Source organism: Callospermophilus lateralis, chromosome 1 (genome assembly GCF_048772815.1).
Source record: "Callospermophilus lateralis isolate mCalLat2 chromosome 1, mCalLat2.hap1, whole genome shotgun sequence".
Taxonomy (NCBI): domain Eukaryota; kingdom Metazoa; phylum Chordata; class Mammalia; order Rodentia; family Sciuridae; genus Callospermophilus; species Callospermophilus lateralis.
The window spans coordinates 25,560,760-26,096,184 of NC_135305.1; the positions used below are offsets into that span (position 1 = coordinate 25,560,760).

Genomic DNA, 535,425 nt, shown 5'->3' on the forward strand with positions numbered 1-535,425 from the left:
TTGTCATCTTGGTTGGATTGAGAGGTGATTGAGATTAAGAGAATTGAGGGTACTTCCAGAAATGATTGACCTGTGGGACAGCAAATTGGAGTAGGAAACCTGTCCTGAATGCCAGGTAGCAGAGTCCAATAGGCTGGGGCCTAGTGGAACAAAAGGTGGAAGAAAGAGGAAGCTGACTTAGTTGCAAGTTTGATTGTTCTCAATAGGGTGCTTCAATCACTGTTGCAATTGTCTGAGGACATTGGGCTCCAGCTCCTTCACTCTTCTAAAGTAGTCTTTGGCCACAGGCTCCCCAGGGAGTTTCCAGGCCCTTGGACTGGGGCTGTATCATTTATCCTTGTTCTTAGGTTCCATCTTCTTGCAATGAGCAGCTACTATTTCCTCTGGCTCTGCAGCCTGCAGATGACTATTATGGGACTATCTAGCTTCTGATCCTGTAAGCTAATCTAATAAATCCCCTTTTTGTAATCTCCTGTTGATTCTGTTCCTCTGGAGAACCCTGACTAAAAAAGATATATAAGCTATTCATAGCACATACCTGTAGCTGCAGCTACTTTCACAGCTATTTGGGGGGCTGAGGCAGAAGGATCACTTGAGCCTGGAAGTTGGGGACAGCCTGAGCAACATAACATGACCCTGTCTCTTTAAAAATAAAATAAAATGATACATTCCTTCTGTTGGATCTTTATTCAAAAGCAAGCATTATTTCAAAAGATAGCATTAAATTGAGGAGAATTATATAAGTAATGAAAAGATACATTAAATAATATGCATATTTGCATAAGCTAAATACCAAATGTACTTTGTACAGAAGTTATACACTTATGCAGTAAATATTTCTTACAATATGCATGCTTCTATAAAATATAACAAATAACACCTTTGGGCTACCACCTTCTAGAGCTGTCTTGTCCATAAAAACAGAAAACTGGAAAATTCCTGATTGACTCATTGATTTGTATCTATATTCAATATGTTGTTGGTCAAGGATTTGTGTTCGGTAAGTACTTATTTATATGGCCTTTTAACCCACATACCTTATCACACAACAGTTTCTATGAGACAACAACAACAAAAAGGAAGTGACCTTGTGCTCACCAAAGCAGAGTCCAAAGTACTTGGACTGTTGACAAGTAAACTATACTTTTAGGCAGCCAGTGTTAACAAGTATATCAGTAACTGTCCCAGAAGCCAGCTTCAGTCGAGAAGGGAGGTTCCACCTCGAAGGACACATCACCACAATGAACTCTGCTTTGGGACACCTTGTAAAACTCATTTGAGTTTCTTACAATTACCGAATAGACAGGGACCTTGGAGAACAATGCAGGAGCATATGACTGTGACAGAACCGGGTTTCTAGACCTCCTCATAAGTCTCCTGACTTTGTTACCCTGCCTCATCCCACACAAACTGAAATACAATAGTCCTGCTATAAGATCTTGAGGGTTTTCTGAAGTCTGTTAACAATGGTTCATTTCTACTCAAGCATATTAAAGTTTCATCTGCAAAATTCTATCTGGAAAAAATGATAGCCCTAAAGTATGAATAGTTTTGTGTACAAAGATAAGTCTCAGAACCCAGAGAAATCCCAGAAATAGCTCAGGGATTCTCCATACTTTACATGAAATGTATTTACCTCATAAAAGCAAGAGTTGCTTTATTGTTGAATAAAATATTGAATAAAAGTTGATATATAATTGTGTAAATACTAAGATGAGATAGAATTTAAGCTTATTTAATGATCTTAGTATTTCAAGATTATCTCATTTTTATTGAACTAAGAATAAGTCATTTAACGCTTTGCTATAAAAACTTCATAACGTTGTCAAATTTCATTTCTCAGAACAGGCACTATTTTTCTTTTAGTGTGCAATTAAATGGAATGCTTCCTTGGAAACACTTTGTACCACATGATAAACATAAGTATTAAGTACATACTATTTAAGCTCATTCATGAAACTCATTCTCCAGGGGCTAAGGCTGTAGCTTAGTGGTAAAGCCCTTGCCTCGCATGTGTGAGGCACTGGGTTCAATCCTCAGCACCACATAAAAATAAATAAACATACTGTGTGTTCATCTAAAACTACATAAATATTTTTTAAAACCCTCATTCTCCAAAATATGGAAAAAAGGCATCTTTCAGAGTTTTTCATTTCTTGAAAAGTGGCAATGATATAGAAGTACACACCCATTCCCTAGAAAGATTGCTACTGAAGAAAGTCATTTGTTAAAAAAATTGGAGTCATTGCTTCTTCTTTAGTTTATCCTTATGTGAAGTCATATTTTTAATATCTAATCTGTCTGACTTTTGAACATGAAAGAGTCAAGGTGTGGAGACCGGCTGTGTTCCAATCTACTGAGCCAGAGCTCAAAGGGCACAGGAATAACTTAAGTGGAACATTCATAATACTTCCCAGGAAGATAACAATTGTGGTAGTCAGGGACCTCTTATTGCTATCCTGCCTTTTGCAATGTGGGAACTAGGACAATAACACTGCAGGGCACTGGGAGTGCTTTCTGGCCAGCAGACTCTCTCCCCTTCTCGATAAAGAATTTCTCTCAGTTATGAATTTCTCCTTGAAAATTAAAATACTGGTTGAGAGTCTTCTGTGTTTCCATCTCTTCGAAGCTTCTCTCTCACTCTGCTACTTTCTAAAAACTTCCTAGCTTACAAACCAATAGTGCTCTATTGCCAAGAGCCATCTTGAGAGGCTGTGTGGTATAGCAGACAGAGCTCAGAGGCAGGAAATCCACATTCTAGACCCTACAAGTAGTGGAAGAAAAATGAACTGTTTTGGAGTCTTTGTTTCTTATTTTTAAAATGGGAGAGGTTTTATTTTCATCTTTAAGATTTTGGGGTTTTTCTTCTGCAGTATCAAAGGTTCTCTTCAATTCTCATCATCTGACCATCTCTTTAAAAGGAGTTCACTCAGTGTGACCCTCTCATCTCCACTGAGCTCCTCATTGACCTTCACACATTTGTCCAACAGTCATACTATTATCATTGTTTATCTTCCTCCTTCCCTGACATGTTTCCTTTGTGGCTCACCTATTCCAAAATTTATCTGATTATTATAATTCATAGTTTTAAAATTCTGTGGTATTGATATTTATGGCTTCTATAACATGCTCTAGCATTCAAATGAAAAAAAAAACCAGACATGTCATATTCTCCAGTTATTTTTGTATGTACATTTGTGCCTTTGTTTTTTAATTGCATACACTTTTTTCCTACCTCTGATTTCTTCTTCTTTCTTAAGCTTCCGTTTTATTATGTGGGATTTGAAAGGCTTTCAATGAAAGTAAAATGTAAATACAGATAGGAAAAAGGACACTGTTCATAGGATTGAAATTTTGGCACCTATGGCTTAAAGGAAATCTAATATGTTGTTGAAATCTCATTTTCAGTAAAGAGGACCTAAACTTCCCTCAAATTCAAACTTGAAACAAAGCTTTAACAGGAACATGGTAGACAGTTTAAGTGATATTGTCCTCAACATTTTTATAATTTGGGGGCTCCAAAGTTTTGCTGGAATGAAACCACACAGAGTTTTTGTCTGTTCACCCCATGACAGAAGCGAATTAGTCAAGAGGCAAGGTAGTGGTGGAGGAAGAACTTTATTATGATGAGCTGGCTGACTGGAAAATATCTGGACTACCATGCTGAAGACCATTTTAGTTAACAACCACAAGCCCAGATCCTATGTAGGAAACTTTAAAAAGTTCTTATTTAGCCACAGATGGGTGGGTGCTAGAGTAATCATTAATCCTATAGTGGTCCATTTCTTTGACACACATTCTGATGCGATCGATGGTCACCAGATATTCTGGGTTCTGTATGTCTGACGATTGCTGATTAGGAAGCCTTTTGACTGATGGTTATACTTTGGATCTTAAATGATCCTCAAAACTATTGAAGGCTTTTTTCCTAATGTATCAGTATTCAGAGGGGGGGCCTCTGGGATGTGATTGGGTCATTAAGACTCTGAACTCATGAATGGATTAAAGCATTTTGGGATTCAAAACTTAATGGAGGGGCTGGGGCTGGGGCTGGGGCTCAGCGGTAGAGTACTCTCCTAGCACAGGCAAGGCCTTGGGTTCTATCCTCAGCATCACACATAATTAAAAAAAATAAAGGTATTGTATCCAACTACAAATAAAAAAATAAATATTCTTTAAAAAAATAAAGACTTAATGGGCTATTAGAGGTGGTAGAAATTTTAGGGGCTCAGCCTCATTGGAGGAAGCAGGTCATTGGAATTGTGCCCTTAAAGGGTATGTCTTCTTTCCACATGACTCTCTCCCCACTCCTTCCTCCCCCCCTGCTTCCCCCTCCCTCTCCCAACGTCTCCTCTCTCCTTCCGCCCTCTCCCCTTCCTGGCTGCCATCAGGTTAGCAGTTTTGCTCTACCCTAGGCTCCCCACCATGATGTTCTGCCTCACCTCATGCCCAGACCAAAGGAGGCAAGTGACATTTGTTTTCTTTTTGCAGGGGTTGGGGATTTGAACCCAGGGTTGCTCTACTGCTGAGCTATCCCCAGTTCCTTTTATTTTTTTGTTTTGAAATAGGATCTCTTTAAGTTGCTGGGGCTGACCTCAAACTTTCGGTTCTCCTGCGTCTGCCTCCTGAGTCACTGGGATTATAGGCATGGACTGAAACATGAGCCAAATAATCTTTTCTTTCTTTTAAGTTAATTTCCCCAGGTGTTTTTGGCACAATGATGGAAAGGTGAGGAACACACCATTGTGTTTCCTGTTTTATCCTAGAATAGCTGACTTTAGAGGTGATATTTTAATCATGTAGGTGTGGCTTTTCTTTAAGGTTTAGAATGCCAGGCAAAGGTAAAGAAACCAAAAAGCAAGTTTGCAAAGGATAAATTAACCCATCAGGCAATTTCAAACAGACAAGAGACAGATTAGTGGAAGAAAAAGACATAATAAATTAACAAGTACCCGGAAAATTCACGGCCCAAGAGTCTTACACAAACTATGAGCTCCTCAGAAGAGCCAGATGGTAGAGTCCAAAGTCTTCATCTCAAGCTACAAAGAGGAATAGAGGCTTAGATAGGGAGGGTTTGGGGTATCCTGGAGGGTAGCAATGACAAGCAATAATAGCAGGAGTGAAGGGAGGAAGTACACAAATAAAGGTTGTCCTATTAGTAGATGCAGTCTCTCAGTGATCTCTCAGAGCTGCCCTCAAAAGAATAGATGAGAACTCTGGCTGGCAGAAGGTCCTTAGTGTGGAAACCTCAACTTTCCTATTTCTCAGCGGTTAACCTTTACTGGTGAGTGAGATTTCATAACACTTGCATTCCTATGGGAATGGAACCTCAGAAGAAGCCCCCCTCTGCACTTTGGGAAAGAACGAGGATTCAGAGACCAGCATAGGGGGCGGGGGTAGGAGGAAGTTCAGAGAAATACCTTGATGTTACTCCTTTAGTTCAAAGTCATTATAATTTAGAGTTTGGGTATTGTTTCCTGAGCCCCAACAATAGCATATGTCTTTTTTAAACTGATTTTTTTGTTGGTGAATTATAATGTACATAACAGTTGGATTCACTGTGACATCTTTGTACATGTACATAACATAATTTGGTCAATTTTGTTCCCCAATACCCCTTCTTCCCCCTCCTTCCACACTCCTTCCTCTCTCCCCAGCCCCCTTACCTTACTCTACTGGTGTCCCTTCAACAATAGCATATTTCAAATTTCATGTTCTTGCTCCTTGCAAGGACCCCAATATAAACAGAGGACAAAATATTCATGTAAAATTAGTGAATTTGATTCCTAGCACTGTAAAAAACAAACTAATAACAACAAAACTAGTGAAGATGGTAATTAAAAAAATTTTTTGTATAGTGCCATATGGAATGTGAAGCATTCAGTATATGCTAAATAAATACTTTTTTTTGTGACATTTTTTTTTTCTTTTTGCAGGGGTTGGGGATTTGAACCCAGGGTTGCTCTACTGCTGATATATCCCCAGTCCCTTTTATTTTTTATTTTGAAATAGGATCTCTTTAAGTTGCTGGGGCTGACCTCAAACTTTTGATTCTCCTGCTTCTGCCTCCTGAGTCACTGGGATTATAGGCATGCACTACTATGCCCACTTGTTAGTGACCTCTTTAAGGAAATTTCACAATGATATCTTAAAACCAGTGAGGAAAATCTGTGGGGTTGTTCTCTTAGGAGCACTTACATAATCAAAGAGAACTGGGAAAGGAGAGAAACCCAGGTCCCTAAGTTAATCAAGTGTTAATCATTGATTAGGTATAGGTTTTATTTGCTCTTTGTTAAAAAATTATCACTGTGAGGCTAGAGATATAGATTGCACATACAAAACCCTAGTTTCAATCAATAACAACAACAACAACAACACACACACAGGAAAAAGAAAATTATTAGTGAGTTGGAATTCCTACAGGCAGGAAACATAATTTGGTTGTCAGGCCAAAAAGATATGGTTCTATTGAATTAGAACAAATTTTAAGATTGATCCTGCTTTTGCAGAGCTAGTATATAAGAGTACTATTTCAATGCACTTTTGGCTTGAAGGTTAAGCATCCTTATTGAAACTCTTTCTTCTCATACATCTCCTTAAACCAAAATTCTCGACCTTAGTGCTACTGAAATTTGGGGCCAGATAATTTATTCTTGTGGGCAGCTGTCCTGTGCGATTCCTGGTCTTTGTGATTCCTTTCCTGTATCACCACCCCAACAGCTGTGAAAACCAATAGTGTTTCCTGATATTATCAAATGTCTTCAGTGGGCAAAATCACCCCATTTAGAGAATTGCTGATTTAGAATAATCTGAGACAGAGTCTCATTAGTACCAGGTAAGCTACATTATGGCTAGATTATAGTTATTGGGATATGTTTGCATTCTGCATGCCCATTTCTATATGCTTTGTATTAAAATTCCGATTTCAATTCCTCTTGAAAATTTAAGTTTACCCCAGATTAATTTAAAGAAAAAATTTTCTGCTCACCATCTCTAGCAGTCAGAGAAATGCAAATCAAAACCACCCTAAGATACCATCTCACTCCAGTAAGATTGGCAGCCATTATGAAGTCAAACAACAACAAGTGCTGGCGAGGATGTGGGAAAAAGGGTACACTTGTTCATTGTTGGTGGGACTGCAAATTGGTGCAGCCAATCTGGAAAGCAGTATGGAGATTTCTTGGAAAGCTGGGAATGGAACCACCATTTGACCCAGCTATTCCCCTTCTTGGTCTATTCCCTAAAGACCTAAAAAGAGCATGCTACAGGGACACTGCCACATCGATGTTCATAGCAGCACAATTCACAATAGCAAGACTGTGGAACCAACCTAGATGCCCTTCAATAGACAAATGGATTAAAAAAATGTGGCATTTATACACAATGGAGTATTACTCTGCATTAAAAAATGACAAAATCATAGAATTTGGAGGGAAATGGATGGCATTAGAGCAGATTATGCTAAGTGAAGCCAGCCAATCCCTAAAAAACACATGCCAAATGTCTTTTTTGATATAAGGAGAGTAACTAAGAACAGAGTAGGGACGAAGAGCATGAGAAGAAGATTAACATTAAACAGGGATGAGAGGTGGGAGGGAAAGGGAGGGAGAAGGGAAATTGCATGGAAATGGAAGGAGATCCTCAGAGTTTTACAAAATTACATACAAGAGGAAGTGAGGGGAAAGGGAAAAATAATACAAGGGGGAGATATAACTGTAGTAGATGGGGTAGAGAGAGGAGAGGGGAGGGGAGGGGAGGGGAGGGGAGGGGAGATAATAAAGGATAGGAAAGGCAGCAGAATACAACAGACACTAGTATGGCAATATATAAATCAATGGAAGTGTAACTGATGTGATTCTGCAATCTGTATACGGGGTAAAAATGGGAGTTCATAACCCACTTGAATCAAAGTGTGAAATATGATATATCAAGAACTATGTAATGTTTTGAACAACCAACAATAAAAAAAAAAGAAAAGAAAAAATTTTCCTCCCTTGAGGTTAAATGGGGAACTCAGCAACCCATGTATAAAGAAGTACCCAAGATGCAGGATGAGGAAATGCATGAAAAGTAGCTTTAGAAGGTTCTCATGGAATTCTTTATATTATTATTATTTGTGCTGCTGGGGATTAAACTCATAAGTACTCTACCACCAAGCTACATTCTCAGTCCTCACATGAAATTCCTTATTTCATGAAATTTCTTAGGATAACTTGTAGTCTCTTGAAGTCCAGGTTTGCATTCCTGAATATTCACTGATCATATCCTCCCACTGCTTCCTGGCTGCTCCGTGTCAAAGGATTGTATTGAGCCTTGGGGTTGAGGAGTCTGGCTCCACCTAATATGTACTAGAAGAGTTTTTAGCTCTGGGAGTCGATATGGTCAGAAGTAAACAAAACAAAACAGAGATGGTTTTAGAAATATATGAATTTAAAGAAAGAGGAAACTTAAAGGAACTCCGAATATGTGAGTTGAAATGAGACATTTTAAAGATATTCAATGTGTAGAACTAAAGTAAAGGCAAGCAGGAAGTAGCATAGAGGGAAAATCAGGGTTGTGAGAAGTTTCAACTCTAGGAACCCATGGTTCCACCTGGGCACTAACCAAAAATGAAACTGCTTCAGAGATGGGGAGGGTGTGGCTCGGGTAGAGCCCGCACTTAGTGTGCTTGAGGCCCTGGGTTCAATCCTGGGGGATGAAGGAATGAGAGAAAATAAAAAAGAGAAAATAAAAAAAAAGAAACTGCCTCTTCAAATAACTATAATAACCTTAGGAGTTTATGTTTAAAAGTATCTAGTAACAGGAAAAGGGAATTAAAAACAGGATTTGTGTGTTCAATTAACTTCACTAAAATTGATACCTTATATGTATATAGTATATATCCCAAGTTCCTTATATATTAAAACAATTTTTTAGATGAATTTGACATGGAGAAATGCTGTTATAAGGGGAAGAAGACTGGATTCCATGAGTTGTGGTTTTGAAGCAGAAAAGGAAACTTTAGCTTCCTCATGTTAATGATGGCAGAACTCACATCAAACCCTGCCTTATAACAGACATTGTTAGGAATAAAAGAGTAATAAGTGAAGTGACTCTAAGTCTATATTTCATTCTTACTGAGAGTACTTCAGATCATGTAACATTTTAGGTCATCATAAATATCAAATATCTTGACAAAATAAACTATTTGTGTTTTCATTTTTTAAAGTTGCATAACTTTATGGGTGACTTCATCTCATCTCATGGCTGATGTAAGAATCCTTATTACAGGACCTTCAAAAAGTACTTGGCTATTTTAAGTTTTAAAATTTAATTGTAGTCACAAACATGAAAGGCAAAAGATAAAACAAAACAAAACACAGCTAAGAGGAGATGCAAATTGTAAAGTTGTCCTTGTGAAATAATACGAATAGCATTCACGTGGTTTGAATGTGTCCCCAAATTTTGTGTGTTGCAAACTTAATACTTAAGTTATATGTTGACAGTAGTTTGTGGATCAGTGGGTAAGTGAGCAATTGAGGGAGTGGTTTTGTTATAAAAGCAAGCTTTCTTTGGCTAACCTGCTCTGTCTTCCCATGTGACGCCTTTCACTGCCTTGGGACTCTGCAGAGAGTTCCACCAGCAATAATACTCTCATCAGATGTGGTCCCTTGATTTTGGACTTGCCAACCTCCAGAACTATAAGGAATACATTTCTTTTCTTTACAAATTACTCAACCTGTAATATTCAGTTATTCAGTTATAGCAACAGAAAATTAACTAAGACAAACATACCTTCTTTTCTGTATAAACTTATAACAAAGCTCTTATGGTTAGTTTATAATACCATTCTGACAATGTAATAACAGAAGAAAAACATGGAATGATGGTTAATACCCAAAAGTCTTTTAAAATAATCAACAGTCTTAGTATACTTCAAAGACAATGTACATTCATTTTAATAGGCAAAGAATATTATTGGACATGTATCAGAATATGAGGCATGAAATAATATATAGTGCAAATTTTAAAAAGATTAAATATTCACTGGCTGGGGATGTAGCTTAATATTAGAGCACTAGCCTATAATGTATGAGGCCTTGAGTTCAATCTTCAGCACTGCAAAAAAATAAAAAATAAAAATAAAAGTTCACTGTAATATAAAGATAACAGATTTCAAGTCATTCAAAATGTAACTTTTTTTTCTGAAAGTTGACTGATAAACTGGAAATGTCTATGTTGCTAAACATTTCATTTTAATAATGATAAAAATGCAACTAAAAATTGAAAAGTATTACTAAATTTCATAAAAGGTAGGTTCAAACAAGACCTGGTGAGATGTGCATGTAGTCCCAGCTACTGGGAGGCTGAGGTGGAACCCATGAGTTTTGGAACCAGCCTGTCCTAATTATAGCAGGACACTGTTTCAACAAAAACAAAAATAGTAAAGTTGAAATGTCAGCAAGGAAGACACACCATAATCAGGTGGATCACCCACAGTTCCCTGAGTGGCCATTTTCCCAGATTTTCAAAGTTACATTCATGATAATATAACTTGCCTAGCATATGACCTGTTGATTATTCCCCACTGAACTTTTACTAAACTTCTATCCAGAATATATAACAAATACTTAAAACTCAACTTTTACATAGCCCCTTTTGGGGGAATGGGAGGATAAGCTATATAGTAATTATTTAAAACTGAATAAACTGTTTTCCTTTTGAGAATAAACATTACTTTCCTTATTTTCTTGAATAGCTATATATTTATATTAGAAAGTCCCTAGATACCATCAAAATGCATATTATGCAATATATAGTCTACAAACCCATGTTACTAATAAATATTCATATTTAAGTTTGCATTTGTGAATACTTTATACTATATAATAACTGTATGAATGAAGATATAGCTGGATGATACTGGAAAGAAATAAGAGCATAGATATTTCCAGTTCACTAAGTAGATTAAAGTATATCATACATGAAGCTGGACATGGTGGTACATGCCTGTAATCCCAATGGCTCAGGAGGCTGAGGCAGAAAGAAGGATTGCCAGTTCAAAGAAGCCTCAGGAAAAGCAAGTCACTAAGCAACTCAGTGACATCCTGTCTCTAAATAAAATACAAAATAGGGCTGGGGATGTGGCTCAGTGGTCAAGTACTCCTGAATTCAATCCCTGGTAACCCTCCCCACACCCCAAAAGAAGTATAACAATACATAAAAACTCAATATTTAGGCACAAATGAAAAATACATATTGTATCCTTGTGTCTCTATCTTTATTATAAAATGTTACATTCTTGGAAAAGCAAGGGATCCTAAACAACCAAAACAATCTGAAAAACAAGTTTGGAAAAGAAAAACAAATCAGAATTCCAGATTTCAAAATTAAAACTATAGCAGTCAAGACAGTGTGGCATTGGATGGGGATAGACATACAGGTGTATCAAATATAACTGAGTCTCAAAAGAAATCCTAACATTTATGAACTGTTGATTTTTGACAAAGAGGCCAAACCAGTTCAATGGTCTAATAATACTTTCATCAAATGGTGCTGGAACAATTAGATTTCTACATACAAAAAGAATGGATTTGTATCCTTATTTCACACAAAGCCAGTTACAAACCGCCACATAGTGTATGATCCTATTTATACAAAGTATCCAGAATAGGCAAATCTATAGTGACAAAAAGTCTGTAACTTAAAGTGGATCAAGGCATAAATTATGAGCAAAAGCTATAAAACTCTTAGAGGAAAACACAGGAGTAAATATGATGTGAGGTTAGGTAATGATTTCTTAGATACAACATCAAAATCACAAATGAAAAAAGAAAAAATTAATTAGTTGGACATTATCAAATTAAAATATTTCATTCCTCAAAAGGCACTATCAAAAAAGTGAAAAAGCAACCTGAGTAATGGGAGAAAATCTTTGCAAATCATAGATCTCATTAGCAACTTCTATCCAGAATATATAACAAATACTTAAAATTCAACAACAATAAAATAACCCAATTTAAAAATGGGTAAGGGATCAAAATAGAAATCTCTCTACAGAAGATATACAAATGGTCAATAAACATATGAAAATATGTTCAACATTGTTAGTCTTCATAGAAATGAAAATCAAACCACAAGATAAACTCACTAGGACAGTAATAATAAAAAGATAATAATGAACACTATTGCTATATTTCTGTAATGAAGGGCATGGAAAAATTAGAATCTCCATATATTTTTAGTAGGTATATAAAATGGTACTGTCGCTTTGTAAAGCAGTTTGGCAGTTTTTGAAATGTTAAACATAGAATTAACATATCCTACAATTCCACACTAAAGTATATTCAAGATAAATTGAAAACATGCTTGCATAAAACCTGTACAGAAATATTTATAGTAGCATTATTCAAATAGTCAGAAAGTGGACAACTCAAATGTCCATCAACTGATGAATGCATAAACAAAAGTTGGTACATTGATACAAGGTAATTATTATTCAGCTTAAAAAAGGAACAAAGTACAGGTATATGCTAAAACATGGATGAATCTAAAGAACATAAGTGAAAGAAAGCCAGTTACAAATGGCCACATATTGCAGGATCCTATTCATACAAAGTATCCAGAATAGGCAAATCTATAGTGACAGAAAGTCTGTTACTGGTTGTATAGGACTGGGAAGTTGTAGATGGGGTGAGGTGAGGAGTGATTGCTAACAGGTGTGTTTCTTTTGGGGGATGACAGTGTTCTAAAATAGGTTATGATGATTGAATAATTATCAATATAGTAAATATTGATTTATATACTTTAAGGGGGTAAAATTTATGGCATATAATTTATATCTCAATAAAGCTGTTAAAAGCTTTTAAATGTTTTGTTCTGTTAGGTAATAAGGAATTTTTCTAAAATGTAAAAACATTATAGTTGTCTTAACTCTTCCCCTAGGATTTTGGGGGTAAACTTTCATGTACAATAAATATGATCAGTGGTGACCCCAAATTAAGCACCAATGCTGAAAAGAGTCCTTTTGGCTGGGTATGGTGGGCAAATGCCTGTAATCCCAGTGACTAGGAGGGCTGAGGCAGAAGGATCACCAGTTCAAAGCCAGCTTCAGCAATTTAGTGAGGCCTGAAAGTAATGTAGAGAGACCCAGTCTCAAAATAAAATATAAAGAGGGCTGGGGATGTGGCTCAGTGGTTAAGTGCCCCTGGGTTCAATCTCTGGTACAAAAAACAAAAACAAAAGCAAGCAAACAAACAAAAAACAGTACCTTTGAATAAAAAACACTGTTCATCTGTTGTTGGTAATTTTTCATATTGAGTTTATCTCTTTATATTCATCATCCTTTAGTTTACTGTTGGTTGTGTCCCAAAATAATGATGCCTCTACTGCTCCTCCCATTAAAAACAAGATTACAAATTATTTCAGCATGTTCATTTTATACACCAAGATGAACTTATTTTCAGATCTGTCCTACAGATCAGGGCCATTTACTACACCCCATTACTTATCAGTCATGAGTCTTAGCAGTAAGCCAGCTATGGAGATTGAAATATGAACTACTAGTATTTTTCTACTCCTTGTGGCAAAACTTATCCAGATTTGCCTATATAGTTCTTTTCAATTTGTGTTATATGAGAAAGAGATACATAGGAATAATAAGAAAGATTTCTATGGCAACTTTAAAATGTTATAAACATCACTGGTACCACCTCATGCTTTCCTCCAGAAAAACATTTTGATTCATAGTTGTTTTTTAATCTTGGGACTACTTCCTATCAGATGTACTTCAAATGCCTGAAGTATCTTCTCACTAAACAATGTCTCCCAATATCTAAGAAATAATTTTTAAAAAGTTCAAATTTAACCTGAGTACAACATAATTTGAAATCTGTCATTAAGGTAAATATCATAAATTTTGAAGAAAAACACAAATTGTTTAAATATATCATCAGTTTTTGTGGTTATTGATACATCTGTTCATCAGCATATTTTTAAAAGATTATCTTTTTCCCCCTACACACTCAAATCTATATTTCACTCATTTTCTTCAGTTTCACAATCTTTTCTTTTCCCACAAACCCAGGAATCTTTACAGAAACGTCTTGTGCCCACTAAAACAACAAGACTAGGAGAAATAGAGGTAGGCTAAGAGACCCTAAATTCTATGCCACCAGTAGGCATTAAATATGCATAAACTTAAAGAGGTGCCAGAAATTCACTACAAAGAAAAAGTTCAACGAAGGTTTTCGAGTAGTTTTCTCATTATTCAGTTTAAAAACTGTACCTTACAAGCCAATTTTAATATAATCCAGAATACAACAATTATACGAGAGAAAAAGTTCTTCACAACTTCAGAAATTTTTACAACAAATTCACCATCCTTAAATGATAACTTTTTTGGCTAGATGTTTCACAATTGAGAAGTACGATTCCTTAAAAGGTCAGTCTACTACCTATTATGCAACACCTCCAAACACGTTAATATTTCTGTAGGAAACTTATGAATATTTACACCATGATTTTCTGTTATGTTCTATTCAGGTCAAACTTTACTACTAAATGAGTTTGGAAAGACAAATTAGGGATCGGGGCCTGTAATGATATGTTAATTTCAAATCTTATTCTTTTTATACTGTATTTGGTATCTAGTTCAGAGCACATGTAAATTTGTGGTCTTTTCCTTTCCAAAAACGAGTGGGGAGAAAAAAAAGAAGAAGAAAAAAAAAGTAAGATTAAAAATTAAACAGTATATTTTATTTGAGGAGGGAAATGTAAAATGGATTAACCTATGAAACTACATTAACCACCTCTTCAGCTAGAATTTGTCCAGCTCTGTCTGTTCTGGTTAAAAATTCCATTTCTTGGCACGATAATAGAAACGTCAGAGAAGCCCCAAGTTTGCCCTGTGAACATCCCTGGTGCCTTCAAGGACGTTGAAAAGTGCAGCAGGGCCAGGAGACCGGGATGGTATAGTGTCGCACCTTGGGCAAACTTCAGCCTCAGAGATGAAGGGAGAGAGGCCAAGGAGGGATCTGTGTGGTCATCGTGCTCTCGCCAGAACACAGGGCGGACAACGAAATTCCTTTCTAAAACCCTGATCTGAGTTCTTTGCTTGGGTGATGCAAAAAGCATCGCCCTAGGAAAAGGGAGGAGAGCAACGGGGCGCTCAAGAAAAAGAGTGAGGGAAACTGGGCGCAGCGTCAAGCAGAAGCCGGTGTAAACAGGTTTGAGCCATCAGTTTCAGTGTCTTCAAGGAGGCTGGGTCCTTCCGTGGGCGGAGAGCGATTCCCCAGATAACTCAGGTCGGGGCGTCGGGGCACCGAGCTCCCACAGCATCAGGCAGGTCACCGAGGCTGCGCGGACTTCGGGAGCCAGTTCGATGCGAGGCAAGTCTTTCCCAGGCCCGCAGCCCAGAATCTTACCCCAGGCCTAGAACGCTCGAGGCAGGCGGGGCCGAGTCCCTGCACGGCGCAGGCCCAGTGGGTCCCCCGCTTCAGGCACTGGGCGGGGCCGTGGAGGCCTTCTGTCCAATCCCGTTCCCCGACGCGCGCGGGGCGGGACCCACTTGGCTTTGCGTCCAATTCCCGCTCCTCTGCGGCGCACAGCGAGTAGAGCGGCGCAGCTGTCGGGAGCGGAACCCAGGGCGAGGCTCGGTCGGTGAGGATGGCTGGCAGGCCTGCGGAGCCACCACTCCCTCCCTCTCCTAGTCCTGCAGCTCAGGGGCGGGGGAAAGTTGAGTCGTTTAGAACAAAGTTAGGTCGCCTTGAACTGCAGAGGTGCTGGGGGTCAGCGGGGGTGTGGTGTCCTCCTGCATCTCGCCTGTCGGCGTCTGAAGCGGTACCCCTGAGGCTGGGCCACTGAGCTGGTGCTTGCTTGGATCTCTGTGACTTGGTGTCTTCTTGAGTGTGCAGAGCTGCCCTTGGGTTAGTGGGAGGAGTCTCTATGCTTTCCTTGCCCTCTGCTGCTGCTCTGACCTCCTGTGGTCCTGCGGCGGGCTGCTGGCACAGATGCGGGCACCGGAAGGTATCCTGTGTCTCGGTGGACCCATCTAATGGAAGGTGCAGTTTCCTGAAACCTAGTTGATTTTATAGAAATTTAATCCTCTGCAGCAGATAAACAACTTTCTGCGTGGGTTTGCAGCGGTTCACAAAAAGTTGAGTCTGGGCGTCTCCCTTCTCCTCCTAGATTGTCTGCCCTCCACCTTCTTTCACCAGCGTTTGTTAATTTTTCTGAAGATTTTGTTAAGTTTGTTTTTTCTTTCCCATAGTCACAAACTTAATTCAAATGCCCGTGGTCTCAAAACAAATTGTTGCAACTGGTAGGCTTAAAAAGTTCATGTTGGTATACTGGTATGTGACAATCTGTTCCTTTACTTATTGTTCCTGGTTCTCTAAAATCCAGCAACGTCATTTTCGTGGTGCTATTCAAATTATATTATTTAGCTTAATCTTTGTGATTGGGAATTCAAGATCACTCTTTAAAGAAAGAATCTGATAATTCATATTATTGTTACCTGTTGATGAGTTAAGCACTGTAGTGAGTTTGAAATTAGTACTCTTGTTCCCAGTTTCCTAGAATCTATTAAGTAGCAGGGAGGTGTACAGAGAATATCTTCTCTGCATGTGTTTCTCTGCATCTTCTCTGTAATAGTTTCCTATTGTTGCAATAACAAATTACAACACACTGAACAATTAAAACATTATAAATGTATTACAGCTTCTGTAGATCTGAAAGACTTTAGTGAATTTAGCTGGGTGTTCTGCATAAAAGCTGTACAGAGTTGAAATCAAGGTTTCTGCAGGTCTGAGTTCTTTTCTGAGGCTGTTGGGGAGAATCCACTTCCAGATTCATTCAGGTTGTTGGCAGAATTGATTTCCACTGTGCTTATAGTACTGAGGACTCCATTTCCTTACTGTCTGTCAGCCCTATGTATCTGTCAGTTCCTTGAGGCCACCTACATCTTCAAAGTCAGCGCCAGCATCTCTGCTTCAGAGGACCCAAGTGATCAGATTAGGTCCACCTGAACAGTATCCCTGTTTTATGGTCAGATGTTCTGTAGATGATAACCAAATTACAATTACAGAAATAGTGATCCCATATTCACAGGTCTGGAGATTAGAAGGGCTGAAATTTGAGGTCATTTAGAGAAATTCTGCATATGGTTATTTCCAGCTGAATTGGTGGCTGGCCTTGAATTTGTGATCCTCCTGCCTCAGCCTCCAGAGTAGTTGGAATTATAGTGTTGCACTGTGCAACTGGACCCAGCTTCAGCTGGATTATTTTTAGAATGTACTTTTCCAGGCATTTAAAATACAGTGTATGATAACCAAATTCGTTAAAGTTATTTGCCTCGGAGCACATGGCTAGAAGGTGGCTTATTCTATTTGGACCCAGATCTACATTTTCATTAGGTTCAAAGCCTTTTTGGGTGTTCAAAACAATATGTATCTGAAGTCATTAGAAAAGAAGAATGAGAGGAACTATGAGATCTTTGTTATACTTCACTTTCAAATTATCTCTTTATATTAATGGTATAGATAGCTCTTCTCCATAAACAAAACAAAACCCAAGATATGGCATGAATAAAACAAAAGTCGTGAGATTTTTTTTGTTGTTTGAGAGCTATGTTGCCTGGCTGGCCTTGAATTCCTAGGCTAAACCAAACCGTTTGCTTCAGCCTCCTGAGTAGCTGGGACTACAGGCATGTGCCACCATGCCCGGCATTTTTTTTTTTTTTTTTTGATACATCTAGAGATAGGAATCTATGCTAATAGGGTGCTTCTGACAACCTCAGCAAATGGCTTCCATAAATGGGTCCAAGGCGTTGTTCTAGTTGTCATTCCCTGATGGGCAGTGAGGAGGAAACATGAAAGAACACATGCAGTTCTTTTTAGGGTTATGACCTGGAGATAACATATATCACAAGGCCATACTGAGCTCCATGGGAGAATAGGAGAAATATAACTGGGTGGCTGTATGCCCAGCTAAAACTCAGGATTCAAAGGGAAAGGATGTTGGCTGAAAAAAAAATTCTGCTGTGCCTTTGTTTTTGATACTAATTAATTTTGTGACCTCTAAGTGGAATATTTGTTTTGCTTTGCTGTTTATTTGAAAGGATAGGAAATTCTTTTTTTTTTTTTTTTTTAAGAAAGAGTGAGAGAGGAGAGAGAGAGGAAGAGAGAATTTTTTTTAATATTTTATTTTTTTTAGTATTTGGCGGACACAACATCTTTGTCTGTATGTGGTGCTGAGGATCGAACCCGGGCCAGCGCGCTACCGCTTGAGCCACATCCCCAGCCCGGAAATTCTTATTCGATATTAATACTCCTGTTTTCTCAGTTGCTATTTTAATATGTAATTTATATATAAAGTCTTCTTTGAGAAATGTCATTTTTTTAAAATTTAGCATTTGTATGTAGACCTTCTTCATATTTTTGGTTTAGTTTGATTTATATGATGAAAATTAATATATGTGTGGAAGACATTCAAGATTGCTTTGGAATATTTGAAACCATTCTGAGTAGGCCTTACACCATCTTCACAACTTACAGCAGTTTGTCATACGATTTATTTATTTATTTTTTTGTATTCTGTAATTCTGTAGTTGAGCAACTCTTCCACACCCTTTCATGTGCTCCTCCTAGTTCTCTTTTTCAGCACATAATCCTTTTCTAAACATCAAACCCCATCCTCCCATCAATACTTTCTGCACACTTCCTTACCCACTACCGTGCTGCCTATCCTGTATAGGGGAAATTTGCAGTCTAATAGATCTGAGTTACAGTTCTAGGTATAATCTCTTAGGCAGATTACTAAATCTCTCTGTGTATTATTTTTTTCCTATGTTAAAATTGCAGAAAATGTCACTTTTCAGAGATAAGAAGATTAGGGAGATGACACACGTTTTCATATCTGAATTAGGCTTTCCCCAAAGAGGACTCCTCTTATTTCTTTTTTTTTTAGTTGTAGTTGGACACAATCTTTATTTATTTATTTTTATGTGGTGCTGAGGATCGAACCCAGCACCTTGCATGTGCTAGGCGAGTGCTCTACCACTGAGCCAGAGTCCCAGCCCCAACTCTTCCTATTTCTTGCCTAAAGGACATAAACCAGTGTTTTGGGAACTTAATGGGGAGAGGGTACAAGGAGGCTCAAAATTCAAGGAGTATACCTTTTTTCTTTTTTTGGTGGTGATGGAGATTGAACCCAGGGCTTTACATATGTGAAGCAATACCTGGCACATACTGCAATACTTTTTGATTTTCTTTACCTGACAAGCTTGTAAATTCCACAGAGTGGGATCAAGTCTTAGATACAGTCTGACCCTAAAATATTGGTTTAATGAATTGGGCCTAGCATATATAAGAATATTTATGAGATTGAATTTGTGAGTGCTGTCTCTTTTTTCTTTAGTTTTCCTATTGTGACTATATCATGGAAAATCAACTGGCTAAATCAATTGAAGAACGAACATTTCAGTACCAGGATTCTCTTCCATCACTGCCTGTTCCTTCACTTGAAGAATCATTAAAAAAATACCTTGAATCAGGTATGTTTATAATCTTATAATTATCCATTACTTCTTAGCAACTTAGAAAACAGATGCTGTTAGAAGTTGATGAGGGTCTGATTGCTTCTAGGCTCATGATAAAGTGTCCTTAAAATATCCAAAATGTTTTTTTTTTTCTCTTTTGTTATTTTTTCCACAGTTTGTAAAGCAAGATAGTATTAATAGTCCTACAGTGAAAAGTGCAATCCTTTGCCCCATTTCCCTGGCTTCTTCTTCTCCTTGCAAATCCCACCCTTCAGGCAAGAATTTTCAAATCTTTTATGTTCCTTATGTTATCTACACAATTAAAGTAATATTCTTATTTTACTATTTTTTGCATCTTTTACCTGTAGGTATTATAAATCAGTTCTCTTTCATCCGTTATCCCTCCCTGTCCCCAGCATAAATACAAACCAACATTACCTCATTTTCCCTCCCGTTCTTTCTATATAGTTGTGCTAAAGTCATTATTTAGGATTAAATCAGCAGTCCTCTATTTATTTCAGGATTTCACCCTATTTTAGTCAACATACACCTGACTTAATTCACCTAATCATTCAGGATTTATGGTTATACAATTATTCATATGTGAACTCTGCATTTTACTTTGATTTACCTTCTTCTTGCATTTTCCCGTTATTTTTAATTTTTTACTTTACTTTGTATTTATAAATAAGTTTTCCCAAACATTGCAGTGAAAATTCCTGAATACATTTAAATATATAAAGTATTCTGTCAGTTTCATTTCTACCTGAATACTCCTTTTCGGGAGCCCTTTCCCCTCTTGCTTTAATTAGGTTAGCTTTTCTTGAGCTTGATGGACAACTGGTACACTGGAGCTTTCCTTTGCCACCATCCTCAGAGTTCTCTTCACATTTCTTTCTTGTGTCAGACTCTCTATTTCCTAGGTTTAATATCTTTCTTTTTCTTGATTTACTTCATTATTTGACTCATCTTCAGTAGATACCTGTGTAAGAATATTTAGGAGGAAAAAGTATGAAGTAAAAACATGTTTACTTGATTGGTTGGTTGAGTATTTAATTCTGAATTAGAAATCATTTTTCTGAAGAACTTTGAAGGTATTGTTTATTCTTCTTGAGAAGTATGATGCCATCTGATTTTGAGGCCCTACCTCCTAAAGGTCCGTAGCACCTCCCCATGCTACCAGGCTGGGATCAAGCCTTCTACATCTGGCCCTTTGGCAGACACTTTCCATGTGTAAGCCATAGCAGTGCTTTTTCCTTTTTGGTCTCTTTACTGTGTGATACCAGCAATCCATTTTGTTTTGTTCTGTCTCATGTGAGAGACTTTCCTCAAATATCTGCAAATATTCTTAGACATTCAAATTTAGGAGTAAGACTCTGAAAAAGCTGACTAAGAACTCTGTGTGACTGAGTTGGACTTGGTGGCCAGTGGGCCTTATTGTTGGATAATAGGGCAGAGACCTAGAAATTCCATTAGGGCATACCCGAATTCCAGTATTCTTTTCTCTTGAACTGATGGCTCTCTCCAAAGAGGACCCTCTTATTTCTTTCCTAGAAGGCATAAACCAGTGTTTTGGGAACTGAATGAGGAAGGGGTGGAAGGAGGCTGAACATTCAAGGAGTGTACTTTGGTTTTTCTTTTTTTGGTAGTTGTGGAGATTGAACCCAGGGTTTTACACATTGCTAAGCAAGTACTCTCCCATTGAATTAACTGTATCTCCAGCCCCATTGTTTTTTTTTTTCTTTCTTGTAAATTTAAATTAAATTTTACTTTTTAACTAATACATAAAAACATAAAAAGCTGTATTAATGGGGTATCATGTGATGTTTTAATACACATGTATGAACCTAGATTGAAACTAGATTCTATGTCCTCAAACATTTTATCATTTCACATCCCTAGCCCTATTTTCCTATTTTGTATTTTACTTAGAGTCAGGGTCTCACTGAGTTGCTTAGTGCCTCCTTTTGCTGAGGCTGACTTTGAACTCGTGATCCTCCTGTCTCAGCTCCCAAGCCACTGGGATTACAGGCATCCCAACTGCACCTGGCTTTCTTATCCTTTCTTTATGGTGAAAATTTTCACAATTGTTATCAGTATTCACCATACTGTGCAGTCGCACACCATAAACTCCTTACTTCTAACTGTACTGATTACCCATTGATAAACCTTTCCCCAGCCTCCCTCTTCTCTACTTTCCTTGATCTTTAGTAACACCTTGCTACTCTCAACCTCAATAAGATCAACTTTTTTTTAGTTTCTACATATGAGTGAGATCATGCAATACTTGTCTTTTTGTGCCTAGCTTATTTCGCTTAACATAACAATCCAGTGGGATTTTTTTTTTTTTTTTTTTTTGGCAAATGACATGTTTTTGCAAATGACAGAATATCATTTTTTTAAATTGTTGAATAGTTTTTCATTGTGTATATGTATCACATTTTCTTTATCCATCAGTTGATGAACACTTAGGTTGTTTCCATTTCTTGGTTACACATGCTAAGCAATATACTGCAATCTAAAACGTTATATTGTATTCCATTATAATCCCAATTCATTATGGGCAGGAATCTATGTATTCTATCTTGTCTGGGTCAACTTCTCTGGGGAATAAAACTCCTATTTTCTACTGGCATTGCCAGGCTTTGTAGAGTACAGGAAGGGATCTACCAGGCGAGTGTGGATGAGATGGTCATCTAACTGCTGCTTTGGAAGACTTTCCAACAGTCTTGCTTAGAGCCTTCATTTCCTCCTTATCTTTTGGAGGTACCATGTATCATGAATTCTTGAACTTTTTTTGGATTCTGCTGTGAGAATTGGCTTGCTTCTTGATTTATGTCTAACTTTCCCCCTATTCCCTTTACCTCTATTCCTTAGTCCTTAGATATTAACTTTCTCTATTCTATAAATTCAGTAACCATTTCTCCCAGTGTTTTCTAATTATAAAATATTGCCGAACTTGTCAGCCATCTTCTTTCTTTTATTTATTTTTTTTGTCCTGGCATACTTTTCCCTTTTTTATTACCTTACTGTCATTTTAGCAGGTTTCTAGAATGAGTAGAGATAAATATGTTTATTTTTAACTGGAAGCATTCTGATGCGTTTTTAAAAAAATTCTTTATTCCTCACCTACTTTCATCTGAAAATTCTAATTTCTTATTTTTAAAAAATTTCATTTATGGGCTGGGACTGTGGCTCAGTGGTAGATCCCTCGCCTAGCATGTGCAAGGCCCTGGATTCGATCCTCAGCACCACATAAAAATAAAATAAAGGTATTGTGTCCAACTGCAACTAAAATATAAATATTTTTTAAAAAATTTATTTATTATTATTCCACTTTTGATTATTGACATATTCTCTCTGAATCAACTTATTTAAGTTGACTTTGGAAGTTTGCCTGGTAAGATTTCAGAGGCAAAAATCAAACAGAAAGAAGATATTAATGTTTCATGATCTCTAATTAACTTTATAGCTTTATTTCAGAACATTTGGTTTTCATGGAATATTTCCCTTAGTCATGAGGCACTCTAAACTGCTCTGAGTAGGATTTATACTTATACATACATACATTTTGTATTACATATATTAATGATCACGGCTCCAATGTGAACATTAATGGAAAGATGCTTTAATTTCTCCAATTTGTGGTTAAGTAGGATTTACTTTCAACTGGACTAATAACTAGATGATAGTACCACCTCATAATTTTAACTATCATCTAGAATGATTTTAAAATAATTTCAGAAAATTGTTACTAGAGTACATAATATCTCTCATTGTAATTTTTACAGTGTTTTGCATTGTTGCTTTTTAGCCATTTTCATTTGGTCAACTCTTATTATTATTTATTATACTGCAGTGTTAATTAATACTGTATTTTACATATGTAGTATGTACTAATTACATATGTGTATGTAGTGATTCAGGTAATTTGGTGGTACTTGAGGTCTAAATGCCTTAATCACATTTTTCTTTATAGTAAAGCCATTTGCAAATGAAGAAGAATATAAGAAAACTGAAGAAATAGTCCGAATATTTCAAAATGGAGTTGGAGAAAAATTGCATCAGAAATTACTTGAAAGGGCAAAAGGAAAAAGAAATTGGGTATTTATTTTAGTATGTTTATAATGAATAATGATGATCTTTAAAGAAGGAAATTTAAAAATGGGTATAATTTTGTTTTAAATTATTGTTGTATAATCCTTGCAGTCATTGTTATTATGATTATCCAAAGGAATGAATAAATCGTTTAACTGGGGAGTTTTGAGTGTTATGAGTGGTCCCCTATCTTATGTGAGAACTTGTTAAAGATGCAGATTTTCTGGAAACAGTGATTCTGATTCAGTATATGTGGAAAGGGGCCCAGAAATCCTTATTTGAGCAACTATTCCATGCCGTTCTGATAACAGGCAATTTATAGGCCATGCTTGAGAAAAAACATTTTTTTCCAGGTAACTATAGCCTGAAAACTTCCTGAAAAGGACTAAAATAGACATGTTACATAAGTGGCATAGAAATATTTAAACACTTCATGGGAGAAAAGGAGAAGAGAACAGTTATGAATATTTTTTATTTCAGTGAGGTATATTGAGGGAAGAGTTTCTATTGAGGGCCTCAATAATTTTCCACAAGGAATCTTTGACTTCTTTCACTTATCTACTTCACTTCTTTAATATATGAAATAAAGGATGAGTTTGTCAATTTTGAGCCTTGGATTTTTTTAATTAAAGTGAGATGAAGGTACAGAAGTTGTTCTGCCAGTTCCTTTTTTTGTAGGCCTTTTTCTGAAGTACTAATTATAGTTTATAACATCAGTTTCTTTAAAAAGAAATAACAATTTAATAAGACCTGCTTATGCATGAAATTCAATTGCATATTATGAAAGAAGGACACACAGAATTTTCTATGACAAATCTAAATTAATTTTAAGCCTACTGAAAAGTGGGATTTTTGTTTTGTTTTTTTTTTTTTTGGATACTGGGGATTGAACTGAAGAGGCACTCATCATTGGGCCACATCCCCAGCCCTGTTTTGTATCTTATTTAGAGACAAGGTCTCAGTTGCTTAGCGCCTCACCGTTGCTGAAGCTGGCTTTGAACTGGTGATCCTCTTGTCTCAGCCTTTGGAGTCACTGGGATTACAGGCGTGGGCCACCGCACCCGGCCTGAAAATGTTTTTTAAATTTATAACATAATATCTATTTTTGTTTAGAAATGGAAAATTTAAATGTCCTAATAACTGTTATCATGTGGTGAGGATTTAGTAATATTCATTATACCTCAGGTACTCTGAGGAAACAACTAAGTGCTTGGTTCGATACTGTGATTTCAACATGATAGTCCCTCTGAAGGTGCCTTTTCTATGCTTTCTTGTTTCATGTTTTTGATAGTGTGTTTAAACAAATAGTATTTTGGATCTTAAAAGTCCCCAAAAAATGATCACATAGCATTTTTCAATATCTATGATGATTTCAACAACAACAAAAAAACATGTTTTAAAGTGGTATAGAATAAATAAAGAACAATGTAGCTTTTTCTTTCTTTTCTTTTTTGTGTGTGGGGGGTGTCAGCGATTCCACATTTGAGTACTATGAAAAACATTAGGCTGATAATTTTAATTTCTTTTAGCTTGAAGAATGGTGGCTGAATGTTGTTTACCTGGATGTTCGTATACCATCACAGCTAAATGTCAACTTTGTCGGTCCTTCTGCCCATTTTGAACACTATTGGCCTCCAAAGGAAGGCACTCAGTTAGAAAGAGGAAGTATAATCCTTTGGCATAACTTGAACTACTGGCAGCTAATAAGAAAGTAAGGATACTTATATGAATTTAGTAACAAATGTACCTCAAACATCAATTGGCAAAATGTTGAAAAATTTTATTTGGGGAATAATAAATACTACAGTTGTGATGGTTTGATTTATAAGTTTAATAATGGCTTCTTGATCAAAATACTTTTTTTTTAAATAGAGAAAAACTGCCTGTTCATAAAGTTGGAAATACTCCTCTAGATATGAATCAATTTCGAATGTTATTTTCTACCTGCAAAGTTCCAGGAATTACTAGAGATTCCATTATAAACTATTTTAGGACTGGTAAGTAAAAACACAGGTACTTTTTTTTTTTTTTTTTTTGTAAAAGCACTGGGATATTGGTAATTTTGTTGTGATTTCTACTGTGACACTGGAACCCACAGTTTTGAAAAATGTTTCTTATTGGTTTTTGACAAATCAAAGGCTTTCCATGAAACTTGTCTTTGATTTGTTCTGATTAGTTTGAATGTAATATAAGGGAATTAATTTTCTAAACTGTCGTGCATGATTGAATATAAACCTGATGCTTTTGTTGCATCATTTGAGAATTTAAAATATTTAATTGAAGAACAAAGTTATGAATGAGTATTAAGGAAGTCATGGAGCATAGGAAGGTTTCTGTATACCTCTTTTTGTACCCTCTTTCCTTATCTGAATTGTCTTGAATGTTTGCTTGTATGTGCCCATAATGTTCCAGTTTCCTTTGTGAATATACTCTTCCCTCCCCCGCCCCTTTAACTGTTACCTGGAATCATGCTTCTTGGAGGCACACAGGTTCAGATTGATTCATCAAAATTTTGTTTTTACTGTCATTTGATGGCAATTTCTTCTTGGTGTTCTAGCATATCTTCAAATGGAAAATTCTTTTGTGGCAACTTCTGTCTTCTAGTTACTTTAGGAATTTTTATGTTTTATTGTTTTAATGACTGTTTATAATTATAGTAGAGTATAATTATGAATGGACTTTTTTTTCATAAAGTTTTAAGAGTTAACTTTTATAGTTAGTTGCACCCATAATATGAAGGTTTGAGTTACCTTTTGTATAGAACTCACCTCCTCTTTGAAAATCTTTCTAGATATTTGAGATGCTTAATGTGCTCAAGCCTCCACACATTTACCTTGGATGTTGCAAGTAAAAGAATTAACAGGAAAGATTAGGAAAGTGGGTTTATTTATGGTACTTAGTTACATAGTGGAAAAGGTGAGCAGATGAAAACTGATGTAAGAATAATAACCAGTAAAGAAAGAAAATATACATATCAGTTAAGAAATTGAGATCAGTGACCTGTTTTTGAATTTGGTCTTTGTTACTTAGTAGGCATGTCTTTAAATAAGGTAACTCTTTTGGGTTAATGTGTGTCAAATGGGGATTCATTAGCTTAATAATGTGTCTCAATGCAGTGTTTTAAGCTATCATGATTGTTATATTCTTGGACTTATAGCTATGTAAAGAGGTGAAGATAGGTAAAGCTAAGGGAATAAGTTAATGTGAAAATATGTCAGACAGTTAATGGTAAATAATGTACAGAAAATTCAAATAAAATGAATCACTGTGTAATTGTTTAGATAAGGTAGTCAAGGAAAGTTTCTTTGAGGATCTGAATGATGATGAATCAGCATGTTTTTTCACTTTTTCTTTAATTTTTGTTTTTAACTTTTTGTTCAAAATGCTATAGGTGGGAATAAACTTGGTGTGTTCTAAGGGTATTAAGGATAGAGCAGAGCAGGCAAGAGAGGGGCAGATTCAAAAGGGAACTAGAGCCTAGTTCATCTAGTACTTTATAAACCAAGATAAGGTTTTGACTTTTATTTGAAATGTAAATAGAAACTTTTTTTTTTTCTTTTGGTGAAACTGGGGATTTAAACCAATAGCATTCTATCACTGAGCTTCCCTTTTTATTTTAGTTTGAGACAGAGTTTCACTAAGTTTCCCAGGCTGGCTTCAAACTTGTGATCCTCCTTCCTCAGCCTCCCACTGTGGTATGTGCCACAGTACGTAGTTATTAATGGATTTTGAGAAAGAGAGATTTATGATATCAGATTTATGTTACTAAAAGATTATTCTACCTGCTATTTGAAGAATGGAATTTTAGGAGACAAGTACAGTAGCAGAGACACCAGTTAGAAAGTTGTTATAGTAGTTCATTTGAGCCATAATAAGGACGTGTACTAGGTGGTTGCAAGAAGGTGGTGAAAAGTTATCCACTTCTGGATATGTTTTGGATTTGGGACTAACAGAATTAGCTAAAGATTGGTTATAAGTATAAGTGAAAAATAGAAATCAGAGATGACTTTAAGGTATTTTGCTTATAGCCAGGTATGGTGACATGTGCTTGTCTTTCTAGTTACCAAGGAAACTGAGGTAGGAAGATTGCATGAGCCTAGGATTTCAAGGCTAGTCTAGGTGACTTAGCAGGATCCTCTCTTATTAGCACCCTTCTCTAACCAGCTGAGCTAACTGGGCCATGACAAGATACCCTCATTTAAAAAAAAAAAAAAAAAAAGCCTTGAATAACTACTGAGGTGAATGTTCAGTTAGACTCATCAAATTTGTAGGTTGTGTGTATATTCATAAGGTGGTAAAAATTGAAAGGACAAATTTTAGGGAGGAAAATCAAGAGGTCCCTTAGACTATGTTGAATTTAAGATGGCTTTTAAACATATAAGTGGAAATGTAAATCGGCAGTTGGAGGTACAGTTTGGAGTTCTGAGAGTTCAGGACTGCAGATATGGATTTAGGAGCCATCATTAGCAGGCCTAGAATTTTTTTTCTAAAATCACAAAAGTAGTTAAGATTACTTTTGAAACATACATAAATAAAGATGATCAAGGGAACCACTATTGATCTTTATCACAATCCAATATAATATTTGCTTGTCAGAGGAGCCAGCAAAGGAGAGCAAGACAGGGAGGAAGAAAACAAAGACATTGGTCTACTAGAAGTCAAGAGGAGGAAGTGTTTTATCTAATGCTCCTGAGAGGTCAAATGAGGTGAAAATGTGACCATTGATCTATCAAGATGATGTCGACAGAGGCCATCCTTGACAAGAGCAGTTTTAGTGGAAGTTGGGGAAGGAAGCCCATCTGGAAGAGATGAAAATGAATTAATGAAGTGGTGACAACATTTGGAAATACTGCTTGCAAAAGCAAGTTTTGGTGTGCAGTGGGAGATCTAAAAAAAAGAAAAGTTGAAAAGACGGGTAATATTATGTTATGGAAATGATATAGAGCCTTTAGGAGAAATACAACCCTGCTGGAATAAGACACATTTCAGACTTGTCACCCTCTGACTTATATGATAATCAGTTTGTTTCATTTCAAGTCACTAAGTTAGTGGTAATTTGTTAAAGCAGCCATAAAAAACTTATTCAAATATTTACTCATCTTCTATTCCCTCGCACATTTATATACTTTATCTTCCATAAAAAAAAAAATAAAATAGATGAACTGTTCTGACTGAGGACATCTCTTCTCTTTGTGTTCTGAATTCCACTTTTGCTCAGTCATTATCCTCTCTCTCTGCTGCATCATTAATTTTTTCTTTATTGGATCCTTTCAATCTGAATGTCTTTCATCTTAAAAGAAAAATAATTCGTCTCTTGTTTCCTTCATTTGTTTACACCCCCATCAAAACCAACATCCCCTCTTACCTAGAGTTCTTATCTGGACCACTTCAGTTATCTCATAACTAATCTGGCTGTATCATCTCTTTTCCCCTATTATCTGTTGTTATTCATGTAGCAACTAAAGTAACCTTTTAAAGTACTAGTTAGTATTAGTTAGATCCCATTATTACTGTCCTGATAATTGGCTGATAATTGCACTGACCTTGTTTTCCTTTAAGCAAGTCCCCTTGCTTTTGTCCTAATACCTTTACTCTTGCTGTTTCTTCTGCCAGGTTCTCTTTTCCTGCAATTTCCAGGCTCACATTCTTTCTTTACTCAGTTCTCTGTTTAAATATTTCTTCTTAGGTTCATTCTGAGGTTCCACCCTTCTGTTCCAGCTTCATTTCCAACCATTTATTGGATCATTTGACATCAGATTTATTTTATTTTTTCTTTTCCAGCCCTAAATTTTGGAAAGGATATAATCAGTAGTTGCCAGCAATAAAAGTGGTGCTAATGTAAAAGGATCTTTAGGTTTTTTTGAAGGGCCAGAGAAGAAGTGATTTGGGACATGCCATGAGGAGCAAATACGTACTTCATCTTCCAGGTCTTGAGGAAATAGGATCTAAGGGGAAAAATAGTAGTTCTTTTCAGGAGATGGTCCTTCCTTAGAATGAATAGATTTAACAAGTGATGTGTGTAATGCACTTAATACCAACCAGTAATTTTCCTTCCAGTGGCAGTATATGTCTTCTCTTTCTTCTTTTTCCTTTCTTAGAAGAAGGGATGGGGCAGGGATCATATAGGAAGACCCTTAGTAAAGGAGGGAATACTTTAAAAATGGAGATAACTCAGGGTAGTCTGAAGTTTACAGTAGATAAAACAATTCTTGGGGAGTTAAGGTATACCACAGGAATCTTAGAATCAATTATCAGTGACTTAGGTTATCAGAGCCTTAAGTAAAACTACAGATTAGGCAAAATTCTTTCCCCTTGCCACTCAGGCATCTAGTGCCCTTTTCTACTGAAAACAATTTTATTTATTTATTTTTTGGTATTGGGGATTGAACCCAGGGGAGCTTTACCACAGAAATACATCCGAAGCCTCTTTTATTTTGAGACACTAAGTTGCTTAAGGCCTCACTACTTTGCTGAGGCTGGCCTTGAACTTGTGCTCCTTCTGCCTCAGCCTCCCGTGTGAGTGAGATTACAGGTATGTACCACTGCTTCTGGAACTGAAAACTATTTTACTGGGGAATCATTGCTAGACATCACTGCAACTAAATTACTTAATTAGCAATTAACATTAAAATAATTTTAAAGAGACACATGTCTCTGTTTCCTTTCTTACCCTTACATTCCTGTCCCTGAACAAAATTAGAAAGCCCTATAATAGTTTGCGGTTTATGTGATTCTCAGAATGTACAAATACTTGAAACTTTCATGGATTTCTAGATGTCACATGGACAAGTTTCAAGAGTATATATTTATATCATAATAACTGAAATTCTATGAACTTGCAGAGGTTTTTGAAATTATTTTTTGCCTGATATGTTAAAAAACAAAAATGGTACATATTAATGGACTACCATGCAATATATCAATAAATGTATATTTTGTATAATCAGATTAAATATATCTGTCTCCTGTAACATCTATCTTTTTTTATGGCAAAAGCATTCAAAATCCCTTTGACTTTTGCAATACAGAGTACTCAATCATTATCTATAGTAGTTACCTACTGTGCAATGAATAGCACAAAGGATTTACCCTTATCTGACTGTAATTTAGTACTCATTGATGAACCTCCCCCTTGCCCTGCAAGTTGTTTTTATTCATGTGATGTATTTGACAAATATATAAGTGAATTATCATTTTCTTCTGTTGGATATAAACAGCTTTACTACTGTTTAACTTTGGGAGATTTGAGTCTTGTGTTTTCTGTTTCTTTTTTCCAGAAAGTGAAGGGCATTCCCCAAGTCACATTGCAGTGTTGTGTCGGGGCCGAATTTTTGTCTTTGATGTAACACATGAAGGATGTTTGATCACCCCACCAGAGCTTCTCAGGTTTTCACATGACTGTCTTGAATCTCATTAGATCTTAAGCTGTTATTTAGGTTAAAAAAATAAATGTTGAAACTTGTCTTTCTATGAGGTGACAGAAAGCTGAAAAATAAGAATTTTATATGTGTATATATATTTTTAAAAAATCTATTCTTTGTTTTTAATTTTAATTTTTAATTTTACTAGATGTACATGAATATGTTACACTTGAGAAAAAAGAAAACATTGCAGATACTACCAATCCCATTCCCTGCCCCCAAATTACACTAGTTTTGCCCCCAAATAATACTAGTTTTTATGTTCTGTCCTTCCAGATCTGTTACAATAAATTTATATGCACATATCATTTTAAAAAAGAGAACATATATATTTTATATATAGTATATATTTTTTTGTATATATATATATATATATATATATATATACACACATAATTCATATATAGTATGCATACATTTTTGGAAAAAATTATAGAAAATTTTAAAATATAGAATTATATAATGAAGACCCCCCCACACACCCATCCCCTAACTTTAGTGTTACTTACTCCTAGTTTTAACAGTTATAAAGTCATTTAGCATTGTTTCAACTATCTGTGTTCTTCCCTTCACTCCCATGTGGATTATTTTGAAGAAAATATCAGATATAATATCCTTTAATTATAAATCTTTTAGTATATATTTCTAAAATATAAAAATTCTTGTTCACATCTAGTACCATTCTTAAACCTGATGTTGACTTGTAATAAGTTAACAATAATTCTTTGATATTATTAATATTTAATAGGCTATTCAAATTTCCTAGATGATTTTATAACTATTGTGTCATATCTATCTAACTATCTATATATATAATTTGAATTATTTTTTTACTAAATAATTAAGCTTACTAAATAAATAAGCTTACAAAAGCACACACAAATGTATAGCTGAATTCTCAGGTAACTGCCACCCGGGTCAAAACAGAACATTTCCAGTGCTCCAGAGCTCACTCTTATAGGTCTTCCAAATTTCTGTGCTTACCCACCTTCCTAAGTGGAATCATTTAGATTATTTACTACTGTAATAATCCTCGTACAAATCTTTGGTGGATGTGTGCATGCATTTCTGGAAAGCCCAGGAGAGGATTTGCTGAGTCCTAGATTATATGCACATTCAACATCAATAGATAATGACAGTTTTTAAAATTAGTTGTACTAATTTCCACTAGTGTACGAGTGTCATAGGAGTTCTTCATACATTCTTGATAAGATTGTTCTTTGTTTTATGTATTTCAATACCCAGAAGAGGAGACTATACTTAAAATTGCTCTTTTATCCTATTAAAGGCATCATTTTTAAAATTTTTTAATTTTTTTAGTTATATGTAACAGTAGAATGTATATTGATATACATACATGAAGTATAATTTATTCTAATTAGGATCCCATTCTTATACATGATGTGGAGTTATACTGGTCATGCATTCATATATGAACATGTCGGATTCATTCTACTGTCTTTCCTACTACCATCCCTCCTCTCTTCCCTTCATTCCCCATTTTAATCCAAAGTACTGCTCTTCTTTCCTTCTCCCCACTTATTGTGTGTTAGTTAGCATGTGCATATCAGAGAGAACATTTGGCCTTTGGTTTTGGGGGGTTGGCTTATTTCATTTAGCATGATAGTCTCCAGTTCCATTTATTTACTGGCCATAATTTCATTTCTCTTCATGGCTGAGTAATATTCCATTGTGTGGGTGTATGTGTAGGTGTGTATCACATTTTCTTTATCCATCTGTTGAAGGGCATCTAGTTTGGTTCTATAGCTTTGCTATTATGAATTAAGCTGCTTAAAGGCATCATTTTGATAAACAGTTATTAATTTAAATGTAGTCTGATTTGTCAGTCTTTTACCATATTGATTATATTTTTTGTATTATTTTTAAAAAGTGTTCCCTAACCCAATACCAAGAAGACATTTCCTTATATTCTAGAATTTTGTTTTGCCTTTCACATATATAGTTTGCCTGAATTGATTTTGTGCGTGGTACAAGGTAGGGGTAGTTGTACGTTTAAAAAGGTGTTATTTTAGGTATTTTTCTTCAGTTTACTTCTTTTAGTTACTAATAAGGCATTGGTATTTTTGTAGTGGTATAGGTACATCTACCTTATTCTCTTGACAGTTACATAGAATTCTGTCACATTGATAAACTAAAGTATATTTGATCATTTCTCTATTAGTGCTTATGGAAGTTGTTTCCATATATTGCTGTAACAAATAATAATCATTTTCAAATGTGTCTTTGGAGAAAATATCTTATGGGTTGATATAGAAGTGAAATTTCTGGGTCATAAGATATATATACTTAAAGTTTTTAACTTAAGTCCAATTATTATCCAAAGCAGCATTATTTTCCCTGCTGGTATTATATGAAGATAACCATTTTTTCACATTATTGCTGTCATGGTATTATTAAATTTAAAACATATCTGGTGAACTCACAAGTGAAAAATGGTTTTCATTGTTGGTTGAATTTGCATATCCCTTGTTATTAGGGGGTTAAGCATTTTTATATGTCTTTATAGGCCATTTGTATTTTCTCTTCTGTGAGTTGTGTTTATCTGTTTTCCTGTTGTCCTATTTTATTCTTATAGATTTGTAAAAGTCAGTTATATAAACTGTATACTATTCCTTTATTGATTACATGTGTAACAAATATTTTCTTCTCATTAACTGAAAAAATCTTTTTTGGAAATTATATATTGTTAATTTTAATGTAGGCAAATTATCTTTTTGGTCTTTTGCTATTATGATTTAGATAACATTTGAAGGTGAATGTGATTGGTCCAAATTTGGCATGTAACTATTAGATCAGACTTATTAATTGGATTACATAGAGCTACTTTTGCAGAAATTGAATATATGTAATTCATGGGCTCATTTTAACCCGTGACCAATTTTGCTTGGATAACAGAATTCAGATCACTATTTAAAATTAGGAGAATTCATATTAAAGTTTGGATTTCTGATTTCTCATAAAAAAATAAAAATTCTAATAATACCAGCTGGCCCTGTGGCATGCATGGCAACTCTGGGCTGGACACTGGTAGTTTAGAGTTGCCATTTCAGATTATATGTTTCAATTCAGCTTCCTACCATCCTAGCACTCCCTACACTGAGACCAAATGTTACCTCCATTTATCATTTCACTTACACAGGTTTGTTTTTGTTGCTTAATTTTAATAGAAGAGAAATATTCCTCTATTTCTATATCTCTAATGAAAGAGGAATAACAAGAACTCTGGCCTTATCATAGTGTTGGTAGATATACCTTCTTTTCTCATGTCTCTATTCTTCCTTTTACATTTCTCTCACCCTCAGTGGTACCAATATCTATCCGTTATCCAAGTCTGAGAACTCCCCAGTGAGTTTAACCCTCTTTATTGAGATATAATTCACACACCATACCATTTAAAGTGTAAGTCAGTATTTTTTAGTATTTTTATAGAATTGTGGTACCACAGTTAGTTTTAGAACATTTTTGTCACCCTCAGAAGTAATCCAGTACCCATAAGCTCTCCATTGCTTCCTAATCCTCCTCCATTATTTATTTTACATATCTCCCAAAACATGCCTACCCCACCAACCCTAGACAATTACCAGTCTACTTTCTGTTCTAAGAATTTGCTTATTTTGGACATTTCATATAAATGGGATCTTACAACATGTGATAAATGGAATCCTTAACATGATGTTTTGTGTTGCCTGTCTTCATTTAGCAAAATGCTTTCAAGGTTCATATATGTTTTAGCCTGTATTAGTATTCTGTTTCTTTCTATGGCTGAATTATGTTTCATTTTATGTATATACCACATTTTATTTAGTCATTCATCAGTTGATGGGCATTTGGGTTTTTCTACTTTTTGGCTTTTGTGAGTAATGTGAGCAAATATTGTATACAAATTTTTATGTGGACACACGGTTTCATTTCTCGAGTATATACCTGAAAGTTGAGTTGCTGGATTATATGGAAACTCTGTTTGAGAAACTAGCAGACTGTTTTCCAAAGTGGCTGTACTATTTTATGTTTTCATCAGCAGTGTAGGGAGATTCTGATTTTTCTACATCCTCACCTACATTTATTGTCTGCCTTTGATTATAGAAACCTTAGTAGGGGTGGTATAGGATTATATTGTGATTTATATTTGCATTTCCATAATGAAAGTGATTTTAAACATTTTTTTCATGTGCTTTTTGGCCATTTATATATATGTTCTTTGGAGAAAGTTTTAACAGATACTTTATCTATTTTTAATTGGTTTTTTAAATTATTGAGTTGTAATAGTTCTTTATATTCTAGATACTCACCTTTATCAGATGTATATACTCTGCAAATATTTTTCTCCCATTCTGGGTTTTTCACCTTGGTGAACTCCTTGAAACACAGATGATTTAATTTCTACAAAGTCCAATTTTGTCTATTTTTTCTTTCATTGGTTATAATTACATTGCCATATCTAAGGAACCATTTCCTAATCCAAGAATATGAAAATTTATACCTATTGTTTTCTTCTAACATTTTTGTTTTTAAGTTGTGAGAAGAGGGGGAGATAACTGTTGCATTTATCTTTAGTTTAAAATGTTGGTAAAAATTGAGGTAGACCTATCCGGGCAGTATTTGGAACTTCTTTAACAGAGAAAATGGGCTAAATTTAGAGACCCGATTGTCTCTTATGTAAAGGTGATAGTTCAAGCTATTAAAGAAGTGGATGAAATTACATATGAAGGGAGACACAGGAAGGCTGGAAGGAGGACAGTAGTCAATGGAAAAAGACTGAGCCGACTGGTCAATGAGGTAGGGGGATCATAGTAGAACAGTGCTACAAAAATCAAGGCAGAAGGATAATTTAAAGATTCACTCTAGGGGGTGGAATGCCGCAGTCCGGCTGCAGCAAACTAACCGGGGGGTGATGAACAACTTGTGTAGATTGATACAGCAGGAGTAGGAGCCGTTTATTGTAGGACAGGAGCGGTATTTATACATTCCATACAGCTTATCTAATTAACATAAACTAGATACAGCAGTCAACCAATCAGGAACCTCCACACTTAATGGCTCACTGGCGTTACTTCACAAACCACTCCCTCTGGCATTTTGCCAGGCGCCATCCAGACTTGTTTACAGAATCTAACATTTCTCTGGCAAAATGCCAGGCGCCATCCTGACTTGTTTACAGACTCTAACAGTGGAATATTTCATAATGAAGAAAATAAGACAGATAAGGCTGCTGGGGTTGTATTAGTCAGCTTTTCATTGCTGTAACCAAAATACTTGATAAGAACAATTGGAGAGGGAAAGTTTATTTTGCTCATGATTGGACAATTCCTTTATGCTAGGCCTAAAGTGAGGCAGAACATCATGGCAGAAGGGCAAGCTGCTCCATTCATGGCAGCCAGGAAGAGGAAAGAGAGACAGAAAGGGGCTGGGGGCAGATATAGTCCTTAAGGCCACCCCTCCAGTGACCTACTTTCTACAGCCATACCCTACCTGCCTATAGTTTCACCACTTTCTAGTGAATTCATTCAAATTATCAATCTGTCAAATGGATTAATCCACTCATGAGGTCAGAGCCTTCATGATCCAGGCATTTCATCTCTAAACATTGTTGCATTGCCTAACTCATGAGCTTTTGGGGAGCATTCCAGATCTAAACCATAACAAGTTTTCTATTGGTGGAGTTATTTGTGACACAAAAGAAGTTTCAAGATAAACACCACAGCTTTCATATAGTTTAATGGTAGAGCAAATACCTAGCAGGCATGAGACCCTGGGTTCCATCTCTAGAGCCTCCTTCAAATGATAACTGCTGGAGGACAAAAGCAGATTACAATGAACTAAAGAGAGAGAGAGAGAGAGAGAGAGAGAGAGAGAGAGAGAGAGAGAGAGAGAAATGATGAAGGCAGAAACCAGATTGTGAGGAGACAGCAAATACACAAGATTTTAAAAAAGACATATGATTCTGTAGTGGAGAAATTTTATGTAAATCTTGGTGCTTCAAAATACCAAAAATTGAATGTGTAGTTGAAAAATGCATTCATAGATAGCCAAGTTAAAAGAAAACAGGGACAATCCTCGTTTTGAGATCAGTACCTCTTAGTGATAGAGATTAGGGCAGTTATAAAGTGACCTTTTATTATCAAACCTAAAATGTCATTTTAGGTTTAATACATTGCTCCCTGATAAAGACCACCTTATAAAATGAATATGAAAATGAGCCTTTCAGGGAACAGGAAAAAGTTTTGTAGTCAAAATATTTTGATATGTTAAAGGAAGGGCAGCAACAAGTACCATATGGAGAGAAACAGTGAGATAGAGATTTATTACTTTAGTATTCAGGATTTGTGATAGTTACTATGCCTACCAGGCTTTATTTGTAACTAGAACAAAACCAGTTTGTGTGTGTGTGTGTGTGTGTGTGTGTGTGTGTGTGTGTGTGTTAATTACTAGGGATTGAACTCAGGGCCTCCTAAATTCTAGGGATTGCTCTACCACTGAGCTACGTTTCTGGCTCACAAAAATCAGTATTTAGCAAAGACAAATAAGTAGGAAGAGAGTCAGGGCAATTTGACCCCATCATCAATGCAGATTGTTTGATGAAGAAATCCTTGTGTGCTTTAGAAGATTCCATTAATGTACCAAAAGTGGAGAAATTTTGAGTAAGGAAATTATTTCTTTATCAGCAGTAAGTACAGATATAATGAACAAACAGGAAATTAGGCAAATTAAGAATTAGGTTTTTTCCAATTTTGAGTGGTGCTTTTTGACCATTTATTAAGCTTACATTAACTGCTTTCTGAGGAATATTTGCAAACTTAAACTGAGGTAATTTTTTAGCATGTGCCATGAGAAAGTAGGACTAAAACTAAAGTTTTATGAATTTTTGACTGATGAAAATTTTTCTCTTTATGAAAGAATCTGTTATTTACCTGTTATATGTTTAAAGGTTGATGAAACTCATCAGATTGGAAGCATAGAATGCTATAGGGAGAAAAATTTTATCCTCAGTTAATAGAGTCTTTAAAATATAATGGTTAGAAGTAACAAATGGCACATGTGAAAACACTTAAAGCTTACTACATGGGACTTTTCTGAGTAAAAGACAACTATGAATTAGATATACAGTAAGTCCTCTGGTTACACACACACACATACACACACACACACACACACACACACACACACACACAGGCTTTAGTTAGTTAATATATGTACATGATATCTGTAAGACTGATTACCAGACTACAAGTTCTCCATTGTAAACAGGGACTTACTTGAGTCCTAGAAGTGTTTGCATATTTTCAAAGTATAAATTATTCCTTTTTTGAATCTTGTTTTTTTAATCTTCCATAAGACAACTGACATACATCTACAACAAGTGCCATAGTGAACCTGAAGGACCTGGAGTACCAGCACTAACTTGCGAGGAGCGAACCCGATGGGCTAAGGTAATTACAGTTTTGTTGTTTTGTAGGTAGAATCTCACTGTGCTGCCCAGGTTGTGACCTCAAACACATCCTGGGCTCAAATAGTCCTCCTGCTTCAGACTTCCAAGTAATTGAGAATATAGGAGTGCACCAACACACAGGAAGATTGATTTACCAAACTCTTCTGAGATTTTCTGCATATATTGTATTAAATTGTAACATTTAACCATTCTTTCCTTGCCCTTTAGTCACGAGAATATCTGATTGGCCTTGATCCAGAGAACTTGACTATGTTAGAAAAAATCCAGAGCAGTGTATTTGTGTATTCTATAGATGATGACAGTCCACATATCACACCAGAAGATTATCGTCAGGTAACTATCTTGTTCTGTTGTCTTTTCAAGTTTTCTTGGAAGACTCTTGAATATATTGAAAATGAGATGATTTTTTTTTCCTTTGTAGTGCTGGAGATGGGCTTTATGCATGCTAGGCAAGAGCTCTACTGCTGAGCAGCATCTCCAGCCCTAGAAGATTATTTTTTCCTTTTTTGTATTTGGGCTCTTAGAATTTTTCTTAGATGAAATAGATGTGTACCAAATTGAAACTAATACAAAAATGGTGCTTCGTAAGTCTTTGCCACATTGTTTAGGTCTGTGTAGATTTATTATGTATCTTGTTTAAAGAAGTATGACTATTGCTTGCACATCACATCTCAGTGTTTCCCAACCTTTTTGTTGATGACATAAGCAAAGTAATTGCGTAGGACACTGGGATAAATTACTTTTTCTTCCCAAAGGTGATATAAGAACTTACCTGTAACCCACACCAGTGTGTCTTGACTGGTTGGGAAGGTCTGTCCTAAGAATTATATTACCCTCGTAAGTAATTTATCATATCATTTTGTTTTACTGAACACTGTGACTTCATTGAGTTTAAGGGTAAATAGGGCCTTTTTTGTTTGATTTGATTTTTCCTTTTCCCTGAGGCAATGTTTTCATTTCTTGGGACTTACAGGTAATACTTACATAAGTAAAAGTCTCATAATCTTTTGAAAACAAATTATTTCATAATGCAATCATCAAAATTAAATGAAAGGGGAAAATAATCCAGGTTTTGAATCTTATAGCTAGTAAACAACTAGCTAACTATTCGTTAGCCACAATTTTTTGGGGGGTGGGATGGGGAGGAGAAGCACCAAAATATATCTTAAGGAAAAATATGTTTTAATGCAGTATTGTTCAAACTTAGATCACAATCTGTACTTACAAATATGATTAGATTGCAGCTTACTATGAGTATATACATGGGTGTGCATGTACACATAAATGTAATAGTAATTTCACAAAGTAATAATTACTGTTACTGTGATGTACTCTGCTATTTCTATTTATTATATTCTATTTATCTTTGTAAAGAATGTTGATTGTGATACACTAAATTGATTTCATGACTTATGGTGGGCCAAAATCTATAGTTTGAAAAACCGGTTTAGTGGGATATAAATTCTTAAAGTATTTTCTTCTTAACTCTTTAGTGGCTGAATTTTAAGACCTTATACTATTGAAGTTACAGAAGAATTATGTTTTTAATGGTATATTCTGTAAACATCCATTAATAATATACTTGCATTCTCTTTTCTGGTAGGATTTTCTTAACTTGAGATTTTTGAGAAATAATTGAAGTCAGGGCCAGAATTATTATATCATGACTATAACTTCTGATTTTATTTAGTTGATCTGAAGAAGAAAAGTGAGATGATATATGTGTATTTAATATGTAAATACTTATAAACCAATGTTTAAATCCTTTTAATTTGGAAAATTAAATTTATTTTAGGTACTTTTGATTCTCCTTACTGGAAATCCAACCCTACGCTGGGGTGACAAATCCTATAACTTAATTTCATTTTCTAATGGAATATTTGGCTGTAATTGTGATGTAAGTATACTACTGAAGTCTTTTTTTTCTTTTAATCTTTTAGGTTAACTTAATAGTAATAAACCACAAACACTTAGGCTGTGCTGCACTGTAATATAAGTAAATACTCTTTTTTAAAAGTTTTGTCACATTATGGTGAACAATTTATATATGAACTCTTATAAGTTCAGTTATTTTCTTTTATAGTAGAATTAACAGTTCAGTATTTTCTACAAAAAAATTAATTTGCATATGATTCTTTTTATATGTACCATTATCTGCTTGCTAAGAATCACAATCTGTTTTAAAAATGATAGGGCATTCTGCATATTTTCTTTGAATAGAGAAATATATGTGGATATATTTCTAAATTTCAAGGTTTGCCTAGTAATTAAATTAAATATTTTCCTAAAATGTCACATGATCTTTGAAACAGTAGTTATTTATAATATGAATATTAAAATGTCTGGCAGTTGTTACCATTTTTGACCTTTATTAAAAATAAACCCAACTTTTCTTATTTGTCGTCTGTCTCTTCCCAGAGTCTTTATAAGCTGTCGTGTAACTTTCTAATAAGCATTCAGGAGGTCTATAAAGCAAGAAAATAAAAAAAGAAAAACAAAGAATTCAATAGTTTTATTAATATTTATTCAGTTGTAGGTGATGGAAATCTAAATCTAACTGGTATTAGCTTCAGAATATATCTGTTGTTAGAGGAGTACACCTAAATATGGATAAGGCTGACTTCCTGGGTTCAGATGCTTTTATTAGCATTTCATTAGCAAATGTTCCTCATTTTTTGGCACTCTGTTTCCCTTCATTTTTAGGTCTACTATTGGCAGGTTACAATTGTCATACCTTCAGTCTTCAATCTTCATAGCTTTCTTACCTTAGTGATCCTCATGGAAATAGCCAGTTTCTTTTTTTCCAGTGGTTCCTCATAGAAATAGCCAGTTTCTTTTTTTACAGTGGTTCCAGCAAAAGTACTGGAATAATTCTCATTGATTGTGATTGGCCTGTAAGGAAGATGGTTTTATCCCTGGCAATCAAGTGCTTTCTTTAGTGTGGCCTAGGTCATATGCCTAACTTTGGGATCTAATGAGTAGAATGAAGTCTCAACTTGTTATGGGTGTGGTGGTTTCTTAAAGAACAATGAAGTAGCTGTTATCTTAGAAGTTGGTGTGCTGTTTAATAAGCAAGTGCTAAAACTAGAGCTCATTGGAGAGAAAGTGCAAGATTGTCCTGAATCATTTTGAAGATTTGTTTTCTTTACTCTTCTTTTGACTCCATTGTTGATGAACTATTTCTTATTAAATGCTTTGGTTTTCTTCTTTTCTGTTCCTTATTTGGTTCTCCTTGACCTTCCTCAGTCTAATTTATGTCCTCATTATTTCCTGCAAAGTATCCTATGTAAGGTGGCTAACTGCCTTCTGCCTTCTTCCCTCAATTTCTCTTGGGTCTGTCTGCTACAAAGAGACTAATAATCCTTCAGTCTTGCTGTTTCTTACTAGTTCCAGTAAAATGGTTAGAAATTGATGCTGTCATCTTAAATAAAACCATATATGTGATATGTGAAAATTCTTCATAAAACTGTAACGCACTGAGCAGTTGTAAGATGTGGATAGAAAATGGGTTCGTCAGTGACTTGCCAGTATTGTTATAAGTGCTTGCTGATGACAGATGAATTGCTTATGCATCTTCTGCTGACCTCCCACAGAGCCTATCTTGATGTTGTGACTACTTCCTAGTTGGTAATAGTCAACTTTGCATATAGTTGTCCAGTGGGACATGATACAGAGTAGCAGAGCCATAGTGTTAGGGCGACATTGAAGATAACTAATTACTTCCTCTGAAACTGGGTCCATATCTCAAGACCTTTCTTCTTTCCCTCGAAGGCTGGCATTATCACATTCAGTTCATGAATGATAAATGTTTATTGTAAAGGGAAAGTAGAAAGCACCATCTGATGTACTTGTCATTAATGGAATAAGGAGAAAATATGGGTGAAAGAAGTTGTTCTCCAAAATAAATGATGAGAAAATTCACTAGCTGCAATTCTTTTCCCTAAATGTAGCCATCAAACCTATAACAACCCTGCAACTTAGCCCATCTTTCCCACATTTCTTCAACTTGAAAATTATTTTTGCCATATCTCAGCTTTCTTGTAGAATGGCTGAGATACTGGCTACTATTCACCTAGCAGTCTTCTTTACCTAAAGAAGTTCATACCCATTCTAAATGCTCTGAGATAGTCTGCCATTCCAATCTGCTTTTCCACACTGTTCTTAACAATTCCAGAACATCTCAACATTGATACATTCCCCTGATTTCACTTCCACTAAAAATAGAAGTTAATTTTTCTGGATTGCTTCATGTTTGTCATGTTTACTTTACACACACACTTATCTGTGACCCCAGGAATCCCAACTAGGTGCTTCCATTTGTCTGTTTTGTTTTTTGTTTTGTTTTTGTTTTTTTTGTTTTTTGGAATACAGCCATTACTATTCTGTAGGACATCTTTATTTTTAGAAATTGAGGATAGAAACCTTTGACTTTATTGTCTGTTAAAAGTGGAGGAAAAGTGAAAAGAAAATATAGGGTAAAGCTTTAATTTGACATAAAGCATTCAAAATCTTGTGTGTTTTCATTTCAGCATGCTCCTTTTGATGCAATGGTTATGGTGAATGTTGCCCATTATGTTGATGAGAGAATTTTAGAGACAGAAGGAAGATGGAAGGTATGTTAGAACAAATCTTCCTTATTTTCCCCTAATAATTTCATAGATAAGTATTTTTAACTCTTCCTCATTTTCAGGGGTCAGAAAAAGCACGGGATATCCCACTTCCAGAGGAACTCATTTTTACTGTGGATGAGAAAATATTAAATGACATCAGCCAAGCCAAAGTCCAGTATTTCAAAGAGGTAGAGTTTTCACTTTTCTCTTAAGTAGTAATGCTTTCTCTTTTAACTACCATATATAAAAATTTGGCTACCATCCAAGCATGTCAGCATAAATTTTGTGTGTTTGTTTGTTTTGGGGATTGAACTCAGGGGCACTCAACCACTGAGCTACATCCCTAGCCCTATTTCATGTGTATTTCTTTTCGAGACAGGGTCTCACTGAGTTGCTTAGCACCTCACCATTACTAAGGGTGGCTTTGAACTCACGATCCTCCTGCATCAGCCTCCCGAGCCACTGGGATTACTGGTATGACCACTGCACCCAGAAGAATAAAACACTTTAAAATTATAGCTTTGACAGGCATAGTGGCAGATGTCTGTTATCACTGCTATGTGGGAGGTGGAGGCAGGAGGATTGCAAGTTCAAGGCCAGCCTTGGGAACTTAGTGAGACCCTGATTCAAAATAAAATAAAAAGCTCTGGGAATGTACATAAGTGGTAGAATGCCCTTGAGTTCAATCCCTAATAACAAAGAGAAAAAGGAAATTATAGCTTTAATGCCTTTAATTCTTTATATCTGTTGATTACTGTAATGCAAATGGTAATTTGGTTTTCTTTTGGGTATTCTCTTTAGAAGATTTCTCACTGTTTCTATTTAATTGTTTTGTTAGGCATCTAATTTGCAGATTGCAGCATATGCTTTTACATCTTTTGGCAAAAAGCTAACCAAGAAGAATGGGCTTCACCCAGATACATTTATTCAGCTTGCTCTTCAACTGGCCTATTACCGACTTCATGGACGGTAGGCACCATTCATTTTCCATTTTTGGAATCTTGAAGTCCAGGGGTATGTATTTTCCAACAATTCCATCCTAACTCCCTAGTAGTTTTTTCTTGCTTTTTTCCCCCCTTGACAGCACTGTATCCTGTTTTGTGTTTCCATCAATAGTCCATTAGAAACTGTGACAGTTTCACAGGTTTTCCTATCATCACAGTATCCACTTGATAATTTTGAAGTGTTTGCTATCTACTAGTGTCTGGTATTCAGATATTTTGATTTTTCTGCAATCTCTCTCTCTCTCTCTCTCTCTTTTTTTTTGGGGGGGGGTATGGGGGATTGAACCCAGGAGTGCTTAACCACTGAGCCAAATCCCCAGCCTTTTTTATATTTTATTTAGAGACAGGGTCTCACTCAGTTGCTAAATGCCTTGCTAATCTGCTGAGGCTGCCTTTGAACTCAAGATCCTCCTGTTTCAGCCTCCTGAAACAGGACTATAGGCGTGCATCACCATGCCTGGCTACAGTTCTTTTTCTGATGTATTCCTGAATATGATTTGTAGATTACCCAGGCTTTATTCTTCTTAGGATAAGAGAAATACTGTGTTTTGACTTTATATATCTTAAGTAGAAATGGAAGCCCCTTGATCTTGCTTTTATATCCAATCTGAGAATATCTACCTTTAAATATGATGTTTAGATAATTTACATTTGATGTAATTATCAATAAAGTTGGATTTAAGTCTACCATAATGCTGTTTATTTTCTCTTGATCTCTTATATTCTTTTAACTCTTCCTTTGAATTTTTAGATTGGGTTTTTGTTTGTTTAATTTTGTCTGCACTGTCAGCTATATTGATTTTTTTTAAAGAAATTACATAGAGTTTAGAAAATACATTTTTAAACTTATCACATTCTACCTTCATATATTTTCTACTTCAAATGTAATGATCTTAAAAGAGAATGCTTCTATTTCTCTTCTCCCATTCTTTATGTTGTAGTCATACTTTATAACTCCATGGTACTCTTTTAGTATATTTGCATTAAACAGATACCTTTTTAAATAGTATTAAAACATGTATAATATAAATTTGCCATTTTAACTATTTTAAGTGTATTTTTAAATATCACAGTTCAATGGCATTATTTATATTCATAATATTGTATGACCATCACTATTTCTCGAATTTTTTCCTCACTCTAAAGTGATTCCTCAGTCCCTGGCATCCTCTATCTACTTTATGTCTCAGTAAATTTGTTCTGGATGTAAGTGGAACCATGTAAAATCTGTCCTTCTTTGTATGGCTTATTTCTTAGGACAGTGTTTTTAGGTTTATTCATGTTGTAGTCAGGCTTTGTTCCTTTTTATGGCTGAATAGTATTCCTTTTTCTGGTATATATACCACATTTTGTTTAACCATTTGCTATTGTGAGTAATGCTGCTGTGAACATTGACATATAAGTATCTGTTTGAGTCCCGTTTTCAATTATTTTGAGGAATAGAATGTATGGGTTGTAAGATAATTCTATCTTTAAATTTTTGAGGAACTGTCAGACTATTTAAACAAAAGTTTAAATAGACTATTTAAACAAAAGTTCTAATTGCTCCATATCCTTGCCAGCACTTAAAAAGTTATGGCCAGTTATTTATGAAATGGTATTCTATTATAGTTTTAATTTATAATTCTCTAATGACTAATGATAAGCATATTCTCACATGTTAATTTGCTTATCTTTTTTGACAAAATGCCTGTTCAAGTCTTTTGAACATTTGTTAATTGGGTTTGTCTTTTATTGTTGAATTTTAGGAGGTATTTTTACCTTTGTTTTTGGTACTAGGGATTGAACCCAGGGGCACTGAACCACTGAGCACAATCCCTGGCCCTTTTTGTATTTTATTTAGAGACAGGGTCTCACTGAGTTGCTTAAGGCCTCACTGGATTGCCAAGGCTGGCTTTGAATTTGCAATCCTCCCAAGCCTCTGGGATTACAGGCATGTGCCACCACACATGGCTAGGTGTTTTTCTGTTTGTTTGTTTTCTGGATATGAAAGCTTTTTCACATCACATATATGACTTGTAAAAATTTTTCCCATTCTTTGTGTTGTCTTTTTGCCCCCTTACCCCCCGCGCCTCTTTTTGTTTTTTGGTACCAGGGATTGAACTCAGGGGCTCTCCACCACTGAACCACATCCCCAGCCCTATTTTGTATTTTTTTTTTTTAGTTGTCAATGGATCTTTTTATTTATTTAATTAATTAATTTATTTATATGTGGTGCAGAAGATTGAACCCAGAGCCTCACACATGCCAGGCAAGCGCTCTGCCACTGAGCCACAACTCCAGCCCTTTATTTTGTATTTTTATTTAGACACAGGGTCTCACTGAGTTGCTTAGTGCCTTGCTTTTGCTGAGGCTGACTTTGAATTCACGATCCTCCTGCCTCAGCCTCCCCAGCCGCTGGGATTACTGGTGTGCACCTCTGCACCTGCCTTTTTTGCCCTCTATACTTTGATGCACTGTTTTCCATTTTGATGAGGTCCAATTTATCTGTGTGTTTTTTTTTTCTTTTGTTGTATGTGCTTCTGTGTTACATCCAAGAAATCATTACCTAATCCAGTGCCATGAAGCTTTTAAGGTTTCAGTTTTACTTTAGGTATTTAATCTATTTTGAGTTAATTATTGTGTATGGTATAAAGCCAGGGCCTATATTAGTTGGGATTCTCCAGAGAAACAAACCAATTAAATGTATGAGAGAAACAGAGAGTGATTGAAATTTATTATGGAAATCACCTCACATGACTATGGAGGTTAAAGAGTCCCATTATCTACTGTTGGCAGGCTGGAAAGCCAGAAATGCTGGTGGTGTAATTTCGTCTGAATCCAGATTCCTGAGAACTGAGTGAGAAGACATGATGGTTTAAGTCCCAGTACAGTTAGGGAGGCCCAAAAGCCAGGAGTACCAATGGCTAAGGGCATGAGAAGGTGGATGTAAAAGCTCATGCAATGAGTTTACCCTTCCTCTGCTGTTTGTTTTGTTCAGGCCAATGGACTGAGTGATGCCCAACCAGATTGGTGAGGGTCATCTTCACACAGTATACAGATTCCTGTGTTAATTTCTTCTGTCAACACACAGATACATTAAAAAATAATGAATGTATCTAGGAATCCCTTCACTTAGTCAAGTTAACATATAACAGGGTTCAAATTCATTCTTTTGCACATGGATATTCAATTTTCTCAGCATTATTGAAGATTTTGTGCTTTCCCTCAATGGAATGGTCTTTGCACCCTTATTGAAAAAATCAATTGGCCAAATTTATTTTTGGTTTTTCAGTTCTCTTCGATTGCTCTATGTTTCTATCCATGCGTCCGAACCACACTTGATTTCTGTAGCACTGTAATAAGTTTGAAACCTACAAGTGGTTCATTCAACTTTGTAGCTTTGTTCTTCTTTTAAGATTATTTTGGGTATTCTGGATCCCTTGAAATTCCATACAAATTTTAGAATGAAATTTTCTACTTCTTCAAAGTAACAACACTGAGATTTTGAAAGAATGTTATGATATGGATATGAGGTATTCCCCAAAAGCTCCTGTGTTAAAGCAGGAATGTTCAGAGGAGAAATAATTGGATCATGAGAGTTAACCAGTCCATCCTATTTGGAACCATAGGCAGATGGGGCCTGGCTGGAGGAGGTGGGTCACTGGAGGTATCCCTGGAAGGGTTCATCTTCCCTTTGTCTCTTTCCACCTTCACTCTCTGCTTTATGGTTGCCATGAAGTGAGCAGCTTCCTGTGCCACACCACGATGTGGGCACAAAGCAATGAACTCAGATGACCATGGACTACATCTTTAAAACTGAGATTTAAAGTAAACCTTCTTTCCTCTAAGTTGTTCTGGTCAGGTATTTTGGTCAAAGTGACAAAAAGCTGACTATCACTGTATATCCATTTTAGTTGTCATCTTAACATTAAGTGTTAAAATTCATGAACATGGGATGTCTTTCCATTTATTTAGATATTCTTTACTTTCTTTCAGTGATGTCTATGTTTTCAGTATCTGTGTCTTTTTACCTTCTTGATAAAATTTAATTCTGAGTATTTTATTCTTCTTGGTGCCTTTATAAATGGGATTGTTTTCTAAATTTTCATTCATTGTTAGTGTATAGAAATGGAACTGATTTTTATCTGTTGATTTTATTCCTAAAACTTTGCTGAATTTATATGCTGCTGTAGTTGTTTTTTCTTTAGGGCTGTCTAAATATGAGCCTGATGGCCTATAGAGATATTTTTTACTTTGAAATTTAGATGCTTTTCATTTTTTTCTATCTAAAACATCCAGTACTATTTTGAATAGAAGTGGCAAAAGCAGGCATTCTTCTTTCTTCCTTATATTAGGTGGAAAATTTGGGGGTTTTAATCATTGGGTATGATGTTAATTGTGGGTTTTTCATAGAAATCCTTTATGTTGTTAAGGAATTTACCTTCTGTTCTTAGTTTGAGTATTTTTATTACAAATGAGTGTAGACTTTTGTCAAATGCTTTTTCCATAGAAGATGAGATGATTATGTTGGTCTTTTCCTTCATTCAGTACATTACATTTATTGATTTTCAAATGTTTAAACACCTTCATGTACCTGATATAAATACCACTTGGTCATGGTATATGATCCTATAATATACTGCTGAATTCAGTTTCATAGTACTTTGATGAGGATTTTTACATCTGTACTCATAAGGGATATTGGCCTATAGTTTCTTTTCTTGTAGTATCTTTGTCTAGTGTAAGTAGCAGAATAATACTGATCTCATGAGTTAGGAAGTGTTCCTTCCTCTTCAGAAAGATTGGTGTTTTTATTTGTTTTGTTTTTAATGTTTGGTAGACTCCACCAGTAAAGCTATCTGGTCCTTGACATTTATATGCAGAAAGATTTTTTGATTACTGATTCAATTTTCTTGATTTGTTATAGGCCCAGAAAGATTTCTGTTTTTTTCTTGAGTCAGATTTGGTAGTTTGTGTGTTTCTTGAAATGTATCCATTTCATTTAGGCTATCCAGTTTACTTGAAAATGAGCATTGATAGTATTTTCCCATAGTCCTTTTATTTCTATAAAATCAGGAGTAATAATCCCTCTTTTATAACTGATTTTTATCATTGGAGTCTTCTCTTTTATTCTTCATGCCAACAATTTTGTCATTTTTCATTGCTTTCTTCAATGAACTAACTTTGTTTTGTTGGTTTTTCTCTATTTTCTTATTCCTATTTTTTATTTACGTTCCAATCTTTCATACTTTCTTTCTTCTATTAATGTTATATTTAGTTTTCTCTTGGCTTTTTTCTAGATCCATAAGGTATATAGTTAGTTTTCTGATTTGAGATATTCTTTTAAAAATATTTTTTAAATGTTTAATTGAGACATAATAATTGTACATATTTGCGGGTATAGTGCGCTGTTTCAATATATGTATAAATGTAATGATCAGATTAGGGTAATTGGCATGTCCATCACCTGCAACACTTATCATTTCTTCATGTTTGAACATTGAAAATCCTCCTTACCAGTTATTTAAATATAAATATACAATTATTATATAAATTATATAAGTATACAATATATAAGTATACAATTGTGTGTGTCAACCATTGTTAACCTCCTGTGCTGTATGTAGAACAGAAGTTATTCCTCTTATGCATCTGTTAACCATCTTCTCTCCATTCCCCTTCTCCCACATTCTTCTCAGCCTCTGATAACCCTACTCTACTCTTTATTTCTATGAGATGAACATTTTTAGCTTCCACATACAAGTGAGAATTCTCTGTGCTTTCACTTAACATAATGTTCCCCAGTTCTATCCACATAGCTGAAAATGGCAGAATTTCATTTTTTATGGCTGAATAATATCCTATTATGTATATGTACCACATTTTCTTTATTCATCTATGTGTTGATGATACCTAGGTTGATAGTGTGAATAGTGCTCTAATAAACATGGAAGTATAGCCATCTCTTTAACATACTTATTTCATTTCCTTTGGATAAATACCCTTTAGTGAGATTGCTGGATCATATGGTTAGTTCTGTTAGGTTTTTGAGGAACCTGAATAGTTTTTTTCATAGTGACTGTGTTAATGTACATTTTTATCAACTGCGTAGGAATTTTACCCTTTTCTGCATCCTCACCAACCTTATTTTTTGTCTTTTTGATAATAGCCATTGTAACTGGGGTGAGATGACATCTCACTGAGGTTTTTATTTTGCATTTCTCTGATGATTACAGATGTTGATTTTTTTAACATAATTATTGGTCATTTGTATATCTTCTTTTACCCTTACCACACAAGGTTAATAGCTATGATAGTAATGCACTTAGAGGCTTTACATCAATAATTGTTTTCTGGAGGGAAAAATCATTCCCAATTAAGATTTGACAATGTCTGGAGACATTAATGGTTGTCACAACTTGGGGAGAAGGTGCTCCTTGCATCTAAAGGGTATAGACCAGGGACACTGATTAAGTATCTTAACAATGTATGGAAGTCTTCCCTATAACAAAAAATTACTCATTTCAAAATATCTCCAGTTCCAAGGTTGAGAAAACTTGCTCTACATAATGTTATTTTCCTTTAAATAAGAATTTCTTCACCTTCTCATGGGCAGTTAAAGTAGGGTGCCTTATCTTAGTTCATTCAGAGATTATATTGATTCTAGGCTGGATTTTAGTGTCTTTTAGTATGATCTGTTTCTATTTGCCCTTTTTCCTATGGTCAGCTCCTAGGGTCTTTACTTGGGCCACTCTACTAGAACAAGCCTTAGGATCTTAATTTTTTATTTCTTAGAGCCATGAGATTGATGATTGCTTCTGTGTCTCTATGCAGCCACTTTCTCCTTGGTCTCTCTACCATTCAGCCTACTGCTTTTACTATTCAGCAAATGCATCCAGGGCAGAGAAACTCAGACTGTCAGATTCCCATCTCTGGATTTCCATCTTTGAGATGTTGGTCTTGCTATGTTGCCCCAGCTCCTTTGTTATCCTAAACTCTAGGGTTGTTTCACAGCTTGGTGATATTATTGAAAGCTCATGTCTTTGCTTCTTACCAATAATTTTCTGTTCAGTTTCTCAGCCTTTTTGCTTATGTGTCTTATGAAGCATCAAATTTCTTAAGGTGGAGGAAGTGGCATTAAGTAAGTTGCCTCACTTAAAAAATTTGCTCCTCTTTCCAGATCTGGGCCTTTATTCACATCCTGGCTTCCTTAATAATTCTGCAAAGCCTTCAAACAGATTTTTTTTTTTATTTTTAAATCCAGTTTTTCTTGTTTTTCCCAGCAGTAGGACTGACTTGTCGCAAGCTAGCCCATCATAGCCAGCATTAGAAATTTCACACATTGAAATTTCAGATTTGTGTTCAGATCAGATCCCACATAAGTTTCACACATTGCATTTGATATCTCTTAAGTCTTTTTTTAGCCTTAAGAATCCCTTCTCCCACATTTTTCTTATTGCATTTTGTTTGATGAAGAAACTGGGTCATTTCTATAGAAGGGTTTTCTGAATTTTCCTGATTTTAATTCCCTGGTATTCTTTAACATATTGTTGGTTTCCTTTATTTTCTGTAAACTGATAATTAGAACTAAAGACTTAGGAATAATAATCAGCTTTTATTTTTTATGACAGTAAACAAAATGTTGAATGCTGTTTGTTTCATCGTGTAAAAATTGAGAGTAGTTGTCAAACAGCATTCATTTTAGATTTTCCTCTTTGAATTTTTGTTTTCTTGGTTGTTTTTTTTGTTTGTTTGTTTGTTTTGTTTTCTGAGATATTTTGTTTTTGTTTGAGATGGGGTCTCACCATGATACATTGACTGGTCTCAAACTCCTGAACCCAGGTGATCCTCCTGTCTCAGCCCCCTGAGTGCTAGGGTTAGGCATGCCTGTCTGGCTTCTTCCCTAAATACTTTAAGTAGCCATTAATGGTCATTGGCCATTAGAGACTACACAGTGGTTACTCTCTTTTATTATTCATTTTTAATTTTTTTTTCATTCTCTATTTTTTTAAGACAGGGTCTTGCTATGTTGCCCAGGGTGGTCTTAAACTTCTGGGCTCAAGTGACCCTCCTACTTTAGCCTCCTGATTAGCTGTAACTATAGGCACAAGCCACCATGCCTGGCTATTTATAATGGTTTTTATTTTTATTTTTGTTTGAAAGAATGTTATTTTAATGCTGTTTAAATTTTTAATTTATGTTTTCTTTTTCATACTTTGAAAGGATCCTTTTTCAACTCAGATACTAACACTGAAGAGACTCAATAACTCCTAGTTAGTAGAACTCTCCTAGTGCCTACACTCCAACCTATAAATTTGAACAGCAGCAAAGTGGTTACAATTTAAAATACTAAAATTGTGTATCATTTTTTAGTCAAGGAAAACTGTTATCACTCTGGGAAACTTCTTAATGCTTCTACTTAATTCTAGTTATTCATGTTATATACAAAGGAACCAAAGGTCAAGTACTCATATTATTTACTTCTTTGTAACAAATTGCCCTAAAACTGAGTTAAACACAAGTATTCATTATTCACATTTTCTGCAGGTCAGTAATCTAGGCACAGTTGAGCAGGTGCTTCTTGTGAGTGTCAGCCAGGGCTTTGTTTTCATCTGTAGGTGCTCCTCAGGGAGGATCTGCAATCCAACTTCACATATAAGGTAATTTCAGGACTTAGTTCTTTTCTAGCTGTTGTCCAAAGGACCTCCTTCAGTCTTTTGCTACCTGGCCTCTCTATAGGGTAGTTCCCAGAATGGCAATTTCCTTTCTCAAAGCAAGGAGGTAAAAGAGCTAGAGAGCTCTCTTTCTAACCTGATTTCAGAAGGGACATCCTGTCACTTGCTATGTTCTCTCCTCTAGAAGCAAGGCATTAAATCCAGCCATACTCAAAGTAAGGGGTTATAAACTGTAGGAGGCATGAATCACTGGGGGCCATCGTAAAAGCTGCATACCACAGATTTGAGTGTATATAACCTGACAACAGCCAAGCCTTTGAAACAGCCCTTGGTACCAGAGTATTTTCTTAGTCCCATTTGAAAAATAGCTTCCTTGTTATTGAAAGTTTCAATACTAGTCTGAATTATAGGGCTTAGTCTTAACAAATCCAATTTTATTAGCTAACTGTATTTGTAATGAGTACTTGTGATAAGCATTTTCTTTCTTACGATACACTTAAAAATTTTTTTTTGTAGGCCTGGTTGCTGTTATGAAACAGCTATGACAAGATATTTCTATCATGGCCGTACAGAGACTATGCGATCATGTACAGTAGAGGCAATCAGGTGGTGCCAGTCCATGCAGGATCCTTCTACTAGTGTGAGTATTAGAAAAGGAAACAAATCATAGGATTTGTTTAATTGTTCTAAAGAAACCTTGGCTCTTGAATAACTAATTTCTTAGCTTTAGTTCTCCTAGATCGTTTAAATACTTTAAAGACTTTTACAATTTTTTTGAAGTTTTTGAAGTATTTGGTCATTTGCCAGTGAAGGGTGTGTTTGGGAAGACAAACAGAATACCTGGTAACAAGCCTATTTGTTTCATTTTCTATACTTTGAGTGTATGAGTACTACTGATCTACATTTAGAACACCACTAGTAAAGAGCAGAAGGTCTTCCAAAGTATTTTTAAAAGGAAGAATTTCTTCCTGTGGTTGATGTTTTTGATATCACTAGGACAAGTGGCATATGAGGAAGATGTAGATTATGTACCATTATGTTCCCCTGGTACATAATGAACAGGTGTTTATGTTTTGTTTCATACTTTTTTTTTGTTTAAATATTTAGACCACAGCATATTTCTTTCCTACTAAAATGTTGGTATTTGTTTCTTTAGTTTTCATAGATGTGAATGTGTTATTTTTACAGAATTGCATCATTGTCATTTTTTAGTTATATTTGTTTCGGAATCTCAGTTGATTCTGTATTCATGTTTGCTAATATAACTTCATTGCTGCCTAAAAGTTCTATTTTCCTATTTCGGGGGGGGGGGGCTGGGAATTAAGATGCAGGAAATACAGGAAAGAAAAGGCAATAGAGAAACTAAGGAAAGACATGAATGCATGTATCACTGTCATCCTATGATCTTTTCTCTCCCAAAGAATCCAAATCCTAATTATGATGAGCTTAGGGTTTGTTTGTTTGTTTTTGAAGTTGGATTTTATGCAGTTTTTTATTGAACTTGATTTCTTGATTTGTATTGAAACTTGATTTTCTTGATTTTTACCATAGCTTCTTGAGCGGCAGGAAAAGATGTTACAGGCTTTTGCAAAGCATAATAAAATGATGAAAGAGTGTTCAGCTGGAAAAGGTACTTATGTTGGAATTATTCTGACTTAAAAAATGTGTTTAAAACTTTTTTTAACTACTTTTTTTGGGTTTCATTGCAGGATTTGACCGTCACCTTTTAGGTCTTTTACTCATAGCAAAAGAGGAAGGTCTCCCTGTTCCAGAGCTCTTCACAGACCCACTTTTCTCCAGAAGGTAATATTGTATGATGTTTTATAATTGAGGCAATTGGCTTATTTTTTAAAAGTTCTTAAGAAACAATATAAACACCTATAGGCCTAGTAAAACATCCTTTCTTTGTGCCACACAGTGGAGGAGGTGGAAATTTTGTTCTCTCAACAAGTCTGGTTGGTTATTTACGAATCCAGGGAGTGATGGTTCCCATGGTACATAATGGATATGGATTTTTCTACCATATCAGAGATGACAGGTGAGGCAGCTTTCTTTTATTCTTATTGGGTAGAATAAGAAAGGTATTACTCTTATTATTTGAATGTTTTTTCTCCTACACTCTTATCTTAAATTATGTTGTCATCTGTCACTGGCTACATAAGTAACTATTTTTGCTTCTTAGGTATTTAATGTGTATTTATATTTCTCTGTCTTGCTTTTGAGACACTTATGATATCAGTCTTCAGGAGTTTTTATGTAGAACATGGTTTAGGTTATCACACTATCCTCAAAACCAGTACCTTCCTAATTTCCCTCATCTCCTTCGATTCTTATCCATATTACTATCCACCCAATTTACACTCCTTATAATAGCCAATGATCCTTTTACATGTAAGAAAACATGTAACTTCTGGGCTGAAAACTTGTAAAATGTTGACACATAGAATACCTAAAAATGCTGTACTTTATAAAGAAAAGGTTTATTTTGGCTCGCAGTTCTAGAGGCTGGGACGATCAGGTGGCCACATTTGGTAAAGACCTTGTACTGCTTCTACTTGTGGTAGAAAGTGGAAAGGCAAGTGGCATATGAGGAAGATGTAGAATACAACCGGTACCCTCCCTTTATAATTACCATCCTTTGATTTTTTTGTGTGTGTGTGTGGTGGTGGTTCTGGGGATGGAACTCAGGGCCTCATGCATGCTAGGCACAGCATTCTACTACTGAGCCACTTCCCCAGCCCATCTAGTCTCTTAAGAATGGCATTAATTCCTCTTAACAACCTAATCACTTTTTAAAAGTTCCACCATTTCTGTTGCATTGGGACCAGATTTCAACGTGAGTTTTTAAAAGGACAGACCACATCCAAACCATACCAAGAAGCAAGGATGATAACTTGTTCAAGGTTGCTGATAAGGTAGAGAGAAGTGGAAGATCTGAGATGTACCTTGGAATTAGAACTAGGAGAACTACCAATTCTGATGGTGACATTTACTGGAATGGAGAAAATTAGGGGAGAAATTGCTTGGAGTCTTGAGTAGAATCAAGAACTGTTTTGTACATGTTGATTTGGAGAGTTCTGCTGATATAGGAGTTCATTATATTTATACACAAGAGGCTATTTCAGCAGATAGTTGGATATATGAGCATTGTGCTCTTAGAATTAAAGGCATACATTTACAAGTCATATAATACACCAAAAATAAAATTTCAAATTAAATACCTGGAAATTGGAAGAGAATTTTTTCCATTCATTGTTAAAACTTGAAAATTATGTGACTTAAAGAGTATTGGTTTATTTTAAAGTATCATTAAAAGTACTACATTAAATTCATTAAAAGTACTATATTCCTGCCGCAGTCCGTCCGGCTGCAGCAAAATAACCGGGGGCGGGGCGGGGGGGGTAACGAACAACTTGTGTATGTTGATATAGCAGGAGTGGAAGCCGTTTATTGTAGGACAGGAGCGGTATTTATACATTCCACACAGCTTATCTTAATTAGCGTAAACTAGATACAGCAGTCAACCAATAAGGAATCTCCACACTTAATGGTTCGCTTTTGTTACTTCACAAACCACTCCCTCTGGCATTTTGCCAGGCGCCATCCAGACTTGTTTACAGACTCTAACATATTCCCATTGTAAAAAACTTGTAAAATATGAAAAAGTATGAGCAAAGCTATTATACTTTCTGTGCAAGTCACAAGATTTATTATATGGTGCCGTCAATCTATAATGTATATAGATTGTGTATGATTTATACTAATTTAAATCATATAGTAATATATATGATTTTCCTTTTTGTGACTTCATTCCAATTATTTCAAGCCATTTCCAATGCCATTAAATATGCTTTGAGGTATTATAAGGATTGGAAATTTCCATCTTCCATAAGCTAAATTTCCATAATCTAATTGCTTCTCTCTCATTTCTCATCATTACAAATAACATTTATTAGTGTATTAGTGTATTTATTAGTGCATTCTTTCTCATTTCATCACACTAATGTCAACTCTAGGTTCTATATTTTAACTAGTTTGATAGGCAAAGATACTACTATAACTTGAATTCTTTGTTTAGTTATGAAGTGAAAATTTTTTCATGGTTTATTGGCTTCCATTTGGTGAATTATTTGTGGAAGTAGGAATGGTTATATTTACAATTTTAGGATAACAGTTTTTAAAAAAATTTAACAGATGTTTCTAAAACTTACAGAATTCATTTGTAATACAGCTGGAAAATTACCTTTGTGATCATGAATCATTAGGTGAATATAAGGCAGTTCTTCCTAAAGTTTCCCATTTATCTTTCAGCAAATATAAGTCACTTAAATATTGGTTTCAGTAGACTGGGGATGTACCTCAATGGTAGTGTACTTGCCTACTACATACAAGGGTCTGACATTGATTTCCAGCACTGGGGAAAAGATGATTTCATCATTATATGCAAGGCCAGAGCATGTTTTTATTTCATGTTTTATCTGAAGCTCATATTTAAGTCATAATTTGTTCTCTTTTTCAGCAACGTGAAAATTACATGGCTATATAGTACAAAGCTTTACAATGTACTTTGATGTTGATCTTTATTTGTGTACTTCCTAAAAACTTCTGAGGGTCTGGAAAGAAGAAGGCTAGTTCCATGAAAGGAGCCCATTTATCTACTCTGAGTCCACTAGAAACCCATTTTCTATCTCATATACTTCAACTTCTTCCTGGCACCACATTCTTACTTAGGATTTTTCTGTCATGGGGATCTAGAAGGACATGGTAGAAGGGATGACTTGGCTTCAAGAGAGCTTTTCTCTTTCATTCTTCTAGAAATACTGATAAGAAGTGATAAAAGCTATATTTTCTTATTTCTTTAAATACTATTCAATTGCTATCCTCAAAATAGTTCGAATTTCACTGCAGACAGTAACATGAATTCATATTCCAATTCATTCCAATGACATTTTTAAGGAAGAGTTTTATGTTCTGTTTTGAAGGAAAGACCTTGCTCCAGAACATACTTGGGCTCTAATTTTTTGTACGATTTTGCCCTCAGGCTGTCAGGTAGCAAATTAGGGATTCCCTAGTATTATTTATAATGTGGCTTTTCCTTCAGTTGTAATTGTGTCAGATTACATATACTTAATGTCAGCAAGAATTCATAGTTCATGTACAAACAGCCAGATGGTATAAAGGTTCTGACTCTAGACACCATCACAGTTTGGAGTACTTTGTATAATCATTCATTATTTGTGCTTCACAGGATTTTTGTGGCCTGTTCAGCCTGGAAATCATGTCCGGAGACTGATGCAGAAAAACTAGTTCAGCTGATTTTTCATGCTTTCCATGATATGATACAGCTGATGAGCACTGCTCGTCTTTAGAGACTAAGCACTTCCTAAAATTAGATCATTAAACTGGTACTAAAAATAGATTGGGGATATAAGATGGTAAATGTAGAAATTAAGTAGAATCATACTTTTATTCTACCACAGAAGGTAGTAAATTTGAGCTTCCTCTGATGCAGCAACAATGCAAATTATAATAGTGATACAGAACTATGCAATGTTTAAGATAAGCCTCAACAATGCAAATCTTATTCTAATTTTTAAATATTTTTGTTGATACTTATATAGATTGTATATATCTCTCAACATCATTAGAAAGTCCATCTTTCAAGCACTTTAACACTTTATAATTGCCAAAGGGTATGAAATTCATGATTGGATGCTAATTTCCTTAAAATCAATGGCTTTCCCATTCACTACAGGGATATGAGTCCATTTTTTGATGGGGGAAACCACTACAATTTAATAGTGAGCTAAAATAGTTTCTGTTGAACAGACAGAAGAATTGGGCTTTTTTTGTAGGGAGTCATTCTCCAACACACACACACACACACACACACACGCACTCAAAAAATTCTAATAAAATTAGGGTATGTTGTAATTAGTTTTATGAATATAAAAATAAAGCACTTATATTTAAAATTGTTATAGTTGCCTAAATAGTGAATCAATCTCAGGGTTTTATAGTTTTTCTTTCTTGTTACTTGATTTTATAGTTTCTGCTTTTTGAAAATAAAACTTATTTTGTGTTTGAAAAAATGGTTCATTCCTGTTTGCTTTGTATTTTCTGATCTCAGTTATTTATTACTGCATAATAAACCACTCAAAATTTAGTTACTTAGAACAACTTACCCTTTCTTACAACTATCAGTTGATTATGCCCACCTAGATAATTCTGCTGGTCTTGCCTGAATTTATGTATATGACTGTATCATGGGGTTGCTAGGACTGAAGCTAGAAAGTCTAAGGTGGCCTTACCTACTCTTTGGAACTTTGTGGCTAGGACTGTCTTCTTATATGGTCTGTGATCATTCAGTATTCAAGACTGGATGTCCATACTTGGTATGGGTGTCTTCTGGGAGGTAAAGGTGAAAATTGCAAGGTTTCTTAGGCCCAGACTCTGAAGTTACATAATGTCACTTCTGCTGCATTTTGTTGGGTAAGTCACAACTCAAAAGGGAGGTCCAGATTCTAGGGGTGGGGGAAAAGTCTCACCTCTCAATAAGAACAAAGTCATCTTGTTAAGAATGGGCACAGAGGACATGAATTACTGGGGGTAATTTTTATAACACTTTACCACATAGTTTAATGCAATAGATGTCAGTATACTTAGTGCACTGGTTGTATACATTCCCCTTTTAAACATTTGTTCATCATTTGTTCAACATTATCACAACTGACGCTTAAACTCTTTACACTGGGCCAGACTATCCTTAGAAGTATTATTAGTATGATTTTCTTGTGAAAACATTCAAAATCGGTGCCTATGGCCTTTGATACATCTTTCACACTACTCTCAATAGAAGAAATATGAACTTTTTACTTCACTAGTAGTTTTGTTTTTTTGTTTTAGTACAGTTTCATAGTCTAGAGAGCCAGAGCATTTGAGTGTTTTTTTAAAAGACATAAACATGCTTATTAAATGAAATAACATTGTTAAAAATTTTTAAAAAGCTGGTTTATAAATGAAGTTGTGGACTCAATTTATCAGAATTTTCAACATATATCAAGTCTCATAGGGGACTAGGAACAAATACTGCCATTGGTTAATGTTTAAATACAAGAGTTTCTTTTTCTCCTTTCTCACTCCCCACCTTGCGCTGGTAACTAGATGGAGGGAGGCAGTTCATTTCTCCATAGAGGACAGCTGGCTTCACATCTTAGTTTCCATTCTGAGCCACAGAGTAGCCATTGCTGTGATCTCCAGCCAAGATGGTGCGGTTGAGGTTGGGAGCAGAACAGTCAGCCTTCTGTGGGGCTGTTGGTGATCTCCCTGTGCTGGCAGCAGAGGATCTGTTTGAGGTGGGACTCATCTCTTTGTCTCGGTTGATGACGGGGTTCATGGCAGAGCTGAATTCAGTAAGGAGGAGGAAAAATTTCTCATAGGCCTACAGACATTCTCAACATTGCCCTATAGACAACACAACATCTAGCAGTAACAAGACCAATCCAGGAGTCCAGCAGATGATAAAGGCACTATGCATAATTACTACAGTCTTCAGAAGACATCATGATGTTCTTATTCCACTAGGATCCAGAACTGTGCCAAGACAGTCTAATACATTCTCTGGTGAATGTAACCAAAGAGGCAAGTATAGAGAACCACCATTACCACAAAGGTCACCAGCCCACACTGGGCATAGCAACTGTAATGATGACCATAGTTCATATGACCACAATGATGACTACCACCTGCCAGTTTCTCATCCATGTATAGAACTCCATGTGGAAAAATGAAATGTGTCTCATGATTGCAATAGCCAGTAGGTTGACCACAAATGTTATCAGGCTGGTGTCATTGAGGCTCTGATGAAGAAGCCACATGCTAATGGCCAGTCTCTGAGTATTGGGACCTGTGTTGAACATCACGTAGAAATAGGCAACCTAGCAAAGAAGTCTGCAGCAGCCAAATGAACCATTAAGTAATGAAGAGGAAATGGAAGCAATGGTTGATGTAAACTGCCACCATGACTAGTAGGTTGGCCAACAAAATGAAGATACAGTTAGAATCTAAGTCCCATCACCAACTTGCCGACTGTTTCATTCTTTGGCAAAATACTTTCCATTGAAGTTATAGAAGGTGATAGATTCATTGTAGAAGCACTGTGGTTGATTCATGACTGTGAAATCACAGAGATGGAAGTAGAGGCAGCAGCTGTGACAACACTGTAGTTGTGGGTTGTGATCAGGCCCCAGCAGTACAGTGCCACACACGGGAGCCAATTCTTGTAGTTGCTGATCAGTGCAGGGTCATGCTAGGAGAAACTGTGAACCCTACTGCCAGACAACTTGCAGGATTCTGGAGGGCTCCTATGGATGTTTCATTTTCATTTTGTCTTGTTTTTTCCCTATGCAAAAAGCTCTAGAAGACATCACAGGGCCTGCAGATCCCCTGGAGTATGGTCTCTCTCCTAGTTCAGTTTCAAAACTTCAAAGAAGGTGCAAAGTTTCTCCCAGGACAGCCCTGGACTGGAGATTGCGAAGAATGGGGTCAACTTCACTTCTAGAAAGGTGTGTGTTTCTGATTATGAATTTGACTGATTGGGGTAACCACCTTTTACCAGCTGAGCTTCCCCCAGCTCTTGCTTTAGCTGATGAGTACCAAAGCCCAATGTCATAACTGCTTCCTTGGATAGCCCATCTCTGCAGACAAGTCAAGGTGAAATGTAAAAAGTCCAGCTCCTGATCTTGTTAGGAATTTACAGCAAAATTGGGGTGCACCGAAACCTAGAGGAAGGATTTCCAGCACCGAGGTCCGGTAATTGAGTCTCAAACACGAGCCAACTATGTGACCGGAGATCCAGGCTGACTGATCCGCGCGGCCTACCCCGCGGCTACAGACGGCGGGGCGCCGCTAAGAAGCGACAAGCAAGCAGAGAGAAACGTTGCTACGGATTCTGTAGAATCCTGCCACCTGTGCCCTCACTGAGCCCCAGGCTGAGTTCGGGATTTCAGACAGGGAAGGAAGCGGTCCAGCTCTATCCCCCACAACGGAAACTCCACCAAGGAAGCCAGTGGCCACCATCTTGGAGAGCTGACATAACCGCCGCCAGTCTCCGACAGATTGCAACAATAAAACAGGTGTGTGTTACTCAGCCCATCTCCCATACAGCGGTGAATTCACATAAAATCTCTCCTAGGCTTTCCGGGGGAGGGATTATCAGAATGAGCTTGCATAAAGACGCGGGGAAAGGTAGAGACACCTGACCTCCAACTCCCCTTCCCATCAGCGGTGAAAACGAAACCTGTCTTGCCAGCGCTGGGGGAGGGGCAAGCGGAAAAAATCAAAACAATAGAGTTCCCAATAGCCATCCTCCACACCCAGCAAACTGCAGGCCCAGAGTACAGTTTGAACTGCCAAGAGGCATCACTCAGGAGAAGCCAGGACTAACAGGAGAAGCCAGGGGACTAGAGGCCAGGCCCTCGTGACTGGGAGGCTGGAGACCGCACGCCCGCCGGCGACAGCCCATCCACTGCTCGTGTGACTGGGCGGCTGGAGAACGCCCGCCCACCGGCGACCAACCAGCAACTGGGCGGCTAAAGATCGCTCGCCGGCTGCCCACGTGACTGGGCGGCTGGAGACCGCCCGCCTGCCGGCGACCAATCGCCCCCCGCTGCCTGCGCAATTGGGTGGCTGGAGACCGCCTGCCCGCCAGTGACCGACCGCACGACTGGGCGGCTGGAGACCGCCCTCGGCTCCCGCGACTCGGTGGCTGGAGACTTCCAGCCCGCCAGCGACCGCGAGGCTAGACCCTGAGGTGCGGCTCAGCAGGTACGGCACAGAGATTCTAGGAAGAGGTCTATAGCCAGGCCTTCATGAAGTAGCCAACCGGGAGCTGAAACCAACCAGAGACAGTCCAGTCCCACCCCCACCTTCGGACACCCCAGCAAGGAGCCTGGGACCCGCCATAGCAGAGAGGTGACGTCACTGGAGCTCGGCCGTCGGAATTCCTTCCCAGCGGAATCCACTTTAGCAGGCATAGTCTACCAACACAAAGGAGAGACAACAGAGATATACAAAACCAAAACAAATCTATAGGAGAGAGCAGAAACACAGCAATCAAATAGAGCTGGAAAGTAACGTGAACAACATGAAAAAAACAAGGGAAAAAAGGATTACAAACAATGCAGGACAACTTAAATCTACAGGAGGACCTAGAAGCATCAGAAACATGGATAGGGAAAGAACTCAAGGCATACGTAACTCAGATGGAAAGGAATATTAGAGAAGACATGAGACAGCAAGTCCAAGCAATGAAAGTATATTTTGAAAATGAATTAAACAAACAAATTCAAATGGCAAAGAATGAGATTTACCAGGAGATAGAGATCTTAAAAATAAATCAAACAGTAATCCTAGAAATGCAGGAAACTATAAAGCAAATTAAAAACTCAAACGAGAATATTACAAATAGACTAGATCAAGTAGAAGTCAGAACATCAGATAATGAAGACAAAGTTTATCAACTTGAAAAGAATATAGTCAACACAGAAAAGATGCTTAAATCTCACGAACAATCTATTCAAGAGAAATGGGATGTCATAAAAAAACCAAATTTGAGACTCATCGGGATAGAAGAAGGCATAGAGATTCAAACCAAAGGAATGGACAACCTATTAAATGAAATAATTCTAGAAAACTTCCCAAAGATGAAAGATGGAATGGATTGCCAAATCCTGGAAGCCTACAGGACCCCAAACATTCAAAACCGTAATAGACCAAATCCAAGACATATAATTATGAAGATAGGCAACATACAGAACAAGGAGAGAATATTAAAAGCTACGAGAGAAAGGAGGCAGATTACATTCAGGGGTAAACCAATTAGGTTAACGACTGAGTTTTCATCATAGACTTTGAAAGCAAGAAGATGCTGGAACAATGTATTTCAAACGCTGAAAAATAATGGATTCCAACCAAGAATACTGTATCCAGCAAAATTAAGCTTCAGATTTGACAATGAAATTAAAATCTTTCACGATAAACAAAAGCTAAAAGAATTCGCAGCCAGAAAACCAGCATTGCAAAGCATTTTGAGCAAAATACTACAAGAAGAGGAATTGAAAAATAGTGCCCAAAATTAACAGTGGGAGGTATCTCAGTAAAGGGGGAGGGAAATAACCAAAAAGTAAAAACTAGCCAAAATAAATAAATAAGTAAACAAACATGACCGGAAGTACAAACCATATTTCAATTGTAACCTTAAATGTTAATGGCCTAAATTCACCAATCAAAAGACATAGGCTAGTAACCTGGATCAAAAAAACAAATCCAACAATATGCTGCCTTCAGGAGACTCATATGATAGGAAAAGACATACAGAGGCTGAAGGTAAGAGGTTGGGAAAAATCATACAACTCACATGGCCCTCGGAAACAAGCAGGAGTGGCCATTCTCATATCGAATAAAATCAACTTCAAACCTAAGTTAATCAAAAGGGATAAAGAAGGACACTATATACTGTTAAAAGGAACCATCCACCAACAAGACATAACAATTATCAATTTGTATGCACCAAACAATGGTGCTGCAACGTTCATAAAACAAACTCTCCTCAAGTTCAAGAGTCAAATAGACTACAACCAAATAATTATGGGTGACTTCAACACACCGCTCTCGCCATTAGACAGATCTTCTAGACAAAAGCTGAATAAAGAAACTATAGAACTCAATAGCACAATCAATAACCTAGACTTAACCGACATATATAGAATATATCAATCATCATCAAGTGGATACATTCTTCTCAGCAGTACATGGATCCTACTCAAAGATAGACCATATATTATGCCATAGGGCAACTCTTAGTAAATATAAAGGTGTGGAGATAATACCATGCACCATATCTGATCATAATGGAATGAAACTGGAAATCAATGATAAAAAAAGGAAGGAAAAATCCTACATCACATGGAAAATGAACAATATGTTACTGAATGATCAATGGGTTACAGAAGACATAAAGGAGGAGATAAAAAAAATTCTTAGAGACAAATGACAATACAGACACAACATACTGGAATCTGTGGGACACAATGAAAGCAGTTTTAAGAGGGAAATTCATTTCCTGGAGTTCTTTCCTCAAAAAAAAAAAAAAAATCAACAAATAAATGAACTCACATTACACCTCAAAAACCTACAAAAGGAAGAGCAAAACAACAGTAAATGTAGTAGAAGACAAGAAATAATTAAAATCAGAGCAGAAATCAACGAAATTGAAATAAAAAAAAACATTGAAAAAATTGATAAAACTAAAAGTTGGTTCTTTGAAAAAATAAATAAGATCGACAGGCCCTTAGCCATGCTAATGAAGAGAAGAAGAGAGAGAACTCAAATTACTAACATACATGAAAAAGGAAATATCACAACGGACACTACAGAAATACAGAAGATAATTAGAAAGTATTTTGAAACCCTATATTCAAATAAAATAGAAGATAGTGAAGATATCGATAAATTTCTTAAGTCATACGATCTGCCCAGATTGAGTCAGGAAGACACATACAATTTAAACAGACCAATAACAAAGGAAGAAATAGAAGAAGCCATCAAAAGACTACCAACCAAGAAAAGCCCTGGACCAGATGGGTATACAGCGGAGTTTTACAAAACCTTCAAAGAAGAATTAATACCAATACTTTTCAAACTATTTCAAGAAATAGTAAAAGAAGGAGCTCTTCCAAATTCATTCTATGAGGCCACCATCACCCTGATCCCGAACCAAACAAAGACACTTCAAAGAAAGAAAACTACAGACCAATATCTCTAATGAACTTGGATGCAAAAGTTCTCAATAAAATCCTGGCGAATCGAATACAAAAGCATATCAAAAAAATTGTGCACCATTATCAAGTAGGATTCATCCCTGGTATGCAAGGCTGGTTCAATATACGGAAATCAATAAATGCTGTTCACCACATCAATAGACTTAAAGATAAGAACCATATGATCATCTCGATAGATGCAGAAAAAGCATTCGACAAAGTACAGCATCCCTTTATGTTCAAAACACTAGAAAAACTAGGGATAACAGGAACTTACCTCAACATTGTAAAAGCTATATATGCTAAACCTCAGGCTAGCATCATCCTAAATAGAGAAAAACTGAAGGCATTCCCTCTAAAATCTGGAACAAGACAGGCATGCCCTCTGTCAATTTAGTTCTTGAAATACTAGCCAGAGCAATTAGACAAAAGAAATTAAAGGCATAAAAATAGGAAAAAAAGAACTTAAATTATCGCTATTTGCGGATGACATGATAATATATTTAACAGACCAAAAAAGGTCTACAAAGAAACTGCTAGAGTTAATAAATGAATTCAGCAAAGTTTCAGGATACAAAATCAACACTCATAAATCAAAGGCATTCCTGTATATCAGCAACAAAACTTCTGAAATGGAAATGAGGAAAACCACTCCATTCACAATATCCTCAAAGAAAATAAGATACTTGGGAATCAACCTAAAAAAAGAGGTGAAACATTTATACAATGAAAACTACAGAACCCTAAAGAGAGAGATAGAAGAAGATCTTAGAAGATGGAAAAATGTACCCTGTTCATGGATAGGCAGAACTAACATCATCAAAATGGCGATATTACCCAAAGTTCTCTACAGGTTTAATGCGATGCCAATCAAAATCCCAACGGCATTTCTTGTAGAAATAGATAAAGCAATCATGAAATTCATATGGAAAAACAAAAGACCCAGAATAGCAAAAGCAATTCTAAGCAGGAAGTGTGAATCTGGAGGTATAACGATACCAGATTTCAAACTGTACTACAGAGCAATAGTAACAAAAACAGCATGGTACTGGTACCAAAACAGGCAGGTGGACCAATGGTACAGAATAGAGGACACAGAGACCAATCCACAAAATTACAACTTTCTTATATTTGATAAAGGGGCTAAAAGCATGCAATGGAGAAAGGATAGCATCTTCAACAAATGGTGCTGGGAAAATTGGAAATCCATATGCAACAAAACGAAACTGAATCCCTTTCTCTCGCCATGCACAAAAGTTAACTCAAAATGGATCAAGGAGCTAGATATCAAATCAGAGACACTGCGTCTGATAGAAGAAAAAGTTGGCTATGATCTACATACTGTGGGGTCGGGCTCCAAATTCCTTAATAGGATGCCCATAGCACAAGAGTTACTAACAAGAATCAACAGATGGGACTTACTTAAACTAAAAAGTTTTTTCTCAGCAAGAGAAACAATAAGAGAGGTAAATAGAGAGCCTACATCCTGGGAACAAATTTTTACCCCTCACTCTTCAGATAGAGCCCTAATATCCAGAATATATAAAGAACTCAAAAAAATTAAACAATAAGATAACAAATAACCCAATCAACAAATGGGCCAAGGACCTGAACAGACACTTCTCAGAGGAGGACATACAATCAATCAACAAGTACATGAAAAAATGCTCACCATCTCTAGCAGTCAGAGAAATGCAAATCAAAACCACCCTAAGATACCATCTTACTCCAGTAAGATTGGCAGCCATTATGAAGTCAAACAACAATAAGTGTTGGCGAGGATGTGGGGAAAAGGGTACACTTGTACATTGCTGGTGGGACTGCAAATTGGTGAGGCCAATTTGGAAAGCAGTATGGAGATTCCTGGGAAAGCTGGGAATGGATCCACCATTTGACCCAGCTATCACCCTTCTCAGACTATTCCCTGAGGATCTTAAAAGAGCATACTATAGGGATACTGCTACATCAATGATCATAGCGGCACAATTCACAATAGCTAGACTGTGGAACCAACCTAGATGCCCTTCAATATATGAATGGATAAAAAAAATGTGGCATTTATACACCATGGAGTATTACTCTGCACTAAAAAATGACAAAATCATGGAATTTGCAGGGAAATGAATGGCATTAGAGCAGATTATGCTAAGTGAAGCTAGCCAATCCTTAAAAAACAAATGCCAAATGTCTTCTTTGATATAAAGAGAGCAACTAAGAACAGAACAGGGAGGAAGAGCATGAGGAAAAGATTAACATTAGACAGAGACGAGTGGGGGAGAGAAAGGGAGAGAGAAGGGAAATCATATGGAAATGGTAGGAGACCCTCAATGTTACACAAAATTACATATGAGAGGTTGTGAGGGGAAAGGGGGGGAAACAAGGGAGAGAATTAAACAACAGCAGATGAGGTAGAGAGGGAAGATGGGAGGGGAGTGGAGGGGGAATAGTAGGGGATAGGAAAGGTAGCAGAATACAACAGTCACTAATATGCCATTATGTAAAAATGTGTGTAACCGATGTGATTCTGCAATTTGTATTTGGGGTAAAAATGGGAGTTCATAACCCACTTGAGTCAAATGTATGAAAGATGATATATCATGAGCTTTGTAATGTTTTGAACAACCAATAAAAAAAATGAATTTGACAGATTGGAGCTGCATACTGACAGGAGCAGTAGGGCTCTGCTCCACTAGTTCTCCAGATCCATGATTCTCTAGAATTGTTTGGTTTTAAATATGTCTAACAAGTTGGGTATTTTGGAAGCTGTATGCAGACAAACCTTTTCATCCATGCTTTAACATGTTTCCGTAACTTGCCTGAAGTTGAAATCACCCAGATTGCTTTTTAAAAACAGATTTCTGCCTCAACACAGACTTACTGAATCAATTTTCAGGGTCAGATGCCTCAAGATCCTTCTAAGTATAGGAATAATTATATAGTAATAAATTGGATACTTCTCACTTTGAGTCACTGAAGTAACATATTCTTTGTCCCTCTCTTGTCTACTAAAATTCAATTTATTCATATATATGTTCACCTTTGAATAATTCTTTGGTAGTATCTGTTTTATTACTGATAGAAAACTTGGTTTTGAAAGTTTATTGACCCAAATAACTTGTGGTGTCAATAAGAACTGATATTGCTGTGGAAAATAAAAAATGCAGAAAAAATTCACTGTGGTTAGATTACAAGGGTTTCCTAAAATATTTCTTTTTGCTCTCCATCTAAACATACCTTTCTTTGTTATAGGAAAATGGGCAATTCTCTGGAAAAAGATATTTGTAAGAGGAACAATACAGTTGCTATAAATTTGAGCATTTATAATTGATATATTATAATAGATATTTCTAACATTTCAAAATTATACTAAGAAAAAATATCTACATATTAAATTAGTGAGTTTAGGGAGTCTCCTTTTCGGGGGTAAGGATGAGAAAGCCCCAGTAAAGTGTTAGTACAGATACTAGCTGTTCTAGTTCCTGGAAAGTTTCAGTCCTTACAGATTTGCACCCTACTTGGACAACCTGAAACTACAGGGTTGCCTTGCCTTGGAAAAGGATATCATGTCATTTCCCAGGGTACCCTCAGGGTATTGTAGCCAGGAGCTATCTTTAGAAATGAACTATTTGGCTGGGGATATATCTCAGTTGCTAGAGTGCTTGCCTTGCATGCACAAGGCCCTGGGTTCGATCCCCAGCACCACCAAAAAAAAAAAAAAAAAAAAAAAAAGGGTGCCACCCTGGAAAATCGGAAGAGGACACTTGAACTCTGAGACCCAAGCCATGGCCAGTACATGTAGATTTGTGACAATGCCAGGACTGAAGGCAGGCACCTGTGTAATTTCACTGTGCCACACTGAGGACCTGTTACAGAGCAGGGTTACACAGTGGTTCCCATTACTGTGCTGTCCACAGGTGCATACTGACGGGCATTGAGCAACTCTGGCTCTGTCACCCTGTACCAGGGTGTGCATGACTGGGCATAGTGAGTGCAATTTTTCCCAGCTCCAATCTTGTCCAACTTTTGGGAAGGTACTATCACCAAACCAGCAGAGCTTAACACCATGGTTTCTGCTGCCACCTCATCCTGCAGCATCTGGGCCTATAACACTAAATAATCAGAGGACAAAAGCTTCAGGTGTCTCTCTACAGTTGGGGCTTCCAGTGGCAGAGGCTCTTGCTAGTAGCAGAAGGTAGCATTAACACTGCCTGAGGAAATCCCCATCAACTGGTAAGGGCCACCACTCCCACTGTAGGGGTAGCCACACAGCACATGACACCTGATAACTCTCTGGACCACAACTCTCTGAACCACTAGAGTATGTCCATTTTTGTATGACCTGTGAGATAGTATGAATGGTGATGGAGTCAGACACACTATACTCAAAATTACTAATCACAGCCAAAGAAGCTATTAGAATATTGCATCATGGTGCTCATCTGGAAATAAAGCTAACATTTGTAACAATAAAGCTACAAAACAAACTGACACCCCAAAACACATCTTCAGGAGAAACCTGCTTACTAAGAAGGCTACCCCCTAAAAGTGGTAGAGAGGCTCCATTTATCAGATGCACAAAACTCCATGTAGAAGCATAAGAAATATGAAAAAGTAATGATGTTTCCAGAAGAACATGATTCTAGCAAAAGATTTTAAGGAATTCAGTATGGATTAAGTGCCTAATAATTTAAAAGAGTGATTATTTTTAAAAAAAAGCTCAGTGAGATCCAAGAGAATTCAAAATAAACAGTTAAGTGAAATTAGTAAGAAAATACAGGAAATGAATAAGAGACTCAGCAGAAAGGGATTTAAAAAACTTTTTTTAGTTGTAGATGGACACAATATCTGTATTTTATTTATTTATTTGTATGTGGTGCTGAGGATTGAACCCAGTGCGTCATGTATGAGAGACAAGTGCTCTGCCATTGAGCTACAACCCCAGCCCCAGAAAGGGATTTTGAAATGACCAAGCAGATGTCTTAGAAATGAAGAGCTTAGTAAGTAAAATAGTACAATACAGTTGAAAGCCTCACTAACAGTCAAGCAGAAGTAAAAAAAAATACCTGAATTCGAAGACAGGTCTTTGGCAATATCCCAAAGAAAAAGGAACAATTGAGACCTTTTCCCACCATTAAACAAATATCCACCTCTTTTATATATATATATATATATATATATATATATATATATATATATATATATATATATTAGTTGTAGTTGGACACAATATCTTTATTTATTTTTATGTGGTGCTGAGGATCAAACCCAGTGCCTCACATGTGTGAGGCGGGCACTCTACCACTGAGCTACAGCCCCAGCCCATAAATATCTACCTCTTTAGAATAATTCAAGGTGAGGACAAAATATTTAATAGCATAGAAAACTTTTCAATGAAATAATAACAGAAAACTTCCCTAATCTTGGGGAAAATATGGACATCCATGTATAAGAGGCTTATAGGGGGCTGGGGATGTGGCTCAAGTGGTAGTGTACTTACCTGGCATGTGCCAGGTGCTGGGTTCGATACTCAGCACCACATAAAAATAAAATAAAGATGTTGTGCCCACCAAAAACTAAAAAATAAATATTAAAAAATTCTCTCTCTCTCTCTCTCTCTCTCTCTCTCTCTCTCTCTAAAAAAAAAAAAAGGCTTATAGGACAAATAGATGTGACCAGAAAAGATATTTACTCAAAGTTATTATGGTCAAACTGTCAAAAGTTTAAGACAAAAATATCCTAAAATCTGCAAGGATACCAGATCACATTTAAGGGTATTCCAATTAGACTAATAGCAAATTTCTCAGTGAAAATCCTAAGGACCAGGAGGGAAAGGAATAACATATTATAAGTCTTGAAATAAAATTACTGCTAACCAACAATACTATCCCAAATAAGGCTAACCTTCAGGAATAAAGAAATAAAGTTTTTCTAATAAGAAAAAACTGAGGGAATTCATTTCTGCCAGACCAAGACTTAAAAGATACTTAAGGAAATTTGAAGTGAAAGAAATAGAATGACCATCATGAAAGCAAGTGAAAATATGAATCCACTAGAAAAGGAGATTCACAAAAGAGAAGAATCAAGCATCAGCAATACCACTGAACCACAAAAAAATGAATAGAAGAGAAAGAATGAAGAATATTCAAACAACTAGAAGAAAATCAACAAAATGACAGGAGTAAGTCCTTACTCATTAATAATAACCTTGAATTTAAATAGGTGACATTCTCTAATTAAAAGATACAGACTGGTTGGATGGATAAGAAACAAAGCCCAATAATATACTGCCTACAACAAATTCACCTCACCAGTAAAAACAGACAAAGTTGAAAGGATGGGAAATTATATTCCTAGAAAATTGAAACCTAAAGCAAATAGCAGTAGCTACATTTATGTCAGACAAAATAGATTTAAAAATAAAACTGTAAGAAGAAACAAAGATCACTATATAATGACCAAGGGATCAATTTATCAAGAAGATGTAATCATCATAAATTTATATGCACCTTATGTTGGAGAACCCAGTTTCATAAAACAAATGGACAGACCTCACCCTCCAAAAATCAAAGAAACAGAAGTTAAACTATACCATAGATCAAATAGACCTAATAAACATTTACAGATTATTTCATCCAACAGTTATAGAATACAAATATATTAGCACATGAAACTTTCTCTAGAATAGACTATAAGGCCACAAAACAAGTATTAAATTAAAAAGAAAGATGAATTCTTGTATCTTTTATTATCAACATGAAATAAAACTAGAAGTCAAAAACAAAAGATTTTACAAATTACACAAATACATGGAAACTGAACAACACACTTTTGAACAAACAATGGGTCAAAAAATGTCAGATGAGGAAGTTTAAAATATCTTAAAACAAATGATAACAAACACAAAAGACCAAAAGCAGTACTAAGAGGGAGGTTTAGAGCAATAGGTGCCATCATCAATAAAAATGGAAATATTTCAAATAAACAACCTAATGATGTATCTCAAGGATATAAAAGAACCAAACTCCAAATTAGCAGATGGAAAGAAATAAAGGTCAGGACAGAAATAAATGAAAAACTAAAATTGGTACAAAAGATAATAATTGGTTCTTTGAAAAGACAAACAAAAGCCAGAAATCTTTAGCTAGACTAATCAGGGAAAAAGAGAAGACCCAAGTAAACAGAGGATAAAAAAGGAGACATTACAATGGTTACTGTATAAATACAAAGGATCATTATAAAAAACTATATGCTAAGAGATTGGAAAATTGAGAAGAAATGGATAAATCTCTATAGACACATATGACCTATCAAAATTGAACCAAGAGGACATAAAAAAAAAAAAAACCTGTATAGACTGATAATAAGTAAGATTGCATCCGGAATAAAAAGTCTCACAACAAAGAAAAGCCCATGACCTGATGGTTTCACTACTTCACTTTATCAAATTTTAAAGAATTAATGCCAATTATTTCATAGAATTGGAAGGGTTTCATCCAAGAGATGAAACTATGAGGCCAGCAGTACCCAGTTACCAAAACCTGACAAGGACACCACAAACCAACCAAAAAACCTATAGATCAGTATTGCTGATGAACACACATGCAAAAATTCTCAACAAAATAGTAGAAAATTAAATTTCACAGCACATCAGTAAGATCTTACCAATTAACAAGTGGGTTTCATCCCAGGGTTACAAGGATTGTTCAGCATACGCAAATCAATGAACTTAATACATCACATCAATTATATAAAAAATAATAATCATATGATCATCTTGACAGATGCAGAAAAAGCACTTGATAAAATTCAACATCCTTTCATGATAAAAATCCCTGAACACATTAAGCATAGAAGGATCTATACTTATAATTGACACAATAAGGGCTATAATTGACAAATGCACAAAACATCATATTGAATTGGAAAACACTGAAAACATTTCCTCTAAGAACAGGAGCAAATAAGGATGCCACTCTCACCACTCTTTTTCTGTATAGTACTAGCAGTCTTAGCCAAAGCACATTAGTCAAGAGAAATAAATAAAAGGCATATAAATAAAAAAAGGAGAAAGTCAAATTATCCTTGTTTGGGGCTGGGGTTGGGACTCAGCAGTAGAGTGCTTGCCTAGCATGCATGAGGCCCTGGATTTGATTCTCAGCACCATATAAAAATAAATAAATTAAATAAAGGTATTGTGTCCAAATACAACTAAAAAAAATTTTAAGAAATTATCCTTGTTTTCAGATGATGTGATTCTAAACACAGAAAAACTTCAAGATTCCAACGAGCCTATCAGACTGTAAATGAATTAAGTAGGATACAAAACTTAACATACAAAATCACTGGCTTTTCTATACATTTATAATGCATTTTCTGAGAAAGATATCAAAGAAGCAATCACATTCACAATAACTTCATTAAAGAATACAGTACCTAGGAGTAAACTAAGGAAGTGAAAGATGTCTACAGTGAAAATTATGAAACACTGATGGAAGAATTTGAAGAAAACAAAAAAATGGGAAGATCTCCCTTGTTTGTGGGTTGGAAAAATTTTAAAAACTATTATGTATATGTTGCTAAAAATATACATACTACCCAAAGTAATCTTCAATTGAATGCAATCCTCATCAAAATATCATTTCTTCATACAAACACACAAACCAGTGGAACAAAATATAGATCCTAGAAATCATCTCACATCCACAGCCAACTGCATCTCAACAAAGACACTAAAAAATACACTGGAGACAGGACAGCATTTTCAACATATGGTACAGGGAAAACTGGATCTCCACATGCAGAAGACTGAAACTTGATTCCTCTCTCTCTCACCCTGTACAAAAATCAACTCCCAGTACACCAGTGGCCTAATTGTTTGACCTGAGACTCTGAAACTGCTAGGAAAAAACAGGGAAGACACTTCAACCCCCTGGTACAGGCAATGTTTTTCTGGTTAGGAAAAAACACAGGAAACTAAAGCAAAAATCTACAAATGTTTCTGTACAATGAAGGAAACAACAGTGAAGAGAGAATCGACAGAATGGGAAAAAACATTTGCCAAGTGTTCATCTGATGGAGGATTAACATTCAGAATAAAAAAAGAACTCAAAAACTAAACAAACAAACAAACAAAAACAGTAATCCACTTTTTAAAATTGGAAAATGACCTGAAGACACTTCTACAAAGAAGAAATTAAAATAATCAAACATGGAAAAATGCTCAATATCATCAACCATCAGAGAGATGAAAGTCAAAACTACAATGATATTCCATCTCACCCCAGTTAGAGTGGCTATTATAAACAAACAGAAAACCCAAATGCTAGCAAGGATATGGAGAAAAAGGAACTCATACACTGTTGGTAGGAATGTAAATTATTTCAGCCACTATAGATAACTATATGGAGGTTCCTCAAAATAGATCTACCATATGAACCAGCTACCTTTTTCCTGTGTAAACAAACAAAGGAGGTAAGACCAGCATACCCAAGAGACACTCGTGTGCCCATGTTTATTGCACCTGTGTTTATCTGTCCATCAGCCTCAATGCCCATCAAAAGATAAATGGATAAAGAAAATGTGGTGCATACACACAATGGAGTATTATTCAGCCATAAACCATAATGAAATCCTGCCATTTGCAGCAATGTTTATGGAACTGAAGAGCATTATGTGAAGTGAAATAAGCCATACAGAAAGACAAGTACCACACATGTTTTCTCTCACATGAAGGTGAGAAGAGTACACCTTTAAGTAAAATAGTGACCACTAGGGATTGGGAAGGGTTGTGGCGGGAATGTAGGTGGAAAAGGGTGATTGATTGAATTTCATCCATGCACATTGCATATATGTATGGAAATATCACAGTGAACCCCATTAATATGTGCAATCAACATGCATTAACAAAAAAATGGAAAATAAAAGCCCTTATATTCTACAATGGAATGATTTGAAAATATACAAAAGAATTATTAGGCTTTTGAGCAATTTATTTTTCCTTTGTACTTGGAAAACTTCTTCCCAAACAACCCTGTCATCTACTCACCTCTTCAGGACCTTTGGAATTTTCCCGATTTCTGTGACATGTTAATTCTACACTGAACTTTGTTCTTCCCTCTGGTGTGACTGATTACTCAGGTTAAGCTAAGCTGCTGTTCTATACTTCAAGGCAGTTGCTACTTCCAACTCTCAAGTTTCAGATGCTGTAATATTGAACACCAAATTGGATAATCTGAATTGATGTGAAGCAAAAATAAACCTGTATTTAATGACTTAAACTAGAAACTTCTTTTACAAGTCAGAAAGTTGTTGAATGATCTGAATTTATTTTTAGGAGGTACTATAACAGGAGTTCATAAGTTCTGTGTGCCAGCCTGGATACTGACCATTGAAAAATAAATGCCTTTCTGTGCCAACAACTGTTGATGTGTGCCGTGCTCCTTGACCTTGCCATTCTGAAACACCACAATCATGTCTGCATTCTGGATGGTGGACAGGCGGTGAGCGATCACGATGCAGGTGCGGCCTTCTCTGGCTTTGTCCAGGGCTTCCTGGACGACCTGTCAATAAATCAGACAGAATCCCTGTCCTGAAAATTGTACAAATTTTAACATTAAAGGGCATTTTAAAATGTTGCCATCCTAGCAAGTCAACTGTTTTAACTTATTTTGTACTCTTTTTGCATCTTTGGTTTTATGCATGTATGTTTTACGTATTTGATATTAATCTACATATAGTTATGTTCTACATTTTAATTACAAATGGATTCCCATGATTTAAATAATATTAATTACATAAATTTTCTAATTAATCTCCATATCATTTTATTTGGTTCCTTTTTGAGTTTCATTGTATAGTTAATGTGCTAAAAAGTGATTAATTCAGCTTTCTTTTGAATGCTTGTTTTCTTTTTATAAAAGTAATATGTGATCATTTTTAAAAATTATGAAATATTTACTATCTCAAAATAACCATTGTCAAAATTTCAGTGTTAATTTCCCCCTCTTTTTTTTCATAGCTGAGATTTTTTTAAAATGTCCATTTCATTAACTTCGTAAGGCATAAAGTGGAGGCCAAACCTTTTCACTTTCAGTATCCAGAGCTGATGTCGCTTCATCCAACAGCAGAATTTGAGGCTGTCTGACGAGTGCCCGGGCAATAGCAATCCTCTGTTTTTGACCTCCTGAGAGCTGAGTTCCTTTATCTCCCACTCTGGTTTCATATTTCTACAAGTTAGACATTAATAAATTTGATAAAGTCCCAACCCAGAAAACTTGCTACTGGTGTGTGGGGAGGAGGGGTTGAGAGAGAGATTTGTGTGTGTATAAATTTTATGGTGTGTATAAATTTTGTGTGTGTGATAGAGGAATTGAATCCAGGGATGCTCAATCATCAAGATATATCCGCAGCTCTTTTTTATTAGTAAGACTTTTGTCAATTTAATATATTTTCAAATTAATAAAAGTCTTGTTTTTAAAATTAAACTAGAAAACTAATGACTTTCATTCTCAATGATATTCTGTGACAGAAATTTGGACAAGTTCTTGAATTACTACCATTATTATAATACCATTTGATCTGATATCCATGGAGTTCTCAAAAGGTCCAATGCTAAGAATTTCAAAGTTTAAAAAATTTGTAATGTTCCTATGACTCCTGTGGAGACATCCTTTTCCTCACAAGGGATTGAATCTAGGCTCTCGCACCTGCTAGGCAAGCTCTGTACTACTAAGCTACAGCCCCAGTCCTATTTTATTCTCTTTTAATACTATAATAATGAATACTCACTTAAATATTTACTGAGTATCTGCTGTGCCTAAAACTGTGGAAAATCAAATAAAATCAGCTTTGTTCCTTCCACAAAATAATTCATACACAGAGAGAAAATATTTGTATACAGTACTTAGTTTAAGGGAAAAGGACCAAATTCATAGTATCCACAAGATGCTCTGAAAGATCAAAATATAGAGAAATTGTGGAGACAAGGTAGAAGAGAGAGAAGAAAGTGAGATATATGGAAGAAAGAAAAATCTTTGTATAGAACTTTCTTGGAGCTGGATTTTTAGAAAAATTTCTAGGCTTAGGACAGAGTGAAAATCTGCAAATTGAGTTGGATAAGTTTGCAGAGCTTGGGCTGTGATATACATCATGTGAATTAATTTCCTAAAGTTCAGCTGAAACTGAAGGCTGAAGATTTTCTGTTCATATCAAATTCAATATTTGATTCAAGTCAACACCTATCTCTTAAAAGTTGGTAAGGCTAACCAACATAATTTTAAAATTATTTGTGTGAGTGATTTCTAATTGTAGCAGAATATAAAAGCAAAACTAATTAAGCTGTACTTCAGTTAATCCACTGGAATCCTAAATGTGAGATGAATACCATAAATGAATTGTTCCTATCATCACCTTTAGAAATGTCAAGTTATTTTGCTAGGCCCACACATGCTTAAATTGACACAAAATGGCCCAGAGGCTTAAATGTAAAATGTCAAACAATTAAAACTTTTGAAAATGGAGAAAATCTCTGGCCCATTGACTAGTCTAAGGAAAAATAAATTAGACCTCATCAGAATTAAAATTTTTCTTTGCAAAAGATCCTAAGAGGGTAGAAAAACAAGCTATGGACTGGAAAAAATGTTTACAAACTACATATCTGAGAGTAACTAAAATATACTTTAAAAACTGTTGGAATTCAACATTAAAAATTAGTAATTAGAAATGGATAAGTTTTTTTTGTAAAGGAGTATATGTAAATGGCTAATAAGTAAATGGAAAGACTATTCAATTTTATTTCCCTTTAGGCAAATCAAATTAAAACCACAATGATATTTTACTATACTCATAAGAATAGTTTAGATTAAAACAGTGGCAGCAACAAATTCTGGTAAACATTCAAAGACAGCATCACTCATGCATGTACTACTGGTATGAATATAAAATGGTACAACACTCTGAAAAACATTTTAGAGATTTTTAATAAAAATAAATATGTAATTACCATATGGCCCAGGAATTATACTCCTGGGTGCTTATCCTAGAAAAATAAAAACTTAGGTTCATACAAACACCTGTATACTAGTATTTATAACATTTTTATTTATAGTAGCCCAAAACTGGGAATAACCTACATTATTACCTTTTCCAGGGAAAAGGTTAAATTGTGGTTCATTGATACCATGAAATGCTATTGAGTAAGGAGCAGGAATGACTTGTAAGTACACACAACTTCAGAGAACTATGCCAAGTGAAAAAACTAATCCCAGAAGTATATATAAGTGTCTGTATTTTTATATAACATTCTTAAAATAGAAAAGTGTACAAATGGAGAACAGGTGGTTGCCAGAGTTTAGGAAACACAGTGAGAATTGGAAGAAGGGGGTTGTGAATAGAAAAGGGCAACATGAGGGGTCTGGACAGTGATGGAAATGTTCTATATCCTGATGACAGTGGACACATGAAACCACACTGGCACTATAATTAATGGAACTAGATACACATGTACATAAGTAAGGACAAGTAATGTTCACAATGTCCAAATAAGAGCAGTAGATCATATTAATGTCAATTCCCTAGTTATAATATTAGTTTTGCAGAGAACTAGGCAAAGAATACATAAGATATCTGTATTCCTTATAATTGCATGTGAATCTATACTTATCTCAAAATAAAAGGTTTAAATTTTAAAAAATTAGCATGTGACTAAACAAAATCTGACTTCAGTCTAGACAATGTGACTTCAGTCTAGCCCATGACAACCAGTTTGCAACCTGAGGTATGCTGCTTTGACCTTAGCGCCACCTCATTTGCTTCTCACTACATTTGTATAAGGTGGGCATAAGGTCTTCCGATTTGCAAATTTAAAAACCTGTTATCCTTAAAAAGTGTCACAATGCTAATAAATCAATACATTTTGTTACTAGCCAATTGGTATAACTTTGGGAATCATTTTGGAGATAAAAACTGTAGTGTATTCCAATTTCAGCTCTTACTGATTAACTCACCTGGGGCAACATCTCGATGAAAGGATGTATGTTGGCTGCTTTGGCTGCTTTCACAATCTCTTCCTGTGACACGAACCGGCTGTTGTCTCCATAGGCAATGTTCTCAGCAATGCTGCAGTCAAACAGGATGGGTTCCTGGGACACAATTCCAAGTTGAGCTCTGAGCCATTGAACATTGAGTTTCTTTGCTTCTTGACCATCGAGGAGCTGAAAAGCAAAGTTCACAAACTGTAAGTGGCTTTAAAAAGGAAAAGGGGACAAAAAAGCCCCTGAATAATAAGTAACTAAATTTCCTGGAGGGTTATTGCATGTGGCATCAGTAGTTATGAAATACCAAGCCTCATGATGCAAGGACTCATACTGCTGAGGCCAACATGGCCAACAAGATGATTTTTTTAAAAAATTGACTATATTTTTAAAACACATGACAGCAGAATGCATTATAATTCTTATTACACATATAGAGCACAATTTTTCATATCTCTGTTTGTATATAAAGTATGTTCACACCAATTCATGTCTTCATGCATGTACTTTGGATAATGATGTCCATCACATTCCACCATCATTGCTAAACCCTCTGCCTCTCTCTTCCCCTCCTACCCCTCTGCCCTATCTACAATTCGTTTGTTCCTCCCAGGCTCCCCCTCCCTACCCCACTACGAGTCAGTCACCTTACATCAGAGAATACATTCGGCATTTATCTTTTTGGGATTAGCTAACTTCATTTAGCATTATCTTCTCCAAATCTGTCAAATGCCATGATTTTATTCTCTTTATTGCTGAGTAATATTCCATTGTGTATACATGCCACATTTTTTTAACCATTCCTCTACTGAAGGGCATGTAGGTTGGTTCCACAGTTTAGCTATTGTGAATTGTGCTGCTATAAACATTGATGTGGCTGTGTCCCTGTAGTATGCTGTTTTTAAGTCCTTTAGGTATAGCCTGAGGAGAGGGATAGCTGGGTCAAATGGTGGTTCCATTCCCAGATTTCCAAGGAATCTCCATGCTGCTTTCCAGATTGGCTGCACCAATTTGTAGTCCCACCAGCAGTGTATGAGTGCACCTTTTCCCCCACATCCTTGCCAACACTTATTGTTGTTTGTCGTCATAATAGCTGCCATTCTGATTGGAGTGAGATGATATCTTAGAGTAGTTTTGATTTGCATTTCTCTAATTGCTAGAGATGATGAATATTTTTTTCAGATATTTGTTCATTGATTGTATGTCCTCTTCTGAGAAGTGTCTGTCAGGTCATTGGCCCATTTATTGATTGAGTTATTTGTTTTTTTGTTTTTGTTTTTGGTGTTTAGCTTTTTGAGTTATTTATATACCCTAGAGATTAGTGCTCTATCTGATGTGTAAGGGCTAAAAATTTGCTCCCAAGATGTAGGCTCTCTCTTCTGCTCACAGATTGTTTCTTTTGCTGAGAAGAAACTTTTTAGTTTAAGTCCATTCCATTTATTGATTCTTGGTTTTAAGTCTTGTGTTACAGGAGTCTTATTAAGGAAGTTGAGCCTAATCCCACACGATGGAGATTAGGGCCTACTTTTTCTTCTATTAGATGGAGAGTCTCTGCTTGTATTCCTAAATCCTTGATCCACTTTGAGTTGAGTTTTGTGCATGGTGAGAGATAGGGGTTTAATTTCATTTTGTTGCACATGGATGTCTAGTTTTCCCAACACCATTTGTTGAAGAGGCCATCTTTTCTCCAATGCATGTTCTCGGCATCTTTGTCTAATATAAGATAATTGTAATTTTGTGGGTTAGTCTCTGTGTCTTCTATTCTGTACCATTGGTCTACCAGTCTGTTTTTGTGCCAATACCATGCTGTTTAACTACTATTTCTCTGTAGTATAATTTAAGGACTGGTATAGTGATGCCACCTGCTTCACTCTTCCTGCTAAGAATTGCTTTAGTTATTCTGGGTCTCTTATTTTTCCAGATGAATGTTATGATTGCTTTTTCTATTTCTATGAGGAATGCCATTGGAATTTTGATCAGAATTGCATTAAATCTATATAGTGCTTTTGGTAGTATGGTATTTTGATAATATTAATTCTGCCTATCCAAGAGCAAGATAGATCTTTCCATTTTCTAAGTTCTTCTTTGATTTCTCTCTTTAGGGTTCTGTAGTTTTCATTGTATAGATCTTTCACCTCTTTCATTAAGTTGATTCCCAAGTATCTTATTTTTTTAATTAGTTTATTGTGAATGGTGTAGTTTTCCTCATTTCCTTCTCAGAGGATTTGTCACTGATATACAGAAATGCTTTTGATATATGGATGTTGATTTTATATCCTGCTACTTTGCTGAATTCATTTACTGTTCTAGAAGTTTTATGGTGGAGTTTTTTGGGTCTTCTAAGTATAGAATCATATCATCAGCAAATAGTGTTAGTTTAAGTTCTTCTTTTCCTATACATATCCCTTTAATTCTTTTGTCTAACTGCTCTGGCCAGTGTTTAAAGAACTATGTTAAATAGAAGTGGTGAAAGAGGGGCATCCCTGTCTTGTTCCAGTTTTTAGAGGGAATGCCTTCAACTTTTCTCCATTTAGAATGATGTTGGCCTAGGGCTTATGGTAGATAGCTTTTACAATGTTGAGATATGTTCCTGTTATCCCTAGTTTTTCTAGTGTTTTGAATGAAAAGTGGTGCTATATTTTGTCAAATGCTTTTTCTGCATCTATTGAAATGATCATCTGACTTTATCTTTGAGTCCATTGATGTGATAAATTACATTTATTGATTTATGTATGTTGAACCAACCTTGCATCCCTGTGATGAATCCCATTTGATCATGGTGCATGATCTTTTTGATATGTTTTTTATTCAATTTGCCAGAATCAGAATTTTATTCAGAATTTTTGCATCTGTGTTCATGAGAGATATTGGTCTGAAGTTTTCTTTTTTTCTTTCTTTTTTTTTTTTTTTTTTTTTTTTTTTTGATGTATCTTTGCCGAGTTTTGGAATCAGGGGTGATACTGGCCTCATAGAATAAGTATGGAAGTGCTCCCTCTTTTTCTATTTCCTGAAATAAATTGAGGAGTATTGGTATTAGTTGTTCTTTAAAGGTCTTCTAGAACTCAGCTGTGTATCCATCTGGTCCTGGGCTTTTCTTGGTTGGTAAGCTTCTCATGGCATCTTCTATTTAATCACTTGATATTGGTCTGTTTAAATTGTGTATATCTTCCTGATTCAATCTGGGAAAATCGTATGACTTAAGAAATTTGTTGATGCCTTCAATATCTTCTATTTTATTGGAGTGTAAGTTTTTAAAATAATTTCTAATTATCCTCTGTATTTCTGTAGTGTCTATTATGATATTACCTTTTTCATCATGTATGCTGGTAATTTGATTTTTCTCTCTCCTTCTCTTCATTAGCATAGCTAAGGGTCTGTCAATTTTATTTATTTTTTCAAAGAATCGACTTTTTGTTTTGTCAAATTTTTCAATTGTTTCTTTTGTTTCGATTTCATTAATTTCAGCTATAATTTTAACTATTTATTGCCTTCTACTGCTTTTGCTGTTGATTTGATCTTCTTTTCCTTTGGCTTTGAGATGTAATGTGAGGTCATTTATTTGTTGACTTTTTCTTCTTTTAAGGAATGAACTCCATGCAATGAACTTTCCTATTAGTACCTAAAGCACTAAGATATGTTATGTCTATGTTCTCATTTACCACTAAGAATTTTTTAATCTCTTCCTTGATGTCTTCTTCAGTGGCATATTGTTTAGTCTCCAGGTGTTGGAATAATTTTTATTTTTTATTTTGTCATTGACTTCCAATTTCATTACATTATGATCTGATAAAATACCTGGTAGTATCTCTACTTTTTTGTATTTGCTAAGAGTTGCTTTGTGGCATATTATATGGTTTATTTTAGAGAAGGATCCATGTGCTGCTGAGAACAAAGTGTATCTGCTTGATGCAGGTTGAAATAATCTATATGTATCAGTTAAATCTAAGTTATTGATTGTATTATTGAGTTCTATAGTTTCTTTATTTAACTTTTGTTTGGAAGATCTATCCAGTGGTGAGAGAGGTATGTTAAAGTCACCTAAGATTATTGTGTTGTGATCAATTTGACTCTTGAACTTGAGAAGAACTTGTTTGATGAACATAGCGCACCATTTTGAGGAGCATATATATTTATGATTGTTATGTGTTGTTGTTGTATGGTTCCATCGATTAGTATGTAATGTCCATCTTTATTTATTTATTTATTTATCTAGATTAACTTTGGCTTGAAGTCTACTTTATTTGATATGAGGATAGAAACCCCTGCTTGCTTCTGCAGTCCATGTGAGTGGTATGATTTTTCCCAACCTTTCATCTTCAGTCTGTGTATATCTTTTCCTATAAGATTAGTCTCCTGAAGGCAGAATATTGTTGAGTATTTTTTAAAATCCCAGATGCTAGCTTATGTCTTTTGATTGGTGAGTTTAATTCATTAACATTCAGGTTTATTGTTGAGACATAGTTTGTATTCTCAGACATATTTGTTTATCTTTGTTATTTAACTTGATTTGATTTTTTTTTCTTTGATTAGTTTTTCCTTTAGGATATACCTCCCTCTGCTGATTTTCACCGCTGTTTTTCATTTCCTTTTCATGGAATATTTTATAGTGCCGGTTTTCTAGCTATAAATTCTTTTTTACTTTTGTTTATCATCTTTTATTTCATCTTTAAATCTAAAGCTTAATTTTGCTGGTACAGATTCTTGGTTGGCATCCATTTCTTTCAGAGTTGATATATGTTGTTTCAGGATCTTCTAGCTTTTATGGTCTGTGTTGAAAAATCTGCCATTATCCTAGTTGGTTTTCCCCTATATGTAATCTGATTCCTTTCTCTCGTGGCTTTTAAAATTCTTTCCTTATTCTGTATGTTGGGCATTTTTTATTATAATGTGCTTTGATGTGGATCTGTTGTGATTTTGTATATTTGGCATCCTGTAGGCTTCTTGAATTTGGATTTCCAATTCATTTTTCATGTTTGGAAAATTTTCTGACATTACTTCATTGAATAGATTGTTCATTCCTTTGGTTTGGACCTCTATGTTTTCCTCTATCCCAATAACTCTTAAATTTGGTCTTTTTGTGCTATCCCATATTTCTTGAATGTTGTGCTCATGGTTTCTTACCATTATCACTATGTGGTCTATGTTCTTTTCAAGATTATATATTTTGTCTTCGTTGTCTGATGTCCTATCTTCCAAGTGGTCTACTCTGTTGGTGATGCTTTTTATTTGAGCTTTTAATTTGGTTTATTGTTTCTTTCATTTCAAGGATTTCTCTGTTTTGTTTTTTCTGAACCTCTCTCTCTCTGTTGAGGTCATCTTTTGCTTCCTGTATTTGTTTATGTAGCTCCTTGTCAAAGTCATCTTTCACTGCCTGTATTTGCTCTCTTATACTTTTCAGTTCACAGAACATTTTAACCACGTACATCCTGAACTCCTTATGTGTCTTTTCTTCTGTTGTGGCTGCCAATGATTCTAATGATGTGGTATCTTGATTTGTTTGGGGCACTTTCTTCCCTTGTCTTTTCATGTTGCTCGGGTGTCTTCCTTTCCAGCTCTGTGGGTCTGAGGTGCTATTGTTTTTACCCTATAGATTTGTAGTGCTTTTGTAGGATTTCAAGACCTCTCCTGGCCACCCAAGATCTGATCTGGGAGCTGCCCCCATCTAATATGGCAAGAATGTTGAGCCAAGATGGAGGCAGTCTGCTTTCAGCGTCAAGGTGTCTGGTGGGATCGGGGAGCTGGGTGATGGCATTGTGCTGTGGGTAGGTAGCAGCTAAGTGGCCTGCTTGGGAGTGGAGCAAAGGCTTGCAGATCTGCAGATGTGTTGATTGGTGACTCTGCTAATGTTCTCGCGAGCCCTGTGTGGATAGAACTTTGGACTTTGGGTTTTGGGAGCCAGGAGTCCTGCTCAAATCCAACAAGATGATTTTTATGGTGACTAGGTTGTCCTTATCTAGAGCTAGATGGAAAAATGATAAAATATTTGGTCCTGTCCTTCCACAAGCCTCTGTCCCTATCTGCCCTCCACTGGGCATTTATGTCATCCTCTGCCTTTTAGAGAGTCTGCATCAAGGTATTCCACTCAGATCTACTGTCCCCAGATGGATTCCAATCCTTCAGCTTGACCTATGCCCTCTTCCATAGGCATACCAGGAAAAACAAGATGATCAGTAACATAGCCTGATTCTGAAAGTGGGGTGACTCTGGTCCTATTCCTCCCTCTCTTTTCCCTGAGAGCTGCCAGCCATAAACTTCTTCCCCTTTTGATGACCATCTAATTCAGGATAGATTCCCAGGGCTAGGTTATAGGTGCTATCCCAAGGTAAAGGCAGATGCAGGCACTCTGAGTTACAGCCAGATCTTTATTCAAGGAAGACAGCCAAGAACTATATGTCAGAAATCAATGACAAGAGCCAAACACAAATGAGCTGGAGGTCAGGGGTCAAAGTCAGAGAGCCCACAGTACAGAGTTAGAGAGAATAGCAAAGCAGACTCAGGTCCTACCCTCCCTCTCTTCCCTGAGAACTGCCAGACTCAAATTTCTCCTGCTTTTCTTTTCTGACAGCATTAAAGAAGAAAATTCAATGGACGTTGGAAAGCTACAAAGTGCAGTATCTTTGGGAGAACTGTTTTCATTTTATAGCAAACCTTTATGAAAAAAATTAAGCATTCATCAGGCAACAGGAAACTCACAGGCCATAGCCCCTATGGAGGCATAGGAGGCATGACATTCCTTACCGGCTTCAGAAGTGAGTTTGTTCTTAGCTGTCAGGCTGACTCAAAAGGCCCATGGGAAGGTAGAGGTCAACCTCATATCCAGTATTTTCTGAACTAGATTAAGTTTCAGATAGTCTATCCTATTTTCCCCATATATAAGCCCATTTGGGTCTTCTACAATGCAGTCATTGTATTAAATATGATTATAGATATTCACTTACTTAATTGTTTTTATTTTGACAATATTGGTTTGACTATGTAAAATACAGCCTTAAATCTACTTATTAAGAGAATGTGCTCACCACTGTCCCAGCCATAGGGTCGTAGAACCGCTCGAGGAGCTGGACCACTGTGCTCTTCCCACAGCCACTGCTGCCCACCAGGGCCAGTGTCTGGCCCTTCTTCACCTCCAGGCTTAACCCCTGAAGCACTGGCACATTTGGCCGGGTGGGATAGTTGAACACGACTTCATTAAATGTCACGTTTCCTTCAAACTTCTCCTAAAAATTTTTACAATACTATAAGGATAATTGGTCTGATAATTACTGATTTCAAAATTGTAGCTACAAAAACATGAAATGTATATTCAATATAACAATGGCACCAGTTTATATTGATAGTAAGTTGTTATTATATAAAACCAAGATGGGCAATAGGGGTATAGTCAGATTAGACAACACATCATTACAGAAAAGTATTGTCTAAACTCAATTTCTGGTTCACTTAAGACAAACATGTAACTTTCCCAACTGCTGTTCTGAGGTTGCAGTTAAGCCCATAGCCGAAGGTTCAAAAGCTTAAGAAATGTAACAACAATATCTATATAGAGTTTCAGCAGACAGCTCCTGTCTCAATGCTGGAAGCTTCTTTATCTAACTCTCCTCATCTCACTTGATAGGCACAGCAATTTTCTTAGAACATGAAGTACCTTGTAAAGTCCCCAAAAGATTGGGTAACCTCCAATCTTTTTACCTACATTGCTTCTTGGACATCAAGCTCACAGCAGCATGTGTGACACAAAGAACACTCTTTGTAGATTCTAAAATATAGGATTATTACTTTCATTGTGAATAAAGTGACCTTCTTACCACTTATAACTCAGCCATTATAAAATGTGATTAAAATAAAATTGCAAATCATATCAACATGACAGTATTTATGCCTATTCCTTCATGTAGAAATGATTACTACATTTTTTGTCAAAATTATTTGGTTCTAGTATATCTGGTTTTACTTTTTAAAAAGGTTTGATATGCTAAAATTCAGAATCCTTGAAACCTATGAAATGGTAGGAAAGGTGGCCAACTATTAGCCATATAAACAGCACAAATAAGTATATGTTGGTGTAACCACCACCAATTTATCATGCAGTTACAATGTAGCAGACAGAAAAAAAATTAAGCATTTATCAGGCAATAGGAAACTCACAGGCCATAGCCCCTCTGTACTGTAGCTGTCAATCAAAGGTTGTCTTTCAAATAGCTTGAATAAATGGGCTGCAGACAGTTTGGCTTTAGCGTAGTCTGGTGCAAATGAACTAGCATGTCCTAGAGCCACTGCGCCAAACACAATCGCCGAAAATACCCTAGATGGAAGTAGAGGAATAAAAAAGTTAGCTTATAAAATTAGCTCCACAATCTTTGAAAGCCCAAAGACATATCACTCACTAGTATTTATCTTGTTACTCCTTAACAATCCTCTTCCCCAACCCACTTTTCCATGAAATTCCAGTAACAGAAGAAATCCAGATGAAAACAAGACCCACTGCTTTTTTTCTCTGTTCACTTTCCAACTTCTATAGGAGTCCCTGATTGTCTAGAGTTAATGTAATCATCCAAGGTTCTTCACTGTCAGGAAATGACTAATAACCAAATCTGATTGTGATCTCAATTTTAGCTTCTTTTTGGGATGGAAGGAACTAAAGTACAAAATACTGTAGGGGCTCCATCAATTCCACACTAGGAATATTATTCCCTACTAAATCTATAGCCCTGACTTCCAGTTTAAGGTTTCTTCAATACTACAATATAAATAATAATAATCACTGTAGTTAAATAATTTTTATCAGGAAGACATTTATAGAAAATTTCATCTAAAAGTTACAGAATACATTTTTTTCATTAGTACATGGACTTTCTCTAGAAGAAACCATACATTAGTACACAAAACAAGAATGAACAAGTTTTGAAAAATGACATCATCTCTTTTCTGATTACAATGGAATAAAACTAAAGTCAACACCAAAGAAATTTTAGAAATTATACAAATGCCTGGAGTCTGAATAGCACTCTTGAACTGTTCAGATGGGTTATCAAGGGAATCAAAGGGGAATTTAAAATTTTTGCAAAGAGAAAGAAAATAGAAACACAACCTTCCAAAATTTGTGGAATGCAGCAAAAACACTAAGAGGGAAGTTTATAATACTGAGTGTCTACATCAAAAATAGAACCATTTCAAATAAAAAACTTGACATATCTCAAATATTTAGAAAAGCAAGAACAAATCAAACCCAAATTAGTAAAAGGAAAGAAAGATCAAAGCAGAAATAAATGAGACAGAGACTGAAAAAAAAATCACTGAAACAAAGAGTTGGTTCTTTGAAATGATAAGCGAATGGATGAAACTTTAGCTAGACTAACCAAGAATCAAAAAAAAAGGGCCTAAGAAACAGATATTTCCACTGATACCACAGAAATACAAAGGATTATTATGAAAAACTACATGCTAACAAATTGGAAAACCTAAAAGAAATGGAAAATTTCTGGATATGTATGGTTCTATCAAAACTGAACGAAGAGGACATAAACCTGAATAGACCAAGAACAAGTAATGAGATTGAATTAGGAATAGAAAGTCTCTCAACAAAGAAAAGTTCAGGGCTAGATGGCTTTGCTATTAAACATCCAACTTTTAAAGAAGTTACACCAATTCTTCTCAAATTATTTCATGGGCTTAAAAGGGATGGAACTCTTCCAAACTCATTCTATGAAGCTAGCATTACCTTGTTACTAAAACCTGACATGGACACAACACACACACATACAAATACACACACACCTTATAGACCAATATCCCTAGTGAACATACATGTAAAAACTCTCAATAAAATACTAGCAAATGAAATTCAACAATATATCAAAAAGACTGTATCCCGTGATCAAACTTGTTTCACCCTAGTGAAGCAAGGATGGTTCAACATAATATATCTCATCAACTGTATGAAGGATAAAAGTCATCTGGTTATCTCAATAGATCCAGAAAATGTATTTGATAAAATTCAGTGTTGCTTCATGATAAAATACTTGAACACATTAGGTATAGAAGGATCATTCCTCAATACAATAAAGGCTATATATATGATGAAAGCACAACCAACATGATACTGAATGGGGAAAGGCTGAAAGTACTTCCTCAAATAGAAGAAACAAGACATGTGTGTCCACTCTCTGCTTTTTTTTTGTACTAGGGATTGAACTCAGCAGCACTCAACCACTGAGCCACATCCCAGTCCTTTTTTATATTTTATTTAGAGACAGGGTCTCACTGAGTTGCTTAGCGCCTCACTAAGTTGCTGAGGCTGGCTTTGAACTCTTGAGCCCTCAGCCTCAGATTCCCAAGCTGCTGATATTAAAGGCATGCACCACTACACCAGGCCTCTCACTGCACTTATTCAGTATAGTACTAGAAGCTTTAGCCAGAGCAATTAGACAAGAGAAAGAAATAGGCATACAAATGAAGAGGGAGGAAGTAAAATTATCCTTGTGTGCAGATGATATGATTCTATACATAGAAAAACCTGAAGGCTCCACCATAAGTACTATACTGATAAATAATTAAGTATACTAGCAGGACACAAAAATCAATGTACAAAAATCAGTAACTTGTCAGGACTATTGGTAGAGGTCTTTTCTAGCACACACATAGTCCCTGATTTCAATTCCTAGCACCACACACACACACACACACACACAGACACACACAAACACAAAATCAATAGCTTTCTATACACAATTAATGAATTCACTGAGAAAGAATAATGAAAACAATCCTTTTCACAGTAGCTATAAAAATAAAATATCTAGGAATAAACTAGACCAAGAAAGTTTATTCCTACTCTCTACAACAAAAACACTGATGAACAAAATTGAAGAAGATTCACACAAAAAATGGATAGATCTCAGAGCAGAGGGATAGGAAAGGGGAGGCAATGCAGAATGATTTCTTTAAAAATCATGTTATGTGCATATATAAGTATACCACAAGGAATTTCACCTTTATGCAGAAATAAAAGGAACTAATCAAATATAGATAAACAGATGAACGAAAGGAAGTCTAGTAGAGGAAGGAGAATGGGAGGTGAGGGAAAAGTGGGGTATCATGAACTGAAATAGATTTCCATGCATGCACAGGTTTGTTGGGATGAACCCAACTACTATGTGTAACTACAAAGCTTTCATTATAAAAAGTGCAAATAAAATAAAATAAAAAGAGCCTTCAAGTTCATGGATTATAAAAATCAATATTGTTAAAATGTCCAAGAAGCTCAAGGAGATCTAAAGATTCAATGTAATTTCCATCAAAATACCAATGGCATTCTTCACAGAACCAGCAAAAACAATTCTAAAATTCATATAGCAGCACAAAAGACTCAGAATAGCCAAAGCAATTTGGGGCAAAAAGAATCAAACTGGAGGCAACATAACAACTAATTGAAGACATTCTACTGAGCCTTAGTAACAGAAGCATTGTATTGTAATAAACACAAACACATAAACCAGGGGAAAAGAATAGTGATCCCAGAAATCAACACACAGCCACAGCCAACTGCATCTCAACAAAGACACCAAAAAATACACTGGAGAAAGGACAGCACCCTCAACATATGGTACAGGGAAAACTGGATCTCCACATGCAAAAGACTGAAACTTGATCCCCTTCTCTCACTCTGTACAAAAATTAACTCCCAGTTCATCCATCAATGGCCTAAATGTTAGACCTGAAACTCTGAAACTGCTAGGAGAAAACAGAGGAGACACTTCAACACCCTGGTTTTTTACAGGCAATGGTTTTCTAGATAGGAAAGAGCACAGGAAACTAAAGCAAAAATTGACAAACACTTCTGCATAATGAAGGAAACAACAGTGAAGAGAGAATCTACAGAAAGGGAGAAAACACTTGCCAAGTATTCATCTGATAGAGGATTAATGTCCAGAATAAAAAAAGAACTCAAAAACTAAAACAAACAAACAAATAGTAATATACTTTTTAAAATTGAAAAATGACCTGAAGACACTTCTACAAAGAAGAAATTAAAATAACCAAACATGAAAAAATGTTCAATATCATCAACCATCAGGGAATGCAAGTCAAAACTACAATGATATTCCATTTCACCCAGTTAGAGTGGCTATTATTAATGAACAAAAAACCCAAATGCTGGCAAGGATATAGAGAAAAAGGAACTCATATACTGTTGATAGGAATGTAAATTATTGCAGCCAATATACCAATATATAGAGGTTACTCAAAATAGATCTACCATATGAACCAGCTATTTTTTTCCTGTGTAAACATACAAAGGAGGTGAGACCAGCATATCCAAGAGACACTCAAGTGCCCATGTTTATTGCACCTGTATTTACCCTATCCAACAGCCTCAGTGCCCATCAACAGATGAATGGATAAAGAAAATGTGGTACATATACACAATGGAGTGTTATTCAGTGTCATAAACCATAATGAAATCCTGCCATTCACAGCAATGTTTATGGAAATGGAGAATATTATGGTAAGTAAAATAAGTCACATGAAGAAAGACAAGTACCACATGTATCTCATATGTGGAAGATTAAAAAAAAAAAAAAAAGTCGACCTGAAAGTAGAATAGTGACTACTAGAAATTGGGATGGTGGAAAGGAGAAGGAGAAAAAAATTCACTTGGAATTGATCGATGCACACTATATGCATTCATGGAAATATCACAGTGAACTCTATTAATATGTGTTAAATAAAAATTTTTTAAAAAACATTTTTTTTTTTGTGGGAAGTAAGCCTTTACCAGAAGTAGCTTTTCTTCTGTAATTTAAATAATTACCCTCAAAAGATAGTTGTTCTCAACTGAAGGACCAATTATATGCTCTTTAAGGAATATATATTGAATATGACAAGTTTTAGGAAGGGCTAAAGATCCTGATTTACATCTCCACAAGCAATTTACTTCTGATACAAGAGTTCCCAGGAGAGAGGTTGGGGTGTCATTATTTTGGTTTGTTTGTTGTTTAAGTTTTTATCTCCATAATTTCTAAATTCAAAATATTGGAAGTATGGATGGGGGTGTACTAAGGCTCTCCCTTGATGATAAGGTTAGTTACCAAATAGTAACTTATTTTTTAATATCTTTATTATATTTTATGTGATGCTGAGGATCGAACCCAGTGCCTCACGCGCTAGGCGAGCACTCTACCGCTGAGCCACAGCCCCAGTCCCCCAAATATTAACTTTTATAATAGTGATAAACAACCCACATATGGCTGCCTACTTTCTCTACACAAGCTATTATCTAGTTTAACATGAAAAATTTAAAAACTGTATTCCAATTACCAAGAATTTAACATTTCAATGATTTTAAAAAAAAGCAACCATTTTTTTTCAGTGATATATTTCTAAACAATAAAAGCTACACTCTGAGATGTCATTCCCAGCTGATATTCCCTTTGTCTCTCCAAAGTCAGTTTCCATTTTCTACCCTTTGCCACCATCTTGTACCAATCTACTCCTGGCCCTGGGAGGCTGAACTGCATCAAAAGGTTTTCTTGTCCTCTGGGCCTGATAAGGCAGACAAGGAAAGGCACTAGCAGGGAATGGGAGTGCTGAAGGAATGAGGCTGTCCTCTTTGTTTCTTTGGTTCCTTTCTTGTAAGGATTGCTTGAATGACGGCTGTCCCTCCACCAAAGACGGAGGAAGAGCTCCATGCTTAAGAGAATGTTCTGGTCTTTACCTCCTCTTGCCCTTTAGGGCTTGTGGTGGCAGCAATTTCTAACTGGTTACTCCTGGGTACTATGTACCTTCATACTTCTCACACCTCTGTTAACAGATTCTTCATGGAGCTCCTTAATTACCCCATTTAAGCTGCCATTTTGTCTCCTGCCAGGATCTTGATTGATACAAAGATTAGGTGTATATTTTTTCCATGCTTTATTTTAATTTTGGATGAAACAAAAGAAGAGCTCTTTCTTAAATATTTTCATTTTGTCTTGAACTTATTTCAAAAAAGGTTATTCACAATTGCTTTAAAATCATCCCATCAGAGTGGAAATGTGCCTAATGATCATAAAGGAGTGGTTTTCTTCTTTCAAGTACAAAGTGTAATCTAATCAGATGTACTCGGCATTTTATAAAAAGAAGAATGTGGCAATCAGAAACAATTTGGTTATCCTTGGAACCAAGGGAAAGGCGGGGGCTAAGAGAAAAACGTTGGCAGAGCCCAGGCGTGGTTAGGAAGAACCTGGCTTTGCTGGACTTCACTCAAGCATTCCCATCCCATGGTCCAGGCCTTGCTTTGGTTGCAGATAAACAGCAAGCTATTTAACCCTCTATTTTCAGTCCATGGATATCGGCGACTTTCTAGTTATATTTTCTTTCTGCCTAAATTCTGCAATGAGAAAATCTGCTGCCCTCCTGACTGGGGTTCCACATATAACCAAAATTATGCTTTAGGATCATTTTCACAAGCTTGATTAGTTTCAGTCCACTGGGATGATGAAACTGCACTTGGAGTGTTGACAAGATCAGACTTCTGTGCCTGTCAGGGTGAAGACTCCAGTAAATTTAACTCCCTGATGTCATCTTTGGACAAATGGGATTTTTTTTCTTACTACAAATATTTGCATAAACCTTTTGGAACTTTATCATAAGGTTAGTATAGAATAATCTTAATATTTTTAAAGCTACTCACAGAATAACATCTCTGAAGCGCATATGTCCATTCACAATGAGATAAGCACCAAATCGAAAGCAACCAGCATAGGAAAAATACATAAATGCTTGTGAGATACTAAAAGTGATTCCATAGATATGTGCCTTCCTCACTGAATTCCTGAAAGGCAAGTAAGTATATGCATAATTAGTATATTCATAGCCATCTATTCAGACTTCCTTAGTATTGTATAGTAGAAAGAACACAGCTTCAAGAATCAACTAACTGGGGCTTAAATTCTACCTTTGGTTATAGGAGTTTGGTAAATGTTTCAATATACAAATCTTTCTCATTTGTACAGTGGATATAATAGCTATAATGAGTAAATGGTTCAGAACTAAATTCAGTAAAACAATATAAATGTCTTTTGTAGTGCCTAGCTCACAGTGGTTGATCAAACGATAGTCACTACTGCTATTATTACACATATGTAAATGAATAAACATAGTTGTGTCAAAAATGTAAACATAGTTGTGTCAAAAATGCCCAGAATGTCAAATACAGAACTAAAGTTTGAATCATCTGATGGTGATTTCTTTAATATTGTTATCTGGTCTCCTGTATCTAGCTGTCATCTCTTATGTTGAAATTGATGTCTCAGATCCATAAAAGTTGTGTGTTTGAAGTTCATACAGATACACACCCAAAGTCCTCCCCACAAATAGATCCTGCCAACCTCATATATAATTTATTTTTCACTATTTCTGATTAGACTTCATGCTATACTTTAGGCTTCCAAAACCTCCAAAGGAATCTTTATTTATTTACTCTCAAACCCATAGTGTTCCTGATTTGAACGGTATAATATAAGTGCATTGAGCATGTTGTTGCAACATTTCACATGACTGAACAATTTGCAAGGTTATTGAATCTTTAATTATAAACAAATTCATAACTTGCTTCAGCTTGTTTTCCTCCTTAATTCTTTGAAGTTCAAAATAAATGATAGGGTCATAGGTAATGGAGCACACATACATATGTCCAACATTGAATGGATAGAAAAATGTAACTGCATATTCTTTTATAGTATTATACAAACTATACATAACTGAAGAAATGGAACTAATCAAGAATTTCAAGGATCCTTTTTAAATTTCAAGAATTCTTTTTAAATTTGCAAGTGTTCACACTAACTGTAGTCCAAAAATTGTTTCAGACTACAAAGTTGTAATCTAAGTTGTGTTCAGTTTTGTCAGTGTGACAACATATTCATTTATAAAATCAGGTCACAGTGGAGACAAGTACCACACAGACCAACTGGCAGCTTTTTGAAAATTGTTCATCTGTAAGCTAGTGAAGTTAGTTGTGTGTTTTTGTCTTCAGGGTAGGTTGGATTGGGTCCTCATTCAGAGAACAAATGGCATACCTTTCTCTGAAATACACCAAATAACAAATTTCATCTTTGGATCAGTTTACCCACTCCAAAGAAAATAAAGGTTTGAGCAATTCCTTAAGAGAATGTTCATCCTGAATCATCTATGTGGGTTATTTATGTAGCCTACACAAATGACTGAGCTGTTACGCAATTCTCTGTACCTTTTCACTCTTAGAGACATAATCTTACTGTTTTTATAAGAGGTATAAACATCTAATTCTAAGCCAGATGCAGTGACCCATACCTGCAATCCCAGCAACTCAGAAGACTGAGGCAGGAGTAGCATAAGTTTGAGACCAGCTTTGGCAACTTATTGAGACCATGTTTCAAAAAATTAAAAGGGCTGAGCACTCCTGGGTTCAATCCCCAGCAACACATACACACGCACACACACACACACACTCTAATCCTAAGCCACTTATTTTCAGTTAGATAGTTATTGGAGAAAGTTCATCTTTATGGTCATTGTTTGAAGCAGCAGACTTTTAATTATCTTTTGGGAACACTGATTCAGCCTTGGGAAAGCACTGGGTTCTTAGTAATGTTTTGTTCATTACCTGTAAGGCCCATACAATTTTTCGACATACATTGCTTCAAATTTTCTTTCTTGGGTCAAGGATACAACTGTCCTAATATTTTCTATTGCCTCTGTTGCAATCTGTAACAGAACAGACTTTCATTAGAAGAGGCATTTTAATTTCTGAAATAATTAAAAATACAAGGCTTAGGGCTCTGTCAAAAGTATCCTGAGGGTTCAGTTGAAGGGTTTTAGATTCCTTCAGTTAAAAGTAAAAGGCAGAAAGTGTTCTTCAATACCAGTTTTAGGACGGAACTGGCACCTCTGGTCATATTAAGTATAGTAGGTAAGTCTTTGTATGCTCAGGGAGGCCAACAGCTCCCGGAAGAGACAATGGCCTGGGCACCAGAGGCCTGGATCTGTTCCTAGTCCTGCCGGAGAGTGGATACGTGACTGACCTCGGCTACAACCCCTTTTCTTTCTTCACCATGTCGAGTTCTTGAAGAGAGGATTAGGCTGTGGTTTCTAAAGGTTCACTGGAGATGCCAGTCATTTTCTCTCCTTGGAGAAGCTGTCTACCCACAAGAGGGGAGGCGTCACCTTTGTGAACAACTTGACCTTGCTTTAAATCCCTAATTAAACCAAGGACACTTAACTGATCTGGGTCAATCAGATCTGGTTCCCTGGACCAAGAGGCAAGTACCTGAACTGTGGTGCCAGAGGAAAATATCACCATGTGGGTGTAGGAAGCTGGTCTGAACATAGAGCACTTGAGAGGAACAGTGTGTGGAAAGACTCAGACAACAGAACTTGTGGTTCAAAGAGTCAGTTCATATCATCTGTCTATTCTTCCTGCACTTTGGGGTTTCTATACCAAACCGTTTTATACACAAACCAGCCAGATCAGTTTTCTGATTCTTACAGGCAATCCACCCTTAATGAACGTAGTCTGTGACTTAACTACTGAGTCTAAATCAGTTCTGCAGTTGAGTTGCCCAAACCATCAGCCCAGGAAGCATAAGATGTTAATTTTACATTTTGTCTTATCAGCTTTAAGACTTCTCTCAGTTGTGATTCTACAACCAAATAAAAGCAAGATGTCAAAGACTTTGGGCTGAATAGCTCTATATTATAATTGAAAGATCTAACAGGTAGTAATAGCCAGAACACTGCTTCATGGATTGGCATGATCTCATTTAGCCTCCCAACAACCCTGAAGGGTATATATTATTCCTACTTTTAAAATTAAGGAACTGGGGTACAGAGAAGGTTCCCATTTGCTCAAACTTCTGGAGTAAATAAGTAGGAGCACAAGGATTGCCTACCAGGCCATATTCTGCCAAGTCTATGTTCTTAGCCGCCATATTGTGTTGCTCCTACTTTGTAATTTACACAAAGAGAAACCAGTTGTGAACAACTTTATACTCAAATCTGGACTTTCTGGTCAAGGATTAACTGCTTGTGAACTAGCTCTGGTATAGCAGGCCTTCTAATCTCAGCAACTAGGTCTGGATCAGGACACAAAAAGTTGAGGCTGTTTTCACTAAATAGAGTTAGGAGGAACAAGGCTGGGGAAATCAATTAGTAGGCTGTGCCTAGTTGCACTTCATATCTCTTTGAGACTATCAAGTTACACATAGGCAGGCCCACCATTTTCTCATCACCCAGCAACCCATACCTTCATTACCAAGACCTTTTTGGAGAATTGAAATTAATCTGCAATCCAGGTAAATCAGTGCACTTCTTTCTGAACAAAGAGTGATGGCAGGGGTGTTCTATAAATGTCTAACCCCCATTCTGCCAGTTAACAGTTGGCTAAGAAAACAATATTGAACTATGATTGGAAACTTTAAATGTTAATTACCAGCAATTCAATCTCTCATTGTATATTTTTACCTGTGAGGTTAAAGTAGCTACTAAAAAATTAGACTGGTCAGTCTGAGTTATTCATTTCTGGATCCATAAAATAAGTTTCAAGAAGGAACTTGGCCAATATCTGACACAATTTCTCATTTCACTAAGTTAGAGAGTATGGGCCAGAGGAGTTGAGGATCTTCTCCAGCACCATACACTGAACAACGAAGCCGAGACTACAAACCCAAGGTATTTTGTTTTGTTTTGTTTGCAATACTGCTTAATTCTGATTATTTCTACATGACTTAACTCCTGCCAAAATTTTAGCAATTTTCAGTATTACCATGTTTAACAGTTAAGACTATTATGTTAACTAGACTCAAGATGTGTTCTTGTTTTGTAATTTGTCTAAGGAAGGGTTATTTTCATTCTGATAATTTTCTCTTCTGAAATGTGGGAACAATCAGGGATGGTGGGGGAGGGAACAAAACTATAGGGTATTTTTTTTTAGCAGTTAGTTGTGACACATGGAAGTGAAGAAAGTAATGCCTTAAAGCACCCACAAAACAACCAAGAGGATCTTCAAGAATTTGGAACACTTAGGGATTCACACACAGGAATCACACACTGTTCCAGAGAACTCTGACTCCAGGAAAGGACAGAACGTGCAAGTGGAAGTGCTCTGGCTGAAACCTTGAGATGATACCTACGCTGCATGGAGTTGCCCTGGTGCCAGGTCAGGGTGGGGAAAGGTTTAATGGGACATAATTGGTTTAGTCAGAACATGTTTGGTTCTGATTCTACTCACCTTAATGCCTCCCATGTGGCCCAAGACATGCAACCCTGGAGGCTTTCTTCCCTGTAAGGTGGAGATACAGACAGTATCCCACCTCACATAACTGTAGAAAAGGTCAGGTTGCAGTAATGTTTGTGAGAGGGTTTTAAGTGTGGTGCTTAGAAACTATTACAATTTATATTCATTATCTGTTTTACCTCCTAATGTTTCAATAAAAGATAATATTTACATCCATAAGAGTAAAAATGTTTATGATTGTCATCTACATTTGATCAAATAAGTGTTTACTTGTAGATTTAGACCCATTCAAACACCTATAAAGAGACTAGAGAGAAAACTTGGAAACTAGGCCAGGCACAGTGTGCACACCTGTAATCCCAGCAGCTCAGGAGGCTGAGGCAGGAGGATTTCGAGTTCAAATCCAGCCTCAGCAATTTAGTTGGTCCTAAGCAACTCAATGAGACCCTGTCTCTAAATAAAATATAAAAAAGGCTGGGGATGTGGCTCAGTGGTTAAGCGCCCCTGGGTTAAATCCCCAGTACCAAAACAAAAAACAAAAACAAAAAAATCCCAAAACCTTGAAAACTAGACTTGAATCCCAGCTCCACCTCTTTTCCACCTCCTGCACTGGGAATCAAATCCAGGCCTTGCACATGCTAGGCAAGCCCTCTACCACTGAGCTACACCCCTAATCCCATGCCTCTAACTTCTGCTTGAAACTCAGGCTCCACATTTTTAAAAAAACATGGTATTATCCTCACCTGCTTCATAGGGAGGTGGAATGAGTTGGTGCATATAAATAGGACAGTAATTGGCACACAGTAAGGCTCACGTAATGTTAGCCCAATTGCCCCACTAGTTAGAACCACAGATCTGAGGCATTACTGCCACCTGGTGGCTTCCAGCCTTAAAGATAGAAATCACAGCCAAGAAGGACAAACAATTGTCTCCTAAGCACAGCAGAATGTCTGACTTTCAACAATTCCCTTCTATTCACTGCTTTAAAGTCTCTTTTTCTGTAAAACAGGGTGACATTTGTTCTAAGAATGGCATCAGGCCAGGCATGGTGACACATGCCTGTAATTCCAGCAGATCAGGAAGCTGAGGTAGGAGGATCACAAGTTCAAAACCAGCCTGGGGATGTAACTCAGTCATCACATACCCCTGGGTTCATCAGGGGTACTTGAAGTAAAAATGAAATGCATTTTGAAAATTCAGTTCTTTATAATAACCCACATGTTAAGTGCTTTCTACAAGCTAAAAGATTTATAGTAATCTCATTTTCGAGTTCTAGGCATTATAGTAGGTAAAATATTTCATAAATTGTTTAAAATGACTAGTTTTAGTGAGCACAAACATTAAAATATGTGTATTGTAATCATTCAAATGGAATGTATAAAAACAATAGTTTCACTAATTGAAACCTGATTTAACCCACCTTTCCAGCAGTTTCCAGTTCTTTTTTATCCCTTTTGGCATTTCCAGCCAACATTTTCATTTCAACAATTCCTGAGAGAGCAATAATTGGAACAACTGATAGCAGCAAAAGGGTTAATTGCCAACCATAGATAAATGATATGATGATACCAGTTCCGAGGTTAGCTGTATTCTGTGCAATTAAAGCCAGCCTGGTTCCCGTGGCCTGGAAGAGAAGAGGAATAGAACACTGTAGGTGAAGTTCCAAGTCCATGGTCAGCATGGTGCAAGGGTTTTGTGCCTGCACTAACATTCCCTCTTTTTCTCCAATAATCCCAAACACCTGTGCTTAACTCACGATGCTCTACAGCTCAGCTTTGTTATCCTCTAGCATGTTCCTCTTTTCCCATGTGACCAACATTATAGCACCAAGTTATCTACTGCTCTGCTGTGGATGGGTAGTGGGGACACATGAACTTTCTCACAAAGGCACCATTCAAAGAGGAAGCCGACCCCAATATACTCTAGTAATTTTAAAGGCTATTTGCTTCAAATGTGAATGGCAGAAATTAACACACCCCCCAGAGACCATGTTACAAAGCACACATATTCTAAGAGACTGTCTATCACAGAGCACATATAAGATTAAATTAGTGTACCACTCAGAAAACGAGGGCCACTTGTCACCAGTACAAGGGACTCACTGGCATACATTTTCTCCTCTCTTCTGTTGTGTGGCAACAGCAAACTTTAGAGTAGCCCGCCTCTGCTTCCATGGCAGGACCTAAGCCAGTCAGGGCATAGCCTTCCCCTGAAGACAGTTATTGTTTCAGGGCTGGACATGTGACCCAAATTAGTTCAAATCAGGTTTAAAGGGAGGACTTTTATTTGGAGGTTGAGACAGTTGTTCACTCTTTCCCTGCATGAGAATAAGGAAGACCATAGCTCTAAGACTGCTACTGGTAGTCAATCTATGACCAAAGGGAATGAGCCTAGGGACTAAGTCAACACTGAGGAGGGAACTCAGACCATGCAGACAGAAGGAACCTGGGTTCCTGATGAGGTTTTTGAGCTGATGGATCAATCAACCCAGAAGTCTAACCTTCCTCTGACTATTTAGACCTGTTTGAGTTGGGTTTTCTTCTATTCCCAGCAGAAATCATCTTAGCAGATATAACTATGCTGTATGTATTTCGTTTGTTTTTAAAGAAAAATACAAATAAAGTATAGAATACATACTCCTTGGACTTGGGCAGCATCGGTGGCAAGTCTTGTAGAAAGTGCACCCGTACTGTTTTTGTGATCATCAAACCAGCTCATGTCCTACGGTACAAAACATACTTTTAAATTAGGTCAAAATTAAATAAGCAAAGAAGATCAGATAAAAAAGAAACTCCCAAAGTTTCAATGCAGAAGAAATATCCACATTGGACTTGGGTACTGAATTTTAAGGGAGACCCTGCTTGTGATATGCAGTCCTGTCCAACCCTGAGTACATCTTGCTCACACACAGTCCACTAGGCCCCACCTCCCAGTAGCTTTTTGGTGAACTGGGACATCTGTGGCAGGGCTCATCCACTGCCAGCTTCACCATGTGGCATTTAAGCCACCCAATCATCACAACTTGTATCATGGACACTTCTGCCTCAATAGAGGGTCCTCTGTCATAAAGAGTGGTAGAGTCATGTGGGAAATGCCCATCTTATAAATTCCAGGCAGTAGGAATTAAGCCCTGATTTCTCACCATATTTTTGTTTTGTTTAAGAGTGTGTCTTAGATTTGATTTCAATTATAAGCTACTCAACCACAGCATCTTTTACCTTCATATGAAAGAATTTTCTCTACCTAACAAGAGTTTAAAAGATGCTGAAGAAAAAGATTTATCAACTCAGACTTGCTCAAAATGTAATACCTGCTACGTGTGCTGTGTGAACAAGAAAATCAATTCCGGTCAATAGGACTGGAGACAGTCCTCTCTTAGGTCCTCTCTATCCAAATACAGAATTCATGTTTGCACATTTCCCCACACATCCTGCACTAGATTGCAAACTCACCAAAAAAGTAGAGAGTGAATTTCAGTGTATCAGCACTCTATCTGGTACATGGTAAGTGATGTTTGAATTAACTAACAAGTGAATTAATGTCAAGCCAGAAACAAAACTTGAGTACCAACTGTGAAAACCTACAGTTAGTATGATCAGTTGTGGTACATGAACATGCAAGTTACCAACTACATTTTCCTTTGTATAAAGGCATCCTAAAGTCTCCAATGACTGACTAGTTCTGGGTATGGGGTCCACAGAAGAGATACAGGTCTTGAAATGATAATGTCCTCATGGATAGAGATAATTAGTTTTAAATAAATTTACTGAAATTAAGACTACTCCCATGAAGACCCTGAATATCTGGATATTGAGGGATTGGGACAATTTGCAGGATCCTGATCAATCCTTGCATGGATGCAGTGGAGGAAATATGCACATCAGTGTGCCAATAAGAACTTGAAGAGGCCTAAAATGAAAGAACTCTGAAAACCCAGAAGGCACTCGCCAGTACACACACTCACCTGTCTTAGCATTGCTTTAAAAGCCATGGACCGCAGCCTTGTGGTGAGGATCTCTCCAGCTTTCCCAAATGTGAAGCCCTGGGTGAGAAGAAAACGCTCTGTCCCTTTTGATTGTCACTAGCATTCTTACATGAATGCATATATTCATAATGATTTTTGTATTATTTATACATTAACTGATACATTCAAATAATAAAAGCCTAGGACCAAATATTAATTCAAAGTCCCAACTTAAAATGCATGCTCTGGTGAATAATTAGTATGCATTAGAATCATATGACTGAAAACCATAAAACTGTAGTTTTGGCTCTAAACCATTCTAAATAGGCTTATTTTTCAAAAACTTTCAAGATTAACGTCTCAGTGACAAAGTTACCATATATAACTTTCAGTGTGTTCTTAATACTTTCAATACAAGAGTTGAAAATGAAAGTAATGGAATTCTATATAGGAATACATTTTGACTCATGTGGTGAGGAGGGAGGATGTCCTTAATATTAAACTCCCAATGAGTTCTCTGATTCCCTGTGACAGCTCCACCAGCTTTCAGATTGGGGCACGATAAGATTGCTCTTCCCAAGCCTCCTTGTCAGGCACTTTCCCTCTTCCTAAACACCACATATGGACTGCAGAGTAGCCCAGGTGTCTATTGCTGGGCTTGTTTCTGGGACACGTGGGATGGGTGGGCCTCCAGCTGTGCTGTGAGTGGGAAGGTAGGCATGCAGACTACACTCTTACACATCAGAACTCTTTACTAAGCAAGGAATCAGAGTGTGGGATGAGGCTGACCCATGTGCTCCTTATCTATTTCCTCCTCTCCTGCTTTTTACTGACGGATTGCTATGCTTCAGCCCACTGTTCTGCAGTCCTTGAAACTCCACTCCCTGATGTGCCAGGGCTTGGGGTTGAATGAGGTCACTGAGATGCTACCAGCAAAGCAATGATTTCTAAATAAAAAGCTTGGCTCACTATCACCACTGGTTCAACAATGATAAGACAGAAGCATGAGGGGAGCAACCAGGAAACATTATTTTACTGATTCAATGGATTGTATTTGAAAGGCCAATGGGACGCCCACTGGGTTAATTGAGACAAAAGAGATTTGGTAAAAGTGTAATTAGGTAGAAATGAACAAATGCAGCAGGTGTGACTAGTTCTTTTTGGCCAAGTGTGCAGTATGTGAATGCAATGTGCGTGTTCTTTTTAATAGTTCATCCACTAAGTAGGACAAATTAAAGTTACTTGATATCCTACAAAGAGTAACAACAGAAAAGAAAAGGCTGCTGTACTGCCTCCTCCCCTCCCCCAGTTTGCAACTAGTTGCATTTAAGTGGTTCTTAGGTTCTGTAATGAGCTCTAGTCTGCTTCCTCGATAATGAACAGTTTGCTGAAGGCAAATGTGTAGCAAGTTCAGCGCACAGAGAAGTCAGGGTTCCTCCTGGTAAGGAGTCTTCCCTCTAAACCATGTTTGTGCCAGTTGTTTTGCAATTTATTTCAGTCTAAGGATTTGGAGGCTCCATCAGGTCATAATTTTTCTATTGAATTACAGACTTGATGAAAAGGGCAAATTATGGGTACTTACCTGAAGGAAAAAAGTAAAAAATGAAATAATTCCCAGACCTAAGAAAAGCAATGAGAACATGTTGCATTTCTGCTGCTTTATTGCATCATCCCCTGGTCCAAAAATCTATAAAAGAACATTAAAAATAACCATTTGGGTGACTTGATGGACACTTGCTTATTCCTCCCCTAAATAATGGTTTGAATGTCACATTTTTCAAACTAGGTTTTGAATATGAATGTGGGAGTTTTGTAATTCTGATAAAGTAGACATAAATTTAACCAATTTTTTTTTTTTGTACCATGGATTGAACCCAGGGGTGCTCAACCACTGAGCTACATATGCAGCACTTTCTAAATTTTTTTTTTTTGAGACAAGAGTCTTGCTAAGATGCTGAGGCTGGCTTTGAATCTGTGATTCTCCTGTCTCAGCCGTCCAAACGGCTAGGATTACAGGCATGCATCACCGGGCCCAGCATTTCATCCATTTTTAAGTGTACAATTCAGAGGCATTACAACATTCGCGTGGTGCAGCCTTCCCAACCCTCCATCTCCAGAATTTTTCATCATCACATTAAACAGTGCCCCCCCCCCCAATTCTCTTTTCTCAAAGCCCCAGGAAACCACCTTTTACTCCTTAGCTCTGTGAATTTGAGCACAGAGGATTAACATGGGCTGTGTACTGTGAGTGCTTCCACATTTTAGTGTTTGTCCCTCTTCCTCTGTACTCAATGCTCCCTCTGCTTGTCTCCTCCCTGCCTCCAGGCCCAGGCTCAGGGCCAGACCCAGCCCAACCCTCCATGTCACTCCCTGGGGCCTCCTCTGACCATCCCATCTGAAAGCGCACCCTTTCTCTGCTCCTCTGTCCTCTTGTTCTCCTTTTAAAACACATGTAACCCATTGACACATTAGGTATATTGTGTGTGTGTGTTTGCTGCGTATCTACCACCTTGGTTTATTTTGTGTAGCACTCTATATCTCCAGTGCCTAGAGAAGCACCTGCCATGTTGGAGATTCTCAAAAATGTAAATATAGTGGCTCTTAAATTGCAAGAGAGGCAGGGTCTGCTTTGTTTTGAAATTTAATAGGATCTGGAGAGTGCTTTCTAATTTCTTGATTTTTTGGTTTATGGTCTTAATTGTAGACCCAATGTCCAATGTCACAAGACTAACAAACTCTTAACATGATGGAGGATGATTCATCCTTAACCAACATGTCTCTCTGATGATGGTTAGAGTTTGACTAATGTAGTTACACAGCATCAATCCTGTATTTGACACAGACAAGATATTTTGATAATTTCCTATAAGTATCACCCTGTGAATGCAATGATTGGATAGTGAGGTTTTGTTTTTAGTTTGGACTTCCCATGTCTTAGAAGATTGCTAAAATAGTGATTTGACAGCTATCACTTTATGAGTACTTACCACCAGACAGATACTCTTAAGTGCTTTCTACCTAGTTCCTTATATAATCTCTTTTAACCTTCAGCCATCCCATGAGGTAGGTTTATTTTATAGATGAAGAAATTCAGGGAAAGCATCTCACAGAGTTTGCCCACACGTTCAATGGCAGGGCCAGACTACCACCAGAGCCTGGACTCATTAAACACTGTGACTTGAATGTTTCTTCTCCTCCAGTCCCTCCCAACTCCCTGTGAGATCTATGCCAGCAACTCTCACAAGCCGATGAGGATCATTGACACCAGTTTCACCCAAATGAAGACAGCTAATTAGAATGCCTCTGCATTGATTTTGTACTTTATAAGTTCATTTATATCATGATTTAGAACAGTTCAAAGGCTACTTTTCTTTTTCTTTTAGAGCCTACCTCAAAAAGGAGTTAAGAATTTTGTCTTAGTTTAATTTAGGGCTTCTTGACTCCAGAATGGAGCCAGTTGGGTGAGGTTGGGATGAGGAGCAGCTGATAAACTGACTCAATTAAAGCTGTTATGTGATGCTTTCAAACTTACTGCTATCATCTCTGAAAATATGATGGAAAATGCTGGCTGAAGTGCCCCGTTGGCAATGGCACAGACTGTTCCCACCACAAAGTAGGGCCATTCTGTTTTATTCAGTTTCAGGACCTTCAGAAAAGACACTGGTGGCACATTTTCATCCTAGAATATATAAATATCAGGACAAACTTGTGATAACTCAGCAGTTACTGGACTTTGGAGACATAGAAAAAGCATGAACATTGTCCTCAAGGATCTTGCAAACTAAGTGTAGAAAATGACCAGCAGAAATAATAGAGAGTAAGATGGTATGTTACAAAATGTTAACAAAGCCCACTGAGGACACAGCACCAGCTGAGCATGAATCATTCACCTGACAGGCAATCTTTACAGTATGACTAGTTATCTTTCCTCCTCTCAACAGATTGACAGGTAGCAGGATCTGGGCACAACATGCCCTGGAATCCAAGACTAACTCCGAACTTACACAACTCTGGGTCCAGGTGACTGTCATGACTGGGCCACATGAATGGAACTGCAGTTTTTTCATAATGATTATGCAGTCCTGCTTCAGATTCAAAGGAAACAATACACATGAGTACATGGGTCAATGTCCTTATAAATGTAGGGCCTTGCATATGCTAGGCAAGTGTTACACCTTCAGACCTTTGTGAGACAAGGTCTTGCTAAGTTGCCTAGGCTGGCCTCAAACTTGTGATCTTCCTGCCTTACTCTGCCAAGTACCTGGGATTACAGGTATGCATTATCACTCCCAGATCAGGACACCATTATTCATTAACCAAAGAACATGGGCTTGGTCTTCTCACCACAGAACCCTGCCCAGTACATGCTTCCCAACTCAAAAACAAACAAAAAATTAATTTTGCCCCTTTTTCTTTTATCACTGTTTCCTGGGCAGATACCTCCTATTTCATAGCTTAGTTTATGGTGTAATTTTTTTGTTCATTTTGTTCACATAGCTCCTTTTCTATTTTTTTTTTTTTTAACTAAGGAATGAACCCAAGGGCATTTAACCACCAAGCCACAACCCCAGCCCCTTTTAAATTTTATTTTGAGACAGGGTGTTGCTAAGTTGCTTAGGGCCTTGAAAAGTTTCTGAGGTTGGCTTTGAATTTGCCAGCCCCCTGCCTCCCTCATCCTCCTGAGCCCCTAAGATCACAGGCATGTACCACCGCACCTGGCTAGTATGTGAATATTTAAAAAGTGGGGATTATGTCTTTATATTCCTAGAAACTAATCCAATTCCTGGCACATATCTTAGCAAATGCTTAACTAAATGTCTGGTCCAGCATGAAGGATTTAGGTCTCATAAACAATATTCTGACTGCAGAAGCAGTTTAACATTAAACTAGAGATACAGGTAGATTAAATCCCATGGCCTTAAGGTCATTTAGTAGGTTTTATTTAGGTCTACAAAACAGAGTATATAGAATAGGTTCCACTCAGCTCCTTTCTTTCAAATTACCCATTTTATCTATTTTTGTATCATAGGGATTTTTTTTCCCTTCCTAGTTAAAATCACCTTTAAGTCCTGCTCTCCAGTATGATAAATGAGTCTCTTCCTCAGATTGCTGCTCTTCTTCAATGCACACAAACAGGCCTTCCCAGGTCCCTCTAGTCAGACTTCATCTCTCCCTTTCCTTTGGCATATTATTTATCCTTCTATGATGGTATTTAGGACAATCTTGTTGAACGTGGCTTTTTTTTTTCCTCCTCTCTCCTCTGTGCATTTCTTCAAGAGATGCGCTCCTCTAAAATACTGGCCTTTATAAATATTTAGCAAAATGCCTCTTTCAATAAATAAGGAAATGAAAAGTAGATAATTCCATAGCCCAAAGGGGGGAATTGCTTATCCTCCTTATGATAATGAAGCTCCACAATAATACAACCATCATTCATTCTTCTTTCTGTAAACATACCAAACATAAGACCTCTGAGTGGCTCCTGTAATTTCTTCAGTATGTAACATGTGGGCAGAGAGATAGGAATGCAATGAACTCTCGGTAGGATTAGTCTTCATGCTAACACAAGAGTAAAAATAAACTCAGCCTTTATCAACAAATAGCATCAAACTATACCAGAAATATACTTGAGTTAAGGAAATATCTTTTGTGAGGATGTATCTCCTCCCTATTATAAACTTATTTCACTTAATAATAGCCTAAGTCTTCAAGTAGGGAGTGTTGCAGAATATATAATTTTTGCTATTTCTGGATTTAAATAAGAGTATTCTCAACTAATTCAAAGTGTCAATGCATATGGCAAAGAGATTCAGTTTTCCACATTCCCTTGTAGCTGGGTATGGCCAGGTACTTAATTGATGACAAATGACTTCTAAGTGAAAGTACTTCTGGAAAATCTCTTTGTTCCTTCCTGCTATCTGGAATGTGGAGATGATGACTAAGAGCTTCAGAAGCCATCATAGATTATGAAGTGTCCTGAGGATGGAGGCTATGTGTCAGGTTAGTGAAGATGAATATGAAAGGAGCCTAAGTCCCCAGTAAACGTGGAACAAGCTTTTGGACCTTGCTTTTCACCTGTAACAAATGGAATCATACCTAAGAGATGATGCCAATACCAGGACTTCTTACTTTAGACTCGTCTTATTATCTCTGGGTCTCAAAGATGAATGAGATCTTTAAATTTAATATTAAGCCTCTCAGCACAAAGACTACATTTTCTTTCTTTTTTAATATTTATTTTTCGGTTTTAGGTGGACACAATATCTTTACTTTACATTTATGTGGTGCTGAGGATCGAACCCAATGCCTTGTGCATGCTAGGCGAGCGCTCTACCGCTGAGCCACAACCCCAGCCCCAAAGACTTCATTTTCTGATCTGTTTTTTCCATTAGAAACTCATTTCTGATTGGAATTTCATTCACTGGTCAAATACATTTAAAATGTGAAATTTCCTTTTTCTTTTCTTTCTTTTTAAAATTTTTTGTTTAAGAGTATGGCTCATTGTAGGAATTATCTGTGCTTGAAAAATATTTGCAAGGTTAAGAAGTTTAACAGCAAAATTATAAAGTAATAGACTTAATTTAAGTGAAAAACAACTTACAAGTTCATCAGTTTCTGCATCAAGGCCATTCTGATGCATTTGTGAATTCTTGAGGCTTTTGTTAGTAGAATTCCTAAATATTCGAGTTTTCCAGCCATTTGGAGCCATACCAGTGTTAGCCTTTTCTTCATTTAGTTCAACTACGAATTCTTCTGACTGCATATGATTTCTGAATGTCTGAAAGAAAAACAAAATACTAACTAAATCATGTGTTTGTGTATAAAAATGGATGTAACCTTCAAATTCAGAACCATAAAGCAATTATAAATATTACACATGTCAAGGGTTTTAGATTCCACACCAGCTTCTCAATCAAGGTTCATTGGGAAACTATAAAGAAGTGTTGCAAACAAATAAAAAGTTAAAATAATAATAATTTTAAAAGTGTTACAACACTCAGAGAAGGTTAAAAAAGAAACATTAAACTCAATATAAAAATATGAGCATTAGAGCATATGAATATTTTCTAAAAAGTTAAAGATATATTTTTCTTAATCCAGCAGGTGTTCAGAAATTTCCTCAATATGAAAGAATCCAGAAAACATGTCATAATCACCATAAAAGGGAAGAATAATAAATAGAAGCATTACCAGGACTCATTATAAAAGCTCCAAAAAAGGAAAATTAAATTAAAGGGCCAGGTCACTATTCACGGGAGACAATTAAAACTGCTGTCCTCACCTGGCTGAGTGCAATTATCTTCCTTCCCCCTTTGCAGTCCTGCTCTGACTCACACCTCACCCCAGGTGAACTGATGGGCAGGCTCAGCCTCATTGACTGCTTTCAGATCAATTCTTAAAGGACTTCTAGTTCATAGCTTGGTGAAGAAACAGCCAACCTGGCTGGAGTTGGACTTTAGGTCTTGTTCCCTATTTGTTTCTTTCATGTCCAAGTACACATCTTAATAGTTTGTCCAGGACTTTAGTCTTCATACAAGTACCTTGTTCTTGCTCCTCCCCTTTAGTTCTGCTTCAAACCCAATGCTTGGCTAGCCCCTTACTACACCTGAAGTAGCGTGTCTATCATCACCTCTTATCCTCGCTTCCCAGCTGTGTTTTTGACTCTTGACAGAATATTATGCATGTGATTATATATTATTGCCTTGAACTAAAAAGGAGTATGTCTGCTTGGTGAACTTCCTTACTCACTCATTGCTAAAATGTTTTTTTTTACAGTCTCCCAGCCAAAACCCAACCTGGGCTAAAGAATTAATCTTATAACTGGTCTACTGCAATCTCACTTCCATCTACTCTCATGCTACTATCATATTCATTTTCCTAAAGGACAACTAAAAAAATCCATCACACCCTCCCACTACCTGCTCAAGTCAGAGCCTCAAAAATCTAGCTCATGGCAAGTCAAACTGGACCACCTCTCTTGAATGCCTCCCCTTATCTTTCCCTCCTTTTGTAAGATTATCCAGGCTATCAAGATGAGAGAGAGATCCAGCTGGGCATGGTGGAATATCCTGTAATCACAGCAGCTCAGGAGACCAAGCAGGAGGATTGCAAGTTTTAGACCAACTTCAGCAACTAAGAGAGGCCCTAAGCAATTTAGTAAGACTCTGTCTCAAATAAGAAATGAAAAGGGCTGGGGATGTGGCTCAGTGGTTAAGCACTTCTGGGTTCAATCTCTAGTATCAAAAAAAAAAAAAAAAAAGAGGTGCAGTCCACTCAATGGACAATTCTTTAAATAATCCCATTCATATCTTAGCCTCCTTCTATGATCAAATGACCATCACCTGTCTCACAATATTTTTCTTGTGCCTATCTAAGGCACTCGGTTTAGTTGGTGTTGGATGTTTCAGTTAAGAGATTTTAAGCTCCAAACTCAGGATGGTCACTTTTCACCAGGTAATACAAAGCATATGTTTAAAACTAGTAGCCCTCATTTCTTCTTCTTTTTGTTTTTTTCTGTATATTTTGTTTTATTGGTTCATTATAGTTTTCCATAAAGTGGGATTCATTTTTACACATTCATGCATGCACACAATATAGCAATGGAACTTGGCCACTATCATTTCATAGGATTTCCCCTTTCTATCCCCCGCCCACCTACAACAGTTCTTTCCACTAAGGGCTGAGAGTTCTATTGACAAGTTCTGGGCTTCCCACAGTTTGTCAAATGCTGTCCAGTCTTTGAGTACAGAATGATTGGTTTTGAGGACATTCTATGTAAGCATTTGTCTAGGAAGGACTTTAATAGCCCTCATTTCTTATATTCAAACATATTTCAAATGGCTCAAAAATTTAATTGAAAAAGTAGAACAATAAGGGGCTGGGAATATGGTTCAGCAGTAGAGCGCTCGCCTAGCATGCACAAGGCATTGGGTTTGATCCTCAGCACCACATAAAAATAAAGGCATTGTGTTGTGTCCATCTACACCTAAAAAATAAATATTTTTTAAAAAGTAGAACAACTAGTGCTGAAAGGAAATATGGGTGAACATTCTTTCTAAGAAAACCTGAAATTCTGAAGCATGGAGAAAAAAAATAGATAATTTGATTTTATACAATTTTAAAGCTTCTTTACTGGAGCCAAACAAATAACAAAGGAAAACTGGAAAGAAATGATCTAATATAAGATATATATACATATATATATATGTATATATATATATATATATATATCTCGCCAATGAACATGTGAAAAGATGCTCAATTTATGAATAGGAGAAGAAATCGGGAGGTAGTGTCTACCTCTTTTAAGCTAACAAGATGAAAAATAAATTCTAAATAACTGTCAGTAACTATTTGTAGGGTTTAGATTATGGTGATTTTCAAATTTCTAAGAGATACAGGTCTGAATATTTAAAAATGCTTAGACTTTAAAAAGTAAGAATATATCAGAAAAAGATTAAGATATGTTTAAAGAAACAACTAAGAGCCAACCATCTACCTAATGGAGAAGCACAGATAGTTTTTCTTAGAAGCAAAACCAAGACAAACTTGAATTAAAACTAGGCTGGTCTTTGTGGTCTGCAGGAAAGGAAGCAGCATTATCTTGAGCATCCAGTGAACCCTCAGGTTCACCATGGTTCTTTCCACCATTTCTCCAACAAGTAGTTGGGAGGGCAAAAACCAATTCAGAAGGGAAAAACATCCCAAGGATTTAAGAATCAGAATTCCAGAGCTGGTAGAAGTATCTGAGGTCATCTTAGTGCAAGCTTCTACTCACTTAACAAGGGATACCAAAACCCATTTGGCTAAGTGACTTGCCCAAAGTGATTGACTAGTTGGTGAAAGGCCTTTTCTGTGCTACCAGGTCACCATTCAGTCTGAAAATGTACAACTTTTCCTAGGAAAGAAAATCCAAATAATATGATATAGAAATATCAGAGCTGTCTGGCAGTCTCCCAGCCTGTCTTTATGGGATGGAAGGTCATTCTTACAGGAAACACAGCAGGAGGACAGCCAAAGGAGAAAGTGTTACTTGAGGATCCAACATGTTATCATATGCAAAATCATTGAGCCTTGGTAACCACTAATGAAATTAAAACTAAAGTAGATTTAAGGTAACATTTTATATATTTTTTAACTAGTGAAGTGGTAAGGAGATTTTATGGTGCCTAAGTCATGTAGAACTAACTGGTAAATAAACTATGCCTGATCCTGTTCCGTTGGTGAACATTGTCTAGCAAATGCAAGCCCAATTATAAAACTTTCTATCAAATGAAATGATAGAGTTTCATTTTATATATTCACTTTGGGGAATTTTCAAATTTTAATTATTAATCATGTATCTATTTAGCTTTATTGAGACATAATTAATATATCATAAATTTACCCTTATAAATACTTTAGTATATTCAAGTGATTATTTTTTCTTTTTCCATTATTTTTTTCTTTTTAATATATTGATATACATGTATTATATGTTTAATATATTAATATATGCATTGTATGTGTAATATATTAACATTTGTTTTAGTTGAAAAGTAATTGTACCTATTTATGCTGTACAGTGTGATATTTCAATATATGTAAACAATGTGTTATGATCAGATAAGGGTAACTGGCATATCTATCACTTCAAACATTTATCATTTCTTGGGGTTATAAACATTCAAAATCCTTTATTTTAAGTTATTTAAAAATATACAGTCAATGTTTATTGACCATTGTTACTCCACTATCCACTATGTAATAGAACATTAGAAGTTACTCTTTTATGTAGCTGCACCTATTAACCATTTTCTTTCTATCCCCCTCCCCACCACTTCCCAGCCTTTAGTACCATTTCTCTCTTCTCTACTTCTCTAACATCAACTTTTTTTTTTTTTAGCTTCCACATATAAGTGAAAACAAGTAGTACTTGTCTTTTTGTGCAAGATACTTATTTTTTAAATTTACAACAACTTCTCATGGCAGGTTTGGTTTCCTAACTGTGGAAACTGAAGCTCAGCAGAGGTAAGCTACTTGTCAGGCAAATTTTTACTTAACTTTTTTTTGGGCCTATTTGTACTTTTTACAGTGGCAATATTTATAATAGAGAAGTACTAGAAACAAAACAAATATCCAACTTTAGACTACTTTCACACATTTCTTATTATGATTGAGTAATTAAAATTATAATACTTGAATGTTAACAGAAAAAAATACATATTTGAAATGTTAACAGAAAAAAAACAAAAATATATGTGTATATACTAATTATGATTCCGTCAAAGCAAATTTGCATAATTTTACACATATATGAATCACAGTCACAGAAAACATTTTTAGGTTATTTATTGTGCAAAACTCTTGGGCAGCAGTTACCTGCATGTTCACAAGTTTGAAGTACACCCCTTCCTTCTTCATCAGGTCTCTGTGGCTTCCTTGCTCCACAATGACTCCATCCTCAAACCCAGCGATGACATCTGCATTTCGGATTGTGGACAGTCGGTGCGCTATCACAATGGTGGTCCGGCCTTCTCTGGCCTAAAGGGAAACAGAACAAAATTGTGACACATCAGGTAAGAATTGACAATTGTTAATTGTGAATTAACACATTTGAGCCCTTGGATGGGTGCTGTTTATGATTGATTTGCGAGTAATTGTATAATTACATGTGGGGCACTGGATTCTATCCTCAGCACCACATAAAAATAAAAAAAATAAAGGTATTGTGTCCAACTACAACTAACACAAATACTTCAGTGCTCCGTGTGATTAGGGTGCAGGCATGACTCTTCCATGAAAGATTAAAGTCAGACTCGAGTTCTGGACCAGACAGGTGGCCAGCCCTTTCAGTATGACTATGGATTGCTCTGGAAGCCTACCACAGAGTCAATGCTCCTCAAGAAAAACAAGCAAAGTTTGACCCTTCTCAAGTGTTTTTCACACTTGTCTGACAAGCCCTTGCTCTGAGATACATGGTGTGCTAGAAATGGGGAGAAACATTTGGGGGAAGTCATTGCCAAGATAACTGTGATTTTGATGAACTTCAAGACCATAGTTTTGGTGAAAAGGTACTTTGGCAGCAGGAGAGTTCAGATTATAGTTCAAAAGACCTTTCGATGAACCTCGAAAACACCATGTTAAATGAAAGAAGTCAGTTATAAAAGACCACACTTTGTGTATTTCCATTTATATGAAATGTATAGAATAGGCAAATCCATAGAAGCAGAAGTAGATTCTTGGTTTGCCAAAGGTTGGGGTGAGGGTGGAATGGGGAGTGAACAGTTTCTTTTTGGGGTTGTGAAAATGTAATGGAATAAGACAGTGGCAATGATTGCACAACCTTATGAACGCATTAAAAGACATGAAACTGCACATTTAAAAAGGGCAAATTGTATGTCATTTACTTTTAAAAAAGTAGCCATGCAAATTCTGAAAAAAAAGTTAATGATAAGGGAAAATCTCTACAAAATAGTAAAAAAAAAAAAAAAGCAACAGCAATTGAAACAGTACAATCAAGAAGACAGCACATGAATGAACAGTTAATTAACAGAGCAAAATAGTTCAGAAATAGATAACAAAACACTTGAGAACTTAATGTATGACCCAAGTACTCTGGCACACATGCCTGTAATGTTAGCAACTTGTGAGGCTGAGACAGGAGAATCACAAATTCTAGGCCAGGCTCAGCAATTTAGTGAGAACCCATGTCAAAATAAAAAATAAAAAGGGCTAGAGATGTAGCTCAGGGTTCAATGCCCCATACTACATTCACATACAAAAAGAATTTGGTATATGATATAGTATCATCTCTCTGGAGGGAAGAAATGAATTATACAATAAATATTATTAAGATAATTGTGTAGCCACTTAAAATAAATAAGATGGCATTTCTATTTTAGCCCTTACACTAAAATAAATTCAGATTAATCAACTGTGTTTAAGTAAATATAAATGAGTGAAACCATGAGAGACAGACAGACACTAACATCTCTCTTGTAAATACTTAAGATTATTTGATTTTTAGCATATAAGCTCCAAATAGTATTCACAAATATTATGATATGGAAATTTCATGACTTGGTCCACATAATAACACACATAAGAAATAACTTAATCAATCTAATTATATTAATGATGTTAATAGTGATGAATAAATTGCTAACAATCATTATTCATTATTTTTATAATGGCTATATTACCATTATAATATTAGGTTAACACCATGTCAAAAGATTAATACATCTGTGTACTGCAGCATATGCCTGGAATATCAGCTACTCAGTTGGCTGAGGCAGAAGGATCGAAATTTCAAGTCCAGGCTAGACAACTTAGCAAGACTCTGTCTCAAAATAAAAAATAAAAAAGACTAGGGGTGTGGCTTAGTGATAGAGTGCCCCTGGGTTCAATTCCTCAGACTTCAGAGGACTTGAGATTGCAGATGTACACTACCACACCTGGCTTAAAATTTTAAATAAATTTCAGAAAAACAAAGAAAGGAGCAATATGTTATTATTAGAACTCATGTCATAGAAAAATGATTGGGTAGTTCTATTTTTCTATTAATTTCTTTGTATATTTTAACACAACTACTTTTAATCAAAGCGTAGTCCATGTGCAAGAATAGAACAAAGCTAAATGGTTCATAGCATAGGCCTGGATCAAGATTCATGCACCATGGTAAAAGCAAGTTGGGACCATTCACCTTTCTCTGCAGAAAATTTAGTCCCACAGAAAAGAAAAATCAGTAAATCCTCATGAGACAGCTTTATTTGTCCTTCTGTGTATGTTTCCCATTACATATTCTCAAAGCATTGGTGAGAGTTTGTAATTCAGTTTCAATTTGTCCCTCAGGTGTTCAGGATCTACTGACCTTATCCAGAGCTGCTTGTACCTCAGCTTCACTTTCTGTGTCCAAGGCTGAAGTGGCCTCATCCAGCAGGAGGATCTTAGGGTTGCGAACCAGAGCACGCGCAATGGCGATTCTCTGTTTCTGGCCCCCACTCAGCTGGGCTCCCCTCTCTCCAACTAGGGTGTCAAATTTCTGCAACAGAAACACAGAAAGAGCTCTTGAAGCATTTTAAATACAAAAGCAGAGGGAGTCTGTAGAAATACATGATGATAAAACACATTTTGACTATCATCAAGTATCATAAATTATAATGAACACTGAGTTATAAAAAACTACTACATATTGTGTAGACAATTTTAATCTTATTTTTGTACCAGAACATACTCTTGAAATCCATTACTAAATAACTTAAGGGATTTACCCGGCAAAGTTGGGCAATCTTGCATCTCAAGCATAAGCTTATTCTTTAAAGTAAGGACTCAGTTCCATATCTTGAAATTCTAATTTTGAGAACAACTACATTATATCATTACCTGTGGTAATTTCATGATAAACTCATAGGCGTTGGCTTCTTTGACAGCTTTCTTTATCTCATCCATGGTTACATTTCCACGGCCATAACGGATATTTTCAGCAATTGTGGTGGAAAACAGCACTGGCTCCTGACTCACCACTCCAATTACTTCCCTCAGATATGTTACATTAAAGTTCCTAATATCCTGCCCATCAATGCTAATCTGAAAGGAAGAAATATTTCCTATTAAGTATTTTAAATCACCCGATATCTAAAGCATTAGGATTCTAATTTATTATGAAGAAATCTTAGCTAATATTGAACTTATTTCAACAATTAGAAATGATAGTTGGAAATAAATAGTATTATACAAGAATTAAAATCAAATGTTTATTCTCTCTTTTGATATTTTTTCCCAGATATAGTTTTTTTATTGATTATTCTCCATAAGGCATTTTGGGTTATAAGTTTGTTTGTTTTTGTGGTGCAGGAGATTGAACCCAGGGCCTTTTGCTTGCAAAGTGCTCTAACACTGAGCTACTGGTTATATGTTTTTGGCAGGCTATTATTTTTACTTACCAATATTAAATTTTAATATCTACCTAGGTTATCTACCATTTTGACAGCATAATGGTGTTTAATATATTTGACATACCATAATTTACATCAGCATTTCTCACCTTTCAGATATTTGGCTTCCTTTAAAAGTAACTATAAAAGCAAAGAATCACCAACTTGAAGAGTATGCTTTATTTTTCTCCTTTGATAATAATTGCTTACCTGTCCAATGACTGCTGTTTTCTGGGTATCTATTGCTTATTGAATAAAGACTGCCTAAATAACTCTTTAAAAATATTTTAACAATTTACAATGTTAGCAGGAATGTATAAATGTATCTGCCTCACTGTAATTTACTAGCACTGGGCCTTATTTTAATTTTTTTTTAGTTGTATATGGACACAATGCCTTTATTTATTTTTATGTGGTGCTGAGGATGAAACCCACCTCCTCACACTTATGCTAGGCAAGTGCCCTACCATTGAACTACAACTGCAGCCCCCCTTAATTTGTTTTTTAAATTGATAGGTATGAGATGATAGCTTATCTCTGTTTTCATTTTTATATATTTATAAATAAAGTTGACCATTTCTTTAAACTTTTACAAATATCTATTTATTCTCAAGATTTTTGTGTTTATATCCTATGCTGAGCAGGATGGCTTTCACAGATTCCTATTAATTTCTCAAATATTAAATATGATATCTTTTATATATATCAAATATTTTGTTCCAATTTATTGCTTTCTTTTACCTTAGTTTTATTGATTTTTATTGGAGCAGGGTTTAAGGAAAAGCTGAATCGATCAAATTATCGTTAAGTATTTCTTCTATTATTTCAACAGTAAGAAAATTATTAAATTATAAAGTGAACAATGAATTTTAAAATTTCTGAAGAGTTTCTTTTTCTACTGATTCATATTTTCTAAAAAACATGTTATTCCATTAATAATTTTAAAATGGAATATTTTTAGATCACTTATTCTCAATGATTAGTATTTTACTAGATTCTTTTAAAAAAATAACAACAATATTTACACTTAAACAAACTAGGGTTTACTTTAGTAAATGAGAATGGGCCTCTGTTCCTTCTTGCTAATATCAGATTTTTTCAAGAATATTTACTAATTTTATCAAATTAATTAAATAAATAATTTCTGTTATCCTAGAAAATTTGTATTTTGCTAAGATTTCTTTTCCATCCTTATACCTTTTAATATTCTTTTTGCTTTAGTTATTTTTACTTTATAATCTTTTGTTTTATAATTATTAAATTATAATACATTTTAATATCAGGTAAACCAATACCCTTAAATTGGGACAACTAAGAAAAGTTTGAATATACACTGTGGATTAGTATTACATTAATGGTAATTTATTGCTTTTGATCATTGTTTTGTGTTTGTATAAGAGAATATTCTTCTTCTTAAGAAATATATTCTAAAGTATATGTGTGAATATAATACACAGATACATACACAGAAAAAGAGAGGAGAATAAGAAATATAATCAATTGGTAAATCTAGGTGAAGGGTATGTGTGGGTTTCTGGCTTTCAATTTTCTGTAAGTTTAAATTCATAAGAAAAATGTAAAGGACAAAATATATATCTCTCTCATGCCCAATAAGTTTCTTAAGAGACTTATATTTCTTCAGACACTATCTCACTTTCCCCATTAGATATTCCAAAACTTAAGAAAATTCAGCTGTTTTTGCTGAATTTAATTGCTGTTCTAAGACACCTGGTTACCAGACTGTCAACAATTGCTACGTGGAACATATTTGACCAAACCCAATAACTCACTGGAATTAATACTGTCGATGGTCTGAATGACTGTCCTCCAATAATTTAGGGGACTAGGAAAAGATCAGTTGGAACAAAAAAGAGCCTTGTTGGCTTCTGTAGCTTTTATGGCTTTTATTGAATACATTTGTTAAACAAGACCAAAAGTGTATGATTATCCAAATGTGTCGAAATTCTATAGCCCTTCTGCTAAAACTGGGTTGACATGAAAATTTGATACTAGAAAACCAACTTCAAAGGGCCAGTCTGTACCCAGCTTCTGAGAACCTGGTTCTTCCCACTTACCGTACCCTCATCAGGGTCATAGAGCCTCTGTATCAGCTGGACTGTTGTGCTTTTCCCACAGCCACTGTTCCCAACCAGGGCTACTGTCTGCCCACTCTGCACCTTCAGGTTGAGGCCCTTCAAGATCTGAGGCAAAAGGGGAAAGAACACATTTCATGACAAAGCCCTCAAAAAGAAGTTGGAAAAAAAAGTATCAAATAAGGGTGTTAAAATCTTAAATCAAAAAGCACATTAATATCAAAATAATAGAGACTTTATCTTAAGAGGATGAAATAATCAACCTGAGTTAGGAATTCCTACAAGTGCAGTACCTTGACATTAGCTCGAGATGGATAAGAAAAGTGAACATCATTGAACTCCAAATTCCCTTTGATGCTGTCTGGTTTGTGTCCTCTCTCTGAAAAACTGTCAATTTTAGGATTCTAAATAAAACAAAATTCAATGACTATTTCATCATAGAATAAACAAATAAATACATTTTTTTAGGAATATGATTCAGCAATTTCCAAAATAGAATCTGAAGTGGCACAATATCCATAATATGAGACAGAACTCACAGTGAGAGAGAGAGAGAGAGAGAGAGAGAGAGAGAGAGTGTGTGTATGCGTGCATGTGTACCTATACGTGCAGTTTCAGGAAACATTCTTTTTTAGAAAACAGGCTTTTTCTGAAAAGCACATAATAAATATTAATGTCATTTCATGCACTATTTACTTTCTGTTTTGGTATATCTTCATAAATGTTCTAAACATTCAGAGATATGCATACTTATACAACTGCAAAAACAAAAACATACTATAATTGATAAGGCCAGGTATTTTAGCATTTAGGGAAAACAGTTTTTTCCTAAGTAGTAACTGTAATGGATTAGTTTGAGAAGACTCACTGAATAATTAATGATTACAACATGGTTTAGGAACCATGTAAACTTCCAATGTATTCAGAAACTGAGCACTTTTTTCAAGATTTAGATCAATGAAATAAGAGGTTTTGCTTGGATTAAATTATCAAATTTAAGTGATCTACTTGCATTTTATTTGTGCAAATGTAGTGTCACACTTGAGTATGTCAAAAACGGTTTTATCACAGTGGTACACTCAACTCAATACAGTTGACTCAAAATCTTATAAAAATGCAGTGATAATTTTGGTGGGACATATCACAGCAAAACAAACTGACAATTTTAGTCCTATCAATAACTTATCTACTAGCTGCTCCGTCCTATATAGAAATCAAAATATTCTCAATCTGGCTATAGCATGAGAGAGAAAAACTAGGAAAACAAACATCTTTAGTTTGCACTGTAATAATAACACACTAGTACAAATGTATATCTCTGAAATAAAATCAGTGCCGATATATTATCTAAAGATAAACTTATGTACACATTAAGGGTCATTTTGTTTCAATTATTACTATGAGGAGGCCATTAATTTCATGTTTTAAAATTCTGCTGGAGTCAGTATAACTTAGTAGAGTTGAATTTAAAAAAATGTAATCTAAAGTCCGATTTAATTATCTAAGCCTTAAAGACATTTTCAGCATTAAACTATAAACTACTTACACTATCAATAATATCAAAGATCACATAGGCTGCTCCTCTTGCATTGGCGAAAGCATCAATACATGGTGCAGCCTGACCAACACTGAAAGCTCCAATTAGGATTGAAAAAAAGACCTAAGCAAAAGAACATAAGGAAAAGTCACATCACCCTCTGGCATTCATTATTATCTACATTATGACTTGCTGGAAACATACTACATGAAGGGTTGGTTTAGGTTTGTCATTTTAAATTGTTTAGAATTCTAATTTTTTATTGAGACATAACTGTATATCTTTATTGGGTATATTATAATAACTTGATACATACATGAGTAATCACCAAATCAGGGTAATAAGCACTTTTAACATCTCAATAAAAAGTTTAAAAATTAACATAAATGTTAGTAAAGAGGAAAATTCACATGATTAATATAGCATTCATTACCCGATGAGTTTCTCTAGCCCTCAACACACACACACACACACACACACACACACACACACAACTTTTTGGCTAACTTGCTGCTCTTCTCCTGAACATTTAAGTCAGAAAGATTTTTCAAGCCCATTTTGTTGATTCTGAAGCTAAAGTTACCAGAGAGAAACACTTCTCCATCATGGTATTATCCAGTCCTATGTGATTTTCTCTAATTATTCATGAAATTAGACAGGCTGTTCAATATGAAACCTGGTAGATTTTGGCCTATGGAATTTTCTTTAAAAACCACCACTACAGATGGATAGATGGATTGACTGATGGATGGGGAAGATTATTAATGTAAAAAGTAGCAGTTCACCCATTTATCAAGCACTAAATCATTCCTATGTTCACCAGTTAGCAATCCCCTTAGTTATTCTGCACTGTAATACAAAAAAATATTTCCCTTCATACTTTTTCATTAGGAAGATAAACTGATAGAGAAAAGCCCAGAATCTAGTTTCAGGAATCTAGATTAATAGCATAATTTAACTGAGAAGAACATAAATCAAGATAGATTATTCCTTTCTCTCTGGGCATGGCGAAATTTCCATGTATAGTTTGGCTTTTTTCAAAAGGCAGTAACATTCATGTACCTAGAATCCCAATCAGTCAAATATCTGTCCACAATCAGCAAAACAGACATGAAAGAAAAAAAATTCCCACCAAAACAGATGTTATGAAGTTAATGCAACAGAGCCCATCGTGCAGAACTCCCTCATGCTAGTGTGACTCAGCCATGTGGGGCTAGGGGAGATGTCATCGTCTCCATACTCCAAACAAGGAAACCCAGAAGACAAGCTCAACACAAAAAGTGAATGGCAAAGTCAGGATTCAAGCTCCCTTCTTCATAGAGCTTCAATAGTAAACACGGAAATGAAGAAAGGTGGTAAACCTCTCAACTAACTAACACCAGAGAGGAGAAGCAAGTGAGAAAAACTAGACTCAGATTCACGCATGCACACAACATAACAATATAATTTGTTAAGTATTGTTCCCCAGTATTTCCTCTTTCCCCACTCCCTGGCCCTGGTCCCTCTCCTCTGTTCTACTGGGTTCCCTTTTATTTTCATGAGATACCCCACCATCACCACACACACCTTTTTTTTTCCATTTTCTTCTATAGCTTCCACTTATGAGAGAAAACATATGGTTCTTGATTTTCTGAGTTTGGTTTATTTTGATTAACACAATGTTCTCAAGTCCCATCCATTTTCCTACAAGTGGCATAATTTTGTTCTTTATGGCTAAATGGCTACATATTGTTCTGATTGTCACTGTTACAGAAATATAGTCACAGAATATTGCTAGTTTATTAAAAAAAATTACAAAAAGGTATACATAATATGATTATAATTTGGAAAGAAAAAAGTGCATATATGTAGAAAATGATCTGGAAGATACACACCAAAAATTATCAAATATATATAGATGATTAGATTATAAATAATTTTAATTTTTTGAATTCTGTATTATAATCTTTAGTATAATTAATACATATTATTTTTATAATTATGAAATGAAAGGTATTTTCATATGGAAAAATGAACCAATACATCTTCAATTTCAGATAGTAGATGTTTTATTACTTTAATGTTCTCTTGTATATTGCTCTATTTATAACAATAATACTTTCTTATACATGAAATTCAATAACAGAATGAGGTTGACTCTAATAGATGTTTGTTTATTCATAAATTCATTACATTTTTATTACCTTTGTGTGTTGAATGTTTCTCAAATGATCTAACCATATGTTGTTGTTTTGTCCAACTCAGAATTATAACTTGTATGTTCCAGAAAGCCAGCACTGCTTACAGCACAGCAAAGATTAACCAAAAGATAAAAACCCTATAATCACGGCTCATCCTTCCCCAATGAAGAATGTGAAGGAAAAGAGAAGGTATATAGAGAAATAATATTTTCAGATTCATCATGAATATTAGGAAAATTACTTACTGTCATTGCATTTCCAATAGTATATTCTTTTGATATAACTAGAGTGGATCCATACCAGAAGGCCAGTGCATAGGATGCATATATTAACAGGAAGGCAATGCCCATGGAAATGTTTGCTGAGATAGCTTTTTTAATTCCAATTTTTTTGGCATTTTCTAAATATTTCTGATACCTACCAGAAAATGAGGGGGGAGATGTTACAGTAAGAATTAACAATTCATAATCTGAGCCATACTCACCTCCTGTATAGTCAGAGGTTTAAGGAACAAAGCTACCAAAGTAACAAACCCTTGGTGAGACCCAGTTTGCTGAGACATGACCCCATGAAGGATCAGCTCACACTAGAACAGAGCCAAGTCTGCTCCTTCCTAGCCTGGACCCATTTGCCTTGGTACCCATCAGGTCAACCAGTGTTCCTGGGGGTGTTCCAGAGTGAAGCGTCACTCCTGGGATATGAAGAACTTTTCACATTCACAGTCAACATTTCAAGTCAGGGTCAAGGTGGATGTAAAGAGAACAACCAACCAAGAATAGAGACAAAATGTAAATTGCATCCTAGATTCTAAAGTGGTTAGATTTTTCACTCAGGTCAATTTCTTTTCTCTAGAAAAAAGAAAGCATTCTCTTTATTGCTCTAGTGGGTAAGGGATAGAAATTTTACATTTTTTGACATAAAATTGGGCTTCTGGATTTGATTTTTTTAAAAATCAAGGTGATCTTCAACTGTCCAGCTAGGTTCAAGGTTATAAAGTGGTCACAATATGGGATACAGATTTTTTTTTTAAGTTTAGTTTCATCATCTGAAAAATAGAGTTAATGCCTACTTAGTAAGATAACAGTGAGGTAAATACATAATCATAAAAAATAGTATAGTACTTGGCATATAATTGGCAAAAGCTGCTAATTCTTATTCATATTACTATAATCATTAGAATTTCATTTCTTCCTAAATTTTGCTCATTCTATTACTCTCTTAATTTTGAATAATAATTAAAATTCATATTACTGGTTCTATAATTTGACATAAAGGTACAAATGTTTAGATTGATTCTGTTAAATTATGGTTTTTTTTTCTTACATCAAGTTAAATTAAGCCTGCTTTTCCACAGTAGATCCAGAGAGTGTGTAAAATTTAACTTGGGCTCCCTGAAATCTGAAAAGGTATCCAATGGATATACAATGAAGCTTCAGGGGGAAATATCATATGAATTTAGGATATTTCTCTTTTTAACAACAACAACAAACCAGCAACACCACCTTTTTTTTCTTGGTTCAACCAAATGAGACATGGGAATTAGCTTTTACAAAAAGTATTCTGCCACCAAAAATATTGTCTTTTTAAATAGTAAAAGTGCCCAACTCTTCAGAGTACTTTTTTCCATACTGGATGCCACATCAATTTAGCAGAGCTGCCTCTGTCGGGTGACAGCCAACATGCCACACCCAGAACTGTGAATACTTCTGCATGGCTGAGCCTCAAAGCATGTGCAGCAAGATTGACATCTGTCCCAGTGTGACACAGGGCTCAGGTGACAGTGGCAGACATACTGTAGTTACCTTCACTTAGGTGGCTTGCTTATCACGGCTAATGGAGCAGCACTGATTACACTGACATCCTGAGGTCCAACTGAGGGTTAGTGTGACCTGTGTGGACTATTGTGTACAGGAAGCAGCAGTGAGAGAGAAAAAAGGAAGAGGTTAGAGAACCAGGAACATGTTGATTTTGAAGAGGGATTAAGGAATAGAAAGGGAGAGGATGAAACAGAAGGATGGGGGCAGCTTTGCTTTTCAACATTAGAAAGCTTCCAGAGAATTTTTATTTCAAAGGGCCGTGAGTATAAGGAGTCCTACAACACAGAAAAAGAAGATTCTTCACACGGATTCATACTTTGTCTATATTAGGGGACTTTGTTCTTTAAAGGAAATATTAAATCATAAGTTATATTTAAATAAAGCACAATTCTTTTCCATGGATGCATACTCATCCCCAAACTCATCAAGATGTACACATGAAATATATACAGCTCTTTATATATCAATCAAATGTTTTATATACCAATCAAATGGGGGGGTTTTGTTGTTGTTTTTCGGTACTAAGGATTGAACTCAGGAGCACTCGACCACTGAGCCACATCCCCATCCCTATTTTGTATTTTATTTAGAGACAGAGTCTCACTGAGTTGCTTAGTGCCTCCCCATTGTTGAGACTGGTTTTGAACTCGTGATCCTCCTGCCTCAGCCACCCGAGCTGCTGGGATTACAGGCATGTGCCACTGATTTTTTTTTTTTTTTAAGCATTTACACAGGGCTATAGACAAGCCTTTGAGTTTGCTGGGCTTATTCTGGACCATTAAGACTGAAAGCCAGAGGCCAGGCTGGAAAGTTTCACCTTGTCTTTATGGAGGATTCATATAGCCCTACAGAGAATCCTGCACTATAAGTAGGAGGTCTATATCTTCTCAGGTTTTTCCTCTCCTACATTCCAGTTCAGAATCATCAAGGGAGAGAAAAAAGAATTTTGATAACTGCACCACAATATTATTGGTGTCCTTTGTAATTTCTACATATTCTGTTTTATGCATTTAAAAACAGTATTCCTGGAAGGGAGTCCATAGGCATCATCAGACTTCCTAAGGAGTCTGGAACATAAAAGAGTTGCCTGAATCAAAGTGCAGCCGACAGTACAGGGTGATTCTATTCTGGGGAGGGAGGGTTAATATCAGGAAAGACAAAGTAGCAAACACATACCACAAAAGAATGAGCAACAAAACGTAAAAGTGGGTTCTTTGAACTGGTGGACAAAGAACCTTCCTGACCTTTCCAGTTCTTTGTTCTGGCCCCCGAAAGCTATCACGGTCCTGATGGCCCCCAGAGCCTCTTCTGCCACGGCACCCGCTTTTGCATAGGCAGCTAGTTCTTTGTCACTAAACGCAGAGAGTATCTGAACAGAAGAGAAACAGTCATGATTTTTGTAGTGGGAGAAAAGTTAAAAGATAGTCTGGGTCACTCTTTACCTACTTTTTCTTCCAAAACCCTCTGCTTTACCAAACATCAAAGTCAAACAGCAAATGACACTTAGAGTACTAGATCCACTGGCTGCTTCTACCTCCTACAGAGGCTGGATCTGATTCAGCTGGCAGACTTCCCAAGAGAAGTCAGGAAAAGGAACCACACATCATTCTCTAAATAGTGTTTTTGGCAATAGTGTCAAATTCCACACCTACTCTATTTTTTCACTGTTAATTATAAGGTAAAATAAATTAAAACCTTATGCTTTCTCTTAAACATGTCATGATTTTTATCTACAAAGAGAATAATTTCAGACTTACTCCTGCGCAATCTACTGAGTAATAAGATGGCCAAACAAGATGTTTCAGGAGAAAAATAAAGGGAGAATCCAAATAGAGAGAACAAGTAGTTCACTAAGTAAATCATCAGCCCCAGAATGAACAAAAATTGCCAATAAACTTCTCAACTTTGAAGTGTTAGCTGAAGTAAAGCAGATTATATATATATATAAAATATATATATATAATATATATATATAAATTATCATAAGGCAAAACTGGCACAATGCAACATAACTGTCATGAGTAACAATTAAAAATAAATGGAACAAAAAATACCAACTTTATTTGAAGTCATGCAATAATTTGGAGGAATGTTATATTTAAAAGTGTTTCCTTAAATAGGGATATAACCATACATGTGTCAGAAGTTTAGCTAAAGAAATAATACAGCAGTGCTAAAAGCCTGTAATTGAGGTTAGAACTGTGACTTTTAAATGATATTAAAAGTTAATTTCCTTATCAAAGCTCTATATTCCAACATGCTTCTAGATGTGGTTTCTACTGACGTTTAACACCGATTTGTGTAAGTCCCAGCACTTGGGTAATAAAAACAACTGTATGTGTGGGTTAACACACATGAAAATGCCCAGGCTTCACAGACCTTTGCCCAAACAGCTGCAGAGAGTCCCAGGAGAGGGCTGATGGCCATTATCACAAGGGTGAGCTTCCATCCTCTGATGAACCCCACTATGAATCCTGCAAAAAACGTGGCTATTGCTTGAAAGAACATTCCAACCTTGTCACCAATTCCTTCACTGATTTTGGAGATGTCACTAAAAAAGATCACACCTAAGTGGTTACAGGCAGGAGGTCTTGGGTTAGAAAGGTGAAAAAGACATTTAACAAACACATAGATAAGTAAAACATGTTCATACTACTGTAAGCCTCTTTCAGAGTCTTAGCCTCTTGAATGATACTTTCCCCACCTAAATACTGCACAAAGGAAGAAATTCAGGATTAGTTCATGCTTCTAAGAAGTTAGTATTATTAAACTCCATACTATTAAATTGGTAATCCTATTAGAGATGCATTAACATTTGAACACATGAATCAATTTGTTTAAGAAGAGGACTTAGGAAGGGGATTGCAGCAGTAACAAGCAGTAGTCACAGGGAAATATTATTTCCTGTTACAAGTTGAACATCCTTAATCCAAAAACCCAAAATTTAAATGCCACAAAATCTGAAAATTTTGAGCATGATGATGGTACTCAAAATGTTTTAGAAATTAGGAACATTTCAGATTTCATATTTTTGGATTAAGGATGCTCAGCAGGTGAAGTCTAGGTAAATATTTCAAAATTTGAAATATTCCAAAATATGAAATGTTTCTTGTCCCAAGCATTTGAGATAAGGGGTATTCGACAGTATAGGGAATAACAGAGAAGAGCTCCTTGCTTCTGACAGTGACTCTATTCTCATATCAGTCAATGTGATCCTCTGAAAATTATCATGTTACTCCTCAGCCTGAAAACCTCTAGTGGCTGCCATTTCTCCGACTGAAAGCTAAAGCCCTTATTAAGGCCTATGACTCTAGATGCCTTGATATTCCCTCCTTTTTTTGACCTCAACTGCTCCTGATGCTCTTGCCAGAATTTCCATCAGGAAAAGTTTATCTTCTATCTCCCCCTGCTGGAATGTAAGCACCAAAAGGACAGAGATGTTTTCTTTATTCACTAATATACCCCAAGCCCCCAGAACACTGCTTAGCGTATAGTAGTCACTCAAATATATGTTGAAAAAGTGAAGAGTCAATACTTACTAAAACAAATTTCTTAGCGAATTAATGCAATCATTCATTTATCTACATGACCATCATTCCTGAAGGTCTAGCCCCTGTCAGGCCCTAAACTGCATGAGAAACACAGCTCAAATGTGCACTCATTTCTCAAGTCAACCTTTTAAAACAGTTGTGAAGAAGATTAATGGATATGGGAAAGATGCAGTGGGACAGGCTGTAGATGGTTCCAGGATTGACGATCAGATGATATATCTCCAGTTTATATCAATTACTTTATCTAGTGATTTGTTTCCACATAAGCCTTCCCCAGCAAATTTTCACAGTTAGTGTTTAATTGTTGATGAAAGTATAACACTTACTCTGTTAATCGTGTGTTGAGTTCAGCGGTGTCATTGACGTCAAACCAGCCTATCTCCTGACGTAGGATAGCATGAAAAAACTTTTGCCTAATTTTTTTAATCTGTCGGCCAGCTGCCAAAGTCCAGAATGAAACTTGGATATAGGCAGCAACAAGAACTCCAGCACCTAATCCTGAATAGTAATATGCATATCTGGAAAATAATTAGAAAGATTCTTTTGAATACTGTCCTTTATTCATTTCTTTCCAGAGAAATTTCAGAATTGAAAATTAAGCAGTTTACTAAACTAACCATGAAGACCGTATAAGACATTATAATAAATCCTTAAATTTCCTCTTTCTCTTAAATTACAAGATGAGGAACTTCATGATGGCAAGTCTGTTTACTTAAACTATTATCCAGTTAAAACAAATGAATCATTGTGGTTAACTGCAAAAACAAATGGTGCTAATGATTCATTTTAAATTATTGATAATTTGTAAATACCATTTAACTCCTCTTTCATAATTGTATCCTAGGCTTGCATATTATATTATACTGAAAAAGTTCTAGCATATTTACATATTGCAAATACAGAAATAAACAGAGCAAGTGAAATGATACTTAGTGTGGTTTTCCATATCATTTACACAAATAACCAAAAAGCATCTCTTCTTTTTTGACAAAAATATTCTTTAAAATAATAGGGCAGAACATCATGAATTCAAATTAATTTGGAGTAGATGCTTAACCAAGTAAGTAGAAAGTTAGTATATTTAAAAAACAATAGATATGTTTCAACACTCTCAATTTTTAATCTAATTATACAAGTTGTTTCCAGATAGAAGCTTTTCAGGCCTGCTTTAGCATATAGATCACATTTTATTCAGCAAAATCAGTTGATATGAGTCATAGAAATATTATGTTACAGGCTTTGGAGATTTTTATTGAGAAGACTGAAAGAGTGGGAAAATGCCATAAATGACACTGTTGGATCAAATGGCCAAATTGAAATACAAATAGTAGATTAGAGAAAGTATTATATGAATATTAAATTTACTGATGCTTATAACTCTACTGTAGTTATATAAGAGAATATCCTTATTCTTGGGTACCATGGTGAAGTAAAGGGCCATGATGGATGTAACTTAGTTGATACTGGGGACTGAGGCATAAATGATAGTAACAAGTGGATCTGGTAAAGAGTACAGATATTCTTTGTGTATTCTTACAACTCTATAGTTTTAAATTATTTTCAAGTGAAGCATTAAAAGTAGTATACCATATGTATGTATACATAAATTACCTCGTCATTTCTTCTTCTAGAATTCTGCCTGGATTTATCAGTGACAATGAAAAATTCACTAAATGAAAACAAAACAAAAAATTTAAAAAACATTTTTTAGAAGTTAAATGATTAAAAGGCACTGATAGATTTTAAAAATCTATTAAGAATATAAATTTATAAACCATATATAAAAGATGCTACAGTTAAGTTGCTCTAATAAAGTCTCTCTCTCTCTCTCTCTCTCTCTCTCTCTCTCTCTCTCCTCTCTCTCATTCTTCTTCACCTCTTCACACTCAAGTGTACTTTTCACTTCACTCAGGTACACAGCCCTGGGGTTTATGTTCAGTACATCAGGTGCCCAGATCGGGAGATAAGCCCTCCAGGGTTCTTGCCATCCTAGGGGTCTTGACCTTTGGTAAGCAGCTTCCTTGGTAAGATAGCCTAGAGGGGCTGATGAAGGACAGGAGGCCAGGGGGCACAATTATACACATGGCAGAAGAGGCCAAAAGAAATGGTTAAAATTGAAACAAAATGTAAGGGGCACTTTTTCTTTTGTTTGTTTCTTGGTGGCTCAAAGTACTTTATAAGTACTTGATTCTATAAATTTTATTTTTATATCTTTGCTTTTCCTTTTACATGCTTCCTTATGACGTATGTAAGAGAAAGGTTGAATTACATCCAAAAAAAATTAAAGATAGAAGATACCTGAATTACTCTAAGATAAGACAGCGATAGCTGGCAATTGCTCAAGTTCTACACTCTATGTCTTCTTTCCTAGCCGTACTGTCTTTTGGTATTTTTTAACCAGTATTAATCGAAAGGAAATTATTATCTATTAATTTGAGCTCATTTGATAAAAAATGAGTCTCAGTGCCTTTCCTGGTTTGCCTATTTTAATAACAGCTAACATTTCTTGAATGCTTATTGGACATCAGGCATTGTTTTGAGTGTCTTATGTGCATCAATTCATTTAATTTTTCACAACAATTTCATGAGGTGGGAATATTTGATAAGTCCACACTTTACAGAAGAGGAAACTGAGCAGAGAGAAGTGAAGTAACTTTTCCAAAGCCACACAACTAGCAAGTTGCAGAGTTGAATCTAGCCTAGGCAATTTGATCTATGCTCTAACACTATGCTATACTGTTTGACAAGTGAGGTGATGACTTACTTTCACTTAAGAAAACACAGAGTGAAAAAAAATAAAAAGGAAAAAGCCTGTATCTATTGTATTCATGACATAATAGGACAAATCAAAACCACACCATTGGGGAAATGCGCAAGTAGGCACTTCTCCTTTACCCTGGAGACAAAGTCATCTTTTTTTGTTCCTTTAACATGTGTAAATAGCCTAGGAGTCATGTCTTCTTGGTGATGTGTATCTCCCTTATTTTTTTTTCAAAGAAAGATAAGTTTTTAGTTAGTTTAAAACTTAAACTATCATCAGTATTAATCGCCAGCTAGTGGTCCAGATTGTACCATAATTTTTCCTACTGATGTGAAATGTTTCTGGTTAGCTCTTGATCAGTTATCAGATCCTTGAGGAATCCTTCTCTAGTTTATTTCTCTTCTTATCAGTTTAGTTTGGTTCTGTGTGCCCATATCTTCCTGAGCTCTTAGCTATGGGAAATAAGAACTGGGTTTGGAATTACAGGCAGAGAAGCTATTCTACAGTTATCGTTATCATTTGTAGAAATCATTGTTGGGTTTTTCCTCTCCGAACTTAATTAAGATTTTTTTCCTCCAATATCTACTTCAAACTTTTTAATTCTCTATGTAAGAATATCATATTCCAAGTTGACTCTCCCTCCTAGGAAATAAGAATCTATCAACATTCTAGATTTGACCTACTCCTTTCTCAAGAGTCCTAGGCCAAGAATGGCAATCTAACTTGGGGTTAATAACTAGAGCAACCTCATATCCCCCAGGAAGCCCAGAGTATTGGTGTTTAGAGATAAGCAAGACAAATGTATATTGGTGGGTACTCTAAAGAGTCAAGGATTCTATGGGGCTGGGGTTGTGGTTCAGTGATAGAGTGCTCGCCTATCACATGTGAGGCACTGGGTTTGATCTTCAGAACCACATTAAAATAAAGGTATTGTGTCTAACTACAACTAAAAAAATATTAAGAAAAAAAAGTCAAAGGTTCTATATATGAAAAGAGCCTGAACCTGTATTGTCAGATGCCACCTAAGATGCTTCAGTCCCATAAACAATCCCCAAGCGGTTAACTGTTCTTGACATCATTGAGAACCTTGGAAAAATAAAGATGTGCCAGGCCAGGCACAATGGCATATGCCTGTGGCTCAGGAGGGTGAGGCAGGATGATCATAAGCTCAAAGCCAGCCTCAGCAAAAGCAAGGCGATAAGCAACTCAGTGAAACCCTGTCTCTAAATAAAACACAAAATAGGTTTAGAATGTCGCTCAGTGGTTGAGTGCCTCTGAGTTCAATCCCAGTACCCCCAAAAAGAAAAAAGAAATAAAGATGCCCAGGCTCTACCCAAGCCCAATTAAACCAGAATCTCTGGCTGAGCTCAGAGGATAGTATGCTTTAAAAGCACCCCAGTTTATTCTAATATGACAAAATGGAAAATTCCCACACCAGAGTACCTGAATGCCTCCCATAACAAGGAAATGGGGGAAACTGTTGAAATTACCTATCCATTTTAGAGAGCTCCCTTAAAATCCATCCATATGGTACATGAAGAATAAAATCCTAGTTTGATTGTTTCATTACCAAGTTTTCAGCTAGTTTCCCCAATATTTACTGATCATTTATGCTCCAGATACTTTACACAAGTCACCTTATTTAATTCTATCAGAAAGTCATTAACTTCAAGGATGAGAATAATAAGGATTGTAGAGGTTAAGCAACTCGCCCACTGTCACACAGTGAGTTACATTATGAGTTCTGAATAATAAGTGAATACATTAGGCATTAGGGAAGCAGAGTCCTCCTTGTCACATTTGAGCATCAAAGTAAACCAATGCTTGTCTATCTTGATTCTGACTAGGACTTCTTTAATTGTATAGAACTATTCAGCAGCAAAAAAAAAAAAAAAAAAAAAAATAGAGCTGGGGTTTGTTCAGGCATCTTTGGCGCTATGGACAGTTAATTAAAGTAACTTGGAGCTCAAACATGACCTTTCTCCCTCAGCTGGAAATTGATGCAAGGATATGCAGGGTGCATTTCCCCACAGGATTTTCTAGATTATTGTAGTCACATAGTCTTGGCATCAAAGGTATCAAGTTCTTGACTCTGCAGATGTACTGTTTTCTATGACTCTGTTCTTAGGTTTTGGATGCAAAATGTTTTGTGCATAGTTTCTCAACAACTGAATCATTGTGAGGGAACAACCCTGTCATGGAGTAGCTCTTATTCTGTTGACAAGGATGGGCTTGTTCACAGTAAGTCATTGTCAGATCCTCTTGTAATTTAAACCTTTTCCTTTTCTAACATTCCCTTCACATTTGGCTTCCATTAAGTCTAGTTGTCCAAGAATCCAACAACTATAGACTCTAAATAAACTTTATTCCTATTTGATGAGCTAGGGCCTCTGCAAAATACCCTATCTGCTCCCACCTCCCGTGCTGTTTTCTAACCTCTGCAACTCCAAACATACCAACGAACACTCTGAATTTAGACTGAGTAGACTTTAAAGACATCTCCTGCAAAGAGATCCAAGAATAATAGTTTTACAAACTACCAAAGAATGGGTATTAGAAACTCATCATATTTGTGGGACTTTCCATTCCAATTCCTCCAAGACAGCCTAGTGACCAGATGGCTACAGAGCATGGAGGTTCATAAACTAGAGTGTGTATCTGGAGGCTGCTGAGACAAAGTTGGAAACTCTCATGAGTTTATCACTCCAGCAATCACTTACTCACGCAGTTCCCTGGAAAGACCTTGAAGTTGCCCCTGGGCATACCACCTAATACCTGCCTGTCATGTCCAGCTTCAAAGCCATTTGATTGCAAAACAAGCAAACTGCTCCAAATAAACAAGTTGTGGAATTCTTCTTGTGTTAGTAAAAACAAAAAACAGGACTAAGAAAATTGGTCCAAAAGCAAACTGATCTGTGATAATTGAGTTGAACTGTTTTAATCTAATTTTTTTAAAAAAATTTAATTGGGATAAAATATGCATCACATAATATTTACCATCTTAACTGTTTTTTAAGTGTGCAGTTCAGTAATATTAAGCATATTCACATTGTTGTGCAACCAATCTCCTGAAGTTTTCATCTTGCAAAACTAATGGGAAATTTTATGCCTATTAAACAAGAGCTTCCCATTTCTCCCTCCCCCAGCCCCTGCAATCACCATTCTGCTTTCCATTTCTTCTACAACTCTTACCACTCTAGACATCCCATAGAAATGGAATCATATGATATTTGCCTTTTTTCTGACTGGCATATTTTACTTAACATAAAGTCCTCAAGGTTCACTCATGTTGTAGCACATGTCAGAATTTCCTTCCTTTTTTAAGGTAAATGATATCACCTTATTTGCATATACCACATTTTATTTATCCACTCATCCATTAAACAGATTTTTTGAAACTCTGAGTAGAATCAAATTTTTGATTAATAGTTGTGTTTCATTATTGGCATCCCTCTGATATATGTGTATGTGGGTGTGTATATATATATGTATAATATATATACACACAAATACATACCTATGTACAAATTAATATGTAATAGATCTAGGTCTTCTAAAAGAAAAAGACACATAAAAAGAAAACATAAAATTTCTACTTCTCTCACTTCCTTAAAGACTTTTTACAGTCTGGGCCCTGCACATGCTAGACAAGCACTGTACCATGCAGATCCAACCCCAGTCATCCTTTAAGACTTTTAAAACTATCCTTTCCTACTCCAACTTCATTTTCACAGTATTTGTGTTAAGGTTTTTGTCACTGGTCAAGCCTAAGAAATCTATTTATAACTTTCCCATTTTTTCCCATGGGTAAAATACACATGGTCATAATCATGGTTGGGAAGATAGAAAGAGCTGGGTTTTAATTGTATCCTGAAAAACTCACCAATGGTGAACTATGGACAAGTTATTTGTCCCCTCCAAGCCTTTGTTTCTTCATATATCAGAGAATAATATTATCTACTGTGTAAGACTGTTCTTAGGATGGTTGCGTGAAATACTATATGTAAGGTAATTGGTGTAGGACATAGCACATAGTAAATGCAAAGAAAAAACACTGTTTTTGTTGTTGCTGTTATAAAGAGATTCTTTTAAGAGATTATAATATTTGAGAATAAAGAAACTGGTTTTGTAGGAGCTTGCTTTAACTACTCAAAAGACAACTGGATTTCTAAAAGGTATAAATATATGTAAACATATCCTACTATATTAATAATCAAGCAGTTGTATTCTCTTACATAATTATACTCATGCCTTACAATTGCAACTAAACATCATTCTTAATCAGTGAACAATAAGAATTCTTATGGAATAATATCTAAATGTTGAAGTACATTTTTCTCAGTTATCTTTGCTAAAATACAAAAGCTGTCTTTCATACATACATACATACATATACATATGTATTTATATTTATTTATTTTAATTCTACTATCTGTCTGTCAGTAAAGCTTTACTTGGTCTTCTACAGCTTAGGGGCCTCAAGGTTGCTTGGAGGAACAGCCATCAGGCTTGGTAGAAACCATGGAAATCTTCCTTTCAACATTGAATTTGAAGATTATGAAAATAAGCATAAGTTCTGGATCCCTACTCCAACAGTGTTGGCAGGCCCCCTTTTATAAATGATGTTAATTCACAGATTAACTTTTCAGTAACTATAGTCATTTGGGTGAGTTCCTTTGGATTCACACTGAATCCATTTTCTCTTTAATGAAGTGTCATATCCAATTCTGGTTGATCCAAAAAAAACTGTACACAGGAAATGGGTGTAATTTTTTAAAGAGAGGTGGGCAAGAGAAAAAAAATTAAAACAGGAAACATAAGTACAAGCTGAGAATAACTAAGAAGTACTGTTATGCTAATGATGTATTTTGTAACTTATCAGTAATCACTGATGGAATGGACATCACATAGATATATTTTATTATATTCTACCATCCTTGAGTAGAATGACTCTTCTATTTATTGACATGTAAATCTTCCTGTGTGTTGCCTTACTTAGTATTAAAGTCAAACAGCACATATACATTTTTTGAAATTTAATTGAGCACTTGAGAGATTTTCTAGGAATTTTACAACTCCTTTGGTAATATCTGGTGTCATCCAGATGTCTAAATCTTTAAACAAGTAGATGATGAATATTATAATAAATTCTGAATCTCTCACCCAGTTAAAGAATTACTACACATTGAAAAAAAAAGGAGAGAGAGAGAGAGAGAGAGAGAGAGAGAGAGAGAGAGAGAACGCACATGCGCGCAAGCGAGCACAAAACACTTACCTGGAAAGGAGAAGTTTCCATTGGTATTAACAAATCTATCAGTCATTTCTCCAAACACTATCATCATGAGGGGAAGACCTGATCCATGAGCTATGGCCATGATGGTTCCCCAAAACATCAACAATTTATCCTGCCAATCAGAGTATCTAAACTAAAAAATAAAAAGAAAGAAAACAATGCTTATCTTGTTAAATTCTTATCTTATTAATTTCTCTTTTTCCACAATTTTTTGCCCTTTGGATTTTCATTTAAAAAAGAGAACGGCAATCCAAATCATTAAGAGACTATACTTCCATTTCTATTGCTTAGTCTCTATGTTTTGCATCTTTCCTCTCTTTTTATGCTTTTTATACTTTTTTATTGGGTGTGCTGCAAACTGTTCATGATTCTTTTTATTTTATACTCAGTGAAGAAATCAATCTAATTCTGTTTAATCAGTATGTGATTTAGGTACATGATTATAACGTAATCAGAAGATATAGGTTTGGTTGCATTAATAATATTGTTTGATCTCCCAGAGCCTCTGAGGTTATAAATTAAACCAGCAAGGGACAGACATTAAGTTGACACACATTAACATTAAGTTGACACATTAAGTTGACATCCTTAAGACAGTATTCAGAATCTTTGAGAGAGAGAATTAAAAATAGACAGCAATTAGACCCTCCAAGTTTGAGGACTAGATCCCTTTAAAAGATTAATTCAGCTCAGTAGTCAAATGTTCTAACACATTTAATGGAAAGCCTATCTGTGGACTTCAGGAAAGTGGTGCTGATGGAGAGGATGCCCATGTAGAATCTTGAAGGATAGGCAACTGCGGAATGTGGCAGAAGTAGGGGATGTTTAGGCTTAAAACAGCAAGATGACTGGAGTCTACAGGAGTGTTTAAGTAACTCTCAGCAGGGAATTCCTGAAGATCATATTGTAAGGCTTGGGAGAGGATATTAGAGATAAAAAGGCCTGCCGGGCTATGCAAAGATCTTGGACTTAGTATTATCTACAGAGAGGAGGGATGACACCAATTGTCACAGTGAATTTCACAACCCCAAAGAGCTAACTGCACATCAGTGTCATAACACTTTGTTTCTTTCTGTCTTTTTAATTCTCTCCATTCTCATCTTTTCTCAATATTTTTGATGGACCTCTCTATGATTCTTTGCTCTTTTTTCCTCCTCTGCCTTCCAAACTACATCTTCTTTCACTTCCATTTCTATAGCTTAGTCTCTATTTTTTGCATCTTTTCTCTCTTTTTATACTTTCATTCACCAACCTTTTGGAGAAAAAGAACAGTTATTGACAGAGTGGGTAATGAGTCAGGATGGTAGATTAGAATCTGAGGGCTAAAGTTGAGTCAGGCTGGATCAATAACTAGGTGAATCTGAGGTTGGAAGCACATGGTTGGGATTGGGTGTGTTGCAAACTGTTCTCAAAGAGTTCCAGAAGTTCAGTTAGGGTCCGGAGTTGGGGGTCAAATTCCATCATCAACACACAGGACAAGAAAGAGTACTGAAAGAGACATAGGTCAGAAGCCAGGTGGAGCTCAGAATGAAACCAAAGGAGCAAGCAAAATCATGAGCAAAAGAATAAATAAGAACCTAGTCCATTAAAAGAAAGAAAGAGCAAGTGGGAGAGGTTTTCTAAAATTGCTACAAAAGGGACTACTGTCCCCAGGGTTAGTAGTTCCTGGCAAAAGAAAATAGATCTGTCAGTTTCAATTCAAAGAACAGGCTCAGGTTGACAGGTAGTGTTTTATTTTGTGGGCATTATGTGACACTGAGGAATGTTTTAATGCTTTTCATGTTGATTGAATTAAAATTAACAGTTTTAAGCTTAAGTTCAAAATTGGGCGAATTTCACAGCAATATCCTAAGTAAACCTAAATTTGTTTTTAGCTATTTTTTTTAACAAAACAACAATTTTTCTTAAACTTTTTCAGGACAAAAAAATATCTATTCAGTGGCAGAATAAAGAGCAAATTTAAATTCAATTTAACTAAGTCTTCTAAACTCAAATGATATTTTCTGTTTCTACTCTAAAGTGTGGAGCATTTTCTTTGCTACAGGAGACAGATTTAAAACCTGCATATTAAAACCAAGTTTTGTTTTCTCCAAAGCACTAAATTACAATTTTTTACTCTCACTGAATCTTTTAAAGCAACAACAAAGAATAAGCAAGAAGACAATGAATAGGGGCTTTGTGGTGACATGAGAAATGTGTGGATATTTTGATGTCTTTTTATCCATTTACTTACTAAGTTGGAGGCTTCTACTGACAAGCTGTTTAATTCTAACATCTTTGCTATCAAATAAAGGCTGTCAGTTTGAAACACATCCTATTTACCAATGGCAGGCAAACACTTTCTTGGACTGCCTCTCTGAGACATATTACAAATGAAAAACAGATTAGATTTCTTCCAAAAATATGTTGGCTGCCTTGCACCAGCAGAAAACACACACACACACACACACACACACACAGGTCTTAATTAGAATCCCTACTAGGTGTCCTATATTTAACCACTTTTCCTGGAAGTAAATGTGGATAAAAATTTCTTAATTATTATTAAAATTTCTGTAGTTTACAATTACCCTTCATATAAGCAAGCTTATCTCTAACTATATTTTGGTGGTAGGGGTGAGTTGGTGTGAAGCAAAGCAAAGATGCATTTTCCTGAAATTGGTAAGTTTTTATGGTGCTATTAATACACTTCCTATTTTTAATTTCCCTGTACACTATTTATCTCTGCCCTGTGTCATAGCCAGTCTGCCCTTCTCTCCTTTATTATCCATCTTGGGAGTGTGGGCCATTGCCATATAAACCAACATAAGACAGCACAGGTACAGCAGAGATCTATCACTGCTTATAGACAATCTTAAAGTACTTGCCCTGCAGCTCCTAATTCATGACCCCAAATATGAATGAAAGGTAGGATTATTCCAATCTAATATTTCACAGCTTACCAATGTTAATGGTCCAATCAAATTCACTTTCTTCATTTTTTGTGTGTCTTGGTTGCTGTAAAAAATATAATTGTTTGAACTAAAAATGGTTATGAAATATTTTACAGTCAATTGAGCATAAATATTAGTAGTTATGATGTTAAATTATAGTATTTTCAAATATAAAAGAGTGATGTCCACAATTGTCAACAAACAGTTAAACAAACCCTGTAAGGCAGCCGCCAAGTGCAAAGGTAACTGTCCAAGGTACTACAAGGACATAGGGATAAAGAGAAATAGTTGTCTATGTTACAGAGCCTACAACAGAGGGAAGAATATGTTAATAATATCTGCCAAATCAATTTTTCTCCTAAACAAAGCACATGTTGATCTAAAAATAATAAAGACCATTCTCTTAGAAGTTTTCAGAGAGTGGTGTCAAGAAGTCCTATTCATTCTACATTTAAAATACAGCTAGAATTTAATAATTTCTCCCCATTTTTCTTGCTATCCCCTGTAGACCAGCCTCCCACTTAGTTACTCCACCTTCAATATGCCTGCTTCAGTCTGCCTCAACTAGTAACATTATTTAAAAATTCATATCATCATATCCTGTTACGTTTCTGCTCAAAAACTTACAATGGATCCCATTTTTCTCAGATTAGAAATCAAAATCCTTATGTTGGCCTCATGCCGTTTCCTTGTTACCTTTCTGACCACACCTCTCCCTGCCACTCCAGCCTCTCTGCTGCTACATGAACACTCCAAACATGTTCCCATCTCAGGGACTTTGCATTGTCAGTTACCCTGCCATGAAGGCTCTCCCTTCAGATACTCACACAGCTCTTTCCTCTCATTTCTTTCCAGTCTTTGCTCAAATATGGCCTTCAAAATAAGACCTGGACTAGGGTTTAGCTCAGTGGTAGGGCACTTACCTGGCATGTGCAAGGTCCTGGGTTTAATCCCCAGCACATCACAAACATATTTTTAAAATACTCAAAATAAGTTCTACCTGACAATTCTACTTAAAATTGCAAAGTACTTCTTCTTTGTGCTCCTAATTTTCTTAATATTTATTAATAATTTTTCAAAGTATTAATTAATTCTAACATTAGCTGGAGTTTTTTTTAACCTGAAACATTTCTCTAGATGGGTGATAAAATTTTATTCATAAGACTTGATCCCAAATTATGTATTTATGATATTTACTGCTATCACTGGATGGAGCATCTGCCACTAAATATATTCAAAAGAATGTCAGGAGCCCGTTGGCAGCATGACTGGGAAAAGCATACAACTAACCCTCACTTTGCTCTAGATAACTGAAGTGTCCTTACCTTCCTTTGAATGTATAAGCTTTAGTCTGCTTTTATAAAAAGTAATACCAGTAATATTTCATAACCTCAGAACCTTAACTTATTCTTAACTTTATGCATTTCTCATTTGAGTGGTTTCCTTCTTTCTAAGAGAAAGCTATAAGCCTCTCTGCTGAGGATTTCCCTGGGTTCCAGAGTATTCTCACACCTTTTGCAGGAAGAGCTCCTTTTTGCACTCATCAAATGTTCAACCAGTGCAATACATAAATAGCCTTCTTCATGAAAATACCATCTATTAATAGATTCACAGTCATTCCAAGCCTAAATTGCCAGATGATAGAAACCTCATTTTTCTACTAGAAGTAATACTATCTACCTATTTTTCCAATTCTATATGGCAAAAACTAAAATTTCTGTGAATAAATACCATAGTACTTAGAAGGAACAGAGCAGTCACTCTCCAAACAAGTTAATAGACCAAAGTAATGCTTCAGTTTAAGTATCAGATAGGCATGTTTTCAGTTAGCTAATCAGGCCCCTTGCAGCTTGAGGACCAACTACAGCACCTGATAAATTTGTTCTTCTGGGTGATAACTCCATGACCCAGGTCAATTAGTTCTGAGTGGCCTGGTGTGAACTAAGAGACTGCAGCAGCCTCATAAACTATTTGAGGCTAAAGATGAAAATGATTCACTGTTCCCACAGTGAAAGAGGAAACAGAAACACAACATTGACCGGATCTTCTTTCCCTATCAAAGCCTGTAAAGTGCGCCTAATAAGGGGCTGGGGAACCAACCCAGATGGAGTTGGAGAAAGACCCACAAGCAATGGAAGTGTTGAGGTTTTCCTTTGCACTTGAACAAAAAACTGATTTGGAAGCACAAGGTTACTGAAGAATAAGGCTGCTCAAGTTTACCCTCCCCATCTCACCTCCCAGAAAGAAGAAGTACTGAAAAAGCCTAGGATGGGAGGAGGGGGAGGAATGAGACAAGGAGGAAGAGAAATAACAGGGAAGAAATTTTGCTTCAATCCCCTTATTCAAAAAGCACAACTGTCAACAGCAGATGTCTGATGCTCTAGAAGCATGAATATGAGACATAATGAAAGCTATCTGTAAAAGTTTAAGAATTAAGTAACACAAAAAATGCTATGCGCCACCAATATTCATCGAATCACCCTGGCACAGAGGAAGACAACTCTTCTTTCTGAGCCTGTTCCAAAAGGAGCCTCAGTGACATTCCCGAGGCCACTTGAAACTTCTGCTTCAAGGTCAGAACCTCAGACAAAACCTTCCAAAGAAGCCTCCTCAAAGGCCAAAGGCATCAACCACTTTTCTCAACTACTTTCTAGGACTGAATTTGCCCTGTTGATTCACATGTAACGGAAAAGCCGGTGGCCACTGGTGATGTACCTGCTGCTGCCCAATTCAAAGTCGCCCTCCACTGTCCTGGGGCGCCGAGCTGTTCCGTTTCTTGCTGCCTCAAGATCCATCTCAGCCTGGGAAGAAACCACAGCCTCAGGTCCAAGTGCACCCGGCCCAGCTCTGAGGGGACCACCAGCCTCCTCGCGACCCCAGGCGGGAGGCCCCTGAGCGGGAGCACGGGTCTGGGCCGGAGGCTCCAGGTGGAAGTCCCACTGCACCGCCCGCGCCCACAGTCCCCATTATCTCCCTCCTCCTTCACCTGGGATCTCGCGCGTTTCTGGCAGAGCCGCGGAGCGTGCGGGCTCTGGGGACCCGGGACCTGGACTTTGCTCGTCGCGGCTTCGTCCCCGCCCCCCACACGCGTCCTGCCCCAGCGACGCCTCCCGCTACCGCGGGGGCGAGGGCCCGGGCCCGCAGGAGCAGCTCCGGCCGCCCGCCGGGCTCGTTTCGCCGGCCAGGAGAGTGCGAGGGGCCCAGCGCGCCGGGCCACCGCTGCCGCCCACCTGGGCTAGCCGCCAGCCCCGGCCCGGCCGCACCAGCTGCGGCCGATAAGCCAGCGCGTTCCGCTGAGAACCTTGCCCAGCAGTCCACCCAAGCCCCTGCAAGAGACTGTCACTCTCTTAGCACTCGGCTTTTTTTTTTTCTTTTTTTCTTTAAACCCACGTGGGGACAGTTTCCAGACTCTCAGCCATCATAAAGCGCGAGAACGCAGAGAGAGCGCACTGGGCTCAATTTCCACTTCTGCATCCCTAGTTCTGATAGTGGCACCAAACTCAAAACCAACTCCAGGGATGGTGAGAGGTAATCAAAACAGGACAGGAAATGTCACATTACGCTCTTTAATGAAATGGAACATAGTGTTCCCTTAGTACTTGAGACATGGAATTTAAGGGCTGGAAAGGACTTAGGTGATCGAGTAATTAAAAACCCATGTTCTTTACATTTGAAGAAACAGATGCAAGGGTGTTTAAGTCCTGCCTGATACCGCATCAGTAAACCGGAGTCCCAGTACCGTGCCCTGGCTCTCTGCGTTAATCTTAGACTTCTCCCTATACTAAATTATCTCTACACCAAGCTCCTATATGAACGTGGTTTCTTATTTCTTCTGATTAATCTCCCTATTCTTCCCCAAAGGAAATTTAAAACAGGGAGCAAAGGGCATCATGGCTTTGAAGCCAGTGAGTTTCAAACTCCAAACTTCACATCTTATTAATTATGTGATTTTGGACACTACTCATTTCCTTAGGCCTCAGTTTCCTTATATGTAAAATGAGGAATAATCTGTCCCTTACCAGATTATTATGAGCAATAAATGAGTTAAGAATAAACTAATTAGAAATAAATGAATTAAGTACTAGGTAAAAGTGCTGTACCTAAAACATGATACTAGTTCAAAAAATAGGACTTTCCTTTCTCCTAATCAGACAGCTGGATTTACTACTGGTTCTTGCTCTTATTATGTCTTATTAAGGAAATAGCATGTCCTGTGGCTTTCTTGGGTTTCCAGAGAATCTTAAAGCAGAGCACTGTATAAGAGGAGATGTTTTCAGACAGATATTGGTATAAATCTTACCTCTGGCATTTACTACCTGTTTTGTCTTGGTTATTTAATTCTTGATTTAGTCTTTGAGTCTATAAAATAGGGGTGTAATAGGATTAGAGATAATATGTGTGAAGTGCTCCATACATGGGAGGCATTTAATAAATGGTAACTATAGTTAAAAATTCAGAAGAAGCCCGTGAAGAAAAGCAGGAAGAGGAACCAGCAGTTCTGGCACATACCTGAATGTGGCTGTTATTTCCAGCTGGTACTGCTGGCCACCTGAGCCATGATTGAAACTGACTTGAAATAGTGTACTGGAAGTTGACCCAAACTATGGCATGCTCTGGAGTTATGTAATAGATATGAATTTAGTTTAATACTTTTCCTCAAAATATTTCTTTCTCCTTATCCAGCTACCATAGCCATGAGGTTTCTTATTTGATACATGAGGTTTCTTATTTGATTCACAAAGGGCTTCCCCTTTGTGAATCTAATGGGTGTTCAGATTATTTCAAGGGATTCAGACTAAAGCAATTGGAATTGTTTAGTTTGAAAGAAAGCTTCATAGGACAGTAGGACTCTATAAAATTCAATAGTATTTTAAGGGGATAATGTCTGTTTTCAGTCGCTATTAAAAGGTTTGGAGGAGTAAAAAGCAGATATTTGAAGGTGCAGGAAGACTGAACTAAAACATAAACAAGTAAAAATACCAATAAGCAGTGAGGTGTCTTTGCTTATCTGTCTGAATCAATTCAGAAGCTTTTTCTTACAAGAAGTTCTATGTTTTATTTATTATTTATTTATTTTTATTTCTTACATATCTGAGGACAGTAATGAAGGGAGGTCTCCTGTCAAGAGGGAATAAGAGACAAAAGGAGGAAGAGAGAAGCCATGCCTACATGGCTGTGTCAAAATATTAAAATTCCTGATAGTGTAAGTCTAAAATTCTGATAGTATAATTTTGTAAAAAATAATTTTAAAATTCTTTAAAAGACATTTACTTACATTTCAAAGGGGATTTATCTTTAAATCACTTCACAGGACACTTAGCACAATAAAATAGGCAACAACAGGGCTGGGGTTGTGGTTTAGCGATAGAGCGCTTGCCTAGCACGTTCGAGGCCCTGGATTCAATCCTCAGCACCAAATGAAAACAAAATAAAAGTATTGTGTACAGCTATTTAATTTTTAAAAAAATAGGCAACAATGACCTATTTCTGCAAGCACATACACTCAGCTATACCACGACAGTTACATAGGTATAACAGTGTGAACAGAAGAACGAAATTCATAAAGAAATAGGTTAATGACTGAAATATATAAACACTTATCACTGTGGTTGGTAATTGTGTGCACTCAGCTTTATTACTATGAAAATATTGTGACAATAGACAACCCAAATCTTTGGACAAAATCAATCAAAAACAGTGATGGGTGACTGTCTATGCCAAGATCTTGAGAAATTTTATCTTTCACAATGTCCAAAAAAGACATTTCATTTACTGAAGAAATTTTAATGTTTTATGTATACAGAGTCAACATTGTGATAATGCACTTTATCAAAGTCAAATTTGTAAGAAAAATGCATAAAATGAATTTGAACTCCCTGAACATCTTTATACAATTTATGACTCTAATACTGGAATTGATGAGATGAAATATACAACATAGTGAATTGTAAAAAAATGATGCCAACAATAGTAAGGGAAAACTAAAAAAAAGAAGAAGAAGAAGAAGAAAGAAAGAAGGAAAGAAAGAGAAAGGAAAAGAAAAGAACAACAATAAAAATCTTAAAAGAAAATCTGACTTTCAGGATGTCAACATTTGGCATTTACCCTTTCACAATTGTGATTCTTTGGATTTCAACATTTAGTATTATGGCCATCAGGATTGTGATCCGCACTGGCTTACCTGTATTACAGCCAACTCAGAAGCTTTTATATATTTATTTGAAAATAATGCAACAATTTTGCCTGACTATTCCCACCAATCACTCACTCATTTATCAATTAGAAGCTTAAAATTTTATTTTATTTAAACCACTATGATCAATAATATTTTCCATTATATGCAGGCTGTAAGAAATTTAAACTTTCTCTTTGTGGAAGGATAATGAGATACTTGTGCATTGAGGTTGGAAACTGAAATAAATGTTCTAATCTATCATCTTACTTTTTCTATTTGTCTCATTCCATCTTTCTTTTCCTATCTGCTTTTTTTTTTCTTTTGGATAAATTGAATTTGTTTTTGGTGTGTGTGTTGGGGGGGTACCAGGCATTGAACTCAGAGGCACTCAACCACTGAGCAATATCCCTAGCCCTGTTTTGTATTTTATTTAGAAATAACTCAGTGAGTTGCTTAGCATCTCGCTGAGGCTGAAGCTGCCTTTGAACTTGCAATCCTCCTGCCTCAGCCTCCATAGCCACTGGGTTACAGGCATGCACCATCATGCCTAGTTTAAATTGAATATTTTTTATTATTTAGATTTCCTTTATTAAATATGTGTTCTTTGTTATGTACTTAGTAGTTATCTCCTTCTTAGAGATATGGCATGTATCTTTGATGAATAATTGTACTTTTTTCTTCTTTTAGGACAATGCAAAGTTTTTAGAACTCTTAAACTTCATTTATATGCTGCTGAGTTTTACATTATAGCTGTCAAAATCTCTATATGTTTATAAATCTTATTTGAATATTATTAATTTATGAGTTGATACTCATTTTCTTGCTTTTTATTCCTTCCTAAAATTCAGAACTTCTTACTATCTTGGATCATTTTTCATATACCCCCAAAATACTTTTTTGCATTTCCTTTAGCTGTTGATGAATTTTGTCAGTTTTTTCCCTGAAATTTTATTTCACCTTTATTTTTAAAAATTATAGGGTTGGGGGAGGCAGTCGTTTCTCTTACTGGATACCAAGACTTACAAAATTCTAATAATCAAGAAAACGTGTTCTGGACAGGGATAAACAAAATAATAAGGAAAAAGAATAAAGATCTTTTAAATGGCAGAAGTAAAATTCTAATCTACATGATATTCCTAGCCAGTACATTAACTTCAACAGAGAAGTGGGGAAGGAGAAGATGGTTAAATGTGTCAGATAGTTAAACATGTTCATTATTTTATACGTCTTCCCATCCATTGCTCTTGTCACCTTTTTACTGTTCTGTACCCACTTCATATCCCCTCTTCCTGGATAACTCGGCCTGCAAATACCCACAGCTTTCTTGCGCTCTCTGTTAGCCTTGCCTAGAAAAACCACAACTCTGGCTACTTCACATTACCCAACTACCATGAGCCTCTACCATGCAGCAGAGGGTGTCTGATAAAAAAATACAAAATCATCTGAGGAGTCCTACCATAAACTTGATTGGTTCTACACTGCTTTCTTAGTCCACCAATTATGTCCATTATTTATTGAAATGCAAGATTCATAAGAACCATTTTTTTTGTTTTATTCATGGATGTATTCCAACAATCATAAAATGTTTCTTTAGCTTATTTACCCTTCTTTTTTACTTACTTCTTTTTTCCTCAGACTTCTTTTTTTTTTTGTGAGAATGCACTTTCTCAAAGTCAAATTTGTAAGAAAAATGCATAAAATGAATTTGAACTCCCTGAACATCTTTATACAATTTATGACTCTAATACTAGAATTGATGAGATGAAATATACAACATAGTGAATTGTAAAAAAATGATGTAATTACTTCTTTTTTCCTCAGACTTCTTTCATTCTTACCCTGTCATCACGTTCTGCTGAATTACTGTGTTTATGTCACTGATGACATTGAAATTTTCAGAAAGGAACTGCTGCTATTTCCCACTTCCCGGAGTCTGTGCCCAACTCTGCCTTCCTACTTGTTCCTCTCAGTGAGCTACTCATGCCCTTATTTACAGTCAGTCATCCTTTGTATTTTTGTACTATGCCATTCCTTCTCACCTTCTTGAGGAGACATTCATCCTTCTCTGTCCTGTATCTTCAACTTTTCCATCCCTGTGGGACCATTCCCCCCAGCACACTGTTATTTTTTCCCACCAACTACCATCATTATTTCTCTCCTTTCCTCTGATGATAAACATCCTTAAAGAGTGATATCATTTTCTCCATTTCCTGACCTCCTGTTCTCTCTTAACCCCAATCTAAACAGGAGTTTGTACCCTCCACACTGCCGAAACTGTTCTTGTCAGGGTCACTGATAAACTCTACGTTGCTAAATCGAAAGGTCAATTCTTTGTCCTTATTTCATTTGACAAATTCAAGCCTTTGACAAATCCATCACTCTTCCTGAATATACTGTGTTCACATGGATTCCAGGATGCCACATGATTTTGATGTTCTGACATTTTCCTGGGCACTCGGTCTCAATCTCCTTTAAGGTCCTCCTTCTTTGTTTAACTTCTCAAGTAGCATTGGAGTACTCCAAGACTAACCCCTTGGACTTGTCTGTATTCTCATTCCCTCTGTCATCTCAGCCAATCTCACAGCTTTAAATATCATCTGTATCCAATAATCTAACTTTTTATTTCCAACGTAGACCTCCTTCCTGAATTTCCAAGTTTCATGTACAACTGCATCTTTGACGACCCTCTGGGGAGGTTTAATGAACACTTCAAACCGCATATTCCAGGATGGACTCCTTATCTTTGCCCCAAACAGTCCCCTTCAACAGTCCCCTTCTCAGTTGGCAGCTCCAGGCTTCCAGTTGTCAACAAAAACACTGGACTCACCCTGGGTTCCTCCCTTTCTTCCATACCCCATAATCAATCTGTCAGGAAAAATCCTGTTGTTTTTCCTTTCAATACATCTCCAGAATCTGGCCACTTCTCTATATCTTCAGTTCTACCACCATCAGGCAAGCCACTGTCATCTCTTGCCTGGATTACTGCAACAGTTTCTAACTGTCTCTGTTTTTCTGCCTTTGCCCCCTCTTCTGCCTTTGTTAGTTTTCAAAAGAACAGCTGGTGATACCTTTCAATTGTGAATCAAGTCACTTCTCTCCTTACAATTCTATAGTGGCCTCCAATTCACTCAAGTCATGATCCACCCTGCTTTACCCTCTCCATTGACCTCCCTGTTCTCATTTTCTACTTCTCTCCCTGCCCAATTAGTCTCTAGGAAATTCCTCAAAGAAGAGAGGCAGAGCTCCACCTCAGGGTGTATGTACTAGCTATTCTCATCCCCCAAATATTCTCAGCGCTAACACTCTCACTTCCTCCAAGTCTCTTATTAGAGAGATCATCTTTTCAATGAGACAAGCCTGACTTCCCTTTCAGAAACTGTAATCCATGCCCCCAGGACTCGCAGTTCCCCTGTCTCAGCTTTGACCCCCTCCACTACATTCATGACTTTTCAAGTATACTATATGATTTATGCATTTTAAAAAATTCTTTTTTAGTTTGTGAATAAACACAGTATCTTTTTTTTTTTTGGTATTTATTTTTATGTGATGCTGAGGATCAAGCCCAGTGCCTCACACATATGTGGCAAGTGCTCTATCCCTGAGCTACAGCCCCAGCCCTTATTTATGTATTTTTATGAGTATTGTCTGTTGATACTTCAGTTGCATACAAGATCCATGTTAATAAAGGTATTTTTCTATTTCATTTATGGAGATATCCAACAATTGATGCCCATACTTACTATGTTCCTGGCTTTGTGCTAGGGTTTGAGGATATAAAGAAATCAAGGCATGACTCTACCACAAAAGTCATTCGGATTTGTATAGTGTCTTACAAAATTAGAGTCTATCACATGCATATGTTATCTAATTTGGTTCTCAAAATAAATAGCATGAGGAGTTATCTAATTTGGTTCTCAAAATAAATAGCAGGAGGAGTTATTATTCTCAGCTTGAAGGTGGGGAAACTGGGACTTTAAAAGTGTAAGTGACTTTTATACAGCTAGTTAACAATGAAATTATGACTCCTTCTCCAATCATGTAACTCCAACTCCTCCTTTATCCCTGAGGAAGATTACTGCCAGTCAGAAGCCATGCTTACCTGTATTGCTAGTCTGCTAGCACTTAAGTTCTCAGTACGTATATATTAAATAGATCCATATTCTAAAACCATAGCATAAAATATTTATGTGGTAAAAAAAAAAAGCATTTTCTATAGGTAAATGTCAACAGAGAAGAACAAACTCCACTCACCAAAGTATTTTTTAAATCACATTTAAAAATAAACAAACAGCAGTTTTCCCTAAAGAGGGTATGACAGCCTCAATTCTGTATCAAGTTAAGTTTTAGCTTAATGAGAATATGCTTTGTGGTGTCTCCCGGCCGCATTTTATTGTATTTGTGGCTGCTCCATTTTTGATCTTGAATGTTCCCCCAAAGGCCCACGTGTTAAAGACTTGGTCCCCAAGTGGCACTAATGGGAGATGGTGGAACCTTTGAGAGAGGGGCCCATGGGAGGACTTTAGGTTATTGGGGGCATGGCCTCAAAGGCACTGTGGGACCCCAGTTCCTTCCTTTTTCTGTTTGCTCCCTGGCTGTGTGTAAGCAGTTTTTCTCTGCCACACACTCCTGCTATGATGCCTTATCACAGCCCAAAGCAACAACTAAGAAAATTCATCACCAATGGACCAACCCTAAATAATTGCTCACAGAAATTCTCTAAAAAGAAAGGAAATGGTAAAAGAAAAACTTTTGAATATCAGGAAGAACATGGTAAACAAAAATAAATAAATGGTAAATACTATACAATAAAATATCCTTCATCTATTGAATTTTCTAACTATATCTTGATAGTTGAAGCAAAAATTATAATACTATTTGGTATGATTCAGTGTGTGTGTGTGTGTGTGTGTGTGTGTGTAAAGGAAATATGAAAGACATAAGGGAGAAGGTAAAAGGATTTAAGGCACATAAGATTTCTACGTTTCACTTGAACAGGTGAAATGATGACAACAGTAGACAGTAGACTGTGTTAAGTTATGTACACATAACACAATATTCAGAGAACCACAGAGAAGACTATATAAATAGGTCAAGTTAAAACACAACAGATGATAAAATTGGATTTTTTTTTTTTACAATACTCCAATCAAGAAAGGATGTGCTACCTCCTTATTTCAGTTCAGGGTCTCCATTTGGTTTCCTGAGGTGAGGTGGGGTAAGGGTGTCCCTTGATGTTTTGGATATTACAGTTTTAGTTCCCCACTAGCCCTCTGCTGATATCTCCCTGACTGGAAGAAGTAGGGGGATGCATTGTTAATCCCCCTACATGGCCTCCATAGGGTTGGGGAGGTGACCTTATTGCCCCTGAGTGGTGGTGGAAGTCCCAAGTCTCCAATGAGGCTTCCTTTATCCTGGAGGAAAGAGGGAGAGGTGTTTTAACCCATTATGTCTCAGCAACCTATAAACAGGATGCATATAAAAAACTTAAGTTGAACAACAAATATACTATTTATGGTCACCTTGAAATGAATAGTTTGCTTTTAGAGCTCTATTTTAAGAAAAGTAATAAGTGAATGATTAGAGCATTATATATATGATATATTAATATATATATATATATATATATACACACACTCTAGATTATGATTTCCAACCTATTTGAAGGCACCTCTGTCAATTTCATTGAAATAGTCACAGAATCAAAAACTTGGGACTCTTAACAGGCTCATCTGACCAGGCGGGGATGATAGATCAGCTCCTACTTGACCTTCTCTGACATCACCCTGGTTGTGGGGTGGACAGAGAGGTTAAGGGATCTTGTTACTGCCTTTCAAGGTTAGAAGTTGAGGCTCCCTGTAGGCCCTTGCTGGTGTGGGGCTCAGTGGTACCACGGTTTCTCCTATTATGTCTGGCTGAAGTTCAGTGACTATTATCTAAATATGTCCCTCCTGCTAGCCTGCCCTTTTCCTGGTTCTTTGACTAGAAAGCAGGAGCTTTTTGCCTGTGTGTATTGGCAATGGGTTGTTGCCTTCTTCAGGTCCAAGTCTGGGATACAAGGGGCAAAGAAACAACCCAGTAAACTAATCAGGGACCCACAATGAGATGCCCTTCCTTGAATCCCAAATGCTTAGCTGGTCTGCCTTATTCTTTCCACTTCTCAGGGTCTTCTTATGTTTTTGTTTTTGAATATAATATTCAGTGTTTTTAGCTGTACTTAGCAGGACGTTAGGAAAAAGTATGCTTATTCCATTTCTTCAGAAGTTGCTGCCTTATTTTTTTAAGAAAAGGGTGCAGAGGCAAAGGAAGACAATTCTAAAAGCAAATTAGCTCTCCTTTGTAACCTTTTCTATAAAGACTGTGAAGTATTACAATAAAAGTTTTCTCTAAGTTATCTGCTTATTTCCCTCTCACCCTCTAGTAACATACAGTTCCTTACATATTAAAAAAATATACAAAAATCTGTATATTTTTCTACATCAGACAAGGGGATAGATGAATAGTGTTTCAATCTGGCCTCAGTCTTACTCCACAGTACAACATGAAATCAAATGCTAATAATATCCCATAGCAGAAGGATGAAACAATGTTAAAATACCAGGATACAAGCTCTTCATGTACTCAGCCATGTGTTACATTGCATATTAATTATTGCTGGGGTTAGAATAGGTTTAAGTATGTTCCCACAGCGCTCGTTGGTTGGAAGTTTGGTGCCCAGTGCATTGATGTTGGGAGGTAGTGAAAGCTTCAAGAGGTGGGGCTTCGTGCAATGTAATTAAGTCAATGGGCGTGCTGCCCTCAGAAAGAATTAATGTAGTTCTTGTGGTAGGCGGGTTAGTTCACAAGACAGGGTTGTTACAAAAGGTTTTTCTCCCTGCTCTCTAGTTTCTTGCCATGATGCCATCTACCATTGTTGTGATACGCGACTAAACCGGTCAGTATCAGACCAAATGAATTTGGGGACTAAATAAAGACACAGACATAGAAAGTACCTTTTCTTTGGGTTTAGTGACCCCTCCTCAGCCACAGCACCCACAAGGGAGGCAAGGCAGGCAAGAAAGAGAAGGAGCACACCTCAAACCCAGGTTTTATTGGGAATAAGCCATTCAAATGAGGCAAGGGGTAGGATTACAACAAACAAGGGGGTGTAGTCCAACCCCACCGGGTGATGCCCACTCCTGAGCTACACCTCTTTATCTGAGCTGAGATAAAGTCCAAATTGTATTTCAGGATGCAATACCTGTTGAGTACCTCTTTACTCAGGACTTAAATTTGTGTACAGAGCTCCTGTCCAGAGGCTCTTGACACACCATGAAGTTAGATAGCTGGGACTCACACTATGGGCCAAATCAATGAGGCTGCCCAATTTTGGACTTACAAAACTATGAGCTAAATAAACTTTTTTTTTTCTTTCTAAAGCACCCAGCCTCAGGTATTTCAACTTAGTAATGGAAAAATGGACTAAAATCATTATATTAATTGCATTAATAGTATTTTGTTATGTTAAATTATACTACATTAATTATACTTATCTCCATATCTTTTCTCTCCCACTTGAATGTGAGCTTCTTAAGAAAAAGGAAGGAAGCAAATGTAATATCTGGAATGTTGTAAGCACCTGATAAATGCTGTTCTCTCCCTTCTTGCTCATTTCTTCTTCCATTCCTGGCTAGTTCAGGAATCAGAGCAAAAAGACCAGAGGAGAAACTCCATCCACAACCAATCTAAGATTAAAGGTTTAAAGAAAACCTCTGAACAAATAACCAGGTAGAACTTTATTAGCACCTTAGACTGGAACTTGCAGGAAGTGCTGACCCCCTGCCACTCCATCCCACATGTCTTTGGAGACTGACATATGCAGACACCAGTAGATTAGCAGGAAGGGGTTTTGGTGTCTTTTCTTAAACTTCTCATAAGAGTTCTGACCAATGTTGTCAATATTTATTCACTTTTTCAATCAGTACTTAAGGGAGAAGAGAAGGATGAAATGAAACACATACTCAGAGAACAAGGTTTTGCAAACTGACCCGAGGAATGGCAGCAGGCACTCAGTGAAAACATGTGCTCCACGGCTTGAGAAATGATGCTGCCCATGCTCTCTCACAATGCACATGAAAGATTCCGAGAAATACTGTAAAGAAAAACCTGTTTAACTCAGCTTGTGTTTCCTCCCCCTTTTCGTCACACCATACAATACCCATTGAAAACACAATTTTCATATTCTCTCTACCCATGAAGCTACTTATAAGAGAAAGAATTCTAAAAACTCCAAGAAGAGGGAAACAACTCCAAAGACAGATAGGCATAAAGAATAGAGTCCTGGAAGAAAGAAAGTGTGATCTTAATTCAACTGAGGCAAAAAGCAGATACGTTTGTGATGGGAAATTCAATACATTAGAGGCTAAAAACTAAGCTAAAATTTAGACTTACAAAGTGTATTGAGGTTTTTTAAAAAGCAATCAATACACTGGTCAAGAATTATAGATTATTATCAGTATGAAGATTCCTCAAAAGAGTAGTAATGGAACTACCATATGAGCTCATTTTACCACTGTCCAGTATTTATCCAAAAGAATTGAAGTCAGCATACTCTAGCAATACATAAACCCATAATAGCACAATTCACCACAGACAAGGTATGGAAACAGCCTAGGAGTCCATTAACAGATGAATGGATAAGTAAAATGTGGTATATATACACAATGGAGTTTTAAACAGCGGTAAGTGCCGGGTTTCTGTTCTCGCGACTAAAAGGCTCAGGGGTCACTCTAGTTAAACTGGGCTAACTGGGCTGCACGAAATAACCACACAAGAGACACAAATATGTTTTTCTTTGGGGTTGCTGTGACGGCTCCTCTGACCTTAAGGGTCCGAAGAAAGAGAGAGAGAGAGAGCACGCGCTGACCCCTTTTATTGAGGAGAAGCTATTCAATGAGGCAAGGGGTCAGAATTTCAGGGGGCTGAGTCTATCTTCATGATGTCCACTGTCAGCAGGTTGACTGACACCTGGGGAGGCCACACCCAAGGGCACAGTAAGGGGAGGGGACGCACACAAGGCACTTCCATGGAAGATTCTATCCTAAACAGGGCAAGGGGTTATATTACAATGGAACAAGTGAGCATAGCTTCACCCATGGGGCTGTAGAAAGACACACCCATTTCTGTGACTGAGCGCCTCAGCACCCAGCTGGGGAGTGTAACTCAGTCACCCATAAGGTTGGCCTTCCACATGTAAGAGTGAAATTAGGTCCTTTGCAGGAAGGTGGATGAAGAGAGCATTATGGTAAGTGAAATAAGCCAGACTCAGAAAGTCAAGAATCCTATGTTCTTTCTTGTATGTGGAAGCTAAGGAGGAAAGGGGGAAAAAAGAGGGGATCTCATGAAAATAAAAGGAAGACTTGTCGAGTAGAGGAAGGGGACCTGGGAGAAGGAGAAGGGAGGAATGGGAAGGCACTAGGGAATAAAATTGACCAAATTATGTTATATGCATTTACAAATATGCCACAATGAATCTCACTATTATGTACAACTAAAATGCACCACTAAAAATCAGCTAGAAAGAATTATGGGTTTTTTTCTCAGTAATTTGAACACTCCAGGTCCCAGCAAGAAATAAATAGCAATGGGAGTTCATAACCCAATCGAGTCAAATGTGTGAAAGATGATATATCATGAGCTCTGTAATGTTTTGAATAATCAATAAAAAAAAAGAAAGAAAGAAATAGCACACGCAACTTAGGCTATTTGAGCAGGGTTTAACAAAGGAAATTTTATAGAAGTACAGTATGGGAGAACCTATCTGGGGAAGGGCCATTGCTTCCCCTAGGCCAGCATGGGTGAGGGAAGGGGGCACTCACCAGAAGCCCTTGGAGCTCCATGAAGAGAGAACTGCTTTGAGAAGAGCAGTGACCCACCCTTCCTGCCTCCCAGGCTACCCTTCAGCTGAACGTAGGGCAGAGAGCAATATAGAAAGAAGGGGGAAAGTAGACATGGAAAAGCAAAGGGAAGATACCTGGTATATATCTCAAGGTAGAAGACTCTGGAAACTAGCAAAAGATAATTCAACCTGAACGTATCTGGACTGCTTGACTCACATAGTACTTCGGAAGAGGACATTGTGCTAAGCCAGTAAAGGCATGAAGACAGGTTGATAAAGACCCAGCCCTGAGGTCTGCAAAACAACTATTAACACGAAAAATAAGCACATAATTAAGATATAGAGTGAAAGATGACGAGGTATAGAGAGCATATGGGCATGTGATTTAGATAATTTCCACAGCTAACTTATGACCTTAACCTTGATCTGTAATGCTAATATATGAAATTGTTGGCTAAGATGGCCTTTCTAGTATAAATGCAAATTTGAAGACCTTAAGATCTATTTAAATTGATTTTCATGGTTTAATGAATTTAATTTTATTCTTATTAGCCAATGGTAACCCATAATAAATTAAGCTATTAAATATTGCTTTCAGAATTAAGTACATGCAAAAGACTAATTCATAAATGCTAATTTTTGTGAAACACTGCTACTTTGTATTTAGCCTCTGATACTTTTAAACACTTTTAGGTATTCTAATAGAGGAAACCTTTAAAATTGTTTTTTTCACTTTTAACCTGACCGTTTCTATTTTGGCACATTTCTTTTCAGGCTTTGTCTGTAGGCACATTTCCGGATCTGGGACCCCTTGTATTTTTTAATCCAACAAGGTTGAATGTTGTGGCCATGGATTCAGGTAGTCTCATCCATAGCTTGTCTGAAACTGGTACTTTCTCAAAACAGCACGGAAAAATCCATGGATAAATCCTGCCTGAGTCATCTATTTAAACTATAAAGAGTGGGAGTAATGGGGTCATCGCCCATGCTGATAGAGATGTTTTGCATAAGAGAGAGTTGAAGAGGGACAATGAACTCTTTTGGAAATGGAAAAAAAAAAAAGTTTTAAAGAAGGAAGACTCAGCAGCAAACTGATTTAAATGTAGAAATAAATAGACTTATGACTTTGAAAATAGTATTTAGTTTTCTCTATCTCTTGACAAAAAGAAAAGAAAAAAGAAAAAAAAAATCTCTTTCCCTTGCTTTGCCTTTTTCTCCTCCTCCCCAAATAGAATAGTCTGAGTACCTACCTAAGATGCCAGGGTCTTGTGCCTCTCCCACCCTGTCAAGGCTGAAACTCTACAACTACGGAAAGTTCTCTGCAGGCTACACACATGCTCAGGAGTTGTAAGGCTGATTCATCTTTATAATCGAAATCTAAATGTAAAATGTGATTTATTTTATAAAATCTTATGGTGTACTAGTTTGTAGAAATGAGGCCACTGTAAAGTAAAACATATTTCAACACTCACTACTTAAAATGAATCACAGCAAAAATAAGAGTAATATAATCTATTCTGGTACACCAGGCTTTTTAAGTTCAGGTCTTACCTGATCTAGTCTCCCTCATGTGGTGACCACTGCCCTTCCCACATCCAACACCCTGAAATCCAGCTGCCCTGAATCACTTCTGGTTCCAACCTTCCAGGCTGTTCTACCCGCTCCCCACACCCATCCTCCACTGTCCATCCAACAAATATGCATGTTCTTCTCCAGGACACAATAAATTTAGCTATTTTTGTTTGGATTTATTTTGTAATAGCCTTGTTTGTTTGTTTGTTTTGTTTTGTTTGTTTTTAGGTTTTAAGTTTACAACAAAAATGAGTGGAAGGCACAGAGATTTCCCATATACTCTCTATCTCTACACATGCAGAGACTCCCACCAGAGTGATATGTTTGTTACAGCTGATGAATCTACACTGACACATCATTATCACCTGAAGTCCATACTTCACTTTACCTTTATAACAGCGTTCTCCCTTAACATTCTGCATTTTGTGGGTCTGGACAAGTCTCTAACAACCTATATCCACCATTACAGAATAGTTTCACTGTTCTAAAAATCCTCTGTGCTTTGCTTATTATTCTTCCCTCCTTCTCCACTAAACCTTCACAGTTGCTGATCTTTTTACTGTCTCTGTAGTTTTACCTTTTCCAGAATGGCATAAGTTGGAATTCGACATTATGTTGTCATTTCAGGTTGGCTTCTTTCTTAGTAGCATGCATTTACATTTCCTTCTTGTCATTTCAAGGCTCATTTATTTTTAATACTGAATAATATTCCATTGTCTGGATGTACCATGGTTTATCCACTCACTTCCTGGAGAAAATCTTGGTTGCTCAGGAAACTTTTTTTTTTTAACACTCAAAGCACTCCCAGGAAACATGCTCTCTCTCTTCTTTGTCACCTACTACTCCCCACACTCTTGCACCAATACATGTTACTAAACTTATTTCCTGCTTACTAAAATGTGAGTTCTTTGTTTTATCACTGAGCTCCCAATATCTATTCCACAGACACTTAAAATAATTGCTAAATGAATAAACACAAAACTTCATTTTCATACAAGAAAACCAACAGCTTTGAAGATCAAGAAAAAATATAAAATGAAGGCAATTAACATTATTTTTTTGCTTATGTTGTACATATTGAGCATGGTCCTAAATATGTCAATGAAGTAGCTATTGAAGTCTCTTGTTTTTCAGTGGGGAAACAGAGGTTTTGAGAAAATAAGTAACTTGCATGAAGAATCATATTTGTGAACACGTTGGCAGTCCAAACAGAAACCCAGATTTTCCTGACTGCAGAGCCTAGGTGCTTCTCTGTATACCAACCAACAATCAGTGAGAGGGAAAACATTTAAATTTAGCTGCCTGTGGAGAAAACGAAAACGCTCTGTTTTCAACTCAAAGGTCACTTTTTCTTATGATCCAAACTGACTCTTTTGAAAGAGTCCAGGTGAAAACATTTCATCATTTATCTTTGCCTCGTGCACTTATCTGTAAGCATGCCTACTTTTTCTCTTTGCTGTTCCAATTTCTCCAGACCAAGGACAGAGAGGTCTTTGACCTTAGTGTTAGAAGTTCCAAGTGGAACAAAGGACTTCATTTACAGAAAGTGCTCCAAGAAAATTTTTTAAAATCTTTTTTCCCCCAAAGAGCAGAAAATCTACCTCCCTTTCAACAAACATTTTTATTGAGGACTTCAATGTGTTAGGTGTGGTATACAATGGTGCACCAGCTGTCCCATCAAGATATTGCAGTCTAGAGAGATTTTTTAAAGATCAAAGGAGTTAAGGTCTATGAATGTCTTTTAGGATACAGAACTAGAAGGTTTATTACTCATTCTGGTTATCAATTGACTTAAAATGCATGGCTTTTATGATCTCTTATAGTTCTATGGCTTGACTGAACTCAAGTGTTCTTGTCTCCCAAGGGCAACTGTGGTCAGATGTTAACTGGGGTTGTAGTCACCAGAAGGCCTCGCTGGCCCACAATATGACTGGCATTTTGATGCTGGCAGTAGGTGAAGAGCTCAGTGGGACTGTCGTATAGCCACCATGTAACTTGGACTTCTTTTTAGAGTCAGGTGGCTGGATTCCAAGAGAGAGTGATCATCACAGTTCAGGATCTTGTCCTCAGCTTAAAATTTTGTTAGATAGGACACAGGAGAGCAGGCATTCCTGCTTACCAGGGTATACATTAGCCAGCTTTTCATTGCTGTGACCAAAATATCTGACTAGAACAACTTAGACAAGGAAAACTTAATTTCAAGCTCACAATTTTAGAGGTTCTGTTCATGGTCTGCTGACTCCATCATTCTGGCTTGAGGTAAGGTGAAGCATCATGGTAGAAGAGCCTGGCAGAGGAAATCTGCTCACTTAATGGAAGTCAGAAAATGGGGGGATGGGTCTTGCCACGGGTAAAATATAACCTCCAAAGGTACATCCCCCAGTGACCTACTTTCTCTAGCCACGCCTCCCCTGCCAGCAGTTACTGCTCAGATAGTCCATCCAAATTATTAATCCATTAAATGGATTAATCCACCATTTCACCTGTGAATATTGCTGTATTAACACAGGCGCTTTAGGGGATACCTCATACCCAGACCATAAGTATGTCTCATGCCATTCTCTGCATTACTCAGTATGTCCCAGCCACATGTCCTTCTTTCTGCACTTCAAATGCTCCTTCAAATAAGCTCTTTCCTCTAACTGGAACACTCTCTCAGCTTTCCCAGTCTAGCTTCTGCTCATACTTCAGAGTTCCTTTCTAATTCTTATCACTACAAACACAGCAAATTTTTTATTTCTTTTTCTTAACTTTCAAACTTTGAAAATAATTATAGACTCATAGGAAGTTGCAAAATTCTTACATAGGGTTCTGTGTACCTGTCATCCCACCTATACCAAGGATGACATGTTGTAACTGTAGTTCAAAACCCAGGACATTGATGTTGATACCATATTGTTATTACACTATTCCAATTTCTTTAATAAATAAATAAATAAATAAATAGAACTACATATATATATGTGTGTATGTACACATACACACACACACAAACAAAAATTTTCTTTTCTTTTGAAAATCATAGATACAATTCACTTAAGGCTTTTCCCTTTTATTCAGCATAATGGATAAGGCAGAATCACAGGCCTATGGCAATGATATGTTCCTCTCCCTATTTTTTTGTGTAAAATTATATGACTTTAGTAAAATAAGCATCCTCTTATATGTTATATTAACAAAGGACTATAGATGTTAGTTTGTGGTGAAACCAAATGGACACAGGAAGGTATACACTATATCATAAACATCACATCATCAACTAAAAAGATGCAGAAAAATCACTTGATAAAAGTGAACATCCATTTATAATAAAAACCCTGAACGAGTTAGACATAACTAAGACTAGATATGATGAACTCACAGACACAGGGAATGGAAAAAAGCTGAAAGAGCCATTCTCTGCCTTGCTCAGTATGTTCCAGTCACAAAAGAATAGACACTTATTGAGCTCTACTATATGTCAAGGACTTTGCCAAATGGAACATAGTGAGGCAAAGACACAGTCTTCCCCTCAGATAGTTCACAAACTGGAAGCAGGAGTGTTCTGAAACTAAAAAGTAAGGGGAAAAAATGGATTAAAAAAAAAGACTTCTAATTGAGACCTGAAGAAAAATGTCTGCACTGTGTGGCAGGAAACAGATTGAAGCACATATTGGCTTAACTTCAGAGGTCGATTCTGGTGCACCAAGCAGAAGGGCCATTAATGCTCAGAGTTGGCTATTACTGGATAAATTTCATGGTAGAATGAGAAAAATAAAGAAGTTGGGCTAGGAAAGTATTGAGCTCAACAAATGGCACAGGCTTCTGTGTTCAGTTTGTATTCTGAGTGCCACATCTTCTGCATTGATGTCACCTATGAGTCACATGAATAAGCCCTCTTCCTGCTAACAGAGTTCCTCATCTCCATCCCCACGTTCCCAGCACCAGTTTTCGAAGAGGTTGTCCTTTCTCCAGTGCATGTTTAGGACATCTTTGTCAAGAATCATTGGGCTGTTTGTAGTTGTGTTGTTTTACTTCTGGAATCTCTGTTCTGTTGCCTATTCAGATGCCTTATATTTCTTCCTCTTGTCTAATTATTGTGGCTAAAACTGCCAGTACTCTATTGAATAAGAGTGGTGAGAGTGGACAACTTTGTTTTATTCCAGATCTTAGAGGAAACGCTTTCAGCTTTTTCTCATTACTAGTGGTATTGTCTGTGAGTTCATCATCTCTATCAAATTATGCCTAACTTGTTCAGGGTTTTTATTATAAATGGATGTTGACTTTTATCAAGTATTTTTTCTACATCTGTTGAGTTGATGATGTGATGTTTAACCTTTATTCAGTTGATTTGTGAGTGTTGAAATACCTTTGCATTCCTGGGATATTTCCAACTTGACCATGGTGAATGATCATACACTGTAAGATTTTATTTGCTAGTATTTTGTTGAGAATTTAAAATCTGTATTAATCAGGAATATTGATTATAGTTTTTTGTTTTGTTTTGTCCTTGTATGTTTTTGCTGGTAATGCTGGCCTTGAAAGCACCCTCTTTTTTAATTCTTTGGAATGAATAGGTTAATAAAAATTGAAATTAGTTTTTATTTAATGTTTCGTAAAATTCACCAGGGAGCTCTTCCAGTCCTAGTTTTTTCTTTGTTGGGAAAATATTTACACATTATTGGTCTATTCAGGTTTTTATTGTCCACATGGTTCAAATTTGGTAGGCTATATGTGTTCAGAAATTTATCTATTTCTCCTAGGTTTTCCAGTTTGTTAGCATATAGTTGTTCATAGTAGTTCCTAATGATCTTTTTAAATTTCTGTCATATTAGTTGTAATATCTCCTTTTTCATCTCTGATTTCACTAATTTGGGTCTTCTCTTTTTCCTTTGATTATGTAGGCAAGATTTGTTAGTTGTTTATATTTTCAAAATTTTGTTTCATCAGTTTTTAAAAGATCTTCTTTTGATTATTTTTGCTCTGATCTTTATTTACTTCTACTAATTCTAGCTTTTCTGAGTTCTGAATATGCATTATTAGGTCATTTATTTGAACTCTATTTTGTTGGCATAGGCAATTATTGCTATAAACTTTCCTATCTGTTTGTTTTGTCAGTGCTGGGGATGAACCAAGGGCTTTCACCATGCAAGGAAAGATTTCTAAATTTCCCTTTTGATGCTTTTTTTTTGGTATGCTCTATTTCCATTTTCATTTATTTTGAGAAATTTTTAAAGATCTCTTTTGGTTTCCTTAATATCACATTGTTTGTTTAAAAATATGTTGTTCAGTCCCTGTATATTTGTTTAAAGTTTATTTTGTTATTAATTGGTAGTTTTATGCCATTATGATCAAATAATATACAATAATATACAATATTATCTATTATGATTTCACTTTTTAAAATTTATTAGAATTTGTTTTGTGGCCTAATAGATGGCTTATTCTAGAGAATATTCCATAGTTGATGAAAAGAATGTATATTCTGCCCCCATTGAATGAAATGTCCTGTAAATGTCTTCTAGATCCATTTGCTCTGTAGTGTAGTTTAACTCCAATGTTCTTCATTGATTTTTTTTTTTTTTTGGTCTGGATAAGCTGTCCATTGATGAAAGTGGAGTGTTGAAGTCTTTTACTGTTATTGTACTGGAGCTTCTTTCTCTGTATAGATCTAATAATGGTTTATTGTTTGTTTATTTTGTTTGTTTTTATAAAATCAGGTGCTCAACATTAGATCCATAAACATTCACAATCTGTATATTTTCTTGTTTAATCCCTTGGTAATTATGCAGTGACCTTCTTTGTCTCTAACAGTTTTTAAGTCTTCTTTGTCTGATAAAAGTATAGGTTCTCCTGCTTACTTTTGGTGTCCTTTTGCATGGATATCTTTTTCCATCCTTTCACTTTCAATGTCTGTCATGGTTTATATCTGAAGTCTCTCTCAAAGGTCTTGTGTAAATGCAGGAATATTCAGAGTTAAAAAAAAATCATTAGATTATGCAAGCTATCACCTAATCAGTCCATGCTAGTTTGAATGAACTAACTGGACTGTAACTAAGTAGGAGGGTCATAGCTAGAGGAGTTAAGTCACTGGGGGCTTGCCCTGGAAGGGTTCACCTTTCCTGTAGTCTCTCCCTCCCTGCTTCCTAGCCACCATGACTTAATGAGAGTTGAGAGGAGGAGAGGGTGCTGTTGGGGAGGGGGTGTTTAAAAAGTACCAGGTCACTAGGAGACGGAGTGGGAGAAGGAAAAGAGACAGAATTAGGCTTTGCCAGAACAGCATAACTGTATTGCCAAAGAAGTTTCCTAATGTATACAAGAAGGGGCCAGAAAAGATGAGGAGCAAGGGGTAGAGGAGAATCAGAGGGTGGTCAGCTGAGCAGGGAGAAAGGCTGTCCATATAGAAACTCAAAAGGGAGATGTTGACTGGCTTCTTGGGAAGGCTTATAACCTAAGAAGAGCCAAAGGAAGGAGTTTAGTCCAATCTAAATGTAGTTCAAGAGAGAGTTTAGTGAGAATGTTCTTCAGAAGTTTAGTCCAATCTAAATGTAGTTCAAGAGATAATTTAGTGAGAATGTTCTTCAAGGTCCGGTTGGTATATTCCACCTTTCCAGAGGACTGGCGATGGTAAGGGATATGAAAATTCTAGGAGATGTTGAGTGCCTTAGCTATGGACCATGAAACATGGGAAGTAAATTCACGACCATTATCAGACTGGAGTGACGAGAGGAGCCTGAATCAGGGAAGAATGTGTTCAACGAGGATATTGGCCACAGCAGGGGCCCATTTGTTGGTGGTAGGAAAAGCCTCAACCCATCCCCAGAAGGTGTCAACAAGTACCAACAGAAATTTGTACCACTTTACTGGGGGGCATATGGGTGAAATTCAGCTGCCAATCAGAGCAAGGGAGATATCCTCTTGCCTGGTGTAAAGGGAAGGCAAGTGGGCAGAAAATGGAGGTAGGATTGGTTTTCCACCGGAAGCAGAGCGGGTAGAGAGAAATTGTAGGTCATCTGGAGAGAGTTTAAGGTGGGAAGTGAGAAACTGTTTTAAAGATGTGGTATTAGGGTGAAAGAGATTGTGAAAGAAGGTAAGCATCTGTTGAGTGTCAGGTGGGGAAGAGTCAGTCAGGGACTAGCAAGGCAGAGAGCCTCAGGTGGAGTAGGCTTTTGGAGGGTGGTGGCCCTTGTCTCAGAGTCTGCCTTGATGTTGCTGAGCGTCACAAAGGAGGTGTCTGTTTGATGGGATTTACAATGTGAGATTCAGATGGCAGTGGGAAGCTTTGAGGCCTGAAGGAGATCAGTGATAAAGGGGGCAGTAGTAATTAAAGTCCCCTTGGTGGTAAGGAATCCATGCTCCTCCCAAATAGCAGAGTGGGAGAGAAGTATGTGGAAAGCGTATTTAGAGTGAGTGTGGACATTGAGGGAGGCTCCCTTTGCCAAAGTGAAAGCTCTGATGAGGGCAAAAAGTTCAGCCTGCTGATTGGATGTATTATTGGGAAGGGGGAGCCACTTCCACAGCTGAGGTTAGAGAGACTATATCATACCCTGCCTGACTCCCTCCTGAAGGAAGGAGCCATCTGTGAACCATGTGTATGTTGCCTGGAGCAAGGGGCCTTCCTGTATGTGGGAGGGGTGTGGAAGAAGCTCCTCCAGAGTTTCAGTGCATGAATGGGTAAGAGGAGAAGAGGTGGAAGAGTCCTGAGGAGCAGAGAGGAGAGTGGCAGGGTTTAAAGATGAGCACGTGTGGAAAGTAAAGCTGGGATCTTCCACCAGAGAAACCTGTAGAGATAAAAGGTGACAGCGGGATAAGGAATGTAAGCTCTTGTAGGTAAGGAGTTCCTTTAGATGATGGGGAGCCAGGATGGTGAGTGGGCCCCAAAGGTGAGTTTCTTTGACTTGTTAATGAGTAGAGAGACTGTGGCCAACGTTCATAGGCAAGAAGCCTATCCATGAACAGTAGGGTCAAGACCTTTGATAAACCACAGGGATAAAGGGTGGCCCCAGCATGTATCCGAGGACCCCTAGAGCAAATCCCTGCTTTTCAACCATGTAAAGGTGAAATGGGCATGTGAGATTAGGGAGATGGAGATCAGGGGCCTGGAGGAAGGCCTGCTGAAGCCTGGTGAAGGCTTTGTAACAGAGTGCAATAGGGGTTCAGAGAGTGGGCCCTGGGAAGTACCATATAGAGGTTTAGCCGATATAGAGTAGTTAGGAATCCAAGTTCTGAGGAATCCTGCCACACCTAGAAAGGAAAGAATTTCTTCCTTAGTAGATGGCGTTGGTATATTAGCCATAAGGCCCTTTCTATCAGCTGTAATGGCTTTGTGTATAGGGGTCAGGAGGAGACCTAGGTGTGTTACTATTACCAAGGAAATCTGTACCTTGGATGGGGAAACCCTATAGCCAGAAAGGAAGTTAAGAAGTTTACTATTGTCCTGATGACTGACCTCAAAGGAGGGACTGCAAAGAAGGAGGTCATCAACATACTGTAGCACCATAGACTGAGTGAGATATATAGATGCTAAGTTCTTAGCCAAGGCCTGTCCAAAGATATGAGGGCTATCTCAGAACTCTTGGAGGAGAACTGTCCATGTCAGCTGAGTGGAGTTGTAAGACTCAGGGTCTGTCCATGTACAGATGAAAATGTCTTTGAGAGTCAGAATGGAGGGGAATAGAGAAGAAGGCATCTTTAAGGCCTAGTACTGAGAAGTAAGAGGTTCTGGAAGGAATAGTAGAGAGAAGGGTATAAGGACCTGTTACCATGGATGAATTGGGACGACCACAGAGCTGATGGAACAGAGGTCTTGGACCAAGCGATAGGAACCATTGGGCCTTATCTGCGAAAATGGGGGTGTTATAAAGGGAATGAGTAGATCTAAGGAATCCCTTTCGCAAGAGGTCTTGAATGATAGTCTGTAAGCTTAGGAGTTTTTGTCAGGAGAGCGGGTGTTGTGATTGAGCCAGAAAATGGAGGGGGTTTTTGAGACAGATGTGAATGAGCTTGTTGTGTGAGGCTATAGAAGGACTTGAAACATCCCAGATAGTAGGATTCACCTTGGAAGTGGGTAATGGGAAGGCACTGGTGGACAGAATAGGGGATGGTCCTAAGGTAGGGGTAAGGATCAGGGGAGTGGCAGGAGAGTCTGGATGGAAGCATATATGAGGGGAGAAGGAAGGCATAGCCCCCAACTTTGTAAGGATGTCCCTTCCCATAAGGGAAACAGGACACTGTGGAATGACCAAAAAGGAGTGGGTAAAAATTAGAGAGCCAAAAGCACAAACAAGGCTATGTGTCTGTTAAGGGTTGGTAAGGTTTTCCCTCTACCCCAACAACAGAGGTCATAGAACAAGTAGTAGGCCCCCAGAACTTCTTGAGGATGAATATGTAGCCCTGGTGTCTAGGAGGAAGGAGACAGGCCTATGTGAAATACGCGGGGTTACTCTGGATTCCTGTGGAGTGATGGTAGTGATTGGGTGGTGGGGACTTGGGCCTCATCAGTCCTCTGCAGCCAGTCCTAAGAGTTGGAAAGGGAACCAGGTGGGTCAAATGGCTGGGGGCCTCTATGGGCTCTGGGACAGTCAATAGCCCAGTGTCCCTCCTGATGGCATTTAGGACAAGGGCCCAGAGGCTTGCTAGGCTTGGGACACATACAAGCCCAGTGACCCATCTGAACACATTTAAAATGGGTCCAGGCAGTCCTGAGGGACTTTTCTGTGGGCTAGTGGAACCAGGGACAGATACTGAGGCCTGAAGGATGGCCTGATAGAGCATCTGATATTTCTGCTTCTGGGCCTTCTTCTCTCTCCTGTTATACACCTTAAAGGCCACTCCCAGAATGTCAGCTTGGGGAGTTAGAGTCCCTCTCTCAAGGCTCCTTAGTTTGACCTTAATATCAGGATATCTCTGGGAGAAAAAGTAGGTCATTAGTAGTTGTCTCCCATCTGTAATCTCAGGGTCAAGATTAGTATATTGTAAAGCCTTGGTCAGGCGGTCTAGAAGTGCTGAAGGGTTTTCATTCTTATCTTGGATGATTTCCTGGAAGTTTTCATAACTGATAGCCTTATGGGGTGCCTTTTTAAATCATGCCATGAGGCAAGTAATGAATTGGTTTCTACTAGTTACTCCTCCAGGTGAATTATAATCCCAATTGTGGTCCCGATCAGGGATTCCTTCAGTGTCAATCAGATGGGCATGGGAGATCTGATGTGCCTCATCAGCATAATTTCTACTTGCTCCCAAACTCACCTGCATTCCTTGGGCAGGAGGGTATTAGACAAGATCATATGGACATCATGGAAGGTCAAATCATATTATTGAGTCAGATGCTGAAACTCTTTGATATATGTAGTGGGACTTGAAGTATAGGACCCAAGTGGCTTTTCTATCTGTGGAAGATCTGATGAAGAGAAAAGCATATTAACCTGGATTACACCATCTACCCCAGACAACTCAGGTAGAGGACACAGAGATGTGGGTTGGGCAGCATATGGCAGGAGGAGAGAAGGGTGGAGGGGCCAAGGGAATAGTTGCTGTGGTGGCTTCATCAGAAAGAGAATTATGGTATGCTGGGGGCTCATCCGCTGAGTCGAAGAAGGAGGAGTCCTGGGTAGGATCGTCCTTTCGGAAACAGGCTTGGGGGAGGTGAGAGCTACGAGGGAGAGCTTATGCGAGAGAGCTTCTGCGGAAGAGCAAGAGTTGCAGAGAGAGGGCTTAGAATGTAGAGAAAGCCTGAACTTATGATATCTCTTTCCATTTTCCCAAACGCTCACAATAGTTAAAAGATCCCTGATAATACTGGGATCTAGAGTGCCATTAAGCAGCCATTTAGATCTTTATCCAAAGGATATTGAGGCCAGATCAGATCACACAAGCTGGTAAGTTTTTGGGGGGTTAGATCCAGAGTGAGAGAGAGAGAGAGAGAGACCTTAGGTTAGCCAGGAGGCAGCCTAGGGGACTATGGAGGAAATAGATGAGGAGCTGCCCTTGGTGGGAAGTAGGAGGTGAGATTAGAGGTGGGGCGTACCCCAGTCTCTAATATCATCTAATCAAGAGGATAGTTACGCTCAGGGGGTTGTCACCACTGCTGGGTAAGCATCAGGGCAGGAGCCCGTAGAGGCACTTGGGTGCCTGGCCAGGATCGCGTAGTAGGGGCAGAAGCCCATAGAAGGGGCAGAAGCCCTCAGAGATTAACCCAAGGCCGAGAGGTCCCACCAGGAACAACTCCCAATCACCCTCGTTGCCTTTTCTCAAAACCTAGGACCCAAATAAAAGACCACCTATCGGACATTAGGGATCAGCGTATCTGTGAAAGCTGTGGCTGGGGATGACCCTGACCACATAGTAACCCTGGGAGTGCTGGAGGATTAATAGTCATTTCCCGTAGGTCATTTAGGTCATCCAGAGGCAGGGATTGGTCTTACCTGGAATGTCTGGTGGTGGGTGCAGAGAGGGCATTTGGCAAAATGGAGGGCCTGGTCCCACGATGGTATTTGGATAGGGGTCCAGGGAAGTTCAGTGACCCTCAAAGAGGGGAGTGGGCATACCAGGGAACCCGATTCTGGTTTCAGCACCAAAATGAAGGGAAAGTGAGAAAAGAGAGATGGGTAAGCAAGAAATGAAAGGCAGAGACCAGGCAGAGATACACACGAGAGTTTATCTGTCAGAGCTGACAAATAAAAAGCCATCTGTCTGTAGTGGAGAGTGGCAAAACAGGCTTGGGTTCCAGGACTTTTATGGGGCAGACTCAGGAATCAGAGCTGAGCAGGTCCTAATGCCAGTGGTTAGGGATTGGGTTGGTATGAGGGAGTGGTGAGCCTTTCTCAGATATACCCTTGGACAGGAAAATGAAACTTTTTCCTTAGAATGGCAGCTGTCACTTAAGATGGCCATCCAGAAGCTAAGCAAGGACCTTATAATGGGGAGTCCTAGAGAGGGACTAAATGTATTTTGCATTGTGACCATAAGCTCTTGGGGGCCAAGGGCAAAATGTTATGGTTTGGTTATGGGGTATTCCCCAAAAGTTCCTATGTTAATGCAGGAATATTCAGAGATAAAATTATGAGAGCCACAACCTGATCAGTCCATCTGAGTTTGAATGAAGTCATTGGGTGGTAACTGTATGCAGGTGGGGAGTAGCTGGAGGAGTTAGGTTTCGAGAGCATGCCCTGGAAAGGTTCATCTTTGCTGAGCCTCCTCCTTCTTGCTCTCTCTCTCCCTGCTTTTTGGCCACCATGAATTGACCATCTTTCTTTTGCTGCCCCAATGGAGTCAGGTGATCATGGACTGAACCTATAAAACTTGGAGCCCTCCTATAACTTGATCCTGTTGGGTATTTTGGTCACAGTGATATAAAGATGATTGACACATTGTCCTCATGGATGAAGTGAGTTCATTGTAAGCAGTGTATAATTGTTTATTTCCTGCCGCCATCCAGTCTGTCTGTTTGAGTTGGAGAACTTACTTCATTTACATTAAAATTTATTACTGATAGCTAAAGACTTAACTTCTATCATTGTTTTTCTTCTGTTTTTAAGATTCTTTTATCTTTTCTTCCACTATTATTGTTCTTCTTTGTGGTTTGATGTCTTACCGTACTATTTTAGTCACTTTTTTTGCTGTTGTGACTAAAAGACCCAATCAGCACAATAATAGAGAGGAAAGGATAATTGGGGATTCACAGTTTTGGAGGTCTCAATCCATAAGCAGCAGGCTCCATTCCTTGGGGTTTGGGGTGACACAGGACATTATGGTGGAAGAGTATGGTGAGAGGAAGCAGAAAGAAAGTCTGTACTCTCCAAATACAAACATATACTCCAAAGCCACACCCTCAGTGAGCCACCTTCTCCAGCCACATCCCACCTGCCTCCAGGCACCACTCAGTTAATCCCATCAGGGATTAATTCACTGATTAGATTAAGGTTCTCACAACCCAATAATTTCCCCTATGTGCCCTCTCACATTGTCTCACACATGACCCCCACCCCCCCCCCGCTTTTTTTTTTGTACCAGAAATTGAAATCAGGGGCACTCAACCACTGAACCTCATCCCCAGCCCACAGTTGCTGAGGCTGACTTTGAACTCACAACCCTCCTGTCTCAGCCTCCCTCACTGCTGGGATTACAGGGGTCGCCAGTGCACCTGGCACTTCACACATGAGCTTTGGGGGAACACCTCACATCCAAACGATAACATTCTGCCCCCACAATACTCATCTCACAATGCAAATACATTTTGTCCATTTCCAAGAGTCCCCATGGTCTCAACAGTTCATGATTGTCCAAAAGTTCAAGCTCAAAGTCTCCTCTGAGACTCAGGGCAAGCTCTCATTGTGCCTATAAAAATCAATAGCAACTTAAAAGTATCTAGTATATAAAGTATAGAGTAAACATTTTCATTCAGAAAAATAGGGACATAAAAATAAGGGATAGGACTAAAGTAAGACTGAAATCTAGCTGGGCAAACAAGTCCTGTAGCTTCACGTTCAGCATCTGGAACACATGGCATGTGATGTTCTGTCCAAAGGGCTTTCTGTAGCTCCACCCCTGTGGCCTTGTTGGTTGCAGCCCAAGTGGCCTTTCTGTTGGCTCAGCTCAGCTCAATCCCTGCAGCTTTCCTCAGTGGACATTCCACAGCACTGGCAATTTCTTAATCTTGGAGGTCTCTGCTGCAGCTTTGGCTTCTTCTTCACATCTCCATGCATTGTCCTGTCGGGGGTTGCCCACAGGGACTCCGACCCTGCTGCACTAGCCTTCCAGACCTTCCTTTGAAATCTTGGTGGAAGCCTCCATGACCCCCTACCTCCAGCTTTCTGCATTCCTGCTGAACCAGCACCACATGGTTGATGCCAAGTTCTGCTCCATCTCAAGCAGCAGTCAAGCTCCGGGGATCCTGGGTGCAGAAGCCTCTGAGTGCTTGGGTAGTTGAGTATGTCAAAAAAACTTCCTTAGCCCCCACTGGTCTCTTCTCAAGATAATTTTTACTTTTACTTCCTTGAGTCTGAGATGGATATGATCTTGCCAATTCCTGAGAAGCCCAAAAGCCATCTTTCTCATTGTCTGTGGTCAAAGTCTTTAACATTTCTTCAGTGGCAGTAATGTCTTTAACAACTGCAACTTTCTTAGCCCCAGTTTTACTCCCACTTTTCAAGTTCAAGTTTTTCAAATCTTTCTGCTCTGCTTTCTGCTCCTGAATAGCACAATAAACTTGGCCAAAAGCCACTGTTGATATCCATACCACTTCCTGAGTGCTATGCTGCATAGAAATTTCTTCCACCAGATTAAGAAGTTCATTGCTTTTAAAATCAGCCTTACAGAAAGTCTCAGGAAGACTTTGGGGAAGATGCAGACAAATTCCCAGACAAAAAAATAACATGAATGGTCTCTAGTCCAATTACCAGTACTGTCCTCCTTTTCTTCTAAATCCTCTTGACCCCTGTCTTCACTATCCACCATCCTATTGGCATTCTGGTCTTGTGAGCTCCCACCAGAATTGGTCATTAAACTCTGCTTATAACAATCTTAAAGCATTTCAGCTTGTACTCAAAATTCCTCCAACTAGTTCCAAAATGCTCCAAAAACTTATGAACCACATGGTCAGGTTAGTCATAGCAACAAACCCACTTCCCAGTACCAATTTCTGCTTTAGTCAGTATTTGTGCTGCTGTGACTAAGAGACCCAACAAGAACAATTGTAGAGGAGTAAAAGTTTATTGGGGGCTCACAGTTTTGAAGACTCAGTTCATAGAGAGCTGGCTCCACTCCTCAGGGCTTGAAGTGAGGCCTAACATCATGGAGGAAGAGTGTGGTGGTGGTGAGCAGTTCACATGAGGATTAGGCAGGAGAGAGAGAGAAAGAGAGAGAGAGAGAGAATCTCCACTTGCCAGATACAAATATATACTCCAAAGGCATGCCACCCATGACTCACCTCCTCCAGCCACACCTCACCTGAATTCAGGTAATTAATTCATGGATTGGGTTAAGGCATTCATTACCCAATCATCTTTCCTCCAAACCTTCTTGCCTTGTCACACATGAGCTTTTGGGGGATTCCTCACATCCAAACCACAACATGTATTGATAAGGTTTGACTATTTATATTTTTATGTTGTATATCTTCTCCTCTAATGGGTTTATCCTTTCATGTATTTTTATGGTAGTAGTAATCTTTCTTTTACTTCTGTACATAGAATTCTCTTAAGTAGGTTTTGTAAGTCTTGTCTAATGGGGCTGAATTCTCTCAAGTTTGGCTTGTCTCGAAAGGTCTCTGTTTTTTCCTCATTGATGATTATTTTACTGGGTATAGTATTCTCCATTGGTAGTTGTTTTCTTTCAGAACTTGTCATGTATCATCCCGTTATCTCTGGCCTCTTTTCTAAGTTTTCCATTTATATCATGAATTATTTTCCTAACTTCAATGCATTGTCTACATTATTTTGAATCTCAGTTTTATTATAATCATTCTTTTGGATTTCATAAATGTTCTTCTTTCATCAATGTCTGTTGCTACAGAATTATTCTTTTGTGTTCATCATACCTTGTTTTTTCATTTTTCTAGCCACCTTGTGTTGAAATTTGTGCATCAACTGGATCAGTTGTTTCTACCACTGTTATAAGCTGGCTTTGGTAGTAAATGGCTTTTTCCTAATGATACATGTCTCAGGGTTTCAATTTGGTAAACCCTTTTGGCTTTGGTTTCAGTTGGACACAACAGTATAGTCTCCTGTAGCCTCTTCGGCTGCAATCAATGGCTTTAGGCACAGGGTATGTGGTGGTTGAGTTAGACAGCCCTTATTTTTCCATCCTTGTGTTGGGGGGTGTGCTCTGGTGGCCCAACAGATGTGATACACACAGCAATAGGAGTCGGGTGCCCATCATGTAGCCATTCCAGCAATGAAGGTGGTGATTCAGAAATAATGGAGCACAGTGGATATTTCCTCAGCCATGGTAGCATGCCCAGAAGTGGTTATGGTGACTAGGGGCTATCTGTGGTGTTCAGGGCATGAAGCCTGAAAATTTTGGCCCAGCAGAGGGTGGCAGCTGCTCAGACTAATCATGGAGGTAGCTTGGACTGACTGCATGGCTAAGACATTTGGGACAGTAGCTCAGCTATGGCTGATGCAGATTATAGTGGCAGTCCAGGCCAATTAGGATGGCAGATCAGTCCAAGCTAACTATGTGGCCTAAGCTGATTAGAGTGGTTAGGGAAGCAGTGTAGTTCTGCTTCTAGTATTTTTCTCAAACTACAGTAGCCTGGGATCTGGAGATTAAGGAGATGGCAATGTAAATTCCTTCTGTGAAGCAAAGCTGCAGTGGAGACTATAGGAAGTACCTTGAACTGGGCTCCAAGCCTATCCATTCTGTCACTAGTGTTGTTGTTGTTATCTGTGGAGAGGTTGCCCATGATCCCAACAAGGTGTTCTGCTGGAACTCCCCTGACCCCCCTTTCTCCTGTTGTAATCCTGGCAAAACAGGATTACAGATGTCAGTATACTTTGATCCACTCTCTGTGCCACTATCCCAAATCTCTAATGGTGCTCTTGTCTCTCTCTTGCTTAATTCTAATGCTACTTGTCTCAAAATGTAGCTTTTTTTACTTGTTATTCTGTTTTTTTTATTTTTGTTTTTGTTTTTGTTTTTTGTGGAAGAGGAGACAAATGTTGGGTACCTCTATTTGACTATCTGTCCTTCTCTCCAATTTAAATTTTTAATAATTGTATAGTATTCGATTTTGTAAATGCACCAAAATTTTGTGCATTTCTTATTGCTAAACATTTAGATCTTTTGTTTTCTATATTACAAATAATGCTATAATAAGCATCATTGTATATATCTAGTAACTAAATTCCTACAATGGGAATTGCTATCTCAAAGGATACACATTTTAAAAACTTTTCTTACATTGTTAAATAATGATTGAAATTTATATCAGTGACCAAGCTAACTAATAAGGTTTGTTATAGTAGAATTTTTTTATTTATTGTCAGGTTACCAGGCAAAAAAAAAGCTATTTTGTTTTAATCTTCCTTTCTTTCATTATTGAAAAATGTATGCTTTTTCTCATGTCTCCATGTTTGGGAATTATCTGAACATATCCTTTGTCAATTTTTTTCTTGGAGAAAATGTATTTTTTCTTTTTAGAAGTTCTTTAAAGATATCAATTGCTTACAGCAAATATGGCAAATATGGCCTGCAACTTGTGACTTTCAATCTTGTTTATATGCTTCTGGGCTAAGTTTAAAATTTTTGTAGTTAGAGTACCAATCCTTATAATATTTTCTTCTTTTTATATTTGTATCAGGATGTATTCAAACTCATGGCACATTTTAAATATCTGCAAATCAGGAGGTTCACCTTTGGAAGGGACCAATTGCTGAGAATAGTGATTTATTATCAATATACAGAAAGAGTAATTGTATTTTTAAAAGCACAAAAATGTTAAAATCCTTGAAGAGTCCTTTATAAGAGCAATGCAAAAGATTTATGGTACATCTGTGTAATATTCACTTCATAATTGCACCTTACTCTACCTCTCAAAATCTTGTATTGATCTGTGCGATAGGCTTGAGAGTATCAGAATAGGAATGAAAGAATCAGCAGGATCAAGTCCAAGAGGAAGGAAGCCAGACAGTTCTATGAGACCCAATGTGAAAGAATGTACAGAACAGAATTTATTAGAGTGTTAAAAAATTCCCCCAAATGAATGGGTTTTTAAAGAATCTACTTTTAAAAGCCAAAATTATCCAGAATATTTCAACTGAAAGTATGCATGTATGTGTGTAAATATATATACAATATACATACAAACATATGTATGTATACACACAGACACATTTTGAATAAAAGACTCTAATCATATGAAAGTTTAGTTTTATTATAGGCACTTTATGCAAATGTTTCAGTGCTTCTTGCTATTTATATAATCTATTAGCAAGGCAGTCAGTTACAGTTCAAATGAGAAAGTATAAACAAAATTATATACTTCATCAAAAACAAATCTGCCTGAAATCCTTTTATAAATTCTAGAATGCAATTAAAACCATTATCTGCACCCCCCCACCCCGTATTTGATGTTGTTGTTTCTATTTATCTTCCTGTAATTATAATGTCTCTGAAGATTCTGAACTTGATGAAATAATGTTCAATTGTGGAAGAAAATGTTAAACAGATAACTACATGTTCCAATAAGCACTTGCTTTGTAAATTTGATTAAATGCCATATTTAAAAAATATATATTAAAAAAATATTTAACATCTCACATGGTCACAGTTCACTAGCGCTTTGCTCCAGCCTGGACACTGACCATTGAAAAATAAATGCCTTTCTGTGCCAGCAGCTGTTGATGTGTGCCATGCTCCTTGACCTTGCCGTTCTGAAACACCACAATCATGTCTGCATTCTGGATGGTGGACAGGCGGTGAGCGATCACAATGCAGGTGCGGCCTTCTCTGGCTTTGTCCAGGGCTTCCTGGACAACCTGTTGATGACAGTTACACAAGTTAATTCTGATAATAACCTCTCTGTAACAAGCCCCACAATTTTTCAATATGTCCTTCTTAAACGGTTGGTGCCAGTGAAATACAACAGATTTTAGAAACTGAGGGATCTCTCATACCAGAAGACAACTGACCCCCAGTTTGGATTGCTTCTGAGACACTAGGTTATTGTTCTTAAAGGTATAGCAGTAAACAGAGTTCATCCAATCGTTTAAAAATATTTCCAAATGTGCCTCGCCATACAACTTTCCTAAAAGCATCTCTCCAATCCAGCACTGCAGCAAAAGGGCCAAACTCAGCCTCCTTGAATTTTAGAATTTTTAAGACAGAAGACATAATCCCTCTTGTTCAGATAGCTGAATTTTTAACCTTTTCTCAAACTGAAAATGATCATCAATATTTATCTTAAGGTACAGCCAGATTTGAACTTTACCCTACCCTCACCCCTCTTCATGCAGTTGCCGAGGAGATGCTGCCAGCAGAGGTGGGAATGAGTCTCCTGAATGCAGCATCTTAGATGAACACAAAGTGAGGCAGAGCTGCTATTTTGAAGTCTAAGTGCTCTAAGACTAATCTGTTTGTATCCTCTTAACTCTCCTAAATAACAGCTACAGAAAGACTTCAAATGCTACTGACATAAGCAACAATTTTTCTGGCTAAATTTTGTTCAGAGAAACGTGTAAATTTACACCTTTCAAAGATAATCGATTCGAGTGTGGATGAACCCAGTATAAATTCTCACCTTTTCACTTTCTGTGTCCAGAGCTGACGTGGCCTCATCCAAAAGCAAAATGTGTGGCTGTCTCACAAGGGCCCGAGCTATGGCAATGCGCTGCTTCTGCCCACCAGAGAGCTGAGTTCCTTTGTCTCCGACTCTGGTGTTGTATTTCTGTAAACAGGGTTTGGTTATTATGAAAGCAGAACTGATGATAAAATTCAAACACACAAATTACTCACAGAAAACAGGAAAATTTTCTGATGAGATAATTGGAAAAATTTAGGTACAGAAGTTAAGGATGAGCTCATGGAGTGTTAAAACAAAAAAAGCCCTAGATGCTAGGTTTAATCATTCTGATAAGAGACATTTGGGCCTTAAAATAAGCTATTTAATATAAATATGCCAGAATTTTTATAAAAAATAATATTGTTGCCATCATCTTATCTTTAATCTTCTGGTTTCATTATATTTGGAACAAAGATGGGTAGGAAAAAGGAAATGTGATTTGTTAACAGGTGATACATAATAATTGAAGCTCATCCTATTTATAACCAGCAGGTGACGCCCTCTGCATGATTTTAAAGTGAAGAAAGGAAAATTCCTGAGATTTTAGTCTTTTGGTGTCTTTATGAAACTATTCCCAACACCTAAATAATTTATTGGATATCAAGGAATCCCATTTTGATATCCAACTACACCTGGAGACTATAAAATTCACCTTCTATTTAGGGTTGCCTGTTTTTATTTGCTGTATCTGGCAAACCTAGTTCTGTGGTGTTCAGAATAAGGTCTTCTCCTTAGATGGAGTAAGAAGACCCCTGGCAAGGTTTTGGCAGATGCTCCTGGTGGCTCCACCCCTGAGTTGTGGCTGCCTCAGGTAGCATGTCTCGTGTGAGTGCAGGGTAGAGCACTGATTCTGTTGAGGCAGAGTGGAGCGGCGATGTAACTCTCCAGGAAGGAGGGCAATAAGCAGCCTCCTGCAGGGTAAAGTAAACCCCAGTACTAGCCACTTAGGAGAAGTGGGACCTTATAGATAATAGGACTTCAGTGTGCTAGTTTGGGCACTGCCCAAGACAGTCATTATGTCTACAGGTGTGCTTTGTGTGCCAGAGACCACAAGTCCAGAAAGGAAGGTCCCTGAGGTAGATAAACATGAGAGGGACAGGATATATTTAAAGAGCTGATAATTGTTATCCTTCATATTTGTGTTTTGTAGCCTGCATCAGTCTCAGCTGGGCTGTTAGAATGCAGACTCTTCCTCCAAAGTGTCTTATTCAGCAGAGCGAGGGGAGGCCTCGAAATCTGCATTTCTAACAAGTTCCCATGCAATGCTGATCCATGTTCAAAATTTAAGAATCATTGTAGTATGCTGATTTTTAAGTCCTTTGGGTATAGACCAAGGAGCAGGATAACTGGGTCAAATGATGGTTCCATTCCAAGTTTTCTGAGGAATCTCTATATTGCTTTCCAAAGTGGTTGCACCAATTTTCAGTGCCACCAGCAATGTATGAGTATATAGCAGCTCAATTCACAATAGCTAAACTGTGGAAACAACCTAGATGCCCTTCAATAGTTGAATGGATAAAGAAACTGTGATATATATACATAATGGAACATTACTCAGCATTAAAAGAGAATAAAATTATGACATTTGCAGGTAAATGAATGGAGCTGGACAATATCATGCTAAGTGAAGTAAGCCAATCCCAAAAACCAAAGGCCGAATGTTTTTTTCTGATTAGTAGATGCTGATCCATAATGGGGAGGGGAGCATGGGAAGAATGGAGAAGCTTTGGATTGGGCAAAGGAGGGGGTAAGGAGGAAAAGAGGCATTGGGCAGGAAAGACAGTGGAATGAGACAGACATCATTACCCTAGGTACATATATGATTACATGAATGGTGTGACTCTACATCATGTACAACCAGAGAGTTGAAATGTTCTGCTCTATTTGTGTACAATAAATTGAAATGTATTCTGCTGTCATGTATAACTAAGTAAAACAAATTTTTAAAAATGGAGAAAAAAGTTGAGGACCACTGACTTTTCATTAGTAAAGGGTTTGGAATTCTATACTTTAAGGGTTCTAGCCTCAAGAAGAGTCAACTAGACTATTAAAGGAGAAGAGGGAATTGTGCCTCCTTCTTGGGGGCCTGTGGTTGAGAGTTACAGTAACTGAAGAAGAACTCAAGAAAAGAGAAGTCTTAGGAGGAGTTAGGGCTACCCAGTGCTACCATCTTTCCCCTAGGAGATTGTCTTCCTCATCAGTTTGAGGCTACTGGACTTTATTTTTTAGAGGGTACTTCCTTATAATAAACAACATAACTAATGATAGTGGGAAAGAGTAGATTAGCTAGGTTGAGATGCATTTCAAAATACAGGACCTAAGAGGGCCTAAGAGATGGTGAGAGATCTAGTGATCTAACTTCCTGCAGGGATTCAAAGGATGGACATAGGACAATGGCCCAGGGAAGTATTGAACAATCAACCCTATAAATGGAGCTTGGGGTCCACAGAAAATACAATGATTGAAGATTACATGACACCAGGGTCATACCAATGGCTCTTAGAGACAGTCATCTTCCCACATAGGTCCTGCTCTCTGTTGGCCCTAACTCCAGAGAGTGAGGCTGGAAGCTTAGAGGATAGCCTCAAGAGGCAGAAGTAAGAGAAATGGAGGAGAGAAGTGGGGAGGCATGATACTTCCTTGGTAAGACAAGAAGCAGCACATCCACAGGTAGAGACAGGCCCTGTACTTGAATTTGGAGGGAAAGGCCTCCCAGATATTGTACAGAGGGGGTAGAACTTCCGACCTAGAAGCTGAAGATTGCTTTAGATCTGTTCCCCTTGGGAAATTCTTCTCTCCTAAACCCAAATCCACACAACACTTTCACCTTTTCCTTATGTGGAGAATCAGATGATGAAGTAAACATAACATCTGACCAGGACAGGAAGTATGGCTACATACTTATATACAGGTGTGTTGGGGGTGTGCTTTGGTTGCTAATTTCTTCTCTTCACCTTTAGGAAACCAGCTCTTTAGAATCAAATGATAGGGGCTGGGACGTATGGGCCAGGGTTGCTACATGCTCCTGGGATCTTAATTTGGAGAGAGACTTACATCAGGCAGTGATTCGATGAAGTGGTGTATGTTGGCCTCCTTGGCTGCTCTCACGATCTCTTCCTGTGACACAACCCGGCTGTTGTCCCCATAGGCGATGTTCTCTCCAATACTGCAGTCGAACAGGATGGGCTCCTGGGACACAATGCCCAGGTGTGCTCGGAGCCACTGGACATTCAGTTGCTTTATATCTTTGCCGTCTAGTAGCTGAAAGCAAAAGTTCACAGGGCAACTTTAGGATCAGTGCACTTTTGAATTCAGCAAAGTAGAAATCATCATTTCATATAGCAAAACTAAAAAGTTACTGTGAGATTAAGGAAAGGGTATTTGTTTGTTTTAATTTGGATTGCAAAACTTAATCCAAAAAGATCATCATTGTATACTTTGAGAGAATGTCATGTTATCTTTTTACCTTGGTTTCTGGTATATGCACTAATAGAATAATGTCCCCATTCTCTAAGATATTCATGTCCTACGTCCAAGAAACCCGTGAATATATTACGTTACACATGTCAGAGGCATTAGAGCAGCAGATGGAATTAAGGCTGCTAATCAGCTAACCTTAAATAAGGCGATTATCCTGGCTTATCTTGGTGAGCCCAATGTAATCATCAGGGTTCTTAACAGTGGGAGAAGGAGGCAGGGGAGCACCAGAGCAGTGCAGTATGAGGAGACTTGATCAGTCATCGCTGGTGTTCATGATAGAGAAAGGGGCCACAAGTTGAAAAAGGCAAGAAAATGGATTTTTCCCTTGGAGTTCCCAGAAGGAACACAATTCAGCTGACATCCTGATTTTAGCTTGGTGAAATTATTTTGGACTTCTGACTTCCAAAATTATAAGATATTAAATCTGTGTTAAGCCTCTAAATTTGTGACGATCATTTATGGCAACCCAGGAAACTAAGACGATGTCTGATTCTTCTGGGTTGTATCCTGGCATCCTTTTATTTTCACATCTCAATTTTTCACAGAAAAAGTGTTCAGCATCAGAATGGAAATAAATAACAATTATGACCACATAATAGTTTTGTATATAAGGTTTCTGATCTGACTTGGATTTAAATGGCTAAATGGAATAGAACCAAGCTTGGCAAGGTAGCTACTGTATCTCTCCATAGTTGTTGATACTGGGGAAAAGAATTAATTTCTTTTAGTTTCCTGTGGGAAAAACATAAATGGTGATGATTCACAGATTCACAAAATCAAGGATTAAATAAGATCTTTTGGGCCCTGCTTGGCATAGCCACCAGACACAGAGTAAAGAGCTCAAGGGCTGAGAGCAGTTTGTAACTGTGTAGGTGATGCACTTGGAAGTACAGAGGATAAATACTGAGCCCCAGGAGGAGGAAAGGAAAGGCTGCCCCTTCCCTAGGATCCAGTTCCCTAGATTATCCTGCAGAAGACTGGGAAGGACCCTTTATAACCTTGCTGATGAAAATCCTTGCTCTCTGATCAAGATATGCCTATTGAATAGATTTGCTCTGCAAGAGAACTCCTGGCATTCAAATGAGAGAGCTGTTCACGACCTCTGAAGATGAGAGCAGTAACTCAGCTTTGAGCTTTGCTAATGCAGTGATAAGTATTTACTGAGCCACACACACACTCTGTGTCCTGTGTGGCTGGTTGGGGGCCTCTGGGAGAGTGCTGGTCAGAGGTAAGGTAGATAGATCCTTGCTGTAGGAACACAGCTTCTGCCTACAATGCTGGCAGGTACAGGGACAGAAAACACAGCCATGACCTTATTTAGTACCAAGCCCAGTTGCTATGGAGATCATTCTGAGCATTTATGCTCCGGGCTTCCTTACAGTGCAAATACGTGAGGGTGGAAAAATAGAGGCTGGTGAAAGGCAATAAAAACCATGCAAGGATGTGGTTAAAGAGCAAATCTTATTAGATGGAATACTGTACTTGAGAAATGGAAATCTGAGGAAAGAAAGACCTTAAAAAAATATTTCAGGCTTCTACCCCCGGGAGGAAAACAGATACTATCTAATATAATCATAGGCAAGTCTGAATAATCTCAGTATTAATGAAGAAATTCATTACACTGAATATGATAAACTCTAGGGCCCTGTACAATCCTAGAATTGCAAATTATATAAAATCTATGTTAACTGAAGAATCCTTCAAGGAAAACATATTTAGAAGCCCAGAATGTAAAACAGATGAAAGCACAATTTCATTGGCTGAGACATGGCTGTGGTCTGTGGGAAGACCAAGGAACTCTAGGGAATTTGTTGAAAACTGCTTAAAGGACTGCGGCCTAAACAAAAGCATAACCAAGAAAGGAAACATTGACAAGAAATAATGTGAGGCCAAATTATAATGACTAGCTACCTCTATTGGAAAGTATCAAATGTACCATTTGCTTTTATTAGTGCAAAGTTCAAATGTTAAATACATACTTTTTTATGCATATGTACTCTGAAATAATAATAAATTTTAAAATCAAGCATGGATAATATTGTAAATTCTATGACAAGCATGTTTCATATATTCTTATTTAATCTGCACAACTCCTTTTAGGAGGTAGCTATGATTTTAATCTGTATCTTATAGACAAGGAAATGAGCAAAGTTAAGTGACTTCGACAAGGTCACACAGTCCAAGTAGTAATTAAGGGCACCTGGGTTGGATTTAATTGGCTTTAAACACTATGGGATGGATTTGTACCAAATGTCTCATAATTAAAGATTATTTTCTGTCCTCTCTTAAGAGAGAATGCCTCCATCTTGGCCCAGATACCTCCTGGGTTATAACCAAACAATGATGAGGGGCTTCTAACTGTATCCTAGAGGGGATGGAGGACCCTCACCATGGTGCATGGGATGGACCAGAGAAGGGAGAAAGGCATGTTTGGAGAGGGCTCAAGCTAATAAAGTCCCCTTAAACGCATGTTAATCCTGATACCTGAATAGTGTTCCCACGGGAGGGAGGCCAGCATGTCAGGGAGCTCTTCACTATAAGCATTTATGGCAAATTGTCTAAAAAGAAGGCCCCAAATCTTTATGGCCCCAGTATTGAGATTTTGTTGAACTTCTTTTTCATTTGAAGTACATATTTATTTTGGAACTTTATTTTTGGATTTGAAATTTTGTTTTATTTAATAGAATTCTTAGAATTGTATAACTTTCAGGTCTCACAAACTTGGGTCCTCTCCTCTTAACAATTTCGTAGCATGATTTTTAAAGATTCTGGACAATTCGGCCTAAACCTTCCTTCATATTTACCAGTTCAGCAGTTCTCAAACTATAGAATCACCCGAGTATAAAAACAGTCACCCTGGCCTACTTGACTGATCCTGTGTGGCTGTGTTCTTTACTAGCTCTCTAGGCCATCCTAATACACACCAAGGTTTGAGAACTACCATTCCAGGTCAAGGTTTCTCAAAGTATGATAGAAGGCCTGCTGATGGTCATGGGAATTTCTCATTTTCAGGGTGCTCCTCTGGTTTAACTCCTTTTTTCAATGCTTATGATTAAGCAATGCTAAAATCTGCAGAGTCATTTGTACACAGCAATAAGAACTAAATGATACTAATCTTCCTGCCAAATTATTAAGGGCTACTAATTGATATTTATAAAGAAAGCTTGGCATATGTACTTGAGTTTATTGGGGGCACTTCTGCTAAGAAGTCTGGCTGCTGTGCATCACTTGGCAGTATTTTAAGGCTCTAGTACAAATGTAATGGAGCAGATAATGGACATCCTTGCAAAAAATGAGGACTCTTTGTTTTCAGTGCTCTCTTGAGATGATTATTGTCCTATGCACTCAGCATCCATTTCCACGTTCTTCTGTGTCAGCCTGTCCATATATCAAGGGACTAGAAGGCTAAAAACTCTTTCCCAGGCTTCCTGGATTCTGGAAATGAGTTGAGTCTATCAGTGAGATTCACTGTGTAAAATCTGGGAGGCAGAGCTTACTCTCCATTAGCAGCAGGGACAAACTAACACATGGGTTAGGGCAGATGGAAGTTTTTGTAACAGCCAGACTCAAGTCTTGTGTCTTTAGATATGGAATAGCTATGGCATTAGCATAATTTTTTGCAACTTCCTGGTCATAGGATCACAGCTGTAGTACTGTGATTTGGAAGCCTGGGAGTAGCCTATTCTATTTTCACTTTTTCAGCCCTTCCAAGGAGTAAGCACCTAATTCCCTTTATTAAATACTTATCTCCTTGAAATACCTAGAGTGATTTTTGCTTCCTACACTAAACTATAACTAATATCACCCTCTTTAAGTTATGCTGTGCTTATGTTTATGCACTTGTAAAATAATAATTAATTTATTCTCTTCTTGTGTAATTATTTTACTGTTGACTATTGTTTTCAACTCCAACATTTTATTACCGCCAAGTGTTTTTTCCACTGGAAAGTGTTTATGAATATGCTGGCTGTACAATTTTTAAAATTCTTCATACATAATCAGAAAAGCTTGAGAATCATTACTCTTACTGAATTCCCTATTTCAGCAGAACAGGCCTCTATTTTCACTGAGATCAAATCACTTACCAAGTGCAGTTTCCATTATGTCTTCCTCTGAACACTACCTTGAGTGCTCACCTATATGCAAATCCTATTTTTCCCTTAAAAACAGCCCTAAGCCTAACTTCTTTTTAAATCTAATGCATGGAAGCATATGACCCATCTCAGTTAAAGTCTTTGAGGGCAAACACTGTCCTATAATTATTAGAACACAATGTTTAACATGCTGTTTAATAACCATCTATAAGGATCTTAATCAGAGACTGAGAACTAACATGTTCTCCCAAGTGCTTCAAAATGTCAGTGATGACTTCATTTAGAATCCTCTGTTCAAACTTTAGCCACAAAATGGAAACACAAAATCAGAATTCACAGAAAACAGAAAAGTGAAAATTAGAAACAAAGTCTTGATATCTATTAAAAAAGAGACTGAGTAAAGCCATAGCTATCTTTAAATAGAGTAAAAAAATATTTCTGAGTGATTGATTGCTATGGGGAAGTAAAAAAGGGCCCTGGATACAGGCTGAAATTCGTTTCAGTCATTAATGCAATGAGGGTCAATATGGCGTTGGTGGGCATCAGTCTGACTATTGGTCAGTGCCCACACAACATGAGTTATTAAAAATTTTGAACATTACCTCTGAGTACAACCCATAACTAAATGCCTACATAATAAAAATTTTTTTGCTCTAAATTCTGTTTCCTCCCAATCTGGCTCTTTTTCTTCCCTTATTTTAGTCATTTAAATTCACTACTCTCTTCAGATTCCTATATCATACCCAGCACCCGTAGAGGCACTCAGTTTTACTGAATGAATAATTCTGACTCTTCACTCATCTTTTTAGTTCAGAAAACAAAAGGTCATGCCTCCATATTCTTTATCTACTCTCCTAATGTGCCACTAGCAGTCTATTTTTTGTCTTGGAAGATGTTTCAATGTCCTCTTTACCCCAGTAGTATTATCTCATCTTTTGGCCATAAAAATGCTCCAGATTCTCACTCCCAAATGTGTTCCTTGGACTCTGCCCATTCAGGTTATTGTTCTAATTTGTCTCTCTTTCATCTTTGATCTTTTTAATAGTTTACACTGAAATCTCTCTTTCCCCTCCTAACCATCCTTCAGTCATGCTTACCTGTTTTCTATTATCCCCACTTAAGTGCAAATATAAAATGTCAGAAATAGCTCATTAATTGCCAGATCCTATCATGTCTTCTCAGTCCTCATCTTATCCAGTCTCTGCATAGCTTCTGTCCTTGCTGACCATATTCTCCTGCTTAAAACAAGACTATCCTTGGCTTTCATCTCACTTGCCTTTCCTAGTGTCCCCTTTGACTTTATGGATATTTCACTTTTTTGCTGGCTCTTCTCACATAAACTGAAATCTCATCATAGCAAGGGAGATGGGTAGTGAGAAGGCAGCTCAGAAAGCAGAATAGAGAGGCAGTGTTGAGAGGGAGGCTAAAGAAGGTGCCGGGGCACATGACCCAGCTTGGACCCCAACCTAGGCTGTCACACTTTATTTAAGAAGAGCTATTGTTTAAAGGTTTGAAACCCCTCGGTTTGTCATCAAGAATGAAACACACCCAGTCACTGAGACAATGAAAAATCAGAAATCAGCTGAATATGAAAGTGTGCTTACCACTGTCCCGGCCAAGGGGTCGTAGAACCGCTCGAGAAGCTGGACAACTGTGCTCTTCCCACAGCCACTGCTGCCCACCAGGGCCAGTGTCTCGCCCTTCTTTACCTGGAGGCTCAGCCCCTGGAGAACTGGGATGTTTGGTCGCATGGGATAGTTGAACATGACTTCATCAAATGTCACATTTCCTTCCAACATAGGCTAAAATGGGAAGAGCAACAGTAAATTTGATGGCCTCAGTCATATCATCAAAACACAGGGTAGAACTAACTTCCTTTACCACCAGGTGTCAGAAAAGAGTGAACAACTGTGACAGTTAAGCTTATCTCAAACTGCTAGAATGTAATAAATAAGATCTAAAAGAGTCAAGGCTTGTATGGCAGGAATTGTTAACACAATACAAGTATATGACACAAATGTGTAACTCAAATCTGTTCCCCCAGAATAATGTGTATATAAAAAAAAGAACCCGCCTCATTAATAGGATTTGCTTATAAAGTGGGCAGTATTCTTATCTCCCTATAATTTGGTTACATAAAAGTACTAGATGTTAAGATTTATTATTAGCATTTATTAAAATAAACCAATGATCTAGAAAACTTTGTATTATCACTAGCATACAAAAAAGCCCAAGTTTTATTAAATTTCCTCTGGATATTTTCATTCAGGAGTTAGGAGTAAATTATATATTTGAAAGAGCAAACTCACTGGCTTTAGGCCTTCCGTGCTATAGCTGTCAATCGCTGGGATTTTCTCAATGATCATGATGATATGGGATGCTGACACTTTGGCTTTGGTATAGTCAGGAGCAAATGAACTGACCTGCCCGACAGCCATGGCACCAAAGACAATAGCTGAAAATACCCTGGAGAACAAAAGGCAGAACATGTCACATGGGGAAGGCTGCAATGCTAGTAAACTGCCCCTCTCTGACCAGGGAGTGCCAACTCAAATAATTATGAAACAGATGTTAAAAAAATAAAACAAACACTTATAAGTTCATGTCAGTGTGAATGATTGCAAAACAGTCCATTTTATCATCTCTCTCTCTCTCTCTCCTCCCTCTCCCCCTCCCCCCCCCCTCTCTCTCTATCTTCTTCCAGTATGACCTGAGCTGCACTTCCATTTAAGAAGTGGATTTGTTTTCCTACTCTCTGAATCTGGGTTGGCCTTGTAACATACTTTGGCCCACAGGATGTGGTGGAAGTCATTGTTGACAGTACCAGGCTTGTGCCTCCGGGCCTTGGTACTTTGTTCTCATGTTTGTGTTCTCTCTCTGTCACATTGCTTCTCGCACAGAGATGAGTGAGCCCAGATAAAATCCACTATACCCAACCCAAATCAGCAGAACTGACCTCCAGATTTATGGGCAATATAAATATCATTCTATGTCACTGGGGTTTAGAGGCTAGTTGTACATAGCATTACTGTGGCAATCAACAAGGAATGTAGTTAGTATTGCTGAAAGGACATCAGATTCTTAGAAAACCTGTGAACTATGCAACAAAGAAAAAGGTCCTCATATACCTGAAATCATGCTGTTTTCACGATACATCTGCATCCTAACGTGTGACATGGGAATCACAGCCACTTGAGGTTGGAAGGACCTTAGAGGCATATTTGGTTCCCACTGTTTGTGCCTGGCTATTTCCCCTAAATTGGCTTCCGTCCTCTATTTTAGGAAGTAGTATGTTTGATTAAGTCTATTGTTTAAATTTTCTTTTTAAAACTGAAGAAAAATCTACTTTCTTTTCCACAAGACAGCATTTAAAATAGTTTTGAAAAGGTCCTTCACTTCTTTGATAACTCCTGTTACTGCTCTCCTCTGGAAACGTTCATCAATGTGTCTTTTTAAACAGTATCCCAAATAAATCACACAGATGGTTAATTTTGTCCTTGCTATCATTGAAACCTGTAGGATCTTTTCCAAATGGGCTGGTTTTAGCCAGATTTCCCCTTTCCTTTACTTACTTGGAAGATTGGTTTTTCAAACTTAAATGCCCAAGTGTCAGGAACTTTAACCAATTCAAAGGCTCAGAGTAAAGCAATATAATCGAATAATTATCTGATCCAAAGGCAAACAGCACCTGCATATCATTTGTCAGGCAGACATATTAGAAAGTGGAAATTTTAAATGTTCTGTTAAGCTCATTCTGAATTAACTGTAATTCATAAACAAGTCAATGCCTAAATAGGATGCTATAATAACACATTATATTATCAGGCTGATGTATTCTATGTTCAATGTAAAACTTCATTGCTATTAATTATGTGTGTTGTTAAAGGGCAGTGTCTTAGCTTCACCAGTCTAGAAGCTCAGAAAGAAACCCCAATACCAATAATATCAGATTTTGATTTTTAGGTTACAAATACAAATAGCACCTGCATTTCATTTGTCGGACATACAGATTAGAAAGTGGAAATTTGAATGCAAATTTATCCTGGAATCTCCCCAGTTTCATTCATGAGCTGCTCTGTTGGAAAACTCTTTAAAAGGAACCATCAGACTCCTTGCACAGGGTTAAGTTTCTGCCCAAATGCCAAGGCCTTCTTGAGACTTCTGCATTGATTTACTCTACCACATCACAGATTCAGAAAGGTCAGGCTATGTGTGTCAGCACTGGGAAGAAAAATTCCTGATAAAACCAGGTTCTTCAAAGGAACACATGGAGGAGACTCTGAGGCAAAAGGCCACTTTCTCAATCACCAAAAGGTTTCCTGCAGGTTCACCATAGAGCTTTCTGCCTAGACACAAAGTATGTTTACCCCAGATTTACCTGCAGAGTTAAACTTCCAAGATTAGCTCAATACTTACAACAGAACATTTTCAAATTCCATGTCTCCCCTTTCTACCAAGAAGGCACCAAACCGGAAACAAGCAGCATAGGAAAAATACATCATTGCCTGGGTGAAGGAAAATGTGATTCCAAAGATGTGTGCTTTCCTCAAAGAGTTTCTGAAAAGGAGACATTTGAAAACTTACTTGACTTTCATTTCAGACCTTAAAATATAACTTTTGATGGGTGGGCAATGGGGCTCAGAAGAGTGACGAATAAAAATGGATTTAATTTCAAAAGAATTAAGTTTGATCCTCATTTTACTTGCTAGTTGCATGAGTTTAGGAAACTAACTTATCTCTAAGTCTCAGTGTCTTCATCTTTTTTTCTTCCCCCACATTATTTTATTGGTGCAGTTATTTTTATTATTTTTTAAATTTTATTGGTACAGTTTTACATAACAGTAGGATTTGTTGTTACATTTGCATACACACACAATATAACAATATGATTTGGCCAGTATTATTCCCCCCTTCCTATCACTCATCCCCTGGCCCCCTTCCTTTATTCCACTAATCCCCCTTTGATTTTCATAAAGATTCCCTCACGCTCATCACCTTTCTTGTCCTTTTTCTTCTCTAGCTTCTACATATGAGAGAAAATAAAAGACCCTTGACCTTCTGAGTCTGTTTTCCATCTGTTTTTCTACAAATGATATAATTTATAATTTTTTTTCTTTATGACTGAGTAAAACTCCATGGTGTGTGTGTGTGTGTGTGTGTATGTATGTATGTATATGTGTGTGTGTGTATGTGTGTATATATATGTATATACATATATATATATATATATATATATATATATATATATATATATATATATATATCTCACATTGTCTTTGTCTTTGTTGATGGACACCCAGGCAGGTTCCATAGTTTGGCTATTATGAATTGTGCTGCTATGGACACATAAGCATGTTTCACTATAGTATGATGACTTTAATCTTTAGGATAAATACCTTGGAGTGGAATAGCAAAGTCACATTGTGGTTCTATGCCTGGTCGTTTGACCAGCCTTCATACCAATTTCCATAATGATTGTACTAATTTACAATCCCACAAACAGTGTAAAAGTGTTCCTTTTCCTCCACATTCTCTCCAGCATTTATTATTGTTTGTATTTTTGATGGCTGCCATTCTGTCAATGTCTTCATCTTTATGGCAGGTTTAACTACACCTCAATATGTTGAAGTAAAATAAACTAAGCCTATGAACTCTGTGAAAAGCCTTCTAGAGACTCAGTTGAAAGTTCCCTCTCCCTATTTTAACTACTGGACACAGAATGAATGTGTCCTCTGTAGTGAATATTCATTCCACATATATTTACCCAACATCTATAAGCTGCAGGAACCAGGCTGGGTAACACAGAGGCATAGGCATGGCACTGCCTTTGGGGACCAAGGAGTTGAGCTAGATAAGTACTTATGTAATGGAGGTACCTTATGAATAATATGCGAAGAAAGAAGCATCACTTTACTCTGGGGGTGTTAGAGAAGATTTTTACAAGGGAATTAACGTTCTAGGATTTTCTGAGTGACACAGAACTACGTGATGCAGAGGTGTGGTTAGGAGCAGGTTGGTAAGTGGGCAGTCTTCTGGGCTTCCTAACGCCTATTTCAACCATGATCAATTTTGCTTTTATCTTTGTCATATTGGAGACTTTATTGGTCTCCTTTCTATTTTCATGAGATCACCTTTCTTTTTTATTAGTCCTTCCCCCACACTCTCTTTAACTTCCACTTCTGAAAGAAAACACTCAAACCTTTTCAGAGACAAAGGGTCTGAAAAACAAAAAAGTTTGAAAACCTATCAATACAATCCAGCTCTCTCTTTTCTTAGTAGAGAAAAAATTGAGACTCAGAGAGGTTGGGCCCTTTCTGGGATGCCCATGTTAAAGGAAAGACAGAAGGTTTCCATTAGGGGAGAAATAAAGAAAGGAATAAAAAATATACTCAGGAAGCACCACTCCTTGGTGTCCCACAGACACTTCGAATTTCATGTGACCTAAAGAGCTTTCATCCCCAACAATAGCAATAATAGGGTCATCGTCTAACTGGGCATCAGAGAGACATCCTCAATGCCCTGTTACTCTTCCCTCACATCTGTTACCCACCCTGAGAGGTTCTACCTCAGAGATGCCCCTGCCTTAATTTGTTTCTGGTCATTACCTCCTGAATACAGGTGCTTCCTTTCTGGTACTTTCTCTACTTGAGGCCAACCTTCTGGCCCAAGAAATACTTGTGAAAACAAATCTGATGATTAAATGCTCCCCACACACCCCTCCAACCCTTCAGTGGTTATTACCTGTATGGTATGTGCAAACTCTGTGCATACATATTCTCAAACTTCTGCTCCTGAGTCAAAGAAACAACAGTGCGGAAGTTTTCTATTGCTTCAGTAGCGATCTGTAATAGATATCACCCATCACTAAGAGGCACAGGGCAAACAGGGGCAATTAATTTGAATTCTATAAAGCAGGTTAATAAAATTAATTTTATGATACTATATTATTTTTATCATTTAGTGTTTACCTATGAACATCTTTTTATGGAAAAGGATACTGAGTAATTTATACAAAAGTTTCAGGTTTGGAAGAGATAGAAACTGACTCAATCTTACCTTCTTTACAGAAAGAGAAGCCAAGACTTTAAAGTGACTAAGGCACTTACCTAAAGCCAAACAGTGTTACACAGTTTTACAAAATTAATCCAAGAACTTGGTATTTCACACCTCTTGTAGGACTCTTTCTTTTATGATGGTCACATTTAAGTTCACAGTTATTTTATATATTTTATATATTTAAAATATATAAATATACATTTATATTTTTCTCTTTGTAGCAACTCATAAGAGTTTTCAGAAAATGTTGAAAAGTCAAGGAATGTATTAAAAAGTTACATATTAGTGTATTTTACATATTAGCTTATGTATTATAATTTTTCCCGTTAAGCATATGCATCTTTAACAAATTAGGGAATAAATTCAGACTTGCTTATTTGCCATTATTATTTTTTACACCATTATTTTTTGCCTTAACAAATATTAAGAATATTTTACAGGGTCATTAAATATATATTAATAGTGGGATTTTAATGGCCACTTAATATTCCTGTCAGGCATTCTTTTATTGTTGTACAATGTTTTCAATTATTTTATTATTAAAACTGTTGTGATAAATGTCCTTGTACCTAAACACTTGCCCACACTGAATGGTTTTCTTAGGAAAAATTCTTAAAAATGAGATTACTGGGTCAAAGGGAATACATTGTTTTTTTAAGGAACATGGCACATATGGCCAGTTTTTTCCAGAAAGTTTCTATCATTTGGTTATGTTCTAATTACATGTTACTTCCTGAAAAGCTATTTAATTAGGGCGTGGACATCCTTTGCTACCTTTTGGAGTCTGGGTAAAGGGATGTGGAGAATGCAAGAAACACTGGTATACTAAATCAGATTTCAGTCTATGTCACCATGGGACCTTGAGCCACCCCATCTCCTTTTCTTCATCTGTAATGTGAGGGAGTAGATGAGAGGGTCTCTCAGTTCCTCAAACTCAAATATAATAGGTCACTAAGATAAGTCACTCAACTATTTAAGATGTTCTTCCTGTCTCTGACCTTTTTACTGGTCAGCTGATTCGAATAAAGTCATTGCATTAATTTACAGTGATTTACAACTGAAACGTTGTAAACATGAAATCTCACTTATTCTTCACTGAATCCTACACTAATTATCTAACTTAAAAGATAACAGCAAATATTTCACAAGACATTAAGTCAGTTTTTGAAGGCTAGTATAAAAAGCTATTCAAAGAAAAAAGTTAATAACATATTCTTAAAAACAAAATCTTACTTAAAATAAAATTAAAAATATTCTCTCTTTTAGTGAGGCAAAGACTGAAGTATGTTTACCAAAAGCTACTTAGAAAGGAAGAAAATTTGCAGATTTAATTTATGTTTTTATAAGCTTCTTTTACACATTTAAACAATAATGTACACTCATTTTAGAAGATCCTAAAAAATACAGAAAGCATGAAATTAGAGGAAAAATTCACCTTCAAACTCCCCAAAGGCAATCCTTGTTCAGACACATTAAAAATATTTTTAATTATAAGGATTCAAACAAATAGAAGAGGTTTTCTGGATCAGTAATAACATTCTACAAATTACAGCAATGTATGCTGAAAAGCAGATTTTACTGTAAATTTTAATGTAAAAATTTTAAGAAATATTTTGTGTGTAGTGTTTAAGGCAGGAGTGTCTGTGGCTAGAGTATAAATGTCGCTTTTCAGTATATATAAAACTCAATAAAAGGGAGAGTTTGAGCGACAGACCTTGCATAGTGAGTAGAACAATATAATCACTTCACAATGTAATCACTTCATCTTAATGCACAATGAAGCAATTAGGAAGAACCTTAATTAGCATCCTGCATCCTCACAGCTTCCTTTATTCCCAGAGTTTCAAACAAAGTCTCAGGAATCACCAGAAGAAAAGAGAACTTCAGTTCAAGGAGAAGTAAATGGCATTATTTCCCTCATAAAGCATCATGTAGTTGATACTTTTGGAGAAAGGAAAATGCAAATATGCTTCTAGAAAGAAAAACACAAGCAAACCTCCTCACCTTTGTCTTCCTACCTTCAAATAAAATGAAGTTTGATTGTGATTTTTAATGTTGAAAAGGAAAATGCATCTATTTTATAGAAATGTTCTTAGACTATATTAATGTGCTAGAACTCTAGAAATCACAGATCACCAACTGAGAGGAGGTTATGAACAGTCTCTGACCTCACACAGTAATGAACAAGCCCTGGCCTCCCACAGACCTGTTCTGGAATTGCAAGCCTGCCTATCTGCTTCAGAGCAAATCCACAGAGGCAGTCTGGGCCCCTATGTAGCTTTTGTTTTATTAGGGAAGATAAACCATTAATCAACAAAGAAACAGGAAAGCAACATTAAGGGCTGAGAAATGTCATGAATTAATTCAGATGTCAGGAAAGGCCTCTCAGTAAAGGTACTACATCTGAGAGTTGAATATGTACAGGAAGAAGCCACATCTGTGGGAACCAGACTAGAGTGTTCTAAGAGTTACAAAAAGACCCATGAGACCAGAGCAGCAAGACATAGGAGAGTATAGTAAAGGACAAGATTATAGAGGTCATCAGATCCTGCAGGGTTTTACAGACAGGGTAAGATTGAATTTTATTCCAATGCGATTAGAAGCCATTAGAGAGTTTTAAATAGGAGTTAGCATGATCTGATTTGTATTTTTAAGAGATTAGTATACTGACTTTGAGAATAATAAAGACTATAGGTGGACAAGAATTGAAGGATATCAGTTAGGAAAATTGATTTGAAGTTTGATTTGCGACTTTGGGAAAGATATTTAATCTCTTCCAACAGGCGTAACTCAGCAGGGCTACTGAGAGCATGAAATGAGCAAACATATGTAGAGCTCTTCATATAAAGCCCATTTTTAATAAATATTCAATAAATTGTAACCTGAGAATTAGGATCAAATGGGGTTGACTTTCAATATTATGAGAACTGATTGGTGAAGCAACCACCACTTTCGCTATTTGCCTTTGTCCCTCTCCAGAGCCCCCACTGGATTAGAGAATCTCTCACAGTCTGACTTAGAAAATCTACCGTATCCACACATACCATTTCCACCTGCACTCTTTCCTCAGCCCTTCTACAGGACTCCAAGAGTCTCATTTCTGATGCACCACCTCAAAGGTGCTGACCTTGGTTTGCAATGATTTAACTTAGGATCTGTCTTCTTCTTTCATAAACAGTCTAAGATTCCATTCTAAGATTTCACACACCTCAATAAATAATGACATTATTAAAGACTTTTTTGTTTACATTTTTCTCTAGATTTTTCCAGCTTTTATTCAAATAAAGAGTCAACACCATAGGAGAAAAGAAACACAAGATACATTATTACATGAAGTCATTGGCATAGGACTTCCCCAGTCTGGTCCAGTGTTACCCAGGTTAGACCAAACCAGGAACTCTGGGAGCAGCACCATATGGCTAAAAGCCTGCCAGACATCTCACAGCAGGTTTTTCCCCCACAGACACTGGGAGAAGCACCAAAGCTGGCCCAGAGGAGTTTCCTGGAGATGAGGCAGAATCTGGGAAATGCAGGAGGCAGAGGACAATGTGCCTTTGACAAGGAACATCCTTCAGGACCTGTCACATCACACACTTGTGAGGGACCTGGCCCACAGACAAAGGATTCCTGTGCCTGAGAGACAGACCCACCATAAACTAACTAGATTCCTGCCCTGACCCTGGAGAGTCTGGAATATCCATTAGTAGATATACTCCTATCTAGACATTAGTCCCAGTTTTGGGACTTGGCCCTGTTCTGACCCCTCATTTCTATAATGATCCAGATCTTATGACATCAGATTGTCTTCTGCCGCCTAGAGAACAGAAGCACAGGTACCTGAATTTGAACCCTGGCCCTAAGACTCCTCAGTTCTTCTCTAAGGCACAGGGGACCACTGCCAGAAGGTATTCAGCTTCACCTGGAAAGCGAGATGACACTAGGACTTCCTGTACAAGGTCACTATGAAGAGTAAAGCATTTGCCAGGAAATGCAGTAATGTCACATAAGCATTTGTTAAATAATGAGAAAAGAATAAACAAACATGCAGAAAAACAAGTATTCAGGGAAGGAGAAGCAGAAGTAGGATGAAAGGAGGAGGAATGATAAGAGGGACAGTGGTGATCATTTAAGTCAGATAGAAAAAGGACCTCAGGACGTTTCCATATTGAACCTTTCCCATCAGACATAATAAAAAGGTCCTACTTTTCTCAATAAAGGAGATTTAAGCTTGCTTAAAAGAAAGAGGGAGAGAGAGAAAAAAAGAGATGTGGAGGAAGGAAAGGGGGTGGGGGTTGAAGGAAGTAAGGAGGGGAGGGGAAGGAAGAGAGGAGTGTGAAGACAGTAGCTTGAAACCAAAAAAGCCTGTGAGAAGCAGTGTCAGTCTGAGCCTAAGGCTTCAGTTTCTAATCTGCAGAATAAATGTCAAAAATATATTGCTCTGGGGAATGGTGATAAAAACAGAACATAGTAAGTAGTAGGGACTAACAAAACAACACTGATTAAAATATTTTTCTCTACTTAGGTAAGCAATTGCATTTTGTTTGACTCACCTTTCCAGAACCTTCTAGTTGTTTCTTATCTTTTAGTGCTTGTCCAGACAACATTTTCATTTCAACAACTCCTGCTATTGCAATGATGGGTACAATTGCTAAGAGTAGAAGTGTTAATTGCCAGCCATAGATTAAGGATATGATAATTCCTGTCCCAAGATTTGCTATATTCTGGGTAATTACAGAAAGCCTGGAGCCTATAGCCTAAAAAACAAATTAGAGACACATTTTTAATTTTTATTAACTTTAAAATCCACACTTCTATATTCTTAAGAACTGTAACAATTCACTTTCATGAAAATATATTAATTATCTTCTCAGTTATAAAACAAAAATAAAATTTTACTTGTAACAACTTTATTGAGTTTCTAAAATGAGGATTATCCATGACTTCTGAATAAACTGAAAGTGGATGATCAAAACTCCAGACTGTGATAACATATTTCTCTCTTCCGAATTTTTAATGCCAAGAAAGTCTTAATCAATTAAACTATGTTCTCTAAAGCAAGCTCTGAAAATTAGCAAGATAAACTCTGACATTTATATTAAACTGGATGGTAGAAATTTCCAAAGTTAGGTACAGTACTACTTATAATTTAAGACTATTATTTGTCATTTGACATTCAAAAATATTGAGGCCTATCTGAAATGCTTATTATGCTTAATTTAACCTAGATTTGATTTGGAAAAAATATACACAGAGTTGAAAGCTATAGAATTTAATTTATACTAAGAAAGTTTGAATACCAGAGGGAGCCTGAAGCATGACTCTCAGTAGTGTGTGGTGATTGCCAAGCCTCAAACCAGATGCCGGCCTACAAAGTCAATTCAGTCCTTGCTCGATGATTCAATCCTCCACATCTCCTCTACCCTGAAAATACTGTACCCTCAACTCATTGCAAATCTTTCTCTGGCTCTCTGATCTGCTTTCTCTGGAAAGGGCCCATGTTATTTTCCATTCCTAAACATTTTTTCTGCCCAAGTGAGGCTGATCTTGGGAAAAAATTATAATGGAGTTATATCCAGGATGGCCACCAAGATCTCTGTGACTGAATAATCTTTCCCAACTCCAAAAATGAGCAGGTATATTGATTAAAACTTCTCTTCATAGTAACTCCTGTGATAGACTCCTTCAAAACTCCTATCAATTCCACCAGATTCATCTAACAGCTATTTGATATAAACACTAGACTAGTACTCTGGCTGCTCTATGAATGTCTAGAAGGAGACAGGAATAGAGGTATGAAGTCTATTACAATAATACAGGACAGGGGTGATAGTGTCTTAGATTAGTGTGGTCATATGAATAGTGGTGAAATGTAACAAATTCTGGATTTTTAAAAAAGGTTCAGTCTACAAAAATTGTTAGTTGGATTTGATGAGGGATCTGAGAGAAAGGGGATTTAAGAATGACTCTAACACTTTGGACCTGCACAACTGAAAAAAATAGAATTGGTTTTTAATGAAATTGGGAAATTTGTTGGAGGAGTGGATTGAAGGAGAATTGAGAGCTCTGAGTAGGGCATGGCCAGTCGATGATCAGACATCAGACATCAGACAACCATGTGCACATGTCAAGGAGACAGGTGGATTTTCTATGTCTGGAACTTAGCAGAGAAGTCATCTGCACACAAATACTGGTGATTTTCCAGTACAATGGTGGTTTTTAAAGCTATGAGACTGGATGAAAGAGCCTCTGCAGATAACAAACCCAGGGCACTGAGGTCAGGGCTATAAGGACAAAATAGCAACGAACAGTGGGAGACAGTGGCCAGTGGGAGAAAAAAGCAATGTCTTAGAAAGGAAACTGAGGTTCCCCCTTTAAGACAGGAACAACCTAGGATCTCAAATACTGCTGATAAACTCATAAGACGATGAAGCATTTCCTATTAAGACTTGTTCTTTCACTTACTTTAATCTAGTTGCTCTGTCACCCTTACTACTTCAGGAATGTTTGAGGAATGCTTGGTGCTCAATGCCTCTGCCCTTGCTGACCTTCTGATTAGAGGCACCCCTCCAAACACCTACAAGGATGGCATCTTTCCTTCCTTCAGGCCTCTTGCCCATATCATCACTGAGCCTTTCCCTCCCTGACAACCAGCCAGCCCCTACCAGTTCATGCTGCTTCCATTTCCCCACTGTACTTTTTAACAATGTACACTGGCATAAGGTAAGATCATTATCTGTTTCTGAAGGTTCAAAATTATTTCAAGCAGTGTACGTTTTGTTTGGTTAGGTTCTATATAACTGGATCCAAATCTTGATTTCTGTTCGTTTGTTTGCTTTCAACAAAGATATCTATATTAAAATAGCATTTTTAAGATCTGACTTGTAATTATACAACTCTCTCATTCCAAATATAATTTATTCTTCCAAAAATATCTATTAGATAGGATAATTGCTAGGATAGTGCTGCCTTACAGGAAGAATAAAGAATAAAGACTATAACACCCAAGGTTGGGGGAGACACAGCAGAGATCACATTTTTTTTTCAAATTCTACATCAGCTTATAGATTTTTGCCATAAAAATTTATAGAAGAAATTTTGTCACTTCTGCTAAAAATCAAAACCTGATGGTTCAGCAGTTTGAAGTTATTCCTTCCACCTTGCTTTAATTTTTTCAAGTGCTTTTCATTTTATTCAACCTATTTTTAAAACCTATTTTATTGCTCAATTTATGAACTGTAATGTCCCTAAACTTTCCAGTAGCAACTATACACATAATTTTTTCAGTAGCAACTACAATTTTCTGTTAATTGAGCACTAAAACAGACTGGTCCTGAGAAAATACTTCTTTTCTAAATAACCATTCTTCTACATATATCTTGTTAAGAGTATGAATAGAACAACAATAACAAAAGATAGCTTACAAGTTATCTAGACACTAAACAGCATTTAATGTTTAAATAGTTAACATTTTTGTTCTAAAACATATATTTGTGGATTTGTGTCTATTTAAAATTTTCTTCACAATGATGATAATAATTAACATCAAAATAAGAAAATCAATTTCATGCTGAGGTTTAAAAGACCGCTTATGACAAAACCAAAAGGAGTCACATACCCCTTTCACTTGAGCAGCATCATTGGCAAGCCTGGTTGTCAATGCTCCAGTGGTGTTTTTAGGGTCATCAAACCAGCTCACATCCTGTGGCACAGAAGAGATTTCATCATAATCACATCAAAGTCCTATTTTGTGAGACTCTTGGCTCCAAGAGGAAAGTGATACGATCAATTTTGTTGATCAATTATATCCCCTCTGACATTCAGTAGACAAGAAAGGGATTTATATACGAATACATAAACTGATCATTTCATTCATCAGAAGAAGTCTGAGTGCCTGCTTGGTCCCAATCACAATTTGAAGTATTGTACAAAACAGTGAGCACTAACAACAAATTTGCTGCTCTCTTAAAGCCCAAGTTCTGGAGATAGAGGGTGCAAATACATTTATGCCATCTCAGGAGGTAATATACGCTGTGAAGAAAAATGGAGGTGGGTAAGGAAAAAGAAGTAAGGGAAGGTGCTATTTTAGAAACTGGTGTAGAAACAGAGAAGGCCTTTCTAAGATGACTTTGGAGCATAGAACTAAGTGCAGGAAGGGATAAGCATATCCAAGAAGAAGGAAGTGGCACAAGCAAAGGATCTGAGGTGCAACTACACTTGACCTGTCCAAATACTAGCAACAAAGCTTTAAAGGGTGCTTGTAACCTAAGAAGTCACTTGGTGTGAATCTGAAAAAGCTGCCTCTTCCTCTGGACAGAGTTCTGTCCTCATGTGGCTTCCTCCCATCTTCTCTTCCCACACATACACAGTGAGCACTGTTTGGGAAGCAGACTGAGTGCTGGTCAAGGGTTAAGGTGTAGGAGATGAGGCCTGAGAGTGGGGAGGGGACATCATGTATGGCCTTTTAGGAAACTATAAAATTCCATACTTCATCCAGAGAGGAATGGTCACTTTCAGCAGGTTTTAGGAAGAGACATATGGTTTGACTTAGTTTTTAGAAAAATGGCTCTGGCTGTTGTGAGGTGAACCTACTGGATTGGGATACAGAGAGAGGCAATGAGAACAGATAGGAAGCTATTGCAATAGTAAACACAGAAAGAGGAGTCACCATGGTTTTTACCTTGATCAACTTGGGTAGAAGGGTGCCATCACTCATGGACGTGGGCAAAGAGTAGGTAAGGGGTAAGCCTATAAAGGTTGAGCTGGGGGCAGTGAGGAAGGAGGATGGCAAGTTCAAAGCCCATCTCAGGAATTTAGCGAGGCCCTGAGCAACTTAGTGAGACCCTTTCTCAAAATAAGAAAATTTTAAAATGAGCTGGGAAGTTGCTCAGTGGTTAAGCACCCCTGGGTTCAATCCCTGGTACTTAAAAAAAAAAAAAAAAAAAAAAAAAAAAGAGTTCATGTCTAAAATATTAACATTGGAAACATTTATTAGACCTCCAAATAGAGAAGTTGAACATGCAGTTAGATAACTGTAGTTCAGGGTGAAATAAACAAACAGGGTTAAAACAAATCAACAAAACAAATCTAAATTAAAATGTGACATTCAGTATCAAATGGAATTAATTTTCTTTGTAAACCACTTAAAAAATGAGTTTAAAGAACTTATGTCCACCATAAATAACTATGGTTACTGAAGTGGTGATCTGCATTAAAATAGTAATTATCATTTTTGTCTAAAATTTTCAAGAAAAGATGGAGTGTTATAATTCATTATAGCAAATATCAATCTGCCTTTTAGTGTTCTTAAGTATTCAGGTTTCTCTCCATGGTAATGTAACTTCCTTGAAGACAGGAACCATTCAAATTGAATGACTTAGAATACTTGGTATGATGTCTTATAAGCACAAGGCTTTAATGGGTTTGTTCTTCTTAATTCATGGAGAAGGCATTATACAAACCCTCAGCTCAGCTCCAAAAGTATAATGGACCTGGGACTTGGCCTGGAGGCTGATGGGGTAATGAGACATTTGGCCCTGGACCAAGACCAGCCTAAGTGAAATCTATGTTATAACTATGGTTTGACTAGAGGGTCCAAAGATAGAGTTCCCCATCAAATAGTGCTCTCTAATTAATCAGACTCAGTCCTGGATCTGTCCATCACTAGCTAGAAACTTTCAAAAATATGTCTTTTTAGGTGGTGGTAGGAAGAGTGGGAAAGGACTACAAAATCAAAGATAGGTGGAAACCTGTGTGTCCTCTAGAAATCCTAGCACAGCCCACAGATGCTTCTCAACCAGGGTTCAAGTAGCCCTGGCATGTCTGGAGCAGGTTTCTAGAGCATCATTTTATTCAATGGCAAGTGATTAATTATTTTTAAAAGGAATGTTTTAAGTTACATATAAAAATTTCCTGATTATTAAATAAACTTATTCCTTTCAACCAGGCTGCTATAGGTTACATTCCTAAAATCCTTTATTTCCCTTTCTAAGGAAAACATTCAGAGTGTCTGTTTCAAGGGTCTTGAAGGTACGAGAAAAGAAAGGCAATCCATTGAGTCCTTACTAGATGGCAATGCTGCAGTTTGAAGTGCTGTATCAGTCTAGCCACAGCAAAGGAACTGGCAGTAAGGAATGGGTCATGTGGATGAGTTTGGATTTGTTGAAAGGATGGGAAAAAAGGGCAGGAAAAAAACATGACAGAGTATCCTAGGTTTCCCAAGAGAAAGAAGGAAATAAAGGGAGGAAAGGAATAGGGGCATTGAAGGTCACTTCCACTGACACTGCCTACAACTACTCAGACAAAAAGCTGGAGGTGAAAATACTCAGGAAACGACATCTGTCTCAACTGCAGTTCCTTGTACCCACCTATATACATCCAATAGACTCTAGGGCCTCTACTTGACCTGGGGGATGGTTTAAAGACACCTCTGAGAGGAGACTGAAGGATGACCTACACAGGAGCAGTCTGAGCAGCCTGGCTGAGCTCCCATTCCTGAGTTCCCAAGTACAAAAGAGGAGTCCCACATGCCAGCTCACCCCTTAACAACATACCTGTCTCAGCATGGACCTGAAAACCATGTATCGGAGTCTCTTGGTGAGGATCTCTCCAGCTTTGCCAAATGTGAAGCCCTGTGAAGAATAAGAACATGCCACTCATTTATATAAGTGATTGTTATTTACTAAGGCCTCACCCAGGCCTGCACACTTGGGCACACGAACTCTCATAGTCGTCAAGAGGCAACATTACCCCTGTGCTACATACAGATAGAACACTGAGGCTTAGACAGTTAAAGTACTTATTTGCCCAGGTGCTTGTGGCACGTGCTTATAATCCCAGTGGCTCAGGAGGCTGAGGCAGGAGAATTTTGAGTTCAAAGCCAGCCTCAGCAACTTAGCAAGGCTCTAAGCAACTCAGTGAGACCCTCTTGCTAAATCAAATATGAGGATCAAATATGAGATGTGGCTCAGTGGTTAAGTGCCCCTGGTTTAATCCCCAGTATACTACTACTACTACTACTACTACTAATAATAATAATAATAAATTGCTCATTTTGCTAAGGACTCAAAATTGGGTACTTGTGCAACTGGTACTCAAACCTAGCATAGCCAACCTAGCATAGCCAAGAACAGTGGCACACAACTGTAATCCCAGCAGCTCAGGAGGCTGAGACAGAAGGATCACAAATTCAAAGCCAGCCTTAGCAACAGTGAGGCACTAAGCAATTCAGTGAGACTCTATCTCTAAATTTAAAAAATACAAAATAGGAGGATGGGGATGTGGTTCAGTGGTCAAGTGCCCCTGAGTTCAATCCTTGGTACCAAAAAAAAAAAAAAAAACAACCTATGTCTTACACCAAAACCCATATTGCCTTAGCATACTAAACTTGTAGAGCACTTGATACCTTTAAAAATTTCATTTCTGCCAAACGATTCACAAGTTGTAAAATCTGACTGTAGAGTCTTGAGGCTGTAGCTCAGTGGCAGAGCACTTTGCCTAGCATGTGTGAAGCACTGGGTTCAATACTTAACACCAATAAAAATAAACAAATAGAGGCATTCTGTCGACCTATAACTACAAAAAAAAAATTTTTTAAATATGACTCTACAAATATTTCCTACAGTTTTTATTTGAGGATTGACATTCTTTTTTAATATTTATTTTTTAGTTGTAGTTGGACACAATACCTTTATTTGTTTTTACATGGTGCTAAGGATCAAACCCAGGGCCTTGCGCTTGCTAGGCGAGTGTGCTACCACTGAGCTACAATGCCAGCCCCTTGAGGATTGACATTTTTTCATAGTTAAAGAGTCCTTTTTCCTTTAGAAAAAGTTGATTGATAAATTCTTCAAAACAGTGTAGCTTATTTAGGAAGTTCTTATTTGTTGTTGAATTTCAGAATACTGGAAGACATTTCTTTGGGTATTTAAATTCACTGGCAATACTTATATTCAAACTTATATCTAGAGTCTCACCAAAGCCCATTTTTGAGTTCTCATCTTTCATTTCCAATCATGATATTAGATCAAACACTGTATCCCTCTAATTATGCCGATATTGGCAGCTGAGGGAGGAGTCAGAAGGGAGGGGAAGGAAATTCAGAGAGCCACAGGATGAAAACCAACATAGCTGTTAGTAGCCAAGTTAACAGAGGAGCAATGCTACTAAAAGGAAAATTACACAGATGGTCATAAATTCCCTCAAAATGAATAAAGTAAAAGTGTAGACACTTACCTGAAGGAAAAATGTAACAAAAGAAACGATTCCTAGGATTAGAAACAACAGCGAAAATATGTTACTGTTCTGTCGTTGTATTTCAGGATCATTATTTTTTGTAAATACCTATGAGAAGATATTTAAAGGACTATTAGTTTAATCACTGAAAAAATCATGCCAGGTATGCCCCACTCCCCATCTGGCATTATTCTGGGGGTCAGGAGAGCCTTTGCATTCTGGGAATCAGGGTTGCCTCTTTTAGCTAATATTGACCTTAAAAGTATCTGCCTTCTTCCTTCCTTAATAACCAAGAAGAGGTCTGTCACTCATCAATTGATCCAACATTTTGTCTGATTAGGTTTCCTCTTGGAGTAATAAGTGCCATTGGGCTATGTAAAGTAGCAATGCAAATACTCTTTCTTCCTTGGTGAGGAACTATATCATATGGCAATTTGTTGTTTTGCTATGTGAACATTTTGAACTATTCTGAGGTATCTGGAAGGAAACTGTTGATGTGCTTTTGGTGCACCAGAGAGAGGTGCTCATACATTTGGCCTTTCAGAAAGGAGGAGGCTGCTGTTAGCATTCTTTGTCATATGGCCAGTTAGATAGTCACTTGAGAGCTGCAGTCAGGTGACTGAGAACCATACATGGAAACTTTTACAGAAATGGTTAGAAGGGCAAATAGAACATCTTGGGCTCAAAGAAAACAGAATATCAACCACAGGGAAAGAAAACACACCTCTCCCTTCACAAGGTCAAAATCATTCTGTGAGAGTCACATTCCTAACCCAGCCCAGATAATTTTATCCTTTGTGAAAAAGGAGGGGATATAAGAGATTAAATCATTTTTTTCTTGCCTAGTCATTTCAATAGAAATAAACAACTAACAATCACTGAATTCTGACTTTGTGCCAAACAATACTCTAGCAAATCCATGTGTACTGTTCCTCTTGTTCCACAAACATCTCTTCAAGTTGCTTTATCATCACCATCATTTTATAGAGAGGGAAACTAAAGCACAGAGAGACTACAATTAACCTGCTCAAGATAACACAGCCAGCCAGCCAGGGATGACCCAAGAGTATAGACCAAGCAATCAGACTCAAAGCCCACTGTTTACAAGACAGATGGCTGATTACCTGCCCCAATACCTAGGAGCTATGTGTCAGCTCTGCATCATTGACCTTCAGGCTTACTGTTATAACAGGCATGAGAAAAACATTAAGTTCATAAGTTGAATTTTTGTTAACAAAAGCTGAACCCACTCCTAAGTCAACCACTTCTATTTCTTTTTTTCTGATGACACCACTGTCTATCATTCTGCCTCCAAGACATATATTTGAACAGGGTCAGCAAACTACAGGCCACAGGGCAGATATTTATATAAAGTTTTAGTGGAATACAGCATGTTCATTTGTTTCCATATTTGTGCCACAAGGGAAGAGTTGACTATCAGCAACAGAATCCATAGGACCTGCAAAGCCTAAAATATTTACTCTTGTATCCTTTATAGAAAAGCTTGCTGGCCTCTGTCCTAAAATACATGCTGCATGAAACCATAAATTTTGTTTTCTTGTTGGCAATTTTACAGCACACAGAAAAATAGCTGGCACAAAGCAAACACTGAAAAAATATTTCTTGAATGAGTACTTAATACATGAATATCAACCTGAAAAAAGCTAGTCATGTATGGATAGACGTGAATAGTTATGTATTTTTTGTTTTAAAATCAAAAGTTAGTGTTGGCTTATGCTACTTGTGGTGCTCAATTTCTTTCTCCACAATGTTTTCAGCAGTATGGCAAGGGTATCCTTAGTTTGATGATTGAAAATCTGTCACTAAATAGAGAGCACGCCTGCTTCATTTGTAACATTATTATTGAAAATATCACTGTTAGATCAGGTGAAAACAGTGTAGGTCAACCTAAATATTTAGGAAGCTATTTATTTTTCAGTTTTAGCAACAGAGATGAAAATTACACCTTCCAGAGACTGCATGCTAGGCCTGGTCATGTCCTGGCAAGGGTGTAGGTTAAGTAACAGCTTATTCTTAAGTCAGTTTGAAAAATACATGAGGAATCCCCTTTGTACACTGGTGAGATGACAGTTCTAGAATTTTGCTTATTGATGGTACAAAAGAGTCATGTTACTGGTTTCACTATCTCAGGGATCTAGTCCCCTGAGATGGAAATTGACAGGGCCCTAGATATGAATTTACAAACTCAACTTTCCTCTCACATACCATATTCTATTTTTATATCTTTGAGCTGGTTAGTGTCATGTGAAGAGATGTGTTCTCGATGGCTTATGTAAGTTTATACAAACACACATGCTCCATTCATTCTTCATTTAGGACTCACAAGTAAATATAAAACCAAAATGGATGTAAACATTTACCCCTATAATCCTTGATAATATTATTGAAAATGCTGGCTGCAGGCCTCCATTTATAATAGAACAAAATACACCAACCACAAAATAAGGCCATTCAGTTAAATTCAGCTTTAGAATCCTCCAAAAGGAAACTAGAGGTACATTTTCATCCTAGAAAACACAAAATAGCACAAAAAGCTAGTTTAAAAAAATTGATAATTGATTTTATGATGTACAGTTCTTCCATATGCACAAAACTTCTTAAGTGAATACATTATTTTTCCTTATCAGTTACTGGCTATTTAGCTTCTAGAAAGTGCTGACAGATTCTGTTACTGTATCCCTTTGTTTTTTAAGAAATGAATGATGTTTGCACAAACATTTAACTCTTGACCTGGCATTCAGAAAATAACAATAATATTTATGCTTAGGGATAAACAGAAATGAAATTTTAATATTTAAAGATCTACTATAGTCTTTACATCATAAATTCTAATTCTAGAAATCTTTCTATAAGTTCTTAATTTTAAATTCTAAACTGATTTTAAAATGCTGACATTTTGGTTCGTGGAACACCCTGGAGAATATCACAAAATGCTGGAAAATCATTTCTTATTCCCATTCCTACCTCAGCCCCAGCCCACCCAACTAGGAGTGTTATTGTTTGGCTCTGAAATTCCCCCAAAAGCTCATGTGTTAAAGGCTAGGTGCCTGATCATGCAGCAGTGTTCAGAGGTACATTCCTGGGTGATTAGATTATGAGAGTTCTGACGTCATCAAGGGATGAAACCATTGATGGATTAATCATCTGATGGCATTATTGAGAGGTAGTGGAAACTATAGGAGGTGGGGCCTAGTTGGAGAAAGTAGGTCAACAGGGGTATGCCTTGGAAGGCTACATAGTATCCCCAAACCCCCATGAGGTTAAAGAGCTTTCCTTTGCCCGACCCTTCTGAGATGTTTCTGCATCATTACAAGACAAAAAACAAGGGAGCCAGCAGGCCAGGGACTGAAACCTCTTTTTTGTCTTGGCCTTGTGGTCCATGGATACTCTTGAGAGTTGATTTTCTTCTTATTATACTGGATCCTGAATCTTTTGAAGGCATATGGAAGACATCAATGTCAATTTTGGATTCACCAACTTCATTTTCTAATTCAATTTCATTTCCTCCTGTCTAAAATTAATAAGAAATATGCATACACTGATTAGGATTAGTTAACCAATGAACATCAGATACCAAGAAAAATGGTAATTTGCTTCAAGTAGTTACAGGAATGGATGAAGTTAAATTGCTGTTCCTTTCTGTGTAATATATGGAAAAATAAAAACTACTAAATAAGGATTTCTAGTGAATATGCAGAACTGTGGAATCCTTTCCATGCATCTTATCTGGTCATCTCCTTTCTGTGGAAATTTAGCTCAATCAAGTTTGCTTTGGACCAATCAACAGAAAAATGGTATGAGTAATAATATAAGCCACATTTTTCATTTAAAACTTTCCAGTAGCTATATTTTAAAAATGTGAAAAGAGATAAAATCAATTTGAATTATTTATTTTTTTAACCTAGTAACATTCAAGATATTCATATCTGATATTATCATTTCAAAACACAATCAATATAAAACATTTGAAATATTTTGCAATTCTTTTTTTGTTTTTATTTTGTTTTGTTTTTGTACTAAGCCTTCAGAATCTGATGTGTGTTGTCTACTTACAACATTTCAATTCAGGTTAATCAACATTTAAATGTTCAATGATCATATGTGGCTAGTGGTTATTATTAGTGAATAGTACACCTTTAAATCACTTTAAGTTTTCCTGTATTTATTCTTTAGTTCCTCTCTTTTTAAGAAAAAAAAACATTTTAAACACTGGCTTAATCCTAAATCCCCCAGTATTTTTTCTTACTTTTCAAGAGAATCAAATCAAATAACATTTATTTATAGCTTTACTCATAGCAACATTAGTTTATCGTGGACATAATTTAAGGAAGTTCTAGAGTCAAATCATACCTGCATTGTGACAAGTTTGAAGTAAACACCTTTCTCTTTCATGAGTTCATCATGATTTCCTTTCTCCACTATGACTCCATCATCAAAACCAGCGATGACATCAGCATTACGAACTGTGGACAAACGGTGAGCTATCACAATGGTGGTCCGGCCTTCTCTGGCCTAAAGAGGGAGAAATTTGGTTTTTGAATATATTCATACTTACATGTTAAAAAAAAATCATTCTTTCCAATTATATTCATCAAACACCAGTGCTTTGCATGTTATAAAACCATCAAAGCTATAGACCATCATCTCTAACTTCAGTAAACATATAGTCAATTGATAATGGTTTAACATGATATTTTATTATAATAAATACAAATACAAGTAAAGGCCAAGATTAAGAAGAATTAAAAACAGGGTGTTACATTCATAAATAAGTTGGTTTGAACCAGGGCTCACAGACCTTATCCAGAGCCACCTGAACCACTGCTTCACTTTCTGTGTCCAAGGCTGACGTGGCCTCATCCAGCAGGAGGATCTTAGGGTTGCGGACAAGGGCACGGGCAATGGCGATTCTCTGTTTCTGGCCCCCACTCAGCTGAGCGCCCCTTTCTCCAACCAGGGTGTCAAATTTCTACACCAGGAAAAACACAGGAGGAGTTAGCAAAAGAACAAGGTGTTCATGTATTAAATCATTGTAAATCAGGGAGTAATCCCATGAAACCAAGCCTCATCATAGGCAATACAGTCTAGTTCATTAGAACTTAGCAATAACCAACCCTAGTTTTAAAAGACATATCTACTACTAGTTAATACTGCCAGATATTAATGATTCAAAATAATTTCAATTTCCCTTGTAAGGAGGTTTTCCCAATATACAGTAGATTCCTAACTTCCTATGGACTGTTTGGCCACTGTCTATTCTTCACACCTTTGGAACCATGAAGGTCAGGCTAACTCACATGAGGCAGTTTCATGATAAAGTCATAAGCATTGGCTTCCTTGACAGCTTTCTTAATCTCATCCATGGTGACATCTTCACGACCATAGCGAATGTTTTCCGCTATTGTGGTGGCAAACAACACAGGTTCCTGGCTCACCACACCAATGATTTCCCGCAGGTATCTTACATTCATTGTCCTAATGTCCTGCCCATCAATACTGATCTGAAATAAGAAATAAGTGTGATTCTCAAATACTTGGAGTTGAAATCACATCATCAGAGTGATCTGTAATGGAATTAGCATCTAGCTTACCACTCCCTCAGTGGGGTCATAGAGCCTCTGTATCAGCTGGACTGTTGTGCTTTTCCCACAGCCACTGTTCCCAACAAGGGCTACTGTCTGCCCACTCTCCACCTTCAGGTTGAGGCCTTTCAAGATCTACCAAGAGTGAAAAATAAACTTAAAGGCAATTTTGCGTGTACAGTTATAGAGTACAGTCTATGAACTATCAGTCAATTCAATACTAGGTTTAAAAATATACATGAATTTTTCTTTTTCTGTATTTTCTTAAGGAAATGAACAAGCTCTTCATCCAATAGGTTGTTCAATCATTGATTTGTCATTTATTGCCATACCTTAACTTCTTTTCGAGATGGATAACTGAAGTGAACATTTCTGAATTCCAAATTTCCCTTAATATTGTCTGGTTTGTGCCCACTCGTTGAGAAGCTGTCAATGCTTGGCTTCTAAACAGGATAAAATTTTAGATTAGTAGGTTACAGTAACCGATTGTTAGTGATCCTTTGTGGAGAGCTAGAAAAGTGATAATGAAACTGAATCTTAACCAGAAAATATTTTAGGTGAATGGATAAATGGCCAGTTCAGACTTACATTATCAATTATCTTAAAGATTTCATAAGCAGCTCCTCTTGCGTTTGCAAGTGCTTCAATGTTGGGAGATGCCTGTCCAATACTGAAAGCTCCAATTAACACAGCAAAGAAGACCTGAGGAATGGGGAGGAAAACCATCAAATTACTTTGTGTATATCACAATTATTTTCATACTTCCTCCTCTTTCCAACATAGCTAATGCCATTTTTAAATGAGAAGGCAACACAAGAATATTGGGTATTGAAAGTGTTTAAAAGGTTTGTAGGTAGTAAATTACAAATGTATCACCACAAAAAAATGTCAAGTAAGTGAGGTGATAAATGTTAATTGGCTTGATTCAATCAGTGCATATCATACATATATCAAAATATTATATTTTATAAAAATAATACCATCATGATAAATTGATTAGAAATAAATTTTTAAAATGTTTAGCGTGTGGAGTTAGTCTTATTTACTCAGTGAAACAACAATTTAATTCTATATAACCACAATATTATAATAGAACGTTTTTTATATTTCTTCAATGGCTAAGTATTTTTATTTAGACTATTAAGAGGGGAAAATGGAGACAAACACTAGAAGATAAGTCAGAAGACCTAGGTTCAAATCCTAAATAAGTACTAATTACTATATGTCTTTAGGACATTCTCTTATAATCACTGAACTTTTATTTCTTCATTTTATTTGTTCTTTTTGTACATTGTATCTGATGAAACTGCACATGAAAATATTTTATAAATTATAAAGCACTAAGTCTCCCCCATGCTCACCACCAGACCATTCTCTGAGGTCTAATAGATATGTTTTTGCTGTCTTTGTTTTGCTTAAATCAGTTTCTTATTCATGAAGACTTACTCAATTTTGCTTCTATTGGAAGTTGAAGAGAAGTTAATGTCACTATACATTTCTTTATAAATCATATAAGACATTGCCCAATAATTCATATAGAAGGAACTTTGCTAAGCAATTCTATATTCATTACTTCAATTAGTCCTTACTTCAACACTAAAAAGGCACACTCCATTTGGCAGAAGAGGCAACAGAGGCTTGAAAAGTTTAAATGGCTGCCCCACTCATTTAGCTAGTAACTGGCACAGCTGGAATTAGAAACACGTTGGTCTGATATCAAATCCTGAACTCACTATTCCAAATGACTCCAGTTTGTGAAGCAGATTTGGGTTCAGTGAATACTGGATTTAAACTGCTCATCTAGGATTGGAGGTATAGCTCAGTAGTAGAAGCTCTTGTCTAGGATGAGTTAGGCCCTAGGTTGAACTCCCCAGCACCACAAAAAGTAAAATGAAATAGATTGCTTATGTATATTAAAATGAGGCAATATACATCTCTTACTACAACCTACCCTCACCCACAGCATCACTATCCTAAAAAGTCTTTTTCGTAAAAGCCATTCCTTCTCAGGACAGCCTCACAAATGCTGGATGATGCAACAGGCTGAAAAAAACCCAAGAGGAAATTATTACAAAATTATTACAAATGTGAATCCTGAGAAAATAAACTATTTTCAGGAACTCAAGGAAACACAGTCTCTGGTTAATGCAATATACTTGTGCTTGGCCTAAGAAAGAAATGGAGTGACCTTCCCTAAAGGATGCAGATTGAACTTGGTTTGCCAATCATTTCATTGTCTTTCATCAATTTGTGAGGTAGATTAGTTGCTATTCAAAATAGTTTGAAAGTAAATTATGTGTTTTGCCATCTGTTAATGTGAATAGTAAATTAGAAAATAAAAATGTTTAGTATTAATTTTGGCACAAAGAAATGATCTCATTAAATGAAAGTCTCTGCTAGAGAGATTGATAATGTTACTATTATTTAGGCTACAGGAAGAATTGTGCAAGAAATTTGCAAAAGAGACCACAAAATTGCTTGCTGAATGCATCAGACTTCCTTACCATTCTAACCTAGTAACACCTATTTCTTTGGAATATGCAATAACTGTTCAGAGTATATTCTTTTAAAGTAAAGATAAAGCTACTTGATTTCATTAGCATTTTAAATAATGACTTATTTCTTTTTATGACTCATATATAACTTACAGTGAGCACTTTTCCAATAGTATATTCCTTTGTGAGGACCAAGGAAGTCCCATACCAGAATGCCAGTGCATATGATGCATAGATCAGCAAAAAAGCAGCACCCATAGAAATGTTGGCTGTGATAGCTTTTTTTATTCCAATTCTTTTAGCTTCTTCTAAATTTTTATTGTACCTTGGAGAAAGAAAAAAAATTATTATATATACTCATAAATCTTATGAAAATGTCAATGTAGCATGATGGTGAGTAGCTAGAATATGCTCATCCTAGTAACATACATGTATTTTCCTTTTGCCCTTACATTGACATTATGATGTTATTACTACTTTATTCTCTTCTTGTAGAACATGAAAATGAGGCTTACAGGGACTAATTTATTTGTGGAGGAGTATTCTAAAAGTTCCTTCTCTGGCTTTAGCAATAGTGAAATAAGTGAAGCAATGTTTAGCAAACATACAGGATATGTATGTTTCATACACACAAAAAAATAAGAAGCTATGAAAAAAGCTGCATTCCCTTCAGAATATGCATGCCTCTTCCATTAATTAATATAATGGAGACATAGTTCTAGAAAGTACTAAACACAAGAAGTCATTTAAATCTCTGACCCTTAAGGACAACTTGCTCCCTAGCCTGCCTCCCTTTGGTACTCTTGGAAGGATCAACTGGGAGATTACATGTGTGAGAGATTTTTCGTGCTTTGAATTGCCATGTAATACTTTTACATTTAAGCTATACAATTTATCTTGTTTCCATAGATATCTATTTTAAAAGTCAGTGACCTAAAAAAATTTATCGAGGCTTAAAAATATAGAATATTCCACCAGTATTTATCAGTGTCCCCTTCTTTTATTCTTTCTACACATTGCCTATATTTTTTCTTCCAACATTTTTCACGCCATGGCTGCCTGCTGCTAGGCGTAAGTGGCTTGGGTTACCCAAGGCCTTCCGGCTATGAGGGCTAAGAAAAATAAAAATTTCAACACATTTATAGCCCTGCTATCCATGCACAGCACAATGTCTTAGAGAACTCCCAAGAGATCTCTTAGCGTAAATATAAGGAGTTACATACAAAACAAGCAAGCAAACGTAAACAACAATGAAAAATGTTGTAGTCCACTGAAACATTTTCTTTCTTCAATTCTAATGACTTAACAGGCTTTAAAGTACTTTAAACCTTCAAAGAGTGGACAATTTTTGATGTTAAAGCAAAAGGAGATAGTGCCTATAATTTTACCTTCATTTAAAAGAAACATACAAAAATTGCTTTAAGAAGATAGATATGGAGATAAGCTAATAGGACCAAGAGTTAAAGAAAGAGACAAAACTTTACAAATATAGAAACAAGGTAAAATTATTAGAGAAATAGGACAAATGGTAATTTAGCCTTAAAGTTGTCTTTATCCTCTTTGTCAGACCTCCCATCAAAACTCAGAGTATTGCCTTGCAGAAAGGAGCTCAGGCTATTGAATGAAGAAACTTGTTGGCAGAATTCAGAGTTGGGAGTCTTTGGTCCATTAAATACACCAGTATCTGAATGTTACAGAGTATTATGTTTTCTTTGAAGGATTCATTTCATTAGTACAGCAGAATTTGACCCCTGACCAATATGAGCATGCATTCTCTCTGGTCTTTATGACTATGTTTTATAAACAACTACTTCATCACAAATACAAAATCATACCAAATGAAATTTATATGTCCACTAAGAACAAATTTAAATGGAACTTTATAGTCATAAAATATGCAAATCCTCAACTTGTCAGTTATAACATGTTTCCTTTGCAGGGTTCGGGAGTGTGACACACACAAGTGTGTATATATCTCCCACTTTAGGAGTTGAGCTGAGGTACACAGTACCATCTGCCATAAATTACACATGATTACATTAAGAAAATTTAATGCTTATAACCTACACTCTAACCATCTCCTTTCTGGACTTTCTGACTATTTTTTTTTAACTAGCCACTTTATCATTACAAAAGTATGACAGATGAAATTTATATGATGATCATATCCACTAAAGACCAAATTTAAATGGAACTTTATAGTGATAAAAATAGGAACATCCTTAACTTGCCAGCTACAACATGCTTCTGTAGAGTATGTGTATATCTCCCACTTTAGGAATTGAGTTTAGCTGAGATATAAGGTACTACTTGGCATAAGTTACACATGATTACATTAAGGAGGTTTAATGCTTATGACTCACACTCTACCATCTCCTTTATTTTCATTCTTGCTTACTGAGACTAATGCAGAAACCATTTCACTGATATGCTATTGTCCTATGCAGCCAGAGGAAACATTTGCACAAGAAAAAGCAACAACAGGAAGAAAATAATTTAGACACCATAAAAGCTAAATGAAGATAAGGGGGTAGAAGAGAGAGCTGACATAAACAATATTCTTTTTACATAGGCTCTTTGTTAATTTTTCTATAAAATGTCAGTCAGTATAAAACCAGATTTTAATATCATTTATCCATTAAAAGATTTAGCATAGGAATAATAAGGTAGAAGTTCCTAAAATGAACTGAATATAGCAAAACATTAATATTTAGAAAATCTTCTTCTTAACTATTATGAAAATACTTGTCAATGATGAAAGTAGATGCTTAAAAGGAGGAATAATCTTGGTTAAACAAATAAAAAATAGTACTAATAGACAAATATATTTGCAAAGTACACAGAAGAGAGAAGAATATTATTAAATTAAGGAGAACAAAATGATTCTATTACATTTGTTTACAATTAGGATTAAATTTCCATTCCAAGATAGCTAATTTCTTCCTGTATCTGCTATTTTAAAAAGAAAATCAGACCAAGACTTTGATTGCTAGTCCATGTGGAAAGAGACAAAGAGAAAAAGAGCCAGAAAGAAAACTGAAAGAATATGTTTGTTCTAAGAATAGTCTTATCCATTGTGCTTTCACCCATTCACCAGGTCAAAACAACATGGTCATTCTTCTGTTTAGTACCCTCAGCCACTTCCCCAGCCCATGGAATAAAGTCCTAGCTCTTCTCTGTGGCCTACAGATCCCCACATTCTGGCCTCTGTCCATATCAAACTTCTATCATATCAAATCAAAGATTCTTCTTCCAACCCATCCATCCCTATTCCCACCATGGGTGGCTTTTTTTCATCTCATAGGTTTCAGCCTTCATGAAACCTCCTGAAGAGGGCTTCCCTGACCACCATACTTAAATCTTTCCTTTTCATCCTCATCAACACACAGACTGATTGTTTTTCAGGGCATTTTTAAAAATATATAATGTCTTTCTACCCCCTCTGATTCTCTCATCATTTTCCCAAATAATATTATCTCCAACGGGTGCAGTAGATACTTGCTCATTTGGAGCCTGTACCCTTCCCTTCCTCCTGTAAAAATTTAAGCTCCAAGAAAGTATGGACTTTATTCAGTGGAATGTTGGCATGGCCATTAAGCAAGACTTCCCATTTTATTAGTTAGACACAATCGAAATCAAAAGCAAAATCCTTAGCAAAAATCAAAAGAGAACACATATGTTGTTTTCCTTTGAACTTTGATACTTAGCTATCATACATTATCTTAGTAGGTATAAAATACATCATATGAACAAACAAATGTGTGCAGTATAAAAACAATTTTACAGTGACTATGCATGCAATCATATCTAAGGTCAAGAAACAGAACACTTCCAGAGCCCGAGACTCCTGGGCCATGTGTCCTACTCTTATCAGACAACATTACTTCATCACCAGAAGCAACCATTGTTTTGACTTTAAAAATTCCCTTTATGGATTTACCACACAATGATATACCCAAAACAATATATTTAATTTGTGTGTAAAAAACATTAAAAGATTATATCAGAATATTAGAGTATCTATTAAATTTTAAAGAAAGTCTCTCACTGCTCAGAAATCAATGGATCTGGTGAATGTTATAAATTTCAATAAATTACTATCTAAACTCTCAGAAAGCTAATAAAAGAGAACAGTCACAGGACAATAGTAAACAGCACATAATAAAAAAGATTTTGAGCTTTTGTACAAATTTGTTTTTGGTTACATTTTTATCTTCCAAATTATGGAGCATATTCATCTAAGTAGAAGCCTGGATAAAAAAGGGAATGAACCACAGATTAAAATGTTCCTATACACTTTACAGGAAATATTCAATCTTACAGAATCAAGAATTAGCTTGATAGACCAAAAACAAAAAATCAGAGATATAAAATACATTTCAGACTTAGTAATATTATTTTTATATCACTGTCCACCTCTAAAACCATAGAAAACTCTTTGAATTAACAGATATAAAAAGAATGCAACTAGAATTGTAACTTCTCCAGAATATTAGCAAGCTATAATGTATTCATTAAGATATTTAAGGAAATACATTTATATTAGGAAAAACTCTTATAATTAACACTGTCAACATGAAAGGTATATGAGATGACACAGAATTGAACATTTCTAGCAACTTTAAAAAGAAACTCAAACCTTTCAAGTTCTTTATTTTGTCCTCCAAATGCAATCACAGTTCTAATGGCTGCTAAGACTTCTTCAGCTACTGCTCCAGCCTTTGCATATGCCAAGAGTTCTTTATCAGTAAAGGATGATAATATCTGTTTAAAAGTGCAATTCAAGATACTTCAAAATTTTTAACAAGTTATCTTTCTTTTTTGCAAAGTAAAAATAAACAGATATACACAAATGCTGTTTGTAGATTAATGCATGTAAAGAACAAAATCTCTCTTTTGTCTTTGGTCATGATGTTGCATTTTTTAGAATACATATTCATTCTGTAAACCACCTCAAAATCTCTATGAACTGTGACTGTCTTTAGTACATTAGATTAATTACAAAATGTATTTTCCCAATGAAAACCTCATTGACATAATTATAACTGGAACTTTTGGGCAATGTTAAATTTCAGAAAATGTATACCATACTATAATCATAAACAAATATAGAAACAGATATTATATCAAGGAAATATGATATGTGTTTAAAGCAACTGCTTTTGATACTTTGGTTAAGAAGTGCTAAGTTCCAGGAGGCTAGAGGAATGCAGGGGACCAAGTGACTTCAGGAAGGTTTCACATGCCAGGGTAAGTACAGAGTTTCCTCTGCTGTTAGAAAAACAATACATTCAGCCACTAGGGAGGTCTTTATTTCCTGGAAGCTCTTTGATCTTGCTGTCTGATTTATGAGCATTTATTCTGTAAACAGAACATTACTGGTTATCTTATATGCACAAGATCTCATTTATTCATCTCAGTTGCACAGTGAAATAAGTATTATTTCCCTCACTTTGTATATAATGGAAACATGAGAAACCAATTAATTTGCTAATAGTAGAATATACAGGATTTAAGCCTGAGTCCACTAGCTTCAAAGCCTAGTGTGAATCTCTCCCTGAAACCAGCTGCTAACATGAACTATTAGGAAAGCTGAATCAATTCGTACAGATGAAGGTTACTGCTTGCACAAGGAATGCCAAAGTGGTCAACCATCTAAATAAGTATTACACACAACTAATTTATAATAAAATTCTGATTAAACAGTATTCTGAAAACTACAGAATAAGATCCGAACCAAGAATTTATTGCTAATACCCAACAATATCTTTCAGCAGTTAATTCACAGTCATTTGTAAGCTCATTAATGTAAGTAATATCAGTCTATTCTTTCTCGGCCTGAAAAGATCAAAGTTGTTTTGATTTTAACAGTGCATTTCTTCCTTTCCTGATGTGCAAGTAAGTAGAGCTATAACAGACAAGGAATGGGTAGATGAAAGTGATTAACACTTATTAATGATGTTCTGTGAGCAGATGTCATGCTGCATGTACTTGTTTTCTTCAGTACCCAAACAATATCCCATAGATTCACTAGACCTTCCTGACTTTGAGCCCTCCTCCTAGAGCTGGTCTACCACACTTTTCTGAATCATTCACAAACTTATGAGACTAGTCAGAGCCATCCCTGAGCATATAGGCCTGCAGAATGGAGGAGGCTCATATAATATGCTTTAAAAATGCTTCTCCACTCCCCTTGAAGCACTGCACTGACACAGCTTAGGCAGCTAACAACAGAAGTGTTATCAAGAAATATTTCTGGAGTTTTAAAATATGCTATTTTAATTTACTATGAATATATCAAGTACCATAATGAATTCCTTTCTCCTTCTATGACCTTCCCAAGCAGACAAGAACATGACAGGATCTTTATTAAGTGTCTTTTCAATAGATTATATCTGTCAAAAGAACAAAACTCTCAAACCTATTCTCAAGGATATTAAAAATTAAATTCTACTATTCTTCCAATATAAAAAATAGGTGACACTTCCATTATTCTAATTACCCATATAAAACTATATAAAGTATCACTAAACATCCCTTTCCAAAGTCTGATGGTTTCTTAATAAAGCCTAATAGGTATTACTTTGAGATATATGAAACTGTTATTTCTACAAGTTAGAAAGCTGTCTAGGGCTGGTACTGTAGCTCAGTGGTAGAGTGCTTGCCTTGCACATGTGAAGCACTGGGTTCGATCCTTAGCACCATATAAAAATAAAATAAAGGTATTATGTCCATCTCCAACTAAAAAAGAAAAAAAAATCTGTCTAAAGGGTTGGGGATCTAGCTCATTGGTAGAGTGCATAATTAGCATATCTGAGGTTATGGGTTCGATGCACCACCACAACACCACACACACACACACACACACAGAGACTCAGTCAGTCTTATATATACAGTTTTGTTATCCTTCAGAAGGAGTATTTAGGATTACTATAATAATTGTGACCATCCTTATCCCATTTTCCCACTTATAAAAAAAGTAGTCTTTGTTTTTTATAAATGTTTTATCTTTAATTTTTTGATTTTAAGGTGAGTGTAGACTCACATGTACTTGTAAAAAGAATACAACGAGGTCCCACATGCTCCTTATCCAGTGTCCTCCAATAACAATATTCTGAAAACCACAGAATAAGATCCAAACCAAGAATTTATTGATAATACCCAACAATATCATTCACATCTACCATCTTACATGCACGCATGCATGTATGTGATGTTTAGTTTAAGCAATGTTATCACTAATACAGATTTATGTGACTTCTGTCACAGTCATGAAGAACAATTCCATCATAAGGAGTCTGCCCTCCTGCTACCTTTTACAACCACAGTCACCTCTGCCCTCACCCATTGCCTCTCCTCTCCCCCAACATTCCTAAATGCTGGAATCCACTAATTTATTGTCATGGCTATAATTATGCCATTTTAAGAATGTTATATAAATGGAATCATACAGCATATGACCTTTTAGGATAGGCTTTTTTCCTACTCAGTATAATTCTCTAGAGATTCATCCAAATCAGTAGTACTTCAGTTTTTAATTGTTGGGTATATTCTATGGTAGGGATGTACCAGTTTATTTAATCATTCACCTATTAAAGGAGATCTGGATTGTTTCCAGTTTAAGGCTGTTCTCTCAATAATGCAGGAATGCAGTTGCTGGGTTATATGGTAACTGCAAATTTTGTTTTGTAAGAAACTGTGAAACTGTTTTCCACAGTGGCTGTGCCATCTTACAGTCCCACCAGCAATCCATAAGCAACTGGTTTCCTCTGTAGTCTCTCTAACATTTGGCATTTCACTTTTTTAAAAATTTAGCCATTCTAGTAAATGGATAGTGCACTGTATCTCATTATGGTTTAATTTGCATTTCACTGTTGACCAATACGGCTGAACAACAGTTTATTTGCCATCTTTACAGTCCCTTTCCTGAAATGTCCTTTCATGTCTTTTGTTCTTTCTCTTATAGTTTTTCCTTTTAATTGGGTGTTGAGAGTTCTTTATATCCTACATAGTAGTTATTTGTCAGATAAGTGGTTCGCATATAATTCTTTCCCAGTCTGTAGCTTGTCTTTTCATTCTCTTCACATAGGGTTCCACAGAGGAAGAGCTTAATTTTGGTGAAGTCTAATTTTTCTTTTTTTTTTTCCAAATAGGGATTATGCTTTTGGTGTTAAGTCTAAGAACTCTGCCCAGTCCTACATCCAAAATATTTTTCCCTATGTTTTTTCTAAGTTTTACAGCTTTAGGTTTTTACATTTAAATCTGTGATCCATTTTGAGTTAACTTTCCTATGAAATACAAAGTTTAGGTTGAGGCTGTTGCTATTTTGCCTATGGATGTCCAATTAAACTCTAGCACCATTGTTGAAAGGGCTGTCCCTTCCTCCATTAAAACACTTTTGCACCTGCATCAAAAATCAGCTGGGCACATGTGCATAATTGTTTTTGAGTTCTCTATTCTGTTTCATTGATCTGTGTATTTATTCTTTCACCAATACCGAACTGTCTTGTTGACTCTTAACTACATATACAGTAAGCCTAATACCAGGTGGACTTTTTCCTCTTTTTCCCCCGTGATTGCTTTAGTTCTCCAGGGCCTATGTTTTTCCATATACATTTTTAGAATAGCCTTGCTTGTCTGTCTATAAAAAGCCTTACTGAATTTTTATAAGAACTGTCTTAAACTTCCAAGTCAGTTTGGAAAGAACTGACTTCTTTAAGTGTTGTCTTCTAATTCTTGAACACATGACGTTTCTTCATTTTTGGTCTTTAATTTTTCTCACCAGCACTGAATAATCTTCAGCACACAGAACCTATATATTTAAGTGGTTAAGTTTTAAATTTTAATGATTGTAAAAGGTGTTATATTTTCAACTAGTTGCATTAACTGTATGCATTAACTTAGGAAGTTCTAGCGCTTTGTTAAAAAAGAATGGTGAGAGTAGACTTCTTTGACTTAATTCTGATCTTAGGAGGAAGATAGTCTTTCACCATTAAGCATAATATTAGCTGAGGGGTTTTGTTGATGATCTTTACATATTTGAAGTAATGGTCTCCTATTCTTCTTTAAAAAATATTTTTATTAGTTGTTAATGGACCTTCATTTTATTTATATGTGGTGCTGAGAATCAAACCCAGTGCCTCACACATGCTAGGCACAACTCCAGCCCCAGTCTTCTATTCTTAACTTCTGAGAGTTATCATCAATGGGTGTTGAATGTTGCCAAATGTTTTTCTGTGTCAATTTATATGATCATGTTTTTTCTTGTTTAGTTTGTTGTTATGGTAGCTTACAAAGATTGATTTTCAAACATTAAACCAGTATTACATAGCTGCAACAAATCCCATTTGTTTATAATGTATAATTCTTTTATACATTGCTGGATTTATTTTGCTAATATGGTGCTTAGGACTTTTATTAATATTCATATATGACTTATAAGAGTCTACTGGTAACATTTCACCACTCATAATTTTTGGTTTCAACCATCAATATGATTTATAAATCTCACTGGGAAAAGTAAAGTCTATTGTATAGGTCCATACTTCAGCTCTTTCTGTTGTTCCTTATCTCTTGCTAATGCTCCAATATCCCTTCTCTTATCATTTTCTTTCTGTTTGAAGAATGTTACTTAGCCAGTCTTCAACAAAAGGTACACTGGTGAAAATATTTTCCAATTTTCTTTAATCTCAAACTATTCTTACTGATGTTACATTCTGGTTATTTCTGGAGGATAATCTTATCAGATCTAGTATTTATCTTGATAGTTTATTTTGTTTTTGGTTTTGAATACTTGAAAAATATTGTGCTTCTTTCCTTCTGGAATTCATGGCTTCAGATGAGAGATTTGTTATCATCCAAGTTGTTGTTCCCCAATAAGTAATGTGTTATTTTTCTCTGGCTATTTCCAGATTTTTTTTTTGTCTTTGTTTTTCAGTAGTTTAATTATGTTCCATAGCATGAATTTCTTTGGGTATATCCTGTTTGGGGTCAGCTTCCTGTATCTAATGGTTTGTCTTTTACCAAAAATGGTAAGTTTTGCAGGGCATGGTGGTGCACGCCTATAATCCCAGTGGCTCAGGAGACTGAGGCAGGAGGATCTCAAGTTCAAAGCCAGCCTCAGCAATGGCAAGGTGCTTAGTAATTCAATGAGACCCTGTTTCTAAATAAAATACAAAATATGGTTGGGGATGTGTCTCAGTGATTTCAATCCCCAGTACCAAAAAAAAGAAAAAGAAAAAGAAAAGGGGGGGTGGAGTTTTTAGCCATGACTTCTTCAAATTTACGTTAGCTCCATTGTTCTCTTTCTCCTTTTCTTTTGGAACTCTGATGATAATATGAACTTTGAATTTTTTGTTATGATCCCACAGGTCCCTGAAGCTCTTTTCCTTTTCTCTATTTCAGACTGGATGAATTCTATTATTCTACATCCAGGTTCCCTGATTGAATTCTATCATTCCCATTTATTTACATAGATGATACCCACTCAGCATGATTCTTATTCCTATTGTGTCTATCAGTTCTCTAATTTCATTTTGATCTTTTTAATCACTTCCATTCTGCTGTTTTCTGTTTGTTTGTTTGTTTGGTTGGTTGGATTTTTTTTTTTTTTACTTCAAAAGAAATTGTCATTGATTAGTGAGGCATTTTTATGATAGCTATTTTTAAATTGTTGTCAGATTATTCCAATATCTCCTTATCTCAGGGTTGGGGCCAACAAATTGTTTTCAATTTTATTTTCCCATTCAAGTTGTAATACCCTTGATTCTTGATATGATAGGTGACTTTCTATTACATCCTGGACATTTTTTTCTATTAGGAGATGCTGTTGTCTATTATTTAACTCTCATAGTTTAGCAGGTAGTTATCCTCGTTAAGTTTTGCAAGGTATTTCTGGCCTACATTTGTGAGTTTTTGTAGTGTTTTGGTCAGCTTGGTTTATCTGGAGCTGCTGGGATCTTTATGGCTCCTGTTTCCACTTTCTGAGGAAGTGAAAGTGGTTTCTCCAGGTAAGACTTGCAGTATCTCTTGGTAGGGAAAGAGTGTGGTGGTTACCCCTACTTCTGCTCTCCAGCTGCGCCAGTATCTCTGGTCAGGGGAATAGGGTCTTGGGCATACAGCTACAAAGACAATTCCCAGACCAAGCTGTTTGTTGGGACTGGAGCCTTTCCTGTTCTTGCCTTTTGCTTTTGTATCTCTGAGTTGCAAAGGACAGCCTCATGCTCACTGGGACAAAAAGGCTTCCCAAATTAGTACATATTTATTTTTTAATGTGGTTGATAATCAGATGCTTTAAGAAATGTTTTGAAAATCATAACAAAAGATTATTTCAGAATAGAGATTATAATTTAGGTCTCAGCAAGTAGCCTAAAGATCCTCCTCCTGCTTAAATAGTATCTGAAGCAATAGGTAATTAATTATTAAAATATTAAATCATAGTCTGTATTCCTAACTTAGATATTAACAGATTTAAAGTAGTTTTTCAATCAATGACTGATGTAAAGAGTTTGCACCTAACTTGCTTAATGTCCTAGTAAATAGAAAAAAATCAATTAACAACAAGAAACTTTTACCAAATATTTTAGCTAACTGATAACCATTAGGAACACCATTTAAATCCTGCATAACTCTGAGCAACAAATTGGCAGAGTCCTCAGAACTTTAATTTCTTCCTCCATAAAGTAAGATAAGACCCATGCTTCAGAAGATAACATATGTATTTGCTTGACATAGCAGATGTTCAATATATGGCAGTTATGGTTTGCAGGAACAAAACAACATCTATCCCATAGGGGGAAATTTCTAAAAGTATACTTACAGTCTGACTTACTCTGTGTCAAGCATGGCTGTGGTTGGTCTTCCATTACTTACATTTTTTGGTATAAAAATTTGTAGCACCCTCTCCACATTATATGGAACCCAACAAAAATTTATATAATGGGCCAATCTCTTTAAATTGCATACCGAGTCTTACATCAAATCAGTTTGTAAAATGAATACCACTATCAAACTGGGAAATGAGTTTTAAAAAATCATTGGAAGAACTGTGCAGAATTGGGAGGACCACTTTTCTTGCTCTGCCTTCATGACTGGGAGAGAGAGAACTGAAAGCTAAGAACTTATGTGTAACTAAGGCTTGAAAGTAAATATTTTCTTAAATTATTATTCTAACAATGGATCTGAATATGCATTAACACAGAACCATTCATAGTGATGGAAAAACTGTAATATCAATTTACTAAGTAAGCAAAATCTACAAAAACTATTAACATTGAAAATGTTAGTTGAATAGAATATACGTGTCATTCACTGAACTTGAATATGGTATTGTTCACTACAGTGAGTTCAATGTGAATGAGTTCACTACATTGTTCACTACAGAACATAGATCTTTGGAGTTCAGCATGTATTTTTCATGAAGGCACAGGATGAGAGGTAAAAGCCACTTCCATCTTTTTTATCTCTTTCCCAAATTCTCACATGGCCAAGAACATCATGAAGTCCTGGCAAGGGTTAGTACTCAGTGAGGTAGGATCAGTTTTTCTGCTGATTGTGAACAGAATATTTGAAAGCAAGTATCAAATTCAGAATCAGTGCTATCATGGTTAAAAGATCCTTCCATGGGGTTGTGGGGAACAGTTTAAAATCTGGATGTATATTCTTTACCTACCTTTGCCCAGACAGCAGCTGACAGTCCAAGAACAGGGCTGATGGACAAAATCACAAGGGTTAGCTTCCAACCACGTGTAAATCCTATTATATAACCAGTGAAAAATGTTGCCAATGACTGAAATAACATTCCAATTTTGTCACCAATTCCTTCATTAATCTTGGAGATATCACTGAAAGAACAGATAATGTTAGAAAATGTCAGAATTGTACACCCAGAACTTTTTTTCCTGAGTTTTGTTAGGTGTTGAGTATATTAATTTACATCTAGAGTCTTTGTTGTATGGACTTGTTTTATTTGGCGGGGTGTAAGTTTCTAGTCAAAAAAAACAAAACTGTCATTAACAAGAAGAAGGTATAATTCAGATGACCCTAGGAAATGGAGATGGTATACTTAAGAAATTGGCAATGCAGAAATTTCAAGTAGCTTAGAAATTGCACTAGAAGATGTGATAGTAATGCTGTACTGTACGCTGCTTTCTGCATATTCTCAGAGTATTTCTTGATTTTGGCAAGTCTAATCCCTCATTCAGTGCTAGTCATGCAGGTTCCCTCATGGCTTGCCAGGGGACTGGGAACAAAAAGGTGCATAAGACATGGTTGCTGCTTAGTTTTATGAGTGATACATTAAAACCTCCTAACAGATATGATGACATCTATTTCACTTCATTAAGGATAAGACCCACGTCAGAGTTAAGAATAAAACTAGGTACTTACTCTGTGAGCCGGGTGTTAAGCTCGCCAACATCATGCACGTCAAACCAGCCTATCTCCTGCTTCATTATAGCATGAAAAAACTGTTTTCTAATTTTGTGGACTTGTCTTCCAGCGGCCATGCACCAAAATGAAACCTGAATATAAGCAGCAACAAGCACACCAGCACCGATTCCACTATAATAATAGGCATACCTGAAAAACAAGAAGACTGCACATACTCTGTTTTCTAATCAATGCATCTCTCCCTACCAGACCACTCACTTACTTTTAAGTTTTCTGGGCATTTCTTCATCCTTAACAAATAATAAGGGGTTGTAACAAGCAGAATTGATGGTTAGCATTCAACTATCTCTGGGTCAATATCAAGGAATTTGTAAAAATGGTTTCCTCTTTGGATTAAACCCTAAGTTTTTACTTAACAGCAGTATAATCTCATCAAGCTGCTTAGTAATCTTTCCAAGACTCAGTTTTCTAACTGGTAAATGGAGGTAACAATAGTAATGCAGTATTGTGTAAATATACCTGGACCAGTGCTTGGCACATAGTAAGCACTGAGAGAATGTCAGTTACTATGAAAGACCATGTGTGCTGGGACCTCAGAGAAATGCATCATTATAGTCTTGACTACTTTTATTAGATCAGCATTGATCAATAAGCCTCTGGAGTGGACTCTGCACATTAGAGGACGGATAGAAGTGACAGAACTTGTCAGAAAGTGAAACCAAGTTAGGGAAGTAGTCCCCTGGCCTTTTGGTCTATTAGTCTAACAGAGTTTAGATGTTAATTGACAACTGAAAATAAAAGGAATTTTTATATTATCTATGCAACTGGACATTATCAACAATCATGAGCTATCCTAAAATGTTCAATGAACCAAACAGTAGCCGTTCCAATTTAAACTTCAACAATAAAAAATAAGCATCTTATAAAACCAGATGCTTGATATCTATAAATGATGAATTAATGCTTTCTTACATTTCAAAAAGCAAATAACTCTTGGGCTTCAATAAATATTTTGTTGTTTTTGGCACCAGGGATTGAACTAAGGGGCACTTGACCATTGAGCCATATCACTAGCCCTATTCTGTAATTTATTTAGAGACAGGGTCTCACTGAGTTGCTTGGCTCCTTGTTGTTGCTGAGACTGGCTTTTTTACTTGCGATCCTTCTGCCTCAGCCTCCCAAGCTGCTGGGATTACAGGCATGCACCACCGCACTCGGCAAAAATTAATTTTTAGGTTAAAGGAAAACATTCTAAAATGGATACAGGATACCAATTTCCCCATTTTAAAAGTTCTCTACTTGCTGTCTTCTAATAAGAATGCATGCCATGTAGAAGCTGTAAAAATGGCCATGCAATAAACAGTCCCTGATGTCACTGTTCACAATTTTGAGTTCAACCCATCAGGAATCTTGCTAGACAAATCTTCTCCTCAAGCTCTATCTTCTAGTTTGCAATTCGTTTGTCAGAGAATCTATAATCAGAAAACTAAATTTTAGTTAATAGGTAACTCTGGGTTAATTATTATCAAAGTGTTAATGATACACCAAGAAAGAGCTAAATGAAATCCCATTTAACAAGTAGAGCTCTTGTTTTGAGAGTCAGTAATATATTCTAATGTAACATTTTAAACAACCAAGACATTCTAGTTTTCCCAATATAAAAAAACAGTTCTTCTTCACAGAAATAATTGGAGGTATTTGCTTCTCATCTTTCAAAATAGAATCAAGTGTGTCAACTGTCTGCACTTTCCTTAAACCTATCATTTAGATTATAACATACAATCATTCTGATTCACTAATACATAACTTTGGACATCTGTTATAAATTGTTCTGGGGGGTAAACTTCATGATGCATGAATCATTAACAAAAAGTTTCCCTGTGTTAGGTCAAAGTGACTTTATTTCCTTTGGGATATTTTATTGTTTAGAATTAGATGTTGGCCTTTAAAAAAATTTTTTAGGCTGATCTATAATGTCATGATTGAAAGCACTCAAGAAAAAAAACTGAATAATTACAAAGTCACTAAAAATAATGATTCTTAATTCAACTATATTTTAAAAGACTACCTTGTCCTCTTCTGATTTCCCTGTGTATGTATTCTGTCTTTGCCAGTGCAGACATAAATCTAATTTAGGATTAATCTTAACTTTGGTTCATCTTGTGCAGCAAATATTTTTCTTTAAAAACAACCACAAGAATGAGAAGTTATACTCCATGTATGTGTAAAATGTCAAAATACATTCTACAAGTCAAAAATATGTAAAAAAAAATTCTATAATGCATACCCCTTGAATCCTAATAATGGGTTTTGTTCTCAAAAATTTACTTTTTTATTGTGACACTGCAAAGTTTTGAAAGATACTAAAAATGGACTGATACAGAAAATGTTAACAAAACAATAGTAAGAAAAAAATGTTTAATTACGTGGTCATTTCTTCCTCCAGACTGATGTTCAGTTTAAAGTCAGCTCCACCTAGATCACCATAAAACAAACACAAAATTTATGTCTCTTTGGTCTCCAGTAAAAATAACAACATAAAAATGAATCAACATCATCTCACTTAATAATTTACACAAAATAGGTCAAACTGACTCAGTTTTAATTGCAAAAAAGCATTATGTCATCCACTTAAATTCTTCTTTGCTGGCTGTGTGCAACCACCTACAGACTAAATTCAATGAGGCTTACTTGCAAAAAGACATGCAAATTGATAATAAATACCAATACATACTTGACACATATTTAAAATCTAATACTGCATTTCTCCAGTTTTTATTTTTATTTTAAAATTATTAAATAATTATCACTATTAACAATGTATCAAATTATCACAAAGAATAATGTAGTGAACATCACCCAATATTAGCAAAATGCTAACATCTTTGGGCCAAGTACTTTAAAAAGTCCTTCACATCTTTATCCCCCTCCACACACACAAACACAGAACAAATAAATACTTATTCAACTTTTTGCATATATATTTTCAGATTTCATACATGCATATATACACATGGGCAAATACAAACACATGCTTAGTTTTTAAAAAATGGACTCACAGTCTACATGCAATGGCCATTTTCCTTGTCAGTATATATGTGAATCTATTTTTTCAAAGTGTAATCTATTTTAGTTGTTTCTAATATTATACTGCAATAAATAATGCTGCATTAAACATACTTGTGCACATAATATGGTAAACATTTTGTAGGATAAATTATCACAATCAAGACTGCAAGATCAATGGGTAGATACACTTTAAATCTTATAGTCATTACAAAAAGCTAGGTTACAATATGAGAGAAGTCTGATCTTGATGAGTGTGGAAAAGAGGAGGAAAAGTATTTTTGGCAAGATGAGCAATATGGGCAAAGTATATGGCAAGTTTGAAGAATAAGCAAGCCAGTGTGGCGGAGGAATGGGATATGTTTCATGAAGGTAAGAAGGGCCATATATGCCTGGAAAAAAATAGTCTATTCAGGCATGTATGGAATATGAAAACAAACTGGCAATCAATCAGTGGTTCTGAGATAAAATGGCTATAATCAGAAATATGATCGAGGAAGATTTAGCTGTCAGTAATGGGCAAGGTAAACTGGAAGAAAGACTAAGGAACTTGAACTATTTCAATTATATAGGGGGAAAGGGCCTGAATGAGAATAGAAAGTTAGGAAAATATAATATTTACAGTGGAAGAAGTTACAGGACCTCATTAATGGAATGCAAGTAGACAGTAAAAGTAAAAAGCGATCAAGACCTCTAGTCTAAGCATCTGGAGAATGGCAGTACTATGGTGGGAAATAAGCCAGTAGAAAGAGTTGCTCTTAACAGATGAAGGAAGATTATGAGATCAGTAGTAAGCACTTTTATTTTTTAGTGCTGAAGATATTCAACTGAAGATGTCCAAAAAGTACTCAGACTATGACTTTTCAGTTTGAGAAAGTTCAGGCTAAGACCATGTAAATACATATATTTTCAAAGTCAAAATTAGATCCTCAGGGCTGGGGTTGTGGCTCAGCGGTACAGTGATTGCCTAGCACATGCCTTGGGTTCAATCCTCAGCACTGCATAAAAATAAATAAATAAATAAAATAAAAGTATTGTGTTCAACCACATCTAAGAAATATTTTTTAAAAATTGGATCCTCTGCATTTATATACACAACAATACCACATATATAGTTTCATTCATCAGAAACCAATTCTGAAACTAAAATAGTCACTTTGACTCTTGTCTTCTGGCTTCTTGAAACTCATTCCACTGTGACCACATTCCCTTAGTCTCCTGTTCACTGGCTCTCTGTACTATTCCTCCTCCTTAAATTCTGGTGTTTCCCAGAATCCTATGCATGCTCCCAGAATGACCTTGGCCAGCTTCAGCAATTCTCAAATCTGTATTTGGAGTTATTCAAATACCATCCTTCCTCATGGTTAATCTCTGGTCCCCCATCATCTGAACCCCTATATTAGCTTGTGGTCATTTGCCCTCATTCCTTACAACATGGAGACTTAGAAAAGGAGTTTAGACCAAGATTTTAGACAAGCGTTCTCATTAAGGGGTTGGTGCCCAAAGTCATTGTTTTTAAACATTTATAAATTATTTTTTACATTATTTGTGCTGCTGTTAGTTTTATTTTTGGAGTTAAAACATGCTTCTAGGGTGGGCTAAGAGGCAGTATCTAGTATGCCATCATCCCCAGCTCAAAATAAAGTCAAAATATGTTAATTTTTTTAAAAGAAAAATATGTATTAGAATTTATATTTTATGAAACCCATTTAGAATAATAAAAGCAGCATGAAGAGTATTTTATAGAAATTAGATTTGATAGTGTTGATAACTACTATTATGAACCTTGAATTTGTGCAAGGGTCTTAATTTTCTCTTTTGAGAGCTGAGGATGTCTCTCAGTGGGTATGTGCTGCCTTGCATGTGCAAGGCCCTGGATTTGATCCTTAGCACTATAAAATTTTTTTTTTCTTCTGATCAATTGTTTTTTTGAAACATAATAATACCTGAGTCAAATAATACTAAGGTTTAATTTTATGCTCTTAACTCTGCCAGATTACGTAGAATCAGACTCTCTGGAGGGAGGGTCCTAGGAATCTAAATTTTTAATAAGTACACCAAGTAATTATGCTTATTAAAGTATAACACAATTGTGGTATTGCTAAAGTGTGAAAACCCTCATCTAAATCTAAAGAGTACCAACTGCTGTGATCTCAAAAATCTGTTCTGTGGCTGCCCATGGTGGCACAAGCCTGTAATCCCAGTAGCTTTGAACCTGAGACAGGAGAGAAGGATTGCAAGTTCAAAGCCAGCCTCAGCAGTTTAGCAAAGCCCTAAGTAATTCAGTGAGACTCTGTCTCTATATAAAATTTTTAAAAAGCACTGGGGATATGGCTCAGTGGTTGAGTGCCCCTAGGTTCAATCCCCAATACCAAAAATAAAATAAGATAAAAAGGACTGGGATTGTAGTTTAGCTGTAGAGTACTTGCCTAGCATGTGTAGGGTCCCAGATTCAATGCCCAGTACAACAAAACAAACCAAAAAACAAAAAACTGTTTTGTTTGGCTTACAGTCTGTGTATGTATATATTTATATATTTTTAATTACTTGACAATATCTAATACTAGAGAAATTCTATACAAAAATCCAGACTTCAGATTTCTCATTTTAAAAAGTAAAAGATCCTAATGCTTGCTTTGCACCCTCACATGACAATCGGCTAGAACTAAGTAGAGTTCAGCCTCCGTTTCAGCTTTTCACCATTCCCTATTATTTTACCCGAAGATTCAGGGATCTCCTTCACAATTACCTGCTTATCCCCTATAGATACTGTATGACCCACAATGCCTGACTTACAAATTTATTACGAGTAAATTATTTAGAAAGATGATAATCAAGTGAATCTTTTATTTAGTGAGGATATTACAGGAGAAAAGAGCCAAGTCAAGACAAGATTTGGCATAGTATCTTTTAATTTATTAAAAATAACTTTTGTCAACCTCTACTTAATTAAGAACCTTCTACCTTGACCTTCTATTTCAATCTGGTCTTCGTGTTTTCATCATATTTTATCTGTGGATTTTGTTGTTTCCATTTGCAATCTTCAGTGACTGTTTCCATTGCATCAAAGATAAAATCCAAGGCCCATAACACGTCATATTAATCCATTTGCAATCTTGTCACAATGTACATGTGACAGCATCATATTTTTGAAGTATCAACCAATGATTTTCCAGATATTTTCTTTATCCCCACATCCTTTTCCTCATTCCAGTAGCTATGAGGAAATCAGGAAATCACTGCCGGAGCTAAAGAGAAAAAAGTGTGCAGGTTTCTTCTTGACTTTTGTGAGCCCAAAGTCTATCCCTGAAGAGTGGGAAAGGAAACTGAGCAAGGCAAAAAATATTTTGCTTAAATTCTATGAGACTGACTTCTACCTTTTTTAAACGAAAAAATGTGCTGAGAAAAGATGCAGTTAAGAATTGATAACAGTATAGACACCTGAGGGCCCAGGAGAGAAAAGCCTGTCTCCTAATACCTGATTTCCAGAAGAAAAGCCTGTTCTCCCGTAGAACTTGAAAAAGAATGATTATATAATTAATTGAGGAAGCTTCCGGATAGCTCCCCAGAGTCTTCCTGGACCTAGAGAGAGGCAGAAGAAACGAATGTTCCCAGTGCTCCTAAGAAAAGGGAACACAAGTGCCCAATGGGATGCCCATGTGGAAGACAGTTGCTGAAGGACACTTGACCTTCACACGTGTCTGGAGCGAGTCTGGCCTCCTAGCACATCCCAAGGAAAGGTGAGGGCTACCCTAAAATAGCTGAGATTGGGTTTCTGTCACATTATTTGAGGAAGGACTTGAAACTGAAATTAACTTGTTGTATAAAATTAAGTTATATTGTTTTGCACGCTTGGGTTCTAAACAACACCTTCACTGCATCCCTTTCCAGCCTCAACTCCTGCAACTCCTGCACCCCACTTTCCCCAGTTCTTTCCTTTTCACAGAGCTCTGGCTTGAAGCCCAATGAGAAGTTTGTTGTTCCCTAAGTTTTCTATGTTCTTCCTTCAACATTTGATTCATTCTGCTCTTTCCACCTGGAATGCCCTTTGCCAAAATTTTTCTCCTAGATGATAATTTTTCTCCTTACAAATGAGGTAAAAGACGACCTTTTATTAAATGGCTTACACCTAGCAGAGTCATTCACCTGGCCATAGTAATTGACACAAGATTCCAATTACAAAGTCAGTGCTAAAATAGAAGTATGACTGCTCTGGCCAAGTCTTCTCATTCCTACCCATGTGAGCTCTGAGAAAACTGGACTATATCCTAAGTTCATCTTTGTCTCCACAGAGTTCAGCCTGTTCTATCTGCAGTAACCCAGCCTTCCTGACAATGATAAGTGGTCCCATGGAACCACCACAAATGACAGACCATTTGTCAAAATGCTCTATTCTAGCATTCTTCTACCATAGAAACAAGTGCCTCATATGAGAGCACAAAGAGATATTGTAGGTCATTATACCTGGTAAAGAAGGCCTTTCCCAAACCCAAGCCAGGCTTCAAAGGAACTAAACTGCCCATGACTCAATACTCTATATCGTTTAGGGATCACATTATATTACAGTTTTATCTGACCCAACTACCTCATATATTCAGTAATTTTAACTACTGAGAACTTAGAAAAAGCAAAGAGATTATGTTGAAAGGACATTTTTCAAAGCAGTCTCCACAGAGCCTTCATGCCAGGCGCTGTTCTAGACGCTGGGGGGTGCCATCTAGAATCAGAGCCACTTTTTCTCATCTTATTGGATTTCTGTTCCAGCAGGAAGTTATTTTATTTCAGGCCTCAAAACTCACATAACAGGGTAATATTGCCAAAGTATCTAGCAAATTTATCCCCAGGAACTCCACCCCCACCACCACCTTATGCCTTTCTCGCCTTGTGATAAGTTGTAATAAACAAGTAAAAAAAATCAGCAAGATAATTTTAGAGTAATGACTCTTAATAAGTAAAGGAATTATGCTATAGTGACTTTAGGATGGCTGGGGACAAAAGATCTTTCAGAGGAAGAACTAAGTGATAAACAGCAGCCATTAGAGAAAGACAGGGCAGGGTCTAATCCTCCCCACGCTGGGAAAGACTGGAGGAAGGACAGTGTGGGTAGCCTGTGGTGAGTAAGTAAAGAGCAGACTGATGGGAGAGGCTGGGGTGAGGTCACATAGGACATATAAACCACTGTACTGAATTTGTATTATTCCATTATATGGAAGGCCAACGGTAGAGATATGAACTGACTTTTTTTAAAAACTTAAATACATAGGCAGCAAAATGAAAGTAAGCTCCTATCTCTCACCATGCACAAAGCTCAACTCAGAGTGTACCGAAGATCTAGGAATTTAAACTAGAGACCTTGCACCTAATAGAAGAAAAAGTAGGGGCAAATCTTCATCGTTTCAGATTATGTCCTGACTTTCTTAACCAGACTCCTAAAGTGCAAGAAATCATGTCAAGAATTAATAAATAGGATGGGTTCAAATTAAAAAGCGTCTTCTCAGCAAAGAAAACAATCAACGAGGTGAAAAGAGAGCCTACATTTTGGGAGCAAATTTTTACCATATGCACATCAGATAGATGTATAGGATGTATAAAGAACTCAAAAAACTTAACACCAAAAAATAACCAATCAATAAATGGGCTAAGGAACTGAACAGACACTTCTCAGAAGATATATAATCAATCAACAAATATATAAAAAAAAAAGTTCAACTTCTCTAATAATTAGAGAAATGCAAATCAAAACTATTCTAAGATTTTATATCAGGCCAGTCAGAATGGCAATTATTAAGAATACAAGCAATAATAAATGTTGGCAAGGATGTGGAGAAAAAGGCACACTCATACATTCCTGTTGGCATGGCAAATTAGTATAAGCACTATGGAAAGCAATATGGAGATTCCTTAGAAAACTTGGAATGGAACGCCATTTGACCCAGCTATCCCACTCCTACTCAAAAGGACTAAAATCAGCATACTATAGTGACACAGCCACATCAATGTTCATAGCAGCTTAATTCACAATAACCAAACTATATAACCAACCGAGATGCCCTTCAACAGATGAATGGATAAAGAAACTGTGGTACATATACACAATGGAATATTACTCATCCATAAGGAAGAATAAAATTATGGCATTTGCAGGTAAATGGATGGAATTGGAGAATATCATGCTAAGCGAACTAAGCCAATCCCAAAAAACCAAAGGCTGAATGTTCTCTCTGATAAGTGGATGCTGATCCATAATGGCGGGGGGCGGGGGTGGGACATGGGGAGAATGGAGGAACTTTCATTGGTCGAAGGGGAGGGTTGAGAGGGGAGGGTGGCATGGGGGCAGGAAGGATCATTACCCTAGGTACATATGACTGCACATGTGATGTGACTCTACATCATGTGCAGCCAGAGAAATGAAAAGTTGTGCTCCATTTGTGTATTATGAATTGAAATGCATTCTGCTATCATATATAACTCATTAGAACGACAACAAAAAAGAAATGCATTAAGTTGTGTTTGTCTTAACACTTAAATAAAATAAGTATTTTGCTCTTTAAAAAAAAAAAAAAAACCTCACTCTGACAATGTATGGAGAACTGGACTAAGATGGGCAAGAATGGAAACAGGGTGAAGAATTAGGAAGTTAGAGCTTATAGGCAAGGCATGGAGATGGCTCTGGCTACAGGTTGTATCTGGAGATATTAGTAGTCAGATTTTTGGGAATGACCTTAGCACTGTTGTGGGTGGTAAGAGGCTGGCCATCAGCAGACCTTGGCTCTGGGCTCCCTTCACTTAGTTTTAACCTGGACAACCTCCTTTTGAGATGTTCTCCCTGGTGAGTTTTCATGACAGATGGGGTGGGGTGGGGTGGGTGTGCTCTGGTCAAAGAAGAGTTAGAAAGTCTCCTTGGGCAGAAAGCTCCATCAATGATAAGCGAGAGGAATTGGACCTTTTGCCTAGATGATCAATCCCTCTGGCATTTGCCCTAGCTGGAGCCAGCCACTCAGTGTGGTGGGCTTGCTTACTGCTGGTGACACATTCAAGGGACCATGATTTCCTCACATGTGCTGCTTCCACTTCTGGCCTTTAGAGCTGTGCTTCCTGGCTGACCTTCCTGACATACCAAAAAAAAAAAAAAAAAATCAAAGCTACAGGATGATAACTGTGGGAGAGAAAAGACCAAGAAAAAATTGTTGGAATTTGCTTCTATTTTAGGCAGAGTTTGAAAAATATCATCAGAGAGGGGGAAAAAAGACCAAACTAAAATGCAGGATTCCTGTCCTAGGAACTCAGCTCTGTAAACTAGCAAGCAACCCTGTCCTGAACATATAATTTCTACTTCTTAGACATGTTTTTTTTCTATCTATAAATTTATGGGCTCAGGCCAGATAATGTATGGGATCCTTTTACCTACAAAGATGATTCAGTCTTTTATTTATTTATCCCATTTCTTAAGCACCTAGCATGGGTCAGGGTCTATGTGGCTATTATTTTTATTTTATTTTATTTTATTTTATTGTTATTATTTTTTGCTACTCTTGTATTGTGGAGATTAGATTGTAATTAGCCTATTTTGGGGGTTTGAAAAAGCAGTACCTCAAAAATAATAAAAACAAACAAAATGCTGGGTATAGTGGCACACAGCTGTAATCCCAGCAGCTGAGGAGACTGTGGCAGGAGGATTAAGAGTTCAAAGCCAGCCTCAGCAACTTAGCAATTTACTAAGCAACTCAGTGAGTTATTAAGCAACTGGGCAAGACCCAAGTTGCTTAATACAAAACAAGGTTGGGAATGTGGCTCAATCCTCAGTACCAAATCAATCAATCAATCAATTACAACGACCTGACTGTATCTCATATTAATCAAGAAAAATTAATCATATTTTAAATTTTAACCTAAAAGTTAAAAAATAAACTGACTCAATTAAACAATATACTTTGAAATATTTTATCCTTATGTTACTCAATTTTCCAAAAAAATTATAAAGAATTTTTCCAGTGAAATGTTAAAAGCAGAGGAAAGCCTTGAGCAGATGAAAGAAAACACATCCATCATAGACCCTTTTATGAAATATTAAGAATTTCAATGTTAGCTAACATTCTAGTTGGCACATACCCATAATCCTGGCCTTGAGGACGCAGATAACAATGTTTTCTTTACTTACAATACCAAAGTTTTGAAACACACATACAAAATCTGCACATAATTTATATACTCATATTTAAATATCAAAACATAAATACAAGTTAAATATTCCTAACCTGTAAATCTGAAATGCTCCAAAATTCAAAATTTTTTGAGCATTGATATGATGCCACCAGAAGAAAATGATGCCACAAAATTTTGTTTCCTATACACAATCATTTTTAAAAATGTTTTGTAAAGTTATCTTCAGGTATAAAGTATATGTAAAAATAAATGAATTAGATGTTTAGAGTTGGCACCCATCCTCAAGATATTTTGTTATATATAGGCAAATATTCCAAAATCTGAAAAAGTCCTAAAATATTTCTGATAAGGGTTTTTCAACCCATACTATTCTGAGAACTGGCATTTCACAAGTAGTTCTCGCACTCCTGATGAGTTTTACAGAAGTGAGGGAAGAAATGATAAATGTAAGTTATTTCCATTTTTCCTCTTGCTAATCAAGGGAAATTTAGCATCTGGTGAGGATTTGGTTCATAGACAGCACATTCCAGTTGTGTCCTTGAATGGGGAAAGGGACCAGGCAGCTATTTGAGTGTCTTTTATATGGACACAGACCTCATAACCTAGGACACACATCTCAAAGCTACCACTTCCAAATAGTATGACATCTGGAGCAGATTTCAGTGTATGAAGTTAGAAGGGCACCAACTTTCAGAGACAGCACTGCCTGACTTCACACATCTTTGGATGATCCAAGTAAAACTGGTAATGATTGGCACTTATACCTAAAGAGATCATTTGTTTCCTCACAAATATAAGAGCAAATTAATGTTTGGGTATAGAGATATAATATACACAAATGTTAATATAGCTAAAAAGAGGCCAATGTATACAACAAAAGCTTAGTTTATTGTGGTCAGTCTAAGTTTAGTTCTGTTAGTTTCAAAGAGCTATTTGACGTTCTGCTCTTCCCAGACTGGACTGAACTTCAACAATTGTTTTAATAACCTATAATTTCTTTACTGACAGATAGCCACAGCACCTGTTTCTTTATGTAGTGCACAGAGAGCAGCATAATAAATATAACACCTCATACACTGTTATAACACTGTTCATGAAAAAGTGGATTGGATCACAATAGGCATACAGGCACACATTGGGTCAGGTGAGCTACCAGAGAACACAGAAAGATATTATTATTCCACTATAAGGTAATAAGACAGAGAACTCAACAGAATATTGCTAAACATAGCATGTACAGGAACCAATGAATGCAGAGAGCACTAAGAACTTGCCTTCACTGAATGGTATAGACGAAAAGATGCCAGTTCATAGGTGGTACATCATCTTTTTGAGGGTCCTTTTGAATGCCATAAAAGGAGGTATAAATGCATACGAATTTTATAGAGCTCAAATATACTATCCATTTTTCTGGCCCAAGTCATTTTCTGCAATCACAGAATTGAAGTATTCTCTACCTCAGGGAAAACAATGTATTCTTCAGAATTACAAATTAGTTTCCAAGACCATAGGACAAGTATCAGAAAGGTTCCAAATATACCCCAAACTGGTATGAATATTTAAGTACATGTTTTGGGGGATAGCATCTGTAGTATTCATCACAGACATAAAAGTTAAATGTTGATGTGTAAACTCGTGGATTTGATGCCCAGCAAACACACACACACACACACACACACACACACACACACACCACAAACACACACACACACACACAGAAATGTTGAAGTGTCATTGGAAGCTAAATGGTATCACGACATTTTTGAGTATATTCTCAAACAGGCATTTTCAACATTTTTACCACCTGAAGGTAAACTCAGTTGCAAGTTGTTGAATACATTAGTTTAAGTCAATCTATGCTGAACAAGAGGTGACCTGAAGATTGAAATTCAGAATTATCAATCAATATACATACTCTTTACTCAAGAGTATGTGTATTACTTCCATATTTTTTTAAGTCATTCACTTTCCCACTCTCTGACAGGACTGTTTTACAACTGTTTTGCTTACTATCTCACTGCAAAAAACGGAAGTACAGTAGTCCCCGCTTGTCCATGGTTTCACTTTCTGTGATTTCAGTTGCCTGCAGTCAACTACAGCACGTTTCATCTCACATCATCACAAGGAGAAGAGTGAAAACAGTACAGTAACAGTTTGAGAAACCATACTCACATAATCTTTATTAGATAATTACTAGTTAATGTTGTTAATCTCTTATGATGCCTAATTTATATATTGAACTTTATCATAAGTATGTATATACAGCAAAAAAATATAGAGCACATAGGATTCAGTGATATCCATGGTTTCAGGCATCCACTGGGGTCTTAGACCAAATCCCTGGCAGACAAAGGGGTACTACTGAAATCAGAAGAAAATTTCCATAGATTTTCACTTCCTTATCTACCCACCTTTGGACACTGACATCCAAATATTCTCTATTTCCACCTATTATTGTAGAAAAAAATGCTGGTTTTTATCTAAAGTAAATTTTTCCTCCTGTGCTTGGATTTCCTCCTTTCTCAAGACTATCTAAAAAATCTCTTCCCTCTCTTTTAAGCATCATTTATCACCTTCTCCTCTCATTTGGATTATTTCCATTCACACACAAACAAGCTAATATTATTCCCATCCTAAATACATAAACACACACACACATTTACACTCACACCCTATTTGTCTTGGCTCCTTTTCTCCATTCTTGCATCTGCTTCCAGACAGCCCAACCCTGGACAATATCCAAAACTAAATTTCTGGAATTTTCTGCCCAAACCTATTCTTCCTCCAACTTTCTCATCTTAGTTGACAGCAACTGCATCTTTCTGATTTTTCAAGCTAAAAGCATTAGAATCACTTGGATTCCCCTCTTAGTCACGTAACCAATCTATCAAGGACTCTCATAACTGATTCCAGTGTACAAAGTCCTGCTTAGTTTCCTATAGTTCCTCCTTAAGCTTTCTAGAATATTTCCGACTTCAGAGAGCCCTCTCCTTTTCTACATATTTCTGCTGGCATTTCTATTAGGTATTCTATTATCTTCTCAAACTCATTACAAACATGAGCTGGAACTCAGACCCTCTATCTCCCACAGTATTAAATATATTTAGTAAGGGCTCCACAAACATTGCTCCAAATGATTTCCAATAAAATCAGTGCAATAAACAATACTTACCTGTAAAGTTTTCTGGGATTAAGTTTCCAAAATTTGCAAAGGTATCTGTCATGTCTCCAAACACCAGCATCATGGCGGGGAGGGCAGCTCCATGGACAATAGCAGCCAAAGTTCCCAGCACCATGTACAACTTATCAAGCCAATCTGAATAGCGAAACTAAGAAAAAGAAAAGAGGGGGAAAAAAAGAAAAAGAAAAGAGAGCATAAACATAATCAGCAGTTTCATGAATGATTTTCTCTACCTTCAAAATATATTTTAAATGCAAGCTCTTTTTGCATGTTACTTTCTAACACTTTGGTCCAAGCTACCCTCTACCTTTGTTACTGCGATAGCTGAATTATAAATGGGCATTTGATTCTTCTACTGAGTTCTGACCTAATTTTTCATATTAGACTCCACCTATCTTCTTTTCTTATAGGAGAACTGATAAGAATTATCAAAGTCTTAGAAATCCAGTATTTATTGTTCTGATTTCCATAAATAAAAGTCACTTTTAATTTCATGAAAACAAATTTGAATGTCATAGTCTCCTCAGAAGACACAATTCAGGAAACATTTAACCTTAAGAAAGGGTTAAAGATTTGCTGATGTACAATAGTATTTGCGTAAGTGTAAAATAATTTTAAAATAATTAGGCCTTAGTAATGAGAAGGAGAAGAAGATTGAGTCAGATACATGCTTCTCAAGGAACATTTTTCCTGAAAAGGTAGAGTATGGCCACAATGAACCACCAGTGCAAATCCACATAACTTTTTAAGTCTCAGGAAGGCAAGAAATGCTCCTCTGGATCCAAACAGTGATGGAAAGAGGACACAGTAAGAAGAATGGGAATTGAAAGGGATGGAAGCATTCTAAACTCATTCTACAAGATCATCACTACTCTTCTACCAAAACAAAAAAAGACACAACAACAAAAAGAGAAAACTATAGACCAGTATCCCTGATGATCACAGATGGAAAAATCCTCAACAAACTACTTACATATCAAATCAACATCATTAAAAAAATCATACACCATGATTAAGTAGGCTTTAGAGATGCAAGGGTGGTTTAACATGCAAATCAATATGCATAATCCATCACATAAATAGAATCAAGGATAAAAATCAGCTGGGCTTGGTGGCACATGCCTGTTAATCCTGGCAGTTTGGGAGGTTGAGGTAGGAGGATTGCAGGTTCAAAGCCAGCCTCAGCAACTTTGAATTTTGAACAGGTCCTAAAGCAACTCAAAAAGAGTTGCTGTCTCTAAACAATATAAAAAGGGCTGGGGACGTGGCTTAGTGGTTAAGCACCCCTGGGTTCAATTTCTGGTACCAAAAAAAAAAAAAAAAGGATAAAAATCATATGACATCTGATCATCTCAACATATGCAGAAAGACTTTTGATAAAATTCAAATCCCTTCATGATAAAAAAAGCAAATTTGGTATAATAGGATCATTTCTCAACATAATAAAAGCTATATACATCAAACTCATATCCAACATCACATTGAATATGGAAATACTGAAAGCATTTCCTCTAAGATCAGAAACAAGACAAGGTTGTCCACTCTCATTGCTTATTCACTAAAAGTTTTAACTAGAGCAATTAGGCAAGAGAAAGAAATAAAAGACATGCTAATAGGAAAGAAGGAAATTGAATTATTCATATTTGCAGATAATATACTTCTATACACAGAAAATTCTAAAGTCTCCACAAAAAGACTTTTAACTGAAATATGAATTCAGTAAAGTAGCAGGATACAAAATCAGCATACAAAACATCAGCAGTTTTTTTATACACTAATAATGAATTTGCTAAGAAATCAGGAAAAAAATCCCACTCACTACAGTCACACATAATAACAATAAAATACCAGGAATAAGCCTAACTAAGGACTTGAAATACCTGTACAGCAAAAATTACGAAACATTGATGAATGCAATTGGGGACAATACTCATAAAATGGAAAGACATCCTGTTCGTGAATTGAAAGGATTAATATTGTTAAAATTGTCCAGACAACACAAATTCAATATAATTCCCATGAAAACATAACAATGACATTCTTCATAAAGCTATAAAAATATTTCTAAACTTCAACAGAATCATGAAACATCCCAAATAGTCAAAGCAATCTTGAGCAAAAGGAACAAAACTGGAGACATCACAATAACTGAGTTCAAAAATATCACATACAGAGCTGTAGTAACCAAAGCAGCATGGATTGGCTTAACAACAGACATGTTGGTCAATGAACAAAATAAAGATCCCAGAAATAAATCCATGTATCTTCAGCCAACTGATTCATCAGCAAGGTGCCAAAATCATATGAGAGAAGGAACCATCTCTTCAACAAATGGATATCCACGTGTAGAAGATTAAACCATAACCCTAGTTAAAAGTCAACTCAAAATGAATCAAAGACCTTAGTTTAAGACCTGAAACTCTCAAAATATCAGAGGAAGAAGAAATACTTCAAGATATAGGTACAGGCAACAATTTTCTGTATGGAAATCCAAAAGCACAGAAAACAAAAGCAAGAATTGACAAGTGGAATTACCTCAAATTAAAAAGCTTCTGCACAGCAAAGGAAATAATCAACAAAGAGATAACATACAAAACGGAAAAAAAATCTTTGCCAGCTATTCATCTGCCAAAGCATTAATATATAAACTATGTAAAGAACTCAAAAAACTTAACAACAGAAAGAAGTAATCCAATTAAAAAATGGGCAAATGATTCAAATAGACACTTCTCAAAAGAAGAATTACAAATGGCCGATAAACATATGAAAAAATGCTCAATATCATAAGCCATCTGGGAAATGCAAATTACAATGAGATTTCATGTCACCTTAGTTCTAACGGTTATTATCAAAAACATGAAAAATAACAAATACTGACAAGGATGTGGAGAGAAAAGAACACTTACACACTGTTGGAGGGAATGTAAATTAATATAGTCATTATAGAATAACAGTGTGGAGGTTTCTCAAAAAACTAAGGATAGATCTACCATATGATCCAGTTATCCCGTTTTGGGGTATATACCCCAAATAAATGTCAGCACACAAAAGAGATACCTGCATACCCATGTTTATTTTGACACTATTCACAATAGCTAAGACATAGAATCAGTTTATGTGCCTGCATAACAATTGAATGAATAAAAAAATATGATACATGATACACAACGGAGGATTATTCAGCAATAAACAAGAATGATATCCTTTCATTTGCAGGAATATGGATGGAACTAGAGGGCATCATGTTAAGTAACAGAAGTCAGACACAGAAAGACAATGAAATCTAGGGGTAGGGAGAGACCTGAAAGTAGAATTAGGACTAGGAAGGGGGCCAGGAATATAGGAAAGAGAGGGTAGAAGTAGATGGAGATGATCAGCATGTAATGTATGCACATATGGAAATATCACAATGAAGTCCATTCATTTGCATAATAAATATGTGTTAATTATAATAATTAAAAAATGGACACATGGTTCTCCAAGGAAGCAATTAAGGATAAACACTGCAGGGCAAGGTGGCACATGCCTGTACTCCCAGCAGGTGGGGAGGCTGAGGCAGGAGGATCCTTAAGTTCAAAGCAAGCCTCAGCAATTGCAGGGTGCTAAGCAACTCAGTGAGACCCTGTCTCTAAACAAAATACAAAATAAGCCTGGGGATGTGGCTCAGTGGTTGATTGCCCCTGAGTTCAATCCCTGACACCTCTCTTCCCCAAAAAGGATAAACCCCAAAGTACGTGGATGTGACTGTAGACAGCAGGGTTTTAACCCATGCAAACTGCATGAAAAGTTTTAGGTCTAGGCAGAGAGTGTAAATCAAAACAAAGATTATGGATCAGGCAATGCAAAAGACATAGCAGCAAAAAACAAGATTTTAGAGCTTTTATATACTTCAAGAGAAGACAGACACCAATCCTAAAGTTAGTTAATGAGGAACCTACAAAAATGCAGTAGTAATGAGTGGGAGTAAGTGCCAAACTGACCAGTGGGAAAACAGAGAGTGTAAAAGCCCTTGGCAGTAGCAAATGGCAGCCCATAAAGCAGAAGGGAGAAAGTGAAATTATTGATAAAATGATAAGTGAAAGTTAGGGTTTGGAGTAAAAGAGTGTCTAATATAAAGAATACTCAGGCATTTGGATTTAAATCTTTCCAAACTTTCAAAAATGTAATCAAGTAGTTAAGATGGGGTTGATGACATAACTTTTCATGACCTCATCCCCTTTTGTTTAGGCAATTTTTTTTTATGTTTTATTGAAGCACAGGCCAGATTTTGCTACTACTTCTATTATCTTGACTAAGGATTCATCCTCTTCCTCTAAAAAAAAAAATGAAAGGGGAGAGATAAGCAGAAACAATTTATTTTATCTTAGAGACTCTACTGAATGGGTAAAATAGCAAATTCCTCAGTACAGGAAAGAAGATGACTGATGTGCAAAGATATCCCTCACTACCACCACAGGATATTTTGCCTCCACAACTACTCATTGGTGATAATAAAAACAAGCAGCCCAACATGTAAGTATCTGCTGAGTGCCATCTCAAGGACAGATAAAAGCCAGAGAGTAAATGCCAAAGATGGAACTCCTGCCCTCACAGAGTTTAAAACGGAGGAAGATAAAGCAAAAGTTTAGGCAATGAATACTCCATAGGCTTCCATAGCACACTGTACAGAATAGACACAAAATTGAGCCCATGGGCTGGGTGCAGTGGCACACCCCTGTGATCCTAGTGGCTCGGGAGGCTGAGGCAGGAGGATCACAAGTTCAAAGCCAGTCTCAGCAAAAGCAAGGTGCTAAACAACTCAGTGAGACCCTGTCTCTAAATTTAAAAAAATACAAAAATAGGGCTGGGGATGTGGCTCAACAGTTGAGTGCCCCTGAGTTCAATCCCCAGTACCAAAAAAAAAAAAAAAATTGTGCACATTCCTTCTTGATGGAAAAGAAGTATACTGACACACCCTTCAGGAAGCTGGGACAAGCTGGCAGAGACAAGGGCTTGAGGGAATGGAGAGGACAGAAGTCTTATTGAGTTTTGTCTGAATGCTCATCTGGGAAGTGCTATTCAGAAAGTACATGGAAAGAATTCAAAGTCTGAGGCATAGTTTTGTAGCAGAAGTCACAGGAGTGGATAAGTTTATCCAGAAAGAGATAAGAAATACATAGAATGAAGAAAAAAATAGAGATTAAGTAACAGAGATAGCATGTTAATTGTCATTTAGATGATCTTGGGGCAAAAGGAAGAAGAGAGAGGGTAGTTGCTAGAGTGGGATTCAGCATCAAGGGAGACTATTTAATGAAGTCTTGCATTCATAGGTAAATTTTCCAAAGAGACAACTGGTGAAATGTAGGAAGTAAATTAGGATGAAACAATGTTCTACAGAATAAACAAATATTTCAAGAACCTGAGGCAGGAGATCATCAGTAGATAATGTAAGTATTAGGTAAAAAAAAAAAAAAAAAAAAACTCCTACAATGCCCCAAGATTTCTCCATAGTTGCAAGGGGTAGAGATCCCGTTACAGTGTGCATGAGGAAGGGTCCAATTTGTCATCACCTAAACAAATGACCAAATTTAGCATCATGAAAAAGTGAATTCCTTGGCATGTGATGTTTCTGGATGTGATGGACATGAAGTATACAGCATACCCTGTGCAATTTTCTTACCAAAAAATGTTTGGCCTGAATGTAATAAAATCTTTAGACCTAACCATTACCATAAAAAGTACAAAGCATGGAAGATCAAGTTAGATGATGCTCCAGGGAAACAATCAAAATAGTCCAAGAGGTGGGACATTCTATAAGACAACTAGTACAGTCTTTTCAATATGTCAATATCATTTAAAAAGAGGAGGAAACTGTTCTAGACTAAGAAGACATACTACCCAAATATTATTATTGACTGGATTCTTCTTTGAACAAATTAATTGTTAAAGACATTTTTTTGGAAATAATGAGAACATATGAATATGAACAGAGCTCTATACAATATTAAGAAATCATTGTTCATTTTATTAAATATGATCAATGCATCATGTTATACAGGAAAATGTTTTGTAGAAAAATTTTCAAGAAATATAAACCAAGTTAGTTATATATATAATATCATGAAATCCATAATGTCAGATGAAACTTGGAAAAAAGTTATAAATGATGACTACATAAGTGTGAATTTTACTATCCTATTTTTCATGCTTGAAATTTTTCATCATAAACTTGGTAAAAAAGGAATGGTTCTGAAACAGAAGGAACTAGAAGGAACAAACATTAGAGTAAATAGAGCCAGGCATGGTGGCACATGCCTATAATGTCAGCTGCTTGGGAGACTGAGGTAGGAGGATCCTGAGTTCAAAGCCAGTCTTAACAATTTAGTGAGATTCTAAGCAACTCAGCAAAAACAAAATATAATTTTGGGCTGGGGGTGTGGTTCAGTGGTTAAGCACTCCTAAGCTCAATACTGGTACAAAAAAAAAAAAAAAAGAGAGAGAGAGAGAGAGTAAATATAGACAAAATTAAGTTTCTAGAAATATAAATTCCAGAGAATAAGAATCTCATATTTCTATAATATATGAAGCAAGATTGATTTCTGGAGAAAAAGAGAAAGAAGATTTGAGAACAGTGGTAACATAATACTGAGTAGGACAAAAGCCACCATCAAATGTCCTAGTTCTATAGTTTATTAGGAAAGAGCCTTTTGGGGTGGCATCTCTTAACCTTGAACCTCAATTTCCTTATTTATAAACTGAGAAAAATATTCATAAACACAGAAAATCCCATATAGTTGTTTTATGAGGATTAAAATGAGACTTAATATGAGAAACTTTTTATGAAGCATACAATATAAAACACAAAATAAGAGGTTACTATTATTGGTTTTACATATGTAATAATAAGAATTTTCAGGCTCTCACCTTGACTGTAAGAGACAAACAGTCAAAAAGTTATAACACATTAGGTGAAATGTAAGAGAGAAATTTAAATTAATTATAATTGGAGTCCTTAAAAAAGGAAAAAATTATTTGGTTAGTTACTGATAGGAAAGAGAGATATGGTGAACCAGAACTACATAAAAAGAAGGGTAATCAATGCCAAAAACTAAGAGTCAGGCTCTCTGGGGCAAAGTAGAGGGTGCTGGTAGGAAAGTGGTTTAGGTAATATGCAACAGGCTAGATGGGAACATGGTTCCCAGGTTAGAGAGGGAAGTCAGTGAATTCATTCATTCATTCATCCAATATTCAAAAAATATTTAAAAAAATAAGAGTCATGCTTGGTTCTAGGTACTGACAATGACAGTGACTAAGACACATCATTTGTCCTCATAATCCTTACACTCAGGTATAAATAGTAAAAGAGGGAATAGAGGTATTTAATATTCATTCAATATCTAGGTACTTAGTAAAGTTCCAGGCACTTTTTTAGGCAATTGATATATAACACTGAATAAAACACAAAAACTCCACCCTCACGGAGCTTACATTCAGAGAACGGAAGACATGCTGAACAAGAAATCAGTGGTTAAGTATTCAGAAAAAATATTGGGCTGGGGATGTGGCTCAAATGGTAGCGCGCTCGCCTGGCATGCGTGCGGCCTGGGTTCGATCCTCAGCACCACATGCAAACATGTGTCCGCCGAAAACTAAAAAAAATAAATAAATATTAAAATTTCTCTCTCTCTCTCTCTCTCTCTCTCTCTCTCTCTCTCTCTCTCTCTCTTTAAAAAAAAAAATCATAGAGGGCCATGATCCACCGACAAGCATGGCCAGTGGGTTTAGACTGGCTAGTCAGGGATTGTCCCTGAAAAGGGAACTCAATGACAGAGGGATACAGTTATGTGATGATCTGAGGCTAAGCATTCCAGGCAGAAAGAGCAAACACAAAGCTCCTTGGATGGACATAAGCTTACTGTGCCTCAAAGATCAAACAGCATGAACACTGTGGCAAGAGCAGAGTATGGAAGATTTGTATGCAATAAAGTCAGAGATGAGGTGAGACCAGGTCAGATTATGCTGAGTCTTTTATAGCAACAAGAAAGAATTTTGGTTTTACTCTACATATTCCATGTAAGTGGAAAGGAAAAGCATTCAAATTGTACATTCTACAACATGTACAATTTGAAGGAAGGGATTGAGTGATTTGATGTGGCTACTATGGGAAGATATTCAGAAGGGAAAAACTGGAAGAGGAATACCCAGAAAAAAGAGCAATTGAGAGTAAAATCTTGACCAGGTGTGACTGGCAGAATAATGTCCCCTTCCCATGCTAATCCCAGGTTCTTGTGAATATGCTTTCCTGTTTGGTAAAGAGACTATCAATGTTAAGGATCTTGGGATGGGGAGACTATCCTGGGTTATTCAGGTGGACCCAATTAATCACAAAGCTACTTCTAAGAGGGAGGCAGAAGGCTCAGCATCAACAGTAGGAGACATGATAGTAGAGGAGGCTGGAGTGATGCAGGAAGGGGGCCAGAGGTTCAGGAAGACAAGTGCCCTCAAGAAACAGATTCTCCTCCAGAAAGAAAGGAATCCTGCTGACACCTTGGTTTTAGCCAGTTCGACCTCCAAGTTCAGAACTGTAAGATAATAATGTGTGTTGTTTTAGGCAATAAAGTTAGTGATGTTTTGCTAAAGCATAAATAGGAGATGCACATATGATGTCAAAAGGGGAATAACCAAGAGGAAGGGCAAAGGTGGAAGGAAGCAGAAATTGTAGTCAAAGAGTAATATATCAGAGTTTATGACTTCGTAGATAAAAGAAATTGTAGTCAAAGTAATACATCAGAGTTTATGACTTCGTAGAAAAAATAAGAGGTTACTATTATTAGTTTTGCATATGTAATAATAAGACTTTTTAGGCTTGGGGATTAGCCCAAGGTTCTCACTCACAAATAAGGACTCAACTGAAGGTTGATATAACTGAAGAAGCTAAAGAATGTTGAGTCTAGGCTTATTTATAATTTTACTGAAAAATTCAGTATAACTGGAGCTAGGTGAATGAAATTGAAGCAGTCAAATGCCACAGTCTTCAATGAAGGAGTAATTAGAAGTTTTTAGAGGATACCTCTGAAGATGGATACAAGAAAACATAATCATACAGAGACTCAAATGAGAAAGAAGTTTTACATGAGGATCAAAAATTTTTTTTAAAAAAAACAGCTATGTAGACCTAGAATAACATCAACACCTTCATTGGCTCATGCGATATGAGGTTGAGGAACAATAACATCATAGGTAAAGGTGACACAAGAAAAAGCCAAATAGCTGGAAAGCAAATCATTACACTCTGATATCACAAAGGCAAAGAGAAGATTCTAATATGATAGACCATGTCAAGGGCTATAAATAGGTCAAATTTTTAAATGCCCACTGAATTTCGTGAGTGTTGAGGACAGAAGTCAAATTTCTATAGGTTCAAAACTAATACACAGACATTATTATCTTATATACATACATGGTTGCATGACTAATGTGATTCTACAAGATGTACAATCAGAAAAAGGAGAAATTATACCCCATTTATGTATGATATATCAAAGTACATAAATACATTCTATTGTCATGTGTTACTAATTAAAACAAATTTAAAAATTAGATATGTCAAGATCATTGTACTGTCATGCGTAACTAATTAAAACAAATTAAAAAACTGATAGGAAGATGTAACTGAGATAGAAAGCAAAGACAACTCTTGTACATGGTTTCAAGGGCATTAGGAAGATGAAAGAGACTTGATGGAGCAGAACCCACTTCAGGGACAGAGATTGAAGATAAAAAGAATGATAATGTCAGGTACTTAAGAAGGCACTTAAGAAACAGATGAGAGTCAAAGTCCAAGTGAGTGAATAGTTTTAAGAACTGGATAGTCCCTCTGTCTTAACAAGGGAAACAGAGAGGGAACATTTCCAAATTCAGGTGGGTTTGTAAGATTATAGCAGTGGTGAAGGTCAAGGAGTGGTTTATGCCTATAACCAGAAAAATCACCCAAGTTTGTAGAAGTACCAGGAAGGGAAAAGTATACTGAGCCAGGTTACAAGATCTTCACTAACAGGTGGTCAGAAGGTAATGGCATTTAACAAAGAATTCTTTATAAGCAGACAACACTTTAACCAATCATAAATCCCCATAAACAATCATAGCTTTTAGAAGCAACGAGGCATGTCTGGACAAAATCTGGGCCTGCCTCCTTGCTAGTAATGTGACTCAGTGACTTTAAATGCATTATTTAACTTCTGTGAGTCTGTTTCCTCATCTGAAACATACGGATAACATAAGCTCTTACATCCTAGGGTTATTGTGTGAATTAAGTCAGATAATACATGGGGAGAGTACTTAACAAATGCCTGGTACTTAACATTGATAGCTATTATCTATTTAGAAAAAATAATTAATATTTCAATAAGATATATACTGTGGAGAGCTCAGAGTTGAATCTGCAGTATGCTGGTGGCAGGAGCGTATAATCTTTAAGGAGTTCATTTTGTACAGAATCTGCAGCCCAACTTTTCTCTCTCCTTCTCTTAATTCCTCTACTTGTCCCTTTTCCCGACTTGCGTTCAAGTTTATTCTACTTTTGTGTTTCTATAAATGCTGACATGAGGCCTGCTATAAATAAAGCAAAGACCAGTAGGAAGTTTTAAATCTGTTCCTTATTTCTTTTATCACTTTCTCAAAATTGATAAAGTTTCATAGTAAAAATAAGTTAACAGACACCATGAGCAGAAGAGTTCTGCTGTATTTAGAAAGATCTGCATACAAAATTGGTCTTGACTGGTATCTGAAACTCAAATCTGGGGAGTGTTACCACTATTCCAAAAAAACCCATCTCTAACAGGTATGAGTCTTTTTCTTAGCTGGAAACTATAATTGGTAAGCAATACAGTCATATCAGCATTTGCCATTAAGTTTTCTGATTATGTCTTTGTATTTAAGGTTTTGTATACAAGTTAGGTTCATTGTTTTCTATGTCACTGTTCAGGAAAAAGACATAAGGAAAGCCATCCCAGTAGTATCCTACTTCATAGAAAGTTTTAGAATACATTCTATCTTGGCCCTGCTATATATCCTGGGACAAGTAAATGCCTAGCTTCAATTTCTTCATCTGTAAAACTATAATAATAACAACATCTACCACAAAAGGAGTCCTAAAGATTAAATGAATTTCTACATAAAGTACTTAAAACAATGCCTAGCACATAGTGTTATATGTATATTATTATTTCCTCACATTTGAACTCCAGATTTTATTCTTTTGTGACTTGAATTGAGTTCTGATATATTTGAATCTGTAACATTTTATAAAACATAGGAATGCTAAATTTAAAAAAAAAAGTTTAATGTTCAAATAATAAAAATCAAACTATAGGGCTAGAGGTGTAGCTTAGTGACAGAGCATATGCTTAGCATGCATGAGGCCCTGAGTTTAATTCCTAGTACCAAAAAATAAAATAAAATAAAATAAGGAAAGGAAAGAAAAAAACCCTAAACTATAAAATACAGAAATGTTTTGGTCTCAAAATAACAAAACTGAAATTAAATGTTGGGAATAAATTCAAATTTAACATAAACATTTCTTTCCATACAGAGTGTAAATATGAAATCTAAAACAAACAAAAGCTGTCATTTGGTAATATAAGTAATGTTATTGTGAATGTCTGAGTATCTAGAGTCTCATCTTCCAAATATTTCAAAGGAAGTTTTGTTCTATCAAAAGGAGGAGCCACAGTAAGAGCAAATGTAGCACAAGAAAATGAAGATGGTATAAGATAACCAAGGTCCTCAATGCAAAAGTCACGCAACTTTTTTTCTACTTATAGCTATTTTTATACTCAATTTACCAAGATCCATTTTATATAGCAGTCTATCCACTCCTCTCTATTTAAAAAATATGTCTAGTGTATATGAGTAAATTGTAAAGTATGTGCAGCAAGACTTAATTGATTCACTAATCTTCTGGGTTCACCCCTGGAACAGTTCACCTAAGTTCATCTAAGTTTGGACTCTTAGAAAAAAGGAAATATTCAGGGAAATAAAATTATGAAAAACCAGCCACACCAAAAAACACCTATCTTAATCCAATGGGATTAAAGAAAAGCTTCAAAACAAACCATCATGCAACTAGAAAAGGAAATAAAGAGTTATGGTAAGGTTTTCAGATTCCAGATTCTCAGCTATTCAGAACAGAGAACAATGGCCTATGCTAAATCATGGTAATAAATAACCCATTGCTACCTTTTATTATTATGGGCACTTGGGACTTGGACTTCAAACCTACCAGCATTTCAGAGCCATTAAAAGACAGCACGCAATGTAAGAGGTTCTCTCTATGAAGATGACAAAGACCATCCCTGGGAGAAACATTTCCAGAGGTAATAGATCACTGGCAACATAACTAGTTAGGAGAATACTGAAATCCAAAACTCAATTCACACAGCAAAGCTATGATCATCATTCCTCTGAAAATAAGCTAAATCCAACTAGTTCATTTTGCCTTTCCATTACCAAATCATGTAAGAAAATATTACACCAAATAATATATCTCTTTTATAGATAAGAAGTCAAATTACCAAAGTATTTTTAATAGTGAATTAATTCAAAACTCACCATTGCAAACACACTGACAGTTGGTTTCTTTTCCTCCTTCTTTTTACTGAAAAATATAGCAAAGGAGTTACACAAAACTTTAAAAACTATAAAATTTTTAAACTAACAAATTGATGTACAAAGTTTATATTTAGTGACAACTGAAACAAAAAAAATTTCTATAATGTACTTTTTAATAAAAAATCATATTTAATAGTATGATATCATTTATAACATTCAAAAATAAATATGCTTACATTTATCTTAGAAAGCTATGGCATGTGGTGGACTGGGGCTGTAGCTCATCTGCAGAGTACTTGCCTAGCATGTATGAGACACTGGGCTTGATTCTTAGCACCACGTAAAAATAAACAAATGAAGGCATTCTGTCCATCTAAATTACAAAAAAAATTTTTTAAAGATGTACCATGTGATTACCACTGGATACTATCTATAAAAATATTTTCTTACTTGTACCTTAGATACTTCCTTATTTTCTATGATGATTACACATATACACACTCCTTTTACAATTAAAAAATATATACTAAAAATGAGTCTCCTATTTTTATCCTAATTTAAAATCATTCATGGGTTCCAGCAGTAGATATTCTATTTATCTACTACCTAGATATTATTCTTAATCATTCCCTGTACTAATGGAGAGCAGAGGTGATCAGATGTTGGGATTAACTAACCTAAGGAAAAAAGTAATTCAATCACTCTATGAACAAATCTAATTCTGAAAGGATGTCTGGAGCCCTAAGTGAACCATTATGAAAATAAATGCAATCTAGAAAAACTGTTCTCCAAAAATGATATTCTGTAAACTGTCAAAAAGCTGTTCTTGGGCTGGGATTGTAGATCAGTGGTAGAACACTTGCCTAGCATATATGAGGCACTGATTTCGATCCTCAGCACCACACAAAACAATGAAATAAAGGTATTGTGTCCACCTACAACTAAAAAATATATTCGAAACAAAAATGCTGTCCTTAGGCATAAAAACCTCAGTTATCATTTTGAGTCTAGATTCAAATGCCTGTAACTCAGTAACCCACTGTATGTAACTACCACCTAGGCAGGGAAAGCAAACAAACCACAACAAATCAGCTTCAGCTGCATTTTTCATACAGATAAAAGACTATTTTTTTTCAAAAAAATAGCATTAGTTTTTCATGGATTTTTAAGTTCAAAAAGTAAATTAAAAATTAAAAAAAAGGAAATTCGTCTTTGTTCTTTACACCAAGTGAGGTCAAAAGAGGTGAAGAGACTTCTAAAGAAAAAATCTCCAAAGGTTACTCATGTTTGGCTTTGGAGCAATGTTAGACGCAAATAAATACACAAACATTTTCAGGTTTGGCTCCACCCTATTCCCAGTAAGGGCCTGGTTTCCATATTCCTGGGGCCAGGATGGGAGAAGAGAAATAGCCATAAATAGTAGAGTTTTAGTGCTGAGCTTTTTATTTATTTATTTTTTGTTCTCTAAAACTGATGCTACTTGGGAGAACTAGAATTTTTCCAGCACCAACTGTAAGCACTTCCCATACATGATTCATAAACAACTGTTCAAGGCACATTTTGTCCTTTTAGAGATGAGAAAACCACAGAGGAGCAAGAAGAGTTTACTAACTTATCCAAGGTCCCACGCCTGGAAAAAAAGCTAAGATGTAAACTGCAAAGCCTTTCTTCTGATCACCAAAGCTGTAAGGAGTGAGCTCAGACTTCTGAGATGCTGCACTGCATGTAAGTACTTTCACATGAACTCTCTCCCCTGCTACTTTACTCACTTACCCCTGCAGCATGAAACAGTGCCTACAAAGGCAAGCAACTCATCAAACATCACTTTAATGAAGAAAGTTTGTAAATACAGATATCCCCAATTAGTGCTCTATCCCAGCTTTATCTATTGGTAGAGCCAAATACTTCTTCACAATTTATGTTAACACACATAGTTTTAAGAACAGACCAAAGTCAATGGTGATGGGCAAAGTTAATTAGGAATCACTTAACTAAAAGAATGGTCTCTAGAGCTGGGGCTATAGCTCAATGGCAGAACACTTCCCTAGCATGGGTGAGGCACTGGGTTTGATCCTCAGAACCACATACAAACAAGTAAGTAAAGTTTAAATTCTAAAACAAACAAACAAACAAAAAGAATAGTCTCTAATTTGAAAATTCTGTAGACCATTTCTGCAGACCATGATACAACCAACAATTAATGAAGAAATGAAGACGTGTAAAGGATCAAGCAGTTTTCTTTACCAATTCCCTCCATAAATTCCTCAAAACTTCTTACATAAATACACCTAAATGTTTCTGTCTTAAGAACATAGTTCTTTGAGCTACCATGTTTTTTAAAAAAGGTCAAAAAACCAAAAGACTTATTGAAGTCTTTTTCTTTGTTTACATGTAAAGCTTTTATTGTGGAAAAACTTCAAATAAACAGAAAAAATGGAAAGAATAGTATAATGACTACTCACATAACTCATCTAGATTCATCAATTACTAATTTTTTAACCACATTCTCTCTGAGGGTATACACTGACATTTGTTAGTATTTTGATAAACTATTCAAAGCAAATTGCAAATATGGAATCACACATTCTCCTACCATTATCACATCTATGAAAATTAATAACAATTTTAATATCATCTAGTATCAAATCCACATTCAATTTTCCCAAAAATGCTTTCTATAATTTTTGAACTCTGATTTAATCAAAACTAATATGTTACATTTGGTGGTTATGTCTCTTTTATCTCTCTTAATCTAGAAGTCCCTATTTTTTTCTTTTGACATTGACCCTTTTAAAGAGATAAGAGCAGTTGAAGAATGTCACATTTCTGGATGTAACTTGTCCCACATGTTGAAGATATCTGTTCCAAACTGAGTACAATAAAGATATACAGTATATGTAAAAATGTACACCAAATTGGAGTACTTAGTTTGAAAAAAGAATGTAAACTATCTTATTAATAATTTTGATTATATGTAGCAATGACTATATTTTGGAAATATTATTCAATTAATTTTTAAAAATTAATTTCAATTGATACTAGAAATTTTTAAATGATAAGTACAGCCTACATTATATTTCTGTTGGACAGCACCATAGTCTAGAAGCTTGACTGGGTTCAAATTAGTGTTTGCCAACATACCCTCTATATAATATTGTGTACTCAAATTCCATTATATGCTAAGTAATTTAACATAGTCTGTTTCACCAAAAGTGATATTAAATCTGATCACTTAGTTAAGGTGCCAACTACAAAATCTCTGACTGGACAGGTACCTTTTCCTTTTCCCATTAGTAAGAATTGTGGAGATAACTGTTGGTTACAATTTCTCTAAATAGTTTATGTTCCATTGATAATTCTTGCCTGGATCAATTACAACAATGCAGTTTCTAATACGATCACTGCATTTTTCTGTAAATGTTCCTTTATTTTCTGTACCTCTCTCATCCTCTTTCAGTTTCCTTCTTCTCAGAATATTATAAAGGATTCATCAATTATATTCTATTCAGTATCTCAAAATCAATTACAACTATTGTTTCCCTTGATGCTCAAATTGTCCCAGACTTAACCAGAGGAAACCTGTCCAAACTTCCTCCTGTGTCTTCTGACTACTTCATTAACCTTCACTTCCCTGTTTTCAGGTATCACAAAGTACCCTAGGCTCTCTTTGTATTTTTCCTACCCAAGACTTGGCTAAAATTAGCTGTTTTTCTATGGGGTGCTCATTCCATTTAGTGAGCAACAGTATTTAAAAACAAGATTTGGCATTAGGAGCACTTATTTCTATTGTCCCCTTCAGTGTATGGAAAATGAACTATTAAATAACCATAAATTTATATTGAAGTTTCTAATTCATATTTAACATTATTTTGATTATTTAATTTACACGTTTGCTTTTGTTTTCTTACAGTGAAAAGCTTGTTTTCTAATAATATTGATATATTTTCTAATTGGTTTTATCTTACAATTTACAATTTTCTACTAACAATGTACCTATTGAGTGAAGTGTAAAATTTCTTGCAAAGGCAGACCACTATGATAAACTTTACTTACTTTCTCCCTGTAATTACATCACCAATTTTATATATAGTCACTAATAGTTAAAGTTAAAAAAAAAAAAAAACCCTAAATGTAAGTTTGGCTTTCTGTTCCATTGGCCATACCACAAATATGCATTGTTTAAGTAGCTGTTTATCAGAAGCAAGGTACTAAACCACAAGAGCTGAGCCTAAGCAGCTTATGGTGCTGGTGCGTGGGCGATCAATATTGCTTGTAAAGGAGAAGTCAATAAAATTTTAAAAAGGGATGTGAGTACTGGCCTGTCTGGGGCCAGGAAGCTGTGGAAAAAGCCTCACCAAGACCTAGAGAGGATGCAAAAACTATGTCCAGTTCAGCCAACTGCACTTCTACTCTAAGTAGAGAGAGTGGGGACTGTTTTCAAAGGCTGACTTGGATATCTTAAGATCAACATAATAATCACCAACAACAACATTTATTTCAGGGCTGAAGGCTGTAAACAAACTCCCCAAATCTCTCAAGCGCTATAAACTAGAAATGTGAAACAAACTGGCTACCTTTTTTTGTTGCTCTGCTTCAAGCAGTTCTCTCCTTCTTTATCATTGACGTCCCCTTCAAGCTCCATCGCGACCTGGGAAGAAACCACAGTACATTAGCCAAATAGCCCCTAGGAGTTAGAGGGGAGGCTGACCTGTACTCCCCTGCGGATCCCCGAGTGTGGCAGGGCAGAGCACTAGCCCTGATGCACCAAACTGTCCAGGCGATGATGGTCACGATGGGCTTCTCTGGGCTCTGGGCTGCCAGCGCTTACACACAGCTGTTGATTGAGCTTGGAGGGCGGCGGCGCTTTCTGGATCTGGTTGGCTGCAAACGCAGCTCTACCTCGGCGTTTTCTTCGCTTTTTTTTTTTTTTTTTTTTTTAAATCCACCCGCCGGCAGGCTGAGACCCTGTACCCACACTACACCACTCCGCGCGCTGTGGGCAGCAGGATCCATTATGCGCGGTTAGCGCTGAAAACTAAGGGCTGAGCTTCTCAAGTGACTAGCGCTCATCCGACTTATTCACCATGGATTTGGCTACGAAAAATCTTTCACACCCTCCACCCCGCAAGAAGCCCTCCTCCGATGGGGTCCGCGCTCTGGAAATTGAACATCTCTACTCTTCCTGGGAACTGCCCGCTTCCAGTCCATAACTCCGCGCGCCCCTACCTGTTGTTTTCCTTTGGAACGCTCACCAGGACGTGGATTTTGGAAGAAGAGACTCCCAGTTTAGTTGAAAGGACTGGCGGATGTGAGCAGCACCTTCAACGTTGTTGAGCTTCGAGGAACCGCTGCGCAAGTGCGCCGGAGCTTCCTGTAGCCTGGGAGCAAAGCGGGTGGGTGTGCTCCCAACACCGCACAGTCCTGCCCAGCCAATCAGCCTGAAGACAGGGATTCTTGATTGAATGTTGATTGCGCTAGAAGTTGCGAAATAGTTTGGATTTCCCCAAGGAATGGCCTCATTTCTGTTACCTCTCTGCAAGGCCACATTGCCTGAATCATCAGAGACACACGTGGAGAGTCTTGTCTCTACAAGTCCACATAAATCTCCATATATAGATAAGCGTATATATGTAGGTACACAAATGGCTACCTGGATTTAGAAAAGTTATGGGAAACTTTCTCTGGCATCACATTATAATTAATAAAACAACTCCATCCTTATCTATTCTGTAGTTACATTTCCCTTTCTTGCAGCACCTCTAAAAAGGCTGGGAGAAATTTCCTGCAAGTCTCTTTTCATTATGCTTGACAATGATGAACAGGAGGAAATTAAAAGGAAGATGCTTGAATATGATTTATATACTCAAGAGAGATGCCATATATGGAGGTGGGTATTTGAGGATAAAATGGCATTTAAAAGTGTGTAGTGGGGTAGGGAGAGCCAGAGGTTATGGCTCAGCAGTAGAGCATTTGCCTCACACGTGTGAGGCCCAGCAACATAAAAAATAAATAAATTTAAAAATTTTCAAAAAGTGCGTAGTGGGGTCTGGGACTGAGGAAGGGGGGAAGTGTGTAGTACTTTAAAGTTCTTACATACCTTTAAAGTACTTTAAAGGTATGTAATCAATGTCCATGTTTTCCCCAGGGCATTTCAAAATTCTCACATTGTAATTTGGATTATTAAACACAACATTTTATTATGTTACTTTATTTGTAATTTCTTTCTATATTTACTTGCTAACATTTAATATTGTATTGTCTACTCTTTTCTTCAAACTGACCAAAAGCCTCACAATTCAGATTACTAAGGCAGTATTAACTCACATCAGAGTTTTTTCATACATCTTATAAGTAGGGAAAATAGCTATTTTTTGTAACTTCTAGTCTGCATTCTCTGACTTACAAGTTAACTCTCAGCTTGCCGCAACCCTCGGAAGAAAACCCCTTCACTTTTTACTACACAGTGTGAGGATATTTCCCGTATTTAAACAATATAATCAAAAGTCATAATTTTCTCTGTGTACTCCAAATTTTTCTTGCCTATGTTTCCCCCCCTCCCTGGACCATACAATCAAGGGTTTTTTTTTTAATTGCAAATTGTTAATTAGACCTTCTAACAGGCCACTAATTTTTCTCTATTCTAATTGGATATGCTTGTGTGCCCCCTCAGTTCACTGCTTACCAGCTTAACATGCCCCAGTAGTCCACCGGAGGCAAATGGATGAGTTCTCATCTGCTCTCCCTTTCCACTTTTATTCCTGTGTTCCCTTTTCCCACCTTTATGCAATCTTGTTAGACTTTATGTATCCTTGTGAGTGGCCTTAAGTCCTTTCTGAAACAGTGCTGGCAATTTTTAAAAGCATTCTAGTATGCTGTGTATTATTTCTAGAGTCTTAAGCTTCAAGTGAAGATCTCTGTTAAGGACACATGTAGGTTAAGGATCAGAATAACCCAGAGGGTTTTTTGTTTGTTTTCTTGCTTGCTTTTTAATAAGGATCTACCATTCTATTTATTTTATTGCATTTCTTTGCCCCACTGATATGAAAATATGGATGGCCCTAAAATAATGGGCAGTCCTAGGTCTTCTACTTACACATCACATCCCTGACTTATTTACAAGCACCTGTCTTGCATTACTGTTACCACCCCATGCCAAACTGGCCTTGGTGATTTCTCCTTGAGCTTCACCAATTTCCTGTGAAATCCAATTCTTCCCCTTCGGTGTTGTCACCCACAGGCCTTCATCCAGCAGCTGTTTCTACTTTTTGAAGTGTGCCTTCCCACAATCTGCACTTTCCTGTCCTCTACCCTCATTTCACCAATTTGTGTTCCCCCAACACTAAAGATTGTATCTCTGCTATACTCTGTCCTATCACATCTATAGGAATGATAATAATAGCAACGAATCACATTTATTAAGCACTGATCATGCATTAGGAACTGCTTCACCTACTTCAAAGGGGTTAATGCATTTAATCTTCAGGAGAACCCTGCAAAGTGGTTATTATTGTTGCTGTTCCCATTTTACAGTGGGAGAAACCCAGGTTTACTCTATTTGCACAAAGTCACACAGTCGATAAGTGACTGACCCAGGACTTGAACACAGACCATCTCTCAATCACACTCTTGACCACTCTGCTGCACTATGGCACACTGTGATGGTATATTGTATGCTGCCTTTTTTGAGCCCGATGACACATATCATTTTCTGACTTCATCTTAGAAATGCTGTGATGGTTCCCTGTCACCCACTATATCTTATCTAAGAGTTTTCAGTTAGCTTTTAAAGACTGATACATTACTTTTCCCCCCATTATCTTCTTATACCTCACTTCTTTCTACTATCACTCTCAGTGCATACATGGTCATTCCACGTCAGCCAAACTCACTGTACTTCTTCTTAGATGGTTTTCTGGTTTTATTTTTCACTCTGTTCTTTTACACGCTGTAAATCTTTAAATTATTATTTTTTAAATTTTCTTTGTTAGTAGTTGACTCCATTAAACAATTTAGGTTTCATAGTCAAAAACCAAAAACAAATACATCAGGTTCAAGTAATATCTCTGCTGCTTTTGCTGTGTGACTTTGAACAAGCTGCTTTTCAGATCTAAAAAACTGTGTATTCATCTCTGAGAACATTGTTTCTTACTCATGGAAGTAATATTTTAAAGAGATATATCATTTGACAAATCTGAAATCTTTTTTAAAGAATGAGTGAGTGAACATCATCTCACTGAATTGAGTTCACTTTACTACCAAGAGAGAGTTCACTTGAGATTATGAAGTTCAAATTCTATAAATCATAAATCAATTTAGAAAACTAAACAAGTTATGACATTTTTCTCTCCCTCCACTATCTCTTTTGCAAGATAGCTTAGAATGTTATTGCAAGATTAAGTAATTTGTGTATTTAAGTCTTGTATAGTGCCTGAAACTCTCTAAATACTCAATATTGGCTATATGTTAATAATAAAAGCTCATTTTTGATCACTTTTTGTCCTTCCTTGCCATCCTTCAGCATTCATGCATGTAGCTATATTTATTTATCCTTAAAGACTTGAACAATTGTTATGATTACTGCTTTAGGACACAGACTTCCTTGCTCTCAATAATGATATGGGAAAAGACTAAGTAATGGATAAATATAATACCATTTCATACCTTTGTTGTCACTTCTGTCAGCAGGTATCACCATTAGTATTATAACAACTTTGTAACTGGTATTTCTGCTTTTACCTTTACCCCTCTCTGCTTCCCTGCCCTCTACCCACACACCACCACCATGATTGTCTTTTACAGTAAAAGAAGTGAAATAAATATCACTGTCTAATGGCTTCCAACCTCATTCAGAGCAAAACCTAAAGCCCTTCCTATGACATTAGTTCTTGCATAATCTGGCCCCCCTTACCTCTGACCTCATCTCTTGTTACTCTTTCCCTTGTTTATTCTGTTCCAGTCTCACCAGCCTTTTCTCTGTTCTTCAGACATATAAGCATGCTCCACCTCAGACCATTGGCACTGTTACCTACACCTGAAACTTTCTTCCCTTAAGTTAACTGAACATGTTCATTCATTTTCTTCCAGGTCTTTACTCAAATGCCATGCCATTTTGTCCACAACACTTAGAAATAGTCCCTGGTGCATAGAATGTGCTCAATAAACATGTGTTAGATAAGTGAATGATAAAATTGTGAACCAAGTATAAAATTATAAAGGCTTTTTATTGTAAGATGACATTGTTCTTATTTTGTGTACTACTTAAATTTTTTTAAATTATTGGGATGTTTCTTCATAAATTTGGGCTTCTGTTCAGTCAATTGCCTATACACAGTTACTGAGTACCTTCCATATGCTAAACATTGGGTTAATCATAGTGATATATGATTTAAACATTATATCCTGCCTTTACAGAGACTATAGATTATTTGTAGCATTTCTGCTGCCTCTGAGAGAGTCTAAGGTCCTTGTTGCTGGGATGATTTATTCATTTGTTGTATAGTGGTTAGTACAGTGCTTTTCAGTGGTAAGGATTCCATAAATACTGTTGACAGGCTAATTGCCTTATTTTCTCTGAACCTGATTATCATCTAAAACAGCTTTAACCTATAATGAAACACACCTTTCTATCCTACAAAAGTGAAACTATATGTAAATATCTACCAAACAACTCAATCTTAAATGTAAAGAATATTTTCAATGAGTCCCATAAATAGTTGAGTTTCTCCCAGGACCAGAGTGTTAAGAGATAGAAGTCCTACCGGTGTTTTAGCTATACCCATTAGCTCTCCTTATCAAATAGCCTCTTGATGCACAAAATTGTTATTATTTTGGTTATTATTTGAACCAGGATCTTAACTATATTGCCCAGACTGGCCTTGAACTTGTAATCTTCCTGTCTCAGTCTCCCAAGTAACTGGGACTACAGTGGTATGGCATTGCACCCAGCATAAAATGCATCCTAATTCCAATTTCTGAGTTCTTAATTTCTGTAAATTTATTGTTAATACACATTTATATGTCTTTAATGTGGAAATTTGATGACCTTATAATTCTGACATCAACAGAAAATCTATTACATGTGTTTTTATCAATCAAAAAGCTTTGACTTACTGTGAAGAATGTACAGGTTCTGGTTACATATTCAGACAAATTTTCGTATCCTAGCTCCCTCAACCCTTTTTTGTCATCACAAATTTACCAATTTTAAAAAGCTTTTCTGCTATTTTCCCTTCTCCTAAGATTTTTTATTTCTTTAGGTGGTTCTCCTCATGACCACTTTGTTGTGAATCTGGTGGGTCTCTTCCTCTGATCTCTATCATGATTCATCCCCCACCATTACCATTTCTCCTAGACCCTCTATTTAGCCAGTCTGAGTCCAAACTATATATATCCTAAAAGAACATATCTTGAAAGAAAGAAGGAAAACATACGTGTGTGTGTGTGTGTGTGTGTGTGTGTGTGTGTGTGTGTTACTGGGGATTGAACCCAGAGCCTTATGCATGTGAGGCAAGTACTCTAACAACTAAGCTATATCCCTAGCCCCCAAAATATAAATACTCTGTTGAACTTCCTGCTCTGAGCCAGAGAAAGAATCTAACAGGTTACTAGTGCAAAGAGTACTACAGATGACTCAGTGTGCTAACGACAATAAAAGGTCTACAATAATAAAATCTCCACCCATTTATGTGTAACTGATATTTTTATGTGTAAAGGACATATGACTGTCTTAATGACAGGGGACAATGAATGACTGTAATATGACCTAAAGTCATATTTGATTACCTCAGATTGCTTTAAAAACTCATGCATTAAAAAAAATTGAAATCCTTAAGTTAAATCTGGTAGTTTCCGAAGAGGTTGTTTATTTTGTCATCATTTAGCAAGTACTGCAACAGCCACAAGTTGGGTGAAATAGTGATCAAATAACAATGACTTTACTTAATTGGAAATTAACTGACTTACTGATTTACTCCAGAAAGAAGTGATTTCTACCCCTCTCAATCCTACTCATCATGTCTATACCTCTCACTTGTACATATTATCGTACGTGATGATCAATTTCTTTGTATGTTCTTTATAACTTACACAAAGATTTAGTGAATGCTTGTTGAATACTAAGTGCTGAGAGTATGACATCAAAGCAGCGCACACTGGTAATCCTAGCTACCCAGAAGGCTGAGGCAGGGAGATGGCAAGTTCAAAACCAGTCTCAACAACTTAGTGAGCGCCTGTATCAAAATAAAAAATAAAAAGGTCTGGGAATGGCTCAGTGGTAAAGCACCCTTGGGTACCAAAAATAAAAATTAAAAATTAATACTGCTTTCTGAAGTTAGACTGATAGACTGCTGAATTATCTTCAGAGTCCTTTAAAACTTCTATTGCCACCCACCATCTCTTCTACCAACCTCTATTACCATCTTTAAAGTTCCATTAGAGAATTGTCCCTCTCAGTAACTTTTCTCTATGAAAATAAGCCTACTGTAATAACACAAAAATTTTTAGATGAATGACAGAATTAAGGGGAGGGAAGACAAAGGAAAGAGGAGAATGAAAGGTAGCTTAGGAAGATCTGAATTCTAGCTTCATTACTTATCAGCTGAAGGGTTTGGATAAGTTATATGGCCTCTGGCAAATCCTGATTTCTAAATTTTTAAAATAGGAACAATTATAGTATATACCTAGGGTGTTTCTAAGAAGTAAATAAGGTAAGAAGTAAATAAGGAAAGTATTTGGCATAAAGCACATTATTACCCAGATGTTCTGATAGAGATGGCCAGTGGAAAACTAAGACATATGTAAGAATTAGAGACTTGAAATTAAGTGTAATGACTAGAAAGAGCTAGTGAGAGATGCTGAAAGTAAATAATAATATGGAAATAATTGTAAGTGGATATTTCAAATAAAGTCACAAAATGAACATAAAAATCAACTTGGATAAATTCAAATTTAAAGACAATGGCAAACCAAGTTGCTACTTATTGCAAGTATTATAATAAATTTATATTTCTTGGGCTGGGGATGTCGCTCAAGTGGTAGCATGCTCACCTGGCATGCATGCAGCCCGGGTTCAATCCTCAGCACCACATACAAAACAAAGATGTTGTATCCGCCGAAAACTAAAAATAAATATTAAAAAATTCTCTCTCTCCCTCTCTCACTCTCTCTTTTAAAAAAATTATATTTCTAATATATAAAGGGTTCATATAAATGGGTAAGAAATAATTTAAAGACTTAAATAGAACTAGGGAAAAGACAAAAATAGGAAATTCACATGAAAAAGGAAAAAAGTATACTGGAAAACAAAGAGGGGTATACTGAAATATTCAAGGTAACTACAAAGAAATTTTTACTACAAATTAAAGTAGTAAAGGCATTTTGAAGATGATGCTATTAAGTGTTCACAGGAGTGGAGTAAGATAAGTATGTTTGGAAAATTACTAAAATGATTTTTTAAAAATATGGCCATATACACTTTAACTATGTTTGACTCACTAATAAAATTTTAGAAAGATTATATTAAAGAAATAATTCTAAGTAAAGAATTTTTTAAATTGGGCACATAATTTTATTAGCTGCTTAATTTTAAACCATGAAAAGTGAGAAATACTCTAAGCACTTAACCACATATGTGTGACTGAATAAATTATGATTCTTTATCTTAAATTAAATAGTAATATAAAATTTGCTTATGAGTTTGTAATAACATCATAAAATGTCTATGTTAAAATGCAAGGAACAGAGAGGGTGAAAGTTGTGACAATATGATATTATTTTTTGAAAAGCAAATTGGCTGCTATAATACTAGCAAAAAATAAATCAAAATGTTGAGAGCTTATCTTTTAGTTGTAGACGTTAGGTGAGTTTTTTTACTTTAATTTTTTTTGTATTTTACAGATTTCTTATATTAAATGTGTATTACTTTTATAATGAAAAAATAAAATAATGAAGATTATTTTATAATGAAGATTAGGGCCCACTTTTTCTTTTATTAGATGCAGAGACTCTGGTTTAATTCCTAAGATCTTGATCCATTTTGAGTTGAGATTTGTGCATGGTGAGAGATAGGGGTTTAATTTCATTTTGTTGCAAATGAATTTCCAGGATTTTCTGGTTGTTTGTTTTATTTTTATTAAGCTGAGGATAAGACAGAAGGTCCAGGATCCTGGTTACTGTTTTCTGCTCTCATTGATATTTGCTGTTTATTAAGGAGAAAACAGTCACATTAGTGAAAGCTAAAATTTACTGGCTAAAATGAACAACATTGGGAATCCCCAGGATTCTGCATTTCTTTAAAAATTCTCAGATTTCTGAAAATGCCTTTCAGTATTTTTTCTAAGAGAGAAAAAAGAATGTAAGATAGAAAGAAAAAGTAACATGGAAATGATCTTGAGGTGTCTGTTCATGACCTTGGCCCATTTGTTGACTGGGTTATTTTTTTTTTTTCCGTGTTTAGCTTTTTGAGTTCTTTATATACCCTAGAGATTAGTGCGCTATCTGATGTGTGAGGAGTAAAACTTTGCTCCCAGAATGTAGGCTCTCTGTTCACCTGATAGATTATTTCTTTTGCTGAAAGAAAACTTTTTAGTTTGATTCCATCCCATTTATTTATTCTTGGTTTTAATTCTTGCGCTATAGGAGTCTTATTAAGGAAGTTGGGGCCTAATCCCACATAATGAAGATTAGGGTCCACTTTTTCTTTTATTAGATACAGAGACTCTGGTTTAGTTCCTAGGTCCTTGATCCATTTTGAGTTGAGATTTGTGCATGGTGAGAGATAGGGTTTAATTTCATTTTGTTGCATATGAATTTCCAGTTTTCCCAGCACCATTTGTTGAAGATGCTATCTTTTCTTTGGCACCTTTTTCTAATATAATATAATTGTAATTCTGTGGGTTAGTCTCTGTGTCCTCTATTCTGTACCATTGTTCTACCAGCCTGTTTTAGTGCCAATACCATGCTATTTTTGTTACTATTGCTCCGTAGTATACAATCAATCAACAAATATATTAAAAAATGCTCATCATCTCTAGCAATCAGAGAAATGCAAATCAAAACTACTCTAATATATTATCTCACTCCAGTCAGAATGGCAGCTATTATGAAGACAAACAACAACAAGTGTTGGCAAGGATGTGGGAGACCAACCCTGCACGTGACTGACTCATGCTTCCCACCTGGGTGCTGAGGCGCTCAGTCACAGAAATGTGGCAGAGCTTTCCCCACCCTTCTTGGGTTCCAGGGTCGATGTCACATTCATGGGTGTGTCTTGCTACAGCCCCATGGGTGAAGCTATGTTCACCTGTTCCTTTGTAATATAACTCCTTGCCCTGTTTAGGATAGAATCTTCCATGGAAGTGTCTTGTGTTTGTGTGCCCTTCTCTTACTGTGCCCTTGGGTGTGGCCTACCCAGGTGTCAGTCAACCTGCTGACAGTGGATATCATGACAATAGACTCAGCCCCCTGAAACCTGACCCCTTGCCTCATTTGAATAGCTTCTCTTCAATAAAAGGGGTCAGCATGTGCTCCAGTTCTCCTCCTTCAGACACTTAAGGTCAGAGGAACTGTCATGGTGATCCCATCAAAAAGGTATTTGTGTCTCTTGTGTGATGATTATTTTGCGCAGCCCAGTTAGCCCAATTTTCCTGGAGTGACCCCTGAGCCTTTTAGTCGCGAAAACAGAAACCCGGCACGAGAATGTGGGGAAAAGGGCACACTCATACATTGTTGGTGGAACTGCAAATTGGTGCAGCCAATTTGGAAAGCAGTATGGAGATTCCTTGGAAATCTGGGAATGGAACCACCATGTGACCCAGCTATTCCCCTTCTCAGACTATACCCAAAGGACTTAAAAACAGCATACTACAGGGACACAGCCACATCAATGTTTATAGCAGCACAGTTCACAATAGCTAAACTGTGGAGTCAACCTAGATGTCCTTCAGTGGATGAATGGTTAAAAATAATGTGGCATATATACACAATGGAATTTTACTCAGCATTAAAAAAGAAGAAAATCATGGCATTTGCCGGTAAATAGATGGCGTTGGAGAAGATAATGCTAAGTGAAGTTAGCCAATCCCCCAAAACAAGTGTCAAATGTTTTCTCTGACATAAGGAGGTTGACTCATAGTGGAGTAGGGAGGGAGAGCATGGGAGGGTTAGATTAATTCTAGATAGGGAAGAGGGGTGAGAGGGAAAGGGAAGGGGCAGGGGATTAGCAAGGATGGTGGAATGTGGTGGACATCATTATACAAAGTACATGTATGAAGACTTGAATTGGGTGTCAACATACTTTATATACAGAGATATGAAAAAATGTGCTCTATATGTGTAATAAGAATTGTAATGCATTCCACTGCTGTCGTGTATTTAAAATAATAATAATAAAATCAATAAAAGATTTAAAAAAAACACCTAAAAAAATTCCCATCACAGTGTAAAGAGTGCTAACAGGTTGCTTTGTCCAGTTACAAAATATTAAAAGACAAATATATCAACTAAAAACAAAAACGAAAGAAAGAAAAAAATGATCTTGAAGTGACAAGAAAAATTTATGGTAGACTGAAATAACTGGATTCCAGCTTTGATTTGGCCATCAACTTCCTATGTAACCTGGATACATTTTTTTCTTAATTGCTGTTTTCATATCAGCCTGAAAGACTTATTGAGAAGTCAATGGCCTGGAGGTCCTTTTTCTAACTAACCCTCATAAACTTCTACTTGAGTAACATAATAAAGAGGAAAGAAGATCAACTGAGGACTTAATTGTCATACCCCTGAAGAGTTCTGGACTTTAGCTGGAGGGATTATTTCTTTGATTCTTTTTTTCTTTACTTCAAATTATTATTTAGCACTATGTAGCAAACACTTTGCAAGATGCTGAAAATGTGAAGATGACAGGTACAAAGTCCCTCAAGCTCTATGTGTGTGTTCAAGTGTAAAAATTGTTAGGTTAAAAATATAAAGCTATAGGGGGATTGTTTTTTTTTTTTCTGTCTTTACAAACAAAACTGAACTGACACATCTAAATGATCACTATCCCATTTAAAGTAAATATCCAAGGAAGTCATGTGCCGATTTTGGTGATGGCTGCCAAGAAATAGTTTGAACTCTCTTGTTTTTTTGGATTCAGCTTCAGAATCTACAAGACTATGCTTTGAATGTTCTCAATAATAACAAGTTTTGCCTTTTACTAACGTTTTAGAAATAAGAAACAATACACCATTGCGTTGATAACAGGGACTTTAGTATCAAACTGTTGGAGTTTAAGTTCTGATTTCTGCTTTTTAATTTTTTGTTTTTAAGATGGAGTCACTAATGTTGCCAAGCTGGTCTCCAGGAAGATTTATTAATTCTCACTGCAACTGAAATTTCTCTTTTGGAAAATAACATGCTGAATGTGAAGTAGTTAGCTTAGTACCTAGATGTCTAAATTCCTGAGTGTTTGTATTGTTGTTACTGTTATTCTTGATAGACTAATGAATTATTTATTTAACAGGAGTTTTAATTAAAAATGAAAAGTGGCTATAAACATTGGGCTAATTTTTTATGTGCTTAATAAATTTTTTTCTGAAGATTATTACTAAAGGCAAATTTCTTTGGTGTTCAATAAGTATGTGGATGGTATGTTTAATTATTTTCTTAATTTATAGCCAAAACTTTCACCCTTAGTACATCAGCAATGAGGAATTCCTGACATAAAAATAGCAACATTACCTTAAAGGGCTTTTTACTTGGCAGTGTTCATTAAAAACATCATGTCCTGTTTAGTTTCCTAAATTGCTTTATGATTCATAGACTTTGAACTTCCTAATCTCAAATGAACTCTCTCTTGGGAGCAAGGTGAACTCAGTTCAGTGAGATGGTGTTAACTCACTCATTCTTTAAAAAAGGTTTCAGATTTGTCAAATGACATATCTCTTTAAAATATACTTCCTGTAAGTATGAAACAATGTTCTTTCTCATAGATGAACACAGTTGTTTAAATCTGATTTTACAATTGTAACTTAAGAAATATTTTATTTTAAATTTCTATTGGGAATTAATTTATTTATTTGACAAAATTAATTGAGTACCTACTAGATGTTATGTGCTATTCTGTGAACAAAGTGTATATCCATGAGTAAAACAAAAATCTCTGCTCAGGCAGAACTTATATTTAGAGGTGGGTATAGGTAGATGAACACAAATATATAAAAGTAATTTAGTTATATTAAAAGATGGAAAGTAATATGGGGAAATTAAAACAGGGGAAGGAGACTGGGAAAGGTAGGCAGGCAAAGATTACAATTTTTAGTAGTATGGTCAGGGGGAAACCTCATCAAAAGAAGTGACAATGAGCCAAAACAGGAAAAAAAGTTTTAAATAGTGCAGCTAAGGTCTTGGAAATCCTTGAACATTAATGCTTTTGAAGTTATTTCTTTAACATGGTTTCTACTATAGGATAATTCTTATGCTCCAGTATTTCTCCCTGGATTAATAGATGTTTGGGTTTATAAGACAGTGTAAAGGTCAACATATGCAGTTCCTTCCTTACACTGAGTCTCTGAAGTGCCAAAGTTGATCAAACCAGACATTCTGTTAGAAAGACAGAAATTAACAACATAGGTTTTCTGGCATGGTGCTTGCTGTTTTTCTCTCATACCAAGGAGATTTCAGATTAGATCACATGGGATACATGTTGGAGGGACAGGGCAATCCTGTTCTCTAGCTGGTTTTTGTTTGTTGTTTTTTTACTTCACATCAAGTTTCTCTCATCTTGATTTTTGGTTTTGCCCTTGACCAGCCAGACCAGCCCAATTTAGTTACCACTCCTCATGATCCAGTAGAACTGTAGATGCTAGAATGCAGTCTACTTACTATATTAGTGTCTGCAGATCATGTGTTTAGGATTCCAAGGTCAATCAACTGAGGCCTGAGGTTTATTTTGACATGCAACAATGGAAACATAGGAAATATTGCTTATTACAAGTTGCATTTTTGTTGTAATTGATAATAAATTTCTCTACAAATATCTACAATAATGTGAACACATACAAAATGAGGGCCTGGGCTGGGGATGTGGCTCATGCAGTAGTGTGTTCGCCTGGCGTGCATGCAGCCTGGATTGGATCCTCAGTACCACATACAAACAAAGATGTTGTGTCCGCCAAAAACTAAAAAAAAAAAAAAATAAATATTAAAAAAATTCTCTCTCTCTCTCTCTCTTAAAAAAAAAAAAAGAAAATGAGGGACTGATACTAATTAGAGTAACATGAAAATTCTACAAAATTTATGGTATGACTTTAAGACACAAAAGAATTTTTTTTCTTTTTTCTTTTATTTCTTCTTTTTTCGTGTGTGAGAACCAGATGAATTCTGATTCTTATCTTTTAGTTGACTTCCTTTGTATTTGTCCTTCCTAGTGAGGTATTCCGTAATTCTGACAAGCATTTAACTGTGTTATCTCTATTTGACAGTAAGCCATGACCTTGGAGGCAGTGTTCCTACTTATTGCCAAGCTGCACTTTAGTGTCCGTATCTAGAAACTAACTTTAGCAAAAATTAATATTCTGCTATGGTTTTTAGCTTTGTTTTCTTTATTTTTCTTGATCATTATGTATCATAATCAAATAGTGACCACTATTACTAGTTCATCGAATGGCAAAAGGGAAACTTTCTACTGTCCCATAGTCAGGTTTTCCTCACTCTCCATCATCTTTGTTACCATTTTAAGATAATAAATTATAAAAACTGTACTGCAGAAATTGCCACCTAAGTGATATAATGTATTTCACATTGAGTACTAACTACACAAAACTTTTGATTCTGCCCCAAGATTGGATTCTCTTTTAGCCTGCACTATAATGAGTACACAGCAGCAATACTTACTCAGTTCAGAAACTCAGGAGAAGGGGAAGAAGTCATCCCTTCTCCCTTACTCTGCATGTCCAGTTTGAATCTATTTTTTCTCAACAAGGACAGTGACCATGTCTAGACTATGATAACAGCCATCCTCTCTTACTTGGGCTACTTTGTTTCATAACTAATTTCTCCTCAAAGTAATTTGTAAAAATGCACATGATACCATATGATGTTCCTTGGTAAGACTTACAGCTTCCTGTTGCTCTCGAGAGGTTTGATACCATTGATCCTCCATGATGTGGCCCCTCTGAATTGCCCAATACATCCATATGTGTGCATACACCCAAGCATAAACCCTATACCTGAATAACATAGATTCATTCTTCAGGCTTGGTTTAAAGTCACTTCTCAGGGAAATATTCCCTATGCTTCCTGATTACACTTGCTCCCCTTGATAGTAACTCACAAAGTATCTTAGACTGTCCCCTCTTATTGTATATCACAATTACAACTTCTGCTCGTTATAAAATGTGTCCTCCCTATTGAGTTAAGAGCTTTGTAAGGCATGCCATCTCTGTTTTATTCACTTCTGTTTCCTAGCACCTGCAGCATAACAAGTACAATAGTTGAATACAGAGTAAATATTTACTGAATTGAGGAATGACTGAATTGACATCACTGGTCTTCCCTTTCCTCCTACTCTATTTTCGTGGGCACTCTTTTTCAATTCTCATTCCACATTTTAGAATAATATTGCAAGGTCTTAGCTGGCAAACAAAACACTGTTTTAATTTGACATTCTCAGAAAGATTCCTATCTTTTGAGATCATAAAGAAAATATTACATTCATATTTTTTAAAAAAATGCTTGGAGCAGGTTTGAGTTCTTGGATCTATGAAGATTTGATTTTTATCTTTGTGTATATGTTGCAACTTAAAAAACCAGGAAATGGAGTTTCACAAAGGAATTTTTTGATTTATGATGTTTTTCATAGAAAAATGTAAAAGATATAAATTAATCATGTTTACATACAGAGCAAATCATCTTTAGTTAAGAGAAAGATAAACAATTTGAAAATTTCTTAGAGACTCTGGTATGTTCAAGATTTGTGGCCAGTATTAGAAGGTGAATCCTGATGTTTACCACCAGGTATTCTATCCTGGTAACCTGAGGCCACACACAACACATTATAAATTTTTCAATTCTTAGATCTTCATTCCGGATCTAAGAATTCCATAGCAACAATATTTAACAAATATTAGCCAATTGTGTTGACCATCCTAGACACAGGAGAAATAAGTTAGTCTTTATCCTTAGAGGAATTTTTTCCTGCACTTGAGGAAAGGGTAATAATGACTAATATTTATTAAATCAGATATTTTCATATATTTATTTATTTATTTAGCACAAGGGATTGAACCCAGAGGTGTTTAACCACTGAGCCACATCCCCAGATCTTTTTATTTTTTATTTTGTAACAAGGTATCACTAAGTGGCTTAGAGCCTCACTAGGTTGCTGATGCTGACCTCTAATCTGCCATTCTCCTGTTTTAGCCTCCAGTGATGCTGGGATTATAGACATGCACAACTGCACCTTGCTAATTTTCTCATTTAATCCTTAATCTTTTTTTTTTATTGTTGGTTGTTCAAAACATTACATAGTTCTTGATATATCATATTTCACACTTTGATTCGAATTTGGAGGGAAATGGATGGCATTAGAGCAGATTATGCTAAGTGAAGCCAGCCAATCCCTAAAAAACAAATGTCAAATGTCTTCTTTGATATAAGGAGAGTAACTAAGAACAGAGTAGGGACGAAGAACATGAGAAGAAGATTAACATTAAACAGGGATGAGAGGTGGGAGGGAAAGGGAGGGAGAAGGGAAATTGCATGGAAATGGAAGGAGACCCTCAGGGTTATACAAAATTACATACAAGAGGTAGCAAGGGGAAAGGGAAAAATAATACAAGGGGAAGATAATCCTTAATCTTTAATATTTAAAGAAAAAACTAAGGTTTTGTCTGACAGAATAAAAATTTTAATTCAGGATCCCAAGTGAAACTTTGAACTCTGGAACCACTCTATAACTACTTCTAAATATTTCTTTTGAGTTCAGAACCAAATTATATGTTTAAGAAGCAGAATTGAGAGTTTAGAATTTTCAGGTAGTATACTACTAAGGAAAAAAAATCTCTTTTTAAGTCTATATTTCTACCGTTTAATTTTTTTCTTGAAATCGTGTACATTAATGCTAAATGTAGCTACATTGAAGTTTGCAAGAATAAATATTCTAGATGCATTATCTTTCTGTTAGAAGGGAACTTAAAATGGTCTCTATCAATGTACCAAGGAATGCAGTTCAAGATCATGAAGATTTCAAACCATCCTGGCCCAGCATTTGTCATTCTCAAAAGTAAAATTAGGCCCTACTGCAATTAATCAGCTAGAATGTGTTTGAATGATTTGATGAACAGGTTTTATAGCTAGATCCTGGATAAAGTCTCACTCTCCAAGTAACCTTTGGACATGACAAGACTGGCAACTAAATGAAGAAAGAAGTTGTCATAGTCACTATGGGTAAAGTGTTAATGGGAGGAGTCTTCAGGAATTACTAGCAGCCTTGGAGTTAGAACACGAACCTTTCTATAATTGGCTGAATTACACAGTTCCTTGTATTCTTCAATGTAGACCTAGAGAATATCTTGTGTGTGATTTCATGATTGCTGAGGAGCACTGGCATCCTATTTGAATGGCTTCATGACAAAGTGGAAACATGAATACAAAACAGGTTCCTGACAGTTGATCCTGGTGGATCTGGATATGAGTTTGTGGAGGGTATCCTTCCTAGAGTCCTTCAGCTATAATGCCAGATCTGTGGCAGGGTTCATAAGAAAAGTATAAAGGGTTCCTAAACTAGGGGGCAGTGAGAAAATTCCACTCTAAGAAACTCAATCTTATAATTAAACTTTGTGAAATTTTTCCTGATTATGTTCAAATAAAGTGGTCTAAATTAGAATATAAAAATAGAATTTGAAAAGAAAAAACTTTTATAAATAACTTTTCTTCATACAGAGAATTATAAGTTTTATGTGATTTCCTGTAAAACAAACAAAGGAAGTTCCTGGAAAAACTTAACCTTTTATTTATTGATTTTATAAAGTTTTATCAGAACACGAGAATTTATCCTTTAGAATGAAGAACTTCTATACTTGTAAAAAATTCCTTTAATATTATTTTTCCCCATTTAAGTATTCAATTATATGTTAGCACAAGACCTTGGACCCTTTAGCACTGGTCCTGTGACAAATGGCAAGGAATAAAAATTTATCCTTGTCTTTAAGAAACTCACACAAATTGGTATCTATTGGGTGGTACCAACAGTTAAAAAAAATAGCTTAGGTTTTGTGGCTGAGCAATCCAGATTCTTCTAGTTGAACATTTTCCCCTTAGATTTATTAATACTTTGACATATATTGAGTCTGTATCTTTCTTTCCTGGCAAATATATGTTCTAAGATATTTTGGTATATTTCTATTCTAACCCACTATATGTACCATTTAGAATTTATCTATCACAAGGAAATGTGACTGCCAGCTTCAGTGGGTAAACTTTTTTTTATAGTTGTAGATGGACAGCATGCCTGTATTTAATTTAATTTAATTTTTTATGTGTTGCTGAGGATTGAACCTGGTGCCTCACACATGCTCTGCAAGTGCTCTGCCACTGAGCCACAACCCCAGCCCTTCAGTGGGTAAACTTAATTACAGCTTTTTTTTTTTTCTTTTTTTTTTTAATTTTTTTTAAAGAGAGAGTGAGAGAGGAGAGAGAGAGAGAGAGAGAGAGAGAGAGAGAGAGAATTTTTTGATATTTATTTTTTAGTTATCGGCGGACACAACATCTTTGTTTGTACGTGGTGCTGAGAATCGAACCCGGGCCGCACGCATGCCAGGCGAGCGCGCTACCACTTGAGCCACATCCCCAGCCCCTAATTACAGCTTTTAAGAATAGACAGCAAGTACTTTCAAAATAACCATGCCAAATTTATAGTTTACTTCTCTTTTTTTTTCTTTTTGCAATTTATTTCTCAGGGATAGTTCGATTATAGTATGATACATTATTTATTTTTTTTAAATCATCCTTTCCTCAGATATAAAACCTGAGTTTCTTTAATCAAAAATTGGGTCTAAGAAAAGGAAATTACCAGTCTTGGAAGCTTTACTCTTATTTAACAACCTGAAAAACTTGGCCTCTGTTAAATTATCCTGGGAGTTTATGATAATATTTAATATCCTTTCTTTCCTTGCTCCTCATTTTGACCAAACAATTCTAAATAACTTTTTTTAACTTTATAAAGCTAGCTTTTCTCTCTACCCAAGTCAAAAAATAAATGAATAAACTATATAAAATTATAATGAAAGGAAAACCTTGAGTAGGGTTTATGTGCTGTAGATTACAACATTTCCTAGTTAATTGCCTTTCAAAGTTCACAAACCAACATTATATTACAAATCATCAGATCAAATAAAGATATCTTCAAGGTGAATGTTAAGTAAGAGGAGTGTTTCGATCTGAAATAAAACAAAATGAGATGTGTCATGAGTTGGCAAATTTAGGTATTTATAATAATTATTTATAATAATTAAATAATTTAGGTACTTATAATATAAAATATTTATAATAATTCTTTTTTTTACTGCTTCTGCTACACTATAAATTCATTAGGAAAGAAGCTTATCTATCTTGTCTACCTCTATAATCTCCAAAAGCCTATGTAGAAAATAGGGGCTTCATCAACAGTGACTGAATTAATGAATGGGTAAGGTCAGACTGCGTGCTTAGTCCACTGAATTAATAAGAGGCCTAGGAATTAAGAAAGAAAAAATGGGGAGGTTTTCTACAATAACCACCTGCTGGCTTCTTGTCTTTGATCTCTATTCCCTCACAAATTCCATATTATTACCAGTGTCCTAAATTTGTTAGAGAAATAAATCTGAGCATGATAACTTTTAGTGACACCCAATTGCCTACATGGTACAGTTCAATCTCCTTTACATGATATGCGATAGGTTCTGAATTCTGTCTTCAGTTACCTGTTTTAGTCTTCTGTCTTGCTCCCTTGCTCCAATGTTACCTATCCAATTGTAGCTCCAACGTCCACCGTTTTCTTTCCTTCCCCAGAATTGCTTATTCTGTGCTCTGCCTGTAATGATCTTCTTGTCAAAGTCCTCTCAGAGAACATTTACTCAGAAAGTCCTTTCCCACCTGTTGAGTCCAAGTAAAACTAATCATGCAGCTTTGATATTTCAATGTACTATGTGCAGATATGTGAATAAGTACTTGTTGAGGAATTATAATTGTTGGTGTCCATGTTTATGTTTTCTTCTAGTCTCTGAGCACTTCAAGGGATAAGGTTGTCCTATTCATCTTTGTAACCCTAGCATAATACCTAGAATATATGCCTAATAAATGATGAGTGAATGGGGAAAAAAGATAAAACTGGAAAAGAAAGCTGAAGTGGAATTAAATGACTCAAAAAAGTAACAACTGAAAACAATTACATGTTAAGTTTTGTTCTACATAACGTACAAAACACAATTTTTCCCCTAATGGAGTTTATGTCTTAGCAAGGGTGATTAAAAATGAACAAATAAATGAGTGGAAAAATGTAATATTGACATGGCAATAAGTGCTGTAGAGACCAACATAGCGGTGAAAGAAGCTAAGAAATTCAGAAAAAAGGTGTACCTGAACAGGTGACCTGAAGAAAAAGAATGAGCCCTGATGATACCTAGGACAAACACTCTAAGGCAGGAGCATCCCTATCAAGTCCAAGAAGCAGCAGAAGTAGTGTGGCTGGAGCAGAGTGACCCAGGGGAAAGAGAAGCCAGAAGTGATATTAACATGACTTGATTAGTTTCTATAGAGCCTGGCAGGTCACTGTGGAGACTGACTTTTGCTCTGAATAGGAAAGAAAACTACTGGAAAGTTTGGAGTGAGGAATATTATCTTATCATTCTATTAAATTGAATTTACATGCTTCATAATGAAATATGTAGATTTATGTTAGAGTTGTCAAATTAGCTTATTAATAAGACATACTCAAAGGAGGAAGGAAAAGGAGAGCAAGAGGTCCTATTAGAGTCCAGGGTTTGAATGTTTGAAAAGATATATTTAATCTAATTTTATTTAGAAAAAAACCCTGATTTTCTTAATTCAAACTATAGAAAGTAAAGATTTACAAAAACTTCTTGACTAGTAGAGATGGGAGGATACTAGAAGATCAAGGAAGCAAACATTGAGAGAAAGCCTAACAATTAAACTTGTGCTTGGTTTTGTTGATAAATATGTTCTTAGTAAATAGAAGGCATAGTTTACATCTCTATGGCTATTGCCTAGTATAACATATTTTAGGGAGAGTAGATTTTAGCATTGTTTAATTTCATAGTAATGGTTTAAAACAATAAGCATCCATCCTTATCCTTTCAAATTATGTTTGAAAGGATATTTGCTATTTGTTCTTATATTGGTATTATCTATTACTTGGAGTAGTGACATCTCAAATGTGAACATCTTCTGGGATATTATTGGCTTATTATGACTCCTGTATTTCAAGGCCTTAGAAGTTTTATGCAAGATGAGAAAAGGTCAAATATGATTTAAAATTCCCTATTGGGCAAACCTTTAAAATGATAGTGCATTTGTTATAAGACTATGATAAGAGGAAATATTTGATAAGAGTGATAGTGTTCTGGATAATCTGGAACTGACAAAAATTTTATGTTACAAAATGTTAAAATCAAATTCATGAAACCTTTGCCAAATTATGTATTAAAATTTTGGAGACACTGACATGAAATTTGATGTTCTGGGACCTCTTCCAGGAAGAACAATTAATGATAAGAACTAAGACTTATATGACACTTGCCAGGCCCTGTTCTAAGAGCTTCATTTGTTATTCATTTAATCTTTCCCCAAATCATATAAATTACATATTATCCTCATTATCTCCATTTTCTTGATCAGAAAACTGAGATACATAAAAATAATGTAATTCATGAATATTGTAGTTCATGACGGGCAGAGCTAGAGTATATCCTTAGAGTGAGGACAGGTACAATTTGAAAAGAGCTCGATAGAGCATATTCACTGTTCCTTCTTCTAAGAGATATCTGCCAAAATGTTATGGATAAGGTATAGGTGTGGAATGCAAATGTGTGGCAAGGAGAGGGAGGTTGAGCTCATGGGAGAGAGCTATGAGCTGATTTGAGTTATATATTCTATTTCATCTATTCCATGAATTAGAGTTCTGCCTGTCACTGCAAGCTAGGAATCACAAAATTAGTAAAATAAGTTTATCTAGATCTGTTCATTTCAGCATACTATTAAATGGCTCAAGGCCCTGGGCTATTTGCTAAATTTGACTTAAGTGAGGAAGATACTCAGGCATAACCAAGCCAATCGTTCCATCTTCCAAGGATGCACAAGAGGCATTCCTTTTAAAATTATTCATCAGTGCTGGGTACCATGCCTATTGTCCCAAATACTGTGGAGGCTGAGGCAAAAGCATCACTTGAGCCCAGGAGTTCAAGACCAGTCTGGGCAACATAGTGAGATCTCCATCTTGAGACAAAACTAAACAAAGCACAACAACAACAACAAAACCCATCAGTTGTCCAGTTGTTTATTTTTTGATAGAGGATGATAATGTCACAGGAAACCAAAGCTTTGATGAGGCATATGTTAAGTATCACAAAGGAGGAGTTTTCCATTAGCTTCACTAGGTTAGAAAATGCTATAGGTCAGAAAATACCAAGTAACTACATGTGTCCTTTTCCTTGAAGACAAAACTGTTGCCCAGGAAAATCCTAAATAAAACTTCTAGCTTTATTTGCTCTTAACTAACCTAAAAACCACTAATTTTGGAGGTTACACAGATGGGCGATACATTATTAGTGTCCCATTGACTTTGCTATAGATCATACCTCTTATGTGTGGGTAGTGATGATAACAGTTGTGAAAGTTACTCTTTGAGGACCTTGAAAACACAGACTCTCCACTTGGGCCTACAAATGCCTGATGGGTGACTGGAATCAAATGAAAAGTCTTGGCTTCTGTGCCTTCATACTATGTCTGTATCTTTTGTTACCTTAACCTTTGGTTCAGATTCTGCTCCATGCTACATGTAGATGTGTTGGTCACTTATGTTTTTTTTTTTTTTTCCAAACTATAATATAGGGTCAACTCGACCTAGACCTGCATGTTCTCCTGCCTCACTTTAAGGTTAGAGACACCTGCAGCCACCATGACCAGAAACACCAGACCGTGAAAGGAATGACAAGAGGTGACGCCCAAACTCCTGGAAGGTCTCCACCTATTTCCAGAAAAGACATGAATATTCCTCCCCTTTATTAGCCTATCCTTCTCCGTCATATTTCCTCTCATATCAGCAGCCCTCAATCTCCTTGAGTTGAGAAACTGATTTATCTTTCTTCTCCATTCTTTGGTCACTGAATAAAGCCTTTTCCTCAAAACTAATCTCTCAGACATTTTCTGTGGGATGAGCCTCCAAACCTGGGTTCAGCTACAAAACCACAATGTATTATTGAAAAGGCAGCAGAGTTTTTGGTTACTGTTTTTCTTCCTCTTTTACAGAGCACAACTTGGCTCCGTACATGAGATTGCACGGTAGTGCTGCCTATTATCAGGAATGCATTCGGACTTTAGAGCAAGAAACCGGAGCTTCTGATGACAGACACTGCATCACCCAAGCCATTAGGGAAACTCTAATAAAGTTTTGCATTCTGAGTATTGTCAAATCATTTCAAGGCAAAACTTTTTTACTGATGTTTTCAGTCATTCTTCACAAGGCAGCCAGAGTGCTAATTTCAAAATTCACATCTGATCTTATCAGCCTCCTGTTTCAAACTCTTCTAAGGGATTCTCAGTGCTCTTAAGATAAAGATGAAATGTGATCAGTGAGCCTGTGTGTAAAGCAAAGCTTGTCTTCCACTCTGGTCTTATGTCCAACTGTGCCCTCATATTCCTGAGCTCTGGCCACATTTACCTCAGGCACAGTAGATTTCCTCTAGCCACAGGTCATTTGTACTTGTTTTTCCCTGTGCCTGAATATGTTCTTCCTCCTTACTCGTCCTTCCTTCAACCCTCAGCTCCATCATCACTTCCTTTCCTGACCCTGCAGTACCATGGTATTGTTCGACTCCAAATGCACAATTGACATTGTCTTCCATAGGAATAGGACCTTCTAAAGTCCTGTCCCAAATTTACCCTTTTGTGTAGTCTTCTCTCCTTTGGATAATTTGTCATACTTTATAAGTGTATGTTTAGCTAGTTTTTGACTAACACCTCTCTCTCCCATCTAAACCTTAAGCTCTATGAAAGCAGGAAATTTTGCTCACTATTTCATCCCCACAACCTAATATGGTGCCTGTCACATAGTGGACAAATAAAAATATTTATTGAGTGAAGAAAAAATGACAAATATTATCCCAAGCCATGGAGATCACCAGTTGGCTGATGGGTATTTTGAAATTAGCTAAATCAAAATTCCTATAATGATATCAAGATAACTTGTTTGCATTGGGGAGGACATTGCCAAATTAACAGACATTTAACAATAAATCTCTTTAGGGAATACATTGTTTTTCTCTTCTGTGGCTAAAACAGAATTCTAAGATGGCTTTCATGATCTCCACTCCCTGGTTTTAATACTCCTGTGGTTACCTTACTTTGCATGGCAAAAGATTTTGCTGATATAATTAGGTTTACTAATTGATTGAACTTGAGATCCAGAGATTATTTAAGTGGGCCAAACCTAATCACCTGAGCCCTTTCAAAGCACAGAATTTTCTCCAGCTAAACTGAAGTAGTTAATAATTTGAAGTATGGGAAGAATTTGATGCACTGTTGTTGGCTTGGAGATGGAGAAAGTCACATGCAAAAGTCAATGACCAGCCAGAAAACAAGGACCTCGCTCTAACAACTAACTGCAAGAAACTAGATGCTGCCAACAGCTGGAATGAACTTGAAAGTAGATTCTTTTTCAGGGATTCCAGATAACAAAGCTCAGTTGACCCACTGATTTCAGCCTTATAAGACTCTGAACAGAAAACCCAGCTGAGTAGTGGCAGACTTCTGACCTACAGAACTTTCAGCTAATAAATGAGTGTTTTAAGCCACTAAATTTGTCTAATTTGTTAAACAACAATAGAAAACTAATATAACAATTACACATAGTCTTCCAAACTGTGCCAAGAAATATTTGAGAGAATATTAACATGATTAGCAAGGCCAAGTATATTAATCATAATGAATTAAACATAAATTTGATACAAATGATATGAATGATGACTGCAGCATTCTTTGCCTTACTTATTATGTTTATTGGTTGACTTGGGTAAGTATACTTGGCCAAACTTGTGAGATGAAGAATACAGCCAAACTGTTTTTGAACACAAATCCGAGATCTTAGTGGGAATATATATTTAAATATATATATAAATTGGCCCTGAGATTTCAAGGGAAAATCATTAAGAACATTGCTGTTTTGGTATATTTTAAACTGCCTAAACAAAATTTACTTGTAGTCAATTGATACTAATATGCAGTTTAATTCTCTTTATTTTACAGATCTCTCAAACAGAATTTTCTTTAATATCCTAAGGGAAAAACATTTCATTGAATTAGACAATATTTTCTTGATAACATGGTTAAAAATCCTGTTTAGAAGTTTGTGAGTATCCCATTTCACACTAAGATATAGTCTTTATCAAACTAGTCCCAAGATGATTTTCTTAAAAAGTACTTAACTTTGATCATTTGCCTAAGATAACTTACAGAAAATTACTTTGTAGAAATGGCATTCATGCATTTTTAGCTATAAAAATAATTTTTTTTTTTTTTGGTACTGGGGATTAAATCCAAGGGCACTCAACCACTAAGCCACATTCCCCCAGCCCTTTTTGGTATTTTGGTTTAGAGATAGAGTCTCACTGAGTTGCTTAGGGGATCACTAAGTTGCGGCGCTGGGTTTGAACTCCTGATCCCCCTGCCTCAGGCTCCCCAGCCCCAGGGATTATAGGCATGTGCCAACACATGGGCCTGAAAACAAATTCTTGATGTTAAAGAGATTTGCATGTTGTTTCACTGACCTCACTTTTAATCTTTCTTTTTCTAAGCTAGTGCCTATTTTTACAATGTTTTTCTACATTTTAAAATATAAGTTAATAACTGATAAAACAAGTCTTCCGTCATTCTTCTTTACCTAGTAGTCTTGGCCTTAGTTGCATGTTTATTCTTACAGATAAAATTTAGAATCACTTTGCCAAAATCTGAAAACATAAATCCATGTATTTTGTTGTGGATAAATTGGTCTCTCTGGTAACTTAGTAATATAATAAATATAATAAAAATAATTTTATTTAATGCTTATTGAGTGCTTACTAAGTACCCATCAATATTAAAACAGCTATATGAATTAATTCAGATAATATAAAGTCTTATCTGGAAAGTCAATAGAATAAATTACAAAGTCTATTGAAAATAATAAGTACATTTAAAAATGTGGTTGTGAAAAAAATGGATACTGCTATTATATAAAAATTATAACTTGTTATGAAATAGAATTGGAGGAAATAAACCTAGTCACAATACCAATCTGGAATTCTATAACAAAACAATAAAACTTCATAAGGAACTGTGCAGAGTGATGCATGCCTGTAATCCCAGCTACTTGGGAGGCTGAGGTAGGAGGATTGAAAGTTGGGTCCAGATTTGGAAACTCAGTGAGACTCTGTCTCAAAAAATAAGTGAAGGGCTGGGATGTGGCTCAAGGGGTAGCGTGCTCGCCTGGCATTCGCGGGGCGCTGGGTTAGATCCTCAGCACCACATAAAAATAAAGATGTTGTGTCCACCGAAAACTAAAAAATAAATATTAAAAATACTCTCTCTCTCTCTCTCTCTCTCTCTCTTTTAAAAAAAAAGTGAATAAATATAAAAGTACATAAAAAGATTTGGGGATGCAGTTCAGTTATAGAGTGACCCTGAGTTTGATCTCAGTACCACAAATAAAATAAAACAAAATCCTGCAAAAGAAAAACAAACATGCCCCAGAAAAATCCTCTACCAAAAGAAATAAAAGAATATGTGAGAAGGCTGGGGTTGTGGCTCCGTGGCAGAGTGCTTGCCTAGCACATGTGAGGCATTGGCTTTGATTCTCAGCACCACATATAAATAAATAATAATAATAAAAGGTATGGGTCCATCTGCAACTAAAAAATAAAAATAAAAAAAGAATATGTGAGGAAATAAAGAGCTATATCATAGTCTTAGAACAATTCTTGCAAAGAAATTAATGTTACTTAACCTATAAATTCAGTGAAACTCTAATCAGAATCACTATAGGCATTTTTGGAGGGGAGAATGTATCAAAATGATTCTAATATTTTTATGGAAGACATTCCAGAATTTCCTCAGGACATCCTGAAAGAGAACAATGGGGAGATACTAGCGCTACTTAATAGTAAAGAAAATGATAAGGTTTCAGTACTTAGATTTTTTTCTATCACTTGCTCACATAGATAAATCAATGGATCAAAACAGAAAACCCATCAGTATATGCAAATATTCACAATTATTAAGTACCTGACAAAGGTGGCACTTCTGATCAATGGGAAAAGATATATTATTTAGTATTAATATTGGATAACTATTGGGTATTTGGGAAAACAAGGCTCTTTTTCTTACCAATTGATTTTTACATAAATATAAAATAAATATAAATATCAAAGTGAAAATGAAAAAAGAAAAATAAATAATATTACCAAAAGACAGGTAAACCCTTACACAAAGCCTTTCTAAGTACCACATGAAATCCAGGAACAAAACAAATGAAAATGTAAAAATTGTGACTGCATATAAATCCAAAATTTATGGGTAGAAGATTATAAACAGACACAAATGAGTAATAACAGACTAATAAAAATATGTATATATGTTGACTAAATGTGGAATTAGCCCACTTAGGTAAAATTAAGTACATATCTTTATTGTATGTCTGGAAAAAAGTTGTGAAATACTGATGTTAGCTGTCTCTGTGGATTTATCATTATGAATATAAACCTTTATTACAAATGCAAAATTAGTATTTAATGATTAAATGCTAAATTAAAATTTGAAATCAGTAGGGAAAATTGATCATTTAATAAATACAATTGGAAAAAATAGTTAATAAATAATAAAGTAATTATTTGCATACGATAAAGAATGAAATATCTGTATACTCTTGGGGGTGGCAGAAGCTTTCTAAACTGAAGGAAAATATTGATGAATTTTCTTTATATAAAACACTTTCAGGGGCTGGTGTTGTGGCTCAGTGGTAGAGTGCTGGCCTGGCTTGTAGGAGACCTGGGTTCCATCCTCAGCATCACATATAAATAAATGAAAATAAAAAGATCCATTGACAACTAAAAAATATTTATAAAAATAAAAAATAAAACATTTAAAATATTTATAAATAAAATAATATTGTCTCAAAAATAAAGTAAATAACAAATCAGGATATGTATTTGTTACACATGTGAAATACTAATATGACATTAAGCAGCTACAATAAAACTAATACTTTTTTTGAAAAATATAAGTAAAGGATATGATAGGTAAAATCCAAAAACGAAATATAAGTGGACAATAAGAACATGAAGTAAACATGTAAGTTCCCTGCCAATAAGTAAGTTAAAAAACAATGTATTTTCCTTTGCTTTTTACATGGAATAACAGCAAAAATAATGATACTATTTAGAGTGAGCAAGAATGTAAGAATACTTACGTACTGTTAGTAGAAATGTAAAGTGGTGAAACACCTCTAGGGAAAAAAATTAATTTCTAACCATTAAAATGTTGCATATCTTCTGACTTAACATGTAATTTCTGAATCAAAACTATAGGAAACAAGGTCTCTTAAAAAGACTAGTCATGGATATGCAGATATTGCAATGTTACTACTGTCTATATTATAGTTAGAAACATGCTAAAAGTTCCGCAATGTGGAGCTGATCAAATATTTTAGAAAAATATTCATTGTCTTCAAGGTGACAGAAAAATGATGATATGGTATAGAAGGAGGAGGGGACAGGAATGGACAGAAAACTCAAGTGCTGGAAGAGGGTGATAACAATCACCTTGCTAGTATAATAGTTCTGTCTGGTACAACATGAATCTGGGGTACTGTTCAATGAGAAAGGTAAAAGAGGAGAGACGTGAAAGCACTACTGCTGCCCTCTCTCAGGTGATCAGGATTGTCTTGCTAGCACCCATGGTGAAACTTGTTCCATATTACTTACAAAGCACACGGAGGCCTGAGGTTTGTGGCTTTCTGTTATCTAGAGACTCTGCTGATCCAAGGGTGAGTGATGTAATCGGCAATGTGTACAGTCCTTCCAAGTTTTTTTTTTTTTGGCTTCATGCATGCTGGCAAGCACTCTGACACTGAGCACATCCCCAGCACATGGACATGGAATGTCCCTAGCACATGGACAATGTGTGTATCTTAAGCAGGGCAATGCAAGGGGTTAGGGTTTTTTTAACCTTACCTAGAGCTACTTTCTCAAAATGAAACATTAGAAAAAACAAACAGATTTTACATATAATAGTTCTTTATTTCAATCCTGGCTCTGCCATTTACTGTGTTACTTCCTACCTAACGTCTCTAAGTCGGTTTCCTTCTTTGGAAATGAGAGAATAGAATAGTACCTACTTCAGAGACTGTCTCTAAAGAATAATTGATATAACTCATGCATACTACTAATTTTACCCATTCAGTGGATTCATTCTATTAGCTTTAAAACATGCTCAAGTCATGTTTTTGAAAAGGAAAACACTAAAGCAATAAAATATCAACATCCTTCTACTCAAAGTTCTCCTATACTGCCAGTCTCTTTTCTTCCCCCTTCCCAACAATTTGTGTCTGTGTATGTGGTAGTGGGGATCAACCCCAGGACCTCCAGAATGCTAGGCAATCATTCTACCACTGAACTACACATCTAGCTCACAACTTTTTAGAAGAGTTGTTTGATCTTCACTTCCTACTGACTTTTACTCATTCCTATTTGGCTTTCACCTTCATTATCTACCAAACAATGTTTACTAGCGCTTATCGATTTCTACATAAGGAAATTAGCTCTTTGTTCATGATATTAATTTCAAGAATGATTTCTCAGTCTGATCTTTTTTAAATATAATTTTTTTAGTTGTAGGTGGACACAATAACTTTATTTCATTTATATGTGGTGCTGAGGACAGAACATAGGGCCTCACATGTGCTAGGGGAGCACTCCACCGCTGAGCCACAACCCCAGCCCTGATCTTTTTCTTTTGATTTTGCTTAGATTGATTCTTAATTTGTGGTTTTATAAACATCTCTATCATCCATTGTTCCAGTCTTTTTTGTTTTTTGTTTTTTTAAGAGTTTGTGGCATAGTTAGAAAGTTCACTTTTTCTTTGAGATTAAAATAAATTATGGGTTGGTAAAATCACCTTGTCTTATAGCATTTTGTATATGAGTACACACAGAGATTACATTTGTAATTTTATCTCTTTTGATAGAAGGAGATTAGGGAAAATGGTGAATGTGGATGGTATGCACATTCAGTACTAATAGAATTCATATAGGTTGGATTAGGAATCTGTTTTCTTGATTGTTATTGTGAATCTTTTTATATCTTTGAATAATTTTTATTCCAGTGATCAAATAAATAAAGAATTTGAACAGGCACCAAAAGAAGTTCAAAGAGCAGTATGAAAACTCATGGAGCTGTAGTAGTGTAATGCTATGTACAAGATAAAATTGATTAGTAATCTCCAGATTAGTAATACAGAAATAGAGACCTAGGACATACAGCTCTGGATAACTGAGTAAAAGCCTTATCAAATAAAGACTGCTGATAGCAATTTAATGACATGCCTTAGATTCAAAGAAAAAAATTGCTTTATTAAGACAAAATCTTTTTAAACCAGTACCAACATGTCAACTGAGTCCCCCAAAAGTAATGAATGAAAATAATAAAGTGGAATTTTACTGTCTTCAGTCATAACTATAACCACCAAGTACAGGTAACATGAAAAGGCACTTGATGCTGAACACCAGATTTCAAAAATGTTAATATGTCACTTTTCTTGTTCCAACATGATTACTCACACACTCTGTCTTCTTTGATAAATACCTCAGAGATTTGTGTGTTCTCTTTCTCCCTAAGGACATACCAAGCACATGTGTACTTTCTACTTCTTTTCCTATTGTCGTGGTGTGAACTGATAAATACAATCAATAAGAGTGTAAGTTATAGGTTATAGATTAGTAAAAAATATAGATTATAGATATAAGATTTTGAAAAGTGAGATAAGGCAATTATAAAGCAAGAACTCTCATAGACAGGCCTAAGACTCCATTTTGCTGCCTTCTAGAAAAACCTGTTACAAGAGCGGTTTCTGAGAAATTGAAATGAAAGCTATTTTCTTATAAAAAATTTTGTCTTTCTGAACTTTGTACCCCACAAATCATACTCTACTCAGGATGCAGCGGTGGTCTGGTGGTGGTGAGCTACATTCTGAGTGTGAATGCCCTTGTGGGTCTATAAGACTTTGAAGTAGATTCTCACCCCGCCCACTCCCCACCCAAGTTCAGAATGCTACTGTCTAGCACCTGCTTGAACCCAGGACTGTGGTCAACTGAAATGCAAAGCTAATGCTATTTTAGCTTCTGATTATCACTTGTTTGCTGACTGGAGAATTCCAGTCCTGCCTAGAGCCCACAGGTCCCACTTATTAATGTTTTAATTTCTATGATTGGCTAGCTTACAAGTCTCAGAGTTGTGGTTTTTGTGCTTTATATTCTCTTTGGATGGACAAGGAAGCTGCTGTCCTCTCACAGAGCTTGAGTCTCTGTGGTGGGTGACAGTCTATGGCCAAGTAAATGAAGCTCTCTTCTGATTTGAAATTCGGACTTAGTGTTCTCTGAGGTGTCTCCCCAAAACGTTATATAGGTTTTTTTTTTTTTTTTTTTTTTGGTAGCAGGGATTGATCCTAGGGATGCTTAACCACTGAGCCACATCCCTTTTGTAATTTTTAGAGACAGGATCTCACTGAGTTGCTTAGGGCCTCACTAAGTTGCCAAGGCTGGCTTTGAACTCAACCTCCCCAGCCATTGGGACTACAGGTGTGCCCCACTGCACCTGGCTTTATGCAATTTTAATCTGTGATTAAAAACATAAGAATATGGGGGGAGCTGGGATTGTGGTTCAGTGGTAGAGCACTTGCCTGGCATGTGTGAGGCACTGGGTTTGATCCTCAGCACCACATCCATAAATAAATAAAATAAAGCTATTATATCCATCTACAATGAAAAAATATTAAACAAACAAATAAAATAACCATATCAGGCTGTGGTTGTAACTTAATAGTAGAGTATTTGCCTAGCATGTTCAAGGCACTGGGTTCAATCCTCACCACCACATAAAAGTAAATAAAATAAAAGAATAAAAATACACAATAACATTAAAAACTGACAACATCAATTTAAGTAATACTTATCATTGCCAGAATAAATATTTACTGAAACTGCTTGCATAGCCAGTGCACCGGTTTCCTAATGACTACTCTGAATTTACACTGTTGGGCTACCAAGAAAAGACAAGTTAAGACTCAGCTCCTAGGAAGGAAACCTCACAAGTGTCTATGTAGAGCAGACAAGAAATGTTTGAGAACAGTGCACTAACTAGCTACATACACCCGCTTGTGGAAAACTCCCTCGTTTCTATTTACTTGAGATATAAAGTCTGCCTAAATTATTTTCTCATAATTTTAATAGGTGAATATGTATTGTAGTAACTTAGTTGAGACAGATGTTTTTTCCTATGGAGTTTTTATCCTACCAGAATTAGCTTTAGTAGGCATAAGTGAGAATCTGCCCTGATTTTAATCTTCAAAATTTTGCCCTGCGTGGTGGCACACACTTGTAATCCCAACGACTAGGAGGCTGAGACAGAAGGATGGCAGGTTCCAAACCAAATTCAGCAATTTAGCGAGCTGTAAGCAACCTAGCAAGACTCTGTCTCAAAATAAAATATTATGAAGAGCTTGGGTCAATCCTTCCTTAGAAATTAGTACATACAACTGGGGAGGCTGAGACAGGAGGATCGCACACGTTCAAAGTCATCTTTAGCAGATTAGCGAGGCACTTAGCAACTCAGTGAAACCCTGTCTCTAAATAAAACACAAAATAGGGCTGGGGATGTGGTTCAGTGGCCCAGTGCCCCTGAGTTCAATCCCTGGTACTCAAAAAAAAAAAAAAAGAAAAAGAAAAAAGAAAAGAAAAAAAGAAATTGGTAACATACAGTTTTATTATACAAAACACCGCATAAAAGGCATTCAGCACAGAATACACAGAATTACTGTGTATAATACATAAGTACAGAAATCTCTAAATTATATGTGCTATAACATTCTTTGACAGAAATTTCAAATCCAGAGGTGGAAATTGTCTGGATTTTGAAGCCGCTGAAACTGCGAAATTTCAGTAAAAATAATGTTAAATGTAACCTCGAATTAAATTTAAGGTGTATTTACTAAGAACGTGTCTTATGCAGAGCATTGTGCTAAGTCCTATGGAGACAGGAGTTACTAAAAATTTCTTTCTAAAACCTGGGCGCACCGAAAGGGTAGCGAATAGCGAGTGCCAGAGGTCTTGGGTCAAAGCCTGGAGCCTCCCGAAGGTAACACCTGAAAGGTGGTGGTGAAGCTCTGGGAAGGGGTCGCTTCTCCACAAGCGCATCGCGTCGAGGGCGCGCTCCAGGTCCCTCTAAGGGAGCAGCCCGCCCTGCCAAGGCGAAACGCCCCTAGGCTCACTACCTACCCCAAACTGGGGTCACTACCCAGGACGCGAGCAGACTACAGACTCGCAGTAAACAGGTTCTTACGCGGGTGTTCTTTCCTGGTTGCAGGCAGTGCAGGCAGTGCTGGACGCTGAGGTGAGAGCGCTGTGATGTGTGGAGTCAAAAAATCCTACCATCAGATGCCCCAAGAAGGACATTCTACGGGCAGTTGTCTTCCTCGAGCTATTGTGTCGCTCTTTATCAGGTCCGGGGAGGGCGTTAGGACAAAAGGAACCCCCCTCCCTTCTGGTTAATCAGGCTTCTGGTCGGGTGCGAGTGCCAGCCCTGCTGCATTCTTGCCTCTGAAGCTACGGAAACCACCGGACTCGGGATCAGTCATTAAAGCTTGAGACTCGGCTGCTAAAGATTAGCTCCGAATAGGTGGGCCCGGACACACTGGGGCCCGCATCCCACAATCCCCGCGCTGACACCGGTGCTGCCTGGTTGCGTTCCGACTGACTGCTGCACGCGGGCGGCGAGCGCGAGCCCGGCGCCTTGACAGCTGCCCACGCGTCGGGGCGGGGCTCGGGCACGTTGCTTTAAAGGTCCGCGCAGTCGGCCCCGCCCTCGTGCGGTGATTGGCTCCAGCCGGTGCGGCGTTCACCCGGTAGGTACTGGGGAGGCGGGGCTGCGCGCGCGAGGCTCGGGCCCTCACTGCAGTTGCCCCGACTGGGCTCCTGTGGCGGCAAAGTGTGGGTGGTTAGGAGTGCGAAGCTGAAGGGCTGGAGCGCGCGCCGGCTGCCCAAGTCCCTAGGGAAGTAGGGGAGCGTCCGACGCCGGCTCGCGCGCGCCACCCCGCGGCCGGCGGCGCGCGCGAGGGCGGAGGTGGTCCGTGCGTGTGAGCGCGTGTGTGAGCGCGCGCGCGTGTGTGTGTGTGTTTGGAGCACCGGTGCGGAGGGCCAGCCGTCAGTTCCTGGGTGCGAATCCCTTGCTGTCTTCCACACCATCCCGCTTCCCCTACGTCCCTCCCTCAGCCCCACGGTCGCGCACGCAGCAACGGCCCCGGGAAACAGGTGTGGGGGGCGTGCGGGGTCGCTCGAGACAAAGGGGGCACGGGGGTGAGCCCGCCATGGCCTCCCGGAGCTTGGGGGGCCTGAGCGGGAGTCGCGGCAGTAGCGGCGTCTGCAAGAAGAGCCTGAGCGCCCGCAATGCTGCGGTGGAGAGGAGGAACCTGATCACGGTGTGCAGGTAGGCGGCCGGGGCGAGGGGAAGGGGCTTGCTGGCGCCGCGGGCCGAGGGCTTTGAGCAGGCACGCGAGTCCCCGGGGGGTCCCGGAGCTGAGGGGCGGTGGTCCCAGCGTCGCTGTCTTTTCTGTGCCGGGCGTATCCGGCGGCGTCCAGGGGCCAGGAGAGGAGCTGGTGTCTGGGCACTGCCGAGGCCCCGGACTTTCCATCAGTTCTCTTGCTGAAGGCGACCACGGGTAGGGCTTGGGGCGGGGCCGGGGAGGATTTGTTTTGAACGTGCAGTCTAGTGTTAGAGTGAAAGAGGAGGGTAAGGAGGAAGAGGTCTTTAATTTAGTGCACATTAAGCTGTCAGCCAGCTTCTGGTAAAGTAGTTGCTGTGATTGTTTATTGTGTTGCCTCAAAATCGGAGCGCATTTTGGCTTGTTTACATATATCTTCACTCCTTCCATCCCACAAATATTGAGTGCCTACTGCATTGTGTGTTCGTGGGTAGGTACTTATAACTATAGTGCTAGGGCTGTTTGTGCAATACCAGAAGAGTGGGACCATGGAGGATACTAGCCTTCCTGTCAATGATTTATTCCCAGGTCTGCCCTTCCTTAAATGTTTTCTAATTACGAATGTAGATTTCCCTTCCACTAGAAATGTAAAAGGGGTAATTATTATCTAGTAGCCTAGTATTCAGAAAAAACTGATTTTAATATGCTGATATATTTTAAGTTGTTTTTAAAATTACATTGTTCCATTAAACCCTAGTCAGCAGCCAGCAATAATCCTCACAGAATTGGATGATGAAACCTTTTCCTCCTTCGTAATTTATATCTGTACTTAAAAAAAAAAATCCTCCTGTTAAAAAATGTGCCTAGCATCTTAAGCAGAATACAGGTTATTGTATTAGGAGTTATATTCAATAACTTTGAGTGACTTTAAAAGTTGGGCCGTTATAAATATTCGTCTATCTAGCAAGAAGATCTGTCTCACTGACAGTTGTGGCATTTAGAATTGTAAATAGTAAAATAATATGGAATATTTGTCATTTTTACTGTGTAGGATACAACTTTTGAGAGAGGCTTTATTTAATTCTCTTAAAATGAAGCAAATATTTTTTAAAGTTAGGTAAATAGAACATTATAAGTTAGGTGGATTTTCTTACCTTTATTTTACAGATATTAAAAAGATGTTTTAAAATGAGGATAGTTCCAAGTCAGGTTCAATCATGTACAATGCTTGAAGTAATATATTTCATAAAAGCTCCATCATAGTTAAATTTCACAAGGCAGTGGTGTCATCTGCTTTTTGCTTAGTCTTTTATAATTCTTCCCAGTACAGCATCTAACAGTTAGTATTTATTGAATGAATAAATTCAGTGGTGAATACTACTCATTTTATTTCTCCATTTTAATCTTCACTGGTTTTAGATCATTTGCTGTTCATTTGTGTCCTCATCAGGGTCAGTTTAGTAAAAGAAAGGAATCTGTATTTCCACCTTATTTAAATTAAATTTTCAGCTATGTTTGAGAAATTTCAGTAACATCATTAATATATGTGTATGTTTAACTAGGCTAGTTGTATTTTCATTAATTTTATTTATATAATTTCTACTTTGAAATTAATATAAATGCTGACTTTAATTACAGTTTATACACACATTTAATATAGTAGCGAAAACAAATTTCAATTTCTGGCTTACATTTCAATCTGTGTAGTTATTTAGGTAGATAATAATATTAAGACTGTTATGCATCTTCACATAGTTGATGGTACATATAAGTTATCTATATCTAGTAATGGTGTCTATTGGATAGGCTTTGTCTAAATAACTTTTATTTTTTGGAAAAAAGTAATTATGGGTCATTTGTAGGTTTTAATAGACCCACCCCAGTTCAGCAAAATGAACAAAGTAGCATTATGCATTTATGCTGCTTTGGTTTAACTTTGAAAGTTATTAAATTTCACCCATGGCTTTTAACGAGTTCACTCTTTACATCTCAAATCAGAAATGACTTGATATTTAAGTTGGGAAGAAGTTGGTTTAGTGGAAATACAATTGGGTTCCAAGTTGATTTCTTCATTAGCAAACATGTACTTTAACAAGTCCTGCAACCTTCCTATTTTCTGGTTTTGTCATCTGTAAAATAATATTGAACTAGATTATTGGTAACTTGCAGTGATAGTCCTGAAATTAATAATAACCCTTAAACAAAATATGCTCATATTTTACTTATTTCAAATATGAGCAGGGTAATAGTATTTATAGGTATGTGTTTATAGCAGCCAGGTGAGGCATGTGCATTTTTTTTTTGTAAACAAAAACACTTTGAATCTTCTATTTTGTGATTCTCTGCTGATATTCTGGGATAATTGAACAATTTATGAAACAAAAACAAGCAAAACGCAAACCCCACTGCCACATATCATACTTAAACAATAATGCTTTTTCCTTAACCCTTAAACAATTGAGGTGTAAAGTCCTATGAAATAAGTACACGATTCTTTAGGTTTAAAACTTTATAAGAGGACGATATTATTACAGTTTAGCACTTTGGAAATAGCCTGTTTGGTTAAGTAGGACAGTCAAGGAAAAAAGCTGAACTGAATTTTGGCTCATTGTGATTGTGTATATATGTAATTATTTCATTACTTTTTTCCCTTAGTGCACAGTATTGCATATTGTAGACTTAAAATGTCTGTATGGTTCTTATCTCAGCAAATAAGTACAGTTTTATTTACACTTTTTCACAGATTGTGGTGAAGAAAAAGTAGATAATTTGAAGACTTTTCCACACTCAATTCCAAAATATTCATAGACTTACTTTGGCTCTCTGTACCAACTACTATTTTCCCTGCACATTAACACATTGAAAAACTAAATTATTAAAACTTTTCAGACTTTTTTTAACTTACATTTTTCATCCATAGAAAATCAGACAGTCATTTTTTGTTGTTTTTAAGCTTAATGGTTTACTAAAAAGCTGAAATATTACTTTGATTTTAGTTCTTTTGGCAAATAATTAAAATCTAAATTCTCTTTCAATGGATTAGCAATGTTTATGAGCAGATTATTAAAATATATGTGTTTAATAATTTGCATAAACATTTAAAAGTAACATTTGTCTCAGTTTTTAATCAATACTTAAGAGAAAGTCCCCCAATAGTCATAGTTTTCCTGTCTTTTAGATAGAAAGAACTAAGAGGAATTTAGAGAGATAGTAGAATGAGTTAAGCAAGGTAGAGACAAATGTTGATTTCACAATTAAAATACTTTTAATAACATATACATAGGTCAAGATTGTATTTCAGGACTTGAATATTATTTCAAACTAGACTAGCACCTCATTTTTTTTTTTTTACTGTAGTCATGGAGTAAAGAACCTGTATTATTTGAAACTAGTGTTTGAATTAAGCTTAATATTGTACCATCAACTTTAGTGCCTTACTCAGCATTTATTGTGAATGTAGTCTTCTGTATAACTGAAGCTGTAATTTAAGTGCTCACATTTAAACCACAATAAGCAATACTTAAAACACTTTGAATAAATTGCTTTTAAAAAAGGACTATACATTTCCCTACCTTCTTTAACAAGATTATGCATGACATAATAGCTTACTGATGACTTTATTCTGGACATGTTTCTATGAATATGCTCACTGTACAATGATTGCCCTTTGAGACTCTTGAGGTCCCTAGAGGTTTTTGCTAAATGGCCCCTTAAGATTGTGTGTTTGGTGCTCTTTGTTTTTATAGGCTGCTATTTCTTCCTACCAAGGTAGCTGTTATTTCTTACAACTGTTTCTAGCAGCTCTTTCTTTGCACTTCTCATTTTGACTTGCTGATTATAACTGAGCTAGGAGAGCAGATAACTAAATTTCTAATGTGTATGTTCTTTAAAAAAAAACGTGCAGAGGTTTGAGTGAATTTGAGCAATTTAAACTTCTCAACATTCTGGTTGCTGAATAATCAGAAAAATGTCTGTCGCTGTATTTGAACTTGCTGGGAGAGATATAGATATGTGAAATGTTATAGAATATTATTAGCAGCTTAATCCTTTAAACAACTGTCAATGCAGTTACTTGTTTTTCTTGTTACTGTTTGCTTGAGTGTTCTTCTTACGACTGTTCATATCTTGACTATAATCTTTTTTTGGCAGTAGTAGGGATTGAACCCAGGAGCAAGTGTTCTACGGTTCAGCAGAACAGCCCTTTTGTTTTAAGACAAGTCTCATTAAGTTGCCCAGACTAACCTTGAATTTGCAGTCCTCCAGTCTCAGTCTCCCTGATAGCAGGAATTAACAGCCGTGTGCTACTGCACACAGCTTGATTATAATACTTTTGACTAAAGTTTTGTTAGTCATGCTGTATGAAGTAGAACTTTGGGTTGGGACTTTGATCAGCATTAGGTATATTGCTTTGGAGCAAGTTTGGTAAGTTTACGAATTCTTAGTACCCTACTGGTAAGTGCTTAACATGGAGATCCTCTTTTTGGTTGCTGGTTCTAGGTAGACTTTTCAGCACTCACAAAAAGTCATCATCTTTTCCTGCAGCTAAACTGGTTTCAGATTAAGTGACAACAGAAAAGAGCTATCTCCCAGGCATTTACTAGGGGGTATTTGTTTTAACTTTGTGGCTGCTGGATAAATGTCAAAAGTGGAGTTAGGAGATTCAATAATCACAGGAGAATGTGTGAGGCTTATCCACTCTTCTGTTCACTCTTACAGGTTTATAAAATTTACTTCTGGGTCAGTCCAAATCATCTTAGAGCAGCTGAGTTTGTACACTGTGTTGCTCCTTGTTGTGCTATCCCCATGTTATCTATTTTGTATTAGTAAAATTTCATCAGTGAAATGATGTATGTTGAGGTGTGTTGAGAGTCATCAGAAGAAGCAATCAGAGAGTCTTCTTGAACTTACTATCAAGAACACTGTTATGTCAAAAAGTAGCTACTTTGGGTGAAGACTTCTGTGAGAAATATCTGTGTTAGCACCAACAATTGTATTACTAAACAATTAATTTTCTTGTATCTACTGACACATGGATATATAACTGACAACTTTAACTTTTTATTGAATAGTTTTAAGAAATCTTAGTGTTAAATCTATAATAATCTCTAGAAAATACATAGAACATTACAGTAACACATTTAACCTTATTCCTAGCTCTACTATGCCCCAACATTTGGTGGAGAGATGAGTAATGGGGATTGAACCCAGGGGTACTCTACCACTAAGCTATGTCCCCAGCCCTTTTATTTTTTTATTTTGAGATGAAGTGCCATTAAATTATACAGGTTGGACTCCTAAGTTATAATCCTCCTGGGCTGGGGTTCAGTGGCAGAGCGCTTGCCTAGCATGTGTGAGGCAATGGGTTCGATTCTCAGCACTGCATGTAAATAAATGAAAGTTCATCAACATCTAAAAAAATGATTTTTTAAAAAAAAAATTGTAATCCTCCTGCTTCAGCCTCCTGAGCAAGTGAGATTACAGGCATGTGCCATTACTATTGGCGTGCCCCTTCTTTTAATAGAAATTTTATTGATTTATATGCTCAGAAAAGTGCACCTAGCATAAATATACTGCTCAGGCACCCTCCCCCCACATTTTGTGGCTTTATTTTTCATTCCACAGTGTGTTTTGATCAATGGAAGTTCTTTATTGAAAGTAGTCTAAATTTCTTTCATGGCTAATGCTGATTGTGATCATAAGAAATCTGCTTACTCCAAAGTAATGAAAACATCTCTTATTTTCTTCTAAACCTTTATTTTTTCACATTTATACCAACAATCCATCTTCAGTTTTTTTTAATTTATAGTATTATATATAGGGGTCAAGATTAAACATTTTTATTATCATTAGGAAATTTTCCTTTTTATCTTTAATAATGCTATCTTAAACACTATTTTGTCTGCAATTAATATAGTTAAAAGTTTTCTTTTATTATTTGTATCTTTGCCATCTTTTTACTTTCTGGATACTTAAAAATTTTCCAGTAGGCAGGATAGAATTGAACTTTGCATGTTACCTAGCTTGATAATCTTAGTCTTTTATTTAGGGTGTTTAGCTCATTTACATTTATGTTAATATTATTTTATTTGGATTTAAATCTGTTTTCTTAATATTTGGTTTATGTTTACTTTTTCTCTTTTCTTGCCTTCTTATTTATTAATAAAGTATTATTTATAGTTCTATCAATTCCACTATTCCCATTTTTCACTCTGCAAATTTACTAGTCATATGTTCTTTTTCTGTTTCTCTATATATTTATATTCAGTTTCTGTACTTTTGGAAGTTACCTTTGATTTATTGTATTATAATGAAAATTATGGCTTTTATTCCTTTTCCAATAGTGTAATAACCATTTATTTTTCATCACCCTAAAACATACTTTAAAAACCTACATATATTTTAAATTCTACAAGATTATTTCATTATTATTATATTTTATGCTCATTCAGAAAATACAAATTTACCCTTTCTTCCATCAATTTTGGAAGAACTTTAGCCATTGTCTTCTTACTCTTTAATTATATTTATGTTAAACTTTTCCAGGCCTCATTTGATTCACTCTTTTCTGTATTTTTAGTCTTTTTTCTCTTTATGCTTCTAGTTTTCTACATATATACAAACTATGTTCTTTTCCAGTTCATTAATATTTTCTTCTGTTGTATCTATTGTACTATTTAATCCACTATTTGATGAGTTTTTAATTTCAGATAGTTCTAGAATTTCTGCATGATTTTTATCCTCTGTCTTCTGATAAAAAGAACTATCCTTTCATGTATTATGTTCTTTTCTTCTATCCCCTTAAATGTATTTATTAACTATAGTTATTTTGAAGTTCTTGATATTGGTTTATAATATTTAGATCATTTTTACGTCTGTTTTTGTTTTTTGCCTCATGCAATTTTCTTTCTTTTTGCATGTCATTTTATATTGTGGTATGTCTAGAATTTTTTAAATGTCATGTAATGTGTTGATTTTTTTCTTTAGCACTTTCTTTTTTTTTTTCAATCCTATTATGCTGTTATGGTTTAGATCTGAGGTAACCTCAAAAGTTCATGCATGAGACAATGCAAGAATTCTCAGAGGTGAAAAGATAGATTATCAGAGAGGTATAGCCTAATCAGTGGAGTGATTAACTGGGCAATAACTGTAGATAGGGGATGTGACTGGAGGATCTCGAGCACACATTTGCCCGTCGTTCTCTTTCTCTCTCTTTCTGGTTGCCATTCTGGAGCAGCTTTTCTCTACCTCACCCTTCTGCCATGATGCTCTGCCTCACTTTGGGCCCAGAGCTATGGAGTCAGCCATCCTTGTGCCAAAATAAACATTTCCCCCTCTTAATTTTCTTGTCAGGTCATAGTGTTGCAAAGCTTACTAAAACATGCTAATCGTATTATAAACTATTAAGTGTTACATAACAGCATAACATACAATGGAGGACATCACATTGGAGCAAACAGATGGAATACACCACTCACTTTTAGAAAAACATGGCCTCCCCAGTTAACATGGGAGACTGAGCAGAGGAAATCACAAGATGGACCCCAGCCTCAGCAACTTATCAAGACCCTAAGCAACTTATCAAGACCCTAAGCAACTTATCAAGACCCTGTTGTTGGGAGCAGCGAATGAATTATAGGTCTTTGAACTGTCCAGAGACATAGGTGACACCTCCCTTGGGAATTGCTTGGTGTAGACGGAAGATAGCCCAACAGGTGACTCCCTGTGCAAGGGGGATTCTGCACCAGCCATGGAATTTTTTAGTTTGTGGCCTTGAGTTCAGACACCTGCTGCCCAGAGGGTAGAGAGTTATAGGCTCAAAGTGATAAGCCCTAATTGAGCAGTATTACTCCCAACTTCAGTTTTTTGAAGAAGTTTTCTCACAATAAATCCTTTTGATGTTTAAAACTATGTAATAAATGTGCCAAGCTTGCTTGTGGTCAGTCTTTCTCCACCAGAGTTGGCAGATCCACCGGGTCCTGGCTTTTTTCTCTACTTTTGCGTGTGTTTGTTTTTTCTTACTCCCTCTCAGCCTAGTTTGTGTAGCACAGAATAAAGCTGTTGCTCAGGACATGATACCTGTCTCACAAAAAAGGGGGGCTGGGGATGTGGCTCAGTGGTTTGGTGTCCCTGGGTTCACTCCATGGCACCAAAAAGAAATAAAATAAAATAAATCAAAATGTAGCTTAGTGGAAAAGCACCTCTGAATTCAATCCACAATACAAAATGGGGGTGGGGGAAAACATGGCCAACATCATGGTAGTGCCCATGGTAATAGTGTAGGGCAGTTCTCAGTTCTTTCATCAGTGCTGTCTTCCTCCAGAAGAAAGAGTGGTGGCTGATCACCTTTATCCAGTCAGGGACGGTTCTGAATCCAGGCTGGGTTTCAACTCTGATGAGTCTTTCACAACCTGTTGTTTGCCCTTGGACTTCCAGAGTTCTCAACCTAGATTTGATGATTTTAAATTCGCTTCCTCTAGCAGTTCCTGCACTATTACTTTGTCTTCTAGGATTATCAAGTCCTTTACTTGGTTTTTCACAAGCTTTCTCATTAGGATTTTAGTTTCCTGTACCTCTACAAGTTTCTTGTGCCACACAAGCCCCAGATAAAGGGAAAGGGTTTGAGACCTTCCCAAATCTACTTTAAAGGCTTTTCTGGATTTTGTCCCCATCACCAGCTTTCTGAGGGTACCAGACCCTACTAGCATTCAGAATTTGTAGGTATTCCTATGTAAAAGTATTATAAAAGCTCACTTTTTTGAACTTTCTCTTCTCAGGAGTCTTAGAGTCTTCCAATTCCTAATGTTTCAACAATTCTTTGCAGCCTTCAAGCACATGATTTTGTAACACTCTACAGCCCCCACCTCATTTTTCTGGCTGCACTCTGTGGGAGTGCTAGTCTATCACAGTCTATTCCATTCTACTTGAAATAGGAGGTCAGTTGTCACATTTTTAATTTTCTCTCCAGTTTTAATTTATACTAGTTAACTGATTGTATTTTATATTACCCCATAAGCAATCTCAAATATTTGCTCTGGTATAGGTTATAAAAATTAATACAGCATTCATTATGTTGTCTAGTTATATTTTCTCTTGCAGAATGTGAATTTTGTAAACATTAATAATTTTATTCACCATTGATTTTTATTTCCAGTATCTATTATATAGTGAACATGCTTATCAAATAATTCTAACTAGTCAAGTATAATAGTGGTGGATATTTACAAGCTGAGTTTGAAAGTCCAATTTAAAAAATACCTGTACTAATTCTAAAAAGTCACCCTAATGCATGAGAATAGCTTCAGCAATAGAATTTGCTTTCCTTTGAATAGCATTATTCTAATTAAAATTTATTTGGGAATTAAAGATAAAAAATTTATCTCTTCCAGTGTTTGAATAAAAACAATAGAATAGTAAAGATTGAGTTGAAATTAATAAATTTTTAAAAATTTATTTTCCCAAAGCAATCAACTTTATTGTCTATTTTTGAAAAACAACATTTTAGCCAGGCATGGTCCCTGGTACTTGTAAAACCAGCTACTAAGGCAGTATGATTGAGAATTCAAGGCCAGCCTAGGCAACAGATTGAGACCCCTAAAAAATTTTTTTCCACAATAATAATAGGTAAGAATTTCAAAATGACAAAATGCCTACTGTTTTGCAAATATTTTATAAAAGATAGAAAATGTATATAATGTGCAATTTTGTTGTTTTAATACCAATAATAAGAAAAATGATTTATTGCCCAATTTATCCAATTGTGATTATCTTTAGAAAAGGATAAGGAAATAATATCTGCCAAATTTTCAAATTTAACATTTGATTTTGAGATTTTAAAATCTCTCTTAGTATATGTAATTATAAAATGAAATCCTCTATTATATTTCAAATATAGTCTCAAAATTAATATTAACATATTTTAAAATTTAATAAAATTTTAAAAGCCCAGAAAATATCACTGTCTAACATCAGGAGAAAATGTATTTATTCATCTTATATCATGTATGGAAAGTATGTTTTTTGGATGAAAAACCCTAGCTTGAGCTTTATGATAAATAATGGAAATTCTAATTATAACATTTTTTAATCAGATTTATTTTTTAGTTAAGACTAACATTGCAAGTATTCAAACACAGATATCTGACAAAACATATGCTTTTCCTTTTATACTATGTTGCACTGAGTGTCAGATCAACTGGATCTTATTCTCCCATGAGTGTTGGTGATTGATACAGATCAATATTCCATGACTGCTACATATTACACGTTAAAAAATATAAATTTACATGCAGAAACTCAGAATTCCTGCATTTTTTTCTGTGCTTAAATGTTAAGTGTGGTGGTGATAATCTGAAAACAAAGGGGATGCATGTAGACAAATAGTAGTTTTTGTATAAGCTAACACTATGCTACATGTCTTGCATATGCTATATCTTTTCTTCACAATCATTAGGTAATTAGTTATTGAGGAACCTGAGTTCAGTATCTTGACAAGGACTGAACAAGAGCCAGGTATGAGTCCAAGCATCTTTCAGTGCCCAAGCCCCTGTTCTTTATATTGCTCTGCTGCTGCTTTGGAGTGTAGTTTACAGTGTGGTTTACTTGTGGTATTCTACTTGAATATTTTGCCTTTGGATAAAGAACAGATGGATTCGAAAGGATATGTGATCCAAGTGTATAATTTTTTTTTTTTTTGATGTAGTCTTACTGTTGGCCAGGCTGGTCCCAAACTTGTAGTCCCAACGGATCCTCCTGCTTTTCCAGTAGCTGGGACTATACCACATCCATCTTAAAATATTCTTTGTTTAAACAATTGTAGTTGGGTGTTCTTACATATAAGGTCAAACCAGTTAATTGATTTAAAAATGGAAAGTTTTTTTTTGCTTTGATAGATTTCTAATTTTAGAAAAAAATTTTTTTGAGGGGAAATTTTGTCTTTTATTTTTTTTAACATTATGCTTCGTTGTCAAGTTGAACAATCTCCAATAATCAATCTGCTTATATAGCAAGATAAGATGTTAATACTATAGTATCTCATTCTTTTTAAAAAATATTTATTTTTTAGTTGTAGTTGGACACAATACCTATATTTTATTTATTTATTTTTTTAATGTGATGCTGAGGATGGAACCCAGGGCCTTGCATGTGCTGAGCGAGCCACAACCCCAGCTCAGTATCTCATTTTAAGGTGCTCAGATGAACAATTTTAAATTTTGAAAGTACAGATAGGGTATGTATTTTAAAATATACTACTTCTCTCTTTCAATAGAGTTAACTCTGCTAATTATAAGGATACATTGTAAGGAATTTTTACATTAGGTAATTTTTTTTTAAATGATAGAATAGAGACTTTTGAGTTTTGGGGTACAAACTCAAGGAAAGATGGTTGGAACTTTTTGTTGTTATTCCAATAAATGTTTATTTTCAGAATCAGGCAAATAATTGAATTTGGCGTATGGATAATAATCTGTAGATTTCTGCTAAAAGGATACATTAAAAGTATTTTTTCTCATTTTAAAATGATTTATATTATACAAAAAATGGAAAAATACACATAATATTTGTGAATTCTTGCATAATTCTTTCAAAAAGAAGGCATGTTACTAATTTCAATTTTTTAAAAATTTCTGATGTAAAATCTGACAAAGAAAATGAGCCTTCCATTGAACAGCTCTTATCACCTGTAGTCAATATTCTGTATTGTCATATCTCTTGGCTGTCAACTCCTTGTTGATTGTTGATGATGGCTATTATTTTAATAGCAGAGAATAGTTTACTCTGTTAATTATAAGGATACAGTGTAAGGAATCCTATAAGTTGGGTGTGAAAAAAATAGTAAGAAATCTCTCAGAATTTGAATATTTAGTGCTGGGGTTGTGACTCAGTGGTAGAGTACTTGCCTTGTATGCACAGAGCACTGGGTTTGATCCTCAGCGCTACATAAGTAAATAAAATATAAAGGTATTGTGTCCATCTACAACTAAAATTTTTTTTTAATTAAGAAAATGTTTGAGAAAGAATTTGAATACTTATGGTATATTTTAAAAATTTTAATGACTATTCTGAACCATTTTTAAATGTGACAGTTCTAGATGGTTTTATATACTTTAGTTATCTTCAGACTTATTTGATTTTTTTCCTACTCAATCTCTATATATGTTAATGTATATGTATGTATTACTATTAGGAGACCTTAAATATTAGAGGTGAATTTCTACTTTTTAAGTAGATTCTTTTCAATAAAAAGTAAAAAAAGAATTATTTTTGATTTTGTTGTTCTCATACTTTTGCATTATTTTTAATTATAATTGTTACAAAACAAAACTGTGGAAGGAATTAATATAGTTATAATGAGCATCTTTTATAGTTTTGTTACTCATTTCTCTTCATTGTATTATCAAAGGGATAAACATAATTCACATATTTTGAGGTTTGAAGGTTTTACTAATAATCATTTTTATTTCTTTTAAAATTTTTTAAAAATTGTAGATGGAAAAATATCTTTATTTTATTTATTTATCTTTATGTAGTGCTGAGGATTGAATCCAGGGCCTCTCATGTGCTAGACTGAGCTACACCTCTCACTGAGCTGCAACCCCAACCCAATCACTTTTATTTCTAAGCTAACAAAAATTTCCTGTGAATATTGAAGTTGGAAAAAAAAAATTTGAAATAGACATTTCAAAAATTATTTCAGAATTTTCATTATAAGTTGCTTTTATGTTAATTTTTTATTTTGTAACTCTTATGAAAAAGCTGTTACTTGGATTTGATTTGGTATTTTTAGATATTCATCAAATTGTCACTTTATTATTTAAAAATCACTCCTTTTCAAGAAATAGATGACTAATATTAATGTCATCATTATCAGGAAATAGCTCAACATCTGTGTGATATTTTTTAGACATACTGAAATTCTTTTTACAGGTTTGGTTTTTATAGCACATCTTAGCTAGTTACTGTGTTATAGCACAAAGATTCTCATTACTCTGGCATAATGGAGCTAACTACATGACTTAGAACAGTAAGTGTTGAGTGGGAAGATTTAAATAGTTGGAAGTAAAACACAGATTCTGAGGAACTGTTTTGCCTTCTGAAGTTTTGGTTCATGTTGATAGGAGAGGTTAAATATATATGATCAAGCAAAGCTGGGGAATATTCTTCTTCATTATTAACCTTAATATAATAGAAATTATTTAAAATGCTTTTTCACTCTCCTTTTTGTACTTAGAAATAACAGAAGTTGTGTTTAATATGCTTTAGGGTATTTGGAATTTGGTTTTTGTTTTAGTTTTTTAGTCAGGTGTTGAGTTAAAAGTAATTTGGTGCTTTGAGATTCACCATCTTATGTTTTTATCATGCACATAGTATCTTTTATAGGAAAATTTAGCAGTTTTCCTAGCAATCTTCTTCATTCCCCACTGTTTGTCTTGGACACTCAGATCTGTCTTCCCTGTAAGGCAGAATTATAAAGGCGAAGGACAAAGGAATTTGTATCCTGATTTTGATGGTGAATATGCAAATCTATACATGTTAAAAAAATAAACTTTTATTTTGCCATGACATTGGTAGGCATTTGAACATTTCTTTGCCATTCTTTCACTACAGAATTTTCAAATAAATCAATAAGTATTTCTTAAGTACAATATTGAAGACATTGTCCTAGGTGTTGAGGAAGATACCAGCATGCAGATGGCATGTTTCTGCCCTGGAGAATTTGTATTTTAACAAGATAGGGATACGCAGCACAAGTAATGGCTGTAAGTTAAACTGTAATTGTCTCTTAAGAGAGATGCAAACAAAATGCTAGTTAGTGTTAGGAATATGAAGGTAGATAATTCTTCATTGAAGAGATAGCGTTTGAGCTGCGACCTAAAAATTTTTTGATCTTTGACAATCAGAAATAGAAAGGACATTCTGATAGGAAGAACAAATATAAGTATTATTTATAGATTGCAGGTTTTCTTATCTACAACTTATAAAAAACTGAATTTAGGCAGTTGTGGTGGTACATGCTTATAATACCAGCATTTCTGGCTGAGGCAGGAGGTATTGCAAGTTCAAAGGCAGCCTCAGAAACTTAAGGAAGCCCTAAACAACTTAACAAGGCCCTGTCTCAAAATAAAAAAGGGCTGGAGATGTGTCTCAGTAGTTAAGCACCCCTGTGTTCAATCCTTGATATAAAAACAAAAATAAAAACAAACTGGGTTTGCAATTTATGAATGCTCACATCCTGTTCTATTCTATTTTGTGTTCAAAAACTCTGAAGTCTCAAAATCAAATTTATTACTAGTTCTCAGATTTTTCTGGACTGAAAGTGGGGTTATATCCTGATAAATCTATTATAAAATGAAAATGTTATAAATAAAAAATAGTTTAATATACCCAACTTTCCAAACATTGTAGCTTAGCTTCACCCACCTTAAAAATGTTCAGAACACTTACTTTTTTTCTGCAGTAGAACAAAATCATCTAACACAAATCTTACTTTATAATAAAGTGTTGAATAGTTCATGTAATTTATTGAATACTGTACTGAAGGTGAAAAATAATTTTGTGAGTATACTTTTACACCATCAAAAAGTAGAAAAATCATAAGTAAACCATAGCAAATTGTGGCTTTTGAGTAGTTTGGAATTAATAGTTTAGATCTTATTTTGATTCTGATTTTAATGACTGTGAGGACAGAGAGCTGTTTTATATTTATTTAAAAAAATTTTTTTGTAGTTGTAGATGGACAGCATTTATTTATTTTTTTTATGTGGTGCTAAGGATTGAACCCAGTGCCTCACAGTGCTAGGCAAGCGTTCTGCCACTGAGCTATAGCCCCAGCCCCAAAGAGCTATTTTAAAGTCTTAGTTTGTGAATAGGTAGTATCTTAAACTTTTCAGACTGCTATACCAAAGTACCTTAGACTGGGAATTTATAAATAATATGAATGTATTTCTCAGTTTTGGAGGCACCATGATGAAGGTGCTAGCAGGTTAATTGTTTGGTAAAGGACATTGCTCCTGTTTGGTGCCTTCTGGGCAGAAGAAGCAAGCAACCTCCCTTGGACCTTTTCCACAAGGATGCCAATAAAAGAGCATCACCTCCCAGAAACTTCACCTCTTGGTACTATTGCTTTGGGGTTCAGATATGAACATATGAATCTGGGGAAGGCACATATTCAGACCATACCAGGTATTAAGTGTACAAGTGAAAAGCTTAGTTTTTATTTAAATTTATCTATTTACAGAGTGAATTTGAATAGGATTTTCAGAATATATAATCTTATAAAATATTTCTATAATTCTTCCCCAAATTGCCTTTATCCCAGTTTTTTTATACTTACATGGTAAATGAATTAACTCTGCCTAAAAGCAACAATAATCTTTTTTTCCCTCCTTAGGTTTTCTGTGAAGACCCTCATTGATCGATCTTGCTTTGAGACAATTGATGATTCCTCTCCCGAATTTAACAATTTTGCAGCTATTTTGGAACAGATTCTAAGTCACCGGCTAAAAGGTAACAGCATTACTGTATTATTCACTCTCCTCAAAGTTTTTATATATATATATATAATCTTGAAATTTTAAGAAACAATACAGTATGGTGTGTTTTAGATAGTAGCCATCTACATCTTAAGAAACATAAAACTGCTTTCACAATGCATAATCTTTTGACCTTTGTTCCTAGAAAAGAATTTCTGTTCTCAATTTTACACTATCTCTAGGATGTGTTAAAAATGTCAAGTATATTTATTGCCATGTTCAAGAACAAAGTTGTTTTCCAAAAATAATAATAAAAGCTTAAAATTAAATGATAGCCCATCCCAAAGGTTACTAGATGATATTTTAGTGATTTTATAAAAGAGCAGTCCAGGCACTTTGATTTCTTAGCATCTACTCCTTTAAATTATAAATCTTTGAAATATTTTGGCATTGAGTAGGTTAAAAAAGATGTAAAAGAGCTGTTGACTTGAGTTTTCTTTAATCAGTAAATATATATCTCTTAAAATTTAAAGGGGAATAATGGGAGCTATGTTCTCTCTGAATTCTAACATTTAAAAAATATATCTATAAAAATATCAAGAATTATATAGTATAAATCTTACTAAAAATAATGACTTTTTACATTAAAGTTTTAATAGCATAGTTTAAAATTTATCGTAGTAATCTACTTTGTTACTAGAATTTATAAGAATCTCCCAAGAGTAATCTAGAGGCTTTTTGTATTCTGTACTTTTTGATGTTGACAGCATCAAAGTTTTACTAAGCATTAGATCATTTGAGTAGTAGTCTTATTGGCCCATAGCAAAGAGATGAACTCACATGGGAGGAAAAACAAAATCTGAATTCTGTTAGCCATATGCAGTTAAAATGGTGTCTATAATATCACTAATGCTTTTCTATTGAAGTTGATTATTTTGCATCTTTGAAGGTTATTGCTGTACTTTCCCCCCTGCCCAGTTTCCTGCCATTAATATGTTGCTTTTTATTAAAAATATGTTTTTATAAAAACAAAGATATGGGTGTATTTTGAGGTATTTTCAGTGTTATTATATTGTGTGATGATCATATTTTAAAACTATAAACATAAATTTATAAATAATACCTGACCAAAAACCACGTAGAACACAGGAGACCCTAGTGTGCCTTATGTTAACAAGCTTTTTATCTTAAGACCCAACTTCCCTTGATTTGGTATACATTTAGTACACAATACTCTCACAAAATGTGTAGAAAACTTTCAACAGAAAAGAATAAGGCTGTGCTGAAATTTCCTTGATGAGTGATTTTTGCAGACTTACTACATGTAATTGGACTTCTCCTACATGCTAGACTGCCTTCTTCTGAATACAAAATACAGATTGTGAACCTTCAGAATTACTTCTTCTGAATACAAAATACATACTGTGAACCTTCAGAATTACTTCTAAACAATCACGTATATTACTGTTACTTCTGAAAAATACTATAATGAACATTTAGTTCCTAGTTGATCTATAGATAAGAATTCTGCTTAATGGGATTAAGACCACAAGAAAGCTGAAGCAGTAAGATTTGTGTTAATTTTCTAGACTAGGTAAGATCAGTAATTAAAAATACACTTAAAAAAAGTCCCTATAAACTGGCTATTATGATCACTGTAATTGACATAGATATGAATCAGAAATGATATATAAATTTAATATGAATATTTTAAAGACTCAAGTATCTGGAACTTTTATATATTATTTTCCATTTGTTAGTTTCTAATATATATTTATTTTACTTTTGAATAGGTTATATAAAATTTGATAGTACCCTGTGTTTACTTAAAGTTTAGTTATATATTAACTAAAAAAATTTTACAAATTTTTCTTTATATAAGTATAAATTTAAAATATATAGATTTATGAGATTTTAAGATTTATTTTTCTTCATCTACTACTTATTTTTAAAGTAAAGGACATTTGGTTTAAACGTTAAATTTTTCCAGAGAAAGATAAAATCTCCCTCAGATACAATATAAGCTATGCTGACATAGGTAAATTGAAGCGATGACACAATTATCTATTTAATTCACTCTGAAAGACCCATTACTGAAGAAAAGGAGGCTTTTAAATCATAGACATTAATCTTATTTGCAGTAATCCCTCAATAAGATGATGGTCTTACTTTTTCTAGAATATGTCTGAGAAGTAGGGATTAATTATAGAATATTAAAAATGAAAGAGACTTTCTTCTTTTAATATGACCCCCACATACGCTAATAAAAGCCATTGCGGGGCTGGGGGTGTAGCTCAATGGTAGAACACTTGCCTGATATGTGTGAGGCACTGGGTTTGATTCTCAGCACCACATAAAAATAAATATATAAAATAAAGGTATTGTGTCCACCCACAACCCACAACCCTCCAAAAAAATACTACTGCAGAAGCTGGGTATATAAGTGGAATGTTTTGTTGAAGCCAGGGTTTTGAATTTAGGCATTTTTCTTGCACAGCAACAATTGCACTTCCCACCCCACAACTCCATACCACCATTTCAGGTAGCACCAAGGGTCCCAGATTAAGAAACACTGTTCTGTACTAGTCTTGTCTCCCACTGAAATACTCCACTCAACAATATTTCTGACTGGTGGACATATAGTTTTTTGTGTAAATACTTCTGATCTCTGGGAACTTATTAAAGTAGTCCATCACATTTTTTTGGACAGTTCACATTGTTAGGAAGTTCTTAGGTATGCAAAACTAACCTATCTTCTATGCTTTGATCTTTTTCTGCTACTTTCATTTTTAATATTCTATGATTAATCCCTACTTCTCAGACATATCCTAGAAAAAGTAAGACTATCATTTTCTACTACTTTAAAAAATGTGCTTAATAAATATTTTAAAATTAATATTTTCCCCATTTGCTTTTTTTCTCTTTTAAGATATTTCTAGTTCCTTCAATCTTTTGGAATCACCACAGTTTAGCTATTATTCTGATTTATCACTGATTTGTCTTAAAGTCTAGGTTATGTAAAATACTTCAGAGAGGCTAAATTCTGTACTAGTCAGAATTTTAAATTACATTGATTTTTGTTTTTATTTCTACATCACATATTTGGTTGACATGAAGTTGAACTCATGTGAAATCCCAAGACTTTTAAAAAGTTGATCACTTCTGATTTTTTTTCTCTAAATTAGTTTATCTGAGCTGAAGTTTGATAAGGATATATGCAATATAATTTCTTTTGTCAACCATTTTAGAGATAGGTGAGATGACTATGAAAAATCCAATTATGGTCATGTGTTGCTTAATGTGGGGATACATTTTGAGAAAAGGATTGTTCATCAATGTGCAAACATCATAGACTGTATTTATACAAAATAAGGTGGCTACAACATCACTAAGAGATACAATCTATAGGATCACCATGGTACATATTATCTACTGTTGAGTGAAATCTTGTTATATTGGACATGAGTGTAAGTGGAAAGCTAACCCCATGTTCATGGATTAGAAGATGAATATATGCATAAAATATCGATACTGCCAAAACTATCTATAAATTCTATGCAGTGGCTATCAAAATTACAATGACATTTTCAACAGAAAAAAAATCCTGAAATTGACATAAAGCCACAAAAGATTCTGAATAGCCTAAGTAAATCTGAGAGCAAAAAGAACAAAACTTGAGATTGCAGACCAGAGACATCAAATTATATTACAAAGCTACAATAATCAAAATAGCATGGTGTTGGCATAAACAAGGACAGCTTAACCAATGGAATAGCATATAGAGTCCAAAAATAAATTCAAACTTGATTTTAGGTGAAGTAAACCAGAGATATAAAGGATAGCATCTTCAGTAAATAGTGTTAACACAATTGAATATTGACATGCATGCAGAAGAATTAAATTAAACCTTTATCTCATACCATATACAAAAATCAAAGTGGATCAAAGATTTAAATGTAAGACCTGGATAATAAATAATAAATAAAGCTACTAGAAGAAAATGGGAATATCTCTCTGATATTAGTCTCATCTGAGCAATGGTTTTTTTTTTTTTTAAATATGAATTCAAAAGGGCAGGCAAAAAAAGTAAAAATAGACATCTGGAATTAGATCAAACTAAAATGTTTCTGTATGACCAAGGAAATAATCAACAGAGTAAAGAGAAACCCACAGAATGGGAGAAAATATTTGTAAACCACAAATCTGATAAGGAGTTCATATACAAAACACATAAGGAACTTAAATAACCCAAACAGTGAAAAAACAAATAACCTGATCACAAAATGGGCAAAAGACTTGAATAAACAAGTGCTGGCAAGGTTATGTACTGTTGCCCTACTGGTGGGAATGTAGTATAACCATTATAGAAAACAGTATGGAAGTTCTTATTTTAAGTGAAAACAGAACTCTCTTATGATCAAGAAATCCCACTTCTGGGTACAAATCCAAAAAAAAAAAAAATTAAATCAGTATGTCCAAGAAATATTAGTATTCTCGTGTTAATTGCAGAATTGAATTATTCTCATTATCCAAGATAAGGAATCAATATATGTGTCCATCTCAGATGAATAGATAAAGAAACTGTTATATGTACACAGTGGAGTACCATTCAGCCTTTAAAGAGAAGGAAATTCTGTCATTTGTGACAACGTGGATGAACCTGGAAGACATGTTAAATGAAATGAACCCAGATATAAAAAGGCCCATACTGCATTGTCTCACTTTTATGTGGGATCTAAAAAATTTTGATCTCCTACAAGTAGAGAGTAGAATGGTGATTACAAGATGCCAAGAAGGTGGTGGGGACATGTTGGTCAAAAGATGAAAATTTTTGGTTAGGTAGCAGGAATATGTTCAAAAGATCTGTTGTACAATTTGAAAACTATAGTTAACAGTTTATTGGATATTATAACATTTCTAAGAGAGTGTGTTTTATGTTCTCTTCACACACATGCACCCCCACACATACACAATCATAGTATGTGAGTGCTATGTCTGAAAATAATGTGCTGGGAATTTATCTTCCAGTGTAATGGTGTTGGTAAGTGGGGTGTTTGGGACTTGTTTAGATTGCATTTGAATTAAGCTCTGGTGAATGGAATAATGCGCATATAAAAGGGCTTGACAGAAAGAGTTTGTCCTTTTTTTTTTTTTTTTTTTTTTTCCCCCTTTCTGCTTTTTTGCTGTGGGAGAGTAAAGTATTCCTTTTCTCTGAAGGACACAACATTTTGAGTGCTTCTCAAAAGCATGCACTAGACTCTCATCAGGCACCAAACCTACTGGAACCTTTATCTTGGATTTCCCAGCCTCCAGACCTGAGAATAAATTTCTGGTTTTTTAAAGATTATTCACTCTCAGGTATTCCGTTATAGCAGCACAGAACAAGCTAAGACAGAAATGTAATGAATGTTAATTAGCTACATTCTATATATGTATTCATGGACAATCTATACCATATATATTATTTGCATTTGATACCATTTGTATTCCATAGCATTATATTATATTGCATTTGATATGTATGTATTTAATTTTGTCAGCCCAAAAACATTTTTTAAAAGAAGTTTTTAAAAAGAAAAGGAGTTGATTGGGCCTGGGGTTTTGGTGGTACAGTGTTTGCCTAGCATGTGTGTGTCCCTGGGTTCGATCCTCAGCACCACATATAAATAAATAAATAAATAAAATAAAGGTATTGTGTCCAACAACAACTAAAAAAGAAAAAAAAAAAAAAGAAAAAGACTTGATAAAGTCTAAGGTTTTTCCAGGGGAAAAGAAAGAAAAAAAGAGTAGCCTGTGAAAGTAGAAAATATGGTATGCAAAAACAAAGAAGAAAGAATATATGGTATGCATTGATAGAGTAAAGAACTCCTAGAAATTGGTTGGCTGGGTAAGAGAAAGCTGAGAAGAGGTCTGATATAGATATTCCAGACTCTATGTGGCCATTACCCAAGAAAACCTAAAAGGAAGAGCATGTTTGGGAAAAAGGAAAACACAAAGGTTGGTTTTGGACACCAAGGAAAACAAGATAAAAGAAAAATGGCAAAATGAAGAGAAGTTAGATAGAAAACACTCATTATTCAAAACAAAGTTAGTTTTAGTTAAAATTAAATGGGTAGCCTCAAAAAGCTTAATTCTTTGAGGAAAAAAACAGCTGGTCTTTTTTTTTTTTTTTTTAAACTTGTTAGTTGTGTCATGATTTACCATTACCTTTCTTGCAGTGTTATTCATACTTCAGTTTTATTCAGTGTCACTAAGCCACTTAAATTTCTGATTACTCATTCAAAACTATACTGTGTTGGATGCAGTGGCACACGCCTGTAATCCCAGAAGCTCAGGAAGCTGAGACAGGAGGATTGCCATTTCAAAGCCAGCCTCAGCAATGGTGAGGCGCTAAGCAACTCAGTGAGACCCTATCTAAATAAATACAAAATAGGGCTGGGGATGTGGCTCAGTGGTCGAGTGCCCCTGAGTTCAATCCCTGGTTCCCCCCACTGCCCCCAAAAATAATGGGTGATCTATAAATATGTTTGTTCACTTATTTATTCAGTTACTACTTAGTGAGGTACTGTTGTACTGGGCATATATTACTGAATAAAACAAAAATTCTTGCCCTCATGACTATTCGTTCTATTAAACAGGGAAAACAATTAGGAGGACTTCTACTTTTGAGAAGATGAAATTGACATAATTATCAGTCACTAAGTACAACCCCAATCCCTGGAAATTTTAGATAATAGAAGCACAAGGAGACTCTGAAAGGCAGAAGAAGAAAGACTGCCTGGGAACCTCAGGAATGCTACAGTAGTAGGTTTCCTGGATTTTCTTTTTATTTCATACATCCCACATTGGGTGCCTGATAAGCCAGGAATCTACAAATGTCAGTAGGCACAGAAAACAAAACAGAATAAAATCCTAGGAAGACCCTGTTCTCTTTAGCCAAACAACAAGGAAGAGAGCAACCTAGCAAAAAAAGAAAACTTTTAGACAGTAATCTGTTCTACCTTAGCTAAACACCACAGAAAAACTATGACATCATCCACTCCAGAAAAAGCTGAATAGGGAGCTCAGAATTCTGTCCTTATGAGGCTGTATGTTTTTCAGAGTATCCCAAAACCACAGTGAAGGTAGGATCAAAAACGCCCAACAGGAGCTGCAGCTCTTCCCTCCTGCCTGTTCATGAGCCTTTCCTTCTGTTGATGTACACCACAACACATTGGGGAACCTGTTCTTCCATCTCACCTAGCAATAATGAGGTGCTACTTTCCTATCATGCTGAGGTTGCATCAGAAGGGCCTGTTAAAGAGTTGTAGCTTTTACTGTCACACAGCAGAAGGGAGGCCACCCAGTGCAATGTGAGTGGAGACCATGTAGGAGGTATAGACTTATATCCCCATTAGCATTAATGAGAACTCCCCCCTTGGACTTCAGTGGAGGCCAGTTGGGAAACTTGGACTTCTCCCTCTACTTAACGGTAATGAAGTGGTACCCACCCCCACTTTCCCTTCTGGAGTAGTGTCATATAAATTCAGTTAAAACAGAAAGTTCAAATAAGATCCAGAATCTCAAATAATATGAGCATATCCAGGTTTCCGTTGAAAATCACTCATCATACCAAGAACTAGGAAGAACACAGAAGACAATAGATGTCAACACTGAGATGTCAGAGGTGTTAGAATTAATGACAATGATTATAAAATGTCCATGATAAAAATATTTCAGTGAGCAATTACAAATGTACTTAACAAACAGAAAAAATAGAAAGCCTCAGTAAAGAAATAGAAGATATAAAGAACCAAGTGAAAGTTTGGTGCTGAAAAAATACAAAATCAAAATAAAAAGCTCAGTCAGTGGGCCCAACAGGAAAATGGACATGGGATAAAAAGAATCAGTAGACTAGAAGATAGAATAGATATTTCCTAATCTTAACAGAAAAATTAGACTTAAATGAACAGAGCCTCAGGGACCTGCTGGAATTATAATAGAAGATGACTCCTGTCATCAGAGTTCTTAAAAGAGAGGAGAAAGATGATGGTACTGAAAAAATACTGAAATAATGGTTGAAAATTGCCCAAACTTGGCAAGAGACATGAACACATAGCTGCAAGAAACTGAGCAAATTCCAAGTGGAAAAACTGAAAGAAATCTATACCTCAACATAATTAAACTTATGAGAATTAGAGACAAAGAGACATGTTGAAAATAGCCAGAGAAAAATGACTCCTTGTCTTTAGTTAAAAAAATAACTCTAATGTCAAGAGATTTCTTGTCAGAAACCATGGAGCCCAAAAGATAGTGGCCCAATATATTTCCAATGCTGAAAGACTAGAATTGTCACCACAGAATGCTATATAATACAGAATTCCCTTGAGAAATTGAGGGAAAAATAAGACCTTTTGTATGAAAGAAAGCTAAAAATTTGGTCTCAGCAGACTTACCTACAAGTAATGGCTAAAGAACCTTCTTTTGGCAAAAAAGAATTGATAAAGAGCTTTGGGATATCAGGAAGAAAGGAAGAATACAATGAGAGAAAATGTAGGTGAATATAATAGATATTTTTTATTTTAATTTTTAGTTTTGTGTTTGTTCCTTCTTGGTTTCTTTATTTTCTTTTTCTTGTCTTTCTATGGGTTATTTGCACATTGTTTAGAATTTCATTTTAATTATCTATTGTTCTTGACTGTATCTTTTTTTGTGCAGATTTTTCACTGGTTGTTCAAGATATTTGTCTATTTATATACATGAATATGTATAGAAAGTCTTGGCACAGTCTATTTGGTATCATTTTCTTGGCTGAAATTAAAAAGTTACCTTATGCCCTTTGCCCCACTGCTTTATAGTATAATCATTTCAAGTATGTATTATACATATTTTTAAATTTTTTTTTAGCTGTAGATGGCTACAATACCTTTATTTTATTTGTTTATTTTTACGTGGTGCTGGGGATTGAACCCAGTTCCTCATGCATGCTAGGCAAGCACTCTATCTCTGAGCCACAACCCCAGCCCTATTATACATATTTTATGACCACATCAGATAGTGTTACAATTTTGTCTCCCACCACACATAATTTAGAAAACTCAAGAGGAGACAGCAACCTTTTGTTCCTGTATTTGTACTGCACATCAAGATTGCTGAGGTATCCAACACACTGTGGGATTTATGAGGCAAAAAGAAGGCCCAAGGAAGTTCCTATCATGTCATTCCTCAGTTTCTGAGGTCCTTGGCAAGTCTTCCTTTTTATCTCCACCTTCAGAATCTTATGTTTTATGTGTAATGTCCAAGGTTTTTAGTTGTATTTAGCAAGAAAGCACAGCTATTTTATCTTATCCTAGATCCAGAAGTCACTTTAATTTTTTAAGGTGAAGAATTCATCAATAATTTTTTAATGTGTATTATTTTTAGTTATAGGTGGACACAGTACCTTTATTTTATTTTTATGTGGTGCTGAGGAACATGTGCCAGGCAAGTGCTCTACCACTGAGCCCCAGCCCCAGCCCTAGTTTTCCTAGTGTTGAATTATTTAGATATTCTTAGGATAAATCCAACTGGACACTGAGATATTGGTTTTTTTTAAAAAAAATTTTAGTTTTATTTTTTAGTTGTTGATAGACCTTTATTTATATGCAGTGCTGAGAATCAAACCCAGTGCCTCACACATGCCAGGCAAGTGCACTATCATTGAACCACATCCCCAGCCCCTCAGATATTGTTTTAATATATTTTTTTCTGATTTAGAATTTAGTTTGCTAATATTTTAGAAGTTTGATTCTATGCTCACAGTAAAATTTGTAATTTTTCTGTTTTGTACTTGCTTTTTATTATAAAAGTTTTAGTAGCCTCATAAAATGTTTGGAGGTGTTTAATCTTTTTTAGTTATTTGGAAGAATTTTGTATAAGCTTGGAATCATCATTTAGTAGAATTTGCCTGTAAAACTGTATAGGTTGGGGGTTGGGAGAAAAAGAGGATTTTAACTACTAATCTTTGTTCTTTAATGCTTGTAGGTCTGCTTAAGCTTTTCTTATGATCTATATTTTTCTTAATTGTTGTCACAGTTGTCTATTACATATACTATTAATTTTAAAAGAATTTTTTTAGTTGTCAATGAACCATTATTATGTAGTGCTGAGAATTGAACCCAGTGCCTCACACATGCTAGGCAAATGCTCTACCACTGAGCTACAACCCCAGCTGTATATACTGTTAATTTAAAAGTATTTAGTTAGGTAGAAAGATAGAATTTTTCTTGAATGTTATCACTTAAAATAGATGAGTGATTTTTAAAAGTTAAAATTCTCTAAGGAGTTGTAAAGACTAAATTTTTATATCTTTATGACATTGTTCAAACTAGGATTCTGATTTTTAAAAAAACACTTCCTTTTCTTATCATTTGTCAGCTATCTCCCTCCTGTGAGGAATATGACATATTTAATTGATGCTGCTGTTAATGAGTGAATCAAAAATTCTGTCAATGGGCTGGGTTTGTGGCTCAGTGGCAAGAGTGCTTGCCTTTCATGTATGAGGTACTGGGTTCGATCCTCAGCACCACATATAAAGTTAGGAAGGAAGGAAGGAAGGAAGAGAGGGAGGGAGGGAGGGAGGGAGGAACTGTGTCCATCCACAACTAAAAAAAAAAATTAAAAAAAAATTTCTGTCAGTGAACACTTGGTAAGACTTTCCACACAGACATTAGCTAGTTGGTCCCTTTGTGTTTTTAATATCAGTTATTCATTATTTTGTTTGCTTCAATATTTTTGTTTTTAGTTCTTTTTTATTTTGTGGTTATCCATTTCTTTTTTTTCTTGATAAGTGTTGGCAGAGATATGTCGGTTTTATTAGTCTTTTAAATAACTAATTTGAGGCTTTGTTGATCATTTGTTTGCTAAATAACCATTTATTTTCTAGTTCAGCTACATTTTCCCCTTTTCTCTCTCTATTCCTGTTTATCTAATTAGTTCTTAATAAGTTTTGCCTACAGGTGGTTTTTCTTCTTCCTCTTCTATGTATTATTGAATTCTAATTTTTTCACTATGTTTTTCTATGTGTAATGACTTCCATAAGGAAAATTATTATTTTTTCTCCTCTTTTATTCAATAACTTGGGTTCTATTTTCATCTTTTTATATTCTGTATGTACATTTTTATATATTATAACCATCAAAAATTACTATTCAGAAAGCTAACTAAAAATGTTTGCCAAGGTGGAGTAAGTACAGCTGCTGTAACAAAATACTATGAACTAAGAAGCTTAAGTAACAGAAGTTTATTTCCCAGTTCTGGAGGATGGGAAGTCCAAGATCAAGGAAGCAGAATGATTCACTTTCCAGACAGGACTCTCTTCCTGGCTTATAGGTAGATGTTCAGTTTTCCACTGTGTTCTCACATGTTGGAAAGGGAAAAAGAGTTCTTTGGTGTCTCTAGCTCTACCCTTATACTTCATTTAACTCTTCTTGCCTCATTACAAGTCCTGTCCCCAAATATAGCTATACAAGGGAAAGAGGTTTTGCATATGAATTTCAGGGGAACATAACTTAGTTCATAGCACACTCCCATTTATTATAGCCAAAACTTTAGACAGAATACAGAAAACTGCTTGTATACTTGTTACTTCAAAAGTAAACCATAGCAGTTAGGTTGGGAAGGGAAATTAAAATTTGAAGAACCAGTATAGGAATGTGTGACTAGTATATTTTTCTTCTCCTATATCATCATTTTTAATTCAAATATCTAGCAAAAACCTCCAACAGTAACCTTTTCTTTTTTATCAGAGGATCAGGAAAAGAAGCCTCTTCAAGTCAAAGAGTATTAAGGAATTCCTAGTCTCTTTTCTGTTTTATCCCCCCAAGAGGGGGCTTGAGTCCTTCAGAACTATTACAGTGTAGTGAGTAAGAATTCTAAGAGAAACATTTTTATCCTTCTAGAATGACTTGAACAATGAGGTATCTAGGAGCTGGCATGTTTTTCAGGGAAGAGAGAACTGGTAAAGAGAATGTCATAATTCTATTTTGATCCTAACTATCTCAAGACTTTGAAAACAGAGCTAGGAATCCTCCATCCAAGTCCCTGAGTGGCACATGCACCAAAAGAAGCTTAAGGCTTTATAAACTAAACTTGTATTAGTACCTCTGCTCACTTGTGGCAAGGATTTACTGTCTAAATCTGACTCCCTGTCAAACCAAACAAAAAAGTCTATGTACTCTAAAAGCTTTTAATAGGACTCTAAGAGTCTGAATATAAGATTAAAAAATTCAGAATAAACTACAAAAATTGCCTTACATACAAAAACAAAACAAAACAAAACAAAAAAGTTTGACTAATTATCAAAGGAAAAGACTATCAAGGTATCCATCCTGAGGTGACCCAGATGTTGGAATCATCAGGCAAAGATGTTTCAGTATCCATTATAACCATCTTCCATTATGAAAAGCAAACCCTCTTGAAGAGAAAAATAGACGTTCTGAGTAAAGAAATAAAATCTTGAAAAAGAACCATGGGAAATTTGTAACTTAAAAAGTAAACTATCCAAAATAAAACACTGACTAGATGAAGTTATGTAGCAGAATAAAAATAATAGAAATGCATATGTGAATTTGAAAGTACATCAATAAGGTCTGGGAATACAGCTCAGTTGGTAGAGTGCTTACTTTGCATGCAAAAGACCCTGGGTTCAATCCCCTGCACCACTAAAAAAAAAAAAAAAAAAATTATCTAATCTGAAGAATAGAAGAAAAAAAATGAACAGGGTCTCAGGAACCTCTCAGACAAAAGAAAAATACATTACACTGTGTCATTGGAGGCACAGAAGGAGCAAAGGAAAAGATTTCACCAGAAGATACATTTGGAGAAATAGTAGCTAAAAATTTCTGGATATGGTGACAAGAAATGTAGATTCAAGAATCTCAGCAAGCTATTTGACAAACTCAGCATTCTTTCATGATAAAACTTCTTAACAATTAAGAAGGAATGTACCTTAATGTAGTAAAGTCCACATATGGCAAGCCCACAGTTAACATTATGCTCAATGGAAAAGCTGAAAGGTTTTCTCTTGAGATCAGAAACAACACGTGGATGCCCACTTTGACCACTCCTATTCAACATATACTGGAAGTCCTATGCAGATTAATAAGGCAAGAAAAATAAAATATGTCTCTTATGGCTTGGATACATGTGTTGATACAGAGATATTCAGAGGTGAAATGATTAGATTATGAGAGCTATAATCGAATGGGTCCATTCTAATTTGAATAGACTAACTGTAGGCAGGTGATGTGTGGCTGGAAGAGGTAGATCACTAGGGGTACAGAGGAAAGGTTCATCTTCCCAGAAGCCTTTTTTCTTCTCTCTTCCTCTCCCATGCCTTCCTTTGCTATGATGTTCTGTCTCACCTTGGGTCTAGAGCAATACTGTTGGCCGATCTTGAACTTAACCTCTGATACTGAAAGCCAAAATAAACTTTTTTCTCCTCTAATTTGTTCTTGTCGGGTATTGTGATGAGAGTGATGAAAATCTAACACAGTACCCATATTGGAAAGGGAGAAGATAAATTATCCCTGTTTGCAGATTACATGATCTTGTATGTACAAAACCCTGAAGACTCCACCAAAAAAACTGTTAACAAATTCAGTAAAGCTTCAGAATACAAAAAATCAACATACAAAAGTCAGTTGCATTTATATGTACCAATAATAAGCTAAAAAAATTAAGCAAATAGTTCTATTTATCATAGTATTGAAGGAATAAAATACCCAAACTCTGTACAATGAAAATTGTAAAACATTGATGGAAGACATTGAAAAACACACAAATGAAAGGAAAGATATCCCATGTTCATAGATTGTATGCATAGTTAAAATGTGCATATAATAGCCGGGTGTGGTGGTAATCCCAGAAGCTCAGGAGACTGAAACAGGAAGATCGCAAGTTCAAAACCAGCCACAGCAATGGAGAGGCACTAAACAACTCAGTGAAACCCTATCTGTAAATAAAATACAAAATAGTGCTGGGGATGTGGCTCTGTGGTTAATGGCCCCTGAGTTCAATCCCCGGTACCTAAAAAAAAAAAAGAAAAGAAAAGAAAAAAGAAAGGAAAAAAAAAAGAATGTGCATACAGATTCAATGCAGTACCTAACAAAATTCCAATGAGATTTTTCACAGAAAAATAAACAAATCCTGAAATTATTATGGAATTACAAAAGATCCTGACTAGCCAGAGCAATCCTGAGCAAATAGAATGAAACTTCAGGTGTCACTCTTCCTGATTTGACGTATATTACAGGGCTATAGTAATCAATGCAGTATTGTATGAACATAAACACAGACATATACACCAATGGAACAGAATAGAGAGCCCACAAATTATTCTCCACATAATTTTCAATAAGTGCATGATGTGGGAAGGATAGACGGCACAAAAAAATACTGTTCAAAAACTTGTTTATCTACATCCACAAAAGTAAAATTGGACCCGTAAAGAGGGTTATTAAAGAGTTAAGGTTATGGCCTGAAATGTAAAACTTAGAATAAAACATAGGGGAAAAGCTCCTTGACACTGATCTCAGCAATGATTTTTTTTTTAAAGATTTGACACAAAAAGCACATACAACAAAACGGAAATAAACAAATTGAACTATATCAAATTGTTTCTTCACAGAAAACAGTAAACAAGATGAAAAGATAACTGACAGAATAGGGAAATATTTATAAACCATATATCACTTATGGGTTAAAATACCCAGGATATATAAGAAACTCATACAACTCAATAGCAAAACAGATTTAAAAACTGATTAAAAAATGGGAAAAGGCCCTGAATAGACATGTTTACAAAAAAGGTATGCAAATGGCTAGTAGGTATACAAAGAGATATTCATATCATTATCATCAAGGAAATACAAGTAAAAACTATCACCTTACACCTGTTAGAACATCAAAAGAAACAAATATTGGTGAAAAGGGATCCCTCGAATGCTGTTGGTGAAAATGCAAATTAGTATAACTTTTATGGAACACAGAGCTGAGATGACTCAAAAAATTAAAAGTAGAACTAAAACATGATCCAGCAATTTCTCTTCTGGGCATATAGAAAAAAGAAATAACATCACTATTTCAAAGAGACATTTGCACTTTCAGATTAATTGCAGCATTATTTACAATATTCACAATAACTAAGATATGAATACAACCTAAATACCCATTGGTATTTTGAAAATTCTTGACAAGTAGATGGATAACCATTTGATAACCATTGACAAATAGATGGATAAAGAAACTATTGTACATGTACACAAGGAATACGATTCAGCCTTAACAATGCAGGAAATTCTGCCATTTGTAATAATTTGGATAAACTTAAGAGGATGACACTATGCTAAGAGAAGCCAGGCACAAAAAGACAAATACTATATGATATCGCTTACATGTGGAATCTGTGTTACAAAAAAAAAAAAAAGTCAAACTTCTAATTACAGAGAATAAAGTTGATTACCAAAGGCTATGTAAAGTTGATTACAAAGAGGAATAGGAAAATATCTACAAAAGTGCAATCTAGTACATTATGGTGACTGTAGTTAATAATAATTTGTACTTGAAAATGACTAAGAGAGTGAATCGCATACGTTCTCAACACATACACACACGCACACATACACACAATTGAATAAATCAAGAAACCCCAAAACCCTACAAAGACAAATTCAGTTAACCACTTCTAGACAACATCAAAATCAAACTTCTGAAAACAAAAGATTAAAAACTTTTTGACAGCAACCAGAGAAATATAATTTATTATGTTGAGGAAACAACAATTCAAATGACTACAGGTTTTTCAACAGGAACCATGAAAGACAGAAGACAGTGGAAAAGCATCTTTAAAGTTCTGAAAGAAAACAACTGCTAACTCACAATTCTATGCTCAGTGAAAACACACTTCAGAAATGAAGATGAAATAAAGAAATTTCAGAAAAACTCAGAATTGTCATTAGCACACCTGGACTAAAACCAGTGCTAACAAAAGTTTTTGGGCTCCAAGAAGTGATATCAGAAGAAAACTTGGAACTTCGTGAGTGAAGAAAGAGCAACAGAAATGGTAAATATTCAAGTAAATATGGCAGATTGTTTTTCTTAAGACCTTTCAAAAATAGCTATTGAAAGCAAAAATTATGTCATTGCTTGTGGGAGGCTTTAATGTTCTTATATGTAATAAAAGTGACATTTAAAACAGGCTGGAAAGCAAAGGGCTATATGTGATTATATGTTACTTGACATGGTAAAATGTATTGACTATTAAGAGTTAGGCATTATATTGTAATCCTTAAAGCAGTGACTATAAAAATACTAAGAGTTATCAAAAAACCTATTAAATAAGTTAAAATGGGATGCTAAAAACCTGCAAAAGGATAGGAAAGAAAGGGAGAATGACAGAAAGCAAACGATAAAATAGTGGACCTAAATCCAACCATGTTAGTAGTTACTTTGTATATTAATAGTTTAAACATCAATTAAAAGAGATATTTTCATTAGGTTAAAAATGACTCTATAGATAAAGAAACCCACTTTTAAGTATATTGATAACATAGGCTAAAGGATAGGAAAAGATACTCCATGCAGAACTAACTGAAAAAAAAATCTGCAGTGGCTACATTAATGTCAAAGTAGATTTCAGAACAATCAAAATTGACAGGGATGAAGGTGTACATTTACATATAAAGAAGTAAGGAAATTTGTGATGAAAACATGAAAAATACTACATGTGTATGCAACTAAAAATAGCTGCTATTAGGAAACTCCACAATTGTATTTGGCATCTTTAGCATTCCTCTCAGAATAATCAAACCAAGGTAGACAGAGAGGATCTAAAGATCTGGGCAATGTTAGGACTAGTTGACTTAATGAACATTTATAAAACATGCCACATTCATAATTGACATTTATAAAGCATTCCTCAAAAGCAGAATGTACATTTTTTAAAGGAAAATAGAACATTCAGAAAGATAGACCTTCAACAGAACTTAAGAAAACCTTAAAAAATTTAAAGAATTTATTCAGTGTATGTTTTCTGATCATAACAAAGTTATACCAGAAATCAAGAACAGAAAGATCTGAAAATCACCAAATATTTGGAAACTTAAAAACACACTTTTTAAGAACTCACAAATAAAGAGGAAGTATCAAGGAAAATTATAAAGTATTTTCAAACAAATGAAAAATTAAAATGCATAATATGAAATTTTAAGAATGCAATTGAGGTAGTGCAGAGATGGAAATTTAAAGTATTAAAAGCTTATGTAGAAAAGAGGAAGACCTCAAGTCAATAATTCAAGCTTTTATTTTAAGAAACTAAAGAAAGAAGAGCAAATTCAAGCGAAAGCAAGCAGAATGAAGAAAACAATAAAGGTAAAAACAGAAGCCAGTGAAATAAATATGATCAGTTTAATATCTTGAAAACATTAATGAAATTTGTAAAATTCTAGATGGCTCACAAAAAAGAGAAAGGATGCAAATGACTAACATCAGGAGTGAATGAGGCCATCAATACAAGCCCTCCATTTAAAGCATAATATGTGAATACTTTAAATAATTCTAATCATAAAATTGACAATATGGATGAACTGGACCAATTTCTGGAAGGGCAAATCTTTACAAAACTTACTAAGAAATATTTAATATACCTATTAAAGAGATTAAATTAGTATTTTAAAACCTTCCAATACAGAAAGATTCATGCTAGGGTATTTTCACTCTTGATTGCAACAAACTACTAAAAAAAAAAAAAAAATGGCAATTCTACTCAGATCCTTCTAGAAAATAGGATAAAAGAGGACATTTCTTAATTCTTTCTATGAGGCTCCAATTAGCTTGATACAAAATTAGACAAAATATTAAAACAAAACTATATGCCAATACCACTCATAGGCATAGACACTAGAATTCTCAGAAAATATTAACAAATAAAACTCTGGAATTCAGTGATGTACTTTAATATTTGAAAAACACTTAATGTATTTCCTTTTATTAAGATGCTGAAAAATAGGGCTGGAGTTGTGGCTCAGTGGTAAAGCGTTTGCCTCGCACACGTGAGCCACTGGGTTCGATCCTCAGCACCACATAAAAATAAATAAAGATATTGTGTTCATCTATAACTTAAAAATATTTTTAAAAACAGATGCTGAAAAATAAAAACCACATACATAGATACATACAAAAGCATTTGACAGAATTCAACACTTATTCCTGTTAAAAACTTTTCACAAAGTAGGTATCAGTATAGAACTTTCTTAAAGGCCATCTACAGAAATTTACAAGATTTCTCAACATTGATATATTGACATTTTGAACAGACAGTTCTTCATTATGGATTGGAAAACTCATTCTTCTCCATGATGATCTTTAGACTCAATACAATCTGGAAGTTTTAGAAGGCTTTTTGTAGATAAGCTGATTCTAAAATTTATATGAAAATATATATTTATATGAGAGAAGATGTCAGTTCTTTCTATACTGATCTGTGGACACAATGCAATCTCAAAAAAAGTTTTAGAAGGCTTTTTGTAGACAAAATAATTATAAAACTTATATGCCTAGGCAAAGTAACTAAAATAGGCAAAATAATTTTGCAAAGGAGGAGCAAAGCTGGAGACTCAAACTGTCTTATCTCAAGATTTACTGTCAAAATATAGCAATCATGGTATTTTTAGTATAAGGTTACTCATGTAGGCCTTTAGAGCAGACTAGAGTTTAGAAATAGACCCACACAGGGCTGGGGTTTGTAGCGTAGTGGTAGAGCGCCTGCCTCGCACGTGTGAGACCCTGGGTTTGTTCCCCAGCACCACATAAAAAATAAAAAAATAAAAATAAAGATTAAAAAAAGAAATAGATCCCCACAAAAATACTTGATTTGTTTTTGACAAAGATGCAAAGATGATTCAATTGTGAATTGAATAAACTTTTTAAACAATTGGAACAATTGTATATCTGTGTGCAGAAAAAGAAAAAAAAAAGAATGTAGACCCACAACTCATACTATATGCATACGACAACTTAAAATAGACTATAGGCCTAAAAGTAAATGTAAAAGTTTACAACTCTTAAATAAAATTAACATTTTGATCGTGTTCGTTTATACAGATTTTAGATACAAAAAAAGTGCAATCCAGAAAATGAAAAAATGGTAAAGTACATTTATCAAAGTACAAAAATTTTATCACCCAGAAGGCAATATTAAGAGATTAATGAAAAGCCACAGACTAGGAGAAAATATTTTCAAACTTGTATCTAGACTATTCAAAGAACTGTTATAAAAATGTGACAGTGAGAACAGCTACCTCAGTTCAAAAAAGGAACAAAGAATTTAACAGGCACTTTCACCAAGAAAGATAAACAGAGGGGCTGAGGATGTGGCTCAAGTGGTACTGCACTCACCTGGCATGCGCAGGGCACTGGGTTCGATCCTCAGCACCACATAAAAATAAAATAAAGATGTTGTGTCCACTGAAAACTGAAAAATAAATATTAAAAAATCTCTCTCTCTCTCTCTCTCTCTCTCTCTCTCTCTCTCCCCCCCAAAAAAAAAAAAAAAAAAAAGATAAAAAAAAAGGAGGCCTAGGGATATAGCTTAGTTGGTAGAGGGCTAACTTCACATGCACAAGGCCCTGGTTCAATCCCAGCAGCACAAATAAAAAGCCAAAACAAACAACAACAAGATAAACAGATGGTATGTCAAAATGAAAAAATGCTCAGCTTCATCAGTTATTTGGGAAATGCAAATTAAAACCCCAGAAAGGTACCATTGCATACTTATTAAGTTCTGGGGAATTAGGAGAAATTAGAACTTCATATATTGCTGACTGATGGGAGTGCAAAATACTACAACCACTTAGGAAAGGTTGTGAATTTCTTAGAAAGTTAAATATACCCTTAATTTCCCAGAACCCACTCTTTTACTTTAGAGAAATGAAAACTTTTGTTTACAGAACATTTTTATAACTGTTTTATTCATAGTAGTCAAAATTAAAAACAACACAAATATCCATCAAGTGATAAAGGGTAATTGGTTGTATACTCTTACAAAGGAAAATCTCAGTAGTAAATAGGAAAAAGTATTTCTACCCACAATAACATGTATGAATGTCAAATACATTATTCCAAGTGAAAGAAACAAAATTCTAAAAGGTTAGATATTATATGATTCTATTTATATAGCATTCTTGAAAAGGTGAGTCTGTAATTTCAGAGAATATAGCAGAAATTACTAGGTGTTAAAAGTTGGGGGGTTGACTACATAGCATCAGCATGGTGGAACCATTATGGATCTTATGGATTTAGTTACATGACTGTGCATTTTCCAAATTCATGGGACTACAATGAATTTATTAAAAAATAAATTTATAATTTCCTCAAATTAGGAGGATCTCACATTTTCATCATAATCCATAAAATTCCAACTGCTTAATCTCCAGTTACTTTAGGAAGCTGGATAGTTTGGTGCAGAGCACAACCACCATAAGCCCTAAGAACCATTCCTTTACTATCACCTTTATATATATATATATATATTTTTTTTTTTGAGAGAGAGAGAGAGAGAATATGAGAATGAGTATGAATCTTTTTTGTAGATGGACACAATACAATGCCTTTATTTTTATGTGGTGTTGAGAATTGAACCCGGGTCCCACCCGTGCTAAGTGAGCATTTTACCGCTGAGTCACAATCCCAGCCCTCACCTTTATATTTTTCTCTACTAAATTTTACTCTTACTTTTGCTCTGCTTTGTAAATGAGTAATAGCCTGAGTTCTCTATTCTTTTACTGGAGCAGATGCCTGAAGTTTGACTTTGTATATACTTTCTTGGCTTTTTTTTTTCTTTTTTAAAAAACCTTTCTTCCCCCCTCCCCCAATTTTTTACCTTGTTTTCTTTATTCCATCCATTTCTCTTAATCAGTAACTCATCCAGTTGACACTTAGGATACAAAGATTAATAAGATATGATGTTACATGAAACTCAGTCTTAAAGGGCAAGAGGAGGACATATTTTTTGATAAATACTATGTGTAACTGTGTCATCATGTCATAAGGGAAGTAATGCTGAGTGTGATGTAGTACCAATCAATGAATAATCTCCTTAATGATCATATTAAAGAAAATAATGTTCAAGTATCATGAAACATGATGTCATTTCCTGTGAATTAATCTGATAATTATACTTACATTGGCTTGCTAACTCACGTTCAGTTTAGATTTTTGCATTGACCCTGAACATTTTTTTTCCAGTTATACTTGCATATAACGAATCTTTTCTTTTTTCCTAAGTTACCACACACTGTCCTCATTGGTCTTTTCATTTTCTTTACCGTACTGGGTACATTCTACCCTAGTGTATTTCTGCATGGCTGCTCCTGTGTAAAGGACACACCTCTCCAGTATCTGAACTTAGTGGACTCCCTCATCTATTTTAGAACTACTCAGTGAGGCCTAACCCTTCCAAACATGTCTTAAATTTTACATCATCTCCCTTCTGTTACCCAGCAATTTTGACCTCTTTTTCTCTGTGTTACTTTTTTTTGTCTTAAGTTGTATAACATATTATGTGATTACTTACTATGATTATTTATTGTCCTTCTTTTTGTAAGCCTCACCAGGGCTAAAATCTTGGTCTTTTTGGCTCATTGATGTATATCCTAGAACTCTAGTAATGTCTGAGAGATGATAGACATTCAGGGAGAATTTGTTGGAAAATTGAATGTTTGATGCAGGAATAATAATCTTTATTTTTCTTATATCACTTAAATTAAGAAGAGTTAGAACTCTTCTGACTTGGAGTTTTAGAATTTCTCTAATCAAGCTGAACTATTATGATACCTAAGCATTGCTCAGAAACTCTGGCTTAAACCTCAAAGCTCTTCCTGACTTGAATGATAAATAGTTACCTCCCCATGAGGCCATCTTTTGAAGTGTGGTATAAACACTGTTAGAAACAATGGGTAAAGATAAACCTGTCCATCTGGCTTTTTAGTTTTCCTTCTTTATTTTTGAAGGCTTTCCAACTTTTGATTCTTAATTTGCACACAAAATGAGAGTTGAATTGTTTCTGTAATACCATATGAACACAAGTCATCCAATAAAAACCCACATACTCATGCCAAAACATGATGCTAGAGATAATGGCCCTAAGGTTGCCAGAATTTGGCTTTTAGACAATAGTCAAGGCCACTCTCAGAAACATTCTTTTAAGTTATGTACTTGGAAATTTAGGGAAGCTTCCGCAAATTTTATATCTCAGAAAATCATAATATTCAAGTAATTCTTGGAACATCCAGGACTATATATACCATGTAAATTTAATTCAGTCTTAAATTGCCCAGAGAATAAAATTAACCTCTATATTAATATTCTTTAGTAACTTGAAGTTTCAGAAATAAATTTGTAGCTATGTATATTCTAAAAATGAAAGCCCTAGTCTGTAAAGCAATTATAGTAAGAAAAGTTAATACTTGGGAAAATTTAAATATCACTCAGATTTTCATACTTTTCACTCTTCCTTTTCAATCCAAATTATTGATTGAAAATATTCTATATTTTGTTTTCTCTTAAGTTTGTAACCCTAATGATTTCTTATTTTTCTGTTGTCTTTTGCTTAAGCTCTTCACTTTAAATTTTATCCTGTTATTACCAAAAAAATTATTTGACTTTTGTTTGCATTCCTGTTAATGGTATATTACATTTAAAAGGAAAAAAAGGGAAAGAAAGTGATGAGAAGTTCAAATATAAAGAGGTGGGAGGTGGAAATAAAAACTTCCAGAAATTCTAGATATAACTGCCGCTGGCAACTTATGTATGTTTTATATTTTTTTTCTTTGTTATGATTTATATTTTAACCCTAGTGTATTATAGATAACCTTTTTATGGCACTACTTACATAATCATTTCATTTTGTTTTTATTATTCTAAAATTTGAGTCTAAATATAAAATTCACTATTTTAAACATTTAAAAATACACAGATCAGTTTTTTGTGTAATTATAGAGTCATACAACTATCACTGATATCTAATTCCAGAACATTTTTATCAGCACTAAAAGAAACTCTTATCAATAAATCAAGTTGTCATTTCTCTTTCTTCACCCTAACCCATCCCCTGATTTATTCTGGACATTTCATACACTTGTAACCACAAAATAAATGATCTTTTGTGTTTGTCTTCTTTCATTTAGTGTATTGTTTTCAAGGTTCAATGTTGTTGTTGCATGTGTCACTATTTCACTCCTTTTACTGACTGAATGATATTCCACTGTATGACATACACATCTTGTGTGCCCATTCATCAGTCAGTGGACATTTGGATTGATTTTACATTTTTTGCTCTTATAAATAATGCTGATATAAACATTCATGCACCAATATTTTTCTGTTTGATGTTTAACAGGTACCTGGTATTCATTGTATGAGTGAATCATAATGAATTTCCTATTGATTTACTCCAAATTTTCCTTTTCTTAAACATACTGTTGTATGCCACTTTTACTGAGTACCATAATTTAAAAAGTTATTTCCTAATGATGATAGTAATAGCTAATGAATTATAATTATAATTACTGGAATCAAAAGGTATATACATTTTGAATTTAATGTACATTGCTAAGTTGTCTACCAGAAAGGCTGTACCAACAATAATATATGTGATTGTTCTTTTCCCCATATCTCACTTTTAATTTTGTAGGGGAAAGTATCTTTTTGGCCTTCCACTTATATGTTTATATATATGTACATGTCATATATATGTTCATATACATGTATATATATTGTTATTTTGATTTGTATTTATTTGCAAATGAATTTGAAAATAGTTTCATGTTTATTCTGTTTTTTAAATTCTTATTTATCACCTTTGGCTACTTGTTTTGTGGAGTGAGTCTTTTTAATTACTCTGGGATAAAAGAAAATTAACTATTTATATCACACAGAGCTAGTTTATATATATATATATATCCTGTTTTTATCAATAATGACTTTTTTCATACTTTATTGTTAGTCTCTTTACGTAATTACTGTTGGTAGTTTATTACTTTAATTTATGCTTATTTTCACTAGTTTATGATTTGTTTTAAAACATTTGAAATATTTTTCATACTGTTATACTATTTTACATAATGGTGAATATCAAAAATTCTAAAACAACACCCCCATGTACATGGGCACCTGCCTCTGTTTGAGTTATGTGATTGTCATAGCACTCCCGGTTACTATGCTTGCTCTGGGTATTTCTACTAGAAAAGTAGGGACAGTATCTCAGGTGTTTGTGTTTATTAGAAGATATAGACAAAATGGCCTTTATATTTAAAATCAGACCAGAAATTTCAAGTCATTTTAATCTCCCAATTTATATATTTACTTATTTACAAAAGATATTTATTTATTATAGTTTTTAAGTTAATTACTCTGGGGAAATTTTCAGGTTTAAGTTATAGGAACTTAACTTTCAAAACCCTTTCAAATCAAATTATTGAAAATTTAGATTTGGCCTCTGAGGTAGAGTACCACATAGGAGAAACTAAAGGAGAGTACCACATAGAAGAAAATATTATTGGAAAGACACAAATTCTATTGATAAAATTATCTAAGTTTTTTTTAAATGTCTTTTTAAAATGTATGACAGAGAGTTAAACAAATTGTGGATTCTACCAGATAATCTAGTTTCTTGGATTTAACATGAGCTAATGTTCCCTAGTAGTATTCCATATTAATGTTTATCTGTTTTGTAGCTCTTTGAGTGTTCACCAGAAAAATAATGGGACATTTCTATTTTACCGTGTGTGTGTGTGTGTGTGTGTGTGTGTGTGTGTGTGTGTGTATGTGTTTAAATAAGCACAGAGCATTTTACAGTGCTTATAATTTTCAAGTCAAAGTTTATTTCAGTCATGTAAAGTTCTCTCTTGTAAATTCAGTTACATAAATCCAATAATAGCTTGGGTTACTTTAATTCTCTAATATTGCTCATTTAAAGGAATAGATGTTTCTCATTTTATAGAACAAGGAATAGATTGCACAATTTAGGGAACTATGTTCATTTTTGTAGGCTATAATATCAGTTTCTTCATTTTTCTGATTTTCTAATTTCAATTTCAAGTTGCTCCCTTCAAAATCATTTATAAATTTGTGACTTGTTATGTATTTTTCTTGAAGGACAACAAAATCACGACAAGTTGCTTTACCAAAGCTCTCATGCTAAGTTCTCATTCTAATATATGATTTGTTTTTTGTAATATACGCAATGTTTAAGAATTGATTGCAGTTTAAAATTTTGAATGCCTGTTATTTTTTATACACTGTATTTTTACTCTAAATTTTTACATATCTCTTAATAGTTTCTTAATGAGCCTTGTTTAAATACTTTGTTATAATATAGAATTGTTCTTTTATTACTCTCATTTCCATAAGTTAAAATATTTTAATTTTATGGAAAGTTTAATTTAATTTCCGTTCATTAATAGCTGCCACTATGTAAATTAGTGCTATTTTTCATGTGATTTAATATTATTTTATTGAAAGTTTTTGTATTTCCTTTTTAACATTATTATGACTTTTAAAAATATTTGTGTCATTTAGGTATTTAATATTTTTTAAATTCTTAAATTAATGAACAAATAGCTTTATTGCTAATATATCCACCAGGTAACTATAAATGGCATTTTAAAGCAACCTTTAAAAGTTTAAGAAAATTTCCATATAATACTTCATTTTAATTTCAGAACCTGCTAAGGATGAAAAATGGTCACATAGAAGATTTTTTTTATTATTAGCTGAAGTACAGTACATATCACAATTGTAAAATACTGTTTCACTGAATAATTTTTCTCATATATAAATACTGCTTTGAAGATTCAAAATTTTGGATAAAAACTTGAATTAATATTATTAGTAACAGATTAAAATATGTTCTATTCAATATTGCCAATTAAAGAGAAGCCTATGAGAAGCCTGAATTACTATTTGTTAATTTATAATTAGTTTTTTTCATTTGCCTTACAAATGGCAGTAAGTTTACAGATTCATTGAGGAGTTTTTTAAGTAATCCATATTAGCACATTTAAAACTAGAGCCATCTACCTGCAACTGCATTAGAAAAATTAGCAACACACACACACACACACACACACACACACACACACACACACATAGAGAAGAGATGGCACATTTAGAAATAGAGGTACCTACCTGCATCTTTACTAGAAAATGCATATATACACACAGAGAAAAAGAAAGAAAATTAGAATAAATATAGCAGAAACAAAGAAGTTTATCTTCAGCATAATTGTTAACAATTACTGAATTAATTGATCATCATAATGTGGTTCAATCATCAAAGAAATAGAAACTAATTGAAAGCTAGAGTTAGAATAGTGCTAACATGAAAAATATGGAAGAATATTCATATTCATGAATTAGACTCACATTTGCCTTATCACCAAGGCAAATTCATTTGCTTAAAGCCTGCTTAGTAATCTTTTCTGTAATGAGGGCTAATTTTGACATTAATAAGAAGATTATGAAGTTGTATTAATTTTCTTTTCTTTGAAAGGTACATAATTTTTGGATTAGGAAATCCTGTATCTTCAGTGTGATTAAGCAATCTGTTGTGTGTTCATCTCTCAGTGGATTCTTCTTTTGACTAAAACTTCAGAAACTAATATCTGTCTGTATTATGATCATAATAGTGTATTTGAATGAATTTTGTTCTTGAACAAAATACTTTTTGAAATTGGTTTTCTAAGCTACTTAATGTTAAAGTACTTTTAACATTACATATCTTATAACATTATATATACTTATAGCAAAATGTTTTATTTCAATTGCAAATGAGAACCTTTTCTACAGTCAAGCAAGCTTTGGGCCATATTGAAATAATGTGAACTTTGTCACTCATCTGAGGTAGAGAAAGCAACCACCATGCTAAGGGTTAAAATTTTATATGAAAAATATTTACTCCAGATACAGTACATGTTGCACTGCCTCATTTCCTCCTCTTATTTCTGGAGCTGTCAATGAGAACTCAAAATCAACCAGGAAAACAAGCTGACTGATTCTCTTCCTTCTGTCAGGTCCTGCCTATAGCCAAAGGAGTAGATCAACATGAGGGTACAGGGGAAAGGATGTGTGCTGGATCTTGGCACGTCTCTTTGGGCCTCTCTTTTCCCATCTATAAAATGTGAGAGTTGATAAAATTTGACTACAGATAATTTGGAATTTAGTGAATTGTTTGATCTGAATGCTTCTGATTGCTTTTAATTGTTGTAGAATGAGGCATTAAATTAGGATCAAAGCATTTATATACCACAAATAACTGGAAATGTTTTAATTAGTAAAAAAAAATTTCTTGGTCTTTCACAGCTAAGATGAAAATAATACATGTAACTCGGACACAAAGACTAGCATACTAACAGCTTTTAAAAATACAGTCTATAAACTGATTTTTATAATAGATTCAGTAATTGTTTACCAGTTTGTATGAGGGATTGAGCTATAGCATAAGTCTGGTCATGCAATAGTTTATTTGATAAACTTTTTGAAGTAAAATCCTTTAATATTTTTATGAAAATTGTTATTGCTTTGCTTAATTTTTGGATCTATAAATCACAAAATAAACAACCTTGTTTCATGGTAGAGCTAATAAATATGGCTTAAACATTAAGAACTGATATTATTTTCAAGGAAAAGCATTCTGTTTTGATTTGTACTTCCGTATTGAGGAATTTTTGCTTTAGTTTTTTGTAGTTGTAACAGGAACATTATGTTCTAATATGGACTTCAACTAGGGTACTGAATTATAGATCCTTTTAAATATGTGTTTCAAAACTTAGTATTTGTTAAAATGTTACAAATGGATGTAGGAGAATAAAGAGTGAATGGTAGAGACATGGATGTGGGAGACTGTGTAGATCTTTCATTTTTCTATTCTCATTATTTATTTTATTTGTCTTTTCGCAGTATCTAAGTATTTGGAGAGGTGTGGGACCATGTTGTATTGGAGATTTCAGTGTTTTCTCATGAGATGAAAAAAACATCATTTGTTGGGAATGGGATTCCAGAAATTTGTCTTTGGAGTTTTCCCATATAATTATACTAGCTGTTTTCAAATAACATAGCAAAGATTTATAGTGGTGGTTGTTAAAAATAATAAGTGGAAATTAGCAAATAAAGAAGTATTTTCCATAGGGTAGGAACATGGTGAGTGTGGTTTTACTTAATAATAGGAACATTTTACTTGATATCAAAGTGCTGTCCTCATATCAAAAAGAAAAGGACACAGAAACCTTAACACTAAGTGGGCAAAAAAAATAGAACTGTTCTTTTAAAATGCATTTGTTTATAACTTATAATGAAGTTAATGTCAAAAACTTTTTGTATTTATTTTTAAGGTTAAAAACTTTCTGAGCCAGATAGTCCAAAAGTGAGTAATTTTTCCTTACCAATCTTATTATAAATTCTGAGGTATAGAATGAATAAATTCAGTCAAGGTGTTGCCCATTTTGAAGTCTGCTGTCATCATCAGCTTGTTACTTTGGGGTAAGTATGATGGAGGTAGAAATCAACATGGAACAGTTATTGCTCACTTATTGCTAAGACCAGGAGATACCCTAGCCTCTCCAAAAGAACAGGTTGCAGCTGACCAGCTTGATTTACTTGTTAAGCGTAGATCACATTCATCCTAATTTAATTCATTTTATTTGGTAGGTAAAAGTGGTGTTTACTGTTTCAAGATTATGTATAGTCATCTTATTTGGACTATTCAGTTTGGAATTATAAACTTAATGGCAGGTTTCTTAAATATCTGTTTTGTTGTTGTTGTTCATTTTTTTTAAAGCGATTTCTCAAAGTTGTAGATGGCTGGTTTATCTCCAAATACCTCTTCAAGGTACTCTATGTCTGTGATGTCTCCTGCCGCTGAGCTGCACAGGAGCATGGCATTGACTTACCAGGGAGGGCTATAACAGATAAGTGATCTTTTATAGTATATTGCATGGGTTTTGCAAAGCTTTCAGTTAGTTTTTGTTTTTTTAAAACCCAGAGAGCACAAGTACGCTTATGCTAATTTTTAAATTAAAATCTCTTTCTAAACCCACACAATATAAGTATGTATTATTATTCCTTTCCCATATGACCTTGTATATTTCTATTAAGTTCCCTGGTTTTAATCATTATTATTTTTTTTTACTTATGCATATCAGTGTTCTTTATATTTTATTATAACTTAATGACATAAACTTTATTTCCTCAATTTTGTAAGTGCTGTATAATAGTATTTAATTACATGCAAACTGGGGACTCAGGGAAGTTATGTGAATTTTCTCATCTTTCAGTAGAACATAGTCGGGAGCTATTAACAACAACTGCTTTGTCATTCTTGAACCACTAGTGAGAATTTTATTTTCAAGTTTCTCCCAGGTAGAATGCATACTTTTATATGCTTATTCAAAATGTTTTTTTATTGAGTTCCTGCTATATACAAATCACTGGTGGCCCTTTCTGCTTCTGGTCTAGCCTTTTGTTATATTTTTAATTAGAAAAGAAATAGTCATTATTTTCTTAAGATTATAGTAGGATAAAGGATGAAATGTAGGAAACACATGTCTTTTCATTTCCTTAATCCTGATTCCCACAAGTAATCATTTTAAACAATTATTTTTGCTTTATGTTCTATATCTGTAGCCTTAATGACTACTAAAACAAGTCATGCTTTATTTCTTCAGGGTTATGCAAATAGGTATAGCTCTCTGTATACTTTGGCCTTCAGTATTCTAATTCAGTCTACCAGCATTTTAGGTATTATGTTAATGCTTAATGTTAGTGTAAAGAATAGAAAAACATCATTGTACTCCAATTGGGAGAGTTTAAAATTGCTGGGCTAAAAATCTAGTGAGTCAATTAGGTTTTCACATTTTTCTTGAACCTGGTTATCCTGTTTTTTTTTTTTTTGTTGTTGTTGTTTTGAAAAAGTAATAATTGACTCATTTATTGGTATAGACATATACTTAAGATATCTTTATATGTTTTATATATTTATAATATATTTCATTCCAGATATTAAATTATCTGTAACAAAAGATACTAATTATTTTCTAGATGATGTAGTGGCTTGATGATTTGCTTCAGGCTAGCAGTGTAAGTACAATTGTTTCAGATTCTGTTTAAAGTATAACAAATTATTTTTCAGTGTTGAATGTTGTTCCTTTTTTAGACTATTAATATGAGATTTTAGGTAGAAAATTAAAACTTAACCTTCAAAGTTGGGTTATCTAAAGGTAAACCTCAACTAATGCTAGTAATACTTCTGTTAAAGGAAAGGATCTGACTTCTTGGAAATGTGGAAATTTTCTTTTTTGTAATAAAAAGATAGTGGAGAATGTTAAGCTGGCTCTTCTAAGTTGGTAAAAAAGGATTGAAACTATAAAAATTGGAATATTACTCAGCTTTAAAGAAGAGTAAAATTATGGAATTTTCCAGTAAATGGTTGGAGTTGGAGAATATCGTGCTAAGCAAAATAAGCCAATCCCACAAAACCAAAGACTGAATAGTTTCTCTAATATGTGGATGCTAATTCACAATAAGGCAGGGCGCACTAAGGAAGAATAGCATTACCTTAGATTAGGTAGAGGGAAGTGATGAAAGGGGAAAGGAGGGAATGGGTAGATAGGAAAGATAGTAAAATGAAACAGACATTATTACTGTATGTGTATATGTGACTATATTACCAATATAACTCTGCAACATGTACACTCAGAATAATTATATCTCATCTATGTATGATATATTGAAGTATATAATTTCATTCTACTGTCATGTATAATTAAAACAAAAATAAAAATTATAAAAAAATTTAAAGTGAAAAGTTAAAAGCTTAATATCTAAATGTTAATACAGTGTCAAAATAAAACCATAAGTAACCAATTTCCTTTAAGTATCTACAACATTTTACATTATCAGAGTAATTTGTTAAAATTTGGTGGGACTAGCTTATTCTTCATACCTTGTTTAGATAAACATCAGCTCTAAAGGTAATAGTCTTTGCTCTTGTTAGGTAGGTAATACATAACTTAAGTTATGAGACCAGCTTCATTTGTCATTACAAAAGTGGAGAAAGGAAGTCAATTTACAGATTCATTTATATTTTCTGATACATTGTTAAAAGATGATCCATTGTTAGCCACTGTTTAGTAGAGAACTATAAAAAATTTAGTTTCTGTTCCTAGAAGATCTGATTTTGGCCACAAAACAAGATACAGGAAAGCACAGATACCTTATAGGATATGAATACACGTCTCATTTTAGAGTATAGAAAAGTTAATTTTAGAGTAACATTGGACCCTAGAGATCACAGACCAATTTTTTTTGATTGGGGGTGGGTACTGGGGATTGAGCTCAGAAGCATTCCACCACTAAGCCACATCCTTAGCCCTACAGTTCTCAGTGAGTTGCTTAGCGCCTTGCTTTTGCTGAGGCTGGCTTTGAATTCACGATCTTCCTGCCTCAGCCTCCCTAGCCACTGGGAATACAAGCGTGTGTCACCTTGCCTGGCCACAGATCATTTTTGATACTGAAAATGAGGTATTTTTGTGGGAAATACACCATAGCTGTCAGTAACTGATTGTCTTTTAGTCCAATGAACTTTTCACCACATATTTCTGCTTAAAATTAACTGAAATTGGATTGATGGTTTGAGGGTAAGTTTTGCAAAATTTTTGGTAAACAGTGACAACTTTTAAGAATACTTATAACTGAAAGTATATTATACATCTGTCTTCATCTAGAACTTTAAAAAGAGAATTGTTAGTAATAGCGTATCTCGTCTTTAGAATAAAATTTCTCCAAGACATAAAATAGTTTCTTGCTATTTGATTTGCTTTTGTGGTTATGTTTAAAGAACATGAAAATATATTAGGAGTGGTTATTTGTTACTTCAGTCTTTATTTTTAAATAAGGCAAGATTACCTTGTAGCTTTGGTTTTTTACTCTTCCTGTTAAAAATTAGTTATGAACTTTTACTAGTAATAAATCTATGTTGAAGCAAAAGTGATATTCAAATAATGATAATATCTGAAATAACCAATTGAGCACTACTGTTATATTTAATTAAATTTAACTCCCTGTAGATGTAGAATGATTTCAGTAAAATTCTGGGATATGTAGAAAATTTACATGAGAGGTTATTTGAAGGGAATCTACTTTCACTTAAAGTCCATCCTTCTGAATGTGAAAAGTTCAGTGTCTTGAATAAGATTCTCATTTTGAAATGTTGCAGGCACATGGACCAGGAAGAAAGATCCTTACATCTTGTATGTTGAATTGATAAGTTGATAAAAGTGTTGTGAAGATAATCTGGTTTATTTAAGGCCCTGCAAGTCCTGATGATATGCCATCTGTTTAATTAGTCTCTCAGACTGTAATCTGGGAAATCTTGCCATTATGTTTTGGGTTAAAGTCTTATAGTCAGTGTAGCCTACCCATAGCACCAGTCCTATGGGTTTGGAGTGCCCACTGCTTGTTCAACCCATGCCTTGATTTGTTTCCTTTCCTCCATAATGGGGCTTTGTTATATTTTAGAGTTTTGACAGCTATACTTTAAAACTTACAAATTATTTTCCTCAGACATTTGGAACTCTTGAGAAGTTTTCAAGTTGTATTGTAGGAAAGTAAATCATCCTCTGTGCAAAAGGGCTAGGCTCTTATTTATTTCCTTACAAAGGAAATTCTTGGTGTGGAAATCTTTGCTTTACCTTTCTCTTTGCTTACCTCTCTGGGTGGTTGCACTAGTTAATACAGTGTTGCCTTTTCTTTGCCTGCTTCTCTTACTTTGTCTCCGGTATTGCCTTTTACAGAGATAACTCTAGCAGAGAATTCTTATGATTCTTTCTTCTCTGACAGTGTGTAGTATTCTGTTTCTTGGTAGCTATACCTCTCATTGAAAAAATTATAGAATGTTGCCAGAAAATGGAAGGCTAGGAAGACTAGTTGAGACTAAAAACATTTTGAGGAGATACATTTGGAAGCGTTGATATGGTGAAAGGTTGGATTAGAAAGTAAATTTCAAAATTTTGTCTAAATTCTCAGCAAGTAATGAGAAAAATTTAACTTTGCATATTATTCCTACTTGTTTGTGGTGCAAGGGGAACTTTTTTAAACAGTAATAACAGAAGCAATAATGATCACTTTTCTAATATTTGATATTAACTAGGCTCAATGCTACTTTGTCTCATCTAATCCTAATGATATCAGGTAGATGCTAGCATTATTCTCAATTTATAGAAGAGGCTCAGACTTATACAATGAATTTAAGTTATTTGGTCAATATCACATAGCTAGAACTCCATCTAGTTAAGATCCACCTGACTCAAAAAACCATGTTATTAACCTCCAAGGCATCCTTACTCCCCTGTATCAGTCCTTCAGAGGGCTAACAGGTGAGTAACTTGAAAAGCATCCTTAAGACACACTATAGGGAAGTATTATACCAGGATTTTTTTTCTTTGGCCTGGAGTGGGGGGTTGGGGGGAAGACCAGGGATTGAACTCAGAGGCCCTTAACCACTGAGCCACGTCCCCAGCCCAATCTTTGTATTTTATTAGAGACAGGGTCTCACTGAGTTACTTAGTTTCTCGCTTTTGCTGAGGCTGGCTTTGAACTTGCTATCCTCCTGTGTCAGCCTCCTGAGCTGTTAGCATTACAGGCGTGTACCACCGCATCTGGCAGCAGGAATTTTTTTACCTCAGAGAAGAGAGTGGCCAAAGGAAACTGATGGAAAGAGATTAAGAGGAAGAAGAGAGATTTAAATATGCTTATAGATATCTATTTGTAGTAGTAAGATATGATTTTTAAAGAGATACTGAATTATTTAGTTACTTGAATAAAGATTTACATGTGCTTTTGTGTTTTTATTTATATGTAGACACAGGTAAATATGTTTGTCTAAAATATTTGATATTTGTAATCTATATACAGACAACTCAAAACCAGATTCTCACCAAAACTTACTCTGAAAATACTTTTAAATTTTAAGGTTTTATGCTCATTGTGATTAAGATGATTTGTTTTGTGCTTATTTATCAGTTTATTTATTGAAAAAATAAGTAATTTATTGAATGCCTACTGTGAGCCAAACATGGTGTGAAGTGCTGGAAATTGATTGAAAGGAAAATAAGATGCAATCACTGCCTTAGTGATTTTATCACCTAATGTGAGATAATCAAGTAAAGAAAAAAAATATAATGAGTAAGCACAGGGTGCTGTGCCAACCAGTGGGACTAACTGTAGAGATCTCACACAGCTTACTGGAAGAGAGGGGCTTTTAAGATGTCCTGAGTGCTGAATCATGACTGTTTGGATTTCTGTTGTTTGATTAACCATCAGTACATCATTAGAAATGCCAGGGAAACATTTTTAAAAATACCCATGCCTGGGCCCTCCCCTAATGGTTTTGATTATTCAGTTTGCAGGAAAACCAGGGATGAGTATTTCTAAAGGCAGTCCAGTTATTCAGATGTGCTGCCCTTGAGAACCATTCAAATAGCATCTTAGACATTGCTTCTAAAATGGTGCTTGCTGACAGGAACACTTTTTGATGTCTCTGGAAAGAAGTTATTACTAGGAAAGGGAAGGTTTGAGATGAATAAATAATTCAAAATAAAGAGGCACATATTTAAAATATAAAAGCAAGTCTTTCTATATTAAGATTTAAGCAACTTCCCTGGGTAAGATGACTTATCACTGCAGACAAATGAAGAAAGATGTCTCTTATATCCCACTTAAAAATATAAGTACAAAAATGGCTTTCATGAACTGACTACTCAGAGCCCTACATAGAAATATTAATACAACATACATCTAGTGGAGCATTTGGTCATAAGTAGATACATAATTACCCAAATTTGAGAGATGATCATGGGAAATACCTGGAGTTGTCATGGATTAGTGACTAGATGAGAGCAAATGGGTAACATAGGGGAGCTTTATAATATGTTTAGTAGAAGATTGTGAATTATCAGTGAATATGGGATGCTAATTGATTTTATTTGCTTATTGGATAGAGCATATATTGTTTCACCTTTTGAAATAACCTGTAAAGAGGGAGAAAAGAATTGACAGTATTTTTTCTGTTTTTCAAAGTAAGGTTGAAAATTCACCTGGAGATGTTTAACTCATATACAGGAAACATAAGGAAGGTCTTTTGTGCATTTTGTAAGACTGTCTTAGATAATAAAATATTGAGCTACAAGATATTTTTAGCATCTAATTCCTTTTAATTTCATTTGCCTTGATTTTATTGGTAAGAAAAACTGTGATCCAGACTCATTAAGTCAGTTTTCCAAAGTAACACAACTAAAGGTAGAATGGGATTAGATTTCAGAATTTTCAACACCTAAATCCATATCCTTTTTGCATTAGCACACTATAGTATTCTTTATTTTTCAGAATTTTATTGTTCTTGTATTTTTAATTTTCTATTCCAGTTTTCTTTTATTTTGTATTACAATTTATCTCCTGAAGGTCAAGTAACCTGGTTTGGTTATGAGAGTCCTCGTAGCTTCTGGGACTATATCAGAGTGGCTTGCCGGAAAGTTTCTCAGAATTGTATCTGCAGCATTGAAAATATGGAAAATGTCAGTTCCTCTAGAGCTAAGGTAAGACATTGATAATATGTAATATGTATAATCTAGTTGTAAGAGCTTTTTAACATATATATAAAATATTTGAGTTTTTTGCTGTAAAAAATTTCAGAACCCTCTTTTTTTATTTTTTTCATTGAAAGTAGTTATTCTAGAATGTTCGTGAGTCTTCACTGTGCATCTTGAATAGCAGGAAGATATGAAACTACTCACTACAAATTTCCTTTTAAGAAGTGTGATAAAATATTTCCTGTTTTAACATCTTGAATTATCTAAGCCAGTGGCTCTCAAACAGTGTCCTGCAGAAATCTGGGGGTCTCCAAGACCCTTTCTGTAAGGTTCTATGATCTCATGTTATTTGGCTTTTTACTGTGTTAATATTTGCACTGCTAATGGTAAGTGAAAATCCTCATGCCTTGGTACAAATTGAGGTGGTAGCAGCAAAGTGAATTAGTAGTCATTGAGTTCTTCCTTACCATACACTTATCATGAAAAAAGCCAGTTTCCTGTAAGAATGTCTATGATGATGCAGTAAACCTTAATTTTATTAAATCTCAACTTTTGAGTATATGTCTTTTTAATTTCCTGAGTGACAAAAGGGGAAATAGGCATAAACATTTCTGTAGCATATTGATATATTATGGTTACCTGGAGAAAGGTAGTTAGTTCTGCAGTGTTTGAATTGTTTGAATAGTCTTCATTTAAGACTTATTTTTACTAGAAAGAAACTTTAAAACTATATTTTTTTTAGATTTCATCATTTGGCAGACATTTTCTTGGAAAAAAATGTAAAGCATAAGCTTTCTTCCTGGAGCAATCACTTCAGAAAGCAGCTGACTATATTCATTGCTAGTGGTAAAGCTAAAGCTTTGAAGTAAGAACTCCACTTTTGGAAAACTTAAATTCATCATCTTAGTCTTGATGACTTGATAAAGGTTGATAAATACTTTTCTAATAACATGGTTGCTGATATTAGCAAATGCAATTTTAACTATTTAATTACATTTTTTAACATTTTGGCAGATCTGTAAACTCATATTTTTATTATGAACAATTCCTGAAATTACAAGATCATTTGTGGAAAGAAGATTAATTCAAAGTGCCAAATAGACTAAGGAATTTAATGTGATATAATGCTAAAAATTTAATGATTTGGCTACATAGTCCACGTTATAGCTGCCTTTTAAGAAATTATTACTTACTGAGATTTGTTGTAGATTCCAGGGAGAATATCTACACTTATCTAAAAAGACTATTAAAATACTCCCTTTTCCAACTATGTGCAAGGAAAGATTTTCTGCCTATACTTCAACCAAAACAACACATTTTAGCTGATGGAGTGCAGAAGCAGATGTCTAGTTCTCTTTTATTAAGACATTAAAGAAATTTGAAAAAATGTAAAATCAAGCCACTTGTCTCACTAATATTTTTGTTTATGGAAAAACAGTAATTTTTTCATAAAATGTTAATTTATGCTAATATGTTTTTAAAATTACCCAATGTTCTGAAAATTTTTAGTTTTAACTTATAGTAAATTGTGATATAACCTGTGTAAAGGCTTTTTTAGGGTCCTCAGTAATTTTTAAAATTGTAAAAAGACAGCTACTGATCTATATCAGCTTTAATTAGGAATTTTATTTATATTTTTTATTTGTTTATTCATTTATATTTTTATTGAGTTTAAATTAGTTATGTATACTTTGACAGTTGACATAATTCAGTTTATTTCTTTAGAATTATAAAATTGTAACTGCATCTTGGTTGAGTTTGTCACTTCTACTTTCATGTTTTCTTATGATTTAAGAATAATATTTTAGTTTCTTTTGGTTAAGATTAGAAGACTAATTATAATTTGGATGAATCAGATCTATAAAAATAAAGTTTTATGATACATAAACTTTCTCATTTTCAAATTTAAAGTCAGAGACATGTATATGACAAGTACATTCTAAGTCTCTTCAATAGAAGAAAGGGTATATTTTTAGAACTAGCATTTCTTCAAAATACAAAAGATAATTGAGAAGTTAACAAACATTAGAAATGTAGCATTTGGATTTGGGTGGACCAAAGGAACCAAACCCTGGCTGCCCACCTCTCTTAATGAGACTCTTGGGAATAGTCCTAGCAAAACAGGATGTTGTCCTGCAGAGAGGTAATGTTTATTCTGTAAAGAACTAGTGTTGAGTATCAAAACACCACAGAAAAATTATGTTCCAAATCCTGTATTTATATCTTTGTTTTTCTCATGCCTCAAACAGATTCCAGTTAGTGGAGAGAGAGATTCTATTATTTGCTTGATATACTGGGAGAAGTCTGTGGGCAAAAATTAGATCTGTCTTTATTCATTGCAGTGAGGAAAGCAAAGTACTTAATCAGTAGTCACACTGTCAAGTATTAGGATTGACGAATTAAATAAATGCTTCAGATGGCAGGTTTGTAAAGCTGTAGCGCTTCAGTCTTAAAGAACTTCTTAGCATATGTAGATATGTAGCACTGCCATCCTGCCTTAACACATGAGAAAAAATATACTAGAGTGGAAGCACCAAACATACCTGATATTAATTTATAGCTCAAAGTGCTTGGGACCAAAACAGCTTTATTTTTAAAATACTATATAAGGGTCTGGATTTACTCTGATTACATTTTTAGTGTTGTACAGATGACAGTTCAAGATGCACTATGGAGCAATGACCAATTTGATATAGAAACATTCTTTAAGTGTTTTACCTCCTGCCCCACTGAAGCCAGTGCTGGGGATTGAACCCCAAACCTCATACATAATAGACAATGCTCTACCACTGAACTATACTCATAGTCACATTCTTTAAATTTAGCTGAATTAATTGAATCAGGATTGTCTGTGTCCTGGTACCTCTGTGCCACTTAAACTCATATTGGAAAAACTGGTCACCGTGAGAAACCTGAAATTAATCTCTTTAGGTTAAAAGACCATTCCCTTTTTTTGGTTGGTTTGTGACAAGTTGAGTCTATTTCCCAAATCTAAACATAGCATAAGAGTAGAATGGAATATTTGAGCTGAAGATCACGTCCATAGTCTCCCTCTTAGGTATGCAGCATGCCTCTTTTTGTAACATGCAGGGCTTCTGAGACATGGAATTACTATCCTAAACTTACTTGTATTTCAGACTGGAATTAGCACTCCTAGAAAATTGACTTCATCTCAACAGTCACCAACTTATTTCATGCTTTTCTGAACTCATCTGAATCTGTTCTTGGGAAATTATTTATAAGCATATTAGATGTTCTGTGATGAAAACCACCACTAATTTTATCTTTAGTACTACTTTTACTGTCTTTGCACTTACTTCCCTTGGTTTCAAGTTAAAGAAATCTTTTTTTTCTTTTATTATTTTCTTGATTTCAAAATATGAGCCCTTTTTTTTTCTTGAGTTCTTATAACCTTCTGGCATATGTTGTGTAGGGTTCCCCCCCCACACTTTTTCTTTATTTCTTTTTTTTCCCATTTTTGAGAACCTTTCATTGCTTTTATTTTATTATTATTTTTAGTTGTGTTGATTTTATTCTTTAAAATACATGACAGTGGAATGCATTACATTTCTTATTACACATATAGAGTACAGTTTTTCATATCTTTGTATATAGAGTATGTTCACATCAATTCATGCCTTTATACAATAGTAACAAAAACAGCATGGTATTCTTTATTTCCTAAGAGCAGTTTTTAGCAAGGTTTGGCTTTCCTAGTTTGTGGTTGCTTTTGCTATATTCTATTATTGTGGAATTGAACATACCTAAACCATTTTCTGAATATACTAGTCACATCATCTAACCATATACATACAATGCATACTACATACTTCCACCTATCAAATTTTATTGAGTGCCTCCAATAGGTAAGAATTTGAAGATAGTAATACAATCTTATGACATATATCCCCAATCCTTTTTTTTTTTTTTTGGTCTCCTTGCTTACTCTGTCCTTCATATGGACCAGAATATCAAATAATTATAACTTTATAATAAGATAGTATTGAGAAGGAAAAATTTTAATTATTATTTCCCATTATTCAAAGCCCAAATCTTTTTCTTCTCTCTTAACCTCCACTTGAAATTTCCTATTCCCAAGTCTTTATTGTGTTGGTCCCAACTTTGAAAGAGTGTCAAAAAACCTTGAGAAGCTTTAAAAATAAAAATAGCTGGGCATGGTGGCACATGCCTATAATCCCATCTGCTCTGGAGGCCAAGGCAGGAGGATTGCAAGCCAGCTTCAGCAAAAGCAAGGCACTAAGCAACTCAGTGAGACCCTGTCTCTAAATAAAATACAATAGGGCTGGAGATGTGGCTCAGTGGTTGAGTGCCCCTGAGATCAATTCCCAGTACCCCCCAATAAATAAAATAAATATAAAATAGTTTCTCACACAGAAACTAGAGATATTCGGATTCTACTTATTTGTTTTATGTAGTATCCATTTAAAATTCTAGCTTCAGATGAATCATTCTAACACACTGTTATCATTATGTCATTATTTCTCTCTACTTGTTAGCAATAGCTTAAATACTGAACAACTATAAGCAAGTTACTTATCTCCTTCAACAAGTATATATAGAATACCTACTATATGCCAAAAACTTATAAAAATAGGTGAAAAAGATGACAAAGAGCAAATGTTATGTATATTACATTTTAATAATGTAATGAAGAAATGTGTGTGTGTGTGTGTGTGTGTGTGTGTGTGAGAGAGAGAGAGAGAGAGAGAGAGAGAGAGAGAGAGAGAGAGAGAGAGAATATTAGTATCTCCAGGGCCTTGAAAAATTCAAACAAGTTAAGAACTTACAAAGTAACAGGAGTGGTAGTAGAGGATACACACAGATATTGTGGTTATAGAAGACTTCTGTGTGAAAGTAACCTTTGACCTAAGACATAAACTAAGGAAAGAAATGTCCTGTGCAAATATTGATTATAGTAAGCAAGGTATAGAATAGAAGATATGGTTAAAATTAAGAGTTTGGATGTCATTCTGAGTGCAGTGGGGAGCTGTTTGAAGGTTTCTTTTCTACCTTTTCCCCCCTTGTTTTAAACAATAGAGTACTGTAATTTGATTTACATGTTTAGGTCAACTCAGTGCTTTATGGAACATACAGAGAAAGAAGGAGTGCAAATCTAATACAAGGGCGTTAATTGGAATCTAAAAGAAGAAATGATCATGGAAGTAAGAAAAAGAATTAGTTTCTGGATCCAGTGACAACAAAATAGCTTATATCAGGGGTCTCTCATACCAAGAACAACTATAAAGATTGAAGAAAATATGCAAAGCAACATATTTAAGGCATAAAAGGAAAACCATGGCATGAGAACTTGAGTGACCACAACCTGGAGAGAAGGATTATATTGGGTGAATCTCATATTCATGTTGGCTTGAGCCTGAGGATCTTTGTTCACATCATAGTTATAGAGGGGAGAGTGGTGGAGGTGAAAGTGGTTCTTTTCATTTTACTGAGCTAGAAAAATAGAAGTTGGAGCATGGAACTTCCAGTGAAACCAGGATTTAGGGGAAAGAATTGCAGATAAATGTGTCTGAAGTTGTGAGTGTGATTTTCTGAGGTGGTTGCACTCAACTCTTAGTTATCTGTAGGACGAGAGAGAGAGAGAGAGAGAGAGAGAGAGAGAGAGAAAGAAAGAACAAGGTCCATAAACCAGTATGAAAGCAGCGGGTAAGAGATCAAAAAACTAATTGAAGATTTCACAGTCTTGTACTGGAGATATAGATATCAAAAGTTCAAAGGCAAACAAGATGGAAGAGTGCCGTAAAAACTCCAGGCTTTCATTTAAAGCCCCAGCAGGACTTTACTTTGGGATTAAGGTAAATTTGGAAGATTATTCCAAAAAAGGCCTAAAGGTGGTGTCTAAGTGGTACAGGGTGATTTTCTAGTATTCTGTACTCCTGCCAAGAAAAAAAAAATTGCTCTGGAGAAAGGTGGTATCTGAATGCTAAAAAATTTTGTAATCAATGTCCATTATTCAGTCAGAATTCATCAAATGTATCAACAAAGATCAATGGCTGGAATCAAGAAGAATAAAAAAGATAATCAAAACAGACCTGTGAAGGATAAAGATTATAGGCTTTTAAGTAATTTTGATTAAAGTTCAAAATACAGAAATAAATCTGAATTCTAGGACAATAGAATATATATTTCTTTAGAAAGCTAACTGCAAAATACATACTCTTATCAGACATACACAGGATATGTACAAAGATTAATCATTTTCTGAGCCATAATTCATTTCAATGAATTTCAGAGATTAGGGTCATAGAGTATGTTATTTAATGGAATTAAGCTGGGATCAGTAACAACAAAACAACAAGGAAGTAGAAACACTTTTATGAGTGAAACTGAGGACTTTTAAATGCTCAGGGATAAAAGGAGAACTCATAATCAAAACTGAAATATTGTTAGAAAGTAATGATAATGAAAATGATATATAAAACTGTGCTTAGAATAAAAAAGGTTTACTGGAAATTCATATGTACCAAAATGAAATTAAACCTCTATCTCTCACCCTGCACAAAAATCAACTCAAAGTGGATCAAAGACCTAGGCACTAAAACAGAGACCCTGTGCCTAATAGAAGAAAAAATAGGCTCAAATCTTCACTATGTTGGACTAGGATCTGACTTCCTTAACAAGACTCCTAAAGTGCAAGAAGTAAAATCAAGAATTAATAAATGGGATAGATTCAAATTAAAAAGCTTTTTCTCAACAAAGGAAACAATTAATAAAATGAGGAGAGAGCCTACAGATTGGGAGAAAATCTTTACCACATCCAGCTCCAATAAAGCATTAATCTCTAGGATATGTAAAGAACTCAAAAAACTTAACAACAACAAAAAAAACAAATAACCCAATCAATAAATGGGCTAAGGAACTGAACAGACACTTCACAGAAGAAGAAATACAGTCGATCAACAAATGTATAAAAAAACGTGTTCAACATCTCTAGCTATTAGAGAAATGCAAATCAAAACTGCTCTTAAGATTTTATCTCGCTCCTGTCAGAATAGAAATCATCAAAAATACAGGCAACAATAAATTGATGAGGATATGGGGGGAAAAGATACACTCATACATTGCTAGTGGGACTGCAAAGTGGTGCAACCACTATGGAAAGCAGTATGGAGATTCCTCAGAAAATTGGGAATGGAACCACCATTTGACCTAATTATCTTACTCCTTGGTTTATATCCAAAGGACTTAAAATCAACATACTATAATGATGCAGCCACATCAATATTTATAGCAGCTCAATTCACAATAGCTAGACTATGAAACCAATCTAGGTGTCCCTCAATAGATGAATGGATAAAGAAAATGTGGTATATATATATATATACTCAATGGAATATTACTCAGCTTTAAAGAAGAGTAAATTATGGAATTTGCTAGGAAATTGTTGAAGTTGGAGAATATCATGCTAAGCCAAATAAGCCAATCCAACAAAACCAAAGGCTGAATGTTTTCTCTAATATGCGGATGCAAATTCACAATAAGGCAGGGAGTCACTAGGAAAGAATAGCGTTACCTTAGATTAGGTAGAAGGAAGTGATGGGAGGGAAGAGGTGGGGATATGGGGATAGGAAAGATAGTAGAATTAAGCAGACATTATTACTGTATGAATATATGTGACTGCATGACCAATATGATTCTGCAACATGTACACTCAGAAAAATGAGAAATTATATCCCATCTAAATTATATCCCATTATATTCCACACACACACCAAAGTGCATAAATGTATTTTATTGTCATGTATAACTAATTAAAACAAATTATATATACATATATATATATATATAAAAACATAAAAAGAAAAAAGTCTTAAATGAAGAACACAAACTTAATAAAATTTAAACAGATGTACAGAAGAAAATTAACAAAACTAAAAGTAGTTGTTTGTAAAAAGATTAATATACTTGATAATCTTCTAGCAAGGCTATTCAAGAAGAAAGAAGGAGAGATGATGAATTATCAATAGCAGCAATGAAGAAGAGGCTAGCCCATATACCCTACTGACATTAAAAATGCTAAAAGGATATTATGAGTAACTTTATACTGATAGATTTGAAAATTAGTTGAACAAATTATTTGAACAATATCACTAAAACCAATACAAAAAGGAAGAACACATCTGGATATTCTGATATCTACACAATGAAATTAATCTATAATTAAAAAAATCTTTGCCATACAGGCCCACTTTTAAATTGGATTATCTTTTTCTTGTGGATTAGAAAGAACTTTTTGTATTTTATGGATGAGAGTCTTATGTCAGATGTATAAAAGCAAATATCTTTGTCCATTCTGTGACTTGTTTTTTCGCTATCTTAAGTGATGACAGTTCATCCCCTGAAATAGCAAGGTAGAGTATATGGGTGTTAATGTAATTATGTTGGTCAGTTTAATGCTGAGAAAATGAGTTTCCTCTCTTCTAATTTCTTATTTTCTCATATAGTAAAGTAGAGCAAGAATAGTAACCTAGCTCACACAGTTTTGGGGAGGGTTAACTATCTAAATGTATATGAAACTCTTAAAACAGGGCCTAGTACATATTAGTTGCATTCTTAAGAAGTGTTGACTCCTTTTACTGTATTTATTTAAACTTTAGTGCTTCATCACTATCAACTGATAAAGTTTAACTTGCTAATTATAGCTTATAAGCTTGTTAATAGCATCAGCTTTTCTACTTGTTGGACCTAACAACCTTTTAAAATCGGTTTATCTTCCATTATAGTAAAAGTTCTTTTGTGGAAAGAAAAGAGGCCATTAAAATTAGCACAGTTTATTAACAGAGAATTCCACACATACACCAAGGACAGGAAACTAAGTACAGCCCAGTTCTGTGTGGATCATGATGAATACATCAGGAAGCAGGACTTTTCCCATAGTTCTTGTTGGTAATAGAAGTCTCCCATGCTTGATTCTTGGATAACAACTTTCCCTGATTCTATATAGGTGACATTGCAGCCTTTTGAGTCAAGACACTGTTGCTGGTTTCTATGTCTTTAAAGAAAATTTCAAAAGAAAATCTTGAGGCTGCTGGCCAGCCAGTGGTTTGCCTCTTCCTTTCTTTGTTCCATTCAACCATAGCTTACTGTAAATTCTCCTATCCTTATTCAAAGAGAACAATAGACTGAGCACAGGTTAAGCTGAAAGAGGGTGTTGAGTTTGGTAGGCAAGTTGATTGGCATGCTAACTACACACAAATTATTCATTTTCTTCCCAGCACTATTGCTGCTTCTAGCCTAGTTTCATCACTGCCTAGACTGGCTGTTTTTTGACCTTTCCTGTCCACAAGTTTGGTTGATTCACCAGATTCATAGATATGTTCATGCTTTTCCTCCTTTACTGGTAGTTGACCATCATACATATTGATTAGTGTTGCCTCTGTTCCCAACTGTCATTGCAGTGTTTTGATATTCTCTATATTCAGTCTTATTTTTTCTTCAGATTTTTGAAAGGGTTGAGTGAAATTAAAATTAATTGAATTTTAAAATTTTCTCAATTGTATGTCTTATATTCTAAAGAGTCTATAAGAGACACTTCTGAGAATAAAAAAATATGACTAATCTCAACTATTGAAGGGTATTAACACTTTCAGTAAAATTAAATTACCATCAAGAATGGTAATATTTCTGTGATTCTGTGCTAGAATATGCTAACTTCTGGGGTTTTCATTTTGTATCACAGTACTGAAGATTAAACCCAGGGCTCTAGGCATACTAGGCAAGCATTCTACCACTGATATATACCCTCAGCCCTGGGTGTTTTGTTGTTGTTTCTAGTTTTTAGAATTCTCATGGGACTCTAGATGATTTGGTCCTGTGATTAATCATGCAGTTTGGGGCTCATTATCACTTATGTAAAACTTTTGTCCCTCTGGAAGACTAGAATGGGAAATTCTGGATAATGGTATTAGAGTAATTATTACTGAAAGAGAACTCTGTTCTTCCTGTTTCTTAAGGGGCCTCATTTTAATTAGCATGTTGACTTAGGTATTGAAATAGAGGATTATATCTTATGATTTCTTTATATGATTAAGAATAAGCCTGTAATGCAAGTAACTCAGTATGAATATTTTATTCCATCAGAGAATAGAAAGTTTGATATGCTATACCCTACGTGTTCTGACAAACAAAATATGTATTCTTTATAGTCAGCATTTACCTATTTTTATCTAAATATTTTTCTTAGTCTTTATTCATGTGTATTTTGAATGAGCTATTCTTTACATGTTAAGAAGATTATATTTTTTGTGAAATAGTAGGCAAAATATATATTTTTTCATATTTGATTCTTTCTTCTTCCTTTCAGGGCAGAGCCTGGATCAGAGTAGCACTCATGGAAAAACACTTATCTGAATACATCTCTACGGCTCTGAGAGACTTCAAAACAACCAGGTTTAAAAGCCCTTTTAATTTCCTAATTTTTTTTGAAAAAAAAATAGCCTAAAACTTTAGAAATTGGAATAAATCAAGAATTATTTAGTTTCTAAAGTCGTAAGCTATTTTATTTCCTTCTTTTCTTACTGCTCAGATAAATTCACTGTTTTCTGAAGAATAGGTAATTTGTCAGCTAAATACACATCTACCTTGGTTTATGTAAAAGATAGACTTTGTGGCTGGAATATCTTCTCTGACTCATTTTTTACTCTCATTCTTTCAACACTTGAAAGATAAGAGCTTCATTCTCCCCATAGGCTTTTCCCAGACCAATTTGAAGGATGAAATTCCTAAAAGGATTCCTATAGCATCTTTTCTTCTTTCCCACCTCAGCATTTACTTATTTCTGTGCTTGTAAAGAATATAAATGAATCATTTACTTTTTATTTCATGTATGTACTTAATGATTGCTTGGTTGTCCTCTAATAATAGTCTATACCTATGCCATTTTTCTTGAATTACATAGACTAAAGGAATGACATACCCTGCCATGTGAAAAACAGGACTTCATTATTTTTTCATGATGTTAGGAAAAAACGGTTCATGTTAGGACAAGATTTATTGTCCTTTAACATTTTTTGATGTTGAAAAAGCCACTTTTCTCCATATCAAAATATTTGTAACTAAAAATATTTAAAAATTTCAGTGCCTTATACATGCACTGTCTAATGCTACAACCACAAAAGACTACTATATAAGTTAAAATTTGTTAGGGTTGCATTAAATTTCAAATGTAGTTCTGAGGTTGCTTTATCACAATTTCTGTGCTCAGTAACCACATATGACTAATGGATACAGATATAGAACACTGTCTTTGTCACAAAAGTTCCACTGGGCAACACTGTCTTTGATTCTTCTAAAGTACCATACTTATTTCTACCTTACTAGTCACATTTCTGAAAAAGAAGTTAATAGTTACAACTCGAGGGCTGGAGTTATAGCTAAGTTGGTAGAGTGCTTTCCTCACATGCACAAGGCTCTGGGTTCAATCCCCAACACTATACACACAAAAAAAGATTGCAAATAATTACAACTAGAACCAGTTTAGTTAAGAAAATCAGGCACAAAGAACTCGTATATCTAAAATCTTAACTTTCATGACTCAATTTAGTGTCTGGCATTCTGGATTTTGAGAAAATCTGGACATTTTATGACATAGTTTTTTAAAAAAACTAACTGCTACAAATTATAGTATCTTATATGCCTCTATCTTTGTAGGCAATAAAATAATAACCTTTCAATTTGGAGATACAAGGAAAACAATTATAAATACTATAAATTTGGCCAGGATAGAAAAACTTTTTGCTAAAAAAAACCTGTTAGCATAAGGTAAATCTGATATATATTTATTGAGTTCTTGTTTAGTAACATGATACTCTTGGTATATTTCTGAAGATGGACAGTGAGATGATGATAAACTCTTAAACCTTTGAAACAAACCTTATAAAATGAAACATTTTATCACTAGAAAATAAATTTAATTATGAAAAATAAGTATTGAGAATACTGAAGCTTTGGAAATAAGAATTAAGAAGCATATCAGAATCTAGTAGACGATACCTAAAAATCTGAAAATTTGTGAAAATAAACCACGTTTTCACAATAATCATCTCATGTAATTATAATATTGTGTCTTTTCTAAATAGAAATTGAAACAGCAATAGTCTAGGTTGTTAGTGTTGTTTCTTAGTTTAAATGATTGGGTGGGGTAAAAATAATTCTTGAATAGATTATTTTTAGAACAAGCCGTTTAAATATTTAAAGGGAAATGTTTTTTGCCTGTTCTTAAGTGTTAGCCATGCTTTTTCATAAAAAGGAAATGATTCAGCTCTAAAAAAGTCTATGAAGTAATAATATTCTTGTAATAATACATAAACACTCTATGCAAACAAATGTAGCTTAGTATATAGATCTATGTATGTGTGTGCATGTACATTTGTCAAAATAATAGTGTTTAGATGTGAATATAATGGCTTTGTAATTTCTAAGAAAGAAAGTAGGGATTTATTTTAGAATCTCAGTAACTAAAAAAATGTGAAAATGAGAGCTTCTTGTTTCTTTTTTCTACTATTTGTGCTATAATTTTTACTAAAATAAAACCAAAGAAACTTTTTAATTATAAATAAATTTGAATGCATACCTTTGGCAGACAAATGTGTTTGGAAGGCTAGGTTTATAAAATACTAACAAAGTATTATAAAAAGTAGTTATACCTTACCTTTTATCTGATGCTTCTTGAGGTAAATGCTTCTAGAAGGGTGAGAAATTATCTCTAATCCTTTAGGAATCTTGAGATTATCTGGGTTAAGTGGATTTCTTCTGTTCTGTCTGACTTCACAAAGAGCAATGATATCCTTTATAATAGTGGAACAAGTGTTTACCCAGTACTGGAGGAGGAGCTACAGAACCTAAGGCAGTCAACTTTGAAGGCACTGATCAGTGAAAATCCAAGAATAAATATGGGTGGAGGAAGGGTGGGGAGCAGAAATACAAGTTTTCTTTAGCTACATGACTGTAGCTCTAAAGTATTAGAGAAATTCATGTTTTCTTTGCTAAGATGGAGGATGTATTAGAGAGCAGTTGGAAAAAAAACCCACCCAAACCTTGAAGAGTGTTATGGTTTAGGGATGAGGTGTTATTGGGAAATAGGGAGCCAGAGTTGGGATGATGGAAGAGTGAAAATTAGAATATAAGCTAAAAAAGAAAAAGTGGAGAATCCCTTTGTTAGGTTACTAGGAAGACCTACAAAAACTGAACTAAAATTTGTTAAATTTAATTTCTTTTCACCCACAGATTAAAAAATGACTAGAAAAGTTGTTGAAGGAAGAAATATGGACAAATTTGAAGTAGCAGATATGGATGGAAAATACAAAGATAGAATTAGCTTTATGGAAACCTCTGTATTACTTTGTAGTCATACTATAACATTTAATTTATGACAAAAGTTGTATTCTGAAAAAATTTTCATTTTCAAAATGTTTTAGTGTAAAAAGGGGAATGAATAAAGTATAAAATAAAACTTTGTAAATTACTGAGCTGTCACAAAAAGGAAATATGAAGGCTGGGGAGTGACTCACTTGTCAAACACTTGTCTAGCATGTTCAAGGCCCTAGGTTCAGTCTCTAGTACTGCAAAATAAAAACAACAAAAAAGATGAGTTAATAAATACTTTTTAAAGTTGTAGTGAAGTAGATAAAATAGTAACATTACCAACATCTTTTAAGAACAAGGAAAGAATTTTAGAATATGAATATGCTTGAAAGTTTTATATTAAATCCTCCTACATCCAGCAATTTGCTTTCCATGGTTTCAGTTACTCTCAGTCTAAAAATATTGAGTGGAAAATTCTGGAAGTAAACAATTCACAAATTTAAAAAAAAATTTTGTTAAAAGTCTATTGTTAATATTTGTCCTACTATTGTTTTTAATCTCTTAACTGTGCCTAATTTACTAATTAAACTTTACTGTAGATATGTTCATATCGGATATAAGAGTATATATATAGTTGCTTCTTAACTTACAATGGGATTTTGTTCCAATAATTTGTGATAAATTAAAATGTTCTAAGTCCAAAAGTGCATTTGATACATTTATTCTACCAGATATCTTTATAGCTTAGCCTAGCACACCTTAACATTGTCAGAACACTTACAGAATCATTTGACACAAAATCTGTTTTATATATGTTAACTATGTGGTTGTACTGCTCACTGGGAGCTCCAGCTCACTGCCACGGGCCAGCACTGCAAAGAGCTAGCCTAGGAAAAGATCGTCATTCAAAAATTTAAGTATAGTTTCTATTGAATACAAATTGCTTCTCAACATCCTTAAGTCAAAAAATCAGAAGTCAAACCACTGACTTGGAGGCTATCTGTATAAAGGTTGATATTATCTGCAGTTTAAGTAATACAGGAGCTTCAGAACATATCTCCCATGAATAAAGCGAGGCAACCCTATTAACATGAAAAACTAAACATTACTCAGGGTTACTTTTAAACTGCTACCTTATAGCCTATACAAAAAATTCAAAAGGTTAACAATTAAATGTAAAATTCCTAGAAAAAAACAACACATAGATGCGAATCTTTGGATTAGGCAATAGTTTCCTAAATATGATACAAAAATATAGAGAACAAAGGAAAATAAGTACATAAATTGGACACAATCAAAATTTAGCACTTTATGCTTCAAAGAAAACCATCAAGAAAATAAATAGGTGACCTACAGAATGGAAGAAGATTTTTAAAATATGATACGGAACCTGTATCTAGAATGTATATATAGGACTTTTTCAAGTCATTAGTAAAAAGACAACCTATTTAAAAATGGGCAAAGAATAAATCAACATTTTTCCTGTGAAGATATACAGATGGCTAATAAATACCAAAATGAAGCCCAACATCATTAGCCATCAAGGAAATGCAAACCCAAACCACAATATGATATTATTTCAACTGAGATTTCTATATTCAGTATCATGTGATAACAAATGTTGATAAGAATATAGAAAAATTGGATCCCTCATACATTGCCAGTGGGAAAGTAAAATGGTGTAGCCACTTTGAAAAATGATCTGGCAGTTCTTATGAAGGTTAAATTTTGAGCTACCATGGGACCTGGAATATGACTCCTAGGTGTATGTATATGTCCTTGTATGTATATCTACATATCTCCAAGAGAATTGAAAACATGCTTACAAAAAATATTTATACATATGTTCATAGCAGCATTACTTATAATGCTGGATGAATTGGTTGGAGAGAAATACAGTGTGATTAATAATGTGGACATGGTTTCATTTTGGGGTAATGAAAATATGTTATAATTTATTGATGTGACAGCTGCACAATTCTGTGCATATGCCAAAAATCATTGAATTGTACTTTGGATCAGTTATATGGTATGTGTACTGAGCTTTTTAACAGATGTGTACAAAAATTTGAAGTTTATTGAATCATATATGGGATATGAAAAAATACAGGTTTTTGTAATGAAAGGAAGAAAATGAGTTGCACTATTCCATGAGAAAAATAAAATCTCAAATGTAAGTTTGTCTTTAGAATAATTCAGTTTTTAAAATTCTGATTAATTCTCAGTGACAGTCTTTTTGTTTTGTCAATAAAAGTCTAGTAAAAATCTTCTTAAATATCTGAAAGCTCTTTAAATAAAATTATTTCAAAACTGTTCTTAAATTTGCATCTGAGCAATAATAATTCACATATACCTGGTAACAAGGAAACAAAAACTTCAGAATGAATTGGTGTTTTTTCTATAATAAAGAAAAATCTTCTTGCTCTTCCATACAGATCTGTAACCTAACAATAAAAAGTATTGTAACTGCCCTTTTCAAATCGCTGCTTAGAATCTGGTATTTTCATTAACTTATTACTGCAACACTACAAGACCTTTTTTTCCTTTTAATATCTGATTAAATTTATTAGCTTAACATTAACTCTGTCATCAGTCCTTTCCTGTGGACCAGTCTTCACTTTGTTTCCTAAGGAAATCATTCCCCTACAATAAATGATGTTTCTATTCAGGCTGTCTTTTAAAGTAAAACCAGTAACCAAATAAAACAGTATTTGTTTTCTATAGTATACATACAGTATATGTTTTCTATAATTTCCCTTAGTGGTGGTCTTTATATAACAGTTTTCTTGAGGAAGTACAAATGAGGATTAGGGCTGGTTTAAAATCTGACTACAAACAGACTTTAATTTTTTTAATTTTGAAAGAATTCTTCATGAAATGATATATTCTTGTGTTTTAGTGTTTAACATTGTATTTGCTTATTTAAGTGGGCAAATAATATTGTATGTACTTTTTGTATACAGCATATGCTTTTTGAAATATATGTATATACATATGTATATATGTATATGTATATATACACACACATTTGGAAAGGCTCACACACTTTTTTGTGGTGAATTTGCCTAAAGCATCTCCTAGAAATTTTTAAGAATATTTAATAACTATATCCACCATGTTGTATAAAAGATTTCTTGAACTTACTTCCATTGACTGACATCTCACCAATCCTCTCTTTTTCTCAACCCATTCTACTCTATGAGTCTATGAGTTAACTTTTTTTAGATATCATGTAGAAATGAGAACATGGAATTATTCTCAAAATTATTTGTCTAGATCATCTGTAATGCTTATTTGATTTTGGATGGATGAAAGAAAACCTAGAGGCTGGAGCTTTTAAGTCTAATTCCTTTTACTTGGGGACTAAGTATTCACAGTGATAGACAGATAATAGGACAAATGGAAAATGACAGGCATTTCCTGTCAGTTTTGTTGAGTTTTATAAGAACAGGTTTTGCAAGAAGAGTTTTGGGCGTATGAAGTAATGAATTCCCACTTAATGTCTCATCTAATTTGTATTTAACATGAAGATTTCTGTTTATATTGAATTCTGTTAATTTCATTTAAAATGAAATATAGAATATCCTCCTTATAGAGAAAATTCACAGACCTTCCAAAACGTAAGGAGAGAAATAATCATTCTTAGACTGTACTTAAAATTAGCTATTATTAAAGGTGACATATTTCCTTTCAGCCTTTCGTTGAAAATATTCTTAAAATAATGACTTCATTGTGCTGTTTCTTCTGTTATATATTTCTGCTTTTTATTTCTGTTTCACATTGTATTACATGTTCATTTTTACTATAACACTTCTATAAATATTTAATAGCTATACAATATGACATTTAATGTCCCTTAATATACTTTATTCTTTAGTTGCTTGTTTGATTATATGGTTCCTCACTATGATTAATAATGCTTCAGTGAGTATGAAATAATCTGCATGAAGGTTTTTTTTTCCTCTACAGAGTCATTGCTTTGATGTAGGTCTCAGGAATAGACTCACAATGTTAAATGATATGAGTGTTTTTCAATGCTTGACACATATTTCAAAATGATACTATTATTTTCATTATTCCTGTCAAAAGTTTGACAATATCCCTGCTTCAGTTAACTTTTGTGTCACTGTGACCAGAATTCCAACAAGAACAACTTAAGAGGAGGGGAAGTTTATTTGGGGTTTAGTTTCAGAGGTCTCAGTTCATAGATAAGGAATCTATTACTCTGGGCCCGAGGTGAGGTAGCATATCGTGGGAAGGACCTCATGGAGGAAAGCTACTCAATTCATGGCAGGGTCAGGTAGTCTACAGAGAGTGAGAGAGAGAGGAAAGGGCCATAGGAAGAATACCCTTCCAAAGCAACAAACAGTGATTCACCTCCTCCAGCCAGGCCCTACCTACCTAGGTTATCATCCAGTCAGTCCATTCAAACTAGGATTAGGCTACAGCTCTCATAATCTAATTATTTAACTTCTGAATATTCCTGCATTAACAAAAACTTTGGGGAGATACCTCATATCCAAACTGTAACAATTCCTTTTACTAGTCCCACAAATGGATACATTTTCATGGTATTATAAAGGTCCTCTATGCTTTTGTCAAATTGTTTTAAAATCAGCTCAGGAAAATGAACAAGTTTGGGATGCATTTATTATTCAAAAGAGATTAATTCATAAAACTATTCATGCTTTCTTAGATGCATATTTATCAAGCATTTAAGTTATTAGTTAAACCAGTCATAAATTTTTTCCTGAGAGGTCTATTATCATTTATACATAGGACTGAACAATGGCAAGTTTTTTGTGATACAAGAGTATATATAGTGGTTTACGATTATCTGCCTTTAATTCAGATAGACCTGGATTTGAATCCTAGTTCAGTTCTCTGCTATCTCCATGAGTTAACTAGTAAATTACTTGCCTTCTCCAAGCTTCAGGTTTTGTCTGTGTAAAATGACAATAATTTTAATACCCATTTCATGGGGTTCTAATGATTAGATTTGATAATTCATTTAATTAGATAATGTACTTGACCAGTTCCTTGTACAAAGTAATCATTCACTAAATGGGTAAAATTTATACTAAGAGGTTAATTATAAAACATTAAATCAAAGAAAATGTGATACAGTAAAATAATTTTGTGATTTGTATGCTTAGATTAATTTTTGAATTATTAAAATTATTTTAATAATTTTGTGATGTTTTATATGATAAAAATTCACAATGATCTTAAGACATCAATGTGCATTAAAGAGTGCTCAGAAATCCTACTAGGTTTCTCTAGTAGTCCTGCTTTACCACTCCCCCAAAATGACCATATTATATACTACATCCTTTCTTAGCAAACCTGAGATAACTCCCCCATACCCTCATTCTCAACCAATTCCCTTGCTTTATACTTCATTTAGAAAACCAAGCCTATCATAAATAAGTGCCCTTATTGCTGTCCACCATACACCTTAACCAGTTTGTTTTTGTTTCTGTTCATTGTGATGAAGGTCTCTTCTATGGCAGACCACTTTCTTCTGGATCCTCTCTTTATTCACCTCTTCCTTTAGTTGTCACCTTTCCCTGTTTTCATCCACAATCTCTTTGCTATTGTTGGATCATTCTCACCCATGTGGAACATACACTGGTATCTCCTACCTTAAAAATAAAATATTCTCCACTGAACCCACATTCCCTCCACTATTGCTCCCTTCCTATTCTGCTCTATCACTAAACTTCTCAAAAGTGCTTATAAACACCATCAGCATTTCTTTAGAGTACATCTTGTCTGACTTCTGTCCCTCACTATTCCACCAAGGATCTTTTTTTAAGACTATCAATAACAATAAGCTACACTATTTAATGCACATTTCTTTGTATATATTGCATGGCATCTTCCAGCTACTCTTAGTATCAGTTGACTGTTTCCTCTATCTTGAAAAAAACCTTTTGCCTTCAAATTATATAACATCCCTTGGCTTCTCCTCACACTGCTGTAATTGCTCTCTCAATCTCATTTCCGGTCCTTTTCTCTTTACAAATGATAAATATCAGTATTCTCTGGCCTCAGTCTTGCATTGTGAGCTTTTCTTAATTAAATTTTTTTCTCTATTCTCTCTGGAATTTCATCCATCCCCCTGGCTTTAAACATTATCCATATCATGATACCACATTTAAAATCTCTAGGTAGATAACTAAGATTATCTTGATTTTTTTTTCTCCTGCAATACTATTCACCCCTTCTTATTAAATGATTTAACTGCCTTCATACATGGTTGAACAAGCCAGGGTCTAAAATTCATACTGATTAATTCCTATCATCAGTCCATTAGAAAGTCTTATTGATCTATCTCTAAAATCTTTTTTTAATCTATTTACCTTTACCTGTTAAAGTAATCCAGACTCCTTTAAAATCTCTTGCCCACACTTGAACCTGCTGGCTTCCCAACTAAGCTTCCAGTTTGCTTCCTTTCAATTGCATGCAGCTTCCAGTCAGTCTTAAAGGTAAAAGTAATTTTGTCAATTCTCACTTAAATCACTGAAGTGATTCCCCATTACCTTAGCCAGAAGGCTCTGCAATCATGTTTTCTGGAATTAAATCCTGATTTCACTTTTTTCTAACTGTGGAATCTTGGACAAGTTGCTTAATCTTTCTGAAAAAAAAAAAAAACTACGTAGTGGCAAAGTTAAAGGAGATAATTCCTTTAAAACAGTAATAGCTATCCTTAACCACCAATAAATATTCACTATTATTATCAGTGTTATGTGGCTTGCAAAACCCTATGTGAACAGGCTTATATGAGCCAAGGTTTCAAGTTGAATATTTGAAGAATACCTTTCTTAATGTCTCTTCAAATGAGAATCTTGTTTTATCCCTCCGTTGAAAAACAATTTATTTACTTTATACTAGTTGTCATCATGTGTAATTATCACTTTCTTTTGTTTGTGGCCTATTTACTAGACTATAAGCTCCATAGACTGTGTCTAGCTTGTTCATCATTATAATTATGACACCTAGCATAGATTTTGTCACATAGTAGGAATTTATTATATATTTGTTGATAAAATAATTAATGTATCTCATAGTCTTAGCAAAACCTTTGTATATTCAGATTTTGGGTAGTTTTTCATTCCGATTCAGTTTGAATGCAATATAACATCTGTTTTGCAAGTCATAAGTGAAATTTTCTTACATTTCCTTATATATAGATTAAATTGGAGAAGAGAACAAGAAGGTTGATAATGAAGTTTCTGTGACATATATATAAGTTCTCTCATATTTAATATTGTATTTTCAGAGTATAGAATAACTTCTGACTCACAAAAAGGAAAATGTGAGGCATGATATTGTGTGATATTAACATAATCTATATTGACTGTTCACCTTGAATTCCATCCCAAAGGATATTTGTTAATATAATTTCTAAGGCCAAGAGGCCTTAAAATAATCTTATTGCATGAGTCAGCATTGTAGGACTATGTTTCAATTAGAGTTAATTTATATGATAAGAAAAAACATATTATTTCATAAGGACTTTAATTAAGTACTTTTCTAGTTATTAATAATACTTTTATAATCAATGGAAAAAATAAATGGAAATTTTATAACTATTAAAAATGGAAGATATTTCTTCCAGATTGCACTACCAAATAGTTACTTATAATTTAAGAAATAATAGCTTTTAAAATACAGAATTATATTTAATATCATCTAACAATATATAAGTATTTAAATGAAAGTTTTACATATTTTTTTACTTGGGTACTTTCAATATTTATAATATGTTCTTGGAATTCAGTATACTGTTTTGGTTAGCTTCTCATAAAAATATTTTCTTTAGAACAAAAAATATTTTTAACAAAAAGAAAGGATTTTTTTAGTTTATACCTTATTGGATTAGTTATTTCAGTTTACTCTTGGTTTATATATCACATAACTTTAGTTATATAAACAAACCTTATTAGCATTCCAGTCTTTCTATGAGATAAAGTGAGAAGGTTGAAATTTTAAAATCTTTTGAAGTCTTTAAAAGTGATTTTCAATAAAAAATATTGTTAGTTTTATTAAGAGAGTAAAAAAATTAATGTTTCCAAATAGTTTCTGCCTTTTTAATACACATGAATGACTTAAGTCTTCAATGAAATGATAGAAATGTTATCTTTTCACATTAGTTCAATTCTGTATTCTTTTAAGTACGGAATTACTTTTTAAGTATGTTATTTCACATTGGAAGTATATTTTCTGAAAAATTATTTTGTCTTAGCCCATATTAGTAAATGAGAAAGTTCAGATATAGCAGACAGTCCTCTTTAATTGTCCCTTCCTCTTCCGTATTTCCTCACCTCCTCTCTCCTCTTTTGCTATTCTATTAAGTCAGGCCTGTGGAGTGTTATGCTTGAGTTAATTTTTATTTGAGTAGAACTATTAATTTCACATACATGAAGCATTTCATTTATTGTTAAAAAATCATCACCTTAAAAATTAACACAGTTTACTACTGAGGAAAACTAAAGATCCCTCCCAAAAGGCTCATTAAAACAATATTATATATATACAAATATAACAGAGCTTTAGACTTTAAAAAAAATCTATGAAACCAGTTTTTTGTTTGTTTTGTTTTTAGTATTCTTAAGTGATTCTTAATGAAATGTTGACATTAGGAAACAAACAAGAATAGTTTTTACTGACTCTTAGAATGTAATTTTAAACTATGGTGGGTTCAAGATGGGGAATTAAAAAAAAAATAGGTCTTTTCTTACATAAGAAAGGCAAGATTGGTGGGTAATTCCCAGTTTAAAAAAGAAGAAGAGGAATTCTTTTCTAAAGAATACATCCCATAGAAAGGGTGTCCTAGAACTTTTGGAAACATAGTCCTTCCAGGGATCTGTACTATATTCTGCCAACAGGTAAATTAGCCATTGGGGTGAGGACAAAAAAAAAAATCTAAGATACATGTATTTGTCTAAATATCTTTTATCTTTTTGTAGAACGTTTCAACTGAATGTCTAGAGACTTTTCCATTCATTTTACTGATCTTTGTTACACAAGAAGTTTTATTTTTTGTATGTAAATCAGTAAAAGCAACTCCCAGTATATCCAAGGAAACAGAAAGCATTTATTCCAAGACTGTTCTCTGTCATATTTGTTTGCAGCCTTCCATGTGTCAGAGAGTAAATAGTTGTCTCTTATTTTCCTCTTCATACTTTTAATTCATGTAAAATTCCACATGAACCATAACATAGGTTAATTTTTCTTTAAGTATTTTGACTTTACAAGTAATAGTCTGGAAGAATTGGATTGTGTCCTTAAGCAGTTCATTAATATGAGCTTGTGCAAATTGTTTTAACCTTATACTTCCCTTGGTGGTATATTGGAAGCTAATGATGATTGCTTATTATTTACTTTGTGGGATTTTTTCAGGTATCAAACGATATGTTTATAACAGTAATTAGCAAACTGTGAACAACTATTCAGAATTAATGGTGGGATTATGAGAATATTAGAATCTTTTTGCAACCTTTAAGAACCCATGAATAGTGAAAAGAGCAAAACATTTCATTTACTAAAATGTTTTTATTTTAGTTAATAGGCTGGTATATTCACTGTCTATATTCAATATAAATACATAAAACAGTGTAACAATCCCGGGTTACTGAACATAAACTAATTTTTACATAGTGCTTTTCTTCAAAAGAAGAAAATTTGGTGATCTTACATTCTTTTGTGGAAAAATAACTTGGGTTCTATTATAATATTTTTCAAATAATTTTAAAAACAACTGCTAATAAAAACAGAAGGCTTTATAGGAATTAGTAATGACAGATACATATTTATATTTTTATTAAGGAATGTTGGGTAGTTTCTTTTTATATGTAGCCACCTTGGTAGCCCATCTGTTCTGTTAGTATCACAGTATTAAGGTTAACATAAATTCATAATGAGTACACCTTCCAAGTTCTTCATTTAGTCAGTAACCCTTAGGATTACAGAAAAACAAAATTAGTTTTGTTTTAATAACAGAACTAGTGTCAATACAGTATAAATGACCCTGGATTTACCAATATTTCACTTTACATTAATATTGCTTCACTATTAGGGAAAAGTTCTGGGAACTCTAGACCCACTGAAAGAGTCATTTTAGGGGTGTGTGTGTGTGTGTGTGTGTGTGTGTGTGTGTTGCAGAAGATAGAACCCACAGCCTTATATATGCTAGGAAGTGCTCTGCCTCTAAACTTCATCCCCAGCCTCACTTTGTGAACTGTTTTTAACAGTTTAAACCCTTGGGGAGAATGCTTTTTATTATGGTGACAGGTGATTTTTGGTTTTGGTTTTGTTTTTTGTCTGTAGCTTCAAGTATGGAAGTATGCATGTGTGTGTGAGTGTGTGAGTGTGTGTGTGTGTGTGTGTGTCTATACACACACATATATAAACACATACATATATATAAATATAAATTATTTGTATTTATATATGTGAATTTTAAAAACTGTGCTCTTTATTTTGGACTCTGATTTCTCTAGGTCAGACTTTAACCAACTTTTAATATTTATATATTGACTCACTTCATTTTTTAGGAGATTTTATGAAGATGGAGCAATTGTCTTGGGTGAAGAAGCAAATATGCTTGCTGGCATGCTGCTTGGACTCAATGCTATTGATTTCAGGTACTTAATATTTAACTAACTGAATTCAGTTTTTAAATTACCTCATGAGAGTTTCTACTTACGATTTTTTCTTTCAATTTTCTAAGTAAAACACACAGTTGATATTTGGTTCATGTTGTTCCCTTTCAAATCCATTAGTTTTCCAAATGAGTTTGCTCTTAGAAAGGAGACATTCTCAAATTTTAAGAGCTGACAGACTTGCCTTCTAACTTGGACAAATGAAAGTTTATAGACTATACCCCCTAAGCAGTCCCCTACTGGCACTGAGGGGAGAGCTCAAATCTTAGTATTTTTCAGCTACTCTTTTAAAATGAAAATAAATACATTAAATGTAGTCTCAAAGGAAGAAAGATTCTGGCAGGATATCTTGGGTATCTTACATTTCTTGTGTTATATATTTAGAATATCAAATAATATTGTTAATTTTTTCTTTTATTATCAACAAAATAAAATTGTTTCAGATTAAGACCAAATACTAAAAATGGTCATTGTGCTTTCTAGATGCTTGGAAGCATCTTTTTATAATTTTTAAATCAAGCCCAGATTTTATGTATATTTTAAATCAAAGTTTGTCTTCAAGAAAACTCAAAGACACAAATGAAGGAAGCATTATATTTTTATTGAAATATACATATCATTTGAAAATTCAAGAGTATTAACAAAATAAGACTGAAATGACTTAGTTTTTACCTTCATACACTTTTTTTAAAAATTAATTTTTATTGTAGGTTGTTCAAAACATTACATAGTTCTTGATATATCATATTTCACACTTTGATTCAAGTGGGATATGAACTCCCATTTTTACCCCATATACAGATTGCAGAATCACATCAGTTCCTTCATACACTTTTATATTTGATCAAAGCCATGTACATCCCATTTACACATGTTCAGGATTAACATGGCATATTCTTTCAAGCACTCTCAGCACTTTCATAGATACTATATCACTAAATTCATTCCCACTGTTTTTATAATGAGGTTACAAATCATGCTTGGAATTTCTCAAAGGAATACTAGGCAAATTTGCAAACAAATCATCCAGCAGATGTTAAGATTTGCTTTGCAGACATTAAGCATACTCGAAGGTAGTTATACATTGGAGGTTTTTCACTTAATTATGGGGGAGACAGTGTCTGAATTAGATAAAGTCTAGATTGTAGAAAACTTTAAAAAGCACTATATTCTAATTCTCAAGTATTCAACTTATACTAGACACATTAAAGTGTTTGTCAATTAGAGACTGAAATGTCTTTTAAGTCTTGAATTAAAAAATAATTCTGCCATTTTCTTTTTCTAGTAAATCACTCTTTTCCAAATATTTGACATAAAAGAAGTCCAATTTTTCTCTATTTATACTTGTAATAAACAAGTATTCAGTTAATTAGTTCACTTTCTTAGAATGAATATGATGGTGGAGCAGAAGATTATCTTTTTGGGCCTTTTAAGAATGTTAACTTTTTATATGACACGTTGTTGGCCTAGCTTAAATCTTTTGAAGATGGGAGTTTATAGATGATTTTTTTCCCTTTGCAGATCAACTTACATCTACACATTCCTATTTATCTTTCTCGAAGATGCACTTTTTTCTTCTAATAATAGCAATAATAAAACTAAACACCTTTTGTGTTATATTTTTATATGTGCATCATATAAAAGTAAAAATTACTCAATTGGGTAACTGAAAGATCAGAATTTCCTTTATTGCCTCTATGAGACTCCTCAGTATAACTTTCAGTAAGTCACCTAATCTTTTTCTTGTTTATGATTTCAAAAGAATTGAATGGAGGACTTTCAGCATCCTTTGTAGGTCTAAGATCTAAGCTTTTTCACCATTTGGATAGTTTCAGAAACTCTTTGTTTTCTAACTAATCAGATCTTTTTAAGGAATATACATTGTCACCGGAGAGTTTATATCTGAATGTGAAAAGCAAATCCTCATTTGAAAATTCTCTAGTGACATGTTGAAAGCCTGAAGACAAAGATACTGTCAAATACAGAGAGTTTAAGAACTTTACTATTGCTACTTGATAAATTATATAACAGGTATTAACTTGTACAATGCTTTGTCATTGTATTGAAGGTAGAGTATTTTTTAGGTATTTATAATAAGTTTGATAAAAGAAATGAGTCTTATTTGTAATACTTAACTTTGATTTAATATTTATGTATTAATATGAAATATTTATTGTTTATCGTCTTAGCTTCTGCCTGAAAGGACAAGGATTAGATGGCAATTTCCCTGCTGTAATAGATTATACACCATATTTGAAGTTTACACAAAGGTACTTACCATTTTGAAATGTTGTTGACATCTTAGTTTATAATTGTATGTTTTGTGCAGTAGTCATCTGTTTTAAACTATTTTGTATAAAACATTTGTTTCAATATCAGAAATTACTAGAGTATAAAATTCAGTTGTATTTTTAGTATTTATGTAAATGCACATTTTATATAATTGCAATTCTCATAGTTTTTACATATAAAAGCATTTATTGATATTGCTTTAATCACCATGTAATAATAATAACTGAAATTGCCCTGCAGTAGTCCAGTGAAGTTTTAAATTTGTAATTCACTATTTAGATACTTTTCTATTTTACCTCCTTTATAGAGAATAATGAATATCATTGTACAAATCAATTTGTCTTTTGTTTCTGTTGTAAATTTTCAACAGAAAATTTATTTTAAGAAAATTCAATGAAAACTTTGACTCTTAAAAAATATGCTTATAAAAGAGTTGTGCCAATTTATCCTCCTATGATTATTGTGTAGGCATTCTAGATTTCCCACAAATACAATAGCATTGAAATTAATCAGATGAAATGTATACACATTTCCAAGTTCTACTAGAAAAATTGATCTCCTGGCTAGCATGATATTCTTTATATATTTCTAAAATGTTATAATCAAGGCAAAATTGTAAGCTACTCTGTGTATATATGTGTGCATAAAACATGTATATATGTAACATGGGTGCATACATACATACATTCAAGAATGTATAAAAGGCATTTTCCTAGAAGCCAGGGACACATATTAAAAATAAGTGAATTTTTGATACTCCCAAAAAGAGCCAAGATAACCACCACCTAGTGAGAGATAACACTTAATATTTCAGAGCTAGGTGTTTGACAATATTTTGGATGGGGAGGGAGAAAGAGAAATAGTGCATTATGACAATTATCTTCATCGAGTAAGTGGATCCTTTGGGAAACAGGATACTTCTAGTACATTAAGTGTAGAAGCAAGAAGATGTTTTGAACAGACATACAGTTACAGTATTTTGGGAAATGTTAGATTATGTACATTTTGTGAAGATGTCTAGTAGTTCAAAATAATAGTAGTAATTATTACTGGATGTTTATTATATATAAGGCATTTTTAAGAGCTTTACTTCTGTTAACTAATTTACTCTTTAAAGTCAGTGAGGTAGGCATTACTTTCCTGATTTAAAAATAATAAAACAGGAACACATAGAACTTAAAACATATCATATGAGTGGTTTTGTTTTGTTTTGTTTTGTTGCTATGCTGGGATTGAACCCAGGGCCTTACATATGCAAGTACTCTACTACTGAATTAAATCCCTGCCCTAGACATATTTTTTAAAAAAAAAAAAAACCTAACTAGAATAATATATATTTTATGGTTATACAGTTATCAAAATGAATTCTGTTATGTATAATTAGAATCAAAAAATAAAAGAAAAAAGAGAGAAAGAAAAAAACAAACAAACCCAATTAGGTTCCTAATTTAAAAAAATAAAAAAAAAAATCATCAGATTCTCACTTTCCACCCCAAATTAATTTATCTAGAAAGTTATATGTATTCATTGAAGAAAAATTAGAAAATACAGAAAGGTAAAAGAAAACAAGTCACCCATTATCTACCTTCAAGAAATAGCTTCTAGCTGGGCATGATGGTGCATGCCTGTAATACCAGTGACTCAGGAGACTGAGACAGGAGGATCATAAGTTCAAAGCCAGCCTCAGCAACTTAGTGAGGCCATAAGCAATTCAGCAAGACCCTGTCTCTAAATAAAAAATATTTTTAAAAAGGCTGGGGATGTGGATTAGTGGATAAAGCCTGGATTCAATCCCTAGGACCAAAAAAAAAAAAAAAAAAAAAAAAAAAAAAAAAGAAAGAAATAGCTTCTAGAAGCATTGTTAATGTTTTGTGAGATAGTTTTCCAGCCTCTTCTATGCATAGATACACTTTTTTCTTAATAAAAAATTTAAATATAATATACGTCCCCCCAAAAAAAGAAAAATAATGGAATAATTATAATAATATTCTGGAATAAAAGTCAGGCAAATGTGAAAAAAAAATATACGTGTACTGATTTTTTTTCCCTTTAAACAGTAAACAGTTTTACTTGTCATTAGCTGTCTTCCTACAACATTGTTTCTTAAAATGAACAGAATTTCATTGTCTATATAGGATGTTTGCCCAGTTGGGACTTTTAGGGTATATTCAGTTATTTGTTTTTATATGCAGTATTATAGTTAACATCCTTACAAGTATACCTTCTTATATAGATCTATGATTCTTTCTTTTTCCTCCTTTCCGCCCTCTTTCCCTCTCTTCCTTTTTTCTTCCCTCCCTCTCTTTCTTCCCTTCTTCCCTCTATTTCCCCTTCTTCCCTTCCCCTTCATTCCCCTCCTTCCTTCTCAGGACCTTACATATGCTAGGAAAGCACTGTGTTACTGAGCTGCATCCCCAACCCTTTTTCATTTATTTTGAGACAAGGTCTCACTAAGTATCCCATGCTGGCCTTGAACTTGTAATGATCCTGCCTCAGCCTCCCAAGTAGCAGGGATTGCATTGTGCACCCCCAGGCAATGATTATTTCTTTAAATTAGAATGATAGAAGGGGGATTTCTGGAAGAGAGAGAGAGAGAGAGAGAGAGAGAGAGAGAGAGAGAGAATTATTATTATTAAAGTTTTTGAAATACACTGTAAAATTGCCCTCTAAAGAGCTCATACCAGCAATTGTTCCCTTCCATTAAATACCCCTCTTTCCTATATTTTCCACGTATTATACTCTGAAGACATAGTGGAAAGACATGATCTTGTGTTCATGCCCCGTAAATTTGCTGGAGTGCCTAATAGAACTCAGGGAAACACTTTCTTAAATTTACTGGCTTATTATAATGGATATTCTAAATGAATGGATAAGTAGCCAGATGAAGACATACTAAGGCAAGGTCTGGGAGAGCTGTCCTGTCCCCATGGAGGTGGGGTGTACCACCCTTCCAGAGCACTCAGGCAAGTTCTCGTGTACCTTCTTGTAAGCCTTCGCGTGATCTGCTGTCCAGAAGCTCTCCAAACCCTGTCCTTGTGGAGTTTTGTGGAGACATCATTGCTTAGGCATTTTTGAAGTATGGCCAACTATGTAGACATGGAATTGAATAAAGAGTATGATCTGATGCTGACAGAGTGGAGAACCCAGTGAGGCCTATCTTCACAGTCTCCTTGGCCTCTCTTTGCAGCATTCCTTCTTCCTAGGTATGAAACATGAAGCAAGACCTTTTCTGAAATGGGGACATTATCTGACAAGGCAGGTTAGAGAAATGCTTTATGGCAAGCTCTAAGACAAAGGCATAGGACAGAGTTAGGGCATAGTTTTAGTTTCTGTGACCCACCTTGAGGAAGAGAAATTCTAGTTTCTACCACAGGTGAAAGAAGGGCAGAAAAAGATCAAAGAAAAAGAGATTTGTTTCTGAGGCCTAAAGTACCTTGACATTTTAGCAAAAGACTGTCTTTCACCTTTATGACTCTGAAGCTATTCCAGAGCTGCTTCAGGAGCCAAGGACAAAAAGCCAGGGACTTTAACTTTATTGTTCTCATCATTTTGGAAACAACAAGAGCTGTGGAAGTTATGAGCCAGGACAAAAGCCAAAAAATATATATATCATAGTATCACAGCACCAAATAAGCATGTTGTTATATTCCCCATTTTAAAAACAAGACTTTTTAACCCCACATTTACCTGTGGCTATTTCTCTTTTCCCTCTTCTTTTATTACAAATATGTCTCTGTTTTTATTTATGGTCCCTAGTAGTAATACTTAGTCCTTAAAAGGACTAAAGGAAGCACCTAGGATTACTGAAAAGTTTCTTTCCACCTAATGAGGTAGTCTGGCAGTTTCCTAGTTTTGTATCTTGGGTTCAGTAGAAATATTTCTTAGTGGTATGTAACCTCTTAATGCAGGGTCCGGGTTTCTCTATAATAAATACCTTTGCAAAATGCAGACCTGCAACTGCCAGAGTGAAGCAAATGGGTAAGTAAAACTGTCCTGGTGAGGGAGCATTTTCCTATAGGAGTTCAGTCTTGATGAGTCAGTGTAGAAACTAAACTCCTAGGAGGGCTACATGATCTCCTGACAGGATTTGCCAGCCACTTCTGGGCAATGATATCAGCATTCTTTGAGGTGGCAGGTTGGATGCCTGCTTCTGATGTATTTGGGTGAAAAGCTGAGTCAGCCAGCAGGAGGTTAGATGATTAAATAAGAAATAAGAGAATCTTGGTTAAGCTGAGGACTTCATTTGGAAACCAGAAATGTTAACAGGTAACCATGTATTATCCTGGAAATGTATACATTTAATCCCACAAAATTTTGTTGGGAGTTATGTTATTGAGAAAGGAAACTAAGATGAATATGAGGAGGTTTTATTTAGTGGCATACTGTATTGGAAATCTAAAGGCCTGCAACACATTTAAATTCCAACTCTTAATTTTTTAAAGATTGTTAAATTGTCAAAATACATATGTAGCAAGTTTTAATATATACTGTATGATGGGTGGATAAGACTATCCATCGTACCATTTTTCTTGGATCACTTGGCATAGTTTGGCAGTGCAAGAACTCTATAACATTAACAAGTTCAATAAAAAAGTAAATATGTGGGGAAAATGTATTTTGGTGATACTATGAAAGATTGAAGGAGTATTTTTTCTGTTACCTGTAGGAATTTGATTGGAATTACACAACATCTTTTGAATATTCGATGAAGCTCAGTCAGTAAAACCATTTACACATGTTTTCTTTGAGGAAAGTGTTCTTTTTAAATTACTGATTTGATTTCATTCGTAGTCATATGATCATTCCAATTTTCTATTTCTTACTGATTCAATTTTGGTAAATTATTTCATTAACATTTTCAAAATTTTATACCATGATGTTCAAAGAAATCTCCTTTTAATATCTTAAATCTCCTGCACTAACTAGTAGTTTGTTACTCACTCTTAAAGAAATTTTTTTTAATATCTTAAATCTCTCCTTCACTAACTAGTAGTTTTGTTACTTTTAAGGCTCATAATTTTTATTTTTGTTTTCTCTTTTTTAAAAATCATTTTTGTTAAAGGATTGTCAGTTTTATTCATGTTTTATAAAGAATATTTTTTACCTCTGTTGTATCATCACCTTCTAGTTCATTAATTTCCATTCTTATCTATATTCTTTCTGAATTTGTAAAGATCTTTTCTTTTTCAATAATTAAAAATTTCCTTTTAAGTACATAGACTGTAAATTTTCTTTGAAGTCCTACTTTAGCTATATTTCATAAGCTTGATAAATTTTTTTTATTTTAGGTCAGTTTAAAAATACCATTTCATATGTATTTCAAATATATATATATATATATATATATATATATATATATGCTTATATAGACATATATATGTACAACACCTTCATACATATATGTATGTGTGTGTTTTTACCAAGATTTGTTTGAAGTATGATTTCCAGGGCTTTTTGTTGCTGTTGTTAATGAATGTAGTCTGCATAATCATAGTTCCTTGAAATTTGTTGAGTCCAGAATTCATCAGTTAGTTTTCCGGTGATGAGATCTTATATTCAGATATGCTTGTTAATAGTTATGATCTAATATTCTATGTCCTTTCTCATATACGCTTAATCTTTTAAATTAAAAGATGATATACTAAATTCTTTCACTCTGATATTCAATTGGTCAGTTTTTCTTGTGGTAGTTTTAATTTTTGCTTTCTGTTTTTTGAGCAAACTTATTAGATACACACAAGTTTATAATTCTTAAATATTCTTGATATAATGACCTTTTTATCAATGTAACTATACATGTGTAATGATGATTTTATTTCTTAAAGTCTATTTTGTTTGATATTAAAGAGTTCCATCAATTTTCTTTCAGTTAGTATTATATATTCTCATCTTTTTTACAGACTTACATCTTTTTTTCATATAGACTAACAGGCCTTCCAATATAAATGCATCTCAATTCAGACATTAATACATAAACAAATGGCTTGACTGTAATAGTTAAATATCATCAGATTCAGGCTGTACCCTGATTTAAGCTATGTTAATATGTGGAAAAATGAAACACCAGGAGTTTATGAAATACAGTGCTCTCAACCTTTCTGGGTCTTTAAGTTTTTAATTGTTTTTTAAAAACGATACAATTTGTGGGCTGGGGATATAGCTCAGTTGGTAGAGTGCTTGCCTTATATGCACAAGAGATTCGATCCCCAGCACCACAAAACAAACAAACAAACAAACAAAAAATGATACTATTTGGGATTTTAAAAATCTACTCCAATAGGCTTTGCCTTTTTAAAAAATACATTTTTTTTTAGTTGTAGTTTGGCACAATACCTGTATTTTACTTATTTATTTTTATGTGGTGCTGAGGATCGAACCTAGGACCTTATGCAAGCTAGGGAAGCACTCTACCACTGAGCCACAAGCCCAGCCCCTAGGCTTTACCTTTTAAGTGAGGTGCTCAGGATATTTTCTGATATATCTGTCCTTATATCTTCTATTGCATATTTTGCTTTATATTTATCCTACTCTCTCTTCTCAGTTTTCTGTATTTCTTTTTCCAATCTTCCTCTCATCTTTCTTGCCTTTATTTGGATTGATTTTCCCCTCCCCCTATTTTATTCCTCTATTAGTTTATTCTCTATTTCTCTTTTACTGTTCCACCATTAATTTTGACATGAAGATTTAAATTTTAAAACATTTAAAAATTTTTTTAAACACCTAAGGTTAATATCTATACCATTCATCCAAGTAAATGAGGAATTTGCACTGCTTGAGCAATCTTTCTTTTTTTCTTTCTACCAGAAATTGAATCAGGGGCACTTTACCACAGAGTTACATACCCAGTTCATTTTTATTATTTTTTAATTTTGAGACAGGGTCTTGCTAAATTGCTAAGGCTGACCTCAAACTTGTGAGCCTCCTGCTTCAGCTTTACCAGTCGCTGGGATTACAGGTGCCACAATGCTCAGCTCTATTTCTTTCTTGATGTATGTTATTGCTATGCAGACTTTCAGTCTTCTATTCATCTGTTTAAAATTTCACAAAGTGTAGGCATCATTGTTATTATTTCAAACCCTAAATTGGGCAGTCATAAACACACATTTCTCTTCACTTGCTTTCTCATTTTTTCACCTTATTTTCTGTTCCTCTGTCATACTGATAAACTACAGAATTTTAAATTTGGATTATGACGAATATTCTGTCTGCTCTACCTCTGGTCTCTCTCTTCCCAATAGAAAATAGTTGAGAATGACTGTTTTTTTTTCCTGAACTTACCTTCTCCTTGCCAAAAGGGAGCTGACTTCGAACACTACCCTGTGTGTACCCCATTGCCACTAGCTGGTAGTGCTTGTTTTCTGTCTTGTAGTGGAGATTAGACAGTCAATGATCCACCGGAACCAAGGAAAAGAACATAGCTAGAAAGCTCCTACTAGCACATCTACAATTTCTGGTTCTCTTCTCTGGAAATTCTTTCTTTCTCTTCTGAGCATTCTCACAGGTTTTAACGTTAATTCCTTACTCTTTAGGTCTCACTTGAATTATAGTATCTCTACATTTGGTTTTGTGAAAGGGAGTCAACAGGCCATGCTAGTTTGCCATTTTTTAAGGAATCTAAAGTATTTATTATTATTATTATTATTATTATTATTATTATTATTATATATTTACTGCTAAATATTTTGGATTTGTTCACTAGTACCTTAAAAATATAGAGATGTTAATCAAATTAGAACGTATTTTTTACTTTCTTTCTTTTTTTTAATTTAACCTCTGCTCTTCCCAGTTCTGACAGTATCAGCAGTGATGAGGAAGAACTCAGGACTCTAGGCAGCAGTGGCAGCTCAGGAAGCAGCACTCCAGAGAAGGTGGGGCCTCCTTTCATCATGGATGAGAACAGCTGGTTCAACAAGTGTAAGAGAGTGAGACATAAGTATCAGCTAACCCTGGAACAGAAGGTACTTATCAGTTGTCTGAAGTCACTCAGTTTGGCTCCACTTAATTCCTTTGGACTGTCACTACCAGAAGACCTTTTAACTTAATAAATTATGTGCCATTGCTACTTCCTTTCTGTTTCTGAATTATCCCCTTAATTAAAAATCAGGCAGAGTTGTAGGAGAGGCTTTTGTTTGTTAAAAACTTTTTCTAATCTTTATGTTTTAACATAAAATAAGTCATTTTATTCTTTTGTAAGCAATTTAATTTATAAACTTGATATTATAGTCCCTATAATTCATTTTGTAAAACATTACTGGTTTGTGAAACATATGTATGTCTGTCCTTTTTCTTAATTAGGTATATTAGCAAATCTTGTCTGCCAAACACTATGTTAGGGAAAGTGGAACATATAACAGAAAGAAAGATGAACTACATTATTTTGAGTTTGTGACCTTTACTTTTTTACCATAGTATTTATTTTCCCTTCTGCCCCTTCTTTGAAATGTTCATTATTCTCTTACGTGACATATGTAGAGAAAACACAGTGGAATTAAAATAGAAATATTACAACAATTTAGAAATATATCCAGGAAAATGTTCGTAAAATAAATTTACAAATATAAATAGATTTCCTATATCTAAACAGCAACTGCTTAGAAAATATAAGCAAAAATATCACGATTATAATAGCTATGAAAGTTTGCATAATTTATATGAAGAAAACTTTATACGCTATTACAGTAAACTTCTGGTGGCAGCAAGAAATCAGACTAAGATCATCTGAGAGCTTTTCTTCTGTAAAAATCTGAAAATGACGGTTATTATACAAATTTGAGCCTCCTGGCATTCTACCATCAAGCCGCATCCCCAGCTCTTTTTATTTTGTATTCTGAGACAGAGACTTGTTAGGTTGCCCACATTGGCCTTAAACTTGTGATCCTTCTGCCTCAGCCTTCTGAGTAGCTGGTATTACAGTTGTGCTTCTCTGTGCTTGGCTTAGAATACAGTTTTGTTTTTTAAAGTTTTATGTAGAGCGCTCTCTCAAAGAAAGGGAACTTACTAGGGACCAGGAACATGTGAGGATGTGAAAACAGGAGGAATAAGTACATTAGTTAATACCCCTGCAAGCCCCAGAGATAGAGATAAGCCTACAATCCTTTAAATTTAGCTACTTGTGCTTTAATACCCACAGGGGAGCAACAGATAAGGCCCATCATCATTCAAAACAGAAACTGGACCTGGAAGACAAGAGTAAATAAACATGGTCTACATGAAATAGCAACAATAAGAACTATTATAGGATGACAGTTGTGTCCTGGAATATGTTTCATAACTGGCTCTTACAGAGCAGATGGAGAGAGGAGCACTAATTTGTAGGATTTGCCAATTTCTGGGGCAAAAACTCCTACCATGGCCAACTTAGAGCCACCAATATGACATTACTGAATGTGAATTGGGAAGAAATGTACAGTAGAACATGATTATGTCGTATTTATGTCAGAAAGATGAAGTAGACATAAATGACTATAACAGCATAAATTAACAGTAAAATAATTAAGAAATGGTGAGTTTTGAGGAGTTTTTTTTATATAATTCACTTAGTTGTAAGTTTATATAGTTTTATCTTTAATAATAGCAGTGCTGGACTGGGGCTGCAGCTCAGTGGCAGAGCACCTGCCTAGCATGTGTGAGGCACTGGGTTCAATCCTCAGCACCACATAAAAAATAAATAAATAGAATAAATAAATGCATTCTGTACATTTACAACTACAAAAAAAATTTTTAAATAATAGCAGTGTTTAACAGAAGACTTAGAAAGCTTTTGAAAATTTAACAGTCAGCTTGTGGAGCCCATAGGAGCTGACTGAAGCCTACTACTAGGAGTATGAAAGAAAAGCAAAATTAAAAGGCTAAAAATATCAGAAAAAGCAAGAAGGACTAGAGAACTTGCCTCACACATGTGAGGCACTGGGTTCAATTCTCAGCACTACATAAAACTGAATAAATAAATAATAAAGATTTCACTCTCCCCTCCAAAATACTTTTAAAAAGAAAAAAAAAAACCAAGAGGATTATGGAAGCAAGAGCCTTCAGAGATTTGATGATAATGAAGGGTAGAGACATTTTGTAATGTGCATGCCTGTTTACAAAGTTAACATTTAGGAGTTGCAATTTAAAGAATAAAAATAGAATGTTTGACTTCCAAACTAGTAATGGGAAAGAAAAAAAAATAGGAAAAACTTGATTCATACAATAAAGGAAGCAAATAAAAAAAAATGGGTATGTTTAAAAAGAACAAAAACCAGGGGCTGGGGTTGTGGCTCGAGCACTTACCTAGCATTTGTGAGGCCCTGGGTTTGATCCTCAGCACCACATAAAAATAAATAAAATAAAGGTATTCTGTCCAACTACAACTAAAAAATAATTTTTTAAAAAAGAACAAAAACCAAAGCAGTATAAATAGATTTGAGTAATAACCAGAAAAGTCAATATCACCATAAAAGTAACACAAACTTACCAACTTACCATTAAGGCAAACAGATTTGTTGAAAACATAATTATAAAATTTATATGCTGTTTATAAGAAAAGTGCATAAGGGGCTAGGGCTGCTGCTCAGTGGTAGAACGCCTCCTCGCACGTGTGATGCACTGGATTCAATCCTCAGCACTGTATAAAAATAGATAAATAAAGATACTGGGTTCATCTACAATTAAAAAAATTTTTTTAAAAAAGGAAGATGGATAAAATATAATGACAAAAAAGATGAAACTAGGGAAATAAATAAACCATGCAAATATGAACCAAAATAATCCTGTATCAGACCAGTGACTCAGAAGGCTGAGGCAAGAGAATCACAAGTTCAAGGCCAGCCTTGGCAGCTCAACTGTGATCCTGTCTCAACATAAAAAGTAAGGAAGGCTGGGAATGTACCTCAGTGTTGGAGTGCCCCTGGGTTCAATTCCCATTATTCTACATGCACAAAAAAAAGAATTCTGTTATCATTAAACATAGACATTAAAGGTACAAAGCATTATTAAGATTAAAGAAAGGCATTGTCTTTTTAAAATGAAAACTCATTGAGAATGTATAACATGGCTAAATTTACATACATTTAATAATATAGCCATGAAAAATATGAAGCAAAAGTTAATTAGAATATGTAGGAGAGAAATTAACAAATCCAAAATCGTATTAGGTAATTTTAATATCTTTCAAAGTAATTTATATATTGAACGGACAAAACTTCTGTAAAATATAGTAAGCTTGAACAAAACAATACATAAACTTGATCTAAAATACATTAATTTTGACAAAATATACGTTTTTGTCAAGCACAAATGGAATAGCTGAACAATTTTTATCAAACGTATAGGTCACAATATAAATATCACAATATAGATATCACTAAAAACATGATATAATGGTAATCATAATGCAATAAAGTTAGATATCAATAAAAAGTTTATCACCACTCACATATCACCTAGTGGAATTTTTGAAAACTTTCTAAATATGAGTAAAAAAGAAATGAGGAAATAGAAATAAAGGACAATGAAAACAATGCATATTAACAGTTGTTAGCTGCAACTTGTATGATACTTGTACAAATACTATAAGGAAGAAAAATAAGTACCTTACAGTAGGCAAAGAAAACCAAACCAGTTCAAAAAAAGGAAAATAATGAAATAATTGATACTTATGATATAACATATAAAAAACAGATTAATAAAAACTGCTTATTTACAACAACTAGCAAAAGTGATAAATCTTAGCAGAAATAATTTTTATTAAAGGTAAGGCACAGATAGACAATTTTAAGAATTAAAAAAATAGATAGCATACCTACAAAAGCAGCAAAAAATTGCCCCAAAATGGTGATGCACGCGAATAATCTTGGGAGCATCTTGGGAGCCTGAGACAGGAGGATCGCAAGCCCAAGGCCCGCCTCAGTAATTTAGTCAGGTCCGAAGCAACTTAGCAAGACTCTGTCTCAAAAAATAAAAAGGGTTAGGAATGTGACTTAGTGGTTAAGCACCCCTGGGTCTAATCCCTGGTACCCCCCCCCAAAAAAGAATAATTTTTACCATTTTATATCAATGCCTTAGAAAAGTAAATGAAGAATTTCTTTTTTTTTTTCTGAGTCTATTTCTCCCACCTTCTTTATTTGTAAAATGGGAACACAGAAACAACTGGAGTATGTTTTACATTAAACCAAATAGGAATTATGACATTAATGAAGAATTTCTTTAAATGTTATTTATCAAAATTGATAGACCTATAACTATTTTAAGAATTGAGTAAATGGTCTAAAATCTGTCTACCTATTAATCATCAGACCTGTATGTTTTGGAGAAAATTCTAACAAATTTTCTAAAGTCAGCGATCCTGATTTTATATTGACTATTTCTGAGAAGTGAAAAAGAAATAATATTCTTCAACAAATTAAGTGAATCCAGTATAACTTTAATAGTAATTTAAGGTCATGTGAATATAATATCAGGTAGAAATGTGTATAAAGCAAAAATAATTATAAGAAACAATTTGACATTATCTGGTACCTATGTCCTACCAATTCTGCTCCTAGGCATGTTTCCTAGAAACTCTTGGATGTATGTATCAGGAAACATAACTGTGAATGGATTCGCAGCAGTATTGCTTATGTTAATCCAAATGACCATTGTCTGTAAATGGCAATTCACATGGCATACAATATTGAGAATAAATGAACTATATAGCTAGACTTATCAATGTAGACCAGAAAAAAAAAACAAACCCTAAATTTCAAAAGAATATAGACAGAACTCAGGGAAACTGAACAATATATTGTTTGAGATGATATGTCATAAACCTAGGAAGAAAAGCAAGGGATGATAAATATAAATTTCAGGATATTGTTATACTTGCAGAGGAGGTGCAAAAGAGTGTAATTAAAAATTTTTTTAAATATATTTTTTAGTCATTGATGGACTTTATCTATCTATCTATCAATGTATATTTATTTATTTATATGTAGTGCTGAGAATTGTACCCTGTGCCTCATACATCCCAGGCAAGCACCCTACCACTGAGCCATAACCCCAGCCACCAGAATAGTGTAATTTTAAAAGAACCTGACACTGACTCTTAAAACATGCTGATTTATCTGAGTGGTAGATCTAATTTTTTTTTAAAGAGAGAGAGAGAGAGAGAGAGAGAGAGAGAGAGACAGAATTTTTTTTAATATTTATTTTTTGGCGGACACAACATCTTTGTTTGTATGTGGTGCTGAGGATCGAACCGGGACCGCACACATGCCAGGCGAGCGCGCTACCGCTTGATCCACATTCCCAGCCCGGTAGATATAATTATTCCTTAAATATTTTTTGAAAATATTCAAATATAGTTTATGTTAAGATGTAATTTTTGAGAATTTATTATGGAAAAATTAATGTTTGAGAATTGTCAGAAAAGGTATGGAAAATAAGTTTGTGAGGGGGAAATAATATGAGTTAATATTAACAGGTATCATAAAGCTTAGAGCTGAAACAGTTGATGACACATGAATAGGATACCATGTACTGATTTAGAAGAATAATAGAAACAACAAAGAAAAGATCCTGATCAATATCCTCAGAAGAAGTTGAAAGCACATTGAAACTAAAAATAGGACACGGCAATGGTAGAATGTATGCTTAGCATGAAGGGCCCAGGGTTTAATACCCCCCCAAAGGGAATAATCAGAAAACATGAAAGAGCTATTAAAAATTAAAATGATGTGTGATTCAAAAATTTCAGCACAAAAATTTAGAGGATAAATTTAATAATGTTTTCCAGAAAATATAACAAATAAGAGTAAATGAGTAAAAGGATAAGAGATCTAAGTCTCATATCTACTAGGTGTTTGTTAATAATAATAGCTAATAATTATATATCATGTATAATGTAGTAGACACAGTTGTAAAACAGTTTGCAGATTTGACTCATTTAGTACTCCTAACTAGGTACTCATGTTGTTCCCACTTTTTTAGGGGATGAAACTATAACAGAGAGGTTAAGTGACTTGCTCAAAGACCCGTAGCTAATAACTGGTAAAAGTAGAATGATACTGGACAATCCATAAGCCTGTAGGCCTAACAAAAGCATTGTACTACCTCTTGCTGACATGTCAATGCTAAAATGTTAATATCTGCATTTAAAAAAAAAAAAATGTTCAGCCTGGCATGGTGGTTCACACCTGTAATCCCAGCAGTTCGGGAGGCTAAGGCAGGAAGATTGCAAGTTCAAAGCCAGCCTCATCACACACCAGGACCTAAGCAACTCAGTGAGACCCTGTCTCTAAATAAAATACAAAATAGGGCTGGACATGTGGCTCAGTGGTTGAGTGCCCCTGAGTTCAATCCCCAGTACAAAAAAAAAAAAAAAAAATCATAAAGAGGAAGCTTTCTGATTGGTTATTCTGTAATTAGGTCTGTTTTTTGAAGCTAGCCATATGTATTTATTGCTTTTGTGGAACTTGGAAATTATAGTATTTTAACTAAGATTTGCTTTAAATTTAAAATATATTTGCTCAGACTTTAGGGAAGAGGTTTAAAGAATGGATAATATGCATTAAATTTTTGTATTCAATTGAAACAATATTTTTTACTAATTCATCAATAAAACTTTATTACATGAGCAATAGTAATGAGATTTAAGCTACTCAGCATTTATATTCAAGATCTCTATTAGAATTTTACAGTTGCTGTTATCTTGGTGATATCGTATTTCCAGGGGTATCTTGAAGAACTCTTACGACTTCGAGAGAACGAACTGTCTAAATCTGTCTCCCAGAATAAACTACTACTTCAAAGGATTGAGGATTCTGAGCTGGCTCATAAATTAGAGAAGGAACAATTAGAGTATATAATTGTGGAGCTTCAAGATCAGCTGTAAGTGATATCTTTTTAGAAAAAAAATTTGCAGTATATAAACATTAGGACAAAATGTATCTTGCCATAGAATTTGAATTCTAAGAAATACGATGGCTTTTAAATTCTTTCACTTATTATTTTTAAATGTTTGTTTTTGCTTTTGAAAAGTAATCTGTATTTATTGTAGAAACACTAGAAAATATAAGAAGAAAATAAACTCACCTGCAATTGTACCACACAGAGTTAACTGTATTATAAATGGGTATATGTTCTTCCAAATGAAAATGTATAATTTTTAAGTATTTATTCAGTTGAATAAGTTTTTTATTGACTGATGTATTGAAAAAGATGATATATTAGACCATTGCTACTCAAAATGCAACTATGGTATATAAACTATTCCTAGGTTGTGCCAGAATATCACTGTGCAGTTTAGTATATAGCTTTCTTTCTTTTTTTTTTTTAGCTAGGCTTTCTGTAATGAAGAAAACTGTAGTATATTGATTAAGCTTTCTGATAAAATAAGCTCCCTATCACCATTTGAAACATTTGTACTAATTACATCATTCTGTCATGTTTGTTTTATTATTTATAGTGAAAATCTTCACACATTAACATTTTTTGATCTTGAGATGATTTTTTATTTCGAAATAATTTTGAACTTTCAGAAAAGGTTTGAGGATAGTATATAGAATTTCCTTATCTTCTTTTAACATTTTTGCCTTATAATTCTCCCCTTTTTCCTATATACATGTACATATTTTTAACCACTTGAGAGATTACATCCATCAAAATTCTTTGTACCTTAGTGCTTTAGTGTTGCATTTCTGAAGAACACAGATATTCTCATATGTAACTGCAGTTCAATGATAAATTTAAGAAATTTGAGTTGATATACTGCTTATCTACAATTCATATTCTAGTTTCATCAATTGTTCAAATGTCCCTTTTTGTAACTTTGATTTTTCTGGTACCAGATCCAGTTTAGGCTCATGTTTTATATTTGGTTATTGGTTTCCTCAGTCATTTTAAACATAGAACAATTTCCCAGTCTTTGTCTTACATGAGGTTAATGTTTTGAAGAAGATAAGCCAATAATTTTATATTTGTGTTTGGTTTTTCCATGTGACTAGAATGAGCTTATCCATTTTGGCTAGGCTACAACATCAGTGGTATGTTTCTTCAGGTACATAGAAGTTAAGGAAGTATGTTGGCCCTTTGTTGGCTATATTAATTTTAATCATTTAGATACGTATTTTTCTCTTCTGTTTTGTTACTGTTGTTTTTTGTAATTAACAGGTAATATGTAAGGAGATATTTTGAGTCTAAATATAAAAGATGAGTTTTTAACTTAAAAAAAGTTTTCTTCAGGAAAAAAAAAAATCTTACTATTTTCTAGGAATTTATATCTTTTTTTTGTTTTGTTTTTTTTGGTTTTTTTTTTGGTACCAGGGATTGAACTTAAGGGCATTCAAATGAGCCACATCCCTAGCCCTATTTTGTATTCTATTTAGAAGCAGGGTCTCACTGAGTTGCTTAGTACCTCACCGTTGCTGAGGCTGGCTTTGACTCACCATCCTCCTGAGCCGCTGGGATTACAGGCATGCACCACTGTGCCTGCCTAGGAATTTATATCTTGATTTGACCTCTTCTGTTTTTTCTGATACTATAAAGAGGATTTGTCTTGTAGGGTATCACTCATTGAGGAGCAGGTCCCACTTCTTTCGTCCACCTCACTCTAATAAGCAGGGAGAAAAAAACATCAAGAACCAAATCAATAGAGATTTCTGGTTATTCCTTTACAATTAAAAGATTAAGAAGATAATTTCATTTTTCTTTTGTAAAGTATTACTGATAATTTATCTAAATGCTTTTAACCTAAAAATAATTATGCAGTTTTTGTTTTATTTAAAGATATTTTTATTTGAAGATTGGATTTAAATAGATCAAATTTGTTTTACTTTTGATAATTTAAAATAAACAAAGGCTCAAAAATATTTTAGTTTTTAAGAAAATAATCCACTTAAGTTACAGTTTATCATACTTCCATGGTAGAAACTGTCATTGATCCTTTTGATATTGCAAAGGAACCTTATAGTCGTGTTTAATACCTTTAAGATTTTAACTAAATATATTAATAAGGCAATTAATACAAATTATGGGCATTAATCAGAATTAGACTATTTTCTTGATTTCACATGTTAAAGGTTTACATTCTGTAATATGACCACAATCTCTAGGTAGTGTAAATGATTGTCCCAAAAGATTCCTTTGTTATAAAAAACTACCTTAAAGACTACTGAACAGGAGAATAAGATGAATTCATCTAGTTTGTCAAAATTAGTTTCAAATATGTGAAATAATATGATTGTTTTTTGTAGCTAGGGAGAGAGCGAACAATTTTTCCCCTTAATATTGCTGCAATTTTTTTTTCACAAGAGTTCTAAAGGCCTGCAACCAAAGCTGAGCACTGAAATTCCCTTTGTTCATCCTGAGAAGATAAAAGTGACCTCGAGAAGATTAAAAATTTAAATGTATCTATGGAAAAATCAGAAAAGGAATATTAAGAGGTAGAATATGAGGCATATAATATTGCTTTCACATTATGTTATTTTTTCCTGGTCATTTAAATCCTTTGTCACCTTTTTTATATTTCTTAATGAATAGCTATATTTGAATTACCATTATTCTTTGATTATGTCTTTGGGTACTCATAAAATCCGAAAATTTTGCAGTTTTGGTCATAGAATACAAGTTACTGTGAAGTAGAACAAAAGCATCCTAAAGCTTTTTTTGCAAATCAGAACTGTCTAGATAATGACTTTACACTGCCAGTTATGAGCTCTGCTTTAAATTAATTAATATCTTGAAGCTTCTGCTTCTTCATCTCTGAGAAATAATGTTCATTTTTTAGATAATTGAGTGTTATGTATAACTAGGAATATAACTGTGAAATAGGAGATATTCAAAAATATTCAATTTATTCCTCTGCTTTGGTCTGTAGCAACCTAAAATATCCTTATTTAAAAAATTAAACTTCATTCAACAAAATAAACATAATCAAACAAAATATTAGTTATATTTTGGATCAACATGGAAAGTTTGTTACAGATTATGAAATGTTTTCTATTTATTCATGAAGAAAGATAAATAGGAAATTATAAGTGGTTTACTTTTTCGTGCCCGAATGCTACAGATCAAACAGTGACTTGGCTGTGTTATCCCTCAGTTTCAAGAAATTTATTTTGAGTTGTAATTTCTAAATGACATTTGGCTAAAATCATGGTATGTATTTGTATATACCATATGTGTGGGAGACATACATGTTTAATTACTATTTAACAAGTGTCACTTGTAACTATAATTATTTTACTCATTGTGTTTGGTAAAATGCTAATTTGGAGCATTTTATAAGGTATTGACAAAGGTACAGTTGAATAAGTTTATAGTTGGTAGAATTTTAAAATATTGAACCATTTAAAATCTGCATATATGATTAGGAATACTTTTATTTCATTGATGAAATCTGTGAGTCGCTTGGATTACAGGCATGGCACCACTGTGCCTGCCTAGGAATTTATATCTTGATTTGACCTCTTCTGTTTTTTCTGATACTATAAAGAGGATTTGTCTTATAGGGTATCACTCATTGAGGAGCAGTCCACATCTTTCATCCCCCTCACTCTAGTAAGCAGGGAGAAAAAAACATCAAGAACCAAATCAACAGAGATTTCTGTTATTCCTTTACAATTAAAAGATTAAGAAGATAATTTCATTTTTCTTTTGTAAAGTATTACTGGTAATTTATCTAAATGCTTTTAACCTAAAAATAATTATGCAGTTTTTCTTTTATCTAAAGATATTTTCATTTGAAGATTAAATTTAAATAGATTTAAATAGTTGATTTTATCTTGCATCAGTAACTTTTAACTTCATTTTACACATTAAAAATTATTCAATAAAGTAAACATAACCAAGCTTAAAGTATAAGTTATATATTAGATCAGTATATAAAATGTTTGTCATAGATTATGAAATGTGTTCCATTTGTAGCCTTTTAATTATATATTTATTTATGCTGATTAGTGGGAAAATTTTATTTTTGAAGTTACTTCCATTCAATAAGCTTTTATTTTCCGAGCAGTTTGGGAGACTGAGGCAAGAGGATCATGAATTCAAAGCCAGCCTCAGCAACTTAGTGACGCGCTTAGCAACTCAGTGAGACCCTGTCTCTAAATAAAATACAAAAAAGGGGCTGGGAATGTGTCTCAGTGAATAGGCAATCCTTGGTTCAATTGTCAGTTCCCAAAACAAACAAACAAAAAATTTATTTAAACATATACTTTGTTCTTGGGATTCCACTAGTAGCTGAGAATACAAATAATGAGGCATGATCTCTTCTTATAAGGACTTGCATGTGAGGTAGATATATTAACATCATCAATCACATTGCTATTCAAAGAATCATGGCTCATTTAGGAATAGATAAATTATTACAGTTTGTAGCCATATGTAAAAGGGAGGATTTGTCAACATACACAGGTTTAGATCCTCAGGTAGATGATCTGCTACACAAATAGCCTCTTTATACAATATGCATAGCAAACCTTAGGAATAGACAACTATAAAACAATGTGTAAAACCTGAACACCTGAGAGACAGCCAGTATCCTTCAAGATAATATGTGTCTAGACATTCTGATGAGACCTACTTCCAGTGTTCCCTTTACTTAGCTAGGTTTTTTGGGAACAGAAAAGGGCATTTAGGAACATGGTGTTTTATTATCCCATTTTTCTTTATGGACAACATAATGGGGGAGTGGTGTTATCATGGCTGTCTTAAAAATGGATAAATTATGACAGTTTCTAGTCATCTGGTCAGGAATATATTTTGTCAGGTAACAATTGTTATTAAAGTTTTAAATTACAACAGTGTTAATATAGAATATATACTCCATTGCCATATAAGGACAAAAATATTAAGAAAATGCAGTCATCAGAGAAAAAGCCAGGTACCACATAGGTAAAACCATGTTCTGTTATACTGATTGAGTCTTAATGGGAAATTAGGATACTGAATTAGGAAAGGTTACTGATTTACTAGAATGGTATTTCATTGCCTTTAGTTGTGATGTGTTTCATTAAAACTGCAGAATCTCCTACAGAGCAGATGTCCATATATTTGAGTCAGGGGCCTAGCAGCAGATGGGACCACAGTGTGGCATTTCATTGAGAAGTGACTCATTATAAAAGAAAAAAAAGATTCACTTTTGGCATCTTTGTTATGCAAATGTTTTACGTTGACTACATGAAGAAAAGAAGCCTCTCTCAATTACAATTTATAAAAATACACATTGTTATTATAACATACAATATTATTTCCATGAAGTTATTTTAATTCTTTATCATTTAATCAACTTTTATAAAAGAGAATTCTGAGAAGATATTGGAGTAGGAAGCATCAGGAATCTGCCCACCTAGTCAACAATTATATTGGCAGAATCTGTCTAATGTAACTATTTTAGAACTCTATAATTTCTTGAAGGTTTCTGGAGGAAGGCTTAGATGTTACTTTCAGTCAGTTTCCATTTTTAGCCCAGTAGCAGCTACCCATACCTTCCTTCAACCCTGTAGTGGGTGACTATGCAGGTGTTCTGAAGCAGTATGACCACAGCTCCTGGATGCCAGGTGGTCAAAAAAAAATAGCTTGTTCTCCAATCCAGGGACCTTGGCTTGGGTCACTGATTGTTGCTTCTGATCACAGACATGCAAACAAAGAGGTGGTGTGTAGAGGGGCCATTGCTCTTGCACCACTCCTCCATTGTTACAGGACCTTCCACCTTTGGCTGAAGAGGTTTCCAGGGGATTTAAAGGGCATTCTTCCCCACCCCCTTTGTTTTCTTTTTCCTTTCCATCATCCAGTGGAGACATTCAAAAACAACCAAGTATATGGGAAAAACTAAAAAGTTATCATGCATACTAAGAAAAAAGATCAGATTCAGAGAAGATTTTAAGCTTGTGTTAGCAGGCTGATGTTCAGCACGGACATCCTCTAACAACAATAATAAAACAATAACAAAAGAATAACAAATCATGGAAAGAAAAGAGCATCTGATTTTCTGAATTACCACATTGTTAGATTCATATGTATAGTTTTTCATCAAAAAATTAGAGGACATAGACAGGAAAGTGTGGTCCATTCAAGGAAAAACACATCTGAAGAAATTGTCCCTGATAAAGACCTAATGTTGTCTACATGATAAAGATTTTAAAATAATTGTGTTTGGTTGATTTTGTTTGATTTTTAGTACTTGGGATAGAACTATACCACTGAGGGACGCTATACCACTGAGCTATATCCCCAGTCCTTTGTATTTTCAATTTGAGACAGAGCCCTGCAGCAGTTATAGAGGCTTGTCTTGAACTTGTAATCTGCAAACCCAGTTTCTCAAGTTGCTGAAATTATAAGCAGGTACCTCCATGCCGGTCAAAACAAGTCTTAAAGATGTTTATAGAATTAAAAGAATATGTGGAGAAAGTCAAGAAAATAGTGTGTAAGCAAAAGGAAAATATCAGTGAAGAGAAAAAATGGAATTCTGAAGCTGAACAGTATAATAACTGAAATGAAAAACTCACTGGGGGAATTCAACAGCAGGTTTGAACAGGCAGAAGAAAGAATCAATAAACATGAAAACAGGCAAAGGAACTTATCAAGTCTGAGGAAAAGAAAGAAAAGGTTGAAGAAAAGCAAACAGAGTCCTTAAGGCACCTGTGGAATAACATCAAGCAGACCAAAAGATGCTTTGTGGGGATTTCATTAAAAGAAAAGGAAGAGAAAGGGGAAAAGAGGATATTTGAAGAAACAATGGCTAAAGACTCCACAGGTTTGGTGAAAAACTTTAATATAAACACTGAGAAGCTCAGTGAGCTCCAGGTGAGATGAACTCAGAAATATACACCAAAGCTATGGAACCAACCTAGGTGCCCTCCAACAGATGAATTGATAAAGAAAATGGTACATATAACACAATGGGATATCCCTCAACTATAAAGAAGAAAGAAATTATGGCATTTGCCAGTAAATGGATGGACCTGGAGAGAGACTATCTTGTTAAGTGAAATAAGCCAATCCCAAAAAATCAAAGGCCAAATGTTTTCTCTGATATGCAGATGCTGACTCACAATAGGCTGAGAGGAGGGAGGAGTGAGGGTTTTCTGGATTGGACAGGGAGTTGAGGGAAGGAAGGGGGGATGGGAATGGGAAAGACAGTAGAATGAATCGGACATAACTTTCCTGTGTTCATATATGAATACACATTCAGTGTAACTCCACATCATGTGCAACCACAAAAGTGGGAGGTTAACCTCCATGTATGTATGATGTGCCAAAATATGTTCCACTGTCATGTAAAACTAAAAAGAACAAATAAAAAGAAGAAAGAAAGAAATATACACCAACACACATTACAAGTAAATTTTTGAAGGACAAAGGAAATTTAGAAAACAGCAAGGGAAAAAAAAGGAATTTCTCATACACCAAGGATCATCAGTAAGATTTTCAGCAGATTTCTCATCAGAAGTTCTGGAGGAAAGAGATCAGTGGGCCAATATATTCAAAGTGCTTATAAAAAAAACCCACAAAACTATCTTCTTGAAATCCTATGTCCAGCAAAAATAGCCTTCAAACATGAGGAAGAAATTAAGACATTCTCAGCCTAGATGCCTACCAACAGATGAATGGGTAAAGAATATATGGGGTGTACACACACACACACACACACACACACACACACACACACACTGGAGTATTATCCATCCATAAAGAAAAATGAAATCATGTCATTTGCCAGGAAATAGATGGAACTAGAGATTGTGTTCAGCAAAATAAGCCAGACTCAGACAAACATCGTTTTCTGTCTATTGGGAAGGGGAGAGAACATAAAATTGGAAGGGGAAATATTATGGAAGGGAATGGGAATGTAAGGGGGTAGGAGACGGTAATAGCAAAGCATATATGAAATTGTCACAATGAAACCTGTTATATGATACAATTAACATACACTAATGATTTTAATAAAAAATAGTGATAAAATAATGTTTTCAAAATGAGGAAGTTCATTTCCTCTAGACTTGCCTTGCACAAGGCAAAATGAAACTTGAAGCTATATGGAGAAAGGGGGATCTCATTAAAGGTGGACCATGGGCAAATATGCCAGTATATTTTTAACAGTGGTTTGTACTCTAGTTTTTATTTTCTACATGATTTAAGAGACTAATACATTCAAAAAATAATTAGTCTAAAAGCTAATATTTTACCTTTGGCTAATAGCTACACATTTTGTTTTTTATAAGATTAGCACACTTTAAAAAGTTATTAGATTATATATTGAGGCACAAAATGTATAAAGATGCAATATTGAAACATTTATAATTAAAAGGGATGAGGGCAGACTGCTCCTTGAGCAGAGTTTTTATATATTTTTATTGAAGTTGATGTAACTCAAATTCAAGTATTATAACCTTAAGATATTAAATGTAATCTCCTTCGTAAACACAAATATCTAAACAATATCTACAAAAGGAAATGAGAAAGAAATTGAAACATTACATACCAAAAATTTGACCAAACACAAAAGAAGACAGTACTTCAGGAAAAGAGGCTATAAGGCATATAGAAAACAGTATCAAAAAGACATAAGTCTGTCCTTAGCAGTAATTAAGTGTAAGTGGATTAAACTCTCCAATCAAAAGACAGATTTCTGTAAGAGGCTCACTTTATATCAGAAGTCACAAACTGATGGAAAAAGATTTTATGCAAATAAAAACCAAAAGAAAACAAGTATAGTATGCTATTCTAAGAAAAAAAACTTTAAAGCAAAAAAGGTTATAAGAGACAAAGAGGGACTTTATATTAATAAAAAGGTTCATACTGCAAGAATAGATAGGTGATATTGTTATGCATCTAATGGCAGACCCTCCAAATACATGAAGCAAAAAATAAGAGAGAAATAGTTCTGCAATAATAGTTGGAGACTTTAGTATCCTTTGAAATAATAACTAAAACTAGACAAAAGACAATTAGCCAAAGAGACCTCAACAGCAGCAGTGTGTGCATTAGCGTTAAGTTTCCATTGGAAGTGTCCCAGGATAGACATATGGGAAGCCACATTGAACTCTTTTTTTAATAAGAGCATTATAGTCACACATAGTATTTGGGTTCTTTTTGACAAAATTATACATGCATGGAATTTGGTTTCAATCCCTGTTTGTCCCCTTCTTTTCCCTCTTCTCTCCCCCTAATTCTCCTTCCTCTGTTGATCTTCCTCCCACTTATTTATTTATTTACTTTTATCATTACTTTCTACATATACTTAAAGGTGAAATTTCCAATAGTATATTTGCATATGCATATAATGTGATTTTATTAAATTCATTCTATATTTTATCTTCTTTCCCTTCTTCCCTCCCTCACATCTCCCCCTTCTATTCCACTGATCTTCCCTATACCTTTATGAAATCTGACCCCTCCTGCTTTCTTTTTTCTTATTTTGCTGTAGTTACCACATATGAGAGAAAACATTTGACCCTTGATTTTCTGAGTCTCGCTTATTTCACTTAGCATGAAGTTCTCCATTTCCATTCATTTACCAGCAAATGCCATAATGTCATTCTTCTTTATGGCTGAGTAAAACTTCATGATATGTTTATGCCACATTTTCTTGATTCATTAATCTATTGATGGTGTTCTGGGCTGATTGTGTTTGACTATTGTGACTTCTGCTGCTATAAACATTGAAGTGGTTGTATCAGTATAGTATGCTTATTTTAGTACTTTTAGATAAATACCAAGGAGTAAGATAACGGGGTTTATGGTGATTACAGTTCTAGTTTTTTGAGGAATCTCCCTACTGCTTTTTAGAGGGATTGTACTTATTTGCAGTACCACCAACAAAGTATCAGCGCACTTTATTCCTCACATCCTTGACAGCATTTATTTTTTGTGTTGTTGAGGATTTCTATTTTGACTGGAGTGAGATCTTGGTGTATTTTTGATTTGCATTTCCCTGATTGCTAGAGATATTGAACTTTAAAAAAAAAAAACGTATTTATTGGCCATTTGTGTTTCTTCTTTTGGGAAACATCTGTTTAGCTCTTTTGCCCATTTGTTGATTGGATTATTGGGGTTTTTCAATGCTCATTGTTTTGAGTTTTTTTTAGTCTATTCTGAATATTGATCCCATTGGAGAATTAGCTAGCAAAGATTTTCTCCCATTCTGTAGCTCTCTCTCTTCACATTCTTAATCATTTCCTTTGTTGTCCAGAAGCTTTTCAATTTGGTGATATCCGACATATTGATTCTTAGTTTTAGTTCTTGTGCTTTAAAGGTCTTATTGTGGAAGTTAGTGCCTGCACCTGTGTGATGGAGTGTTAACCCTGTGTTTTCATCTAGTAGTTGTAAGATTTCTAATTCCTAAGACAGTGATTCATTTTGATTGACTTTTGTGCAGGGTGAGAGGGATCTAAATTCATTCTTCTATATATGGATATCCAGTTTTTCCAGCACCATTTGTTAAAAAATCTATCTTTTCCCCAACACGCATTTTTAATACCTTAGTCAAGTAACAGGTGGCTTTAAGTATGTGGGTTTGTCTCTGTCTTCTATTCCATTCATGTCTATTTTGATGCCAACACTGTACTTTTTTTGTTACTATACCTCTGTAGTATAATTTGAGATTGGGTATTGTGATGCTTTCTGCACTGCTCTTCTTGCTCAGGATTGCTTTGGCTATTCTGGATTTCTTATTCTTCCAAATGAATTTAAAGACTGTCTTTTTCTAGTTCTGTGAAGAATGTCATTGATATTTTGATGGGGATTGCGTTGAATCTATATGTTACCTTTGGTAGTTTGGCCATTTTGACAATATTAATTCTGCCTGTATAAGAACATAGGAGGACTTTACATATTCTAAGGTGCCATGGTTTATATATGAGGTGTCCCCCAAAAGGTCATGTATGAGACAATGCAAGAATACTCAGAAGTGAAATGATAGGGTTATGAGAACCTTAAAATAATAAGTACATTAATCCACTGATATGATTAACAGGGTGGGAAGTATAGGTAGGTAAGTTTTGGCTGGAAAAGGTGAGTCATCAGAGGTGTACCTTTAGGATATATATTTTGTACTTTGTGAGCCAAGTTTAGTTTCTCTCTCTGCTCCCTGGTTCCATGTCCTGAGCCACTTTCCTCTTTCACACTTTTCCACCATGATGTTTTTCCTCACCTTGGGCCCAGAGCAATGGAGCCAGCTGTCTGGGGATTGAGACCTCTGAAACTGTGAGCCCCAAATAAACTTCTCCTCTAAAATTGTTCTTGCTAGTTGTTTTGGACATAGTGACAAAAAAAAAAAAGTTGACTAAAACTAATAAGCTCTTCTTTAATTTCTTTCTTTAATGTTCTATAATTTTTATTGCAGAGATCTTTTTACCTCCTTATTTAGATAAATTCCCAAGTTTGTTTGTTTATTTTAGGTTGTGAAAAGGATGGTTTTGCTGATTTTTTTTTTCTCAGCAGAATTGCTGTTGGATTATAGGGAAGCTATTTATTTACTTACTTATTTTTTCCAGTTTGAAATTATATTTTATTTTTAAAATACCTAGAAATATTCAATAACTATATATATATTTTAAAAAATTTTAGTTGTTGATGGATCTGTATTTTATTCATTTATTTATATGTGGCACTGAGGATCAAACCCAATGCCTCACACATGTGAGGCAAGAGCTCTACCACTGAGCCACAACCCCAATTATATATTTTTAAGAAGAAAAACCTCGTTTTCCTTATTCTAGCATCATTGGCAGAAAAAAAAGAACATTTTGGTTTAGAAATGTTATTGAGTATCTATGAAAATTATGACTATATTTATGGAACTTTCAAAAATCTAAAAGCACAGGGTACATTTTCAGAAGAATAATGTTACTCATACCCATTTATAATTATATTCATAATATTAGAATATAGCTAAGCCATGTATAATTAAGCCAATCAAATAGAGTCCAGGAAGAAACTGTTCTTATTGAATTTAGAACAGCACATATTGAAGATTTTGGTAATACATATGAACAAAAAGAACACTCGAAAACCCCAATCTAAATATAAATGTATTTTTAAAGGATTTTAAAAGCATGCTCCATTAGATTACAGCTTTCTCTCACTTTTATAACAGTTGTATTTCTGTCTACCTGTGCATAGCAAAGCATTAGAAATGATGTCAGAAATGTGCTAATGTAGAAATGCACTCCATAAAATTTATCATATTCCTTATCCCTGCAGGGGCAAGAGGGAAAGAAAGCCTAGGTAGAGGTATAGTTGCAGTATTTATGGAAGAGATAAATAATGAATCTTCATAGTGCAAACCATTCCATAATGAATTAATAAGGCTCTCGTCTATTTTAAAATTGATCAAGAAGCTAGTTGCCTCTATATACATCAATTAATTCAAACCATATACTCTTAAAAAGACAAAGATCAGTAGGTATTTCCTAAGTAAACAACACCAAAAGGAATACCTCTTCCATTGGTTTTTGATATCACAGGATTTTGTCAGGGTGGAATATAACATTTAAATAAGCAATCTTATTTAAGATTGTAAGAGGGGCTGGGGTTATGGCTCAGCGGTAGAGCGCTCACCTCACATGTGCAAGTCCCTGGGTTCGATCCTCAGCACCACATAAAAGTAAACAAATAAATAAAAGTTTAAAAAATGTTAAAAAACAAAACAAAACAAAACAAAAAAATATTGTAAGAAACTACACTACTATGAATATTATCCCACCGTTACTATATATATTACATATTAAATTCATAAGTATTACACATCTAATTAACATGAAACATGCTTGCACATTTATGCTATGAGTGAGTGAAGATAGCAGTGATGATGCTAGTAAGAAAAAAATTATCATTAGCTAATACAACAAGCAGAAATCAGGTATAGGGTTGATTATTTTCTGATGAGGAAAAGTAAATTAAATTTTAAACACAGAAATATAAAAAGAAAAGTACTCTCTTATTTCCCCATGTTAAAATAAAGCTAAGTAATACACTGCAGCATAACCCCCCCCCAAAAAATCACCTCTTCAACACAGTGTAAGATTTAAATGCAACCTACACCAAGGTGCATGTCATATTAAACATAGTAAGGTTTCTGCTGCCTCAAGTACTTCCAGTTCCTACCCAGGTTATAGTGAAATACTGGTGGTGATTCTAACAGTTTTATCAAAACAAATGTAGTTTTTTTAAGAAAAGTATTTCAAAAGACAAATCAAAATGCCTCAAACTTTATCCAACTCCAGCATTACCTATGTAAATGATATTTATTTGCTTCTCACTAATAAGTCATTATTTCACTCACACTAGACTAACAAACTTTCCATACTGTAGTGTCTTCCTTGCCCAATGTCAAAGGAAAAATCCAAAGTAATTAGCAAAGAAAAATGTATGGATTTGCACCCCCTTTTCTTTTGTTTTAAATATCTTTAAGTTGTAAAAAGTGTTTCAAGTTTGTAATTCCTAATAGGAAAACGTTATCTAAATAAATACCCTAAGGGCAAACCACTGTAAAATGTTTCAACTCTATTTGGTGTAGAGGAGTAGGGATTATCTTCATAGCACCCCAACTCTTCTGATGTATTTTTACGACATCCATTAAGTGATCTAGGTTGCTTCCAAGTCACTAAAAGTTTCATTGAGCCAAGGCATTCCTGCCACTGCAGGCATGCCCACTCCCCTTCCAGGTATTCTCCTTAGGAAAGTCACCCAGAAGAGAACCATACTGAGCTTCTGCTTACCATCTGGCTTTTTCCTCCCTCTGGGCTATCATGCTACTCTCAAGCCTTCTTAATTCATTCTTTCTATTGTTTCTTTGATTTCTCACTCTTCATGTTTTTGCTCATACATTCTCCATTGTTCAGCAATTTTCTGGGCCCTTGGTTGAACTTCTTTCAGCATTGCACTAGCATCACCAACATAATCCAGTTTACAGGCAAGGGCAAGATCGTGGGATTCCTTCCAGTGTCCCAGAAGTCTGTGTACTTTCCCTAGCCACTTGGAGGGCTGAGATGAATCAGAATTTATTTCAATGGCTCCGTCACAGTCTTGAATGGAAGTATTTGGCTTTTGTAATTTGGTGAAGACAGTGACTCTCTTGGTACACAGAATACCCAAGTGAGGATTTAGCTTGATGGCATCTGTGAACAAGTCAATGGCTTTCTGTAGTTCATTATCATTCAGAGCTTCAATAGCAGCCCCTTTCTTTTCATTTGCTTGATCCATCATCTCCTTTATTATCTCTGTATTTTTGTCTCCCATTGCATAAGTGTCTGGTTCAGTTATACCTTGTCAATTTCTAGACACATATCTGGGTTCCTATTAAGATATCTATTTCTTTTCCTACCAGCTGCCCTGTCCTCTCTCTTTGCTTATGCTCCTCTTGTCACTGCACCTACCACTGGTGCTAGTCAAGTTGGTGTGTCTCTGAAATATTATGTTTGTCTGTGTGTGTGTGTGTGTGTGTGTGTGTTTTTTTTTTAAACAGTCCAGTGTTAAGTTTCAGTGAGTACCATTAGTTACTCACCTCACTGAAGAACAGTCTTCCTGCTTTGTAAGTTGGGGCTAAGGAACTGCTGGGAAGTGCATCCTTCCTTTAATCCACCATCTTCTCTCCCACATTAAACTCTTAATAGATTTAAAAAGACAGATGACATAAAAGGTATCTTGTCTGAATGAATGGAAAAGCAAAATATGGTATGTACACACAATGAAATACTATTTAGCTTGAAAAGGAAGGAAATATGCTACAATATGGGTGAAGTTTCAGGATATTGTTTATGCTAAGTGAAATAAGTCATCCACAGAAATACTATATGTTTCCACTTATATGAGGTACTTCGAATAGTAAAATTTACATAGAAAAGTAGAATATTGGTTGCCTGGGGCTCAAGGGGAGACTGGGAAATTACTGTTTGATATAGATGAAAAGAGCTACGTGATAGCTGCTAGTTATGGTTTCACATCATTGTGAATGTGTTTAATTCCACTGAACTGTATGTACACTTAAAAGTGGTTAAGATGGTATATGTTATATTTAGTTTACAATGTTATTTTTTTTTAAATATTTATTTATTTATTTATTTATTTATTTATTTTAGTTATCGGCGGACACAACATCTTTGTTTGTACGTGGTGCTGAGAATCGAACCCGGGCCGCACGCATGCCAGGCGAGCGCGCTATCACTTGAGCCACATCCCCAGCCCCTACAATGTTATTTTTTAAGTTAAAATTAACATTTAGATTCTAAAGATATTTTATTTTCAATTTCTTTATTTTATTTGTGGTACTAGAGGTTGAACCTAGGAGTGCTGTAACACTGAGCTACACCTTGGCCCTTATTCAGTTTTATTTCAAGACAGCGTGTCACTTAGTAGTCCAGACTGGCCTCTAACTTGTGATCCTCCTATTTCAGCCTCCAGAGTAATTACAATCATGTGTCACCACATCCAACTTAATTTCCATGTTTTATTAAGAAACTTTGAAGTGCACACAAAAGAGAATTTTTATAGTAAAACCCTGAAATGCCCATCACACAGATTGAACAGTTACTAAGAGTTTATCAGATTTGCTTTATCTCCTCTTTTCTATTTTGTTACCATCATTGTTGTCATCTTCTCCCCCACCTTTTTTTTTTTGACTGAACTGTCTTTCAACTAAGTCAAACTTTAATCTGTTATTAAAGTAAATCAGTGTTATGTATTCCTACATACGTTAGTACACCTTTTTTTAAAAAAGAATTTTTTTCACATAATCACACCTAATAAAATTAGGAACATTGCATTCTATCATCCAGTGCTCATCTGTAACCAAATGTTCCTGTTTGTCTAAAATATATTGTTTTGTAGTTGATGTTTTTGAATCAGGATTGAAAACCATATATACAATTATAACTCCTTAGCCACTTGGTAAAGTAATTTCTCCCACATTCATTTTTTCCTACAGTTGTTTATTTACAGACTTTTCATCTAGAATGCCTAGCATTCTGGAATGTTCCCTTGTGGTTTACTTAATTTTCCTATATTCACGCTGTCCAACATGTTAGCCACTAGCCACATATGGCTCAGCATGGTCAGTCTAAATTGAGATATGTTGTGTGAAATACATATGAGATTATGAAATAAAGTTAATATCTCATTAGTAACTTCTTACATTGACTACATGTTGAAATGATATTTGGACATATTAGGATAAATAAGTACATTATTAATTCTGTCAGGTTTTCATGTATCTACTGGAATATTTAAAATCACATATTTGACTCATATTTCTAGTGGACAGCACTGGTCTATATTCTGTCTGTTTTAAGCCTCTTGGCTGCATTAGCATCATCTCTGAACAGAATATCAGACCCACCCCAAGACTATTGAATCAGAATCTGTATTTTAACATGATCCCCGGGGGATGAAGGACACATTAAAATTTGAAAATTGCTGCATATTCATATCCTGTGAAGTAGATCCTCTTAATGCTGGATTAGTGATTCTCAATTCTGTTTGTACATTAGAGTCACCCCAGGGAGATTTATGAGGATGAAAGACTGAACCTCACCTCCAGAGGTATTGTTGATTTAATTGATGAAAGGTGGGACCCAAGCAATAGTATCTTTGAAAATCTTCTGAGGTGTTGCTGGTAAGCAGTCAAGACTGAGAACTAATCTAAAGAGTTAGGTTAAAGAGTTAGGGTAAGTTTTAGGTTAGCTTTTTGGGCAAGAATATTCTGTAACGGGTACCTCTTCTGAATGTTGGGAAGCACACAGGTTGTCTCACGTTTAGTGAGTCTCAGATTGGTGAGCTGGTGGTGAGGACCTGATTTCTTCTATGTGATAGTTCACATCAGTCTTTCATCTAATGGCTGGAGCCATAGTCAAGCATCACTTAAAGCAATTGATGAATTAGTGTTTATAAAATGGTGATTTTTAGTTGTTATCCCCCCCCATACCTATTGGCTGGAATTATGTATAAAGAACTTCCCTTCATTGATTAGTGCTGTTTAGTGGTTACTTTGAAATAAAGTTCTTACAAAATACTGTTAGTTTTCAGAATAAGATGCTGATGTCCCACTTCTTTCAATTATTACCAATGAGATGAAGTTTTTGTTTTGTTTTTCTTTTTGAGAATAATTACAAATTTACTGCATGCAATCTCTTCTACAAAGTTGATTAACTTATATGAGATACATAAAAAGATATGATCTCAATGTAGCAAGGAAATCATCTTAATTCATAGGTGATATTTCCTCAAATTTAATGTATCTTAACAAGTAACACTACATGAATACCGAGTAGAGTAATGCAGCCAAATACTATAAAACACCAGTGGAAGGTGTTCTCTCACTACTACCTCTGGTTCAGTTTAACTAAGTCTTGGAGGTGCTTCTGCTGTAGTTACTTCATTTCATGCATTTTATCCTTGACTTCATGAAAGGCCTCAACTTTTGCATCCTGAACTCTTCTGTACTTTCTTCCCTCCTACTGCACCTCAGTCCTGTAAATTAAACACAGGGGTGCTCTACCACTGAACTATATCCTCAACCCTTTTCATTTAGAGATTAGATCTCATTAAGTTTCTGAGTCTGGCCTCAGATTTGCAATCCTCCTGTGTCACTGTGATTACAGGCCTGCACCACTATACCTGGCTCTGTACCTTTTTCTGTCAAAGACTCTTTATAGTTGATGATGTTGTTAAAGTCCAGATTTATTGTAATGTTTTTTGGGGGTGGGGGTGCTCTGGGCTTAGAGCCTTGCGCATGCTAGGCAAGCACTCTACCATTGAGCTACATCCCTAGCCCAATTGTAATATTTCTTTACTATTTAGGAATTTGACAAATATTTTTAATTGGGTATGGAATTTTTTTAGATTATTATTGTTTGTTATTGTGTTGTTGTTGTTGTTTTTTGTATTCTAATTAGAAAATTGAACTGGATATAAGTTGTGAGTTCCTAACATGTCTGTGCCTAATGCCAGTTACTTTTGATATGATATTGCAAAACCACATCAAAAGTTTGTTCTGCTTGTTCCTATATTATAGCAGAAATGTCTGCACTCATTGTGCAACTATCTTTTTCATTTTCATTTTTTATTTCTGATCCTTAGTTATTCCCATTTTTTATTAATATAAGTCCCTTCATTGATTCCTTTGTTGTTCTGACATGACCCATTTGTCTTTGATGACTTCCTTGCTTTTTAGCACAAGATAGCTGAAACTCATCTTGTGTATTTCCTTCATCATAACTGGCATCAATCATTCCTATAAAGAGCCAAGGTTTCTCTTTTAAAAATTTTAAAATGGTTTGGGGAGGGGGGTGAATAATGAGTTGTTTGATTTTTTTTAAGTTCTAAATTACTTTTTATTGTCTCTTTCTTTTTAAAAGATAATGTCAAGTTCTAAAATGAAACCAGGGCTCAAAAACACTGCTGCTTTCAGAATCTTAATTAGATTTAGGTTTAACTTTTTGGACAAGACTATTTCATAGGTAAATAGATAATTAATTTATAATTTTTGGATACCTGGATCCCTTTTTAGGCTTTTCCTTTGGCAAAATTTATTTGAAAGGAAATACTTATAAAGTATAAATACTTATAAAGCAAATATTTATTCCATGACTGTTTTAAAACAATATAGAGCAAAGAATAGACACACAAATGGAGAACATTTTATATTAACATTATGAAAAAACCATATATACATTTCTAATTCTGTGAACTTGGAACAAAGAAGAGTAAATTCTCATTACTCTTCTTGGTATTGTTATTTTTTAACTTCTTTAATATTCATTCAATTGCCAAATATTCACTGAAAATATAAAATGTGCCCAGGATGTTGGCACACACCTGTAATCCCAGTGATTCAGGGAGCTAAGACAGGAGGATCACAAGTTCAAGGCCAGCTTCAGCAACTTAGCGAGGTCCTAAGCAACTTAGTAAGGCAGGGTAAATGAAAAAATTAAAAATAAAGAGGGTTGGGGATGGAACTCAGTGGTAAAGCATCCTGGGTTCAATCCCCAGTGCTAAAAATGAAGGAAAGAAAATTTATGATGAGCTAGGCCCTGATTCTAGGTGCTGGTATTTCAAGAATGAATAAAATAGTCCCCATCCTCACCAAGTTTACATTGGGTCAGAACAGGAGTCAACAATAAATAGCATCTGAAAGTTGGTCCTGTTCCTCTCCCAAAGAGAAACTGGGTTAGGTAGCTCTGTTATCCTGAGTTATGGAGTGAAATTTATCTTACATCTTCAATTTTTAATGATTTTCCCTTTCATTGACTTTTTCAGTATTTTATACTTAGCCATTCTGCCCATTAGCATAAAATTCTGCATTACTGTAGTTATATTAGATCCTTTATTTTCATGAAGATTATAGCCTATGAGTTTCTCAATGTGCCACATCACAGATAGCACTGGGATACACCTTAAGACTTACAGCACATCAGATAAGAATTGCTAAATTGCAAATAATATAGATTTTCTGTCTTAGTTCATTTTACAGAATACCTGAAACTGGATAGTCTATAAAGAACAGAGATTTATTTGGCCCACAGTTCTGGAGACTTAGAAATCAAAGAGCACAGCAGAGGCATTTTTCCAGAGCCTTCATGTTGTGTCATCCCATGTAGGAAGGCAAAAGAACAAGAGAGTGAGAGCAAACAAGAGACCTAACTCAAAGCCCAGAGCACTTTGAGTAATCAGTGAGTGGATTCATCCATTAATCTAGGAGGGACGAACCCTCATGACCTAAATTACCTCTCATTAGATTCCACTTCAAAACAATGTTGCATTTGGAATGAGGTTTCCAAAACACTCATTATGAGGGACACAATTGCTCTATGGGATATTATCAAAGTCTAGAGTATAGATTTCTAGATCTTTTAAGGGGGCTTAAAAATAACTATAGATATAAGCCTACTTTCTAAAAGAAAGATAAGAGACCAAATTGTGGAAATATTTTATTTTCTTTCATTTAAATAGTGAGCATAGTGCTGTGGACTCAAGAATGTAGGATCTCATTTTTAAAGCCAGAGTACTCTGTATTTACAGAGAAACTGAAGACTTTGAGAACAAATTGGTGGGAGTTGTTGAGAACACCATTTAAAGGACCATGTGGATGGAAAGGAGCCACGAAAGAGAAACAAACAACTTGGGAGTTTGAAGAGGAGGATTGTAAATTTGAGGTCCCCCTCAGCAACTTGGTGAGACCCTGTCTCAAAAATAAAAAGTCTGCAGATGTAACTCAGTGGTAGAACTACCTTGAGTTTAATCCCAAGTATAGAAAATTAAACATAAAAGCCTTTTAAATTGTGATTAAGTATTGAAAAAAAGTAATACACCACTCTAAAGTACTTTGTATGTTTTAACTAATTTAATAACCTTTATAATAATTTCATGAGGTAGGTAGGTGTCATCCAGAGATGCGGATTCTCAGATTAAAAACTCAAAGCCACATAACTGAGGGGTGGTACTACACTAATCTAGAGCCCTTAATCTTAACTTTTATTATGAAGTGGTGTATACAAAGTCAGCCAGCCTATAATCAGTGACTCAGGAGACTGAGGCAGAAGGGTGGCAAGTTCAAGGTCAGCCTCAACAATTTAGCAAGGCCCTCAGTTACTTAGCAAGACCCTCTCTCAAAGTGAAAAATAAAAAGGACTGGGGATGTAGCTCAGTGGTAATGCACTCCTGGATTTAATCCCCAGTACTAAAACAATAAAAAACAAAGTCAGATGGAATCCATGGGAAATGTCAAGCTGAAATAGTTTTCATTTAGTGGTAATGTGAATTGTATATAGAGGCAATACAATACTGTTTACCAGTTTTCTTCTTTGTTAGAAAGTCTGCTGATTCTTTAATAAATTTTAGTAAATAGATTTTTAATTGATTTGTATTTTTTTGGTGCTGGGATTCAAACCTGGGGCCCTATGCCTGCCAGTCAAGTACTGCATCACTGAGCCATACCCCCAGCCCAAAGTTACAAATATTTTTAGAAGACTCTTAATATTATGTTAATCATCCCAATAAATAAATATTAAATAAAGCTGCTATTCCAAAGTAGCTTATAATCAAAGGAGAAGAACCAAAGGACAGACTAAATCATTAGAATAATTTATTTTTTGTTTGTCTGTATTTTCATGCTGGGATAGACACTGATGCATGCTAAGCAAGTGTTCTACCATATATCTACACTCCTACCTTAAAATAATTGATTATTAAATTTTATGAGACTACAAAGCAATAAAGGTGGTATTCACTGTGGTCTGAAGGTCTTTATGTAAGAGGTAGAAAATTAAATGGATCTTGAGAGATGGATAGAGTTTGGATCCTTTGGAATATAGTAGGGATATTATTAATGGTGGAGGAGTAAAGGCAAAGAGATGATATATTTTGGGCATATAAATAAACCTGAGTTTTTAATCATTATCACTAATAAGGCAGCCTTGCAACTTACTCTGAGCTCTATTTTAGCATTAAAAGTGTCAGAAACTGCCTCAAAGAAAGACTTGATGGAGTTATATCTAGCTTAAAATCCATAAAATCTTTCTTAAAATTGTTTTTGAAAATTCAATTATGTTATTTTGAGGGACCAAATTCCTGAATAATTTACCTTGAGAATCTAAAAAGAAATCAATTACTAGAAATTTAGAGGTACATACCACATGAAAGTTATTAAAATTAACTGTGAAGACTGTATTATTATTACTTTCTTAGGCAATTAAACAATTTTCCTTGAGTGGAACTTTCTGTAGAATCTTTATCTCAATGAGAGAATAGTAAATCTATGATTTATATCATAGATGAATGATTAGTAGAATCTATCACATATAGAATAGTTCCATGTTTTTAGAGTAGCTGACTAACTTCAGCACCAGAGTTTCAATTAAAGTAAAATGCTAAGCATTATATATTTTTACCTTTACCACTGACTTAATACCATTATATGATAACAATTGTTGAGTAATTTAAAGTAAATCCATTATAAGCTGGAACAAATAAGAAAAATATCATCAGCCTCATATTAGGGTTATTTGAATCAGTTTGAATAGGTCTTGATATTAAAAGAGTATATTTTCCTGGTTCTAAGGTAAGTGGTAGGATTCTTTGATTCCAGCCAATCACAATCAATTCTTTAGTACAAGTAGAATTCTTTAAAAAGATATCAGCAACTCACAGAATAGATAGATGACTGGAGAAATAAATCTGGAAGGAAAAGCTACTCCCAGGGGCTGGAAATAGGGACTATGGGGAGGTCTCTATGCTCAGACACTCTGGTCAGAGCCCCACTGCTCAAGTGAATTAATTACTGTCCTTTTACTAGCTCTAGTCAAGATAAAATCCAGGGATGGGATTTTTCAACCTAACTTAATTCATTTGCCTGTCCCATAGTGTACTGGAGTATACAGGAGTGGTGAAAGAAAGGGCCTTATGCAAGGATTCTCCAGGAACACTTCCTCTTCATAGTGGCAAGGCAAGTGCCCGGATTTCCTGTCTCCAGATTCCTCACAAAAGAAGGAAAAAAGATGAACAGAAACTACACCTATCCTGTGCACTGAAATGTCTCATCTCCTGTTTCAGAGGATCGGACAACTGTCCATAGAAAACAGGATTTCTAAGAACAGAGGTCTAAAGACATACCTTAACCTGTCATTAGGCAAAAATTCTCTATGGACAAGTGTTGTGTAAAAACTTTGGTGAAATTTTAGTTTTTTCTTCTATTTTATGAGGTGTAAAATTTCTCAATTTTTCAGAAAGAATATTTTATAAATTAGAAATTGTTCAGTTGCTTATTAACAAGAGTTCTACCAGTGTCCTTACCTCACACATGCACATTTGCTTGTCTCACATCCTGCTCAGTTAGGACTTTGAAGTTGAGTTTTCTAGTGATGATGTTCACTAGAAACCCCGAGAAAGGGAATATGTAAGAGAAAAATCTACTAAAAAAACAAAAATAATGATAGTTTATTATAATAGGTTATCTTGCCAATAATCCTCAGTTCTGCTTTACATGATTTCTATATCAATCTTAAAATTACTTTAATACTTTGCTGTTTTCATTTTAAAAACAAGGTTAAAATATCTTTAAAGATCTTTTCTGAATTTTTCATTTATATTCTAGTACAAGGAAACTGTGGCAACTAACCAAAAAGATTATCTTCATGGGATACATTATCACTGACTTTGTGTATTTTACTTATTACATTTTGAGAGTCTAGTGCTTATATTAGATGTTTTTTTTGTGGACATTATAGGACAAATATTTTTCAACATATACAGATTGTGAAAAATCCTAAATATTTGCCTATGGCCTGGTTGAGACATGTAAAAATGGTAATTCTTTTAGAATCACTGTTAAGTTAGAGGTGATATACCGGTTGATTTTCCTAAGTGCAGGATTGTTCTGTCAGTACCTCATTTCCTCCCCTCTCTTGCCTCCCAACACAGGACTATTGTCTGTAGAAGTTGTTGGCAAACACAAATGATTTCCTTGCTTCTGACTTGATGGTTCCAAACCTTGGCACACTAAGGTCATGGACTCCTGTTTGAGGATGTGCATTGCCAAGATGAATTTTAAGGCTCTGTAGACATACAGCAGATCTCTACTTTTAAATCTTCTTTAACCATAAACTTAAACGTTGAAGTTGTTTCATGAAGATGATCACTTGGTTCATACAGTTGAAATTTTAGCAAAAAGATAATTGTTTTGTAAGTTGTTATTCACAATTACATTTCTACAAAAATTAAAGGAAGGAAACAAAAAATAAAACCACAAATTGTTATGATGGCTTTATTCTGTAGTTGGAATATGTCCAGTGGCTTATATTGTTCACTGCAGCTGTCACTGGTTTAATCAAATTCATGAAGATTTATAGTCATATCCATCAAAAACAGTAATGGGAATCTCATGGATTTTTTATTTTGTATTTTTCTGTACCCTTTATTTTATTTTATTTTTTTGGTGGTGGTGCTGAGGATTGAACCCAGGGCTTTGTGCATGCGAGGCAAACGCTCTACCAACTCTATATACCCAGCCCTGCAACCTTTCTTCTAAAATTCATTTTAATTGCTTTTTGCTTATTTGAGTTAAATTACTTTTGGAGGTCGTTTCTGAGTTTTGAAGCCAGAAAAATTATACACTTGAAATCTTAAATGTTTTAAATGGCACCAAATAGCTTGTATCTTTAGGCTATCACCATTGTATTTTAGTTATGATGTAAAATCCTTCTTTGGTCCTTTAGTTTTTTAGTAATAATCTCTGTGGAAAATATAGAAAGTCTGAGTTTCAATAGTAGTGATTTATTGTAATCAGCAAAGAAAGAAAATAAAGCATATACTGCAGAAGACAAAACAGCCATAGTCCCAGCCAGTCTTGCTATAGTTTTGTTCACAATCTATTAACATACCACTTTTAAAAGATGAATTTTGGGGACCTAAATTGATATCATTAGGTTCCTCTGCCATTGTAACAGTGAAGACAAAAGCACTCACCATCTTAATATTCACAGGACTGTGCTAAAGAATAATGATTTAAGATCAAGACAAGAGTTAACTGCCCACCTCACCAACCAGTGGCCTTCCCCAGGAGCTCTGGATGTCAATGCTGTTGCCTTGGATACGTTGCTTTACCGAAAACACAATAAACAGTGGTATGAGTAAGTGTAATACCTTTTTTTCCAACTAATTACAAATACAGTTGTACCAAAACATGTGGCTCTCCACTTTGGTGTCTCAGTTATTCTGAATTTATTACTAGCTTAGAGCAAAGATAGGCTTTAGGTCTACTTTGGTAAAGTTAGACAGTCGATGTATTAACATTTTGAAGCCAAGGCACCCTGGGGAAGTAAAACATCTGAGAAATTCTCATGTGGTATTATTGGACCAGCTATCTGCTTCTTCTGTTTAATTTTTAGCCAGTCCTTTGGTTACATCTATGAGCTTATGTTTAATGAACCATTTAGTTTTTAATTCTAGCTTTGGTGTTATATTTGCTTAGAATTAATTTTCCTGCTTGTTAAAAGACATAAGACTGCACCTCATGAAAGGATAGAAAGATATATACTTGTTCTTGGTGGGTCTGAAAGTGTCATGTTCATTTTCAGTAAATTTAATTTTAGAAGCTATAAAAAATATAATGACTACCTATGGGCCACAGATCCTTTTCCTATTTCTTTGCCTTGATAGTTCAGGACTATTTCTTTTAGTCATAGTATCTTAATGTTAAATGAGCTACAAATTGTAGGTAATCTTCATTTGGAAAAATCACTAAGTGTATTATCTTCTTTTGGCTATTAGCCACTTTTCTATCTTAATCATTTGTTTCACTATGGTTTTTGTCTTTAGTTAATTTTCTGATTATTTTCTCTGAAATCCTTCCCTCCTATCCCCATGTGTTGCTTTTTTCCCTTTTCTCTATCACTTTTCTCATTTTCCTTCTTCCTTCCCTTCTTCTCTCCCCCGCTTTCTCCTTATCTCTGTTTTTTCTCTGTTTCTCTCTGGAGTTCTTGATTTTAGTTTTCACTGTTAGAGCCGTACCCTTCTTGAACCAGATAATTGCAAAATAAATCAGTAGTACTCTTCAAATATTACATCTATTTCCTAGTATAATTCAAGGTATTGACTTTGGATATTTTGTAGATTAGGATCTAGTTTATATACTCTTATAAAAGTTTTGAATGACTAGAATATGATTGTGTATGATTTTACCTTTCTGTGGCATATTTAATTAATAGAAAATATTTTATTTCTAATTTGTGATTAAAAATAGAATTTATGGCAGTATTTGGTATATTTTATATATAACACATGAGATATTTTTGCTTTTTTCCTGTGAAATTATGATATTAAATATAATCTTAGTAAGTTAAAAGACTGCCTTTTTTTGGTACTGCAGTTGAACCCAGTGGTGCTTTACCATTGAGCTATATCTTTGGTCCTCATTTATTTATTTATTTTTAATTTCGAGATAGGGTCTTGCTGAGGTGCTGAGGATCTCACTAATTTGAGCTGTGGCTGTCCCTGAACTTGCAAACCTCCTGCCTCAGCCTTCTGTGTTACTGGAATTATAAACCTAATAATATGCCACCATGCCCATATCAAAAACTGTGCCTTTTAATTGTAATATTCATATTGTTATGTTAAAGAGAAGGAAGTAATTTTTTATCCAGAAGACATGTGCCCTTTCCTACCTGCAAAGTTGCCTATCAAAGGGCCTATAAACACTCTCTAGATGTTTTTTTTTTAATTTCTAGTTTACCTCTGCATGTGTAAATGACTGGTTTTTATGAAGTAGTATAGCTGCAGCAAAAGTAATTGCAGTCTCAAAAAAGAAGGCAGATAAACTGCCTGTTGGTTGGTAAGCATGGCTCTAGATTTTATGATTCTTGATTCAGTTAATCCATTAGCTTAAGAGGAGATTCTCTTCCCTTCTAGCATCATCATTTAATCTAACCTGCCCTTAGATGTTGGCACTACTTTTGGATGGCCCTTTTTCCAAACTAATATTCCTGAACAAAAATTGTACAGATGGAGAGGGTACAGAGATCACTGGGCCTAGAGTTTAGTCAGTATTTGTTAAGCTATATCTGCCTCTTATTGCTGTGTAACACAGCAGTACTTTCTCTTATCCTTTTCCTTCTCTGCATGTATTACTGGAGATAATGCCTGTTTAACAGAATTTTAAGCATCAAATGAGGCAAAAAATAATCTTGCCCTTAATTGCTTCTTAGTGAATCTTTATATACTCTGTATCATCATTGTCTCTAATATAACGCTGTATTTTCCATGTAAAACAATGTAGAACAACCACCTAAAGTTTCAGACTCTCCTTTCTGAGTTTTACATAAAAAATGACCAGCAAATCCCAGTTGTTCTGAATAAATAATCCCAATTGTGTCATTTAAAAATGGAAGCTTGGATTTTCAGACTAGAGAGATTCTTCATAAATCCTCTTTGAAACTAATTGTAGCTTTTCATCAGGTTATAGTTTTTGCTCTCCTCAAATTTATAATATGAACCAAGATTCTTGAACTATCTGATCATTAATTCCTTTTAATTTGACCAGCAACTTAAATAAATTCAACCAATAATTATTGAAAACCTACAAATTACAGAGGTGGTATCTAAAACCTTTTAAATAAAAATATTAGCTGTGTTGGTAATTTGGAGAAACTGACCCTATAATTTGTTACAGTCTTAATGCTAGTAGATTTTTTTTCTATGATGAATAGGTATATAGCTTTTCCTCTGAGAGCTCTGTAACTTTATTCTACCAACTACCCCAAGACAACTTTAAGAAAAAATAAAATGTTAAAAGCAAAAATTTGAACAAATTGAACTTTGTAACAGCAAAGAACATTTCGCAAATTAGGCAGTACATAGAACCAGAAAGGGTTCAGGCATTCCATCCAGCAGTAGAAGCAGCAAGCTTGTTGTATAGGCTGAATAGGAAGCAGAGTAGAGAAATTATCTGATAGGCTACAGCTAAGCTTCTGCCTTGTTTGGGCATAGTGTGATGATGCGTTTCTCTTAATTGGGTGTGGTGTGATGAGTTGACTGCCTGTGATTGGCTGAAGTTTGGCGCTTTGTTAAAATAGGGAGCCTACGTCCTGGGAACACATCTTTACTCCTCACACTTCAGACAGAGCCCTAATATCCAGAACATACAAAGAACTAAAAAAATTAGACAATAAGATAACAAATAACCCAATCAACAAATGGGCCAAGGACCTGAACAGACATTTCTCAGAGGAGGACATACAATCAATCAACAAGTACATGAAAAAATGCTCACCATCTCTAGCAGTCAGAGAAATGCAAATCAAAACCACCCTAAGATACCATCTCACTCCAGTAAGATTGGCAGCCATTAGGAAGTCAAACAACAACAAGTGCTGGCGAGGATGTGGGGAAAAGGGTTCACTTGTACATTGCTGGTGGGACTGCAAAATGGTGCGGCCAATTTGAAAAGCAGTATGGAGATTTCTTGGAAAGCTCGGAATGGAACCACCATTTGACCCAGCTATTCCCCTACTCGGTCTATTCCCTAAAGTCCTAAAAAGAGCACACTATAGGGACACTGCTACATCCATGTTCATAGCAGCACAATTCACAATAGCAAGACTGTGGAACCAACCTAGATGCCCTTCAATAGACGAATGGATAAAAAAAATGTGGCATTTATACACAATGGAGTATTACTCTGCATTAAAAAATGACAAAATCATAGAATTTGGAGGGAAATGGATGGCATTAGAGCAGATTATGCTAAGTGAAGCTAGTCAATCCCTTAAAAACAAATGCCAAATGTCTTCTTTGATATAAGGAGAGTAACTAAGAACAGAGTAGGGATGTAGAGCATGAGAAGAAGATTAACATTAAACAGGGATGAGAGGTGGGAGGGAAAGGGAGAGAGAAGGGAAATTGCATGTAAATGGAAGGAGACCCTCAGGGGTATACAAAATTACATACAAGAGGAAGTGAGGGGAAAGGGGGAAAAATATAAGGGGGAGAAATGAATTACAGTAGAGGGGGTAGAGAGAGAAGAGGGGAGGGGAGGGGGGGAGGGGGGATAGTAGAGGATAGGAAAGGCAGCAGAATACAACAGACACTAGTATGGCAATATGTAAATCAATGGATGTGCAACTGATGTGATTCTGCAATCTGTATACAGGGTAAAAATGGGAGTTCATATCCCACTTGAATCAAAGTGTGAAATATGATATATCAAGAACTATGTAATGTTTTAAACAACCAACAATAAAAATTAATTAAAAAAACAAACAAACAAATATGCTCTTGAATAGGTTCCATCAGTTCATAGCTTTTTTTTACACACATTCACACACATGCACACACCTAAATTAGGTTTCAATTTGTTTATGTATTAGATTGCAGTTTGTTACTAGGAACTCAACATAGTGACATAGCCTAAAACTAATGGCCTCCTATTTATGTAATTTAGTAGTGTACTGTATTGTTCTATTTAATGAATTTGTTGGTTTGTTTACATTTCTTAAATTGAACTATTAGGTATCTTTATTATGTTGTCACCTCCTTATGGAGTGATCTCTGTTGTTACCTACTTATGATTTCTTTCAAAATTTCCATTTGCTATGCTGGTTACAAAACTTTTAAAACATGATTTCCAGTTTATTTCTTGATTACCTAGACCTAGCATGATTATCCAGGGTGGTTTTATATCTTTTCCCTTATTTTTTTAAATTTATATATCACAGCAGAATGTATTACAATCTAATTACATATAGAGAGCACAATTTTTCATATCTCTGGTTGTAGACACAGTATATTGACACCAATTTGTGTCTTCATACCTGTACTTTGGATAATAATGAACATCCCATTCCACCTTCATTAATAACTCCATACCCCTCCCTTCCTCTCCAAACCCTCTGCCCTATCTAGAGTTCATCTATTCCTCCCATGCTCTCGCTCCCTATCCCAATATGAATCAGCCTCCTTATATCAAAGAAAACATTCGGCATTTGGTTTTTTGGGATTGGCTAACTTCACTTAGCATTACCTTCTCTAACTTTATCCATTTATCTGCAAATTCCATGATTTTATTCTCTTTTATTGCTAAGTAACATTCCATTGTTTATATATGCCACATTTCTTTTATCCTATTAAAGGGCATCTAGGTTGGTTCCACAGTTTAGCTATTGTGAATTGTGGTACTATAAACATTGATGTGGCTGTGTCCCTGTAATATGCTGTTTTTAAATTTTGGGGGTATAGACTGAGGAGAGTAATAGCTGGCTCATATGGTGGTTCCATTCCCAATTTTCCAAGAAATCTCCATACTGCTTTCCATATTGGCTATACCAGTTTGCAGTCCCATCAGCAGGATATGAGTGTACCTTTTTCCCCACATTTTCGCTAACACTTATTGTTGTTTGAGTGCATAATAGCTGCCATTCTGACTGGAATGAGATGAAATCTTAAGAGTGGTTTTGATTTGCATTTCTCTAATTGCTAGTTATGATGAACATTTTTTCATGTATTTGTTGATTGATTGTACATCATCTTCTGAGAAGTGTCTCTTCAGGTCCTTGGCCCATTTATTGGGTTATTTGTTTTTTTGGTGTTTAGCTTTTTGAGTTCCTTATATACCCTAGAGATTAGTGCTCTATCTGATGTGTGAGGGGTAAAGATTTGCTCCCTAGATGTAGGCTGTCTATTCACATCACAGAATGTTTCTTTTGCCAAGAAGAAACTTTTTAGTTTGGGTCCATCCTATTTATTGATTCTTGATTTTAATTCTTACACCTTATTAAGGAGGTTGGGGCCTAATCCCACATAATGGAGATTAGGGCCTACTTTTTCTTCTATTAGACACAGGGTCTCTGGTTGTATTCCTAAGTCCTTGATCCATTTTGAGTTGAGTTTTGTGCAAGGTGAGAGATGGGGATTTAATTTCATTTTGTCATATGGATTTCCAGTTTTCCCAGCACCATTCATTGAAGAGGCTATCTTTTCTCCAATGCACGTTCTTGGCACTTTTGTCTAATATAAGATAATTGTAGTTTGTGGGTCAGTCTCTGTGTTCTTTATTCTGTACCATTGGTCTACCAGTCTGTTTTGGTGCCAATACCATGCTGTTTTTGTTACTGTTGCTCTGTAGTATATAGTTAAAGGTCTGGTATAGTGATGCCAGCTGCTTCACTCTTCTTGCTAAGGATTGCTTTAGCTATTCTGGCTCTCTTATTTTTCCAGATGAATTTCATGATTGCTTTTCCTATTTCTATGAGGAATGTCATTGGGATTTTGATCAGAATTGCATTTAATCTGTATAGTGTTTTGGAAGAATGGTCATTTTGATAATATTAATTCTTCCTGTCCAAGAGCAAGGTAAATCTTTCCATCTTCTAAGGTATTCTTTGATTTCTTTCTTTAGGGCTCTATAATTTTCATTATATAGATCTTTCACCTCTTTTGTTGGTTCCCAAATATTTTATTTTATTTTTTGAGGCTATTGAGAATGGGGTAGTTTTCCTCATTTCCCTTTCTGAGGATTTGTCACTGATATACAGAAATGCTTTGGTTTATGGGTGTTGATTTTATATCCTGCTGCTTTGCTGAATTCATTTACTAGTTCTAGAAGTTTTCTGGCGGAACTTTTAGGGTCTTCCAGGTATGGAATCATATCATCAGCAAATAGTGTGAATTTGAGTTCTTCTTTTCCTATGTATATCCCTTTAATTTCTTTCATCTCTCTAATTGTTCTGGCCAGTGTTTCAAGAACTGTGTTAAAGAGAAGTGATGAAAGAGGGCATACCTGTCTTGTTCCAGTTTTTAGAGGGAATGCCTTCAATTTTTCTCCATCTAGAAAGATACTGGCCTGGGGCTTATCATAGATAGCCTTTATGATATTGAACTATGTTCCTGTTATCCTTAGTTTTTCTAGTGTTTTGAACATAAAGGGGTGCTGTATTTTGTCAAATGCTTTTTCCTGCATCTATTGAGATGATCATATGATTCTTATCTTTAAGTTTATTGATGTGATGAATTACATTTATTGATTTTCATATGTTGAACCAACCTTGCATCCCTGGGATGAATCTCACTTGATCATGGTGCATGATATTTTTGATAATTTTTTGTATTCAATTTGCCAGAATTTTATTAAGAACTTTTGCATCTATGTTCGTTAGAGATATTGATCTGAAGTTTTCTTTTTTTGATGTGTCTTTGCCTGGTTTTGGAATCAGACTAACATTGCCCTCATAGAAAGAGTTTGGAAGTGGTGCCTCTTTTTCTATTTCCTGAAATAAATCAGAGAGTATTGGTATTCTTCTTTAAAGGTCTTGTAGAACTCAACTGTGTATCCATCCCATCCTGGACTTTTCTTAGTTGGTAGACTTTTGATGGCATCTGCTATTTTGTCACTTGAAATTGATCTGTTTAAATTGTGTATGTCATCCTGATTCAATTTGGGCAAATTATGACTCTAGAAATTTGTCAATGCCTTTGATATTTTCTGTTTTATTGGAGTATAAGTTTTCAAAATAATTTCTAATTATCCTGTGTATTTCTGTAGTATCTGTTGTGATATTTCCTTTTTCATCACGTATGTTAATAATTTGAGTTTTTTCTCTCCTTTTCTTTGTTAGCATAGCTAAGGGTCTGTCAATTTTATTTATTTTCTCAAAGAACCAATTTTTTGCTCTGTCAGTTTTTTCAGTTGTTTCTTTTGTTTCAATTTCATTGATTTCAGCTCTGATTTTAATTATTTCCTGTCTTGTGCTGCTTTTGGTGTTGATTTGTTTTTTTTTCTAGGGCTTTGAGATGTAGTGTTAAGTCATTTATTTGTTGACTTTTTCTCCTTTTAAGGAATGAACTTCACACAATGAACTTTCCTCTTAGAACTGCTTTCATAGTGTCCCTAAGATTTCAATATGAAGTATCTGTTTTCTAATTCACCTCTAAAAACTTTTTAATCTCCTCCTTGATGTCTTCTGCAACGCATTGTTCATTCAGTAGCATACTATTTAGTCTCCAGGTGTTGGAGTGGCTTTTATTTCTTATTTTATCATTGATTTCTAATTTCATTCCATTATGATCTAATTGAATGCAGGGTAGTATCTCTACTTTTTTTTTATATTTGTTAAGAGTTGCTTTGTGATATAGTATATGGTCTATTTTAGAGAAGGATCCACGTGCTACTGAGAAGAAAGTAGATTCTCTCATTGAAGGATAGACTAATCTATATATGTCAGTGAAGTCTAAGTTATTGATTGTATTATTGAGTTTTATAGTTTCTTTGTTCAACTTCTGTTTGGAAGATCTATCTAGTGATGAAGGAGGTGTGTTAAAGTCACCCAAAATTATTGTTTTGTGGTTTGTTTGACTCTTGAACTTGAGAAGAGCTTGTTTGATGAACATAGCTGCTCTGTTTGGGGCATATATATTTATAATTGTTAAGTCTTGTTGGTGTAAGGTTCCCTTGAGCAGTATGTAGTGTCCTTTATTCTTTTTGATTGACTTTGAAGTCTACTTTATTTGATATGAGGATGGAAACTTGCTTCCACAGTCCATGTGAGTGATTTTTCCCAACCCTTAACCTTCAATCTGTGAATGTCTTTTTCCATGAAATGAGTCTTTTGGAGGCAGCATTTTGTTGGGGCTTTTTTTTTTTTAAATCCAATCTGCTAGTCTATGTCTTTTGATTGGCAAGTTTAGGCCATTAACATTCAGGGCTATTATTGAGATATGATTTGTATTCCCAGCCATTTTTATTTATTTTTGGTATTTAACATGACTTGGTTTCTCCTCTGATTAGATTTTGCTTTAGTAATCCCTCCCTCTGCTGATTATCATCATTGTTTTTCATTCCCTCTTCTTGAAGTATTTTGCTGAGGATGTTCTGTAGTGCAGGTTTTCTAGTTGTAAATTCTTTTAACTTTTGTTTATTAGGGAAGGTTTTTATTTCATTATCAAACCTAAAGCTTAGTTTTGCTGGATATAAGATTCTTGGTTGGCATCCATTTTCTTTCAGAGCTTGGTATATGTTGTTCCACCATCTCCTGGCTTTGAGAGTCTGGGTTGAAAAATCTGCTGAGATACGAATTGGTCTCCCCTTGTATGTGATCTGATTCCTCTCTCTTGTAACTTTTAAGATTCTATCCTTATTCTGTATGCTAGGCATTTTCATTATAATGTGCCTAGGTGTAGATCTGTTGTAATTTTGTACATGTGCTGTCCTGTAAGCCTCTTGTATTTGGTTTTCCAATTTGTTCTTCATGCATGGGAAATTTTCCGGTATTATCTCATTGAAGAGATTGTACATTCTTTTGGTTTGAAACTCTGTGCCTTCCTCTATCCCAATAACTCTTATATTTGGTCTTTTGGTGCTGTCCTATAATTCTTGAATGTTCTGTTCATGGTTTCTAACTATCTTCATTGTGTGATCAAATTTATTTTCCAGATTATATACTTTGTATTCATTATCTGACATTCTTTCTTCCAAGTGAGTTAGTCTATTGGTTATGCTTTCTATTGAGTTTTTTATTTGATTTATTGTATCCTTCATTTCAAGGATTTGACTGGTTTTTTTTTCAGAGTATCTCTCTCTTGAAGTAATCTTTTGCTACCTGTATTTGCTCTCTTATCTCATTGTTGGAGTGATCAATCTTTGCTTGTATTTGCTCATTTAGGTTTTCTTTAATTCACTGATCATTTTAATTATGAACTTTCTGAACTGCTTCTCTGACATCTCATCAACTTCGCTGTCCATGGGTTCTGTTATTAGAGTGTCCTGGTTTGTTTGGGGCACTTTCCTCCCTTGTTTTTTCATGGTGTCTATGTCTTCCTTTCTTGCAGAGTGGATCTGAGATATTAGTTTCTTCCCTGTATTCTTGTAGTACCTGTGCATATTGTCTGTACCTCACCTTGATGTTGGGCTTACAGACCCTGCTGGTGTCCCTCAATGAATGCTACTGCATCCTGGATCTGGATCCTGCTTAAGTTGGAGTGGGTGGATCTGGACCGTTTGCCTTGACCTCCCGCGGTAGTCTGCTGGTTGGAAGGGGAAGTCCTGCGCCAAAGAATAGGCTCTGGTGGTGTCTGTCCCACCTGGGGAGGGGTGAACTGGGCCTACTGAGAGCCTGATTCCCATATAGGCTGGTGTGGGCAGTCTGGGCTGGATCTTGACTCCCCTGGTAGTCCACTGGTCAGAAGGGGTGGTTCTGTACAAGAGGCTAGGCTCTAGCGAGTATCTGCCCCTCCAGGGAAGGGGTGGACCAGGCCTGCTGTGTTTCTGGGCCCTGCAGAGGCCAGTGTGAGTGGATCTGGCTCCCTTATTTTGAACATGGCAATACCATGTTTAAAAATTGATAAAACAATTAGGATTACAGGAAAATCTCAATACTAAATAAGTATATAAAGCATGCTCTCCTAACACAACATGGAATAATTGCTTACTTTTTTGTTTCCAATATTTTATGTCTTAATATTTTATATTCATAAAGTCTAGGTAGGATGAGCCTGTTAGATGATCTGTTATATAGCCTCATTAGAGTATTGCCTAACTCAACTAATCTTACGCCAAAAGATCAGAATTCTTGTCATCACACTTATGTTTTCTACTTGTTTTTTTTTTTTTAAGGTCTTTCAATCATTGATTTCCAATTTGCCTGTTACTCAGACTGTAAAATTGTGAGATTCATAAGCTTTAATAAGCCCTTCATGACCTATTTTTTAGGCTTTTAATTTTTCTTAATAACTTTCACTTCAGATGTATTAGGAATTCTCTTTCCCATGTGTGTCTTTCAAACATGTTTGGAATAGGTGTCTTTAAACATCAAAACCACAAACATTTTAGTTTGTAAAGTGGTCTTTGAACTGATCCACATAGTCCTTCCCTAGAAGTCTTTTCTTGTATCACTCTATTAATTTTTACTAGATTTAGAGAAAATAGATATTCTGCTGTAAAAAAAATTGATTATTTTTGTTTCTTAAACTTATTTGTATGAAAAAAACAGGAGTAAAAAAGTAGTGTATCTCTCTCCCTGTAATTGCATGTGCCTCTGTATACACAGCATACATATATTTGTTTTTATATTCCACATGTGGATAATACTTGTCTGTTTCTGTGCATCATCTGTTTCCTGTGACTATCAGATAACGTAAATTATTGACCTCAACACATCTATTGGACAAATAAATGACACAAATTATTCATATTATTCTGATTATTTATATAAAGTGTAAGAAAAATTAACTAATGAATTCAGACCTGTCACTCAATTTCCTTTCTTTCTTTTTTTTTTTTTTGGTATCCAATTTCATGTATATGAATTTGTATTTGAATGGTTTAAAAATATTTAAATAGTTAGATTTTGAATATAGTATATGTTGTTGTATACCAAATGCCCATGACATATAAGTCCTACAAATTTAATTTATATTATATTTAATAGTATAATAGCATATACCAAAATATAAACTTTTGTATAGTTAGAATTCATGGCTTTTACTGTTTGAGGTTGTTACTTTGATTAGTTTAAGCTACTGATATTTTAAAAATTATATTCTGAGACAAAAATAGCTATTAATTGGATTGGTATGTCTGGTGGGTTATATTTAAATCTTACAGTGTGATGTTAATTAGTATAAAATTCTACAATAGGACTTAACTGTGGACCTTTATGATAGAATTCCCCTAGATGGATAATTTACTGTGTGACAATAAATGTTGTCAGATGGTGCTGCAAGTCTTGGTGGAAATCAGGTAAGAATGTAGAAGCCAAACCCCTTCTTAGTTACATGGAAAGCAGCTGAACTAGTCTCCTCCCAGATTGTGCATTTGTAGTCATCTTCAAGCAGGGGAGATATTGTAAACTACTGTTCTTAATGTATTATGAATAGAGTACTTAATTTTGGTTTGGAATTTTTATTATTGCTTCAAAAGATCATTGTATATCAAATTTTATTTCTATATTCATTGGTATTGGGTTAAGTAAAGTTTATAACTCAAGGATTGTTTACTGAGACAAATTAAAGGGTATAAAAGTCCCCAAATTACTTTGGATTCAGAAGTGTGATATCCTAAAAGGAACTTCAGTAGTCATGCAGAAAGCTCATTTCCTATTGCTGTTCTCAGTGACTACTTTCATAGTTTCTTCCTCCCAATGACTGCAGTCCTGGAGATTATTGTAAATATGTGCTGTCAAACTCTCAGGCCATATTTAACACTATTTAATGAATTCCATGTCTTTTTGCTTATGAGTACTTAATGTTTGTAAATATTTATAGATATTTTTAATTTAAAAATATTAACACATTTCTCATGATGAAAATCAGTGTCAGACATTCATTTTAAGCCATCAATTTAAAGAGGAAGACTTCTACTTACTGGGCAAGAAAAATTATTTGAAGAAGTATTTATCATATAATATGAATTATATATATAAATTATTATTATATAAAATATAACAAAATTTCTCACTAAATTCCTGTTTCTGCTTTCCTCAATAGCTAAAGAAATGACTTTAATGAAAATAAAGTGAAAATTTCAGTAATATATTTATAGTATAATTTAGATATTCTATCTCAGCGAAGGCTATTCTGTGACAAGAGTTTCTAACAAAATAGGAAGCCAAATCTTTTCTTTCTATATTAGAGATAAGTAAGTTTTTTTTTTGTGTGTGTGTGTGTGTGTCTGTGTAATAGTGCCTAGAATATAGCAAGTGCTATGTAAACATTGGGTATCATTTTTATTGTGTATCATGTAACTCATGAAAGTGTTATATGCCTTATTTGAGTTTCCTGCAATAACAGAATTAAAAATTAGAATTAAGGGCTAGGTTTGTGGCTCAGCGGTAGAGTGCTTACCTAGCATGTTCGAGGCCCTGGGTTGATCCTCAGCACCACATAAAAATAAATAAATAAAGGAGTCCAACTATAACTAAAAAATAAAATATTTTTAAAAAATTATAATTAAGTGCTTTTGTACTCAGAATTTGAAAAGTCATTATATTATAACTTGAGAACACCACGTTCTAAGCTTGTAAAGTTATTCTGTCACCTCATTCTTCATTTCTTAGTGAAGAAAACAGATATCTTTTGTATATACCTCATTGCTGTGAAATTCTGTAAAATTTTATGTTAATAAATTGATGGAGTATAAGCACAAAGGCAATTTTAAATAACTACAAATAACTGCTGTTTTTGTAGACACACTGGGTTCTGCCCCCATCCCCCTTTTTTTATACCACAGATTGAACCCAAGGGTTCCACATTCCCAGCTCTTTTCATTTTTAATATTGAAACAGAGATTACAGGCATGTGCCACTGCACCCAACTGGGCTCTGCCTTTTTAAAAAATGTGCACTGTAGTTTTAGTAAATGAATATTTTCTCATTTCCTTCTCATTTTGAGTTGAGTCCTGACTAAAACAAAATAACCTCTGAGCATAAGTATACAAATGATATTTAATATCAAATTTTTCAAATCTGTAAGTCTACTCTTACGTGTATTAATAGATCTATTAAATAGATTATTTAAACTATATGTGCTTTCCTATAAATATTATCACAAAATATATTTTAAGAAAATTAGATGGGATTTGACTACCTTGTGAAATAGATATTTGAGCTTTTCATAGATCATATATATTTGGAATTGATAATTTTTCCCTTTACATGAAAAGTGAATAACTAACAGAGCTGCATGTATGTTCTGAGTTTGTTATCCTAAAGAGCCAAATATGAAAAAGGGTTAATAATAAGCTTTCATTAACTTTTTACTTGTAACTGAACTTATTTTCTAATACAATTCACTTCTAATTAATTACCTTAATAAAAAATTGGCCTCAAAATATCATATAAATGAGGAAATTAATTATTTATTACTCACATTCTTTAAACTTCAAAATTATAGAAATTTTTAATAATTTTGTTGTTTTTTTAATAACCATCTATAATCATACTAAAATATTGAGGAATTATAAACTATTTAAAACACTGGTCATTATTATCCAAACTTTGTTTCTTTATTAAGAATAATCTATAGATTTTCTGCTTTTTTTGAGAATTATAAATAACTCAATGATAAGTTCTCATTTTCTAGTCACCTGAATAATCAAAAATGGTGTGAGGTTTTAATTTATTTGACAAATTATTTTCCTTTTCTACTTTGCAACAAGTAAAACATATATACCTCCAAAGAGGGTAGGAAGGAAAGTGTAATAGAGATTATACTAAAGTCATGATGAAGACAAAATTTAGGGTAAATATTGGGAAGAAAATTAACTAGACATTTAATAAACTTGAAACCATTAAAGAATTCTCTATAAATTCTTTTTTGTTAGAAAAATGCAAGTAGTATTTTGTTTTTATTTTGCAGAAAAAGTTACCATAGTCTTGACCAGTTGTCAGCAGAAGTTAGCCTTTCTCAGACTTCATTGGATCCAGGTCAGTCACAAGAAGGAGAAGGAAAACAAGACCCATTGAATTTCATTAGTGAAGGTAAGAAAAAAAAATTGAGTCAAAAGTTATCGTTTTAATACTATTTATGTTTTCGTTACAGATAAAGTCAGAGAATAAATACTGGCATTTCTGTGAAGCATGCTAGAAATCAAGTTGCCTTATGATTAAAAATGGTCTGCCTTAGTTTCTTTCTCAGGTGCCTAACCTTCTCAGAGGCTCATCTATGTTACTGAATTATCAGTAATAATAAAGAAACAGAAATTCTAGGCAAAAGTAATAGCTCTGTATTATTTCTTACATTTTTTTAATTGTAGCTATTCTGGTTCATGTGGAGTGTTACCTCATTATGGTTTTAGTTTGCATTTCCCTGAACATCTTTTCACCTGCTTATTTGCAATGTATGTCCTCTTCATTGAAACACCTTCTCATGTTTTTTACCTTTTCTCTAATTAGATCACTTTTAACTGTTGAGTTTTGAGAGTTCAGTAGATCATTCAAAAATCAATGCTTGTACTTGAAAAAAAACATGAAGGTAAAACAATAAATATTTTTCATATTTTCTAAAATTAGAGTAATCTTTTATAAAAATTAACTTACTGATTTTATTTTTTTAAATACACAACAGCAGAATGCATTACAATTCTTAATACACATATAGAGCATAGTTTTTCATATCTTTGTATATAAAGTATGTTCACACCAATTCAAGTCTTTATACATGAACTTTTTTTGCATTACAATTCTTATTACACATATATACCACAGTTTTTCATATCTTTGTATATAAAGTAGGTTGACACCCAATTCGTGTCTTCATACATGTATTTTGGATAATGATGTCCATCACATTCCACCATCCTTGATGATCCCCTCTTAAGGCAAAAATATTTATTGGAAATTCAACATTTCTTTTACTGTTCTGTTTTTCTTATATTGATTTCCAGTAAAAATAAATTGAAAAATTTTATTAGAAGAAAATCATGACATCATACCAATTTTATAATATTCTTTCCATTTAATTCTGAATATAAACTATATAATAATATCTTTAATGTTTGTGTGCTTTACTGCATTGATTAAATTCTTTTAGAATGAACATACACGTCTTTGTTATAAGCATAGTAAATGGGTTTTCCTTCTTACAAAAAATAAAAAACAAAAAACCCAACTAGTAGCCTAATATATCAAGATTTTAAAGGGATAATTTTGGTGGTGGAACTATAAATGATTAGTTTTTTCATTGTTTAGTATTTTTAATTCGTTTTCTTTGTTATACATGACAGTAGAATCTATTTTGATAAGAATTATACAAGTATGGAATATATCTTATTCTAATTAGGATTCCATTCTTATGGATGGATATGAGTTTGGGATTCACTTAGGTATTTTCATATGTGTACATAGAAAAATTATGTTAGATGTATTCTGTTTTTAAATTTATTTATTTGTTCTAATTTGTTATGACAGCAGGATGCATTTTGATTCATACTACACAAATGGAATACAATTTTTCATTTCTCTGGTTGTACACAAAGTAGAGTCACACCATTCATGTCTTCATACATGTACCTAGGGTAATGATGTTCATCTCATTGGACCATCTTTCCTGCCCCCATGCCCCCTTCCTACCCCTCTGTCCCCTTTGCTGTATCCAAAGTTCTTCCATTCCTCCCATCCCTACCTCCCATCCCTATTATGGATCAGCATCCACTTATCAGAGAAAACTTTCAACCTTTGGTTTTTTGGGATTGGCTTGATATTCTTCAACTCTATCCATTTACCTGAAAATGCCATGATTTTATTCTCTTTTAATGCTGAGTAATTTTTTCACTTTCACACATTTAATTCATGTTAATACTTTTATTGATATCTCCCGAAAAGTCTTAGGCACTGAAGTTTTTTTTTTTTACTTAGTACTTAAAACAGCAGTTTATGAGCTGGGCATGATTGCACACATCTGTACAGCCAGCAACTCAGGAGGCTGAGGCAGGAGGATAGCAAGTTCAAGGTCAGCCTCAGCAACTTAGCAAGACCCTGATTTAAAATTAAAAATAAAGACACTGGGGTTATGGCTCAGGAGTAGAGCACTTTCCTACACGTGCAAGGCCCTGGGTTTGATCCTCAGCACCACATAAAAATTTTTAAAAATAAATAAATAAATAAAGTTATTGTGTCCAACTACAACTACAAATAAAAAATAAAATATATATTAAAAAAATAAAAAGGGCTGGGGATATGATATACTCAGTAGTTACATGCTCCTGGGCTTAATCCCTGATACCACCACAACTACCAACAACAATAAAAATAACAGTAACTTACATATTCTAAAATTTGCTTAAGCAGAAAAACAGTTTTTTATGACTTTTCAGAGCCCATAACTCAATATTTATCAAGGTCATTTTAATATATATTATAATCTAAAGGTATATTTTAATATATATTATAATCAAAAGCAGCTCCACTATTTCAGAAGTTAAAGTGTACTTTAATCAATGCTAGAATAAGAAATCATCATTGTTTTCTGAAATATTTATTAAGCCCTCATATGTGGCAGATATTTCCTACAAGATACTGTATTTTATTAAATCTAAGATGACCTGAGTCTTAGAATAAACCATTTTTTTACATATCACAAAAAATTGCTAGCAATTAAACTTCAACATGTTCCTATATCTCTTAGTATTTTTGTATTTATTTAAAGAGATCCTTTAGACATTCTTTAACCACTTTTATTTAAAAATAATTCACTTAATAAGGGGGCTGGGGCTATGGCTCAATGATAGAGTGCTTGTGTGGCATGTGTAGGTCATTGGGTTCGGTCCTCAGCACCACATAAAAATAAAATAAAGGTATTATGTCCACCTACAACTAAAAAATATATATATTTTAAAAATTAATTCACACAATATAAAATTTACCCCTTCTATTTATTTATTTACTTACCTATTTTCAGTACTGGGGATTGAACTCTGAGACACTCTACCACTAGGCTCCTTTTACTTTTTATTTTGAGACAGGGTTGCCGAGTGTCTTGCTCAGTTGCTGAGGCTGGCCTTGAAGATGCCATCCTCCTGCTTCAGCCTCCTCAATCACTAGGATTAAATGTGGATGCCAAAATGCTTGGCAGAATTCAAAATTCACCATTTTAAAGTATACAGTGAAGTGGTAATCAGAGCATTAACAGTGTTATGCAGCCATCACCACTGCTTCGTTCCCAAATATTATCATCACCCAAAAAAGAAGCCCTATTAGTCCCCAGTTCCAATTCCCCCTCAATTTACCCCCACCCCTGTAACTGGCAACTACTAATTTACTCTCTATGTCTTTGGATTTGTCTATTCTGAAATTTTAATATAATAGAATCCTATAATATGTAGCTCTTTTAAAAAGTTGTGACTTCTTTGGCTTAGCATGTTTCAGGGTTCATTCATGTCATAACATATCAATATTTTATTCCTTTTTGTGGCAGAATGATATTACACAGTATGAATATACCATAATTTGTTTGTTTATTCATCAGTTGAACTTGTTGGTGGATTTTACTTTTTGGCTATTCTGAATAATGCTGCGATGAAGATTCATATATGTCTTTGTGTGACCATATATTTTTATTTCTCTTGAGTATATACTTAGGGCTAGAATTAACTGGATCATATATTTGACCATTTGAGGAGCTGCCAACCAATATATCAAAGTAACTGCATTATTACAATCCCAATGTCAACAAAAGGGGTTTCAGTTTCTCTTTAACACTTGTTATTGTGTGCTTTTTTAAAAAAAAAAATTTGTTTGTTATAATTAGTTATACATGATAGCAGAATGCATTTCAATTCATTGTACACAAATGGAGCACAACTTCTCATTTCTCTGGTTGTACATGATGTAAAGTTGCACCACAAGTGCAGTCATACATGTTTGTAGGGTAATGATGTCCATCTCACAATGAGCATTAATTTGGACTTCATTGTAGTTTGAATTTGCATTTCCCCAGTAATGATTTTTAACATCTTTTCATGTGCTTACTAGTCATTTTGGTCATTTGTATATCATCTTTGGAGCAATGTTTGTTCAAATTCTTTGGTGGTTTTAAAATTGCATTATCCTTTATTATTGATGAATTGAGTTACAATGTTGGTAAAGTCTGTTTATCTAATTTTTCTTACGATTGCTTATACTTTGGTGTCGTATATAAGAAACTGTTGTCTAATCCCAGGTCATGCAGATTTGTACCTATGTTTCCTTCTAGGAATTTTACAGTTTTAACTTTTACATTTAGGTCTCTGATTTATTTTGTGTTAATTTTTATATAAACTGTGGGCAAAGGGTCCAACTTTGTTCTTTTGCATATGAATATGTAGATGTCCCAATATCATTTGTTGAAAGTACAGTTTTCTCCCTCATTGAATGGTCTTAGAACCCTTGTAGAAATCTATGGACCGTAAATGTATGGATTTATTTCTGGGGTTTCAATTCTATTCCATCGATCTGGGTGTCTTTGCTAGTACCACACTATCCTTGTGCTAATACCACATTGTCTTGATTACTTTAGCTTTTAGTTTGAAATTAGGATGTTTGAGGTCTATAGTTTTGTTCCTTTTCAAAATTGTTGAAGTTATATGGGATCTTTTGCATTTTGTTATGAATTTTAGAATCAGTTTGTCATCTCTGGAATGAAAAAGGCAATGAAAATTTCAATGGGAGTGACATTGAATATATATTGGGAGAGTTAATGCCATTTTAACAATATTGTCTTCTAATCCATAGAAAAATGAGACTTTTTTCATGTATTTAGATATTTAATTGCTTTCAACATATTCCATAATTATCAAAAGGTACACAACTCTTGCACTTCTGTAGTCAAATTTATTCTTACATATTTTATTCTTTTAGATACTGTTATCAATGGAATTGTTTTCTTAATTTCATTCTTTGATCATTTGTTGCTTCTTTTAGACTTTAAGCACAGATTTTAAAAATCATATTTTGTTGCTCTGTATCTATAAGAGGGAAAATAAAAATAAATTCAATTGCTCAGGGTATTTCCAGGACTTCTTTGTTCAGAGTCAGTCTCTTCTGAGTCCTTTTTTGAGTCAAAATCATCAATGACCATGTCTTTCCTCACAATATCATCCTCTGTGCCAACAAAGAACCATTTCAATACTCTACTATTGTAGGAATTTTTATTTCAAACTACTAGTAAGTTTTTTGTATGCGCTTTCCTGTTTTCCTATAGTTTATCTGTACCCCCTCAATTAAACCAAATACTTTTGGAAGTTAAACAGCTTCTCATAGGCCATAGGAATTTTATGAAAAATGTTAAAAGATCCTGCACAATACATTAATCAGTCATACCAACTGCATATGGTTCAGTTTTTGTGGCACCAGCCTCCCTGCCAGGTGCTCTACTACTGAGCTATACCTTTTAATCATAATATAATTGAACCCACGTCCTTGTGTATGCTAGGCAAGCACTCTACCACTCAGCTACAACCTGCCCCCAGCCCCCAAATTCTGTATTCGGATGGATTTCTCCTGCCTTAGCTACATGCTTGGTATGTGATAAGCAATTCTTTTGCATGTCACAAATTTTCATTTACTTGCAAGGTATTTTCCTTTCTTAGAGATTTCCTTTGTAACAAGCTTTGTCTTATTTTATGAGAAAATGACTTGCAATAATTTTTCTAATGTGTATTTGCTTTAGTAATATGAAATTTACCTCTAGCTGCCTGTTTTCATTCTTTTCTGTAAACAAAAAACTTTTCATTTTAAGGCCAAATTATGGTTTTTAGGGTATTTTAAGCAGTATATAAACTCAGCACTTGTGATTCCAGTCAGACAAGTAACTGAATTAAATTGATATCAACATGACTACCTGTGACCAAGTCCATTTAGGCACATGCATAAACAACTGTGTCAGAGCCTCCCCACCCCCGCCCAATCAACTACAACATATACTGGTTCAAGCAGTTTGAAATTTTACTATATGAAGTAATAGCCTTCCCGTTTCTCTAACTATTAATTATAAAAAGTGACATGGACCTTACATGTTAACAGCTTAACTTTTCTTCAGTTTGTGGATTTGTGATAGAGGTTAAGGCGTTCCTTTAGGCATTCCTCAAAATTAGAATGCATATTCACTATCTCTTCCTGTCCTCATTGATCCCCTTTTTCTTCTCCTGTCTTAAGTTGGTAATCTCACCATTCATCTACCAATTCTGAAAACCTTCTGAGTCTTTCTTGTTTTTTTTTTTCTACCTATCATTTTGCTGTCATCAAGTCCTACCAGTTTGAGTCTAAAGATTTCTTTCTTTCCTTTTTTTTTTTTTTTTTTTTTTTGGAGGGGGGGTACTAGGCATTCAACTCAGAGGTGCTCTACCACTGAGCTATACCTTTTAATCATAATATAATATGATAAACATTTTAAAATATAAATGTAACAACTACTCATCCATATCTTTTCTAAGAGTAATTATGTTTTCCTGGTCAGCAAAACTATGAAGTTAGCAAAACCAGTCATTTTTTTGGTATCTGTTCCCACTTTGCAAAGGAAAGAACAGGCTCAGAGAAGATGTCTTGCCCAAGGTTGCAAAGCTGAAAAGGACATAGGCCCTATCTTGAGTTCCAGTGCAATTCCATGTAATCATTCTTTATTAATTGTATAGTTATTTAATGACCTATTGTGTACTAGGTACTGGGAGTACAATAATCAATAAAACAGAGTTCATGTCCTTTCTCAAAGAGTTTATCATCTAATGAGAAAGAGAGAGAGAGAGAAAGAGAGAGAAAGAGAGAGAGAGAGAGAGAGAGAGAGAGAGAGAGAGAGAACCCACACTTGCCACACAGTGTGATAAGGTAGAGTTAAGTACAAAAGGACTATGGGAAAACTTCAAAGGCTGGTTGAAATAATACATAGTATTCAAAACCATCTGATGTCTAGCTCAGCTTACATTTCCATAATGACATGAGTGAAATCCAAGTTTTCCATCTTTGGAAACCTGCTAATTTTCAAAGTCTTTTGCCTTTCACAACCCTAAGCCAGAGCCACTTACAGCTAGTGTCTGGGCAGTGTATGTTGAAACTTACTCAGCTATAGGAGGTTTTACCTCAGTCACAGAAACAGACGTGCCATTCTTCCTTCAGAGTTTCATCAAAGTCCAGCATTTAGGAGAGTTCCTGATGCAGATAGTAGATACTAAGTAAATGTTCAATACATGAACGAAGTCTCTAAAATCAAACCTTCCTTGTAAGTTGGTGTAGTCCAGTCTCACCAGGACCAACCTGTTTCTAATGCATTACTTAACCTAAGTATGGGTTTCCCAGTATTCCTCTGGAATAGGTACTTATTTTATTTGTTTAGATTTTTTATTATCCTTTACTAACCAACTGAACACAAACATGTCCTCATAAAAAGGTAAACTTTTAATTTTTGTTCTAAAGCATGTTATTTCAAACTTTCATATCTAGTTTTACAAGAAGCAAAATCTTGTGTAATATTTTACAGTCATATTGAAACTGCTGAAAGATCCAACATGTCTAGATGCAGATCTTTGCACAATTAGATATATTTTTATTATCTTGTAAATTATGAAAGATTCTATGGGTTTTAGTATCTTATTGTTATCATTCTTTTCTTTATGCATTATTTTATTTTAGTACAGAACTGGATATTGAACCCAGGGGCATTTTACCACTGAGCTGCATCCCCAATCCTGTTGATTTTTTATTTTGAGATGGGGTTTTGCCAGACTGCTGAGGCTGTCCTTAACTTGGGATGCTCCTGCCTCAGCTTCCCAAGTCACTGGGTTATAGTTATGCACCACATGCTAAATTTATTGATTTCATTCTCAAAGGCTATTAATTGTTATTTTATCCTGACTTTCAGGTAAAGAAGATACTCCCTCATTACTTGGCCTCTGTGGGTCTCTTACATCAGTGGCAAGTTACAAGTCTCTAACAAGCCTAAAATCTAATGACTACCTTGCAAGTCCTACAACGGAGATGACAAGTCCAGGCCTAACTCCATCCTGAAAAACTTATGTGAAAGTTGAAAGTTTCTATATTGTAAATGTTCAGTTTATGTAAGTTCAATTGCTGGGGAGACCTTTGAAATTTTATATTGTTCTGGTACATGTCTGGAATTCCGCTTAGAGAGTTCAGTACTCCATGTAAACTTATAAGGGGAAAAATGATGGTCCTGACATTTTTTCATTTTAAAAAAACTTATATTTGTCATTGAGAAAGTTTAAAATTGAACAGGCTTTAAAAAACTTTTGAAGATTCTCCAAATTAATGATTCATTCAAATTGTACATAGTTAATATTCAACTGATTTTTATATATTTCTTTACATATATCTTAGTGATCAGAGACTGAGATCAAGGCTTTATTCCAGAGACTTAAGCTAAATATTTTCTTTCACTCAGTGGTCAAATTTTCAAAATAAGACAACTAAATTCAGTTTTCCACTAATTTCTAACATTTAAATGCCATATGTTTAATATTAGGGCAGTGTTCTAGATTGCAGTTCACAGTGGTTTTTCAGCTTTTTTGGTTTTGGGTGGTTTTGTTTTGTTTTGTTTTGTTTTGTTTTTTTGGTTATGCTGGGGATTGAACCCAGAGCCCTGTACATGCTAAAGAAGTGCTCAACACTGAGCTATTCCCTAGCCTGTCATTTTTTTCTTCAACATTTATCATTTGGTACTAATTAAACATTCCATTTAACATTTTATAAATTTTGTAGGAATGTGCCTTTTTTGGCAATCACTGATTTTCTTTGTATGGGTCATAGGTAAAGTATATTATACAGAGAGAAAATGAATAAATTTCTTATTGTTGTTTCCCCAGGATTTTCATTAACGGTTGTCAGTTTTTAAATGTGATCAGGTATGTCTGAAAAGTTGGAAACGTTTCAAATATAGAAGGAATGCTAGAAAATGTTACATCAGGAATGATTTTAAGTTCAGCTAAAGATTGAGAAGCTTTTAAACAAGGATCACTAGAATAAGCACCATACTTAATAATAAATAAATGTCTGACATACAGTGCTATTTTTTCCTCCCTTACATGTAACAATGAATTGTGTCATGCGTGTTTTATGAACTCTAGCATCATGTTATAATCTCATTTTTAAAATGATGTTAATATTTAAAAGGTCCCTACACTTCTACAGGTAAATTAGTTTTTTTATAGTCCATATTTTAAATCTTTTGCAATTTTTAAAACAGCTACATTTGTCCCTTAAATTTCCACCATATCGAAAGTGAAAATATATGAAACATATTTTCTATAGTAAGAAATAAGGAAAACATGATTAGCTGTGCCAAAGAAATTTTATACATTGTTTACATGAAAAGGCCACAATATTTATCTGGAATGTCATATGGTATTTTTGTTTATTACTAAAACATTACATTCAAACATAGTAGCTTTGACATATAGGAAAAATGTTCTTCCTAAAACAATTTTTTTAAGAAGTGAATTACCTGTTCATTCTTTGTATTAGAAATGTAGGAGTCTGATGGTTCTCTGCAATATTTAGAGCTTAGTTTCATAATTTGGAATATAAAATAAGGTCAGTCTTGTATGTGAGACAGTCCAAACAATGTCATTTCAGGGACAAAGGAGACCTGGAAGCCCTTAAAATAAGTTATCTTAAGTGTGCCAGGACATACTCAGAGCTTTATTCCTTTACCTTAAGGCTTTAATATTTGTAGAAATGCAAATATTCTTGAGAAATGGTACCTTTAATCTATTCTTAATTCTGTATACCCTTGACAAGAGTGAAGTATTCAAAGCAGTTTTTAACAAGCATGAGGGAAGGAAGGAAGATACAAAATAAAGACATTTGACATCTTGGGAGGATGGAGTAAAGAAATGAATGAGGAGGGAACTTTGGGAATTTTAGGCTAGCCTTGAGCAGCTTTCCTAAGAATTCTCAGAATATTTAAATGCTTTATAATTCATGGTCCACTCTCAGCTGACACATAGGATCCTTCAGTAATTAAAAAATATTGTTAATTTTTTTCCATTCATTTTTAAAATGTAGAAGGAAATTCAAGATTCCATAATTGGTATACTTTTCAGATTTGTCTACTGGGAACAGTAATTTGTGTATCTTAACCTGCTGCTAAGTGCAGATTTAAACATGACATCTGAGGATCAGGACTTTTCCTCCTTTCTTGGAGCTCTTGGAATAAAATTCATTTGGCTACTGTGAAATTCAGGTTTTTACACAGTTCATTTCACACTAGAGGTAGTTTGTAAATGTTTGCATGAAGAAACAATGTATGTCTTAACCTTTAATTTAAGTGGTAGTGTTTATTTTTATCAACCCCTCCCCCCAAAAGAATGCTGAACTATATGTTAATATTTCCATGTGTATTTTGTTGCCTTGATGTACTGTACTTGTTGCATGTATATTAAAGATTTTGTACCCTGCATTAATAGATTTTTTTCCTTGACTAGAAGGTACCAGATTCAAGTTATACACTGAACTTTTTGTTTCAACACATGTGGTAAATATATATTATTTTACACCTAAAATACTAATAGGAAAGTGGATTTGGAGAAACCCTTATTTCAACCCAAATTAAATACTCTGTTTCACCACATGACATTTTAGTCAATAACAGACAGCGTATGTGATAGTGGTCCCACAAGATTATATTGGTGTTGAAATTCTGTTAGCTAGTGACATCATAGCTTTCATAATGTCACTGCTGATAAAATGCTGAGATGTCTTAAATGTAATTATGAGGGCTAGAGGATGAAGGAAAAGATGAGGAATGTTAATCAGTTAACAATTTGCAGGGAAAAAAAAACAACAAAAAATAGTTTACATTCCTGATAATATGTTGAATACTTAGATCCCATCACTTTGAACCACCAGGACCACCAAACCTTGTTTACATATCAACTTTTTTTAAAAAAAAAATTTAGATGTTGATGAACTTTTATTTTATGTATTTATTTATATGCAATAGAATCAAACCCAGTACCTCACACATGCTAGGCAAGCACTCTACCACTGAGCCACAACCCCAGCCCTACATATCAACTTTTCAGACTAGGGTAAATATCCGAACCAATCCAGAAGCTGCAGTTGGGACTGCCCTACCTTTCCAACACTTCACCTGCCCTATTATAGTGCCTCTCGTATCTATAGTCAATGTAGGTTTAATTTATGGTTTCCTTCCCCAAATTTTTGTTAGAAAAGTACTTTAGCCCTATGTCTTGTGTACCTTTTTCTAACTACTATCAGCCTTGATGCTGGTAGTTGTGTAAACTTGTCAAGACCTCATCCTTTTCCAGGCTGACATCTGTAGCAGCTCAATGAACTCTTTTATTCCAGAGATCCAGTGGTCTCAATTTTGGTTTAATATTTTTTGATGGCAGCAACAGGATCCAGTCTTCAAAGGAGCAGAAGGGGACATGATCCCCTCAGGGCTGAGTACATTGCCACCATAGCAGCACTCTCATCCATTCAAGGTAAGTACCTCCTGTTTGACCATTCGGAGGCCCTGGAATTGAACACCCAGACCTTGTAGCTATCACATTCAGGCTTTGTGGAGTCCCTTCATTATGGGCTCACCTGGAAATAGCTGCTGTGGACTTCTGTGGCAGAACTAGCAGTCTGGAAAACAGGTGAGTTGTCATGGGAATGCCCTCAAATTTGGAAAAGGAATATCTTCAAATTTGGTATGATAGCCAAGTGCTGTGGAACATACCTGTAATCCCAGCAATTTGGGGAGGCTGTGGCAGGAGGATAAGTTCAAAGCCAGCCACCACAACTTAGCAGAACCCTGTCTCAAAAAAATTTATTTAAAAAAATGGCAATCGAAGTGTCTCAGGGGTTGAGTGCCCTTGGGTTCAATCCCCAACAACAATAATTAGATGGAATGGATAGATAGACAGACAGACAGACTGCCTGGAGATGTACCTCTGGTACCTCTGAGTTCAGTCCCTAGTAAAATTTTTAAAATAGTAGTATATTTGAGTATATTGTGAGGGGACTCCCTCAAATTTGCTATCATATCTGCCGGGGGGGACTCTTGAATTCAATTTTGGTTTTCTCTTTTTTCTGGCTATTTTGTTTTATCTGAAATACTTTAACCCCATAGTGACATCTGGTGGCCATTTATATAGTTGCTATTTGGATATTGGCGGCTTTCAGTTAAACCAACTTGATTAACTCTATTATTCAAATGAGGAAGAATTAAAAATTCACTCTGAATTCAAGACAAATTTTTTCTTCTAGGGCTCTTAGAGAAGTTTTTAGAGACTTTCCAGAAGTATTTCCACATTGTCCATTATGAGTAGTGGTTTTGTAGGGCTTGTTACCAAATAATACTTTGTTCCCAGGTTAGAGGAACATTTCTGACTCATCTGAAAGGGGCGCGATATGGGACTTCTCTCAGCACCTCAGGCACCCTGATAAATGTGATGTTCAGGGCCATCCGAGATCCAGAAAAGGGTAGCCAAGGTCTTCCTGGTCACACTCTGGGAGTGACACAAGCAGCACACTGAAACTCAAAACATTCACTTCCTGTCCTTAAAACATTAATTTCCTGTCCTTGTTTGAGAGAAACTTTTATTAGTTATATGTAGTCAAAATCCTAAAACTTCTGACTGCCTTCATAAATGCCAGATTATGCTAAAAAATGTAGAGCTGAATGTGCACATTTTTTTATCACAATGGATTAACCCTTCTAACGATTACAGGTTTTTAGCAAATCATTCTTTTTTTTTCAATCTAAATTAGAAATCAAATGTACTGAACAATTAGAATGGGAAGTTTATTTCACTGATACACTAAAACTGGTAGATGATCTGTAGACTAAAATTGCTTCCCTGTTGACCAGGTACAGTGGAACACACCAATATCCTAGCAACTCAGGAGGCTGAGGCAGGAAGATTGCAAGTTCAAGCCAACCTCAGCAGGTTAGTGAGACCCTGTCTCAAAACAAAAAAGAGCTAGGGAATGTACCCAGTGGTAAAGTGCCCCTGGATTCAATTCCTAGTACTGAAAATTTAAAATTTTTTAAAAAATGCTTTCCTGCAAGATTTTCTTTCTAAAATGACTAAAAGCTAGAATTTATTAAAGCAAGGAGCTTTAGAAAGCTTTAAAGAAGCTTTCCCTAATACAATCTTCTTCTTTTTCTAAACCCTTTATCCAACTTTCCCAAGACTCCAGAACCTGAAAACCTAAAGAAGCTGCATAAAGTATAAAGGTTAATCCCTGAGGTCAAGCACACATAGAATATGCTTTCTTTTCGCTATCCCTTAAAGAAATATGCCTTAATATTAGTGACCTGATTAAGAAAACAAGCTAAGAAGTGTATGCTGGGTAAACATTCTATCACTGTGCTGTACAGTACTCTAGGATAAATGTTATAAATGAACTCTCATATTTTCAAAACTCCTTTTTAGTAACTAGAAATCTTAAGGGCATGTTAAATAGATACTTATTAAATGTCAGGGTCATTTCTAAATAAAATTTCTTAAACATCAATTATTAAACATAAGTTTACAGTTGATATGATGAAAAGTAAGTTCTAAATGAACTTAGAACTGTGTGTCCTTTTTCAAAATTTTTGTTATAAGGAAGCATGTATTTCTAAAAATTATAAAATTGCTAGGCAAGGTGGCAGAAGGCTGAGGTAGGAAGATTGCAAGTTCAAGGCCAGCCTCTGCAACTTAGCAAGATCTTGTCTCCAAAATTTTAAAAAGGGGAGAAGGTGCTGGGGATTTAGCTCAGTGGGTAAAGCATCCTGGATTTCACTCCTCAGTACCAAAAAATAAAAACAAAATGAATTATAAAATTGTGTTGGTCTACAGAATGCTGGTTCACAATTGCTAAGGATTACTAATGGTAACTGAAACTAAAAATAAAACGGGAGATAGTATATGAGGAAAGCAAGATATGTTTTATGAAGGAAGTTAAGGAATATGAGGATATGTTTTTGTTAAGAGAAAAAGAAAGTAAATTCTGTGCTAAAGTACAATGATAGTTCCAAGATACAAAAAAGAGGTATAGGACAAACTAAAGGCTGGACAAATCCTGAAAGATTTGAGAGTTATAAAAGGATATGGAAAGAAGTGGATCTTGTGGAAGCTTTATGTGTAATCAAGTTGATATATCAAAAGTGTACTTGTGGGAAATTCAAGTTTGATACCCTGTGGTTGAATACCCAGAGATTTCTTGGAACGTGGATCTTCTCTTCCTAGGAAATTATGAGCAGTTTTTTAAGTTATCAGAATAGAGATGAAAGATTCTGATACTTCTTGTGTTTTATGCCTTTAAAAAATTTTTTTTGTAGTTGGGCATGGTGTCACATGCCTGTAATCCTAGCAGCTCCAGAGGCTTTGGATCACAAGTTTTAGACCAGCCTTAGCAACATAATGAGATCCTGTCTCAAAATAGGTAAATAAATAAAAAGAGCTGGGGATCTAACTCAGTGGTAAAGCACCTCTGAATTCAATCCTCGGTACCCCACACACATACACACCCATACACACACATACACACACACACACACATACACACATACACAAACGTTGTTGGTTTTGTTTCATAAATGATCTCATTTTAATATTAAAAACCTTTTGCTATATTTGGCAAACTTTCAAAAATCAAATTCTAAAATCAAGCATTTTTGGCTTAGGACTAGGTTTGGTATTTCCAGGGGACTCTTGCAAGTTCAGAAAAGATATAATAGACTTATTTGATTTAAATTATATCAAGAGCATTATCAAGCTGTGTATGGTAGCCCACTCTAATAGTCTCTCTTTTTTTTTTTTTAAAGAGAGTGGGAGAGAGAGAGAGAGAGAATTTTTTTAATATTTATTTTTTAGTTCTCGGCGGACACAACATCTTTGTTTGTATGTGGTGCTGAGGATCGAACCCGGGCCGCACGCATGCCAGGCAAGCGCGTTACCGCTTGAGCCACATCCCCAGGCCCACTCTAATAGTCTCAATGGCTAGCGAGGCTGTGGCAGGAGGATTGCAAGTTCAAAGCCAACCTCAGCAACTTAGTGAAACCCTAAGCAACTTGGGGATGTAGCTCAGTGATTAAGCACCCCTGAGTTCAATTCCGGTTATAGAAAAAAAATCGTCAAATAAGAAGAAGTGATGGTTATCCTTGAGTTATGTTTGTATTAATATTTTCAATATATGTTCAAAAATTATATTCCTAGAAATATGATATGTCTTGGTATAGTTATAATTCTAATGTTAGATTATAGTACACCATGGAATAACCAAATTTCTTTGTTAATTGTGAACTGTTATTAGATCTTTAGCCATGACTGTTTTAAGTCTTGTCCAAAGTTAAATTATTTTGTCTTGGGGCTTAGAATGTGGCTCAGAGATAGAGTGCTTGCCCAGTATAAATGAGACCTACATCAATACATCAATAAAAATTCACAACCTTAATGAACTCTTGAGAATGCAGAACACACACACTTTTATAATGAGAGTCCAGGGCTACAGGAGAAAGATGCATAGGTTTTTCAGTTATGACTTCAAAGGGGTAAAACCTGATTTCCTAAAGAAGTTGTCTCTGATTTATTCAGTATCAGGCCTATAAAGCTTCAGGAATATCTTTGAGCAAGAGGAGTCATCAGATACTCTGGATTAATTTCAAGAGGAAACATAAAGGTACTGTTATCTTCCTTGTGTTCCCATTATATATATAGTAAAACAATCTTTTTTAGTGACAAGGAGACTGATCTTCCACTTCACAGAATTCCTGATACAATTTTGTGGAAGAGGTCTCTAAAAATTCTTTATAATGCACTAGAAAGATCCTTTGAGTTTCTTCTTATAAATTCGTATGCAGCCAAAGTCAAAGAAATTAGGTGGGATCCATATTTCCCACTTATAAAAGACTAATCCACTTGAATGGTCCACCACTTCCTTCACCAACCTCAAGCATCATCCAACCAGTAAGAGAAGTTGCTGTGGTAATTTTGATCTTAGGAATATTGATGATTTTGATGGTGCTATACCAAGCTGGTCAGATTCCTTATCCTTCAGACTATATTTAAGGTACATATTTATTGCATAGGTAGTGACCTACCAAGGCAAGGGTGGGCTTGCCACTATAGACAGCTGGCAAAAAGAAGGACAGTGCTTCCTAAGACATTATTACTCCCCTCTCTACACAAAAATCCAGACTCAACCAAATGAAGAAACAAAAGGAGCATGCTCAAGGCCAAGGCAGAGTTGGATTTCTTATTCCTACTGATGGAGTATAAGTAAATGGATTTGAGCTGAAACCTTTCTGCCACCATTGGTCAAACAGCAGAAGACACTGCCAAAAGTTTTGCTGCCCAAGAACAGTCCCAGTTATGTAAATCAGTGGACTGAACCCTGCCAGCTTTATGCTTGTTCAAAAGATTGAAGTACTATGCACACCTTTGCAGAAGCAGCCACTTCCTAGAAAAATGTTGACTCCTGATGGTGGTTAGCTGGGTTCTCTTCCCCTTCCCATTAACCACCTCTTATTGTCAATAATTGAGTTCAAAGAAATCTCCCCATTATTACCTATAGCTTTCTCTCTTTTGTGGGACATGATCCAGGAATAAGCCACCTAGGAACATGGACACATTTTGAGCATAAAAGAGCTAATGGAACATGATTTAAAAAATAATGCAAGTATTTATCAGTGATGCTTTCTCAAAAAGGCCTTAATGTAAAGGGGAGATGATAAAAATTGTTAGCCATCCCAAATTTAATTACATGACCTACAGAGTGATAAAAGGAAGAGATGAGGGAAGTTAATCAGGTAAAAAGCTTGTATTCGACTTTTTCTTATTCTTAAATGTATGTGGAAAACTTGACATAAATCTAGGCTGATCACCAGGGCCACAGCCTTCTGTTCAAATATAAACTCTCCATACTGTTAACAGCAGCCTATCCAAAAGGAACAATTACTTCTTATGGATGGCCCTTCTATCCCAAAGCTTCTCCTTTGTTTTATGCTGCCCCTCTTACCTATAGCCAATGTAGGTTCAATTTATGCTTCCCCTAATTTTCTTTAAGTATTTATTTTTAAGTTATAGGTGGTCACAATATCTTTATTTTATTTTTATGTGGTGCCGTGGATTGAATTGTACTAGGCGAGCGCTCTGCCTCTGAGCCACAACCCCAACCTCATGCTTACTCTTAGTTCTAGGGCTAGCAGACATTTTCCCAACTGCTATCTACTCTTGCTGCTGGGAGTTGCAGAAACTCATTTCAGGATCTGGTCCTTTTTCCAGCCAGCATCTGTAAAAGCTCAATGAACCCTTTTATTTCAGAAGTGCCCAAGGTAAAAGAGTTTTGGTTTAACATGGCACAGCGCATTACTCATGTTTGCAGTGTGCCGATGTAAGCAAACCCACAGCCAATTGCACATATAAAAGCACAGCATGTACAATTACATAAAGAATGCAATACTTGATGATAATAGTAAGCTGTTAACAATATAATATTTGCCATACTATATTTTATCATCTATGTCAAATATACTCCTACTTATTAAAAAAAAAGTCTACAGTAATACAGTGTGTCATGTTAGGTCACCAGGTAGCCTTAGACATGTTGATGCAACCAAGAAATCATGTAGTGTTTGACCTACATGTAAATACATCCTATAATGTTTGCACAACAAAGAAATCACCTGATTTTTCAGTGTTTCCCCATGGTTAAGCACCAATGGCAACATGATGTACTTTAGAACAGTCAATGTCTATTGAAGTGGTATAACTTAAGTAGTGGTTCTGACAGGGTTACTGATTTAATTATGAAAGAGCTATGTTTGTTTTCTGTAAAATAGGAATACCATTTTCTTGGCAACAACGTGATGGATCCAGGATGTGAGCATTAAATCAAATTATATACACGTTTGCCAGCCTAATAACAATCAGAGAGAACTTATCCGAGGAAGGATGGATGATATTTGGAAATAGAGCAATGCAATGTGAATAGTGTGCCACAGTAAACAGTGTTCAAAAAGGTTGAGGCCAGGGGAAGGTTGTTTTTTTTTTTTTCTATTTGAACATTTAAAAATTTAACTGATAAAAACAAAATTCTACATATTAACCAAATACCATGTAATATTTTGATGTGTGTATACACTGTATAATGTTTACATCAGATTAAACACATATGTCTCCTCAAAAATTCACCCTTTGTGGTAGAAACTTTCAAAATTCTCTCTTCAGCTTTTCAAGTTGTCCAATACATTATTGTTGCCCATAATTATCCTTCTGTGCAATAGCACAAGAACTTGCTCCTAACTATAACTCAACACACATTGATCGATCATCCCCCCACCCTCCTGTTACCTACTTTCTCTGGCCTCTGGTAACCACCATTATATCTCAATTTCCATGAGATCAACTTCCTTTGATTTCACTTGAGTGAGATCAAGTGGTATTTCTTGTTTCGTTACTGACTTGTTTTGCCTAAGATAATCATCTCTGTTTTCATCCTTCTTGACACAATGATAAATAGGATTCCATTCTTTTTATGACTAAATAGTATTCCAGTGTATATATTTTCTTTACCCATTCATCAGTTGATGGACAGCATATATTGTTTCTACTTTGTGGCTGTTGTGAAGAGTGCTTCAGTGGATGTGGGAGTGCAGTTCTCTCTCTAAAGAGCCTGGGTTCCTTCCCCAGTACTGCAGTTATAATTTTCCAACAGAGCTATATCCCCAATCCTCAGTAGATGCCTGATTTCATTTCCTTTGGATATAAACCCAGAAGTGAAGTTGCTAGGTCCTATGGTAGATCTGTTTTTAATTTTTGAGGAAACTCCATACTGTTTTTCATAATGGCCATACTGACATTCCCCCAACAGTTTGCAAGGGGACATTTTCTCCAGATTTTCATCAGTGCTTGTTAGTCTTTTTGATAAATGCCATTCTTGCTGGGGTGATTTATCATTGTGGTTTTGATTTTCATTTCCCTGGTAATTTATTGATGCTGAATATTTTTTCATGTACCCATTGAACATTTATAGGTCTTCTATTAAGAATGTCTATTGGGGCTGGGGTTGTGGCTCAGTGGTAGAGCACTCTGCCTAGCACACGTGAAGCACTGAATTCCATCCTCAGCACCACATAAAAACTAAAATAAAGGAATTGTGTCTACCTACAACTAATATATATATATATATTTTTTTTTTTTTTTTTAAAGAGTGTCTATTTAGGGCTGGGGCTGTAGCTCAGTGATAAAGTAGTTGCCTCACATGAGTGAGGCTCTGAGTTCGATCCTCAGCACCACATGAAATAAAAATATTGTGTGTCTATCACAAACTAAATAAATTTTTAAAAATGTCTATTTGGATATATTGTCCATTTTTTAATCATTTTTTTTTCTATTGAGTTTCTGGAGTTCCTTATATATTCTGGAATTAAATCCTTGTCAGATCTATAGTTTAGAAATAGTTTCTCCAATTCTGTAGGTTGTCTCTTTATTCTGTTGTAATCCTTTGTGCATGGAAGTTTTTCTCATCTAATGTAATCATATTTGTCCATTTTTGCTTTTGTTTTCTGTGCTTTAGGGGTCTTGTCCAAAAAATCCTTGCCTATTCCAGTTTCCTGAAGAGTTTCCCCATGTTTTCTTCTAATAGTTTCATAGTTCAGGTTCTGGAGTTAAGTCTTTATTCCATTTTGAGTTGATTTTTGAACTAGTAAGATAAAATGGGGGTTAAGTTTGCTTTTGGTTTATTTTTGCAGTGTTCGAGTGTGAACCCAGGCCCTTTAGGCAAGTGCTTTACCATTGAGCTATATCCCCAGCCATAGTTTCAGTATTCTGCATGTGGATATCCAATTTTCCTAACCCCTTTTATTCTCCAATATGTGAACTTAGCACTGTGTGGGTTAATTTTTAGGCTTTCCATTCTGTTCCATTGGTCTATGTCAATTCTTATACAAATACCATGTTATTTTGATTACTATAGCTTGTAGTATATTTTGAAGTCTGGTAATATGATGTCTCCTGCTTTGTTCTTTTTACTTTGGCTCTGTGTGTGTGTGTGTGTGTGTGTATGTGTGTGTGTGTTTCCATATAAATTTTAGAATTGTTTTTCCTAGTTCTGTAAAGAATATCATTGGTATTTTGATAGTGATTGCATTGAATCTGCTTTGGGTAGTATAGACATTATAACAGTATTAATTTTTCCAATCCATGAAATGAATGTCTTTCCACTCTTTTGTGTCTTCTTCAATTTATTTCTTCAACATTTTGTAAGTTTTGTTGTAGAGATCTTTCACCTCTTTGGTTATATTTATTCCTAAATATTTGTGTGTGTATAAATGGTTCTGTGTTACTGTGCTGTTGATTTCTATTTCAGATAATTCACTTTTGGCATATAGGAATGCTACTTGTTTTTCTGTGTTGATTTTGTATGCTGCAACTTGCTGAATTCTAATAGTTTTGTATTTGGTTGAGAGTTGGGGTTTCCTATACGGTCACGTGAACTTGTGACAATTTAACTTTGATCTAATTCACCCCTTGTTTTTTTATATGATTGTGAAAGTAGGTATTCTTGTTTTTTCCAACTCTTAGAAAAGATTTCAATTCTTCCTAGGAAAAAAAAAGTTTATAGAGGGGAAGAGAGGAAGATTACATAAAATATTTTGAAACAATAATCCTTGGCTATAAGAATTAATAACAAGGATGGCACCAGACCAAAGTCAAGGAAAAGAAAGTTGCTGGGTGGAGTGTAACTATTTTTTGTGTAGATTGTGGTTCTGGCAGACTTGTGATAGTTATCAAGTGTGTGTGTATGAATCTTTTTTTCAAAACTGCCCAGCTTTTTTTTTTTTTTAATTGGTTGGTGTTGATACAAACTACTGATGAACCCAGTCTAATTCCATTTTAAGATTGGGAGCCATCTCATCTCAAAGTCATGAAAAGTTAATTTCTGTTTTACTATAAGTTACTGTGATTTCTAAACTTGCTTGGAATGCCTGCCCGTGTCTTGAACTCACCCATGCCTGGTTTTCCCTGATCAGATAACAATCCTCTCTAAAACTTTAGTGGAGCCTCACAAATCCTGGCTCCCCCTGATCAGATAACAATCCTCTCTGAAACCTCATTGGCACCTCATAAATTCTGATGTTGGGATATAAATTTATTTCCTACCTTGAAATGTTAAGCCATATAGGTCATTAATCTACTATCTACCTTTGTGTCATGTTTGTCAAAATCCTGTTATCTGTAAGTTCTCAAGACACCTGCCTTTGCAACTTTTTATGCTATAAAAGCTTATTCTTGGAGAGCTGGGGGTGCTGGTCTCTAGCCCGTGTTAGGAGAGACAGCCGCTGATCAATTCTCTTTGTGTACACAAATACAAGCTTGCTTTAATTTGATTTAAAATTAGAGTTGGTGGTCTTTTCTTTGCATCAGGGTTCAACAATACTCCATTTTGATTCTAACAAAAATTTATAAATTCTAAAAAGGTAAATGCCAAAGGCAGGCTAGTATTAATTATGGTTGCCAGAAACTTAAGAAGCAAACTAAGTCAGTTTTTATCTAAGTCATTTTTATTTTTCATGCAAGTTTTCAAGTGGTTATGTATGTATCTTAAATTTACAACCTCCCACCCCAAGGCTTCACATATATTAGGCAAATATTCTACATCTAAACTATATCTCCAGTCCTTTTATTTTTTAAGTTTTATTTTGAAATATAATCTCATTAAGTTGCCAAGGCTAGCCTCAAACACAGTTCTCTTGCCTCAGCCTCCAGAGTCTTTGGGATTATAGGCATGTGCCACTATGCCTAGCCCAAACCTTTAAAATGTTTTTAAGTAGGTCCTTCATTATAAATCCAGTTATCTTTCCCAACTCCAACTGTTATACCGTGGCCAAAAAGTCTTCCCTGGTTTCTCATGGCCTTGTTCATCCTTTGACTTACAAAAGCTCTAACGACATTTCCAATCTGATCTCCAACCAACATTCTCGTGTATTTACTTTTCTCAAGTCACATGAACTAAATTCCATTGTCTCACTGAGATTCTCACCTTCTTGAATGTCTAATTGGATTGCTTGTCAGTCCTACTCTTAGATTTCCTGACCACTTCTCTGCCTCTAGGATGAGTGAAGAGATCTTCAGATTTCCCATAATCCCTTTTGGATACTTCTATCATAATTGTGAAACCTCCTGCAACCAGTGACAATTTCCAAAATGTCTCCTTCAGTGCTTTTTATACTGCTTACAACATGAAAGATCTCAGAAAAGATGATATATTAAAAAAATAAAGTTACCTTTTATTTAAAAACTTCATTTAGGAAGAAATTTTAAGAGTGTTAGTGATAAATTCAACCATATCCCTAAAATTTGTGCTCTAGAAAAAGGGAGGGAAAAATGTAAAGGAGTCATATGCATACCTAATTTTTTTCTTTTCGTTCATTATTATTATTATTATTATTATTATTATTTTGTTGGGAGGTACTAAAGATTGAACCCATGATTTCATACAGGCTAGGCAAGTGCTCTACCATTGAGCTACATCTCCAGCTCTCTTAATTTTGAGACAAGGTTTCACTAAGTTCCCAGTCTGGCCTTGAATATGTGATTTCCCCTGCCTCAGGCTCCTGAGTAGCTGGGATTATAGGTGTGTGCCACCATGCCTAACTACTCCCATGTTTTGTTTTGTTTTGTTTTAAATCCAATATGTATTATGTTAAAAGTTGCAATACTTGAATATTCAAGACATTTCCTCTTAAAATTCTTACATTTAAGTACTTAAATATATGTTACAAAATTTAACAATAGTAATGGAATGAAAATTGTTTCCTTTATAAACATCACATTACCTAGAACACTACTGAAGACCACATTAACAAATATTTCAATTCCTGTAACATATGTATTGAAAAGCCTGAGAAGCCCATATTGCTGAGAGTTAAATATGTCTACTGATGTGATGTGAAATTAGAGGATATTCATCAATGCCAATAATAGTTTCATTATTTTATAACAACTTTGGGAAAAAAATTCAAAATTTAACATTTTAGCTATTCCCTGAATTCAATTTATTTAGGTACTCTTTCAGCACAAAAATGTGGTTGTATTAACGCAGAATGCTGAAGCAACTTCTAATAAACTCATTTTGGATGCTAATATATTTTAAAAATATTGTTTCTTTACCACTTAAGCCTAACAATTCAGTTTAGCCTTTTTATCCAGACACACTACATGTAATATGTGTTAGAAAAACTACTAGGCAATTTATTTATTTTATTAATAAATAAGAATTTTCCTCAAATGCAGTCCTGGGGGAAGGGAAGATTGAAAACTTTCTTGTTTTCACAGGTGCTATTAACTTGAAATATGTGACTGTTTTTTTTTGAGACACAGTACTAAGTTTCCTGCCTTCTTCTACTAATAAATTATTAAAAAAGAAACATAGCAAAACCAAAGTAAATTTAAATTTAATAATTTTAAATAGCAGTGTTCAAAATAAACTTTCATTTATATATAATAGAATTACATAATGATTGTATATTAAAACCACTTACCTAGAAGCACAATGATAATTTTAAGTATGCATAAAATAACAAAATATAACAAAGTCTTGAGTATTTATGTTTATATCAAGTTTACGGTAAGTCAACATAGGATTAAAAAAATAAAAAAGGTTACATTAAACCCTACATAGTTTATTTCTGGTGAAACATTTAAATGCTTTCCTACTATAATACAAAATATATTATTTCCCCTACCAACAAGAGAAAATACATTACTTTCAGGGGGAAAAATGCTTCTCATTTTCATAAAAGAATGTAATAAAGTGCTTTTTCTTATAGGATATAGATCCTGGGAAAGTTAAAAATATATTTTTAAAAATATAATTTCTTGTCCTGCTAGTATATCCTTCTACCACCCTATACTGGGTATAAACCCAGGGTCTCCTGCATACGAGGCAAGCACTTTACCACTGAGCTGCATTCCCAGCCCAATCATATCATTTTTCTATATCATTCCTACATACAGTTATAAACTAAATTAATCATGTACAATTTCTTGAATGAAAAGCTCATTTAGTCTTGTGATAAATGTGAGATAGTATAAAACCGAGGGACTTTTTTTAAAAAAAATACTTTTTGACATTTATTATAGTATAGGTTGAGTATCCCTTATCCAAAATGCTTAGAAACAGAAGTATAATGGATTTCTGACTTTTTTATTTTTGGATTTTGCAATATTTACATATACATAATGAGATTTCATAGGGCAGGAACCCAAGTCCAACTATAAAATTATTTTAAGTTTCATGTGTACCTTATATACATAGCCTGGAGATAATTTTGTACAATATTTTAGTGTCCCTGCATTTTGTACACAATGTATCACATGAAGTCAGATGTAGAATTTTCCACTTGTGGTGTCATGTCAACACTCAAAAAGTTTCAGATTTTTAGAGCACTGCAGATTTTTAGAGCACTGCAGATTTTGGATTTTCAGATTAGGGAAGCTCAACCTGTCATATCTATCTTGTTAGAAACAGTCAATAGAAATGAACTAAAGAACTCCTATCAATAATGATACTTGGATTACTCATTGGATAAAAACCAAAGGCTATTCATGTGCCCAGACTACTTACTTAAGATTAGTCTAAATGCAATACTGTTTTCCACTGAAAACCCAAGTTTGAGTGAAATGAACATTTCCTACAATCAGTAAAAACTCCCCCTTTTACAGAAACAGTAGATAAGGTCTTTCATCATCCAAAGTGGCAAGATCCACATCACACAAATGATTCATACAGATTAAATTGTCATTCCTTTAATTAGAGAAATCCTAATTCACATAAGACCCTAACAGAGTAACTTGGGTGCCAAACAATGCATTTGGATTTAAGAAATTAACAGGTAATATCTAACAAATATGTTATTTAACAACTGCCTTCTATTATCTACTAAAATTTCTATGTACATGATTTATATGTGCACAAGATGAACTTTTTTCCTTCCATGCTACACATCATTTAGCACACAACTAAAACAATTCTGATGTATCTGACATACAATAAGATTAAGTTACAATGAAATGTATGTATATCATATTCTCAGAAACTGCTTTTGATATTATGGAATAATTTTCAGTTTTCTTTATAATAATACTAAGTGGTTGTGATTTCTAAATTATCTTTTAAAAAAATCTCCAAAAATAAGACAATTTTTATTTTAAAATTGGGATTATGACTTAAGAGGTACAATAGAAATATTCATTTAAATTATTGGAAAGAAAAACATAAAATCATTGTTACAGAATAACGTGAAAAAAAGTTCTTGCCCAAGAATCTCCACCTTATTTGGTTATTGTTGTTTCAAGTTGAAATGGCATCACTAGAATTGTTGCCTTTGAATATTTTGTTTCTGGAAAAAAGCCTTTCCAAATTCATATGTACTGATCATAATGGCACAAGCAGGAGCAATTTTAATTAAGCGAGGAATCAGGCCTGAAAAGAGAACAAGAAAAAGAACAAATTTTACCTTATTTTTTTTAAAAATAACTTATTTGACTTCATTTTGATAATAACCAAAATAAATGAAGTGATATATCAAATTTTGTATCATAAATTGGTCAAACCATTAACTTCAAACTTCTTCATTTCAATTCTAGGTTATACAGAAATTAGTAAATATGTTTAACCTTTCATTTAACTTACAGCAATGATATTTAGGAGAATTTTTTTTTAAATATAGAATGTTATCTGAAATTTCCTTCTTGAAGTTAATTTAATAATAATAATAATTATTATTATTAATTTTTTTGGTACTGGGGATTGAACCCAGGGGTGCTTAACCACTGAGCTATATCCCCAGCCCTTTGGTGCTTTTTATTTTTAGATGGGGTCCTTCTAAGTTGCTCAGGGCCCCGCTATATTGAGGCTGGCTTTGACCTTGCAATGCTCCTGCCTCCGTTTCTCAAGCTGCTGGGATTCTTTAATTTTTGAAGGTAACAGACTGAAACTCAATAATTTGGTTCAAAGATTTAGTAAAGCAATATTATTACCTGTAAATAATCCAGATAATCCATCTTTAGCAACAATATTTTTCATTATAAACCAGGTTGACATGTGGGAAGGCATAGAAACTAAATGTTAAAAGAAAGAAACAATGCTATCATAAATTACAATTTAATTAAATTTCTCATACTGATAATACAAATACAATGGTGTTTACTGCCTTTGGGAGCATATCATATATAAGAAGAACAGATCTGTTCACCTAAAGAGCTAATTTCAGTCATATTTTTAATATTTGAATTCATTAAGAAGCAAAGGAAAAAGGTTCTAAGTCTTAAAGTATATAGAACTGGATGCAATAAAGGAGGGGTGCACAGAAAGCTTCTTTTGAATTGAAAAAGGTTGTTTCTTTAGCTTAATAGTATTATTCTTTATAGTTTTTCCCATGTCTTAAAATGTTGCATATGGGATTTTTAAGAAATGTATTCTGCAATCTGTATATGGGGTAAAAATGGGAGTTCATATCCCACTTGAATCAAAGTGTGAAATATGATATATCAAGAACTATGTAATGTTTTGAACAACCTACAATAAAAATTAATTAAAAAAAAAAAAGAAATGTATAAAAACTTTTCATGGGATATCTAATACCAAAGAAAATTCCAGAAAATAATTTGTCATTTCAATTTGATTTCCCACAATTAAAAAATCTTTTTTTCTTAAAAAAAACAAAACAAAACTTTTTTCTTAAAAAGAAGTTCTGAGGAAAATAGATCATTTTCCCTAGAGTGGCATCCTGCTGTATTACAAGCTTTCTAAGCAGATATTTTAGTCTTGAAATAAATTAGAACTGTCCTCTTTCCTCCAAAGAGCAGATGTTTAGCTAACAGTACCATTCAGTTATTTGCAACCACTGAAAACTGAAGAAAAAACTAATTTTTTAAAACTTAGCAAAAGTGTATGTCACTGAAATTCAAACAAAGCTTATGAATGGTGGATATATTGTACACAAACTTTGCTTACCTACATTTTACACAGTGATTCTAAGCAGCAGGTTAGAGCCTGAAGATTACTAGATGCAATGAAGTTTTTAAAAAAGTCTAAGGAGCAGGTGTATTAGCATGTAAGCAGTGTGAATGCTGATAGGCTTAAGGTTTCAAAGTCTTGGTTTGAGACAAGTGGATGACGGACAAATGATCTTCATTGCTTTCTCTAGTTTTTGAGAACTGCATTATAAACTGTACAACTCTTAGTCATTAAGAAAGAGTAAAGGATGGGCTGGGGTTGTGGCTCAGTGTTAAGAGTGCTTGCCCAGGGGCTGCGGTGTGGCAGAGTGCTCGCCTAGCACATGTGAGGCCCCGAGTTCGATCCTCAGCACCACATAGAAATAAATAAATAAAGGTGTTGTGGCCAACAACAACTAAAAGATAATATTAAAAAAGAGAGAGAGTGCTTTCCTGGCATGTGTCAAGCACTGGGTTTGATCCTCAGCACCACATAAAAATAAATAAAGGTACTGTGTCCATCTACAACTAAAAATAAATAAATAGACTATTTTTAAAAGAAAGAAAGAAAGAAAAAAAGAGTAAAGGCAAGTACTGGGAAATGATATTGGCTAAATTATACTGTTACATTGTGTATATGTACGAATACCTAACAACAACTTCCATCACTATGTACCACTACAGTGCACCAAAAAAAAAAATATGGAAAAAAAAGCAAGGAAAGTACTATTAAGCAAGCCTGGGGGGTATAAAGGGAAAATTTTTATCAAGTTATCCTTCAGAAATAGAAAAACACACACACACACACACACACACACACACACACACAAACTAAAAACAAGACCCAATATTATGCTGCTGCTGTCAAGAAACTCACTTAATTTAAAAAAAAAAAAAGCAAAAAGAAGGAAATAGATATTCTAAGCAAATAATACTCAAAAGTGACCAGGAGTAGCTACACTTATATCTGACAAAATAGAATTTAAGACAGAATATCTGAAGAGACAAAGGTCACTGTTGTAAGATGATCCAGAGATCAATTCAACAAGATATAATAATTATAAAAAAATATGCATTAGTAACAGAGTATCCAATTTTACAGGACAAGATCAAAAGGGAGAAGCTCCAGTACAATAAGAGTAGGAGACTTCACCCAACTTTCATAAACAGATAGATCATCCAGACCAAAAATAAATAGTTAGGCTATGCTATAGATTAATTGAACTTAACAGATATTTATAAACATTTCATCCAACAGCTGTAGAATACATTTTCTTTTCAATCAGCATATAGAACTTCCTCTAGAACAGACCACATATTAGACCACAAAACAAATCTTAACAAATTTTAAAAATGAAATCACATCCTATTTATTTTTCTGACTACAATGAAATAAAACTAGGAATCAATAATAAAAGAAACTTTTAAATTATACAAATACATGCGGACTAAATGAACAACACACTTTTGAATGAAAAAAATGGGTTCCCGAAGAAATCAAAAGGGCAATTTAAAAACTTGTTGAAAACAAATGAAAATGTAAGCAGAACACAAAGAAACTTACTGAATACAGTAAAAGCAGTATTAAGAGGGAATTTTATAGCAATAAACGCTAACCATGAAAAAGACAAAGATTTCAAATAAACAACAATTTATATAAAGGATGTAAAAAAGAAAGAACAAACCAAACCCCAAATTAGAAAGAAAGGAATAATAAAAATCAGAGCACACAGGAAATAATATGAAGAATTAATAAATGAGATGGTATGGAGTTAAAAAGTTTCTATACAGCAAGGGAAAAAGTTAAGAGCATAAAGAGAGAGCCTACAAAATGGGAGAAAATCTTTGCCAGCTACTTTCCAACACAAGATTAATATCTAGAATATATAAAGAACTCAAAAAAAATCTACACCAAAACAACACAAAAAATAACCCAAGAAATAAATGGGCAAATGAACTAAACAGGCATTTCTCTAAAGAATAAAAACAAATGACCAAAAAAAAAAAAAAAATGAAAAAAATGTTAAACATCTTTAGCAATCATGAAAATGTAAATCAAAACTACACTGACAGTTCATCTCACTCCAGTTGGAATGGCAATCATTAATAGTACAAATAATGAATGATGGTGAGGACACAGGGAAAAAGGAAGACTTTAACACCATTAATGCGGTTGGAAATTAGTACAACCACTAATTCAAATCAGTATGGAAATCAGTATGAAGGTTACTCAAAAGACTGGGAATCGAAGCACTATGTAACCCAGGTATTCCACTTCTCAGTATTTATTCAAAAAAATCTGAAGCATACTATGGCAATGTACATGCATACCCATGTTTATAGTAACACAATTCAATAGCTATGTTATCAAATCAGCCTAAGTGTGCATTAACAGATGAATGTATAAAGAAAATTTTGCCACTTAATGAAACAGGAATAAGTATTTCAAAATTTCAGTTATTAAAATCTCTATGAAGGTAAACGAGGCTTATGATTTATTTACAAAGCTATACTATCAGGGTTGGGATTGTGGGTCAGCAGTAGAGCGCTCGCCTCGCATGTGCAAGGCCCTGGGTTCGATCCTTAGCACCATGAAAACATAAGTAAATTAAAAAAAAGGTATTGTGTCCAACTACAACTAAAAAATAAATATTAAAAAGCTATACTATCAATATAAATAGTATAAGAATCATAAATACAGTAATCTAACAAAAGGAATAATAATTTTTAAATCAATTACAAAAAATTATGAATAAAATTAAACTTTCTAAATAAAGTCTATAACAAGAACCTTATACAAGTTGACACTTTTTATGTTTCATAGTTATTACTACAAATAATAAGCAACACTTACTTTGTAAAGAAACACTGTTTTTAACTAAATATTTAAAGAATAGAAGATAATAAATACTCATTTATTGACCAAACTTATTAAATTGTAACAACTGTGTATTTTGGATACAATTTAAATTCCCAATACAGTACTACCAGATCTTATTGTTCCTCTTTCCTCAGAGGTGAGATTCCTTTTTAAAAAAATTACGTTTCTCAAGTGTTTAAATTTTTACATCTGAATATTTTGATAAACAATGTATATCTTTATTTGCCCCTTTTAAACTTTGTATCACACCATGCTATCACACCATGCATTTACTCTTGTAATATGCTTCTGAAATTATCTAGGTTGGTAAGTGTAGCAGTACTTTATTCATTTTAATTGCTGTATAGTGTTGGATTGTATAGATTATCACCACATACAGATAGTCTTGACATTTAGGTGGTTTTTAACCTTTTGTTATCCTTTAAATATCTTTGTACATGGTAGAGGCTTCTCTAGGGCACACATCTAGGGTGGAACTGTTTGTTCAAGGGGCATCAAAACCAGACTGTTTTCCAAGGCAGTTGTTCCAAATTTGTACTTACACCATCACAATATGATTGTTCATATCCTCCCAAATAATTCAATTCACACAAAATTTCCCCTCATTGCTATTACTCATTACTACTAAGATTGAGCATTTTAAAATAAGTGTGTTCACCATGCATAACCACTTTTAGTGATTCTTTTTGTTCTAAAATATTGTTTTGAGCCAGGCACAGTAGCATAGACATATATGTAATCCCAGTGACTCAGGAGGCTGAGGCAGGAGAATCACAAATTCAAGGCTAGCCTCAGCAACTTATTGAGGCCCGCAGTAACTCAGTGAGACTTTGCCTCTAATAAAAATATTAAAAAAGGCCTGGAGATATGACTCAGTGGTTAAGCAACTCTGGGTTTAATCCCTAGTACCAAGACAAACAAACAAAAAAACAAATAAATAAATAAATAAAAATTAAAAAAGTGGCTGGGGATATAGCTCAATGGTAGAGCATCACCAGTTTCAATCCCCAGTGCCACAAAGTAAAAAGAAAAGTTGTTTGGAATATTTATAATAGTTTAATGTTACATTTATTAAAAATTAAGATAAAAAATTTAAAAATGTTTAAATTGTATTTTAAAATATTGACTATACACATAGAAAATGAAGCTTAACTCTGAAAAATAGGTGCATTTAGAAAAAGTTTAAGAAGTTTAAACCAGATAAACATTAAAAAATTAAATAAAAATGCACTCAAATGAGAGAACAGTTACAGTTATAGGATCTGGCACATACTATACCCTAAATATGTGTGTGTGTGTGTGTGTTACTGGAATTTGATCCAGGGGTGCTTCCTCACTGAACCACATTCCCAGTCCTTTTTATATTTTTTAATTTTAAGATGTGGACTCCCAAAGTTGCCCAGGTTGCCTTAAACTTGTGATCTTTCTACATCACTGGGATTATAAGCATGTACCACCACACCTGGGATTTCTTAAATTTTTTGCTTGGGTTTAGAGTGTCTTTTTCTAGTATATATTTATTAGTTTTATTAAAGAATAAAACATAAGAAAAAAATCTTCCTTCTTTTATTTTAGATATTCTTAACCTAAAACCTAGAAGGAAAAACATGACATTTTAAAAATGTTTTAAATTAATTGAACTTACTTTTTTGACTTTCATATATCCAAAGTTGAGTCTGCTTTTGGGTTTTTACCACATCAAATGGTAAAGTTGCAACAGCTGCAAACTAAAAGAAAGTAAAACTAATTAACTTAAGTCTTTTACTTTTTCTAAAGTATTTTAAATTCTTCTAATTAGCATATTAACAAGGATAATAATGAAAATCATCACTAAAATTAAGTTTAAAACACTTTTAAAAAGTTTTTATTAAAGAAAATAGATATACCTTGAATATTCCTCACAAGACTCAACCAAACAGTTTCCTGGAAGTTCTCTTACTTTCCTGAGATCAGACAGTTACTAGTGGCAGAGTCAGAATTCCAATCAGACCTCTCTGACTCCCAAACTCACAATTTTTGTTGCTTCTTTACCTCACATGAAGGTATAACACAATATTAAAACATAAGTTTTCCGGTAAACATATAAACTTTTCCAACAAGTGTTTTAAATGCAAATAAAATTTTAAAAAGATAAATTAGAAAATGGTCTTTAAACATTTAGTTCTATATACCTTTTCTTAATGGGCTTTAAACATATTTATCAAATGTTGTTACAATGGTTCAAAAAATCACATTTAAAAAAATTTTTCTCAAAATGATTCAATTTTACAATTATTTCCATAATGTAGGTAAGGGAGAGTTTTTTCAAAAGAATAATTAAATTCCTTTAAGAACATTCTCACTGTATCTAATAGAACAGCCACACAAAGTAAAATTTGGTCTTTATTTTGCTTACCAACTCACAGTTGTGCAACATACTCATAACATGCTTATTAAACTCAATTATATTTAACCCCAGCAATCTGTTAAATTCTTGATATCAGTTTTAAAGATCATGGGTAAGACTAAATCAGTCATTGTTTCTCTGTCTCTACAACCTACCATGTAGTAGCAACAGGTAGCTACAATCTTTTACACACTTTCTAAAGTAATGTAGTTTAAACTGCTTTGTTTTATAACAGAAAGCCTACATACTATCACTTTCATATGCTTTTCCTGTTACACAAACAAGTCTTTATTTGAAAACTTCCAAAAGACATTTTCTAGATCATTAAAACATAATTTAAGGGATGGGGCTGTAGCTCAGTGGTAGAGTGCTTGACTAGCATGCTTGAGGCACTGGGTTCGATCCTCAGCACCACATAAAATAATACACAAACAAAATAAAGGTATTGTGTCCATCTATAAAAAAAAACATAATTTAAAAATAAGTTTTCTATGTTAAGCGGAAATAATAAAATAGAGAACTTCCCTTCATATTACTGTAAAGCTGGTGCAACATCCTGAAGTTATTATTCAACAATACTAATTGTGTTTCTGGCCTAAAGGGCTTATAATTTACTAGGCTTACTTTGAAAGATTTTAGACCAAATGATATTCTTGTCTAAGTTTTGAACTCAATAGCTGTAGCTTCTGTAAGTTTTCTGATATATTATTCCAGTACTTTCTGTCAGGTTTCTATCACTTCACTCTAGACCTTTAGTTCTGTTTTTATGTGGTTCCAATATGTCAGTGTCATGCTTTAAACAATCACAAATTAATTTTGGAAGTATGTGGATATAGAAAACTCTTCATTGCCAAAGTCAGGGTGACATAAATCTACCTAAAAAAAGTTTGCTATGCAACTTTCTATTATTTTTGAAGGGGTGGGAAAGGCAACCTTCTCACTCAAAAAATGGTCTTAAATTTAAGATTTTCCCTGCTGGTTATAATTTTTCTTGAAATTCTTATAAGCCAAATGTTTCCTAAGAAACAGAAAATAGCAACAAGGTATGGAACTGCTTCTGTTTAGTTCAAAGATATATATGGGATGAGATTCTATGAAATATTAATCATATCTACTAGTATTTATTAACCTAGTGTATTATAAAATATTCTGCAAATAATAAAGCACTATTCCAAGTATTATCATGATCATAACTATAATGATCCAACAAATCTAAAGATTTCTCAGAAAATATGATAATGTACATTAATATAATAAAAACATAAATACAAAGTACATTTAAAAACTATTTTAATGATCAATAATTTATTAACTTAAATAGGATAATAAGTACTTACACAAAATTTAAAACAGTACAAAAAGCACTATCTCAATATACATTAAATACTATCCAATACTTTACTCTGTTTTAAAATAATAACTACCATTCTGCTGGAGTATTAACAACAAAAGGATAAACTTACAGAACCAGACAATGCCCCTGAAGTAAAGTTGATCATAAATGTGGGTTCATATAAACCAGATTTCTCACACAACCACTTCTTTAAAATTTCATAGTTATACCAGTACACTGCTATAAAAATAGAGAATGAAATGAGCACACATTTAGAAATAAAATGTCGACTTTAAAGAAGAGTTATGAAGTTATAAATTAAAGGAAAAGATAAATTCTGACAGTGACACACATCTTGCTTTCTGTTAGACTGGATGGGATTTAAAAAGGCAGGGATTAAAATTTTTAGTAATATTCTAGCATTCTTTAAACAAAATACCATCCTGTTTATTAGTAAAGTAGCACTATAATTCCAAAACCTGACAAGAGTAAGTAGGAGAAAAAAAAAAGTAAATACCCATCTATTGACACTATAGGTGTAAAAATCCTAAAAAAAGAGCAAAATGAAGCTAGATTGAATTATCCCAGAAATGCTATGCTGAGGCAGTTACTGTAACAGTGTTATCTACCCCATCAACAAAACAGTGGCATAAAACAGTAACCTAAAAAAGCATTCAAAAAAATTTAACACTTCCATGTAAAGTGAACAAAAAAAGTTCTTAGGATTCTATAGGTAAAAGGGAATTCCTTTAACTTGATAAATGGTATGCATCAAGCCTGTAGCAAAAATAATTATTGGAAACAACAGAACTATTTCCTTTAAAATAAGAAAAATGATAGGGATGCTTATTATCACTACTACTCAAAAAAGTTTGCTATGCAACTTTCTATTATTTTTGAAGGGGTGGGAAAGGCAACCTTCCTGTAGGAAGAATAGTTATAATGATTAAAGTAATATGTAACCTTTATGAGAAAAATTCAAATCTCTACTGAAATACTTTAAAGAAGTTTTATTATTAACAAACCGATATGGACATTCCTAGAAAATAAAAATGAGGTGACATCAAGAATTTTTACAAAGAACTTGTCATTTAGATTAGTAATTTTGACAGAATCTATTGGCACAGATGTAGACAAATTAACCAGTGAAACACATGCATGCATATACATGAAAATTTGATATGACACAGGTGACAATGCAGATACCTACAGGAACTGTAATTATTCCATAAATGATGCTGAGACAATAAACAATCCAGATGGGGGTGTGTGTGAAAATGAGTATCTATTTGGTCTATATCCCCAAGTTGATTCTGAATAACTGGATAGCTAGTGAAATAGTGCCCAGCCTTATTAAAAGAGAATTGTAAATTAAAGTGAGGTGCTACTTTAAATAGCTAGACAAACACCATGAAAGAACTGTGACAATAAAAGAGCTGGCAAAGGTATAAAGCAGATGGAAGTTTCATGCAGTGATGTTAGCTGTATAAATCCATTCAATCAATTTAGAAAAGAATCCACTGTTGAAAGAAGAATGATCAGACATTACTTTCCTATATTCATATATGAACACACAACCAGTGTAACTCCATATCATGTACAACCAAAAGAATGGGAAGTTATATTCCATGTACGTATAATAGGTGAATATACATTCTACTAAAAAGAACAAAAAAAAATTAAAAAAAGGAATCTACCATTACCTAGTAAAATTAGAAATGTATATGTGGAACTGGGTGTGGTGGCACACACTTATAATCCCTGCTACCTAGGAGGTTGAGACAGGAGTATCACCAAGTTTAAACACAGCCTGGGCAATTTAGGGAGACCCTGTCTCAAAATAAAAAGGGCTGGAGATGTAGCTCAGAGGTAGAACAATCCCAGGTTGAATTTCCAGTACCAAACAAACAATAGTAAATAAATAAATAGTAAAGAAAACATAAGTGACATAGGAATCAATGATTAGTTATCTATTTCATGTTTTTAAACAGGATAACTGAATACAACCACCTATCTGATTATTTGATTTATAATAATCCTTTATAGGATACCCAATGGGGAGATGTTTATTTTTAATAATTAAAAAAAGTAGGAAGGAATTCATGTATTTTAAAGGGTCATAAATGGATTTTATGATATTTTGATTTGAAAAGTTTACTTACCTTACTAATTATCACTTATTTAGAATAAAGTTAAAGGTAGTTTTTATTCTCTGAATATGAATACCTACTAATTAACATTTAAAAGAAAATTAAACACAAGGAGAAAAGAAAACCAGGTTTGAATTAGAAACTTCATTCAATAAAGGCTTATGAAGATCTGAAAGCCCAACAATGAACCTGGAATTTGTGGTCACTACAGAAAATAGCTTACCTTTAATCATAAAGGATTTAAACCTTAGTAAAAGTAATATAGGAATAAGGACAAGGTTATGTAAAATTTATAAGCTACTAGTAAGAAGATATATCCTACCTGAGAAAGGTACATCTCTAAGGATAGTGGGAACCCAGCCCTTCCAAAGTGAAATCCAACCATCTTCAGCTACTTTCTTGCTGACAAATCGATGCAGTTCCTCATAAGAAAACTTCTTAGACTGCATCTTGGTTCTAATCAATTCTAACGGACTTATCACAGTTACTGCACCAACTAATAGAACCAATCAAATAAAAGAAAACAAAAATAAAGCCATGTACTAAGCAAACACACATGTAAAAATATTTCATGTATTTTATATTTTAACATTTTATTTTGAAATGTCTGCAAACATTAAAATACCTACTGATATCAAAACATTGGCACAGATTTTCTCCCTTGATGAAACAAAAAAGTATATTTTTCATATACCTTTTTCTGGTTTCAACTCTCAAGATTAGTCCCAGAAATGTTATAGTCAACTAGAACTATTACAATAACTAATTCCAATTAGTGCCCCCAATAAACCTCACTTCTGTTTCACAGATATAAATGTTCTTCTGCATAGAAGCATATTTCCTTCTGACTAAACTCTGAACCTAAGGTTATGAAGAAAAATGGTTCAAGACTTTGGCCAGAAACATACATGGACCCAGATAACATCTTTGAAGTTTAAGGGAGTAAGAATCACTTCTGATGGCACTTTAAAACTGTCCAAGATTCTACCAAGATGAGCTAATTCCATCTCATTCTGAGGGCAATCATTATGCCATGTTACTTTTGGAATAAAGATATTAACAAATTAGTACAAACTGGAATGCAAAATATACTGATATTCTTTCTACATTGTACAAATTCTCTGTGGATACCAAATTTAAATGGATGTTCTAAACAGAAGTCAAAAAGAATATAAAAGTTCATTACTTACATCTGGCCACAATTCCAGCAACAATGGGTATTCGGGTTTCATTTTCTCCTAATTTAGATCTCAGAAAAGCACTTAATTGGTCATAGCAGGTGAAATAAATAACTGTGGCAGGAACTGCCATCACTCTGATAGAAACAAAATTTTTTTCAAAATTATCAAAAGGTCTCAAACATACTATTGAATTAAATTCAAATATTACTATAAGCTAAAAAAAAAAAAAGGAAAGAAAAACTTTTCTTTTTTTGTTTTGTTTTTGTGGTGTTGGGGATTGAGCCCATGCCCTTATGCATACGAGGCAAACACTTTACCAACTAAGCTAAATCCCCAGCCCCAAATCTTTTATTTTGGATAAGCTAAAAAACAACAAATCAGCACATGAGATAAATTTTTATTTTATGTAAAAAATTATTAGCATTTAATTTAGCAATAAAAAAGTTATAAGATTGGTATCTGTCCTCCTCTAGTTGTGAAGTTCCAATACTATGGCATCAAATAAATGCTATATAAGATAAATTATAATATGTAGCATTAAGTAAGTGCTATGTTACCAAACTCAGATAATATAAATTATATAACCTCAGGTCATACATAGGGAAATAAAATTAGAACACTTGTCCTTTTCCTCAACTTTTTTCATCTGTTTCTGGTCTCCCAGATATGATTTCCCAATTAACATTTACCTTAATATGAGAATCACTGCAATAAAATGTTGTTGAACAACAGTAAGATATTTTTGAACTATGGGAATATATCACTCCTGCTTACAACAAGAAATAAACTACAATTAACATTACCAGAATTAATGTTTTGAGGAAATTCTAATGACCCATTCTTCTAAATGAAAATATAAAAAGGGAATTATTAAATTCACATACAATGTTGTGGGCATTGTCATGTCAGAAACATTATAGCAATAAGAAACCAGTTTATGCTTTATGTTTATGGTTTAACAGACCAAAACTTGGAATGCTTTAATAACCATTCCCCTACAACCCCACCCCTCACACTGGAGATTAAACCCAGATGCACTTTACCCCAAGCCATATCCCCTTTCTTTCTTTCTTTTTTTTTGATTCAGGTTGTCACTCACTAAGTTGTTTAGGGTCTCACTAATTTGCTGGGGCTGGCCTGGAACTTGCAATCCTCTTGCCTCAGACTCCTGAGTTTCTGGAGTTACAGGTATGTGCCACCATATCTGGAGGAATGCTTTAATATTCTATGGTGAAGTTTAAAGCTAAGAATTTGGAGTAGGACTGAAATAGTGCTCTTAGATCTACCACTAACTTTATAATCTTAGGCATTAAAATAAATGCCTCAAAATTGATTCTATACAAAGGATAGAAATTTTTAGAAATAAATGAGGCAGAGAAAGTCAAGGTATTTTATTTTGGAATTTTTACATTCAGATCTACTAGTTTATCATATTCATATAATTGCTAGTAAGTAGAATTACCTGGAGGAAATATACACATAATACAGTATACCTCACAGTTTTGGTAAAATAAAAATCAAATAAACACTAAATTATTTTTTCCCTCTGGTTCTGGGAATTGAACCCAGAGATACTTTACTATGAGTGACATTCCTAGCCCCTTTGATTTTTTATTTTGAGACAGGGTCTTGCTAAATTGTCAAGGGTAGACTCAAACTTGTGATCTTCTTGCCTCAACCTTAAGAATGGCTGGGATTAAAAGCATGTGCCATTGTACCTAGCCTAAATTATTTCTGAACATAAAGAAAAAAATTATGCTAACACAGCAGGTCTGGTTGCTCGAATCTTCTATAATTATCTTTAAGAGGCCCTGTTTGCATGCTGAGCTTTGACTAACTCATGGGGATTTAGCCACTGGAATATTCAGTATGATAATACTTTCTAGATGTCTAAAGCTCTAAACCAACTAATCCAAGTGGATTTGTGCAAACAATGTAACATATATGAAACATCTATTTTCCCTCTGGGGATCTGAAGTTTAGCTAATCATAACTGGTCACAAAGACAGAATGTACCTACATGACCAAAAACCAGTTAATGCTGTACACTGTGAAATTCGAGTTTCCCAAGGCAGAAACACTTTACACATTTCAGTGAGTTACTGGAAGAAAAATGTGTTCTGTACAATGTGTTTTTTAACTCTTACCAATTCTGCTTGTATCCTTTAGCTGTAATAAACCATATTCATAAGTATAACTCTCCCTTAGGTCCTGTGAGCCCTTCCAGCACATCATCAAATGTGTGGGTAGTTGTGAGACTCAAAGAACAATGCTTCAGAAAATTAAATTTATTATAATTTGGATCTGAAATGTCCACCAAAGGCTCATCTGTAGAAGGACTGATTCCCAGCTGACAGTGCTATTGGGATGTGACACAAACTTTTTTAAAGTTAAGTCAATGGCAGCATGCCTTTTACATTTTGTCCCTGAACCATTCCTCTCTTTCTCTCTCTCTGCTTCCTGGCTGTCATGAGGGGAACAAGGGTCTTCCGTCATGCCCTTCTGCTGTAGTGTTCTGCCTTGTCTCAGGTCCAAAGCCACAAAACTAACCAACCATAGACTGAAACCTCTGAAATGGTGTGCCCAAATAAATCTTTCCTCCTTTAAACTGTTTTTCTCAGATATTTTGTCACAGAGATAAAAAGTTAACTAACACAGAGTTCTAATATTAAAAATACAAGACTTTGTTTAACCATGGAAATTATAAGATTAAATAACCATCAGAAAAAAATATTAAATTTCAACTTACAGAGTAGGAGGAAGGCCACTCCACAGGGATTTAATGCCTTCATTTCTAATGATTTTTAAAAAGGCATCCTAAAATTAAAATAGAAAAAAATTAGTCAAAATATATCCCTAAACCTGATACATAGAAATGTATAGTGATAATTTATTGGTAATTTGATTCTTTCAAGCATTTATTTCTCAAATATGAGCTCCATGGATTTATAGCTGTCCATTCTTTTAAAAAATAGAATTTCAATGCAAGTCCACAAATGCAAGTATAGTGAAGAATTTCTGGATAACGGTTCTTACAAAATAAAATCTATATTACTCAGATCTGGATCTTTCTACTTAGGGCTTAGAAACAAAGGTTTGGAAACATTATTATAAGAAAATAAGTAGAGTAACGATGGCAGAGAATTGGTAAGATAAACCCTCTTCACCAAGTATGAAATCTGAGAAAGTATTATTAAAGCCCACTTTTTGAAGACTCTGGAGAGGAGCTCTAAGTAGTTAGAAGCTGAAGGAAGTCTGCTGTTAACAGACAAACTCTTAAAACTTAATAATAAAAATTAAACATTGGCAAAGGATTAGAACACACATATCTCCAAAGAAGATACACAAATAGCTAATAATTATATGAAAAAAATGTTCAAGAACATTGATCATTATGAAATGCAAAGCAAAACCACAATAAGATTGGAACCATCATATATTCTGATGGGAAAATAAAATGATGAAGCTACTTTAGAAAAGGACTGGCATAGTGTCAAAAGATTAAGTGTAGAGGTACCATATAAACCAACAATACCAACTCTAGGTATATAGTCAAGAGAAATTAAAACACATGTTCATACAAAAAATTGAATATTCAGAAAGTAATGATTCATTCTCCAAAGTGGGAACCAAATGTCTAGCAACTGATGAACAGAAAAATAAAATATGGCATATTCAAACAATAATGTTATTTAGGAATAAAAAGTAAATACTCATACATGCCATAACATTTACAAGACTTAAAATACTGTGGTGAGGAAAAAAAAAATAGCTAGTCACAAAGGACTGCATATTTTCCCAGGAAAGGGGAAGCTCAAGAAAATAGAAAACTTTAGACAGAAGCCACTCCACTCTAACCAACCACCACAGAAAAACCTGTGGCACCACCTACCCATACCACCAAAGGCCAATAGATAGCCTAGACTTCTATCCCTGTGAAGGCTGCAATGAGGCACTGTAACACCATTATTTGTGTGGTGTCATAGGTCAATAGGGAGCTGAAACTTTGCCCCACCAGATCAATTATAAGTTCCCCTACTCTCACTAGGGTGGAGTCAGTGGAAGAGTAGTGGAGAGTCAGGACTTTCACCATCACCCAGCAGTAATGAGACGAGTCCACCACAGAATTAGGGGAAACTACATGGGGAGCCAAAATCCTTATCCTCGCCTAATAGTAAAGAGATCTTCTCTCAAAACTGTGTGCCAATGGAGACTGAGCAGGAAACTGGGACTTGTAGCTTGACCCAGCATTAACAAGGTGGTATCTTCCTTCTGTGGAAGCAGTGTCAGTCAGTTAACAAAGAGGATCAAGGACTTAGGCATTAGAACAGAGACCCTGCACCTAACAGAAGAAAAAGTAGGCCCAAATCTCTGTCATGTTGGCTTAGGAACTGACTTCCTTAACAAGACTCCTAAAACACAAGAAGTAAAATCAAGAATCAATAAATGGAATAGAATCAAACTAAAAAGCTTCTTTATAGCAAAGGAAACAATCAAGAATATGAAGAGAGAGCCTACAGAACGGGAGAAAATATTTACCACTTGCACCTCAGATAGAGCCTTAATCTCTGGGATTTATAAAGAACTCAAAGAACTTAACACCAAAACACAAATAACCCAATCAATAATGGGCAAAAGAACCGAACAGATACTTCACAGAAGAAATACAATCGATCAACAAATAGGTGAAAAAATGTTCAACGTCTCTAGCAATTAGAGAAATGCAAATTAAAACTATGCTGAGATTTCATCTCTAGTCAGAATGGCAATCATCAAGAATACAAGCAACAATAAATGTTGGCAATGATGTGGGGAAAAAGGTACACTCATACATTGCTGGTGGGACTGCAAATTGGTGCAAACACTCTGGAAAGCAGTATGGAGATTCCTCAGAAAATTTGGAGTGGAACCATCATTTGACCCAGTTATCCCACTCCTCAGTTTATACCTAAAGAACTTAAAAATCAGTATACTATAGTGACACAGGCACATCAATGTTTACAGCAGCTCAATTCATAATAGCTAAACTATGGAACCAATATAGGTGTCCTTCAACAGATGAATGGGTTAATAAAATGTGGTACATATACACAATGAAATATTACTCAGCCTTAAAGAAGAATGAAATTATGGTATTTGCTGGCAAATGAATGGAGCTGAATACTATCATGCTAAGCAAAATAAGTCAATCCCAAAGAACCAAAGGCCAAATATTTTTTCTGATATGAATATACTAATTCACAATAAGGAGGCAGTGCTAGGGAAGAATAGAGGTACTATGCACTAGACAGAGGAAAGTGAAGGAAGCGGGTATGGGGATAGGAAAGTAGAATGAATTGGACGTTATTACCCTGTGTGCATATATGAATACATGACCAGTGTGATTCTCTACATCATGTACAACCAGAAGAATGAGAAATTATACTCCATTTATGTATAATGTGCCAAAATGAACTCTATTGTCATGTATAACTAATTAGAACAAATTTTTTAAAAAGAAAAAGTCAGTTTAAAATAGAATGTCTAGGCCATATGTGGTTGCACATGCCTGTAATCCCAGCAGTTTAGGAGGCAGAGACAGAGGATCATGTGTTCAAAGCCAGCCTCAGCAATTAAGTGAGGTGCTAAGCAACTCAGTGAGATCCTATCTCTAATAAATTACAAAAAATAGGGCTAGGGATGTTGCTCAGTGATTGAGTGCCCCTGAGTTCAATCCCTGGTACCCCCCCCCCCCACAAAAAATGTAATAAAAGTGACACTTAAAAAAATAAAATAGAATGTTTAAATGAGATTCAGAATTAAATAAGCAAACACTCAAAATGTCCAGATTTTACTAAAAAATCATTCACTATTCTAAGAAAATGGAAGATGTTAAACTAAATGCAGGGAGACAATAAATAAATACCAACACTGAACAAGACGTTCTAATTTTATCTGACAATGATTCAAAGAAGCCAACAAAAAAACACTGAATGATATTTATGAACATATCTGAAACGAATTAAAAATTGGAATGTTCAAAGAAATATGTACCTGAAAGCACTAGAGATCAAATGGAATTCTAAAAAGTGTAACAGAGGAAGGCAAGAGAACTACCAGTATTAGAAAACAGAACAAATAAATACATAAATGGAAGACATAGGCTCTTAAATATCTATAATAGCATTAATATAATTGGTCTATCAACTGAAAGATGAAAACTGACAGTAGACTTAGATATACATTATCTATAAGAAATCTGCTTCAATTAGAATGATATAGGCAGGTTAAAAATGAAAGACTCAACACAATTGTCATTTCTCTCTAAATTGATAAATTGGTTTGGTATAAGTTCTATGAAAATTTTAGCAAGACTCGTTTTTGTGTCTTCAAACAAGATTATCCTAAAATATATATGGAAAGAAAAAGAAACTTTGGGAATAGCTAAAATAAACCTGAAAAAGAAACAGGAATGAAGTGGGAAGGCGGGGGATGTGGTTCAGTGGTAGAGCACTTGCCTAGCATGTTTGGGGCCCTGCATTTCATCCCAAGCACTGGGAGGAGAAAAAAAGAAAAGAAAAAAGAAAGTGGGAAGAATAATTTTACCCGATTTCAAGTTATTACAGAGCTACAGTAATTAAGACTGTGTTGTATGAATAAAGTGACAGACATTATCAATCAACAGAACAGAATCGAGAACCCAGAAATAGATACAGCTCAAAATGTCCAACATAAATGTATATGAAGGCATAAAAAACAACTTGGTGGATGAAAAAAAAAAAAAAAAAAAAACGCAGCTGAACATCCACAGGTAGCAGCAACAGCAACAAACAATCTTCAACTTCAGTCTCATACCTTACATAAAAACAACTCAAAATGCATTGAAGGCTTAAATATACAGCTATAAACTTTTAGGGGAAAACAAAGGAGAAAACTGTCAGAGTCTAAAGGTAGGTAAAAAAGTGCAGAGAATGAACATCAAAAGTATGATTTATAAAAGGAAAAACTATAAATTGGATTTCATAAAAATTAAAACTTGGGGCTGGGGTTGTGGTAGAGCGCTTGTCTAGCATGTGTGAGGCGCTGGGTTTGATCCTCAGTACCACATAAAAATAAAAAAAAATATTGTGTCCAACTACAACTAAAAAAAAAAAAATGAAAAACTTACTGTGTGAAAGATCATGTTAATAAGATGAAAAACAACTCAGAGAATGGGGAAAAATATTTTTAAACCACACACCCAAAAAAGGACCAGTGTCTAGATTATATAACCAACTCTCAAAATTCAATAGTAAAAATACAAACAATTTAATTAGAAAGTAGGCAAATAACATAAAGATCCATTTCACTGAATAGGATGGCAAATAAGCATGAGATGTTCAACATCATTAGCCACCAGAGAAGTGTAAATTAAAACTACAATGAGATATTATTATGCATGTATAATAATTGCTATAATACAAATAGTAACAACACCAGATGCTAGTGAAAACACAAGGGAACCAGATCACTTACATATTGCTGATGGGAATGTTAAATGGTAGAGCTACTTTAGAAAAAACATGCTGGCAGTTATCTTAAGCTCTCAATATGCAACTACCATGTGCACTCAGCAAATGAAGATTTTCTTATAACACACAAACACAAACTGTAAATGAATTTTTGTAGCAGCTTTATTCATAATAGCTAAAAACTGGATATGGCACATCAAAACCACTGAATAGAATAGAGTACTAAAAAGGAACAAATAATTGATACATGTAACAACCAGGATGAATTTCCAGATAAGTATGCTAAGTGAAAAGTGACTACCCCAGAATTCATTTGTTATGATTCCATTTATAAAACATTTTTGAGATGTCAACATCTTATAAACTGAAACAAATTAGTGTTACCAGGGGTTAATGGGTGGGAGAGAGCACAGGAAAATGTGGAATAAGGAAGAATCCTTATAGTGGTGGAAATATTCTTTTTATTTTTTAAAATTATAACAATATCTTGGTTGTGATTGTTGCTAGTTTGGTAAGATTTTGTTGTCATTGTGGGTGGGAATCTGGGAAAAGCATCCTTGAGATCTGTCTTGTATATTTTTCTTAAAATTACATCTGATCTACCATTATCTTAAAATAAAAGTCTAATTTTAAAAAAGTTACCTCCTCTTTTTTCTACACAAAAAGTATGAACCAATGAAAGTTAACAGAATTATAAAGGAAAAAAGTACTTCCCTTTTCCTACTTTAATATAATGAACTTATTACTTCCTGCAATGAGAAAATTTTTCATATATAAGAATAAATATAAAAATAGAAAATATACAGTAATTCCAAATAATATAATCTCCTTACCAATGTCCCCTGAAAATTTCCTGGCTTCTTATACCATGCTTTGTTGCCTCCCTCTTCACAGACACACATATGATCCATGAGTCCATTACTATATACAAAACATTTTCCTAACAAAGAAGATTCCAGGGGTCAACAATTATTTCACATAACCAAGTTGAAAGTACAATGAGGTGACTAGAAAATTATGGAAAAAGAAATAACATTAAAAAAGAAAAATAACTATCTCTTCTTTCTAGAATGAAACATACATAATTAATTCAATTTGTTAAATGATATAGTTTTAAATTCACAGTTGTGCAACGTAATGGAGTAAATTAGTGGATTTTGTGTTTTCGGGACTGTAGTAAGAAATGTACACAGAAACACAATCTTTTAAATTATATGAGGTAATGAAGAAGAAAGAAAGAGGAGGAAAATCTGTTTTGAAAACATGGTTCATGTCTCTTCTATTTGTCCAGAAGAAAACTGTAGTATGCCAACGAAATACAACGCAAAAAAAATAAAAATAAAAATAAAGTAGAGACTAAATGTTCATCTCAATGTAAATAGTGGTATGTGTTGTCCTTTTCTCTGTACTTGTACTGCTCAATGTAGATGTCTGCCAGTTCCTACCTAATTTACCACAACTTTTGCTAATACCAATTCTTTCTCATTTATTAGTCTCACTCCTGCTGCCAAAATTGTTTTCTCTGTTCAATATGTATATAATTCTGTGAGTTTCATCAATATGTAAGTCTGATAATCTCCTTCTGCTTTTAAGGCTTTCTTTAATGTGTAAGAAATTACCTTCCTAACCTCTTCCTATAATCTACCTAATCCATTTTCATTCATCTGAAATATGATTGATTTTAATTCCATCTCACTGCTATGCATTCAACAAGGAAACATTTATATCCAAGCCAATTTTTTCAGTCTAGTCTGTTTTCTGCTATTTAAATATATTTGAAATGCTGCTATTTTAATAATCATTTAAATGATTGATCTTGGAATTGCGACTCTTGCCCAGCTTGTAAAAATATACAATTATTCATATGAAATTTCACAGAAATGACTGTCCAAAAATAAACCAACCTGCCTGATAAAATAATGAACTTCCAATCACTAGATTTAAGTAACAATTGGATAGTTGTCATGAATGTTCTAGAATAAGTATAACTCTTGAACAAAGGAAGAATTTAGAGTCTAAGTTTTCTTACAATTCTGTTCTTAACATGAGAGGCACATATTCAAATATATAATAATTCCTCTGCTCTTAGTTGGTAAGTCCAAAAGAGTGTTTCATGTTTTTTCTGCCTAGACCTCATCATGTACTACAAAATGGCCAAAAATGTTTGTGAATACAGAATAAATTTTAAAAAAGAATTATTCAAATAAAAACGAATTCAGTAACATTGAAAAATTAAACAACATTATTAGGATAACTCTCACACATACCTTTGGGGAATGGGGTATGCTGGGCTTGGAGTCGAATTTTAATAACATCCAGGGGTGTTACTATGAAGGTACATAAAAATTTCAATTAGCAAGTGATACCTATAAATTGTACAAAGATTTTACAAAAACCACAATATATATCCATGCATACTTTTCCTCATGGCTATATAATGAATAAGGTTATTTATCTTAAGTACTCTTGAATGTAACATTATAATTTTTGCCCTTGAATTTTGTTCAAAGAGCATAAGTGAAAAGACAGGCAGCACTTCTCTAACAAGTATTAAATTATTATTTATAATATATCTACAATTATATTAGCATTAAAAATAAAATACTAGTGTTTATAGGAAAATATGTTATCTAAGGTAAAGAATAAAAGTTTCTAAAAATCTGTTTAAATATATAAAAATAACTTTGTTTTACAATAGTCAATAATCAAACCCTGATAGTCTTCCTAATCTGTTAAATTTATCTGTATCAAATAAAAGCTATAGGAAATGAAAATTGGAATATCTAAACATAAATCATCTTTAACACAGGTTGTGTCATCTTATTTGGAACAGCATGGCAAAGGCAAATTTGCATGTCTTATTTTATCCAAGTAGGAAAAAATATCAAGTATAGTTCCAAGAAAACTATCCCTCATCAGAGTTAGAAAATCAGATAATTTCTAAGGCCTTTAACATCCTAAAATTCTGACCTGAAGATACATCATAGAGCAATTACTTGTTATCTTATTTAAAATAAACTAGCCAATCATTAAATGCTAAACTATCAACAGTGTCATTTGGCCATGTCTTTTTAAGAAACAAAAATGTGATCCAGAGAAATTTAAGAAATTCACTAGTAATGTAGGCAAAGTAAAACATTATTTTGTCACTACTATAAAATTTGTTCACCTTCTGTTTTATTCAATATGCTAATATTTAATTCTATCTTTGTAATTTTCAGAGATAATAATCTGAAAAGTTTAATGTTGATAGGGAACCCCCAAGAACTCCTCTTATAAACCCTTAATTTGAGATGAAAAAATGAAGTCTAGACAGAAGTAGGTACTGTCCCTAAGTAAGAATCCTAAGAATGGCGAAGCAAGAATTAAAATTCAAGTATCTTGATTTTCTGACTTGATAACTTTTCATGTTATCAATCTGATAAAAGAATATCATTAGCATCATGGGAACACTGATTCAAAATCACATAATAAACATCAGTAGCACAATTTTACCCATTAGTGATGTCAATATTGCTCCAGTACAGGAGGCAAGAATTTGCTGAAAAGGTGTCACTTTCACAGTCTGTGAGCTCCCTTTTTCAGGATCCATATTTGTAACTAATTGAAGAAAAGTCCTGTTAAAGAAAAGCAAAATAAAAAAAGGTTAATGGAAAAACCTTAAAAATTGACAACTCAAAGTTAAACTATAAGAACAATGATCAGAATTTATATCAAAACACATTTTTAACCACTATCAAAAGAAAATACAGGCTGGGGTTGAGGCTCAGCAGTAGAGTGCTCACCTAGCATGCACAAGGCACTGGGTTTGATTCTCAGCACCACATAAATGTGAAATAAAGATATTGTATCCACCTAAAGCTTAAGAATAAATATTTTTTTAAAAAAAGTAAATACATAAGTTCTTTTATAAAAGGTACCTTACAACTGCCATTAGTAGAACATGTCCTCTGATCTTACAAACATGATAATATACTTCAGGCTAAGTTATGTGAGCAGCATCTCATTTGTAAGATAGCTAAGAGAGAGCCAGACACAGATGTTGACCACTTGCCAGAATGAAGGCAACAAGTCATGGAATCTGTCAAGTTAGCCTCATAAACACTACTCAGTCCTTTTCTAATCTAGTACAGAGTAGCACTATTTTATTGCATAATGAAAGTTGCAATTATGTACAAAATAAAATAAAAACATATAACTTTAATCAAAAACATTGTAACAAAAAGTTGATAACAAAAACAATAATTATTTTTTAAAAGTTGGATAATATAAAAAGTATAAAATTCACTTGCAAACTCACTAATCAAAAATCATCACTAGCAAGAGTGTCAGCTTTCCAAATTTTAACATATATCCACATGTATATGTGTATGTGTGTGTATATGTGTGTGTGTAAATATACATGTGCACACAGATTATATATCCAATGAAAAGTATTAATCCAACATGTATACAAATTCATATATTTGTGTATGTGTCCCTTTTTCTGAAAAATAAAAACGGGGTAAGCCAGGTCTGGTGGTGCAATCCTATAATCCCAGCGGCTAGGATGGCTCAGGCAAGTGGATCACAAGTTCAAAGTCAGCCTCAGCAACTTAGCAAGGCTTTACATAACTCTGTGAGACCATGTCTCTAAATAAAATATAAAAAGGGACTGGAGATGTGGCTCAGTGATTGAGTGCCCCTGGTTTCAATCTCCAGAACCAAAACAACAACAACAAAATAAAAATGTTATTATTATTCATGTTTGTTTTTTAACCTGCTGTGACAATTATATTGTGTCAATATAGATTCATATAATTTTTACTGATTGCACAGTGTTTAATTATATTTAAAGAATCTCATCTTTTAGACACTTAGGTTGTTGCCAATTTCTTAACTGTAAAACATTCTGACACGATATCCTTATCCACATAACTTTTTATAGTCTTCCTACAATTACCCTAGGAGAGAGAGTAAGATTGTTGGGCTGACCTATTTAAAAATTTGATAAAAATGGCCAAAATCCTTTCCAGAAAAATTAGAATAATATATACTTCCACTGGTGTTACACAAGTTCCTAGTGATCCACTTCTTCACAAATTCTTACACAGTATATATCATTAACTTTCTCTGAGCCATTCAAAAGTAGATTGCATACACCATGCTCCTTTACTCTAAATACAACAATATATTCTCTTATTTTATCAAAGTATAATAAACAATTTCAAGAAATTTAATTTTGACACAACACAGTTCATATTTCAGTTTTGTCAATTATATTAATAACATCCTTTATAAAAATGAATGGTAATTTTATTTTTTCAGACTTTCATTATTTATCTACCTGGTTTAAGTCTTGTCCTCAATTATGTGCTCCCATATTTTATTGTTTGTAACATCAGTAGCTGGAAACCTAAAAAAAAAAAAAGTAAGAGATTATTTTTTTACATAAAGAGATATTACATCTGAAGGAAAGAGAATGTACAGAAACAAGGCTGGGGAGGTGGCTTAATGGTAGAGCCCTCCAAAATGCAATCATTAAAGTTATGAAAAGCATTTTTACAAAAATGTCATGTTATCCTAATTAATATACTCTTATTTAAAAACAACCACTCTAGAGCTTGAACACAGCGACCAACCTAAGCATCATGTATAGAACTAGATTTTTTAATGTAAAATTAAAGACAGCATCATCTAGTATTTTTTGAGTGGGGGGGACCTCCTCTAATCTAAATTAAAACGAGCTTCTGATCTAACTACCAATTCCCAGGAAATTCAGAGACTAGAGTAACAAGGCAACAGATGCCACAAAATAGCACATACCACAACAGTTGTAGTATTCTAACCTACAGGCCTCTTGACTTGGTTTCTTCAAGTCAAAGTAAGGTGGGGAAAAAAGTGGCAGCAGAGGGAAAACAGTTAAAGCCTCATGGTTTCAACAAATTTTTAAAACCCAATTTGAGGGGTTGGGGTTGTGGCTCAGTGGTAGAGCGCTTGCCTAGCATGTGGAGGCACTGGGTTCAATTCTCAGCACCACATAAAAATAAAATAAATGTATTTAAAAATTTGGGGGTAACTAGAGAAATCTGAACATGGGTTGTTAGATAACACTAATTTGATATTAGTTAATACTTTTAAATTATTGATCTTTTTGTGGTGATAATGATACTATCATTATGTAGAAACCATCCCCCCACCACCACGAGCAGTGATTGAACCCAGGGACTTAACCATGCTAGATAAGTGCTATGCCTCATACAGAGGTCCCCAGCCCTTTTGAGACAAAAGTTAACTGGGCTGACCTCAGACTCCTAAGAAGCCAAGATTGTAGGGATGCACCACCAGATTTGGCTGTATTTTGTAGTTTTGATAATAGCTATTCAAACTGGGTAGACAGTATCTCATTGTCATTTTGATTTGCACATCCCTGATAAGTGTTATTTAGCACTTTTACATATATTTGGTTAGCTACTTGTATATCTTTTTTGAGAAATGTCTTCAGATCTGGGAGGTTTTGTCGTTGTTTTTCTTTTTTGGTGCTATGATTGAACCCAGGGCTTTCCACATGCTAAGCAAGGATTCTACCACTGAACTATGCCTTAACCCCTATTTGCTCCATTTTTCTTTTCAAATAGTTTTTTAGTTGTATATGAACACAATACCTTTACTGTTTGTTTTTATGTGATGCTGGGGATTCAAATGCATGCTAGGCAAGCGTTCTACCATTAAGCACAACCCAGCCCTCTTTTCTTTTTCTTTATTTTGTGGTGTTGTTTTGGTACTGGGAATTGAACCCAGAAGCAGTTTACCACTGACCTACATCCCCAACCCTTTTTATTTTTTTGAGACAGAGTCTTGCTAAGTTGTGAGGCTGACCTTGAACCTGCAATCAACCTCCCAAATAGCTAGGATTACCAGACTTGTGCCATTGTGTTCAGCCGATTTGCTCATTTTTAGTTGTTCCTTGTTTATTCTGGTTAAATCTCTTACCAGATGAATAGTTGGCAATTTTTTTTTCCCATTCTGTAGGTTGTCTCTCAACTGCTGATTCCTTTGTTTTGCAGAAGCTGTTTTGCTTGATATAAACCCTTCTGTCAATGTTTGCTTTGTTGCCCGTGACTCTGAGGTCATTACCCACCAAGGTTTTACCAGATCAATGGCTTGAAGTATTTCCCCTTTGCTTTCATCTAGTACTTCATGTCCTACATTTAAGTATTGGATCCATTTTAAGTTGATTATTGTATATTATATGGTCAGAGATAGGGGTCTGGTTTCATTCTGCTGTATATGAATACCCAATTTCCACAGCACAATTTATTTAAAAGACTGTTCTCCCTCTAATGTGTGTATACTTCTCTTCATAGAATCCTCTCACTTCCTTGTGTAAAACTTGGTTAAACTTATTCCTAAGTATTTCATTCTTTTCATAGCATTGTAATCAGAGTGCCTTCTATATTTTTTCATCAAGTGCATTTTGAGGTACAGAAAGACGACTTTCACTTTACTTCATTTTGCTGAATTTGTTCCACCGGTAAGTTTTATGGTGGAGTCTAGTTTTTCTATATTTAAGATCATGTCATTTGCAGAAAGGGACCTTTCCAATTTGGATGCCCTTTATTAGTTAGGACTTCTAGTACTACAATGAATAAAATCAATGAAAGTGGGCATTCTTATCTTGTTCCTTATCTTAGAGAAACACTTTCAACTTTTTTTCAGTTTGTTAGTTGTGGGTTTGTCAATATAACCTTAATTGTGTTGATATATAATTGTTCTGTCTCTAATTTGTTGACAAGAGCTTGTATCATTAAGAGATGTTAAATTTGATCAAATGTTTCTTTCTGTATCTGTTAAGATGATCATATGGTTTTTGTCCATGCTTATTGATTTGCATGATTCTTCCTAATATGTGTGAAACCCCACACAATCATGGTATATAATATTTTCGATGTGCTATTGGATTCAGTTTGCTAATATTTTGTTGAGAATGTTTGCATCTGTGTTCATCAGGGATATTGGTCCATAGAGAATTTCTTAAATAGGCCTGGCACAGTGGTGCATGCCTGTAATTCCAGCAACTCAGGAGGCTGAGAAAGGAGGGTTACAAGTTTGAGGCCAGCCTGGGCAATTTAAGTCAAAATAAAATATAAAAAAGAATGGGGATATAGATCAGTGGTAGAGTGCCCCTGCATTCAATCTCTAATATAGCAAACAAAAGATAAATAAATAAACCAGAATTCTTAAATAGAATGTAAAGTAGGAACTTAGATTCAACTATTTCAATGTAAAAAGGAGTAACCTCTTTCTCCAATTCCAAGGACTGCCACCCTTTTTCTTTTAACCTGTCATACCACTCTCTTAACCTAAGTTCTATTCTTTTCTTTTTAAATATTTTTTTAGATGTTGATGAACCTTTAATTTCATTCATTTACTTATACGTGGTGCTGAGAATGAACCCAGTGCCTCACATAAGCTAGGCAAGGGCTCTACCACTGATCCACAACTACAGCCTCCCTAAGTTCTATCTTGTGTAAAACAGTTAAGAGGCTTTCTATTATCTTCTATTGGTCAACTTAATTATCCTTGAACTATACCACATTGTAGTGATTATTATTAAATTACAAGTCCTTACATATGGTAGGTCAAGGCCACTCTCCCTGCTCTTCTTTCGATGTATTATGGCTATTCTTGGCCCTTTGGTCTTTCACATAAACTTAATTATCTTACCAAGTTCTTGAAAACCCTCTTTGGGACTTTGGTTGGGATTTAATTGAATGTATAGACAAATCTGGAGGCAATTAGTATCCATGAATGAGTAGTCTATTTATTTAGGTCTTCCATAATGTTCTGAAGTTTTAAATTTTGTCTTATAGAAATACTGCATAATGTGGCAGATCTGTATATCTAACAGTCTCTAATATTACGTTTTCTCTTTTAGCACATGCATATGACTTATGTTAATTTTTTATTAATTTTTTTTACTTGTCAGTGGATCTTTTATTTTCTTTCTTTAAGTTTATTTATATGCAGTGGTCAGGGCCTCACACATGCCTGGCAAGCGCTCTACCACTGAGAAACAACTCCAGCCCCTGTATGTTAATCTTATACTTATCTACCTTGCTAAAAATCCCCTATTATTTGTAACAATTTTTGGACTCTTGAGTTTTCTATGCAAATGTTTATATGGCATGCAGGTAATGTTTGGTTCCTGTCATTTCCAGTCATCTAGCTACTAATTTATATTTCTTATTGCACAAACTAAGATCTCTGTTACAATGAATGGAGTATGACAATGCATATTCTCGTCTGTTCCTAAATTTTAAAAGAATTCTTCTGAGATTCCCCAAGAGTATGATGTTTGCTCTAATTTTGGTGATACAGTGACTCATCAACATATTAGAAAACTTTCTAAACTACATTTACTAAGATTTTCACTCTAAAAATAATCTACTGACATAGTTAATATACTATGAGTACTAATATTTAAATTTTACAATTTAGTAAGTTTTGGACACCTATGAAACCTGTCATGCCCATAAGTTTCTTCCTATACCTTTATAATTACTTCCTAGTCTCCTTCCCCTGCTCTGAAGCAAACCACTAATTGGCTGTCATTAAAGATTTATTTGCATTTTTGAGGATTTGAAGTTAATGGAAACATATAGTGAGTGCTCCTTTTTTTAACTAGGCTTTTAAAATTTACATTAATTATTTTGAAACTATACTATTAAATGTATTGATATTTGTTTACTTTCTGTTGTTAATATTCCATTGTAGGAATCTAGTATAATTTTTTATTTATTCATATGTTGATAGAAATTTTACATATATATATATATATATCTTCCTTCAGGGATTGAACTCAGGGTCACTTAACTACTGAGCTACATTCCCAGCCTTTTTTATTTATTTTGAGAGGTCTCACTAAGTTGCTGGCCTCAAACTTGTGATCTTCTTGCCTCAGCCTCCTAAACTGCTGAGCTTACGCTGGGTGCCATCACAAGGGACAAATATTTAACATTTTAAGAAACTGATAAAATGTTTTTCAAGACAAGTATATTATTTTACATTCCCACCATCACTATATATAAGTTCCAGTTGCTTAACATTCTTCATTCTTGGTATGGTTAGTGTTAAAATTGTATACATTTGAAAAGTTGAAAATTGTTATCTCACTATGGTATACTTTGCATTTTCTCAAGGAAATAATGTTATGTCTTTTCACATTTATTTGCTATCTATATGTATTCTTTGGAAAAACATCTATTCAAAACTTTTGCCCATTTTTAATAGGGATTGTTTATCTAATGTTGAGTTATAATAATAATTCTTTATATACATTATATACTAGAATCCTTAACAGATATGCTTCACAAATATTTTCTCCCCTTCTGTGGGCTCTTTCGCTTTCATGAAAGTATCCTTTGAGAGATGTTTTTGGTGCTATTGTTTACTTTCTTTTTTTAGTGCTGGGGAATGAAACCAGGGCTTCAAGCATACTAATGCTCTATACTAAGTGATATCCCCAAGCTGAGACATATAAAAAGCTTTTAATTTTCATGAAATCCAACACATCTTTTTACCTACTTTTTTTTAAGAGTCTTGTGCCCTTTCTAGAGAACAGGATAAGTGATAAAGTCACTTCTAAAATTAACATAGAAATGATTGTGACTCCCTTAGTATTCTCCCTTTCCTGTGTCTTGCTTGCTCAGAAGAATCAAGCTGCTATGCTATGAACTGCCCATTTAGGCACCAGATAACAAACAGCATTGAACTGAGGCCTTCCAGTCCAAAAAGGAAACTGAATCCTGCCAACAACCACATTAATAAGTTTGGAAGCAGATTCATCCCAGGTTGACCCTTGGACTGAATGCAACCTCAGCAAATACCTGAAATGCATGATTGTGAGAGATCCCAGGGTTACCTAGCTCTGTTGTATCCAGATTCCTGATGCAAAACTGTGAGGTTATAAATATTTATTATTTCAAGCTAATATATTTTGGAGTAATTTGTTATACTGCAACAGATAGTATCTATTGAGATGATCATATGTTTTTTCCTTTTTAGTTTGGTTATATGGTGATTTAAACTGCTTGATTTGTGTATGTTTTACCATCCTTGCATTCCCAGGATAAATTGGCTCATAGTATTCTATCCTTTTTGAATCAAATTGGTTTTGCTTTGTTAAAGTTCTATTAAGAATTTTACAATCCACATTTATGAGAAATACTGATCCACGCTTTTTTTTTTCATGGATAGAAAAAATTTATTAAGATGTCATTTCTCCCCAACTTCATTTATAGATTCAATGTATTCCCAAGAAAAATTCAAGAAAGTTATTTTGTGGATATCAACAAACTGATTCTAAAATTAGATAGAAAGCCATAAGCAGAATAGCCAACACAATGTAATACTAAACAGAACAAAGAGGATTAATACTAACTTCAAGATAACTATAAAGCTATAGTTGTCAAGAGAGTGTGGTACTGACTAAAGAACACACACACAAACAGATGAATGGAACAAAACTGATCCCAGAAATAGAATGATACAAATATATTTAATTGATCTTTGGCAAAGAAACAAAGATAATTCAGTGGAATAAAAATAGTATTTTCAACAAATGGTGCTGGAACAAGTGGCACTGGTCCACAATTTTCTTCTATTGCCTGTGTCTTCTTTAAATTCAAGTTTGACAGAATTTACCAGTGACGCTGTCTGGGCCTAGCATTTTCTTATATTTAGGCTACTTATTTCCTCTTATGTAAGTTTTGATAGTTGATGTACTTCAAGGAATTTGTTCATTTCACTGATTAAATTTATATGCATAAAGTTTATTGTAGTATTACTTTATTGTTCTTTTAATAGCATTAAGCTTTGTGCATTATTTCTCCAGTTCTTTATATTGATTAAATTGTGTCTTCCTTTTTTTATCCTGATGAGTCTGGCTTAAGTTTATAAGTTTTATTTATCTTCTCAGATAGCCAATTTTCAGTCTTATTGTCTCAACTATATTCTGTTTTCTAGGCCATCATTTTCTCATGTCATCTTTATTATTTCTTTGTACAACCATCTCTCAGTATCTGTGGAGGATTCATTCCAGAACCACATCTCCCCTGTGGATACCAAAATCTGAGGATGCTCAAGTCTCTCATATAAAAAGACATAGCTTTTGGTATACAACCTATATACATACTCCCATACACTTTAAACCAGCTCTAGATTACATAAGATCTTTCTTCGTTTCTAATACAGGCTTTAGAATGCTATACATTTGCTGAGTACTACCTAAGCTCATCCCACAAATTTTGACATAATTTATTATCATTTCCATTCTGCCCCAAATTTTCAAATCAGTCATTTATATTACCATCCTTATTGGGTTTTGGTATATGTGCTATATTAGTCTCATGAAATGCAACGGGGGAATATTTTCTATCTTTCTGCTCTGGGAGTTTGTCCAAGGCTGGAATTATTCAATCCTTAAATATTTAAGAGAATTTACCTGTGGATTCTAATTTTATCTGTAATTTCACTTTGTTTTCAAAACAGATATTGCTTTAACATAATGCCCTAGCAATAATAAATACACATATTGACAAGACCATGGTTTTCCCTTCTCTAATGAAAAGAATAAGGGTCCCTTGGAGAAGCAGTTTATGCTAGGTCTAGGGCAAGAAAAATACAAGATGAGCCTGGAACATACAATATTGCTAAAAAATAAGGAAGTGATTTATAAAGACAAGATAACAAGTTGAAGGGCAAAGAAACCAAGAGGAAAGAGTTCCCAATGGACAAAGATAGAACAATTTGAACAACAAACTAGATAGTAGTTTTGAATTATAACCCATGGCATGAAATAAATACTCATGAGTAGATACTGACATAAATAAATAATTTAAATTAAAAAACAGGGAGATGGAACTTTCTTCCTTACAAAAGAATTCTTATCAAAGTGTAAGAAATAAGAAATTGAAAATCACCTTAAGAACACTAAGTAGTGTGAAGAGAAACAAGATATTTGCATATCTCAAAGTATCTCCCCCAAGATATTAATTACAAAAAATGATATTTATTAATTACAAAGGTATAAATACTATCTTCACAGTACAAACACTCAGCAGACATTACCTTAAAAACATGATCATGGTTAATGTAAGCAATAAGAAATGCTGACATCATGTACTAAATGCAACTAGGTACTAAAAAGGATGTTTTTATTATATTCTTGCCCAAAATGCATTTTCTCCACCTAATCATGAGAAAATAGACAACCCCAAATTAAGGGACACCCAAAAAAAATAACTGACCAGTAGTATTCAAGGTCATGACACACAAGAAAAGACTGAGGAACCTACTGGGCACAGTGATACATGCCTGTAATCCCAGTGGCTCAGGAGGCTGAAGCAGGAGGATTGCAAGTTAAAAGCCAGCCTTAACAATTTAGTGAGACCCCAAGTAACTTAGCAAGACCAGATCTCAAAATTTTAAGAATATTTTAGAAAGGGCTGAGGATGTGGCTCAGTGGTTAAGTGCCCCTGTATTCGCTTCCTGGTACCACACACACACACACACACACACACACACACACACAAAGAAGAAACAAACAAACAAACAAACAAGACTGAAGAACCATAATAGATTAAAAGACTAAAGAGATAAGAGAACTAAGTATAATATGGAATACTGGATTAAATCCTACAATAAAAAAAGGAAATCAGTTGAAAAAATTCAAAATATGAATACATACAGTAGTTTAGTAAAAGGTATGTGCAAATATTTATACTTTCACTTTTAATATACTATTGCTTCATAAAATATTGAGAATAAAATTTAAAAATTTTAAAATGCACTTACCACCAAACACAACAATCTCAATTCTGTTTTTACCCAAGTAAAATGAGAAATTCATATTCACACAAAAACTTATACACAAACACTTATAGGGTACTATAATTGCCTCAAATTAGAAACAACTCAAATGTCTCTCGACTAGAAAATGGAGAAACAAATTTGTTTAAGTTTAAAATGGAATACTACATAACAATAAAGTATTTATTAATGCAATAACAGATGAATTTGAAATGAATCATGCAAAATAAAAGAAACCAAACTCAAAAGGGCACATGCCATAATTCTGTTTAACTGACATTATTGCAAAGGCAAAACTTTAAGGAAAAAAAATTTTGTGGTTGCGTAGGGACTGAAGGTGGTGAAGGGGTAAAAGCTGACATCAATAGGACTTAGGGAAATTATTGAGTGTGGGGTGTATCATAAAACTGTTTTGAATCTTGATTGTGGTAATTACACTATATGTGTTTGTCACAACTCATACAGTGTAATAGGGTAAGATTAACTAAATGTACATTACCTTTAAAAAAGAGAACATTAAAAAAGACAATGCTTAAGAAAAAGATATAACATCAGGAAAAAGTAGTCTCAGTGCAAATAGTAAAAATAGACAACTCTGAATGCTGAGAGCCACAGCCGAGTCAGAATGGCCACTGGCATTTTGCCAACCGTATTGGTTGACAGGCGAGGCATTACTATCCACCTCGGCCTCTACTTTTGAGTTCTCCCGCTACTTTGGAGTTCTTGTGGGGATTCCCCGAGAGTTCCCATTGGTTGGGGAAGTGCAGGAGGAGGGATTTCCGGAGGAGATATTTCCGGCTACTGGTTCCTGGATCAGAGGTGTGGCGTTTGGGAGGAATTCCCCGGGAGCGTGGGTGAAGTGTTTTGGTGGAGTTCAAAAATAAAGTTTGTTCCTGCTTCAGTGGTTCGTGGTTTGTGCCCAGCCAGACTGCGGCATTTGGTGGCCCGTACGCGAACGCCTGAAGCTTGGGGGTAAGTGAAACTGCTTGCCCCTAAGGGAAGGTGAGAGAATGGGTGACCATTTCAAAAAACAATGTGTTCTTGTTTTGATCTGTTTTGTTTTTGTTTCAAGCTGCCTATCCCTAGAACTTTCACAGGCAAACTGGGAAAAATGGTTGGCTCAAGGTTTGAAGTTGTTCGCCCCTGAGGAAGAGATAGAAATAGACCACAAATGCACATGTCAAGAAAATAGGAAAATTGATACAACGATTTTTTGTTCCGTTTTTGTTTCATTCTGTTTCGGTTTTCTTTTGTGTTATCTTATTGGGTTGCGTTATCTTTTTAGTAGATTAGAAATTAGTAAAAAACAAACCGAAAGAGTGTTAAGTAAATTGTTAGAGGTTCAGACCATGGAGAAAGACATTTTAGATGAAGTAAAAGAGAAGGTCTCTAGAGCTAGTCAGATAGAGGAAGAAAATTTAAAGGAAGAAAGCTTAGAGGAGAAACAGCTATTAGGGAAAAAGCTACAACAAGAGGCTGCTACTAACACCGTTCTATCACCAGAGGGCGTAATTCAAACAACAGCTCCACCTATGGAGACAGCTGAGTGGCCCTCAACCCCCATAGTTGATGGATGGGATCCTGAGACAGGACCTCAAAGATTAGCATGCCCTGTACTTGAGCAGGCAGGAGGGCAGCGAATTCACCATGCTTTAGATTTCAAAACAGTGAAGCAGTGAAAGGAGGCTGTAACAATCTATGGTCCTCAAGCACCCTTCACTGTAAGCATGGTCAAAACCATTACCAACTTGGACATGACGCCAGCAGATTGGGCTAGCATGTGTAAATCTGTGCTAAATGGAGGACAATATTTGTTATGGAAGGTTGCCAATGAGGAATTTTGCATGGAGACGGCTAGGTAAAATGCAGCAGCCAGTTACCCTCAAAGAAATCTAGATATGTTGTTAGGAAAAGGACCTTATGAGGGTCAACGGCAACAAATTGAATATGATCCTGCTATATATGCAAAAATTGCTGCAGATGCAGTTAGGGCATGGAAGACTTTACAAGGACATGGAGATTTACAAGGTCAATTATCTAAGGTAATACAGGGAGCTAATGAACCTTACGCTGAATTTGTAGATAGGCTTATTCAAACAGCTACCAGAGTTTTTGGGGATACAGAACAAGAAATGCCATTAATTAAACAACTGGCTTATGACCAAGCAAATTGTTGGTGCAGAGAGGTCATTAGACCATGGAAACATGGAGATTTAAACACATATATTAAATTATGTAGAGACATTAATGAACAAGGGCAAGTCTTGGCAGCTGCAGTACAACAGGCTTTAGATGCCAAGCCAAAAACATGCTACAATTGTGAACAAACAGGACATTTTAAAAGGAAATGCCCCATAGGAGGAGGGTTTAACAAAGCTAGGTATCAAAGGAGTAGAATACCGGGTATTTGCCCACGATGCCATAGAGGGAGACATTGGGCTAATGAATGCCATTCCCAAACCACCATAGAGGGTACTCCATTATCAAAAAACGGACAAGGACCAGGCGTTTACGCATGATATCGTGGAGAAAGGCATCGGGCTCCATTGCCAAAAAACGGACAGGGGGGCCCAATGCTTCGGGGCCCACGACCACAAATATAGGGGGCACTGGAGGAACCCAGAAACACCATGGAGGAACCCAGCAACACCATCAGGGTAGTGCCCAGGACACATTATCCATCAGATCTCTCATCAGACGAACCAGAGGGAGCGCAGGGTTGGACATCTGTGCCTCCGCCAGAGCACTACTAACTCCAGAGATGGGAGTTCAAATCATTCCCACAGGAGTAAAAGGACCTCTTCCCCATGGAACAGTAGGCTTATTGTTAAGACCCAGTTCTTCTACTCTAAAAGGACTTATAATAAGTCCTGGGGTAATTGATCCCGATTATGAAGGTGAGATAAAAATTATAGCTAGTTCTCCAAAGGGTATATCAGTAATTTCACCAGGAGATAGAATAGCACAGTTATTAATAATACCCAGCCTACATGATAAATTTTCCAGCAGTAGTATAGAAAGAAGTTCCAGGGGATTAGGCTCCACAGGTGTAGATTGGGCTATGCTGTCTTTAAATTTAGATTCTCGCCCCATGCTAAAACTAAATATTCAAGGACATGAGTTTAATGGGCTACTGGATACAGGTGCAGACCTTAGCATCATATCTCGTCAAGAACAGCCAAAACACTGGCCGTTACAACAAGCCACTCAAACGCTTCGAGGCCTAGGAGTGGCAACTAATCCCCATGGAAGTGCAATGGTATTAGATTGGAAGGATCCTGAAGGATGTGAAGGAACTATACAGCCATATGTATTGGATCATCTTCCTGTAAATTTATGGGGACGAGATGTCCTAGATCAATTAGGTATGACATTAACAAATAACATCAATCCAAATGCGCCCACTATTAGGGCTAGACAAGGTTTCAGGAAAGAAAAAAGATTACGAGAACAAGAACAAGGTATAGCAGCACCAATTCAAATAGATCAAGGAATAAATAGACATGGATTGGGTTTTCAGAAGGGGTCACTGAGGCAATAAAAATTACTTGGAAATCAGAAAGACCAGAATGGGTTCCTCACTGGCCCCTGACTAAAGAAAAGATACAAGCAGCCCATGACCTGGTAAAACAACAATTAGCGGAGGGACATATACAACCTTCCGTATCTCCCTATAATACTCCCATTCTTGTCATTAAAAAGAAATCTGGTAAATGGAGATTATTGCAAGATTTAAGAGCCATTAATAATGAGATGGTTATTATGGGACCTGGTCAATCAGGGATTCCTCAATTGTCTGCTTTGCCAAAAACCTGGTACGTTTTAGCTATAGATATTAAAGATTGTTTTTTTTCAATTCCAATTCATCCTGAGGATAGTCCACGTTTTGCATTTACTATCCCTGCACTGAATCATGAAGGTCCTGATCAGAGATATGAATGGAAAGTACTCCCTCAAGGGATGGCTAACAGCCCAACTATGTGTCAAATTTATGTTAACAAAGCAATCCAGCCACTTAGAAATCAAAATCCTGAACTACAAATATTTCACTATATGGATGATGTATTGTTAGCACACAAAGATAAAAACACATTGCTAGAATGTTATGCCACGCTTACAAATTTATTAAAAAATTATAATCAAGAGATAGCAATAGATAAAGTACAATTAAATTTTCCAATTAATTATTTAGGAGTTCTATTATCCCCAATCATGGTCCATCCACCAAAAATTCAAATACGAGTAGATCAATTCAAATCACTTAACGATTTTCAAAAGTTATTAGGAGACATAAATTGGATAAGGCCTTATCTAGGCATACCAACAGGAGAGTTGGGACCTTTATTTGATATCCTAAAAGGTCCATCAGATCCAAATTCACCCCGCATGTTAACACCTGAAGCAAGAAAGGCATTAAAAATTATTGAAACATATATGGAAAATATGCATTTGGATAGAATTGATATAAGTTTTCCTTTATTATTTATTGTATTACCAACAAAAAATATTCCTACAGGAGTATTTTGGCAAGAAGGTCCATTATTGTGGATACATTTATCTTATTCTCCTAACACGATTCTTACTAGGTATCCTGAGGCTGTAGGACAATTAATACTCAAATGAATAAAAGCAGCAAAGGGAGTGTTTGGAATTTCTCCCAATAAAATTATTACTCCATATACTATGGATCAAATTGATGAGTTAGCTAATGAGTTAAATACTTGAGCAATAATCATGTATAAATCTAATGTTTCATTTGATAACCACTTACCATCTAATCCTTTATTGTGTTTTTGGTCTTCGCATCCTGTAGTTTTTCCAAAAATGACAAGAAAAACACCTATCATGAATGCTCCAAATGTATTCACTGATGGGTCAAATAATGGTACAGCAGCAGTAGTTACCCCTGATCAAACTTTGACATTTTTAGTACCCAAACAATCAGCTCAAAAGGTAGAGCTTAATGCAGTTTTACAAGCTTTTGTGATGTTTAAAGATTCTATATTTAATTTATTTTCTGATAGTATATAGTTAATGCTATAGTATCCCTTGAAGATGCTGGTAGGATTTCTCCTTCCTCTACTGTTTTCTCTTTGTTTTCCACTATACAAAGTCTAATCTGGGACAGAAAAGATCCATTCTTTATAGGACATATCAGAGCACATACAGGATTGCCTGGAGCTCTTAGTTTGGGCAACAATTTAGCAGATAAAACTACACATGACATACATATTTTCTCTACACTAGAAGAAGCAACAAATTTTCATAAAAGGTTCCATGTCAATGCTAATACTTTACAAAAGCATTTTAAAATAACTAAGGAATAAGCTAGACAAATAATAAAACAATGTCAAAATTGTGTGACCTTTTTACCACAAGTTAATCTTGGAGTCAATCCTAGAGGATTGATACCTAACCATATTTGACAGATGGATGTCACACACAGAATTTGGAAAATTAAAATATTTGCATGTTACAGTTGATACTTCTTCCAGATTTTTGATGGGCTCCCTTCATGCTGGAGAAAAAACTAATGATATTATAGCTCATGCTTACAAAATTTTGCCACTGTGGGCATTCCAAAACAGTTAAAAACAGATAATGGTCCTTGTTATACTTCTACCTCTTTTAAACAATTTTGCTCATCATTTGGCATTACTAATATAACAGGAATCCCATACAATCCTCAGGGACAAGGCATAGTTGAAAGAGCTCAAACTATTAAAATGTACTTATTAAAGCAAAAAGAGGGAATTGGAAAGGGGTATATATCCCCCAAAGATAAACTTAAAATAACCCTTTTTACTCTAAACTTTTTAAATTTGGATTCATCAGGGCTTAGTGCTGCAGAAAGGCATATGTGTCCAAAAAATGTACATAAGTACAAAGTACATAAATGTACTTTGGAAGGATATTCTAACAGGACAATGGAAAGGTCCTGACCCAGTGATTGTCTGGAGTCGGAGGTCTCTTTGTGTGTTTCCACAGGGAGAACAGCAGCTGATTTGGATACCAGAGAGACTAACCGAAGTGATTTCTACAGACCAAAAAGAAGATGATTTGACTCAAATCCATAACAGCTGATATCCAGAGCTCCAGCTTGGCTATTCTTACATCTGCGACAGTGATTTACCAGGATGCTTTTTTTTCAATATCTATTTTATTATTGCATTTTCCCACATCATAAAGTTCTATTTTATTTCTTGAGCTCATACAGACCTAGGTTAGTGTTTTTGTGATCAGTTTTATTTTTTGACTGTGGAGTTTTTAAACATTGCAATGGAGACTTCACCTGTGAAAAACTACAAGGCCTTTACTATTATATTATGTGTTGTATATATTATGTTACGTGTGCACACTTCTGTTTTGTGTTGTATGTCTGTATGTGCATATGTTCATATATTCATACATGAGGAGCACTCATGAAAAAATGGATCCAAATTTTTTTTATTCACGTGATTTTAATGGTTTAATTTAAATTGGGTAAATAGCTGTTGAGGATTGTTTTAATATGTGTACAAATAGGAGGTTAACAGATCTGTTTGTTTACTTTCACCTTTCCTTTTCATTATATTTAATAATTCTGTTCAGGATAATGTAAATTGTTCAGAAAATTGTTTTCTTAGTACCTGTTGGAATGTTACATAATTTTTTTTTTTTTTTTTAGTATCATTGCCAGAATTCCTATCTTCATCCCAGTGCTGGTGAAGACAAAGATAAAATCAAACTACAGCTTCTTCAATAGTTACCACAACAAACTGTATAAACTGATGCATCAATGAATAATAACTCAAGAAGTAATGCTCAATCAAGGAGTCAATTTACTTTGGGAAGAAATGAACATATTGATAGATTCCTCCGCTTTGAACTGCTTGCAGAACTTGCCTGGACTATCTATCACTTGTATACATTGTGAACTATCTGTTGGTGCAGCGAATTGTGGTAATGCTGGAGTATCTTTGCTGATGGTGTCACCGGTGGTACAATTCTTCCAAAGGAGCTGTCAATTGGCTTGGTGTCGTGACATTTCTATATCCTCCTCCCTTCTGCTAGTGATGGTCTAAAATTTGGGGGCCAACAGAGGTGAGGCAAAGAACCTCACCATCCCCCACTGGCACCAAAGCCAAATTTGGGGGCCAACGGAGGTGAGGCAAAGAACCTCACCCCCCCACTGGTGCAAAGGCCTATCCACAAGTATGGCTGTATGCTGGACCGGTAGTCAGTGACAGGTATGATCCAATTGCAGTGGTACCAACCTAAGACAGGAGGCTGACGCCTAGAAGTCAGCTCATCCGATGACGGGTAAGGACCACATGTTGTATTGGACAACCTAACAGGCACGGTCCGTAAGCCACATTGCTTGTTGTTTAATTAAACAGAAGGGGGGAGATGCTGAGAGCCACAGCCGAGTCGGAATGGCCCCTGGCATTTTGCCAACAGTATTGGTTGACAGGCGAGGCATTACTATCCGCCTCGGCCGCTACTTTTGAGTTCTCCCATGTTCTCGTGGGGATTCCCGGGGATTCCCCGAGAGTTCCCATTGGTTGGGGAAGTGCAGGAGGAGGGATTTCCGGAGGAGATATTTCCGGCTACTGTTTCCTGGATCAGCGGCATGGCGTTTGGGAGGAATTACCCGGGGGCGTGTGTGAAGTGTTTTGGTGGAGTTCAAAAATAAAGTTTGTTCCTGCTTCACTGGCTCGTGGTTTGTGCCCAGCCAGACTCCGGCATCCGAATTCTCCATTTTCTGTTTTTATTAGCACATTATATTTAAACGTAATATTGGGTTAAGTTTTTAATAATATACATGTAAAGAATATAATTTGCTCTACTTCAGTTCTCAGTCCTTCCTTTTTCCATCCCATCCTCCTTCCCTGTTCTTCTCTGGTCTCCCTTTATTTCCATGGGATTCCCACCTCTCTTTTTGGTTCTTCTCATTTTGGTTTAGTTTCTGTATATGAGAGAAAACATTTGACCCTTGAATTTCTGAGTCTCTCTGATTTCATTTAGCATGATATTCTCCAATTCTGACATTTACCAGCAAATGTCATAATTTCATTCTTCTTTATGGCTCAATAAAGCTCGATTTTGTACATATACCACATTTTCTTCGTCCATTCATCTATTGGTAGGCACCTGGACGGTTCCTTAACTTAATTATTGTGAATTGCTCTGCTACAAAAATTCATGTGCCTGTAATACTATAGTATGCTGATTTTAGTTCTTTAAGATAACTACCAAGGAGTGGGATTGTTGGGTCATATGGTAGTTTATTTTTAAATAAACTTTTTTTATTTTTAAAAATATATTTTAGTTGTTGACAGACATTTATTTATTTATATGTGGTGTTAAGAATTGAACCCAATGCTTCACACACACTAGGCAAGTGCTCCACCATGGAGCTATAACCCCAGCCCATTCCTAGTCTTTTGAGGCATTTCCATACTGCTTTTCAAAGTGTTTGTAGTAATTTGCAGTCCCTCCAACAACCTTTTTCCCCCCACATCCTTGCCAGCATTTATTATATTTGTATTCTTGATGACTACTATTTTAACTAGAGCAAGTTAAATCTCAATAGAGTTTTGATTTGCCAGGGATGTTGAACATTTTTCCGTATATTTGCTTGCCATTTCTTCCGAGAAATGTCTGTTTAGTTCTTCTGCCCATTTATTGATTAGGTTTTTTGTTGTTATTATTGATGTTTTGGGAGGAGGGGTTAATTTTTTGAGTTCTTTTTAATTTTTATTTTTTTAGTTGTAGTTGGACACAATACCTTTATTTTATTTATTTATTTTTATGTGGTGCTGAGGATCCAACCCAGAGCCTTGCATGTGCAAGGCGAGCACTTTACCACTGATCCACAACCCCAGCCACTTTTGAGTTCTTTATGTATTCTGGATATTAATTGCCTGAGGAGCAGCTGGCAAAGGTCTTTTCCCATCCAATAGGCTTTCTCTTCACACTCTTTGTTTCTTTTGCTGTGCAGAAGTTTTTCATTTGCTGCCATCCCACTTAATTCTTGGATTTATTTCCCAAGTTTAGGAGTCTTATTAAGGAAGTCAGTGCCTGCACCAATATGTTGGAGTGTTGAACCTGTTTTCTTCTAGCAGTTGCAAAGTTTCTGGTCTAATTTCTAGGTCTTTAATCCACTTTGAGCTCAATGTTGTACAGATAGAGATCTACTTCCATTTTTCTACAAATGGATATCCAGTTTTCCCACACTATTTGTTAAAATGGCTATCTTTTCTCCAATGTACGTTTTTGGGACCTCTGGCAAGTATCAGATAACTGTATCTATGTAGATTTGTCTCTGTGTCTTCTAGTCATTCCATTGGTCTTCATGTCTGTTTGGATGCCAATACCACACTGTTATTATAACTACAGCTCTGTAGTATAATTTGAGGTGAGATATTGTAATGCCTCCAGCATCACTCTTCTTGCTCACAATTGCTTTGATATTCTGGGTCTTTTTTTCTCTCCCAAATGAATTTTAGGACTGTTCTTTTCTAGTTCTATTAAGAATGTCATTGGTGGAATATTACTCAGCACTACAAAATAACAAGATCATGGCATTTGCAGGCAAATGGATGGCATTAGAGCAAATTATGCTAAGTGAAGGTAGCCAATCCCTAAAAAACAAATGCCGAATGTCTTCTCTGATATAAGAGGGGTGACTCAAAATGGGATAGGGAAGAAGAACATGAGAAGAAGACTACCACTGAATAGGAAAGAGAGGTGGGAGGGAAAAAGAGGGAGAAGGGGAGTTGCACAGAAGATGGAAGGAGAACCTCATTATTATACAGAATATATATATGATGTTGTAATGAGAAAAAGAAAAAGTGTGTCACATTAGATTGGATAGAGAGAAAGGAGGGGAGAGGAGGGGAGGAGTAGGGAGAACAGGAAGGGCAGCAGAATAGAATTGACAATATGATTGATGTATGTACATTTCATGTATGTATTATATGTCAAAATACATTCTGCTGTCATGTATGACTAAAAATAAATTAATTAATTAATTTTTTTAAAAAAGAATGTCATTGGTATTTTGGTGGGAATCGCACTGAATCTGTATAACACTTTGGTAATACGGGTGTTTTGACAATTCTGTCTATCCAAGAACACAAGAGATCTTCCACTGAAAATGGGCAAAAGTTTAAATACTCAACAAAGAAACACACATAACTGGTCAATAAGTACCTGAGAAAATATTCAAATCTTCAGTCTTTGAGAAAATGCACATTAAAACTACATAAGGAATATGGTGGAGTAGAGAACTCCATTAATAGTCCTTCCATAGGAACAGTATAATCTAGCAATAACTGTCAGAATCAACTTTACCTCATCTCTTGGAAACTATTAATGTGCTCAGATCAACTGTGCCTAAATTTATTTTTTTTTAAAGTGAAGTTCCTGTGGCTTTTAATGTATCATGGCCATATTATTCCTCCTCTGGCTAAGTGGTGGTCTTAAAGAGAGCACTCTGTATTCCTAGTATGGGTTCCTGATGGCAGTGGAGCAGAGAGAACCTTGTTCACAAAGCACTGTGATTATTTTGACTAGTCTGGTGGCTGTCTAAAGGATAAATGCAAAGGTACAGTGCAGTTATTTCATTTAACTCAGAATTTTTCCAGGTTGAGAAGGCAATTGCTCAAGAAATGTTTGTTAAAAACCAATGTGTCAGCTGTTATTGCTTGGGATGAGGGATAACAGGTTTAAAAAACAAAACAAAAAAAAATAGACACACAAAAAGGATGGGAGAAGTAAACAGGGAGTAAATTGTTTCAAAGAATTAAACTCCCACATCTCTCTAGAAGGCCACATGCATGCTCAGGAAGGAACAAAGGCTCCAAAAGGCTACAGAAGACACTATGCTTTCACTTCTAGTTGACCTCTAAACTCTAGACATGCAGGAAGTAAAGGTTAAGATTGAGTTGTAATTGTTTTGAGTACTGAAATTATATTTCAGTACACACACACACAACACACACACACACACACACATACACACACATCACATACTTAACCTGGTATGCAGAAGGCTTTATTTTTTAATTCTAGACTTCATTGAAAACAAATTTCCATCAAATCACAGAGTGACTACTAAGCTAACCAGAAACTTTAGTGGCTACACATGACAAGGAATATGGACTTTACAAAATTAGTTCAGAAGAGTCACTAACCCAACAACTGCAACAAACAACAGCCCAAGTTACTAACCCAACATGGGCAAGGTGGAGATATTCATTTTCAGAATAGCCACACTGTAATATTAAAAATGTTCAACCTTAAACAATGATATAGCATGAAAATAAACAAGGAAATATGTATGGCCCATATATAGAGAAAATGGAAATAAAAAGAAATGGTCTCTTGGGGTTGGGGTCATGGCTCAGTGATAGATCGCTTGCCTAACATGTGTGAGGCACTGAGTTTGATCCTTATTCCTCAGCACCACGAAAAATAAATAAATAAATAAAGTTAATTTAAAAAAGAAAAAGAAATGGGTTTACGGAAGGTTAGACACTAGATTTAGAAGACAGACTTTAAAAAAACTGTTTGAAATATTGTCAGAATTGGGCTGTGGTTGTAGCTCAGTGATAGAATACTTGCCTAGCATGTGTGAGGCACTGGGTTCAATTTTCATCACTGCATATAAATAAATAAATGATCTATCAACAATTGAAAAAAATATATAAAAAAAAGAAATATTGTCAGAGTTAAAGAAAACCATGGACAAAGAACTAAAGAAAATCATTACAACAATATTTCATAAAAAAGAATATTAATGAAGAAATGGAAATTATTTTTAAAGACAACTCAAACTGAATTCCTAAGTTGAAAAGCACACAACTGAATTTAAAATCTACTAGGGGATTGCTATGATTTGAATAAATATTCCCAAAGGCCCATATGTATGTTAAAAGCATGGTCCCTATTCCATGGTGTTATTAAGAGGAGGCAAAGGTAGGGCCTAGTTGGAGGTCTTCTGGTCACTGGGGCATGCCTTTGAAGGGGAGAGAGGGACTCCAGTAGTTTTCTCTTCTTCTCCTTTGCATCGTGGCCATGAAGTGAATGGTTTTGCCATGTGCTGCTGCCATGTTGTACTGCCTTGCCACAGCCCAAAAAATAACAGGCTGAACTATCATGGATTGAAACCTACAAAACTATGAACCAAAATAAACCTTTTCAGCTTATAAACTGATTATCTCAGGTGTTTATTAACAGTAATGGAAAGCTGACTAAAACAATATATTAGTACCAAGAAAGGGGTCATCGTAACTACACCTGATGATGGGGAAAAGTTTTTCAAATTGATAAAGTAGAGGAAATTATAAAGGTTTGCAAAAGCAAGCAAGAAAAAGCCTAGAGTGCTATACATAAACATTAATGGGCAATTCTGTTGAGGGCTCAGAAAGCCAGTATACTGAAAGAAATATGAATGGTAAAGACTGTGCTGATGTAGTTTCAGATGGAAATGAGGATTTTCTTGGAAACTGGACTACAGACAAGAATCCATCCATTACAGGTATATCAGTACAAATTTATTTCAAAGACTTTCTTTCTTTGAGAGCCCCAGGGTACCTTGCTCAGCCAGGAACAACTAAGATGGCAAGATACTCAGAAATCACTGCAGCCATGCTTCAAGCAGACCCAATTGCAGGTCATACTGGTGGCAGACTTTTGACATTTGTGCATGTGATGCTAGTTTTCAGGCACTGCATAATTCAAAAGTTGTAGGGTCCATTCTTGAAGGCTTCCAAAAAGATATCAAAGGAAATCCTGGGAGGTCAGGCAGAATGTTGTTGGGCTGGCGTCCCTGCAAGCACTCCCTCACAGGGCAATGTGTAGAGTTGTAAATTAAGCCAAAGCTATAACTGATACTCTGAAAGAGATGCCCGGAATGTGGAAAGTTTGTTAAGGTGAGATATAAGAAATAAAAGGAAAAAAAGAATTAAAAAAAAAAAGGAAGGAAAAGGAGACTATAACTTTAATCTTAAAGCCTTGTGCTAAAGTTCCTCATATTTTTTCTCAGACCTTTCCAATTTCCTCATAACTTATTCCCAAAACCAGTTTTTCCCTCAGGACTATCATTTCTAAATTCTTGGTAAATCTGTAAATCTTAAAGTAACTTTAAATCTTATGAAAATTGTCCCCATTTAATAGGTATTTTTAAAATAAACTAAAAAAGAAAGTATGCCTATAATCCCAGTGGCTGGGGAGGCTGAGGCAGAAGGATCGTGAATTCAAAGCCAGCCTCAGCAACTTATCAAGGCCCTAAGCAACACAGAAAGACCCTGTCTCTAAGTAAAATATAAAAAGGGCTGGGGATGTGACTCAGTCTCAGTGGTTAAGTGTACCTAGGTTCAATCCCCAGTACAAAAATAAAAAAATTAAAAAAATGGGAGACAAAATATTTCAAGAACTATAAATAGTGTTATATTTCAAAATTATCTATTGATATGACAAAGGAGACAACATCAACCTAAAGGTTCTGAGAAAAGCCAGACCATAAAGAATCTTGTGATCACCAGACTAATGCCATCCCACATACTTTCCCCGGCCCACCCTTCACAAAGTTTCCTTTAAAAGAAGGGGAGAGGGACTGTGGTTATAGCTCAGTGGTAGAGCACTTGCCTAGCACTGGGTCCTATCCTCAGCACTACAGAAAAATAAATAAATAGAGATACTGTGTCCATTAAAAAAAAAAAAAAGGTGAGACCCTAAAAATACATCTTGCTCTTGAGCACACCTGTGTTCTATCTCTCTTTGAATGTTCTGCTTTCACTAAATAAACCTCTGTGCTTTACTAACTTACGTGTGTTGAAATTCTTTTCTGCTGTGAACATCAAGGACCCAGTTATCCTGAGTGAGGTCCCCCTCTCCAGGGCCTTCTCAGATCCCATCAGGTGAAAAAGGGAAGTTGCTGGAAGCCTGAAGAGTCAGCCTAAGAGAGTGGCTATGTGGACTGCAACCAGCAAAACCATAGGGATGGGGCTGTCCAGCATTCTACCACAAGGTGCCCTGGATGCCAGTCATGGAGACTTGAAATTTGGCGTCTGGTCTCCTATGTTTCTGCAATGCTTTGGTCTCATCCTTCATTATTTACGTATTCCTTCCTTGTAGAATAAGAATGCTTACCCTATGTCATATGTACATTGGAAGTACATAGTTTTTAAATTTTTTACAAGGGCTCACAGCTGAGTTTTCCTTGAGTCTAAGAAGAGACTTTGGGCCTGGACTTTTGAGCAATCCTGGGAACAGTTAAGACTTTGGGGATTCCTGGAAATGAACTAAAATCATTTTGCATTATGAGATACACAGACGCTTTTGGGGGCCAGTGGCAGTTGCTATTTCTTAGATGATTCTCTTCCAAAGGCTCATTTGGTAAAGCTTGGTTCCCCTCCTGTAGTGCTGTAGGGAGGAGTGGAACATTCAATGGGTGGGCTGTTGTAGGAGGCCTTCCAGTCGCTGAAGGTTGCCCTTCAAGGGGATATTAGGATCCTAACTTCTCCTCTCTTTTGCATCCTGACCATGAGGATGAGTGGTTTTGAATGTGCTGCTGCTGTGATGTGTTGTCTTGCCACAAGGCCAAAAGCAGCAGGGCCAACAAATCATGGACTGTTACCACCAAAACTTTGAACCAAAATAAACACTTTCTCTCTAAAAGTCAATTATTTCAAGTATTTGTTACCCAAGAAAACTAACACAAAGTTCAACAGCATATATTTTGACAAGGAAAAAATAATCAGTATATTTGAAGATGGCTCAATTGAGATTACTCATCAATTGAGAATAGAAAAAAAGGAAAGAATGCAGAAAAATAAACATAGCCTAAGAGATTTGGTGACATTTTTCAGTATACCAACATATACATGATAGGAGTCCCAGAAAGAGAAGACAGAAGGTGGCAGAATGATAGCCAAAATCATCCCAAATTAAAAAAAAAAAAAAAATTAGTTGTTGATGGACCTTTATTTTATTTATTTTTATGTGGTGCTGAGGATCAAACCCAGTGCCTCACACTTGCTAGGCAAGTGCTCTACCACTGTGCTACAATCCCAGCCCCCAAATTTGATAAAAGAAATGAATCTGTATATCCAAGAAACTCAACAAATCCCTAGGATAAACTCAGAGATCCATACAAAGACACACTATAATCTCCAAAAGACAAACACATAAATGTGTTTCTTGTTTGTAAATCCTTTTTGTTCTCTCTGATTTATAAGATGTAGTTTGAATGACAATAGCATAAAGTGGGGAAAGGCAATGGAGCTATATTAGATCAAATTTTTGTAATTATTAAAATCCATTGGCATGAATGTGAAGTAGATTGCTATAAATAAATAAGAAAGCTGCAATCCTGCCTGTCCAGTAAACCACTTAAAAAACACACATACAAAAAAAAAGTCAAAGAGCTGGGCGTGGTGGCTCACACCTGTAATCCCAGTGGCTGGGGAGGCTGGAGCAGGAGGACTTCGAGTTCAAAGCCAGCCTCAGCAACTGCGAGGTACTAAGAAACTCAGTAAGACCCTGTCTCTAAATAAAATACCAAAATGGGCTTGGGATGTAACTTAGTGGTCAAGTGCCCCTGAATTCAATCCCCACTACCAAAAAAAAAAAAAGTCAAAAAAACAATAAGGTAATGAGTTAAAATGGTATAAGAGGCCGTGCTGTGGCACATGCCTGTAATCCCAGCAGCTCGGGAAGCTGAGACAGGAGGATCATGAGTTCAAAGCCAGCCTCAGCAACAGCAAACTGCTAAGTAAGACCTTTTCTCTGATAAAATACAAAAAAAAAAATGGGCTGGGGATGTGGCTCAGTGGTTGAGTGCCCCTGAATTCAATCCCTGGTACCCTCCCCCCAAACAAAAAAAAAATTGTGAATATCTTTTTAAACCAAGAGGAGACATTAATGAAGGAAGAATGGAGCTACATACACAGAAAAAATACATGCATATTTAAAAGATATGCTAGAAAAGTAGTAAAATAGCAATGTAAACCCTACTTTATTAAAGGTAAATTAATTACACAGTACAATTAAAAAGCAGGAATTGGGAAAATAAATAAACTATACCCTCTCTACCAGAGATATATTTTAGATTCAAAGACAAATAGGTTGAAAGTGAAAGAATGGAACACTAATAATGAGTAAATGCAAAAATCTGTATTACATTATTTTTGGTTAGTAATCTCTTTATTGCCCCACATGATCTAAAAGACAATTATGTAAATTAATAGTTATAAATAATGTAGATTGCTATCATTTGCAACAACATATATCATTTGTAAAAATAGGAACATAAACCTAGCACAGTGGCACACACCTGTAATCCCAGCAGTTTGAGAGGCTGAGACAGGAGGATCCTGAGTTCAAAGCCAGCCTCAGCAATAGTGAGGCCCTAAGCAACTCAATGAGACCCTGTCTCTAAATAAAATACAAAATGGGGCTGGGGATATGGCTCAGTGGCCAAGTGCACCTGAGTTCAATACCCAGTACCGAGGGGTCGGGGGACATAAATAGGGTGGGGAATGGAGCTATAGAGAAGCAAAATTTTTATATTCTATTAAGCCAAACTGATATTATTCTGAGCTAAATTTTTATAAATTATATGCTAACTGCAATCTCCAGAACCACTAAGAAAATACCTAATATACATACAAATAAAAGAAATAAGAAGGGATCAAAATGGTACACTAGGAATATCTAACATTAAAAAAAAAGGGGGGGGGCCAGTAATGGAGGAACTGATGAATAAAAAAGGTATGATATATTAAAAAAACAAAAATCAAAGTAGCAAAGTAAGTTATTATTAAAATGCTATTGGCACAAATCTGAAAGAGTGCTGTAAATTAATATGAAAATTACAACTCTCCTGACTAGCAACCTTATGAGTAATTTCATTAAATACAAATGGACAGGTCTCCATTTAAGTGGTACATATTAAAAGAATTATTTTTTTGAGAGAGAGAGAGAGAAAAAGAGAGAGAGAGAGAATTTTTTAATATTTATTTTTCAGTTTTTGGTGAACACAACATCTTTACTTATTTTTATGTGGTGCTGAGGATTGAACCCAGCACCCCGCGCATGCCAGGCGAGTGCGTTACCGCTTGAGCCACATCCCCAGCCCCAAGAAGAATGATTTTTAAAGTATCCAACTGTGTGCCATGTGCAAAAATCTTACTTTAGAGCAAAAGAAACAGGCTGGAAGTGAAAATGGAAAGATATTCTATGAAAAGAATAATAATAATAAAGAAAACAATAATCAAAATAGAGTAACAGTACTAATATCAGACAAAATAGACTTTAAAACAAAAATTGCCACAAAAGCTAAGTAGAATGTTTTACAATGTTTCAAATCATGAATAAGATATAACAATAAAATATGTTCCTATTTTTACAAATGATATATGTTGTTGTAAATAACAGCAATCAACCTTATTTATAACTATTAATTTACATAATTGTCTTTTAGATCATGTGGGGCAATAAAGAGATTACTAATCAAAAAAAAACATAAATGCACATAAAAAAATATAGATTTTAAATAAAGCCCCAAATTATGTGAAGCACAACTGATAGAACTAGAAATACAGTTGGAACTGAAGACAAATGGCTGGAAACTTCCAACACCGCACACTTAAATGTGAAAAGAATATAAATTCCCCCAAGTGAACATGGAATAATCTCCAGAAGAAATGAAGTGAAAGGCCACAAAATAAGTTTCAATAAATTGTAAGACTATAATACAAACTATCTTTTCTGACCACAAAAGAAAATGTGAAATAAACAACAAAAGGAAATCTGGAAAATTCATAAATATAAGGAATTAAACAATAAACATGTAAGCAACCAATAGGTCAAAGATAAAATTTCAATGGAAATGTAAAAATACCTCAAGATGAATGAAAATACTACATACCAAAAACTTTAATGATATAGCGAAGCAGTGCTCAGAGGGAAACTTAGGCCTGTAAAAGCCTATAATAAAATGTAAGAGATCTGAAATTAGTAAACTGAACTTTCCCCTATAGAACTAGCAAAAGAACAAACCAAAATCAATATAGATTAGAATGAGGATAAAAAAAAGAAAATTTTAAAAAATACATGAAATTCATGAAAATAAAAGTTGTTATGGAAAAAGACTGACAAAATTGGCAAACTTTTGGCTAGATTAGCAGGAAAAGAAATAAGACCTGAGTTACTAAAATCAGAAACAATAGCAGGGTCATTACTATCAGTCTTACTAGAACTGACTCAAGAAGAAACTGAAAAGTCCAAGAGCTGGGCATGGTAGCATATGCCTGTGATCCCAGTGGCTCAAAAGACTAAGGCAGGAGGATTGCAAGTTCAAAGCCAGCCTCAGCAACGCAGTGAGGCCCTGTCTCAAATAAAAAATAACAAAAAGGGCTGGGGATGAGGCTTAGTGGTTAAGCACCTTTGAGTTCAATCCCCAGTATGAAAAAAAGAAAAGAAATAGAAAATCCAAATAGACTTAGAAGTAAAGAGATTCAATCACTAATCAAAATCTACCTGAGTAAAAGGCCCAGGACTAGATGACTTCATAGATGAATATAATTAACATTAAAAAAGAATAACACCAGTATCTCTTAAACTCTTCCAATAAAGGAGGAAACACAAATCCATTCCATGAAGCCAGTTTATTAGCCTGATACCAAAGCCAGATGTCATCACAAGAAAAATAGGGACCAAAACTGAATGTATCTCAGTGGTATAGCACTTGCCTTGCATGCATCAGGTCCCAGATTTGATTACTAGCACCACAAAAGAAAAAAAGTAAAAATCAGAGACCTAAGCCCTTATGAAAACACAACAGTCTAACATAAACTTGTGTTGAGAGCATTATTCATAATACTCAAAAGCAGAACCACCAAATGTTCAACTGATGAGTAGATAAACAAAATGTTATATGAGAGAATTTTACTCAGCCATATAAAAGGACTGATATATGCTACAACATGGATTAAACTTGAAAGTACTTGCTAAACAAAAGAAACCAAACATAAAAACCCCACATATAGGGGCTGGTGTTGTAGCTCAGTGAAAGAGTGCCTGCCCACCATGTGTGAGGCACTGGGTTTGATTCTCAGCAGCACCACATTAAAATAAATAAAGTAAAAGTATTCTGTCCATATACAACAACAAAATTTTAAAAACTCACATATTTTATGATTCTACTTAAAATAAAATGCCCAGTACTGGTAAATCCTTAGATAGAAAGTAGAAGAGTAGTTGGTAGGGGTTAGAGAGAAGAGGTATAGAATGAGTACTTAAATGGATATGAGGTTCCTTTTTGTTTTGTTGAAGATGTTCTGGAATTAGATAGTGGTGATGGTTGCACAATATTGTTAGTATATTGGAAGTCATTGAATTGTACACTTCAAAATTGCTAAAATGCTAAATTTTGTTTTATGAATTTAACCTCAATTTAAAAAAAAAAGTCTACGAGATACCAGTTCACATCTTGTGTGTGATAAAGATGTGCAATAACTAGGACTCTCATACACTGCTGCTGGAAGAAGAGTTTAAAAAATTCAGTAGTTTCTCATACTATGAAACAATCAGTTATTATCTGATCTAGCAATCCAAGAGAAATAAAAATGTGTCCCACCCCCTGCAAAAAAAAAAAAAAAAAAGAACACTTGAATACAATGTTCATAGCAGGATTATTCACAGCAGGATTATTCCTAACAGCCCCAAATAGAGACTAAATGTGCATCGATAGGTAAATAGATAATCAAACTGATACACACAATGGAACACTAGTCAGCAATAAAAAAGAAGAAACTGAGACATATAACATCAATGAATCACAAAAATAATTAAATACTATATAATGAAAAATAATTAACCTAAAGTATACAAATTCTATCATTCATAATAAAGCTGAAACAATTGTTTCAGGCACAATTGTTCTACAATAATAGAAATCAGAAGAGTGCTTATTTCTGGTTGAAAAGGGGAGACTGGAAAGAGGAATGAAGTATTCCGAGATGAACAAATATTCTACACTTTGAGGAACTGCCAAACTATTTTCCATATGGCTGCACCATTTTCCCACTGGAGTGATAATAGATAATAGATACTTGTTAGAATTTATCAATATGTATGCTTAAAATGAGTGCACTTTCTACATGCTGATTAATATCACTGGAAAAATTTTAATTTTACATGAACATCTATGGGTCTTATATTAGTTTATGGGTTTGCACCCATATCACTGAACGTTGCACACTGTTGCTCAAAAAATACAGAAGGAATGCAGGAAGTAGGGTAGGTAAACTGTTTTATGGTCATGGTCAAAAGTGTTTAGTGCTTTCCTAAAGGAATTTATAACAGTTCAGGATGTAAGATACAGTCTTTGAAATAGTTAATTATCTATAACAGCTGTTACAGCAGCCTCTGAATTTTTGTCTCAGGAAAATCTACTTCCAAATTCTGAATCCTCTTGTCTTGCTTATTCTCCATTTTTGTTCCTTCACTTAGGTTATATTTAAGTATATGATAAGGTCAAATTTACCATTTCCCAGTCCACCTTCACCTAAAACAGAATCCAGTACTATGACCACTAACCAATTCTATCCTTTTATATGCTTAGTCCGCAAAACTAAGAACTTAATCTTGAAGAATTTATGTCCTCAATTTACCAGTGTAGTGAGACTATAAAATATTTTTTAAAATAATAAAAATGGGAACAAAAAACATTTCAGAAGTAACACCAATAACTGGCAAATGAATCAAACAGGAATGACTATTATTGATGGCCCCAAATGAACAGGATATAAAGGCTGACACTAAGCTAGGTTTGCTATAGTTAGGAAAGAGAATAACTACTACCCAAAAGAAGAGACTTAACAAAAGAGGACAGTGATACATATTGCAGAACTAATTTGTCTAAGACTCTACAATGTAAAGTTTATATTTGGATATGTGTGACATAATATGAGAAAGCAGATTAGTTCTCATTTGATAATCACAAAAATCTATAGACTGACCTTCATTTACATGTGAGGAAATTCTAAAGTAGGTTAATATTTGTCCAAGGTCATGAAACTACTTAAAATACTGAAAGAAATTCATTTCTCTTGATTCATAGCCAAATGTTCATTTAATTAGATGATTCTGTTTAATATTCTTTAATTTTTCCTCAATAGAACTCTTTAACCAGCCAGGTGTGGTGGTACATGCCGATAATCCCAGCTATTTTGGAGACTATCACAGAAGATTGATATCAAATTTGAGGTCAGCCTGCGCAATTTAGGGAAACCCTATTTCAAAATTTTAAAAAGGGCTTGGGATGTAGAGCAGTTGCCTAGCATGTGCAAGGCCCTGGGCTTAATCCCCAACCCCTTCTATCCCCCAGCACACATAAAAGGACTCTTCAAGCAAGCTTCTCACCACAAACAAACCTGCCCCATTCCTCTCTTCTTGAATGTAAATCCTGAAGGGTTCTTTTTCTAGCACATTTTCAAGTTCTACTTTAACACAAACCTCATGCTTTTAGCAACAGACTTGATTATTGAGATGATGGGTAAGGAAATTTCTACTGGTTATAGGTATATGACTAAATCCTTCCTGTGGCTACTAAAAGATTTGGGTTCCAATAATAACATTTTTAAAAACCTTGGATGATACATTGGAAAACTATCCAGTAAGGCAGATTTTCTGCTTATTCAGGGCTTAGAATTATCATTGTGATGCAGTTCTGGATCCAGTAATGGGTGTTTCTATAGCACAGGCTGCAACTTTTACTGTCCTGCTTCACTTAATAAGAAACATGACTTTTCTTTCACTAGAAAGAACATAACTGAACTGTCATTATTAATTTTCTTTAGTAGAAACACACTTAAATTTTTCCCATATCTTTTAAACTTTCCAAAGACCCAAATTTCTTTTCTTATCACCACATTTTCCCACACTGACAAATTTCTTGACAGTGTAATCAAACTGTCTCAACTTCAAATTTATCATTTTTATCTAGTATTTGCTTTTACCACATGCTCATATTCTCATTAAATAAACCAGTGATATTTCCCATACTAAAATCAAAGGTCTATTTTTCAAGGCTTAGCCTTTTTGAATTTGAGGGTGGAAGAGTTGGTCCAAAGTTCACCAGAATGACTGAGCTTTTACTCTATGCAAGGCACTGTAGTGATTAAACTTTCAAAAATGTTGCACTTAATCCTCACAACAGCTCTCACAAGTATTACCTCATTTTCACAGATTAAATTTGAAGCTTAAAATTATCCATATCCAAATAGCTTAGCGAAACCCAAACAATCTCAATGTTTGTAATTATGACTTTTGCCTTAAGTTTTGTTCCCAGTTCTCTTCCCAACTCTGAGGCCTTTTCTCCCTTTTATCATCCTCTGCACATCATTACTTGCTTTATTTATGTGCCCTATTGGGCAATTTCATTTCCTTCCATGGCTTTAACTGTATTCTCTGTTAGTGTTCCTGGAACTTTTAAATCTTTCTTACAAACAAAATCTTGATGCTCTTTTTGTACTTTGTTTTGAAAATACATGATCTTTTTCTCAGAAATTATAATAAATATCCCCAACAAACTTTAATAAAGTTTCACGATTGTAGCTCCAGAATCTTCAACCTAAACCTGTCCAAAACAAAATTCACATTTCTCCTTAGCAAACTTATCCATCTCGGTGTTCACCATTTTGGTTAACAGTGTCACAATACATCTTTGTGTTTCAAGAAACCTTTTTTCAAAACGGTTATGTTGACATTCTCTTCCTTCCCTGAGCTGAGATCAAAAATCACAATTCCTACTATGGCCAGAACTAAAGGAATGCAAAACAAGACAAAATACAATCCTGTTCTTTAAGCAGTTAACCAGCAGAAACATACCAAAAAAATTTTTAGGCATTTTCCCATTTATAAAACATTTCACAAACATTTAAATTTAATCTTTACGATATTCACATCACCATCCCCATTTTACAGATTAAAAAACTGAGACTTCATTTTCCACTCTTTTTTATTGTTCAAATAAACTTACACAAAAAAGGAAATTGCTCTGTACAGAACAAAAGTCAACAGAGCAGCGCACACAGCCAAACACCAAAGTGCACCAAAGAGCGTCCTGAATGCGTTCTGGGGCTGTCCACTTAGTGAGGGAGGCGGAACTCTGGGCCCACCTGGCCCCCGGCGCCCTCCGGCAGCCCTCGCCCCAGGAAGTCCCTGTGAGGCCAGCCTGCACCCGGCGGGGTCTGCGGGAAAACCTCGCTCTGCGGCTTGGAGTGCGCCTAGCTAGGGCTGCCACCGCTCAGCTCTGGCCAGCTCTGAGGCTGAGTGAAGGCCGGGCCGCAGTCACCGCGCCTCCAGCCTCGCGGATCGCCGACCTGCGGAAAAGGAGCGTACCTGGTGGAGAGGCGGCTAGAGGGTCAGCGGGCCCAGCAGACCTAGAAGGCGAGAAGGAGCCTGGCGGCAGCCTGGCCGACCTCGGCCGCTGCCAACTGCATCCACTACTCTCGGTCAACACCGAGCCACACTGATTCTTCAGATTATGCCGGACCCCGAAACCAAAGGCGGAGAGAGCCGGGGTTTGAAGCAAAAAGGGCATCGCGGTGGGGGAGGGGCGAAGGCGGAGACACGATCTGGGGGCGGGGCGAAAAGGGGCGGGGCCACGTCACCAGGAGGCCGGCGCGAGGGAGCCAGGCGCGCGTCGGGAGGAAGCGGGACACCAGGAGGCGGGCACAAGAGGGCTGGGTGCGCATCACGAAGTGGCGGCCACTAGGGGGCGGCCACGAGGACACAGCGCGTCGCAAGGAGGCGGGCGCGAAAGGGGCGGGCACGTGGAGCGAGCGCGAGGCGGGGCGCGGCGCGAGAGGGCGGGGCGCGCGTATCGTCGCCGCGGCCGCGTGACGCGTTTTCAAATCTTCAACCGCCGCAGCCCACTCGTTTGTGCTTTTTCCCTTTCCTCCTCCGCGCCTTGGAGCCGGACCCGTCCCCGGAAACTCGGCCTGCGGACCCGGCACCTTTGCTGCGCGGAAACCTCGGCGGACGAAAGGAAAGAGCGGGCCGTCCTGTCAACCGGGCCGGGGAAGCCTTGTTTTCGCGGCCGTCTGACGCCGCACCCGGGCCGGACCCAGCATGTAGGTACCGGGCAGCTGCCATGAACTCCGGAGCCATGAGGATCCACAGCAAAGGACATTTCCAGGGTACGAAGCCCCTCCTCCGCCTGCTGTCCCTTTAATCTTCCTCCTCCCATGGTTCCACCATTGATCTTCAAGACTTCTCCCGCCAGGTCCGCTGCTGCTTTGCTTTCCTGCCTGTCCTTCTCTGACCTGGAGGAAGGCTCCTTTAGGGTTTTGCCTCAAAAAGGGAACGGTTTCCACGGCTCCTCGCGCTCTCCTGTCCCCGTCGCGGCCCCACATTCCCGGTGCGCGGGTGGGTGAAAACCTGCAGCGTGGGGACCCGGGAACCTGCCGGGTCTCGCGGGGCCTTCAGTTTAAAGGCCGATGTGTTTGTGCCTTTTCTCTTCCTCATTAGATTGTATGATTCTGATTGGGTTTCTTGTCTTTAAATCATAGTTAAGGGACACTATTTGTATTTCAAACACACCCATTGTTGGTTGCAACTTAATAGTGAGACAAAAGCAAATTTTCATTTTATTCATTTTATTTGGCAAAAACACTTAAGCATCTGAAGTCATTCCTATGAGTATGTAGTAACCACCAAGAAATAGATTTGATTCCAAAAATTTAAAGCAGTTGCTTGCATCTGAGATGTTTTCAAAAATAATGGAATGAATGGTGATGTAATTCTAAATGGACCATTAAGTTCTTTTTTTAAAATTTGTTTTAATTAGTTACACATGACAGTACAATGATCTTGACATATCATACATTTGAATCAGATGGGGTATAATTTCTCATTTTTCTGAGTGTACAGGTTGCAGAATCACATTGATCATGCCTAAATGGACCATTAAGTTCTTAATATCTATATAAATGTGATTGAAATGATTCATTTAGTTCTTTTTAATAAAAGGCTTTATGTGAAATTTAAACTTGAGCAGTCAGTAAGTCTTGAAGACAAGGTCATTCTAGGTAACAGGTTGTTTGGGTCACTGTTCAACATTGTAAGCACCAATTTTGAATGTATACCAGAGTAGTGGAGGAAGGACCCCCATGGAGTTTACAAACCTAAGAGTCTTTCAAAAAGGGCTTATGTAGTCCCATGCTTTAATACATTCAACAGGAATTTTTCCTGCCGATTCCAGCTGTTATTTTATAATATGAAATCTATGAACACATGCAGGGCATTTCATCTTTACCTAAAAGTACTACAGAAAAGTACATTTAAACACTGATGATAAAAATTGATGTAATTATTTTTCTTGAGGTATTATTGCCTATGGAATATTCTTAAAATAGTAAAATCTTGTCTGTACAAAACATGATCTAATAAACATTTTTAATAATAGGTGGAATCCAAGTCAAAAATGAAAAGAATAGACCATCTTTGAAATCTCTGAAAACTGATAACAGAACAGAAAAATCCAAATATAAGCCACTTTGGGGAAAAGTGTTTTACCTTGACTTACCTTCTGTCACCATATCTGAAAAACTACAAAAGGACATAAAGGACCTGGGAGGGGTAAGTGAAAATCAATCGTACACTAACAAGAAAATATTTATAACTAGTACTTTCAAATATGTAATCATTTTAGTTTTTTCATTTTGCAAAATTTATGACCACCTATCAGCACCAAGTTTAAAATTTTTACCAGCTATTTACGGAAAACCATTTGAGGACTAGAGATGTAGTTCAGTGGTTGCCTGAAAGCATCCCTGGGTTCAATCCCCAATATCAAAAAAAAAGTCATTTGTTCTGACCTTTTATAGCTTGACAAAACTTCAGGTTTCGGTGATTAGTAGTCTTGTGTAAATTAAGTGTAAAAAATGAGACTGCCAGGTATGATAGCGCACACCTGTAATCCCAGCAACTCAAGAGGCTGAAGCAGGAGGATTACAAGTTTAAGGTTAGCCTCAGCAAGTTAGTGAGATCCTGTTTCAAAATAAAGAGGACTGGCGAAATTGCTCAGTAGTAAAGCAGCCCTGGGTTCAATGACTGGTACCAAAAAAGAGAGAGAGAGAGACTCCCTTTTCCTATTGGAACTGTTACTGCCTTCTATATATACTGTTATGTTGTCCTCCAAATAGCAGAAACTCTTCGATAATGATTATTGGGAGACCACATAGAGTTAAATCTTCTTTCCTACCTTATACGTTGATCAGATGATTCCTACTGGATTTCAAGTTTCTAAAGGTCAGCACCTTTAAATATCTGAACTGTTCATTTCATTCTGAGACTAGAAGCTCAGAAAAACATTTAACAAGTTGCCTAGAATTATTTGTCAATGTTATTTTACTTAACCTAAAGGTTATGTAATAGACTTGCCACCATATTGATTACACACATCACCTATAAAGATTATCTTCACATGTTAAAGAACCTGAGTAAAGTCTCCATTTTAGAAATGAAGTATTTGAGATCCAGAAAAATTAGATGGCTGGCCCTATCAGAGTAATATTAACCTCTTACTTCCCAGAGTAATATAGTACTATAGTATTCTGTTCTTCTAGCAAACAGTGGCTACAAAGTAGCTGTGTAATATAGTTTGACAGCTTTCTCAAATATGATAATCAATCCGTTCTATTAACCTGAGGTTTAATGGTCTAAATCAGTGAGGTTTGTTTTCTTAGCAGTAGAACCCTTCAGACAAAATCAAATACAGCAATCTAATGTGGAAAGCCTGTAAAAATGGAACTCTCCCAAAATACAGTGTCTAGGGCAGGAACCACTTGCCCTGGCCTCTTTCTTTTCTCCACTGTCCCCACAACTGTTCCTGAGGTATTCTCAAGAAAACAAAAATTTGAATTATTTCTGCCATACATTGAGAAACACTTTAAACTTTATGCTAACATGGTTTAAAATACATCAATGTGCATATTAAGGGCATAAGTTTCCAATTTCCCACCCTGAACTATAGATTTTTCAGTTGAATTTGCTTTATTAACTTCTTATTTATTTTAAGATTTACTTATTGAATTCTGATCTCTCCCACACACATACATACTGTCTTATGAAATTCAATGATGTTCATTCCTTGGGTACTGATTTCTGACTCTAGCACATTTCCTGTTTTGGTTACTAAAACAATATTGTCATAAAGCTATCCCTTATGAACTATAAAAGAATCTCGACCTCTGGGTAATTTTAAAGAGTTTTAGGATTCAGTTTTATGAAATATTAATTTTGTTATATATTTCGCTAAGGATTGTACTTTATATTTTTAGTTTTACATAGGCCTTTTATCCTTTATTGCTTATCTTGCTTTAGATATCATCCCTGATCCTGACTTCTTGTTTAATTCTAGTGTTGGTAAATTCATGTTAATACCCCATTTATCTCCACAGAGTACTTTTGATAAATTCAGCCACTAAAAGCATAGCAGTAAATTCTGATGCAGTGGGGAAAAATATTTAATAGTGGCTAGAAAAGTAGTAGCTATAAAACCATCTCAGAAGGACATAGAACCAGTGACATTTGTAAACAGTTTAGGTTAAAAGAAGGCAGTTGGAGAAGAAACAGAAATGTAAGGGCAAATATTTTGCCATACATATCATGAGTTTGAGTACATAGTTAAATATTTGATATTCATTTTCATGACCTAGAGTTACCTGGAAATAAGTTTTGAGTTTATTCTTCGAAAGGCATAGATTAACAATTTCTAATAAGTTGAAGACCGTGATAGAACAAATTCAAATTCAACAATCATTGGATTGTAGCATGCAAGGCACAGCATGGTGTGATTTAGTACTTTAAAAAATTAACCCTGTGTCCATCAACCAGCTTGTCTTAAAGTCCTAATCTAGATAGAGAAGGCATGGATACAGTTAATTGTAATACAACATAAAATATCAAAAGGAGGAGGAGATTACTTCCTGCTGAGGAATTGTGGAGCACATTGTACAGATACAATTTGAACTCTGTTGAAAAATGATTTAAGATTTAGGTAGGCATTTGAAAATTCAGAAATTTTTCCACCACTATGTGCCAGCACTATTTTAGATTGTTGGGGGTATAAAAATAAGTAATGTGTAGTACAGTCTTCTAAGAACTCAGTCTAGTAGGAACACCAGACAACTAAATAAAATAACTTATAGTAGAGCATTAAAAATATGTGGAAATTGTTATTAGAACACAGGTAGGAATCATAGCATAGATAACGTTTGCGCTAGGTTTTGAAAGCCTTGTAGGAATATACCAGTCAAAATGGACATACATATTAGAGGAAACAGCACATTTAAAATATATGTCAGTATAGTGATTCTTTTATTTTTTATTTTTTGGTACAGGGATGAAACCTTGGGGTACTCAACCACTGCGCCACATCCCCAGCCCTTTTTTGTATTTTTTTTAGAGACAGGATCTCACTGAGTTACTTAGGGCCTCGCTAAGTTGCTGGTGCTGCCTTTGAACACACAATCCTCCTGTCTCAGCCTCCCAAGCTACAGGGATTATAGGTGTGCACCACTATGCCCAGCCAGTGTGAGTTTGTTGCATAACTGCTAATATTGCAATGTGACTTTAGCAACAAGATTTAGATCGGAGAAATGGCTAGAAATGGAGGTATATTAGTACCAGATTTTAAAGTGTGTTTTATTCTACCAAGGAGTTTTAACTCAAGTCTAAGAAATGGAAAACCAAACAAAATATGTGGCACTAGCATAAAAGATAGACAAACAGACAAATGGAATAGAACAGAGCTCAGAAATAAGCCCTTTTATATTTATATACATGTAAGTATATATGTATATAGTCAATTACCAAGACCATTCAGTGGGCAAAACTGGTTTTGGGAAAGGTGGATATCCACATGTATAAAATGAAGTTTTATGACATATGTACATATGTACAAAAATTAACTCTAATTAATCTAAGATCTAAATATAAAGGTAAAATTTCTTCCTCTTTTCTTCCAAAATTCATTCATTTATTCTTTTTTTCTTATTGTACCAGAGATTGAACTCAGGGGTGCTTAATCACTTAGCCACATCCCCAAACCTTTTTTTGAGATAGGATCTTGTTAAATTGTTTAGGGCTCACTAAGTTGCTAAGGGTGACTTTGAACTTATAATCCTCCTTCCTCAGGCTACTAAGCCACTGGGATTATAAGCATGTGCAACCATGCCTGGCTAAAGGTAAAATTCTTAGAGGAAAATATAGAGGGAAATCTTTATAACATAGGATTTGGCAATGATTTCTTGGGTATGATGCCAAAATCATAAGCAACAAATGAAAAGGTAAATGTGACTTAGTCAAAATTAAAAACTCTTGTGGCTCAAAGGACACTATTATGAGAGTGAAAAGACAACTCATAGAATGGTAGGTAATGTTTGCAAATTATGTATTTGATAACTGATTAATATCAATGATATATAAAGAACTTATATGGCTCAACAAAAGATAATCTAATTTAAAAATGGGCAAAAGCTGGATGTGGTGGTACATACTTTTAGTTCTATTACTTGGAGACTGCAGCACGAGGATCACTTGAGACTACCAGTCTGAGACCAGCCTGGGCAGTGTAGCAAGACTGTATTGTTAAAAAAAAAAAAAGACAAAGGTCCTAAGGAAACATTTCTTCAAAGAAGATATACTAATGGCTAATAAGTGCATGAAGAGATGTTCAACATCTATAAGCATTTCCCTTAATGCAAATCAAAACTACAATGAGTCATGCAATGAGTTTTATGGCTACTAAGAACCAGAAAATTGTATGTGTTGTGAAGAATGGAACCTTTGTGTACTATTGGTGGGAATGTAAAATGATGTGACCACTATGCAAGACAGTATTCATGGTTTCTGGAAAAATTAGAAGTTTTCAACAATTCTATTTCTGGATGTATATCCAAAAGAATTGAAAGCAAAATGTCGAAATAATATTTGTATATCCATATTTAGAGCAGCATTATTCACAACAGACAAAAAGTGGAAACAGCCCAAATGTTCAACAGGTAAATAAACAAAACATTGTATACACATAAAATGTACTATTTAGCTATAAAAATAAACGAAATTCTGATACATGCTATAACATGAATGGACCTTAAAAACATTTTGGTAAGTGAAAGAAGCCAGTCACAAATACAGGATTCTACTTAAATGAGTATCTTAATCCACTTTCTATTGTTATAGCTGCATAACTAGAGTAATTTAAAGGATTGAGGTTTGTTCGACTTCTAGTTTTTAAGGTAGTAAAGTTCACAATTAGGCATCATCATCCAGTGAAATCCTTGTTATTGGGGACTATATACAGAACCTCAAATTGACAAAGGGCATTACATAGCAAAATTGATCTTCCTAACTCAGATCTTGTCTCTTATAAAACCCCAGTCTCATTGATTTAGGGCCTGGATTAGGACTTCATTCAACTTAATTTCTAAAGATTCTTCCTCCAAATGCCAGTCAGAATAAATTTTCACCCTCTTAAATACCCTACAATGGGAATTAAATTTCAAGATGACTTTTAATGAGGATGTTCAAATCACAATAGTGAAGCATCTAGAATTGCCAAATTCATATAGAGTAGAATAGAGGTTACCAGGGGCTGTGGTGGTTGGGAAATAGGGTTATTATTGTAATGAGTATCAACTTTCAGTTTGGGAAGATGAAAAAATTCTGGAATTGATAGTAGTGATGACTGTATAACATCGTGGTTGTACTTATTGTCACTGAATTATACACAAAAAATGGTTGAAATCATAAAAAGAACCTCTGGCATTGCTACAGCCTCATATTTATGAAAATGAAGACAGTGTTGAACATATAAATTGTCATTTATATTTCTGCCTGGCCTTGCATGAATTTGAGTCGAATAATATATTCCAGAATATATAAGTTTAATAAAGTTTTTAATAAATTTTATTTATTAACTGGTCATTTAAAGTGAATATTGTGGGAAAAGGGTGATTTGATTTTTAATGAGTAGTGATTTATTTCTGATTAGTATTTAGTGTTTTTCTGTAACATTTGTGTATTTATACAATATATATTTTAATAATACTCTTAATATTATTCTACTTAGTATTTAATTCTACTTAATCTAGTGTTTTATTTCTGCCACTAGAGGCAGGTGCTCTTCAATAATATTGACTTTGGTACATGTTTATAAATTTAGGCATTTAAGCATTTGTTTTCAAATATTTTAGTGGGAAAATTCAGTCTTATGCTGATGAGGGTAAATGTTTCCTCCACCTTATAAGTTTAAACCTTTGGGGATATAACTTCATGATTCAGAGTCATGCTGTATAATACAGTAACCATATATGTGTCTATTTAAATTCATTAAAATTAAATAAAATTTAAAATTCAATGGCTTGGACATAATAACTATATTTCAAGTCCTTATGGCTACATGTGGCAACTTGTTACCATATTAGATATGCAAAGAGCATTTCTCCATCATTACCGAAAGTTCTACATGCCTGCTGCTTATATTGAATCAGAACACTTATATTCAAATTCTTTTATTTACTACTGGTGTGACCTCAAGCAAGTCACTCCAATTGTCTCCTGAAAAATGTGGATAATATTAATACTATGGGGTTGTTACATAGATTACATTGATTAGGGTAAAATACTTGCTGTTGTGCTTTTAGAACTCTCATTATATTTCCATAGAACTCCAGATTGAGAAAAATATAGACTTGAAAACACCAATTTGCAAGATATTAAGTTACATCAATGGAAATTTTATACTGTGCCTAGTGTATGAAACAAGTAAGGTTTTTATTACATAAAAATACTTTGTTTTCCCTCTAGCGAGTTGAAGAATTTCTCAGCAAAGATATCAGTTATCTCATTTCAAATAAAAAGGAAGCAAAATTTGCACAAACATTGGGCCGAATTTCTCCTGTACCAAGTCCAGAATCTGCATATACTGCAGAAACCACTTCACCTCATCCCAGCCATGATGGAAGTTCATTTAAATCTCCAGATTCAGTAAGTCTCTTTAAATGATGGAAGTTCATTGAAATCTCCAGATAGATTAAGTCCTTTTAAGACTCTCAGGCTGTAGCCTGAACATCTCATGATTTTCAGTAGCATGCTGGCAGCAGAGTTCACTTGGGTAGAAAAGTTATTGTGGCTTTCTAGTTATTAATAAGGTTGCTATCTTAGAAAGGTGATTTTTTTTTTCTTAATAGTATAGTGTAGTCATACCCTGTTGCCTAAAATGTGCCCTTGTACTTGAAGATGGGTTTTATTTTTTAGAGTAATTGACAATTAAAAAATAATAGCAGATTATTCCTTTAAAGAAGAACTAGAAACCTTTTATAATTTTAGACCAGGGATAAGCAAACAGACAAAATTCAGCCTGCTGCCTGTTTTTTGTATAGCTTTGCAAACTAAGCATGGTTTTTAAATTTCCAAATGGTTGGTAGAAAAAAATGAACCAGTATTTTGTAACAAGTAGAAATTATATGAAATTCAGATTTCTTTGCTTGTAAAGTGCAATTAGAACATAGCTGTAACTGTTAGTGTAGGTATTACTTGTGGTTGCTTTTGTCTTTAGGCAGAATTCAATCATAGTAATAGAGACCATATGACCTAGAGAGCCCTTTGCGTAGAGAGGTTACCACCCCCATTATAAAATTATTGATATATCTAACACTTCATTAATAAATTGGAAGATACAAGTAAGCACAAATTTATTTAATTGGTTGTGGGGAGGTAAGAGATTGAAAGAAAAAATTCATTTATTGAAAGAAAAACTTCACTTATTCTCAATTTTAGATTGAAATGAACTAAATTGTGATTTTTTTAAAAATATTTTCTTTTGTTTACTGTAGTTATTTGAGAAGCAGAAATGGAAAAACAGGTATAAAAAAAGAATTACAAGAGAAAATCACTTGAAAAAAACATGGAAGGAAAAATAGTCAAAGAAGTGAAAAGAGATAAAGACGGCTTATGCATTTTTTCAATTAATACTTTTTTGAAGCAAGGAGATAATACTAATGATTGATTCCCAATTAATTTTGCTCATCATATTTCAACTACTTTTCTTGGTATTTTATTTAAAAAGGAATATAACTTATAAATATAGTATATAAAGTTTGTATTTTTTCTTAAATCTTCATTTTAATAAACTAAAGTGTAAACTAGGTAATTATAAGTATAAAACTTCAATGAAACCTATTTTTCTATTGAATAGAATTTACTGCAGAACTGAACTCTTGGGTCTCATTTGGTTGAATTAAGTTGCTCCACAAAAACAAGAAGAAACAAACTTTTTCTTTTTTTTTTTTTTTAAATATTTTTAAAGTTTTCCTCAAAGGATCACTGTTACAACTCATATAGAGTTTTTTGTGTATTTTTCTTGGACTTTATAGGTTTGTTTAAGCAGAGGAAAATTACTAGTTGAAAAAGCTATCAAGGATCATGTAAGTAGGAACTTTAATTTCACACTGTCCCCAACCATACAATATCATGTTCTGTAGGGATCTAAATTCATCCATTGGCAGATTTTGCTTTTTTAGGGTTTTTTTTCCCCTGATATTTGAGCATCTTGTTTATAAAAGATGAGATTCTGGGGTAGAATTGAGTGCTTTTCTTTTAATTAAAAAAAAAAAAAATTACAGCTGGGTACTGTGGCACATGCTTGTAATCCCAGCAGCTCCTGAGGCTGAGTGAGGAGGATCATGAGTTCAAAGCTAGCCTCAGCAACAGTGAGGAGCTTAGCAACACAGTGATGCCCTGTTTCTAAATAAAATACAAAATAGGGCTGAGAATGTGGCTCAGTGGTTGAGTGTCCCTGAGTTCCATCCCTGGTACCAGAAAAAAAAAAAATTACAGCAGTTTAAAAAAACACTCTAGTTGTTTGCAGTTTAGTAAACTTGTTTTGCTCTATTGAGAAAATATTTAAACTTGGCATTTTAAAATGATTCTCAAAGCTTAAACATGATCTTCAAACGTAATGTTTACTTATATTTTGCTTTTGGTATAGCCAGATATTCAGCTTGTTTTTCATACTTTCTGGTATTTTCAGAAAAATCAAAATAAATTTGTTCCTTTAAAAAAATTAACACTGTTTTTTTTTTTACTAAAAATGCAACTGGATATTATAGATATCCTTGAAATCTTCCTTTCATTCATTCTTAATAGTAAAAGTGTAAGTTGCAGCATGTATCTCCTTTACAAAGAACAGAATTTGCTTTTCATGGAAAAACATCCCCATCTTGTGGCCTTTTAAATTATTGTTGGAAACTTTTGAAATTTCCCTTAAAGTATGCATTGAGTTTTTTCAAGAACATATTACTATATTAAACAGGATTGATTTTAGAAATACCAAAAGAAAAAAATGAGGTCTTCAGTGCTATTATAATTCTATATGACCTGTTATGAATAACAGTGACATTTAGCTTTAAGTTTTTTTAAGAAAGTAGCTCATTTTTAATAGCAATTTTCTAGAAAAATTATCAAACCTTATTTGTTTGTTTTTTAACAGGATTTCATTCCTTCAAATAGTATATTATCAAATGCCTTATCATGGGGAGTAAAAATTCTTCATATTGATGGTAAGGATTTTATAATTGACTTTTGACAATATTGGGTATAGGACTTACGTCCATCCTTTGGTTCCTGGCTTTACATAGTGAAAACTTTTATAATACCTATAATGATAAATCCTTCATCTAAATTTACTACAACTCTAAGAAAATACTGATGTTTCACTCAAACTTGAAAATTATTAATCATAAGCCCTTTCTTTCTTTTAATAAAGACATTAGATACTACATTGAACAAAAGAAAAAAGAGTTGTATTTACTCAAGAAATCAAGTACTTCCATAAGAGATGTGGTATGTTGTCTTCTTTAATTGTTAAACTAGTTTTTAAAAGTGGTCAAGTTTTGTTTTTTATTTTATTTTTAGTCTTTATGTACCTGTGAAATATTTCCTGCCAGGTTCAAAATATTGTCAGAATCTCAGGGTGAATTTGTGTATTGTATGCATGTTTCTGAATTTTTGTGTATGATTTAACTTTAGGATTGTACTCATGAGGAAAAGTTGCCCTTGGGATAGTGGAGTGACAAATGAGTTTTGATTTTTATTTTTTACTTCCTTTTTGGTTGCTAGTAGGTTTTTGTTGTTGTTGTTTTTATACATTCACATATAAGCATATGCATATCTCACACCTATACAGATATATATATATTTTTTTTTAGTTGTAGATGGACACAACACCTTTATTTTATTTTTATGTGGTGCTAAGGATCGAACCCATGCCTCACATGTTGTAGGCAAGCACTCTACCACTGAGCTACATACAAGCCCAGCCACCTGCTATTGTTTTTTTATAGGTACTTTTGTATACTCTGTAGAATAAAACTAAAATACCCTATTGCATAAGAAATTCCTAATATAAATAATGTATTATTTTTTAGAAACAAATAGTGAATATAGTATGATGATGGTGTAACAAAATCTTGTATGGCTATATAGTCTGACCTTGAAACGAATACAGTAAACCTTCCTTTGATCCCACATCCCTACCTACTATCCAGTCTTTATATCACTCCTTTCATTCATGCTTCTTAAATCTCTTAATATTTTCCATTCACTTTTCAACCTATAAGATATGAAACTCCTGACCAATTTGCTGAATCAATTTGATATTTTTTAAAACCAATCATATTGGTTTTCTTAACCATTGTCCATTCTGTCCCTGCACTTTTCTAATCTCTCCTGGAATATCTCATTTCGTAGCTGACTTTGGCTTTCCTCATATGTCCAGACCATTCTTTTGTGGTCTGCTTTGGTTTTCCTCATTCAGTCCTCAAGTAACTAGGATCCAGATGAAAATAAATTTCATAGGAAAGAGTGTATAAAGACATGAAAACACAAATAAGTAATTTGGCATGTTTAGGCAATTTCTTATTATTATAATAAATACAGCTTGATAATTGAGTGGGATATCACTTAGTACAACTCCAGGAATACTAAAAGGTCTCTCTTGATTTTACCTCAACTTATCCCTGACGTTCTGTTTTGTATTTCCTCAATCTTTTTTTTTTCTTTCTGTTTTTCAATTGGAGATAGCTGTTCACTTATCTTTGAGTTTACTGACACTTCATTCTGTCATCTACATTCTATTAAGGCCATCCAATGAATTTTCTATCTCCTATAATGTATTTTTCAGTCCAACAATTTCTGGTGAATTCTTTTTTCTACTGATAACTTATACTTTTGTTTCATTTTAAGTGTGTTTACCTTCACAGTAATTGTGACATTAGAAATATTTTGGTCTTAGAATCTGATTATTGTTTATCTTCAATAATTGGTCATTTTTTCCTGTTTTTTTTTAATAAGCCAGATAAGTTTGCATTTTATATATAGGATATGTAAATGTTATGTTGTGTAGGCCCCAGATCTATTACAATTAGTCTAGAGACTGTTGATTTTGTTTTTGCGATTGTTTTAGCAGGCAGTCATCCCAGTTTTGTTCAGCCTGTCAGTTCTGTCTTAATTTTTGTGGGTGGTTGTTCTAATTTGTTTCAGTTTTCAAAAACAAGTGCTATTGCTTCTTTTACTATACTTTTAAACACATTATTTTCACAATTTTTTTAAGGGAAAAAGAGTTGGTATTGGAACACAAAAAGCAAGAAGTAAGTATTTTGATACCCATAAATATATATGGTTTATACCTATAAAATAGAATAAATCACATAGTCTAATATCATGTAAATGGCTCTTTAAATTGTTTGTTTTTAGGGGATTCCTGGTTATTTTTAGAACATGTACTCCCTATGACAGTCTGATGAAGCCTGTGGAACCCCCTCCCTTGAATAATATTTCTTAAAACACTTTTTTTTATCATTACATTATTAAAAAATCAATTATGTTGACATTGATTTATGAAAGTTATTTTAATTATAAAGTAGTGATGTACTTGCTTTTTATTGCATATTGAAAACAAGTTTCTATCAGTTATTCTGATTGCTACTGTAATTTTTAAAGTGATAAGCATAAGCAATGTTTTATATATCTATAACAACCAGTATACTGTGAAAATACATGCTGTTCCATTGGTAGCAAAGTTATAGTAGTGTCAGTGCTACTGTGATCTGTTACTTACATTTATAATTGGAGGAAATGTTAAGTATCAACTAGAGGGTAGTGAAAATAAAAATGTAACTTTTCTATGTCAATTCACATTCCTCCTATATCATAGACCCTTTAGGAATTCCATTTAGTTTGAGAATCTCAGAATATGGCCAGACCTTCTGAGATTTTTGAAAATGGAGTGATACTGGAATGGCCTTCTCCTTAGGATTAAATCTTTGAAATGAATAGGTTATTTCTGGTTTCAGGGGGATTTTGTCAAAGTGGTTTTATTTCAGTGGGGATCCTGGATTTGCAGCTCCATAATATTATGTTTTCTATGTTCTTAAGCAGGAAGACTCAAAAAGCCTTTTGTAAAGGTAGAAGATATGAGCCAGTAAGTATCTTAAGTGTGATAAATGTGACTTAGATGCAGTTTTAAAGGAGAAAATCTCTTTAAATTAATGAAGCTATTTCCATTAATACTGTTAAGTTCCTTTATATTACATAAGTGTGCATGTGTCATTAATTCATTTGCGCTTAAGGACTGGATTTAATTTCAGTATATTGTAGATGTCTTTGAAGTATCTGGTTTAGAGCAATCATGAGTCCAGCTCTTTTTTTAGCATTTCAAATACTTGTTCTCTACAGTACCATATGATTTAGAACTACAACTTAAAGATCACTCTTACATTTGTTAAAATAGGTATTAGATGCTATTTGGAAATATAAAATTGAAATATAACATCTAGTGTGGAAGCTTTCCTACATTTTGAAGTTTTCTAGAATAATTTTGGTGAAAATTATACATATAAATAGTTTGGAATAGAAGAATTAGATTTCTTTCTTTTCAGGTATTTATTTAAACATGTATAGTTCTTTTGGGTGCTCACTGAGGTAACAAATGTGTTAAAACTTCTTTTGATGAAATGTGTTACTGTGAAGAAAAAGTGCAATTCAGAGTTAGGTCTATAGAAAACACCATTAAATGGAAAGATCGCCACATTTATGGATTAGAAGACTTAATATTGTTAAGATATTGATTAACATTACTAATGCATTCTATAGATTCAGTGTCATCCTTGTCAAAAATCCCAATGATGTATTGTTTTGTAGAAGTAGAAAAACCCATTCAAAAATTCAGTTGAACTCTCAAGAATCCCCATATATCTAAATCAGTCTTGAAAAAAGAATAAAGTGAAATTTCTCACACTTCGTGATTTCAAAATTTACTACATAGCTACAGTAATCAAAAAGTTTGGTACTGGCATAAGCTCAGCCATATAGGTAGTTTACAGAGCCAGGAAAAAACCCATCACACATATGATCAAATCGTTTTTGCCATAAGGAGGGCATTGAATGGAAAAGAACCATAACAAAAACTGCGGGGGGAAACTAGATATCAACATGCAAAAGAATGAAGTTGAACTCTTATAAGACCTAAAACTATAAAGCTCTTAGAATAAAACACAGGATAGACACTTCATGACATTGAATTTGTTGATGGTTTTTTTAGATATGATATGAAAAGCACAAGCAGCAAATAAAATAAAAAGAATTGAAGTGTATCAATTGTAAATTCTGCACATCAAATGACAACAGTTAAAAGCTAACCTAAAGAATGGGAGAAGGTAATTGCAAATCATATATCTTATGAGGGGTTTATATCCAGAATATATAAAGAACTACAATCAAAAGAAAAACATTACTCAACAAACAAAACCCCAGATATAACCTGATTAAGGAATGTACAAAGCACACTTTCTCAGTGATATATGCATGGCCAACCAACAAATGAAAAGATATTCAAAATCGCTAATAGATAAATGAAAGTCTAAATCAAACAATACCACTTCATATCAATTAGGATATCCACTTTTTTTAATTTAAAAAATAAAATAAAGGTAAACGTTACTCAAATCCATCAGCAAATGAACAAAGAAAACAAGATGTGGGAGATATATACATATGTATACACAAAATGGTATATTAAGTCATAATAAAAAATGATATGACATGGATGAAGCTTGAGAACATTATTCTAAGTGAAAGGAGGTAAGACATTAAAATTGGTTTCCTTTAATATAGGTTCAACCTACAAATTGGTTGTATTTAATCACAGAAGCCTATTTGTCTGTTTTTTCTTTTAGACTTTATAGGCCATTTTATCTTCAGATGACAAATATGCCTTTTATAAACTACTCAATTCAGAAGCCCTGCAGTCCATATGATGTAGATAAGCCATCTAGTATCCAAAAGCAAACTCAGGTTAAACTAAGGTTGGTTTGAATCATTACCTTTACAAGGAATATTCTTAAGGTTATCATCTCAAGAAATTATTTCTTTATAAGCACATATTTGAAATGGTTCATTTTATTTCATGATAGGGGTGATGTTTCTGTTTCTAATCACTATTCTGCTTACTTTTCATCCCTTGTATATTTGTAATGACCCTATGCTTAAAGTTTGAATCTATTTTAAGTGCATCATGTTTAGACTTTAGTTTGCAGAGAAGGGACATGGGGATGAAATGTTTGCAGATAATACAAATGGGTATTTTTCTTTCAAGAACCATCTGAAGTATGGCTCCAGAATATTTAGTACATTCTTATTTTGCTTTTAAATTTCTTTCAAAAATATATGGGCCAGGTGTGGTGGCACAGGCCTGTAATTCCAGCAACTTGGGAGGCTGAGTCAGGAGGATTGCAAGTTCAAAAGCAGCCTTAGCAACTTAGCAAAACCCTGTCTCAATAAATAAAAAGGGTTGAAGATGTGGCTCAATGGTTTTAAGACCTCTGGCTTAAGTCCTCAGTTAACCTCTCCCCACCAAAAAAAATTTGCCAGGCACAGTCCTGTAATCCCAGTGACTCAGGAGACTGAGACAGGAGGATCACACATTTGGGGCCAGCCTGTACAACTTAGAAGCAATGTCCTGTCTCAAAAACAAAAGGGTTATAAATGTAGCTAAATATAGTGTCCCTGGGTTCAATCCTTAATACCCCCCAGAAGAAAGAAATAAATGTGGGTAAAAGTACTTGCTAGTAATTCAATTCTGTGCAAATTATGTAGATCTCGTGTAGGACAGTAAATTTTGAAAATTATTCTTTAGATTAGATTTAGCAGGTTTTTTTTTTTAACCATTTCTATCTATCTCCAGAATTCAAACGGATGGCGATAAATATGGTGAGACCCCAATCCAACTCCAGTTGAAAGAGAAGAAAAAAAAAGGATATTGTGAATGTTGCTTACAGAAATATGAAGATCTCGAAACAGTAAATGTGATTTTATATTTAGGGGATTAATGTTTCAGAAACTCTGAAGAATATTTGTAATTTAAATTTTAACTTAATCCGATTTTGGTTTATAACTTGATAATTACAGATAAGTTTTTTTTTTTTGTAGGTGGACACAGTACCTTTATTTATTTATTTTTATGTGGTACTGAGGATTGAACCCAGGGCCTCACATGTGCTAGGCAAGCGCTGTACTGTTGAGCCACAGTCCCAGTTCCTACAAATAGTTTATATTTCTTTTTTTTTTTTTTTTGATAGAAATATCTAGAAATATCTTAAATTTTGAGAACCCAAAATAATTTGAAAATATTTGAAAAATAATCAAGTATATGTAGAGAATGTCATATCATTGCTTTGGAAAAACTAAACCAAACCAAAAAAATAAAGATGTTGTTAGTAATTTAAACCAGCCAAGGAATATTTAACTGATAGAATAGAGAATTATTATGTAATAAGACTTGTGTATATTAAAATAAGCAAGAGGAATAGTCTTAAACTGATTGAGTCAATGAAATAACACATCATGGTGGCCTGGACTAAACATGGTAAAGAAAGTGCTTGAGACATGCTCAAGATTATGGGTATATTTTAAAGTTGGGGCTGAAGAGGATTTGCTGATGGGAGTAGCTATTGGCAGTGAGAGGAAATGATGACTCACACATAAAGTAATCTGGGCCTGAAATTTTTTGCTTCTTATTTACTATTGGGAAGAAAAGAGTTGAAAAAAAGTGGAGAATTCTTGAGGTAGCAGGAAGATCAAATAGAATAGTTGGCAGGACATACCAGATAGAGTTTTAAAGATGGGGGGCTACTAGTTTTAATATTTTTAGTTATAGATGGACACAATAAATTTACTTATTTTTATGTGGTGCTCAATACCAAAGAAAAGGAGTAGGAGCTTTGGACGTAGGTTCATTAGATTTGAATCCTGGCTTCTTGTCTGTGTGTCCTTAGACAGAACCTGACACATAGTAAATGCTTATTAATGTTATTATTTGAATGGTTAGTTTCTATTTGAATGGTTTATTTTTAAGATAGTAAATAGAAAGCCAGGTGTGGTGGCTCACCCTTGTAGTCCCAACTATTTCAGAGGATCAGTTAAGTGCACAAATTCAAGACCAGCCTGGGCAATGTAGCAAGATACTATCTTTTTTTTTTTTTTTTTTTTTTTTTTGGTTTTATTTTTTAAATACATGACAGAGGAATGCATCACAATTCTTATTACACATATTGAACAATTTTTTATACCTCTGTTTGTATATAAAGTATGTTCCCACCAATTCATGTCTTCATACATGTACTTTGGATAATGACATCTATCACATTCCACCATCCTTGCTAATCCCTGCCCCCTCCTTTTCCCTCCCACCCCTCTTCCCTATCTAGAATTCATCTATTCCTCCCATGCTTCCCCTCCCTACCCCAGGATGAGTCAGCCTCCTTATATCAGAGAAAACATTAGGCATTTTGGGGGCGGGAGGGAGATTGGCTAACTTCACTTAGCATTATCTTCTCCGGTACCATTCATTTACCTGGAAATGCCATGAAGAAACTACCTTAACAAAAATAGATAGCTATGATAACTTGGTTTGGTCTGGTTTGGATTTAAGATGTTGGGAAAGCTAAAGAAAAAGAATAAATTTTTAAAATATCTGATTCATAAAGTATCTGTCTTCATACTCTTAAGTTGGAGTTTTACAACCCTAAATGATATTAGTGTGTATATATGTGTTTTATTTATATAATAAAGGGGAAATATGGTTTAAAATTGCATTTAATTAGAAGCTAAAATGTTTCAAATATTTTCCTTTCCCTAAAATCATTTTGAAATTACACATTTGTCCTAAGATTTACTTCACTGTTATAATGATAGAATAATCTAGAATGGCTTCTTTTCGTGATATTATTATGTGATTCTCAGAAAATGTTAATTCTGCAAAACAAAAAGTTGTTCAGTGGTTGTCACAAAAAAGGAAAATTAGTGGAAGTTGATGTTGGGAATGGAATTCATTTAAGATTTTGTCTTTTGAGTTTTTCATTTGTATGTTTTTTAGTCATTAAGAATAAAGAAGGGGGGCTGGGGCTGTAGCTAACTCAGCCTCACATGTATGAGGCACTGGTTCGATCCTCAACACCACATAAAAATAAAAAAATAAAGGCATTCTGTTCATTTACAACTACAAAAAAAAATAAAGAAAAAGAATAAAGAAGAGACTGGGGTTGTGGCTCAGTGGCAGAGAGCCTGCCTCACACATGTGAGGCACTGGGTTAGATCCTCAACACCACATAAAAATAGCAGAATAAAGATATTGCATCCAACTATAATTTGAAAATATTATTTTGTTTTAAATCTTAGGTTTCATAATGACCGAGTTCTACCTGTGCCAATCCGTTTAACAAATATTTTTGAATCAATAAAAAGATCTTCCTTGTACACATTATGGTCAGACAAGAAGATAAATACCAAACATGTATTTGCAAACATGATGAATGTCAAAAAAGCGAAGTATAGAGTGCAGTGGTAGTAAACAGTGCAGGTAGGGGTGAGGGGGGTGTAGCTTAGTGGTAGAGGGTGTGCTTAGCACACATGAGACTCTGGCTTCAATCCCCAGCAAGCACCCAAAAAATAAAAAGTAAAAATAAATACTGAGGTTACTTAACCAAAAGTACTACAGAGAAGCCCAACAGGGAAAGCTATATTAAATCAAGACCTAAAGAATGAGTAAGAGCAACTAGGTAGAAGTAGAAGGAAACTACATAAAAATTTAATATTGCTTTACTTAATTTGCTTAGGTGGTTAAAGGATTTTTTTTCCTTGTAGAATATACACTGAGTCTGACTTTATATATTTTGCCTTTATTATTTCTCTCTTTTCTTACATAATTGGCCATATATAATTTATATGTGGAAAATATTTCAAGTAAGAAAGAATACACATGTATTCTATGCATGATTTTGTGACCTGTGAGAATTTGGTTTTTGGCAATGCAATCAAATCATCAAAAGTTCTTTTAAATAACAGTGTCCTAATTAACTGACAGTTGATAGAATTAGCCTGGAAGTCCCACTCAGAAGGAACTTTGTTTCCTGTGAGTTTCATCCTAATATTCTATGAAATTCTTTTGTTGTTAACTTTTAAAATTGAGAATAACTTCTCTACCCTATATTAAGAGTACTGGGTGATGGACATAATTTTGTTTGTTCATTCTTGAATGTTTTCTTTGGTTATAGGTCTTTACTTTTTAATAACTTCACAGCATTTAATGTGGTTTATTTATTTAGTCTTATTGTACATATTTCATGTAATATTCCATAAACCCTACATTACTCACTTAGATGGGGAAAGGTGTCTTACAAAGATATTAGTACACAGTGAATGTTTAAATGTTACTGTTTTTCTTCTCTTTCGTTCTTTTTCTGATAATGTTTCTTTTCACTTCTGTTGTAATCACAAATTAGTATTTGTCACAGAAAAAAACAAAAATTTTAATGGATTTAAGAAGTAATTTGTTTTACTTCTTGACATACTTTTAAGTCTAGTAAGAGGTTTTGAAGTAGTTAATATAAACCTAACTTTACAGACATAAAAATGTTAGAAATTCTGAACAAAAAAGCATATGTTGGTTTAAAAATATAATTTTTGTAATATATTTGTTTGTTTGTTTTTAGCACCTTCTTAGTGAGCAACACAGAAACTTTGCACAGAGTAACCAGTATCAAGTTGTTGATGATATTGTATCTAAGTTAGTTTTTGATTTTGTGGAATACGAAAGAGACACACCTAAAAAGAAAAGGTAATTTATCAAAGTTTTATAATAATTCTAGATTATTAGACTATTTTATTACACTAAAAATCAAAGTTTACTTGTTCACAGAATATGTATTTTCAGGATATAAGTATGGTTAAGGACTAATAACTTCTTCCCCTACTTCCTACTTACGATTAGTTTTAGTCTCCTTGACATGGTTTAGAAAAGCAGCTGGCAAACTTTTTCTGTAAGAGCCAGATAGTTTATATTTTATATTTTTTAAACTGTAAGATTTTTGTTACATCTGTACAGCTTTGCTATTATACAACAAATATGGCTATTTTGCAACAAAGCTTTACTCACAAAAATAGACTGAAGGCTAGATTTTGCCCAGACTCTATAATTTGTCAATCTGTGGCCTTAGAATCATAAAGTTTACCATCTAGTTAGACTAAAAAGGCTTTGAACTTTTAGTTAATCTTATGGAGTTTTGAGAAACCTTTGTCTACTTGCCTCTATTAAGGCTTATCAATACTATCATAAATATTTTTGCTTAAATTCTATTGCTTATAATGAGTTTTAACTATGAATACAGTCCAGTTCAATATACAGTAACAGCACATTGACAAAAAGTGGTCCTGATTAGATTTTTCCCATTAATCTAAATTTTAAAAAATGCTTTCATATGGATATACTCTAGAGTTGGTGGTAACTCAAAGTTTATTCAGTATATTTATATATGTACTTTTATTTACTTAAATATTTTTTGAGATGTTGATGGACCTTTATTTTATTCATTTATTTACATGTGGTGCTGAGAATCAAACACTGTCCTTCACACATGCTAAGTAAGTGCTCTACTGCTGAGCCACAACCTCCGATAATTCTTTTGACTCTAGGTAAAACATTTTTGGGGGGTTTGTTTGTTGACTTTTTTTTTTTTTTTTTTTTGGTACTGGGGATTGAACTCAGGCATTCAACCACTGAGCCACATCCCCAGCCCTATTTCACGTTTTATTTGGAGACAGGCTCTCACTGAGTTGCTTAACACCTCACCATTGCTGAGGCTGGCTTTGAATTCGCCATCTTCCTATCTCAGCCTCCCAAGCTGTGTGCCACCGTGTCTGGCCGGTAAAACAGTTCTTAAATCTCATATTTCTGTAACATTCAGAATGGTTCACGACTGATTCACTAATACGGCATTTGCAGGCATATTTCCAACTATTAAAACTGTAGGGCTCCTGTAACAGCTTTCAATTCCCTAAACCTTATTCTGTAGCAAAATTCACAAAATTCTGAACTACTTGTTGGTGTTATGAGCTGGATACCCCATAAGTAAGTTACTTCCCTGCTTTTTTTTTTTTTTTTTTTTTTTTTTTTTTTTTTTTTTTAAAGTGCTGGGGATTGAACCCAGGAGCATTTCTACCTCTGAGCTACATTCCTGGGCATTTTAATTTTTTTATGTCAAAACAGGGTCTCACTGAGTTGCCTAGCTGGGCCTTGCACTAGTAATACTTATGTTTCAGCCTTCCGCATTACTGCAATTATAGGTGTGTGCCACTGCACCTGGCTATCTGGGCCATTTTTACCTGTGGGGCCAGTCTTCTAAACATTGGCTCCCTCTTTTTAAGCATATTGGACTAGTATTTCTGTTTTTTATCATCCTTTTTATAAATTTTTTTTTCTTTTTTTCCCTTGTGCCTGGACTCCAACCCAGGACCTTATGCATGATGGGCACAAAGGAAATCTTAAGTAAAAGTATAAACAAAAATACACATAATTTAGTATTGTCTAATACAAATCAGGATCCCAAGAATATGAAGATGCTCCATGAAGAAAAGGGTTTAAGGTCTTAGAACCATAAAGTTTACCATCTACTTAGACTAAAAAGGCTTAAAACTTTGTTTGAAATTTAAGGTTTACCAATAAGTATAAATATATTTAAGTTTCTAGCTCACATTGGTTATTTTTTAAGAAAAATGAGGAGTGAAATGTGCACGAATATAAATTATAGCAGGGCACAGTGGTGTGCACTTTTAATTTCATCTGCTCAGGAGACTGAGGCAGGAGGATCGCAAGTTTGAGGCTAGCCTTAGCAACTTAGTGAGGCCCTAAGAAATTTAGTGAGACCCTGTCTGAAAGTAAAAAGAATTAAAAGGATTGGGGATATGCTTAATGGTGAAGCACCCCTAGATTGAATCCCTGGTACAAGGAAGCTGGGGTGGAATTTATACACACAAACACATCAAAGCACAGAAATTATGAAATTTTCAGGATAATAAAACCTAGGATCCGACCCAGATCTCTTACTGTCATCTTTGGTTTACATGATTAAAGTAGTTTTAAACACCAAGTTCAAAATTTTGGTTATCCCTGGGAAGGAGGAAGAATGTGGATGAAAAACTTTAAAAGATAACTTTTGGGGGCTGCGGTTGTGGCTCAGCGGCAGAGTGCTCGCCTCGCAAGCACTGGGTTTGATCCTCAGCACCACATAAAAATAAACAAATAAAATAAAGTTATTGTGTCCAACTACAACTAAAAAATAATTTTTTTAAAAAAAGATAACTTATGCTAATTTGATTTCTAACTAAGGAATTTGTTTTCATAGCAACTAATTTTTTTCTTTTCTAATTTTTTCCTTATAAAGAATAAAATACAGTGTCGGATCCCTTTCTCCTGTTTCTGTAAATGTCCTGAAAAAATCTGAACCAAAAGAAAAGCTTGAATTGCAACATATTTCTCAGACAGACTTCAGGGAAAATTGTGCACAGATGATCGAGCAGAATTTCCTGTATGAAGAAACCCAGGAACCTGAACAAAAGCTTGGGTTTATTTCAGAATCCATCCCTTGTCTGTCACAAGAATTGAGAGGACTTAATGAGAAAATGATGGATGAATGTTCCATGTTAAGTGCAGCTGAGAATGACATACAGCAGAATTTTGCACAGCTACCTCCACATAAAAATAATCAGGAATGTATTCTTGACATTTCTGAACATAAATTAATTATAAATGAAAATAACTTAGAAGAACTAAGGGTAGATCACTGTCCATTTAAGCTACAAGCATCTATAAAAGTTTCTCATTTCAATACAGATAATAGTGCATCACAACCAAAACAAAAGTCAGATACTGCACTTTTTCTATCAAAAGACATAAAGGAAAAGGACCTTCATTCAGTGTTTGATGATGCTCCTGGTCTGATAACAATAAATTCAAAAGAACACCTAACAATAAAGACAAAAACATTGAATAGTCCTCCTGAAGAACTCAATGAATGTGATGTCAAGAATATGGATAATGTACCGTCTAGTAAAATCCATCGAAAAGTAAGAATATTATTAGGACGAAATAAAAAAGAAAATCTGGAACCAAATGCTGAATTAGATAAGAAAAGAACTGAATTTCTTATTACACAAGAAGAAAACAGAACTTATAGTTCACCAGTACAATCTCTAATGGACTTATTTCAAACAAGTGAAGAGAAATCAGAGTTTTTAGGTTTCACTAGCTATACTGAAAATAGTGGTATATGCAATGTTTTAGATATTTGGGAAGAGGAAAGTTCAAATAGTGTGTTAACGTTTTTCTCTTCTTCAACTTCTACATTTACTGGCTTTTAGTCTTTAAAAATGTATACTTTTTATAAAGTGATAAGGATCATATTCTTGAAATTTTTACAAATATAATTCTTAGGGTTTTTTTGCCAACTTTGTTTACAGAGCCAAATGTAAATTTTAATACAGATGATGTTTGTGATTTTTTTACAAAATTGAATACCTGTTATAAAAAATTATAAAATAAATTTGACTCATTTTACATACTATTTTCATAGTTCTTTCCTGAGAGTTAAAATGAATATTATTTGGGGGCTGGGGTTGTGGCTCAGTGGTAGAGCGCTTGCCTAGGCACTGAGTTTGAACCTCATCACCATATGAAATATAAATGTATTGTGTTCCATCTACAACTAGAAAATTTCTTTCTTAAAATGGATATTGTTTGCTTGGTCACTGCTTTGGGTGAAGTTTTGAGAATATCAAAAAATTAAGCATTATAAATTTGGATATTCTAGTTATATCTTTTGTCTATTAAAATAGATTCTTGGGCTGTAGATGTTTCTTGGTAGAACACTTTCCTACATGCACAAGGTTTTGGGTTTGATCCTGAGGGTGCATGTGCGTGTACACACACACACACACACACACACACACACAGGCATAGACTCCCTTGATAATGTGAAATTATTGCCTTTAAAAACAATATTTATATGGAAAGGGAAAAATACTAATTTCTATGTGTGAATTCTGGAGTTATTAGAAACATTGGAACTTTATTGTGACCTGGTTGGATCATACTTGTACTTTGGCATGAGTTAGATTTTTGTAGGGTAAGAAGTAATGAAGGAGCCTCTTGTAGTGGTATATGCCTGTAATCCCAGCTACACTGGAGGCTAAGGCAGGTGGATTGCAAGTTCAAGGCCTGCCTGTGCAACTTGGTGAGACCCCACCTCAAGATTTAAAAAAAAAAAAAAAAAAAAAAAAAATCTGGGAATATAAGTGGTAAAGTATCCCTGAGTTCAATCAATCCCTAGTACTTAAAAAAAAAAAAGTCAAAGTTTTTAAAAAGTTAACAATGCTACCACATGGAATAGAATTTTGATTTCTTACCTTTAACTTCAGGAATAATTCCTTCCAATGTTACTCTTTTATCCCCTAATTTGGTAATAAGAAATGGAAGGAAAAATGGCATTGAACTATAGATTCATGCTTTGAAAAACATGTGAGGATTGCCTCGATCTTGTCAATAAAGTAATTTGGAAAACAGAAAATTCAAGTGTAAGAAGAATTTTGACTTCATAGATAATACTTTTTGCCTTTTGATATATTTTTATAGGAGTGAGGCATTTACAACCAATGACATCTTTTTCACAGTAAAATATTTGTTGTCAGGCATAGTGCTACACACCTATAATCCAGGTTTGAGCCCAGCTTGAGCAACTTAGACCATGTTTCATTTTCAAAAATAGAAAGGAGGTGCTGGGGTTGTGGCTCAATGTTAGAGCGTTTGCCTAGCATGTGCGAGGCTCTGGGTTCGATCCTCAGCACCACATAAAAATAAATAAAAGGTATTGTGTTCAACTACAAGTAAAAAATATTTAAAATAAAAAGGAATAGGAAATGCAGTGGTACAGTGTCCCTGATTCAATCCCTAGTACTGAGGGTTAGGGGGAAAGTACGATTAAATATAACAAGTAACTAAAAATTAAACTTGGTTAATAGTGTTAATCAATTTGGTAATAGGAGATGAAAGGAAAAATGGCATTGAACTATAGATTAACACTAACCTTTTATGATTCCAAATATAGGATTAGTTCATATGATTTCTGGTATAAAAGTACTTAGACAAGATCAAAGAGAAAATAATGACTTTCCAACAGCTTTATTATTTATACCATTGTAAGTTACTATTGTAGCATTTTCTGTAACATGCATGTGTATATGTGAATCTCAAATTTTGTATACAGCCTTATAAAATCTTGGAAACTTAGAAAATTGCAGGTTTATCTGTCCTTCAGTTACTTGTATTTTTCAAATTTTCCCAAATAATTAGGAGGTATATATTTTGCCTTATGATACTTTGGTATTAGAGTAATGGTCTCATCAGTTTTCAGTGGTGGTGTTTGCCTCACAATTGGTCAGTACAATTTTGCCTCAGTTGTATTTAGTAAGAAGAAAAAGACTCAAGCTGAAACGAAACCTGTTACATTTTATTTTGACATCATTTTTAAACTACTATTTTGAACATCAGACCTTTAGAACACCCCTAAAATCTTAAACAAAAAAAACAAAACATTTAAATTTCAGTTCCCTTGGAATAGTGCTATACGTTGTAAGAGGGCTCTCACATAAAATTTGTATGGGTTGAGCTGTGCAGACAGGCATTTAGCCAGGGAGATAACTTCAGGCAGAAAACCAGCCTGCATTTGCAACAAGTATGTGCACTGACAAGAAGGGCGCATTTCCATAGCACTTTTCCCCTCCTCTTATAGCCCTTTATTCTGGTTTGGCTCCCATATTTGCTCACAAAAGGACATTTAATGTAGCAAGGCACTTTCACAGTAGGATTCTTCAAAGATCCCTCAGCAAAGTAGATAAGCAATTCTTGGTTTGAAAGTCATATACTGCTGGGCACAGGAGGCATGGGATCCTCCCCAGCAGCACGGGAAGCTGAGGCAGGAGGATCCTGAGTTCAAGCCAGCTTCAGCAACTTAGTGAGATTCTGTCTCAATAAGCTAAAAAAGGACTGGGGGTGTGGCTCAGTGGTTAAGCACCCCAGGTTCAATCCCTGGTACAAGAAAGAGAAGGGGGCTGTGTGAGTGTTGGATGGCGGCGGGGGGGGCGGGGGGGGACCCATGCTTTGCCAAAAATGTCCAGACAAGTAAGAATTCCCTGGTAAGCATGTAAGTAGAATTCTGCTATCAAGAGCACTACAGTTGAAAAGTGTTGGGAGGTGTGTGGGGGAAGACACCTTAAATAATGATCAACTAAAGATGAGTAGTGTTAGCGTTCAAAGTTAGCTCCATATTACCTAGAAGTAGAAATAGCAGTGAAGACAATGTGGTTTTGTGACTCAAAAATGAATGCTAATTTTCCCAAGACGACAAATGAAATTGTAGCAAAAGGTATATTTTATGCATCATATAATTTTTCTGTATTACTAGATGAATTTTATGTTTGAACACTGTTGCTAATCTAAAGAATATATTAAAATACTTGAAAGTGAATAAATGTTATATATTTAAATATTATAAATTTCTATAAATGTAATATTGATTGTGAAACCAAAGAAAATTTTGTTACACTTTTCAGAAATTCCAATGTTGTTTAATTAATAAAGTGAGATGTAAGAATAATGGTCCTCTTCCTATAGATGGAAGAGTTTTTAAGCACAATAAATGCAAATTAAACCTTTGTTGAGCTAGCTGAATCTTAAAACCATGAGGCTGCCAGGTTAAAAACAAAGAAGTCTAAAACAATGCCCTTCACGGTATAGGCTGCTCAAGATATAATTGGGCCCAAATTACCTTTTATCTAAGAGCTACTGTAGGCATGCCTGTTTTGAAGTCTGTACTACTACAAATAAAATGCATAAGACAAGTGCTGTGATTACATGTCATGGGTAGGGTGGGGCAAAAGCTGGGGAAGATTGACATAGTGCAAAGAAAGGTCAAGCAGTTCAGCATTTAAGTTGCATTAGATATAGGGCTGTTTAATGGTATCATACAAGAAGTAGTACAACATCATGCTTCCACAAATTCCAAGCAAGAAATTACCCTTTCTAGCCAGATGTGGTGGGCTCACATCTGTAAACCCAGTAATTTGGGAGGCTGAGGCCAGTCTTAGCAATTTAGCCAGACCCTGTCCAAAAAAAAAAAAAAAAAAAAAAAAACATGGTAAATCCATCCCCAGTACCAAGAAAAACAAAAACAAAAAAGAGATTACCCTTTCTGTATGCAGAGACAGCAATATACCCACATGGTCATCTATTCACACTGATGATTATGTACAACTTAGATTTAAAAGAACAATTTAAGGTCTTTGCAAATAAGCTCCTTACCATTAATTAGCAGTCTTAATTATGTCAGCAATATTTGAGGGAAGTAACCTCCTTAAAATCCTATACAAAAAATAAAAAAAATAAAATTAGGAAGAGCTCAGAGCAATTAAGAGGCAAAAATAATTTATCAATAAAAAAGTAACACTCAATGCAAGAAATAGATGTGAAAAATTTACGCATTGTAAAAAAAAAATTGCAGGTAACGAAAAAGTAAGACTTGAAAATTCCATATACAAGAAAGATTGAGGGTTCATATAGTGACATGTATCATTGTCAGTAATAAACTCACATAACAATGGAAACAAATATACACTTTGAGAATGATCTGATTATATTACAACCATTTCAAAAGGAGTTATTCACTTATTTTTAATGAATATCTTTAACTCAAAGGGATAAGCTGAGTAGTTTGGTGTTTTACCCCCAAAATTCTTTTGAGGCTCCCAAAGACCATATTAGGTACCTCTAATATCATCCCCATAAAATCTTTTCCTGGTCTTAGTATTTTCATAGAGAATAAAACTATAAATTGACAATAACCCACAAACCCCCACTATTTCCTTTAGGGAATTTACAAATCTGTAAATTCTTGTAATGGTAACTCTTTACAGGGTGAATTTCCTGGGGAAGTACACTCTCAGGTGAAGAGTGGTATCCCTGATGTTTTCTAAGGTTTTGCCAGGTACTGTTTTCTAAGGCCAGGTGCTTCAACTTTCATATATGATTATATATATATATATATATATATATATATATATATATATATATATATATTTTTTTTTTTTTTTTTTTTTTTTTTTTCCCCCCCCAGAGAATATCTAACATCTCCACTGAAGTTGGCTTGGCTTTATTGTAAAACCCTAAGGGCCTGGACTGTGATTTCCTTATTGTAGCTTGCCATAAGCTCCCCACAACATGGTTTTATCTACCACTGAATAGAATGTTTAAACCTATCTAGTTATATGACTGCAGAGCCCATTCTTGATTGGGGCCTTCACTCACAGCTGGAAGTCTTTCTTACAAAAGATTCCAAGCAGTATTCCCAGGTGGAATTTACTGCCTCCAGAACCTGAAGAGGACCATCAGGCTTTATACTTCTTTATGTTTGGAAGGTTCAGCATACAATAATTTGTCTTTTCCTCTGGATTTGGTATTCTGACATTCCCCTAAGTTTAGAGTTCTAGTAAGAACTCTAAAGATGTTATTGATATAGCAGATCCCTGAATCTTCCACCCTCTGGGAAACTTGTTTTCCATCTTTTTTTTTTTTTTCCCCAGTAATAGGGATTGAACTCAGGGACACTCTCCCACTGAGCTACATTCCCAGCCTTTTTTTAAAAAATGTATTTTTAGTTGTAATGAAACAATACCCTTTTTTTTTTTTTTTTTTTTTTTGGTGCTGGGGATTGACCCCAGGGCCTTGTGCCTACAAGGCAGGCACTCTACCAACTGAGCTGTATCCCCAGTCCTGTTCTGCTTTTTTTTTTTTTTTTATGTGGTGCTGAGGATCCAGCCCAGCACTTCACACCTGGTAGGTGAGAGAGGCGAGAGCTCTACCGTTGAGCCACAATCCCAACCTCCCCATCCATTTTTATTTTTGTGTTGAGACAGTGTCTCACGAAGTTGCTCAGACTGGCCTTGAATTATTATCCTCCTGCCTCAGCCTCCAGAGTAGCTGGGATTACAGGTGTGTTCAATCACACCTGGCTGCAGAAAACATGTTTCTTATGAAAGTTTCCAATGTTCTAGCAACTTCTTGTATATTTGGTCCAATAAATATGATATCAACATGATTAATTAATGTGATTCCTTTATAGGATCTGGATAGCCAAAATCTATCCAAATTATAACAAAGGACAAGAAAGTTCAAATAGGCATGGCAGAAAACATAAATGTATACTGTAATCTCCCTGTGAATGCAAATCACTGAGCTACATCCCCAGTCTTTCTTATTTTTTTATTTTTTTAGGTACCAGGGATTGAACTCAGGGATACTGGACCACTGAGCCACATCCCCAGACCTATTTTGTATTTTATTTAGAGACAGGATCTTACTGAGTTGCTTAGTGCCTTGCTTTTGCTGAGGTTAGGTTCGAACTCACTATCCTTCCCCAGCTGGTGGGATAACAGGGGTGTGCCACCGCGCCTGGCTTATTTTACTTTTTTATTTTTGAGGAAGGGTTTTACTAACATTTGGAAGCAGAGGAAAATAGAATAATTGAATTGAGAAAGCAGAGTTCCCCAAGCCTGGTTTTCAAATACAGGTTTGAGGCAGGCAGATATTCTAGAAGGAACAAAAATGTCCTCGAGAGTTGAGAGAATCATACAAATGTCTGCCTAGACCTTTTCATATATTATCATCTTTCCATACCATAATGTAAAAACAAAACCAAATAAGAAACAAAAACCGGCCTTTGTACTCAATTGCGCAGGGGACTCATACCGGTGTCCTTAATCATTGCCAACCACCTGCCACAAAGCAGATCCTCAAACCGTGTTTGTTGGATGATTAACTTAACCTGTCTTAGGGTCTTGTTCTGTGATACTAACTTTAGCTACCAATTTGTGGGAAACTTTATAGTTCCTTGAGGACATTGTGGATGAATACTCGATGCCACAACAGCGCAGCAGGTATCTTCAGCGCCAGGGCTTCTGCCAGTGATGACCACTAGTTTCTTCGCCTTTTTCCTCCCTCTGGTCTGCAGGCTTTCCAGGACCTTAGGGTCACGAGGTCGTAGTAGTTGGCACGGTCGTGGAGACTAGCAGGATGCTTAGAGAACTACATTTCCCAGCTGACTCCTGCGCGCGCCCCTACTGGTGCGCTGGGGGCGAGTGCACCGGGCGCTCGCTCCCTGCCGAGTGCTCGTCGCCCGGCTGAGCCTGTGCCAGGGTATGAGGTGGGAGGCGCTAGAAACCACTTAGCTACAGCCAACCGCCCAATGCAGCACTCGC

General features: G+C 35.1%; 6 protein-coding genes and 2 pseudogenes across 19 annotated transcripts; 3 read left to right on the forward strand and 5 right to left on the reverse strand.

Moving 5' to 3' along the window:
- Positions 1-15,584: 15,584 nt before the first annotated feature.
- Positions 15,585-58,778, forward strand: Crot (carnitine O-octanoyltransferase). 3 transcript variants are annotated; one of them, XM_076833542.1, is made up of 17 exons: positions 15,585-15,635; positions 19,396-19,531; positions 23,496-23,620; positions 25,144-25,325; positions 25,487-25,611; positions 30,892-31,000; positions 38,390-38,483; positions 38,711-38,836; positions 40,299-40,400; positions 43,033-43,116; positions 43,194-43,301; positions 43,952-44,082; positions 53,291-53,414; positions 54,326-54,404; positions 54,484-54,577; positions 54,693-54,812; positions 58,023-58,778. In XM_076833542.1, the coding sequence occupies exons 2-17, from the start codon at positions 19,417-19,419 to the stop codon at positions 58,141-58,143; spliced, it is 1,839 nt and encodes a 612-aa protein (XP_076689657.1). In that variant the 5' UTR covers positions 15,585-15,635; positions 19,396-19,416; the 3' UTR covers positions 58,144-58,778. The 3 variants fall into 3 exon arrangements, with proteins under 3 accessions (XP_076689657.1, XP_076689651.1, XP_076689665.1); XM_076833536.1 differs by having other exon boundaries at positions 15,586-15,639; XM_076833550.1 differs by lacking the exon at positions 58,023-58,778 and adding an exon at positions 55,603-56,146 and having other exon boundaries at positions 15,586-15,639.
- A 1,209-nt stretch (positions 58,779-59,987) lies between these two features.
- Positions 59,988-60,948, reverse strand: LOC143397282 (lysophosphatidic acid receptor 1 pseudogene; annotated as a pseudogene).
- A 14,996-nt stretch (positions 60,949-75,944) lies between these two features.
- Positions 75,945-142,716, reverse strand: Abcb4 (ATP binding cassette subfamily B member 4). Of its 3 annotated transcripts, none has more exons than XM_076860656.1 (27): positions 142,637-142,716; positions 139,931-139,985; positions 136,971-137,121; positions 130,546-130,603; positions 129,261-129,452; positions 127,763-127,934; positions 126,628-126,752; positions 123,812-123,983; positions 121,396-121,509; positions 120,143-120,253; positions 119,832-119,957; positions 117,206-117,409; positions 116,694-116,864; positions 114,200-114,361; positions 109,440-109,616; positions 106,371-106,517; positions 104,421-104,525; positions 102,839-102,916; positions 101,512-101,595; positions 100,295-100,498; positions 96,247-96,347; positions 94,294-94,434; positions 87,768-87,924; positions 86,642-86,839; positions 79,596-79,802; positions 76,671-76,817; positions 75,945-76,151 (listed from the first exon to the last, which is right to left on the reverse strand). In XM_076860656.1, exons 1-27 carry the CDS (start codon positions 142,714-142,716, stop codon positions 75,945-75,947), a joined length of 3,846 nt encoding a protein of 1,281 aa, XP_076716771.1. The 3 variants fall into 3 exon arrangements, with proteins under 3 accessions (XP_076716771.1, XP_076716761.1, XP_076716779.1); XM_076860646.1 differs by having other exon boundaries at positions 79,596-79,823; XM_076860664.1 differs by lacking the exon at positions 94,294-94,434.
- A 32,688-nt stretch (positions 142,717-175,404) lies between these two features.
- On the reverse strand, positions 175,405-354,988 carry Abcb1 (ATP binding cassette subfamily B member 1). Of its 2 annotated transcripts, none has more exons than XM_076860686.1 (28): positions 354,929-354,988; positions 256,721-256,794; positions 252,147-252,192; positions 239,550-239,706; positions 227,575-227,623; positions 225,146-225,337; positions 224,430-224,601; positions 216,399-216,523; positions 211,913-212,084; positions 209,853-209,966; positions 209,597-209,707; positions 209,274-209,399; positions 208,980-209,183; positions 208,481-208,651; positions 208,033-208,194; positions 207,035-207,193; positions 206,043-206,189; positions 203,662-203,769; positions 201,981-202,058; positions 199,046-199,129; positions 195,981-196,184; positions 191,116-191,216; positions 188,791-188,931; positions 186,684-186,840; positions 185,979-186,176; positions 179,855-180,061; positions 176,759-176,905; positions 175,405-175,997 (listed from the first exon to the last, which is right to left on the reverse strand). In XM_076860686.1, exons 2-28 carry the CDS (start codon positions 256,786-256,788, stop codon positions 175,794-175,796), a joined length of 3,804 nt encoding a protein of 1,267 aa, XP_076716801.1. In that variant the 5' UTR covers positions 256,789-256,794; positions 354,929-354,988; the 3' UTR covers positions 175,405-175,793. The 2 variants fall into 2 exon arrangements, with proteins under 2 accessions (XP_076716801.1, XP_076716792.1); XM_076860677.1 differs by lacking the exon at positions 354,929-354,988 and adding an exon at positions 257,373-257,482.
- On the forward strand, positions 291,003-430,444 carry Rundc3b (RUN domain containing 3B). Of its 7 annotated transcripts, none has more exons than XM_076860698.2 (12): positions 291,003-291,121; positions 306,505-306,620; positions 335,436-335,486; positions 342,113-342,246; positions 352,583-352,668; positions 366,144-366,233; positions 368,441-368,521; positions 376,330-376,501; positions 383,233-383,390; positions 407,975-408,121; positions 422,331-422,452; positions 430,299-430,444. In XM_076860698.2, the coding sequence occupies exons 1-12, from the start codon at positions 291,003-291,005 to the stop codon at positions 430,442-430,444; spliced, it is 1,422 nt and encodes a 473-aa protein (XP_076716813.1). The 7 variants fall into 7 exon arrangements, with proteins under 7 accessions (XP_076716813.1, XP_076716818.1, XP_076716855.1 ...); XM_076860703.2 differs by having other exon boundaries at positions 422,337-422,452; XM_076860740.2 differs by lacking the exon at positions 407,975-408,121.
- Positions 397,117-402,869, reverse strand: LOC143411733 (putative protein FAM10A5 pseudogene; annotated as a pseudogene).
- Positions 430,445-445,970: 15,526 nt separating the features above from the next.
- Positions 445,971-504,266, reverse strand: Slc25a40 (solute carrier family 25 member 40). Of its 2 annotated transcripts, XM_076860762.2 has the most exons (12): positions 504,064-504,266; positions 472,142-472,210; positions 470,311-470,432; positions 469,083-469,142; positions 467,649-467,755; positions 462,075-462,142; positions 459,335-459,459; positions 458,467-458,640; positions 456,125-456,234; positions 453,921-454,002; positions 448,438-448,518; positions 445,972-447,880 (listed from the first exon to the last, which is right to left on the reverse strand). In XM_076860762.2, the coding sequence occupies exons 3-12, from the start codon at positions 470,405-470,407 to the stop codon at positions 447,768-447,770; spliced, it is 1,017 nt and encodes a 338-aa protein (XP_076716877.1). In that variant the 5' UTR covers positions 470,408-470,432; positions 472,142-472,210; positions 504,064-504,266; the 3' UTR covers positions 445,972-447,767. The 2 variants fall into 2 exon arrangements, with proteins under 2 accessions (XP_076716887.1, XP_076716877.1); XM_076860772.1 differs by lacking the exon at positions 448,438-448,518 and having other exon boundaries at positions 445,971-447,880.
- A 331-nt stretch (positions 504,267-504,597) lies between these two features.
- Positions 504,598-528,574, forward strand: Dbf4 (DBF4-CDC7 kinase regulatory subunit). 2 transcript variants are annotated; one of them, XM_076860786.1, is made up of 12 exons: positions 504,598-504,863; positions 506,132-506,304; positions 512,539-512,718; positions 514,107-514,157; positions 515,222-515,291; positions 515,498-515,574; positions 517,343-517,379; positions 518,167-518,212; positions 519,966-520,094; positions 520,973-521,087; positions 524,778-524,902; positions 527,505-528,574. In XM_076860786.1, exons 1-12 carry the CDS (start codon positions 504,818-504,820, stop codon positions 528,478-528,480), a joined length of 2,025 nt encoding a protein of 674 aa, XP_076716901.1. In that variant the 5' UTR covers positions 504,598-504,817; the 3' UTR covers positions 528,481-528,574. The 2 variants fall into 2 exon arrangements, with proteins under 2 accessions (XP_076716901.1, XP_076716911.1); XM_076860796.1 differs by having other exon boundaries at positions 518,170-518,212.
- Positions 528,575-535,425: the final 6,851 nt, after the last annotated feature.

Excerpts from the sequence above, each read along its gene's own strand:
- Crot (XM_076833542.1), top strand. The coding sequence starts at position 19,417 with ATGGAAAATCAACTGGCTAAATCAATTGAAGAACGAACATTTCAGTAC. Across the intron at positions 31,001-38,389 it reads ACCCCACCAGAGCTTCTCAG|ACAACTGACATACATCTACA; the intron begins GTTTTCACATGA and ends ATCTTCCATAAG. Across the intron at positions 53,415-54,325 it reads TGCAGGATCCTTCTACTAGT|CTTCTTGAGCGGCAGGAAAA; the intron begins GTGAGTATTAGA and ends TTTTTACCATAG.
- Abcb4 (XM_076860646.1), bottom strand. The coding sequence starts at position 142,716 with ATGGATCTTGAGGCAGCAAGAAACGGAACAGCTCGGCGCCCCAGGACA. Across the intron at positions 130,604-136,970 it reads TGGAAACTTCTCCTTTCCAG|TGAATTTTTCATTGTCACTG; the intron begins GTAAGTGTTTTG and ends GTTTTCATTTAG. Across the intron at positions 96,348-100,294 it reads AACTGGAAACTGCTGGAAAG|ATTGCAACAGAGGCAATAGA; the intron begins GTGGGTTAAATC and ends GTTCTGTTACAG.
- Abcb1 (XM_076860686.1), bottom strand. The coding sequence starts at position 256,788 with ATGGAGCTTGAAGGGGACGTCAATGATAAAGAAGGAGAGAACTGCTTG. Across the intron at positions 225,338-227,574 it reads CTGGAGGAAGAAATGACCAC|GTATGCCTATTATTATAGTG; the intron begins GTAATTAAACAT and ends CTTGTTTTTCAG. Across the intron at positions 224,602-225,145 it reads CTTAACACCCGGCTCACAGA|TGATATCTCCAAGATTAATG; the intron begins GTAAGTACCTAG and ends CTGTTCTTTCAG.
- Rundc3b (XM_076860698.2), top strand. The coding sequence starts at position 291,003 with ATGGCCTCCCGGAGCTTGGGGGGCCTGAGCGGGAGTCGCGGCAGTAGC. Across the intron at positions 383,391-407,974 it reads GTGGAGCTTCAAGATCAGCT|GACTGTGCTAAAGAATAATG; the intron begins GTAAGTGATATC and ends TAATATTCACAG. Across the intron at positions 422,453-430,298 it reads ATTGAATTTCATTAGTGAAG|GTAAAGAAGATACTCCCTCA; the intron begins GTAAGAAAAAAA and ends CCTGACTTTCAG.
- Slc25a40 (XM_076860762.2), bottom strand. The coding sequence starts at position 470,407 with ATGGATCCTGAAAAAGGGAGCTCACAGACTGTGAAAGTGACACCTTTT. Across the intron at positions 467,756-469,082 it reads GCATACCCCATTCCCCAAAG|GAAAATGTTTTGTATATAGT; the intron begins GTATGTGTGAGA and ends CTTCTTTGTTAG. Across the intron at positions 456,235-458,466 it reads TAGAGATGTACCTTTCTCAG|CAGTGTACTGGTATAACTAT; the intron begins GTAGGATATATC and ends CTATTTTTATAG.
- Dbf4 (XM_076860786.1), top strand. The coding sequence starts at position 504,818 with ATGAACTCCGGAGCCATGAGGATCCACAGCAAAGGACATTTCCAGG. Across the intron at positions 518,213-519,965 it reads AAGGTAGAAGATATGAGCCA|ACTTTATAGGCCATTTTATC; the intron begins GTAAGTATCTTA and ends TTTTTCTTTTAG. Across the intron at positions 521,088-524,777 it reads AATATGAAGATCTCGAAACA|CACCTTCTTAGTGAGCAACA; the intron begins GTAAATGTGATT and ends GTTTGTTTTTAG.